General features: G+C 40.8%; 1 protein-coding gene across 2 annotated transcripts; it reads left to right on the forward strand.

The window, feature by feature from the left end:
- The first annotated feature begins 205,553 nt into the window (after positions 1 to 205,553).
- Positions 205,554 to 474,090, forward strand: NLGN4X (neuroligin 4 X-linked). 2 transcript variants are annotated; one of them, XM_075263663.1, is made up of 7 exons: positions 205,554 to 205,940; positions 320,624 to 321,381; positions 371,404 to 371,463; positions 384,703 to 384,855; positions 424,433 to 424,618; positions 451,731 to 452,520; positions 471,979 to 474,090. In XM_075263663.1, the coding sequence occupies exons 2-7, from the start codon at positions 320,910 to 320,912 to the stop codon at positions 472,817 to 472,819; spliced, it is 2,502 nt and encodes an 833-aa protein (XP_075119764.1). In that variant the 5' UTR covers positions 205,554 to 205,940; positions 320,624 to 320,909; the 3' UTR covers positions 472,820 to 474,090. The 2 variants fall into 2 exon arrangements, with proteins under 2 accessions (XP_075119764.1, XP_075119765.1); XM_075263664.1 differs by lacking the exon at positions 371,404 to 371,463.
- Positions 474,091 to 576,716: the final 102,626 nt, after the last annotated feature.

The following is a 576,716-nucleotide window of genomic DNA, read 5'->3' on the forward strand; positions in this document are numbered from 1 at the left end:
CACTTATCTCCCATCTCATATGCTGTCGGCCTCCAAAGTAGTCAATCTTCAATGACGTCAGACGTCACATGATCCGGGACGTAGGCCGGGGTCATGAAACGTCAGACGACTAGGCCGAAGTCTGCATGGATCGTGGAGAGGTAAGTAAAAGTGTTTTTTATGTTTCTTACCTCTCCCGGTCTGCCAATCATTATACTCGGGGGTCCAAAAAGACCCCCGAGTATAGTGATAGCAGCGGTAGCGGCTGTCACCGGACCCCTAATGTCCCGGGCCCTGTGGCAGCAGCCTCTGCTGCTACGGTGGTAGTTACACCACTGACTATGAGGCAGATACGGCCTCAAAATCCTGACCAAAAATCTCTGTGTAAACTTACCCTTAGAGTGATAACATACTTAACAATCCACTGCCACACCTAAACCATGATCAGATGAAGTTGAAGGTAAAACTAAGACCTCATTCACAAGTACAAATATCCATATACATGTGGATTCCACTTTTATGAAACACCAGATATACTCATTCACAATGTCTGAATAAAAACACCATGAATTTATCACACCAATGAAAGTCACATCTTTGTGCCAACCATTTTTCATGGACCCAGAGATATACAAAATATAAAAAATGAAAAAAAAAAAATTGATCTGCGTTTCTCAGCTGTAAAAAGCAGATCAACCATTGAGGTTCTAGCACCTATCCATTACATTCTCTCTCTCTTTATAATCCACATGGATTTGTTTTCAACACTGCGTATCAACAAAATACCAAATGTGGAAAAATTCCGTAAGACTCTTTTCAACAAAAATGCCTATAATATGTCCAACTACCACTATGAAAACATTACCAAATTACGTGTCTTTGTTAATTCCCAAGACACATAGCAATAGTTATCTGTGAATGCAGCGGAGAAGTAACATATTGTTTAAGTCTAAATATTTTGCATCAACAATTCTTACTGCGCTTCTCTTTGTCTTCTTCTTGTTAACATTTATAATTACCCAACAAAACACAGATGCAATCAATGGGAAGCAGAATGTGCTTGTAAATGTCCAGGATCATTGGAAGAAACGACATGCTGTCTATGCAGAAATAGTGTTCTCTGTAGTATAATAATGGGATGTTCTTAAAAACAATTTTCCTAAAATGTTATTTAAAACTAAGTCCCCAATGTCAGACAATTGTGCTGAGAAAACAGATAACTTGGACAGGAGTACATTATATTCAAGCAACATTAATTCCATAAACACATTTATAAAAAAAAATTACATTTTCAATTTGTTTTAAGAACAATGTAGCACCTAGAATAAAGCTCCATTATATAGGGAGTCAAATAATATTTGTTTTTTAACCGGTTAAGGACCGGGCCCAAAAGTATGTTAAAGTCCAGGCCTTTTTTTTCAAAACTGACATGTCACTTTAAATGGCAATAACTTTGAGACGCTTTAACTTACACAAGTGATTTTGAGACTGTTTGTTTCGTAACACATTATACTTCATGTTAGTGGTAAATATTAATCAATATTTTTGTATTTATTTATAAAAAAAACTAGGAAATTTGATGGAAATTTGGAAAAAATTGCAATTTTCAAAATGTGAAATTCTCTGCTTTTCAGGCAGATAGTTATACCACCCAAATACATGACTAAATATTATCTCCCATATCTCTGCTTTATATCAGCATCATCTTTTGATTGTCTTTTAATATTTTTTTTTATGTTACAAGGCTTACAAGTATAACAGCGATTTTCTAGATTTGCAAGAAAATTCCCAAAACCAATTTTATAGGGACCGCTTCAGTTCTGTAAGGAATTATAAAGGCCTATATAATAGAAACCCCCATAAATCACCCCATTTTCAAAACTACATCCCTCAAATTATTCAAAACAGCATTTGGGATGTTTGTTAACCTTTTAAGTTTTTCATAAGAATAAAAATAATATGGAAGTGAAATTTAGACATTTCATTTTTTTCATTAATACATTAATTTAGACCTAAAATTAACACATTCACAAAGGGTTAAAGGAGAAAATACATCTCACATTTTGTTATGCAATTTCTCCCGTACACAGAAATACCCCACATGTGGGTGTAAACTGATTTTTGGGCACACGGCAGTGCATGGAAGGGAAGGAGCGACACTGGGTGTGTGAACAGCAGATTTTGCTGGAATAATTTTCAGGCACCATGCCTCATTTGCAGAGACCCTAGAGTACCAAAACAATGGAAACTCCCCAAAAGTAACCCCATTTTAGAATCTACACCCCTCACAGAATTCATTAAGGGGTATAGTCAGCATTTTGACCCTACAGTTGTTTCACAGATTTTACTAACATTGGGATGTGAAAATTAAAAATTACTAAAATGTCACTTTATCCCCAAAGTTTTAATTTTCACAAGGGGATAAAGGAGTAAAAGCCCCCCACAGTTTGTTAAACAATTTCTCCTGAACACGGCAATACCCCATGTGTGGCCATAATCTGCTGTATGGGTACATGGCGGCGCTTGGAATGGAAAGAGCGCTATTTGGATTTTGGATGGCAGATTTTGCTGGAATAATTTTAGGTGCCATGTCTCATTTGCAGGGCCACTAGAGTACCAATACAGTGGAAACCCCCTAAAAGTGACCCCATTTTGGAAACTACACCCCACACAGAACATATGAAAGGGTATAGTGAGCATTTTGACCCTACAGCTGTTTCACAGATTTTATTAACATTGGGGCATGAAAATGAAAAATTATTTTGTTTCCCAATAAACTGTCAATTTAGCCCCAAATTTTTCATTTTCACAAGAGGATAAAGGGGGAAAAGTTCCCTAAGGTTCGTTAAACAATTTCTCCTGAACACAGAAATGCCCCATATATGGTCATAATCTACTGTATGGGAATATGGCAGGGCGCAGAATGGAAAGAGCGCTATTTGGCTTTTGAAGGACAGATTTTGCTGGAATATTTTTCAAGTCCCATGTCACATTTGCAGAGCCCCTAAAGTACCAATACAGTAGAAACCCCCTTAAAGTGACCCCATTTTGGAAACTACACCACTCATAGAATTTATCTAGGGGTATAGTAAGCATTCTAGCCTCACAGCTGTTTCACAGATTTTATTAACATTGGGACGTAAAAATGAAAAATTACTTTTTTTTTCCCAATAAATCGTCCATTTAGCGCCATATTTTTAATTTTGCAAGTAGTTAAAGAATTAAAAGCCCCCCACAGTTTGTTACAAAATTTCTCCTGAATACGGCAATACCCCATATGTGGCCATAATCTGCTGTATGGGTACATGGTGGGGCTCAGAATGGAAAGAGCGCTATTTGGATTTTGGAGGGCAGTTGTGGCTGGAATAGTTTTCAGGTGCCATGTCGCATTTGCTGAGCCCCTAAAGTATCAATACAATGGAAACCCCTCAAAAGTGACCCCATTTTATAAACTACACCTGTCAAGGCATTAATCAAGGGGTATTATCATTTTGTGCCTAAAATGCTTCCGAAAAATGAATGTCCAAAATGAAAATTGAAAGAAATATGCCATTTCGGTGCCCAATACGTTGCACCCACTTTTGTGTTGTCAGAGACCTGCACTCCTAAAACTATTAAGGGGCCATCCCGAGGGGAAAAAAAATATATATGTGGGTGTAAACTGCTGCTTGGGCACACAGCAGGGCTCAGAAGGGAAGGAGCACTGCGCTTTTTAGCTTTTGGGGTACAGATTTAGAGGGACTTTCTGGGGGCCATGTTGCTTTTGGAGAGACCTGGAGGTAACTGTAAACCCCATTTTGTAGGGGCAAGTTAGGGTCTCTGAAAAAGTGTCATGGCATCCAAAAACCAAACCGTCTGTGCTCCAAAAACCCAATAACCCTTCTTCCCTTCTGTGTCCGTCTGTGCCCTAATATCAGTTTATACCCACATATGACATTACGTACTTTATCCCGGGTACACCAGTGTCATACATGTGGCATAAACTGTAGTTTGGGCACACAGCAGGGCGCAGAAGGGAAGGAGCGCTATTTTGGTTTCTGGAGCACAGTTTGGTTTTTGGACGTCACTTTTGCAAAGCCCCAGAATTGTCAATAAAGTGGAATCTGCAGACATGTCACCCTATTTTGGACACTAGCCCACTGATGGGATTTATCAAATGAAGTAGCGAGCATTTTTCACCCTTGAGTGTTGCACTTATTTAGTTTCCAGAAATGAAATCGCAACTGATAATGAGAAGTTAAAAATGAAAATTTTCCAGAGATTCGCCATTTCCGTGCCCGATATGTTGTGCCCAACTTATGTCAGCAGAGACACTCCAAAAACTGGTAGGGGGTATACCGGGCACAACAGCTTTTAGAGCGTTCATCTCTGATACAAGCCGGGCACAACATATTACGCACTGAAATGACGGATTCCTGGAAAAATGCTCATTTTCACCTCTCACAATCAGCTTCGTATTCATTTATGGATAATAAGTTATAACAACACTCGGGGGTTAAAAATGCTCTCTGTACCCCTGGATAAATCCTTCAGGGGTGTAGTTTCCAAAATAAGGTCACATATCAGGGGATTCCACTTTACTGGTGTTTCAGCTCTACAAAAGTGTCATGGCATCCAAAAACCAAACCGTCTGTGCTCCAAAAACCCAATAACCCTTCTTCCCTTCTGTGTCCAGCTGTGCCCTAATATCAGTTTATACCACATATGTCATTACGTCCGTTATCCCGGGTACACCAGTGTCATACATGTGTCATACATGTGTCATAAACTGCAGTTTGGGCGCACAGCAGGGCGCAGAAGGGAAGGAGCGCGAGGCGGCTTTTGGAGTACAGATTTGAATATTTGATGTTTGGCCGCCATGTCATGTTTGTAGAGCCTGTAAGGTACCAGAAAAGTGGATTCCCCAAAGGAGTGACCCCATTTTGAAAACTGCACCCCTCAAAGAATTTATCAGGGGGTGTAGTGAGGATTAGTATCCGGACGTGACTGCACAGCGCATGGCGAAGAGGGAATATATAAGCGGTGCGGAGGACATTGCAGACACCAAATTCCCTACCATGTCCCAGTAGCTCCTATGATTGGGGGAGTCACTCTGGGGTCATTTTGGGGGTCACTTCTGGTGTCTTTCCCTTGTAAGCTGTAAATCTGGGGTGTCTCCTGATGTACACTGACACAGCTTATACATTCCCTTCCTGCCGCCGACAGTTGTATTCTAATAATTTGGCGATTTTGGGGGTTTTGTCTTCACATTGGTAGATGCTATATTTTCTTTATTCTTCTGGTGATGCGGCCATATAAGGGCTTGTTCTTTGCAGGATGAGATGCATTTTGTAATGACACCATTTTTGGGTGCCTACAACATACTGAATACATTTTATTAACTCTTTCTTGCTCGATTTAAAAAAATAAAAATAAAAATCAATCCTGGCATTGAGTTGTACCCTTTAAATTTTGTGCCGTGCAGCGTACAGTATAAGTAACATGTGTCCTTTATTCTGCGGGTCGGTACGGTTACGGCGATACCTCATTTGTAGTATTATTTTATGCGATACTAATTCTGCAGAACAAAAACACATTTGGGGACATAAATCAGTGATTTTTGCATCGCCATCTTCTGAGAGGCGTAACATATTTATTTTTCAGTTGACAGTGTTGTTTGAGGGATTATTTTTTGCGGGACAACCTGCGCTTTTTATTGGTACTGTTGTGGAGTGCATATGAATTTTTGATCACTTTTTATAGCATATTTTGTAAGGTGATATGGTGAAAAATCATTACTTCCGGCGGGTTTTTTCTGTTTTTTTTTTTTTTTTTTTTTTTCCAGATGTACACCGTATACATTAAATATTATTTCAGTTTTATTGTACAGGTTGTTACGGACGTGGCGATACCAAATATGCATTGCTTTTTTTATTTTTAGTGCTTTTTTTATATAATTCATTTTGTATAGAAAAAAGGGATTTTTGGTCTTTATAACTTTATTACTTTTTTCATACACTTTTTTTTTTTTTACTTTTTCATGTGTCCATTTAGGATACTTGAATCAGTTGATGCTTTGATGAAAGCACCAACTGATTCTGCACAGTAGCAGACAGGACATGAGCATGACATGAGCCTGCTCGTGTCCTGTAAGCTGCAGAGGAAGTGAGACACATCGCTCACTTCCTCCACCGCCTGGCAGGATCACCAGGTATGTGGGGTCTCCGGTAGTCTGGGGTCACTGGACAGACCCCAGACTACCTTTTACTGACATCGGCACCCCCCGATCTCGCCGTGGGGGGTGCCGATCAGCTTCAATCTTCGGCGGATCCCTTTCGATCGCGCCATGATGTTTCACGGCACGATCAAAAGGGTTAAAACGTTCAGTCGGAACTGAGTCCGACTGAACGTTGTTGAGGGGGTAACCCCTGCCCTCCCCCCGCCCCACCCCCTGCCTAGTGAGTCTCTGAAGACCGGCCGTAAATTTACAATCGGCCGGTCTTTATCGACCAGGACTGCTGGCCGTAAATTTACGGCCAGCGGTCCTTAACCGGTTAATATTATGTTAAAGAGATTTCCCAGACATTGTTAATTGATGGCCTATCTCTATGATAGGTCATCAATTAAAAATCAGAAGGAGTTTGCCACCTGGCACACCTACAGATCAGCTCCCTGGGCAATGCATTATCTTCATAGGCTACAAAGCATTAAGTTCATCAGTTATATGGCCTTTTTACAGCTCAGTCAGATTCAAGTGAATGAACTGAGCTGTGATACCAAGCTTAGCTGTTACACAAAGGATGTACAAATCTGTCCAACCTCACCTTATCTTCAATATACCAATATATACTCGAGTATCAGCCGAATTTTTCACCACAGTTTTTGCGCTGAAAAAGACCCCCTTCGGCTTATACTCGAGTCAGCAAAAAAAAAAAAAAAAAAAAAAAAGATATATTTTTTTTTTTTTAAGGGGGGGGGGGGGGGGGAATCTATGACCAGCCACAATATCAATGTATAGAAGCTCCCATAAAATTGTGCAACAAAAAAAAAAAAAGAAGATTTAAAAAAATAAAAAAATAAAAGTTCTAAATCCCTCCTTTCCCTAGAATTCATACAAAAGTAGAAAATTACTGTGACACACATACACATTAGGTATCCCTGTGTCTAAAAGTGCCCAGTCTACTGAATATAGGGGATCTGCAGTGCTCCTGTTCCGTCGGAAAGGGGTTAATAGGAGCACTGCAGATTCCCTATATTCAGCCAGACTGAATTCCAAGTGGGGGAAGAAAAAAACCCAGTCCTCAAGCTCAGGGAAGGGGCAGACAGACAACCAAAACACCACCTCCCCTTCCCCAGCACCCAAAATCTCCAACCATTTTAATTTTTGAAATTTTTCAGTAGCTGCTGAATTTCCCCCCCCCCCCAGGCTTATACTCGAGTCAATACATTTTCCCAGTTTTTTGTGTGGCAAAATTAGGGGCCTCGGCTTATATTCGGGTCGGTTTATACTCAAGTATATATAGTACATAAAATGAGTTGAATGGGTTTTTAAAGGTAACCACCAATGTATTTATGCGGCCTCTTTTCCTGGAAACCAGTTTTTTGCACGGATACAAAGTCAGACATGCAGGAGTTTGTGTCCGTACAAAAAACAACAACAAAAAAAAAAAAACGGTTTCCAGAAGGAGAGGCCGCATACGGACTCCAGCGGTTACCTTTAAAAACCTTTTCAAATGAATGGATTTTAAAGCCAGCAGTCCAGTATCCCTGGGGTTTAGGACGGAAACCTTGGCGGTAATGTGAATGCCGCCTAACAACAACGACGATGATGAATAGAAATGTTGCACAATATGAAATAAAATGTGTTAGAAACCCATTCCCCTTATTCTAACCTTACAAGACTTGTTTTAATTTGATGTGCCTCGTTTCAGCCCTCATTGATGTTTAGCTTGGACCTTTGTCTGACAGCTGACCAAGTAAGTGGACATTTACATAAATGTAGTTGAGAACCCCTGACCTAGATAAGCTACATATCATATTATATCGAAATTATTTTTAATAATCTGTTGCTTAAATACAGACATTGATCTAATTGTCAATCAGCCAATTATAGGACTGAAATAATTTTAAATTCGGACAGATGTTTTCTATTAATTAGTGTATTAATTAACATTTAACACATTCAAACTTACATGAAGCCAAAAAGAGTTATTGCAATAAAAATATCAGAGGTTAATAATAGTGCAGTATATTTCCTATTATAAATTGCTTTGCTTATACGGTAAGTTATAGAAAAAGTATAATTAGGGCAACAGATGAGTAGAAATTAATTAAAAAATAGAGATTGTAGAATTGAAAACATACAAAAGCATAAAGATTTCTTATCTATGGTAACCATAAACTCTAAGGGTTGGTTCACATCTGCTTTTGTATTCTGTCCAGGCAGAGTCTGCATGGAGATCCTCCAAACAGAATACAAGTGCAATTGCAAGCACTGTGCTATAAAAGCACATGGACCCCATAGACTATAATGGGGTCCGTGTGCTTGCCGCATGCTGCCCACACAAATCATGTGGACAGGAAAGTAGATTGGGAACTACTTTTCTGTCCACACGATTCCCTGCTGACCCCATTATCGTCTATAGGGTCCGTGCGCTTTTACAGCACAGCAGTTTGCACTTATGTTTGGTACTCCGTACGGGGGAGCCCCCATGCGGACTCCCCCAGACAGAATCCAATCGCTGATGTGAACAGGGCATAAGACCTCCAGTAGTCTACATACATGAATAGCCTCATTACAGGTTAACTAGTCTATAAACATATTAGCCAATGTTAACCATTTCAAGGCCATTTTCCCTTGTTCAGATCCGGACACATTTTTGGTTTTTCATACATACAGTTTTGAGGTCTACCACATTTTTTTTCCCTTCTAATTCCTTTTTTGCTGCAACATGTTCATTTTACATTCTGTACATTGTAGTTTTGACATGTCAAGTGGCAATGCAATTTATCTAAAATAAGTGTGCTATAATCATTTAGTCATACCTTTGCCTTCCCGTGAATTAAGTAAAATATTAACTGCAAAATTTCATTGCTTTGGATGATAGTATATTGATTTTGAGATTTGTTTTCTTGTTGCTAGAACAAGTTGAGGCACATCAATCTGAAAATTGAAATACAGAATAGCCGTAAAACAGAACTTATACTTTGCACATTGGGAAATGCACATTATAGTCATGCAGATATTCCTTTCTCGTTTTAATAGTGTTTCTTACTGGGAATCAAAGATTAAACAAAAAAAAAAAAAACAAGCATGGAATACATCAGTTGTGAGATTGAAGATTGGCTTGGGGTTAATATATTATAATGCTGTTCAGAGGAATAAAATGTGGCCAAGGAAATGTTTTGTCCACTATAATTGTCCTTATATATAATATGTTAATAGGAAACTCTAGTGTTCATTTTTATTTATACATTGGAAATGTGTCAGACCCACTTCAAAATATTTTTGGCAGTTGCCTAGTGATTGGAACTGTTGTGGTTGATTGACTATGGTGGGCTAATGTTCACATATGAGGAACAGTATAACCACATGCCAGTCTATTGCATTGTGTGAGGTGTGACTACCTACTCCTAGTACTGAACAGACTAAATATACAGGAAAGATTTACTCTTGTGAAAGGGATATAATTCTGGCATTTTTTTGTTCCATAAAACTGGTGTAGGTGTTCTAAGCTACATTCATTATTTGTTTTGGATACTTTAGTAATGTATCTGTTCTAAAATTCTGACACCTTTATTGTTGAAAATGTAAGGGTGCATTCACACTACGGATACGGTGACTGATTCTGAACGTTAAAACACGTTCAGAATCAGGGCGTATAAAGCAGATCCCATTCATTTCAATGGGAGCCGGCATACGAGCACTCCCCATTGAAATGAATGGGCTGCTTTTTACTCTACGAGCGCTCCCATTGAAGTGAATGGAAAGCGCTTGCGTGTACGGCTCGCCGTGTGAAGGGGCCCGGTGCTCGGCTCAGTCCGAGCCGTACACGCGAGCGCTTCCCATTCACTTCAATGGGAGCGCTCGTAGAGTAAAAAGCAGCCCATTCATTTCAATGGGGAGCGCTCGTATGCCGGCTCCCATTGAAATGAATGGGATCTGCTTTATACGCGCTGATTCTGAACGTGTTTTAACATTCAGAATCAGTCACCGTATCCGTAGTATGAATGCACCCTTAGGCCTGGTTTACATCTGCGTTTGGTATTCCATTCGGGGAGTCTGCTTGGGGATCCCCCGAACGGAATACCGAACAAGTGGTGAGCAGTGAAAGCACACGGACCCCATAGACTATAATGGGGTCCATGCGTTTTCCACCCAGAGTCCACACGAGTCATGCGGACAGGAAAGTATTTTATGAGCTACTTTTCTCTCCGCATATTCAGTGGAAAACACACGGACCACATTATAGTCTATGGGGTCTGTGTGCTTTCATAAGCTCACCGCTTGCCAATGTCTTTGGTGTTCCTATGTGGACTCCCAGAATGGAATACCGAACGCAGATGAACCCCAGGCCTAAGGCTAGGTTCACACCTGATTCTGCTTTAAAATTGCAAATAGCACTTTTCTCTCTGCATTTTCTGTCCCTTTTGGGTGGAAAATCACCAGACTTTATTATAATCTATTGGGTCCACTGGTTTCCAAAAGTATCCAGAAACCCTAACGCATGGGGGGAACCTAGTGTAAAGGGGGTACCAGATTTATCATCCAACCTCAACAAATAGCACATTTTAGACAGGTTACTCTAGCTTGTATTGTATTAGGCTCTATTAGTAAATATTCTGTACACTATGCTAATGAATTACATCAGTGATTTACTATGACAATAAAGTAAGTATTGAGTGCATGATTCTCAAAAATGGTGGAATTCACCATCTTCCACAAGTAAGTCCTTAGGTAGGAGACTATAGCTGGGTCCTCACTCACTATGGGCTAAGTGAGCTTATGTGCTCTTTATGTGCATGTTTTTAGTTTGTACATTGCAATTGTACATCTTCACTTTATAGGCTGTATACTTGTTTTACTTCATACAGAGATGCTCTTTTCAGTTGCTGAGTTATTGAGCCTTCTTTCGTGTAGAATTTTCTGGAAAGAGGATGGTGCAATGATTCTTTCTAATAGGGAGGTCCTGACTCTGCCCATTGGTTGTGCAGCGGGAGATATCATTTTCATGCCACTCAAGGTACAACCTTCACACCCTACAGCCTGACACTTTCTAGTGATGTCGGGTGGGAAAGTCTCAGAAACCCATGGAGTCCACTTGCGGGTCAGGAAGAAAAAAAAAAACTAAGCTAAAAAAGCAAATGTAAAAAATAAAAATAATACAAAGTTTCAATAAAAAACACTTAATTTTTTTTAAAAAATACACATTGAAGACGAGCATGTTAGGTATCCCCATGTGTGCATAAGTCTGATCTATCCAGAAATAGTGCTGTTTTTCTCGTAGAGTGAACGTAGTAAAGAAAAAAATATACCTTAATGTGAAAATTAATGTATTTTCGTAGCTTGCCTCCTGCAAAAATAGCAATAGTGATCAAATTATCATACATACCAAAAATGATACCAATAAAAACTATAACTTGCTCCATAAATCTAAAAAAACCCTAACATAGCTCTATCAACAAAGCTGCAATCTAAATAAGGTATTGCTATATTTGTAATGACTTACCAGACAAAGTTGCCATGTCATATACATTTATTTATTGATTTATTTTGCCTGCTTATATAGCGCCATCATAATTTGCAACGCTTTCCAAACATTGTCCATCACTGTCCCATATAAGGCTCACATTCCCTATCAGTTTGTCTTTATTTTTAATGCAGAGAGAACACTGTAAAAACAAAATGTAAAAAAAAAAAGATAAAATTGTATTTTCACATAGACCCTCCAAAAACAATAATAATAGCTAATCAAAACATTATATATACCTCAGAATGGGGCCAACTGGAAGTACAATAAAAAATGCAAACAACCCAACACTTGTAAAATTGTAACACTTAGGGTGCATTCACACTGAGTAAACGCTAGCTTATTCTGAACGTAAAACACGTTCAGAATAAGCGGCGTCTAAAGCAGCTCCATTCATTTCTATGGGAGCGGGGATACGAGCGCTCCCCATAGAAATGAATGGTCTGCTTCTTTCACTCCGTGCAGTCCCATTGAAGTGAATGGGGAGTGCCGGCGTATACGGCAAGCTCTGCTCATGCCGGAGCGTACACGCCGGCACTCCCCATTCACTTCAATGGGACTGCACGGAGTGAAAGAAGCAGCCCATTCATTTCTATGGGGAGCGCTCGTATCCCCGCTCCCATAGAAATGAATGGAGCTGCTTTAGACGCCGCTTATTCTGAACGTGTTTTACGTTCAGAATAAGCTAGCGTTTACTCAGTGTGAATTCACCCTTAGGGTATGTTCACACAGCGGAATTTGCATTGCGCATGTGAACACTTCTGCGCGACTAGCTGCGACGGGATGCCGGTACAGTGCATCAGCATCCTGTCATGGTATTCTGCTCCGGATTAGCCCTGAAGAATGGGCTTAATCGGAAGGGAGCCTCGCACCGCAGCTGAGTCAGCCTTGGAATCTGCAGCAAGATAGAGCAGCTCGCTAGCTAGTAGCGGAAAAAAGAAGTGAGCAGCTTCCATTGAAGTCAATGTTTATGTACATAGCTTGGTTTTGATGCTGTGTTTGTGGGCTTTGACAGGTGCTAAATGTATGTACAGATCTTGTCTCTGGTAATGCATTAATATTATGACTGGCTCTGGTGCTTTATTAGGGTAAGTTCATAGGGAGGAATTTCTGAGAATATAAACCCACGTGACTAGCAAGTCCAAATGTTTTAGTTCAAACTGGTTGTACCACATATAAGATTTGCTACATTGAAGTCAGCGTCTACTTATAACCACAATAAATAAATAAATAAATAATAAATAAATTTCTTATAGGTTATGGTTGGTTGTTGGCCAACATAATTTCGAAGGATAGGATCATGAGTTAAAAGATTCCAGTATTTTTGTAAAATCTGATGCATCTCATAGCTTCTGGAGGAAAAGGTGGTAACAAATCTGACAAGATTTTCTGAGTCAGAGTGTTTAACTCGGTTTCTCAGAGATTCTCTCCGATTAGTTGTAACAGCTCTATTAAAGCCTTCTTGTATACAACACTCATTCTAGCCACATTTTCCTCCAGAAGCTATGAGATTAGGGTTGAGCGATCGGGATCGGAAAAGATCGGATTCCGATCGGCAATCGAGTATATTTCATGATCGCGATCGGAATTCCGACCTGATCTTTTCCAGCGGGATCGAGATCAGAGGTTATCTCAAGATAGGCTCAACTCCAAAAGTGACTTTTCCCATAGAAAAGCATTGACTAGGGTTGAGGATCGGGATTGGAAAAGATCGGATTCTGATCGGCGATAGAGCAAATTTCACGATCGAGATCAGGATCGAGATCGGCTGGAAAATGATCGGAAATCGGATTTTAAAATCGATCTTGAAATCTCAAGATCGGCTCAACCCTATATGAGATGCGTTGGATTCTACAAAAATACTGGAATCTTTTAATAATAAAACTGGGCCAATGGGTTACGTTCTATAGTATCAGCTTAGTGAAAGAGGTTTTACCAAATCTCATGTACCTGTAAACTAAAACTCACCATGCACACTTTCTTACACCATGGGTTTTGAACCTGCCACATCTCAATTGTCAAATTATATTGGAGGTTCACCCTGTGACTTCCAAAAGTTATAAGTGATAGACAGCCTATAGAGAATTTTTTATTATGTAAATTTTGAGTCCCATATTGGGCTCACATGCTGCATTTTTCCCTATCAATATGTCTTTGGAGTGAGGGAGGAAATCAATGAGAACACCCTTGCAGATGTTGTCCTTGGCAGGATTCAAAGCCAGGACTCCAGCGTTGCAAGGCTGCAGTGCTAACCTCTGAACCACCATGTCACCCCACAGTCTACAGAGATGGCTACAGGAATGCCAATGCAAAAGGCAACCCATTTTGTTTGGTCTTTTTTTTTTTTTTTCATAGAGGAAACTTGTGCAAAAACCTGCTTCTGAATTTCCAGAAACTAATGTTCAAGCCAGCCCCTGTCTATGAATATACAGATATAGTTTTTTGTAATTTTGTTTTTTATGTATCTGTATCTTCTATTTTCATCTTGATTCCATTATTATATAAGGTCTAGTGTTCTAATTCTATAGATTAAAACCGTATACAGAAGAAGACTGTAATATTAGAACATGTTTTAAGTCTATGTTTACCTTTATACCAGATGCACTATGGAGTCTCCAGCGCAAATTCTGTCACATTTGTCAGCAGGGATAGTGGTGCACTATTCTTCTCATCAGAATGAAGGACATCTTAATGGAACCCAGATGGAACAATAAATCAATGGGATCCGCCGGGTGCCATTATTGTTAGTTGTATCACAGATGTAACAGTGCATCATTTATATATGATTTTCAGTACGATTTCATAAACATACACCACTATTTCCTTCTCAGAATGTAACTTATACAAAATAGAAAATAATTTATAGTTTATTGCATTCATTTCTTTACAGAAATTTATGGAATTTGCTTTCACATAATTTTTCAGATGTAGAATAACTATAGTATTCATTTTAAAGCTTCATTAATATGTATATATAAAAAAAGTATCAATCACTGTCGTCAGTATTGGTCTCGATTTTAATTTTTAACCACAGTTTTTTCTTTAAAGGGGTATTCCCATGAACATAATCATATCTATATTTGTAGATAATTAAAGGTTAAACATTTTTGCAAATATAAGTAATTAAAAATTCTGCAAAGTTTAAAAGATTTTATCTAACTTTCTTAGTGGTGACAGTCTGTTATCTTGCTCGGATGCCAATGGATACAACCACTAATGCAGAAACTTTCTATGGTCTGAGACTTGTCAGGAACCCAGCCATGATTATCTTATTGTAGCTGAGTTATCCGGTAGGGACACTACATATATAAGAAGATATCCCGGACACAATAAAGAAATCATGGCTGATTTTCTGACCTTAGAAAGTTCCTGCATTCATGGTCATATCCATGGAAACAACTTGTGACCACAAGATATTTAGAGAAAATCTTTAAAACTCTGCAAAATGTTTAATTATTTATATTTGCAAAAATGTTTAACTTTTAATTATCTACGAATTTAAAAATAATTATATACATGGGAATACCCCTTTAAGGCCAAGGCCCCATGTGGCGCACACTGATGTTTTATAGTCCCCACATAGTGGGCTTTAAAAACCTTTTCAATTTTTTTCTTTAAACTTTGGCAAATTGTACGTTCCTAAAATGGCGCTTAACATTTACATTATTGTTTATTTGAATGTTTATTTATTTATGGAAAATTCTTTATAATTATATAATTGTGTGAATGAATATATATATATATATATATATATATATATATATATATATATTCATTCACACTTGCTTCTCACTTCCTGTATTTGTCTCCCACCTCCTCCCTAGCTGAACAGGACACTGAACACTTATTCATATAAGATAATATGCAGATTCTTGTACAGCATGGACTCAGTGTTATCTGTGTGTTTTCATAGAGAGATAATAGATCAGGCTTTATCAGCAAAGTGCAATTAGCTGAATTGTCCAGCAGTTTAACATAGTATATTAACATAAATTCATAACAGTTGTGCAACCATGTCATTTAAAAAGTAGCCTATGTGTTAATCCAGGTTACAAACTATCTATGCGCCAAATTTCATCCAAATACATTCAGCCATTTTTGCGTGACTGAGTGTCAGGATTGGGTCCCGCAGGTTGCTATCATAGCGCACAGTACCACCTGCGGGTCAGTCTAACCATCCAGCTTTCACCCTACTGAGCATGCTCAGACTTTTGGAGCTGCTCACAAGCTAAGTGTCATTTCTCCCCTACTGAGCATGAGTGGTGAGGTCATGGCCATCGCCCCTATTGGACGGGGACTTCCCTTTAAATAGTGTGAGCTGACGCCCGCTAGGTGCTCACACTTTGTCTAAAATTTCCTCAAAGTCCACGGAGTGAATGACAGTAGTCAGGGGTAGGCTCAAGTATTCAGGAAGGTTGTCAGACTAGGCCTCTGTGTGGGGTTTCTCTGCTTCAATCTGGGTGCTGTTAGTTCAGACCTGTAAGCCCTGAACTGTCAGCTCTACACCAGGGCTAGGAGCGGTAGACGCCGTTCCAGCTTGTGGAGCTGCAGCAGGCATGGTCTCTGAGATAGTCTATGTGTACTGTCTGACTTCATGTATGGCTCCCAGCTGTGTGCGGGAGCATGGGTGTGTGATGTCTCCAAGCTGTGTGCCAGAGCATGCAGACCCCCTTGGGGGATCCAAGCTGTGTGCGGAGCATGGGTGTGTGATGTCTCCAAGCTGTGTGCTGGAGCATGCAACCCCCCTGGGGACTCCAAGCTGTGTGCAGCAGAATGTTCTAAAACTTCCGTGGTGGCCCCTAGCTGTCACAGGGGTAAGTGTGTGTGTGTTTGCTGGCCTGGGGTGAGTGTTAACCCCTGGCAGCCATTTGTGTTTCACTTGTACTGGTGCACCTGGCCAGTGAGCTAAACTGGCAGGATTTTAGTTGCACCTTGTTCACATGGAGTGTCACACAGTACACACTGTTCACATTGAGTTAAGGCTGCAGTGTCTTGCAGTAGTTCACATTTAGTTCAGGCTGCAGTGTCTTGTAGTAGTTCACATTTAGTCCAGGCTGCAGTGTCTTGCAGTAGTTCACATTTAGTCCAGGCTGTAGTGTCTTGCAGTAGTTCACATTTAGTCCAGGCTGCAGTGTCTTGCAGTAGTTCACATTGAGTTATGCTGCAGTGTTCTGCAGTAGTTCACATTGAGTTCAGACATACAGCCACCCGCCATTGGGCCTGTGGACCCCGCTGTAGTGTTCTACAGCTAAAGGTTCTGTGGTTTAAAAAAAATATATTTATATATATATATATATATATATATATATATATATATATATATATATATACACACACAGAACTGTAACACTGAGTAACAAACATACAAACATTCACATTTATAATAGTAGTAGCATGACTTGGCATGGTTTATGTAGTTTTATGTCCTATGTTGTTTGTTTGGACTTTGATATTTAATATATTTTATTTATTGTAAATGTGTGTTTGCAAATATTTAACAAGATTTAACATTACTTTTTCTAAATTATTTATTATTTTTGTATATTCTTTATTTTTGTTACTATTCTGGCATATACCATGCAGTACTTTACACTGTGTACAGGAAGATCTTAGTTATTACTAAAGTATTACTTAACCACAAGAAATAAGGAGAGACATTTTTGTTTCTCAGTGGACCTTAGGTTATACCTGTTCAGAAACGGTATGGGAATCAGTTGGGAATCACTTTCAAGTATCTTATATCTGTTATGTAGAAAGAGCAGCTAACAAAACTCCAAAAATCTTTCCTTGTGAGAAAATCAGCATACATTCTTCCCAGTATCTATTACTGCGGCAACTTAAATAACATCTGTATTTTCCAAAAAGGCTTCGATTGATCTTTTGGAGGATTTGCTTTAAGATGTCAAGGCACTGGTAAGTAAAAGGATGTTATGTCTCTGTTCTAAGGATGTTTCAAATGAGTTTTTGCCTTTAATATTTTAACACAAATAACTCCCTAAAAAATGTTTTCAAAGAAAAAACGCAAAAGAAAACTTGTTTGTGAGACACATGCAATAAATGTCATTTGTTGGATTTTTACATGGATTTACCTAAAGAATGTATTTCAATCATTTATCTGCAAACCAAGACTGTTTGTCCTCATTGTGTCTCTAAGCCTGTAAGCCTGTGTGTTCAGTCTTGGTATCATTCATTCCAACTTATATATAGCCTTCCAACTTCCTTCTCCTCATTATGGCCGCCAAATTACTAGTTTTCCCAGAAAGGTTAAGCTAATGAAAATGAGACTTAAAATGGAGTTCCCACAAAAGCAAGTAACTTTCTATTCATAGGATAGGAGATAACTCGTAGATCATTGGGGGTCCAAGAACTCAGACGCCCACTAATCAGCAGAACAGGGGACTTTCGACCGTCTTCTGGATGCAGTGGTGGCCCAGCAGTATTCACTCCACTCCATTAAATTCAATGGACACTGGAGTAAGCCCAAGTAAAGCACTCAGCAGTGTCTGGCACACCCATTGAAATGAATGGAACAGTGTTTGCTGCCCCTATTGATCTACAAGTTATCACCTATCCATAAATATCATTTTGGGAAAACCAAAAATGAATTTTAACTCATAGTTCACTTTTCTTAGGCCTCTCTCAGGTGTATATGGGTGTATGGACACATTCAGTATCTGCCAAACGTAAATACAAAATGAAATGTGAACAGAGTCTAAAAGCCTCTTTACATATGTGCATAATTATTGAAAAAATTATATAATCTAGCAAGTTTGAGCAACCAACAAGTAGTATAAACCTATACAATGTCCGAACAAGGAGCAATTATTCTTGTCAATCGCTTATTTTATGTCTAGAAAATGGATGATAACACAATAGTCCAGTGCTGAAAGTTGTAAGACAAACAATTTAAAGACGTTGGCCACTTTCAGACGAATATTGAAAGAGAAATGTTATGGTTTGTATAATAAAAAGTTGTAGAATTTTCCAATGTATTTTCTGTATCAATTCCTCACAGTTTTCTAGATCTCTGCTTGCTGTCATTCATTCAGTTACTTCTAGTGGGTAAATGTCTGACCATGGTCATGTGATATACGGTCCATGGTCATGTGATTTACGGTCCATGGTCACGTGATTTACGGTCCATGGTCACGTGATGTACACACAGGTGCCGCTCGTTATAGTCACAGCACAATAATCAGACATCTGCCTGGTAATCAGTTGTGCACCTGTCTGCTCATCACATGACCATGGACCGTATATCACATGACCATGGACCGTATATCACATGACCATGGACTGTATATCACATAACCATGGACTGTATATCACATGGTCAGACTTTTGTCCACTAGAAGTAAAAGAATGAATGACAGCAAGCAGAGATCTAGAAAACTGCGAGGAATTGATACAGAAAGTATATTGGAAAATTGTATATCTTTTTATTGTACAAACAATAACATTTGTATCTCAATATTGGTCTGAAAGTAGCCAACCCCTTTAAGTAATTAAATTGATCAAAAATATATTTGATCATACACACATATAAAAATTCATCATTCAAACATTAACAACTTGCTTTATATATTGGCAGATTTTTGTATCAATTATTCACATTTAAAGAGTCCTTTACTGAAAGTGGAAACATTCTTGTGTTTTAATTCATTTTTACATTTAACGTTTATTTTAATTGTCGCATGTTTTGACAGGCTTACTCATCATGACTAGTGTTTATCATGAAAAAAAAGATCATGCTGCCTCCATCAGTAAACATTCATATTACCAGTTATTTTACTAAAATAGCATTAAGACAGTACAAGAGATAGGTAAAGAGACGGACTCATTGTCTTTGCAGATCAATAAACACAGTTAATGCACACCAGTATCCACTAAACACAGGATAGCACTGAAATGGAACGTTATTGACTTCTACATACTTGTTTCCATGTAGCGTATTCTTTGCTTCGCACTATCTAGAAGTGAATGAATGGTACTTGATGTGTTTGGCATCAACTTTATAAAGAAAAAAAAGAGTATGAGATAATGTAAACTAAAGAGCAGAGTGCATTAATAAAAAGAATCTCTCGTTGAAAACTGTTTCAAATGTAAAAGCATAAAGATAGTAACATAATAGAAGGGATTGAATGGGACACATGTCCAACATATAACTCGCAGTGACGATACAGAGGAAAGCAAAAAAACAAAAACAAAACATGAAACCTTGAACAACCTGTTTTCATCAAAAGACTAAAACCTGTGACCTGCAGTATATAAAGGATCTTTCTTGAATTCTGTATATTATTTACAGAATAACACTACGTGCTGCCTGGTCGTACCTACTATTGGAAGAGAAATATGTAAAAAATAAAAATCATCAACTTAGAAGCCCCATGGCTAAATCACTAAAAAAAAAAAACTAAAAATAAAAAAATTAAAATAAAACATAAATTAACTCCCAAAAAATATAGGAAAGGTGAACCTACTATAGCCTACCCTGGAATAAACAGGTGCGTTGGTCTCTGCATTAAAATATAGAGTTCCAGGGTTTCATCACAGTAACAGGATAGCCCCATTAGACTCCTGGCGATCTAAAGTGTATAGACCATTACTTCTATACCTCTGACCAGTTGGATACTATAGATGTCTATGTCCAAAGTGGAAACTCTGAAACATGCATGGATATCTGGTACTCTATAGCTAGTCCTGGATAAACCTCCCCATGTGTAGGGATTCTGACCAACATAAATTTAATTGGGATCAGAAACTCACAAGCAGAGAACAGACTGAAGGGCTAAAATGTCATGCTATAAAAATAGCATTGCTCTGACACAAGCCCTACATCTCATCGCAGCCTTCTCTGCATCAAGTAATGAGAACCTCTCACCAGCCCTGTATACAATCCTGTTATAAAAGCTGATAACAGAGGACAACAGTGAGGCATTGCTGTTTATATGTATATATCCAAACCTCTGATGTCTTATAACAGAGAAAAACAGTAATGAGGACTAAACAGGTACTATATATGCATGCAGGTGAGACAGTGAAGCAGTTGGTAAGACATTGGCGCAGAATATGGAGACATTGTAACGTTGGCTGGAAATAGTGCCCTCTTGTCGCTCCTACCACTGCTCATCAAGGTCTGGACATTTACAAAAACCTTACCAGACGTGATTGATCTATGTGCCAAAGATGTGGAACTGTTTTGTGTAACAATGGGAAAACAGTGAAATATTCAAGATTTGTTTCGAGTAGAGCCTCAATATTCGACTACTCGATCGAATATTGAATCCTATTATAGTCTATGGGAAAAAATGCTTGTTTCAGGGGAAACCACTATTCAACTAAAGGAGAGTCACCAAGTCCATGAGTAGCAGGAGCAGAGTGTTTAGGAGGAGCGCTGTGCAGTTAAAGCGCACGGACCCCATTATAGTCCATGTACAGCGCTTGCAGTTGCGCTGATAAAAAGTAAGCTCCCTCATAACAACAAACTGCCAGCTCTCCTGACTAGCAAGGATGAGCCTGCGGCAAATCAACGCTGGTTCTGCAGCAGGCTCATCCTTGTTAGTCAGGAGAGCTGGCAGCTTGATGTTACCAGCGAGCTTACTTTTTCTCATAGGAATGAATAGACCAGCGTTGATTGGCCAGTGTACAGCATTCAGCCAATCAACACTGGTTCTACCGGAGGCTCGTCTGTGAGGAGGCGGAGCCTAATATCAGACCACAGCAGTCTCCATTGTGGTCCAATTTTAGACTCCGCCTCCTCACAGACAAGCCTCCGGCAGGACCAGCGTTCATTGGCCGAATGCTGTACACTGGCCAATCAACACTGGTCAATGCATTCCTATGAGAAAAAGTCAGCTCCCTAGCAAGGACGAGCCTGCTGCAGAACCAGCATTGATTTGCCGAATGCTATACAGTGTATAGCATTCAGCCAATCAACGCTGGCTCTCAATCGAATATTTACTGCGAATAGCTAGTAGTATTCGATCGAGTACAAGTATTTTGAATACCATAGTATTTGATCGAATACCTACTCAATGGAATGCTACTCGCTCATCTCAATTTTATATATACCTCATATTTTTACTCTTGCCTATGAAATAATCAAGGTAAGACTTTATATTGTATGTATAAAAGAGTGGGCACTATTCTTTTGGCCTAGAGCCTATTTATGTATTCTGATAATGAATAACCTGAATATGACAGATATAATATAACATATGTTGTAAGACATAACCTTAGAAATATACTCTCTAAAATAAGGAGGCAATACAGAAAGTAGAATAACATCTAAGTGTACTATAATTAAACCGCTCTTATCATGTGAAGCTGGCACTTTGCTATAAATATACATTCTGACCTCAGTATAGTTGCATTCTTTATATGTTCTTTTATACAAATAAAAGTAAACTCCTATAAAATGAAAAATGAACACAAAAATGTGCCAGAGATGAAGGAATATGTAGATACTTTATTATAAAATATAATAAAGTATTGTTTGAAATTCAGCAGTATCTGTTCTTCTATTGCTACAAACACCATCATGTAGCCATAGACCTTTTTTTTTTTTTTTTTTTTTTCTATTTATGCAGTCACCGTACGGAAATGTGTGTCTCAGACATGTGGGTACTTTTAAACCTTTTATATAGCTGTGTTTAACCAGCATATATTTGTGAAATATATATATATTTTTTCCAAGATGGTGCCGCATGAGCCGCAGCCTCGATACAGAGCTCCAAGCTGAGAGCGACCTTTATCTTTCCTTTTCACTCTTTTTGTCTGTATCTTCAAGAATCCTCTAACCAAGCAAACTAGCACTATGAATTAGCAACTATAAATCGAATGGAAGACCCTGTGGAGTATTTTTTTTTCTTTTGTTTCTATTGTTTAAGCATGGACAAGACCTGCTCTCCTGGAATTTCCTGTCTACATGTGCCTTGTTAACATCCCCCCACAAACTAAGGACAGCATGATCAACATGAGGTAGACAAAGTATGTAGGAGAACCTGCATGGATATGAGGACTTCTTCTTTCAAGGAGATGATTTTTGGTGTCTATTATTGATGTGTGAAGATGCCTACGGCTGACTGGTGTTTCTTTCTTTTACTGTGGACACATGCAAGGGCATACTGGTACGTCCAAGCAGTAGTTTATTACCTTTCCTGCTTTCCGGATCGCTGTGTAGACAGCGCTCAATGAGCACTTTGTGTTATTAAATAGAAAAAAATGAAAAGTGAAAAATAGACACAATTTCCTCTTTTGTTTCTATTTTCCCAAATATGAAAAAATTAAAACACATGCAAAAATAAAAATAACATAAAAATAAATCCCTATGTGTCACTGAAAAAGAGGCAGAAATTAGTTGAATAACTCAAATGATAAAAAATTTACAGCCCTTAAAACCGCACATACAAAAAAATCCAAAAATATGTCTGGTCCTGAACCACATATTGACCTGGTACCAGTACTGAAGTGGTTAACTAAACCGAACAGTTTGGGATTAATCTCAAGAAAACGAAAATAGTCACTTCCAGGAAATGTTTGTACTCTGGGGTCTCTTTGCCCGGGGTTATTGATGACGCCTAGGGGTACCTGACATGACAAAAGGGGCGCCAGATGCTGCAAGAAGGAGACACATACAGCCAAAGGAGGTAGGAAAAGGTGAGTATAAAGGACTTAATTTTTTTTCTGAAGACCCCAGAGTATAATGATTTTCCTTCCGTTTCTAACTGACAACAAAACCAAACCGGGGTTTCCTTCCTCTGAATACAGGATGAAACAAATCTTCTGAGGTTTGCCCATCTTTACTACCTAACTTGTGAAACACACACCTAGACATACTGTATCTCTTCCATATCATAATACTTTCAAGGATTTGTTGGCATATTGTGAAATTGTGTTTATTGTTTTAAAATGTTTTATTGATTTTTTAAAATGACAACAATGAACCTATATATCGTTGATAACAGTAAGTGTGGCATTACAGACACAGATAAAACATTCAAAAGTGTTTGTAAATAACTACAGATTCACAACGTGAAATTGTGTTTAAATCAGTTTCAAGGCAATGTAGAATCCTTAACAAAATTGGAGATAAGTATGGACACATCCATGCGCAATAAGATGCATATCATATGTTATTGTGTGCAGAAAATACATATCTACGTCATAAAACTGCAACATAAGAAATGAAAAATGCAAAGCTTTGGTATTTGGATGGTTCTATTCAACTTCAGTCCAAAGATACATTCTTCAGGCAGCAATGACTTATTCATGACGGACTGTAGAAAGATCTGAAAATACATGAGTTACTGGGCATTATATGCAAATCTAGAATGTAGTTGTTTTTATTTATTTTTAATGAATGTTGTTTTTTTTACCTTTTGATATTGTTATACTGTATCTGCACAATACCTATAATTTTTGTATCTGCTGTTAACCCCTTAAGCAGTGGTGTAACTAGGAATGGCGGGGCCCCATGGCGAACTTTTGACATGGCCTCCCCCCCAACCGACACCGATGCCGAAGACCTTGAGCGATCCCCTCCTACGCATTCCTGCGCGCTCTATTATGCCCCATAGTGGCCCCTGCACACAGCATTATACCCCATAGTGGCCCCTGCACACAGTATTATGTCCCATAGTGGCTCCTGCACACAGTATTATCCCCCATAGTTGCCCCTGCACACAATATTATGCCCCACTGTGGACACCCATAAACAATTATTATACTCTGGGGTCTTTTCTTTTTTTTTTAATTCAAATGCTTTATTGGGTTTTTTGACATTTTTAAAAGAACGATACAACCAAAGGAATTGCATAGTGCGATAGGAAGAAAATACATTCTACATCAGGGCAGAGATGGAGTTAACCATCTGTTTGCAATAAGATACAATATAAGAAAAAGAAGAATTTTGGAGAAAAGCACATGTGACTTACAAATACAGTAAACCAAACGTAGGTATTTTGCATGCTACAAAAAAAATAAACACATGGATAGCCACAAAAAGTGAAATCAAACCTGAGATCAGGCTCTAAACGGCCATTCAGAGATAAAGACGGACAAAAAGAAAAGAGAAGGAAAGGCGGAGAAAAGAGGGACAGGGGGAAAAAGAAGAGGGGAAGAGAGGGAGCAGGGAAGAGGCCGGGAAAAGGTGAGGGAGAAGGGGGGGGGGATAGAGGAAGAAAAAAGAACAAGCAAGGAAAAGATGAAGAGGGGAGGAGAAATGGGAAGGATAAAGAGGGGAGGGGGAAGGGGGGGAGGGGGAAGGGGGGGGGACGGGTCAATGGTCATGCAGCTGCTCAGTGCTTGTGTAGGATCCAAGGGGTCCAGGTCTTCACGTAACGGTCATGGGACCTGTCGGACCAGCACATAAGTTCGTCGAAGCGGGAGATCTGATTAATTTTATCAATCCAGGCCGAAAGTGGGGGAGCACTCGAATTAAGCCAATATAACGGAATGAGCGACTTTGCAGCCGACAACAGGTGGGTAACTAGTCGATCTTTGCCTGGGGTGTAATCCCCAGAAGGTAAGGATAAAATCACAGTTTCAGGGGTGAGCTGAAAATACAGATAGCTAACCTCACGGATTACCTCTTCGACCTTCTGCCAAAACTCTTGTATCACGGGGCAAGACCACCAGATGTGGAGATGAGTACCGATGGCAGCAGAGCATCTCCAGCACTTGTCAGTAGTGTGCAAGTTCTTGGTGAACAACCACGCAGGGGTTCTGTACCAGCGTGAGACGATTTTATAGTTGTTCTCCTGAAGCCTTATGCATGGGGAAAAACCGTGAGAGCGTGACAGAACAACATCAACCTCGTCATCAGTTAGAGAGACCTGAAGCTCTTCCTCCCAGGCAGTAATATACTTCGGCCTATAAGACCGAGGAGGATCAACAAAATGAGACTGATAGTGCGATATTTTCCTGATCATAGCGGTGTCCGAAAGAAGCAGTTTCTCGAATGCAGTTAAGTTGGCTCTAGGCGTATAATTTTGTTGGAGTTGACGGAGAACAGTAGACAAGTGCTGTTTGTGAAGGAAAGTAAAAGCAACATTAGGGGTAAGTGAGCACATCCCCTCCTCGGACAGAACGCACTCCGTAGAGAAGACATCCTTGAGGGACATGCTACGGAAACGAGACCATAAGTCCGTAAATGCTGCAAGGCGTGAGTCCGCAAGGTAAGGAGCCAAGGACAGTGGAAGTATCGGAGAAGGTTGAGGCAGCAGTTCCTCCAGGAGGTCGGGCCATGTGCCTGAAGGATGAAAAAGAAGGGGGCATGAGGAAGTGGACCAGATGCGATGCAATCTCGGGAACCAAAGCACAGCAGTAAGCTGGGCGTCCATGCTCTCCTGCAAGAAGACCGCAGGTAACTCCGAGGTGAGTGGGAAGGCTAATTCCGACCACCAGGACAAGCGAATGGCAGCGTGGTATTTCTGGATGTCAGGAAGGCCGATTCCGCCCTGGGTTTTCCGCTTGGTTAATTGATGCCAGGAAATCCGCGGAGTTTTATGTCTCCAGATAAATTGAGTAAACAAGCGTCGGATGGAAGCAAAGAAACTAGTGGGCAAGGAAATAGGGAGCATCGCCATAAGATAAATAATTTTGGGGATCAAATAGGTCTTTATAAGGTTCTTCCTGCCAAACCAGGACAAAGGGAGGTTGTCATAGCCCGCCAGCCGGTTTTTCAGATCCGCAAGCAGAGGAGGAAAATTAGCAGCGTACAAGGCATCGAGGTGTGGGGTCAATTGTACACCCAGATACTTGAGTGGTTTGGAGGACCACGGGAATGGAGTCGCTGATTTCAGGGAAGAGACTATATGCGGAGGGAGAGTGATGTTTAGCAATTCGGATTTCGAGAAGTTCACCTTATAATCAGATAGCTCACCATAAGAGGACAGAATGTCCATCAGTATTGGCAAGCCTTCCACTGAGTTTGAGAGAATAAACAAGACGTCATCAGCATATGCTGTAGACTGAATGGACAGATCTTTGACTCGGACGCCCTGGATCACTTCGTTCTGTCTGACGGCTTGCAACAAAGACTCTAATACTAGCACAAAAAGGGTCGGGGATAGGGGGCATCCCTGCCGGGTGCCGTTGGTGATAGCAAAGCTGTCTGAAAGAACTCCATTTACTTTGAGTTTGGCCGTGGGTTGCGAATACAGAGAAAAAATCGCCCTTATAAACTGGTCCGGTATCGCGAATCGACTTAAAGCCTCTAGCATAAAGTCCCACGCAACCCTGTCGAACGCTTTCTCAGCGTCTACGCTGAGAAAGACCAGGGGAATATTGTGCCTGTGAGCCAGGTGTATCAAGGGGAGCAGTTTTGCTGTGTTGTTCTTCCCTTCTCTACCTAGAATGAATCCAGATTGTTCCTCATGAACTAGATTCGGTACAAGGGGCTGCAAACGACAAGCTAGAATTTTCGCCCGTATTTTGACATCTAGATTGAGGAGAGAAATGGGACGGTAGTTGCTGCAGTGAGTAGAGTCTCTTCCCTCCTTCGGGATAAGGGCAATGTGTGCCTCCAACAACTGTCGGGGGAGAGGATCACCAGATAAAAGCGAATTACACAACAAGGTAAGTTGCGGTAACAGGACCTTGGAGAGCCGTTTGTAATATTGCAAAGGCAGGCCATCTGGGCTAGGACTTTTGCCTACAGGGATGCTACGTAATGTATCCTCTATCTCCTGTGGAGAGACTGGGCGTAAAAGGGATAATTCAGAGTCTTTCGAGAGGGAGGGCAGTGAAAGAGAATCCAGGAATCGTCGGATAAGCAAAGGTCTGTCAGACCCTCTATCGACGGTATCTTGCAAATTATATAGTTTCGAATAAAAGGCAACAAATTCTGCCGCGATGTCAGGTGTAGAAGAAAGAGTCTTCCCGGAAGAGTTCCGGACAGCTGTTATAAACAATTTAGTCTGCTCCCTCTTGACAAGACGGGACATCAGTTTTCCCCCTTTGTCGCCGTGAGCATATAAGAGTTTCCTAAACTGCATGTAGTGCTTTGCGGCTTTCAGGTTTAGAATATTCAGCAATTTCTCCCGGAGCGTGGTAATTTCAGCTAAGTGTAAAGTCAGTAGGGACCTCTTGTGGACACGCTCAAGAGCTGAGATACGGGAGAGAAGATCATCGATTTCTTTCTGCCTCTGTTTTTTTATTTTAGAGGCCAACGCAATAAGGATTCCCCTCACATAGGCTTTGTGAGTTTCCCATACAATGGGGCAACTTACCTCAGGTGTAGAGTTCAGTTCAAAGAAGTCCTCCAGATGTCGCGTGAGGAATTGGATGTTCTCATCCGAGTCCAGTAGCGTCTCATTTAGGCGCCAAGTCCAGGTAGGTTTCGGCATCTGCTGCAGCAATATCACAGCGTGGACCGGGGCGTGGTCAGATATTGTGAAGGAGCCAATAGATGTGGACTGAATATGTGGGAGGAGTTGCTGAGATACGAAGAGATAATCCAACCTGTGGTACGAGGCACTGGGGATGGAGTAAAATGAGTAATCCCTGTCCGTGGGGTGTTGCAAACGCCAAACATCTAGAAGGTGCAAGTCCTGTAGAGAAGACAACACTCTCCGTATAGCCCTTTGGGAAACAGGTTGGCGAGAAGAAGAGGTGTCTAATGCACAATTGAGCGACAGATTCAGATCACCACCGAGTATTATAAGACCGTCGGCAAACAATTGAAGCGTTTGTAAAGCTGCAAGTAGCCAAGCAACCTGCCCTTTGTTGGGGGCATAGAAATTAGCCAGTGTAAACTTTTCGGTAGCAATGGTTCCCTTGAGAAGCAAAATTCTCCCCTCAGGGTCATGATATTGACCTGTGCATATGAACGGGGTATCTCTATGTATCAATATAGAAACCCCTTTAGAGGCCGAAACCGGGTGAGGGTTGTGAAAACACTGGGTAAACTGGGATTTCGGGAAGGCCGGAATTTGTGCGCCCTTAAAATGTGTCTCCTGCAGGAAGACGATGCCAACCTTTTGTCGTCGAAAAAAGAGTAGAGCATGTCTCCTCTTCTGAGGAGAATTGAGGCCTTTTATGTTGTACGACATACAATGCAGCGAAACCATCATAAAAAAGGGAGGTGGAACGGGGAAAGTGGCAAGGGGATGGGAAGCAAGAAGAAGAGGGGGAGGGAGGGGGGTGATGAAAGAAAAGAGGGGGGGGGAGAAAAGAGAAGAGGAAAAAAGAGAGACGAGAAAGGAATAAAAAGAAAGAAACAAGCAAAGAAGAGGAAAAATGTAGAGGAGAAGTAGAAGAGATCGAATATACCGTTAGCGAGATCTGAGGACGCTAATGCCCAAAGGCTCTAACCACAGTGAAATGGCAAAACCTACTTTATCAACCGGTTTACTGTGAATATCAAAAGCACAAGAAACGTATCTCCAAAATACAGAAAATGCAGAATCAAGAGCTATTAGAACACAAATACAGTAAGTGTAAAGTAGCTAAGCTACTATATATAACAAGTTATAACAATTTATAACAATGGGAGTGGAGAAAAAAGTCCTGATCGGGATGGGACCGCCGAACACCTGTAAATAAAACAGCAGGGGTCAACAGCAACAAGGCAAAACGGGAACGGGGGGGGGGGGGTGTTGGGGCGAGGGGGGGGAGGGAGGGGAGAAGGGAGGAGGAACTATAGCATCAGAAAGGAGAATTTGAAGGGAAGGGAGGGGAAAATGAGGGAAAAAAGGGAGGGGGGGGGGGGGTAGGCAGAGAACCGTCCAGGGCCCATACAGAAGCAAACATGCATAGTATACAAAGTCGCCCTGCCGAGGGGCGAAACACACAATAAAGCAACCGTGTTTACAATCGGTCAGGGAGAAGAGTCGAAAAATACGTGAATGCAATAGAGCCAATAGGAGTTAGCTACGCAAAACATAGGCTAAGGAAGTCTAACGTATTATGGTCAAACAAAGACAACATATGATAATGAGCCCACCATAGGGGAGGGGAGGGGAGGGGGGGGAAGGGGGGGAAACATTGGCATCGAAAGGGAGCAGCGGGGCGGGACACAAGGGGAAGGAAAAGTGGGGGCAGGGACAAGACAGAAAACAGGCCAGGACCAACACAGAAAACAGACATGCAAAATATGCAAAATATGCTAGATATGCAAAATCGCCTTGCCGAGGGGTCAACTCGTAATAAAGCAGACCATGTTTGCAATCGGCCGGTGAGAGAAAATAAGAACATGTAAATACAATGGATCTGGTAGGATGTAATTGCACAGTGCACAGGTTAAGTATGTATAATAAGTAGTGTCAAGGGAAGACAATATGCAAAGGTACTAAAACAAGCCCACCGTTAACAGATCAAGACAGACAACCCGTACTGGATGGAACCAGCACACCGGTCCAGCAGAGAGACAAGATAACGCCGGCAAACCAGAGCCAACCTTGGGCAGCATTAAAGAAGGCAACAGGAATAAAGCCACGTATTAAGGCAGTAATGTGTCCCAGAGAGTTATTCTAAAACAGGGGTACGTCCAGTAGGCGCAGACTCCAGTTGTTTAGATGGCTTCACCTTCCTAGGGGAACGCAGTCTGCGAGATTGAGAACCCGAAGAGGCTGGTAAAACAGGTATGGGAATAATGTCCTCTTGGATCGGCAGCCAGGAAGGGAGGGAAATCCGCGGGATATCCAATATGTCCCATAGGGGGTCTAGGTCCTGAGGAGAATGGATAGTGTAACGTCTACCATTTTTCAATATCGAGAGACCAAAAGGGAATAACCACGCATACCTCAGACCCTTGAGCCGCAGCTGGTCCAAAAGAGGTTTAAGGACTCTACGCTTTTGCAGCGTGGAGGGGGCCAGGTCTTGATAGAGGCGCAGGGCATGTCCATCGTATGCCAAGTCAGGTGTGTCCCTGGTGGCCCGAAGGAGAGCGGTAGCGTGTGCAGAGGACAAGAGAGCACATATTATGTCCCGTGGAGGCTCATCCAGGTTGGGCTTCGGGCGTACAGCCCTGTGGGCATGTTCCACCGCCATGACAGCAGCTTCCTCGGGGCCTACCAGTGATGCAAAGACAGCGGCAATAATATCCAGCAAGTGTTCGGGCAAAAAGGTCTCTGGGAGACCGCGAATGCACAAGTTGCGGCGGCGGTTCCGATTCTCCAGGTCTTCTAGGAGAAGGTAAGAGTTATTAAGGTGAGCCGCGTGAGTCTCTAACCGGTCAGACATGGAGGATGCCGCCTGCAGTACTTCCCCCTGATGGGTCTCCATCAGATCCACACGCTTGGTGATAGAATCAAAATCGGCCCGGAGTGCTGATAATTCACTTTGAACCGGGGCCAGCGCTTGAAATAAAACCTTTTTCAGGTATCCTTTAGAAATCGGGGCAGGGCTGCCGTCCGGCAGAGTATCCTCACCATCAGAGTCCTGGGAAGGAGCTTCCTGCCCCCGCACGTCCTCCGGCGCCATTTTCCTAGCATGAGCGGGAGAGGCCGTGGGCTGCTTTTTGAAGAGTTTCTGCAGTCCAGCTTGAGAAGTATGCGGACCCCTCGAGTCCGGGGGGTCCTTGGAACGGTCACCCCCAATCTTAACCATGTTGCCGCTGAAAATTCGCTAGATATAGGTGTTCAAACGGGTCCCTGTGACAGAGCACTCAGATCAAGCGTCCATCACGATGCGCGGTCAGGCTCTGCCCCCCCTCTGGGGTCTTTTCAGACCCCAGAGTATAATAATCGGAGACCCAGGGGGAGAAAAACATAAAAAAACACTGTTACTCACCTATCTCCCAGCTCTGCTGCAGTCCTCCGCTATCTGCCTCCGCTGTAGTCCATCTTCAATGACATCAGACGTCACATGAACTGGGACGCAGGCGACTAGGCCTGAAGCCTGCCCGGATTGTGGAGAGTGTTTTTTATGTTTCTTACCTCTGCCCGACCTCCGATAATTATACTCAGGAGTCTGAAAAGACCCCAAGTATAATGATAGTGTTTGCGGGGCCCGCAGTGTCACTTACCAATCCTGGCCTTGCCAGGATCGGTAAATAAATAGAGCTTGTTACGGTAACGTCCAGCCGGTAACGGCCTATTAAGAAAAAAAAACACAGCGGTAGCGGCTGTCGCCGGGCCCCTAATGTCCCGGGCCCTGTGGCAGCTGCCTCTGTTGCTACAGTGGTAGTTACGCCACTGCCCTTAAGGACTCCTCTGGGCTTTAAAGCATGTGTTTCATTTGACTTTTAAGGATAGCTGTGTCTTTACATGAAAGTTTCTGGCCAATTTATGACTTGGCTTGTGCATTTTTTCTTTCTGGTGGGTGATAACTACCATACAAACCAGAATGATGCAGAGCATATATAAAAGAATGTGAATAAAGCACTTGTGATAGTTCCTATATGTGTTTCTGTTGCTCTTTCTTTTTTTCTCTCGCTCTCTACCTTAGTCAGTTTAACCAAGGAAAGGGTAACATAAAGTACAAAAAAAATAAATTTTCCATTGATGAGATAATGTTTTGCTAAAATAATAGTACCTAGTCAAAGACATTTTTTTTGCCCACTCTCAATACACACCTTAAAGGGGTAGTCCCAACTCAAGGATCCTATCTATACTGCTAGCTTATATGGATTTAAGACTTTTTCCTAAATACATTGCTTCAGCAAAACTGCTTTGTTTGGCTATTATCAGAGATTATTCACTTAATTGTTTACACTGCGTTTCCATAACCACAGACCTGGGAAGATCTTATCTTTCCGCCCAGGACAAGTGACGTAGCTCCCTGCTCTCAGGAGGGAGGGGGAGCTGAGTGCTCGGAGCGAGCTTGTATTTCTGAGCTGTTTATCTCCAACTTTTCCAGTTATCAGTTGGCTAATTGAATCTTGCTGGTAAGGGCTGAGACAGGGAGTCTGTTGCCTCTGTATGTAAGCACAGACCCAAAACTGAGTTTATTGCAAGCTGAATCTTGTTCCTGTAGTATGTAAATTTGGGATTCTAATCACCTATCAAATCCAGCTCTCGCCACATCAGCTTCATATTGTGCATCTTCCAGTGATAATGTGCTAATTTATTTACAACCATCTCTCATTACTGACTGCAAATGTGTACTGCTATTATGAGAGCTAGCAGAGCTGGGTTTGTCTGGGAGACAGCAAGTGAAACCCCACCCACTAATTCACCGAGAAAACAAGGAAGTGAACAGAGCATACAGTCTGCAAGTTGGTGAACAGGAGAGTTGGGAATAGCCCTTTAAGGGGCTATAGGAGAAAGGCCACCCTATTATTTGGTACAATTTTTTTCTGACTACATAAGTTGCTTTATGAGTTCACAACAAGACCAGGAAGGCAAGAAGGTTTTGGAAGGTAGATTTTATTTTAATAGCTTTCAGATGGCATGTCTCATTTGCAAAGCTCCTCAAGTACCAGTGTAATAGAAACCTATTTTGAATACTACAGACCTCAATTTATTTAGCCAGGGCTATGGAGAGCTTTTACTCCACATGTGTTTCATATATTTTATTAACAATGGGCCTTGAAAATTATAAATAACACTATGTAACAGAGTTTTTGTCCTTGTTCATCAAATGTTATTTCCTAACAGTGCATAGGTTGGCATTACAGAAAATACTAATTATTATTAATCAACTTTGTTTTTATGACCAGGGCATCGAAAACAATAAAAATGTTTGATATTAGTAAAAATAACGTCTATATTCAGCTGTCTAGCTTCATATACAATAATAAAATGTCATAGAGAAATAATGTCATTACACAGTACTGTAAGAGTCAAGGTATTCTATTCAGATCTAAATAATCAGAAAATAACAATATTGAAACAAAGACAAAACAGAAATAAAAATTTGTTACATAGTGTTATCATTATTATTATTATTATTATTATTATTATTATTATTATTATTATTATTGATGTTTTTTTGCAATAAAATGTTACTTTAACGCCCCATTTTTTATTTTCACAAGGTGTTAATAGAGAGAATACACCTCACAATTTGCTACACAATTACTATCAAGTAAGTAAACGCCCCACATGCAGATGAAAATTGTTATATAGGTACAGAGCTGGACATAGAAGAGGATGGATGCCATCATGCTGTGGGGCAGTTTTAGGAGCCATGATTTGCAAAGCCTCTAGGTTACCAGTGCAGTGGAAAATAACAAGACGTGGCCTAATTTTGGAAACTGAACCTTTTAAGAAATTTAAGGTGCAATAGATAGTACAATTGAAAATTGACAGGCGTATGCCATTTTAGTGCCCAATATGTTGCGCGCAGCTTGTGTCACTGTGAAAAGTCAGCTCTTAAGAAATTTCTAAACTGAGTGAGAATTTGACCCTAAGGCTAAGGCCCCACGTTGCAGAAATGCAGCTTTATTTTTAGATTTTGTTGTGCTTTTTTGAGCCAAAGCCAAGTACAGCTGCAAAAGGAATGAAAAATAAATAGGAAACTCTTATACTTCTGCCATCTGTTCAATCCACTTCTGGCCTTGACTCAGAAAACTGAAATCCAACACTAATTTTGCTACTAACTCTTAGGATGGGGGGCAGACTGGGGGTCAATTCTCCAATTTATCCTTCTAATCCTAGGTTTCCCTTGATATACTCTTGCAGAGCTTTTGCATTCCTTATAGATTCCTTCCTGATGAAGCCAATTTTGCCCTTAAAGATGTGGTGGTTTGGAATTTTTGTATGATCTATATCAGGGGTCCTCAAACTTTTTAAACAGTGGGCCGGAGGCAGAGCAGGTCGCACAGACATCGGGAGTGGTCCCCTCCAATAGATAAAGTGAAGTGCGCTCCATGGCCTGGCCCGAGCTCCCCAGGAGCTTCATTATAAATGCACGCCTGCCGGTGTTGTCGGCGGGGCCAGACAGAAGTGCTTGGCGGGCCGCCTGTGGCCCTCGGGCTGCAGTTTGAGGACCCCTGATCTATATATTTATTTCAATCCATATGACAGCTAGGTAAAATGTGGTTTTCAATTACAACAAGTTTGGGTGTTTATAATTTGTTGATTATATTTTATTATCTCTTTCTGGGTATGATAAAGAAAAATATCAATTGAGGCATTTTAAGTTTTTTGATATTCACAATGTAACATAAGTAACATGTTAAGTTTATTCAATTATATCACTACATAATTTCTACAGTTTTTTTCTGATTTTTCTGAATAAACACCCATTTTGGTTTAAAAAAAAAAATTGGGCTGTTTTTGCATTGATACATTCTCAAAGGCATAGCATTTTGTGTTTTTGCAGGAAGCGCTGTATATTTTATTTTTTACCATTTTGTGGTACATTCAAGTTTTTGATCACTTTTTTCCCCCATTTTTTTTTTAAGCGAGATTATTAAATTATTAATTTGTGCATTATTTTGTTTTTGTTTTTTCCCTCCCATGGTATTCACTGTACAGGTTTAATGTTAGTTTTATAGTATGGCTTGTTATAGATGCAGGGATTCCAACTATATGGGGCATGTTGTGTATTTATGTATTTATTTTTTAGTTCCACTTTGGATATTTAACCAGCAATTATCTATTTGCTTGTTCAATATTCATACACTCCAATATCTGCATCTGCTGAAATTACTTACTCATGTATTGCAGAATACTCGTATAATAGATGTCAGCCTATGTAATATATAGGTTGACAGTCCTGTTTAGTCAATACTGCCAGAGGCAGTATCAAAGACAGAGATTAAGAAGGCAGATCATGGGGTCACTGACCAAACTCCAGTCTACCATAGGAACAGCATAACCCCCTCCAAAGGGATCACAGATAGATGATGTTAGTAGAAGTTAGATGGATGATCAGAGTGCTACTTAGATGCAGCATGACCATGTGCCATGTGACATGTAAGATAAAGGATGCAAAGAGTACATAAGATTTATTGGTGGTTACATATTGGAAATTATTGGACAACATTATAATGGGAAATTAATGAAGTATGAAAAATTAACAATGGGTTGCAAATTAATTGGAAATGTAAATGATCTGAATGGGTAAAAGGTTTTGAAGTTCAAATATAAGGTTTTCCATTAATTTTCATAATCTGATTACATCTTTATATAAGAACACTAGAGGGAGGACCCGGCTTCGCACGGGTATATTACATTTTATGTTTGTGTAGTGGCCCCATAAGAATTGTCCAATTTTGCACTGGTGTATTTTGTATGTTGTTTGTGTGTATGTCCATAACCGTCATGTGATTATGTGTATCTCATTTTGGATGTCAGTGAAAAACCTGTGATCAGTTGTTATGGATACCTGGAGTAAAGCTGTATCTAATCCTTCCCCGTGTAGTACTGTGTTTAGATGCAAGTATCCAATCCTTGTTGGTGTGGTACTGTGTGCAGATGCACATATCTAATCCTCCCCGTGTGGTATTGTGTGAAGAGGCGCGTATCTAATCATACGGCATGTGGAACTGTGTGTAGACGTGGGTATCTAATCCTACGGCATGTGGTACTGTGTGCAGACGTGCGTATCTAATCCTACGGAATTTGGTACTGTGTGCAGACGCGCTTATCTTATCCTCTGGCGTGTGGTACTGTGTGCAGACGCACGTATTTAATCCTCCTCTGTGTGGTATTGTGTGAAGAGGCGCGTATCTAATCCTACGGCGTGTGGAACTGTGTGTAGACACGTGTATCTAATCCTACGGCATGTGGTACTGTGTGTAGACGTGCGTATCTAATCCTACGGCATGTGGTACTGTGTGCAGACGCGTGTATCTAATCCTAAGGCATGTGGTACTGTGTGTAGACGCACGTATCTAATCCTACGGCATGTGGTACTGTGTACAGATGCGTGTATCTAATCCTATGGCGTGTACAACTGTGTGAAGACACGTGTATCTAATCCTCCCGTGTGGTATTGTGTGAAGAGGCGCGTATCTAAACCTACGGCGTGTGGAACTGTGTGTAGAGGCGTGTATTCAATCCCCCGGCATGTGGTACTGTGTTCAGATGCACATATCTAATCCTATGGCATGTGGTACTGTGTGTAGACGCGCGTATCTAATCCTCCCCCGTGTGGTACTGTGTGTAAACACGCGTATCTAATCCTCCCCTGTGTGATACTGTGTGCTGAGACGCGTATCTAATTCTCTGGCTTGTGGTACTGTGTGCAGAGACACGTATCTAATCCTCCAAAGTGTGGTATTGTGTGAAGAGGCGTGTATCTAATCCTTTGGCGTGTGGAACTATGTGTAGACGCGCGTATCTAATCCTACTGCATGTGGTACTGTCTGCAGACGCGTGTATCTAATCCTATGGCGTGTACAACTGTGTGCAGACGCGCGTATCTAATCCTCTGGAATGTGGAACTGTGTGTAGACGCGTGTATCTAATCCTACGGCATGTGGTACTCTGTGCAGACGCGTGTATCTAATCCTATGGCGTGTACAAATGTGTGCAGACGCACGTATCTAATGCTCTGGAGTGTGGAACTGTGTGTAGACGCCTGTATCTAATCCTTCGGCATGTGGAACCGTGTGCAGACGCGTGTATCAAATCCTTCAGTGTGTGGAACTGTGTGCAGAAATGCGTATTTAATCCTCTGGTGTGTGGGACTGTGTGGAGACCCGTGTATCTAATCTTCTTGCGTGTGATACTGTGTGCTGATCTGTGTATCTAATCCTCTGGAGTGTGGAACTGTGTGTAGACGCCTGTATCTAATGCTTCGGCATGTGGAACCGTGTGCAGGCGCACGTATCTAATCCTATGGCATGTGGTGCTGTGTGCAGAAGTGCGTATTTAATCCTCTGGTGTGTGGGACTGTGTGCAGACCCGTGTATCTAATCCTATGGCGTGTACAACTGTGTGAAGACACGTGTATCTAATCCTCCCTTGTATGGTATTGTGTGAAGAGGCGCGTATCTAATCCTACGGCGTGTGGAACTGTGTGTAGACGCGTGTATCCAATCCCCCGGCATGTGGTACTGTGTGCAGATGCGCGTATCTAATCATATGGCATGTGGTACTGTGTGCAGACGCGCATATCTAATCCTTTGGTGTGTGGAACTATGTGTAGATGCGCGTATCTAATCCTACTGCATGTGGTACTGTGTGCAGACGCGTGTATCTAATCCTATGGCATGTACAACTGTGTGCAGATGCGCGTATCTAATCCTCTGGAATGTGGAACTGTGTGCAGACGCGCATATCTAATCCTCTGGAATGTGGAACTGTGTGCAGACACGTGTATCTAATCCTATGGCATGTACAAATGTGTGCAGATGCACGTATCTAATCCTCTGGAATGTGGAACTGTGTGTAGACGCCTGTATCTAATCCTTTGGCATGTGAAACCGTGTGCAAATGCACGTATCAAATCCTTCAGTGTGTGGAACTGTGTGCAGAAATGCGTATTTAATCCTCTGGTGTGTGGGACTGTGTGCAGACCCGTGTATCTAATCCTCTGGCGTGTGATACTGTGTGCTGATCTGTGTATCTAATCCTCTGATGCATGTATCTCAGTTTGGATATCAGTGTTGTATTGTGCATGTGGAGTGACCGTGTGTATTGCAGTTGGAATATGAGTGAAAGACTTGCAGGTTTGTATTGGCTAAGGGGGGGGGGCACTGTATTTGGAATGCTGTATCTCAGCAACGGTACGTCCGAGCGAGTTGGAGTCTCGTCTTAAACCTTCCCGGATAACTGAAGTATCTCTGTACCAAATTTGGTGAAGATCGGTCCAGTCGTTTGGTTTGCATTAGAGAACAGACAGACAGACAGACGGACAGACAGACAGACAGACAGACAGACAGACAGACAGACAGACAGACAGACAGACAGACAAGAATTCATTTTTATAAGATAGGGAGATGAATGTATTATAATAAAATCATATATAAAAACATATATAAATAGGATCCAATGTTGGCGGGCCAGTAAAAATTATTTTAAAAATAGATCAAGGGAGGCGCTTTACAGTCCAGTGACTGTTTCCCCATGTAAAATGGAAAATTGTGAATTTAAAATTTGTAACGCTAAGTTCACACCTGCATTCGGGTCTCCGTTCTGTGGTTTCCGTCTTCTGCATGCAAGAAGACGGAAACCACAGACCGGGTCCGGCTGTGAGCGGCGGTGAGCGTTTTATGCTCTCCTCCGCAAAACCGTTTTTTAAAAAAATCCGGACACAGAGTACTGCATGTCCGACTGTGTGTCCGGATTTTAAAAAAATGGTTTCGTGGCGGAGAGTATAAAACGCTCACCGCCGCTCACGGCCGGACAGCTTTCAAACCCATTCAAATGAATGAGTGAGAAAGAGTCCTGCAGGTTTTTGTCTCCTGCTTCTGTTTTGTGCAGGAAACGGAAACCTGCAGAACGGAGACTGGGTGCAGATGTGAACGAGCCCTAAGACAGAAATTACTTCCTAGTCGTCCATTTCAGCTCAATACAGTAACCCCTTCCTACTGGAGACAATTTTCAATTTTCGTTTTTGACACCCCATCTTCCAAAAACCCCATAACTTTTCTATTTTTCCATTCACAGAGGCATATTGGGACATAATGTTTGCGGGACAAGTTGTTCTTCACAAGGTGCAGTTTATTATTCTGTAGAATGTTCTGAGAAGTTGGAAAAAAAATTGGAGAAAAAGCGCATTTATGCGACTTTCCCACAGATTTCGTTTTTATGGCACGCATCCAAAATGACGCGTCATCTGTATTCTATGTCTTAGTACAATTCTGTGAATACTAAATTTCTAGAGTTGTATTTACATTTTAACCCCTTAACAAAAATCTAACATTAGAGATGAGCGAACACTAAAATGTTCGAGGTTCGAAATTCGATTCGAACAGCCGCTCACTGTTCGAGTGTTCGAATGGGTTTCGAACTCCATTATAGTCTATGGGGAACATATACTCGTTAAGGGGGAAACCCAAATCCGTGTCTGGAGGGTCACCAAGTCCACTATGACACCCCAGGAAATGATACCAACACCCTGGAATGACACTGGGACAGCAGGGGAAGCATGTCTGGGGGCATAAAAGTCACTTTATTTCATGGAAATCCCTGTCAGTTTGCGATTTTCGCAAGCTAATTTTTCCCCATAGAAATGCATTGGCCAGTGCTGATTGGCCAGAATACGGAACTCGACCAATCAGCGCTGGCTCTGCTGGAGGAGGCGGAGTCTAAGATCGCTCCACACCAGTCTCCATTCAGGTCCGACCTTAGACTCTGCCTCCTCCGGCAGAGCCAGCGCTGATTGGCCGAAGGCTGGCCAATGCATTCCTATGCGAATGCAGAGACTTAGCAGTGCTGAGCCAGTTCTGCTCAACTACACATCTGATGCACACTCGGCACTGCTACATCAGATGTAGCAATCTGATGTAGCAGAGCCGAGGGTGCACTAGAACCCCTGTGCAAACTCAGTTCACGCTAATAGAATGCATTGGCCAGCGCTGATTGGCCAGAGTACGGAACTCGACCAATCAGCGCTGGCTCTGCTGGAACTTGAACCCTTGTGCACCCTCGGCTCTGCTACATCAGAGCCAAGGGTGCGCTTGAACCCTTGTGCAGCCTCGGCTCTGCTACATCAGAGCCGAGGGTGCGCTTGAACCCTTGTGCACACTCTGCTTCATCAAGCTAATAGAATGCATTGGCCAGCGCTGATTGAAGCAGAGCTGAATCTGTGTGCTTAGCTCAACTACTCCACCGGTGTAGTTGAGCTAAACACACACATTCAGCACTGCTTCATCACGCCAATAGAATGCATTGGCCAGCACTGATTGGCCAGAGTACGGAATTCGGCCAATCAGCGCTGGCTCTGCTGGAGGAGGCGGAGTCTAAGGTCGGACCAGAATGGAGACTGGTGTGGAGCGATCTTAGACTCCGCCTTCTCCAGCAGAGCCAGCGCTGATTGGCCAAAGTACGGAATTCGGCCAATCAGCGCTGGCCAATGCATCCCTATGGGAAAAAGTTTATCTCACAAAAATCACAATTACACACCCGATAGAGCCCCAAAAAGTTATTTTTAATAACATTCCCCCCTAAATAAAGGTTCTCCCTAGCTATCCCTGCCTGTACAGCTATCCCTGTCTCATAGTCACAAAGTTCACATTCTCATATGACCCGGATTTGAAATCCACTATTCGTCTAAAATGGAGGTCACCTGATTTCGGCAGCCAATGACTTTTTCCAATTTTTTTCAATGCCCCCGGTGTCATAGTTCCTGTCCCACCTCCCCTGCGCTGTTATTGGTGCAAAAAAGGCGCCAGGGAAGGTGGGAGGGGAATCGAATTTTGGCGCACTTTACCACGCGGTGTTCGATTCGATTCGAACATGGCGAACACCCTGATATCCGATCGAACATGTGTTCGATAGAACACTGTTCGCTCATCTCTATCTAACATCCAAAGTCTAATATCAGAGGCTAAACAGCAAAAAAGCATAAGTTCGGCACTTTTGCTTTTTTTTCCCCATATATAATATACATTTTATCTTCTAGATATTTCATAAGAAATGAGAAGAGTATAAAAAATTAACAACGCTGGCATGTATCCTTTAGTTTCAGGTATACGAGCTTTGATAGCACTTGATGAAATCTAGTGTTATAAATTTATCCTTGAATACATTTTATCATTATCTCGCATAAATAGGTCCGACATTCAATTGGAAATATTGGCCTTACAGACAAAGGCCTACAGAGTTTATCAAGGATGAATTTCACTAAATTTGTCACTTTTCTATTCAATTCATTCATCCGTTTTAAGAAAGCTAGTGGTAACTGGTGAGTAAATTGGTTGGATTACTTAGTGACAGCAATGAAGATTAAAAGGAGAGCACAGGGGCAGCCATACAGCATGAACTCTGTTTCAAAGTCTATTACCATAGGAAGACTGACAAATAAAAAGAATTGAAACCTAACAATCCAATGAAAAAATTAGTGACAATACACAGGGTAATTGTTTCCTAGGCTGTTTGACAACTCTTTAGAAGCCCAAGGGCTAGCCTGTAATTCAAGATGTCTGAGATCTCTGTATGTTCTGTTTCGACATGAGAACCAATTACATTTCTCATTCCACAATTTATCCCAATAACAGCAGATCTGGCCAATTTCTCATTGTCTGATGTTCAATACTGTAGAATCAATATAAATGTAATTGGTATATCACTGCTACGTAGCCAAAGTACTGCAAGTACAAATATCTATGTAAATATTAAAAGAACCTTCCTGTCCTGTCAAAAAGAATCAAATGCAATCACTGTTATAGGCAATGACACATGTATCGTTCTTCTTATTATATGCTTTCTATTGTACTTTATGTTGTCTTCATCGCTGCTAGATCTGTGTGTCAACATGAAGATAAAAGCAGAAAAAGATAAAAGAAAAATAGAACAAGAAGATATTTTTAAAAAGATGAAATAGTATCATCATTAAAAGATTTTCACTTGATTTCATTTATTTTTCGATATTTTTTATATTTTATTTGTTTTTTTGTACACCTATTGCGCCTTTTCTGACACCCATTTTACTAAACACCTTTATTGCCCATTAAATAACAATTCTGGAGCTTCTAACTTCGCATTGTTGTAGTTATTCCTCTTGAAATGCAAGTGATAGCCAAAGTCAGTAAGATTGAATGACGTTTAATATATGGCTTTGTTTCTAGGTAGGCCAAGTCTTATTGAAGCATTTCCAAGAGGAATTAGAGAAGAACGTCACAACACAGAGTTCTATGTAAAGATGCTCCCGGATCTCATGGGTAAGACAAGTATATACTATATTAGGAGTAACAGGAGATGCTGTAGATGAAAGAAATCCCTCTTCCGGCACTTACCTCGTGCACAGACTTCAGACTATGAATAATCTTCTGTCTGGTAAAGGAGTTGGAGATCGTCTGAAATTGAGTCACCATAGGTCCTTCAGCATTATAGCTTCAGAACTGTGGGACAGGTTCTGCTTTTCCACTGTCGGCTTCCTGCCTGGGAATCTCCCTGGTTTGGGAGATTATTACTAGTCAAGGCCTGTAAGGTTTCCCATATCCCCAAAGACCAGGGTTCCCAAGTTCCCTGAAGTGGACTATTATTTAATTTTTACATAATTCCATATTGTTACTGTCCATGGTATCAGGGTCGCAGCCTTTTCCGCTGTAACTGTTCAGTCCAACATGCATGGGGTTAATTCCCTTGCAGCTGAAGGCCGTGGTCGGTCTGCTGATTGACACTGGCGTCAGCCAATCGGCATCTGGCTTAAGCACCTGGGCTGGCTGGTCGGTCCCGCCTTACCTCCATTTAAGGAGGCTGGTTTGGACGCCCAGCACTCTAGCCTCAAAGCTCAATTGTATTTTGTGCATGTCATTAAAAACCTTAGTTTGGCAGAGTATTGCCTTAGTTATGCAGGTAGGGAGAATCTCCCCCTTTAACTTAAAATTTTGGGTACCCCTTTCCCTGGTCAGATTTGTGGGAATCTCCTACCTTAAGCAGGCTGCTACCTGTGGTGCTCCACAGCAGTTGGCTGTGGTAGATACCTAATGCCATATGTGCTGAGAAGTTATCAAAGAAATGTTCAGTTGGTGTTGTAGCCCGGCAGTGAACTGTCGGGCCTTGTTCACAACAGTGGGCTCCGCAGGTTATTTTTTTTTAATATAACCTCCCAATCGTAATAGTTCACATGGCGAAAAATGAAGAGAAATTCCTCTTCATTTTCCACCACTGTGTTAGGATTGGGTCCTGCAGGCTTCCCGTCCAGCGCATAGCGCCACCTGCGGGCCAATCCGAACCTCGCCCTCGGCGTTGTGCAGTAAGATGTCTGGAGTCTAAGTCCAGCTTTCGGCCCACTGAGCATGCTCAGACATTTTGGAGCCACTCAGAGGCTAACTGCCATTCTCTCCCTACTGAGCATGCTCAGACATTTTGGGTCCGCTCTGAGGCTAAGTCCCATTTTGGCCATACTGAGCATGATCGGTAATGTCATGCCACCGCCCCTGTTGGGCAGGGACTAGCCTTTAAATGGTGTGAGCCGACGCCCACCCGGTGCTCACACTTTGCCTAATAATACGTTGAGACAGGAGGTTAGGGCCAGGTTCCAATCAATTGCAGGAGCTGAGTAGGGATCCAGTTAATATTCCTTGGCTCTGTCCTTTGGAATCAGTCAAACCTATTCCTAGTCCAACTGCTTTGTATCTCCTTGCAGGTTTAGGAGTTTGTTGTGTGACTGACCAGGAGTGAAGTTAACCCCTGGCAGTCTTGTGTTTGCAGTAGGGTGAAGCACATGCTAAGGCCTGGTTCTCCTGCTGTAATTAGCAGGGGCTTCTGGCAAAGCTTCATTTGCTCAACTGCTATACATAGGCACGCTCTCCCAGTGAAGTTAACTGGAGAGAGTCTGTGGCCGCCTGTTCACATTTCTGTTGCACAACATCACTGCCAGTGCAGTTCAACTGGTGGTGCATAATCAGACATACGGCTGCCCATCTGGGCTTGTGGACCTCGCTGCAGTGCTCTGCAGCTTAGTAGTTCTGGTTGTGTTCATTATTATTTTTTATATATACACACAGAACCGTAACACACTGCCATTTTCACCGCGGTCTAGCCGTGATGGGATGCCGATGCAGTTAATCAGCATTCCTTCACGGCATCCCGCTCCTGATTAGGCCTGGATGAATGGACCTAACAGGAGGAAATTTAGAGCCGTGGATCCTGTGGCTAAATCAGATGTGGAATCCGCGGCAAGATGCTTCTTTTTTCCATGTCCTACTGCGATCTCTGCCTCCCATTGAAAACAAAGGGAGATGGATTCCGGGAGGAATCTGTTACAGGTTTGGGGGCGAAATCAGATTCTAAATCGGAAGCAAATTCCTCCGTGTCAACACAGCCTTAGGAATATGTGTAGTCCTACCTGCAGCTCTCATACTTTTTAGTGCAACACTGCTCACAGCCAAGTCAAGTCAAACGTGTCAGCTAGTCACAGGTCTGATACAATGAGCTAACAAGAGTTCTGCTTTATTATTACTTGGTCTTGGTCTGGAAATGCGCTTATTTTCTGATACCACTTTTGGTGTAGTAACCAGGGTCTCTGATCTGCAAAACCCATTCTAGCTTGCGGCAGACTCTGGAGAAAACCTTAGAGGTGTCTCAGACTCTTCTATCCAAAATTTTGCTGGATTTGGTTTACGTGCTATCTTTTGATCTGTCAGTTTTCTGCAACGTATTTGGAAATTCCTTGAACAGAAATTCCATCACTTGAGCATCGCTTAAGTAATAATTCTGTTACAGTTACACTGTAGATTGGATAATGTGTGATCATCATTTTTAAGCTATAAATTCTGATGCTTTGCAATTTATGTCTGAAAATATATTGCACAAATTATTCTTTTTCTTTTTTCTGCACAGAAAAATATTTTCTAAATACGCCCCATGTATTCGCAACATAAAATTAAGCTGTAATTGTACATGCAGGTCACGTATTGAGGATTTCCTTAATCTGGTGTAAATTACTTCATTAATGTCAATGTTTCAACAATTGCCAAAGGTGTTCTCTCAATGGGAAATCCTTAAGACATGACATCCTTTAGTTATTTTAGGTCTAGAATTAAGAAATATAGTAATAGGTAGTAAATTGCCCAACAGAAAAGCTAACCCTTCGTTCACATCTGCGTTTGATAATACGTTCAGGGATTCCACAAGTTGAACGACTTTCATCTGTTGCCCAGTGAATTCAGTTCAAGTTACTAACGCTAAGGCCTCATTCACATCTGCGTTGGTAATCCGTTGCAGGAGTCAGCACATGGACCTCATAGACTATAATGGGGTCCGTGTGCTTGCCGCGCGCTGCCCACACGAATCATGCGGACAGGAAAGTAGATTGTGAACTTCTTTCCTGTCCGCATGTTCTGTGTGGAGATCTAGCAGCAAATACACCTATCCCATTATAGTCTATGGGGATCCGTGTGCTTTTCCCCATGTGGACTCCCCCGAATGGAACACTAACACAGATGTGAACCAACCCTTACATGTCTTTGTTTTATTTAGTTTATTTCATAGAAGAGACCTCTGCGGTCAACCCCCTTAATAATGTTTCTATGCCCTTTTTAGGACATATGGACAGTGTTTGTCATCAGCAGACAAACCTTTCCAATATGAAGATAAAGTGTAATTCTATATTGTTAATTTCAGTGTCATATGTTTGTTATACATTGTCTACCAATAAGTATTTGGACACCTGTACCCGGCACGAGCGGCAATTACAGCCTCAACCCTCCGGGGCATGCTTTCCACACGTCCTTGTATGATGGCTAGTGGTATTTTATTCCATTTGGTTTGGAGAAGACAGGTAAGTTCTTTCACTGGTTTTGATCAGTTACTGCACCCATTAGTTTGGCGTCCAACTTGTCCCAGAGGTGCTCAATAGGGTTCAAGTCTGGGCTCTGGGCAGGCCAGTGCAGTCAGTTAACCTGATTGTCACTGCACCAAGCCATGGTAGACCTCGCTACATGACAGCTGGCGTTGTCATCCTGGAAGTAACATTGGTCCCGCTTATAGAACCGCCATAAAATACCAAAATACCAATATAGTTGTAATTATCTATTATATACGAAAAATGTAGTAGCACTAACCTGAGCAAGCATGGCATACAATGACATTAATGTAGCCTACCTATGTTATTTGCGTAACTGCTGCTCAGCTTATCACAACTAAATCTGTGTATAGACAAAATTATCTTAATATCTTATGATCACATCCATATTACAGCACTGTATATGAACATATTGGACATCACATTCCAATACAATGGTTGTGTAGACACACTCTGACTATGCCAACTGAGAATTACTCTGGACTTGGCTAACTTTACTCGACTCTGAACTATGCAAGGGCAACACAAATGGACTTCTCACTCATAGAATGTAGAGATGTTGCAGCCAAGGATTACACTCCGCTCACACAGGTACATTGTCACCAGCATTTACTGATGTTTGGTACAATACAGATTAAAGGGAGTCTATCATTGGCTATAGCAATTGTTGAATAGGCATATATTTGCATAGCCCTTAGAAAGGCTATTCCAGACATACCTTTTATTCATTGACCGGCACCGCTGGTTTTGAATTAGCCCGCTTTTATTGATATGCTAATTAGCCTGCACGGAGCACCAAAAGCCTTCTCGCTCTTCCTTGAGTACTACAGCATTATCAGCCTTCCCTGGTTCTCACTGCTCCCTTCTTTACACATGATCCCTCTTCCTATAGGTCTTCACTGCTTCCAGAGAAAATAGTCACGTACAGTGCATGTGTGAGATTTTAATAGACTTGTACATGATTAGTTGCCCTGGAAGCAGTCAAGAGAGTGTAGAAAGAGAGATCATGTGTAAAGAAGGGGGTAGTAAGAATTGGGAAAGGCTGATGATGCAAGTGGTGCTCAGGGAACATCGAGACGGATTTCGGTGCTCCATACTGGGTAATTAGCATATCAAGAAAAGTGAGCTAATTCAAAAATGGCGGCATCGATCAATCGGTGGTATAACAGAGATTGCCTGTTTTTTTTACAGGGGTTTGTGCTTAAAGGGGCTCTATCATTGGGAAAAGTCATTTTTATCTAATCACATCCTTGCATACCCTTTAGAAATGCGGTTCCACACATACCTTTAGTATGTAAATTGCTTCAGTGGTTTTTAAATAAGTCAATTTTTATTAATATGCTAATTAGACTGGTGCACAATGCATCGTGCACCCTCTTTGCTATTGTTTCCTATGGGAGTATACAGCACTGGCTGCTGCTGCTGCTGCTGATGATGACTCAGCTTCCTGTTTGGCCACACACATAGGAGATAATAGCGGTGACTAGTGCTGCTGGGAACTTCCTGTGCTGGCTGGAAGTTCATTAGCATATTAATAAAAACGGACTTATTCAGAAACCACTGAGGCAATCTACATACAAAAGGTAGGTGTAGAATAGCATTTCTAAAGGCTATGGTAAAAGGATGAAAAGCCAGGCCAATAAGCAATGGAGGTACAGAGAGAAGTCTCTATTTTATATGCAAGTATTCTCACTCAATGTGACTAGAGTTTGTCAAGCTGTAGCATATGAAGACTCCTATTGCCTTACAGTTGTTTACATTTTACAAATTGCGCTTCATTTTTTTTCACTCTTTAATTAAGTTTTCACAAAATGATGAAGCATGTCTCTAAGAGATTGTCCACTTTCTGCTCAAAGGTCTTTTATGTTATCTGACATTAATGTTGGACAAGTAGGTCTGACTTGCAAATTGGTGTTTCAACTAATCTTGAAAGGTATTGTTGAAATGGCTTCCAAAAAGTTGAAGGCATTCATTTGTCCAAATGTTTTGGTATATTAACATAACCCTTAACTGTAAAGGGGCTTAATTAAGGCCTTAAACGCTGAAAAACAGCCCCATGCCATTATCTGTTCTCCACCAGCCAGCACGTTATACTATAGCCATTATACATAGAAGTAGATAGTGTTCTTCATGCATCCACCAAACTTAGATTCATCCATCAAATTGCCAAATAATGAAATGTAATTTATCACTCCGGCAAACATATTACTACTGCTCCATAATATAGTGGCAGCATGTGTTACACAACTCAATTTAATGTTTGGGATTGTGTTTTGATAAAATTCAACAATTCCTTCAGTACAATTCTGCACTCCACTGTATAGCGCCCAACGTCAAGAGCACGACACACAATTCCAACAGTCAATAGACACAAATAAGGGGCTCCCAAGAATAAGTTATACTCCATTTTAGAGCATATTGTAGCACACAAGAGTAATTCTTAAAGCACCACAGTATGTGTATGGAACCATTTTTTTTTTTTAAATGTATTTATTGTTATTTCCAGTGTTGTATTTTTTAACAGTCTCAGAAGCTGAAAGCAAATGCATTTTGCCTCCTTACTGCTACAAAATTTTGAAGTACTCCACCACATTACTCTTAGGACACATTCACACAACCAAATCTTGGCCCATGAGTTGGACAGATTTATCGTCCTGTGTCTTATGCCATGAGAGGGACTCCTAACAGTATAGTTATCTACGGTGCTTGGAGTCCCTGCCTCCCAGTGCCATATATTCCCATACTGTAATGAGTTACAGTCCTATGAAAAAGTTTGGGCACCCCTATTAATCTTAATCATTTTTAGTTCTAAATATTTTGGTGTTTGCAGCAGCCATTTCAGTTTGATATATCTAATAACTGATGGACTCAGTAATATTTCAGGATTGAAATGAGGTTTATTGTACTAACAGAAAATGTGCAATATGCATTAAACCAAAATTTGACCGGTGCAAAAGTATGGGCACCTCAACAGAAAAGTGACATTTATATTTAGTAGATCCCCCTTTTCCAAAGGTAACAGCCTCTAGTCGCTTCCTGTAGCTTTTAATCAGTTCCTGGATCCTGGATGAAGGGATTTTGGACCATTCCTCTTTACAAAACAATTCAAGTTCAGTTAAGTTTGATGGTCGCCGAGCATGGACAGCCCGCTTCAAATCATCCCACAGATGTTCAATGATATCCAGGTCTGGGGACTGGGATGGCCATTCCAGAACATTGTAATTGTTCCTCTGCATGAATGCCTGAGTCGATTTGGAGCGGTGTTTTGGATCATTGTCTTGCTGAAATATCCATCCCCGGCGTAACTTCAACTTCGTCACTGATTCTTGAACATTATTCTCAAGAATCTGCTGATACTGAGTGGAATCCATGCGACCCTCAACTTTAACAAGATTCCCGGTGCCGGCATTGGCCACACAGCCCCAAAGCATGATGGAACCTCCACCAAATTTTACAGTGGGTAGCAAGTGTTTTTCTTGGAATGCTGTTTTTTGTAGAGCCATGCATAACTCCTTTTTGTATGACCAAACAACTCAATCTTTGTTTCATCAGTCCACAGGACCTTCTTCCAAAATGAAGCTGCCTTGTCCAAATGTGCTTTTGCATACCTCAGGCAACTCTATTTGTGGCGTACGTGCAGAAACGTCTTCTTTCTCATCACTCTCCCATACAGCTTCTCCTTGTGCAAAGTGCGCTGTATTGTTGACCGATGCACAGTGACACCATCTGCAGCAAGATGATGCTGCAGCTCTTTGGAAGTGGTCTGTGGATTGTCCTTGACTGTTCTCACCATTCTTCTTCTCTGCCTTTCTGATATTTTTCTTGGCCTGCCACTTCTGGGCTTAACAAGAACTGTCCCTGTGGTCTTCCATTTCCTTACTATGTTCCTCACAGTGGAAACTGACAGGTTAAATCTCTGAGACAACGTTTTGTATCCTTCCCCTGAACAACTATGCTGAACAATCTTTGTTTTCAGATAATTTGAGAGTGGGCTGTCCATGCTCGGCGACCATCAAACTTAACTGAACTTGAATTGTTTTGTAAAGAGGAATGGTCCAAAATACCTTCATCCAGGATCCAGGAACTGATTAAAAGCTACAGGAAGTGACTAGAGGCTGTTATCTTTGCAAAAGGAGGATCTACTACATATTAATATCACTTTTCTGTTGAGGTGCCCATACTTTTGCACCGGTCAAATTTTGGTTTAATGCATATTGCACATTTTCTGTTAGTACAACAAACCTCATTTCAATCCTGAAATATTACTGTGTCCATCAGTTATTAGATATATCAAACTGAAATGGCTGTTGCAAACTCCAAAAAATTTAGAACTAAAAATGATTAAGATTAATAGGGGTGCCCAAACTTTTTCATAGGACTGTATATGACTGTTCACAGCCTATGATATGCTTAATTTGTCAGTGCTGGTCTGTTCTTTCTTCTTGATGCTACCACTTCACAATAAGAGTATTTAAATTTGACCAAATCAACCAAGGTCAGATTTACACAAGCGTTCGGTCTCTGTCTTGGGATTCCGTTTCCCATTCCACTTTAAAAATGTGGAGAGAAAAGTCCTACAAGCAGTAACTGCTTTTTCAAGCAGATTGAGTTTCTGTTCACAGCAGCCCCTGCAGCCTATATTATGTCCCACAATGGCACAATAGACTGTAGGGCATAATAGAGGTTGCAGGGGGGCCACTGTGGGGCATAGTAGAGGTTACAGGGGCCACAGTGGACCCTTCGAGCTCTATTATGCCCCACAGTTGCACACCCATGAATTATTATTATACTCAGGGGTCTTTTCACATGGTCTGGGATATTACCATTTAGGCCCAAAGATTGTGCTAGCAGTACCATACAAGCCCAAAGCCTGTGGTAGCAGTAACAGCCTGTTGACATACAGACCCAAAGCCTGTGCTAGCAGTAACAGGATATTACTACTAGCACAGGCTTTGGGTCTAAATGGTAATATCTCAGACCACGTGACATCTGGGACATTACCATATAGGCCTGAAGCCTGCTAGGATTAACATTGGATCCCAGAGAGGTAAGTAACACTGTTTATTACATTCCCTCACCTCCCCTGGGGCTCCGATTATTATACTCGGTGGTCTGAAAAGAACCCCGAATATAATAATAGCGGTAGTGGGATCGCGGACTGGGCCCTCCACGGCCTATAGTACAAGGGGAAGTGGGGGCAGCAGTGAACAGGGGCCTATACCTGATGGGGATACTCCAGCGGTAGTGGCCTATTATAAAAACAAACAAACAAAAAAATTTACTTACCAACCTCACGCTGCTCCTGCTGCCGCCACCTCCTCTTCTCCCGGCAGTAAGACGTCTGTGTCTCAGCGAAGGCGGCGCGATGATGCCACCTACGTTGAGACGCAGACGTCTGAACCAGCACTGTGTTAGTTTACAGGAAGAAAAAAAATTGCTTGTGTTGCCGCCCCCCTCCGCAGCACCGCCCGAGGCGGTCGCCTCATTAGAGGTGCGGTGCTGGTCAGCCTAATGCCTGAGGTCATGTCATCCTTTCTATCTGCCTTCTCCATGTTTTCACATGGCAGCCACCATTTAGCTGGTTTGTGCGAATTGATCTGCAACAAGATTGAGTTCGTTTTTTTCTAAAATTTGGGCAGAAACCAGTTATTTTCATCCCTAATAATTAGGAGGGCTGTCCAAAAAACCTCCGTATGAACTACATATTGCTATAAACATAAGGTATCTCTCTGCCAATCAGTTAATTGCTTAACCCCTTAGCGACCTTTGACGTACTATTACGTCATGGACGCGAGGTACTTCACGCACCATGAAGTAATAATACGTCATGGTTATAAACAGCCTCCGTGTCTCAAGACACGGAAACTGTAAGAAGGTTGCTGCTGTCCATGACAGCAGACAACTTTCTTTACATGAATCGGGAGATTTAACCCCCTCCCTGCCACGTGGATCGCTGCAATTGGACGATTGCTTCGCAATGTCCAATTGCAGCTTGCCGGCACAGATCCAATGATCTGTGCCGACAGATCGGTACAAAAGTGACAGTGATTGGAGCTACACCTTGCACCAATCCCTGTCGAGTGTTTGGGGGGCGTACAGTGGTGCGACCCCCTCCAGATGTTTTAATTGGTCAATCTGCCAGCATCATGGCAGATTGACCAATCAATGGCGTGCAGGGCAGTGTAAACTTCGGGCACTGCTCTGCTTACATCACTCCCTCTGGGAATTGCGAGCAGAGCAGAACCCGTGCTGCCCTGTGAGCGCTGTGCGTGAGATTGCTGCGTTACCGCTGCGTCATACCTCGATCAGACATCAATTCTGCCAGACGTCCTAGGTCCTCTCCCAGCCAGCTCTCTACTGCCCATCTCTCCCCTCTGCCGTCTCCCGTCCCCCCTCCCATCTCCTCTCCACCCTTTCCTGACCAAGGCATCTGAGACTGTCTGGCTCCTCCAGCTTCTGGGTCCTAAACTCTGCATTCTGTGCAGAAAAGAGACTCACCTCCCTCCCCTTTTTGAGAAAGCCCTTTTTGTCATTTCTCCAAATTTTATTTTTTTTTTGTTAGGTTTTTTTGCATTTTTGAATTTTTTTTTTCCTTTTCTTTTTTTTTGTTTGTGCACAAGCTTTTTTTTTTTGTAAAACTCGCCACCGCAAATTGACCAGTAATAAAATATACGTTACATTTGTGATTTTTGGCTCAGTTTTTTTTTCTAGTAGGTAGAAAAGAGAATTTTGTTTGTGCACAAGCTTTTTTTTTTGTAAAACTCGCCACCGCAAATTGACCAGTAATAAAATATACGTTATTGGTCACATTTGTGATTTTTGGCTCAGTTTTTTTTTTCTAGTAGGTAGAAAAGAGAATTTTGTTTGTGCACAAGCTTTTTTTTTGTAAAACTCGCCACCGCAAATTGACCAGTAATAAAATATACGTTACTGGTCACATTTGTGATTTTTGGCTCAGTTTTTTTTTCTAGTAGGTAGAAAAGAGAATTTTGTTTGTGCACAAGCTTTTTTTTTTGTAAAACTCGCCACCGCAAATTGACCAGTAATAAAATATACGTTACTGGTCACATTTGTGATTTTGGGGGCAGTTTTTTTTTCTAGTAGGTAGAAAAGAGAATTGTGTTTGTGCACAAGCTTTTTTTTTTGTAAAACTCGCCTCCGCAAACTGACCAGTAATAAAATATACGTTATTGGTCACATTTGTGATTTTTGGCTCAGTTTTTTTTCAATCTATATATAGCTCCATTTTTGATAGAAGGGAAGGTTTTTTTTTTTTTTTACATAAAATACACGTGTTAAAGCACAACACACACCCCACACTGAAAAAGTTTCAAAGAAATAAAGTTTCAAGAAATAAAGTTTCAAGAAATAAAGTTTTATATACTCAAGTAAAACACCACACACACACAAAAATGTCCCAATCATCCCAAAGAAGGTTTTCAGTAGAAGAGGCGTACGCCATACTGGCCTCTGACACTGATACCGCCAGCGAGGGAGAAGAGGAAAATGCCCCATTCCTTTATTTTTCCTCTACTTCCTCCTCCTCCAGTGATGAGCAACCCCAAAGGAGGCGCCCCAGAACAATTGCTGAGTTAGTTGCCCCACCTGTAGAGCCCATGTGGACCCCACCCCCAGAAAATTATGAGCCTCAGCTTCCTGACTTTGTTGCCCGGTCAGGAATACAAATTGAGACTGAGGGCTTCAGAGAAAATGACTTTTTCAAAACCTTTTTCTCTGATGAGTTTGTAGATCTTATGGTGGCCCAAACGAATTTGTATGCTGAACAATTTTTGGAACAAAATGCCACCTCTTCCTATGCCAGGCCACAGAACTGGACCCCAGTAAATGCAGCAGAAATGAAGATTTTCTGGGGTCTTATTCTGCATATGGGTATAGTGAAAAAACCTAAAATTCGTCAGTATTGGAGTACAGACGTCTTGCACAACACTCCAATCTATCGAATGGCTATGTCCAGGAAGCGGTTTGAAAGTATCCTAAAGTTCATTCATTATAATGATAATTCCCAGTGCCCGCCCCAAGATGCCCCAAATTTTGACCGCTTATACAAAGTTAGGCCAGTCATTGACCACTTTAGTTCCAAATTTGCAGAGTCCTACATCCCTGATCAGAACATTGCAATTGATGAGTCTCTGATCAGTTTCAAAGGGAGGCTAAAATTCCGCAAATACTTGCCCAGTAAGCGGGCACGGTATGGCATTAAAATGTATAAGCTATGTGAGAGCAGTTCAGGATACACTTATAAATTTAGGGTGTATGAAGGAAGGGACACAAGGATTGAGCCCCCAGACTGCCCCCCAATCCTAGGAGTTAGTGGGAAAATTGTGTGGGATTTGATGCACCCACTGCTGGACAAGGGTTATCACCTCTATGTGGATAACTTTTACACCAGCATCCCACTCTTTAGGTCCCTGAGTTCTAGAGGAACTGCAGCTTGTGTGACTGTGCGCAGAAATCAAAGAGGCCTCCCTAGGGCACATATTGAGCAGCGCCTCAGAAAGGGTGAGAGTAGTGCCGTCTGCAATGAGAATATGCTGCTGGTCAAGTATAGGGACAAGAGGGATGTCCTTGTACTGACCACAGCTAATGGCAGCGGCAGCACCTCTGTCCCTCTGCGTGGCACCAGTACCACTGTCTCCAAGCCAGACTGCATCCTGGCATACAATAAGTACATGGGAGGGGTTGATCTATCTGATCAAGTCCTAAAGCCCTACAGTGCCATGTGAAAAACAAGAGTGTGGTACAAAAAGCTGGTCGTGCACATGGTTCAGATGGCATTGTATAACTCTTACGTGCTATCACGATGTGCAGGCCACACAGGAACTTTCCTTGAGTTTCAGGAGGCAATTATCAAGTCCTTGATATTTGGGGACCTAGAAGTGCCAGGCCCCAGTACTTCTGAAGCTCATGGTTCCCGTATTGTACCAGGGCAACATTTTCCCGGTGAAGTCCCCCAAACTGCTAAAAAAGGGAAAACTCAGAAAAGATGCAGAGTGTGTTACAAAAGAGGAATAAGGAGAGACACCACTTATCAGTGTGACACCTGCCCTGATAAACCTGGCCTGTGCATGAAGGAGTGCTTTAGATTGTACCACACTTCCATGGAATATTAATTTTAGAATTTATTTTCCATGGAATATCGCCTCCTTATACCATCACGTATTCTGCACACAATTACTTTCATCCGGTTATGCAGTCATTTCTGCAAAATAAATTATTGCCATACAAGCTGCATCCAAATGTTTGCTATACTTCTTGGTAAATTTTTTAAGAGGTGTAATTTAACACTAACGTCACTGAAGTCAAGGGGTCTAGTTTCCAAAATGGGGTCACATTTTGGGGGTTTCCACTGTTTTGGCACTTCAAGGCCTCTACAAATGTGACATGGTAACTAAAACCAATTTCAGCCAAATCTACCCTCCAACTACCCTCCTCCAAACTGAAATGGCTGTTGCAAACTCCAAAAAATTTAGAACTAAAAATGATTAAGATTAATAGGGGTGCCCAAACTTTTTCATAGGACTGTATATGACTGTTCACAGCCTATGATATGCTTAATTTGTCAGTGCTGGTCTGTTCTTTCTTCTTGATGCTACCACTTCACAATAAGAGTATTTAAATTTGACCAAATCAACCAAGGTCAGATTTACACAAGCGTTCGGTCTCTGTCTTGGGATTCCGTTTCCCATTCCACTTTAAAAATGTGGAGAGAAAAGTCCTACAAGCAGTAACTGCTTTTTCAAGCAGATTGAGTTTCTGTTCACAGCAGCCCCTGCAGCCTATATTATGTCCCACAATGGCACAATAGACTGTAGGGCATAATAGAGGTTGCAGGGGGGCCACTGTGGGGCATAGTAGAGGTTACAGGGGCCACAGTGGACCCTTCGAGCTCTATTATGCCCCACAGTTGCACACCCATGAATTATTATTATACTCAGGGGTCTTTTCACATGGTCTGGGATATTACCATTTAGGCCCAAAGATTGTGCTAGCAGTACCATACAAGCCCAAAGCCTGTGGTAGCAGTAACAGCCTGTTGACATACAGACCCAAAGCCTGTGCTAGCAGTAACAGGATATTACTACTAGCACAGGCTTTGGGTCTAAATGGTAATATCTCAGACCACGTGACATCTGGGACATTACCATATAGGCCTGAAGCCTGCTAGGATTAACATTGGATCCCAGAGAGGTAAGTAACACTGTTTATTACATTCCCTCACCTCCCCTGGGGCTCCGATTATTATACTCGGTGGTCTGAAAAGAACCCCGAATATAATAATAGCGGTAGTGGGATCGCGGACTGGGCCCTCCACGGCCTATAGTACAAGGGGAAGTGGGGGCAGCAGTGAACAGGGGCCTATACCTGATGGGGATACTCCAGCGGTAGTGGCCTATTATAAAAACAAACAAACAAAAAAATTTACTTACCAACCTCACGCTGCTCCTGCTGCCGCCACCTCCTCTTCTCCCGGCAGTAAGACGTCTGTGTCTCAGCGAAGGCGGCGCGATGATGCCACCTACGTTGAGACGCAGACGTCTGAACCAGCACTGTGTTAGTTTACAGGAAGAAAAAAAATTGCTTGTGTTGCCGCCCCCCTCCGCAGCACCGCCCGAGGCGGTCGCCTCATTAGAGGTGCGGTGCTGGTCAGCCTAATGCCTGAGGTCATGTCATCCTTTCTATCTGCCTTCTCCATGTTTTCACATGGCAGCCACCATTTAGCTGGTTTGTGCGAATTGATCTGCAACAAGATTGAGTTCGTTTTTTTCTAAAATTTGGGCAGAAACCAGTTATTTTCATCCCTAATAATTAGGAGGGCTGTCCAAAAAACCTCCGTATGAACTACATATTGCTATAAACATAAGGTATCTCTCTGCCAATCAGTTAATTGCTTAACCCCTTAGCGACCTTTGACGTACTATTACGTCATGGACGCGAGGTACTTCACGCACCATGAAGTAATAATACGTCATGGTTATAAACAGCCTCCGTGTCTCAAGACACGGAAACTGTAAGAAGGTTGCTGCTGTCCATGACAGCAGACAACTTTCTTTACATGAATCGGGAGATTTAACCCCCTCCCTGCCACGTGGATCGCTGCAATTGGACGATTGCTTCGCAATGTCCAATTGCAGCTTGCCGGCACAGATCCAATGATCTGTGCCGACAGATCGGTACAAAAGTGACAGTGATTGGAGCTACACCTTGCACCAATCCCTGTCGAGTGTTTGGGGGGCGTACAGTGGTGCGACCCCCTCCAGATGTTTTAATTGGTCAATCTGCCAGCATCATGGCAGATTGACCAATCAATGGCGTGCAGGGCAGTGTAAACTTCGGGCACTGCTCTGCTTACATCACTCCCTCTGGGAATTGCGAGCAGAGCAGAACCCGTGCTGCCCTGTGAGCGCTGTGCGTGAGATTGCTGCGTTACCGCTGCGTCATACCTCGATCAGACATCAATTCTGCCAGACGTCCTAGGTCCTCTCCCAGCCAGCTCTCTACTGCCCATCTCTCCCCTCTGCCGTCTCCCGTCCCCCCTCCCATCTCCTCTCCACCCTTTCCTGACCGAGGCATCTGAGACTGTCTGGCTCCTCCAGCTTCTGGGTCCTAAACTCTGCATTCTGTGCAGAAAAGAGACTCACCTCCCTCCCCTTTTTGAGAAAGCCCTTTTTGTCATTTCTCCAAATTTTATTTTTTTTTTGTTAGGTTTTTTTGCATTTTTGAATTTTTTTTTTCCTTTTCTTTTTTTTTGTTTGTGCACAAGCTTTTTTTTTTTGTAAAACTCGCCACCGCAAATTGACCAGTAATAAAATATACGTTACATTTGTGATTTTTGGCTCAGTTTTTTTTTCTAGTAGGTAGAAAAGAGAATTTTGTTTGTGCACAAGCTTTTTTTTTTGTAAAACTCGCCACCGCAAATTGACCAGTAATAAAATATACGTTATTGGTCACATTTGTGATTTTTGGCTCAGTTTTTTTTTTCTAGTAGGTAGAAAAGAGAATTTTGTTTGTGCACAAGCTTTTTTTTTGTAAAACTCGCCACCGCAAATTGACCAGTAATAAAATATACGTTACTGGTCACATTTGTGATTTTTGGCTCAGTTTTTTTTTCTAGTAGGTAGAAAAGAGAATTTTGTTTGTGCACAAGCTTTTTTTTTTGTAAAACTCGCCACCGCAAATTGACCAGTAATAAAATATACGTTACTGGTCACATTTGTGATTTTGGGGGCAGTTTTTTTTTCTAGTAGGTAGAAAAGAGAATTGTGTTTGTGCACAAGCTTTTTTTTTTGTAAAACTCGCCTCCGCAAACTGACCAGTAATAAAATATACGTTATTGGTCACATTTGTGATTTTTGGCTCAGTTTTTTTTCAATCTATATATAGCTCCATTTTTGATAGAAGGGAAGGTTTTTTTTTTTTTTTACATAAAATACACGTGTTAAAGCACAACACACACCCCACACTGAAAAAGTTTCAAAGAAATAAAGTTTCAAGAAATAAAGTTTCAAGAAATAAAGTTTTATATACTCAAGTAAAACACCACACACACACAAAAATGTCCCAATCATCCCAAAGAAGGTTTTCAGTAGAAGAGGCGTACGCCATACTGGCCTCTGACACTGATACCGCCAGCGAGGGAGAAGAGGAAAATGCCCCATTCCTTTATTTTTCCTCTACTTCCTCCTCCTCCAGTGATGAGCAACCCCAAAGGAGGCGCCCCAGAACAATTGCTGAGTTAGTTGCCCCACCTGTAGAGCCCATGTGGACCCCACCCCCAGAAAATTATGAGCCTCAGCTTCCTGACTTTGTTGCCCGGTCAGGAATACAAATTGAGACTGAGGGCTTCAGAGAAAATGACTTTTTCAAAACCTTTTTCTCTGATGAGTTTGTAGATCTTATGGTGGCCCAAACGAATTTGTACGCTGAACAATTTTTGGAACAAAATGCCACCTCTTCCTATGCCAGGCCACAGAACTGGACCCCAGTAAATGCAGCAGAAATGAAGATTTTCTGGGGTCTTATTCTGCATATGGGTATAGTGAAAAAACCTAAAATTCGTCAGTATTGGAGTACAGACGTCTTGCACAACACTCCAATCTATCGAATGGCTATGTCCAGGAAGCGGTTTGAAAGTATCCTAAAGTTCATTCATTATAATGATAATTCCCAGTGCCCGCCCCAAGATGCCCCAAATTTTGACCGCTTATACAAAGTTAGGCCAGTCATTGACCACTTTAGTTCCAAATTTGCAGAGTCCTACATCCCTGATCAGAACATTGCAATTGATGAGTCTCTGATCAGTTTCAAAGGGAGGCTAAAATTCCGCAAATACTTGCCCAGTAAGCGGGCACGGTATGGCATTAAAATGTATAAGCTATGTGAGAGCAGTTCAGGATACACTTATAAATTTAGGGTGTATGAAGGAAGGGACACAAGGATTGAGCCCCCAGACTGCCCCCCAATCCTAGGAGTTAGTGGGAAAATTGTGTGGGATTTGATGCACCCACTGCTGGACAAGGGTTATCACCTCTATGTGGATAACTTTTACACCAGCATCCCACTCTTTAGGTCCCTGAGTTCTAGAGGAACTGCAGCTTGTGTGACTGTGCGCAGAAATCAAAGAGGCCTCCCTAGGGCACATATTGAGCAGCGCCTCAGAAAGGGTGAGAGTAGTGCCGTCTGCAATGAGAATATGCTGCTGGTCAAGTATAGGGACAAGAGGGATGTCCTTGTACTGACCACAGCTAATGGCAGCGGCAGCACCTCTGTCCCTCTGCGTGGCACCAGTACCACTGTCTCCAAGCCAGACTGCATCCTGGCATACAATAAGTACATGGGAGGGGTTGATCTATCTGATCAAGTCCTAAAGCCCTACAGTGCCATGTGAAAAACAAGAGTGTGGTACAAAAAGCTGGTCGTGCACATGGTTCAGATGGCATTGTATAACTCTTACGTGCTATCACGATGTGCAGGCCACACAGGAACTTTCCTTGAGTTTCAGGAGGCAATTATCAAGTCCCTGATATTTGGGGACCTAGAAGTGCCAGGCCCCAGTACTTCTGAAGCTCATGGTTCCCGTATTGTACCAGGGCAACATTTTCCCGGTGAAGTCCCCCAAACTGCTAAAAAAGGGAAAACTCAGAAAAGATGCAGAGTGTTACAAAAGAGGAATAAGGAGAGACACCATTTATCAGTGTGACACCTGCCCTGATAAACCTGGCCTGTGCATGAAGGAGTGCTTTAGATTGTACCACACTTCCATGGAATATTAATTTTAGAATTTATTTTCCATGGAATATCGCCTCCTTATACCATCACGTATTCTGCACACAATTACTTTCATCCGGTTATGCAGTAATTTCTGCAAAATAAATTATTGCCATACAAGCTGCATCCAAATGTTTGCTATACTTCTTGGTAAATTTTTTAAGAGGTGTAATTTAACACTAACGTCACTGAAGTCAAGGGGTCTAGTTTCCAAAATGGGGTCACATTTTGGGGGTTTCCACTGTTTTGGCACTTCAAGGCCTCTACAAATGTGACATGGTAACTAAAACCAATTTCAGCCAAATCTACCCTCCAACTATTGTTCTATCCCACTGTGTGCCCATACATCACTTTACGTCCACATGTGGGGCATTTCTGTAGTTGGGAGAAAATGCTTGACAATTTGTGGGGTGCATTTTCTCTTTTAACCCCTTGTGGAAATGCATAATTTGGGGTTAAAGCTACATTTTATAGCAAAAAAATGTCACTTTTCCTTTTGTTGGGCCAATTCTGTTACACTCCTGTAGGGTCAAAGTGCTCACTATACCCCTTGATAAATTCCTTGAGGGGTCTAGTTTCCAAAATGGGGTCACATTTTGGGGGTTTCCACTGTTTTGGCACCTTGGGGGCTCTGCAAAAGGGACATGGTGCCTGCAATCTATTTTAGCAAAATCTGGCCTACAAAATCCAATTAGCGCTCCATCCGTTCTGAGAGCGACCGTGTGCCCGTACATTAGGGTACCAGCACATATGGGGTATTGCCGTGTCCGGGAGAAATTGCGTAAAACAATGTGGGGGTGCAATTTCTCCTTTAACCCCTCGTGAAGATGAAAAATTTGGGGCTACAGTGACATTTTATTATAAAAAAAGTAATTTTTCATTTTCACTTCTCAATGGTAAAAAAATCTGTGAAGCACCTGTAGGGTTCAAGTGCTCACTATACCCCTTGATAAATTCCTTGAGGGGTCTAGTTTCCAAAATTGGGTCATTTTGGGGGGGTTTCTACTGTTCTGGCACTTCAGGGGCTCTCCAAATGCAACATGGTGCCTTGTACAAACTCAAGCTAAATTTGCCCTCCAAAATCCCAATAGCGCTCCTTCCGCTCTGGACCTTACAGCGTGCCCATAGATCACTTTACATCCACATGTGGGGCATTCCTGTTTTTGGGAGAAAATGCTTGACAACTTGTGGGGTGCATTTTCTCTTTTAACCCCTTGTGGAAATGCATAATTTGGGGTTAAAGCTACATTTTATAGCAAAAAATGTCACTTTTCCTTTTGTTGGGCCAATTCTGTTACACTCCTGTAGGGTCAAAGGGCTCACTATACCCCTTGATAAATTCCTTGAGGGGTCTAGTTTCCAAAATGGGGTCACATTTTGGGGGTTTCCACTGTTTTGGCACCTTGGGGGCTCTGCAAAAGGAACATGGTGCCTGCAATCTATTTTAGCAAAATCTGGCCTACAAAATCCAATTAGTGCTCCATCCGTTCTGAGAGCGACCGTGTGCCCGTACATTAGGGTACCAGCACATATGGGGTATTGCCGTGTTCGGGAGAAATTGCGTAACAAAATGTGGGGTGCAATTTCTCCTTTAACCCTTAGTAAATGTGTAAATTCTAGGGCTAAATGAATATATTAGTGATAGAAATTGAAAAATGTAAATTTGACCTCCATTTTGTTTTAATTGCTGTGAAATGCTGAAAGGGTTAAGAAACTTTCTAACTGCTGTTTTGGATTCTTTCAGGAGTGCAGTTTTGAGAATGGGGTGACTTATGGGGGTTTTTTACAAGAGAGGCCTCTCAAGTTCCCTTCAAAACTGAACTGGTCCCTTGAAAAATGTGTTTTGGAAATTTTCTTGAAAATTTGGAAAATCACTGCTTGACTTGTAAGCCTTATAATATCTGAAAAAAATGAAAGGGTGATTAAAATTTGACTTCTACATAAATCAGAGACATGGTTAATTATATTTATCAAAAAATGTGGGTAGTATGGCTTTCCATTTGAAAGGCTTGCAATTTCAAAGTTTGAAAACTGCACTTTTTTCCAAATTTTCATCAAATTTCCTATTTTTTCATAATCAAAGGCAAAAAATATCGACAAAAATTTTCTACTGACATGAAGTAAAATATGTCACAAAAAAACAATCTCAGAATCACTTGTGTAAGTTAAAGCATCTCAAAGCTATTGCCATTTAAAGTGACACGTCAGTTTTGAAAAAAGAGGCCTGGTCCTTAAGTCACTTTTGGGCTGTGTCTCTAAGGGGTTAACAATTATCAGTCCTGATTCTTTTATTAATATGTTGTTTGCCAGGCCATGTAGACAAAGGATTGATGTTAGATGCTATTAAAAATGTTATAAACAATGATGAAATTTCCATCTATCTAGCAAAAAAAAAGACATTTTCCCATTATAAAAGATGCTCAGCAGACTCATCCTTGCATGGTGTTCAATTAGTTGCTATATATATCACTACACTTCTTAGAAACGACTTAACACCGTAGGAAAACTTGAAACAACTATTATATATCCTAAGTGAAACAATTATTTTAATTGAAATAAAAAAACAGATTTGGAATATTGATTACTTCAATATAAAGCAAACAGTTTAGCATAACGGATTAGTGATATTTAACCAGGGGTAATTTCCTATTTTGTTATCAAATATTGCAGAGATTGTGATCTGCCCTGCGGTGATAATTTTCTCCTTAAAATCCTGCCATAAATATCTCCGCTTGTTCTACCACCGTTGTAAATATTGTCATGATCAATAATTTCTTAAGGAACGGTAACACAACTGACCACAGAGGTCTGTTGTTTACTCTATGGCAGTAAAACATTGTGGGCTAAATTATCACACCTTGTCATTCTGTTTGGGAAGCCATTATTTTACTTGCAGAAATTGAAAGCATGTCTTTAAAACTTGGCTCAACTCTCCAATGCAATTAGAGTAAAAGTCCACCTCTGCTGTTTTGTTGGTAAACACAGCGGCTGATTTATTGTAACTGAAGGAATTTGTAAATCTGGCGTGGAGAAATAGTTGGACAATTATTTGCTATAATCACATGCTTTTCTACAGCATTCCTATAGATGAGATGTATAGACAGTCCTATCGAAAAACATAACTTTGATTTCACAATATACAGTGATAAGACAAAGTACACCCTCATTGAATTCTACTGTATGGTCTCTCCTATCAGGACATTATAATAAACATTTGGTCCTAAGGGAAATACAACCTCAGATGAACAACAAGCCCAGGACAAATTACATGGTTATTATTTATTGAATAAATTGAATAAAAGCTAGATTGGTGTCTCAAAAAATTAAAAGGAGTGTTCCATTTATTTGGTTTTTACTCCATAACGATGCTTAAAATAACAATTACTATATAATTACCATTTTCATTTGGCCAGTTTTGATTGGATTTGCAGATTCTTCATCTGAGACCCAAACCACAATGTGTCAGCCAATTAGCATGAACTGCGATGATGTGGTTAAATGGAGCATCGGCGCTCACCAGCAGTTTGGCTTGCACATTCATGTACAGGGACAATGTCAATAAAGACCATAACCAGACTCTTCACATGATCCTTGGCCAAATTGACAGGTAGATATATAGAATTTTTTATTTTAAACCTCCCTATGTCATAAGAAACAACCCCTTTAAGTACACCTTTAAAGATAGTAACACATGATGTACCAATGCAGTCCTAACTGGTGCCACAGGTGCTTTCCTTTATAGGATAATCTGCTGTAATGGTTCTGTGTAAATATATAAAAATATTATTTTAAACAACAGAACCTCTAGTCTGCAAGACACTGCAGCGAGGTCCACAGGCCTAGAATGGGGGCGGCTGTATGTCTGAACAGTGCACTACCAGTTAAAAAAGTGGTGTGGTACTTAATGTGAACAGGGTGCACGGTGCAAAACTCAATGTGAACAGGGTGCAACAAAACCCAGCTAGTTAACCTCACTGGCCAGATACACCAGTACAGCTGAAACAAACAAGGCTGCCAAGGGTTAACTCACTCCAGGTCAGCAACAAAGATGCTCCTGCAACAACTAGGAGTTCTCCTGCAACAGCTAGGAGTTACCAAGTAAGTTTGACAGTCCAAACCTGCCGCAGCTCCACAGGCTGGAACAGTGTCTACTGCTCCTAGCTCTGGCGCAGCTGACAGTTCAGGGTTTACAGGTCCTAACTAACAGCACCCAGATAGAAGCAGAGGTAACTCCAAACAGAGGCCTAGTCTGACAACCTGCCTGCAATACTGAAGCCTGTCCCTGTACTGCTGTCATAAACCAACTTCCGTGGACTTTCAGTCAAAGTGTGAGCACCCAGCGGGCGTCGGCTCACACTATTTAAAGGGAAGACCCCACCCAATAGGGGCGGTGGTCATGACCTCACCGCTCATGCTCAGTAGGGGAGAAATGACACTTAGCTTGTGAGCGGCTCCAAAAGTCTGATCATGCTCAGTAGGGCGAAAGCTGGACTTAGACTGACCCGCAGGTGGCGCAGTGCGCTGAAAGAGAACCCTGCGAGACCCAATCCTAACATCTGCTTAGTGGTTTGCCATGGCTCTGTCTTATCCGTGACCTTCCAAATTGGTGGAACTCCACATTAAACATGCTGGAGTATCTATGTGAGTGGCAGAAGGGGTGGACAATTACTGTATGCATATCTTGTAGAAAACATACTCATGCAATGAGGGATGGAAGAGGAAAAGCAACTTCTACCTCTTAGTCAATGCCATCACCCTGGATTGATGCAAAGGGAATTGGAAGAGGATAAAGATCTAGGTCAAGGTAATTATGGTGGAGGGATTGGGAGTCCTAGACTAGAAGAGGAGGAGGAGAACTCTCTGTTGGGTGCAGAGTGCTCCTCAGACACATAACAAAGCCACATAGTGTCCCATATACACCTAATAATGCTCCATAATGGCCCCAGGAACACAATAATGCTTTTATTAATGATTATAGTATAGGACATTATGTCGCTGGGAGGCAGGGACTACTAGGACCATGGATAACTATATTGCTAGGAGGCCTTCTCCCAATGTACTGTTTAGGCCGGTAAACTGACTAACACATGAACTGAGTTTCATGGCTGAAACTCAGTTCATGTGAAAAAAAAGGAGAAAAGGGAACCCATTGAAGTCAATGGGAGGCCTTTTTTTCAGTGCTAAAACTCCACACTAAATTCCTCAACATTTTCCTCCATGTGAATGGACCCTCAGGTTGAGGCCCCACGTTGTGGAAATGCATATTTTTTAATTGAAATTTTTTGAACCAAAGTCAGAAGTGGGTTCAGCATAGTAACATAGTAGATGAGGTTGGATAAAGACATCAGTCCATCAAGTCCAACCTATAACTCTACAATCCCTACAGTGCTGATCCAGCAGAAAGTAGAAGTACAAGAGCTTCCTATATATTTCCCATTCCTTTTGTAGCCACTCCTATGTTTGGCTCAAAAAAAAAAAAAAAAAATGCCGCAAAAGCTGCAACAAAAGAAGTTGCATTTCCACAACGTAGGGCATCAGTCTAACAGTGATTTTTTTTTGCTGTTAAATGAGTCTATGGGTGTATTTTTTTTGTGATTTTTACATCTATTTTGGTACATGGTTTTATTTATAGCATTTTAATACAAATTTAGATGATTTTCTAGAATTACTAAACTTCTGTAGTAGAGTAGCTAAAAGTATAAACTGTTCTAAGCACTTAATCGACACGTGTTCACTGTTGTAGACTATATTTTTTAGAATAATTTTTGGTTTTTTATTGTTTTTTCTTTCAGCTTTTTCTTTTCTGCTCCATTGCAACTCATAAATTATATTAACCCAGTGGGTTTACATGAAAATCACAAATAACACATTACTTAAAATGTGAAACTCAGTTCTGTCAAATTGTATTGTGTGAATTATTAAATATCATAGTGGAGTTTATAATAATTTTGGGATAAAATGGAACTACAATGTGTGTCTTAATAATTACCCTAGTAATTTTCATGTCTTGCTATTTGATGTGTTGCTACATGTAGATTCAAAGAGTTTTATGTAAGGCAATAATTCCTTAGTCATACACCTGCATATTTGGAGCCTGCACCTGGGTAGACTTACTATAAACAGCAAGAGCTACATTTCAGTATTGACATTCATTATAAAATGAACTTAGATTTTGTAAGCTGATGATAGATTTGTCAGGTTGAAGGGTAGTTTTAATTTTAAGTCAATTATGTCTCTACATATGTTCTGTACATCTTAATGTGAATTAAACCAACATTTATGAATATATATAAATTAGTACTAGGACATTTTATGGTTAGCAGTAACATGTGTAGCAGGATTCAAAAGTCTACCACCTCTATAAGTTCTTTAAGGCTATGGCTACAGGTCTGCTGCAGAATGGCTGTGGTTAACCAGCTGTAAAGTAAAGTACAGTTGCATTTTTCTGCAGTGTGATGATAGGATTTGTATAAAGGGTACCAGAGTTTTTCGCAAAAACATGAACTGTAGGGTTTTGCAGAGCAGTCTGTACTTTGACTGTATATGCCTTCATAAGATAAGATAATCCTTTAATAGTCCCACAATGGGGAAATTCAGTGTGATACAGCATCATGGATAGTACAGTAGTATATAGCAAGAGAGAACACATACAAGCTCAAGGCAGATAGAGAGATAGTAGGAGTCATAGAAACTAAAAAGAAAGAAAAGACAAACTACAGGATCATTTAGTTCTCTATGCGAAGTGATGTTGATAATACAGTCCGACTGTGGTTGGAGGACACGAGGACAGGGGCACATCGTGTAGACATAATAGGCAGAAACAGGTTTTTTTTTTTTTTTGCAGAGGTGGAGGACATATGCAGCTATCACAATGACATGTGGTAATTACTTTGGTAGGTAGTGAGATCTCATGATCACTGCTGATAGTTCGATATCTGGCATCGACACTATTGTTCCTTAACCACAAAAATGTCCCAAAAAGTACCCCATCCTTCATCACAAGCTCTCCTCCTATCTTCTTGCTGAGGTCCTATCTGCCTGAAGAAGGCTTAAGCCATCCAGGGAGACAGGGTGCTGCTCTCTTGCCATGCTTCCTTAACTCATATGGTGGGGGGGAGAATAGTACATTCCTAGGCTGTAGAGCCTAGGCTCCCATGTGTCCACAATAAAAGAAAGATATACCAGCCAGCCGACCGCAGGCATCTTCCACACATAAGCAATATACGCAAAAAACATTTCTTTGAAAGAGGAGATCCACAATTTCATGCAGGTTTCCCCTCCATGCTTTGTCTGCCTCATGTTGTCCATGCTTTCCGTAGATCGTGGGGGGATGATAATAAGGCACATGTACACAGGAAATTCCAGCCAAACAGATATCTTCCAAACCTAAGTAATAGACACAAAGAAAATAATCCACAGGATTTTTCCATTCAATACAGTTATCTAATTCGAGTGCTAGTTTGCTTGAGCAGAGGATTCTTGAAGATACAGAAAAAAAGAGTGAAAAAGGAAAGATAAAGGTCGTTCTCAGCTTGGAGCTCTGTATCGAGGCTGACACTCATGCGGCGCCATCTTGGAATTATATATAATGTCCTATCAGTTTTTCTGCTGCTAATATCCCCATTATAACTGCAGCACATTTTACATTTCTCCCTGAGACAAGGAATATTTATATTGAGGAGCAGTCTTCCCCCTACCCTATCCAATACTACTGCTGGTTTATTTACATATAATTTTCCTATGAGTAACTGTTCAATAACAAACAAATAATGGAATAACCCAGGTAACCATAATATAGGTGATCCAGGAACATTGAATAACACATATGGAGCAAATATATGCAGGCATGCAGATAAAAAGATCATTGACACAAGAAATGCAGCATGGTGTCTATAAATAATATACCACTTGTAATCACAAAAGCAGCCAGAAGTAGATACAAGTACATAAGAGACTTTTCTTAGATGGTAAGCCATGAGATGTGCAGAATCTTAAGTCCTGTGCACAGAGCATGCAGTTTACAGATGTGTGAGAAGAAACAGTCCCTCCCCTCTCAGTGTGTGAAGACAGAACAGAGCATCTTCCTCCACTCACTGTGAACAAGCTTTGCATTTATAGACATAAGTTCCCTAGTAAAAGGACATGAACTGATAATTAGCTAGATAAGATATACCTTCTAGAGAAGGATTTTAGAGAGGTTTTCGAGAATATAGCAACATTTTTAATTAACGTACATTATATTTTGGCTCAGAATCATGTGATCTATTAAATGAGACTAAATTGTCTGAAAAATTAGGGATCAGGTAAATCTTATCAACACATTGCGTGTCAATTATGATTGCATGTTCGTTTGCAGATTTCAACTTTTGCAACATACATATTGATTTTATGTGATTTTTTTCCCTCACTTCTTTCAATGGCATTTGTTGTGAGTTATTAGATTCAAGTTAAACATGGCTATATCTTTATCATGAAATAAATTCCAATACAATGTCACAACATGCGAACAAAAGCCTTGAAAGGCATTAATTCACCCTCCCTATATGGGTGGACTCACATAAGTGCAAATGGGTTATTAGTATATAACTTGGTGATAACTTGTCATAAAAAAAACCATGTCATATTTAGAAAGCATATTTAACCTCTTCTAGACTGCCCATAGACTGTATACGTCCGGGTGGTCCTTCTCTTGTTCTGCAAGTTTTCAGCAGTTGCACAAAATCATTTATTACCATCCCTACCTTCCTGATTGCTGTGTACACAGTGGTCAATGAGTGCTGTATACCCAGCTATGAGCTCTTCGATATTGCGGCTGCCCTCTGACCACAGCAGTCACATGATCTGCCACGATCAAACTCTGTTAGAGCTACTGGGTCCTACAAGATCCAGATCAGCTCTATAGTAACAAGCAGGAGGCTGTATTCCTCCTGTAACTGGAGCTAAATGCACCAACCCCAGTTACAAGGGATATCAGCCTCCCCCACCAAAAAAAAAAATAGCAATCAGATGTCCCCAAAGGTCTATTATGACCTTATGGGGACACAATGCCCCAACATAACCTTGGAGGATCACAGGCCTTAGCAATGTTCTGGGTCAAGAAGATATGGTGGAAGGCTAAGAAGAATACAAATATTGGAGTATTCCACAGCCCAGGAAACTTGTGTATTTTTTTTTTTTTTTCATTTTTACGCACCTTCTCTAGCCTCCTGAAGAGACCCCAAAGTAGAATAAGCAACTTTCTCTGCATTTCCAGTTTGGATGAAACAAATTTTCCCATCAAACCTCAAATTGTCAGGAAAAAAAATCTCACAAGGTTTGCCCATTACAATGGTGCACCAGTGTTATTGTCCTGCAACAGATCAATCTTAATCACAATTCTTAGATTGAAAGCATGCAAAGTTATACAATCTGTACTGTGTCCAAGAGTATGACAGAGAAGTTAGTCACGACACATAGCACTGTTTTTGCAAATATTTTGCACAATATGGCAATTTTTTTTTTTTTTGCTTGAACACAATGAAGTTATATACACTAGTTGATTAATTGATTGCTATCCCCCTAAAACTGAAACTTTAAAATTTAGCTTGTGGTTATTTTTGACAAACACCAATAGAAAAAAAAAACAGTAAAATTTTATAGCGGGTAAAAAATCCTGTAATGTTGTGTGTTTTTAATCAGGCTGTTTGTTACCACTAACAATCCATTTACTAATAGCCATATCTGTTGGGCTCACTGAACTAATGAATCAAATTGCAAAATATCAAACGTTAGGTCGAACTGAAAAAACCTAATCTTGGAAGGTTGAATATTTATAGGCTGCACTTCCTATTACCCACTGGGTGACTTCATATAAACACAAATTGGATAGTTACAAACAAGTCCTTTCTTATCATCTTTCTGCCTGGTCATATTATATATTAAAGAGCACCTTTCACCATCTGGGGCACATGTGGTTTAATACACCGCTAAAAAGCCGACAGTGTGCTGAATTCAGCGCACTACCGGCTTTCCTGTTCTGTGCCCCCGGTGAAGAGCTATCAGTGCTGGTATCGTAGCGCTTCACTGTCAGTGGGGAACGCCCCCCTCCCTTCCTGATAGTACTCGTCCCTAGACTAGTACTGGGGAGAGGGGGGACATTCCACACCACTCAGCGTCCTCGCTGGGCAGTAAACAATGACCCCTCTCACAGTACAGTGCTATAGACGCTGCTGAGAGGAAGGGCATTCCTGACTAACTGTCAGAAACGCCCTTATGACAGTGAAGAGCTACAGTAACGGCACCGATAGCTCTTCACCGGGGACACCGAATGAGAAAGCCGATGCGCTGAATTCAAGGCTTCTGTTAGCGTGCTGTGTTATTGTCTTAAATTGTTTTCAAGATAATTTGGAATCCTTGGCAAAACTGGAGATCAGTGAAGTGTGGACATGTCTGTAGTATATCACTATCAGAAATTATTCATAGTGAGGTAAAATACTTCAGTTCAGTAAAGTTTTTGACAAATTCTGTTTATTGTAGTCGGTTAATATGACAGACTAGTCAGCTATCTCTATGTAGACGAATAGACTATGTATTTAAGGGATCAAATATTGTTTATGAAATATTCATGTACAACCAGATGGATTAAAAAGAAAAGATTAAAGGGGTTGTCCCATCACAAGGATCCTATCTATACTACTTGTTAATGCGGGTGTAAGACTTTTCCTAAATACACTGCTTCAGCAAAACTGCTTTGTTTGTCCACTATCTTACTTTATTCAATTCATTGTTGACACTGCCCTTGACTTATCTGCTCAAAAGTCAAGTGATGTATCTGCTGCTCTCAGGGGGAGGGAAGAGGGGCTAAGTGCACGGGAGCGAGCCTGTGTATCTAGCTATTCCTGTGTCTTCACCACGTGACCTAACTCCCTGCTATCAGATAGGGGAGAGGAGCTGCTTTCATTTATGAACTCGTCTTCTGTTCTCCCAGTTATCAGGCTAGCTAATTCAATTGTGTTCATTATGGCAGAGACAGGCAGTCTCTGTATGTAACACAGAATGGAGTTTCTCCTGCCTGTACTTCATAGTCCAATATTGTGCATATAGTGTTGTTTAAGAATCTTTGATGACATCACAGGCCCTTCAGCCGCCCCATAGGATCACGCTATGCGGTGGGAGGAGCTACACGCTAATTTGGGGGCAGAGCTAAACGGCAGGTTTCATGTGAAACCCCGCCCATCAAATGATGCAAGAAACCAGGAAGAAAGAAGATTTTACAGCAGTGAAGACTGGTGAGTATGCGACGTGGGAATACCCCTTTAAGGGGCAACACGGTGGCTCAGTGGTTAGCACTGCAGTCTTGCAGCGCTGGAGTCTTGGGTTTAAAGCTTGCCAAGGACAAAACATCTGCAAGGAGTTTGTATGTTCTCCCAGTGTTTGTGTGGATTTCCTCCCGTACTCCGAAGACATACTGATAGGGAAAAATGTACATTGTGAGCCCTATATGGGGTTCACAATCTAAGTTAAAAATAAATAAATAAATAAATAGAACAGATTAATGCAATTATATCACAGTGCAAATTACATGAAAACAATAATTTTTGCATTGCGTAGGATACATTTATTTTATCATACTAAAGTTTATACAACATCATATAAATTGAACCTTATAATGACAGATAACGATTATCGGAATCAAAGTTGCAAATAAAATAACTATTAAAATGCATAAAACAATTTATAATTAACATATTTTTATTAACCTCTGGATATTCACTGACCTCTAATTTGTAATCTGCTTCAGAAATAACCTCTTAACTAATCTTAATTTAAGACCTTGTTAGTCATCCTAATTTATAACAATACATTTTGTAATTGGGCACATACACAAATTTTGACATTTACACTTGGGAAAATTCAGTCCTGCTTGCTTTAATCATTTGAATAAACACAAAATATATTGAACACTTCACACAATGAGAAGAGAACAAAGTAGTTTACCACAGACACAGATGTAGCCCTTTTGATCTTGATTATGATAGTCTGATGTAGCTTAATAATTCACAATAAAAGCCTCTGAAAGGAATTGAAAAATTCAGGTTAAAGAGGGCGGAAATTGTTTATATAACTTGTTAGCTGTCAAGTTAAAAAAGATATGTCTTTGATGAAGCTGAATTTGATCTTTATGAACTATGGGTGTAGCCACACTGAACTGAGCTCAATTCAACACAATATCACAGAATGCTGGCAAAGGACTTGATAAATTTTAATTTACCGTTCCTCACTTTGTGGCCACAAAAAGTATAGTTAGGATTGGGGTTGAGCGATCGGGATCAGAAAAGATCAGATCCCAATCGGCGATCAAACAAATTTTATGATCGGGATCGGCTGGAAAATAATCGGAAATCGGATTTTGAAATCTCTAAATCGGCTCAACCCTAAAAGTGCCTTTTCCTATAGAGAAGCATTGACTAGGGTTGAGCGATTGGGAAAGATCGGATCCCGATCGGCAATTGAGTAAATTTCATGATCGGGATCGGCTGGAAAATGATCAGAAATCGGATTTTTAAATCGACCCTGAAAACTCAAGATCGGCTTACCCCAGATATGATATATTTTGATAACTTATCATAAAACTGTGTTATGTTTTGAACAGTGGCTTAACGTGTGATACATATGTTAATATTCCCTATGTTACCATTATGTACAGATATGTGTGCCACATGTTAAGCATCTTTTCCCAAAGCAAAATAATCTCCTGAAACTGACTTTATCGGGGGAATCTAACTTATTTTCTTTAGCGTTGTCTTCAGGTCAGGATTCCTGTTTATATGTCCAACTCCTGAAATCTGAGGGTCCTTTCACACATGTGCTCATTCTCCAGTTTGTGCATTCCACCAGTTTCCATCTTCAGCACTAGTGAAACTAAACAGGGATGGAAACCCGGCGGTCAGTTTCAAAACCCATTCACTTATATGGGTTTGTAAAGGTGACCGTCTGTGTGTGTGCTTTCCGCCCGTTCGTGGGGAAACAGTTTTTTTTTTAGCCGGACACAAAGTCCTGCATGTTCGACTTTGTCGCCAGCTAAAAAAAAACGGTTTTGGACAGGCAGAAAGCGGACACTGACGGTCATCTTTACAAACCCATTCAAGTGAATGGGTTTTAAAACTGACCGACAGGTTTCTGTCCTCTGCCCAGTTTCGCTGGTGCTGAAGATGAAAACCCGGAGGAATGCAGAAACTGGAGAACGAGCACAGGTGTGAAAGGACCCTGATTCTCTCCTACTCCCACCTCTCTCTGCTTCTTGGTATGTCACACATTGCAGGGACTTGGCTTACTTGCTTACTGTAATAGCAAATAAGCAGAAAAATAAGGAAGAAGATGATGAGATTTAGGATACCAAATGCTGGACATGTGACTAGGGGACAAATCAAGCCCTGAGACTCTAAGTTAAGAAAATTCATGGATTCTCCTCTTTAAACCAAAGTGATAAGCTACTTGTCATGATTGAGTCTATGTGGGACCACCCAGTGGTGGTGAATGAATTGCAGTTTTTTTTAAAGAGTTTTGATTGCATGTTGTGATACTGTATTTCATGACGCATTGTATTAGTATACACTGTCTACCAATAAGTATTTGGACCCCTGTGGTAGAATACAAAAACAACATTTATTAATATTCCATAGTTGGTAGACCCAGCAGATGCTTCCTTACGGATGGTATTGAGCGACATAATACTCCCGGATGCATGTTGGAACTCCTGGTGTATGTGAGCCATCAGTTGGGTGTGGTTCTTCCGAATTTCTCTGGCCATCACCCGTCAGTCTCTATCTCTCAGTTTCAGGGACATTCTGACAATCATCATTCACCTTCCACTTCGTAATCACATAGGCCACTGTTGATTTTGGGTAATTCAGTTTGCTTGCTATGTCCCTTAAGATTCAACCACTTCTGTGGTGCCTCCAATTACCCCTTTCTCGAAATCGGACAACTCTGCACTTCATGGCATCTTGCATGCAACTAATGCCAATGCTGTTTCCTACATGATATGTAATGGTGGAAGGCGTGACACCGCAGATATCTTCATTTGCATGGGTGCCAAATACTTATTAGTAGATAGTTTGCTAAACTGGACCTCCACATCTGGCTGCATCCAACAAAGGTAATAGAGAAGCTTCATCTGTATAAAGATTTAAAATAATCCAATATTTGTATGTCCAATATTTGTATCCATTTCCATTATTTTGAAGAGAGTCTCTTTTTCAAATGCATTTCCAGTTTTGTAAGGAAAACTGTTACAGTGCATGACTTGTCGCTATAAACATTTTTCTGCATCAAAGTCCATGCTTCTGCTCTAAACTAGCAAGTGTCCTGCTGAGGTTGCTTGACAGTCGTCTTTAATGCCATAAAGTTTCTATAGCACTGACTGACGTACTGAAACCGGTAACCAGATCTACAGTGTAGGATTCCATCTAGTTTAATGCAGAGGGCAGCATAGACTACAACTGCTCCTGGCTGGAGACTAATAGCCGAATTGGCTGATAAAAAGTCATTTATAACAACAATTATAGTGACAAGTTCTGCACTATTATCATTTTTCTTGTGGAACTAGAGGTGCAGATATGTCCACAAGTAACTGTAAAGACTCCCATTTGTCTTGAGACCAATTCAACATAATATCTCAAGATGATAACAGAAGCCTTGAAAGTCTGCAAATCCCCCTCCCCCATTGGATAGTCAGACATAGACACAGATATTATAGTTAGCATGTCATTTGCTAATAACTTGTCACAAAACCGTCATGTCTTTTGAAAAGCTGTTTAACTGGTGATACACATAACTGGACATGTCCAAATTGTCACACATCAGCTTCAGTTTGCAGATGTGATTTCAATACGGGGAAAAACGATACCGACATAAGGTTCTCAAATTGAACGTTGGCCTTGCAGTATTGCAAATAAACAGCAGTGTTAGTGTAAAAGTCACAAAGCTATTAGCGATCAATATAAATAAGGAATCATTCTGCACAGAAACCTCATGTCAGGGCAAATTTCGGATGAATCACAGCCACAATTCAGCCATACTGATGACCTAGCCAAAGACAACTCATTCTCTACAAACAGACGTCCTGGTGATCAGTTGCTTCCTATAGCACCGGCTCCTGAAAACCACAACAGTAAGTCAACATTGCCCGGGCACCTTTACCTGGACACAGCATATAGTAGTCTATGACAGCAAGAATAATGGCTGACATGGATTGGTTGTGTGTTCCAGATTGGGAAATGCTCTTAGTGACTCTCCACTTCAATCTATAGTGACCCCTTTATTATGTCCCTATTGTATAATAGGGGCATGTGGTTAAGGGGATGTCTTGATAAAACAACCAATTCAATCTAACTGAATACATCATATTTTAGTGTATTTATGTAAAGTAATGCAAACGTGGATCATTTTTTTTAGAATCTAGTGCATGATAGTTAATGCATTACATCATTTACATGTATAATGTGATAGTTAAGAAATCGTAATTGTAACAAGAAAGGGAAATGTGCATAATTTTCAAAAAAATAGGAGCAAGTTGTTATACCAGGAGTTTCCCACAAACAGTAGTTAACCTTTATGTATATGATAGAGGATAGACAACTCATTGATGGGAGTCTGACCCCTGAGATCCTCATTGATCTTGAGAAAAGGGGATGTTTTCCTGCTGCAAATTCAGTGTAACTTCAGCTATCTTTCATTTAAGTCAGTGTGGATGAGGTGAGTGAACACTGTCTACTCACTTTCCCTGTGCCTCAGCTACTCTGAAGAGACCCCAGAGAATAATAGTACTTCACCAGAAAAGGTGGGTTTGGACGCATATGTGTTTTTTTAAAATTTTCATAACAAATGGACCTAGGACCCCTCCTGTTCTCCATCTACACCCTTGGCCTGGGCCAACTCATAGAATCTCACGGCTTTCAGTACCACTGCTATGCCGATGACACCCAAATCTACATCTCTGGACCAGACATTACCTCCCTGCTGGCCATAATTCCAGATTGTTTAGCGGCCGTAGCCTCCTTCCTCTCCTCCCGCTTTCTCAAACTCAACATGGAGAAAACAGAGTTTATCATCTTCAGCCCATCCTAAATGGCCCCTCCACCTGAGCCATCTATCAAAGTTAATGGAACCACAATTACCCCTGTCCCACAGGCCCGATGCCTTGGGGTAACCCTGGACTCTGACCTATCCTTCAAGCCACATATTCAAGCCCTCAACACCTCCTGCCGCCTCCAGCTCAAGAACATCCACCGAATTCGCCCCTTCCTCACCCAGGAAACTACCAAGATGCTCGTCCAGGCCCTCATAATCTCCCGCCTAGACTACTGCAACACCCTTCTCCATGGACTCCCAGCTAACACCCTCGCCCCCCTCCAGTCCACCTTAAACTGCGCTGCTGGCTTAATCCACCTCACCCCCCGATCTTCATCGGCTGCTCCCCTCTGCCAGTTCCTCCACTGGCTACCTATAGCCCAGCGAATTGAGTTCAAGCTACTAACGCTAACATACAAAGCCATCCACAACCTGTCCCCTCCATATATCTCTGAACTAATCTCCCGCTACGTGCCCACACGTAACCTCAGATCCTCCAATGACCTCCTACTCCGCTCTGTTCTCATCCACTCCTCACACAACTGTCTCCAATATTTCTCTCGTGCATCCCCAATACTCTGGAACTTCCTACCAAGACACATAAGACTGACCCACACAATCACAGGCTTCAAGAAGGCACTGAAGACTCATCTATTCAGGAAGGCCTACAACCTCCAATAACACTATCACCACACCACCAATCTGTACAGTCTCCCCCTCTCCTTCTGTCTCTACCCCCTTTCCTCATAGATTGTAAGCCCTCGCAGGCAGGGCCCTCTACCCCACTGTGCCAGTCGGTCATTGTTAGTATTATATCTACCTGTATATTCTGTGTATTGTATGTAACCCCCAAATGTAAAGCACAATGAAATTAATGGTGCTATATAAATAAATAATAATAATAACAAAAATGGACCACTATGGGACATTATACTGTTTGGACGCCACTATTAGACATTATACTGTATGATGCTACTTTGAAAGATTATTCTAAATGCAATCTACTATGGCACATTCTACTTTGTGGAGCGGTCTCTAATGGGGCATTATATAGTGTGGAGGGCCACTATGGGAAATTATAAAGCATGGAGGGCTGCTGTGTGACATTATACTTTGTCAAAAACAAAAGGGGACACCGAGCAAGCCGTAGTGTGATAACTTCTAGATAGATAGATACTCAAATGAGGAGAAAGGCTCACCTTGGAGGGTTGTGGATTATATCCACAACACTTTTTGTACATGCATACGCAAAGTTGCTTCTCCTAGGTCGAGGCAGCAAAGTTCCTGACACCTCGCGGGTGTAATATTATGTGATATAAGGACCAATGGCTCAGATTTGTTCTGAATCCGAGAATGAGGAACTGCGCTCTCTTATTTGGTAGTTAAAAGCACACGGTTTTATTGACTTCAGACAAACTTTCACACAACGCGTTTCGGGCGTTACAACCAGCCCAGCGGTTACGGAAACTAATACACCTGAGGAAGGGCGTAGTGTAACGCCCGAAACGCGTTGTGTGAAAGTTTGTCTGAAGTCAATAAAACCGTGTGCTTTTAACTACCAAATAAGAGAGCGCAGTTCCTCATTCTCGGATTCAGAACAAATCTGAGCCATTGGTCCTTATATCACATTATACTTTGTGGCAGCCATTATTGGACATTATTATGTTACAGGAATCTTTGGCATGAATGTTGGGATCTTGCATTTTCTGAACAGCCTAAGGCCTGTGGTAACCTTTTTTTTTTGCCCCCAGTGATTAGTTATGAATGCAGCTTACAACTTTCTCCTTAAACATCACTGAGCAAGGAGGCCATTATATTATATGACAAGGGAACTTAGACGATCATTATACTACATGTAGGGGCACTGATGGGGACATTCTATTGAGTATGTTGGCACTGAGGGGGCCATTATACTATGTACGGGGGCACTAAGACTGCAGACAAAGCTTTATTTCATTCACATTTATAATTGATTGCTACTTTGGGGGTACTCAGTTGGGAAAATTTCTGATTTGGGGGACACATCACTTGATTAATACTTTACTTTTTACAAAACTATACATGTCCTGTGGTTAGAACATACATTTTATTTATCAGAGTCACGTTACTGATGCATTCAATTTTGGACAACATGAAGCCTCCTGGATTTCTGGATTTCTTATTAAAGTTCAAAAGTACAACAAACAGATAATGCAATACATAAACCCAAATCCACATGATACATAGCAGCAGCAATATATTGTGTATAGCTAGAAAAGGGTTAGGACTAACACAGACACCCCAATAATGGAGAAACAAACATACTGTTATGGTTCTGTATATATATATATATATATATATATATATATATAATTATAATTTTGACAGAACCTATTGACTACAGTAGAGACTGCAGTCAAGGTCCACAAGCCCCAGGAGGGCAGCCGTCTGCCTGAGCAAAGCAGCAGTCTGTTTGTGCAGTTCTAGTGTGAACAAAGAGCAATATACGTTCACCAGTTAACGTCACTGGGTAAATATGTTTATGCAGCTCTTAATGTGAAGAGGCTGCAATGAGGTGTTTCAACAGTTGACTTCACTGGGTAACTGTGCTTGTGCAGCTCTAATGAGAACAGGCTGCAATGAAGCTTCAACCAGTTGACTTCACTGGGTAATGCACCTGAATATAGATGTTGCAGTAAAGGTTGCCAAGGGTTAACTTCACCCCTGGTCAGCAAGATAAACCTACTCCACGTACTCACAGACACCTGGGAGAGTTCTGACTTAGAGGACTGTTCAGCAGGCTACTAGTCCCTACCGGCAGTGCCCTGGTTGGGGCCAAGGAAGCCTAACCTAGAGCCCTATACTGGCAACCTGCCTACACCGGAACCTAGCATAGGTTTGAATTTGTGTACCTGTTATACCTATTGTGTCTGCAATTATACATTCTATGATATATTATGTATGATATTTATCTATATTCTCACCTGCCTTGTATATTTCTCTGGTGTTGTGTTGTCCGGATCATGTTCTTTACCATCTGCTGTCATTTTATGATATACGACTAAATAAATATTTTGTATTTTACCTATTATTGTTCAATTATTTATGGCCACATATCTTTGGTTGTTGTGGTACACCGGAACCTAGCCCTGAACTCCTGCCTTACAGGCATATAGTCAAAGTGTGAGTACCCGGCGGGCGTGAACTCAAACTATAAAAAGGCAAGTCCCCACCCATGGGGCGGTGGCCATAACTTCACCACACATGCTCAGTATGGGCAAACTGGGACTTAGCCTCCGAGCGGTTCCAAAAGGTCCGAGCATGCTTAGTAGGGGAAGAATGGGACTTAGCCTCTGAGCGCCTCCAGAAGGTCTGAGCATGCTCAGTAGGGAGAAAGCTGGACTTAGACTCCACACACCTCACTGTCCGACGCTGAGGGTGAGAGTTGGATTGACCTACAGGTGGCGCTATGCACTGGAAGGAAACCCTGCGGGACCTCATCCTAACACATACCAGGATAAGAGACAAATAGGAAAAAGACAAAAACCAGAATGGAGAAGTAGAATGAAGGGAAGGAAAGAAGAGAATGGGGGAAAGAAGGAGGGGGAAAGTTGCCAAAGTTGAAGGGGAGTAAAAGAGAATAGAAAGAGTCAGAGGATGTAATAGTTATATAAAGCAGTGGTAGAGAGAATAGGATCAGAGTCACAACCAAACCAGCAGCAATAATCGGGGCACAGCTCAACCAGGGCCATGTCCAGGAACAAACACAAAGCGAAGAGAAGCACTTCATTATACAAGTGCAGGAAAATTAGAAAGTGCTAATTATTAATGGGATAATTAGCATAATAAACTATATACAAAAAAGAAACACTCAGGATGAAGTTAGAGATATTTTTACCCTTCCTCTTTAAAGAATAGGAAATGCTTTTGAATCAATGTCGTCTTAACAATTTTATTGCTTTGTACAGTACATGTGGAGCACTTTTCAGCAGTGTCAATGCTACGTGTACAGAATGCTGATAAAGTCCTAAACCATCTTACATCAGGCATGTAAATTGCAATCCTAGTATTGCAGTGAATAATAAATTAAGGAGAATGATCAAGGTGGATGTGCATTTTTACTGTAAAACCTTAATAATAATAATAATAATAATAATAATAATAATAATAATAATAATAATAATAATAATAAAATGTGTGATATACTATAAAAGATTTTAAGTGAAAATAGTAACATATTACATGATAATGATATGCTACTTAAAAGTGCACTTAAAAAATATAGACTAAAATAATGCATACACTGGTAAAACTGGTATATAAATGCAGAGAAGCCCATGTATTGTAATTAGCTTTTCATGCTTTAGTGAAGCAGTCCAGCAAAAACACATTTTTCCACTAATGCACCCAGGGCAAACTTTAAGGGGCCAACTGGGCAATAGCTCCCTCATTGTTGTATGAAAACATGGGTGCAATAGCAATTTCATTGAATAGAAAAGGCACGGCCAGTGCACAGTCTGCACATGGATAACATCAGTGTGTAGCCCGCACATCGCCCATGCCGTTCATTCACTGCCACCAGTTAGCAAACAGTCATGTGCAACTGGCTTGAAGGACACAATGAAGTAAACTTATCTCTGCAACAGGTTCTCGGTTTGAAGTCTTTGCATATGCTAGTGCTTATTGTCGATAGTAGGTTTTTCCTAATGTGTGCATTATTACATAATGACTATCTGTGGTGCCGCTCAATAAGCAGAAAATTCACGTTGTAAGTTCTTAAAATCTTAGTATATGAAAATGTATCTAACTAGTCACAGGGATGGGGAGCAGATTGATCTAGCCATGCAACCATTGTACTGAATTACACCCTCTCCTTCAATGTCAGGTATCAGCATGATACCCTACCAAATTGCCCCCTCACAGTTTATGATTTATCACAGTGACTTCATACTAGGTGCAGAGACTCCCTGCCTGAGATGACTAGTTAAGGTAAATGTTCTTAATGTTATAAAAACTTAGAACTTCATATTTCAGCAATAGAAACCATAGAAGAGACCATTGCTGTGTAGTTTGGGGTGGCAAAACATGTTTCCTTTAAGGCATAACATTAGAAATCTCTAAAAAGTGCTTGCCTGGAGGTCCAGTAGTGGTGGAACATAAAAATTATTTTTTTAATTTAAAAATACAATTTTAAAATGATCTATGGTATTCCTTATATAACATTTCATTTGCATAAGAATTTGTTTTTTGAAGAATACACATTCCCTGTCTTCTGCTGATTATTACAAACAGTAACTGATATCTACGAATTCCTCCTTTAGCTTAGCTTCAGGTTTTTTTTTTTTGGTTTTTTTTTTTGTATATTGTTTTTTATGTATTCTAAGGGGGCTAGAAAGAACATAATTAGGAAAGCATGGGTACATTGTTAGGCTGCTTATTATATCAATCAAACTATCAGAATGCAGAATTACTTTACATCACATGATCACGTTTCGACTGTCCATGTTTTGGCCTATACAGTATGCCAGGAGTGGGACTCCTAGAAATACAGTTATCTATGCTGCTAGGAGTCCCTACCTCGCAGCGACATACTGTCCTGTACTATAATCAGGATAGAGAACTATATTGTTAGGAGTCCCTCTTCTTCCATGCTCTTTAGTCTGGTAAATTGGGACAATATACGGACCAAGTTTCATGGGTGAAACCCACCAAGCGTGCTATATTGCAGATCTGTTAAGGCTGACGTGAAGATATTGTGAAAGTAGATTACGTGTAACAGATTTCAATGGACCAGTTGGTCCCTCAAGTTCGAGTGTTGTGAAGTGGTGACAACACCAATCTTAGACATCAAAGGTGACAGTGTCGGCAGAGCTTGCAAGCTGATCTCGGAGAATTGGACAGTAACAAACTAAAGGAAGGCCACACGGCTAGAAGTGAAGGTCTGTACTCGCTGGTTCGCAAACAAAGGACTGACTCAATGAATATACTCAAATCTTTTATTGGTGGATAAACTGCACAAAGCGTTTTGAGCTGTATGGAGCTCTTTTTCAAGTGCACAAATTTATGCATAAGTGGAGCTGTAGTAGGGGGGGTCTGCCATCTGTTTACGGACCAGTGTGTGCAGACCTTTACTCCTAATCATGCGGCCTTCCTTTAGATTTGATGAAATATCCAAGTATGGGGCCCAGGTGGAGGATGTGGAGAAAAACGTCTCTGCATACTTTGGCAGGAAATTACATATTAAGTTCTGTTGGCACTAGAGTGGACATTTTTTGGTATTTTCACACAAAAAGGATGCTCAAACCATCCTTACGATCCAGAAACCCATTCTCCTCACTATCAGCAATGGTGAGGAAATCAATACTATATGAATGGATATCCTCTAGAGCCCCTAATATCCACTAGTTCTTTAGTAAATGGGAATGGATCTTTAGAAGTGATTACATCCCAGGAAATATACACTAGAAAGATTTTCTTCACTTGGGGTACATTGAATAACTTACTAGCTGAAACAACAAGGCAGAGCATGCACCTTGGCCTAACATTAATCTAAGAAACTGGTACATTAGACAACAATTATTTGGCATTCAAGTTAGGTCAAGTTCACATCTGCACCAGTCTCTGTCGTTCAGGTCAACTGGTGGACCAGAATGACAGAGAGATGGACCACTGTTTTAGCAGTTACACATGGACACTGGTGGACACCATTGTCAAAACTGAATCTGTTGGAGAGAGAAGTCATCTGTGCATCTGTGCAGAATTTTTTTCTCCACCAATTTTTGGAGGTTTCCATGTTGACCCTAGATCTTCACTATTTAAGGGAAGGTAACCAAGCTGCAATATAGCACAAAATCTGTGGACTGGTAAAAGACATTCAAAACAAACCTTTAAACTCGAGAGCTTAGAGTCAAAATAGAACTCTATAAGTCAATATATGATCCATGTCAACATATTAATAAACTGTATAACAAGTCATTGTAAAATACACCATTGTTATAGGTACAACGCATTTTAATCCTTGTACTGTTGCGATAATTGCTTGCATTGTATTTCAAAGTCCTTGTGGTTGCTTTACAGCTCTTTGTTGCTGAAATATAACCATTTTACAGCAGCATTTAGGATGTTAATGAACTGCAGACTTAGTAGAGTTTAGTAAGACATGTATGGTAGCTCTCAGTACAGAAGCTTTGCAAATGATCTTCTTTTAATCTTTATATCTGAAGTATATTTCACATTTAGCAACTGATTGGGAATTTTTCTTTCTTTTAAGTGGTGATTTTCTGTAGCCTTGAACAATTTTCCTTAAATGAACCGAACGAGTTTTCATTCTTTAAAGAATTTTTCCAGTTTGAAACCTTTATCTTTTAAGGTATGTTGTATTTTCTGTTATGTGACCGTGCATGTGTTACTGAATATAACAAAGTTAGACTGATACCTAGGGCTTTCTCTTTTCTAATCTGGATTAACCATCAAACATTTAACATTAAAAATCTTCAATAAATTATCCCTATTGGGGACGGTATTATGAGAAACTTTGCTTTGTCGGTGATAAACCAATGGATGAGTTTCCTATTACAGAATTGTATTTTTCTTGTGTAGAGTAAAAGATACTAGAACAGAGATCTGTTTAAAATTAATTGAAAATCCATTGTCTTCTATTCATGGAATATAACCCAGTATTAGGAAATTTGTTGTCAGCGAGGCACCGGCAAAACTAATTGAACCTTCCTTATTTTATATTCTGTAAACACATCCATGCATTAGAAAATATGCCTGTCAGCAAGTTGCCGGAGGAAAAGAATAGAACTTTGGTCAAAATGAAAAATGAAACAACTTTTCCGATAGTCTTGGTTAAAAATATCAAGCACCTTGCGTGTTTTGTATCTCCATGGTTACAGACTACAAAGAAACTCTATGTGTAGTCTGATCCCAATGTCATGTTTCAGTGAGTAGAGTAACATACCACTGCTTTATAGACTAAGCAGAGGATCTCTTTGAAATCGGGAACTCTACAGCTAGACAGTGTAGTTCTGCAAAAAAACCTGTATGTATACCAATAACAGAATTTTTCTTAATCAAATCTAATTGTGTATTAGAATAGCACATACTACCAGGGGTAATGTTTGCATAAGACTGAAAAGTAGTAAAAATTCACAGATGCTATATAAAGAAAAATTCAGCCAGGCGCAAGTGGTATATGGCTATGGCAGCACAGTTGCAAGACACTGATAAACATCTTCTTACATACCTACAGATGCTAGCAAACTTATAAGGTCCCGTAACAAAATATAACTGTTATTAAGACATATTCTAAAAGAATCTGGATAACACCAAAAATAAGTGCACTTATTATTATTATTATTATTATTATTATTATTGTTTATTTATATAGCACCATTAATTCCATGGTGCTTTAAATTTGGGGGTTTACATACAATACACAAAATATACAGGTAGATATAATACTAACAGTGATCGGTTGGCACAATGGGGTAGAGGGCCCTGCCCGCGAGGGCTTACAATCTATGAGGGAGGGGGGATAGAGACAGAAGGAGAGGGGAGAATGTATAGATGGCAGTGAGGTGATAGTGTTATTGGAGGTTGTAGGCCTTCCTGAATAGGTGAGTCTTCAGGGCCTTCAGGATCGGGGGGTAAGGTGGATTAAGCGAGCAGCACAGTTTAGGGTGGACTGGAGGGGGTGAGGGTGTTAGCTGGGAGTCCATGGAGAAGGGTGTTGCAGTAATCTAAGCGGGAGATTATGAGGGCCTGGACAAGCATCTTGGTAGTTTCCGGGGTGAGGAAGGAGCAGATTCGGTGGATGTTCTTGAGCTGGAGGCGACATGTGACTTAAAGGATAGGTCAGAGTCCAGAGTTACCCCAAGGCATCGGGCCAGTGGGACAGGGGTAAGTGGGGTTCTGTTAACTTTAATAGATGGGTCGGGTGGAGGGGCCATATGGGATGGGGTGAAAATGATGAACTTCGTTTTCCCCATGTTGAGTTTGAGAAAGCAGGAGGAGAGGAAGGAGGCTACGGCCGCTAAACAATCTGGAACTCTGGCCAGCCATTGCGAGCAGAGTACGGTATATGCCACATACAATTTTGTATAGTACTCACAACAGGTATATAACCCGTAGTTAGTGTCTCATAGCATGTAGGAGACTAAGACAACACAGTAGATGACAGGTTATCCGAACCTTCCCCATAAAAGACTTTTCATGCACAAGGACACAGCCAAAAAGCGGGTCAGTTGTGGTCTAACATACTGTTCATACACCACTCAGTTTTTCTGTGAAAGATAGTAAGTAGCACTCCTAACAGGGGTGCCTATCACAGCTTTAAAGGGGTTGTCCCATCACAAGGATCCTATCTATACTGCTTGTTAATGTGGATTTAAGACTTTTCCTAAATACACTGCTTCAGCAAAACTGCTTTGTTTATCCACTATCTTACTTTATTCAATTTTTTGTGGCCACAGCCCTGACTTATCTGCTCATGAGTCAAGTGATGTATCTGCCTGCTCTCGGGGGGAAGGAGGAGGGTCTAAGTGCAGGGAGCGAGCCTGTGTATCTAGCTATTCCTGTGTCTACACCATGTGACCTAACACCCTGCTATCAGATAGGGGAGAGGAGCTGCTTTCATTTCTTCTGTTCTCCCAGTTATCAGGCTAGCTAATTCAATTGTGTTCATTATGGCAGAGACAGGCAGTCTCTGTATGTAACACAGAATGGAGCTGCTCCTGCCTGTACTTCATAGTTCAATATGAGTGGGCGGAGCTACACATGAATTTGGGGGGGGAGCTAAATGGCAGGTTGCATGTGAAACCCCACCCACCAAATGATGCAAGAAACCAGGAAGAAAGAAGATTTTACAGCAGTAAAGACTGATGAGTATGTGAGGTAGGAATACCCCTTTAATTCATCACCATACAAGTGATAGTAACAGGACCGCTCAAGGTACCAAACCAAGGTGTATCCTGTACAAAATCTTCACCTAATGTAGGGTCAGAAAATACTGTCATAGCAGAGTCCATCCACTGAAACATGATTATAGAGGACCTTTCATGTCCTCGGCACATTCAGTTTTATATACCGCTAAAAAGTGTACTTTTCGATTATGTGCCCCGGGGCTGGAGATATTCCAAAGGCATTTCTGACAGTCTATTTTGGCTGTGAGGAACGTCCCTCATCACAGTACTGTAATTAGCTCTGTACTGTCATTGGGGGCATCATTGGGGGCATTCCTTAATGCCCAGCCATGACGCTGAGCAGTGAGGAATAACCCCCAGTACTAGTCAATGCTAAATTGAGCGCATTGTCAGCTTTCTAGCAGTATATAAAACCACATGTGCCCGAGGACATGAAAGGTCCTCTTTAAACGTGCCAAATATATCACACTGTGTAATAAACACTATAATCTAACTTTATGCTACCTCTTGGTTGACTTTAATTCAACCAATTTTTAGGGTAGAATTTGTACTTGATGTAGAACAATTAAAGTCATGTCCCTTTCTGCTAAGCTATGCCCCATTCCCCTCTAAGACATGCCTCCTTGTCTAGTGAGGTGCAAAAAGTATCTTCTAAAAACATAAACCTGGCACAGGGCTTTTATGCTGGTTTTTCTGCTGCAAAAATTTTGGTAATTTAATTTACTGTTCCACTGTGTGCAAACATTTAAGATATAGAATGATACGTCACATATTACTGCACTCTAACTATTTTTAGCAAGTACACTTTTTTAAATTGTCAAGATTAAACATTAAACACCAAAATGTCATTAAATATTTAAAATTAGAATTTAATTGTCTTTTTCTTTTTGCCGATGAATCTGTTGGGAGTTGCCAATGTTTTGATCTCTGAAAGGTGATTAATGGATTGTCAGGATCATTCTATTTCAGGACTATTCTCTTAGGTGTTCAAATACCTCAAAATACATACAGTATACTTGAATGTATAGAAAAGGTATATCAAGAGTTGATGCATTACATCACAGGAATTAAAGAGAGACGTAAAAAATGCCAAATTCTCCAAAATTTGTTAATTTTAACTTTGTTGTGATAATCATCAGATAAGTATAAAAGCTCAAGGTCTGAAGTACACTGTCTAACAAGTATTCGGACACCCATGCAAATGACTATATCTGCGGTCATGATGGACATCACACCTTCTGCCGTTAAATAGGAAACAGCATTGGCATTAGTCACATGCAAGATGCCACAAAGTGCAGAGTTGTCCGATTTCGAGAAAGGGGTAACTGTCGGGTATCACAGAAATGGTCAAACTTTAAGGGACATAGCAACGATCTGAATTACCCCAAATCAACAGTGGCCTATGTGACTACGAAGTGGAAGGGGAACAGTGATTGTCGGAATGTGCCCCAAGTTAGCAGACCCTCAAAACTGGGAGATAGAGACCGATGAGTGCTAGCCAGTGAACCTGCACCCAACCGATGGCTCACATACACCAGGAGTTTCAGAAGGCATTCGGGAGTATTGAGTCGGTCAATACCATCCGTAAGGAAGTATCTGCTGGGATCTACCAACTATTGACTATGAATAAATGTTGTTTTGTTTAAATGTTGTCCAAATACTTATTGGTAGACAGTGTATATGCTACTAAATTTTGTAATGGTGGAAACCCTTTAATTTGTCCATATTAGCCAAATAGCACATTCTGTTCTGGCAAATAGTAGAACATTCTGTACATGTCCCCATAATAGAATGTCAAAATAAACTGGACCCCATTTCCCTTGTGAGGTTTGTATAGGATAATGTGTAGCATGTCTCATTCATCAATACCATCTAAGAATCAATGTCTTTCTATCTATTGCAACCAATTAGAGATCACTTTCGTTTACTGTACCAAAGCGCTTTAAAGGAATTCTATCACTAGAAACCTTTCTTACACTAAATACATGTAGGAGTAGCCTTAACAATGGGAGAAGCCATAGGAAAATGGCATTCGGCACAGCCGGACATTTTCCTGTGCCCTCTCCCATTCGGCCCACAGCAAAATGGCTGACAAACATGCACAGTCGGTGCTTTTGGACCTAGAGAAGAAGGAGCGAGAGAGAAGGCGGAGGCAGTGAAGAAGACAGAGACCTTCGCTGTAGAGTTTTCAAGCACCCCACTGCTACAAGAAAACTCTTTAGCATAAGGAAGGAAGAAGAAATTCCTCAGGAATGGCGGCGCGGATCAGAATAATAAACATAAGAGAAAAATAGCCTTTCTTAAGGCTATTCCTATGTGTATTTATTGTAAAAAGAGTTTCTAGTTATAGAATCCCATTAAGAAATTAATAAGGTTTTTTTTTTTTTTTTATGGGATCCAGTAGTGTTGTATGTCAGTCTACCCAACATGTGATATTGGAATTAACAAAAAATCACAATAGTGGAAATTTATGAAAATACAGGCTCATGTAAACAAACATGGGAATGATTTGCTGATCATTTTAAGGAACTTCCTATTCTTTCAAAAAGAAGTATTGATGAGCAGTACATGATTTGGCGCGAATCTGGGTGCCCAAACATCAGTTTCCATCCACATGTAGGGTATTTCTGTGCTCAGGAAAAAGTGCATAACAAATTGTATGATACATTTTTTCTTCTAACCCCCAGTGAATCTGAAAAAAAAAAAAAAAAATTCTAAGTTTCACATTGTTTTCATTCTAGTGAAATGTTTTAAGGGTTAAAAAAAAACCTCTCAAGTGCTGTTTTGAATTATTTGAGGGGTTCAATTTAAAAAATGGGGTGATTTTAGGGCTATCTATATTAAATTCTCTTTCAAAACTGAACTGTCCCTCATAAATGGGTTTGGGAAATTTTCTTATTAATTTGGAAAATCACTGCTAAACTTGTGCTAGCGTCTAACATAAACTGAAGTACAATTAAAAGAAGAGGTCCATAATATTTATTAATATAAGTCTGAAAAGCACAGTATTTCAGATTTTGAAAATTGTTAATTTTTCCATAGCTAGTAAAGAAGCTCCTACAGTATGTAACTTTAGCAATACCTGCATTATCTTTATATTTTGGTATGTGGGAACTTCCAAATGCACCAACAATATGTCAGGATTCTCAGTCTGGCTGCAGTACCTTTTAGGTTACCATCTCAACCTGGGAAGCTTCTGCAGTTGGTCCAATTTGCAGTTTAGGAGGCATAAATAAGACCCCTCCTTCCTGACACGGGCGCCAACTAATTATTGCTCTACTTCTTAGTTTGGCTTTGTTTCTTTTTTTTGTTCACGTTTGCTTCATACTGACCCTTACATACTCTGTTGTCTGATTCCTCCCATGACATGCCTGCTTGGATTGTGACCCTTGGCCTGCTTCTGGATATCACTTCTGTCTTCTGATTTAGCCGCTGATGTCTAATCCTGGTTCTGATCTGTCCCTGTATGTCATCTGTCTGTTCTGTAAGTCAATAGTGGGTTTTGTTGTAATTTCACCTTATAGTGCATTTATTATTGGTACAACCTTTTATTGGTGACAATTCAGGCTCTCAGATTCAGCTAAAGTCCATCGGGCCTCGTGGCAGACTGTGGTGAAGGCGTCTGGGGATCTGTCTTGGCTCGCAGTACTATGCTGATTTTAAATAGCTGTCTCTACTGCTCTCTGTTATCAGCCAGCTCCTGCTATAGCTTTAGCCTTCCATCAATACCATAACATGAACACCTATTAACAATTCTGACACATCTCCAGGTGCATTGTAATGATATGTAGTTTGTATTGGCTGAACTTTACCAAGTGGTAAAATATATCCAATAGAAACTCTGGGTCAATTACCTGTATTTTCTATTTTTATAATTGGGGGAGGTGGACAAGAAACCCCTATCCAATAATAAATAAGCGTAAGGCATAATAACTATATATCTCATAGACATGATGTATATGTCCAGTCACTATATATATATATACAGTATATATATATATATATATATATATATATATATATATATATCCCCCACTATATATATAAGAGAAACAATTAAATGAATATTACTAGAGATGAGCGAACACTAAAATGTTCGAGGTTCGAAATTCGATTCGAACAGCCGCTCACTGTTCGAGTGTTCGAATGGGTTTCAAACCCCATTATAGTCTATGGGGAACATAAACTCGTTAAGGGGGAAACCCAAATTCGTGTCTGGAGGGTCACCAAGTCCACTATGACACCCCAGGAAATGATACCAACACCCTGGAATGACACTGGGACAGCAGGGGAAGCATGTCTGGGGGCATAAAAGTCACTTTATTTCATGGAAATCCCTGTCAGTTTGCGATTTTCGCAAGCTAACTTTTCCCCATAGAAATGCATTGGCCAGTGCTGATTGGCCAGAATACGGAACTCGACTAATCAGCGCTGGCTCTGCTGGAGGAGGCGGAGTCTAAGATCGCTCCACACCAGTCTCCATTCAGGTCCGACCTTAGACTCCGCCTCCTCCGGCAGAGCCAGCGCTGATTGGCCGAAGGCTGGCCAATGCATTCCTATGCGAATGCAGAGACTTAGCAGTGCTGAGTCAGTTTTGCTCAACTACACATCTGATGCACACTCGGCACTGCTACATCAGATGTAGCAATCTGATGTAGCAGAGCCGAGGGTGCACTAGAACCCCTGTGCAAACTCAGTTCACGCTAATAGAATGCATTGGCCAGCGCTGATTGGCCAATGCATTCTATTAGCCCGATGAAGTAGAGCTGAATGTGTGTGCTAAGCACACACATTCAGCACTGCTTCATCACGCCAATACAATGCATTAGCCAGTGCTGATTGGCCAGAGTACGGAATTCGGCCAATCAGCGCTGGCTCTGCTGGAGGAGGCGGAGTCTAAGCTCGGACCTGAATGGAGACTGGTGTGGAGCGATCTTAGACTCCGCCTCCTCCAGCAGAGCCAGCGCTGATTGGCCGAATTCCGTACTCTGGCCAATCAGCGCTGGCCAATGCATTCTATTAGCCCGATGAAGTAGAGCTGAATGTGTGTGCTAAGCACACACATTCAGCACTGCTTCATCAAGCCAATACAATGCATTAGCCAGTGCTGATTGGCCAGAGTACGGAATTCGGCCAATCAGCGCTGGCTCTGCTGGAGGAGGCGGAGTCTAAGCTCGGACCTGAATGGAGACTGGTGTGGAGCGATCTTAGACTCCGCCTCCTCCAGCAGAGCCAGCGCTGATTGGCCGAATTCCGTACTCTGGCCAATCAGCGCTGGCCAATGCATTCTATTAGCCCGATGAAGTAGAGCTGAATGTGTGTGCTAAGCACACACATTCAGCTCTACTTCATCGGGCTAATAGAATGCATTGGCCAATCAGCGCTGGCCAATGCATTCTATTAGCTTGATGAAGCAGAGTGTGCACAAGGGTTCAAGCGCACCCTCGGCTCTGATGTAGCAGAGCCGAGGGTGCACAAGGGTTCAAGTGCACCCTCGGCTCTGCTACATCAGAGCCGAGGGTGCGCTTGAACCCTTGTGCACACTCTGCTTCATCAAGCTAATAGAATGCATTGGCCAGCACTGATTGGCCAGAGTACGGAATTCGGCCAATCAGCGCTGGCCAATGCATCCCTATGGGAAAAAGTTTATCTCACAAAAATCACAATTACACACCCGATAGAGCCCCAAAAAGTTATTTTTAATAACATTCCCCCCTAAATAAAGGTTATCCCTAGCTATCCCTGCCTGTACAGCTATCCCTGTCTCATAGTCACAAAGTTCACATTCTCATATGACCCGGATTTGAAATCCACTATTCGTCTAAAATGGAGGTCACCTGATTTCGACAGCCAATGACTTTTTCCAATTTTTTTCAATGCCCCCGGTGTCGTAGTTCCTGTCCCACCTCCCCTGCGCTGTTATTGGTGCAAAAAAGGCGCCAGGGAAGGTGGGAGGGGAATCGAATTTTGGCGCACTTTACCACGCGGTGTTCGATTCGATTCGAACATGGCGAACACCCTGATATCCGATCGAACATGTGTTCGATAGAACACTGTTCGCTCATCTCTAAATATTACCAATGTAAAGGGGCCAGTATTAACATGTGTTGACGCAGCCTTCGTCAATCTCAGATAGACTGTACGCTCATAAGAACAGATCCCTCTTCCTGCACTGTGAATTTATTTTTTACTTAATAATGTCTCATTTTGTCATGTACTCTATTATGACGGGTTCACCCCTGCGCCCAGTCTCCGCTTTACAGGTTTCCGTTTCCTGCCCAAGAAACTGGACAGGAGATGGAAACCGGCAGGCAGTTTTCAAACCCATTCATTTGAATGGGTTTGCAAAGTGTCCGTCCGTGAGCATCTTCTGGCCTCCGTGGCAAAATAATTTTTTCTTTAACCGGACACAAAGTCGGGCATGCAGGACTTTGTGTCCAGTTAAAAAAAACCTGATTTTTCTGCGGAGACCAGAAGACGCTCATGGGCGGACACTGACTGCTGGGTTTCTTTATTTTTTTTTAACTGTAGATTGTGAGCCCCACAAAGAGCTCACAATGTACATTTTTTGTCCCCCTATCAGTATGTCTTTGGAATATGTGATGGAAATCCATGCAAACACAGGGAGAACATACAAACGCTTTGCAGATGGTTTTATGCCCTTGGTGGGATTTCAACACCAGGACTCCAGCGCTGCAAGGCTGCAGTGCTAACCACTGAGCCACCATGTGGCCCCTGACTGCTGGGTTTCTGTCTCCTGTTGGCAAAAGACAGAAACCCACAAAGCGGAGACCGGGTGCAGATGTGAACTTGCCCCAATTTGTAAAGCGCTTTGGAATATATATATATATATATATATATATATATATATATATATATATATATATATACATACTTTTGACTTTGACTCAAAAAACTACATGAAAAACTGCCACTAAACCTTGACTGCTCAGAATTACTGTACTGTTAGCTATACAGTCTCCTGGATAGAGGTAATGAAAATTGTCCTGGATAGGTCATAGTGCTTTACAATTATTATAAAGAGGTCAGATAATGAAAACACTTCTATATGTTCAGCCTACAACTTCTGCTTGCCTATTCTACAAATGCATATTTACCCCGTGGCACTTAGCAAGATACAGTAAATAAGATGCATTTGCTAAAATATTTTCCTGTCAGACATTTCACTGCAATAAATATATATATATATATATATATATATATATATATATATATATATATATATATATAACTTTTTTTTTTTTTTTTTAAACCTAGCACTGTAGTTGCTTTTCTTGCCTTTATAAACTATAGGCAGACCAAGATAATATAATCTATTCTTCAAAAGGACAAAACATTGGCTAGAAGTACCCATTATCTTTCTATAGATACATCACCATCTATAATGCAGAGCTCCAGCTCCAGACTAATGACACCCTCCAGACACTAGTCAGTACACGGATGATTTGAATCTGAGCACTAGCGCTATTGGGTTGGTTAGATCTATTTATACAAGGACTTGTCATCTGCTCCAATGTTAATATGTGTTCAGGTTTCCAATGCGGAAAAATAAACTGAACAATCTCGGCTATTAAATGAATGGAATTGTGCTTTTATTCTGTTCTCTTTCTCCCTTTGCCATATACAGTATACCAGATTAATTGAATCTCTTTGATGGTGTCTGTGTTCAGGCAATTTTTCACATCCCAAACACGGAGCAGAACAATTGTGAAATCCTTCATCTAAATAACCCATGATATATCTTATGATCTTAGCAGCAGATTTGTACAGCAATTGAGAACTGCGGGTCTAGCATAACATTTTTCATTTCAATTATGATAAAGCAAGAAATTTCTTTGAGTAAACAAATCGGTAAAGTTCAATGAAGTTACCAAAATAAAAATGTCTCAAAGTCGAAGATGATACACTTTGCAATAGAAAAAATAGAGTCAAGTAAAATTTCACTGTGATGCTTAAAATACTAGCCTACTTTCAATAGCGTATGATACATGAAGAAAAACTATTTTAAGTAGGTATAGCAAGGATTATCTTTAAAGGGATCCTATCATTCAAACGCACTTTTTTCTAGGTACCACGTTGGAATAGCCTTAAGAAAGGCTATTCTTCTCCTACCTTTCGGTGTCTTCTCTGCAACGCCGTTTGCCTGTAATCCTGTTTGTCGGTATGCAAATGAGTTCTCTCGCAGCACTGGGGGCGGGCCACAGCACTGAAACAGCACTGGGGGTGTCCCCAATGCTGCGAGAGAACTCTCCAGCGACTCCTCCATCATCCTCTCTGCACGTCTTCTTGGCGGGTTCCTGAAGAAGATGGAGGCGTCACTGGAAAGTACTCTCGTAGCATTGGTGATGCCCCCAGTGCTGTTTGAGTGCTGGGGAACGCCCCCAGTGCTGCGAGAGAACTCATTTGCATACCGACAAAAACGGGATTACAGGCGAACAGCGGCATGGAGAAGACAATGAAAGGTAGGAGAAGAATAGCCTTTCTTAAGGCTATTCCAACGTGGTACCTAGAAAAAAGTGCGTTTGAATGATAGGATCCCTTTAACATAATCATTATTGTGATCTGAGGAGACATGGGATGGAGATCTGGTCCCCAGTAGTTTTGCTCTGGTTTATGGTCATTGCCTTGAATTTGTATAATGACAAATCAGTGTCCTTAGAAGTTTGTGAGTGAGAGAGGCACCGAGAGACATCTGTGTGAAATGCTCCATATGAATCAGTGTCTAAGTAAATAAGCAGAGTGAGTGAAGATTAAGAGAAGCAACCTTATAAAGTGCAGAAGGTATCCTTAATAAGATAATTAAGGTTTTGGGTCGACACGGTGGCTCAGTGGTTAGCACTGCACCACTGGAGTCTTGGTGTTCAAATCCCGCCAAGGGTATAAAACCACCTACAAGGAGTTTGTATGTTCTCCCCGTGTTTGCATGGATTTCCATCCCATATTCCAAAGACATACTGATAGGAAAAAAATGTGCTTTGTTAGCTCTATGCGGAGCTCACATTCTACGTTTTTTTTTTGTTTTTTTTTTAAAAAGGTTTCTTATATTCACTTATACTATTCATTTCTGAAAATTAGTTTTAAAATTAGAGAAATGCTTTAAAGGGCATCTGTCACCAGCACAGTCCTTGGTGATCTATGAGCACAGTCAGATAGATAAAGTTATTATGAATCAAAATCTAAGCTATTACCTGCTTCCAGAATAGGGGCATCCATTGCTAAGATATTAACTTTTTCTTAATATTCTATACAGCGATGAAGTCTTTAGTAGAGATGAGCGAACACTAAAGTGTCCGAGGTTCGAAATCCGATTCGAACAGCCGCACACTGTTCGGCTGTTCGAACGGATTTCGAACCCCATTATAGTCTATGGGGGGAAATGCTTGTTTCAGGGGTAGGCAATATTCGATAAAATCATACTTACTAAGTCCACGAGTGACGGTCGGGCTGCATTCCCCTTGAAGTCTTCTCCCAGCGCAGGGTCCCCGCGTCCTCTTCCGGGTGGAATTCACTCTGCCTAGGCATACAGCCTAGGCAGAGACGACTGCGCATGCGGCTCTGCCCAGGCCCGACGCCTGAGCAGACCTGACTGTGCATGCACGTGTATGCGCATGCATGCCCGCGCATGCGCAGTTGGCTCTGCCTAGGCCGGATGCCTAGGCAGAGTGAATTCCACCCGGAAGAAGACGCAGGGACGCAGCGCGGAGAAGACTTCGGAAAGGTAAGAGAAGAACCAGCGTTGATTGGCAGAATGTATATTGACATTAAACTTTGAACAGCTAGTAGTGTTCGATCGAGTACGAGTATTTCGAATACCGTAGTATTCGATCGAACACCTACTCGATCGAACACAACTCGCCGATCTCTAGTCTTTAGTGCACAAAAACCATAAAAACAATAAAGCTTCTGTATTTACCATATCTTCATTCTGGTTATGTGAAATTGAGGTGTGCGCCTCCTGGTTGTTCTCAATACTTTTCTACTATTCTACATACCTACACTACGACCTGGTCAACATTGACGGTTGGATATCCAGTGAGTGGCGACCCTGGCCAAAGGCCTGTGGACTTATTATCCTTGAATTCCCTAGTAAAGAATTTCCGGCACTCATAAGTACTTCCAAAAGAATTGTGCTTTATTGCATCCAAGCTGTGATATATGTAAACGTTTTGGTCTTAACGACCTTCCTCAGTACAACTTAAATACAAGAGAATAAAAACCATAATGTGATACATAATAAATATAGGCCCAAAACAAAAAGAAAAACAAATATAAAAAAAAAAAAAAAATACAATATACATATCGCTGTGATAGACGCTAGAATAAATGATGCAACAATATTACAACAACATGTCGAAGACACTAGTGTGTACATAGGTTAGGTCAGTGAAGTATCATATAGGAAGATACATTAATTAGAATACCCGATATATATAAACAGGCTGATACAGCTGTAAATGTGGATAAGGGATAGTTCACATATTGATATAAGCAAAAGTTGGACAAAATATGAACAAAAATTACAAGTATGTAACTTTATAACTTCAGGCTAGAGGTTTGGTGCCCAACTTACTAGTAGAAAATGCAAACAAGGCTATGAAAAAGAAATATCCTGCACAATCTTAATGGATGCATGGTGACACTGGTAGGGTGAAGATCACAAGAAGAATTGTAAAGAAGTGACAAGAAGCAAGATGAGGGGGCCACACGGCTCATTGGTTAGCACTGCAGCCTTGCAGCGCTGGAGTTCTGGTGTTCAAATCCCGCCAAGGGCAAGAAACCCTCTGCAAGGAGTTTGTATATTCTCCCCGTGTTTGCATGGATTTCCATCCCATATTCCAAAGACATACTGATAGGGAAATATGTGCATTGTGAGCTCTATGTGGGGCTCACAATCTACATTTTAAAAAAAAAGTAAGATGATTAGAGGTTTAAATAGGGAGTTCGGCGCCAAGGACTGTTGGGCCGGAAGTGACGCCACCGCTGGCCCAAGGGCACCCAGCGCCTAAAATATATAAAAGGAGCAGTGTGGAGGAATAATGGGACAAAGAATAGATCACTGGTAGTCCAGAGGTATAGGTGGTATGCAGAGAGTACAAAAGGAGCGTGTGAGTAGGCTCCAGGCCCAACTTTCCTGTAATAGGATGAATTAAGGAAGCATTAAGGGACCCCTTTTTTCCGATATCGTGCGAGTGGTTCCATCGTCGGGAAGCGCATCCTCTGTGGCTTTTTCTCCTCAAATACACAAAGCAAAAAACATTGTTATTCATGTGAACCCCTGCAAATTGACTGTGTGTATAGTACAATAGAGAGTGTTCTGGTCACAGACTCTCTTTAGTTAGCAATTTACATTACTCGTGTGTATTTATGTAGAACTAGGACCATTGAGAGCCCCATCCACAATGCACCAGGTCTCTTGTGCAAATGCTACCTCTTCAATCCCTTTAACTACACTTATGGTATAATATAAATATATATATATATATATATATATATATATATATATATATATATATACACACTAGTGTATATAGTGGATGTTTTACATGTAGTCATATAGTTGTACTATACCTGTAATATTACTGTGGCGCACTAATCTTGGAATCTCAAGCTTTTATAGCATTTTTGGATGGAATATGTACAAAGCAGGGAGCGCTAATTCAATGCTCAATGACAGACGATGAAATCCTTTGGCTATCACTTTCTTGTAATCAGCATTAATATAAGACTATTCCACCTGATTATATATTTCCAGCACTTTGGAGAGAGCAGGTCCTTGATGACAGAGTTACTGTATTATTACTGAGGATTCTATCAGCAAAGTCCTACTAATAAATTGAAGTGCAATTGTAAGAGTTTAAATTTGTTTTTTTAGCTTGTTAAATACATTTCTTTCTTTTTTTTTTTCCATAGGGAATTATTATGAATAGAGATGAGCGAACACTAAAATGTTCGAGGTTCGAAATTCGATTTGAACAGCCGCTCACTGTTCGAGTGTTCGAATGGGTTTCGAACCCCATTATAGTCTATGGGGAACATATACTCGTTAAGGGGGAAACCCAAATCCGTGTCTGGAGGGTCACCAAGTCCACTATGACACCCCAGGAAATGATACCAACACCCTGGAATGACACTGGGACAGCAGGGGAAGCATGTCTGGGGGCATAAAAGTCACTTTAATTCATGGAAATCCCTGTCAGTTTGCGATTTTCGCAAGCTAACTTTTCCCCATAGAAATGCATTGGCCAGTGCTGATTGGCCAGAGTACGGAACTCGACCAATCAGCGCTGGCTCTGCTGGAGGAGGCGGAGTCTAAGATCGCTCCACACCAGTCTCCATTCAGGTCCGACCTTGGACTCCGCCTCCTCCGGCAGAGCCAGCGCTGATTGGCCGAAGGCATTCCTATGCGAATGCAGAGACTTAGCAGTGCTGAGCCAGTTCTGCTCAACTACACATCTGATGCACACTCGGCACTGCTACATCAGATGTAGCAATCTGATGTAGCAGAGCCGAGGGTGCACTAGAACCCCTGTGCAAACTCAGTTCACGCTAATAGAATGCATTGGCCAGCGCTGATTGGCCAATGCATTCTATTAGCCCGATGAAGTAGAGCTGAATGTGTGTGCTAAGCACACACATTCAGCTCTACTTCATCGGGCTAATAGAATGCATTGGCCAGCGCTGATTGGCCAGAGTACGGAACTCGACCAATCAGCGCTGGCTCTGCTGGAGGAGGCGGAGTCTAAGATCGCTCCACACCAGTCTCCATTCTGGTCCGACCTTAGACTCCGCCTCCTCCAGCAGAGCCAGCGCTGATTGGCCGAATTCCGTACTCTGGCCAATCAGTGCTGGCCAATGCATTCTATTGGCGTGATGAAGCAGTGCTGAATGTGTGTTTTTAGCTCAACTACACTGGTGGAGTAGTTGAGCTAAGCACACAGATTCAGCTCTGCTTCAATCAGCGCTGGCCAATGCATTCTATTAGCTTGATGAAGCAGAGTGTGCACAAGGGTTCAAGCGCACCCTCGGCTCTGATGTAGCAGAGCCGAGGCTGCACAAGGGTTCAAGCGCACCCTCGGCTCTGATGTAGCAGAGCCGAGGGTGCACTTGAACCCTTGTGCACCCTCGGCTCTGCTACATCAGAGCCGAGGGTGCGCTTGAACCCTTGTGCAGCCTCGGCTTTGCTACATCAGAGCCGAGGGTGCGCTTGAACCCTTGTGCAGCCTCGGCTCTGCTACATCTGTGCACCCTCGGCTCTGCTACATCAGAGCCGAGGGTGCGCTTGAACCCTTGTGCAGCCTCGGCTCTGCTACATCAGAGCCGAGGGTGCGCTTGAACCCTTGTGCAGCCTCGGCTCTGCTACATCAGAGCCGAGGGTGCGCTTGAACCCTTGTGCAGCCTCGGCTCTGCTACATCAGAGCCGAGGGTGCGCTTGAACCCTTGTGCACACTCTGCTTCATCAAGCTAATAGAATGCATTGGCCAGCGCTGATTGAAGCAGAGCTGAATCTGTGTGCTTAGCTCAACTACTCCACCAGTGTAGTTGAGCAAAAACACACACATTCAGCACTGCTTCATCACGCCAATACAATGCATTAGCCAGTGCTGATTGGCCAGAGTACGGAATTCGGCCAATCAGCGCTGGCTCGGCTGGAGGAGGCGGAGTCTAAGGTCGGACCAGAATGGAGACTGGTGTGGAGCAATCTTAGACTCTGCCTCCTCCAGCAGAGCCAGCGCTGATTGGCCGAATTCCGTACTCTGGCCAATCAGCGCTGGCCAGTGCATTCTATTGGCGTGATGAAGCAGTGCTGAATGTGTGTGTTTAGCTCAACTACGCCGGTGGAGTAGTTGAGCTAAGCACACAGATTCAGCTCTGCTTCAATCAGCACTGGCCAATGCATTCTATTGGCGTGATGAAGCAGTGCTGAATGTGTGTGTTTAGCTCAACTACGCCGGTGGAGTAGTTGAACTAAGCACACAGATTCAGCTCTGCTTCAATCAGCACTGGTCAATGCATTCTATTGGCGTGATGAAGCAGTGCTGAATGTGTGTGTTTAGCTCAACTACGCCGGTGGAGTAGTTGAACTAAGCACACAGATTCAGCTCTGCTTCAATCAGCACTGGCCAATGCACTCTATTGGCGTGATGAAGCAGTGCTGAATGTGTGTGTTTAGCTCAACTACTCCACCGGTGTAGTTGAGCTAAACACACACATTCAGCACTGCTTCATCACGCCAATAGAATGCATTGGCCAGCACTGATTGGCCAGAGTACGGAATTCGGACAATCAGCACTGGCTCTGCTGGAGGAGGCGGAGTCTAAGGTCGGACCAGAATGGAGACTGGTGTGGAGCGATCTTAGACTCCGCCTCCTCCAGCAGAGCCAGCGCTGATTGGCCAAAGTACGGAATTCGGCCAATCAGCGCTGGCCAATGCATCCCCATGGGAAAAAGTTTATCTCACAAAAATCACAATTACACACCCGATAGAGCCCCAAAAAGTTATTTTTAATAACATTCCCCCCTAAATAAAGGTTATCCCTAGCTATCCCTGCCTGTACAGCTATCCCTGTCTCATAGTCACAAAGTTCACATTCTCATATGACCCGGATTTGAAATCCACTATTCGTCTAAAATGGAGGTCACCTGATTTCGGCAGCCAATGACTTTTTCCAATTTTTTTCAATGCCCCCGGTGTCGTAGTTTCTGTCCCACCTCCCCTGCGCTGTTATTGGTGCAAAAAAGGCGCCAGGGAAGGTGGGAGGGGAATCAAATTTTGGCGCACTTTACCACGCGGTGTTCGATTCGATTCGAACATGGCGAACAGCCTGATATCCGATCGAACATGTGTTCGATAGAACACTGTTCGCTCATCTCTAATTATGAATCCCAAGTGTGGCGGCTTATATAAGCTAACAATTCTCTGTCTACATTTACTTTATGAGCCTCCATCACATTCATGCAGAGCTACTGTATTCTTCTTACACCAGAATGGAACCTTTAATAGAACCTTTCAGGACTATCGGGATAATAAGCCACAGGTCCTTATCCCAAGTAGCCTGGTTGTAGCTACCCATGCACAAATTAAAAAATATAAACAAAAAAAACCCTTTATATTTAACTAGAATCTGTACAGTGCATGCACAGTGAAGCGGAGATGAACTTCCCCAGCTTAACTTAATCTCTTGCAGCTTTCAAGAGGTCGGTGGTGTCTGCTGATGACAGCAGGGCACATATGATATCTCATGGGTCTCACAGCACGATGTACTCTCTCTATGTCCATGAATGCACTTTTCTCCGGGCCAACTCAACTAAGGAACAGAAGATTGAGAGAACAGTTTTCAAAGAGTCAGGGGGATAGGACTCAGGCAAGCCTCTAATCCGGACATTCCTCTGTATATTATGGTTTTCTAAATCCTCCAGCAGAAGGTAAGATCTATTGACGTGTTCTGTGTGAGTCTCTAGTTTGTTGGATAGAGCTTTGGAAGTGTTCACCGTTGAGCTCCATGCTGATCTCAAATGGCCAGTGTGTTTGAGTTTGGCACGGAGCTCAGCTAGCTCCACAAGGACTGGAGCTACAGGTAGATTAAGTGCTTTTCAGAGGAAGTCCTTAGTGATCAGGGCTGGATTCCGTTCAGCCAGTGAACTGTCTCCATCAGAGTCAGCGGCCGCTTCCCCCGCGCTACTACCTTCATCAGGCGCCATCTTGGGCTTCAGCATTGGGGACTGTGACTGCTTCTTTTTTAAGAATTTCTGCATATCAGCCTGGAGATTTGTGGGTTTGATGGTCTCTGTGGCTTCAGTATGCTTTTCTCTACCAATCTTGACCATGGTAGGGCTGGAAGAGTGCTAATAAAGGCTGATGAGGACACTGACATCGAAGCTCAGATCCAGCTGCCATAACCTTGCTTGGTCAGGCTCTCCAGCTTGAATTAATCTGAGTATAAAGGGTTTTCCTTGCGCTACAAACAACTTTGCAACAGGGCTATTTGGGACACTAAACCTCCAGTCCATAGGGACCTGTGGGTGCTTTAGTGCCCCAACTTGCTTGATTTCCATGATGGTGGATTCTCTCATGTGTGCACTCTAGATATACTTTAACATATATTTGCAAAATATATATTTGGATCTGCAAGGTAAAAAAGACAAAAAAAATGCTTTCTTCTTCTTAATAAAAATAAAACAGACCTGTCAAATGAATGCCAACTTTATGCAGTCGTATAACCTTTTAGCTGACATTTTGTTGGCTTACAGTTGTATGCATTTTTTGAAGTTTTCTTTTCTAAGGTATACATCTGAAAAATGACATCAATGTGGAGCTCTCAATGTACTGTTCTCATTTAGTGACAACGAGCAAAAAGTTTTGTATTGCAAGGAACTGAAACACAACATTCCTAACTGTTGTTTCTCATAGTCCATAGAATATTTGGATAATGATCCCAAATTAATTGTACAATTCACTTATGGGAACTTTTTTTTATGAATACCCCAGGAATTTTGTTTGGCATGCTTCCACGGGGACTAAGTGGTCACCTATATCAACTGTAGTGTGTAATACTGGCTCTCTGCACTTGTTGCACTGCTTATCCCAGAAAGCACAGCCATTAGGTTACATTTGTTATATGCTGTACAGTTCCTGCTCCTCCGGGCTGCTGTTCACATACACTGATGCTGCTGAGTATGCATTGTAAAGGGCCAGTTGGAGCACCCAAAACGCACCAATCTCTGCCTCACTAGCCACTCCCTGCCTGAGCTTTCTAGCATCCTGCAGTGTGGTGTTCTAGTTTCTGATTGCCTTTCTTGCGTGTTTGTCCCTGACTTGTGGACCTGACTATATCCTTGTCTGCTGAGATATATACTGTATATCTTGACTACTCATTGCTGACTGTTGATTTCAGTACCTGACTGCCTATCGCTAGCTAATTACTCTAATGTTCTTAGCCTGCTTGGCCAGCTTACCAACACTACAACCACTCCATGGGGTACTGACCTGGTGGTCTACCTGCAGTACAATCCAGATCATCCTCGATAGAGGATGAATACCAGGGAAGATACTTAGACAATGCACTTAGGAGGGGCCAAGTTGGTTTGATGACACAGTAATTGCACTACCCACAGTGTATCACATTGACTGAGCATTAATCTTGCTTAAATTGGTTTCATGAGAAATTGGAGCCCTTAAAGAGGACCATTCATGTTCTCGGGCACATGCGCTTTTATATATCATCACTAGAAAGCCGACAGTGCACTGAATTTCCCATTATCTGTCACGGGAAAAGAGATATTGGTGCAATTACACTGCGCAACAATTATTTTACCACTGAGAGAGAAACATGTGATTTCTACAAAAATGATCACACTGAATCCAAATATGAATTTGGAATTTTCCTGATACATCTAAATATTAAGTTATACATGTAAAGCCTATTCAGTTATAATCTTAATGTTTTATATATTGGAAATATTCCAATGGACATACCCAGACCTGTCTGGCACAAAAACTTCACACTTTTGTCATCAACACACCAAGTTAGCTGAATACTATGCAATGAAAAGCGATGTCTGTTTCTGTACTGATGTAAATGGTCTTATGATGGAGTTAGATGGTGCACATGTTCCTGATGAATGGAGGCTAAATAGAAATGATCAAATACTCAGAACATAAATGGACAATTTGTGCTGAACTGAAAGTGGTAACTGCTTGGCCTACAGTTGGGGTACACAAAGCTGATGTGTTTCTTGTGCCTGTGAAACAGTCATGATGACAACAATCATTACAATATGAGACAGTGGCCTCAGTCGAGCACACAGTTGGTCAGTACAATGTACAACACAAATCACTGGTCCATCCACTTCAAGTTTATCTTCCACCACTTCACGTTAAACTTGGTTTAATAAAAAATGTTGTAATTGCTCTTGATGGTGATGAAAATGGTTTCCAGTAAACGAAGGAAAAGTTTATCACACTAAAAACTGAGGCTAAAATAAAGGGTGGAATTTTTATTGGCCTCAAAATCAATAAACTAATGCGATGACACATTCAGAACACAACTCAACCCTCTGGACCTTGCAGCTTGGGATGTATTTGTGCTGGTAGTGCAGAACTTCCTTGGGAACAGACAAGCTGAAAACTCTGCTGAATTAGTAGACAACAGGCTTATAGCGTATGAACAACATGGCTGCCAAATGTCATTGCAAATGCATTTCTTACATTCCCATCATGACCTTTTCCCACCCAATTTGGGACACGTAAGTGACGAACATGGAGAGCAGTTCCATAACGTTATTTCTACAATGGAGAATGGATATCAAGGCCGCTGGAATCCCAACATGATGGGGGACTACTGCTGGTTTTGCAATGAGTAAATATGACCTTCACCAACGCAAAAGCAGATGCCTGAAACACTTCTAACAGTCCTGGGCCTTGCTGAGGTAAGACTTTTAAACAGAAAAACGAGACTTCTTGAAATATTGTTATTCCATTACATTTTCATACACTGTCTACTATGAAAATGTTGATGTAGATCAGGAAATTTTTTGAGTAAAACTCGTTCTGTTCAAAATTATTCAACGCTTTCCAGATGCTTAATTAATTTAGGCATACTTATGCATAGCAAAATTTCCTGACTTGTTACAACAATTCTGGCTTCAGATTTAGAATCCGCACACTGGATTTAGTATAGGACAAATGATATTTGCCCAGTTGAAATGTTTTTATTTGTTGTATGGTGTTACTGATAGCTCTTCACCGTTAGAAGGGTGTTCCTGACAGTCTATGGGAACGCACCCTCCTGACAGTACTGTCCAAAGCGGTATACTGTCAAAGGGGTGTTCCTTATCACCCAGCCATGACACTGAGTGGTGAGGAACCGCTATTGATGAGTACTGTCATGGCTGGGCAGTAAGAAACACCCCTTCTGACAGTATAGCGCTACGATAGACTGTCAGGAGGGGCGTTCCCAGCTAGATTGTCAGAAACACTCTTCTGACGAAAAAGAGCTATTGGTAATTACACCGATATCTCTTCCCCCGGGGCACATAATGGGAAAGCCGACAGTGTGCTGAATTCAACACAATGTTGGCTTTCTAGCGGTATATAAAACCGCATGTGCCCAAGGATATGAAAAGTCATCTTTAACTAAGGCAAGGTAATAAGGTAAGGATAACATCTCTAGATTAGATTTTGACTGACTGGGTGGTCAGTGAATATTTGATATATAATTCCGGATCTTCGAGCATAAACACATAGGCATCTAGTTCTGAAATGTGACAAGCGATGATTAAAAACTGCCATAACTTTTCATTCTACTACGAATAATCTTTATTTGCATAAAATAAGAAAACTACTTTGACTTTTCTTATCTTTTTCTCATCTTTATAACATCTGTCAATGCGGTTATTCTTGTCTTGTAAGTGTCACATCCACTTTGTAAATGTACCTTTAAGATTTTTGTCACGCTCTGTGAGATTTATCTATCTAACTATTTGGCAATACTAAAGCTTATACAGCAAATTGTACACAAAATGCTGCAAGCAATGCAACCTGCATAATAATAACTTCCTAGTAGTCATAATGCTTTGATAATTTGAGCCACAATTGCAAATCAATAAACAAAATGCTACTGGGTGAGATGTTTATTGATTTAAGTTCTGCTGCTTTTCTGATTTATCCTCAAGATAAAGATGTATTTGATCACTATGTGGCTGTATTTAAGCACTGAGGTCATGTAAAAAAGTCAAGAAACATTTCAGGAGTATTTAGCAAATAGACAATAAAACTGTGATTTTATTATTAAGACATTGGGAGAATTTATTAAGACTGGCATTTTTATGCCAATCATAATCCATTTCACCATTGGAGCTAATTGTGATAGAATTATGAAGAGGCTCTGTCTTCCTAATAATTTGGGTGCACCCTGTGAGTCCTGTGCGCCAAGAATTGATATCTGTGCTAGTCAGGGACTGACATAGATATATGGTATAACTCATGTCAATGTTCTTGATAGATTCCGGGCCAGAGCCTCCGCTGCGCTGCATGGAGGCTGCCGGCCTGCTCTGTTTCCCGCGCCATGTCCGGCACTTCCGGTCCCGGGAGGGGGAGGACCAGAACCATCACAGTAGTCTGCGGCAGTTGCCGGTCTCCTCCTGGGACCGGAACTGGCGCTTCCGGAGTGAGGGGGTCAGTGCGGGCTGGAGGCTATTTAGGCCTCATTCTGGCTCCAGCCCACTGTTGGTTATTCTCTGGGAATCAGCTCACCTGCACTCCTACTCCTGCCTGTCTTGTCTTTCCCTGCCTTCCTCTTGTGTTCCTGTTTTGGCCTCCATGTATGGCCCTTCTTGCCTCCTAGACCAACTCTTCTTGACCTGTGATTTGGATACCTCATGATCTTGTGTGTATGACCCGACTTATCTGATTATATTCCAGCAGAACATGGTTTAAGATAAGATAAGATAATCTTTTAATAGTCCCACCATGGGGAAATTCAGTGTGTTACAGCAGCATGGATAATGCAAGAAATAACACATACTGTCGTACTGCAGTATTTTCCCATTGACATGACAGGGCAAAGCTGCAATATTGTACTATGAATTGTTACTACTAAGTACAGTAGATGGTGTGTTATGATGGACCAAAGTAAGCATTGGACGAGCACCATGGTCCCTTCATATAGCAGATTGATAGGGGTGATGAAAGTCAGACACCCACCGATCTGCTATTGATCTCCTTTCCTAAGCACAGGGCATCAGTATCCTGATCCCAGACTTTTAGTATCTAGACAATAGGAGCAATACAAGCACAAGTACAAAAATAAAATTGAGCAAAGAAATTGTGAAGAACAGCTAAACCATTCAGAAGTAGAATACAATATGTGAATAGGCTTTCTCAAAATTCATGTGTGGCAAAGTTTTAAGCTACAATACGTGTTGTAACATAAAGGAAGTATTTAATCATTGATCTCAAATCTTCATCTGCAATGTAGTAATAGCAAACACTGTGGATGAAATTTATTAAAGGGGTTATCCAGTTATTTATTTATTTTTTTTAAATATGGGCCAAATAACAGATTACATCAATACAAAACACTTCCTAATATATGTCCTGTTTATATTCAGCACCGTTTATCTGATTTATTTTCAAGACATTAGGTACAGCTATGATGCTTTAACAAGCTTACTACCCTCCCCCTCCACACACACCCTGTAAGCAGTTCAGCCAGCAAATGAAAGGTCACTGCAGCACATGACCTCCTTGCCCCTTGAAGCCACTTCAGATATGCAGAGGAAAGTGATTCTGCACAGACTGAATAAGTGAGAAAGAGTACAGACACTGTGACACAAAATATACCATGTAGCGGGGGGGGGGGGGGGGAAGGGTTATTTGCACAGGAGAGAGTGTATATACCCCTCTCCAGAGTAAGAGCAGGCAGATGAATCATGGGAAATGTAGTTAATCCACAGATTCACTACATGGAAATAACATAATAATAATAATAATAATAATAATAATAATAATAATAATAATAATAATAATAATAATAATAAATGATATAAGGGGCAGCAAGCGAATAAAGCCAAACCAAGGGTGCACAATGGAAAGTGAGTATTTAGCACTACTGTGAATGTATTTGCAATTAATTTTTGGAAGCCCATTTTGGTATACACCATTGAAGAAAAACCTTAACAAAGTTCCTGACTGACACAGGAAGGGACTGTCCACCAAAGATGCACCAAATTAGAACACATCTATGCCGGAAAACTGGTGTAAATAGGTTGTATACTCCCATCTTCATTTCTTCTACACAGTCTACCAATAAGTATTTGGACACCTGTGGTAGAATAGAAAAACAACATTTATTCATATTCAATAGTTGGTAGAGTCTCCATGAGCAGCAATTACAGCCACAACCCTCCAGGGCTTTCCGCTAGTCCTTGTATGACGGCTAGTGGTATTTTATGCCATTTGGCTTGGAGAAGACAGGTAAGTTCTTTCACCAATTTTGGACGGCTGCAGTTTCAGGGGTCTGCCAACTTGGGGCACATTCCAATAATCACCGTTCACCTTCCACTTTGTAATCACATAGGCCACTGTTGATTTTGGGTAATTCAGTTTGCTTGCTATGTCCCTTAAGGATCGACCATTTCTGTGGTACCCGATAATTACCCCTTTCTCATTCTTTTATGTGACTAATGCCAATCCTGTTTCCTACAAGATATTCAACAGCGGAAGGCGTGACGTACATCACGGCCGCAGATATCTTCATTTGCATTTGCATGGGCGTCCAAATACTTATTGGTAGACAGTGTAGAATCGGACATGTCTAATATTACAATATAATTACAGTAAATTGTAATTTATTAAATTACAACAAAAAGAGGGAACAATGAGTTCCAGTCAGTGCAGGGTCATACTTCTGTATTCCAGCACTTTTCTTCATTAGTGATTAAAATGGTTGTTGTATAGCTAACTTTATTACATGGTCCAAATAATTCATTTTCTTACACTGACATTTTTGGTGAATTTTTTTGTTAAATGTCTGGTCCAGATAAAAAAGATGTCGTCAACTGTATTTCAAATGGAATGATCTGCAAGTTATTAATATACTTTAATTACCAAAATGCATACTCTCCCATTGTAGGAGCCAGCCCTGGTCCCGCAGGTCCACTTTTGCCCTGTGCTTCATATAAGATATTCATTAACATAACATAAGCACTGTGTGTAAATGGGAGAATGAGATTAGTTTAGCTACTGCACAGAGACATTAAGCTCGTCCCCTTCACACACTGTTGACATACCAATAGCAAACTCCCCGGCACAGGATGAAAGTGGAACTAGGGGATTGTGGCAAGCCCTGATAGAGGGAGATTAATACACTTTTGGAAACTGAAGCATGTTAGTTTTTTTTGTTTTTTTTTATTGCCTGGACAACAATTTTAAACATTGTAGGATAATAGGCTGAATTGGGAAGATATATAAGTACTATACTGTAAATGTACTGCTAGTAGATTCAGTACATCTAAAGTATCCTATAATTTAAAATATATTCTACCAGCTGGTACATACAGCTCCTATATGTCCTGTGTAGGGTTGAGCTATCGTGTTCGGATCGCAATCAGAATTCCGAACACGATCTTTTTAGGTGGGATTGAGATTGGTTATTATTTCCCACAATGCTTTGCTACTGGCCAAGCTTTCCAAACCATTCCAGTTTTAGATTAATTTATTTGTCCTGAAACAAATCTTTGGGCAAGACCATCCCAACCCAAAACTTATCTTCAGAGGTTTGCTCATCTCTACTCTCTATACCTTATGCCTCTGCCTCATCAGTGCTCACAGTTTCAGAGCATGTAGGGTGTGTGACTCGACCCAATGACAAGAAGAAAGGTAACAAGTTATTCAGAATTACCATGTTCTAAGAAAAGCATCTCTAACATTGTTATAGAGAGTCGCGTCACATTGATATGTCCACCTCCTATTTTTGACTCCAGCAGCATGTAGCCTATGAAGGAAGTGACAAGTGACATGGGCTGGCTTGGTGGACATGTCAAGTGTCTAGTAGGCTGTCACAACACGTCACTTACTGATGTCATGAGTAAAATGGTTGATTTATCAGAGTTGTAAAAACTGATGTTTATTGGCTTTCAGACCAAGGGTGTATTTCTCAAACAATGCAGTTTGTGAACTTTTGCAAATTGCTTTGATGAAAGTGTACTGTGAGTAGTGAAAATAAAACCAGGGCTATCAGAAATGTATCAGACACAAAACCAATTTGGCAAACCCTACGGTGTATAGGGCTCCAAAGCAGATGGATGGTCACTGCACCTAAGCTAACAAAAGTGCATTGAAAAAAAGACTTCATTTTGCAAGGCAGTATCAAGTCACTGCTGATTGGCAAATGGTTGCCTTCTCTAGTGAGTCGCTATTATGGTCTTTGGAATTTTTTTCATAGTATTCTCTGGGCACACTTATCCATGTGAACAGATCTAGGTATGAATTAATCCTTGAGATCACATGCACCCATACATGCTATGTGTGTATCCTGGGGCAGGTGGAATTTTCCAGGAAGACAATGCAACATGTTTCATGGCTAGAAATTTCTGACAGTGATTGGAAGAGCACCGCCAGAACGTCCAAGTATTTCCATGGCCCGCTAAAGCATTAGATCATCTCTGGGACCATCTTGACCACCTATTTATGCTATGGCTCCTCTCCGTGCACCCTCAAGTAAATGTGGGATATACTGAAGTCAACATGGCTCCATACCTGAGACAACCTATCTGAGTCATTATCAGCATGTCTAGCTGCTGTCCATTAGCTGGTGGTCATAATAGTATGATTTGACTATGGCAAACAAAGTATTTATAGTTCTAAAACAGATATATGAGATGAGCTGACGGGTCTCTTTAAGAACATTATTAGGATAATTTATTTTAGATGAGTTGCATAAATTCAAGTAATAAGAAGCAAGTATTGTTATAGAAAAAAACAAATATTCTTTCAGGATATTCATATTGTGCAAGGAAATCATAGTTCACAGCTTGATCCAATTTCAGGCTGGAATACATGTAGAAAGTAAACTACTGTAAAGAAATAATACTCCGCTTAATTAATCACTTATTTTTGTTCTTAATTGTGTGAAATTATTCTGTTCCAAATCACGTGTTGCCTGAGTAATCTATCATTTTACTTTTGGAGTAAATGGCCCTTATTTAATTAACAGAAACAATTAATTTCCCTGATTAAACTTATGCTCTAAATCCATTTTTTTTTGTGTGTGTGAAATATATAGTGTTAAAAGACCCTTGGTATTATTAGTTTTTATTGTTAAATGTTAATACAATTTTAAGCCAGCAATAGATATTTATGTGGATGCTATGAATTAACTTTAGTTTATTCTTTGTTTTACATTTTGGTCAATTTAGTCTGTTCTTACTCTTCTTGTTCTTAGTCTACACCAGTCAACAGGAATGGATTCCTTTAAAAATACATTTCTCTAGTCTTTGAGAACAAATGCGATGTGTTAAAGTTTAGCCCTGGACTAGAAAAGGTTGTGCTATTTTCCAAGCAACAGTGTCCATGGCCTGTCAAATGTCTAAAGTCATTGTCTAAGGCTATGCTTACATCTGCTCCAGAGTCTTTGTTCGAGGTCTCTGTAAATCCATCAAAAATCCCCAGATGAAAAAGTCCTGTAAGACCAAGTATTTAGTCCAACTTTTTCAGTTAAAAAGGTCTGACATCCAATTGACACTGGAATAGTCAATGGGGTACCTTGGGCTCGCTTTGCGTCCATCATAGATCAGACCTTTTTTCCATTTCCATTGGCCCTTCGATGGACCAGAAGAGTAAAAACATGGTCAGATAAGGTGCAATTTATGAATAACTATAGATAACCATATGCACTCTATCTACACAGTCCAGTCATATTAATGCGACCACCACCTACTGACGTCAGTGTTAACCAATCATAGAAGGCATGTGTCATCAGCCATTTGGGTACACTCATCATTGTGGAAGGCACGATGGATCAACACAAATATGCATCTATCCTTGCGGACCATGTTCACCCCTACATGCGAATTGTTTTTCCTCAGGATGATGGCATCTACCAGTAGGACAATGTGACGTGTTATAAATCTTACAGTGTACTTGCATCTTGCAGCAGTCCGCTCTGTGAAAGATGGTTATTCTTGATTTTGACAGGTGGTCACATTAATGTGACTGGACTGTGTATAAGGCCATATTTGACGTTACTTTTTTTTTTTTTTGCTATACTTTTTGAAACCTTGTTTGTGTATGACTTTAATGTATGAACCTAGGTGACCTTTTTAACCTTTTTATATACAAAAAAATTGCATCTACAGAGTATAAATTTCCTGTTATTTTCTTTCATACTAGAACAGCGCAGGCTGCTAAGTCAAAGTATTTGTGTAATTTGCTGAGTTGGAAAAGCATCTTTATTTTTTATTTTTTAGCTTTTCACAAAGGGCACAGCATAACGTACCAATTTTAAAAAAGTAAATTTTGCAGTAGGTCAAGGAAAGCAGTTTTCCATTTAAAGAAGGAAGTAACACCAAGTTCAGACAAAAAAATCTAGCTTTGCTTCTGTGTAACAGTAGAATTCCTATTGTACCTTCTCTCACACTTGCACGGTGCAATTTTGCAAAGTAACAAAACGAATCCGATTAAAAAAGTGAGAATTAAAATAATTGTGTTTTTTGGCTGCATGAAAACATCTTTCTTAGCCCTGTTGCTGCCGGAACAATTTTCATATTTTGAGAAACAAAAACTTAAATTAGAAAAATAAAGTCACATTATACAGAAATATATTTAAAATTAGGGGAACAGGTTTTTGCCGTGCAGGGCCCAACAAGAAACAAGGCAGTTTTAGACCTAATTTTACAAACACACTTGACAGATTGTCAAAAGTGGAGGTCATGGGTCATGTACACTTTAGTAAGATCTCTAGTACAGGAGGTACAAAAACACTAAAATTCAAAGGGACAATTCAGATTGGACTTTGAAAGGCCTCAGTAATATAAATCCCCATAAATATAGTATAACTTGTCATTTATTGTTATTTCTTTGTACTTTCTATGTTTAGAAGGAGTAACTGAGTTCAGTGGGCAATCCTAGTGATTCACACCTCTCTTTGTATGCACAGAATTTTACCCCAAAACTGTATATCAATTTTCTCAGCACCTCCTGCTCTATAACATGCTGCCTGAAGATCACTCAGTATTTTTATGATGAGAGGCTCCCTTTAACCCTTTAAGTTTTCACAGGAATTAAAACAGAAGGCAGGTGAAATTTACACATTTCAATTTCTTTCACAGGGTGAAAGGAGAAAATGCATGCTGAAATTTGTTTTGCAATTTTTCTCAAACATGTAAAAACCAAAAATCCCAAAAAACTATCCCATTTTGGAAACTAATCAAGGGCTATAAGGAGTATTTGCCCCCCCCCCCAACTGTTTCACAGAGTATATTAAAGGGGCTCTATCATTGGGAAAGGTCATTTTTAACTAATCACATCCTTTCATAGGCTTTAGAAAGGCTATTCCACACCTACCTTTGGTATGTAGATTTCCTCAGTGGTTTTTGAATAAGCCCATTTGTATTCATATGCTAATGAGCTTCCAGCCAGCACAGGAAGTTCACAGCAGCACTCATCTCTTCTATTATCTCCTATGTGAGTGTGCAAACAAGAAGCTGAGTCATTAGCAGCAGTAGCAGCCTGTGCATAGGAAACAATAGCAAAGAGGTGCACGATGCATCGTGCACCAGTCTAATTAACATATGAATAAAAATGGACTTATTCAGAAACCACTGAGGTAATTACAAAAAGGTAGGTGTGGAATAGCATTTCTAAAGGCCATGTAAGGATGTGATTAGTTAAAAATGACTTTTCCCAATGATAGAGCCCCTTTAACATTAAGACGTGAAAATGAAAAATTATTATTATTATTATTATTATTAAAAAAAAATTCCAAGTAAAAAGCACTCCACAGTTTATGCAATTTCTCCAGAACACAACAAAAACCTATATGTGCTGGTAAATTGTTAAACTGTTCTACGTAAATATGGCAGGGCCCAAAACGGAAAGAATGCTTCTTGGCATTAGGAGGGCAAATTTTGCTGGAATAGCTTTCGACTACCATGTTGTATTTTTGGAGCTCCTGAGGTGCCAGAACAGTGGAAACCCAAAAATGTGGCCCCCATTTTTGAAGTTTGACCCCTAATCGAGTTTATCAAGAGATGTAGTGAGTACTTTGACCTTATATTTGTTTTACAGTATTGGGTGATGAAAATAGAATGACATTTTTTCCTATAAAATAATCCCCATTTTTTAAAGGGGTTAACGGACAAAATGCACTCAAAATGTGTTAATCAATTTCTCCTGGAAATGCCCCACATGTGGATGTAAACTGCTGTTTGAACACATCATGGTGAAGAAGGACCATTGGGCTTTTTAATGCAGAAAGGTAAACAATAAAAATCAGATGGGGGGGCACAACAATATATGTAGGTTATCCAGAATTAACATGATCTCCCCTCTCTTCCCTGCTTTCAATATTGTCTGCCAGTTCATAAGCAGACCAGAAGTTCTCCTGATTTCCTTCCACTGGTGTTTAGACTGTGAGTAAAGAAGGAGATCAGGAGATCCATTATATAGCAGTGGACAGGTGAAGATAAGAGGTTAATTCTTTCAGTTATGGTGTGAACTGCTGAAGAAGGAGGTCAGGAGAGCCTCCATATATAAGATCTTTAGTGGACAGTCAATTTTGAAAACAGCAGAAGTGAGGGGAAGACCAGGGGTTAATTATCAGCAATCAATATGCAGATTTCTCAGAATTATCCCCCCGATCTCCCCTGCTTCCGACATTGACTGCCACATACCACATAAGCAGATGTATAGAGGTTCACGATCTCCTTCATGAATCATGGGGATCATAAACCCAATAACCAAGCAATATCCATGCTTGGATATTGTCAGGGAAGTGCCTGTAAACAAAGGGGAAACATACTGTAGTAGATAAAGTGAATCCCCATATCGCTATCCCAGAGGTTATTACAGAACTGCTATTCACATTCTGTTGTTGATTATAAAACCATATAAAACCTATTTTTTGGTTGAAAACTATATAAATATGTAGCCTCTGTGATCAGAACTGAACTAGAAAATCTAATTTTAACATGTTTATTTGCAATAGTATATTTAAAAACTATTTTGCTTTAGGTAAAAGAAGCAAAATGTAACTTTTCTTCACATTTTATACCATTCTTCTACTTATAGTGAAAAAAATATTCAGCTTATTTAACAAATCATTCTACTTGTTTCAAGCCTTATGTGTCCTGAAAAATCTTGGCAAAAATAGTTGAAATTTGCAAAGCCATTTAAAACCATGACAGATTAACAAACTTGGGTTTGTTCAGGTTAGAAAAAAAAGACTTCGGGGGGGGGGGGGGGGGTATCTAAACAATGTACAAGAATACAAAACAATACAAAGACCTTTGTAATGATCTAGGTCGGTGATAACTACAAAGGGACATCCTCTATGTCTATAGGTGTGAACATTTCACCATCAAAATAGACTATTTACTATAAAACAATGAGGCTATGGAGCTCAGAGCCACAGGATATGGCGATGGTGAATTCATTATGTAAGTTCGATAAGAAAGACCTTTGTTTTGGGTTTAACATTTTGGTAAAAACAAGTTGAGCCAGGATTTTATACTAATTGCTGGTTTTGGAATATGGAAGGAATTTTTCCCCTGATATGGGGCAATTAGAATCAACTTTGTGTTTTGTTTTATTTTGGTTTTTTGCCTTTCTCAGTAAGGTTATAGGTTGTACTTGATGGACCTGTGTCTTCTTCCAACCTTATCTACCATGTAAGTATGTAATACTACATGTTTGTGTGACCAGCTACGTAAAAGTGACTTAACTTATGTCTTTGTGTAACCACCCAGTGGTGGACAGTGAATTGCAGCCTTTCAAGGCGTATATGATGATATTGTACAATCTTATATTGGTATAAGATACATTGGAATCTTAAACAAATTGTAGATCAGCCAAGTGTGGATATGTCTGGTGTGGGATTCTTTCAGCTTCCCAAAGATTCTGCTACTGCACATAAAAGTATATAAAAAAAAAATTGTGATGCATGGCAAAAATTCCACATTCTTGCTGAAGAGTTTGCTTCAAAAGTGTGTGACTAAATATGTCTGACCACTCCAATCTAGATACTTCAACGCTCCAGCCGGTGGCAAAAGAACCTGCTGACATCAAACAGGTTGTAAGAGGCATCAGCAATAAACTTAAGCACCTTGAAGAGACTCAGGTAATGATCCTCGCACATGTAGAGACCACCTTGATGACCTTATTGTCCCACCTGAACTATTTACTTTTCTACATGGAGAACCAGTTTAACAGAAGAAGGAGGAATAATAATATTAAAATAAGAGGAGTTCCTGAGGATTTCTCTCAGATTGAGACCATGGCGGTCACATAAAAGATTTTTTTCTGGGTTAAGACTTGCCTCCAGACCTTCAACTTGAAAAAGCTACTAGGGCCTTGCACACAAACCTAAGGAAGGTGAATCCCCCAGAGACATTAGCAAGCATTTATATTACCCAATTAAGGAATTTGTCCTGTAGAATACCTATAAAACTCCTCATTTCCAATATGAAGATCTCTTTTTTATCAAAATATCTCTCCAGTGATGCTTACCAATCACAGACAACTAAAAAGTGTTACTGACCTCCTGAGTGGTTTAGATACCCTACAAATGGCTTTGTCTTTTCGGACTGACCTAAAACTACAGGGGTCATCAATATGCTATCTGTGTTCTAGAACACCTCACTGCAGATTGCACGACCTTGAAGCTGGACAATTCTACCATCCCCTCAGGGTAAGTTCACACTGGGTTTTTTGGACCGGAATCTGAGGCGAAGGCCGCCTCAGGTTCCGATCCAAAAGCCAGGTAGCCACGACTGAAAGCCGGTGAACTGCATCAGCATCCAGTCATGCACTCTTCTCCAGATTAGGCCCAAATGAATGGGCCTAGTCCATAGAATGGAGTGTCTTCAGGCCAAATCGCAAGGTGAGTTGGTCTGAAGAAACGGCTCCCAGAAAAAAAGACCTGAGTTGCTCCCATTGATTTCAATGGGAGCCATCTTTTTGGTCAGGATTTTGAGGCGGATACGGCCTCAAAATCCTGACCAAAATACTCTGTGTGAACTTACCCTCATGGCTTACAATTACTGATCTCACTTCCATACCTGAGTTGCCGAAGTCTGGAAAAAAACCTCAAGATGAAGACGCGGAATAAAAAAATGTTCATATTGATCTGGTCTGATGGTCCTATTCTGCAATAATAAGTATAATTTCTTTCCTTATTTTTACATTAGAACTACTGTTATTGCAGTTTTTTTCCTCTATTATATAGACAGTTATACTTAACCTGTCACCTACATCTCCTTCTCACTTACTCCCACCCCACATTCCTAGCTGGGAATTCTACCGATCTGTTCCTGTATTAACTCCTGCTCCACTACCACACTGTAGATCAGTGCTATTTCATTATCATTCCTCATCTTGTTCTTTTGAAAATCCAATTTAGTTCTTTATACAGTTTGTATTTTCTTTCATTTCTCTTGTTTAACATTATTAATGTCTTGCATTAAGATTGTGTTGTGAAATGTTAAAGGTCTCAATTCACCTACTAAGCACTCCCAGGTAAATCATGCAGTGAAAAAGATGAATTCTTTGGTCATCTTACTCTAGGAAACTCACTTTCTGGAAGGTAAGATTCCTAACTTACCCAAGTCTCCTTTCTCATCTTGGTACCACTCTTGCCATGGGTCGAGTAAAAAAAAAAAAAAAAAGGTGTTGCCTTTAAATCAGACATGTTATTCCTTCTCTACTCCCAACCCTAGTGCCAATTCAAGTCAATTCCTCTTACAGTCCTATGAAAAAGTTTGGGCACCCCTATTAATCTTAATCATTTTTAGTTCTAAATATTTTTGGTGTTTGCAACAGCCATTTCAGTTTGATATATCTAAATACTGATGGACACAGTAATATTTCAGGATTGAAATGAGGTTTATTGTACTAACAGAAAATGTGCAATATGCATTAAACGAAAATTTGCCCGGTGCAAAAGTATGGGCACCTCAGCAGAAAAGTGATATTAATATTTAGTAGATCCTCCTTTTGCAAAGATAACAGCCTCTAGTCGCTTCCTGTAGCTTTTAATCAGTCCCTGGATCCTGGATGAAGGTATTTTGGACCATTCCTCTTTACAAAACAATTCAAGTTCAGTTAAGTTTGATGGTCACCGAGCATGGACAGCCCGCTCTCAAATGATCTGAAAACAAAGATTGTTCAACATAGTTGTTCAGGGGAAGGATACAAAACGTTGTCTCAGAGATTTAACCTGTCAGTTTCCACTGTGAGGACCATAGTAAGGAAATGGAAGACCACAGGGACAGTTCTTGTTAAGCCCAGAAGTGGCAGGCCAAGAAAAATATCAGAAAGGCAGAGAAGAAGAATGGTGAGAACAGCCAAGGACAATCCACAGACCACCTCCAAAGAGCTGCAGCATCATCTTGCTGCAGATGGTGTCACTGTGCATCGGTCAACAATACAGTGCACTTTGCATAAGGAAAAGCTGTATGGGACAGTGATGAGAAAGAAGCCGTTTCTGCAAGCACGCCACAAACAGAGTCGCCTGAGGTATGCAAAAGCACATTTGGACAAGCCAGCTTCATTTTGGAAGAAGGTCCTGTGGACTGATGAAACAAAGATTGAGTTGTTTGGTCATACAAAAAGGCATTATGCATGGCGTCCAAAAAAACAGCATTCCAAGAAAAACACTTGCTACCCACTGTAAAATTTGGTGGAGGTTCCATCATGCTTTGGGGCTGTGTGGCCAATGCCGGCACCGGGAATCTTGTTAAAGTTGAGGGTTGCATGGATTCCACTCAGTATCAGCAGATTCTTGAGAATAATGTTCAAGAATCAGTGACGAAGTTGAAGTTACGCCGGGGATGGATATTTCAGCAAGACAATGATCCAAAACACTGCTCCAAATCGACTCAGGCATTAATGCAGAGGAACAATTACAATGTTCTGGAATGGCCATCCCAGTCCCCAAACCTGATTATCATTGAACATCTGTGGGATGATTTGAAGCGGGTTGTCCATGCTCGGCGACCATCAAACTTAACTGAACTTGAATTGTTTTGTAAAGAGGAATGGTCCAAAATACCTTCATCCAGGATCCAGGAACTGATTAAAAGCTACAGGAAGCGACTAGAGGCTGTTATCTTTGCCAAAGGAAGATCTACTAAATATTAATGTCACTTTTCTGTTGAGGTGCCCATACTTTTGCAACGGTCAAATTTTGGTTTAATGCATATTGCACATTTTCTGTTAGTACAATAAACCTCATTTCAATCCTGAAATATTACTGTGTCCATCAGTTATTAGATATATCAAACTGAAAATGGCTGTTGCAAACACCAAAATATTTAGAACTAAAAATGATTAAGATTAATAGGGGTGCCCAAACTTTTTCATAGGACTGTACTTAAAGGCCATATAACCAATACCTTGATTTCAATAAGTAATATCTATGCCCCAAATGTTGGTCAAATTTCATGTCTTCTAATCACACTTCCCCATTTATGTACCATTTCTAGGTATGATACTCCTCAAGGGTGACTTTAATGTTGTCTTACAGCCATTGATTAACTCCTCCACTTGTGCCTCTTTCCTAAACTTGGCGACTCTAAGTAGAGTATCCAAATGCCTATCCTCCTTACAACTTACAGTCTCATGGAGATCCTTCCACCAAGCTTCTAAAGATTTTACGTTTTATTCTAACCCCCATAACTCCTATCAGCTCTTAGACTATATCTTCACAATTCACTATCACTTAGCATTTTCCTTAGCACCTAATAAAGGTCACATCACCATTAAGGACCATGCACCTGTCACATTAAATTTTGATACAAATTCAATCCTCACCCACAGCTATGTCTATTCAGGATCTCATACTTTCCAAAACAGCATCCCCTGACTCTCACATAGTTCTCTGACAGTCACCATCTGCCTTACTATGCCATATTAATAGATTGAGCACTCCCCTCCTACTATGAGCCCAAATCTGGCGTGAATTAGCCATCTAATGTACCAGTCAATCAGATGCATTTACCTGGTAGTTCCAAGGTCACTGAACAAGTGATGATGTGGCTGGAGAAGTGCTTTCTCCACAAGCAACCACTCAATCTGTTATTACAACAAGGGACAGTCCCTTCTACATTTCTTAGGGCCTGGGAGTCTGAATTACAAATGTCTCTGTCTCAAGAAGATATTACCTTTTTAGGCCCTTCCAGATGTACATTTTTCCCTATTAGTATGTCTTTGAAGTATGGGAGGAAATCCACACAAACAAGAGAACATACAAGCTCTTTGCAAATATTTTTTTGTCTTTGGCAGGATTCAAACCCAGGACTCCAGCACTGCAAGGTTACAATGCTAGCCACTAAGCCACCGTATTGTCCCACTAAAATTAAGACCTTGACACTTCAAATGTATTATCACCATTCCTTTTCAGTTTACTGTTCAAACCCTGTTTTAATCACATTTCTGGACTTGATTTCTAGTCCTTTAATATTTTCGTTTTTGGTTATAACGGATATCTACATAACCTATACTACATTGTTTCTATTCAGTGTTTCTTTGATTTGTAAAACTATGTGAAAAGAAAAAAGATCTGCATTTTTATAATGGATTTTGTGTGTCATTTCTTTTGTGGCTTGTGCTTTGTTGAAAGTGGAGAAAGGGCACAGAACCAACAGAACCAAGAATATGGCGCATCTCAGGTGCTATAAAAGTCAATGCACCAAAGTTATTCCACACCTATTTTCATTCATACCAGTAAACTGGGGTAGATGGGTTAGTAGATTCTCCCTTTTCTGTGTTTTCTATGCCTATAGTCTATTTTTGATTCTTAAATTGCTTAGCTTTTATATTTTATTTTAATTCATATCTCTCCGTATTCATTTCTTGATATAAATTATTGCAGTTCTCAGCTTCTTCTTTATAAAAGAAAGGAATGTTGATCATTCCCAAACAATGACACTTCTTAGATATACAAAAAACATACAATGCAGAATAATGTACTTATTTCTTATATACAGTATACAAAATATGTACCAGATAGATAGATACACCTTATAGAAATATGCAGAATGTTAGAAATATAGCATACTTGTAGCATTGTACAAACCTCAGACATCACTTACTGCATACAAAAAAGATAAATCTCACACTGACAGCTCCAAACCGTACAAGTATGTTATAGAATGCTAAGATATTAAAGTGTAATAAACATTAAGTGATCCTATGAAGAGGCTGAAAATATGAAATAGTATGCAGACTTTTTATGTGAAATGATTGCATGTAGAGTTATGTCCTTGTTGACTTGTAATACTCTGTGTTTCATCTGTGTACTAGCCATGACTAGCACACTGACACATTATTTTCTATAGCCCTATACACACGTACAGTATGTGTATTATCACAGGTCTTAGAATGTGTCTGGGACAAAACTCAGGCCTGGTTCACATCTGTGTTTGGTAATCCATTCAGAGAGTCTGCATGGACTGCCAAACGCATTGGCAAGCTGTGAGCAGTGAAAGAACACGGACCCCATAGACTATAATGGGGGTTAATGTGCTTTCCACGCAGTGTCTGCATCGAACATGCAGACAGAAAAATACTTCATGATCTACTTTCCTGTATCAGGACTCATGTGGACACCATTATAATCTATGGGGTCCATGTGCTTTCGCTGCTCACTGCTTTCCAATGCATTCGGTAGTCAGTTCAGGAGGTCCCCATGTCTTACCTAACGCAGATGTGAACCAGGCCTCAGGTCAAGTCCTATACCTGTCCATTTTGCAGCCTGGGCTCACCAAAGGAAATCAGGAATGGGTGACACACGGATAACATTCATGTTTAGGCTGTGGCCTTTTTCCACAGACCTGTCGTTGCTCATATTAATGTTCATGTAGTTTTACTTTTCTATTGTTCTTTTTGATACCTTTGTCACATTTTTATTTGTACTGTCTGTATGTACTTAGAAATTAATGTAAAGATAATAAAAATATGATTGAAACTGAAAAAAAATCTTGAACCGACTCATCAAAACTTCTAAAAATAAACAACCCTAAATTTGCAGTAAAACATTAGTCAATATATGAGTGTGATTGGCACTTCCTATAGAAAATAAACAACATGGTGATGTTAGAGAAAAGGTAAGGAAGGCCACATGTATACACTTTGGTGCTCTGAAACTGTACTGCGTTCTATCTATTACACATTAAGCCAGAGGTGTAACTTGAGGCTAATGGACTCCAATGCACAATATGTAATGCTGCCCCCACTTACCATGTGTTACCAATAATACTAGCGTCTTCTTATGTTGTAGAGTAGTTTATGGGTCCCTGAGGCTCCAGTGCCCAGTAGCGATTTCTACTAGAGATGAGCGAGTAGTACTCGATTGAGTAGGTATTCAATAGAATACTACGGTATTCGAAATACTCGTACTCGATCGAGTACCACTCGCTGTTCGAATGTAAAAGTTCGATGCAGAACCAGCATTGATTGGCTGAATGCTATAAAGTTGGCCAATCAATGCTGGTTCTTCTCCTACCTTTAGAAGTCTTCACCGTGCAGCTTCCCCACGGCGTCTTCCGGCTCTTCATTCACTCTGCCAGGCATCGGGCCTGGGCAGAGCCGACTGCGCATGTCTGCTTGTAGTGCGGGCATGCGCAGTCGGCTCTGCCCAGGCCCGATGCCTGGCAGAGTGAATGAAGAGCCGGAAGACGCCGCGGGAACGCTGCAAGGAAAAGACTGCATGGAGGATCCAGCCTGACCCTCACTCATGGACTTGGTAAGTATAATTTGATAGCATTTTCCCCCCGTAGACTATAATAGGGTTTGATATTCGATTTAAGTAGTCGAATATTGAGGAGCTGCTCGAAACGAATATCGAACCTTGGACATTTTACTGTTCGCTCATCTCTAATTTCTACCTCTGCACCCTCTATAGTGACACCCCTGGATTAAGCTGATCATTTGGATCCAGTTGACAGAGTTCTACTATATCATGTATAATATACACGACCATGGAGAATCTCCTGTTCTTTAGAGAAAGTGATTTCTCAGCATACAGCAGCTCTTTGTAATATTCATATTTAAGGTACATTATCTGTATTAATTATCTGGATTTGCTTTTGAGTTTTTTATTTCATTATTATTATTTTGGGTTGACATTTTCACGGCTTTAGAACTAATTTCATTTCGGCAAACATAATAGTAAAATAAATGTTATTTTTCTGACTTGTTAACATTTGTAGTAGAGATAATAAAGATAATTCAATAAATTTGAGGATTATAGTTATTCAGTTTCCATTAACACTTTAATGGAGAGCCACCATAGCTGCCAGGTAAAGCCTAGATGTCATGACCTGGTTGTTTGTGTATTTTGTTTCGGTTTGGGATTTGATCCGTGCTCCTATTTTCTGCTGGTGGTTGCTTTGCCACTGGACCATCTGGTTTGGTATTGGGGTCACTCCTCTTAGCATACTTGAGGTTCCAGGAATCGAACCTCAGGTGTTTAATATTGCCATCATCTAATGGGAGGATTCTGGGGCCTTTTTAAGGAAGAGGGCTGGCCCCACATGTTGCCGGTTTTCGTGGTTTACACCTTAGGATTCTTGGCTCTAGGAGGAGGACTGGTTTGGTGAAAGTTCCAACTGATTAGGAAGTGGTGTGAGAGTTGCCTGTTGTGTGTATCTGGTTTGTTCCCTCACACTTCATCTCCACCCTGTCCTTCTGCTCTGTTTGCCTGGCACTTTCTTGTGGTTTGAGAGGTTTTGGGTTCCAGTGTTTTCCCCAGTCCTGTGTTTACCCTTTCCTCACCTCTCCACTGTCCCTCTCCTCATTTCTCTTGTTTTGTATTGTGTTGTGCTGCGTGTCTGTTGTCCAGCACCTCCCAGCCCGTTTGTCTGTCTGCAGCTGCACCTGGATTTCTGTAGGGGTCACCACTTTAGAAACCCCAGTCCCTAGCTCTCCTACAGCTCTTGCCCTATCTGTCTGCTAGGTCTTCGCGCTAGAGAGCCAGGAGTTGTCAGGGACAAGACTAGCTTGGGGACAGCTGACCACCACCCGTAGGCAGGGCCTAGCTAGCCACCGTAGTGCCAGGGATAGTCTCCCTCCCCTGCTTCCTTGGCGGTGCAACCTGCAATCCGGAATCTGGGTCTGGACTCAGACACGAACGTAACACTAGAGTCCGCTCTGATTGTGCACATTAACCCTTGCAGATTGGCTTCAAAACATTAAAAAAAATCCTTCCATCCACTTACTCTTCGTATCCAGCATGGCTCCCACACAGTGAGATCACAGGAGCTGGCTGGTATCCATGACAGCCAGGAGCCAACAACCTGTAGGCCTCAATTGTTAATCTGTGAATCTCCCACCGACTGCAATACAGTTAAATTGCAGTCTGTGGGACTCTAATTCCACTTCATTCAGATTTTTTTTTTCTCAGCTTCCTAATACAATGTATGGAAATATATTAAATGATACCATTGGTAGAATCTGTCCCTCAGAAATTAAGCCCTCATATAGTACTATGAATGGAAAAAATAAAAAAGTAATGGCTTTTGGAAGGTGGGGGGTAAAAAATGAAAATTAGAAAATTACTGCAGTGGGAAAGCGTTAATAGAGAACAGAATTTTCTCAATTCTGTTCAGCCTAGTTATACTATATGCTAATCACGGCTGTTGCACTTGATGGACATCACACTTGAGATGTCAGAAAGTTAGGCTGAATTCACACAGGATTTTTTGGACCAGATTTTGACGCGGGAAGCTGCCTCAGAATCCTGTCCAAGAAATGCCTCCCGCCGCTAGCCACGACTGTCACAGCATTCCAACATTCCGGATTATATCCAAATGAATGGGCCTAGTCGGGAAGGAGTGTCCCCGGCTTATTCAGCTGCGGAATCTGTGGCAAGAATGGGCAACCCTCTTCTTTTTTCCGCGAGCGGGAAGAAACAGTTTGCGTAAAAAGGAAGTGAACTGCTCCCATAAAAGTCAATGGGAGGCATTTTTTTAGCCAGATTCTGAGGCGGATTGCGCATCAAAATCCGCTTCGAGATAATCCCATGTGAATTCAGCCTTAGAGTTCTGAGAAGGAGATGCCAATGCCTAAGACCCGGGACTAGCAATGCTGCTTTGACTATTTTGACTACTTAAGGTAACTTAGATGTGACTTTTATGCTTTCAAACATTTATAACTGTGCTGGATCAGAAAGATTACAGAGATCCCCAATAGAAATTCATTACTTGATCCTGTATATGATGGGGCCAGTTTATGATGGAAATTCACCTGGCAAGTTTTTTTTTGCCCAGGGCCTCAGATGGTATAAAAGCAGCATTTAATAGTCACCTTGCAGAAAAACAGGCGCAGCACATATGCTACAATTTCCAAAACCATTGCGGTTTTAGAAGTTGCAATGTCAATTATACCTACGGAAACTCCTATTTCCTATAGGTTTAATAGAAGCAGAGAGAACGTAGAGGAATTTTTGCAAAACCATGAATGCGTTGCCGCCAGGTTTTTTTTTTTTTTCTGCAGCACTTTTTGGCTGTGGCCCGCTACGTGGAACCTTAGCCTTAAAGCTGTATTTCTTATAATCCTTACTTGGTGAGCGTGGCTGACATTGTTTTATTACACATCTAATCTCTATGGATTAAAAGCATAAGAAAAGAATGCACACATTAATTGTTTGAGGACCGGCGCTTCAGAGATATTGTTTTTATGGTTTACGCAATAAAACTGAGTGACAATATTAGACATTAGACATGAAAAATGGTCTGAAGTATAAAATGCCAGAAACCAATCCAAAGGAAAATAATATTAACTTTCAGATGAGTTTGATCTTTTGTACATTTTCTCAGTCTTTCATTTCAGATGAGTCAGCTTTAATACTGACCAGGAAGTTAGATGTAATTGTATTCCCTTAAGTAGCTTTAGTACACATCTAGCCGGACAGTTTCTTCAAGACTAGGAGAAAACAAAGAGGAAACTCCAGGGAGATATTCTTTGTTTAAAAACTCACAAAGCTTCTCTTATCCTGAGACATCATAACAGCAAGTCTTAACCACTTCAGTAACCACTTCAGTACCGGGCAAATTTGTAGTTCCGGAACAGACACATTTTAGGGTTTTTTTTGTAGGTGCGGTTTTGAGGGTTGCAACATTTGTATCATATGTGTTATTCAACTAATTTCTGCATCTTTTTTCAGTGACACATAGGGCTTTATTTTTATGGGTTTTTTTGTTTGTTTTTTTTGGTTGAATTTTTTTGATATCCAGGGAAATAGAAACAAAATAGGAGGGAAATCACGTCTGTTTTTCACTTGTCTTTTTTTTTTTTTTTTTTATTTAATAACTCAAAGTGCTACTGAAAAATTTATAAATTAGTTTTCCTCTCCCTTACAGTATTTTTTATTTTGTATGGTGTCATAGGGGGAGGGGCAATAATTTTAAATAATGGCATTTTATTGGAATATCATTTTATTTTATTTTATTTTAATTATTTTATTTACATTTTTTTGAAACTTTTCTATAACTTTTTTTTTTTTTACATTGTGTCCCCATAAGGTCATAATAGACCTTTGGGGACATCTGATCACTGTTTCTTTTGTGTTAGAGGCTGATTTCCCCTGCAACTGGGGCTGGTACATTTAGCCCCAGTTGCAGAAGGAATCCAACCTCCTGCCTGCTGTTTTAAGTCTTATAGAGATGATTTGAGTCCTGTAGCTCTTGAAAGACACCGACACCAGTGGATCCCGTGACTGCCAGGCCAGAGGGCATCCACATCATGGTGGCACACATAGCTGTGTATACAGTGCTCATTGTGCACTGTATACACAGCGATCAAGAAGGCAGGGAAGGTAATACACCTTTCCTGCCTTCTCTCTGAGAGCTCCAGCTGAATTTCGGCAGTCTGTTTCATCAGCTGAAAGATATGGTGTACCTGCTGAGTTGTGCTTGGACATACCAGTACGTCCTGGCAGAATAAGGCAACCACCTTCCAGACATATATACCCAATGGGTGGTTCGGAAGGTAAGAGGCTGTGACCCGTGGATGACATGACCGCCGGGTCAGAGAGCAGCCTCATCATGGCAGCGCTCATAGCTGTACAAACTCATTGAGCGCTGTATACACGGCGATTGAGAAGGCAGGACAGGTAATAAACCTTCCCTGCCTTCTCTCTGGGAGCTCTGGCTGAATTTACAGTCGGCTCCCTGTTTCAGCAGCTGCTCGATCTCTTTGTCCTGGCAGAACGAGGCAACCACCTTCTGGACATATATATCCAATGGTGGTCCGGAAGTGATTAAGTTTGTAAGAAAAGAAAATAAAGACACCAACTAATTACTACAATAACTATATACAAATATAAAAATAAATGCAAAAAAAAAAATAAAAAACAAACCTGGACAGACATATATAAACCTATATATAACATACATTACATACACAAAAATACATGGACCTATGCCTTGAAAAGCACATCCCTATATCATTACAAGCAACACAAAAATGTGAAAAATAAAATGAAGAAATTAAAGATAAAAGGAAATCTATGTAATTAAATATTAATTTCATAAAAGCAAATGTTTGGTATGTTCTTATGAATGGAATCTTTAACAACACAGAGTATCCTGCTGTTAAAGTTAATAGCGATTAGTGTGGTATGGTGAGACATTAAATATGAATTATGCTACTAATATTCAAGATATTGTAAAAGTGTGTGCATTAAATCTATTCGACTGTAAATTCCTTTCATTATAATCATTTTATTTGCTTTTAAAAGGTCTCTTCCATAAATTTTATGTATTTAAAAGAGCATTTCCATTTCCTTTAGTGAGTCGAGATCTTATTGTATCTATATTAAGAAATACTACGTCACTAGAATAAGCTTATAAAGGTGTATTACTAGTATCTTTGTTATGTTGCAAATACTGAACCAACTATTATCAGGGTACACTGTAGATGCAATTCTCCTGTAGTATTGACCATACAGGTGCAGACCTGCTATTTCTGTCTGAAATTTACACAGTGTATACTTATACCAGGCAATCAGAAGTTGCTCTAAATTTATCATATTGTCTCATGCTGTATAATAAATTTAGAACAATTTGTTAAACATGTGAGACCCTTTCCCTTTCTTATGTCACCTTGTAATTGGCTTACTTTATGCTGAGATTTCATGTCAAGATTTTTGTACAATCTTGTCACATGGTACAGCAATATCATTCCCACTCTAAGTCTCACCCCCATTTCTAGACACAGATAGGGGCAAATAGTATTTAAAACATAATACATCAAGGTATGTATTCCCTTTATTTGGCTTGAATTAATGGAGGAATTCAAATTCCCATTGACTTCTATGTTACTATTATGGTATACTAAAATTACAGTGTATTTTGGAAGTTCAATGTATACTGTGAAATATGTGCCAAACCTCTGGCATGCCAATTACACTATTACTCAGTTACCTGCTTAGTGAATATTTTTTAGGATGCGTACTGTAGATTTAGACTGTATGTACAAGTCAGAAATTGTTCATTATATGTATTAAAGAATATAGTTGAATATGTTTTACAATATAGGTGTACTTCATAAAGTTACACAAATCTCCAGATTTGAAGAGGAGATCGACTTAGTTGGTCTACTGGATCCCATGCCTGCTTCCTACAGATGTCGTCCTCTTGGAACTGTTACTGCCATACTGCTATCTCCACTGACTTTCCCCAAGCTTGAGTATTGGCTCTGCTCTGGTGCACCCGCTCCTTCCTTCTGACTCATCTTTGCACCTTTCTTTACACCCTCTTTTTATACCCTCTCCCCTACCATTTACTAATTTCACCCCTCCTTTCTTTCCTCTTCCCCTTCTTTTATTCCCTCTTGCCTATTTAATTGTTCTTTCCCTCTCCAACACCCCTTATCCTATAAAGCAACCTTCCCCTACTTCCCTCTATGGTTGATGGTAAGGCTGGATCTGGCTGTTTAAGGCACAACTGTCAATCTGCTGATCAGATTGAATACTTTTACCCATTATAACCCACCCCTGATGATGTTCAATATGGACTACTTAGGGGCAACACGGTGGCTCAGTTGTTAGCCTTGCAGCGCTAGAGTTCTGGATTCAAATCTTCTCAAGGACAACATCTGCAAGGAGTTTGTACATTCTCCCAATGTTTGCGTGGATTTCCTCTCATACTCCAAAAAGACAAACTGATAGGGAAAAATGTACATTGTGAGCCCTATATGGGGCTCACAATCTACAATAAAAAAATATAGACTACTTATTTAGTCTTATGTCATTAATTTATATGTTGAGATCTACATTTTTTCGACCTCCTTCATTGAATGTTACTATTACATTGTAAACATTATTGATGACATGTTATGATAATTGTCTTCATATGCTATCTGCTGTACAAATCGAAATATTAAAAAAAACACATAAGTGTACTTCAAAGAGTGGTATATTGGTTTGTAACTGTACTTGACAATGGGAATCAATGGGAGACATACTACAGGAATATGATCTTGTAGACATGAGTAAAGGTCAAACATTGGGAACCTAGCCTTAGCCTGCCAATAATAATTTACATCTTTCTTCATGTTACTATCTTAATGTATTAGATATCTTTCATTATGTTATTTTTTAGATTATTTATATTGTACCTACAAGTAAATAGAAATGACCATTACTGCTAACAGGTACAAGAATCTAAGAACATCAATGAAGACATTAGTATGCACTGCAGATAGCACTGGATTCAATTATAATCAAGCAAAGAATATATTACAAACATCTCGGAAAGTGAATCAGCTTCTCTCTACATAAAGAGGATTGTTTGGACTGTTTCCAATTCACCCAAACAGATATATAGAGAAAGTGTAGAACAACCTCTCTATTTAGATACAAATTTTATCAATAATTTGATTAATTGTTTTATTTACTTATAATTTTTTTTTTGTTTTTATTTTATTTATTTATTTGCAGGTATACAATGACTGTGGCATAGAGTAACATAGATAATGTTCTTTAGTTGTTCATTTTATACACTAACACACTATACAAAACATTTCCAGCCAAACAATATTTCATTGTTAGTTCCAATATACTTACAAAGAAGAGGAAAAAATTATATTCTAGTAATAACTCTTATTTTTTAGGAGAGGAGGTAAGGACAACTATAACAGCACATAGTGAAGAAGGAAAAGGTAAGAGACAAAATAAAAAACGTAAGGGAGCAACAGGGTGAAAGAAAATAAATTCCTTCGCAAACCCATAATACAGGCCATCAATCTGTTATTAACATCCAGTATTGAGCCACCCCTGCCATGTTTTAATACAAAAATTTCCTATCTGTTTTACATATAGAAGGTCAATTCTTGCATAGCCTGCAGGTTTTCACTTTCCAGTTTCATCATTTTAAATAAAGGGAATCTACATATGTGGCAAGACATATCTTGACATTCTACAGAGTGTTATCTCATCACACAGGGCAGCAAAAGACAATGGAAAATCTTTTTTAAAAAAGATCACATTAAGACTAGGGCACCATGTAGCGTAAATGCCATGATCTACCCACAGCAAAAATGCTGTAGAAAAAAATTGCAGAGTTTTACAGTCAGTGTGACGTGATAAACCGGCGCAGTTTTGGAAGTTGCATCATGTCAATTATACCTGCGGAAATGCAGATGGTTTCCCCATAGGTATAATTGAAACAGAGTCCACAGAGGAAACCTCTGCAAACTTTTTGTCTAAAGACTTGTGGCAAGAACTACGATGCATTGCTGTCACGGTTTTTCCTGCAGCGCTATGTTACTGCACATGGGGCTTTAGCCTAACACAGTGTTATCATGTTAAGTGTAATCTTAAACTTTGCTACATCTATAAATGTCTCCATCAATCCTGGAAACATATTGTAGCAGAGCTTCCCATGTACCTGAAAAAAGACAGCCTGGAGGACTTCAAAGGAATGTCTTGTGATGTAATAGGAACAAGGCAGGTCCGAAAGGAGTAGAGTACTTTGTTAAAATTGAGATGATTTCACACCTCTCCCCTAAAATAGACCACCACTGGGCATTTCTAGAAAATGTGGAGAAATGTATCTTCCCGACACTAGTCAGAGACTGAGGGCTTATGACACATACTTTGGTCGAATAACTGTGCCAACTCATTTATAACTGACTTCTTGAATATTACTAGATATTGATGACCCAAGGATCAGGACGTATATATTTAGCCTCTACTATTCTGAAAAGGAAAGATTTGACTATCTTTCCTAATCTCTCTGTCTGTCTGTCCATCTGTTCTTTATGCAAGACCAAATGACTCGGCCGATCTTCATCAAATTTGGCACACAGATACTTCAAGTGTCCGGGAAGTTTTAAGATGAGGCCTCAACTCGCTTGGATGTACCATTCTGGAGATACAGCATTCCCAAAACAATGACTCACATTAGCCAATACAAACTTGCAAGTCTTCCAACTGCAATACATATGGCCACTCCACATGCACAATCCAACACTGATATCCAACCTGAGATACACACATCAGAGGATTTGATACTCCCCTCTTCACACAGTACCACACGATGGAGGATTAGATATGCGCATCTGCACACAGTTCTACACTCAAGAGAATTAGATATGGATGTCTGCACACAGCTACACACGCTGAAGGATTATATACGCACATCAGCACACAGTACCACAGGCCAGAGGATTAGATACTGTACATGTGTCAGCACACAATACTAAATGACAGGATATTAGATACGTGGCTCTGCACAAAGTACCACATGCCAGAAGATTAGATATGTGCCTCACCACACAGTACCACACGCCAGGGGATTAGATATGTGCCTCACCACACAATACCACACATCAGAGCTTTACTCCAGATTTCTATAGCAACCCAGCCATTTTTCTTCACTGCTGTATGTAAGCTTTAAAAGTGCAGGACACTGTGTATGACACTTTTACACAAGGACACATTTACACAGCTTTACTCCAGGTATCCATAACAACTGATAGCAGGTTTTTCACTGATATCCAAACACATGATCACAAGACAAGCGTCTTGAACAGGAAAGGTGCACAAAGGACATACAAAATACATTAGTGCAAAACTTGGCAATTCTTATGGGGCCACTACACAAAAAAACAAAAACTGAAATGTACCGGGCAAAGCCGGGTCCTCCTGCTAGTTTGCAATAAAAAAAAGGGATGATTGCTCAGAGGGAGACACAAACATGTCATAAATTATTAGAATGCATGTCATACTAAAACTGAATCCATAAATATTGTTAGATGGGTTATCCAGCTTCCAAAAAGTATCTGCAAATATATCAACAGCAGTGTTACATACTCTCTGTATACTGAATCACCTGGGATGAATGTATATTATCAAGAAATCACCAAAGAATCATGGCAAACAAATAAAATTAAAGATTAAAAAAAATTGTTTATTGGTATGCATTAAAAATTTAATCCCAGACTAGGATAAAAATCTAATATTAAGTGCCTCTGATGAAAGGCTATGGAGACTCAAAACAACAAAGTTCCCTACAGAATTTCTACGGAAAAAGTCTGCACACTCCATGGCCCGGTCACTTAAAATGGTGGCTACTCACAGCCAATGCTGAAACTCTGCAGAGGACTCAGACCTAGAAAGCACAGCAGACTGCAAGCAAGCTCACACAGACAATGCAACCATCTCAAAATTGTTCCTGCAGAAAACCCTCACTAAGGCTCTTAATTAGAGATGAGCGAGTACTGTTCGGATCAGCCGATCCGAACAGCACGCACGCACTGAAATGAATGGACGTAGCCAGCACGTGGGGGGGTTAAGCGGCCGGCGGGCGGCAAAGCGGAAGTACCAGGTGCTTCCATTCATTTCAATGCGTGCGTGCTGTTCGGATTGGCTGTACTCGCTCATCCCTACTCTTAATCCTGTTCTTTCAGGACTGGAAGATATCAAGACTGAAATTCAAAATGTAGGCCAGCGACTACAGGACTTGGAATCTAGCTGCACAGCCCTCAAGAACCACTTGACTTTGGTAGCTGCTAGCCTGCACATACATAGAGTTCATTAACACGTCTCTCACAATAATTGAGGATCAAGAAAATAGAAATTGAAGGAAAAACATAAGAATCAAAGGCCTATCTGAAGCTGGAGCCACAGAAGACCTTTCCAAAATGGCCATGCACCTGTTTGCAGACCTGCTTGGTATAGACCGGGCAGCAACAATAGTGATAGAACGCATCCATAGAGCAGTTAGGCCAAAGCCTCAGCAGGGTGATCTGTCGCGTGACATCATCTGCGGCCTGTTATCCTTCCAGGACACAGCGGCCATCCTAGCGGCAGCGAGAAACCAACCAATGATTCTAATCGGCAATGACGAAATCAGTATCTTCCAGGATATAGCTCCCTCTATACTCGCAAAAAGGTGTATACTACATCCTCTCCTCGAAGCTCTGTGACAGAAAGAAATTAAGTACACCTGGACCTGGTTGTATCTTTTTGGCATAGCGATTTCATATAGCGGTAAAAGAATCATGGTGCATACCCCAGGGGATCTCCCGTTGCTATGGGCCCACCTAGACATCCCTCCTATGGATCTCCAGTCATGGCTCCCCAAGCCTCCTCTCCCTGACCTCCCCAAAATCCCAGACACCAACGCCTGGTCACAAGGCCCTGAAACAATCCCCAAGAATAAGTTTGCATCCCGAAAGACACCATCATAAACGTCCTAACCACTGTAGATTGTGAGTGCTGTGTTTAACTGTTTCCCATAGGTGTCCAGTGGAAAAGTTACTCAGGTGCGCCAATTCCCATTGGCAAAGTCGTTTGCTCACCTTAATAGCTACTCTACTCAGAATGCTTCCAATTAGAATCTTCTCCCGCTTAACCAAGCTTGATGTAGGCCCTCCGCTACACTTTGAAATTCCTGTTATGTTAACCGGTTTCAGGTCTGAACCATCTAAAAATCTTTATGCCTGTCTAATGTTAACACAGTTATCTCTAGTTGTTCGCAGATGATAAAATGGGACGCCCTCAAGACACATCTCTGGCTTAGGTAGCATGCTCTGCACTGCTTGACATGGGCCTTAGTCGCCTATAACAATTGAGTCATACACTTACATACTGTCCTTGACATGATTCTCGAGTCCACCCCATCATCTTGAACATTTTTGTAGGCTCTTACCTATAAGAGCTATATGCATACATCTTGTTGAATCTTTGCAAGTTATATTTAACTTATGTGTATGTTATCTATATATTATCTGATTACTATACATTGTTTCTCTGCTGCCTCCTCCCATTCCACCCACAGGAGAGAAATTAGGCTCATTCCTCCGATCAGACCTTTTTCTTAACTGCATCTCCTCATTCCCATTCTTTTAATACTTACAACCAGGCAGTAGGTGAGTGTGACACTCCCAGCCTCCACGCTCAGTCTATAGTCTGCCCCCATCTCTAATCCTAAGGCCTCCCCATCATATCCTCCCCTCCCCTACACTAAGCCTTTCCCCCAGCCTTCTTCTCCTACCGTCCTTCCCACCCCCCTCTTTTATTTTTCCCTCACTTACTAATTTCTTCACTTCCCCTCTCTTATCCTCCGCTTTACCTTTAGCCTTTCCTCCATCCCTCCTCTTTCCTCTCCCTCTCCCTCTCTTTTCCCTCCTTTCTGTTCTTCACCTTCTCTCTATCATTTTGATACTCTTCTTAAGCACCAGACAGTGGCCTTGCCTCTGATGAAGAAACTTGTCATCCCGTTTTAACCTGCAGTGCACCTATAAGCGTATACTAAGACGACTACAGTAACAATCACCACCTTTAATACCAATGGTCAAGAGACATGGAGTGCTGCAGAAAGTCATTTTTTATATCACATTTTATTATGTTAAGCCATTTTTTTTCTAAAATTCTATGAAAAAATTACACCGTGTCCACAGTTTTGGCCACTACTGTATATTAACTTAGCATAAAATATAAATAGTTTATTTTTGTATCTAAATTGTTGGCCAAAAGTATTGGCACCCCTGCAATTCTGTCAGATAATACTCAGTTTCTTCCAGACAATGATTACAAGCACAAACTCTATTAATATCTTCATTTATTTTGCTTGCAATGAAAAAACACAAAAGAGAATGAAAAAAAAAGTCAAATCATTGATCATTTTACACAAAACTCCAAAAATGGGCCGGACAAAAGTATTGGCACCCTCAGCGTAATACTTGGTAGCACAATCTTAAGACAAAATAACTGAACAACCGCTTCTCTGCTCTGCTGGAATTTTAGACCATTCTTCTTTGGCAAACTGCTCCAGGTCCCTGAGATTTGAAGGGGGCCTTCTCCAAACTGACATTTTGAGATCTCTCCCCCACAGGTGTTCTATAGGACTCAGGTCTGGACTCATTGCTGCCACTTTAGAAGTCTCCAGTGCTTTCTCTCAAACCATTTTCTAATGCTTTTTGAAGTGTGTTTTGGGTCATTGTCCTGCTGGAAGACCCATGACCTCTGAGGGAGACCCAGGTTTCTCACACTGGGCCCTACATTATGCTGCAAAATTTGTTGGTAGTCTTCAGACTTCATAATGCCATGCACACGGTCAAGCAGTCCAGTGCCAGAGGCAACAAAGCAACCCCAAAACATCAGGGAACCTCCGCCATGTTTGACTGTAGGGACCGTGATCTTTTCTTTGAAGGCCTCTTTTTTTTCTTGTAAACTCTATGTTGATGCCTTTTTCCCAAAAAGCTCTACTTTTGTCTCATCTGACCAGAGAATATTCTTCCAAAATGTTTTTGGCTTTCTCAGGTAAGTTTTGGCAAACTCCAGCCTTGCTTTTTTATGTCTCTGGGTAAGAAGTGGGGTCTTCCTGGGTATCCTACCATACAATCCCTTTTCAGTCAGACGCTGACGGATAGTTCGGGTTGACACTGTTGTACCCTCGGACTGCAGGGCAGCTTGAACTTGTTTGGATGTTAGTCGAGGTTCTTTATCCACCATACGCACAATCTTGCGTTGAAATCTCTTGTCAATGTTTCTTTTCCGTCCACATCTAGAGAGGTTAGCCACAGTGCCATGGCCTTGAAACTTCTTGATGACACTGTGCACGGTAGACATAGGAACATTCAGGTCTTTGGAGATGGACTTGTAGCCTTGAGATTGCTCATGCTTCCTCACAATTTTGCTTCTCAAGTCCTCAGACAGTTCTTTGGTCTTCTTTCTTTTCTCCATGCTCAATGTGGTACACACAAGGACACAGGACAAAGGTTGAGTCAACTTTAATCCATTTCAACTGGCTGCAAGTGTGATTTAGTTTTTGCCACCACCTGTTAGGTGCCTCAGGTAAGTAACAGGTGCTGTTAATTACACAAATTAGAGAAGCATCACATGATTTTTCAAACAGTGCCAATACTTTTGTCCACCCCCTTTTTATGTTTGCTGTGGAATTATATCCAATTTGGCTTTTTGACAATTCTTTTTGTGGTTTTCCATTGAAGACAAATTAAATGAAGATAATAATACCAAAGAATTTGTGATTGCAATCATTTTCTGGAAAAAAAAATGAGTATTATCTGACAGAATTGCAGGGGTGCCAATACTTTTGGCCAACACTGTATATGTGAAATGAGTAGAGATGAGCGAACACCCAAATGTTCGAAGTTCGAAATCCGATTCGAACAGCCGCTCACTGTTCGACTGTTCGAACGGGTTTCGAACCCCATTATAGTCTATGGGGAACATATACTCGTTAAGGGGAAAACCAAAATCCATCTCAGGAGGGTCACCAAGTCCACTATGACACCCCAGGAAATGATACCAACACCCTGGAATGACACTGGGACAGCAGGGGAAGCATGTCTGGGGGCATAAAAGTCACTTTATTACATGGAAATCCCTGTCAGCTTGCGATTTTCGCAAGCTAACTTTTTCCCATAGGAATGCATTGGCCAGCGTTGATTGGCCAGTCTTCAGAATTCGGCCAATCAGCGCTGGCTCTGCCAGAGGAGGTGGAGTCTAAGATCGCTCCACACCAGTCTCCATTCAGGTCCAACCTTAGACTCCGCCTCCTCCGGCAGAGCCAGCGCTGATTGGCTGGAGACTGGCCAATGCATTCCTATGGGTATGTGGTAATGCAGACGAGCTGAGCAAGTGCACACACTCATCACTGCTGTGCAGAGCCCGGCACACACTCAGCTCTGCTGATTCTGTATACTGATTCTGTATACTGGCCAATCAACGCTGACCAATGCCAGTGGTGATGCAGAGCTGAGTGTGTGCCGAGCTCGCACAGCAGTGCTGACCGGCACACGGTGTAGTTGAGCAGAACTGGCTCAACACTGCTGAGTCTCTGCACAGCAGTGGTGAGTGTGTGCACTCGCTCAGCTCTGCTGCATCACCGCATACCCATAGGAATGCATTGGCCAGTGTTGATTGGCCAGCCTTCGGCCAATCAGCGCTGGCTCTGCCGGAGGAGGCGGAGTCTAAGATCGTTCCACACCAGTCTCCATTCAGGTCCGACCTTAGACTCCGCCTCCTCCGGCAGAGCCAGCGCTGATTGGCTGGAGACTGGCCAATGCATTCCTATGGGTATGTGGTGATGCAGACGAGCTGAGCGAGTGCACACACTCACCACTGCTGTGCAGAGACCGGCACACACTCAGCTCTGATGATTCTGTATACTGATTCTGTATACTGGCCAATCAACGCTGGCCAATGCCAGTGGTGATGCAGCTGAGCTGAGCGAGTGCACACACTCACCACTGCTGTGCAGAGACCAGCACACACTCAGCTCTACTGATTCTGTATACTGGCCAATCAACGCTGGCCAATGCCAGCGGTGATGCAGCCGAGCTGAGCGAGTGCACACACTCACCACTGCTGTGCAGAGACCGGCACACACAGCTCTGATGATTTTGTATACTGATTCTGTATACTGGCCAATCAACGCTGGCCAATGCCAGCGGTGATGCAGAGCTGTGTGTGTGCCGAGCTCGCACAGCAGTGTTGACCGGCACACGGTGTAGTTGAGCAGAACTGGCTCAACACTGCTGAGTCTCTGCACGTCTTCTGTATCTCATTCGGCCAATCAACGCTGCTCAATGCATTCCTATAGGAAAAAGTTTATCTCACAAAAATCACAATTACACACCCGATAGAGCCCCAAAAAGTTATTTTTAATAACATTCCCACATAAATAAAGGTTATCCCTAGCTATCCCTGCCTGTACAGCTATCCCTGTCTCATAGTCACAAAGTTCACATTCTCATATGACCCGGATTTGAAATCCACTATTCGTCTAAAATGGGGGTCACCTGATTTCGGCAGCCAATGACTTTTTCCAATTTTTTTCAATGCCCCCGTTGTCGTAGTTCCTGTCCCACCTCCCCTGCGCTGTTATTGGTGCAAAAAAAGCGCCAGGGAAGGTGGGAGGGGAATCAAATTTTTTTGGAGTTTGCCACGTGGTGTCCGTATGGAATCGAACATCTCGAACAGCCTGATATCCGATCGAACATGTGTTCAATAGAACACTGTTCGCTCATCTCTAGAAATGAGCTATTGAAGATTAGCATGGGTAATAATTGTAGTATAATTTTTCACTTAAGTACAGTAACACGTCAGAAAGAGCAGATGAGAATAACATATAAAGTGTATTTAGCCTGAGTTAGTTAACCTATAATTAATCCTATAGACTTGTCAAATTTTTATTATTGTTGTTGTTGATGTAGATGTATTAGTCATATTTATTTTTTTTAATGTTGTCCATTAGGTTACACATTCTAAAGCTTTGATTTTCAGTCTGACAATAAATTAAGGTGCTGGATTTTTTTTCTATCCTAAACAAAAGTTCTTTTCATGTCAGAAAAATGTGATATAATAAGGTTATTTTTATTATATAACCACGTCATTGTTCTAAGCAGCATGAAATGAACAGTTACAGTTCTTTCTTAGCGAATTGCTTTTGAAAGCGATGTAAAATTCACTGTGACTCAAAAAGCAAATTGCATGGTTTTAGTAATTACAGCATGCTCATTTAGCTTATGTGTCTTAAGCATAGTTCTCATATTTTATGCTTTCAAAATGGAGTTGTCACACAAATAAGTATTTTATCCAGTATTTTATTTCTTGAAAACTGATAATCCCAAAAGGCCAAAATTCTAGGGTTTCAGGTTTCATAGTTTTCTACAAAATAATTTTCTAGGGTTTTCTACAATAAATTGCTCCTTTTAGAAAAGTTGCTTTATGTGCGACAGAAATCCAGATTTCTGCAGCAAAAAATCTTATTACTGAAGGCAACAAAAGCTGCTAAAGGTCATTGAAAATGTTTTTGTCAGTTACTTTAAATTGGTGTATGCTGTGACAATTTATACTGTTGCAGAAATTTGGTCTAAATCTGCTACATCCAGGGTCAGACTGGCCCACTGGTGAACCAGTGAATCCCCAGTGGGTGAGGTGCTTTTAGTGGGACATACCAGACCCCCAATGCTTTTTTTTTTAACTGCCGTGGCCCAGCAGCACGTGATAGTGATTGTGGAAAGCCTGGTTCCCCGACCGCTATACATATTGTTAATAGAAAGGGGCCCACTGTGGAGCATATTATACTGTGTGGGTGGCCACTGTGGAGCATATTATACTGTGTTGGGTGGCCATTGTGGAGCATATTATACAGTGTCGGGTGCCACCTAGGAGCATATTCTGTGTGGGTGCCACTGTGGAGCATATTATACTGTCTGGGTGGCCACTGTGGAGCATATTATACTGTGTTGGGTGCCACTTAGGAGCATATTCTGTGTGGGTGCCACTGTGGAGCATAGAAAGATATATAGATGTTGAGATACTTTTTGTGAGCAGCTTTCAAACTGTAGATTCTCTTCTGTGGTGTTCATATGTGGTAGTTAGGTATATTAAAAGAGGGATTCTACATGAAATAACCCCATAAATAGTATTACCTGTTATGGTCTGGGGATCTCTGACCATAGACTGGCCCCTGACTGATAACTTATCAGTTGGGTAAAAGAGAAAACACAAAAGAAAAAACAAAAATCAGGAGTATGAGCAGTTTGGAACTACTAGTGTGGATACTCCTACACCCTGCCTTGCAGAACTAGCAGTAGCCGTGGGCCCGACTAACTAGCCTGAGTGGGCACGGACACAACCAGAGAAATAACTCACCTATTAGTGAAAAAGAAACCCCCGACTAGTTTCACATTTACGAGGAAAGAAAAGATACAGCAAAAAAAAAAAAAACACATTTGTCCAACTGGACAAATGGTAAATATGAGGGAACGCAAAGTATAGGGCAAAAATAAATGTGAAACACAGAATACTGACACTATGCAAAGGGATAGGATAAACAGAACTTAGCATCCACACAAAAAACCCTACAAAAAATCCACACCTCCAAACAGAAAAATAAAACTAGGGTTCACTGCACCCTGAACACTATGTTTGGAGAAGGAACTCAATGCTCAGCCAAATCTGGATAGTGTGAACAGGCAGCAAGGACTGAATGGGCCAAGACTCAGATGCAGATAATATTGCAGGCTTCAGACAGACAGACCATGTCTTAGGACCAGGCACTGAAGATTTAAGACCGGCAACTGACAAAATGCAAGGCGGCCCAAAGCCTGAACCCTCAGCACTGCAGGGAACGTAACCCCTTCAGAGGCCAAGACACACCAGGCACTGATCCACAAGGCAACTCTTCGCATGAACCATGCTTGAGTGCCACCGCACTCCCCTGCAGCGCATCAGACTATTCATGCTCCGAATGCCGCTCTGACACTCTACGCCCAAACCCAACAGACCTAGACAGCGAAGCCCGGGTCATAACAATACCCACATAGAAGCCCCATCACATAGAAAGAGTGGGGAAAATAATATAACAGTCGAATACACTACTGTGATGCGCTTTATGTTCCGTTCTCATAATGTATTATGTCTATTGTTGACTTTTTTTGTTGTTTTCCAATACTATTTAAGAATAATAAAAATAGAGTGTAAAATATATATTCTATATGTAATAATGTCTTTTAATAAACATTTAGTCCATTCATGCAATGCACTAGCCATGGAACAATGTAATTCTTCTTTAGAGAATCTGTAATACTACAAATCTATTTTCCTGCTATAATATCATTTCAAACATTTGTTTTTAGGCCAGTTTTGATCCGGCGCCTGTCTTTCCTAACTGAAAAGACTGATGTGAACTTTCTTCGCAATTTCTCACAGAAATTCAGCCAATAAACTGGAAAATAGAATTACAGTACCTGCAACACATAATTTATTAGGGCACTGGACCCGGTTTACTAAAGGGCAGATGGCCCAAATGTCATTATATCCAAAACTAGAACAATTTTGAACATCACCTATACCATGAAATGAAATAACTAATCTGCATTAAACCGGATTTTTACATACATAACTCATTGAATTATGTTGAATATTTACAGGAAAAATAAAAGTATCATTAGGAATTTCTATGAAGAAAACTCAGTTTTTGTGTAAAATGGAAACTGCTCTCATGGTAGTGTACAACCTGGCCTAAAGTCGTAGAGTCATTTTCCTAAAGTGCTTTGATTCAATTAGTCATTGTCAAGAATACCCCCAAGCAACAGTCTGATGAGTTTTGGTTAGATATTGGAAGGGGCCCCATGTGACATAACACTAGGTATGACAGAATATACTACAGATAAGAGAAATACACTTCCATTGATGTGATTCACTGTGACTTTGCAGTGACCGAGACAGCAGCATTGTGGAGATGGCACCATCAGAAGTAGGCCCAAGATAGGCCTCAGTGGTCATAATGGCTCAGGGGTCACACTGTTGAGTCCTCTAAGTTATTCTCTACTGCTTGTACGTATCTCTTGTGATACCCTTAGTGTTAAGTGTGAATAAAGTACAGGAAATATTGTGAAAGTTGAAACAAGCACAACTCAAAGCTCGGTGTACATAACAAGAATCATCCACTTACAGAACACCATTGAGGCACAATTCACTTACAACAGTAGGTTCCACGTGTGTGAGACTTTACACCCATAGACAGTAGTAGCTATGCTCTTCACTTCTTCCTCAATCCTTTAACCCTTTCCACTGTGGAGATTGGGGGTGACCCCTGGGACCTAGTCAAGTGCATGTCTCTCAGACATGCCAGTCGCCAAAGGAAATCAGAAAGGAGATCAAACAAGCTCAACCTGTCCTGGTGTTTAAAGGGTGACCCATGGACCCCTTTGGCTTTGACTATGTCAATTCCTATAGTTATGCCAGTGCTAAACATTATGTCTGTCTATGTAGTCAGGTTTACAGATTACATATAATAAGCCATCACAATGGAATGAAATGCACAGTAAAATCCTGTTACCTGTGATCCCTTGTCTCCATCTGACTCATCAGAGTACTTTTTCTGTGTTCGAAAATTATGGGGTGGTTTCATCCTTAACTCTATACAGACCCAATTAAATAGTAAAGCTAATCAAATTTAGTGGTACACTTCAAAAATGTTAATAAGAAAATTGACTTGAAATGAATTAATTATATGGATGTCACAGATGTCACATTACATGAAATAAGATGCCCACAGGCACTTAACCCCTCACTTGCTGTGATCAGATGTAACCTTTGCACTTGGTGTACTGTTACTTTCTGTTTCCCTCCCACTAATTGTCCCAAGTTCAGATGCTGTGACAGACAGAAACCTTCAGAACTTCTGGAGTTGCATGGAGTTTGGCTCAGACTGTAATACAGTAGTGTTGAAGTCTATTGCCATGGCCAAAAGAATAAAAGAATATAAGTAATATGCTATTTGTTACTGCATGATGAGCAACAAAAAATACCCTTTTTGATTTTTTTTTTTCCAGCTAGTACAGGACATTATATGTTGCCGTGACGAACTACAATTTGTCTTTCAAAAAAAAAAAACTTTTTATGTTTATATTTTGAAAGACAAATCTGTAAATGGAGAGATTTAAAAAAAAAAAGGCTTTTGGAAGGTGGAGAGTTAAAAGACAAAAGCTCAAAAATGAAAGATGGCTGCAGCAGGAAGGGGTTAATACATGTGAACTTTTATAGCCACAGGTTTGCAAAACCATTGGAAGGGCACAAATCGCAAAACAATGGGCAGATATAGGCTATGACCTTGTTATACTATATCACTAAATAAAGTTGTCTTGAAAATCTAGTTAATACAGGACACACATACAGTAGGTTCTGGATGTCCAGCCAAGAGGAAAGGTAAGGGAGGAGACATTTATATTAAAGGGGTTGTCCCATCTCAAGGGTCTTATCAATACTTGTAGCTTATGTAAATTTAAGACTTTTCCTAAACATTGCTTTAAAAATTCTGCTTTGTTTGCCTGCTATGTGACCTTATTCCTCCCATTGTTTACATAGAGTTGTTATAACCACAAACCTATAGGAAAAGCTACTCAGTCACTTACTCACTGTTATTGCCGGCAGGACAATTGTTCAGCTAATTGAAGTTTACTGATAAAGCTGAGCCTGTTATCTCTCTATGTAAACGCACATATAACACTGAGTCCATTCTGTACAAGCATCTACATATTATCTGATATGCATAAGTGCTCTCTGTCCCACTCAGCAAGAGGGGGGGGGAATACAGGAAGTGAGAAGCAGACACTGCAGGCAGAGTGCTGAGACACTGAGATGGGAAAACCCCTTTAAGTGGTTAAGTGTCTAGTAGTAATAGCTATAACATTTTCTAACAGATCCCAAAGAAACTTGATGGCACCTGTCCATTTATGTAGGTTCTATCAGGTTTCTTTCAGAGTGCTGGGATCTTTGCAGCAAGAATAGTCACACTTCTATACAATAAAAAAAAAAACACTAACGTAAAGAAATATTTTACCTATGCCTATAGTATGTTTGTTGCCAAGCTGAGCATTTTAGTGTTTTGTTTATCCAATTCCATTCAGTCATTCCAAAGATATTAGATTCAATATGGTTTATGCAAATTAGTCTCTAAGTCAAGTGGATGGTAATATTCTGGTTTCTCTCGGGCTGGTGTCTCTGCATACTGTATGTCATAGAGTGTTATGGCCCAATTGGGTAATTGACCCCAATTTGCATAAAGTGTTGCTGGATTTGTCTATGGGATGGCTGAAAGGATTCAGTTAAACAAAATGAAAAAATTCACATGAGCCAGCGCCTATCAGATAAGCTATGTCTTTAGGTTTTTGAGACTCTATAAAAAAATCCTTTAATGTTTTAACAGCACTATGACCCTTTATATTATTTGAGAAATCGTTCTTCAGAAAGTCAAGTAAAACATCGCAACATCTGTAAATAATGTGAATAGAGAAACGTATTTAGAATAATTTGCATTTGAATAAATTTTTGTTTTAGGGAGCTAATAAATAGATCTGCCAAATAAAAAGGTAAAAAAAAAAATATTAAAACATATTTTCAGAGTATTTTATAATGTCTAGAAAGTGGGATATTTATCCTGTTCACAAACACTAACTGCAGCGCCCACATTCACATTGCACCAAAAAAATGTATTGGTTATTTTTTTATTTTTTTAGAGAAGAACTAAAAATGTAAATTTCGAAGCCAGTTAAAGATTATACTTTAATTAGCATTCCAAAATGAACATTTTAGATCCGATCAATATATAGTAGATTGCTGTGTCATGTTGCAAGCCAAGAAAGAGATAAATTCATCTTTTAAAGAAATAAAATTCAATCTGTTATAATTTCTTAGAAATGTACGGTAGATAATGATTTGCCTTTTCTTCATGTCAATCAGTTTTGGTCAAGGACATAAGAAACATACTACAGTCTCTAATGATGTGTTAAGAGATTTGATAAGATAAAAGTTACAATTTAAGTATACTAAAAAGCTGATTTTACAAAAATTAAATTTGGAAAGAATGTGATACCGCAGAAAATAATATTTCAGTAGCTAGTAATCTTTGCCTATAACTGCAATTATTATAATAAGGAGCTTGTGCAGATGATGTTATATTAAGGAATTTTTTCTATAATCCCTCTTGAATTAAATGTGGAATATAAACGTGACATTTACATCCTTGAAATATTTTGTACAGTATTCGGGTTTTCCCAGGCTCAGTAATTGATGGCCTATTCCTAGGATAGGTCATTGATTGAAGATTAGCAGAGGTCTGACACCCAGGACTCCACCTGATCATCTGTTTGAAGAGGTTGTAGATTTCTTCAGTACCACTCGCACCATCGTACAGTGGTATTTTATTTTGTATCGCAGCTTAGCCCCAATCAATCAAATAGGACGGAGCTACAATCAGGTCATGTGACCAATCTGTATAACATCACATGGCCTGGGAAGCAGAAACAGCACTCAGGGAGCACTGCTGCCACTTCAAACAGCTGATCCTAGGTTCTAGAACCCCTAGATCCTCAATTGATGACCTATATTAAGACTAGGTCTATTGAAGTGTCATACATGGATACTTAAGGCAATGTACACTTCCATTGTGGAACAACTCAGTTTTTAAAAAATTTTGTTTTGTAATGTAGATTGTGAGCACCATATAGGGGTCACAATCTAGATTTTTCCCTATCAGTATGTCTTTGGAGGATGGGAGGAAATCCACACAAACACGGGGAGAACATACAAACTCCTTGCAGATCTTGCTCCTAGCAGGATTCAAACCCAGGATGCCAGTGCTGGAAGGCTGCAGTGCTAACCACTGAGCCACCATGTTGCCCCTGAACAACTCAGTTGGGACCAGAACTAAACCTGAACTGAATCTTGAATGGTTTCCTGATCTGTACTCAGACACTGTAAAGTCCCCATGTCTTACTTCTCTTGTCCTAACCAAACACTACAATCATACTCTAAAAAGCACTGAGATAGCACCACTCTACAAGAGGACAGGACAATTTGACAAACACAGTTATAACCTTGGCATACGCACAAACATGCCTTAACTTCCCTAGTCAATAATTCTCAATGACTTTTCACATATTATTATAATGATTATTAATTATTAATTGATTTTTTTTTTATAGTGCCAACATATTCCACAGCACTGTACAATTTGTAGGGGTCAAGTACAGACAAAAAGATACATTACAAAGAAATAGTCACTTCACACAATGGGACTGAGGGCCTTGCTCACAAGAGCTTACAGTCTATGAGGTAGTGGGGGTGTCTGTTATGGTCAGCAGGCTTGCTTAAAAAAAACTAAAATAAATAAAAGCCTGCAGAGCCCAACTGGGCTCTGAACTGCAGGGCATACTGGTATGAACAAGGCCCGACAGTTAGATTCACTGCTGGGCTATACCACCAACAGAGTGTTCCATGTTACTTCACAGGGATGTGGCATGTGCAGTACAGAGCATCCGCAAATAAATACTAAAGTCTTACAGTTACACCCCTGCAAGTTGAACTAACTGTGACCATGTGCTCCTTGTGCTTCCGCACCCACTACAGCCACCACTGTAGAAGCGCCACAGGTAGCAGAGTAGCTAAGGTAGGAGTTCTCTAGATCCTACAATAAGGAACAATTCTATCTAAAGTTCAATTCTATCTAGGGAACAATTCTGACTAAATACCTACCTAGCGATTTTTTTTCAGCTGGTTTTTGGAATTGTATGAATAAGGTCAGGCTTACTGTATTTGGAGATTTTGTATTATTTTAACTATTGACCTCCATCTGTAGTAAAAAGCACATGGAATCCAGTGTATTGTCACTCAGTCCATTCCCATGTGTCCTCAACGTAACTGACATCTGAGTATTTCCATTCTCTTTGTCAATATATATTACTATACAGTCTGACACTGCCAACAATTGTTCAACAACGTCAGACTGTGAAGAGACATATTGCCTCAACAAGAAGGATGGTAATAGAGGGTTTGCAAATTTATTCATACATTCCCAGGAGGAATAACTGAGGAATGCACGATGAAGAATTCTCTGAGTTCTAAGAAACGGTGCTTCAAATTTATTTCACAGGCAATATAAGTATTTATAGACAAGTCAATGGGTTCTTTTTACTACAACACACATAAAAGCTGTCTTTGTTGTATATTCCGGCCGTGACGGGGTCTCACAAATACCGTCCACCGTTTTCTATGTTCTGCAGCCTGATAGAGCACCTAATATATGTTTAGTATCCGCATACCATATAGTCATTTTATTCTAGTATTTATGGTTGTATTGATTTTTCTATAACGGAAGCGTACAATTCACCCTGGCTGAAGGGCAAGTGTATTCCTGTCTTTGACCATGAATTTTAATTTTACTTTCATCATTACCTTGTTTCTCTCTTCTTCTCCTATTTGTGTGTTTTACATATTATGGTTCCCTTACGGATGGCAATCGGAGAAATGGAGTACGAGGATAAGGCTTTATTGGCAGATAACGCGTTTCGGGGTTTCGGTGTTACATAAAACACTAACCCTTTCATCTGATATATTTAAAACATAATAATATGCAATGTAAATACATACACAAAATAAAAATGATTTTTCTAAAAAGATTAAAATACACCTATTTATTGCATCTAGGAAGTATTTTTATCTCCCAATAGAGCCTTATCCTCGTAATCCATTTCTCCGGTTGCCATCTGTAAGGAAGTGTGCACCCACACCGGTTTTTGGTAGAACTCTTCATATTCTACTGTTTTGCTTGGTCTCTTAATTATTCAGCCGCACTCCATTGTGCCAGATTTGAAATCTATGCCAGGCGTCCCTGCCTCGTCCAGCCCTGCCCTCCCACTCCATCCTACTTTGCAAATTCTCCCCATATGTGTTCCAATGGGTAGATACAAACCAAAGAATACGAGGAAGAAACGTGTGCCAGTATAGGAAAACCATGCAAACCCCATGCAGATATTGCCCTGCAGTTAAATTATAAAATGTACAAGAATATAAAAGAAATACATTAATTTTTATTTTGCTCATTTAATAAAAAATATTAACGTACCGTATATACTCGAGTATAAGCCGAGTTTTTCAGCTCAGTTTTTGGGCTGAAAAAGTCTGCCTCAGCTTATATTCGGGTCATTACGGTAATACCATAGTTACAGACCCGGCATACAGACATGGGGGTTGGTGCCGGGCGCAGCATCTCCACGCTCCTGGCAGAAGTACTGGGGCCTTCTAGCAGAAGTACCGTAAGTACTTCTGTAGTTTGCGATGAACAGTATCCCCATGGCGATGCTGCGGGCCCGGCACCTGCCCCGGTGTCTGGATGCCGGGTCTGTGCTGCGTAGTCTGTAGCTATAATGGCGACCGCTCTGCTCCAGAGCGGTCGCCATTAGAATCGGCACCTCCACTGTAACTCTTACAGTGGTAATGGCGGAGTTACAGTGGAGATGCCGCCATGCCCCTGGAGAGAGCGGACGCGACCGCTCTCTCAAATGCGGCCTTGAAGCGCTGGGGTGATCCCCGGCTGCCAGCAGGAGCGCGTACCTCGGCCGCCGGAGCTGAAGGAGAGATCCCCGGCAGGAGCACGTACCTGAAGACCTCAGCATGCAAAAGAAAAGCCGGCCGTCGGCAGAAGCGCTGAGGGGAAATCCAGGCAGCCGAGTCTGCCGGGGATTCCCCTCAGCGCTTTTGCCAGTGGCCGGCCACAGTTCCCCTTCAGGTCCAGCGGCAGAGGTCTTCCTTCAGGTCCATGCTACTGCCTGCGTCCAGGGATTCCCCTCAGCTCCTCTGTAAAGGCTCCCCGGCTGCAGTGCTTTTCTTTTGCAGGCTGCTCTATGCAGCCTGCAAAAGAAATGACGATTTTTGCAATGTATTGCAATGCATTAGCATTGTAATCCATTGCATTAGCGATCAGACCCCCTGGGGTTCAAGACCCCTAGGGGGTCTAGTAATTGCAAAAAAAAAAAAAAAAAAAATTATATATATATATATATATATATATATATATATATATATATAGTCAAATCACCCCCCTTTCCCTAGAACACATCTAAAACTAATACTGTGAAACATACACAGTAAGTAGCCCTGTGTCCGAAAACACCCGCTCTACCAATCTATAAAAATATTTTTCGTGTACGGTAAACGCTGTAGCTGGAAAACAAAGTTGTCTAACTGCCCCTTCCGAGACTGTTTTTTTTTTTTCCCCCACTTGGAATTCAGCCTGGCTGAATATAGGGGATCTGCAGTGCTCCTATTCCGTCGGGAAGGGGTTAATAGGAGCACTGCAGATACCCTATATTCAGCCAGACTGAATTCTAAGTGGGGGAAAAAAAACCCAGTCCTCAAGCTCAGGGAAGGGGCAGACAGACAACCAAAACACCCCCTCCCCTTCCCCAGCATCCAGCAACTACTGCACCCAAAAACTCCAACCATTTAAATTTTTGAAATTTTCTAGTAACTGCTGCATTTCCCCCCTAGGCTTATACTCGAGTCAATAAGTTTTCCCAGTTTTTTGTGGTAAAATTAGGGGGGTCGGCTTATATTCGGGTCGGCTTATACTCGAGTATATACGGTACATTTTACTTTTCCTTCTACTTATTGGCCTATTCTCCGTTTCACATGTAGAACGTTAGCTTTATTAAATAATTAAAATACTTAAATCTAACTGCGTATATTTTTCAAGTCTGCTTAACAATTTTTACGTTGCCTGGATTCACATCACTAACAATTCCTTTAAAATGTATGCATTGACCCCGCACTTCAGAATAAACTATGAAGACCAGTCTTACATTAGTGGAACATGCATGCTGTGTCACAGCATGGTAGATTTTTCCTGCATTGGTTGAGAACATAATAAACGGCACCAATTAGCGAGTCTCATGTTTGATAAGTAAGCATTGGCAACGCTGATGAGAACTTTTCTGCAATAATTTAACATTGATAGTGTGTATCTTGCTTTAAATGGCCAACACTTCACAAAGCTTTACATTAGCACTTACTGGTTATAGAGTAGTGAAAAGAGCAGGCTTAAACCTTGTCAGAGAAGGAGGCTTTCAATTATGCATGCCATAGAAATCAAAATAATACGATGATTTTTTATTTAATTTTTTAAATATTTTTCTAAATGTTATTATGTCCTACAACTGTGGTTGGTATTTCACAAAATTATCAATATTAATATAATATAGCATGCCCTACAGTAAAATTCATTGTGAAGGATTTTTGCATTAAAGTTGCCTCCCATGGGGCTCTGAATGGGCTTTAACATGGGATTTTCTACAGTATACTATAATCCAGTTGGATTATATTAGTAATAGATCTATAGAGCACCCTTGTTTTTTATCCTAAGGCCACATTCACTCAACCAAGGTGCAAAACAGCCATAAAAAATGTAAATTTTTCATAGCCATCTTGCAAATGAGGGATGGACATTTTCACGGATCCCTCGTATATTAGAGTGTACGGAGGGATCCGTGAAAATGAACAAAAATAGAACATCATCTATATTTTGATGATTTGTTACAACAGACTGTCAAAATAACGGTCATGAGGATAGCCCCCATTCATAGACAATGAATTTAATGCTGCCTTGTGCCACCTGTTAACTCCTTCCCGCCGTGGGCATTTTTCGATTTTCATTTCTCGCTTTTGACTCTCCACCTTCCAAACCCCATAACTTTTTTTATTTTTCACTCTCAGAGCCATATGTTTGCGGGACAATTTTTTATTCATGATGCTACCATTTATTATTCTGTACAATGTACTGGGAAGCTAAAAAAAATTCTGAAAGGGATGGATTTGAAAAAAAAATGCATTTGTAAGACTTTCTTATGGGCTTCGTTTTTACAGCATTCACTGTGAAACCAAACATGTCACCTGTATTTCATGTTTCGGTACGATTCCAAGGATACCTAATTTATATGGTTTTATTTACATTGTAACCCCTTAACGAAAATCCCAAATTTTTGTTTTCTAAAACTCACCATATTCTGACACCTGTAACTTTTTTATATTTTCGTGTACGGGGATACATAGGGCGTATAGGGCCGGGTGTACTTTTTAGTTATATCATTTTGGCGAATTGCTATTGCTTTGATCACTTTTATTCAAATTTTTATCAGTCAAAACAGTGAAAAAACAGTGTTTTGGTACTTTTGACTTTTTTTCCCCACTACGACATTTAACGTACAGGAAAATAGTTTGGTAGGCCAGGCGTTTTCGGACAAGACATACCTAATGTGTAAGTGTTTCACAGTATTTAAGTACTTTTTTTATGTGTTGTAGAGAAAGAGAATTTCTTTCACTTTTTTTTTTTTTTGCATTTATTAGACCCCCTAGTGGTCTTGAACCCAAGGGGGTCTGGTCACTAATACAATGCATTACAATGCTAATGCATTGCAAAAATACAGGAGTTCTATTGCACCCTACATAGAGTAGCCTGCAATAAAATCCACTGAATGACAGGCCAGGGAGCCTTCATGAGGCTCCACACTGTCATGACAATGGGATCCCAGACCTGGAGCTTGCTTTGAGTGCCGTCGATCCCCGGAAAATGGTGGCGCCCAGGTGCTCCTTGGTCAGCTTTGACTGAGACGCCCGAGACATTAATGCCTGTGATCGGTGTGGACACCAATCGCTGCCATTAGTAATGGGTGTCTGCTGTATAAAACAGTAGACACCCAGCGGCTAAGGTGCCCCCCAAGCGGCCTCCATAGTTAATTACCTTGAATCTGCCGTACTAGTATGAATGTCGGGAACGGGTTAAATAAATGGACACAACACAGCCATTATTCAGCTATCCTGTTATTATTATTATTATTACTTGATTTTTTGGTGGTGTGATGTCTTCTTACATGTTTCATAAAAAAATAATTAAACCTATAGCAGAAAAAAAAGTCACATTTATCAACATTTTGCCTCATTTGACCATCCAACAGTTATGCAATGTATGCAAAATGTATTTTATATAGTGGCTATTTGTATGAAGGAATGTTGTACATGTATACTCTAATACAATACACTCACCATCCTTCTGTTACAAAGGTTGTTCTTTAATTTAATATTTAGAGATGAGCGAACAGTGTTCTATCGAACACATGTTCGATCGGATATCAGGGTGTTCGCCATGTTCGAATCGAATCGAACACCACGTGGTAAAGTGCGCCAAAATTCGATTCCCCTCCCACCTTCCCTGGCGCCTTTTTTGCACCAATAACAGCGCAGGGGAGGTGGGACAGGAACTACGACACTGGGGGCATTGAAAAAAATTGGAAAAAGTCATTGGCTGCCGAAATCAGGTGACCTCCATTTTAGACGAATAGTGGATTTCAAATCCGGGTCATATGAGAATGTGAACTTTGTGACTATGAGACAGGGATAGCTGTACAGGCAGGGATAGCTAGGGATAACCTTTATTTAGGGGGGAATGTTATTAAAAATAACTTTTTGGGGCTCTATCGGGTGTGTAATTGTGATTTTTGTGAGATAAACTTTTTCCCATAGGGATGCATTGGCCAGCGCTGATTGGCCGAATTCCGTACTCTGGCCAATCAGTGCTGGCCAATGCATTCTATTAGCTTGATGAAGCAGAGTGTGCACAAGGGTTCAAGCGCACCCTCGGCTCTGATGTAGCAGAGCCGAGGCTGCACAAGGGTTCAAGCGCACCCTCGGCTCTGATGTAGGAGAGCCGAGGGTGCACTTGAACCCTTGTGCACCCTCAGCTCTGCTACATCAGAGCCGAGGGTGCGCTTGAACCCTTGTGCACACTCTGCTTCATCAAGCTAATAGAATGCATTGGCCAGCGCTGATTGGCCAATGTATTCTATTAGCCTGATGAAGTAGAGCTGAATGTGTGTGCTAAGCACACACATTCAGCTCTACTTCATCGGGCTAATAGAATGCATTGGCCAGCGCTGATTGGCCAGAGTACGGAACTCGACCAATCAGCGCTGGCTCTGCTGGAGGAGGCGGAGTCTAAGATCGCTCCACACCAGTCTCCATTCAGGTCCGACCTTAGACTCCGCCTCCTCCGGCAGAGCCAGCGCTGATTGGCCGAATTCCGTACTCTGGCCAATCAGCACTGGCTAATGCATTGTATTGGCTTGATGAAGCAGTGCTGAATGTGTGTGCTTAGCACACACATTCAGCTCTACTTCATCGGGCTAATAGAATGCATTGGCCAGCGCTGATTGGCCGAATTCCGTACTCTGGCCAATCAGCACTGGCTAATGCATTGTATTGGCTTGATGAAGCAGTGCTGAATGTGTGTGCTTAGCACACACATTCAGCTCTACTTCATCGGGCTAATAGAATGCATTGGCCAATCAGCGCTGGCCAATGCATTCTATTAGCGTGAACTGAGTTTGCACAGGGGTTCTAGTGCACCCTCGGCTCTGCTACATCAGATTGCTACATCTGATGTAGCAGTGCCGAGTGTGCATCAGATGTGTAGTTGAGCAAAACTGACTCAGCACTGCTAAGTCTGCATTCGCATAGGAATGCATTGGCCAGCCTTCGGCCAATCAGCGCTGGCTCTGCCGGAGGAGGCGGAGTCTAAGGTCGGACCTGAATGGAGACTGGTGTGGAGCTATCTTAGACTCCGCCTCCTCCAGCAGAGCCAGCGCTGATTGGTCGAGTTCCGTACTCTGGCCAATCAGCACTGGCCAATGCATTTCTATGGGGAAAAGTTAGCTTGCGAAAATCGCAAACTGACAGGGATTTCCATGAAATAAAGTGACTTTTATGCCCCCAGACATGCTTCCCCTGCTGTCCCAGTGTCATTCCAGGGTGTTGGTATCATTTCCTGGGGTGTCATAGTGGACTTGGTGACCCTCCAGACACGAATTTGGGTTTCCCCCTTAACGAGTTTATGTTCCCCATAGACTATAATGGGGTTCGAAACCCATTCGAACACTCGAACAGTGAGCGGCTGTTCGAATCGAATTTCGAACCTCGAACATTTTAGTGTTCGCTCATCTCTATTAATATTCTATTATGGAATTCTAACAGAATTCTTGACAGAGGAATTATCAGTGTCATAGCATTTGACCAGAATGTAGAGTAGTTATAGCCAATGAATTATACTGGCATGAAGTTCACCAGTTCACCGGCGCTGAAGAGACACTCAAGATGTCTGTGCAATAGAATCTGAAATTTATGCGTGCAAACTTTGCAGAACCTGCCCTGTCATTTAATACATAGATAACCAATTCTAGACTATAACAATCTTATAACACAGCATCCACATGGCTTTATGAGGAATTGGTCTTGTCAGACTAATCTGATCAGATTCTTCGAGAGGATAAATTCCAGACTGTGCCTGGAGGCGGTGGATGTTGTATATCTGGACTTTTAAAAAGCATTTGGTACTATCAACAGTACAAGGTTGGTACATAAAATAAGAATGCTAGGACTAGGAAAATGGAAAAATAGTATCCCCCACAAGTAATAGGAGCACTATAACCTATGTGGTTACTGTAATTGTACACTAATAGCACCCTCCATAGATGTAGTTCACCCCACATGTAATAGCCCCCCACATAAGTAATGTTATTACCTCTATTAACTACCACCACTTATAAGTTCTTTATAATCCATGGATAACTCCATAATGGGGTTTTCCCATCTCCTTGTTTTAGCAGTTTGCCTGTTGTCTGTTCTTCTCAATTCCTGTATTTCTGCCCCCCCCCCCAGCTTTGTGAACAGGGCACTATGAAATATCACAATACTTATGCAGATATAATAATATGCACATGCTTGTAGAGAAAAGGACTCAGTGTTATCTATGTATTTACATAGAGCGATAACAGACTCGGGTTTGATCAGAAAACTGCAATTATCAGAACTGATTGTTTGGCAGAGCAAATGAGTGATGTTACTTGTCCTATCTCACAGGTCCGTGGTTATGGGAACGATGTGTAAACAATGGGAGGAATAAGTTCACGTAGCAGGCAATCAAAGCAGCATTTCTAAAGCAATATATTTAGGAAAAGTCTTCAATTTACATAAGCTACCAGTATAGATAGGATCCTTCAGATGGGACAACCCCTTTAACTCCTCATGCATGTACAAGAGACTGTATAAACCAGTGGATCAGGAAAGTTAGCTTAATTATTAATTGAATATATTCCAAACTAATCACAAATTTGAAACTCCAAAACCAACAAGAGATCTATATGGACAGGAAGTTTATTTCAAATATCCCTATAGAAAATTTGTCCATGCAGATATATACAGTATTGTGCAAATGTTTTAGTCAAATTGCTGTAAAAACTATTAAAGTATTAGTTTATCTTTATTAATTAACAAAATGCAAAGTTGAACAAAACAGAAATCTAAATCACAATAGTAAACAAAGCAAAACCAAGGGGACCGCGCTTCCTTCGGATCTTTTGCAGACTAAGTCCAGTAGGTAGCAAAAAGGCAAAAAAAAAGAGCTTTTGGATGCTCTAATATGTTTGTGGCGAGTATTCTTGGCAGCGTTAACACTTATATGACTCTAGGTCAGTAAATTATTTATATATATATATATATATATATATATATATATATATATATATATATTACACTGTATGTGCAAGTGTACCTAGAGGAATTGATACAGTTTTAAAGGCAAAGAGTGGTCACATTAAATTATTGATTTAGATTTCTGCTTGGATATTGGATTTACCAATATAGGTAAGTGAACGTGCTCACTCAAGTTATGGTTAAAAAGGTAAATACTTACCTTTTTAACCATAACTCGAGTGAGCGCGTTCACTTACCTATATTGGTAAATCCAATATCCAAGCAGAAATCTAAATCAATAATTTAATGTGACCACTCTTTGCCTTTAAAACTGTATCAATTCCTCTAGGTACACTTGCACATACAGTGTAATATATATATATATATATATATATATATATATATATATATATATATATATATATAAATAATTTATTTTTTCTTAATTTGTTATACTTAGCAAGATGTAGGTTAACGACATAATAATGTAAATAATTAATTAAATAATGTAAAATATAACTACAATAATGTAGTAATATTTAAAGAAGTAAAATTTGAGTAATTAGTAAGAGATCAATATAAAGCTTTCATAATGGAGAATGGAGGGTACTTGTCCAAAAATTCAAAATCAGAAGGAGGCCAGAGAAGGTAAAACATAAAAAACATATTCACTTGTCTCATCCTTTCCTGTCTAGTTTAGCATGTGCCTTGCCTTTGCCGGCAGAAGTCTTGCACTGCATTGCCACAGGAAAGGAACTGATGATGTCACCTACATTCCTGTAATGTGTGGCTTAGGACTTCTGCCAGCAAACTCACAGTGCGGAAAGGACCAGACAGTGGCAACAGTGTTGCGGATAGGTATATTTTTTTAATATTTCATTTTCCCCAGCCTCCTCCTTGAGCCCTGGAATTTGTGGACAACCCCTTTAAACAATAAAATTCCATAATTTTCCATTGCAGTAATATAGATTTAAAATGAATTGCCTTGTGGTATTTGATTTCTCCTTATGTTAGTGTTTGCATTACTGTGGTTTTGTTTTCTCGGACATTTAAAGCAATGCGGTTTACTTAATTGCTTGTACAATTTATTATCTACTTAAAGATATGGTCTCAAAGTACACAATATTTAGCTGCTACATTATTCAGCGTACAACACAATGCATCAAATGTACACTGTTATTTTATGAAAATAAATATCATGCACTTTTTAACAATCTGACTCTTTTTCATTGCAGTAAAGCTACTATAAAATGACCATATATTCTTGCCAATAAGGTTGATTATATATTACATTGTATCACGCTGTTATATCACAGAAGGTATAATACTTTTTCAATCAAAACCAGTACTAGCTAAAAAAACCTTCTGTACTTTTAATGTACTTATTGACTAGCCTGCAAATTAAGCAGGAATTGCTGTACGTCTGCTAACAGAGAATCTGTACAATGGCAATGAGCTACCAGGCTGGTGACCATTGCCACCATAAAGTATACTGTATATAATACCAATATTTAGACACGGGAGGATATTTTTAATTATCACAGTTGAAAACCTATTATGCTTTGCATGACCCCCTTAATGAGGGTATCAATCTTTGGTACCTCAACAGTTAATTGCCATTTAAAGTGTCAGTCCGTAATCAATTCTTGGAGGTGGAAGAGATTACAATTACAGTACTTGATAAAGTATCTTGCTAATCGAGCTGTAAAACTTTAGGCTAGAAGGTAAATATTACATTTAATAAGAATGTCATTATATACTGAGAAAATGAACAATCACACTACTTTAAATAGGTTTTGTTTTGTCAGATCTAGCTAAAGTTCAGAAGATTTGTTACATTTTCAGTTGCAACCTGAAGTTTATTGAGATATGACATATCATAGCTGGAAGTCACATGGTAATGGGTTGGATTAGGGGTGTCTGCCATGAGGGGGGATAAGCCTTATAATGGAACATGTATCGTTATGTGACACTAACCTAATATGGAAAAAAAGAGATACTGAGCATGCTTGACCTGGATGAACATGGACTACAGGATGGATCCAGTGCCAATGCTTGAATATTAGAAGGAAATGTGGTAGGTTTCTTTGAGATTTTAGACATTTACAATTTGACTAATTCCAATCAATTGGTGACTTTTCCAATGAAATACCATCATTGTTGTAGAAATACCCTTTAAATGCTGAGTGTTCTCAGTAAGAGAGAGAGAGGTTTTGATACCCTCTGTTTTTTATATGGAATATGGAATAAGAAAGAAAGTCTATTGTAAGCTGATGACTGGCAAAATAATGGAGGGGGTGTACATCTCACCCAGACTACTCAGGTGGGTGAAATGAGAAAACTCCAGAAAGAATGTTTCTCTGCAGATAACTATTGTCTGCTGAGGGTTATTTCAAAGTTCCGGTTACTGGGCTGGATTTTTAGGAATGACAGGTAGGTTGGCAGTGGGACCTGTTATTCCTCCCCCCTCCAGTCCACACTTTGGGGATGTTTCGGCAGCGACTCAGCTGCAGAGAGTCTGCTCATCAAGGGAGGCTTAAGAAGTCAGCTCCAGCAGCAGACTGGGGGCAGAGCTTGGCTGGAGAGCCAACAGAGCGGTCATATTTTTGGAGCTGTGTCCTGAATGATTCTACTGGCTTTTGATTTCTGTTATTCTAGGTGAGGTAACCTATTCTATGTTTAGTTAAAGCCTAGCCGGGCAGGTATTTATTTTGTATTATTTCGTTCTGTTGCTGCACTATATTTTTGAGTGAAAATAAAACTCTACCTTTGTTTTGGACTAAAGAAACTGGACTTGTGTGTTTATGCCACCCCACCTAGCAACCCCAGACCCTGACATTATATGATAATCACTAAACAGTCAGTAGTTCACATTTATTCTGGTTTCTTTCCAGGATAGAAGCTACTGCATATAGTTTTCTGGAAACTGAGACTATGAAACAAAGGAGGTAACTTTGACGGCAGATTTGAGCATATGCTGTGCACATACTGTAATTGTCAATGAAGCTAACACCTTGTTTGCATTGAAACCTCACAAATTGCCTATTAGCAGCACCAAATAGACCTCAGACACATTCTTATAAGTGACTGTTCAGAGACGACATATCCACTGAATGAGAGAATTAATAAGAGACTTGCCTGGGAAATCATATTAGCTGAAATCTGTTCTCTGGTCAAATGAGTCTAAACTAGGCTTCGCCAATGAAGGTGAGATGACAATGGTTTCGAATAGTTTTCTTTTTGTGAAATGTAGTACAATCTAATTACCTACAGGTTGGGTAATACTGTAGTTATTTGTCAAAATAAAAAGTGATGAGGTGTCTCGTTGAAGGACTTGCCCTACAAAAAGTCACCTGACCCAAGAAAGGTAACTCAACTGGAATTCAAAGAGAAAACAAGTATGGGAAATCCTTTTAAATTGAGACTACTGGAGTTGGTAAAACCAAAATGAACATAACAGTGTTACTCACCTCTCCTTGGCTCTGTAGTGGCATTAAGTGTGGGTTTCTATTCTCTTCTAGACTCTTATGGCCACCTAAACTATGTTAACAGCCCTGGAGGACCACTGAGTCAATGACTTCTATCAATTGGGCCTCAGCGGTCCGCTAGGGTCGTTGACCTCATTCAAGAGCAGGAAAAGGCCCAAAAAGTATGGGAACCCACACCGAACACCTCCAAGCCAAGAAAAAGCAAGACTGTTTGTTTTGTTTATGCAACCTGTACTGCTTATTATTCTCTGGTGTCTGAAGTGACTTCAGAGTATAATAATGATTTGTGGGTGGTGAATATCAGAAATTTTTGATTTGTCCAAATCTGACATTGTCCAAATTTGTAACAAATCCAGCTTGCCATGAACCTATTTTCTCATCCGTAGATACAACTTATGGAAGGTAATCAGGGAAGTAAATTCAAAAACTGCTATTGCTGATGTTGTCATCCATGTCTAGAATCTGTACCCATGTCTAGTGCCTGTACCCAAGTCCATGGCATGTTTTTGCAATGTACTACAGAGCTCATAATACTATATACCTGCCACAAGTTTACAGTGTGAAGATTGTGCATGACCTATGGTTACACTATCTACAGCTGATAACATTGGGGAAGGTAATGGAGGTATTGTGACCTGATTGGGAGAGAGAAGGGGCTATGGGCAGTAAGTGAAAAAGGGGGGTTATAGGGAGTAGATTATGTGATAGGTAGGAGAAGGAGGAGAGAGGTATTATCACAGACAAGCTGAAGTAGAACAGGGGGCAGGTCTATGATGTAGTCATATGGTAGCTCGGAATAATATCTGCAGGCAGTCCTTAGGTTAACACATCAATCCATGCATGAAAAAAGAGGTCACATTGTGACTTGAAGAAGGTAAAAGCAGGATAAGGAAAGACACTGAGAAGAAACCATTACTGTTTATGGGATGGTTTTCCAGACAATATAATAAATAACGTAAAAAAAAGTCTTTAACCCCCCCATTATTGCTACCTCGTGAAGTTTCTTTATAGCATGTCAAGCATGTGGTTATAAAAACAATGACGTAAAAAAGGCTAAAAATTGAAATAACACGTGTATTGATCTGCACTAAAAAAAGGCAACACAATGTATAATATTGCACATCGTGGGCAAATAGGTTAGCATTTTTTTAGTATATAAATAGAATGTTTACTGCTTTTAGTAAATTATATAAAGGCCAATTACTGCCTAAAGATATTCTTTAAAATGGTATCTACCTGCTGGCTTTTAGCTAAATTAGTCTCCATGACAACATGAGATATGAAACCATATTGTGAGGAGTAACATACTATACCGTAACACATAATTTTAATTTCCATAATATAACAGATAAAGAAAATACTTAGAGTATAAAAATCATGGAATTGTATGCAAATATACATAACATGTTTTATTACATATATTGACATGTGTTCTATTTTAAATCACTTGCATTCATTTTATCACATACACCATTTTGCAATTGTTAGAGAATATTCTACCTCTGTATTTCCTGCTGTCATGACATTGAGAGGAAATTGAAGAACATTTTCTGCATCAGAATGCTTGAATCAAAATCCATAGGGACAAACCTGGTATGTAAAAAAAAAAAAAAAAAAAATAAATAAATTAGTGCTGCAATTTTGATTCAATAACCATTTTAGCATTTCTCCACATGAGTTGGATGCATTTATTTTTTCAGACTATGCACCAAAGTCAAGAGTGGATACAAAACAATAGGGAATGTAAAGTGAAAATTTATACTTCTACCTTCTGCTAAATTCTTTTCTATCTCTGACTCAAAACAAAAAAAAACCCTGCAAAGTCCGCAATAAAAAAATGTAGATTTCTATAATATGTGACTTCAGTCAAAATTGTTGTTTGTTTGGTTTTTTTTGCAACGGGGTATTTTCTTACTATTTTTGTGCATGTTCCATTCATAGTTACATAGTAGATGAGGTTGGATGAAGATATCAGTCCATCAGGTCCAACCTATAACCTTACAATTCCCTACAGTGTTGATCCAGAGGAAGGCAAAAAAACCATGAGGCTCATGCCAATTGTCTCATTTCAGGGTCACAAATTCGTTCCCGTCTCCATTCTGACAGTCAGTATAAAACCCTAGATCAATGTGTCCTTAAAGTCTAGAACCCATAACCTGTAATATTGTTGTCTTCGAGAAAGGCATTCAGTCCTCTTTGAACTTGTTCAATGAATCCACCATCACCACTTCCTGGGGCAGAGAGTTCCATATCCTCGCTGTTCTTACTGTGAAGAATCCCCTTCTATGTTTCTGGTGAAACCTTCTCTCCTCCAGACATAGTGGATGTTCCCTTGTCACTGTCACTGGCCTAGGAGTAAAAAGATCATTAGAAAGTTCTTTGTATTGTCCCTTCATATATTTGTAGGGACATCTCTTCTCTAATCAGAATAACCCCAAGTTTGTTAATCTATCATTGTACTCCAATCCACCCATTCCCCTAATAATTTTGGTTGCCCGTCTTTGCACTTTTCAAGTTCACTTGAAAATTGCATACGATATTTTAAGTGTGGCCGTAGCAAGTGATTTGTATAGAGGCATAACTATGTTCTTATCATGAGAATCTTTGCCTCTTTTGATGCATTCCATAATTTTATTTGCCTTGGCATTCAAAATTATTCTAATCAAAGGTAAATATAATATAGATTGTGTTTTTTTCTCTCCTAAATTACATTACATATTGACAGCCCAAATTATCAGAACACCACAATTATAATAATAATAAATAATAATAATAATAAATTGTTATTATCACCAACATCAGGTTACATTTAAGGGGATCAATAGATACTGTAGTATCTCCTTTTTTCCCAGCCTGGATGAAATTGTGACATCATCCAAAGTTATGGAAAATTTAACAGATCCTTCAAAGGATGCAGATAAGCATACAGATATGCAGGTATGTCCTCTTTTGTTGATCTTCTTAACTATATAGGTCAAGATATATGTAGCATAGGTTATTCTATTCACTTACCTGTTCACAGGGATGCATTAGATGGACCCCAGTGTTCCAGCAACTTCATAACCCCCATGTCATGTGATTGGAGGAGGTGGGTCGCTTCTCCCACTTCTCTCTCAGTCTTACAGGTAATGAATTAACTGATGTAGGGGCTGTCTTTATATATAGTAATTAATCATTAACATTTTAATATTTATTAATTAATTACCTTTGATATCAGGGAAGGAGGAGGGGTGGCGCAACCTGGGGAGCTACTTCTGATCACATGACTCGAATCCATCAAAAGCCTCCCGGGAGCAGGTAAGGGAATAAATACTTCCTGAACAATCCCTTTAAGCAGATTTTCCAAATAAACATTATTGATATATATATATATATATATATATATATATATATATATATATAAAAAAATAATATGCTAAAAAAGAGTCTGTCGCCATGAAACTCCATATCAAGGCAGTCACAGTGCAATGTAGGTAAAGTTATGCTGAGCCCTATAATACTTCTAGGTAGCAACATTACCTTAAAAAAGTCATTTTTAGAAATGTGTAAGTGAAGTTTAAATTGTCACCCCTATAGCTATGACATCCTATGACAAAGGTTTGTGAATTCCTGTACGAGCATCTGATTTTTTCCCAGCTCAAGCCTTAGGACGCTCTGAAACATCCCATTTGCACTTGAGTTTCATATGTATATTTCTAGGAAAAATATGCAAATCTGTCTTCAAGGATGTAATAGGAAAACAGTGCCTCTGTTTGCCGTCTCTTAGGACAGCCCCCTTAACATCATGCATGACTATGCTGTGATGAAGAGATCCAACAGATCGAAACAGCGCTGTCCACAGCTGGGATACTGTTAGTTTTGGAATAGAAATACTAGTTTGGCAATAATCCCCGCATGTTGTTAGGCTTATTAAAAAGAGTCATGCATAATGTTAAAGGGGCTGTCCTAAGAGACAGCAAACAGAGGCACTGTTTTCCTAATTACATCCTGGAAAACAGATTTGCATATTTTTCCCATAGTCCACCATTGGAATGAAAATGGCTTGTAAGTCTCCACACGTCTGTAAAGGTGCACACTCCCTAAGGAGTATTATTATCCCCTGATCCTGTGTATATTTCTAGAAACTGAATCTGAATGCTGCATCTGTTGGACCTTTAAATGCATAAATGCCCTCTACAATGCACTGTGACTGGTGCGATATTGAGTTTCCTGGTGAGTCTCATATGGATTCCGCGTGTGAACATACCGCGTGGCTAGCTGTGATGGAATGCTGATGCAGCGCACTGGCATCCCTTTGCAGCATTCTGCTCTGGATTAAGTCCAAATGAAAGGGCCTAATTGGGAGGGAGTCTTGCACCATGGCTAAGTCAGCCTCAGAATCTGCAGAGAAAAGGGGCATGTCGCTTCTTTTACCGCTACTAGCTAGTGAACGGCTCCTATTGAAGTCAATGAGAGCTGTTTTTGGCAGCGGATTTCGATTCTGCATCAAAATCCACTGCCAAAAAAACTATGTGTGAACTAGCCCTAATAATTAGAGATGAGCGAACACTAAAATGTCCGAAGTTCGAAATCCGATTCGAACAGCCGCACACTGTTCGACTGTTCGAACGGATTTCGAACCCCATTATAGTCTATAGGGGGAAATGCTCGTTTCAGGGGTACATAAAATTCGATAAAATTATACTTACAAAGTCCACGAGTGATGGTCGGGCTGGATTCTCCTTGAAGTCTTCTCCCGGCGCAGCGTCCCCACGTCTTCTTCCGGCTGGAATTCACTCTGCCTAGGCATCGGGGCCTAGGCAGAGCCAACTGCTCATGCACGGTCATGCGCAGTCGGCTCTGCCCTGCCTGACGCCTGAGCAGAGCCGACTGCGCATGCGAGGGCATGCCCGTGCATGCGCAGTTGGCTCTGCCTAGGCTGGATGCCTAGGCAGAGTGAATTCCAGCCAGAAGACACCGCGCGGGCGCTGCGCCGGGAGAAGACCTCAAGGAGAATCCAGCCCGACCGTCACTCGTGGACTTGGTAAGTATAATTTTATCGAATTATAATTTTACGCTGCACGGAGAAGACTTCTAAAGGTAAGAGAAGAACCAGCGTTGACGCTGGTTCTGAATCGAACCTTAAACATCGAACAGCTAGTAGTGTTCAATCAAGTACAAGTATTTCGAATACTGTAGTATTCAATCGAACACCTACTCGATCGAACACTACTCGCTCATCTCTACTAATAATTATTAATATCCTTAATGTCATCTTCACATCACACCACAGGCTCTTATCCACTATATAATCTGAGCATTTCCATTTACTGAAATATTTTTAGTCCTATGGACCAGAAACAGGACAGGTGCATTTAATGTAACTCTGATTTGAAAAATAAAAAGCAGATGTCAATATTCAGGGATAGAAAATATGTTCACATTAAACACAGGTCACCAGACCATTGGCTTTAAACACAAAAAAAATGAGGAAAAAAAATCTGACACTACTTAAAGACCACAATTCTTCTGGGACGGAATATTGATTTTGCAGCTACTTCTAGAATGTATATTGTAAATCTGTAGCCTGTGATTCTAAAGTTGCTGATACCTGCCATGCTTTAAATGCTCAGTTTAAGCATCCAATACACTGTGCAGTCCATTGATATGGTTCTTTAATTTCTCCTTTTTAATTTAATTGTAATTACACCTATAACGGCAAAAATGTATTTGAAAGGTTATAAAAAAACAAGCAATCCCTATAATTTAATATCAATCTTTCACAAATCTAGAATCTGAATTGAAATAAGGTTTTGAGAGTGAAGTAGTTTCAGCAGAAAACTACAAAGAATGAAAAGAAAATGTAAAACTCATATTTTACATCCATCTCTTTCTATGATTATATATAAATGATAAACATGCCAACTACTCCTCTACCAAAAGCATTACCAAGTAGAGAATGGTGCCAGGTCAGACTGGCCAAATAGAGGAAGTTCTGATACTCTAGTAGTAATATGCTATAGGTTTGGCTCGGACACATCAGGCACCTAAACAAGCACAAGGCAACTCTATTTGGAGCCAACTTCAGAGCCAATCACTTATCACTAGAATCTATTTGTATGGGATGAGCCACAAATACTGTAGTAGGTCTCAGTGAAGATATCCTATGTGTGCAGAAAACAAAACAAATTATTTTTTTATGGGTTTAAAAGTAGGAATGCTCTTTACAAATAGAGTGTGGATCCTTAGAATCACTTCTTATAGAGTTTTAAGGGAATTGCTTAAAGAGCAATTCCCCAGTATCTGCTGGTGAACCCTGGAAGGAAGGAAACGACATCACAGTGAGCCCTAAACTGAACTAATCCCCTGTCCCTGCCTACTTGCCTCACTGCCCTAGGTGGCAGAGGACAGCTAGGAGACAGTTCCTTCTTATTATATAGTTGATAACAAAGAACGAAGACAAGACAAACAACAACAAATGGGAGGTCAGCTAGCCAAGGGGTCAGAACCAGTAGATAAGCAAAGTACAGAAGCAAAATCCAAGAAAGTAGTCACAAGAGAAGCCAAGGGTCAGAAATGTAAATACAGACAGTAACAGTATAGAGCCAGCACGCACTGAAAGGCAAATAGAAAGCACTAAGGTGAGGGTGGGGAATCAATATATACAAAGAAAGAACCTGCCTCAGACTTGAATGGAAAGATGTCAATCACACAAGTAAGGCTGAGATTATCTATTTGAGGAGCAGAGGGAAACAAAGGTATAAGAGATGGGTGTGGTGGAAAATCAATTACAGCAGTGAAGGAATAGGACAGTGTTCAGACAGTACAACAAGAACCTAAAGCAATGAATGATAGCTGGACACGCCTCCTGCGCTATAGCATGCAGGATGGAATGGAAGGCCAAATGGGCAAGGAAGTTACAAGAGGGCTAAAAGATCTTCAATCTAGGACTCTGTTTACAGAAGCCACATAGGTACAAGCTGCTATTACCTAGTTTAGACATATGGCCTGGTTTATTGGCTTGCTTAATAATTGTGAAGTATCTCATGGTTATCTGAGTGCAAGAAAATAGTTCAGATCCTTCTTGCAGTAATAAACCTAATGCTTAAAGCAGGCCATAAATAACCCAGAATACATGATTTAATACAGACAATGGCAGACCACATTGGCTTGTTTCGCGTGGCCCAGGTTACTTGTGGTCATTGACTTACTTTGCCTCTACAGATATTGTATATGCAGACTCCCCAATATTCATCCAGTAATACAGGGATCTAGGCTTGCACTGCGGGGAATATGCCAGGTTGCTATCTCCTAATGTACAAACGGTACTGGTATCAACTGACTAAACAGGTCTATATAGCTCACCAAAAAAATCAGGTAAAACACATAGTATGACAACAGACTAAATTCAGAGCAGAGAGAATACATGCAAAGTGGAAAAACAGATAGGAGCTCAGGACTGGCAAAATCAGGAACAGAACAAGGCAACAATGGCTCAAATACAAGAATGCAAAGCAGGACATCAGGACAGGCAGCAGAGGTACAAACATAAAGGAAGACGGATAGAACACAGGTACCAAAAGTATCTTGAAAGTCACAGGTATAGTGGAAGTCTGTAGGTCACCGCTGGCAAAAGCATAGCAGAAGCCCAAAGTCCAGATATTCATAACTTAAGCCTGAAGTTCTAAAATTCAACTCAATCAAAAATAGAACTCTCATCATAATTGGGATAACATCAAAGAGACTAACATTTTGTAAAGTTCCAAAGACAATGTGGAGCAGATGACTGACGTTTCTCCAGGTCTTTCCATTCACCTATATAGTCATCATTATGAAGTCCAGATTTTTGAATATGGAACGTTTAATCCAAATCCAATCCATATTGTTATTAGACAAATATATTTTGTGCATGAAAAATCAATAAACTCATTTCTTACTAAGCTGCTGGAGTAAGAGAATTCTATGTCTATGTTTTGTGCTGTTTCATGCAAACCGAGAAGGCAAAGTGTAAAATAAAATTAATACAAACCAATTTGAAAACTGATATTTATTAAAACATACAGTATATGCAATGGAAAAAGCTTGACAAAGATGTCCACAGCCTTTAATATATAATATATAGAGATGAGCGAACACCGTTCGAACGAATAGGTATTCAATCAAATATCAGGCCGTTCGAGGTATTCGTTCATAATTGAATACCACACAGTATACGCAGTAAAAATTCATATCCCCTCCCACCTTCCCTGGCGTGTTTTTTGCACCAATAACTGTGCAGGCGAGGTGGAACAGGAACTACGATAATGGAGGCATCGAAAAAAAAAAAAAAAGAAAAAACCCATTGGCTGCCGAAAACATGTGACCTGCCATTCATAAGAACAGCCACCACCATATTCGTGTCATTTCGCGGTGAGAGATAGGGAGAGAGACATATCTCCTGAGGGCTAGATAGGGATTAGCTTCAGAAAGGCAGGGAAAAACCGAAGAACATCATCAACAGCTTTTCTCAGAGCTATACACTGCAGGGACAGGAGTCCAGCTTTCCACGGACGGTGGAAAACAGGGATACAGAACAGTTACTTTTTGCTATATATGTGCACACCAGCTTTTGTTAGGGGTGTCCCCACACAAAATAGCAGGAATCCACAGCAGTTGCTTCTTGCTATATACGTGCAAACCAGCTTTTCTTTGGGGTGTCCCCCACAAATTTGCAGGAATACAGAGCAGTTACCTCCTGCTATATATGTGCAAACTAGCTTTTATTAGGGGTGTATACACCATAAAAAGGGCATTACTATACATAAAAAAAATGCATAAGGCTAGCGCAAGGGGACAGGGACGAGGATGGGGACGAGGACGGGGGCATGGAAATGCAGATGTGGAGCAAGGTTGCGCTCAACCAACAGCATCTACTGTGCCTACTGCTCTGCGGCAGCAAGCATTGTGCTTCCCCACAGTCTCCGGCTTGATGGCCAGATTAAGTAGGGTGCAGGAAGAGGTGTTACAATGGATGGCGGACAATGCTTCCAGCACATTCTCCACCAGCCAGTCAGCCTCTACCTCAACTCCTCCTCCTACCCAACAGTCTGGTCCTCCTTCCTCATAACATGCCCAGCAAACTAATCCCACCTTTCCCACCTCCCAGGAGCTGTTTTTCACGTCCATTCACTGTCCCTCTCCCTGTCCCACTACATCCTGAATCACCAGAGGTAACAGATGAGTTGCTGTGTGCTGATGCACAAACACTGGAGCATTTCCTGTTGTTGACGAGCAATCGGCCCTCAGTGACGACAATGACGGGACACAGTTGCCATCAGGGCAGCCTGTTGCCATCGTCGGTGTGCAAGAGGAGGAGGAATTGGAAGAGGAGTTGGTAGACGACGAGGACACTGACCCGACCTGGACAGGGGGGATGTCAAGCGGGGAGAGCAATGTAGATGTGGAGGGAAGTGCAACACCAAAGAGGGTGGCTAGAGGAAGAGGCATGTCCAGAGGCAGAGGATAGCTGCTTCTCCGAAGCCAGGCCACAGCCAGCAGGGCCGAAAATTTCCCTCTTGTAGCCAACCTAGAAAAACTCCCACATTGAGGCCACGGTCTTTAGTGGTATGAAATTTTTTTAATGTATGTGCGGCGGACAAATATACTGCGGTTTGCACACTCTGCAACTCCAAACTGAGTAAGGGCTCTGAAAAGAGCAACCTTACGACCACTGGCATGCGCCGTCATTTGGAAGGCAAGCACTGGGCTCAGTGGCAGAAAGCAAATGCAGGACAATCGTCGTCCGGCGTTGCCGCTACTGCCTCTCCCACTGTTGCCAGTGCTGGCGCTGCAGTCCAGACCATCAGCCAGGAAACCTCCACATCTACCTCCACCACTTTGGACACTTCTCCCTCATTCTCCCCTTTTCCTGCCTCAGCTCCTTCTCCTGTACCATCATGCGCCTCTTCATAGCAACCCACCGTCTCCAAGATTTTTGAGCGCAGGCAAAAATACAGTGCTACCCACCCCCATGCACAATCCTGGCCCAGGAGATGTTGCTGTTCCGGCTTGTGAAAACTCAGGCCTTCCATGACCTGATGGCAAGTGAGGCACCTCACTATGCCGTCCCTAGCCATCACTACTTCTACCACTGTGCCGTCCCTGCCTTGAACCAGCACGTGTCACGCAACATCAGGCGGGCCCTAAGTTCTGTGATTTGCACAAAGGTCCACTTGACCACCAAAGCGTGGACAAGTGCATGCAAACAGAGACGCTACATTTCACTGACGGCACACTGGGTGAATGTAGTTGAGGCTGGGACAGGGTCACATTCTGGGGCAGTCTACCTCATTTCCCCATCCATCATCCCTGGCAGGGGCTCTGAACCACCACCCTCCTCCTCCTCCTCCGCCATCACATCAACCCCAGCTACCTGCTGGAAACGTTGCAGCACTGGCATGGGGAGACGTCAGCAGGCCGTGCTGAAGCTCATCAACTTGGGGGACAGACAGCACACTGCCTCTGAGGTGAGGGATGCCCTACTCGATGAGACGGCAACATGGTTTTCGCCGCTGCACCTGGGCCCTGTGTGATAATGGCCAGAGCCTGGTAGCGGCTCTGGAGCTTGCCAACCTCCAACATGTTCCATGCCTGGCCCACGTGTTCAATTTAGTGGTGCAACGTTTTTTGTTTTTTTTTTAAAAACGTACCCAAATGTACCCGAACTACTGGTGAAAGTGTGGCGCTTGTGCGCCCATTTTCGCAAGTCTCCAGTAGCCGCTGCTAGCCTCCAAAGCCTCCAGCAATGCCACCATCTGCCAAAACACTGGCTGTGTGATGTGCTCACACACTGGAACTCGACATACCACATGTTGAGTAGAGTGTGTGAGCAGCAGAGACCCTTGCTGGAGTACCATCTCCAAAACCCAAGGGTTCCTCAGAGTCATATCCCACAGTTTCTGTACCATGAGTGGCCATGGATGGCAGAATTATGCAAGATCTTGCGTGTCTTTGAGGAGTCAACCATGAGGGTCAGCAGTGACGATGCACTCGTGAGTGTCACAATCCTGCTCCTGAGTGTGATGCGAGAATCCGTCATCGCCATCAGGGATAACGCATTGGACGCTGAGGAGTCGGGCATAGGAGCACAACCATCCCAGCAGGAAAGTCAGAGCACACTCCTGTCCGCTTCACAGCGTATATTGAGGAAGGAAGAGGAGGAGGAGCATGACAAAGTGGCAGATCTCATTGTCACACAGGAGGCTAGAGGGGAAGTTCAGTGCGTCCCATTGCTGCATCGTGGATGGGGCGAAATGGAAGAGGAGGAGGAAGAGGAGGAAATGGAGAGTGACTATTCCGCTAGGGGCAGCCAAGTCATGCCAAGTAACACTCTGGCACACATGGCTGAATACATGTTGGAGTGCTTTTCAACTGACAAATGCATTGTCAAAATCCTGGAGAGCAACGACTACTGGATTTTTGCAATCCTCGACCCCCGATATAAAAATAATGTTTCTAATTTTATTCCAGTAGAGGGGAGGGCCAGTCGCAATAGTCATTGCCACAAGCAACTGGTGCAGAATATGATGGAGATGTTTCCATCAACTCTCGTTGGCGGCACACAGGAGAATTCCTCCAACAGGTGAACAACTGCCATCCGGTCCACACCCGGCAGGGGCACACTCTGCAAGGTCTGGGACACCTTAATGGCACTCACTCGCCAAACTACCGCCACTGAGGGGCCTAGTGTCACCAGGAGGAACAAGTATAGGTGCATGTTGCAGGAGTACCTGGCCGACCCCAGCCCTGTCCTCGCCGATCCCCCCGCGCCCTATACTTATTGGGTCTCCTAGTTATATTTGTGGCTGGAACTTGCGCTGTATGCATTGGAGGTCCTTTCCTGCCCTGCCGCCAGCGTGCTTTCAGAAAGGGTCTTTAGCGCAGCCGGTGGCATTATTACGGATAGGCGCAGACGGCTGTCAGCTGACAGTGCTGACCGCCTGATGCTGATCAAAATGAACAGCCACTGGATAGACCCATCATTTTCTTGTCCACCTGTGTCAAGCACCCCGACATGAAGTTTCATGTGTATGCGCACCTCTACAATTCCTCCTCCTCCTGCACCATCAGTGTTGCACAATTATGCTCCTACTAGGCTCAATCCACACTGATTCCCCCAAACTCTGCTGGTTAGAGGCTCAACTCACTCCAAGGGCCAAAAACACTGCCGGTGCAAGGCTCTACTCACTCTAAGGGCCTAAAACTCTGCTGATAAGAGGCTGAAGTCACCTAAAGGGCCTCAATCTCTGCTGGTAGCTCAGCTTAAGGGCCTGCAGCTTAATTTTGAAGGGCTCACGTTAAGGGCCATAAAAGTGAATTTTGGAAGGTCTTACCACATCTCACACACACACACATCCACAATGACAGTTAATGGTGGGAGCTTTTGGATTTCCCATTGCCTCTTCTATCTGTGGTTGTCATGGGCAATGCGATTTAAAGGGGTGCTTGTTAAGGTTTCATTAGAGTAAAATTTGGGTTTGTGTCCATCCATTTGGGGAGTAAAGAAGGTTTCCAGGTATTTTCCCACTTTGATAGAGGTTTTTTTGAGTGTGGAAAGTGTGTAGTTGATAGGCTGTGATAGTGGGGTAAAACTGTGACTTGGGCTTGTTAGATGCCCCCAGGCATGCTTCCCCTGCTGTCCCAGTTGCATTTTAGAGGTGTTGTCATTTGCTGAGGTGTGATAGTGGACTTGGTGACCTTCCTGAGTCACCTCCTGAAACAAAGCATTTTTCCCCATAGACTATAATGGGGTTCGATATTCGATCGAATAGTCGAATATTGAGTGGCTATTCGAAAGGAGTAACGAATATCAAATATTTTACTGTTTGCTCATCTCTAATAATAGACCATGTTTTACATCTTTGTTTTACAAGGGAAATAAGAGGAGATTATATTTAACCTCGTAGTCCTTTGGCTTGGATGGATTTGATGAGATGAAGAAAAAGCTGTAAACATTTTATATGAATTTGGACTGGGATTGATTTTGTGTCAACTTGTTCGTATTCACCTAACAAAAGCAATGATAATTTATTCGAATTTATTGTCAGACCAGAGTACAGTATTTACCAAAAGCCTCCAGTTCGTTATCAAAATTTAATATGGTTGTATCGATAAACACATTAGAGAGACTCAGTACGGAAGTAGGTGTCAGAAATGCTCAAACAGTGTTCTGATAGAAATAACTGTAATTGGTGGGGTTTCCAGCAGTTGGACTCCTACCAGTCAGCAAGTTACCAGCTATCCCGTGAATAGGTGGTAATTTGATTTAAACTTTTTTGATGGAGAACCCTGTTAACCCTTTCCTGCTGGTGGAATTTTTAAAAAATTCAAACAAGTTTTGTTGAATTTTTCAAATAATACAAACACAACAGATAGTAAAAATATAGTGATATGTAACAAGTTTAGAGGGTGTGTGAACATGGTGCGGGCTTAGAAAACATCCTTGAAATCCAAGTCCATCCAAGGGGGGAGGGAAGGGTGAAGGGAGATTAATGAAGAAAATCTACAGAGAACACTTTATAAGAAGTTATAAAGAACATCTAAGACATCTCCAAAAAAGTATATGAGGGAGACTTTAGGCTATGAATAGGTAAGGTTAAGAATGAGGGGGAAGGAGGATTGGTGAAAGATTGGGGAGAGTGTAAAAGAGTGAAAACAATAAAGAGGAGAAGAGCAAGAACAAGGCAGAGGTAGGCAGCAGGGAGAAAGTGAGTAGGCCAAGATATCAAAACAATTAGCCCCTAGAAGTTAGAAGAGTCGATGAGACCAAGTAGACCAACTCTTAACCACTGAGCCACCGTGTGGCCCCTCACTTTGTTATCACTGTAGCCTTGCAGCGGTGTAGTCCTGGTGTTCAAATCCCGCCAAGGGCATAAAACCATCTGCAAGGAGTTTGTATGTTCTCCCCGTGTTTGTGTGGATTTCCATCCCATATTCCAAAGACATACTGATAGGGAAAAATATACATTGTGAGCTCTATTTGGGGCTCACAATCTACATATAAAAAAAAAAATAAAAAAAAAAATTATATATATATATATATATATATATATATATATATATATATATATCTTAAAGTGATCATGCGATCTTTCTGACCAACCAAGGAGTTATTCAAACTGAGCTAGTTGGTTAACCTTTTCTTCCCAAGCAGCTAATGAAGGCGGTTCTCTTTGGAGCCAGTGAAGAGGTATCAGAGTCTTTCCTGCTGCCAACAGCGGAGAGATGAGAGACTGATGTGAGGGTTTGTAATCAGCTGAAGTTTTGGAGAGAAAGTGAATCTGTGGGGTAAATTGATAGGTGATGAATCTTAATGATTTGATCAATTGCTGCACCACTTTCCAGGCCTAATGAGCGGACAGTTCCACCAAATGTGAAGATAAGTGCCAGAAGAGCCAGAGCAACACCAACATAAATCTATGGGACTGAGATGTTTCTGAAAAAGAAGTCTGGTGTTCTGTGCACTTGGCACACAAAAGGTATAGAGTTGTGAATGAGGATAGAAAGTCCTTTTGAAGCGGAGGTAGGGTGTTTATTATGAAAACATTGTTTGAACGGCTTCTTGGGCAATGAAGGAATGCACAATCCCTTAAAATGCATCTCCTGAAGAAACGTGATCGAAGTTTTGAGCTTACGAAGCAACAGGAGCACATTATGCCTTTTCTCAGGGGAGTTGAATCCTCTAACAATGAGAGATATCACGGTCTAATCCACAGAAGAAAGTAAAGCACAGATAATATCCTGAGGTGGTTCCAATGAATCTGGCTTTGGTCTGAATGCTCGGTGCACTCTTTAATTGCAGCTGGAAGTGAAAGCAGGAACCGAAGACCACAATAGGTGTGTAAAAGGCTCCACCATGAAATCTGGGAGTTTGTTAGCTGTGTAGAGCTCTGGGAGACCTCTGACATGAACATTCCTTCTCTTGTTTTGATCTTCTAGGTCCTCAAATAGCAGGTAAGTTTTATTCAGATGCTCCACATGGCAGTCTACTTGAGCAGACATCACTTTGCTGTTCTTCAGAACCACAGAGTGTGAAGCTTCTAGTTTGTCTACCCTCTTTCCAATGGATTTTAAGTCTGCCTTTAGACCACTTAACTCAGATAAAACTGGAGCTATAGCTTGTGTCAGCGCTTTTTTTGATAAATCCCCTAGACATGAGCAGGGATAGAATCCACCAGGGAACTATCGGCATCGGAATCAGCAGCTGCTTCCCCTGCACTGCTGCTGCCATCGGGCGCCATCTTTGCAACAGGTGTAGATGATCTGGAGGTCTTTTTAAAAATTTTCTGCATTACTGCTGGAGTCTGCTGGGATCTTGGGGTGCCAGGGGGTTCACCAGGTCTTTTCCTTCCATTTTTAACTATTTCACAGCTGCAGATAGCAATAGAAGGACAGCTTAAGGGCACTTGAGTGGAAGAGCTGCAGATCAAGCTGCCATTTCATTTCTCGGTCAGGCTCCGGCCCCTCGCTGGTGGAATTTTTGATTATCGTTTTTGACTCCCCACTGTCCCAGCCTATATCTTTGTTATTTTTCCTTTCACAGAGCCACATAAGGTATTAGTGTTTGCGGGGCAAATTGTACTTCCATAATTGTACCATTTAATATTCTGTGCAATGTACTGAATATGATTTGAGGGAATTTGGAGAAAAACTGCATTTGTGCAACTTTGTTTTTACAGTGTTCACAGCTCAGCCAAAACACTTTCCCTGTATTCTTAGGATCTATACAATTCTGGGGATACCTTAATTTATATAGTTTTTTAATGTTTTTACACCTTAAAAAAAAAAAAAAAAAAAAAAGTAAGATTCTTGGAGTCACCATACTTTGACACCCATACCTTATTTATATTTCTGTGTACAGGGATGCATAAGGTGTCTTTTTTTGCTGGGCCAAATGTACTTATTAGTTATATAATTTTGGGGAATGTTTGAGGTTTTGATGGCTTTTTAAAAAATAATTTATAGGATGTGAAATGGTAAGAAAATGGTGGTTTGGTTCTTTTGATATTGTTTCCGCTACAGCGTTTGCCATGCAAAAAATATTTTTGTATCTTTGTATACTGAGCATTTTCTATATAATTTATGTTTTTGGTTTATATACTTTTCACATCTAGGGTAAGAGGGGTGATTAGAATTTTAAGATTTACATAGTTTTTTTTAAATATTTTTAAAAACTTTTTTTTACTACTTCATAAGCCTCTCCTAGGGACTTTGAATCTTTTGATTGCAGGTCTCAGACTTCGATACGACTGTATCTATGGGACTTTTGCTATGTTATTATAGCAGCTGGGTGCAGGTGCTGTTCTGCAACAGAGGGTCTGGTGATTTATAATCAATGTTCAACCCCTTTAACCACTTCAGTACTGGGCCAAATTCGGTTGCAGGACCAGAAGCATTTTTTTTTTTCGTATGTATGTTTTGAGGGCTACAACATTTTTATTATTTACATTATTCAACTAATTTCTGCATATTTTTTGGTGACACTTTATTTTTATATCATTTTTGCATGTTTTTTACGTTTTTTTTATATCCAAAAAAATAAAATTTTTAAAAAGAGGAGGGAAATCGTGTCTATTTTTCACTTTTCATTTTTTGTTTTTTAATTCAATAGCACAAAGTGCTACTAAGAACCTTTATAAAATATTTTTTCCGTTACAGTAATTTTTATTTTGTATGGAGTTGTTGGGGGTAGGGCTACAACCTGTAATAAGGGCATTTTATTGGCATATTTTATGTTTTTAATTATTTTACTTTAATTTTAGTTTTCTTTCTTTCTCTTTCTTCAAAAGGTCATAATAGAAATTTGGGTACATCTAATCACAGTTTTTTTTGTTTCTTTTTGTGGTGGGGGAAGCTAATTTCCCCTCTAACTGAGGGTGATACATATAACCCCAGTTGCAGTAGGAATACAGCCTCCTGCCCATGAGTGTCTGAGCTGATATGGGTCTTGTAGGACCAAGAGGCTCTTACAGTCTCTGATCCCAGCAGATCTTGTGACCGCCAGTGTCAGAGGGGAGGTGTGTCATGGCAGCGCCCATAGCTGTGTATACAGTGCTCACTGAGTGCTGTGTACACAGCGATCAGAGAAGGCAGGGATGGCAATAAACCATCGCTGCCTTCTCTAGGGGAGCTCCGGATGTAGTTACAGCTAGCTCCCTACTTCTTCAGCTGTATGATTGCTGCTGCTAAAAACTGTAAAGATGTACCAGTACGTCCTTGCAGAATACCAGAGGGACCGCTCGGATGTACATATTCTATGGGGGTCCGGAAGGCGTTACAGACCCAACATACACTGTAATAGTACAGTGGATGTAGGGAAGGTGTTAAAGAAAATTTCAGACATGTAGTTCATGAGTCTGATATATCCATATAAAGCGCACTTACCACTAGAGATGAGCGAGTACTGTTCGATCGAGTAGGTGTTCGATTGAATACTACGGTATTCGAAATACTCGTACTCGATCGAACACTAATAGCTGTTCAAAGTTTAAGGTTCAATGCAGAACCAGCGTTGTTTGGCAGTATGCTATACATTCTGCCAATCAACGCTGGTTCTTCTCTTACCTTTAGAAGTCTTCTCCATGCAGCGTCCCCGCAGCGTCTTCCGGCTGGAATTCACTCTGCCTAGGCATCCAGCCTAGACAGATCCGACTGCACATGCGCAGGCATACCCTCGCATGCGCAGTCGGCTCTGCTCAGGCGTCGGGCCGGGCAGAGTGAATTTCAGCCGGAAGAACACTGCGCCGGGAGAAGACTTCAAGGAGAATCCAGCCCGACCATCACTCGTGGACTTGCTAAGTATAATTTTATCGAATTTTGCCTACTCCTGAAACGAGCATTTATCCCAATAGACTATAATGGGGTTCGAAATGCGTTCGAACAGTCGAACAGTCTGCGGCTGTTCGAATCGGATTTCGAACCTCGGACATTTTAGTGTTCGCTCATCTCTACTTACCACCACTCACTGACCCCCACACCCTAAGTGCACTGGTTGACAAGACAAGGTGCTGTGCATGAAGATATGAACAACACCTTGTCAATCATCACCCTAAGGGCAAGATGTATTCATTGTGACAGTAAGATACAAATTGTTGGGAATTCTCTAAGCAGCATTGCTATAACAGTAGAGGATCTATCAAGTGTTTGTTTTTTAATTAAATCACATTTGCTGCTTTAAAGATAAATTTTACATCTCCAACAACTCTTTACACTAGGCAATCTAAGAAGCTTTAAAGCAAATCTGCCACCAAACCCAACATATCAACCCAGACCAACAGATAGATAGGTTTGGGTCAACGGGCTCAGACAGTGTTTTCCACTTTTGAATCAGTTTTGCTGAGATAATGCTGTTTTTGGCAATATTCAAATGAGTTCTTTGAAGTACTAACCATCAAGAAAATTTTCTTGGAACTGTTAGAAAGGTAAATAATTTACATCTCTGTTGGTGGAAATCTTATTCATGTCTGTATTTACACCTTATTCCTTTTTCACAAATAAAAACAAACAAAAACAAACAAATTAGGCATAATTAATTTTAGAAGTATCAAAAAATATTTTTCTCATATGGTGAACAATAGAGTGAAAAGAAGGATAAAGTTCACAGAATTGTCTTTTTTAGCCATTTTGTTTACCACCTAGAATTGAATAAAGAGTGGGCAAAGTAGAATACTTAAAAACTACACCCTGTGCACAAACAAAACATTTTACAGGGGCTTAATATAAAGTGACAGGTGCCCCTCCTCACCCAATCCTGTCAATCATCCCACTTTCTTATCCTAAGCGACTATAATGGGTCCACAATCACCCCAAAGTCAGCTCACTATCCCCAAAACTGTACACATAATATACATTTTATGTATTCTCAATAATGCAATCATTCCACCTGCCCTTTTTTTATCCCTCCATGATGTGTTGAGCTGTGTGTGTTTAGAGCCGTGTTTGTGTTCACTAACACCGTCCAAGCCTTAATAATGCTAGTATGAGGATAATTCTCAACCCCTCCTCCAGCGTCATGCCACCAGGAGGCGTTGATTCATTTTGACGCCGAAAAGAATTGAGACTTGACAGATTGGAAATTTCATTTGAGATTGCGTGGTTTATGAAAATATACGAGGCATGTCTGGACATGCAGGAAAATGTATATGCTCTATCCCTCACCCTCTATATATTTCAATAAGTACATTGCCCATATATGTTTTAACAAAAAAAAAAAAAAAAAAAAGGTCAGCACAATAATACTTAGATACACTTTATTTAACAAATATATATATATATATATATATATATATATATATATATATATATATATATACATACACACACACACACACATACACACAATATTTATACAATGATGAGACTATTCATCAAACACATCATGGCAGATGATAACAACGTATTACGGAATTATACAGAATTTTAATGAATTTACAGTGTGTAATAAAGTCCTTTTTTAGGCAATAAGCTTCCTTGTGTCAAGCCTGTGGATATGGAAAAGAAGTAACAAATTATGTGCAGTGGGAAATTCCAGCAAATGAATCATCTATAAACTCTCTAGTTGTGGAACTGTCCACAACAGTTAAAGGGCATTGTCCCATCTAAAGGAACCTATCTATACTGATAGCGTATGTAAATTGAAGACTTTTCCTAAATATATTGCTTTAGAAATTCTGCTTTGTTTGCCTTCTATGTGAACTTATTCCTCCAATTGTTTACACAGCATTGCTATAACCACGGACCTATAGGACAAGTGACGCCCCCCATTCACTGCTCTTGCAGGACAATCATTCAGCTAATTGCAGTTTGTTGATAAAGCCTGGTCTGTTATTTCTCTATGTAAACATACAGATAACACTGAGTCCATTCTGTACAGGCATTTGCATATTATCTGATCTGTATAAGTGTTGTGAGACTTCTCTGGCCCGTTTAGTAAGAGGGAGGGGAGGGGAGGGATACAAGAAGTGAGATGAAAAGACTGCAGATGGGAAAACCCCTTTACGGACAGCTTTAACTCACATAAAGGTGTCTCATACTTTGTGTTGTGTTTTTTATCATGTCCATCACATTATATCTGGGAATCACATTATACATGTAAATAATACCCTTGTCCAGTTTCTAACTACAGATTATCACCATCAGGTATTTCACTGGTTAATTCCCCCAAATAGTTGACTAAAGGCAGATTCCACTTGCCCTAAAGGTGTACAAAACTGACAGAATCTGTATCTTGAAAAATACACCTTTCCAGCAATCTGTCAAGAAGTGAGTATAGTCTGACGTAAGCGATTGTAAAACAGCCTTTAAAGATATTTGCGGTTTGGTTGATCATGTGATAGTCTTTTGCGTATTTCCAATTGATGTTGTCAGTTTCATCATCGATGAAGTTTTACGCTTAAATCTCATTGTAAAGCAGGATGACATACTGAGAGTTTCTTGGATTTACTCCCTATGCTGGCAAGCGACAAATGTAATCTCTGTACAAACTTTCTCCATAAGGATTGTTGGAAAAGTCTGGAGGTTTATCTTTTACCAGGGTTTACTTCAATAGTCTCAGCCTATAATTGTAAACCTTGTTTTTCAAGAAAGGAGTCAATGTGTTGTTTTATCTTGGTTTCATTGGTGGACCAGCCAGGACAACCAGAGGGCTTGTTTATCCCTAAGATGTAATTTAACCCCTTAGCGACCTTTGACGTACTATTACGTCATGGACGCGAGGTACTTCGCGCACCATGAAGTAATATTACGTCATGGTGATTCCGCCCGCTCACTAGCTGAGCGGGCGGAATCGGAACTGAGTGATAGCTGTTACTGACAGCTATCACCCTTTTCCATAACCTCCGGTCGGTACTTTTACCGATCGGAGGTTTTAACCCTTTGATTGCGATGGTCAAACATGACCACCGCAAACAAAGGGTGCCGCGATCTCTCCCCCCCCGCCGGCACCCCCCGGACCGAGATCGGGGGGTGCCGGTATCTGTAATACGTAGTCTGGGGTCTGGTTAGTGACCCCAGACAGCCCTGAGCACTCACTTACTTACCTGGTGATGCTCCCGGCGTCTTCTGGAAGTGAGCTGTCCCGTCCGCACAGCTCACTTCCTGTGTCTAGAGTGAGACACGTGCAGGCTGTCACTGCAGGCTGTGTCTCAGTCTAGAGTAGAGAATCAGTGATGCAATCTTCACTGATCCACGTGTCCCATAGGGACACAAGAACAAGTAAAAAAAAAAGTGTAAAAAAAAAAAAAAGTATTTGAAAACAATTAATAAAGTTATAAAGTCCCAAAAATCCCTTTTTTCTATAAAAAATGAATTATGTAAAAAAAACACAAAAAATTAACAAAAACAATACATATTTGGTATTGTCGCGTCCGTAACAACCTGTACAACAAAACTGAAACAATATTTAATGTACACAGTGAACGGCGGTAAAAAATAACGGAAAAAACCCGCCGGAAGTAGTGATTTTTCGCCATCTCACCTTACAAAATGTGCTATAAAAAGTGATCAAAAAGTCATATGCACCCCAAAATAGTACCAATAAAATGCACAGGTTGTCCCGCAAAAAATAAGCCCTCAACCAACACTGTCTTGCGAAAAATAAAAATGTTACGCCTCTCAGAAGATGGCGATGCAAAAATCACTGATTTATGTCCCCAAATGTGTTTTTGTTCTGCAGACTTAGTATCGCATAAAAAAATAACATAAATGAGGTATCGCCGTAACCGTACCAACCCGCAGAATAAAGGTCACATGTTACTTATACTGTACGCTGCATGGCGAAAAATGTAAAAGGTAAAACTCAATACCAGAATTGATTTTTTCTCTTTTAAATCCAGCAAAAAAAGAGTTAATAAAATGTAATCAGTAAGTTTTAGGCACCCCAAGATGGTGTCATTACAAAATACATCGCATCCCGCAAACAACAAGCCCTTATATGGCCACGTCAGCAGAAAAATAAAGAAAATATAGCCTCTACCAATGTGAAGACAAAATCACGCAAAATCGCCAAATCATTAGAACACAACTGGGTGCGGCAGGCAGGGAATGTATAAGCTGTGCAAGCGAATATCAGGGGACACCCCATATTTACAGCTTATGAGGGAAAATATACCAGAAGTGACCCCCAAAGTGACCCCAGTGTGACTCCCCCAATCATAGGAGCTACTGGGGGTACAGTAGGGAATTTAGTGTCTGCAATGTCCTCCGCACCGCTTATATATTCCCTCTTTGCCATCCGCTGTGCAGTCACGTCCGGGATACTAATACTACACTACACCCCCTGATAAATTCTTTTAGGGGTGCAGTTTTCAAACTGCGGTCACTCCTTTGGGGAATCCACTTTTCTGGTACCTTACAGGCTCTACAAACCTGACATGGCGTCTAGATACCAAACATCTGAATCTGTACTCCAAAAGCCGCATCGCGCTCCTTCCCTTCTGCCCCCTGCTGTGTGCCCAAACTGCAGTTTATGCCACATGTATGACACTGGTGTAACCGGGGTAATGTCATATGTGAGTATAAACTGATATTAGGGCACATATATGACACTGGTGTACCCCGGATAACGTACGTAATGTCATATGTGGGTATAAACTGATATTAGGGCCCAGCCAGACACAGAAGAGAAGAAGGTTATTTGGTTTTTGGAGCACAGACTTAGACGGTTTGGTTTTTGGATGCCATGGCACTTTTGCAGAGACTCTAAAATTTCCCCTACAAAATGGGGTCACTTCTTGGGGAATTCCAGTTTACTGGCACCTCCAGGGCTCTGCAAAAACAACATGGCGCCCAGGAAGTCCCTCTAAATCTGTACCCCAAAAGCTAAAAAGTGCAGTGCTCCTTCGCTTCTGAGCCCTGCTGTGCGCCCAAGCAGCAGTTTATACCCACATATATAATTTTTTTGCCCCTCGGGAAGGCCCACTTAATAGTTTTAGGAGTGCAGGTCTCTGACAACACAAAGTGGGTGCAATGCATTGGATACCAAAATGGCATATTTCTTTAAAAATTTCAATTTTTGGGAAGCATGTTTAGTCTCAAAATCATAATACCACTTGATACATTCCTTGACGGGTGTAGTTTCTAAAATGGGGTCACTTTTGAGGGGTTTCTATTGTATTGATACTTTAGGGGCTCAGCAAATGCGACATGGCACCTCAAAACTATTCCAGCAATATATGCCCTCCAAAATCCAAATAGCGCTCTTTCCATTCTGAGCCCCAACATGTACCCATACAGCAGATTATGATCCCATATGGGGTATTGCCGTGTTCAGGGGAAATTGTGTAACAAACTGTGGGGGGCTCTTAATTCTCTAACTACTTGCAAAAATTAAAAATATGGCGCTAAATGGACGATTTATTGGAAAAAAAGTAATTTTTCATTTTCACATCTCAATGGTAAAAAAAATCTGTGAAACACCTGTAGGGTCCAAGTGCTCACTATACCCCTTGATAAATTCCTTGAGGGGTCTAGTTTCCAAAATAGGGTGACATTTTGGGGTTTTCCACTGTTTTGGTACCTTGGGGGCTTTGCGCCTGAAAAATATTCTAGCAAAATCTGGCCTACAAAATCCAATTAGTGCTCCATCCGCTCTGAGAGCGACCGTGTGCCCGTACATTAGGGTACCAGCACATATCGGGTATTGTCGTGTTCGGGAGAAATTGTGTAACAAAATGTGGGGTGCAGTTTCTCCTTTAAACCTTAGTAAATGTGTAAATTCTAGGGCTAAATGAATATATTAGTGACAGAAATTGAAAAATGTAAATTTGACCTCCATTTTGTTTTAATTGTTGTGAAATGCTGAAAGGGTTAAGAAACTTTCTAACTGCTGTTTTAGATTCTTTCAGGAGTGCAGTTTTTAGAATGGGGTGACTTTTGGGGGGTTTTATTAGAGAGGCCTTTCAAGTTCCCTTCAGAACTGAACTGGTCCCTTGAAAAATGTGTTTTGGAAATTTTCTTGAAAATTTGGAAAATTACTGCTTGAATTGTAAGCCTTATAATATCTGAAAAAAATGAAAGGGTGCTTAAAATTTGATTGCTACATAAATCAGAGACATGGTTAATTATATTTATGAAAAAATTCGGGTAGTATGATTTTCTATTTCAAAGGCTTGCAATTTCAAAGTTTGAAAACTGCATTTTTTTCAAAATTTTCACCAAATTTCCTATTTTTTCATAATTAAAGACAAAACATATCAACGAAAATTTACTACTGACATGAAGTACAATGTGTTACGAAAAAACAATCTCAGAATCACTTGTGTAAGTTAAAGCGTCTCAAAGTTATCGCCATTTAAAGTGACACATGTCAGATTTGAAAAAAGAGGCCTGGTCCTCAAGTCACTTTTGGGCTGTGTCTCTAAGGGGTTAATGTATGGTGGAAACAATTTGTTCGTAGTTTTTGGCATTTTCTTAAACTCATAGATGACCTATACCCATTTTCCAAACCCTCCTCTATCTCTTTGGTACACCACTTTCCTATTAGAGCCCCCTCTTCCTTGCTATGTGTTCAAGGGTCAGTCTGAGAATTTCCAGTACGTGCATACCATAGTGGAAACATTCATTTTTTGGTAATCTTCATCAGAAGGACAGGAGAGTAGCGCTTGACTTTGGCAATACCAAACAATTTTTTTTTCTGGTACCAGAAATTATCATAAATCATTTTGGGGTGTCCTACAGTGCAACCGTGGTAAAAACCCTAAAATGTAAATATCTCGATCATTAGCAACCACATAGATGGCCAAAAAGTATTTACCAACTTGTTTTTCTCCCTCTCAAAGCATGTTGAATGTCAATGTTCCTGTGTGAACTACATACATGAGCCACTGAATAGCAGGAGTTAAATGAGGTTTTCTTCATGTGATATTTATCAGCCGGTAAAATGGTTATAGTTAAAGATGAGCGAACAGTAAAATGTCCGAGGTTCGATATTCGTTTTGAGTAGCCCCTCAATATTCGACTACTTGAATCGAATATCAAACCCTATTATAGTCTATGGGGGAGAATGCTCGTTTCAGGGCTAGGCAACGTTCGATCAAATTATACTTACCAAGTCCACGAGTGAGGGTTGGGCTGGATCCTCCGTGCAGTTTTCTCCTTGCAGCGTCCCCGTGGAGTCTTCCGGCTCTTCATTCACTCTGCCAGGCATCGGGCCTGGGCAGAGCCGACTGCGCATGCCCGCACTACAAGTGGACATGCGCAGTCGGCTCTGCCCAGGCCCGATGCCTGGCAGAGTGAATTCAGAGCCGGAAGACGCCACGTGGAAGCTGCACGGAGAAGACTTCTAAAGGTAGGAGAAGAACCAGCATTGATTGGCCGACTGTATAGCATGCGGCCAGTCAATGCTGGTTCTGCATCCAACTTTTACATTTGAACAGCGAGTGGTACTCGATCAAATACGAGTATTTCGAATACCATAGTATTTGATCGAATACCTACTCGATCGAGTACTACTCGCTCATCTCTAGTTATAGTGTTTTTTGGGAGAAATTTAAATCCTATAGTGATATAAAGAAAAGCAAGAGTTGTAAGCTGAGAAGGATCAACACAGTCACTGCAACATATTTCTTTTGACGCTTGCAATATTTTGTTATTTTTGTCTTTATTGTTCTTTGTATACAGTATAATTTTAATCCAGCCTTGACGTCAAAAGTTTTGCTTTTTTGTTCGCCATACCAATGAATGAAATCCTTTTTTTCATCAGACATCATATACTCTGTTCTTTAACACTGGAGGCTGGGGTCCCATATGGTGTAAACGCCACAGTTTGGCTTCAGTGGAAAAAATGCAACGTTTTACATTCACGGCAAGGAATCCCATCTATACTTTCTGATGCGGTTTTGGATATCGCAGCAGATCAGTTATACCTACAAAATTGCAGGTGGTTTCCCTATGGTTATAATTGAATTAGAAACTCCGCAGAAGAAACCTGTGCAGACTTTATGTGAAAAACACTGCGAGAAAAACCATGGTGACAAAGCATCGCAGTTTTTCCTGCAGTGCTTTTCATATAATATCTGCTCTGCGGAGTTTCTGTTTCGATTATACCTGTAGGGAAACTGCTGGCATTTCCGTAGGTATAATTGACATGCTACATGAGGCCCTGCTACATGGGGCCTTAGCCTAATGGTGGCTAAGGGCTCCATATAAGTTAGATTTTTTTTATTTTTTATTTTTTTTATGTAGATTGTGAGCCGCACATAGAGCTTACAATGTACATTTTTTCCCTATCAGTATGTCTTTTTGGAATATGGGATGGAAATCCATGCAAATACGGGGAGAACATACAAGCTCCTTGCAGATGGTCTTTTGCCCTTGGCGGGATTTGAATACCAGGACTCCAGCGCTACAAGGCTGCAGTGCTAACCACTGAGCCACCGTGTGGCCCCTGTAAGTTAGATTTTTTTTCTGTATTAAAAAAAAATGTGGAAAGTGACCCCTTGAACCAGAAAGACGTATGGTTTGTGGTAATTTGCTCAGCTTCATGAGAATGAAATTTAGGGAATCTATGAAGCACTATGAAGCATTCATGAATACATAAAATGAATGTATTTTGCACATGGAAGTATAGATTTAAAACGATAAGCAAGCAAGAAGGGAGGCAAGGAATATCTGCGCCTCTGGAAGACCAGCACAATTGTCACTATCCATATATAGGCCCTGAAAAGCTAGTCTATCCCTATAAGCCTAGTTTTGGAAGTACAGCTCTAAATATCTTGGTGTTTTTCTTCTTGCTGACCAGGCATGGCATTATTGAGCTGAATTTCAAACCTCTACTCCATACTGGAGCTGGATTTCCAGAGGTGGACCCCTGGTTTGGAAGGATAAATGTTCCAAAAATGTTTTTCTATCTAAACTGCTTTGCTTATTTTTCCAAACTATACTGATAGCCATCCTGTGCTAATTTTTCCTCCACCTGAAAAAATTAGCCACAAACCTCGTTTCGAAGGGCACTAGGCCTACGCTCCAGTGCACTATTCTTTCTTGATAAAAGGTCAGGGGTGGGGTGGTCCTTCCAGACCATTCATTATACTATACAGTGTGTTTGTGTACTTGTGTGCTGGACCTGCTCTATCATCACTTGTCCAAATTATAGCTAGAGATGGAGCTCGATCACTCTTGGCTTCAGGCCCAGAGAATGTGTTGACTGTTCCACTCCTTTACTGGGCCAATCTCCCCTTTATCAGAGATGAAGGAGTTCAAAGCTAGTAACGTCTTAACATCCAAGGGAGAAGGAATACATATTGAAGGATATATTCTCTAACACACAATAAAATATAGTACCCTTACTTATTATCTACTCCATTATAAATACACGTGCCTCCCTGGATAAGGAGGATGAGGTAGAGTGGAATTCTGTCCTATTTCTTTTACCAGGTGAGTCTTGTATGCAAACAATGGCCATTAGGTTTTCTCTAAGGGAGCATTCACATGGAGGAAGTTGGCCTGATTCTGCCACGATAATTCGCGGCAGAATTAGTGCTAATAAAAAAGACTCCCATTGATTTCAAAGGGTTCTGTTTAACGCGCGTAACATATTGAAATCAATGGGTTAAAAAGCCTCCCATTGATTTCAATGTGTTCCGCATGGAAGACGGAACCCATTGAAGTCAATGAGAGTCTATTTTATCAGCGCTGATTCTGCCACGAGTTATCGTGGCAGAATCAGTGCGAACTTCCTCTGTGTGATTGCCTCCTTACTATCCTAAACATTGCTGCTGTTCTACGTTTGTCTTTCCCTCTCACACGCCAGCACACTATTCTAATACTGACCTTAACCACTTCCAGAACGCCCATAGACTATAAACGTCCGGATAGTGGTTGCCTAATTCTGACAGGATGTAGTCAGAACACAGCAGCTGCACAAGATCGTGCAGCTGCTTTCACTGGGAGCCGGCTGTAACTTCAGCCGGAGCTCCCAGAGAGATGGCAGGGAAGGTTTATTCCCTTCCCTGCCATCTCGATTGCTGTGTATACAGCGCTCAATGAGTGCTGTATACACGGCTATGGGCACCGCCATGATGCGGTTGCCCTCTGTCCCAGCGGTCACGTGATCTGCCAGGAGCAGTGTCTTGCAAGAGCTGCTGGGTCCTACAGGACCCAGATCAGCTCTGTATACTGAGTACCAGCCTCAGTTGCAGGGTAAATAAGCCTCCAATACAAAAAAAAAAGTGGTCAGATGTCCCCAAAGGTCTCTTATTACCTTATGGGGACACAATCTGAAAAAAAAAAAATTATATATATATATATATATATATATAAAGTTTTTAAAAAATGTAAATAAAATAATTTAAAAAATAATACGCTAATAAAACGCCGTTGTTAAAGGTTATAGCACCACCTCCGATGACACCATGCAAAATAAAAATTACCGTAACGGAGAGGAAAAACTATTTTATACAGTTTTTCATTGACAATTTGTGTTATTAAATAATAAAAAAAAAAATAATAAATTGAAAACCAGACACAATTTCCCTCCTATTATGTTTATATTTTCCCAGATATAAAATTTTTTAAAACACATTCGAAAATAAAAACAACATAAAAATAAAGCCCTATGTGTCCCCGAAAAAAGACGCAAAAATTTGTTGAATGAGACATACGGCAAAAATGTTACAGCCTTCAAAACCGCACATACAAAATAACCTGAAAATGTGTCTGGTCCTGGACCACAAAGTGGCCCAGTACTGAAGCGGTTAAACCTGATTAAATCACATATATTAAACTGCAAATGATAATAGGAATCCAAAGCCATAAAATTTAAAGTAAAGCAGTTTATACCAATTCATCCAGAAAAGTATTGGTAAAGTCAGACAGCTATGTGAAGTAAAACTGAATATTCTGTAAAATAAGTTATATTATTAACCTTGCCATCATGTTATTGGTTAAACCAATGTTTTATGAAATTCAGTCTTTTGGAAATTTTGGACTAGTGCAGTATTGTTTTAATGACACTAATAAAAGAACAAGATTATAAGCAAAAGAGATAAAAGAAAAAATATCACGCTATCTGGGGCCCTGACCTTGTATATACAGCATATGTCATAGTGGCTCCAATCCTTTATAGAGGAAAACAATCATTCCTGGTAGCAATAGGTTAAAATTAGAGACTGTCATGCTTTGAAAGAAAGAGTCTATAGTATTGTAGCTATATTGTTACATTCTTCTGTACTAAGCATACCGCAGCTGTGCCTGGAGGCGCACTATATAGCTGCATGGAAGTATTACCTAAGGGTGCATGCACACTACGTAACGCCGGGCGTGTATGAGAGCCGTACACGCCGGCGTTACAGCAGGGCTGCCGAACACTTCCCATTCACTTCAATGGGAGCGCTCGTAAACGCCGCTGTTACGAGCGCTCCCATTGAAGTGAATGGGAAGTGTTCGGCAGTCTGCTGTAATGCCGGCGTGTACGGCTCTCATACACGCCCGGCGTTACTCAGTGTGCATGCACCCTAACACCTATTTGCAAATTCCTAAATGTGGACCAACACGTAACTAGTAGATTGCTTTCTGGTCACCATTTCTTTTTTCCTCCTCCCATATAAACAAAATCAGGAAACCAGAGAGGATAATAGACTTGCATTTTAATGGCTCCTTATGTTCCTAACTCCTCAGTCTAAAATGAGGTTACGAATGGATGTTACAAATAGAATAGAAGCAGAGCCAGTCATATGCACTTCATCCATTTTCTCCTCGCTCTTGCTGTTGAATAGCAGTAGCCGTGCTGGTGCAAAAAGCTTTGAGAGCAGAGAATACTAGATTTTCCTATACAAGAATCTGGCCTTCTTGGTTGCAACATATTAACCTAATCTTCACACCATACATTAACCTTATAATCTCATGGTACTGAAGTCTTAAACTCAACAAGAAGACAAATTGGAACTGATTCAATTCACAATGTATAATACATCTTCAGACAACTGCCAACCAAGTATAAGTTCATCCTAAATACATTTCCTTTTCATTGGATAAACGAAAACCTTAGAGGAAAAAAATCAGGATATCTGGGGCCCTGCTTATCTTAGTGCTGACCCTATGTATCAATATGGGGCACACTTCTGTACATAGCACATTCTGGAAATATTACTCCTAAAAGTGTACAATCTAGAGATTGGTGAACGAATTTGTCACAAACTGGGTTTGACCTGTGTGTTCCAAATTGTTTGTTTTTTATCAAAACTGAATAAATGTTGATTTGTCTCAGATGAACTAAAATGACCTCCTCCGCATGTACTGCACAACAAAAATACAGAAGAGGCACGTGAGTCACCGTGATGTTCTGGCCTTACAGACAATAGTCAGGAATTTAATCAATAACAGGCATATTATTGATAAAAATCATATGAGTGTGGGAGAATATCTGTGCTGTGTGCACCTGACAGCAGAAGAAGTGCAGACAGATAAAGGACAGTTAACCCTTTCATTTCCATAATAACACGTAGAGCTCACAATGTACATTTTTCCCTATCAGTATGTCTTTTTTTTGGAATATGGGATGGAAATCCATGCAAACACGGGGAGAACATACAAACTCCTTGCAGATGGTTTTCTGTCTTTGGCGGGATTTGAACACCATGACTCCAGTGCTGCAAGGCTGCAGTGCTAACCACTGAGCCACCGTGTGGCCCCGAGACTGTATCTCTTCTGTAACAGGTCATGAGTACAAATGTTGTTCTTTTTGGTTACTTAGAGTTTTAACTGTTAAGATTTTTCCTTTGCATATTGGCCTATGTCTATCTATTCTTCTACCTAGTTAAGTTCTTATTTCCAAGTTTCTAAAAGGACTTTGGTTTAGCCCCATAGCTATGCTGCTACCATATTATATATCTAATGTATATGCTTCTCTAAAATGTTTGACATATTCAGTAACTTTACAGATTGCTTTTCTGAGAGTTATATGATTTAGAATGTTATTTGATGCTCCCACACTTGACCTAAGTGTCTCGACCTTACATCATCTCATTTCTTAGAGCAGTGCCCTACAGGTTTGACACCAATCAGGACTAAAGTCCTTATCCGATTTGCTCATAAGCCTTTACTCCATGTAGCCTTAACCTCTAGCTCAAATGCTAGTATCTTATTGCTCCCGGGCCCTCTCACTCGATGGACAAGATATCTGTCACCCGGATTCTCATTCACTCTTACTCCTCCCGCACTCTACCCTAGATACCCACCCAACTCACCTCCTCTCTTCTTATTGCATTAGCACCTATCTCATCTCCTCCAGTTGAGCTATACTCCCCATATGTAACTACTCACTACAGATGTATACTGTACTTTTATTCTCCCAGAAGGGGGGCTACACTCTCGGGATTAGTGAGGTATATCTGAGTCAGTATTCACAAATGCCTTTGTTACCCTCCCCAATAGCACACAGGCTATGCCCTTTTTTAAAGATTGCCTCCTTCAATGTGAAGGACATTAATGATTCCAAAAAGAGACATTGTATCTTATGTTTACAATGCAAAGGCAACACGGACATTTTCCTCCTACAAGAAGCACGCTATAACCGGATAAGATCCCGAAAATTCCCAAGAGCCAATTTGATCACTGGTTTTATAGTTGCCACATCAAATTTGTCTCACAAGGTGTAACTATTAGAGATGAGCGAACACTAAAATGTTCGAGGTTCGAAATTCGATTCGAACAGCCGCTCAATGTTCGTGTGTTCGAATGGGTTTCGAACCCCATTATAGTCTATGGGGAACAGATACTCGTTAAGGGGGAAACCCAAATCCGTGTCTGGAGGGTCACCAAGTCCACTATGACACCCCAGGAAATGATGCCAACACCTCTGGAATGACACTGGGACAGCAGGGGAAGCATGTCTGGGGGCATCTAACACACCAAAGACCCTCTATTACCCCAACATCACAGCCTAACAACTACACACTTTACACACTCAATACCACCTCTCTGACAGTAGGAAAACACCTTGAAACATGTGTATTTGGCACTTGCAGTGAGGAGAGCTTGTCACCAGCAGTGAATTTGGCCCTTGTAGTAAGTTGAGGTTGGCACCAACATTTGTTTTGAAAATCAGGGTGGATTGAGCCTCTAACCAGCAGAGTTTGGGCAAATTCATGGTGGAGGGAGCCTCTAAACACCCCAGTTTGGGCAAATTCATGGTGGAGGGAGCCTCTAAAAACCCCAGTTTGGACCAATTCATGGTGGAGGGAGCCTCTAACCAGCCCAGTGTGGGCAAATTCATGGTGGAGGGAGCCTCTAACCAGCCCAGTGTGGGCAAATTCATGGTGGAGGGAGCCTCTAAAAAACCCAGTTTGGACCAATTCATGGTGGAGGGAGCCTCTAACCAGCCCAGTTTGGGCAAATTCATGGTGAAGGGAGCCTCTAAAAAACCCAGTTTGGACCAATTCATGGTGGAGGGAGCCTCTAACCAGCCCAGTTTGGGCAAATTCATGGTGGAGGGAGCCTCTAACCAGCCCAGTTTGGACCAATTAATGGTGGAGGGAGCCTCTAACCAGCCCAGTTTGGGCAAATTCATGGTGGAGGGAGCCTCTAAACAGCCCAGTTTGGACCAATTCATGGTGGAGGGAGCCTCTAACCAGCCCAGTTTGGACCAATTCATGGTGGAGGGAGCCTCTAAACAGCCCAGTTTGGACCAATTCATGGTGGAGGGAGCCTCTAAAAAACCCAGTTTGGACCAATTCATGGTGGAGGGAGCCTCTAACCAGCCCAGTTTGGACCAATTCATGGTGGAGGGAGCCTCTAAACAGCCCAGTTTGGACCAATTCATGGTGGAGGGAGCCTCTAAAAAACCCAGTTTGGACCAATTCATGGTGGAGGGAGCCTCTAAACAGCCCAGTTTGGGCAAATTCATGGTGGAGGGAGCCTCTAACCAGCCCAGTTTGGACCAATTAATGGTGGAGGGAGCCTCTAAACAGCCAAGTTTTGGGAAATTCATGGTGGAGGGAGCCTCTAACCAGCCCAGTTTGGACCAATTCATGGTGGAGGGAGCCTCTAAACAGCCCAGTTTGGGCAAATTCATGGTGGAGGGAGCCTCTAAAAAACCCAGTTTGGACCAATTCATGGTGGAGGGAGCCTCTAACCAGCCCAGTTTGGACCAATTAATGGTGGAGGGAGCCTCTAAAAACCCCAGTTTGGACCAATTCATGGTGGAGGGAGCCTCTAACCAGCCCAGTTTGGGCAAATTCATGGTGGAGAGAGCCTCTAACCAGCCCAGTTTGGGCAAATTCATGGTGGAGGGAGCCTCTAAAAAACCCAGTTTGGACCAATTCATGGTGGAGGGAGCCTCTAACCAGCCCAGTTTGGACCAATTAATGGTGGAGGGAGCCTCTAAAAACCCCAGTTTGGACCAATTCATGGTGGAGGGAGCCTCTAACCAGCCCAGTTTGGGCAAATTCATGGTGGAGGGAGCCGCTAAACAGACCAGTTTGGACCAATTCATGGTGGAGGGAGCCTCTAAAAACCCCAGTTTGGACCAATTCATGGCGGAGGGAGCCTCTAAAAAACCCAGTTTGGACCAATTCATGGTGGAGGGAGCCTCTAACCAGCCCAGTTTGGGCAAATTCATGGTGGAGGGAGCCTCTAAACAGCCCAGTTTGGGCACATTCATGGTGGAGGGAGCCTCTAACCAGCCCAGTTTGGACCAATTAATGGTGGAGGGAGCCGCTAAACAGCCCAGTTTGGACCAATTCATGGTGGAGGGAGCCTCTAAAAACCCCAGTTTGGACCAATTCATGGTGGAGGGAGCCTCTAAAAAACCCAGTTTGGACCAATTCATGGTGGAGGGAGCCTCTAACCAGCCCAGTTTGGACCAATTAATGGTGGAGGGAGCCTCTAAACAGCCAAGTTTGGACCAATTCATGGTGGAGGGAGCCTCTAAAAACCCCAGTTTGGACCAATTCATGGTGGAGGGAGCCTCTAACCAGCCCAGTTTGGGCAAATTCATGGTGGAGGGAGCCTCTAAACAGCCCAGTTTGGGCAAATTCATGGTGGAGGGAGCCTCTAACCAGCAGAGTTGGTGGAAATCAGGGTGGAGGGAGCCTCTAACCAGCAGAGTTGGGGGAAATCAGGGTGGAGGGAGCCTAGTATTAGCAGAATTGTGCAACGCTTATGGTGGATGAGTATGAGGATGCGGAGGAATTGGAGAGGTTGAGTACAGACATGGAGTTTCATGTTGGGGTGCTTTACACAGGTGGGCACAAAAATGACGGCTCTACCCAGTGGTGGTTCATTTTTATCAAAGTGAGCCGGTCGGCACTCTCAGCTGACAGACGGGTGCGCTTGTCAGTGATGATGCCACCGGCTGCACTGAACACCCTCTCAGATAGGACGCTGGCGGCAGGACAGGACAGCACCTCCAAGGCATATAGGGCAAGTTCAAGCCACAGGTCCAACTTCGACACCCAATACGTGTAGGGCGCAGAGGGGTCGGAGAGGACAGGGCTGTGGTCGGAAAGGTATTCCCGCAACATGCGCCTATACTTCTCACGCCTGGTGACACTAGGACCCTCCGTGGCGGCACTTTGGCGAGGGGGTGCCATCAAGGTGTCCCAGACCTTAGACAGTGTGCCCCTCGTTTGTGTGGACCGGTGAGAACTTGGTTGCCTACTGGAGGAACTGCCCTCCCTGCCGCCAACGTCACATGCTGGAAACATCTCCATCATATTCTGCACCAATTGCCTGTGGCAAGCATTGATGCGATTGGCCCTCCCCTCTACCGGAATAAAAGACGAGATGTTGTTTTTATACTGGGGGTCAAGGATAGCAAAGATCCAGTACTGGTTGTCCTCCATGATTTTGACAATACGCTTGTCGGTTGTAAAGCACCCCAACATGAACTCAGCCATGTCTGCCACAGTGTTAGTTGGCATGACTCCTCTGGCCCCACCGGAAAGTTCAATCTCCATTTCCTCCTCATCCTCCATGTCTACCCATCCGCGCTGCAACAATGGGACGATTCGAAGTTGCCCGGAAGCCTCCTGTATCACCATCACATCATCGGACAACTCTTCTTCCTCCTCCTCCTCCTCCTCCTCCATTAAACGCAGTGAAGCGGACAGATGTGTGGACCTACTCTCCAGCTGTGACGGATCGGATGCTATCCCTAACTCCTCTGTGTGATCTGAGTTATCCCTGATGTCAATCAGGGATTCTCTCAGAACACACAAGAGCGGGATTGTAAGGCTCACCATCGCATCCTCAGAGCTCACCCTCCTTGTGGACTCCTCAAAGACCCGTAGGATGTCACAAAGGTCTCTCATCCATGGCCACTCATGGATGTGAAACTGAGGCAGCTGACTTTGTGGCACCCTAGGGTTTTGTAGCTGGTATTCCATCAAAGGTCTCTGCTGCTCAACCACTCTATTCAACATCTGAAACGTTGAGTTCCAGCGTGTGGGGACGTCGCACAAAAGCCGGTGTTGTGGCACATGCAGGCGTTGCTGGAGAGATTTTAAGCTAGCAGCGGCTACTGTCGACTTGCGAAAGTGGGCGCACATGCGCCGCACTTTCACCAGTAGCGCTGGAACATTGGGGTAGCTCTTTAGGAAACGTTGCACCACTAGGTTGAAGACGTGGGCCAGGCATGGAACATGTTGGAGTCCGGCAAGCTCCAGAGCTGCTACCAGGTTCCGGCCGTTATCACAAACGACCATGCCTGGGCCCAGGTGCAGCGGCTCAAACCATATTGCCGTCTCATCGAGGAGGGCATCCCTCACCTCGGAGGCAGTGTGCTGTCTGTCCCCCAAGCTGATCAGCTTCAGCACAGCCTGCTGACGTCTACCAACGCCAGTGCTGCAACGTTTCCAACTCGTAGCTGGGGTCAATCTAACAGCGGAGGAGGAGGCGGTGGCGGAGGAGGAGGCGGTGGCGGAGGAGGAGGCGGTAGAGGAGGAGGAGGAGGGGGGTGTTCTTCTCGTGTCCCTGCCAGGAATGTTAGGCGGGGAGACTAGGTACACCGGGCCAGTTTGGGAAGCAGTCCCAGCCTCAACTACATTCACCCAGTGTGCCGTCAGTGAAATGTAGCGTCCCTGTCCGCATGCACTTGTCCACGCGTCGGTGGTCAAGTGGACCTTTGTGCAAAGCGCGGAACTAAGGGCCCGCCTGATGTTGAGTGACACGTGCTGGTGCAAGGCGGGGACGGCACACCGGGAGAAGTAGTGATGGCTAGGGACGGCATAGCGAGGTGCCGCAGTTGCCATCAGGTCCAGGAAGGCGGGAGTTTCAACAAGCCGGAACGCCAACATCTCCTAGGCCAGCAGTTTAGCGATGTTGGCGTTCAAGGCTTGCGCGTGTGGGTGGTTAGCAGTGTATTTCTGTCGCCGCTCCAATGTCTGAGAGATGGTGACAATGTGCTGTAAGCGTTCTCTGACAGCCATTGCAAGACCTGTTCCTGGTTCTCGGGCCTACTAAGGTTTGTACCCTGCAGTTTAGTTAATGTGGCAAGCAACCCTGGCACTGTGGAGTGGCGCAATGCTTGCTGCCCCACAGGAGTAGGCACGGGACGCCCTGTGGCTTCACTGCTACCTTGCTCCCCAGAACCATTCCCCCTTCCTCGCCCACGGCCTCGTCCACGTCCCTTTCCGGGAGCCTTGCGCATTTTGAATTCCTAGTTAGAAATTGGCACTGTATACCAGTAGTAAAAATTGTGGGTGCACGTAACCACAATATATTCTTTGAATTACCAGTCAGACAATGGCACTATATGGCAGTAGCAAGAAATGAGGGTATTTATAACCCCAATATATTCTTTGAATTCCCAGTCAGACAATGGCACTGTATACCAGTAGTAAAAATTGTGGGTGCACGTAACCCCAATATATTCTTTGAATTACCAGTCAGAAACTGGCACTATATGGCAGTAGCAAGAAATGAGGGTATTTGTATTCCCAATATATTCTTTGAATTCCCAGTCAGACAATGGCACTGTATACCAGTAGTAAAAATTGTGGGTGCACGTAACCCCAATATATTCTTTGAATTCCCAGTCAGACACTGGCACTATATGGCAGTAGCAAGAAATGAGGGTATTTGTATTCCCAATATATTCTTTGAATTCCCAGTCAGACAATGGCACTGTATACCAGTAGTAAAAATTGTGGGTGCACGTAACCCCAATATATTCTTTGAATTCCCAGTCAGACACTGGCACTATATGGCAGTAGCAAGAAATGAGGGTATTTGTATTCCCAATATATTCTTTGAATTCCCAGTCAGACAATGGCACTGTATACCAGTAGTAAAAATTGTGGGTGCACGTAACCCCAATATATTCTTTGAATTACCAGTCAGAAACTGGCACTATATGGCAGTAGCAAGAAATGAGGGTATTTGTATTCCCAATATATTCTTTGAATTCCCAGTCAGACAATGGCACTGTATACCAGTAGTAAAAATTGTGGGTGCACGTAACCCCAATATATTCTTTGAATTACCAGTCAGAAACTGGCACTATATGGCAGTAGCAAGAAATGAGGGTATTTGTATTCCCAATATATTCTTTGAATTCCCAGTCAGACAATGGCACTGTATACCAGTAGTAAAAATTGTGGGTGCACGTAACCCCAATATATTCTTTGAATTCCCAGTCAGACACTGGCACTATATGGCAGTAGCAAGAAATGAGGGTATTTGTATTCCCAATATATTCTTTGAATTCCCAGTCAGACAATGGCACTGTATACCAGTAGTAAAAATTGTGGGTGCACGTAACCCCAATATATTCTTTGAATTCCCAGTCAGACACTGGCACTATATGGCAGTAGCAAGAAATGAGGGTATTTGTAACCCCAATATATTCTTTGAATTCCCAGTCAGACAATGGCACTGTATACCAGTAGTAAAAATTGTGGGTGCACGTAACCCCAATATATTCTTTGAATTACCAGTCAGAAACTGGCACTATATGGCAGTAGCAAGAAATGAGGGTATTTGTATTCCCAATATATTCTTTGAATTCCCAGTCAGACAATGGCACTGTATACCAGTAGTAAAAATTGTGGGTGTATATAGCCCCAATTCTATTGCTAGGGGACTTGCAGGGTATTTCTGGGGTGAAGGTGGGGGGGCACACCGTTGGAACGGGTATCGGGGTATATATCGGGTATACGGGAATACACTGACAGTGTATTCCATTCAGGATCCTGGGAAAGCTGGATTGCGGCGATTGAGCCCGTCAGTGCCACGTTACACTGACAAGCTTCTCCCTGGAATTTAGCTCTTACAAGAGCTGTTGTGGTTGTCTTCTCCTTCCTATCCTAGCCTGTCCCTGCCTACCCAGAATCTAAGCCCTAGCTAGCTGGACGGAAACCTCCGTCCTCGGTGAATTGCAAGCTCAGAATGACACGAACCTGGGCGGCGCTGTTCTTTTAAATTAGAGGTCACATGTTTTCGGCAGCCAATGGGTTTTGCCTACTTTTCTCAACGTCACCGGTGTCGTAGCTCCTGTCCCACCTACCCTGCGCTGTTATTGGAGCAAAAAAGGCGCCAGGGAAGGTGGGAGGGGAATCGAGTAATGGCGCACTTTACCACGCGGTGTTCGATTCGATTCGAACATGCCGAACAGCCTAATATCCGATCGAACATGAGTTCGATAGAACACTGTTCGCTCATCTCTAGTAACTATAGAAATAGGGAACACAATCCTGTTAGCCTGCAAACAATGACATGCTGATGCCGGTGGTAATCTCTTTGTAACGATGCTAGTTATCAAATTTGGAGTCCAAATGGTGGGGCAAATGGTACAGTACTTAAATAATAATAAATGGAGGAAAGGTACCTCAGAGGTAGAAGAAACCGTGGTCAGATGTTTGCCGGGATCAGTACACAGGACGAGCAGATCGACCGTAGTCAGACGTTAGCAAGGTTCGGTACACAGGAGGAGCAGGTCAATCGTAGTCAGACGTTAGCAAAGTTCGGTACACAGGAGGAGCAGGTCAATCATAGTCAGGCGTTAGCAAGGTTCGGTACACAGGAGCAGCAAGGTAGTGGTGAGGTTCAGGGCAACAGGAAGCAGACAGCCAGAATAATCAGGCACAGGATGGAGTAAGCTGTGAGTTTATATAGGACAGGCTAAACTGTGATTGGCCACAGAACAGGTGATCTTAATAACCCAATTACTCCAACAGAAAAGACCTGACTAGGTAAGCACAGAACAAAACAGGATTCCAAATAGTACAATGGTTAAGGCCGCAGAGCATAGCCAGGAAGTCATGGGTTCAAGACCCAGAGAATTCAGTTTGTGACACTCTTATTTATAAAAGTAGCATTAGCCTATGGACCCATAACAATTTCAATAACCCATAATAATTTATATACACCCAACCACAAATAAGTTGCCTGGCTAAGCTCAGCTATGCAAGAGTTGACACTTTTTGTGGAAGGGGAGATCATATTGACGTTAAACATCACTTTTGCCCCGTTGGTGGACACATCTCTGGAGAAATCCCCTCTTCCACAGAAAGTATTGAGGCATCTGCATACAGCTCTACAGGGCCCAAATTCTCTAGATGTGTGGAGACTCCATGAGCCACATACCAAAGATAAGTCACATCATTGACTAGATTATAGATTTTTCTTTGCTACCCTAGTCCAACATATCTCTAATAGAGATGAGTGAACAGTAAAATGTTCGAGGTTCAATATTCGTTTCGAGTAGCCCCTCAATATTCGACTACTCGAATCGAATATCGAACCCTATTATAGTCTATGGGGGGAAAATGCTCGTTTCAGGGGTAGGCAACGTTCGATCAAATTATACTTACTAAGTCCACGAGTGAGGGTCGGGCTGGATCCTCCGAACAGTCTTCTCCTTGCAGTGTCCCCCGCGGCGTCTTCCGGCTCTTCATTCACTCTGCCAGGCCCGATATTTCGAATACCGCAGTATTCAAACGAATACCTACTCGATCGAGTACTACTCGCTCATCTCTAATCTCTAACCCTATCATTGACTGCATTAGCATTACAGACCACGCTCCTGTCTCAATGATCTTAGCGTTACCTCATCTCACCCCCACACAGAGGTCTTAGAGATCAAACAAGTCTTTGTTAGATAACGAGGAAATGAAGAGAGAGATTGCCCAAGAACTGGAAACATTTTATAGGCTGAACTGCACTACAGGTCGTTCTCCGCTCCAAGTATTTCCCCACTTCGCTGTTGGAATTGCATAAGTCCTCAGAGGTTTCTTGATATCTAAGATGTCTGCACTTAAAAACAGCAACAAAAAGAAACAGACTCCATTATGGCCCAAATTTTGGCCTCAGAGAGAATTTGCAAACTCCAAACCCTAACTCAGGTACCCGATGGCCTCACTGCCCTGTACGAAAAATTGAAACAGTTACAAAAACAGTTACTCAGCTGCCAAACAGATCTTGTACTCCAAATCCCAACTGTTTGCTGATGGCGACAAAGGGTGTAAACGCATGTCCTCTATGATTAAAAAAGAAATAACTAAGTCCCTTATTGCAGTGATAAACAAATCAGGCACTTTAGATCAAGATACATGGAATATAGCAGATTCTTTTCAATCCTTTTTACTCTGACTTATACAATCTAAAAAAGTCAGGTTCTTCTCTCAGTCCCCCACTAAAACATGAATGTACATCAGATTTTCTCAAAGGTCTCGGCCTACTGTCCATAAGTTTTAATAGTTTTCCTTCTCGCAAAAGCCCTGGCTCAGACAGATTCTCACTGATATATTATTTTAAAGAATCCAGAAAAACCTTCCTACTTGTGCAATGTTTCACTTCAGGGGCATCCTATACTGAAACCCAAGAGGCTGATATCACATTGATTGCCGAAGAAAGTAAAGACCCGCACTTGTGCAGCAGCTACCCATATGGCTCCTTAATTTAGATTGAAAAATTTGGGGAAAGACAATACTGCCAGGCTACTTCTCACAATTGTCCTAGTCAATAAAACCAAATCCCCTCTAGTACTACTAGGGGTGAACGCTAAAAAAGGCATTTGATAGAGTAAACTGGCCCTTTTTGGAAGCCATCCTCTCCACCTTTGGTTTACTAGACTTGTCAAAGCTATATCCTCTCTCTATTCTGAAGCATACGCTTGGCTGAAAGTTAATGGTAGTCTCTCACAATACTTCTTCATCACTAATCGCTCCTATTAGGGGTGTCCCCTATCTCTCATTCTGTTTTTCCTTACCTTTGAAACACACCTCTAGGAAGGCTGCCAACACCAACACATACAACGTGTTCAGGTAGGTAAAAAATCAGTAGTCTTCGCGGACAACATCCTCTTTTTGGTGACAAATCCTGTTGAGGAGCTGTGACACATTTGGTGGTCCTGTGTGTTTATCCAGGCCTTCTGGACACAAGTATAGGAATAAACAATTATACAAATAAAAAAAATTATGGGCCGCAATATCGCCCTCTCCCTGGCTACGGTCATTTTACCCTATGTTTGTAGCTCTAATGTGTCCCTCTATATTCCACCGAGACTTTAGTCTTATATGGCAGTCACAAAAAACATACCTACTCTTTCCTCTCTCCTCAAAAAAAACCCTCTAACCCCCATCTCTCAACATTTACTCTCGTTATTTATGCCCTGACTGCACACTACAGTGTAACAATACCACTCCTTAAAGGGGTTTTATCATTGGGAAAAGTCATTTGTATGTAAATCGCCTAAGTAGATTTTGAATAAGTCCGTTTTTATGCATATGCTAATGAGCTTCCACCATGCACCGGAAGTATCACTGTGCATTGTCTGCTTTATGTGTATGTACAGCAGAGGCTGCTGTGCTGATGACTCATCTCTGCTATACATACACATAGAGCAGACTGTGATCACAGACACTACCGGTGAACAGTTGCAGCTCATTAGCATATGAATAAAAACGTATTCAAAATCTACTGAGGCGATTTACATACAAATGATAGTTGTGAAATAGCCTTTCTAAAGGCTGTGCAAGGATATGCTCATCTAAAAATGACTTTTCCCAATGATAGAGCCCCTTTAATCTCTGTGAACCGATGCTGTGTATTTCTTTCCACTCCTAATATTTATGCTTATTGCTACTTGAACCATCAACTGAATGTTGCCTTTCATGACACTTTTAACAACATTATTTTCTGTTTTCACTCTGAGATATTCTTAACATGTAAAAATCTGTAAAATTCAAATGAACTAACTTAGTAAAAAAAAAAAAAATACATAAACTATGGCAAAGCAGAGAGCCATTAGCAAAGTGTGCAGCCATATACTCAAAGGACACAGGTTGGTTTAGGCCAATGGCTTATGAGATGTCTGAGGGGCGCTGATTATAATTATATGAAGTCAGCATCCCAGAGTTGTCAGCGTTGATCGGAGGACATCATGTCACTGTATCCTGCTGCCTGTGAGAGGCCGAGATAATAACACCTCTGGGAAAAGGGTTAGTTCCTTATATATATATATATATATATATATATATATATATATATATATATATTTTATTATCTTTTATATTAGTATTAATTAAAGATGGTGTAGTATTGAAGTTAAGGAGCACACGAGGGGCCCACTGATGCACTATTAAAAGGGAGTGACACAGCAGCATGGTGGCTCAGTGGTAAATACTGTTGCCTTGTATCACTAGGGTCCCTAGGTTTGACGTCAATCAAGGACAACATGCAATATCTCATGTCTCTCAACCTATGTTTGTGTAGGTTACGGCAATTTCTTCCTTCATGTTAGAAACTCACTTCCCGTTACACCTGACCCTTATTGGTGTTGGGGATGAGTCTCAGTATGTCATTGTATCACAAAGAAAAAAGCCAAGGTGGCACTGCTGTAACTTCTATAATCATACACTTGTTATAAATAGCAAAAACACATCAAGATGGAAAATGGCCAGTAAAATAGCTTGAAAGGTGGTGCTCATCAACCCACAAAGTCATAGAGAAATAGATCAAAAATGTAATGAAAGCTGGGAGCACTCACCCAAGCACTTTTCGTAAAATCAGTCTGGGAGAGAGTGACTGCACAAGAAAACACTGGCCTGGCTACGAACATTTCGCGCTTCCACCTGCACTTTTTTAAGCTGTGTCTTTTTCACATTAAACCAGCAACAAAGAAAGGTCAGGCTCACCTGAATATGGCACCTTTTTCCCATAAAAAGTTGTGTCTCAATGCCAAGATATTTATTTAATATGTTGATGAGTAGAGATGAGCGAACACTGTTTGGATCAGCCGATCCGAACAGCACGCTCCCGTAGAAATGAATGGAAGCACCTGTGACGCTGACTTTGCCGGCGGCCGGACGGCATCACAGGTGCTTCCATTCATTTCTATGGGAGCGTGCTGTTCGGATCGGCTGATCCGAACAGTGTTCGGATCGGCTGATCCGAACAGTGTTCGCTCATCTCTATTAATGAACAGTTTGGATCACCACGGACGGTTCCATTGATCCAAACTGTTATACTCCGTACTGCTAATATGCTGAAATCTCACCTTATAATAATAAATAAATACTGAGATAATAATGAATATTAATAAATTAATTAATATCTCATCGACAGAGTCAAACATTTTTATGGTGAGCCTGATCAATCAAACGCTATTTTCACAACTGCATTTGGCTTTCCGTTCCTCAGGTCTCCAAGCAAAACCAGAAACCTAATCTGCTTAAAAAGTGGTTACCCGCGGAAACCCACAGACCCCGCAGACTATAATGGAGTAAACTGGGTATCTGCCCAAAAAATGCAGACAAATTCAGAGAGAAATGTCCTGCAAGCATTTTTTAAGTGGCTTTGGGGACGGAATCCCTGAACAGAGAGCAGACACAGGTGTGAACCTAGCCTAACTGTGTTGTTGTTTAATATATTTCACCCTAGTGACAGGCTCCCTTTACTTCTAACACTAAACTATATGATGCAGGATCGGGAGGGGGGGGGGGGCATAAAATCGCCTATTCTGAAAGGAAGGAGAACTAGAGTTTAGTTTGCAACAGAAGGAAGGACTTGAAAGTCTGCCAGCCGGCCTCCATATAGGACTACCAGTTTCAGAAGCTTACAGTGCTGAGTGTTACGGTCAGCAGGATACATTAAACAAACTAAATAATAATAATCCTGCGGAGCCCACTGGACTGAACTTCATGGCGTACAGGTGTGAACAAGGCCTGACAGTTAAGCTCACTGCCGGGCTACACCACAAACTAGGTGCTCCCTGTTACCTCACAGGGAAGCTGCTATTGCAGGATGCAGCCGCTAAATGAATACTAAAGTCTTAGTGGTTACTTCACCACTAGACAACACAACTAACAATGACCGTGTGCTCTCAGCAGCTTACTGGGCCGCACCCACACCACAGCCACCTGCAGCTGTAGTACCACAGGTACCAGCCTGCCTAAGGTAACTGACAGACTGTGAAACATATAACAGTGCTGGGCCAAACACACAGCCGCAGCACATGAAACAATAGAGACTAAGGCTAGCTAGGTGGCAATTCCCTGGGCAATTACTAGGGACAATTCTAATTAAAGCCCTACCTAGCTAAGGCAGTACTCTGACAACCTAAAATACTGCACTGATCTGTGGTATTTGAGTTTTGAGACCAGAGCACCCAGTGTCCACACCAGCCTCCTTAAATGGAGGGAAGGCGGGACCGATCAACCAGCCCAGGTGCTACAAGCCAGATGCCAATAGGCTGACACCAGTGTCAGTCAGCAAACCAACCATGCCTATCGACTGCAAGGGGATTAACCCCATGCATGCTGGACCCAACAGTCACAGTGGAAGAGGCTGTGACCGTGATATCAAGGCCGAACCTACTGCACAGTCCTAACACTGAGTCCTACACCTCACAATTGGGTACTATAGCATAAAAACTTAAGAAATGTAGCCCTTCCCACCGGTCTGGAACTTATTGCTTGTACAAAGGACGTTCGCAGTATGGAGCATCTAACGGCTTCCGTTAATCATAAAGTGGAGGCTTTTGATGCTGTGTTGTCATCTTGGGACATATATTGCATCTTAAATGGTCTATGACTCCTCCCCTCTCCCCCCTCCCTTCCCCCTTTTTCCTTTGTCGTTTCCCCCCTTCTATTTTTATTGTGTTGCCATTTGATGGTTTGTCGTGTATTTTTCTGTTTGTTCTTGTACTCTTGGACGTTCAGGCCACATGTTGTGGCTTTTCTGCATTTGTCTTACTATTTTGTTCTAATGTAATTTCTAAAAACTTTAATAAAAACTACAGTTTAAAAAAGAAGAAATGTAGCCTTCAATTTACTGTGCTAACTACTTTTTTAGAGGAATTGTTGTTTAAGAATTTTCAGTGTGCATTATTTATCAAGATAATAATTGTTGAAATTGAGGAAAAAAAATTAGAACTGAGTAACCTACATAAACCCTGCTCAGAAAGACCATTCTAAAACCTGCGTCATAAGATTGGGTGCCTCCATTTTGTTTGGAAGGGTTTTGCACCTTGAAAAGAAAGTGTGTAACTTGTTCAAATTTGTCTTAGTACATGAGGATCATTTTGCACTCTTAACACCTAGGACACCCCACCTTCCACAAGTCAGCGGACATGATACAAGGTGTGCCATAGAGGAACAACCACCGCCATCATCCACTGTGTAACCCCCTCTTCATTGCACCAGCCGTATAAGCGAGAGAGATTCGGTGGCCAGGAGCTCAGCCATCATAAACACTGTGACCACTGTGACTTCACCCCATCCTACCTACTACCACTCTCATCCACTTCATACTACTCCTCTGGGTCATATCAAATACATTGCACAACTTCTTTATTATATGGTACTGCACTTCCGTACTGTTGTTTTTATTAAAAAATAAATATTGACTATTTTGTATATTACATGTAAAGATTGAGAGTCCTCAGTAGTTGATACCTTTTTTAATGGCTAACAAAAAAATGTTCACAGATTGCAAGCTTTCGGGACTACTTAGGTCTCTTCATCAGGCATAGTATACTGTACCTGATGAAGAGACCTGAGTAGACTCGAAAGCTTGCAATCTGTCATAATTGTTTAGTTAGCCATTGAAATAGGTATCAACTACTGAGGACTCTCAATCTATACATTTCATATCCAATGGTTAATATGGAACAAAGATAAATTTTTCTTATATCTTGAATACTGTGAACATTTGTAATATATGGAATATAATGTATATGTATGTGATATATATATATATATATATATATATATATCACATGTATATATATATTTATATATATATACACACACATGTATATATATATATATATATATATATACACACATGTATATTTATATACTGTACATAGATAGATAGATGTAAATATGTTTGTGTGTGTATATATATATGAAAATGAGTACTGTAGGAATATATATATATATATATATATATATATATATATATATATATATATATATATGCAATACCTTTTTGTTATTAGAAAACTATTCTCCGACATGGCATTCATTTATATGACAAACATATTCCTTTTTAGCATGCTAACATTTCCACTTGCTTAAGAGGATGATTCAGAAGCAGTGTGAAGTAACTTGTATGTCCTTTAGCTGCACCGCCATATGCCTCCTGGCATTATACACCCTACCTCTTGACACAAACAACAGTGATGATTGTGTTCCATTTGAATTGCACTAGAATTAGCAGCTCTTTGCATTAGGTTGTAGATGTAGATATGGTTTCTGTAGTGATGATGCAGACTGCAGCAATCTATTGGCTGCTGGCTTTGTAAATTTCATTCAGTTTGCTCCAATAGCTGAAGGAGAAGTGACTGGTACAGCCTGGTCCTCTCTCCCTCCTCAATCTCTCTTTTTCTTGCAGCTCAGTCTCTCTCTCCATCTCTGCATAGGCAATCAGAGCTCTTTACTAGCAAAACCTTCTCTGCTCACACTGATTGTAATGAATTTTCATGCTGAACAACTATACAGCTCCTGCTTTTCTCCTACAGTCAAGGCAGCCTTTTGTTTTCTGGTTCTCACATTCCTTTGGACTGCAAGACCGCCTTGGATTGCAACAAATATCTCTATGTATTTTCAGATGTGAAAGGAACCTGCTTTGCATCGAGCAATTTCCTTAGGATTTGCATTTTGCAGGATTTGGCTGAGCAGGAGATGTTGTGTGCTTGATCTGCTTCTCTGCTTTGTCAAGGTAAGGTGCTGGGCAGACTTTTCCTTGCATTTTGTATGCTAGTTAAGCTATGTCTATGCTTTCAAGCTTTACTGCAGTCCTTTATGTGACTACTTTTCCCCTATGGCTGCAAGTCAATACTTTTCCCTTGTGCTCCACACAGTGCCCCTATTCATATACAGTATGTGTGTTCTGGGCAGTAATGATCATTTTGCTGCAGTAGCCTCTCAGAAAAAAAAAAAAAAGCTATGGTTATGTGTGGTGTATACAAAGTAGCAGATCAGTCTCATATACAGAATGAAAGATAAGCTGATATTAAATCAGAATCCTAATGATAAACATCCTTGTTCGATGTCTGAAGAGAGATACATTTCAAAGGATTTGACATAGTGGTTAACCAAAGGAAACAGCTATTATTGTTGCCATATCCTGTAGCAGCAGAGATACTATATCTGATCATTTGATACACTTTGACTTATATGAGGTTGCAGTCCCAGGGATTTTTTATTACTATGTTCCTGCCACAGTGTGTGTTTTGTTATTGAGTTTGGCAGTTATATATGTGATTACATATCTTGGATGGAATTATTACATGTTTAGGTCATAATCTGCAATCTGAAGCTTGGCCATGGAATCTATGCTGGTTATTTTATTGCTAGACTGCACCTTGCTTATTGCAACACATTGCTTGGCATTCTGCATGTGTAATGCATAATGGAACAGGACGTGCTTCCCAATCAAATGGAATAAAGAAATAAATGAATGTTATAGTGTTCTACACTATAGCCCCGAATTGTGGTGCATTAAAGCATTCTGCACTCACATCACTTCTGATATTGTGTAGGATGTCAAACTGGAGGTTGCAGTTCTATCTCATAACTTGATTATCACCTACCTATTGGTTACCCCACCCCCGCCAATGGTGGCTAAAGTTCCCCCTCACTCCACCTTGTTTAAAGCTCCATGGCTGATCTGGTTTTGCAGATATAAGACTGTGTGTGTTGATGACACTATGGAGAAGAAAGGGAGACTTTGAGGTCCCCTGCCACCTTTCATGCAGTGCTATCTAGCAAGTGGCTACTGACTAGTCATCCTGAGTTTACTGAATCTGAAGAACTAACCGGCGGATATACCGTATTCTAAATCATAAGCAGCAACATTGTAGCTTTTTTTTGAAATTTTTGATATTCTTAACCACCAAAAGTAGGAATTACCAAATCCACCTCTTTTATAGATTTCTCGTGAAAGCTTTCCCTTTGGTATTTCTATAAGCCAATTGCTTGGATACCTCTGGTTGGAGTACCTTGATATACTCTTATGCTTGATCCTTCAGATTTCATATGGGAGATCTTATGAGACTCATAAGCATTTTTTTTCTTTGCTTGAAGTCAGGTATGGTTGTATTGATCCTTGTCACTCGCAGAAATAAAAGGAAAGCATTTACCAACAAAGAGAAGACACGGTTTTCTGTTCTATGGGAACCAAATGGATATATACGATTTTTTTCCTTAGTTAACATTGCCGATTGGGTGTCTATTTGCTTCTACAATTGATCATTGCAGCAACTTGTTGGGAAATTCGATGCCATATGGACCCTGTGAATCACGAATTGGCAATTGACGGGTGTTTATATATAGCTAAGTCATGGGCTTCACTGACATTCATCGACCACCCACTGTGAAATGTGACATTACTCAACCTTCCCCGCTTGGATTTGTCACATTTGGTGACAATAAACGATTTTTAGCCGAGGTCAATCCTTTCTGGACCTTTCTAATATACCTATTCTTCCAAAGTTCTCTGTAGCTGTCCCTGCATTGCTGTTTAAGTCACATTAGCATAGTGAGATCAAATAGTGATTATAATAATCCATGTGAGCCTTCAGGATTAATCTACAATTAATTCCTATAAGGAAAGATAAGTCAAAGCAATTTAGGCTACATATATTACAGATCAATTAAATTTCCCTCATCTGGCTTTATAGCGGATCAGTTATTAATTATATTTTATATGGATATTTTATATCATCTGGAAGGATAGCAATATTTTTTTAATTCCATATTACGGCTTATTTCGTGGCTATCTGTATCCTAGAATTCAAAGCAGGGCTAGTACAAGCTGAAAGGAAGAACATCTGTTCTTTTAAGATTAATCCACAAGGTGGTAGTGTGTACACTTCTTTTTCAACATTCTCTGTAGTGGTCACTTATTTGAAGGATATAGTTTGATGTATATGCAGTAAAGGGCCATTTATTATATAGGTAAAGTCCAATATCTGTTTCTTGACGTCCATTATTCAATTGTGGCCTTCCTAGTCATATATATGAATCTGGTGGAGTCAGACTAGAAAAAAAAAAAAAATCGAAGGGCTGAAACATGGATAGCATTTCCTTCCAGCCCTGATTTTAATTTTAGGATTATTTTAAGGGTTTGGATATTTTTGACAGCTAAAACAGACATGTGAACCTGCATTGAGGATGTGTTTGTGAAATATTTAGAAATATTTGTGTACCCTTGTTCGGAACATCCAGTCACCCAGTGAATGATTAGGTGTTGACTTAGCTAATTAGAAATCTGTTCTTAGGATTCCAGGGTATTATGTTATTGCAATGAAATTATTGACAGCTATTCCCAACACAGTTCCACAGCATTTCCCATTAGTCTTAAAGTTCAGGACATCAATCTTACAAGAAATGCAAATGGAATTCAATAAATAATTGCCAAAGACATCTGCTTTCCCCCCTATATGTTAAAATGCCTGTATTTCGAGAGACTTGGAAACAATTCCTGTACTGTACTGTAGTAACATTTTTTGTCCTTCAAAACGTGACCTTTATTACTGGTATTACTCGTTCACTGTATACAGGTATACAAGGATACCTAGGCTATAAGAGTGAAGGAATATATACCAGAGTAGATTTATTTTTGTACTAGTATAGAATGATTTCATGAAAAATATTATGTAAACCTTTCCCACTTTTTTTGCATTTAGAAAGAATCAGTTCCTTATAGGATTTTTATTTTTTATTTTAATATATTCACTCATTCATTTCTAGATTTCCTATAGAGGAGCCTAGAATGGCGTTCATGTTAAAAAGATATTATGTCTTACTGAAGGCTATAGAGATGTATTGAACTTTAAGGTACAAATACCATCTCTTTACCACCATGTTGTACGAGGGATTACATAAATAATGTACAAGGTTGCCGGAAATATACAATATTCAGGATTTGGAAGATTGGATACATTGTTGATCGGTATTAATATCTTTCTGATTGAACTAAATTTCATTTGGGCTTTGACACTTGCTCAGTGAAGGCAGCGGGGGTATAATCGGTGCGCCTCGGAATTGTAGAGTAGTCGGGTTTAATTGAGGGGACTTAATTGAAAACATTCAACACAAACCTTATGAGGAAACATTTTTATAGTTCAGCGCGATACTAATTGACTGGGTAAATTCTGCATACTTAACCGAGTACTCGCACTTCTGTTTTTGACAGATTCCCAATATAACCCCCTTGGCTATTAAGAAGAACAATCTTCTTTTCATGTTTCATAGTCATTCATAGTGACAGAGTCACCTGGAAAGACAATGGACTTCTTCATTCAGCCAACAAACATATTGCTCTGTCATTTTTGAATGGAGCTTGTCTTTAGTTAATTAAAAAAATGATGAGACTTGTTGCTCCAGGTTACAAGTCCTGATATCCTATCAGGGGGAGTCTTCTAATAAAAGGCTAGCTGTAAGCTTGCAACTGGCAATAAGCCACACAGATCAATATGGAGCTCTCATTTCAAACAGCAGCACTTCTCTGTCACAGTTCAGCTCAGGTGCACTCAAGCAATGTTTGTAAAGCATTTATGCTCTGAGCCATTTCGATCCCAACATTTGACAGGGTTATGTACTCAGCTCCGTCACCTTTTAATAGTTCTTATTCTGTTTGCTTTACTACTATTACTAGGATCTAAATAATAGAAACCATGCTTGTCATTCATGCTAAAATATTTTCCAAGCCAATGTGCGTTAACATTTGGATATGTGTTTATAGGCCATACACCTATGCAATAGTCTCATGTAATACCATAACGTGTAGTCGTGTTACAACAAAAGGAGATCATTTAAAGAAATTGCATTAAACCGATTGGTTATCTTTTAATACTTTTTATACTTTCAGGGGGCCTTGTAGTATACCATCAGGTGTATCTGGCACTATACTTTCAGGGGTACCTGGCACTATATTTTCAGGGGTGGATTGCACTATACTTTCAGGGGTGGCTTGCACTAAACTTTCAGGAGTGCCTTTTACTATACTTTCAGGGGTGCCTTGCACTATACTTTCAGTGGTGCATTTCACTATACTTTCAGGGGTGCCTTTCACTATACTTTCAGGGGTGCCTGGCACTATACTTTCAGGGGTGCCTTGCACTATAATGTCAGGGGTGCCTTGCACTATACTTTCAGGGGTTCCTTGCACTATACTTTCAGCGGCCACCAATACTTTCAGGGGTACCTTGCACTATACTTTCAGGGGTGCCTTGCCCTATACTTTCAGGGGTACCAGGCACTATACTTTCAGGGGTACCTGGCACTACATGTTCAGGGGTGCATTGCACTATACTTTAAGGGGTGCCTTGCACTATACTTTCAGGGGTACCAGGCACTATACTTTCAGGGGTACCTGGCACTACATGTTCAGGGGTGCATTGCACTATACTTTAAGGGGTGCCTTGCACTATACTTTCAGGGGTACCAGGCACTATACTTTCAGGGGTGCCTTGCACTATACCATCAGGTGTATCTGGCACTATATTTTCAGGGGTACCTGGCACTGTACTTTCAGGGACACCTTGCACTATACTTTCAGGGGTGCCTTGCACTATATTTTCAGGGGTGCCTTTCACTATACGTTCAGAAGCGCCTTGCACTATGCTTTCAGAGGTACTAGGCACTACACTTTCAGAGGTACTAGGCACTACACTTTCAGAGGTGCTAGGCACTACACTTTCAGAGGTGCCTGGCACTATACTTTCAAGGGTGCCTTGCACTATACTTTCAGTGGTACCTTGCACTATACTTAGTGATGCTTTGCACTATACTTTCAGGGGCGCCTTTCACTATACTTTCAAGGGTGCCTTGCGCTATACTTTCAATGGCACCTTGCACTATACTTACAGTGATGCTTTGCACTATGCTTTCAGGGGCGCCTTGCACTATACTTTCAGTGGCACTTTGCACTATACTTACAGTGATGCTTTACACTATACTTTCAGGAAAGCATTGCACTATACTTTCAAGGGATCTTTGTTTACATTTTTGTCATTTTTTTTGTAAATATTGACACTGTTTGTGGTTTCACTCATAGGGCTAGTTCACACGTAAAAACCTCCTGGCTTATTTTGGTCCTGAAAAAAACCACTTCCTAATTAGGAAGCTTTTTTTTTTACATTGCCAAGCTTTTTTTGGAGCTTTTTTTTTGTAAAAACCGCTTCCAAAAAAAGCCAGGCTGTTTTCCCCTCCCATATGAGTGAATGGGCTGAAAAAACCGCTAGCAGTTTTTTTTCGCGCGTTTTTTTTGCAAAAAACCGCTTCGCTTATTTTTGCAAAAAACCGCGCGGAAAAAAACTGCGCGGTTTTTGCCTCCCATTCACTTCTATTGCTTTCTTCAGGCGGAAAACGCCTGAAGAAAGGTCATGTCGCTTCTTTTTTCTGCTAGCTGAAAAATAACTAGCAGAAAAAAAAAGCTAGTGGGAAAAAAAAGCTAGCGGAAAAAAAAAGCTAGCTGTTCACATAGGGCTCCATTGTAAAGGGGCTGATTTTGAAGCGAAATTTTGATATGTCGCACCAGTTGACCAGCAATAGGTTCAACCTTACAAGCTGAATATGTGCAGCTTACTCAATACTATAAAGAACATCATCAAAATATAGTTTTCATTACACACAAGAGTATAATATGGTAGTTCAGTTATGAATTATTAAAGTTCCTAATGCAAAACACTGGACAAGTAGAAACAATTAATCTATTGTTATAGATCATAGCTAATAAAATGGAGGATGCCAAGGGAAGGACTATAATAGACCACCGGGCAATAAATCTTTTACTTTATACAACTGACACAGTTTGTTGTGTATTGTTTTTTTGCTTCTTTGGAAAGCTCATTACATAGTGATGTTATACTGGTTCTTAGCTTATGTGATAAAAAATACTAAATGTCTGTATTCCACACAGATATTTAAGCTAAGCCACATGCATTTTTGTCATATGGATAATCTCAGTCAATAGTTGGGAGACTGTATAAAGAGAGTGGAGTCTCAACATTACAACTGAGCTTGTGCAGGATTAACATACTTCACTATTATATTAGTAAGCACTTCATTGTAATTATGTAGCATACAAAACCATCACATTAATATTACAGGACCATAAGTTAGAATCAATACACAGAAACACAGTCAATGTGCTTAACATGGTCAACTTTGCTGCGGTAACTTTGTAACATTGAAACAAACTTGCACTACTTGATCACATACTACAATCCTATGGGAAATATGCAAATCTGTTTTCCAGTATGTAATTAGGAAAACAATGTTTCTCCTGCCTGCCCGCTAGGGACAGCCCCATGTTATCATGGTAGCTGCATATGTCCCCCACCTCTGCAAAAAATGTTTTTCTGCCTGTTATATCTACATGCTGTGACCCCCCCTCCTCGTGTCCTCCAACCACATTCGGCTGTATTATTAACAACACTCCACACAGAGAACTAAATGATCCTGCAGTGTGCCTGTGTTTCTTTCGTTTTAGTTGCTATGATTCATAGAATTTCTCTATCTGCCATGAGCTTCTATGTGTTTCTCTCTTGTTATATACTACTGTACCATCTATGAAACTGTATCACTGAAATTTCCCCATTGTGGGACTATTAAAGGAATATCTTATCTTATCTTATCTCTTATCTTATTAAACATCATGCAGGACTTTTTCAACAAGCCTAATGCTATGATGTGAGATTTAGCCAAACCAATAAATCTATTCCAAAAGGAACAGAATCCCAGCTGTGGACCAGATCTGGTTGGATCTCATTAGCACAGTGTAGGGAAAGCTGGTTTAGCTTCCCCAGTGGAGTGAAAATGGCTTTATAAATCTCCATATGCATGCAAATTTAGTGATATTATCTACTCTACTATGGTGATCTATGTTCAGTTAAATGAAACCACAAAATCGGCACCAAATTTTGCCCTGAATCTGCCATTGCTTGAAAAAAATAAGCATCCTGCTTCATCTAACTGCAATGTGATCCAGTCTTCTGACTAGGCTCATTCCTATGAGTTCTATCGGTGGGTGAAAGCCATGGTGGAAAGTCAGATGGGCGGAAATGGAAGAAGAATTTGAAGCGGAAGTCTGTCACAAATACTTATCCATTTCTGAATATAAAATATATGTGGTCTATTTTCAGCTCCTGACACGAAGACAAAATAGAACATATTTTGGTAGTGAAATCTATAGACATTATGCAAGGCTATTTTGATCTGCTTTCATGAACTATAGGGAATTACTTTTCACTAAACTAGCAGAAGGCTTGAAGCTAATTAACATCTGACTCCACAGAAGCCCCAGAATAACACTCAGTCACATCTAGTGCGATACACTTTACTTCTGATACTTTGTTGCAGTCTTCCATCACATATCAAGAACACATCATAATTATTTTTGTAATAATGTAGACACATTTATATTCGTATTTACTTGTCCCACAAATCTTCAAAATGACTTCATATCTTTTAATAAATGAACAAGTATAAAACTGTTCCTATGCAATAATCCCCTCCAATATTCTGATCTGTATTTTCTTCAATAAGATATTATTGTTCAAAGAAGTCTATTTATAGCACATAGGAGGAGGCTGGAACGTGATTTGTATCGCAGCATGTGGTAATATTACTGGAGAGATGGAATTAATTACTCATAAATGACTTCAAGTTTTTGCAATCCATGTAGATATCATGAATCCATTTATAATGCATTTGGTGGTAACCGCGTTTGACAGACATACCTGGTTAAGTGACAACACTACGTATCATTAACTTTGAGAGGCTTTAAAGGTTGTAATTATTCATGCAAATGAAGATGGCACGTTATTCTGAAATATAATATATTCTCATAAAAGGCTAAGATATGAATGTTAGTGATACAGGTATTCATTTTTGCTTTGATTAAAGTATCAACATTTAATTTGAAGTTATTAAAGGAATTTTTTAAGAAATTTCCCTTCCTTTATAGAATGTAGGCTCTTGTGGACAGGATCTACCTGTTATAACAGTTGGTCACAATATTAGCCTATTCTTCTTGTTTTTGGCTCACTTGGCAGTGGCGTGCCTGTATAACCATGTGACAATTGCAGACATTTGATGGTCACAGCAATGTATGGCAAAGACCTTTTAAGCCAGTGATTGGCTGCAGTGGTCATGTGGGTATACATAACCATTGCCACAGCAGGCAAGTAAATATATAGATGTATCAAATTTTATCAAGAATTCCTCAAATTCAACATCAACCCAATTCCACACAATTCACCGCTTCCATGGATGGCCGCACATAACACATATAGAATATTTAACTAGTTAGCATATCATTTTGGAACATATTGTTTTTAGAACAGCTGTCCAGGGAAGAGGACGGCTGAGTAAGGATACATCTATATACTGGTTGAGACGACTGGCAGGGCTGGAAGGTGGTAGAATTAACCAAGTGAGAATTTCTTCTTTTTATTTTATCACATCCTCTGCCTGTATCTGAAATCCGAAAACACCCTTTAAATAGCAATTAAAGATGGCTATAAGATTCATACAGATGTAGCTGAAATTAACATGACTTTTAACACGTTAAGTAAACAGTTGCTACTTCCTTGACACATGAAGAGGTTTCCCGACTTATTTTTTTAATGACTTAATAGTAATACTGAGAGGTCCATAAACATAGGAAAACACATTCACACTCACACATATATTCACTTCTTCCCAGGTCTGTCTTAACATTTTAATTCACCATTTTCCATTGATTTTGTTCTGATTTGTTTCCATTGATTTGTTTTGTTCTGATCGCAATATGGTGACTTATCAGATTCAAGATGAAGATGGCTTTTTTTAATTGATAAGAGAATTATATGGGATTTTCTCCCTTTCTTTTGGATCCAAATGGGTGTAAGAAGATGATGTTTGTGTTTCCTGTGGTCATGCCTAAATTTGTAGGTTTTGAGTGGAGTTAGGCCCTTGGTAAAATAATTTAAATAAATCTTGATAATATTGGCTTTGCATTGTGTTGATGATAGGACTAAGGTTACAACTAACATAATTTACTGAGAGAAATTAAAGACAAATTACATAAAAATAAATAAATCACGACCTTGATTATTTGTCTCATTTTATTCGGAAACTAAATTGCTTCTAAAGCTCGCTTTTAGGTTGATCTTAGTTTACAGAATAATAAAAAAATGTTTTCCACTGAAAGGCTAGAAGAATACGTGCTATGTAATTAATAGTTGGTATTTTGTATGAGTTTTTTATATGTGCAGGAAAACTTATATATAGACTATTAAAAATTGGCACCGTTAAAGGGATTCTACCATTAAAACTTTTTTTTTTTGTGGATAAGATGTCGGAATAGCCTTTAGAAAGGCTATTCGTCTCTTACCTTTAGACGTGGTCTCCGCCGCGCCGTTCCTCAGAAATACCGTTTTTTACCGGTGTGCAAATGAGTTCTCTCACAGTGATGGGGGCGTCCCCACCGCTGCCAGAGAAGTGTCTCCAAGCGCCGCCTCCTCCTCCTCCTTCGTCCACCGCGTCATGTTCAATGTCTTCTTCCGGCGCCAGTTCGTAACCTAGCAGAGCAGAGCAGGCGCACAGACCACAGGAAAATGGCTGCTAACAATACTGTGCAAGCGGCCATTTTCCCGTGACCTGTGCGTCTGCGCAGTCTGCTCTGCTTGAAGTTATGAGCCTTTGCCGGAAGACATTGAAAATGACGTGGCAGACGAAGAAGGAGGCGGTGCTTGGAGACACTTCTCTGGCAGCGGTGGGGACGCCCTCATCGCTGTTTCAGCACTGGCGCCCGCCCCCATCGCTGCAGGAGAACTCATTTGCATACCGATAAAAACCGGTATTTCTAAGGAACGGTGCGGCGAGACCATGTCTAAAGGTGAGAGACAAATAGCCTTTCTAAAAGCTATTCCGATGTCTTAACCACACAAAAAATGTTTTAATGGTAGAATCCCTTTAATGCCTATATTTTGTATTTCCGGTAGGATTCAATTTCATGGTTAACTTATCTACACTATGTTATCTAAGTGTGAGCACAAGCATTATTGTAATAAAACAGATTTCTATGATGGTATTAGAAGAATATGTAGTGCCCAAAGTAAGTTCAAAGATAATCTCTTTGAAGTGTAGTAGTAGTAGTTTTTCTTGAAAGAATAGGTCTAGGTAGTACTAGTTGTTGTTGAGGAGATTCAGCTGAGTTATGGAATCTTACAGGTAAAGGTTTATGAGAACAATATGCAGATAAACCCTTCACCAGAAAAATGAAAACTATCTCTCGAGTTCAACCTATAGATACTTTAGTCACCCTGTATATTAACAGTCCATTAAAAAAGCACTTTAGCCAAACCGGATAATAATCCACAGAAAGGTACCTGTAATCCTCAGTCATGTCCAAGTGTTAGACATTACCTTATAATCGAGCTAAAATGAGTCTTAAAAAATCCAACTGGAATTTTTGTTTGCTTCTAAGATGATGTCTAATTTGGTTAAGTGTAAACTATTTACACACAAGACTTTGGGTCAGATTATGACTTTGTACGCAGTACGTTTTATTAGTTTAACATGATTAATGGTGCGTCTTCCTTGTTATTATATTTGCCTAGTAAGGTTACGTAAAGTATTATAAAACCAAAATGAAGAAACAACTTAAAACATAAACCTTCATTAATCACATCTCAAATAATGCACAGATTATAAATTAAAATTATGTTTTTTTTCTCATGGACACTATTAAAATATTGATTATAAGTAACTATGGTGGAAAAAAAATGTTCCCAACTCAATATAGGAAAGGGTTCTTCACAGTTACAGAAGTGAGCCTTAGGAATTGTCTAGACAATTAGAGATGATCAAGGTAATAACATTACTGGTGACATTTAGAGTCATCTTTATTGAAGGGATTTCCACCAATGACATTTATCTTTTCTTCACATTATAGGGGATAGGTGGGATCAAGCACTTGGATACTCAGAAATCATACAAATATGGGGCCCTGAGTGCCCTATATAAATGCAGCAGTGGTGTTTGTGCTCCACAACCGTTCCATTCACATTCATTGGACTGCTGGAGATTATTGATCTGGAAGTCCCATAGACGTATATAAAGCTTTGGCAGAGCATGCACACCCATTGGCCATTCAAATGCTGCACTTTGGATCCTAATTCTCTTGATGGTCGGAGTCCCTCTAAATAGACCTCTAAAGATCAGACACTTATCCCTATTCTGTGGCTAGGGAATAAGTATATATCAAATTAAACCCTATTAATATAGCAAATATTAATGTTCAGATGGTTCAGGGTTAACTATTAAAGAGGTTGTCTGGGATAAAATGCATTTTAATATTAAACTAAACACCCCCCATCTATTTTATAAATCACTTTTCTTATCAAAGGTGAATATTTACCTTGATCACGTGACTGCCCCAGGCATATCTTTATAGTTTCCTGTGACTCTCCATCTCACCGTTTCTGGAGACAAGGGTCACATACCATCTTCTCTCCTCCCATCTCCTCACTTCCCGACCCCTGCCCTCACTACACCGGCCCCGTATACTACCTTTCCTTCCTTCCATCTCTTCTCTGGTAGCGTCATCAGCGACGTGCATGCAACAACCTATTGCGCATGCGTGAGCTGGCTAGCAAGGGTTAAAGGGAGGGGGACAATGAGTGTGAGAGGGAGGTGTAGGATCTAGTATTATAATAATGGCCGATGAGGGTGTAGTGGGTGGGCTAGTTAAGGAAACGGGGAGGGGGAGTGTGTTACGGTCAGCAGGATATATTAAAAAAACTAAAATAAACAAATATCCTGCAGAGCCCACTGGGCTCAGAACTGCAGAGCGTGCAGGTGTGAACAAGGCCTGACAGTTAAGCTCACTGCCGGGTTACACCTCAAACTAAGTGCTCCCTGTTACTTCACAAGGAAGCTGCCACTGCAGGACAAGCAGCCGCCTAAATGAATACTAAGTCTTAGTGGTTACCTCACAACTAGATAACACAAAGGACAGTGTGCTCCCAGCAGCTTACTGGGCAGCACTCACACCACAACTTTCTGCAGCTGTAGTACCATAAGTAGCAGACTGCCTAAGGTAGTCTCACAATAATAACTAAGGGACAGGGAACCCACAATTTTAATCCATAAGGGAATTTCTGCCAACTTGTCTAACTAAGCAGCTTACTGCCAACTAAAGTTTTGCAGAGACAAACACCATGTGGATATCGATCCTAGAGCACCGGACGGCCCAAAACAGCCTCCTTAAATAGAGGGAAGGTGGAACCGATCAGCAGCCCCGGTGCTACAAGCCAGATGCCGATAGGCTGACATCGTCAGACCAACCATGCCTATCGGCTGCAAGGGAATTAACCCTATGAATGCTGGACTGCGCAGAGACAGTGGAACAAGCTGTGACCCTAATATCTTGGCCACAGCTGTCGCACAGTCCTAACAGAGTGTGTGAGAAAGGAAGGGGGTCAGTCAGTGAGAGAGGAAGAAGAAGTGAGGCATCCTGGAACTTGTAGGAAACACAGAAGAGGAAGTTGTGGATGTAAATGAATGCAGAGGATGCAATAAGATCACTGAAAATCCCAGAAATCACTCAAAACACAGCTAAAGGTATATGGTGGCATTTATTAACTCATTAATAGCACACACAGACCCTTTTTGTAAAATGATTTTTTTTTGCACAGAGAACCCCTTTAAGCTACCATGTAAGAGACATTAAATAATTCAATCTAAATAATTTAATCTCTCTACTGGGTGTTTGGTTTGCCTATGGATCCCCAGCTAGGTCTGAGAAGCGTTGGACTTGATGGATTAGGGACTTCTTTTAACAATAATAACTATTTGACCATGGTAAACATCACAGGCACTGAGAGTAAGAAACCACATTAAGGTTAAGAAAGAAGAACCTAGCTAGCCAATGATACGCTCCGCGACTGTGCACTTTTTTATTATTTGTGTTCCAATGTACTGTCTGATATTTACACAGCTGTGTTCAACATTGTACTCCGAAACATCCTCATGTACAGGGTGCATAGCTGATGTTAGGTCATGCGTAACAAGGCATATTCTGTTAAAAAAAGGATAATAGATGCAAATCTATGCACAATATTTAACCTGCATAAAAAGCTTGTTTCTATGTACTAAATAGTACTCTTAAGTATTCAAGGGAATTTTGAGCCACATTGAAATAATTCATTGTGTAAAGTCATACAATTGTTGTAATTGTTCCACTATTTTGTACGACGTTATTGTGCAAAATCAATCAATTAACCTTGGGTTCTGGTATCACAGTTTCTACAACTTTTTTTTTTTTTTTTTGTAATTTCTTGTAAGTTATTTATTCTTATTTCCTTAATGGTGTAATACTGGAGTGGCGATAATGTTAGAGACAGTACCACACCCAAAACTACCCAATAAATCTAGAATCTCTCCATTTCAGTGTTTTATTTACTTTCAATTTACTACTGAATGTTGAAAGATAACAAAAAGTCAAGTACAATATCTAATATACCATCCCGCAAATAGAAAGGTATGGTATGAGAAGGAGTTAGAGACCCAACGGACAACAAATGCGGATGTGACTAAACTGAACTGATCTCCAGTTTACGTAATGTCTCATGAAACCAGATGAACACAATATCACACATGGTAACAAAAACTCTGAAAGGATGAAATGCTCCCCCACCCCCAGTATGACCACACATAGGCACTAATAGGATAATGACCATATTCAGTAATGTTATTAGGAGATCATGCTACTTTTAGAATGCTTAGGCCCGATTCACATCTGCGTTTGGGTTTCCATTCGGGTAGTCTGCTTGCCGACCCCCCGAACGGAATACACATTAAAAAGTGGTTACCTAAAGGAAACCCGCGGACCCCATGGAGTATAATGGGGTCCTTGTGGTTTCTGCTTGGCTTCTGCACAAAACATGTAGAAAGAAAAGTACTGCTTGTGAATGGAAACCAAGCGGAAACCACACAAACCCAATTATAGTCTGTGGGGTCCGAGAGTTTTCCAGATAATCGCTTTTTAATATGTATAGGTTTTCATACACAGTGTTTCTAAGTGGACTCCTGAATGCATATGTAAATAGGGCCTTAACTTGTTTTACATATATATGGATATTGTCAACCAATAGGACAGGTGAGGGACACATTAATAAAAGTATTGGCATATCCAGCACATTTTGATATGATCTGCTGATATTCCAATGTCCATGTTTTAAAGCTAGGGATTCCTTTGACGAGGAAACCATTTTTTTTCTTTGTTCATGATTTCATTTAGAATTAAAATATGTTGCACAAAAGTTCAGGCTGCAATTTTTTACTTATTTATTTTCAGACAAACTGATATGCAGTTTACAGCCTGCTACTATTTTTATTATGTGGCTATGTCCCTCCCAGTAATTCTGTAGTTGCTGGGTGTAAGGTCTGTGTATCCGGAATGCTGTGGTCTTCATAGTCTTTCAATATCAATACAACTTCATTCCGATATGTCTTTATCCCCATATATTGACATGACTTTGAGCATTGTGTGGTGTCTCTACTTTTGCTGATGCTTCCTTTGTGATTGTTCCCCATCCCCCTGCAGAACCATCTGCATGGGCTCTCTTCTATCACTTTTCTCTTTGGGATCTCTTTCCTTACAGACTCTGGGTGTCCATGCCTTCCTTGTTTTGGTGTACAAACATAATCCCCTTTTCACTTCTGTCTTTAATATGGACTAGAGAGAATACAAGTTGTAATCTCTGTGCACATACTAGAAAGGGAGTGCTGTGCTGTTGATTCTATGTGAAAAGCAGTATTACTGGCAGCTACAGTATGGGAGAAGCAGCACAGTCTTTACAACAGAAATATTGTTGTAATTTTTTATGCCGTTTTGGCCCAGTAGATCATAAGGTCACCTATTTTAGCTAATATATTGATTATATATTGTTTTGATAAGCTATACAGTATATGCTGAGATCAATTTCATATACTTTCTGTATAATAAAATCTCAACTGTATCTGTATCTGGTCTAGCTGATGCAACCATAATTCACGAGGGTGCTCAACCAATATCATAACAACTTGGTAGATTCAATACCCTTTTCCATATTTTTACTGAGTATTTATGACATTGAATAGCAGTTCCCAAGATGAATCAGTTATCAGTGGTATTTCTGCCTGCTCTATAATCATAAATGCTAATGAAGACACGATGCCTAATGTGTTTGCCTTCTCTTTTGCCAAGTAAGTGTTCTGCCAGATCTAAAAAAAGGGATACTTTAAATTCTTCATGTCGTTTCATTCTCCGTATGTTCAAAACATTTTCCCAAACAATATTTAGAAAAAAATGAAATTTGTTGGATGTTTTCATAATTCATGTTACCATCCTAAAACATTAATTCCATTATGATTGGATTAATATAAAATGCTTGAATACTTTTTATTATTTGGATCTGAATATGGGCTCTCTATTCGAATAGCTGGCTCAGTAATAAGTCTGTACTCTTAGAAAATAGCGAGAGCACAAGGAGCCCATTGACCTCACAACACACCAGTATTATAAAGCTAAGACCCTATGTTGCAGTTTGTAATAGTATTTCCCATTCCTCTTTAAACCACTCTTGGTTTTAAATGTTTAGCCTCAGCCTAAAGGTACATAGTCGACGTATGTAAGATTGGTGGTCCTGTTGAAAAGTTAGCATTTTGGCCTACTACTTCATGTTATGCATTCATTACAAAATTGCTATAGTTGTTACTATCATAAAGGAATTGAGTAAAGACTACACAAAAGAAAGGCAAATGTAAAAATTATGAGAAATGTTTTTTTTTTTTCCTTTAACCGATTGGGTGGATTACACCCTTTAACCTAGTGCAGCAAATGAATATACATTGCAGCCGGGATTCTGCTGTATTATACAGCGGAGATCCGGAACTAATGCCATCAATCAGTGCTGAGGTACCATTTTTGTGACATAGCTTGGGCAGCACTATTTTAGCCTCAAAATGAGGTCCAGGACCTTTAATCTGTTGTCATGACCACCAAGAGCCTATTGAAGGGTCCCAGGCTAGTATAGCATTGAATTGGATTACAGGAACCTAAGATCTTTGCATGGCAAACTCTGCATAAATGATTTATGGCTGGAAGACGTGTTCATGGTGGTGTGCACCAAAAGAATACGATAAAGAAAGTGGAACATCTACAGTCCAAGGAAATGTCACCTTTGCTGAGTGGATGTAATATGGAGTATTGATTTTTCCTTTGCCATCTGTGACTGCATTAGATTAGTTGATTGTTTTAATAATGTTGTTGGCTGTGGTATGAAAGGGAGGTGGTTTGTAGCACCCGGGGCCTATGGTGCCTTTAATATGTTCAAGAATTAAATCAATCAGATATTAGAGTATTGGATGGTGATCAATATTACTATTGAAGAGACTGGTTGTGTCATGTTTTACTTGCTAGATGGTGGTTATTAACAGAGATAAATGTGGGTGAATTAATTCTTATCAATATATAGTGGACATACAGTATATATTGTTGGATAGCTCAAGCTTTAACATTTTAGCCATTTATGGAATGGATTATAATTGTGCATAATAAATAGTGAATATTAAATATCGACAATATTTAATTTTATATATATATATATATATATATATATATATATATATATATATATAATATATATATGGAACATTTATTGAAACCAGATATATTCCCTTTTTATAGGTTTTATTATTTACTTTGTATTTCTCAAAGCCTACAGCTGACCCTTCAGATTTATATTTTTAAAAATTCCAAGTTTTTTATTGTTTATCATCTTTTAACCCACATTATAAAATGTAGGTTGGTGGATTTTTTTTTAATTATATGTGTTATTTACAGAGATATCATCAGTTAAAAACACAGTCGGGATTTGGAGCAGCTGCACTTGCATATACATATCACTTCTACGGGTAGAAATACGGACTTGGCCACATGTAAAAGATGAGAATCTTACCCTTTATATAACACTGAAACTCTTGTTCTATGTTTTATAATGGCTAAGGTATAACTGTTTAAAATCATCTTTCCGGCCTTGGTTTCTCTACAGTATACAAGAGACCATAAACTCATACTCCGTTGAAAAATTAGAGGAAGCGGAAAGTAGATTTTAGCCCAGGATTTTATGGAAAGAAACCAGAATCCATTAATAAAGTATATTTATATTTATTAAATAAGTGTGATGTTATTATAGTAAAACTGAGTCCAGGACTTTTGTATGCATACTAATACATTTGCATGTCATCCAGTCGAAAAAAAAAAAAAAAAGTCCACTGGAAGTATTCAATCTTACCTTAGAATTTGGTGAAGAACTCAATTTCTTATAATTTATTACAATAATGTAACATGCTAGCAAAGTCTTTAAAAGACTGAAGTTCAAAAACACATCTACTTGTCAGTTATAGATAGACATGTAAAATAGCTGTTGAGAAATTGCCTGTTGAGCAACTCCCCAGCGGCTGCTGCTGAACTAAGGAAGGAAGAGACTAACAGAGACAGTGAGTTCTAAACTTGACCCAGCCCCTTTCCCTGCCCACTTGCCTCAACTACCCTAGGCGGTAGCGGGCAACTGGGTTCAGTCCATTCTCTGAATAAGTGTTTACACAGAACAGGACAAGACAAAACAACACAGAAGCAGAGTCTGCAAGCCGAGGTCAAACCAGAGAGACAAACAGTACCAAATCACAATCCAAAAGAGTAGTAACAAGGAAAGCCAAAGGTCAGAAGTCAGTAAGTGCAATACAATGGCAAGAGAACTGCTTAGCAAGGACAAAGTCACAATAGCTAGCAAACCTATGTGGGCTGATGACCTAAGTATAGGAAATCCAGGACCTACACTAGACGTGATTTGTAGATCGGTTGTCAATCACAAAGGTACGGCTAACATTAACTATTAGAGGAGCAGAGGGAAACAAAGGAGTAAGATGGGTGTGGTGGAAATTCATTTGCAGAGGTGAGGGAAGAGAACAGTGTTCAGACAATGCAAGATTAACCTAGAGCAAGAAATCATAGCTGGACACACCTCCTGCGACGTACAGTACAGACCAAAAGCTTTGAAGAACCTAGAATATAAGACATATTTTCAGTTGTTTCACACTTTTTTGTTATGTATATAATTCCACATGTGATAATTCATAGTTTTGATGCCTTCAGTGTGAATCTACAATTGTCATAGTCATGAAAATACAGAAAACTCTTTGAATGAGAAGGTGTGTCCAAACTTTTGGTCTGTACTGTATAATACTGCCAGAGGATGGTGCAGAAGTTCAAACGGGTGCAAACCGAACAATAGCTTTTTTTAAAGGCTAGTCAACTTGGAATACAGATACAGCAAAGCCCCCGATAAAACACTGCAGCATGAATCCTTGTCACCAAACTTAACAAAATCCTTTGAAATACATTACTTCCATAGAAGTTAATATATGTTAAACTCTGCTACTAGAGATGAGTGAACAGTAAAATGTTCGAGGTTCGATATTCGTTTTGAGTAGCCCCTCAATATTCGACTACTCGAATTGAATATCGAACCCTATTATAGTCTATGGGGGGGAAAATGCTCGTTTCAGGGGTAGGCAACGTTCCATAAAATTATACTTACCAAGTCCACGAGTGAGGGTCGGTCTGGATCCTCTGAGCAGTCTTCTCTGTGCAGCGTCCCCGCGGCGTCTTCCGGCTCTTCATTCACTCTGCCAGGCATCGGGCCTGGGCAGAACCGACTGCGCATGCCTGCACTACAGTCGGCTCTGCCCAGGCCCGATGCCTGGCAGAGGGAATGAAGAGCCGGAAGACGCCACGGGGAAGCTGCACGGAGAAGACTTCTAAAGGTAGGAGAAGAACCAGCGTTGATTGGCCGACTGTATAGCACTCGGCCAATCAATGCTGGTTCTGCATCATACTTTTATATTTGAATAGCGAGTGGTACTCGATCGAGTACGAGTATTTCGAATATCGTAGTATTCAATCGAATACCTACTCAATCGAGTACTACTCGCTCATCTTTATCTGCTACATCTGCATGTTGAGGACACATCTGTATGTTAAACATAAAGGATTTAAACATGGGGACTTTTCATGTCATGGCTGATGGATGGCATTCATCACATACCTACAGAAAAATCATTTGGTTGGGATTGAGACCCAGCCCCTGCAGTTGGCTTGCACACAGTATATAGAGCCAAAAGCTGATGGTCCATATATTGTGTATTATCCTAGTTACGCTACTGTAGCTCAGCTCTCAAATGTTTGCAAACAAAGTTCAGTTGTATAACTATCTAGTTATATTCTCTCTCTCTCTCTCTCTCTCTCTCTCTCTCTCTCTCTCTCTCTCTCTCGCTCTCTCTATATATATATATATATATATATATATATATATATATATATATATATATATTTGGAGTTCAAACACAGTTGCTTTTTCCACCATTCTCAGTAATAGAATAATTGATCTTTCACAATTTTTATCAACAGTATAAATGCATTTTTTTCATATGGAAATCGTTTCTCTCCAAACTGTTACATTAGTACTGCTGTGTACAAAGAAATCAAACATTTGATTCTATTACATGGGTATTACTTGGAGATTCCCATTGGGGAATACCCATTATGCTAGCAATACTGCTAATTGGTGCACTTGATACAGAAACACCCTATTGAGTTCAAAGGCTTCTGTGTGAGCCTTTCCTAGAGTGATGTAGCTTATTAAAGACTTTCTTTGATGTTTTGGATACATGGTTTTAGGTTAATAAAATCCTATATTATATAGAAATGGCTTGGCTATTTGCAAAGGTAGATGCAGGTATTTAAGGAAACATATATTAAAAATGGCTTTAAATAAAGATAAGATAATGTACAGAGCAAAATTCCAAATTAGTTCCTTGGCTTCTTCATGCTTTTGCTACAAGTAATCAATTATAGATAAAGGGTCTGGCACTAGATCACTTCCCTCTTCCCTGATAGATAAAATTGTAGCATGACCCTCACACAGGTTTCCTTTTTATTGAAAATGTTGGTGCAGACAGAGGCTATGGCTAACAAAATAATAAGGATGGATTTGAAAACCTAACCTTGGGTTTCCTGTAGATTACATCCAAGACACTGTTTGTTACTTGTGCCCTTTCAGTGGTATGTATTGGCAAAAAAATCTATTGGTTTTGGCTTTTGATATGTTGCAGAGTCATGCATATAAAAATAATGTAGTTGTTATTTTAGTTTAAGGAATATGTCTAAAAATATACAGTATATGGACAAAAGTTTTAGGACAACTCACTAAATGTAGTTGTTTCATTCAGTCCCAATGACACAGGGGTATAAAATGCTGCACCCAGCCTTGCAGTAGGTCGTTACAAACATTTTTGTAAGAATGGGTTGTGCTAAAGGGTTTACTGAATTTGAATGTGATACTGTAAGACAGCGGTCCTCAAACTGCGGCCCACGGGCCACATGCGGCCCACCAAGCACTTCTGTCTGGCCCCGCCAACAACGCCGGCAGGCGTGCATTTATAATGAAGCTCCTGGGGAGCTCGGGCCAGGCCATGGAGCGCACTTCACTTTACCTATTGGAGGGCACCGCTCCTGATGTCTGTGCGACCTGCTCTGCCTCTGGCCCACTGTTTAAAAAGTTTGAGGACCCCTGCTGTAAGAGGATGTCAAGTCAACTCATAAATTTGTTAGGTCATCTGTGAGTGATTATTGAAAAGAGGAAATGCTTAGGAAGTAACTTAGCTATGAGGCAAACAACATAAATTTACGGAGCCGGATCGCTAAGTTCTGAGGAGCACGGTGCAAAGAAGTCACCAACTCTCTATTGACTCAATAGCTGAAAACTTGCATACATCCTCTGACATTAACCTAAGCACAAAAACATTGCTCCAAGAGTAGGGTTGAGCGATCGGGATCAGAAAAGATCGGATTCCGATTGGCGATCGAGTACAGGAATTCCGATCCTGATATTTTCCAGCGGGATTGAGGTCAGAGGTTATCTCAAGATAGGCTCAACCCTATTCATGTATATATCATTAATAGGGTTGAGCGATTGGGAAAGATCGGATCCCAATCAGCGATTGAGTAAATTTCACGATCGGCTGGAAAATGATCGGAAATTGGATTTTAAAATCGATCCTGAAATCTCAAGATCAGCTCAACCCTAACCAAGAGCTTTGTGCCATGAGTTTCAACAAGCTAGCAGCTGCATGCGAGTCTTACATGATCACGCACTATTCCAAGTACCAAATGAAATGGTTCAAAGCACCTTGCCACTGGACTATGCAGGAGTGGAAACTTGTTCTGTGGAGGGAGAAATCCCACTTCTTTAGCTGACAATTTGATGGATGAGTAATACAACAAAGAATAAACAGCAGCGAGCAACACCCTGGGTATTACTGTTTTACATAGTACACATAAAATGAAGAGCCAAATAGCCAAATACTTGCTCACTTTGGGGGGTCGTGAGTGAGTCACAACACCCATAGAAGACATGTAAGGTTAGTAGGTCAAAAGGTATCAGCTGCCGGATCCTCTGTGTGGATCAGACATCAAATCATGTGTTGAAAACTAAAAGGACCAAATCCAAATAGGCAATGGCAATGGATGGATGGATCAGGGCTTACCAAACCAAAGATTCTTCATAAAGACATATTTTTGTAGTAAAACCAATAAACATTACGTGTTTCACAGTATAAACTCCTTTTTCAAGTGTATAGAAATTGGCTGCAAATTTGCAATAGTTTGATGGTTGAGTCTGGATTTAGTAAATACTAGGAATATGTCAGCTGCCTGCCTGCATTGTGCCAGCTGTTTGGTGTTGAATATATCATGCTATGTGGTTGAATTAGAAGGGAAATGATGAAGCCAAGGCATTTTGTAGAATTGTATGCCTTTCATTTTGTAGGGAAACTGCAAAATAAATAGAAAGCAGCGAGCTGAGCATTATCTGGGTGGCACAATGGCCTATAGGTAAGACAGAATGCCTGCTCACCTTAGCGGGTTGTGATAGCGTCACAGCAATGCTTTTAATAAACAATCCATGTGTCACCAAGGCAGTCACAACGACTTTATGATATGCAATATAATGGACCAGCCCAGTTGACTGGTTCATCAGAATGGAACAGCGCTCCCCCAGGGATAAGACCAAAAACTTCTTTATTGACAGGAAAAGACACAATGCGTTTCAGGCCACAATCTGCCCTAAGTGCAAATTCTTTACAAAGTTGTGTCTTTTCCTGTCAATAAAGAAGTGTTTGGTCTTATCCAGGAGTGAGCGCTGTTCCATTCTGCTGTTCCCTTAAATTGTCTAATTTTGTGGGAACAGTTTAGGGAAGGCCCTTTTCTGTTCCAGTATGAGTGTACCCCATATGCAGCAAGGTCTATAAAGACATAATTATGTGACTTTGGTGTGGAAGAACTTGACTGGTCCCCAGAAGGCCCTGACCTTAATCCCAGGAAACACCTTTGGGATAGACTGACAAGAAAATTGTGAGCCAATCTCTCAATATTAATGTCTGTCCTTCCAAATGCATTTCACAATGAATAGGCAAAAAATGTCACAAACACACTCAAAAATATTGTAGAAAGCCATTCTAAAAGTGTGAAAGTTGTTTTAACTGCAATGGAGGATCAACTACTTATTAATATCTATGGATTTAGGATGGGATGCAGCACCGCACCTCCCATGAGGCGACCTGAAGCGACCGCTTCAGGCGGCGCTATGCCAGGGCCTCAGGAAGGGCGGCATTTTTGGTTACCTAAGCCAGTCCAGAACAAGCTGTCCTGGACTGGCTTAGCACCGAGCGGTGGTTTGGGGAGGCCACTGGAGCACTCACGCTCAGGCAGAGAGCAGGTCGTCTCCGTGCCTGCTCTCTGCCGGCGAACGGTGCTAAGCCCCGCCCCCTGCACTTCGCCACGCCCCCTCCACTCCGCCATGCCCCCTCCGCTCCGCCCCCTTCTCCCGGCGGGGGGTGGGGGGTGGTTGGCTTTCTGTAGTTCGCCTCGGGCGGCGAAAGGGGCAGGTTCACCCCTGATGGGATGTCATAAACCTCCTGTAGGTGCAATGTGTAGTTGTGCTTTTGTCCATACAGGTAACATTTTGCATCATAGTAGCTGATCTCCACTTACCAGCTCAGGAAGAACTGAATATTAGTGATAGTGCTTGCAGAGGAAAACATGCTAAAAAATACTGAATACAAGTCATATAATGACTTATAATAATGTTATTTCTCATGTATACAAACTGTAATAGCGATTTACGCAAAGTTTTTTGAAAGCTTAGGTGCACTTTAACCTAACATTTAATGCACCAAATATACCGTTGAAAGAAACTTTAGCTTGACTTTTTTCTATTGCTTTTGTTGCATTCAATGCTAAGTTAATCCATTGCAACAAGTCATCATTGTCAAGTTATAGTTTTCTACACCTGAGTTCCTGCTTAAAATGAAAGCATTGATGATGTGGTTTATTATGATGATACATTTTGATATTATTATGATACATTTTGATGTACATTCTAAAAATATTTTGGAATTTTTAATAAATCCTTGTGCGTTTCATTACAGAATGCTAATATTTTTTACTTTGAATAAGATCATTTTCATAACAGATGTTGCATACAGCTTAAGATGAATCCTATTTATTCTCACAGCTGGATGTTGCAATGGAAAATAACCGTCGAAGCATAGGGCAACGCAGTTCGCAACGATTTCTCCTTTTTTTAATGATTGAGTTAAGGGTTAATGCATATTAGTCAATTAATTAAAAAGAAAGCCTGCCACAGGCCTAAACATTGTGAGATTTACTAATAAGATATACTAATAAGCCTCTTACTACGGTATTATTATCTACTACTATAATAAAGACAGAGATAAAGGGATCATTAATTCCTTGAAAATGATGTACAATGATCATAAAAATTAATAAATAATTTTAATGTAATGCTTTTCAAAATGTAATCTAAAGTCATTTTTTTTTATGACTGCTGTATCTATAGGTATAATTTATTTATTAGAAGAAGTAAAGACAATACATAAATTAACTGGATATGATATATATATCACATCACATAAAAAGACTTACAGCACCTTGCCAACCCTCTGCTACTCAAGAGCCAATTATTCCTTGACCCCAAATGACCTTTGCTTACAACACCCCAATGATAACATATATTCTTTAGAGATGAGCGAACACTAAAATGTTCGAGGTTCGAAATTCGATTCGAACAGCCGCTCAATGTTCGTGTGTTCGAACGGGTTTCGAACCCCATTATAGTCTATGGGGAACAGATACTCGTTAAGGGGGAAACCCAAATCCGTGTCTGGAGGGTCACCAAGTCCACTATGACACCCCAGGAAATGATGCCAACACCTCTGGAATGACACTGGGACAGCAGGGGAAGCATGTCTGGGGGCATCTAACACACCAAAGACCCTCTATTACCCCAACATCACTGCCTAACAACTACACACTTTCCACATTCAAAAAAACCTCTATCAAAGTGGGAAAATACCTGGAAACCTTCTTTACTCCCCAAATGGATGGACACAAACCCCAATTTAAGCTCAACAAACAGTAACAACCACCCCTTTAAATCACGTTCCCCATGACAACCACAAATGGAATAGGCAATGGGAATTCCAAAAGCCCTCACCCTTAACTGTCATTTTGAGTGTGTGTGTGTGTGTGTGTGTGTGTGTGTGTGTGTGTGTGTGTGTGATGTGGTAAGACCTTCCAAAATTCACTTTTCTAGCCCTTAACATGAGCCCTTCCAAACAAAGTTACATGACCTTAAGCTGAGCTACCAGCAGAGATTGAGGCCCTTGGCATGAGTAGAGCCTTGCACCAGCAGTGTTTTTGGCACTTAGGGTGAGTTGAGCCTTGTACCAGCGTGTGTCCCTTAACATCAGGCGGGCCCTAAGTTCTGCGCTTTGCACAAAAGTTCCACATTAACTAGGCTGAATGGTACAAAGATTAGTAGGCCCGAGAACCAGGAACAGGTCTTGCAATGGCTGTCGGATAACGCTTAAAGCACATTGTCCACCAGCCAGTCAGCCTCTACCTCCTCTTACCCAACAGTCTTGTCCTCCTTCCACCCAAAATTCCCAATCTTCTCAGAACAATAACCCCAACTGTCCCTGCTCCCCAGAGCTGTTCTCCCTTCCTTTGACTGTACCGCAACCTGCCCCTCCATTTCACGATTCCACGGACCTAACAGACGAGTATCTGTGTCCAGATGCTCAAACACTAGAGTCTCCTCCATTCCATCTCCGGTCGATTTGGTGGCGGATGACCAGCAACCCACCCTCATCGACGACGATGAGACGCAGTTGCTGTCAGGGCAGCCAGTTGACATGCGCATTGTGCAGGAGGAGGAGGCGAGACAGGAGTTGGAAGAGGAGGTGGTGGACGACGAGGACACCGACCCCACCTGGACAAGGCAGATGTCAAGCTGGGAAAGTAGTGTGGATGTTGAGGCAGGTGCAGCACCAAAAAGGGTAGCTAGAGGCAGAGACATGTCCAGAGGCAGAGGTCAGCTGCTTTGCCGAAGCCAGGCCAGACCCGGAATGTCCGAAGATGTTCCCTTTTGTACCCAGCCCAGAAAAACTCCCCCATCGAGGGCACGTTTCTTGAAGGTGTAGAGTTTTTTCAAGGAATGCGCCGAGGACAGATATAGTGTCGTCTACACAATTTGCCTTTCGAAATCGAGTAGGGGCCCTGAGAAGAGCAACCTGTCCACCACTTCAATGCACCGTCATTTGGAATCCAAGCAATGGAATCAGTGGCAGGCAGCAACGGCAGGACAAACGTCGCCCGCCGTTCATGCCACTGCCTCTGCTCACAGTGCTGGCGATGCACTCCAGAGGACGAGCCAGGACATCACTTCATCTGCCTCCGCCACTTTGTTGACTTCTCCCTCATCCTCCCCTGTTTCTGTCTTATCTCCTTCTCCTGCACCATCAAAGGCACCATCAGGCGCTTCTTTACAACAACCCACCATCTCTCAGACATTGGAGCGCCGGCAGAAATACACCGCTAACCACCCACCCACGCAAGCCTAGAACGCCAACATCGCTAAACTGCTGGCCCAGGAGAGGTTGGCGTTCCGGCTTGTTGAAACTCCCGCCTTCCCGGACCTGATGGCAACTGTGGCACCTCACTATGCCGTCCCTAGCCGTCTCAACTTCTCCCGGTGTGGCGTCCCCGCCTTGCACCAGCACGTGTCACTCAACATCAGGTGGGCCCTTAGTTCCGCGCTTTGCTGCAAGGTCCACTTGACCACCGACACTTGGACAAGCGCCTGTGGTCAGGGATGCTGCAGTGCTTATCTTTAATGACAGGCAGGGTGAATGTGGTGGAGTCTGTTCCTCGGGTGCAAACTGGGGTGGCCTATCTCCTCTCCCAGGCCAAAATTCATGGCAGGAGTAGACTGAAACCCTACGACGCTGCAACCTCCACCACAGCTACTAGCGGCAAACGCTAAAACACTGGTGTGGGGAGACGTCAGCAGGCGGTGCTGAAGCTCATCAGCTTGGGGGACAGACAGCACAGTGCCTCCGAGGTCAGGGATGCCATCCTGGCTGAGATGGCATTTTTTTTTCCCTGCTACACCTGGGGCCTGGCATTTTTACGCCTGTGATAATGGCTGGAACCTGGTAGCGGCTCTGGAGCTTGCCAGCCTCCAACACGTTCCATGTTTGGCCCACGTCTAACCTAGTGGTGCAAAGTTTTTTAAAAACATACCCAAATGTACCGAAGCTACTGTTGAAAATGCGGCGCTTGTGCGCCCACTTTTGCAAGTGCACAGGAGTCGCTGCTAGCCTAAAAACACTCTAGCAAGGCCTACATCTGTCCAAACACAGGCTGTTGTCCGTCATTCACACACGCTGAAACCCTACAATACCATATCTTGAGCAGGGTGTGTGAGCTGCACAGACCTTTGATGGAGTTCCATCTACAAAACCCAAGGGTTCCTCAAAGTCAGCAACCAAAGTTTCTGCACCATGAGTTTCCAGGGGTGGCAGAGTTATGGCTAGGGGAAGAGGCATGGATAGGGATGATGTCTAGGGGCAAAAGCAGTGTGGATGTGGAGGCAAGCTAAGCTGGAAAAACTGGGGGTACAAGCTAAGGCATGGACTGGGGTGATGTCTAGGGGCAAAAGCAGTGTGGATGTGGAGGCAAGCTAAGCAGGAAAAACTGGGGATACAAGCTAAGGCATGGACTGGGGTGATGTCTAGGGGCAAAAGCAGTGTGGATGTGGAGGCAAGCTAAGCAGGAAAAACTGGGGGTACAAGCTAAGGCATGGACTGGGGTGATGTCTAGGGGCAAAAGCAGTGTGGATGTGGAGGCAAGCTAAGCAGGAAAAACTGGGGGTACAAGCTAAGGCATGGACTGGGGTGATGTCTAGGGGCAAAAGCAGTGTGGATGTGGAGGCAAGCTAAGCAGGAAAAACTGGGGGTACAAGCTAAGGCATGGACTGGGGTGATGTCTAGGGGCAAAAGCAGTGTGGATGTGGAGGCAAGCTAAGCAGGAAAAACTGGGGGTACAAGCTAAGGCATGGACTGGGGTGATGTCTAGGGGCAAAAGCAGTGTGGATGTGGAGGCAAGCTAAGCAGGAAAAACTGGGGGTACAAGCTAAGGCATGGACTGGGGTGATGTCTAGGGGCAAAAGCAGTGTGGATGTGGAGGCAAGCTAAGCAGGAAAAACTGGGGGTACAAGCTAAGGCATGGACTGGGGTGATGTCTAGGGGCAAAAGCAGTGTGGATGTGGAGGCAAGCAAAGCAGGGAAAATGGTGGCTAGAGGCAAAGGGATGTCCATAGGCAGCAAGGGCAAAGATGCAAAACTCTCCCGTTTCAAGAATTTTCCTGACTTGTTTCCCCACAAAACATTCCTGGGAGGAGGGCTGAAACACCACCCTCCTCCTCCTCCGCTGTTAGATTTACCCCAGCTACGAGCTGAAAACGCTGCAACACTGGTGTGGGGAGACGTCAGCAGGCTGGGCTGAAGCTCATCAGCTTGGGAGACGGACAGCACACTGCCTCTGAGGTCAGGGATGCCATCCTGGATGAGATGGCAATTTGTTTATCCCCGCTGCCCCTGGGGCCAGGTTTTTTAGCTTGTTGGAGGGCTCTGGAGCTTGCCAGCCTCCAACACGTTCCATGCCTGGCCCACATGTTCAATGTAGTGGTGCAATGATTTTTAAAAACATACCCCAAATTAGCTGAGCTAAGGGTGAAAGTGCGGCACTTGGACACCCACTTTCCCAAGTCTACAGTACCTGGAGCTAGCCGCAATACACTCCAGCAAGGCCTACATCTGCCTGAAGCACCTACTGTTGTGCGAGGTCACCACACGCTCTAACCCTAGATACCGTATGTTCAGCAGGGTGTGTGAGCAGCAGAGACCTTTGATGGAGTACCAGCTACAAAACCCAAGGGTTCCTCAGAGTCAGCTCCCTCACTTTCTGCACCATGAGTTTCCATGGGTGGCAGACTTATGGCTAGAGGCACAGGCATGGATAGGGGTGATGTGTAGGGGCAAAAGCAGTGTGGATGTGGAGGCAAGCTAAGCAGCAAAAACTGGGGGTACAAGCAGCCGGTGACATCATCACTGACAAGCACAGCTGTCTGTCAGCTGACAGGCTGACTTTCACCAAAATGAACAGACAATGGATAGACTCATCATATACATGTCAGTTACATGACAAATTTAGTGCAATTTGCAAGTCCAAGATGGTTTGGAGATCTGCGGAGAGGAATCTCACCACCTCTTGCGGGTGCCATCATTTGGAAGGCAAGCCCTGGGCTGGGGTGAGAGCAAGCGCAGGATAATCGTCGTTTGGCCTGGCGGCCACTGCCTCTTCCACTGTTGACAGGGCTGGCGCTGCAGTCCAGACCAGGAGCCAGGACACCTCCACATCTGCCTCTGACACTTTGGGGAGTTCACCCTTATCCTCACCTTTTCCTGCCATTTCTCCTTTTGCCCGCGCCATCATGCGCCTCTTCCCAGCAACTCCCCATCTCCCAAGCCTTTCATTTCATGCTAAAGTACAGCGCAACCCACCCACATGCCCAAGGCTTCAACGGCCTCATCTCAAGAAATCTGGCCCAGGAGATGTTGGAATCCCGGCTGGGGGACACTCTGCCCTTTTTGGGCAGAGTGTCTACTGCGCCACCGCACTGTGCCGTCCACACCAGCACTTTCCCCCAAACATGAGGCGGTCCCTAAATTCAGCGCTTAGCCCTAAAGTTCCATGTGACCAGTTACGAATGGACAAGTGCATGCGGACAGGGACGCTACCTTTCAATTTGGGCACAGTGGTTGAATGTAGTTGAGGCGTGGACCGGGTCGCAAAATGTGGTGGCCTGACTTGTCTCCCCACACAACATTCCTGGGAGGAGGGCTGAAACACCACCCTCCTCCGCTGTTAAATTGACCCCAGCTACGAGCTGGAAACGCTGCAACACTGGTGTGGGGAGACGTCAGCGGGCCGTGCTGAAGCTCATCAGCTTGGGGGCCAGACAGCACACTGCCTACAAAGTGAGTCATGCCATCCTCGATGAGACGGCAATGTGGTTTTTGCCACTGCACCTGGGCCCAGGCATGTTGTCATGTGTGATAATGGCCGTAACCTGGGATTGGCTCTGTAGCTTGGCAGCCTGCAACATATTCCATGCCTGGGCCACGTTTTTAACTCATTGCTGCTAATCTTTTGAAAAAGGTACCCCAATGTTCCTGAGCTACTGGTGAAAGTGTGGCGCTTGTGCGGATAGTTTTTAAAGTGTATAGTTGCCGCTGCTAGCCTCTATGCACTCCTACAACGCCTGTACCTGCTGGAACAACGGCTGTTGTGCGACGTCTCCACACTGCTGGCACTAAACATATCATGTGTTGAGCAGAGTGTGTGAGCAGCACAGACCTTTGATGTAGTTCCAACTCCAAAACCCTCGGGTTCGTCAAAGTCAACTCCCTCAGTTGCTCAACCATGAGTGGCCATGGGTGGCAGACTTATGTGAAATCCCATCCCATCCATTGCACTGGACACAAAACATTAGCATGCGCTCAGCACAACTTCGGATATGGCAGATGCGTTAAGCAGGGTGCAGGGTACAACACAGACCAGGCCCGAGCACCAGGAACAGGTGTTAGAAATACTGCAGCATCTGCCATTTCCTTCCAATTTTGGGGTTTTGGACCCGCCACCGACTTGTCTGGACCTAAGTGGGGATCATGAGACACAGTTGCCATCAAGGCAAGCTGTGGTCATGTGCGGTTTGCAGTAAGGGGGCAGTGCGCAATTGGAAGAGGAGTTGGTGGATGACGAGGCCACCGACCCCACATGGACAGGGGTGATGTCTAGGGGCTAAAGCAGTGTAGATGTAGAGGGAAGCTAAATCAACAAAAAACCTGGGTAGAAGCAAAGGCATAAACTGGGGTGATGTTTAGGGGTGAAAGCAGAGTAGATGTGGAGGGAAGCTAAGCAGCAAAAACAGTGGGTAGAAGCAAAGGCATGCAAAACTCTACCCTGTTGGAAGACTTATTCCTAGGTCTGGAACACGTTAATGGCCCCCCTGGACAAATTACTGCCACTCAGGGGCCTAGTGTCACCAGGAGGGACAAGTATAGGCGCATGTTGTGGGAATACCTGGCCGACACCAGCTCTGTCCTCTCCGATCCCTCTGTGCTCTACAGCCTAAACTTATTTTCTCATCTTTTTTTCTGAACTGCACATCTCTTGCCTGCTTCCTTTGGGATCTTAGAAATGGTGGTCCACTTCCACAGATGGTAACTTCAATAGACAGTGTAACGGGAGTAGCTGAGGGATCGCTGTCTTAACCACTTTTTGGCACAAAATTAACTTCCAAAGCCAAATATGGTGCAAGTATATGATGCAAGGACACCTACACACCTATCTCTGACACATTGGGGAGTTCACCCTCATGCGCCCTTTTGGCCTGCACCATCATGCGCCTCTTCCCAGCCACTCCACATTTCCCAAGCTTTTCATTGCAGGCAGAAGTACAATACAACCCACCCCCATGCCCAAGCCTGTAACAGCCTCATCGATAAACTGCTGGCCCTGGAGATGTTGGTGTTTGTTTATGCTTCTGGAGACCCAGGCCTTCCGTCAGCAGATGGCAGCTGGGGCACCTCCCTATGCTGGGCCTAGCCGTTACTACTTCTCTTGGTGTGCTGTCTCTGCCTTGCGCCTGCATGTGTCCCATAACATCAGTCGGGCCCAGAGCTCTGCGCTTTGCTGCAAGGTCCACTTGACCACCGACACATGGACAAGCGCCTGTGGTCAGGGATGCTGCAGTGCTTATCTTTAATGACAGGCAGGGTGAATGTGGTGGAGTCTGTTCCCCGGGTGCAAACTGGGGTGGCCTATCTCCTCTCCCAGGCCATGGCAGGAGTAGACTGAAACCCTACGAAGCTGCAACCTCCACCCCAGCTACTAGCGGAAAACACTGTAACACTGGCATGGGGAGATGTCAGTAGGCCGTGCTGAAACTGATCAGCTTGGGGGACAGACAGCACAGTGCCTCCGAGGTCAGGGATGCCATCCTGGCTGAGATGGCATTTTTTTTTCCCTGCTACACCTGGGGCCTGGCATTTTTGCGCCTGTGATAATGGCTGGAACCTGGTAGCAGATCTGGAGCTTGCCAGACTCAAACACGGTCCACGCATGGCCCACGTTTTCCAACTTGTTGGTGCCATGTTTCTTTGAAACCTACACCATTGTGCCTGATATACAGGTCAAAGTGGGGCCATTTTCGTAAGTGAGAACTAGCCTCTGCTAGGCAGAAAACATTCAGAGCACACTCCTCTCATCTTCGCACCGTTGGCTGGCGGAGGAAGACAAGGGGGTTGGAGTGGCATCTGATGTCCCTATCCCACACGAGGCTAGAGGGTGCACTTCAGTGCATCCCATTGCTTCACCACAAATGGTGTGAAGGGGAGTGGAAAATGGAGGAAATGGAGAGTGACCCTTACAGTTGGGGCCAGCAAAGGCATGCCAAGTAACACACTGGCACACATGGCTGACTTCATCTTGGGTTGCTTTTCAACACATATTTCACATCATGAAGAACAAATAATACTGGATTTTTTCAAGCCTCGAACCCCGGTCTAGGTCTAATGTCTGTTCCTTTCTTATATTAGGGGAGAGGGAAAAAAAATTACTTCAGTGATACGTTTAGCGTACATAGACTGACTATTAATGTGTATCCCACTTAGTGTTGTTAGGGTTACACACCGTCACAACCTGGCTAAAGCTTCTATAGCTGTTAATAAAGTCAACATAACTTTACGGTATCCAAAAAGACAGCTGGTACCGACAGAGAGCAAGACAAATGTCACCCAAAGCTGTGAGCTCTGAACACCCACAGTGACTTTGGCGTCATCATCATTATAAGGGAGTGGGTGGTAATAAATAACTTGGCAGTGCCTAAAACCCAAAAAGCTTATACAACTATATTTACATTAAGATACACAAATGAAACTTTTCAGTAGCATGTCATGAGACAAGCTGATAAGCTCTTCCTTTGTGCAGTGCTATTTGAAAGTTAAACGCTGCCTTTATTTTAATTCTGGAGAAGGTGCAGACATTAGATTTAGAACATGTTGTCTTCATTGTCCAAATCCTCTATATAGGTAACGCGTTTTTCGGGCCGAGCTGTCTGGGAACGAGCTGGTGCAGCACTGACAACCTGGGTGAATATGGCAAGAGCCTGAGATGTAGGGTGAATGAATCCCCAAATTATTTGTGGAATTCCCAGTGAGACAATGGCACTGTATACCAGTATTAAAAATTGTGGGTGCACATAACCCCCATATATTCTTTGAATTCCCAGTGAGACAAAGGAACTGTATACCAGTATTAAAAATTGTGGGTGCACATAACCCCCATATATTCTTTGAATTCCCAGTCAGACAATGGCACTGTATACCAGTATTAAAAATTGTGGGTGCACATAACCCCCATATATTCTTTGAATTCCCAGTCAGACAATGGCACTGTATACCAGTATTAAAAATTGTGGGTGCACGTAACCCCCATATATTCTTTGAATTCCCAGTCAGACAATGGCACTGTATACCAGTAGTAAAAATTGTGGGTGCACATAACCCCCATATATTCTTTGAATTCCCAGTCAGACAATGGCACTGTATACCAGTATTAAAAATTGTGGGTGCACATAACCCCCATATATTCTTTGAATTCCCAGTGAGACAAAGGAACTGTATAGCAGTATTAAAAATTGTGGGTGCACGTAACCCCCATATATTCTTTGAATTCCCAGTCAGACAATGGCACTATATACCAGTATTAAAAATTGTGGGTGCACATAACCCCCATATATTCTTTGAATTCCCAGTCAGACAATGGCACTGTATACCAGTATTAAAAATTGTGGGTGCACGTAACCCCCATATATTCTTTGAATTCCCAGTCAGACAATGGCACTGTATACCAGTAGTAAAAATTGTGGGTGCACATAACCCCCATATATTCTTTGAATTCCCAGTCAGACAATGGCACTGTATACCAGTATTAAAAATTGTGGGTGCACATAACCCCCATATATTCTTTGAATTCCCAGTCAGACAATGGCACTGTATACCAGTATTAAAAATTGTGGGTGCACGTAACCCCCATATATTCTTTGAATTCCCAGTCAGACAATGGCACTGTATACCAGTAGTAAAAATTGTGGGTGCACATAACCCCCATATATTCTTTGAATTCCCAGTCAGACAATGGCACTGTATACCAGTATTAAAAATTGTGGGTGCACATAACCCCCATATATTCTTTGAATTCCCAGTGAGACAAAGGAACTGTATAGCAGTATTAAAAATTGTGGGTGCACATAACCCCCATATATTCTTTGAATTCCCAGTCAGACAATGGCACTGTATACCAGTAGTAAAAATTGTGGGTGCACATAACCGCCATATATTCTTTGAATTCCCAGTCAGACAATGGCACTGTATAGCAGTATTAAAAATTGTGGGTGCACGTAACCCCCATATATTCTTTGAATTCCCAGTCAGACAATGGCACTATATACCAGTATTAAAAATTGTGGGTGCACATAACCCCCATATATTCTTTGAATTCCCAGTCAGACAATGGCACTGTATACCAGTATTAAAAATTGTGGGTGCACGTAACCCCCATATATTCTTTGAATTCCCAGTCAGACAATGGCACTGTATACCAGTAGTAAAAATTGTGGGTGCACATAACCCCCATATATTCTTTGAATTCCCAGTCAGACAATGGCACTGTATACCAGTATTAAAAATTGTGGGTGCACATAACCCCCATATATTCTTTGAATTCCCAGTCAGACAATGGCACTGTATACCAGTATTAAAAATTGTGGGTGCACGTAACCCCCATATATTCTTTGAATTCCCAGTCAGACAATGGCACTGTATACCAGTAGTAAAAATTGTGGGTGCACATAACCCCCATATATTCTTTGAATTCCCAGTCAGACAATGGCACTGTATACCAGTATTAAAAATTGTGGGTGCACATAACCCCCATATATTCTTTGAATTCCCAGTCAGACAATGGCACTGTATAGCAGTATTAAAAATTGTGGGTGCACGTAACCCCCATATATTCTTTGAATTCCCAGTCAGACAATGGCACTATATACCAGTATTAAAAATTGTGGGTGCACATAACCCCCATATATTCTTTGAATTCCCAGTCAGACAATGGCACTGTATACCAGTATTAAAAATTGTGGGTGCACGTAACCCCCATATATTCTTTGAATTCCCAGTCAGACAATGGCACTGTATACCAGTAGTAAAAATTGTGGGTGCACATAACCCCCATATATTCTTTGAATTCCCAGTCAGACAATGGCACTGTATACCAGTATTAAAAATTGTGGGTGCACATAACCCCCATATATTCTTTGAATTCCCAGTCAGACAATGGCACTGTATACCAGTATTAAAAATTGTGGGTGCACATAACCCCCATATATTCTTTGAATTCCCAGTGAGACAAAGGAACTGTATAGCAGTATTAAAAATTGTGGGTGCACGTAACCCCCATATATTCTTTGAATTCCCAGTCAGACAATGGCACTGTATACCAGTATTAAAAATTGTGGGTGCACATAACCCCCATATATTCTTTGAATTCCCAGTGAGACAAAGGAACTGTATACCAGTATTAAAAATTGTGGGTGCACATAACCCCCATATATTCTTTGAATTCCCAGTCAGACAATGGCACTGTATACCAGTATTAAAAATTGTGGGTGCACATAACCCCATATATTCTTTGAATTCCCAGTCAGACAATGGCACTGTATACCAGTATTAAAAATTGTGGGTGCACGTAACCCCCATATATTCTTTGAATTCCCAGTCAGACAATGGCACTGTATACCAGTAGTAAAAATTGTGGGTGCACATAACCCCCATATATTCTTTGAATTCCCAGTCAGACAATGGCACTGTATACCAGTATTAAAAATTGTGGGTGCACATAACCCCCATATATTCTTTGAATTCCCAGTGAGACAAAGGAACTGTATAGCAGTATTAAAAATTGTGGGTGCACATAACCCCCATATATTCTTTGAATTCCCAGTCAGACAATGGCACTGTATACCAGTAGTAAAAATTGTGGGTGCACATAACCCCCATATATTCTTTGAATTCCCAGTCAGACAATGGCACTGTATAGCAGTATTAAAAATTGTGGGTGCACGTAACCCCCATATATTCTTTGAATTCCCAGTCAGACAATGGCACTATATACCAGTATTAAAAATTGTGGGTGCACATAACCCCCATATATTCTTTGAATTCCCAGTCAGACAATGGCACTGTATACCAGTATTAAAAATTGTGGGTGCACGTAACCCCCATATATTCTTTGAATTCCCAGTCAGACAATGGCACTGTATACCAGTAGTAAAAATTGTGGGTGCACATAACCCCCATATATTCTTTGAATTCCCAGTCAGACAATGGCACTGTATACCAGTATTAAAAATTGTGGGTGCACATAACCCCCATATATTCTTTGAATTCCCAGTCAGACAATGGCACTGTATACCAGTATTAAAAATTGTGGGTGCACGTAACCCCCATATATTCTTTGAATTCCCAGTCAGACAATGGCACTGTATACCAGTAGTAAAAATTGTGGGTGCACATAACCCCCATATATTCTTTGAATTCCCAGTCAGACAATGGCACTGTATACCAGTATTAAAAATTGTGGGTGCACATAACCCCCATATATTCTTTGAATTCCCAGTCAGACAATGGCACTGTATAGCAGTATTAAAAATTGTGGGTGCACATAACCCCCATATATTCTTTGAATTCCCAGTCAGACAATGGCACTGTATAGCAGTATTAAAAATTGTGGGTGCACGTAACCCCCATATATTCTTTGAATTCCCAGTCAGACAATGGCACTGTATACCAGTATTAAAAATTGTGGGTGCACGTAACCCCCATATATTCTTTGAATTCCCAGTCAGACAATGGCACTGTATACCAGTAGTAAAAATTGTGGGTGCACATAACCCCCATATATTCTTTGAATTCCCAGTCAGACAATGGCACTGTATACCAGTATTAAAAATTGTGGGTGCACATAACCCCCATATATTCTTTGAATTCCCAGTCAGACAATGGCACTGTATACCAGTATTAAAAATTGTGGGTGCACATAACCCCCATATATTCTTTGAATTCCCAGTCAGACAATGGCACTGTATACCAGTATTAAAAATTGTGGGTGCACATAACCCCCATATATTCTTTGAATTCCCAGTGAGACAAAGGAACTGTATAGCAGTATTAAAAATTGTGGGTGCACGTAACCCCCATATATTCTTTGAATTCCCAGTCAGACAATGGCACTGTATACCAGTATTAAAAATTGTGGGTGCACGTAACCCCCATATATTCTTTGAATTCCCAGTCAGACAATGGCACTATATACCAGTATTAAAAATTGTGGGTGCACATAACCCCCATATATTCTTTGAATTCCCAGTCAGACAATGGCACTGTATAGCAGTATTAAAAATTGTGGGTGCACATAACCCCCATATATTCTTTGAATTCCCAGTGAGACAATGGCACTGTATACCAGTAGCAAAAATTGTGGGTGTATATAGCCCCAATTCTATTGCTAGGGGACTTGCAGGGTATTTCTGAGGTGAAGGTGGGGGGGCACACCGTTGGAACGGGGATTTGGGGTGTATATATGGGGTATACGGGAATACACTGTCAGTGTGTTCCATTCAGGATCCTGGGAAAGCTGGGTTGCGGCGATTGAGCCCGTCAGTGCCACGTTACACTGACAAGCTTCTCCCTGGAATTGAAGTTATATGTAAGCCCAATATATTCTTTGAATTCCCAGTGAGACAATGGCACTATATGGCAGTAGCAAAAATAGTGGGTGTATATAGCCCCAATTCTATTGCTAGGGGACTTGCAGGGTATTTCTGGGGTGAAGGTGGGGGGGCACACCGTTGGAACGGGTATCGGGGGTATATATCGGGTATACGGGAATACACTGACAGTGTATTCCATTCAGGATCCTGGGAAAGCTGGGTTGCGGCGATTGAGCCCGTCAGTGCCACGTTACACTGACAAGCTTCTCCCTGGAATTTAGCTCTTATAAGAGCTGTTGGTTGTCTTCTCCTTCCTATCCTAGCCTGTCCCTGCCTACCCAGAATCTAAGCCCTAGCTAGCTGGACGGAAACCTCCGTCCTCGGTGAATTGCAAGCTCAGAATGACGCGAAGCTGGGCGTCGCTGTTCTTTTAAATTAGAGGTCACATGTTTTCGGCAGCCAATGGGTTTTGCCTACTTTTTTCAACGTCACCGGTGTCGTAGTTCCTGTCCCACCTACCCTGCGCTGTTATTGGAGCAAAAAAGGCGCCAGGGAAGGTGGGAGGGGAATCGAGTAATGGCGCACTTTACCACGCGGTGTTCGATTCGATTCGAACATGCCGAACAGCCTAATATCCGATCGAACATGAGTTCGATAGAACACTGTTCGCTCATCTCTAATATTCTTTACTAGTTGTGGTGATATCGTTGAGCTTATACTTGACTGTTGTGGTGAAATTTTGAGATGATATGTCAGTATGGAACAGTAAATTATAGACTGGCAAGTAACCAGGCAATCATTTGTTGAGGAACAGTAGGAAATGTGAAAGTGCAACTTGTTGGTGCTTATTTAACATGCACAGGTATATAGCTAATTAGAAAAAAAAATACAACTTATGAATTAGATTCACATAAAAGTTCTCTTAAAATTAAGGATATCAAAACCAGTTTGTAACAAGTCCAGTTTGCTATTATTTTGCCTAAAATTTCAGATTTGGCCAATCCCAATATTTTTGGGTTCCCATGGGAGGTGTGTAAACATAACAGTCATATTCACCACTCCTAATCTCTGTTTTGATGTCTGGTGTGGGTCCCCATGCTCCTTCAGCCTCTGCCGACCTGATGAAAGACGTCAACGGCATTGTGGGATCACTACGGCTTGGGATTGGCCCTCAGCAGTCTTGTGGGGTGTACCAACATCATAATGCTAGCGTCAATGGATTTTACTGACCGCTGAGGCCCAATGACAGGCTTAAGCAGTCCCCTAAGGACATTGATGTAATTCAGGATGCCAAAGGAGGCCAGAAGAGGATAAGGATCAACACTGGATGTCCCAACACAACTCATAAGAGATTACACTGACTTGTTTATTATGTATATGCACCTGCCCTCGGCCTTAACTCAATATACTCTGGAATCTGAGGAGACTATAAGGAGGAGACTGAGAATATAAGAATAGCAGTTCCATTTTGGACCAAACAAGTTCAATTTGAAACAAAACTACCCGAGAGGCTTCTCAGATATTTTCGAGACAAATCTTTTGAAGTTCACCTAATACTACTTTAAACTAAAAGTCTAGTATTAGGAAGATTTGAGAGATACAAATTTTTCTCTAGCTGACAGTCTCTGTTCGGTCCGTCTCTTTAGCTGACCTAAATATAAATTATTTTCCTATTTTCATTGTTAATATAAATTAGGTCTTCTGTTATTTTTTTAATTTTTTTAGTGATGCCCAAACAAATTCAAAGGATTATTACAAACTATAGATATCTAAAGGGATGTTTTACCCCTTGACCATATTATAATACATTTTCATGCATTTCCTTTTTAATTTAGCTTTTGTAGAAAGATATATTACTAATTAGGAAAATCATTGCATAAAGAAATAACATTGGCCTGAAGCTCATTCATAAAAAGCACAACATTTGATTGAATCCTGAAAAAAGGAACGTCAAAAAACAACATGAAAAATAATGAAGATACGTTATTTAGAATATTGCTAACATTTCACGTGGTTCTTGCCTTGGAGCTCATTAGTATTACCAGTAAGAGTTAGACAGTTGGTGGGTAAAGCAGGATGATTTTTTTTTTTTTAAATAACGCAATAGTAGACTAAATTCACTCCTTATTCATTGATTATTCTAAGTTCTCCCATCCAGTATATGCTCCAATGTGTGCAAGTACTTGCTTTTACAGCAGCATAACTCTTAATTTAGAAAAAAAAAAATTTAATCAGGACCCTGATATATACACTGTCTACCAATAAGTATTTGGAAGAATAGAAAACAACATTTATTCATATTCAATAGTTGGTAGAGCCTCCACAAGTGGCAATTACAGCCTCAACCCTGCGGGGCATGCTTTCCACAAGTCCTTGTATGATGGCTAGTGGTATTTTTTTCCATTTGGCTTAGAGAAGATGGATAAGTTCTTTCACCGATTTTGGATGGCTGCTGCACCCCTTAGTTCGGCGATCCAACTTGATAGGGTTCAAGTCCGGGCTCTGGGCAGGCCAGTCCACTCGGTTAACCTGATTGTCACTGTACCAAGCCATGGTAGACCTCGCTACATGACAGCTGGCATTGTCATCCTGGAAGTAACATCAGTCCGACCCATAGAACTGTCATAATGTAGGAAGCACACTGTTATCTAAAATAGTTCAATAGGCGTCGGCATTGAGTTTACAATGCACTGGGACCAAGGTGTGACGTACATCTCGTTCGCAGATATCTTCATTTGCATGGATGTCCAAATACTTATTGGTAGACTGAGGACATCAGTTTAAACATATGTTGGGTCAAAGTCTATTGGCATATTGGTATATGTCCAAGAATTTTGTTGGAGTTTAATATGTTGTGACTTAAACATGTTGAGGTACTGGAAAGCAAGAGAGTGATTTGATCACTTCCATACATAGTAACATGGTAGATAAGGTTGAATGAAGGCACAGTTGCGTCTGGTCCAACCAATAGCTCTACAGTATTGATTCATGGGCAATAAACCTATGTAGCTAATGTCAAATGCCCCATGCCAGGATAAAAAGTTCCTTCCCGATTTCAAATCTGGCATCCAGTATAAAACCATGGTCCAACTTGCCATCTCCAAAATCTAACACCTACAGTCCTATGAAAAAGTTTGGGCACCCCTATTAATCTTAATCATTTTTAGTTCTAAATATTTTGGTATTTGCAACAGCCATTTCAGTTTGATATATCTAATAACTGATGGACACAGTAATATTTCAGGATTGAAATGAGGTTTATTGTACTAACAGAAAATGCGCAATATGCATTAAACCAAAATTTGACCGGTGCAAAAGTATGGGCACCTCAACAGAAAAGTGACATTAATATTTAGTAGATCCTCCTTTTGCAAAGATAACAGCCTCTAGTCGCTTCCTGTAGCTTTTAATCAGTTCCTGGATCCTGGATAAAGGTATTTTGGACAAACAATTCAAGTTCAGTTAAGTTAGATGGTTGCCGAGCATGGACAGCCCGCTTCAAATCATCCCACAGATGTTCAATGATATTCAGGTCTGGGGACTGGGATGGCCATTCCAGAACATTGTAATTGTTCCTCTGCATGAATGCCTGAGGATTTGGAGCGGTGTTTTGGATCATTGTCTTGCTGAAATATCCATCCCCGGCGTAACTTCAACTTCGTCACTGATTCTTGAACATTATTCTCAAGAATCTGCTGATACTGAGTGGAATCCATGCGACTCTCAACTTTAACAAGATTCCCGATGCCGGCATTGGCCACACAGCCCCAAAGCATGATGGAACCTCCACCAAATTTTACAGTGGGTAGCATGTGTTTTTCTTGGAATGCTGTTTCTTTTTGGACACCATGCATAACGCCTTTTTTTATAACCAAACAACTCAATTTTTGTTTCCAAAATGAAGCTGCCTTGTCCAAATGTGCTTTTTCATACCTCAGGCAACTCTATTTGTGGCGTACGTGCAGAAACGGCTTCTTTCTCATCACTCTCCCATACAGCTTCTATTTGTGCAAAGTGCGCTGTATAGTTGACCGATGCACAGTGACACCATCTGCAGCAAGATGATGCTGCAGCTCTTTGGAGGTGGTCTGTGGATTGTCCTTGACTGTTCTCACCATTCTTCTTCTCTGCCTTTCTGATATTTTTCTTGGCCTGCCACTTCTGGGCTTAACAAGAACTGTCCCTGTGGTCTTCCATTTCCTTACTATGTTCCTCACAGTGGAAACTGACAGGTTAAATCTCTGAGACAGCTTTTTGTATCCTTCCGCTGAACAACTATGTTGAACAATCTTTGTTTTCAGATCATTTGAGAGTTGTTTTGAGTAGCCCATGATGCCACTCTTCAGAGGAGATTCAAATAGTAGAACAACTTGCAATTGGCCACCTTAAATACCTTTTCTCATGATTGGATACACCTGGCTATGAAGTTCAAAGCTCACTGAGGTTACAAAACCAATTTTGTGCTTCAGTAAGTCAGTAAAAAGTAGTTAGGAGTATTCAAATCAATAAAATGATAAGGGTGCCCATACTTTTGCACCGGTCAAATTTTGGTTTAATGCATATTGCGCATTTTCTGCTAGTACAATAAACCTCATTTCAATCCTGAAATATTACTGTGTCCATCAGTTATTAGATATATCAAACTGAAATGGCTGTTGCAAACACCAAAATATTTAGAACTAAAAATGATTAAGATTAATAGGGGTGCCCAAACTTTTTCATAGGACTGTATAGCTTGTAATATTTTTTCTTTTAAGAAAGGCATTCAAACCCCCTCTTGATGTTCTACAATGTGTCCACCATGAAAACCTACAGTCTCACTTCTGTTACAATAAATAATCCCCTTGTATGCTGCTGGTGAATTTTTTTTTCCTCTAGATAAAGAAGATGACTCCTTCTCACTGGTATACTGGTATACTGGAAATGGCACACCGGCAGTAAAAAAAATAAAATCATTAGAAAGGTCTCTGTACTGTGTCTTTATGTATTTATACACTGCAGGTGAATCCCCATAGCTGTTTTCTATAATGAATAACACCAAGTTTATTAGGGTGCATGCACACTACGTAACGCCGGGCGTGTATGAGAGCCGTACACGCCGGCGTTACAGCAGGGCTGCCGAACACTTCCCATTCACTTCAATGGGAGCGCTCGTAACAGCGGCGTTTACGAGCGCTCCCATTGAAGTGAATGGGAAGTGCTCGGCAGCCCTGCTGTAACGCCGGCGTGTACGGCTCTCATACACGCCCGGCGTTACGTAGTGTGCATGCACCCTAAATCTGTCATTGTATTCCAATCCACTCGTGCCTGGGTCCACATGCAAAAATCTGAAGAGAGTTTCCATGTACTCCACATGCCAAAAATATACTGATAGGCCAATTGGCTTCTTGTAAATCAGCTGACTCTTGTGCATCAATGCCTGGATTACAGCTACTAAATCCCCTACTCCACAGTTCTCCTTGTGCTTTGAATCCCTTGGTGGGAAAAGTCCATTGGAATAGTGCTAAACATATATTTCTTAATGTTGTCCCTTACATGTTCATATGAGAATAATAAAAACAGGCGTAATGTTCAAATGAAAAAGAAGAAGAATGTAAAAAATTGGTACAAAAGGTACAAGCAACTGCTAGAAAATGCTAGTATGTGGAACAAACAATGTGGACCCAACAATAGTTGGGAATGGAGATCACCAATAAAGACAAGTAGAGTTATCTGAAACTGAACTTTTCAAATTCTGACTGCAGCTACACTATATTTTACTTTTAGAATTGTACTTGTATTTTATACTTTTAGACCTGTTCTTTTTTTTATCATGAATAGATGTTGCTAAAGACAGATAAACTCTGGTAGCAGAAAAATAAATAAATAGGTTGGATTTGCTCCGTCTCACAGTCATGATTCATCATAATATAAGCTTGTTAAGGATTGGGTCTTGCTTTGTTTTGGGACAATTTTGCTGATACTGTATGTGTAACATGCCCATAGACTATAATTATCTAAAAGAATGCCAAATTAGTATAATTTAGGCATATAGATGTAGAAAAGCTTAAAGTGTAACTTCAATAAATATTCTTTTGCATTGTGTCAGGGGGTGTGTGGTGAACATATTTTTATACTTTATACTTCATTAACCTTTTGATCTTTTTTTTTTTTTAATTTAAGAAAGAACAAGCTGTAAAGTTTCCATTAGCAATGCTCTAGCTAAGCATTGCCAGGCAGAATCTGGCCCATATACCTGTACATAATGCAGTATGTAGAGCAGGGGCATTCACCAAAGGGAAATATGGTCATCTCTGATGGCTTTTATCTCCAGTTTAACACCTCCTAGAAAAAAAATTTCAGTGATTTTTAAGAAAGCTGGGTAACAAATATGCAAATCTATTCTCTGGGATGTAATTAGGAGAACAGTGCACTCTGTACGCCACCCTCTAGTGGGCAGCATCCTTAACATCATGCATGACTCAGTTAAAAAGTCTATTTAATCATGATGCGGATTTAATTGCCAAATTAGTATTTCTATTCCAAAAGGAACAGATTCTGACGTTGAAATACTAGGTATATAAGAAAAAGAGATATCACTAGTTAAAAATAGTCAGGAACTTGAGCTTTATATGCCATAGTTCATACCGCATATACAATTCACATTCCCAATTGTATAAAACTGGAGATCCGGCCATTTGACGTGACCCTCGCCCCCAATATTAAATGCTTCAGCACTGCATACTGACAATGCAAAAAATGTGTACGGACTTTCGCTAGTGACAACTCAGTTAGAGAGTTGCTAGGGAGAAAATTGGAGCCTGTTTTTTAATAAAAAGGAAATTAGATTAATTACGGTTAATTAAGTATATTACAGAAATGTTTACCAAACACCCACAACACAATAGAAAAATAGATAAAATAGGAGTTACATTTTAACTTGACTTTGAAAACTTGCTGGATTGTGATAACACATGAACGTTTGCTAGAACTCTTCATTTAATGTACTAAGTGTCAAGTTATATTTTGCTGCAGCTGTATAGTTGTTTCCTTCCTTAACCATTTTTAGGGTGGACATACCCAAATATGTATATCACAAGATAAGCCACTTTGGTTAAGGAATGCAATTTTTGGTAGTCACATGTAGACACAAACAAGATAGATACGGTAATATATCAGTATGTGATAACAAAAATCATGATGTTGTTAGTAAAACCACTTAACTTGTGATACACTTATCTGGACATATCCAGCCAAAAATACATTTATAAGGTTTTTATTATTAAAGATGTTTATGCACTATCCACTGGAAAGGAAATAAGTGTCATATTGCTGTAGGTCTGACTACTGGGAGTCCCAGTGGTCAGGAGATCTTGGGCAGAAATTCATCGATGTATGCCTCTTGCTCGTGAATGAAATGCAATTCCATGACTGGCAGTCCAGTCAACTCTTTAAAGAGTGTGTCATAAAATGCATTTTGTTTAATTCACATTCATTCAGTATATTTTTGCATCAACTGTATTTAAAAACATAGTTGACTTTTTATTACAACTGCATGCAAAAGTTACATATAACTAAAAGAAAAGCTTTCTCTACCTCCACCAGCTATAATACCTAGAATCTGTTAATAAGTGCCACTCAATTTTTTTCTCTAGCTCCCACCATTCCTGAGCAGTCTATGCAGTTAGTTTTGTCACCTCTCCAATCACAGATGGACAGTATCAGAGCCCTGAATCCCACCTTTGTCTGTTCCTGCCTGACATCATCCACCTGACAGTACAGAATCTAAATAGCATTTGAGGCAACACAAATACCAGCACTTATTACTCAGGAATGGTGGAGGTTGTAAAAAATTCCAACTGTGATGGAAGCAGCGGAGAAGCACCTATTAAATGATGTAAAGAGCTGGACTTGGAGGAGTTGGTGAAAGGTCCACTTTAAAGTATACCTTTTGCGACATGATTTAAATGGTTTTGCCAATGGTAACAACCAAGTAATGTACATTTAAGTCTTTTCTATCACAACTCCACATAAATACTTCATGTGTGTTTTTGTTAAGCCTATATAACAGCGGCATTACAGATTAGATGAATTTTAGCTGAACTTTCCTATTTTGTTGGGTCTGGTCAACCCTGTGCTTTGCATGGTGGTGTCGCAACTCTCCCCTGACAGCAGGTGTCAGGGCAAGAAATGATCATGCACTCTCAATTTCAGCATGCTCAATCTGTTTTCTGTTTCTAAAGGGAGATAAGCCACTTCCAGAGGTGACTAGCGGTGGCCCTTTCCCTTTCCCTTTTGAGAACACGCTCTCATAGTAACAGCTTGACATATTGGCTTTGCAGTAGCCAGCAGCAAACTAAAGTGTATTGGCAGCTTAAGGGTAATCTGCTGCTAAAATGCATAAGTTGTCACAACCAAAACATGTTCTGTACTGCAGAAAAAAATACGAGAGTATTAATTGATTTCTGTAAACTTCAGAGATTGTCTGAGAATCAATTTGCAGAAAACAGAAATGTTTTTTTCTTGCCTCTGGCTATTTCAGCTTGGACCACTCATAGTGAAGCAATGTGCTGATAATATCATCTACATTGACAGCAAACCAACTATTAGCCTGTCAGACAAGTGTGATGTCAGGAAGCAAGTTATATAATATGTGCATTAAATAGGGCAGTGTGTTGTATATTATGCACTAGGATTCACTCATAGCCAGGCTTTACCATATGAAAGCTGTTCGGAGATAACAATTGGCATTAGACAAGGGCACATTGTGTGTGGAGAGCATGCAAAATCAGTTAGAAACCCCAAAGAGTGCATGACAGATTGGCATTGTTGGATGTATAATTGATTTACAAATGCAATTACAATAGTAGACAGAACAGGAAATTACAGATTATTTTTTTCAGTATAGTAAAATAAATATATGCTAAAGCAAAAACTAAAGAGAGAAAGCATGAACAAAATTCCTTGGTGTTAGTATTAGGTCTAGTTCACACGGTGGAAACCTTTTCTGCTGTATGATTTCGCCATGTGGCTAGCCACGACGGGATGCTGATGCAGGGAATCGGCATCCCGCTGCGGCATCCCATTCCTGATTAGGCCTGAATGAATGAGCCTAATCGGGAGTCTCGCTCCGTGGACACGTGGGTGAGTCAACTGCGGAATCCATTAGAAGATAGGGCTTCTTTTTCCCGCTAGTTTAAAAAAATTTTGCGGTGGATTCCATGTCAAAATCTGCCTGCAAAAATCTCCATGTGAAAAGACCCTCATTTGGTCATTGATATTCAGTCAGGCAAAAGAGGGTCCCATGTCATCTTGAGTATCCGTATTATAGAGACCCATAAGGTGGGACCATAGGCTTCTGTTGGGCCATGGGGCACCTCTGTGTGCCTCCTGAATTCTTCTCAGGCATTCACAAGGAAACCAAACAGATAAAGGAATTGATAAGAAAATCATAACAAATATTTGCATTTTATTTAACTTTTTTTACATCTGCGCATTTTTACTCCCACCTTCAAAAAGCCAACTTTTAATTTTTATTTTTTATTTTTTTATAATTCAGCCGTCCCTCTTGTTCAATAAACCATACTTATAAAATGAAATTGCTACCAGATTAAACTTTTCTATGATAATCTACAGGTACACTGCTCCCTGGGTGTCAAATGGAGATTAAGTTACAGTCGAGGTAGGTTAATATCTGTAGACCTTATTGAGATCAATCCAGATTATTCCAGGTGTACCATGGAAAGGATGATTTATGATAATCTAGTGGCAAATATCTCAACCAGAATTTTCACATCAATGGCCTTCCTTATTATAATAGTGATTCTACATGAAAGACTGCCTGATTTTTGTCATCTAATATGATTATTTTTCTATGTGAATTTTTGTGCTTTTTCTTTTACAACTTTTTTCTAACATTTTTTTTATTTTTCTTCTTTTATTTTCATTTGTAGGCTTCCTGGGGGGTTTGAACCCTAGGAAGGCAATATACTGTAGTACTAATTGAGTATTAATATAAGTATTGAATTACATTGAGAAATATTTTTATTACATGCTATCTCTGAGGGGCGACAGTCTCAATCATTTTTGTTCTGCTGCTCTTTAGATGTCGCTTTGGTCTCAATTAATCCAAGGAGTTAAATGATTGTATCTGTTATGGCGTTCACTCAGGTGCTGAGCCTCGCCGTGTTTAAAGTCCTAACATCCACTTTACCATTACACTGAGTGTTAGGAAGAGGTTAACGTCACGCGACAACTTCAATTATTTCTTCTGATTTCTTTAATGTCATCCGTGTTTTGGCACAGCTTCATCTTTTTGGAAACTGGAGCCTTCTCTTCGGAAATGTTGCACCTAGTTTCACCTTGTTATGAAATGCATTGTGTAGAGAGGAGATAAGTCCACTGAGAATATAACCGAATATTATATCATGTTTCTATGATGAGTTGACAGGTACGTAAATCATCTCCTGCTAATCATATTGGATTTGAAAATTAGTTTCCCTATTAACTTAATTTTCAGTGGAAAAAATAGACAGCAATTTTCTTTTTGACATTGACAATTTTTTAAAAACTGGAAGTCCATGTCTACCCTAATAGAAGTAGCTCATTAAATGTGTGGACTGGTGGTTAGCACTGCAGCCTTGCACCATGGGGGTCCTGGGTTTGAATCCAACCGAGGACAATATCTGCAAGGAGTTGTATGTTCTCCCTGTGTTTGCATGGGTTTCCTTCTACACTCCAAAGACTTACTAATAGGGGGGAAAAAATTAAAAAAAAAAATCATTAGATAAGGAAATGACAAATATAATTTACCACTTTTCTAAAAAAAAAAACAACAAGATAACAAGACTTCTAAAAAAATATTAAATTGTGGAAATGATTAGGTTCTTGTTATTAGAAGCATTACTAAAATGTGTATCCACATACAATTAGTCTTGTAAATGAAGGAATTGTTACACCCTCCCCCATACTTGACACACACAGGAGGACACACACTAAGGCTTCTGTTTAGACTGTCTTATTCTGATCAGGCCAATGCACAATTACAGAATTTCATCTACAAGTCCCATGGAGTTATCGTACAGGAACTCACACAGTTAATGGCGCAAACTTACACATTTGACTGAAAAAGGTAACGGCTAAGTATATAAGTATATATGTTTGCCTTCAATTTGTGATCCTCTTGTTTTAGAGGATTGTTTTGTCTTTTTCCAATGCAAAATTATTGTTATTGCCTTTGTTTTTCCATTTTTGCTATTAAGTATAAAGTAAATTGATGTCACTGTACAGATTTTAGATTCAGCATGTAAGTGAATATTTTGTGTCTGTCGACAGATTTGTTTTTGCAGATGAGGACTTGCTTGGGAAAATATGTCTTTCTTCATATCTTGCTTGATGTTTTTCTGTGTATATCTGGGTATATTGTTTTGCAATAAACAGATACTTATGATTTTTTATGATTTGTATCTTTTATTAGCTATATTCAATATAGTATACATTAATTTTCTGATTATTAGATATTATTGAAAATAAATAATAATACTAATAATAATAACAATATAATAATAATAATAATAATAATAATTTTACAGATTATATATTCTACTAAAACAATAACATACTGTACTTTTGTATCTATTTTCATCTTTCTTAATAAAAGAAAATATCCAGTTTATCTCTCATAATTTGCCACTTTCATACTGATTATATCCTTATTATCTATACATTTACATAAAAAAAAATACACATTCAGCTTTTTAATTTGTGAGCCCAGTAGGCATGCTTTTACTGGTTTGTCTGTCACAAAGTTCCTCTTTCATTCCTTATTTCTGTCCTGTGCTCAGTGCTGTGTGAATACATCAAAGTAGCAGATCTATGACTCACTCTATAGAGAGAAATGGAGGCCATGTTATTTGTGCCCACACCAAGCTAAAGGATGCACTTCTCTTTCCTTCTCAGTGACTATTGCATTACTAATATGGCGCACCCACACTTGAATTTGTTTTACAATATATCAGATATAAAGTACCATGATCATCACTGATGTACCATGTCATTCTATAAAACAACGGCCATCTGGATTTTTCCTTAATGCTAAATGCAGGTATCATAGTCACGTGTCAGACTGTAATAAATATAAACATTCCGAATAGTAACATTTCAATATTTTTCAGAAAATACATTTCTCAGCAGTCTTGACCTGCCTGTCAACAGTATAATTTTATTGATCTATTCTTTTGATTTCAGTAGGGATCAGTAGACAATGCAATGACTATGAGAGTTGTCAGACTTTCCCTAAGGGCTTGTTCTGCATGTGAATGAAGCTATATTCCCAATACATTTTGCATTCTTTTGATAGGTAATATTTTAATCCTTTATTTAAGATGAAAGAAGATGCAACAAGACACAAAGATGAGACAAGCTGTATACTTCCATGTGTCCTGCCCATGTGGAGTATAATAGTTAATTTCAAAAGGATATAACAATGCTGGCTGTTACATATAACGTTAGGACTAAGGCCCCATGTTGCAGAAAAACTGCTTTTTTGTTGCAAATTTTCCTGTTTTTTTAAGCCAAATCCACAAGTGGATTTAACAGAATGGAAAGGTATAAATGCTTACCTTTTATATGTTTCATTCCTTTTCAAGTCCCTCTTGTAATCACCAACAGAAAAAGCAGCTTTTCCGCAATGTGGAGCCTAATGTTTTCTGTATTATTAGTATGATTTATTTATTTAGTTGTTATTTATTTATATAACACCATTAATTGCATGATGCTATACATTATTATATTAATTCCGTGGTGCTATATATTGTTATATTAATTCCATGGTGCTGTACATTATTATATTAATTCCATGGTGCTTTACTGGTGCTGCACAATATTAAAACAATTCCATGGTGCTGTACATTATTATATTAATTCCATAGTGTTGCACATTATTATATTAATCCCATGGTGCTGTATATAATTATATTAATTCCATGGTGCTGTACAGTATTATATTAAAGGAGCTCTATCAGCAAAATTATGCTGTATGATCCCCACATAGGCGTGAATAGCCTTTAAAAAGGCTATTCAGGCACTGCTAATGTTATTTTGTTATATTATGTTAATACCATGGTGATTTACATTATTATATTAATCCCATGGTATTGTACATTATTATATCAATCCCATTGTTCTGTACATTATTATATTAATTTCAAGGTGTTGTACATTATTACATTAATTCCATGGTGCTTTACATTATTATATTAATTCCATGGTGCTGCACATTATTATATTAATTCCATGGTGCTGTACATTATTATTTTAATACCATGGTGTTGTACAGTATTACATTAATTCCATGGTGCTTTACATTATTATATTAATTCCATGGTGCTGCACATTATTATATTAATTCCATGGTGCTGTACATTATTATATTCATTCCATGTTTTTTTACATTATTATATTAATCCCATGGTGCTGCACTCCTCAGAAAAGCCAACAATAACTCTACTGCCACTAGATTACCTTCTACCCTTGCCTTCTGTCTTTTTCCACCTTTCTTAGTACAGTTTAAGCTCTTATGAGCAGATTCATCTCTTCTTCTGGGCCAACTGGTCAATAAGTTAGTTCATTTTTATTATACTTGCTTTTTGTATTATGCACATAAACCCCTCATATGTACAGTGCCATGAAAATAATGATTCCCTGAAATACATAATAATTATAATAAATTTCCCATGCCTGCTGTGCCAGAGAACAAGGCATTGTACACTTTGACAGATCTGTACTTGCATACAGAGATTCTATGGATTATAAAAATAAATCTGTAATAAAATTGCAAACTAAAAGAATAAACACAATTTGGAAATAAAAAGTAACCTTTACTTCAAAATATCACAATAGAAGAATAAGTGCATATATTTAGTGCTCTCACATTCTTATTGGTACAATGTTGAAATTTACTAAACTGTTCGCACCAGTTTTATGGCACAAAAAATGTCAGTTTTTTTAATTTATGGCTGTCTGCGCCGAAAATGTGCTAGTTTGTTAATTTTCTGACCAGTTTAACACATTTGAGAAAAATGGCCAGAGCAAGGTGGGGATTAAGTCCCAAAAAACTTCAACTCAACAGATGTACTAGAGCGCTGGCCAGAAAACTGGGGTGAGGATTAGGTGAAATTTAAACCATTCTCTGGCAGGCGTAGACTTTGATTTTGGCATATTTCTTGTTCCAGAATTCTTGATTATTATTATTATTATTATTATTATTATTATTATTATTATTAATTCTGCTATATTTGCCACCAGTACTCACTATATTAAGACCAGGCATAATGCTGTGCTCTCACTAAATCTCACTCAGGGCTCGTTCACATCTGCGCCCAGTCTCCGTTCTCCAGGTTTCCTGCACAAAACAGGGGCAGAAGACGGAAACCTGCAGGACTCTTTCAAACCCATTCATTTGAATGGGTTTGAAAGATGTCTGGCCGTGAGCGGCGGTGAGCATTTTAGGCTCTCCGTCACAAAACCGTTTTTTTAAAATCAGACACAGAGTCGGACATGCAGTACTCTGTGTCCGATTTTAAAAAAATGGTTTCGCGGCGGAGAGCCTAAAACGCTCACCGGCGCCCACAGCCGGACCCGGTCTGACAGGTTTCCGTCTTCTTCATGCAGAAGACGGAAACCACAGAATGGAGATCGAACGCTAGTGTGAACCTAGCGTCAATGAATATAGTGTTACAGATTTACTAATCCTGTCTAATACATAAACAGTATACACACGTTCAGATGTAGTAACCAATTGTATCATGTTAAGAAATAATTGTTTCACAAACTATTTGTTCACTTTCTATGACCTTCCATAGAGAGAACTACGACTATGAACAGTTTAGTAAAAACGGCTGCCTGGAAGTATATAAGGCAATCTAAAAATTTACCAGATTTATCAAAGTGGATCTCACTGTATAATAAATTTGATGCATCTTTAACCATTTTATTCTAACTTATGACACCCTATTTGGCACACTTTTAGTGTAGATTGTGCGTATTCGTGTATATTAATCTTAATACTGTATATACTGTACACACACATACATATTAATATATTTCAAACTAATTCAGCTTTCTTATTTTTCCCCACATCTGCATTGGATTACTGTAAATGTGAATAGTACTGTGCTAATACTTACTTTGTGCCTTTTCACTGTTGGGGCTAATTGAAGTTAGATGGAAAATAATTCGCTGTGACTTATTTGTTTCCCTGCAACGTTGTAAACAAAATCAATGCCTATTGGGCTAAATGTACTGAAATACTGATACAGATTAATTATACATGGATTAAAAAGAAAAAAAAAATCAGAATATTTCATTTAATTATACTATGATACTGTGCTTGAAAAGGAAATATAATTCAACTATGTATCTATATATCTGTCTGCATAGTCACCTAGGGCTGCATTCACATCATACATTTACATCTTCATGATAGAACTGATTAACAGCTACAGAAAATGTAAACAGATGGACGACCATTTGTTTACATAGTAAACAGCCCTTATGAATAGAGATGAGCGAACACTAAAATGTTCGAGGTTCGAAATTCGATTCGAACAGCCGCTCAATGTTCGTGTGTTCGAACGGGTTTCGAACCCCATTATAGTCTATGGGGAACAGATACTCGTTAAGGGGGAAACCCAAATCCGTGTCTGGAGGGTCACCAAGTCCACTATGACACCCCAGGAAATGATGCCAACACCTCTGGAATGACACTGGGACAGCAGGGGAAGCATGTCTGGGGGCATCTAACACACCAAAGACCCTCTATTACCCCAACATCACAGCCTAACAACTACACACTTTACACACTCAATACCACCTCTCTGACAGTAGGAAAACACCTTGAAACATGTGTATTTGGCACTTGCAGTGAGGAGAGCTTGTCACCAGCAGTGAATTTGGCCCTTGTAGTAAGTTGAGGTTGGCACCAACATTTGTTTTGAAAATCAGGGTGGATTGAGCCTCTAACCAGCAGAGTTTGGGCAAATTCATGGTGGAGGGAGCCTCTAAAAACCCCAGTTTGGACCAATTCATGGTGGAGGGAGACTCTAAAAACCCCAGTTTGGACCAATTCATGGTGGAGGGAGACTCTAAAAACCCCAGTTTGGACCAATTCATGGTGGAGGGAGCCTCTAAAAACCCCAGTTTGGACCAATTCATGGTGGAGGGAGCCTCTAACCAGCCCAGTTTGGACCAATTAATGGTGGAGGGAGCCTCTAAACAGCCAAGTTTTGGGAAATTCATGGTGGAGGGAGCCTCTAACCAGCCCAGTTTGGACCAATTCATGGTGGAGGGAGCCTCTAACCAGCCCAGTTTGGACCAATTCATGGTGGAGGGAGCCTCTAAACAGCCCAGTTTGGGCAAATTCATGGTGGAGGGAGCCTCTAAAAAACCCAGTTTGGACCAATTCATGGTGGAGGGAGCCTCTAATTAGCCCAGTTTGGACCAATTAATGGTGGAGGGAGCCTCTAACCAGCCCAGTTTGGACCAATTAATGGTGGAGGGAGCCTCTAACCACCCCAGTTTGGGCAAATTCATGGTGGAGGGAGCCTCTAACCAGCCCAGTTTGGACCAATTAATGGTGGAGGGAGCCTCTAAACAGCCAAGTTTTGGGAAATTCATGGTGGAGGGAGCCTCTAACCAGCCCAGTTTGGACCAATTCATGGTGGAGGGAGCCTCTAAACAGCCCAGTTTGGGCAAATTCATGGTGGAGGGAGCCTCTAAACAGCCCAGTTTGGGCAAATTCATGGTGGAGGGAGCCTCTAACCAGCCCAGTTTGGACCAATTAATGGTGGAGGGAGCCTCTAAACAGCCAAGTTTTGGGAAATTCAAGGTGGAGGGAGCCTCTAACCAGCCCAGTTTGGACCAATTAATGGTGGAGGGAGCCTCTAACCACCCCAGTTTGGACCAATTCATGGTGGAGGGAGCCTCTAACCACCCCAGTTTGGACCAATTCATGGTGGAGGGAGCCTCTAAACAGCCCAGTTTGGGCAAATTCATGGTGGAGGGAGCCTCTAACCAGCCCAGTTTGGACCAATTAATGGTGGAGGGAGCCTCTAAACAGCCCAGTTTGGGCAAATTCATGGTGGAGGGAGCCTCTAACCAGCCCAGTTTGGACCAATTAATGGTGGAGGGAGCCTCTAAACAGCCAAGTTTTGGGAAATTCATGGTGGAGGGAGCCTCTAACCAGCCCAGTTTGGACCAATTAATGGTGGAGGGAGCCTCTAACCACCCCAGTTTGGGCAAATTCATGGTGGAGGGAGCCTCTAACCAGCCCAGTTTGGACCAATTAATGGTGGAGGGAGCCTCTAAACAGCCCAGTTTGGGCAAATTCATGGTGGAGGGAGCCTCTAAACAGCCAAGTTTTGGGAAATTCATGGTGGAGGGAGCCTCTAACCAGCCCAGTTTGGACCAATTCATGGTGGAGGGAGCCTCTAAACAGCCCAGTTTGGGCAAATTCATGGTGGAGGGAGCCTCTAAAAAACCCAGTTTGGACCAATTCATGGTGGAGGGAGCCTCTAATTAGCCCAGTTTGGACCAATTAATTGTGGAGGGAGCCTCTAACCAGCCCAGTTTGGACCAATTAATGGTGGAGGGAGCCTCTAACCACCCCAGTTTGGGCAAATTCATGGTGGAGGGAGCCTCTAACCAGCCCAGTTTGGACCAATTAATGGTGGAGGGAGCCTCTAACCAGCCCAGTTTGGACCAATTAATGGTGGAGGGAGCCTCTAACCACCCCAGTTTGGACCAATTCATGGTGGAGGGAGCCTCTAACCAGCCCAGTTTGGACCAATTCATGGTGGAGGGAGCCTCTAAACAGCCCAGTTTGGGCAAATTCATGGTGGAGGGAGCCTCTAAAAAACCCAGTTTGGACCAATTCATGGTGGAGGGAGCCTCTAATTAGCCCAGTTTGGACCAATTAATTGTGGAGGGAGCCTCTAACCAGCCCAGTTTGGACCAATTAATGGTGGAGGGAGCCTCTAAAAAACCCAGTTTGGACCAATTCATGGTGGAGGGAGCCTCTAAACAGCCCAGTTTGGGCAAATTCATGGTGGAGGGAGCCTCTAACCAGCCCAGTTTGGACCAATTAATGGTGGAGGGAGCCTCTAAACAGCCAAGTTTTGGGAAATTCATGGTGGAGGGAGCCTCTAACCAGCCCAGTTTGGACCAATTAATGGTGGAGGGAGCCTCTAACCAGCCCAGTTTGGACCAATTAATGGTGGAGGGAGCCTCTAACCAGCCCAGTTTGGACCAATTAATGGTGGAGGGAGCCTCTAAACAGCCAAGTTTTGGGAAATTCATGGTGGAGGGAGCCTCTAACCAGCCCAGTTTGGACCAATTCATGGTGGAGGGAGCCTCTAAACAGCCCAGTTTGGGCAAATTCATGGTGGAGGGAGCCTCTAAAAAACCCAGTTTGGACCAATTCATGGTGGAGGGAGCCTCTAATTAGCCCAGTTTGGACCAATTAATTGTGGAGGGAGCCTCTAACCAGCCCAGTTTGGACCAATTAATGGTGGAGGGAGCCTCTAACCACCCCAGTTTGGGCAAATTCATGGTGGAGGGAGCCTCTAACCAGCCCAGTTTGGACCAATTCATGGTGGAGGGAGCCTCTAACCAGCCCAGTTTGGACCAATTCATGGTGGAGGGAGCCTCTAAACAGCCCAGTTTGGGCAAATTCATGGTGGAGGGAGCCTCTAAAAAACCCAGTTTGGACCAATTCATGGTGGAGGGAGCCTCTAATTAGCCCAGTTTGGACCAATTAATTGTGGAGGGAGCCTCTAACCAGCCCAGTTTGGACCAATTAATGGTGGAGGGAGCCTCTAACCACCCCAGTTTGGGCAAATTCATGGTGGAGGGAGCCTCTAACCAGCCCAGTTTGGACCAATTAATGGTGGAGGGAGCCTCTAACCAGCCCAGTTTGGACCAATTAATGGTGGAGGGAGCCTCTAACCACCCCAGTTTGGACCAATTCATGGTGGAGGGAGCCTCTAACCACCCCAGTTTGGACCAATTCATGGTGGAGGGAGCCTCTAAACAGCCCAGTTTGGGCAAATTCATGGTGGAGGGAGCCTCTAACCAGCCCAGTTTGGACCAATTAATGGTGGAGGGAGCCTCTAAACAGCCCAGTTTGGGCAAATTCATGGTGGAGGGAGCCTCTAACCAGCCCAGTTTGGACCAATTAATGGTGGAGGGAGCCTCTAACCACCCCAGTTTGGACCAATTCATGGTGGAGGGAGCCTCTAACCACCCCAGTTTGGACCAATTCATGGTGGAGGGAGCCTCTAAACAGCCCAGTTTGGGCAAATTCATGGTGGAGGGAGCCTCTAACCAGCCCAGTTTGGACCAATTAATGGTGGAGGGAGCCTCTAAACAGCCCAGTTTGGGCAAATTCATGGTGGAGGGAGCCTCTAACCAGCCCAGTTTGGACCAATTAATGGTGGAGGGAGCCTCTAACCACCCCAGTTTGGGCAAATTCATGGTGGAGGGAGCCTCTAACCAGCCCAGTTTGGACCAATTAATGGTGGAGGGAGCCTCTAAACAGCCCAGTTTGGGCAAATTCATGGTGGAGGGAGCCTCTAAACAGCCAAGTTTTGGGAAATTCATGGTGGAGGGAGCCTCTAACCAGCCCAGTTTGGACCAATTCATGGTGGAGGGAGCCTCTAAACAGCCCAGTTTGGGCAAATTCATGGTGGAGGGAGCCTCTAAAAAACCCAGTTTGGACCAATTCATGGTGGAGGGAGCCTCTAAACAGCCCAGTTTGGGCAAATTCATGGTGGAGGGAGCCTCTAACCAGCAGAGTTGGGGGAAATCAGGGTGGAGGGAGCCTAGTATTAGCAGAATTGTGCAACGCTTATGGTGGATGAGTATGAGGATGCGGAGGAATTGGAGAGGTTGAGTACAGACATGGAGTTTCATGTTGGGGTGCTTTACACAGGTGGGCACAAAAATGACGGCTCTACCCAGTGGTGGTTCATTTTTATCAAAGTGAGCCGGTCGGCACTCTCAGCTGACAGACGGGTGCGCTTGTCAGTGATGATGCCACCGGCTGCACTGAACACCCTCTCAGATAGGACGCTGGCGGCAGGACAGGACAGCACCTCCAAGGCATATAGGGCAAGTTCAAGCCACAGGTCCAACTTCGACACCCAATACGTGTAGGGCGCAGAGGGGTCGGAGAGGACAGGGCTGTGGTCGGAAAGGTATTCCCGCAACATGCGCCTATACTTCTCACGCCTGGTGACACTAGGACCCTCCGTGGCGGCACTTTGGCGAGGGGGTGCCATCAAGGTGTCCCAGACCTTAGACAGTGTGCCCCTCGTTTGTGTGGACCGGTGAGAACTTGGTTGCCTACTGGAGGAACTGCCCTCCCTGCCGCCAACGTCACATGCTGGAAACATCTCCATCATATTCTGCACCAATTGCCTGTGGCAAGCATTGATGCGATTGGCCCTCCCCTCTACCGGAATAAAAGACGAGATGTTGTTTTTATACCGGGGGTCAAGGATAGCAAAGATCCAGTACTGGTTGTCCTCCATGATTTTGACAATACGCTTGTCGGTTGTAAAGCACCCCAACATGAACTCAGCCATGTCTGCCACAGTGTTAGTTGGCATGACTCCTCTGGCCCCACCGGAAAGTTCAATCTCCATTTCCTCCTCATCCTCCATGTCTACCCATCCGCGCTGCAACAATGGGACGATTCGAAGTTGCCCGGAAGCCTCCTGTATCACCATCACATCATCGGACAACTCTTCTTCCTCCTCCTCCTCCTCCTCCTCCTCCATTAAACGCAGTGAAGCGGACAGATGTGTGGACCTACTCTCCAGCTGTGACGGATCGGATGCTATCCCTAACTCCTCTGTGTGATCTGAGTTATCCCTGATGTCAATCAGGGATTCTCTCAGAACACACAAGAGCGGGATTGTAAGGCTCACCATCGCATCCTCAGAGCTCACCCTCCTTGTGGACTCCTCAAAGACCCGTAGGATGTCACAAAGGTCTCTCATCCATGGCCACTCATGGATGTGAAACTGAGGCAGCTGACTTTGTGGCACCCTAGGGTTTTGTAGCTGGTATTCCATCAAAGGTCTCTGCTGCTCAACCACTCTATTCAACATCTGAAACGTTGAGTTCCAGCGTGTGGGGACGTCGCACAAAAGCCGGTGTTGTGGCACATGCAGGCGTTGCTGGAGAGATTTTAAGCTAGCAGTGGCTACTGTCGACTTGCGAAAGTGGGCGCACATGCGCCGCACTTTCACCAGTAGCTCTGGAACATTGGGGTAGCTCTTTAGGAAACGTTGCACCACTAGGTTGAAGACGTGGGCCAGGCATGGAACATGTTGGAGTCCGGCAAGCTCCAGAGCTGCTACCAGGTTCCGGCCGTTATCACAAACGACCATGCCTGGGCCCAGGTGCAGCGGCTCAAACCATATTGCCGTCTCATCGAGGAGGGCATCCCTCACCTCGGAGGCAGTGTGCTGTCTGTCCCCCAAGCTGATCAGCTTCAGCACAGCCTGCTGACGTCTACCAACGCCAGTGCTGCAACGTTTCCAACTCGTAGCTGGGGTCAATCTAACAGCGGAGGAGGAGGCGGTGGCGGAGGAGGAGGCGGTGGCGGAGGAGGAGGCGGTAGAGGAGGAGGAGGAGGAGGGGGGTGTTCTTCTCGTGTCCCTGCCAGGAATGTTAGGCGGGGAGACGAGGTACACCGGGCCAGTTTGGGAAGCAGTCCCAGCCTCAACTACATTCACCCAGTGTGCCGTCAGTGAAATGTAGCGTCCCTGTCCGCATGCACTTGTCCACGCGTCGGTGGTCAAGTGGACCTTTGTGCAAAGCGCGGAACTAAGGGCCCGCCTGATGTTGAGTGACACGTGCTGGTGCAAGGCGGGGACGGCACACCGGGAGAAGTAGTGACGGCTAGGGACGGCATAGCGAGGTGCCGCAGTTGCCATCAGGTCCAGGAAGGCGGGAGTTTCAACAAGCCGGAACGCCAACATCTCCTGGGCCAGCAGTTTAGCGATGTTGGCGTTCAAGGCTTGCGCGTGTGGGTGGTTAGCAGTGTATTTCTGCCGCCGCTCCAATGTCTGAGAGATGGTGGGTTGTTGTAAAGAAACGCCTGATGGTGCCTTTGATGGTGCAGGAGAAGGAGATAAGACAGGACCAGGGGAGGATGAGGTAGAAGTCAACAAAGTGGCGGAGGCAGATGAAGTGGTGTCCTGGCTCGTCCTCTGGAGTGCATCGCCAGCACAGTCAGCAGTGGCAGTGGCAGAGGCAGAGGCAGAGGCAGTGGCAGTGGCGTGAACGGCAGTCGGCCTTTGTCCTGCCGTTGCTGCCTGCCACTGATTCCAGTGCTTGGATTCCAAATGACGGCGCATTGAAGTGGTGGACAGGTTGCTCTTCTCAGAGCCCCTAATCAATTTCGAGAGGCAAATTGTGCAGACAACACTATATCTGTCCTCGGCGCATTCCTTGAAAAAACTCCACACCTTCGAGAAACGTGCCCTCGAGGTGGGAGTTTTTCGGGGCTGGGTACGAACTGGAACATCTTGGGAGATTCCGGGTGTGGCCTGGCTTCGCCTAAGCTGCTGACCTCTGCCTCTGCCTCTAGCTACCCTTTTTGGTGCTGCACCTGCCTCAACATCCACACTACTTTCCCCGCTTGACATCCCCCCTGTCCAGGTCGGGTCAGTGTCCTCATCATCCACCACTTCCTCTTCCAACTCCTGTCTCATCTCCTCCTCCCGCACAATGCGCCGGTCAACTGGATGCCCTGACGGCAACTGCGTCACATCATCGTCGATGAGGGTGGGTTGCTGGTCATCCACCACCAAATCGAACGGAGATGGAGGAGACTCTAGTGTTTGAGCATCTGGATACAGATGCTCCTCTGTTAGGTTCGTGGAATCGTGACGTGGAGAGGCAGGTTGAGGGACAATGAAAGGAGCGGAGAACAGCTCTGGGGAGCAGGGACAGTTTGGGTTATTGTTCTGTAAAGCTTCGGAATTTTGGGAGGAAGGAAGACAAGACTGTTGGGTAATAGGAGGAGAGGAGGCAGAGTCTGACTGGCTGCTGGACAATGTGCTGTAAGCGTTCTCTGACAGCCATTGCAAGACCTGTTCCTGGTTCTCGGGCCTACTAAGGTTTGTACCCTGCAGTTTAGTTAATGTGGCAAGCAACCCTGGCACTGTGGAGTGGCGCAATGCTTGCTGCCCCACAGGAGTAGGCACGGGACGCCCTGTGGCTTCACTGCTACCTTGCTCCCCAGAACCATTCCCCCGACCTCGCCCACGGCCTCGTCCACGTCCCTTTCCGGGAGCCTTGCGCATTTTGAATTCCTAGTTAGAAATTGGCACTGTATACCAGTAGTAAAAATTGTGGGTGCACGTAACCCCAATATATTCTTTGAATTCCCAGTCAGACACTGGCACTATATGGCAGTAGCAAGAAATGAGGGTATTTGTATTCCCAATATACTCTTTGAATTCCCAGTCAGACAATGGCACTGTATACCAGTAGTAAAAATTGTGGGTGCACGTAACCCCAATATATTCTTTGAATTCCCAGTCAGAAACTGGCACTATATGGCAGTAGCAAGAAATGAGGGTATTTGTATTCCCAATATACTCTTTGAATTCCCAGTCAGACAATGGCACTGTATACCAGTAGTAAAAATTGTGGGTGCACGTAACCCCAATATATTCTTTGAATTCCCAGTCAGACACTGGCACTATATGGCAGTAGCAAGAAATGAGGGTATTTGTATTCCCAATATACTCTTTGAATTCCCAGTCAGACAATGGCACTGTATACCAGTAGTAAAAATTGTGGGTGCACGTAACCCCAATATATTCTTTGAATTCCCAGTCAGAAACTGGCACTATATGGCAGTAGCAAGAAATGAGGGTATTTGTATTCCCAATATACTCTTTGAATTCCCAGTCAGACAATGGCACTGTATACCAGTAGTAAAAATTGTGGGTGCACGTAACCCCAATATATTCTTTGAATTCCCAGTCAGACACTGGCACTATATGGCAGTAGCAAGAAATGAGGGTATTTGTATTCCCAATATACTCTTTGAATTCCCAGTCAGACAATGGCACTGTATACCAGTAGTAAAAATTGTGGGTGCACGTAACCCCAATATATTCTTTGAATTCCCAGTCAGAAACTGGCACTATATGGCAGTAGCAAGAAATGAGGGTATTTGTATTCCCAATATACTCTTTGAATTCCCAGTCAGACAATGGCACTGTATACCAGTAGTAAAAATTGTGGGTGCACGTAACCCCAATATATTCTTTGAATTCCCAGTCAGACACTGGCACTATATGGCAGTAGCAAGAAATGAGGGTATTTGTATTCCCAATATACTCTTTGAATTCCCAGTCAGACAATGGCACTGTATACCAGTAGTAAAAATTGTGGGTGCACGTAACCCCAATATATTCTTTGAATTACCAGTCAGAAACTGGCACTATATGGCAGTAGCAAGAAATGAGGGTATTTATAACCCCAATATATTCTTTGAATTCCCAGTCAGACAATGGCACTGTATACCAGTAGTAAAAATTGTGGGTGCACGTAACCCCAATATATTCTTTGAATTACCAGTCAGAAACTGGCACTATATGGCAGTAGCAAGAAATGAGGGTATTTATAACCCCAATATATTCTTTGAATTCCCAGTCAGACAATGGCACTGTATACCAGTAGTAAAAATTGTGGGTGCACGTAACCCCAATATATTCTTTGAATTCCCAGTCAGAAACTGGCACTATATGGCAGTAGCAAGAAATGAGGGTATTTATAACCCCAATATATTCTTTGAATTCCCAGTCAGACAATGGCACTGTATACCAGTAGTAAAAATTGTGGGTGCACGTAACCCCAATATATTCTTTGAATTCCCAGTCAGAAACTGGCACTATATGGCAGTAGCAAGAAATGAGGGTATTTGTATTCCCAATATACTCTTTGAATTCCCAGTCAGACAATGGCACTGTATACCAGTAGTAAAAATTGTGGGTGCACGTAACCCCAATATATTCTTTGAATTCCCAGTCAGACACTGGCACTATATGGCAGTAGCAAGAAATGAGGGTATTTGTATTCCCAATATACTCTTTGAATTCCCAGTCAGACAATGGCACTGTATACCAGTAGTAAAAATTGTGGGTGCACGTAACCCCAATATATTCTTTGAATTCCCAGTCAGAAACTGGCACTATATGGCAGTAGCAAGAAATGAGGGTATTTGTATTCCCAATATACTCTTTGAATTCCCAGTCAGACAATGGCACTGTATACCAGTAGTAAAAATTGTGGGTGCACGTAACCCCAATATATTCTTTGAATTCCCAGTCAGACACTGGCACTATATGGCAGTAGCAAGAAATGAGGGTATTTGTATTCCCAATATACTCTTTGAATTCCCAGTCAGACAATGGCACTGTATACCAGTAGTAAAAATTGTGGGTGCACGTAACCCCAATATATTCTTTGAATTACCAGTCAGAAACTGGCACTATATGGCAGTAGCAAGAAATGAGGGTATTTATAACCCCAATATATTCTTTGAATTCCCAGTCAGACAATGGCACTGTATACCAGTAGTAAAAATTGTGGGTGCACGTAACCCCAATATATTCTTTGAATTCCCAGTCAGAAACTGGCACTATATGGCAGTAGCAAGAAATGAGGGTATTTATAACCCCAATATATTCTTTGAATTCCCAGTCAGACAATGGCACTGTATACCAGTAGTAAAAATTGTGGGTGCACGTAACCCCAATATATTCTTTGAATTCCCAGTCAGAAACTGGCACTATATGGCAGTAGCAAGAAATGAGGGTATTTGTATTCCCAATATACTCTTTGAATTCCCAGTCAGACAATGGCACTGTATACCAGTAGTAAAAATTGTGGGTGCACGTAACCCCAATATATTCTTTGAATTCCCAGTCAGACACTGGCACTATATGGCAGTAGCAAGAAATGAGGGTATTTGTATTCCCAATATACTCTTTGAATTCCCAGTCAGACAATGGCACTGTATACCAGTAGTAAAAATTGTGGGTGCACGTAACCCCAATATATTCTTTGAATTCCCAGTCAGAAACTGGCACTATATGGCAGTAGCAAGAAATGAGGGTATTTGTATTCCCAATATACTCTTTGAATTCCCAGTCAGACAATGGCACTGTATACCAGTAGTAAAAATTGTGGGTGCACGTAACCCCAATATATTCTTTGAATTACCAGTCAGAAACTGGCACTATATGGCAGTAGCAAGAAATGAGGGTATTTGTATTCCCAATATATTCTTTGAATTCCCAGTCAGACAATGGCACTGTATACCAGTAGTAAAAATTGTGGGTGTATATAGCCCCAATTCTATTGCTAGGGGACTTGCAGGGTATTTCTGGGGTGAAGGTGGGGGGGCACACCGTTGGAACGGGTATCGGGGTATATATCGGGTATACGGGAATACACTGACAGTGTATTCCATTCAGGATCCTGGGAAAGCTGGGTTGCGGCGATTGAGCCCGTCAGTGCCACGTTACACTGACAAGCTTCTCCCTGGAATTTAGCTCTTACAAGAGCTGTTGGTTGTCTTCTCCTTCCTATCCTAGCCTGTCCCTGCCTACCCAGAATCTAAGCCCTAGCTAGCTGGACGGAAACCTCCGTCCTCGGTGAATTGCAAGCTCAGAATGACGCGAAGCTGGGCGTCGCTGTTCTTTTAAATTAGAGGTCACATGTTTTCGGCAGCCAATGGGTTTTGCCTACTTTTTTCAACGTCACCGGTGTCGTAGTTCCTGTCCCACCTACCCAGCGCTGTTATTGGAGCAAAAAAGGCGCCAGGGAAGGTGGGAGGGGAATCGAGTAATGGCGCACTTTACCACGCGGTGTTCGATTCGATTCGAACATGCCGAACAGCCTAATATCCGATCGAACATGAGTTCGATAGAACACTGTTCGCTCATCTCTACTTATGAACAGTCTGTTTCAGATGCTTGATAGGGCAGACTACAATTGTACGAGTTTTTTTCCTACGCCTGTATCAATGAGACTTAATGAAACACGTGAATTTGATTATTTAGAGGAATTACCTGACCGAATACCTTTGACCATATACTGCATATACATGAACACCCTTCCAGTGAGCTCTCGCTCTAGACAAAAACTTGCCCGGTGTTTCTTCAGCATCCTGCTTCTTCTGCTTCATTACTCTATGTGGACCTTCTGGCTTTCTCAATCTTACTTTTTGGGTAGGCTAGGTGCAGTATTTAAAAGCCTTTTCCCCTCTTAGTGTTTCAGCAGCTTTGCCAGCAGTCTGTTCTTATTACTTCCTGTATTTCTCCCTCCCCCTCCCTTTTACTAAAATGGCTTGAGAAGGATAACAATACTTATGTAGAGCAGAGAATATGCAGAAGCTTGTATAGAATGCACTCAGTGTTATCTGTGTGATTACATAGAGAGACAACAGACTGGACTTTATTAGCAAAACTGCAATTAGCTGAACAATTGTCCAATTGTTCTGCCGGCAACAGCAGTGAGGTAGTGACATCACTTGTCCTATAGGTCCGTGGTTATAGCAATGCTGTGTAAACAATGGGAGGAATAAGGTCACATAGCAGACAAACAAAGCAGAATTTCTAAAGCAATATATTTAGGAAAAGTCTTCAATTTACATAAACTACCAGTATAGATAGGATCCTTGAGAAGGGACAATCCCTTTAAACCTTATGTATGATTGTATATGTGCACAGATACAGATGTACCAATGTTTAAATTGAGTTTCTACCTATCTAGTTATCTATGGAGTATGCAATGGAAAATCTGCAGTTTACAAGTCCATTGTGAATATACAGTACCATGAAAATGAATAAAACATCCAATAGGACAAACAACCAGACTACAATGTTGAAATGCACATATTGCATAGTGTCAAACTGTCTGTAATTTGCCAGGACTGTCTCGAGTTTTGTGAAACAATTCTGACAATTCAAGAAAACTTGGGAACATCCCAAACCAAAGTTTAAATTGACACGTAATGCTTTAAAAACACTGTTGCAGAAAAGTTTTGGTTTTCTTAAATAGATTTTGTTGCATTAAAGATCAGTTTAATATTTTTTTTTTTTAGGTATTGTAATTACTATTGTGTCTTGTCATTATACAGTACTGGCTGTGTACTCTATGAGTATTGTTTAGCCTAAATGACGATACATTGGGTTGATGTGTACTATATTTGGAGGTTCAGATGTAGCAGTTGTGAAATTAACATCCTTTCACTTCATAACACACCATAGCAAGGAAATGGTGCAATAAACATTTGTTTAATGACTCCTACATCTAAACATTTCTGTGCCAATAATAGCATTCTGAAAATGAGCTAAAGCAAATTGCCGATGCTTCCCTTTACTCATTCAGAGCAAATAATAGTGCACCTAGAAGGGGTTGATAGAATTGAATTAAAATGCGTGTATGTGAATATAATGATAATATATGTAAGTCATTACAATATTAGAGACTAGGGATAAATTTATTGGAGTAAACTACACAACAGCACAAAGTAATCTCCATGTTGGGCTAATTCTAGCCTAAATTTAACAAGGGATATATTTGGGACTGGTGGCATTTAGGTTCCGCAATGTATCATGTGGCACATTTGCACATAGGTGTTGCATATGGGGCTCTAGATCCTGCACATTCATAGGTTGCTAATGCTGGTGTCCTAGCTGGTCCCATAAATGCTAAATAGGCAAATGGGCAGGCCAAGAAAGTGTTGCAATCTGGTAGAGATTTGCTTGGTAAACCATTGCTGTTTGTGGGCGAGCTTTATCCTGCTAAAAAATGCCTGTATGAAGCCCAAGACAATGTGTGGCCTTAAGATGTCATGTACTTATGGCTATGGTCTGGTACACATCTGCGTGCATGTTTCCGTTCGTGGAGTCTTCCGAATGGAAACCTATACGCATAAGAAAGTGGTTCCCTGGGAAACCCGTAGACCCCATAGTTCTGCAAGCAGCACTTTTCTCTCCACATGTTTCATGCGGATACCACATGGACCCATTAGGGCTAGTTCACACATGAACAAAGCGGCGGATTTTGACAGCGGATTTCGCTTCAAAATCCGCCCCTTTACAATGGTGGTCTATGTAGACCACCGGGCTTTTTTTTTCTGCTAGCGGCGGGCTGCCGCTAGTGGAGAGGAGAAAGGACATGCCCTTTCTTCAGTCGGAAGCCGCACGGGCTCAGCCACGTGGCTTCCGCCCCCGGCAGCTCCCTCCTATGTCGGCTCATTCATTTGAGCTGACAGCGGAGGGGAAAGCCGCGACCGCGATGGTCACGGCAGGCGGGTTTTGACAAGAGAGAGACGCAGCTCACCGCGTCTCTCTCCGTGTCAAAACCCGCGCGGGCAGTTCACGTGTGAACTGACCCTTATAGTCTATGAGGTCAGTGGATTTCCTTTAGTTAACAGATTTGTATTCATATATGTTTCCATTCAGGGGGGTCTTCAAGTGGACTTCCCAAGCAGAAACCCAAATTCAGATGTGAACCAGGCCTAAGCTGTCATCCTTTTTACCACTTCTTAGGGTGACCAGCTGTTATATTTGAGTCTAACACCAGCAGTTGGGGCAGTATATTTATCCACAACAAAGAGAGGATTGAAGTTCTCACCATGAGGCCTACATACTCAAACCTTGGTATCATCCAATCCCAAATAGAACCTGGATTCATTGCTAAATACAGTATACAGTTTCAGTATGTAGAATTGCGTCAGTCCAGATTTCTCATTCACCATACCACTGCAAATGAACATGATGGTGGATGTTTGCAATATAGTATTTGTAATGGTTACTGTAGTAACAAATTCTCTTCTATTAAGCACCCGGATATGTTCTGGGCAAAAACAGGGGTGTGTAATGAAGGTGCCACATGTGTCCAAATGGTGGCTTGTGGTTGTCATGGATCACACAATCGTCTCTACGGGTGGCTTATCTGGATCATCTGAAGCTTGCTCACAGTGTGTGTACCCTCATGTTTCCAACACCTCTTAACATCTAGGTCGAAATGACCATCCTGCTTCTCTCAGTCCAATGATGCAGCTCCTCTCAAAGTTTAAGACTGTCTTCAAGTGCTTAACAGAGGCATGTCCATCAGTCTACAATCTCTCACTAACAGGTAAACTTCCCAAAAGCAGCCCCTGAGAGACCTTTTACATGGCGGCAAGGCAAGCACTTTTATGCCCTCTTGTGGCAAAACTCAGAGTCAAATCAGACTATATCTGTAATCATTTCGACCCTATTCACATCTGCGTTTCGGTTTTCATTCGGGGAGTCTGCTTGAGGACCCCCTGAGAAGAAACCTATGCACATAAAAAGTGGATACCTAAGGAAATCCTGTGGACCCCATGGACTATAATGGGGTCCATGTAGTTTCCGCTCGGTTTCCGCACGAATAATGAGAGAAAACTGCTGCATGTTTTTTAATCTAAGGTCTTGCAGTATTTATAGATTAGCAGTCATCAGCTATATGCAAACTAAAATCATTAAAATCATTTATACATTTCTTTTTATACCTCAGAATTCAGACAGTGGCTTCAAGCTGTGCCTATGTTAGCACAATTATACATTTGGTGGTATTATTGCATATTAAATAACTGGAGCATGCCAGCAAATACTGGTTTCCAAAAAATGAGCAGTTCACAGAGTTGAGTCCCAAATGTGGTGCATTAATTTTATATGTAACAGATGGTGTTTGATAACAGTCAAATCTAATGTTTCTTAGCTTTATTTATCAAAGTTTTAGTTTAAAGAGTTTGGAATCATTGAAGAAAAGTTACAAATGTTTAGAAACAATGTTTGATGACTCACAAATAAAAAAAAAAGCTATATATATATATATATATATATATATATATATATATATATATATAAATAATATGTGTATAATACTCACAAATATGTGTGTACCTATACAAATAGACACACATACAAACATAGCCACGTAGACATAGTGGCGTAACTACCACGGTAGCAGTGGTAGCAGCTGCCACAAGACCCAACACCTTAGGGGGCCCTCACTAGGTAATATGCCAAAAAAAGAAATAATACATTTTACTTTTTGAGGCCGGAGGCCACCTAAGGTGTCGGGTTCCAGGCTGTGGAGAGCCTCAGCATGCATCCTGACAATGGAGGAGGGGCAGAGACATCACGCAAGAAGAAGATAGTGCGGGGGGGGGGGGGGGAATGGAATGAGCAGCACTGATTGAGTGCAAACTGGTGAGTTTAACCCTTTTGTGCAGGCAGGCTGTCAGCACACAGTACTGTACTGGCAGCTGCCTGCTGCCTGGGAAAGAAGGGGTTATAAGTGCAAGAAGTAACCCCTTCTTTCCCAGGCAGTGAACTTATTACAGTATTATGTATTACACTACATAATACTGTGCTACAGGGGCCACGATGGGGCATAATACTGTGTGCAGGGGCCACTATAGGGTATAATACTTTGTGCAGGGGCCACTATAGAGTATAATACTTTGTGCAGGGGCCACTATAGGGTATAATACTGTGTACAGGGGCCACTATGGGGCATAATAGTGTCTGCAGGAATGCAGAGGAAAAGGGGTGGTCGGTCGGGGTCTTTGGAGGGGGCCCCATGTCAAAGGTTCGCCACGGGGCCCCGCTATTCCTAGTTACGCCACTGCACACACACATAGACATGTACACACATATACACACACACACACACAAATACACACATTTACACATACACAAACATACACATACAAAGAAGGTCGTGCATGAATGTAACTATTGATTAAAAAAATGTCCTTTAATCTTTTGATGGATTTTAAAAGGTGGATAGTTTCACTTTTAGTAATCTGCAGTACAGTATTAAATCACTTTAATATCTTCATATTTGAGAGAGGATTAGTACCACTTATTAAAAGACTTTCTACTACTTCTGACTTAGTATTTGGCTATTCCCACATGTGTCATCTCAAAAGCTTTACCAATTATAATTTTAGATTAAATGCAAATAAGTTCCGTAACATAGAACTGTTTCCCAATGTTTCAATGGACACAAAATCTTAGGGGCTAAAATACATTATCATCTTTATTCATGTATAGATTTTAGGATTTTTTTTACTCTTTAGGTTGCATGCACACTACGTAACGCCGGGCGTGTATGAGAGCCGTACACGCCGGCGTTACAGCAGGGCTGCCGAACACTTCCCATTCACTTCAATGGGAGCGCTCGTAAACGCCGCTGTTACGAGCGCTCCCATTGAAGTGAATGGGAAGTGTTCGGCAGTCTGCCGTAATGCCGGCGTGTACGGCTCTCATACACGCCCGGCGTTACGTAGTGTGCATGCACCCTTAAATGAATAAATTGGTATCATACTATTGCAATTACTGTATATCCACTGAATGGACTCATGGAATGTCAATAAGGAGCTTATACTTTTCCACTGACCTTTCGGAAACAGGAAGTTTCCTTTAAAAGAAACTCTTGACAATGTATTATGTGGTGACTATTGACTGTGGTAACTGGTTAAAGGATGCAACAGAAGAACACAAGATATCTAGATGGAATTTGACAGCAATAGAAATTCTAGAACAATTATGTTGTCTTTGAAAATAAAGAAGAATAGTTAAGACGGAACAATCTTTGTATGTCTAGCCTGTTTAAGTATATAATTGGTATGCCTGAGTGGCTGGTTATATTGTAAGAATTGGGGTATGCTGAGTGTCTTCAATTTATTGCATTGTGAAGGAGTGGTATGTATGTACTGAAAACTACATATGTGTGGGGGTGGAAGAAATGAGGAATATTTAAGATGACAAGTATAAATGAGAATGCTAAGCAGTGGTAGGGGAGGTGGCATTTTATTATATCTGCTCTCTCTTTAGGTTTATATCAGTACTTCCAGAGCTGTTGGGTGGAAACTAACCACTATAATATTTTCCATACACTTCACCCAGAAAGTAAGAGAGAATCTGCTTCCAAACTTTCTTCCACTCATCTCGTAAGAGGAGCTAGATCATGTAGGACATATATTGATAGGTACTGACCTGCTCTGAAGTAATTGAATCATTTGAAGTCAGATGGAAATTTTCTTGGAGTAAGATTTCCTATTAATTGTCTTTGTGTCTGTGTGTCTCTTCTTCTGTATCACCTGACGTCTCTTTTCTATTCACTTCTTTCACCATAGACTGTTATGGAGATATATAATTTGATACTTCCATGAGCTTTTAGCCTGTTTTGCAAAAGCAAATAAGATTCCATAAAGTGTAAATGTCAGTGTAAGGGATTTTCTTAATGTGCAATTCCCCAGTACCTGCTGGTGAAACCTGGGAGGAAGGAAACGACAAGACCGTGAGACCTAAGACTGAAGCCGTCCCCAGTCCCCGCCTATGTGCCTCACCTACCCTAGGTGGTATAGGACAACTTGGCAACAGTGCCTTCCTGTAATAAAAGTGATAGCACAGAACTAGGGTTGAGCCGATCTTGAGATTTCAGGATTGATTTTAAAATCTGATTTCCGATCATTTTCCCGATCGCAATCGTGAAATTTACTCGATTGCCGATCGGAATCCAATCTTTTCCGATCCCGATCGCTCAACCATAGTTACTTTATGTTTATGGAGTGGGGTTGAACCAATCTTGAGATTTGAGGATCGATTTTAAAATCTGATTTCCGATCATTTTCCATCCGATCCCGATAATGAAATTTACTCGATCGCTGATCAGAGTCCGATCTTTTCTGATCCCGATTGCTCAACCCTACACAGAACGCATAAAAGATGGGGCAACACGGTGGCTCAGAGGTTAGCACTGCAGCCTTAAAAGAAGTAGGTTAACTCTCTAATAGCCAAAGAAACAAAAGAACTGGCTGAATTGACACACAGCAACAGATCCTCAGCTATGCTACAAAAATATGTGCAAATGATCGCAAGTGAACATACCTCCTGCGCTGAAGCGTGTGATCAGATGATGGCACAGAGGCCCAAACAGCCAAAGATGTTACAGTCAGTTTATAATGAAATGCAGCAGGAATAGCACCAAATGTATGCAAAGTTTGCTAAAAAGATAATGACCAGTAAAAGACAAATAATAGTCAGAGCATGTTGAATAGCGTACAATAGGCTTCAGGCTGCGTTCAAACCAGAGCTACCATTCCATTTACAATTTTCTCCCCACATTTTTTGGGTGGAAACCTGGTGAACCCAATTATAGTCTGTGGAGTCTATGGGTTTCTGCGGGTAACTGCTTTGCAAGTGGATTGGGTTTCAATTTTTCGGGTTCCCAAGTGGATCTGAAGAACAAAATCCTGAGCGCAAGTGTGAACTTAGAGTAATCTGTAAACACCAAAATAGTGCCAGTATTGCACATGGCAACCACAATAACCATTTCTTTAATGTTTAATCCTACTCTGGACAAAGAAAAGCTGCAATATGACTAGCATGCATCACAAAACACTATTTCTTAGAACAGATGTAGGGAACATGATTTCAAGGGGTGTAGTTTGACAAAAAAGGGTCTGGTTTATTATTGCTTTTGCATCAGATTTTGTCTGGTGTGTTTGTTGTGCTTTTATCTATTTTTCACCCTTTTGAATGGGTTGGCCTCTTCCAAACCAACATTATTCCTTGTATAATGAAAAGTTTTCCAATTTACTTTTTACAGCAATTTCTCACAGTTTTCTAGATCTCTGCTTGCTGTCATTCATTCTGTTCATTCCAAGTGGATAAAAATCAGTCTATGGTCATGTGATGGACAGTCTATGGTCATGTGTTGATCACAGAGGTGCTGCTCGGTATAGTCATGGCAAAGTAATCAGACCTCTGCCTGGTAACAAGCTGTGCACCTGTGTGCTCATCGCATGACCATGGACTGTCCATCACATGACCGGGGACTGAATTGTATCCACTAGAGGTAAGCAGAATGAATGACAGCAAGCAGAAATCTAGAAAACTGTGAGGAATTAATACAGAAAGTATATTGGAAAATTGCACAACTTTTTTTTTTTTTTTTTTTATTATACAAACAATAACATCTGTCTATCAATATTGGTGAGAAAATGGACAACCCCTTTAATTGTTTGTTTGTTTTTTATGTAGATTGTGAGCCCCATATAGGGATCACAATGTACATTTTTTCATTTTTTTTTTCCTATCACTATGTCTTTGTAGAATGGGAGGAAATCCACGCAAAAACGGGGAGAGCATACAAACTCCTTGCAGATGTTGTTCCTGGATTCAAACCCAGGACTCCAAGTGTGTACTATGTTTTAGTGATTTGAAACGTGTATTACATTATTAAAACACATTCATAGAAAGCGTCCATGTTCTGAATATTTTTGTATTGCATGATGCTTTTTTTGTCAAATTACAGCATACTCTGTAGGCATTGTTTTTTGTTTTTCTCCTAATGCTTCTATAAAGAGCTTGAAAAATTCCCAGCAGTATTGTTAGTTTGGGAAGCATTTTTTGGGCCTGACTGACTCCATCTACACCCTCAGTTGAGAGCTCTTTAGAAGAAGGGATTTCCTTGGATGACCAAATGCTCCCCAACAATGAGATTCTAGGAGCTGTTAGATTGCTGTGGCTGCCAAAGTAAGTTACCTAGGTAGGGCTTAGTAGAAACGTTGCAGATTTATACTACTCTTTAGTATTGGGGTATATTGTATAAGTCATCAAATGGCCTCATAATTAAAACAAAGTCTGTCTGAATTATTAGAAGCTAAAGGTGTAAGAATATGGCAGTGCAGAGAAAATGTTTTTTTTTATAAGTTTTATATTTAAAAATTATAATAAAACATAGAAAAGAAGAGGGTTAAACAAAATAAATAAAAATTGCATGTGAGAATGCTGTTGAAATTCTTGAAACAATTGTTGTTGGAATCAAAATGTTTGTCCCTCCAATCAGCTTCTATAACTCGCTAAAATGTATTTATATTTATTGCATAGTTATATAAGATAAGATAATCCTTTAATAGTCCCACAGTGGGGAAATTTCAGTATGTTACAGCAGCATAGTAATACAGATACAGGATAATACAGAGTAATATATTACAGAAGGAGACAACACATAAGCTGAGAAAAATACTAGAAATCCATAGCAACAAGGAAGAAAAGAAAGAAGGAAGACTTCAGGGTCATTTAGTTCTCTGTGCAGAGTGATCTCACTTGGTCTGATGTAGATTATACAGCCTGATCGTGGTTGGGAGGAAGGATCTACAAAAGCGCTCCTTCTCACACTTTGGGTGAACTAGTCGGTCACTTACAGTACTGCCCAGTGCTATCATGGTCTCATACATGGGGTGAGATTTATTCTCCAGCATGGAGCTCACCTCGGACAGTAGCCTTCTGTCACCTACCACCTGTACTGGGTCCAGGGGATTAATGGATTAATAGATGTTTCAGTATATGCCTCAGTGGGGGGCATAATCCAAATAGGGCTGAATTGCAAGAACAGTAAATGCCCCTGTATAACTGGTATACTGCAATGTCCTGGAACTTATGAGCCAAGAATCATTACTGCAGTGATCTAGTAGACAGTAGGAATGATCCTTTTATGGTAGTGACTCTCTCTCTCTCTGGACTTCAACTGTACCCCATACAGAGCCTGAGACTCAGATGTCCCCAGTAGTGCCAGCCTTAGATTGTCTTCTAAATTTTCTACCAACAAATGTTAGTATGCCATTCATAGGTCCCGGGAAGTTGGCACAATCAGATTCCTATTAGCAAGCCGGCCACAGATGCTTTCCAGATTATCTGCCACAAATACCACCAAATATGCAATTCAGAGATGCCTAAAGAGTGCCAATCACAGATGCTTACCAGAGTGCCAGCCAAAGGTGCCCACCAGAATGCCAGCCACAGGTACTTACCACAGTGCCAGCCACAAGTGCCCACCAGAGTGTCAACCACAGTTGCCTACCAGAGTGCCAACCACAGTTGCCTACCAGAGTGCCAACCACAGGTACTTACCAGAGTGCCAGCCACAAGTGCCCACCAGAGTGCCAACCATAGGTGCCTACCAGAGTGCCAACCACAGTTACTTATCAGAGTGCCAGCTACAAATGCCATCTAGAAGATCAGTCGCAGATTTTATTCTTTCCTTCACTTGAGACTCTTTGGGTTTTAGGGGCAGAATTTCTTAATAAACCTAAGCACAAGTCTCCCCAGTGATTCCCTGCGATGGTGCTCAGCGGCAGGTGCTGGAGGATGAGGTCTGCCTGTTTATGCCGAGCTGTCAATTCTTTATCAGATTTTTTGTGCTGCTGACTGGAAGCCGCGGGCCCTGAGCTGCACTGTCACTGCAGAATGTGGCCGATCAGCCCACACCCAAAAAGTGCATGTACCGACAGATCAGGAAGATCACTCTGAAAGACAAACAACGCACCAAGGGTTCCAGTGCACCCTCAGCTCTGATGTAGCAGAGCCGAGTGTGCATAAGGGTTCTAGTGCACCCTCGGCTCTGCTACATCTGATGGGCTGACCGGCACACGGTGTAGTTGAGCAGAACTGGCTCAACACTGCTAAGTCTCCGCATTCCCATAGGAATGCATTGGCCAGCCTTCGGCCAATCAACACTGGCTCTGCCGGAGGAGGCGGAGTCTAAGGTCGGACCTGAATGGAGACTGGTGTGGAGCGATCTTAGACTCCGCCTCCTCCAGCAGAGCCAGCGCTGATTGGTCGAATTCCGTACCCTGGCCAATCAGCGCTGTCCAATGCATTCCTATGGGAAAAAGTTAGCTTGCGAAAATCGCAAGCTGACAGGGATTTCCATGAAATAAAGTGACTTTTATGCCCTCAGACACGCTTCCCCTGCTGTCCCAGTGTCATTCCAGAGGTGTTGGCATCATTTCCTGGGGTGTCATAGTGGACTTAGTGACCCTCCAGACACGGATTTGGGTTTCCCCCTTAACGAGTATATGTTCCCCATAGACTATTATGGGGTTCGAAACCCGTTCGAACACTCGAACAGTGAGCGGCTGTTCGAATCGGATTTCGAACCTCGAACATTTAGTGTTTGCTCATCTCTAGTCAGCAACTTGTAAAAATGGAAAATGTCCTTTTTATTGGAAAAGCAGTACACACTTTTCCAATAAAAGGACATTTTCCATCTGCACAAGTTCTATCTATCTATCATCTATCTACAGTATCTATCTATCTATCTATCTATCTATCTATCTATCTATCTATCTATCTATCTATCTCTCTCTCTCTCTCTCTCTCTCTCTCTATCTATCTATATCTATCTATATCTCTATCTATCTACAGTATCTATCTACAGTATCTATCTATCTATCTATCTATCTATCTATCTATCTATCTATCATTATCTATCATCTATCTATCTATCTATCTATCTATCTATCTATCTATCATCTATCTATCTATCTATCTATCTATCTATCTATCTATCTATCTATCTATCCATATACACTGCAATAAGGAAATTGAGTAACTGCATTTAATAGAGCCACTAAACTGTAAATAAAATACTTTTTCTTAGAAGCATTGAAAAGAAATGATGTAACAATCAGTAACTTCGACAGAATTTAAAGAATGTTTCTCCTTGGAATAACAGAAAAAGACAGACTTTCAGTAATCAGCTAAGTAATGCTGTTTCCTACTGCTTATCTCTATTCTTTGGTTACACGGTATAGAATTTGGTACAAAAGCCACTAGAGATGTAATGAACAGCAATAAAGGATAATCTCTGGGAGGAGATTCCTGCCCAGCTCCTATGGTTACAGACTATAACCAGCGATATTGGAAAACACTTTATATAGAGAGTTAAGCTTTTCAGTTTATGTATCGTAGATAGACCAAACATCATTTGCTAGTTTTAGAATATCATTTAACATGAAGGTTAACAAAGAAACATGTTTTTTTTTGTTTTTTTTTCAAAGGCATTCTTAGTGCAGCATATATTGTATAGTTTGCCTTCCTAATAATTAAACTAAAAATCAGAATTTTTAGTGATTTTAAAATATTTCAGAATATATATATATATATATATATTTGAACTGATTTTTTTTATTTTTCACCCTATATATAAATGTTATATTTGGGAGATAAAGTCTGACATTTTGTTCATTTTTCTAAGCAATAATGTTCTTCCGAGATCTTTTCTGAAATATATATATATATTTGAACTGATTTTTTTTATTTTTCACCCTATATATAAATGTTATATTTGGGAGATAAAGTCTGACATTTTGTTCATTTTTCTAAGCAATAATGTTCTTCCGAGATCTTTTCTGAAATAGACTAACAGTATTACCTATTTAGCTAACAAGAATTCCTCCTCAAGATTAAACTTCAGAAAAAGGATTTGTGTGTGTAGAGACAGATATTTCAGCTCCGTTATTATTCTCAAAGTTTTGTCAAGCTTAAAGCCTACCTGTCATTTCCTTTGACATTTATGATCTATTATGTGTGACTGACACTATTTCTGGGCATATATGACTTAAATTCCGCAGTTTTTCTTAGTTTCCTCCTCTGCATGCTAGAGATGAAGCAAGACTTGATTTTTTTTTTTTTTTTTTTGTGGTTTGGTAACTTGCTGCAGCTTTATATCTTATCAAAAGAGATGACAAATGCCAATGGGAAGTCTTTGAAATAAATCATGGTAACACACTGTGCCATAATGTTGTTAATGTGTTAAGTGTGATTTTAAAATTTGCTACATTTATGCGTCTGTAGTTTGCATTCTGAGCTGGTGGGTGGAACCTAGCTGCCATATGCTGTATATAGTATATAGATAGGAATCTGCTCTATACTGGACAAATATAGAAAAATACCGATATGCTAGGGTGCTGTTAATGTGTGAAAGGGGTTCTCCCATCTCAGTCTTTCAGCCAGGCTGCAGACAATGTCTGCTTCTCACTTCCTGTATTTCTCTCCCTCCTGCTGAACAGGACAAACAACACTTCTGCAGGTCAGATAATATGCAGATTCTTGTACAGAATGGACTCTGTGTTATCTTTGTGTTTTCTTAGAGAGATAACAGACTCTGCTTTATCAGCACAGTGCAATTAATTGAATGGATTGCGCTGCTGTCACTGAGCAAGTGACATCACTTGTCCTATCTACCAGGTCCGTGGTTATAACGCTGTGTAAACAATTGGAGGAATAAGGTCACATAGCAGGCAAATGAAGCAAAATTTCTAATGCAATATATTTAGAAAAAGACTTCAATTTACCTAAGCTACCAGTATAGAGAGGATACTTGAGATGGGACAACCCCTTTGGGTAAGTTCACACCTAGTTTTTTGGTCAAGATTTTGAGTCCGTGTCGGCCTCAAAATCCAAACCAAAAAGAAAGCTCCCAAAATCAATGGGAGCTGCTCAGTACTTTTTTCTGGGAGCCGTTTCTTCCGGATCCCGGAAAAAAGAAGTGAGATGCTCATTCTTCAGGCCGTTTCACTTCGTGATTTGACCTGAAGACACACCCTTCTCCAGACTAGGCCCATTCATAGGGACTAATCCAGAGCTGAGTGCGCCACTAGATGCTGGTGCAATGCACTGGCTTTCAATCGCGGCTACTTGTTTTTTGGTCCAGAACCTGAGGTGGCTTCCGCCTCAGGTTCCGGACCAAAAATCCCCGTGTGAACTTTCCCTTTAAGTGTAATTTTTAAGCTTTGATAGAGCTGTAGTTTACATTTTGCTCATAGATGGTGAGCAGATCCTAGATGTCATATACTACATACAGTAAATAAAGAAGAATATGATTCATAACTGTTTCTCTTTCACTCAGAGACTGCTCTAGAACCATACCGGAAATTCCAAAATATAAAAGTGAATAACACAACTTGTTTATGATACTATTTAACTCATCATCAGGATAGACTTGTCTTTTGTCTTTTCTCATATTCTTCCATCTCACTCCTCCCCTTTCCTTCTCCATAAACTTCTATACACTTGTGCAATCTGAGTGATATGATCTGTTGTCTCCCTTGAGACGGACATAGTGATTTTCGGAGTGCTGAACCTATCAGAGTGATCGAGAGTAGGAAAAAGTCTAACAAAAGCAGAAAGAGTCATTTCTCTCTGATAAAATATATTACAAAATTTCCCATGATCATATGTACTATACATTTTTGCAAACCGTTTAAGTTTTACTAAATCAAGCCCACTGTATATGCAGAAAAGCTGGTGCAGATAATGACTTGGGTTAAGAGGATTTATTAAACAGATTTGACCTTTCTCAGACCTGTTTGATTCAGTTTTGCTTCACTGGTGAAGATTTACCTTTCTGACCTCAGAAAGCGGTGGGATCATTTTCCTGGCTTCACTTTACATCATATAAAAATACTATGGAATATACATAGAAATATGTTAAGATGAGGTATGGGTTTTGGGCGGTGCATAATGATGTCATGTGTGTACTATGCAACTACTTATCTCTAGGACTGATTATGGATGTCTACCGAACAATATTTTACAATAAATGTGTATTCTATATCCTCCCTCACTTGTTTTATGGAGCCATATTACTGCAGCTTGTGCTGGGGTTTTCACAGAATGTATATTGTGCTGTACGATATTGTGATGCATTATGAATCCCACTCTTAAGCTAAAAAATTATGGGTTTCCTTAAGAAATGTGACCATTGATTGACTGTACTTGCCCTCTTTGACTTGTTCTAATAGATTTATTTCAGCCAATAGTTCATAGGTTGTATCTAAAATGTAATTGCTGATTAATCATGTATGCTATGGAGCACTCGATGCCCTAGAAAACGAATATTCTCTTGGGTTATGGGGGGCATTCAAAGGGTTATTCTTAGTTAAAAAATATTAATTATTACCAATCCACCGTGACCTTGTGACTTAAAATAATAATTAAAAAGGAGTAAATGAATTGAAACTGTAAACTTTACTATAGACATTTCTAGTGTCCAATTTACTGTAAAATTAGAAGACTATTATTTTTTCACGGGAATCTTGACATTGATGTGATATTATATTGAGGACAAAGCTCCATTGTTTTATTTCAATAGGATAGTGAAAGCAATTTGTACAAAAGGAGGAGCATAAAAAAATTCTAAACAAAACAAAATGACATTTCCATTTGATGAGTATTGTAAAAAGAACTACAGACAATAATATAACATTTACTCACAGATAATTGAAACAGAAATGTTAGATTAATCAAATCTAAAGCGCAGTACGTCTAAGAAGAATAAAGAGGATAATAGAGGGAACAGAGGAATGAAAGAAAACAAGGTCATTCCAAATAACATGGATTATGTAAAACAGAAATCCTAATTACAAGAAAGTAGATTTAATATATAAATAAAAATTAAAATAATACAACCCCATGCCAATCCTAACCGGAGACCTTGCTTCCACATGAACGGCACCTAATTTACTTAAGTCTCTTCCATAAAATTACCTTAAGTGCTGACTTCTCACTACAAAGTAATTCAATTACCATAGTCCATATTTTAGATTATTAGAAAACGTCCAGGGCCACTTAAATACATAATATATTACCATAGCTTAAAACAGAGACATAGTACTTGGTCTTAAATAGTCTCTTTTTCTGGTTCCAAATTATGTTTGGATATATGGAGTTAACCCCTTCCCACTGACAGCATTTTTTTGATTTTCATTTTTCATTTTTGACTTCCCCCTTTCCAAACCTCATAACTTTTTTTTATTTCTCCACTCTCAGAGCCATATGAGGTCTTAATGTTTGTGGGACAAATTTTTCTTCATGATGCTACCGTTATTTATTCTTTACAATGTGCTGGAAAGCTGGAAAAAATTCAGGGGTGAATTTGAAGAAAAAGTGCATTTGTGCAATTTTCTTACAGGATTCGTGTTTTTACGGCATTCACTGTGCACCCAAAATGACATATCACCTGTATTCTATGTTTTGGTATGATTCTGGAGATACCAAATGTATATGGTTTTATTTACATGTTAACCCCTTAACAAAAATCCAAAACTGTGCCAATTTTTTTTTCTCTAAAAGTCACCATATTCTAGCAACCAGAACATTTTTATACTTCTGTGTACGGGGATGTATAGGGCGTCTTTTTTTGCGGGGCCGGCTGTACTTTTTAGATATACCATTTTGGGGAATTGGTATTGCTTTAATCATTTTTTATTCAAATTTTAACAGAGGCAAAACAGTGAAAAAATGGTGGTTTGGCACTTTAGATTTTTTTTCCCGCTACAGCGTTTACCGTACGGTAAAAATATTTTTATAGATTTGTAGAGCGGGCGTTTTTGGACACAGGGATACCTCACATGTTTGTGTTTCACAGTATTTAACTACTTTATATGTGTTCTAGGAAAAGGAGGGCGATTTGAAATTTTTTATACTTTTTAATTTTTTAAAATATATATATATATTTTTTTGCATTTATTAAACACCCTAGGGGTCTTGAACCCAGGTGGTCTGATCACTAATGCAATGCATTACAATACATTGCAAAAAATCATCAAAAAGAAAGAAGAAAATCGCTGCAGACAGGCCGGGGAGCCTTTACAAGGCTCTCAGTTTTCATGCCAACGTGATGTTGGCCTTGGAGCTTGCGATCACCAGGAAAATCAGCGGCCCTGGAGCTTTGACCAAGGTGCTGGAGGGGGTTAAAAGGGATGTTAACTTAACAACAAATACATGTTATTGTTGTATAAATAAAAGTTGTATAATTTTCGGATAGAATTTAGGCATCAATTCCTCTTTGTTCTAGAATTCTCCTTGTTTACATTGTTCACATCCTTTCGATAAAAATTAGTCCATGGTCATGTGATTGGCAGTCCATGGTCATGTGATGGTCAAACAAGTGTCAGAGTTGTCAGTCTTTACCAGGTAGATTGTATAGTCAGATTGTCACCGGTGGCTCAGACAGACAGACACACATGAATGCTTCTTTGGTGTCTGGGTGAAGGCTGGTTGCTGCAGTCCCCCCTACATTACCCACCAGCACATCCATAAGATGCTATATAAACATATACATGGGCATGTCATGCCACTTTATAGGACAACACAAGGTGTTTAGCAGTACCTATCTAACTGACTAGCTCTGAATGATGACATAATATGAAATCCAGGCACATATATACCCTGACGTTTCAGATGAGGGGAATGGAGAGAGGTTGTGCGGGGAATTAGTCCTGGGGTCAGGTACAAGAGCGGACGCTAATGTTGTCTTTCTGCCCAACTATGTCCCTTCTGCTATGGTTTTCTGCAGCAGATGAAAAGAGGACAGAACAAGTCAATAAGCAATCTATAAGTACCGAGGAGAGCCATGGAAATTAAACATTTTGTCACCTAGCTCACAGATCTATTACAATTATTCTTTCTTTTTAAAGGTCGTGAGTTTATTATATAACTTTATCTGCTCAAGATGAAGAGGTTTCTATTGCGGTTCAATAACACTAAGGTCTAATAATGCAAACCCTTCGTAATACTTCTAATAATCACCAGAAGTTTTAGAATTAATAAAATGATGACATTTCAGTTTGTACTTATCTTTCCTAACATTGTTAATAATTGTTTACGGAATTAATCTTATTGTAATAGATCATACATAAGCCAGAGAGTCATTTATTAATCACCTGGTGATAGAGCTTATTGTACTGTGTCTACTGTATCGTACTGTGGATCACACTATTTTACTGTATTAGGCTGAGGACCCACATTGCGGAAACACTGCTTTTTTTGTTGCAGATTTTGCTGCGTTTTTTTTTTAAGCCAAAGCCAAGGATGGCTGCACATGGAATGGGAAATATATAGAAAGTTATTATACGTCTACCTTCTGCTCAATCCACTCCTGGCTTTGGCTCAAAATCTGCAACAAAAAAAGTTGTTTTTCCGTAACGTGGGGCCTTAGCCTCTTGCTAAGGTTCACAATAGCATTCGGCTGTCCATTCTTTGGGACCCAGGGAATGGAAACCTAATCTGCTTAAAAAGTGGTTATTCACGGAAACCCATATACCTCATAGACGATAATGGGATCCGTCAGGTTACCGCCCAAAAATGCTTGCAGGACTTTTTTCTCTGCATTCTTCAAGCAGATTCAGGGATGGAAACCTCAATCAGAGTTTGAATGCTGGTGTGACCCTAACCTTAAGATGGTTTGCTTCTGTATAACCATTCAGGGTGTAAGAAATGCCATAAATATGCTATTGCTAAAATATACTTTTAATTTCCAATCTTTAATCAGGATATTCACATATATAATCTCATAACATGTTATTTGTTGCAGGATGATGGCAATTCTATGAGGCAGGAATATGATGTATTCAGTGGTCTTCATTGCCAACCCTCCCTCAACCCCCTAGTCATTCTTTGACTGCTTTCTTTGTAATCCCAGGAAAAGGGGTTTTGTTGGTTGGAAATAGGTCTGGACAATTAGATCGCTAAATAACTAAAATATATGTATGTGGCACATACAGTCCTATGAAAAAGTTTGGGCACCCCTATTAATCTTAATCATTTTTAGTTCTAAATATTTTGGTGTTTGCAACAGCCATTTCAGTTTGATATATCTAATAACTGATGGACACAGTAATATTTCAGGATTGAAATGAGGTTTATTGTACTAACAGAAAATGTGCAATATGCATTAAACCAAAATTTGACCGGTGCAAAAGTATGGGCACCTCAACAGAAAAGTGACATTAATATTTAGTGCATCCTCCTTTTGCAAAGATAACAGCCTCTAGTCGCTTCCTGTAGCTTTTAATCAGTTCCTGGATCCTGGATGAAGGTATTTTGGACCATTTCTTTCTACAAAACAATTCAAGTTCAGTTAAGTTTGATGGTCGCCGAACATGGACAGCCCGCTCTCAAATGATCTGAAAACAAAGATTATTTAACATAGTTGTTCAGGGGAAGGATACAAAACGTTGTCTCAGAGATTTAACCTGTCAGTTTCCACTGTGAGGAACATAGTAAGGAAATGGAAGACCACAGGGACAGTTCTTGTTAAGCCCAGAAGTGGCAGGCCAAGAAAAATATCAGAAAGGCAGAGAAGAAGAATGGTGAGAACAGTCAAGGACAATCCACAGACCACCTCCAAAGAGCTGCAGCATCATCTTGCTGCAGATGGTGTCACTGTGCATCGGTCAACTATACAGCGCACTTTGCACAAATAGAAGCTGTATGGGAGAGTGATGAGAAAGAAGCCGTTTCTGCACGTACGCCACAAATAGAGTTGCCTGAGGTATGAAAAAGCACATTTGGACAAGGCAGCTTCATTTTGGAAACAAAAATTGAGTTGTTTGGTTATAAAAAAAGGCATTATGCATGGCGTCCAAAAAGAAACAGCATTCCAAGAAAAACACATGCTACCCACTGTAAAATTTGGTGGAGGTTCCATCATGCTTTGGGGCTGTGTGGCCAATGCCGGCATCGGGAATCTTGTTAAAGTTGAGAGTCGCATGGATTCCACTCAGTATCAGCAGATTCTTGAGAATAATGTTCAAGAATCAGTGACGAAGTTGAAGTTACGCCGGGGATGGATATTTCAGCAAGACAATGATCCAAAACACCGCTCCAAATCCTCAGGCATTCATGCAGAGGAACAATTACAATGTTCTGGAATGGCCATCCCAGTCCCCAGACCTGAATATCATTGAACATCTGTGGGATGATTTGAAGCGGGCTGTCCATGCTCGGCGACCATCTAACTTAACTGAACTTGAATTGTTTGTCCAAAATACCTTTATCCAGGATCCAGGAACTGATTAAAAGCTACAGGAAGCGACTAGAGGCTGTTATCTTTGCAAAAGGAGGATCTACTAAATATTAATGTCACTTTTCTGTTGAGGTGCCCATACTATTGCACCGGTCAAATTTTGGTTTAATGCATATTGCACATTTTCTGTTAGTACAATAAACCTAATTTCAATCCTGAAATATTACTGTGTCCATCAGTTATTAGATATATCAAACTGAAATGGCTGTTGCAAATACCAAAATATTTAGAACTAAAAATGATTAAGATTAATAGGGGTGCCCAAACTTTTTCATAGGACTGTAAATAGGGAACTTGGCATGTAAAAAGGAGGGAGTCCTAAAATTGTTCTCTACTCATAATTGAAATATTCAATTAAGTGCTATTTTGATTTATGTTCTAATTGCCAAGCCTTAGTTGGGGACACTAATTTATGCTGCCACGGATTCCATATTATCACTGCTATTTTATATATAGGAGGGTTGGGGGCTGTAATGTTAACAGCATGTCTTATCGCCTGGAGGTCTGCAGCCTTGGTTGAGGTCTCTGAGAAGGGAGATATAAGAAAAAAGTCTGATCACATCTCAGAGACAGTCGGGGACAGTGAATAAAAGTTTAGATTTATTTTAAAATCATATCATAAACTACACAGTTGTTTGCGTTACAGCAGAAATCTTGTCATCCCTGACCGGTGTAGATTTTACTTGTGGCACACAGGATCTCTAGAGTCTCTGCATAATTCTGGTGCATCGTGAATGCACAATGCACAAATGAATAAAGAACAATTCACAAAGCATCAGACTTAATATACTGCCCCAATATGAGGACAGATTTTCCTTAACAATTTGCAGATGGAATGTAACTAAGGAGAAACTTAACATGTAGTTGTCTCATTAAAATAGCCTTAATATCACATATTAACACATGAATGAAATCTAAAAGTTCATAGAGAGTAAGGAATCCATAACTTTGCAAAAATACTGTACTCCAAGGTATAAAGACATTTGGGTAAATGCTGAAACTAATTTAAAACAACCTAGTACTTATCCATTCTCCCAGCTGCCACTTCCAGCAATGAGCTCCGGTGTTACACACTGGGATTTGTTGGCTTGTCTACTTATAGTTACAAGACAGCCTTAGTTAACCATCGGCTTTGGAGGTTTTTGATAAACTGCTGAGGTCAGTGGGTTTCAATTTGATGTGGAATTTCACATGGTCAGATAAAAAAGTTGCAGGACCTTTTCGTTCCCAATTCCTGACTCTAGGCTGAATGACTTAGTGGATGAAATATTCAACTGTCCAATGTTTGATGCATGGGCCAAAATCATTAAGAGGTGTAAATCTATCTAGTTTTGGTGCATTTTGCTTTAACATGGCTGTATGTTAAGACTGGCATACTATATCATAGTCTTAAAGGGGGTTTCCCAGGCTTGCTGCTCTGTTGTTCTCCGACAGAAGACCCACCACACATGGTCACTGAAGTCAATCAGTGACTTCAGGGGTAGGGACATGGAGGAATTCCACTGTAAGAAGACATCGATGCAGCAGGAATGGACTGCCCTGGGAGGACACTAGAGCACCAGGGAGAGGGGATTATGGAATTTTTTTTAACCTACCCCAGAAATGGTGCGAAGAAAAAATGGTAATGACTTGAGCACCGCTCGTATTAACAAAGGATGATTGAACTAGCGGATAAACAAGACTATTCAACAGGACTTCACTTAAAATAACACAATGGGCAATGCGTTTTGGCAGTCTGTCTGTCTCCACTTGGCTTCGTTCTGTTGGCCTGATGAAGACATCTGTACGACGTCAAAACTCGTTGCCCATTGTGTTATTTAAGTGAAGTCCTGTGGAATAAAACTGTCCTGTTCATCCACCGGTTTCATCATCCTTTGTTCATATGGGCAGCGCTCAAGCGTTTACCGTTTTTTCTTCACACTATTTCTGCAGTTTATAACCACGGTCTCTGGAGACAAGTGTTCATGGGGCTGAGCTGCAGCTAACACCAGTTCTAGCAAGGGCACGCTTCCCTATGGGTTCTTCTCCACAGCATCTACTCCTGACCAGCTGAGGCGCCACCACGAGGTGGTTCACATTTTAATTCCTCTCCTTTCACCTATCCTGGCCTAATTAGAAAATAAAACGTAAGACTGTACAACCTCTTTGATAAATTATCCCTATGGTGTTCAGAATGAGCACCATATTACTAAAACACCTGGGTGATGTGAATTTTTTTTATTTTTTTTGTTTTAATTTAAGACACTTCCTTGACTTTATGAAGACATCTTAGGGAGACCCATACTACATTTAGCTATGAGATCCTATGATATCTTTGTACGTTCCTGACTCTGTCCCAATGTATTCAGAATTTTCTAATAGGGTTTTAAAATTGAAGTTGCAGAGCTTTTATCTACCTTTCACTTTACAAATGACATGGATGCAGACAACTTTGTTATAGTGCTAATACGGTTCTGAATCGTTCACAGTTAGGTATCGGTGTTTGTACACTCTATTCTTGCAGGGTAAATGACCCACTTCCTATTTATGAAAGACTAATGTATAAAATGACTGCATTTGGTTGTTAAACCTACAGTTGCAATTAAAGTTCAGGTTTGCAACTCGCTAGTTCCATACTGTGAGACCTATTCAACAGAAATGTTCTCATCGACAGAGAATGCAACAAAATCTTGTTATGCAAGACCTTGGGTAAAAGAAAGTCACTTAACCTCTATGTACTCTTTCACTGTGTCTTTATTCTAGCTGTGCTTTACTCATTTTTCACCCCTCACTGTGCTGGCATATTAAAAATTGCTGCTTTGTTCTCGCCATAACTGTAACACATTTTGCTTCTGTCTTTATGCATCTCAGGAATTCTTTTTATACTGGCAGTCTGAATTCTGATCTCTCTCTCCATCTCTTATTTCCCTTTCACAATTTGTTCAATTCTAGAATTATTATTATTAATCTTATACAGTAAAATGCTATTTAGTCATTTCATTATTTTAGTATCTATTTTTATAGTTTGTCACATAAAACATAAAATTACTTTCTTTTTTTTACTTTTTATGAGCATTGCCACTATTATCATTAGTGTTAATACTATAGTACAAAGGGAATACTTATACGTATGTAACAGTTATAACAGTTACATTAAAATTGCAAAAGCCTCCCGAAAATTTCACTTTTTTTTATTGCAGATTTTGAACTCAAGGCTAAAATAAATATAGCTGACACATAACTCTGGCGCCTTATGTCCATTTTAACCCTTTATTGATACAACAAATTGTAACCTTAGACCAGCAACATTTTATCCTTCTCTGCCTTCCCACTTTCATAACCTTTTCGAATTTATTTCAATGTAGCTTTACAAGATGGTACATGTGGCTTTTTGATAAATTTTTATTACTTTTTGTTTTTGAGAGGTGAAATCAGAAAACATCAATTCTGCTATCTGAATTCTAAGGATTATAGACAAATGTCCTGTAGAATAAATCACTAATTTAGATGTAGATTGTGAGCCCCATATTAGGGCTATCAGTATGTCTTTCTAGTATGGGAGGAAATCCATGCAAACACAGGGAGAACATACAAACTCCTTGGAGGTGTTGTTCCTGGTGGGATTCAAACCCAGGACTCCAGCGCTACAAGGATGCAGTGCTAACCACTGAGCCACCATGTTGCCCCCTGTATTTATTTATGTTATCCATTAAGGAGAGTTTTTTCTTTTACTTGTTTTTTTGTAAAATAACTTGGGTGCTAAGGTCAGCATTGACTGCAGCATATAAGGTGTTAAATGGCAAATATGCTTTGATTATCTGATTAATAATGGTGAGGTGGGTGATATCACGAACAAAAGTGCACGGTATCTCTTTACTTTAGGTTATGTGAAGTGACACTGACAGGACATAATAAAATCAATTTCTTCTCCCTGAACACGGTCCGCTGCATTTGTCCTCCTGCACACTGGTTAAAGTGAAGGTCCAACTATATGCAGCTACACTTTAACCAGTGATATCTCAAAATGTAGGTGGGCTATGAACTTGATCTTGATCTTCTTTTATAATAAGACCAAAATTATATCTTTTTTCTCAGCTTTATTCCATAGGTAGAGATGTTTAAAGTGATTGCTATCCTTGAAGTCTCCATAAACATTCTGAGGGTAAACTGTACTGTCCTGAGCAATGTTTGTATAAAAACTGTGTGTGCGCATGCGTGGAGCAAGAGGAGGGGGGGGGGGGAGCAAGGAGGGGGGGAGGTTAAAGATTAGAATTTAATTTGTTAAATTAAATTACTTCCCATTTCTTTGTTAGTTATTATATTGAATAGGTAAAATAGTGCAATACCGTATTAGCCAGAAAGAAAAATCATGCAATGTTAGATACTTTGTGTCAAAAGGCAAAGGTATTGGAGGTATGATCTCCAGGGATCTACAGAGATACATGAGCCCTTTCATGTGCACATTAAAAACACCCCATCAAACTGACTCTGGATCCTTAATACCTATGCCCTTATCCTATAACCTCTGTTTTATAGCACTGCCTTATCTTACTAATGTATTACCTTATGAACTATTTGACTTTGTGTAGCATTTTCCATGTGTTGTGCTAAATTCTTATTTGTATCTGCCTTAAGGAGTCTCTCTGCTTTGAAAGCTTGCAAATATAATGTATCTGGTTAGGTAATAAAGGTATCAAACCTACAATACTGTTGTCTTTTAGACACAATATCCTGAACATTGCATTAGGGGCCATTCACACGGAGAAAAATGGTGAAGTATTTGGTGTTAAATTTAAGCACTGAAAAAGGAACCCATTGAAGTCAATGGGAGGCTTTTTTTTTCAGCACTAAAATTCCACACCAAATTCCTCCATGTGAATGGCCCCTTAGTTGTTATTACATATACGGATTTGATGGATTTGGTATTTCTCTAATTCATCTTCTCACTTTACCAAAATACAGGGCTAAATAAGAGGAATAAATCAACAACAAAAGATAACATTTAATAATTTAATAATAATGTGCACTTTCATGCCATTTTGTGTAGGAAGTGATGGTGGTATATAGAGTACTAGTATATTGGGTAACAGTATTTAAAGGGTATTCCAGTAATATTATGCTATCACCTATAGCACTAAGGGCTCGTTCACATGGAGTAAACGCACCACGCAATGTGGCGCGTTTACGGGATGTGTACACCGCATTTATTTACGGTGCGTGCATACGCCACGTTAACGCCGCGTACACGTGGCGTTAACGCGGTGTATGTGCACACCGAAAAAAACGTAAAAAACATTGCGTAAAAAAACGTAAAAAACATTGCGTGGCGCGTTTACTCCGTGTGAACCCTGCCTAAGTGTCTAATAGTCCCATAAAGTTGAAAGAACTGGCAGTGTTTATAAGTCATTGACACTCAAGTTAACTTTTCTAGGCAGTTAAAAACTGTGAGTTCTAGTCTTCAGGACTCATATAAATGTATTGTACTTATAACCTTTAAAATAGCAAACAGGGTTCTATGTGATTTTATTAGAGTCCTATAGACAAACCAAAAGGCAACTCCTTGAGGCAGTTCTTCCATGGATAAATGTCTCCATTGTAAGGCATAAGATTGAGCATACTATGTATATATTGTTCCATGATGCAAGCTCGAAGGCACATAGGGCCAAAGATATGTGACCATATTATTATTATTATTATTATTATTATTATTATTATTATTATTATTATTATTATTATTATTATTTAGGAATTGTTACAAATTCCTGTAATATTGATTTCATAAACATTTAACTCTGAAAAGAAAAATCTTGAATTGAAATATATGTACATTTATTTTAGATTTTTTAAATTTCAATGTTTAAATATTTTTAATATTATATTATATATTAAATGTATATTTTACTTTATACTTTTAATACTTGTTGACTATTGTCAGTAAAATTGTCAGTAAAACTGCCCCGTTTATTTATTTTTTCCCAGTATTAGTTCCTCTTTGTAACACCAGCCTTCAACTGCAATCTCTTTTTTACTCATTGGCCTCGATATGTCCAATTTTAGCAGAGGGTCAGAAATGTAAAAAATAATGAAAAATATGCAATACTTTATTCAGCCCAATCCAATCCAAGCTGATTGAGCATTATAGATTTCCTTTCCATCTGTGCAGAATCACTAGTTCAGCTATGGGTTAGTTACAGCTTTTTTCCTCTTGTGCTGGATTTCTTCTGAGCCCTAATATTACAATCTCAGTTTTCCCAATAGATCTTAAATACTTGAGCAGATTCTTTAATTCGGGGCTCCTTAGAGTTTGATTCAAAGATGTATTACATAAGATGCTTTACTGAATGTTATTGATGTGTAAAATGACAATAATTCATTCAGTGTATAGTAGTAACAGATATTATTTCACCTGCTAAAGAATTAAAAGCAAGATATGAAGTTAGATATATGAATATGTAATTTGCCATCATATAATTATATTACAAAGGATATAAAGATAACCCTATATTTTGAAACAGAATAAAGCAGAAAAATAATGATTTTGTAGCAGTTTTTTTAGCAAAGCAAATTTTTTGTTACATTATAAGAATACCTGAGTAACCTCTCCGCCTGCACAATTTTATAGAATAACACGGTAGAGACTAAAGACTATATAACAATAGGCCAGCAGTGTCTGAATCATCAGCTGTTTTACTCATTCATTTAGACTTTTAATAGATTGTAGGAAGCTACTGTGCTTTTATGATAAATATGGGAATCTAATACCTACTGAATTCCAGAACCACAAGTTGCACATATGGCAGGTCTGCCCCTGGATCTTTATGTATACTCCGGCATCGCTTCAATCATACTGCATGGGCCCCAATCACCAACCATCCTTTATTAGTCTAATGGAAAATATATTACAATTGTAATGGCTACCTATTCATTGGCATCAGAAAATGTCTGACACAAATTTGCAGTTTAAGGGTGCATTCACAAGGTGCAAAATCACGGCCGCAAAATAACGCGGCGTATACGATCCTAACTCCCATTGAAATGAATGGGAGCTTTTACGGCGCGCAAACTCTGACATGCCGTATACGTGCCAGATCACGCTGCACGTTACATCGTGTGAATGCACCCTAATGTGACGCACATCCACTTGTGGATTAGTCTCAGTTCATGGGGCTGAATATAGTAACCTGCTGTTGTTCCTATACAAAATCCTTTTAAGGCTAAGGCCCCACGTAGCGTTTTACAACAAAAAATCATGCCAGGAAAAACCGTGGTGTGGGTTCTTCTGGCTATACTTTGTGCAGAAACTTCGCAGAGGTTTCCTCTAGATTTTCTGCTTCAATTATATCTATAGGGAAATCACAGGCATATCTGTAGGTATAATTGACTGTCTAACTCATGATTTTGGAAATCACAGCTCGTCCATTGCGTGTATTTTACTGCAAAGTGTTGATGGGATTCGCTAGACTTTGCGGTGAGGTTTATACTATGTGAGGCCACAGCCTTAGGCTTTTGCTTCCCAAGGATTATTTTATTTTCCTTTGGTTTGACTTTGCAGAATAACAAAAATGAAATAGATGGACTTATTGGGGAGAATTTATTAGGATTGTTATTTTGTACATCAGCCATTGTCAAGTCTATGGCCTCTTGTCTATAGTGCACTCCTGAGTGATAGAATTGATATCTATGCCATAGGAACCTCCATAGATTTCCAACTTTCAGACATGACTTATAGTAATTTTCTCTGGCTGGGGATCCTGCCTTGCACAACAAGAAGCAAAGACCGGCACAAGAAGGGGCCATAGGCCAAAGTTGTACTCCCAAAACTGGCATCAATGTGTTAGTACATTTCTCCCATTATGTTTAATGCAATCTTAGAAAATTAACATAAATTGTACTCTTAAGTATGGCAACTCAACTGAGCAGGACAGAGCTGAATATCACACACAGGCCATGGTGTGGTGCTGCTTATATAATTCTGCACGGCCATAGTAAAGACGTGGAATCGGTGCATGGCTTTAAATGTATAAAAATAGTCTACAAAAAGAATGTCTTCCTTTCATTTGTTATTTCATATACAGCTGAATTATCTGCAGTTTTGACTTGTAGAAGAAGTATAATGTGCACATGAGCAAACGCTTTACAAAAGTATTTCTGATAGATTTGTCATTCATTACATTTCTAGAACACTTGCTTCTTTTTATAACGTGCCTGACGTCATTCACTCTTCTTAATACTATTCTCACCCACATATCTACATTTGTCTAAAAATAAATAGAACATCATAATCAACATCTAATAATACTCTTATTAGGGAAAGTGACTAATACCGACACGAGATGCAATGAAATTGAGTAATTGCAGGTTAAAGATATCTCTATGCCAACATTTCTGAACTATAAAAATTTTGTTTTTCATTTTTGCTTTTGTTCTTGTGCTAATTCATCTCTAATGGATACAGTGAGATTTTTTTTCTTGCATGTGGGTTTGCCAACTTAGAGCTTCCTGCCATCACGCTAAGACGGCAATAATAACTAAACATTTCCATGTTGGCTTATCTTTAATATGAAGTAGTGATCAAGTTGTTACAATTCTTCTCAAGCTGAGAATCTGCAACTCAGACGTTGTGGTAGAATAAACCGTTTCTTTTTTGGGTCAATCAGCAACCATTGTCTATGACTTTATCAAGATGGATGAAACAGCAAATAATAAAAAAAAAAAAAAACAGCAAAACTAGAAAGAACACAAAGACTAGAGGAACATTATCAAGCAATAATAGTTATCGCAGTGCCATCTGCTGTCTGTTCAACCTCTTTTTCCTCCAGCAAAAGCTATTGCTATAGTCAAGCAAGTGTCCATGAAGCTTGTGCGCCTTGATCCCTCACCAATGAGTATTTCCTGCTGAGAAGCCAAGTAACATTATTATCAGAATTCCAATATACATTGTAAGTTTTTGGAGGAACCCCGGGGCTGTTCCATCACAGCATAAATAATTTATAGCATATAGGTTAGATAAAACACAAACCATCCTAACTTGAATATTAATATTATATTATTAATAATAATAATAATTAATAATAAAAATAATTTTTTATTTTTATTTTTTTATAACAATAGGTCAAAATTATATAGGTTTTTCTGAAGATATATTTTTATAGATTCTACTTAAATTTGTTTTCCTGTAAAACATAAATGAAATCTTTGTTAAACATTCATTTTTGAAAAAAAAGAAGATTTTAGTTGGAGCCATCAATCATTATCTTCCGGTGGTAAAGGACATGATATAAGGGGCACAGAGCTCCATTGTGGAAGGACTTGAGGCAGCTGCTGTTGTCATATAAATCTTTTTGGCACTGTTAAATATGAATTGTCCTTTTGGAATACAAGTTTGTTTAAAGATTTATTTCCATCACTCACAGAATATGCCGTAGATATCTAACTGGGACCTATGAGCTATGCACCTCTGGGACTTACCAGTTTTGCAAATGTCTTCTGACTTCTGTCCCACCTGGTGAAGTGGCTGGGTAATAAATGAAGTGTACTTAGATGTTTGTAAATCTACCAAATAAATTAATGTAGAGACAATGTTTATTCACAACCACCTCTGCATTTTATTCTCACCTGGAAATGGCAACTACTGGCCACCTCAGTAGAAAAACCTCCAGTGATGTACAGTGGGGCAAAAAAGTATTTAGTCAGTCACCAATAGTGCAAGTTCCACCACTTAAAAAGATGAGAGGCGTCTGTAATTTACATCATAGGTAGACCTCAACTATGAGAGACAAAATGAGAAAACAAATCCAGAAAATCACATTGTCTGATTTTGTAAGAATTTTTTTTTGCAAATTATGGTGGAAAATAAGTATTTGGTCACCTACAAGCAATCAAGATTTCTGGCTCTCACAGACCTGTAACTTCTTCTTTACGAGTCTCCTCTTTCCTCCACTCATTACCTGTAGTAATGGCACCTGTTTAAACTTGTTATCAGTATAAAAAGACACCTGTGCACACCCTCAAACAGTCAGACTCCAAACTCCACTACGGTGAAGACCAAAGAGCTGTCAAAGGACACCAGAAACAAAATTGTAGCCCTGCACCAGGCTGGGAAGACTGAATTTGCAATAGGCAACCAGCTTGGATTGAAGAAATCAACTGTGGGAGCAATAATTAGAAAATGGAAGACCTACAAGACCACTGATAATCTCCCTCGATCTGGGGCTCCACGCAAAATCTCACCCCGTGGGGTCAAAATGATCTCAAGAACGGTGAGCAAAAATCCCAGAACCATGCGGGGGTACCTAGTGAATGAACTGCAGAGAGCTGGGACCAATGTAACAAAGCCTACCATCAGTAACACACTACGCCGCCAGGGACTCAGATCCTGCAGTGCCAGACGTGTCCCACTGCTTAAGCCAGTAAATGTCCGGGCCCGTCTGAAGTTTGCTAGAGAGCATTTGGATGATCCAGAAGAGTATTGGGAGAATTTCCTATGGTCTGATGAAACCAAACTGGAACTGTTTGGTAGAAACACAACTTTTCGTGTTTGGAGGAAAAAGAATACTGAGTTGCATCCATCAAACACCATACCTACTGTAAAGCATGGGGGTGGAAACATCATGCTTTGGGGCTGTTTCTCTGCAAAGGGGCCAGGACGACTGATCCGGGTACATGAAAGAATGAATGGGGCCATATATCGTGAGATTTTGAGTGCAAACCTCCTTCCATCAGCAAGGGCATTGAAGATGAAATGTGGCTGAGTCTTTAAATATGACAATGATCCAAAGCACACCGCCAGGGCAACGAAGGAGTGGCTTTGTAAGAAGCATTTCAAGGTCCTGGAGTGGCCTAGCCAGTCTCCAGATCTCAACCCTATAGAAAACCTTTGGAGGGAGTTGAAAGTCCGTGTTGCCAAGCGACAGCCCCAAAACATCACTGCTCTAGAGGAGATCTGCATGGAGGAATGGGCCAACATACCAACAACAGTGTGTGCCAACCTTGTGAAGACTTAGAGAAAACGTTTGACCTGTCATTGCCAACAAAGGATATATAACAAAGTATTGAGATGACATTTTGTTACTGACCAAATACTTATTTTCCACCATAATTTGCAAATAAATTCTTACAAAATCAGACAATGTGATTTTCTGGATTTGTTTTCTCATTTTGTCTCTCATAATTGAGGTCTACCTATGATGTAAATTACAGACGCCTCTCATCTTTTTAAGTGGTGGAACTTGCACTATTGGTGACTGACTAAATACTTTTTTGCCCCACTGTATCTAAAGTCTTGTGGGCCCCGGTGCAATCTTTTGTCCAGGGCTCCCTACCTCATCCCTACAGCATATTCTTGATAGTGATGGTTATGGGTGCTAAGGAGTTTAATCAACCTTAGTATGGTTAGGGTAATCTGTGGGTCTCCTTGGTTTATGGGCCAGATGGAAGCTGCCATCTCAATATTGATGTCAATGCTTATGGGTGACTGCACCCTCTGCACCCCCTTAAGTTACGCCCCTGTGTGGGTCACAGTTGATCTTTTATAGTATATTGTGGTGTATGAATGAAATGTGTATGCTATATTTAACCTTACAACTACTGTACATATTTAGAGGCTTAGGACAAATTCACACAACAGTTTTTGTAACTGTTATAATACAGCCATTTTAATGACAATGGCAGTTATTGGGTCTAGTCACATGTCTATTCTTTTGAGGACTGTCAAAATGGCTGTCGTGGCATGCTATTTATCCATCAAAATGGAAAGATGTGGATAGACCATTAGACATTCATGTGTTTTATAATGACCGCATAATGGGTATATTTTAACGGATGTGAAGTCCATGAAAAACGACGTGTTGTGTTCATGAGGCTTTAGAATTAACAACATTTTTCCATGTAATACATTGAATTCTAAAACATTTCGTCCTTTCACTAATATACCACTTAGATTTTTCAGGGCATCTTTAAACTTGATCTCCACAAAAAAAAATAAAATTGTTCTTATATCGTTTGCTGCATTCTATCTATCTATCTATCTATCTATCTATCTATCTATCTATCTATCCACAGTATATATGATATACGTATATATATATAGTATTTAAAGGGATCCTATCTTTCAAATACATTTTTTCTGACTAACACGTCGGAATAGCCTTAAGAAAGGCTATTCTTCTCCTACCTTTCGTTGTCTTTTCCGTTTACTCGAAATTCTGTTTTTTTTCGGTATGTAAATGAGTTAATTCACCACACTCAGGGTGGGCACCAACATTCGCATTCTCTCCAACAACAAGATGTACATGTAGGGAAGATTTTGGCTAGAGGGGGGATAATACCATCTCATGAGAAGCTTACTGAACTGCTCCCAGTGCAAGGCACATACGTTAGATCTTTTACCCCAATTTAACGCCTCTCGCCAACAATTAGTATCAAATCTACTGCCTAAGTCATCTCCCCATAAACTCATCTGTCTGATTTTCAGAAAGTACCATCAAGATTTAGAGTACAATGCAAGGTTTTTGTGTTGTATGCAGGCTGAAGGGACTGGGGATGTAACAAGACCACGGCCGGTTGCGGCAAACTCACGTGAGTCAATGGGTTACCCGTAAGAGAAGAGACCAATCTAGTATATGAGAACAGTTTGGTGCGAGGTGGGTTATATTTCTCCACCTGTATAGAGAAGGGTGCCACAACACCTCCCTTGTATATATCAGAGACAGATTTTATACCACAAGCACTCCACTGCCCTGTTGACAAGTGGGGGGTACAGTATGGAAGTGCATGGAGAGGTAATGGGAAAGTGACACCAGGAATATCGTTTAGCATCAGAAATCTTGAACTATTTTATAAATGTATAAATTTACTTTATACATTATCAAGCAACAACATCTCAGATCACTATGTTCTAGAGCATAATAATTCAAGTCATTATTTTATTATCTTAAAAAATAACCTTGATATTTTAACAATAAACTCATCTCAACAAGCGTTTTATTTTACCTCCGAAGAGAACATTCTGACCTAATCAAATTTATTACATTAGGAGACTTTTGTTAGATTTACACTGTGAAAGTTAAAAAGTACTTGACTTTCGATTCTGTTTTTCCCTATCTTATTAATACTCAATGTTCTTGTTGGTTAGTTCACGTGATAAAAATGGGTAGTGTAGTTTTATTTTTCAAGAAAGCTATGGAAGTGCTCTCGACCCAAGAAATGCCATTTACTGTCTGATGACAAAACAATCTAAGCTGGTAAAATTGATTGCTTAGTGAAAATATAGATTTTTTCCATTTCCTATATTCACGTTAGGCAAGTGACAATCCATTCTCAAGTAATAACTATATAATAAGAAGAAATACACGGACTCTTGAGTTTAGAGGAATCTGTTCTTTGTTGGTCAAAAACGACCTACAAATACAAATACAAAACATAGTACAGTATAAAACCACACTAAATATTACAAGTCTATGATGTGGCTTTTACACTAGTATTACCTGATTCCGGGCTGAGATCATTGTGGTGCATATACAGACACAGAACCAGGCCATTGCTTATAGGAGTTGTCGGGGATACAAGCAAATTCTACCTATAAACTAAACTCCCTCCCTCCACCTCACGGCTAATGTACATCAATTAAAAAAATGTATAATTACCTATATCCTTGGGGCGGTCATGAGACCGCCCTAGGGACACTTTCAGATAATCCTGTGATGTTCTGTTTCACCGCTTCCGAAACGGAACATTACTAGAGATGAGCGAACACTGTTCGGATCAGCCGATCCAAACAGCACGCTCCCATAGAAATGAATGGAAGCACCTGTGATGCTGACTTTGCCGGCGGCCGCCCGCCGTCACAGGTGCTTCCATTCATTTCTATGGGTGTGTCCTGTTCGGATCGGCTGATCCGAACAGTGTTCGCTCATCTCTAAACGTTACCAGTACTCTTCCCCCTCATCCCCATCAAAACTTACGTTTCTTCCTGTCTCTGGAATGGCTCCTCTTCTCCTCCTCTCTTCTTCTCTTAAAGTGGCTGTGCAGTCTGGAGGTGAGTTCAAGACATATGGAATAGAGATAGCAATCCACCTCTACTGCGCATGTCTTAGTTACTTTCAGTCTGTGCACAGTGTCTCCAGGCTGCATACAGTGAAGAGGAGATGAGGAAGCGGCTCCCACATTGGAAGCTAGGTAAGTATGATGCTATGGGATGGGGAAGGGGGGCTATTAGTGGGCAGGATAGCCTAGCTTAGCATACAGTAGCTAGGGAGTGAGTTGGGCTTAGTAGTGGGTGCGATAGCTTAGTGTAGTTTAGCTAGGGAGACAGGGAGGGGGGTGTAACATAGTGAGAGGAGGGGAAGCAGTGACAGGGAGGTAGCGTGACAGGTACACAGGAAGTTACATAGTAGAAAGTTACACATGTGAACATACAGTACTGTAAAGTTCTACTAAATAAAACTACACAGTGAGCCCCTGACACATATGAACTTACTGTAAAAACAGTGGAGTACAATAAAGGTGTATTAAAGATAAATAATAATGGAGGGGTTTGACTCTTTTGCTGTATTGGATCGAGAAAATTCTTAAGACAGTTCTTATCTGTAGTTTCCAACATCAATGTTTCCAAAGACAAAGTATAAGACAACACTATACGCATACGGAATCAATCATTTTCTGGTTCTGTTGAAAGTTTGCATGTATTGAATGATTGTCTCAATTCAACAAAATACATGAAAAATATGTTCAGGAGTAAAAAGGAGGATATAAAACACAGACGTAGGATTGGATAAGCCATGCTATGTGAAAAAGGTTATTTGGAGTAAAAATATTTTATAAAAGATTAGAGGAAAAGACAAATGCAGAATGTTTAGACAAGGCCAATGCATAATAAGGCTCTATCGGAGACTCTGCCGTAGAGTCCAATGAAAATTGGCAGAAATAAAATTTGTACACAAAGAATTTTTTCTGCGGGTGATTTTAGTTAGTCAATGGGGTCCATCGGGCTCCATGTGCAACCGCTGTTTTAGCAATTTGCTTCTCCATTCTTTGGGTCCCCTTATGGAATCAAACAATGGAGAGGCAGTTCTAGTGTGACTCTAACATGAGGTCTCCATACAAATTACACCTGACAATTTTGGTAGGACTGGACATCTTATGTGTATAGGATCCTGTTGGCTATCCCCAACAGATAATAAGATAAGATAGGATGAGATAAGATAAGATAATCCTTTAATAGTCCCATCGTGGGAAATTTCAGTATGTTACAGCAGCATGGTAATACAGATACAGGATAATAAGCAGTAATATATTACAGACATAGACACACATAAGCTGAGAAAAATACTAGGAATCCATAGCAGCTAAGGAAGAAAAGATATAAGGAAGACTTCAGAGTCATTTAGTTCTCTGTGCAGATTGGTCTCGCTTGTTCTGGTGTAGATTATGTAGCCTGACTGCAGTTGGGGCAAAGGACCTACAATAGCGCTCCTTCTCACACTTGGGGTGAGGCAGTCAGTCAGTTACTGTGCTGCCAAGTGCCGTCAAGGTCTCATACATGGGAGTGAGATTTAATCTCCCGCATGGAGGTCACCACGGACAGTATCCTTCTGTCACCCAACACTTGTACTGGGTCCAGGGGGCTCCCCAGGACAGAGCTGGCCCTTCTGATCAAGCCTATTTCTGTTCCTGTTTGATATACAGCTCCCCCAGCAGGCCACACTGAAAAAGATGGTTGAAGCAACCACAGAGTTGAAAAAGGTCCTAAGAAGTGGCCCCTGGACTCCGAAGGCCCTCAGCCTCCTGAGCAGGTAGAGTCTGTTGTGACCCCTTCTGTGTAGCTCCTCTGTGGAGGAAGGAAGAAATGGACATAATTTATAATTCCCAACATTCTCAAGGGAGATAAAACCTTTGTCAGAACAATGGACTACACTCTATTCACCAACTATATTTATGGGGGAGTTGGGAGGAATAGTTGTTGGTTAAACAAGTGCTAACAGCAAATGAAGGTTATAGTTGTCTATAGAAACAGGTTGGAGAGAACTGAATAAGGACATACAATATATAGATAAAAGAAAAACGTGGCAAAAAGGAAAAAAAAATATGTTTACTAGGAAAATAAATAATGGAGACATACATGAGAAGTGCCATAAGAGACAGTAAAAAGTGCAGTCAAATGATTATAGATTTCCTATGGACAAGACTTGGTTTCTGAAAAAAACTGCAGATCTTTTTCCTTATATCCTTGTGATTATCTTACACCGTAATATAAAAGTTACAATGTGCTTTATTAGTATAGTAAGTGCTTGATACATACTTTTAAGTACCTAAAAATCAATAGTGGCAACTACTAAACTTCTTAGTGAACCGAATAAAATTTTTAGAGAAGAATTAGCGTTTCATGTTTAGATGTGTCTTCCATTTCATTGCCTCTTACCTTTTACCACCGGTGAGATAATGTGATATTAAAGACAAAACTTGAGTTTTTAAAGGGAGATATGATTTTAATGGCAAACCTAATGTTCTTACATCAGCTCAATGTTATGCACTTAACAAGATGATAACAACCATTACTTACATGAAAAGGCTGAAAAGACAATAGTCGCAGACACACTGTCTCATTTAAATGCCACATTTTTTATTAGAAGAGAATGTACAAATGATCTCAGCTCCTAAGAAGAACGAGCAGAAATATCAACTTATCTAGCCCAGTCATCAGAAAAGATGATTTAATGGGGAAGTTGCAGACAATGGAAGAAGGAAAAAAGTTGTCTTTTTTTTTTTTTTTTTTTTTTTTTGCAACAATGAACTTAGATGATGGCATTGAATGTTACGTATTAGAAGATCTGCATAACCTGAACACTGTCTCAATTATTGTTCATATTAAATTTGTGGCACATTTTTGTTTTATTTTCTTTTAATTTTTCCTTTTATCCCGTATTTCTAGAGTCTTTGGATTTTGTCATCAGCATGGTCACATAATATTTTAAAAATTATAAAATTTAAAAAAAAAATTTACATTTTTTTCAAAAAATGATTCTGCAGTGTTGTTTATATAGAGTTGACTGACAATGGCAGCGCTTTACTACTATCGCAAAATAAATCTTTTTTTTTTTTAATGTAGATTTTGAGTCCCACATAGGGCTCGCAATGTACATTTTTCCCTATCAGCATGTCTTTGGAGTATTGGATGGAAATCCACGCAAACACGGGGAGAACATACAAACTCTTTGCAGATGTTTATTTTTTTGCCCTTGGCGGGATTCGAACCTAGGACTCCAGTGCTGCAATGCTAACCACTGAGCCACCATGTGGCCCCTTCAAACTAAATATTTTTTAACATATAGAAAGTGTCCCCATACTCTAAAATTCATATTTTTACTTTTCTTTTTTTTGTTAAATCTTTATTTAACAACAGGCAAGCAACATCATTACAGAAAGGAAATAAAAGGATATTGAAAACAGTGCCATACGACGATGGCACCTAAAATCATGCCATCAATTTTTATACATTTTATACAGTCAAAAGGGGTAAGGAGGAAAGGGGGGAGGGAGGAGACAGACTAAAGGATCCCAACGTAAGGGATTAGTAATATTGTGCATTTTTCAGGGGAAAAAAGGGGGAGTAAGGGAAAATATCCTCAACAGACCACAGCTTTGACGGTAGTATGAGGATCATTTGAGTTTGGCAAATGTAATCCACGGAGACCAGATCTTAAGATAGGCAGAGTGCTTGCTCAGGCCCAGCTAGAAAACTCCTCAAACCAACAAACCTGGTTCACTCTAGCAATCCACTCCGAGTGTGTAGGTGCCGTGGTCTGTAACCATTTCTGTGGGATGAGAAATTTCGCCACAGTCAGGAGGTGTGTTGTCAAATCACGTTTAGACGTGCTTCAGGCAGAGCCAAAGCTATATGGGGAAGGGATATCCAGAAGTCTAACTTAAGAATTGTTCGAATGAAAGCTTCAACAGCTCCCCAATACGAGCTCAGGACAGGGCAGGACCACCAAATATACGAGAGAGAACCTACTTCTCGAAAACAACTCTAACACAGGTCACTATCTGCCTGATATCTTTATTTTTACAGTACGGCATAGGTATAGGGATTTGTTTTATGTGGGTCAAGCTGTAGTTTTTGTGTTACAGTTAAGAGATACACACTAAGCACCTTTATTTTATTTTTTGGTTAATGTGACTTAATAACAGTAGTCTTGTATGTACTGGCTTTTTCCCTTTTCCCTGAATACATAATGCAGCCTAAATACCATGATCTTTATTCATAGTTCTGATTTTTATAGAAGCTGTGATACCAGTTATCTTTATCATTTATATTTTATGTGATAAACAGGGAAAGGGAGTTTTTCTTTATTTCATGTTCATATTTTTAACCCCTCTCCATTGCAGTTATTTGTAGTTTTTTCAGCTAGACCATTCACTGCGTGGGTTAGAGATCTTTTGATTTTTACTATTTAGACATTTAATCGTGTTATTTTTGTATTCACGTATATTGTAGCTTCATTGTGTTACACATGATTTTATGATCAGTAGGGGGTCTGTCTTTTTAACCCCCACCCCCCTCCTAACAGTAAGGCAAATAAGATAAATATGCATTGATATATTACTCTTTTTCCTTCTTAGCTCTCTCTGCACAGCGGTGCTCCTAAACACCCCATTGTGCTGGGAACAGTTTGCTCAATTTACTTTACTAGAGTCTCATTGCAGTTTACTGCACAACATGTGGCCAAGGGTGCCATAGTGCAGGGGAAAACAGCTTAGCAAGATTAGGGAGTGCTCCAGAGATAAGAGCAATTTTTGAGTCATTGCATATCCTATCTATATGCCATCATTTTCTAAGATTGGGAATTTCTTAAAGGGATTGTCAAAGGTAAATGGAAATCTTTACACTAATCTAAACACCCTCCCCCACCTACTTTCTAAATAACAGAATTAATCAAAAGTGTATAGTTACCCATATCCCTGGGGCAGTCATGTAGCTGCTTCAGGAACATTTTTTGATTATCTGGTGATGATCCGTTTTCTGGTTTCCGGAAATAGATCATCACTACCACTCTCCTCCATTCACTCCATCATACATACCTTCAAGGCTTCTTCCTGTGGTATGGCTCCTCCTTCTTTTCTGACTGAAGCTGCTTCTTAGACTTAGACTTGACAGGCTTATCAGAAGGGCCATCTCTGTCCTGGGGAGCCCCCTGGACCCAGTACAGGTGGTGGGTGACAGAAGGATACTGTCCGGGGTGACCTCCATGCGGGAGAACAAATTCTACCCCATGTATGAGACCTTGATGGCACTTGGCAGCACTGTAGTGACCGTCTGCTCCACCCCAAGTGTGAGAAGGAGCTCTATCGCAGGTCCTTCCAACCGCGACCAGGCTGTATAATCTACATCAGTCCAAGCAAAGATCACTCCGCACAGAAAACTGATGATTATGACTATGAAGTCTTCCTTCTTTCTTCTTCTGTTCCTTAGCTGCTATGGACTCCTAGTATATCTTCTCTTCTCAGCATATGTGTGTCTACGTCTGTAATATATTACTGTGTATTATCCTGTATCTGTATTACTATGCTGCTGTAACATGATGAAATTTCCCCACTGTGGGACTATTAAAGGATTATCTTATTATCTTATCTTCTCCCAGTGCTGCTCTGTGCACTGCGGCCGATAATCCACCTCTACTGCACAGCTCCCATGCCTGCGTAGTAGAGCTGGATCGTCACTGTAAAGCATAGAACAGTGCTGGGAGAAGAGCGACCCGCAGGAAGAGGCCTGGAAAGAGGGAAGGAAGGAAGGTTGGGGTTGGGCTGAGTAGGTAGGGAAGGGCTAGTAGTAGGTGGGATAGCTAAAGATACGGGGAGGGGGTGTATGGGAGGGAGCGAAGGAGGGAGAGAGTGAAGAGAAAAAGGGGGGAGTGAGGTTAGAGGGGTTAGTATGGAATTTACATAGCAGGTAGCTGAACCATGTAAAGGAGTGCAGAAGATACCAGGAGCTCCCAGAGACACCCAGAAATCACTCAAAACATGGCTAAATGGATATAAGTGCATTTATTAACCAATTAATAGCATTAAAAAACATTTTAAAAATTTGCCTGGAAAACCCCTTTAAGTTACTGACTTGCAGTACTAAGCTTAGAACATCCAGATATTTAGTTTACCTGTGATACAGATTAGATACAAAAAGTTAAGCTGCTGAGAACGTAAATGCATTATGACAAACACCACTGTAAATTTAATTTTCTATATCATGTAGGTTCTGCTTTGTGCAGAAGATAAGCAATATGTCTTTAAGGAACTCTCTAGAAAACACTGACGTTCTGTATTACACTAAGTGTTGGGCCTCACTTTGCTTTTGACACCTTTGAATTCTAGTTACTGCAATGGCTATTTGCTTCTAAACACCAATCTATAGCGTGCAATACCCAACCAAGGAAGTGAAGGAAGGAGTAATACCATTCAACATGATAAGACTCGCTAGATAAAGAATGTTAATGCGGATATTGTGTTTATTAAACACCTCTGTTCTATTAATAGAGATGTGTGGCTGAGCAAAGAAGACAAATGTAAAGTTATTGAACCATATTTCCTTTCTGCAAGCCTGAAATTTGAATCTATACTAAAGAGATTTAACCTTTATTCTCATAAAAAGACAATAGCAAATAATTTGTTCGACACCAGGGAAAAAATAACTGTAACATTTTGTCCATCAAAACACATTAAGGCTGAGACCCCACGTTGCAGCTACAGAGCTTTTTTTTTGTTGCAGATTTTGTTGCGTTTTTTTTTTTTTAGCCAAAGCCAAGAATGGCTTTGGTTCAGAAGGGGTCTTCCAAAGAATGACATGAATCCTTGAAAAGCTTTAAGATCTTCCTCTGGCTTTGAAATGGGCACAGCCCTTAGCAGTGCATTACCCACCTGGACCATGCCCAGGACCAGACCCTTCCCTTCCCCCTCTTCCCCCATCTTCTTATATTTCTGTTTTTCTACTTGTTCTTTGAATTTTTTTCTCCCCCTTCTTTCTGTGAAAGTTTCATTCATTTGTATGTAATGGTAGGAGGTCAGGAGACAGATAGCAGCTGAAATCCTGAGATGGGAAAATTCCTTTAAGTTTCTGTGGTCTCTGAAGTTACAAAGGAATCGATTGGAATTAAAACAAATGTTTAATGAAATAAAGTCACATATACTATACAGAGAAATAATGATGTGTTTAAAATGGTATATTTAGCTACAGTGGCGTAACTAAAGGCTCAAGGGCCCTGGTGCAAAAGTCCCGCTTGAGCCCCCTATAGCAATTATTTCCCCATTTGTGCTCTCCCACAGAATCCGTCCTTGACTATATTTTGACAATTTACTCTTTTTGGTATGAAAGGGTTAATGGGACCAAAACAAAACAAAGACCTATGCATTTGAAAAAGAAGTAAATTTACAATGCACTTATGGACTCAGTGGCAAGTGACCACTGTGAACCCTTTAGGTATGGATTTATTATTGGAGTGCTGACATTTTGTTTATTTACATATCTTTTGGATTTGCACCCATAGTGCTTTGTTGTGCTGCCTTGAACTTTTTATTTTTCTAGATAGTTAGATGAATAGATACTTAGATGGATGATGAGGCAGATAGACATGATAGATAGATAGATAGATAGATAGATAGATAGATAGATGATAGCTAGATAGATAAATGATAGATAGATAGATAGATAGATAGATAGATAGATAGATAGATAGATGTGTCATATTATATTTCACATAACTGAATTTTCTAATTAATTTGTGAAAAGTAATAACTAGAGATGAGCGAGTAGTGTTCAATCGAGTAGGTGTTTGATCGAATGCTACGAATGCTATTTTAATGTTCGTTCATCTCTAGTAATAACCCACTAGGTAAAAAGAAGTCATATTGATTTGCTACCCATTTTGAGCCCTGTTTCTTGTATAGATAATAGAAAGAATGAAGGACAGAGACAGACAGATCGTCATTGCCAGTGATACCTTTGTTTTCATAATTAAATGTATTGTGATGTATGTGAAATAAACGCGCCCTTTCTACATGATCTACAGTCAGATGAGCACGAGAAAAGCAAAGGATTCATTGCACCATCTGTTAAAATGATAGAAGTCCACATGTATCTTCGGATGTGCTGTGAAAACAGATGGAGCACTCTAAATAATCTGAACAGTAATCATTCTACACAGTGCCATTATAAGACTCCTGATAAAGATTTTTTATTACATCAGGAAATCTGAGTACAACATTGGTCCATTGCAAATTGGAAAGAGTTATGTTGCTGTCTGCTTTAGAGAAGGGAAGTGAAATAACTGAGTATCCCTAATGCAATAAGTCTTTGTTTTGTTTTGGTCCCAGAACTGCACTTGATATTTTACTAACGACTAATGCTGAAACTGATGATAATGAACTGATAACCTTGCAGTGAGATGTGAGCTCCCTTTGTGGAAGATATAGTACTGCAGAGGAAAGCTTTGAAAATGATATAAAGGACTGCTGGAGAAAGGGAAGCTAGTATCTTTACTGTTAAACATTTTGAGTTATATAGTAAGTTTGAAGGTCACAGCAGAAGTAGTTGAACTACAGTGATAGATGTCTTAGTCAACACTGCGAGCGGAGCAGAGCTGCAATCTTTTATTGGTAGAAACTCTGGTCTAGACATCACTTCAAGCGAAATAAAGGGACATGTCACAAAAAACAGAAATAAATAAGGATGAAGTCATGAATTCTAATGTATTATATTCTTAATTTGTCATTAAGTCCCTACATTTTTACATTTTTTTTTTAACTTTTTATCTGCTAGTAAATATTATCTGCTTAAGGTTTTTAACTACCAACCCTCTAAATAAATGTCAATATATTATATAGGGGAAGTGACTTTCAGAAGTTATATACCCTATATACTCGAGTATAAGCCAGATTTTTCAGCCCAGTTTTTATGCTGAAAAAGCCTCCTTCGGCTCATACTCGAATCAGCAATTTTTTATTTTTTTTTCTTTATTTTATTTTTAGCCGGGGGGGAGGGGGGGTGTCTATGACCAGCCACAATATTAATGTATAGAAACTCCCATAAAATAGTGCAAAAAAAAAAAGTTGATTTAAAAAAAATTAAAGTTCTAAATCCCTCCTTTCCCTAGAATACATACAGAAGTAGAAAATTACTGTGAAACACAAACACATTAGGTATCCCTGTGTCTGAAAGTGCCCAGTCTACTGAATATAGGGTATCTGCAGTGCTCCTGTTCCGTCGGGAAGGGGTTAATAGGAGCACTGCAGATTCTCTGACCATTTTAATTTTTATAATTTTCCAGTAGCTCCTGCATTTCCCCCCCCCATGGCTTATACTCGAGTCAATAAGTTTTCTCAGTTTTTTGTGGTAAAATTAGGGGCCTCGGCTTATATTCAGGTCGGCTTATACTCCAACCTGGCAAACCTTCTGCTATTTCAATTATACTGGTTTTGGCAAAGCTCAATAAAAATAGACTAAAATAAATAAAGAAATAAAATAAAAAATAAATTGCAAAAAGTTTATAGATGTACAACCTAATGGTAGTTTTTAGTATACATTTTTGCCATTGGTGTAAAACTGAAATTAATATTTGAAGCCACATGTGGAAATGCTACAATTATGCAACTACACATTTAATGAGGTTCTCTCATCTCAGTGTTTCTTCGTTCTGGCTGAGGTCTTTTCTTCTCACTTCCTGTATTTCTCCCACTTCCCCCTCCCTATTGCTAAGTTGCCAGAGAATTCTCACAACACTTATACAGATCAGATAATATGCAGATGCTTGTATATAATGGACTCATTGTTATCTGTGTGTTCAAATAGAGACATAACAGACCAAGCTTTATCAATAAACAACAATTTGTTGAATAATTGCCCTAAAGCAGTGAGTAAGTGATGTCACTTGTCCTATAGGTCTGTGGTTATAGCAACACTGTGTAAACAATGGGAGAAATAAGTTCACATAGCAGGCAAACTATGCAGAATTTCTAAAGCAATATATTTAGGAAAAGTCTTCAATTTACATAAGCTACCAGTATAGAAATCAGAATGGACCATGGTTTACCCTTACTGTACATATAAGATGCTGTTAATCTACACTTGTTACGCTAATTGTTGACAAGGCTCTCCCTGTGTTCCCTGTCTGACATTATGGTGTCCATGTATGCAAAATATCAAAAAAGGGTTACTTTGTTTATTTCATATTTATTTTTTGATTATTTATTTATTTTAACATTTATGATGTTAGGTTCAAACCTGCATTCGGGTCTCCATTCATAGGGTCCAATTGGGGACTTTAAACCTAATCCGTAAACCTAATCCGTTTTAAAAGTGGTTACTTTGGATACCCAGGGACCCCATACACTGTTATGGGATCCACCGGGTTTCTGTCCAGTTTCCATCTAAAAAATGTGGAAAGAAATGTCCAGCTTGATAAATTTTTCTCTTAGCATTTTTTAAGCAAAATGATGGCCGGAAACCCTGAATGGACAGATGTGAATCCAGGCTGAGGCTGGCAAAAACTTGGATCCATGATCCATGACAATGGCCCAATGGACCAGTAATCTTATTGCAAGATTGACACTCTTTATATATTAATAAATCATGTGGTTATACAGCATGGGTCATGGGTCCTGAGTCATGTGACATCTGGACATCATTGAAGATGGCCGACACCACCGAGGACTGCACTGGAGACGAGGATAGGTAAGTGACAGTGTTATTTATGTTTGTAATCCCCCTCGGTCTATGATTAATATACTCTGGGGTCTGAAAAGACCCCAGAGTATAATAATTGTTCATTGGTGTTCATTATGGGGCATACTACTGTGTGCAGGAGCCACAATGGGGCAAAATACTGTGTTCAGGGGCCTCTAAGGGGCATAATACTGTGTGCTGGGGCCACTATGGGGCATAATATTGTGTGCAGAGGCCACTATGAGGCATAATAGAGCATGCAGGAATGCGTGGGGGTCAGTAAGTCACGGTCTTTGGCGTTGGTGTTGGTCAGGGGAGGGGGGCCCATGTCAAAAGTTTGCCACGGGGCCATGTCATTCCTTGTTACGTCACTGGTAATAAGGGACAGTACACATTTTATCAGTTTCTTAGGTTGGGCACCATACATTTTTTAAGAAACAGGAATAACTATAACCCTTAGCAACAGTCAAAGAGATGGAGGGAACAATCCTCTTACAACCTGAAAATGGTTAAGAATATAAATGACAGAACTGAACGGATTTTCTGACTATAACCAATGTTAAGTAAAGGTGTCACTTTAAATTTTACCTAACAACTTGTGAATGCATATGTTCAGTGGGTATGTTATCTGGAAACACGTCAAACATTGGATTTTCTCATGTGTTATTCTTACTGTAACATCGCACCTCTCGATTCAACATCTCAAAGTGTTTATGCAGATAAAGTTCACACTGTTTTCTTAAGTGGGTTATTGTAACTGATGATTTTGTCACTGATATTGTGGTGTGGTCCCAATTCAATTATACGGCTCTAGAGTGTTGGTATACACCAAGGAGAAGCCATGCTATAGGGTGCTTACTTTTATTCAGTACCTTTGTAACAAGCGGATAGTAACAAATAAATATGCACATACTGTAGTAAACTAGCTACCGTAGCGTTGCATGCATTGGGAGGTAAATGCTTGCCAAGGGAAGCAACTGACATAATCTATGACAAATGTTAACTGCAGTTTTCTTGCTGTAGAGCATCCATCATTTTGACATTAATGTGTGCACATGAGTTACCTGATCTGTACTGTCATTATTAAAATCAGCAGGAAAACCTACACAGGATTTGTGTTTTACATTTTTTTCCTCCCTAAAACAGATTATATCGCAGCCCCCCCATCGTACAATTATCTCTAATTCTTATAAATTAGTAAAAATGTTAAATAATTGATACATCTTTCCTGAAATAAACATCTTAACTAAGAAGGAATGGGATGTGCCTGACATAACCTAAATATGAAATTTGAGATCTAGCACTTTTAGGATACTTGTCCTCCAGCTCATGGTGTGAATGTTGTTCATAGCTTTGGATGACATTGAGTTTCCTTTGCTACAAGGGAAGACGTAAGATTCTTGTTATAATACATTTCATGTAAATGGCCATTAAACCCTGTTCTTTGGTTGTCATGTATTTTCTACTGTACAATAAAATACAGTATGCTGATATCTCTTGATTCTTAGTATCAAAGAACATACAGTACTGGAGGAATATTTAAAAAAGACCTAAGATACATATATAATAATGAATAAATGTGAAAAAAAAAACATTGGTTCATTCTATAAATATGAGCGATTTATTCAAGGGTGCGGGCTCCATCTTGACTCCAGACAATTAACATTTTAACAAATTAATAGTAATTAATCTATTACTCGTAGATTAGGATATTATTACATTCAAGAAACACTCCTCTTGAACTACTAAAATTAATAAGCCCTCATAACATTGTGTGTCAGAGAGTTTAATAGTGTTAATGGTCTTATTGTGAAGAATCACCATCTATGATCATGGTGAAATCGTCTTTTCTCTAGACATAGAAGAAACACCCTTGACATAGTTAGAGGCCAAGGTACAGTATAAAAAAAGAAAACAAAAAGTCAGATCTCTGCCATATTCATTCATATAATTGTACTTAGATTGACCTTAAAGGGGTTTCTCAGGATTTGGAGTAAACTCAGGGGCAGATAGGTTTGGTTTTAAAATAAAAAAAATTCCATGTTCTCTGTTGTCCACTCCTAGTCCCCTTACCGCACCAGGAGCTAGGAGGCTCCCATGACTTCTGTGACCAATCAGTGGACTCTGTAGTCGCTGGAGAGGGTTCAGATGTTAGGAACTCTGTGGATGGAGCGTATGTCTCCCATGTATTCAATACAAAAACGTTCAGTATATTATTATTCTGAGTTGGCTCATTGATATTTGTGTCCTTCAAAACCCCCTAATGAAGCTTAGTGTGGATCACTAAGACCAAAGTCTTGTAGGCCCCCAATGCAATCATTTGTCCCGGGCCCCCAACCTCATTCCTACAGCAAATTCTTGATAGTGATGGTTACAGGAGCTAAGGAATATAATCCACCTTAGTGTGGTAAGTGTAATCTGTGGGTCTCCTTGGTTTATGGGCCAGATGGAAGCTGTAATCTCAATACTGAGGCCAATGCTTATGGGTCCCCTAAGGCTCCTGGGCCCTGGTATGACTGCTCCCTCTGTACCCCCTCAAGTTATGCCCCTGCACATCGGTGTATTGATCATAGTGTTTAATTGTGTAATTGGAATTCAATGCTCGGTCCATTGTATAGACCATTTATTACGCTGTGATAGCATGACATTAAGTGGGCCCTGCTTCGCATTATCCTTTTGAGTTGGGTTGTGGTTTTATGGATGCATTAAAATGCTTGTTTATTTGGTGTATTAATCAATTTCGATACACATTTTTGTATATTTGTGACTTGATTTTTTTGTAGTGCTACATTTGGAATTTACAATTTGGGAAATTATTGGTAAAATGTTTGGTTTCCTGTATTAATTATGATTTGACATGATAAGATCGGATTCCTTTGTTGGTTAATACATTATATATTTGAAAACCATAATAATATTTACATAGATAAATTTTATAAATCATTTATTATTATTTTTTAAGATTATAAAGAAAAATTTAACTGGTTCTGTGACACCATTGACTTTATATGTCATAATGGTCCATGCTTAACCCTGCAAGGACATATATGTACATCCTCGTAGTGTTAAGCAGCTGCACAAAATCGTGTAGCTAAAGAATTAAAGAACTGGGTGTTACTACAGTGGGTCCTCCAATGATGAAGAAAAGGATGGTTTACTAACAACCCTGTCTCCCCAATAACTTTGAATACAGTGCTCAATGACGGCTGTGTGCACAGTTGGGAACTGTCATGATACAGATCTCCTAACCAAAGGTCATATGACCCAAGAGGTCTGGAAACTGTCTGAGCCGCTGGTTTCTTAAGGCCCTAGACCAGCTCTTCAGCACAATTCAGGAAGCCACATAACTCCTGTAACTGGTGCTAGTGTATCAGCCATAGTTACATAAGTAAGCAGCAAAGAGCAAAGGTTTTTGTAAAATGTCAGCCAAAGGTCAATTATGACCATATGGTGTGTGTGGGGGTGGTAATACAGTTCATATGTATGATGCATGTTATAGCCCTCAAAACCACATGTTTGAAAAAAATATGAAAATTTGTCAGGTCCTGAATCAATAAATATGGCCCAATCCTGAAATGGTTAAAGCGTAACCTAATTTTTTGACAGTATTTGTGTGATTGATAATATTGTAATATGTTGGGGGGGGGGGAGGGTTTAACACATTTTGGCTACTTTCTGTCAAATCCTACATTTTTTACTTTTTCCTTTGCTTCTATATTTAGAGCTGTTCCTGCTTCTTGATCAGTTATTGTGTGGAGTATGGGTTTGGAGTAGGGGGCTTTTTTAATCCCTTCCCGCTAACGGCATTTTTTGATTTTCGTTTTTGACTCCCCCATTTCAAACCCCATAACTTTTTTATTTCTCCACTCTCAGAGCCATATGAGGTCTTATTGTTTGCGGGACAAATGATGCTACCATTATTATTCTGTACTATGTACTGGGAAGCTGGAAAAAAAATTCAGAATGGGGGGAATGTGAAGAAAAAGTTCATTTGTGCGATTTTCTTACGGGATTCATTTTTGCGGCGTTCACTATGCAGCTAAAATGACATGTCACCTGTATTCTATGTTTCGGTACGATTCTGGGGATACCAAATCTATATGGTCTTATTCATATTTTAACCCTTTAACAAAATCCAAAACTGTGCCAATTTTTTTAAATTTTTAAATTTTTTAAAAATTGCCATATTCTGACACCCGTAACTTTTTTAGACTTCCGTGTACGAGTATGCATAGGGCGTCTTTTTTTTTTTTTTGCGGAGCCAGGTGTACTTTTTAGTTATACCATTTTGGGGAATTGCTATTGCTTTGATCATTTTTTAATTAAATATTTCTCAGAGGCAAAACAGTGAAAAAATGGCAGTTTGACACTTTTGACTTTTTTTCCCGCAACGGCATTTACTGTACAGGAAAAATGTTTTTATAGATTTGCAGAGCAGGCATTTTCAAACACATGGAAGCCTAACATACATATGTTTCATGGTATTTAACTACTTTTATATGTGTTCTAGGGAAAGGGGGGTGATTAGAATTTTTAATACTTAATTTTTTTACTTTTTTTTTTTACTTTTTAAATTTTTTTTCACATTTATTAGACCCCCTAGGGTCTACAAGGCTCCCGGCTGACATGCCAATGTGACGTTGGCCCTGGAGCTTGCTCCAGGTGCCGGTGATCACCAGCAAAATAGCGGCACCCATATGCTTCCGGGAAAATGGCGCATCAGTCAGCTTTGACCGAGGTGCCAGAAGGGTTAATGCCCATGATCGGTGTGGGCACCGACCATGGGCATTAGCGCATGATGTCTGCTGTATGATACAGCAGACACCAGGTGGCTGTGGCAGCCGCCCAACTCCCGACTAGTACGGCGGATGTTGGGAAGGGGTTAAAATGTAGAGAAAATGAGGGTTGGGGACGGGTGACTTCAATCAGTTATAATTTGGACATTAAAAAAATGTACAAAGTTGCTTTTGCTGTCATATGAAAGAAGAGATTCTATCTCAAGGGGAAGAATAAGGAAATGCAGGATTTCACAGAAAGGCGACACAAAGTATTAATAAAGTTTATAACAAAATATATTAATGAGACAAATACTGCCAGAATATTAAAACTTGTCTGAAAATTGAGTTGCGCTTTAAATAAAGTAAAGTAAAATTGTAAAATTAATTATCAGAGAAACCTTTCTTTCTGTTCTTATTAGCCTATATCTCCATAATTGGAGTTCGGCTGAATATGAAGTGACAGTTGAATATGCTTGGGGGAGGAGGGAGACTCTTTAATATCTAGAAAGCTGGCAAATATGTTCCAATATAGTTGAATGTTTGAATGAAGTGGCAGAATTCATGCAGAACTGCTCAGTCCTTTCTCTAGTTGTATAATCTGTTGATATGTAAATTATCTATCTATCTATCTATCTATCTATCTATCTATCTATCTATCTATCTATGTTTTAAATGAGTATTAAAATATAGTATATGAATTGAATTATAATTCTGTTGTATTAAAGATGACTCTTCTTTGTTTTGTCAGGTTGGCTTGCTGCCGTGGGATCCTTTCTAGAATATACAATGACTGAATGAAGCATATAAACTGACATCAATATTTGGAATAGCATCCCAGTGATTATTTCACTCTCATGGAATGGGCTTTACAAAATCAGTAATCTGGATCTTACAGATGGCAATTATGCAAATAAGGCAATAATTTCTGTGGCTTCTTTCACGTAGTGGAATTGTTTTATCCTGGCTGAAGCCATTTATTTGTTGTTGTCCTCTCTGCCTGGGAGATCTCACCTTTGCTGATGTTGATGTAAACAATGTCGAGACCAAAGGGATTACTATGGTTGCCTTTGATCTTCACTCCTGTCTGTGTCATAGTAAACTCAAACTTGCTACTATGGATAACAGCGTTTGCTGTAAGATTTACAATAATTGACGGCCAAGCACAGCATCCAATTGTACTTACGAACTATGGTAAAATACGTGGCACAAGAACATCATTATCTATAGAAATTTTGGGACCTGTAGAGCAATATTTGGGAGTGCCCTATGCAGCACCACCAACTGGAGAGAGACGCTTCCAACCACCTGAGCCACCATCATCATGGACTGATATCAAGAATGCCACCCAGTTTGCTGCAGTGTGCCCACAGTATTTGGATGAAAGATCATTGCTAAATGATATGCTGCCTGCATGGTTTACTGCCAATATAGATACAGTTGCAAGTTACGTGCAGGTTCAAAGTGAAGATTGCTTATACTTAAACATCTATGTGCCAACTGAAGATGGTAAGTCCAATGTGCACGATATTAGAAGTAACATTGACTAAGGACCTGCAGTGCTGTCCTATTTCCATCATTGTTATACTTTTAAGAATTTTATTTTAATCTTAAAATTTTTATTTTAATATCAGACTTGATTTGAAAGAAAAGATCACTTTAGCCATCTTATGCGTTCAGAATGAAAAGTTTGCACTGTTCAATTCTATTAATATATATATATATATATATATATATATATATATATATATATATATATATATATTATAGATGTAACATAGTTACCAATTGATAGAAATTATATCTTTTCCTTAAAAATGTATTGCTTTTGCAGTGTAACTTATTATATTTTTTTAAGAGATTGTGCGAAGATTGGAAGATTGGTATCATGTGTAGTTATAGGTGTCCAACCCCAGGACTATTCAGTGAGTGGTGTTATAGGGCATAGTGATAGGACCATACATACAGTTGAGCTTGGTAATGTAGCAGCGGCTCTTATTTCTAAACTGTACCATGGATAGAATTCCTAACAATCCTAAGGATAGATCATTAATGTGTTGCCCTAAAAAAAAAAAAAAAAAATTCTTTAAAAATATTTTTAGAAACTGACATTTTCATCTTATAATGTAATTGTAACAATGTATTTGCTCGTTTACCACCATAACTATTACCTACTTTATTTTATAATATCATAAACATGTTATAGCGCATTATCATACAGCCTTGCTGCCTTGTCATTGATAGGGAACTTCATCAATACAAAACCTACAGTATAATAAGTTTTATGTGTGTTTATTTTTATTTCATTATTTTAAAAAAATTATAAACAAAAATTATTCTGACTTTTTCCCCTCTGTATTAGTAAAATGTTTTTTTGTTTTTTTTTAAATGTAGGCTGTGAGCCCCATATAGGGATCACAATGTACATTTTTTTTCCTATCAGTATGTCTTTGTAGAATGGGAGGAAATCCACACAAACACAGGGAGAACATACAAACTCCTTACAGATATTGCTCCTGGTGGGATTTGAAACCAGGACTCCAGTGCTGCAAGGCTGCACTGCTAACCACTGAGCCACCGTGTTACCCCTAAAATGTTTTTTTTTTTTTTTTCTGTATTGTATAGTGATACGGATGTATCCACATTTAACTGATCTCTACTTTAGCACAAGAGGATACAAAAAATATTTTTACAAAATCATTTTCTGTTTAGAAAAGCTGCTTAACTAGTGATATATATATATATCTGGACTTGTCCATTCAATAGGACAACTGAGGGAGCTCACATCTGTGCATAAGAGTATGACACCTATCTATTGGCTTTAGTTTTTTACAGTCATACTTTAGTTTTACTTAGAGTCAATAAGAATTTTCTCATTACATATACAGCACTTTGTTCACTGCTTCTTAACACTTTAATGATAGATTCCAGTCCTATAATTTTCTTCAATTTGTCAGAATTAAATAGGTGTAAGGATTGGGAATCACATTAAGTACTGACTGCACTGTCCAAGTATAATCTGATGGAATACTAATGCGGTAGCATTTACTGTCTACTGTCTATACTTACTTGCTACACATTTACTTTTTGCTTACTGTTATATTGTGCAAATAAACAAATGAATTCATATTTCATATACTTTATTCCTTACTTTAGAATAAGTCCTCACTAAGCATTATGGCCAGGCACAGACATCCCTGTAGCTCTGTGCTTTGGTCCATAGCCATATCACATGCCAACATATTGGTTTACTAATGGCACCATATTTGAAGCCATTCGTCTTCATAAATACATGTGCTCCACGTGTTAGAAATTGTTACTTGAGGATGCCAAGCAAATTTTCCCTACTGGAGGCACCGATCTTGGTGGTTACGGAGGACATTATGGCAAAGAGCCACCGGGCATATGGTTATAGTAAACTCTCTAAAATGGGCACAGGAACACCTGGCAAAGAAGAACAAAGCAGCAACAGTCTGTAGCAGTATCAGTTCTTATGTGACACAGGGCTGTTACATACATAGTTACATAGTTGATGAAGTTAGATAAAGACAATAGTCCATCAAGTCCAACCTATAACCCTACAATCCCTACAGTGTTGATGCAGGGGAAGGCAAAAAACCCTATAAGGCTCATGCCAACTGCCCTATTTCAGGGGAAAAAAATCCTTCCCGACTCCAAATCTGGCAGTCAGTATAAAAACCCTGGATCAATGTGTCCTTAAAATCTAGAGTCCATAACCTGTTATATTTTTTTCTTCAAGAAAAGCATCCAGGCCCTCTTTGAACTTATTTAACAAATCCACCAGCACCACTTCCTGGGGCAGAGAGTTCCAGAGCCTCGTTGTTCTTACTGTGAAGAATCTCCTTCTATGTTTCTGGTGAAACCTTCTCTCCTCCAGACGTAGAGGGTGTCCTCTTGTCACTGTCACTGGCCTAGTAGTAAAAATATCCTTAGAAAGTTCTTTGTATTGTCCCTTCATGTATTTGTACATTGTTATTAGATCTCCCCGTAGACGTCTTTTCTCTAAGCTGAATAACCTCAAGTTTGTTAATCTATCATTGTACTCCAGTCCACCCATTCCACCAATCATTTTGGTTGCCCGTCTTTGCACTTTTTCAAGTTCACTTAATATTCGCCGTACAGAATAACTAAAACTAAAGCTAAGGGAGTTCATATGTAAAGTACGACACCTATTTATTGGCTTTAATTTTCTAAAGGTATTCTTCAGTTTTACTTACAAAGTCAATAAGAATTTTCTCATTACAAATACAGTACTTTGTTGACTGCTCCTTGACAATTTAATGATAGATTCCAGTCCTATAATTTTCTTCAATTTGGCAGCATGAAATTGGTGTAAGAATTAGGAGTCACAATAAGTACTGACTGCACTGTCCGGGTATAATCTGATGCAATACTAAACTCCCAATGTTTATACATTTTGAAGGGTAGCATTTACCGTCTGCTGTCCTTACTCACTTACTGTGCATTTGCTATGTGTTTACTTTTATATTGTGCAAATAAGCAAAGTTAATCCATAATGAATATACTATATTTTTAGCTTCATAATAAATCTTCACTAAGCATTATGACCAGGCACAGAATTTCCTGTAGTTGTCTACTATGGATCTATAGCCATCTCTTATGTCACCTTATGGAAAATACTTATGGCACCATTGGGTGGACCACTGGGCTGCCCATAGCCTTTTCACACAAACCAAAACAGAAATTACAGAACAACAAAATAAAATATTCAAACAATTAAAGATTCTGCTTAGAAGAAGTAGGGATAATTGGGCGAAACCTTGATAATCATGTTGAATGTGGCATGCCCTCTTAAATATGTAGGATTGCAACCCACATGGTGGAAATTGTTACTGAGGAATGCTGGATACGTACATGCCATACATGCTGTATCAGGTCAAGCAAATTTCCCCCACTGTAGGCATTGATCTTGGTAGTTATGCACCAGGAATATAGTTATAGTAAACTATCTAAAATAGGCACAGATACTTGGTAAAGGAAGACAAAGCAGCAACAGTCTATAGCAGTTATAGTCCTGGTGTGACACATTGCTGTTAATCTGTACATTATATAACTGTAACAGTCTAAGGCAAAGCCTATTAACAAGCCTATAATAATCGCAGATCATTTGCTTGCAGTTTCACACCTAAATATATCTCACTCTCTGGCCCTATGTTCAGCTCTTTCACTTTTTATTGTCTAACAATGTCTTAATGTAGACAGCTGTCTTATTTAAGGTTGAGCCGATCTTGAGATTTCAGGATCGATTTTAAAATCCAATTTCCAATCATTTTCCAGCCGATCCCGATCGTGAAATTTGCTCTATCGCCGATCGGAATCCGATATTTTCCAATCCCGATTGCTCAGCCCTATCAATGATATATACATGAATAGGGTTGGGCCTATAACCTCTGACCTCGATCCCGCCAGAAAAGATCAGGACTGGAATTCCGATTGCGATCATGAAATTTACTCAATTGCCGATCGGAATCCAATCTTTTCCGATCCTGATCACTCAACCCGAGTCTTATTCTCACGATAAAGGACAATTCTATCTTGTAACACTTCTAGAGTAGCCTTACTTGTACGTTACTCATGGGGATGCAGTCAAAAACAAGTATCAGGCTTACCCTCTTTGTATTATGTGGCTTACACTCACAAGCAGAGAACAGACTTACTCTCGGTCTGTGGTGACGCTCTCATACAGACGTGCAAGTCTCTCACCAGCAGACAGCTGTGTCTAAGCTGCCATTCATTAGGGACGTTATATATGCCCTAGTTAAGTCCTGGGGGACACTGACATATAGCTGAAGCACATACTGTGTGAAGTACCACGTCGCTGTGGATGGGACAGATGTTCTATTATAAGTGGCTGAATATAGATATTTGGAGTTATTGGTGAATGATATCGCTTTTCTATTCTGATTGTACATTATACAGATGTAGCAGATTTAACCTGAACATCTGCAATTGGTTAAACAGCTACAACTTGATTTCTTATTGCAAAAGACAAGAAAAAAAAAAATAATGAAAAGTTATTAAAAAAAAACAAAACATGTTTTCCATTTTTTGGTTTTTGCTTTTCTGTTTAAGATATCATATATATATATATATATATATATATATATATATATATATATATATATATATATATATATTGTGTACTGCACCCACCCCCAACTGCTACCTATGATGCTTTATGACATCTGCTGGCAGAAAAAGCTGTTTTATGCTTTTCCTTTACATCAGCAGCGATTTTATATATATTTTTTGTAAATAGTTCAAACTAGTACCATACAGTGTTGAGAAGAATGGAGTGCTAAATAGAATCCTTGCCCTTTCTGCAGTAAAGCCTAGCTATACAACACTTATTCACTAAAATTGCTGGAAATGAAATGTCAGTGCACTTGCAAACCAAACTGAATAACCAAACCAACAAAATCTTAGCTTTCAAATCTGCATGTCCCAAAAATCTTAAAGTATGACTAATCAGTGTTTAACTGGGAAAAGTGGTTAACTCGCTGCATTGCGGTGTCTCAAAAACCCCCATAGAAAGTCAAGTTGAAAATGGCCGAGAGAAATATAACCGCAACAAAATCAGAAAAATACGTTATATTGCATTGTATACTATGGCATTATCCTTTCCATTAACAGCACTGAAAGCATTCCTCTATTTTGCCCAGGACATTCTATTTGAATGGCAAGTTATAGACCCATCATATAATTGAAAAGGGAAAGTGACAGTTTTGTGTTTACAAACCCTAGATAAGAACAATAGAAACAGCAAGGGGTAAGCTAAGGCTGGCAATTGTTGTTCATACAATCTGATTAAACACATTACCTATCCTTACATGACAGTTCCCTGACAGAAGAAGCTTGGTTGTTATGGAGACAGACCATGAAATTTGCTTTTCATGTCAAAGGTCTAAATGTAACTCAATGAGTTAAATTCACATTAGCAGTTCTTTTGGAACGCAATTCTACAAACAGATCTCCACCACCCAAACTCTATCTATCTATCTATCTATCTATCTATCTATCTATCTATCTATCTATCTATCTATCTATCTATCTCCTATCTATCTATCTATCTATCTATCTATCTATCTATCTATATTATATATATTGCAATTTGGTTTTATATTTGATTTTGCACTAAATACATTATTCAATTGATTCTACTTGAAACAAATGATGATAATTGACGGATGACCTAATTTTGCAATACTAGTTCATTCTGAGCTATGGCTAACAAAGCATACATTTGTTTGTTTCTCTGTTTTAGGTTTTTAGGTATAAATCATTGAAGAAACGCTCCCATGATTTTTTTTATAATAAAAGATAGATATTATATTGGTATTCAAATACATTTCTCAATCAACCAGTCACACTATTGTCAGAAAAAGCTAAGAAATGTAAGGCAGAAAATTTACTGGTGGCCAGGGAAGGTGTTAAATATATATATATATATATATATATATATATATATATATATATATATATATATATATATAGTATTTACAGTCCTATGAAAAAGTTTGGGCACCCCTATTAATCTTAATCATTTTTAGTTCTAAATATTTTGGTGTTTGCAACAGCCATTTCAGTTTGATATATCTAATAACTGATGGACACAGTAATATTTCAGGATTGAAATGAGGTTTATTGTACTAACAGAAAATGTGCAATATGCATTAAACCAAAATTTGACCGGTGCAAAAGTATGGGCACCCTTATCATTTTATTGATTTGAATTCCCCTAACTACTTTTTACTGACTTACTGAAGCACAAAATTGGTTTTGTAACCTCAGTGAGCTTTGAACTTCATAGCCAGATGTATCCAATCATAAGAAAAGGTATTTAAGGTGGCCAATTGCAAGTTGATCTCCTATTTGAATCTCCTCTGAAGAGTGGCATCATGGGCTACTGAAAACAACTCTCAAATGATCTGAAAACAAAGATTGTTCAACATAGTTGTTCAGGGGAAGGATACAAAAAGTTGTCTCAGAGATTTAACCTGTTAGTTTCCACTGTGAGGAACATAGTAAGGAAATGGAAGACCACAAGGACAGTTCTTGTTAAGCCCAGAAGTGGCAGGCCAAGAAAAATATCAGAAAGGCAGAGAAGAAGAATGGTGAGAACAGTCAAGGACAATCCACAGACCACCTCCAAAGAGCTGCAGCATCATCTTGTGGCAGATGGTGTCACTGTGCATCGGTCAACTATACAGCGCACTTTGCACAAATAGAAGCTGTATGGGAGAGTGATGAGAAAGAAGCCGTTTCTGCACGTATGCCACAAATAGAGTTGCCTGAGGTATGAAAAAGCACATTTGGACAAGGCAGCTTCATTTTGGAAACAAAAATTGAGTTGTTTGGTTATAAAAAAAGGCGTTATGCATGGCGTCCAAAAAGAAACAGCATTCCAAGAAAAACACATGCTACCCACTGTAAAATTTGGTGGAGGTTCCATCATGCTTTGGGGCTGTGTGGCCAATACCGGCATCGGGAATCTTGTTAAAGTTGAGAGTCGCATGGATTCCACTCAGTATCAGCAGATTCTTGAGAATAATGTTCAAGAATCAGTGACGAAGTTGAAGTTACGCCGGGGATGGATATTTCAGCAAGACAATGATCCAAAACACCGCTCCAAATCCTCAGGCATTCATGCAGAGGAACAATTACAATGTTCTGGAATGGCCATCCCAGTCCCCAGACCTGAATATCATTGAACATCTGTGGGATGATTTGAAGCGGGCTGTCAATGCTCGGCGACCATCTAACTTAACTGAACTTGAATTGTTTGTCCAAAATACCTTTATCCAGGATCCAGGAACTGATTAAAAGCTACAGGAAGCGACTAGAGGTTGTTATCTTTGCAAAAGGAGGATCTACTAAATATTAATGTCACTTTTCTGTTGAGGTGCCCATACTTTTGCACCGGTCAAATTTTGGTTTAATGCATATTGCACATTTTCTGTTAGTACAATAAACCTAATTTCAATCCTGAAATATTACTGTGTCCATCAGTTATTAGATATATCAAACTGAAATGGCTGTTGCAAATACCAAAATATTTAGAACTAAAAATGATTAAGATTAATAGGGGTGCCCAAACTTTTTCATAGGACTGTATATATAACATATAAAGAAAGGCTGGGAGTATATATATATATTGCTTTGTTGCTGTATACCCCCATTGTCTCTGGGGATGCTCCCTCTTAGACTAGAGGTGGTAAACCAATCCCTGGCCTCATTGGTCACGCGTGGAACTGATTATAATTATATATACTCTCTATCAGTTAGAGCAGGGGTCCTCAAACTTTTTAAACAGTGGGCCGGAGGCAGAGCAGGTCGCACAGACATCGGGAGCGGTGCCCTCCAATAGGTAAAGTGAAGTGCGCTCCATGGCCTGGCCCGAGCTCCCCAGGAGCTTCATTATAAACGCACGCCTGCCGGCGTTGTCGGAGGGGCCAGACAGAAGTGTATGGCGGGCCGCATGTGGCCCTCGGGCTGCAGTTTGAGGACCACTGAATTAGAGGATTCAACAAAATGAAATACCACTTATAATAGTTAAGGACTATTAAGGCAGCTATTTGTGATTTAATATATTTGTTGCAATACATAGAGGTACTTTAAAATCATAAAAAAGATGACCTATCATTTATACCTATTTTTTGTCTGACAGCACTCTTTGGCTGTATTCACACAGAGTAACGCCAGGCGTTTTTTGTGTGTTTTTTGCACATAGCGCCGCGTTTACGCCGCGTAGCGCTGCGTTAACGCCGCGTATACGCCGCGTTAACGCCGGGCAACACCACCGCTAAATAGCGCGGCGTTAACACGGCGTATACGCGGCGTTAACGCGGCGCTACGCGGCGTAAACGCGGCGCTATGTGCAAAAAACACACAAAAAACGCCTGGCGTTACTCTGTGTGAATACAGCCTTTCACTGAAAACTCAATTAACCTTATTTATGGTATTTTCCTATATACTGGGTAAGTGTAGAACCTCAACTATAACAGTATAAGTTTTTCCAATTCTTATAGAATCCTACATACATACATTAAAGAAAAGAAACTGTAGCATTAAGAATAGAGATTGTATATACAAGACAGATAGACACAGTTATAAATGCTAAAACTGGACAGGAGCACCAAGATATATTGAGAAGGTTCCCAAGACAAATGTGATCTGCAAGTAATGTAATGGGTCCAATGCCATGGGAGACTCCATGAAAATATCTAAGAAATACGGAATGCATAATATAACTGTTATATTATGTATAATATATTATATAGGTATAATATTATAGAGGTATAATTCTCAGGTAGCAAAAATAAATAGAAAAGAGAAAGAAATAAAAGGAGGACAAGGAAGAGGGTGGTTTGAAAATAGAATAAAAGCTGGAAAGTCAAGTCCTAAGCAAAGAAGGAATAAAAAAAAAAAAATCTACTAGTCATCGAATCTAAAAGGTTCAATATGATAGCTGCCTACAAATCTTCTGACCCTGTATCTAGAGAAGATATAATGCATAGACCTGTTGGAGGGGAAGAAGTCACTTTGTGTAGGAGAGAAAACCAGGAGATAGTTGGAAATCGAACCAGTGCCTCTAAACACAAAAATGAGCCTGTGCCATCAATGAATATTGAGTATTTACTAGACCCATTCTCTAACTGCAGGGGTCCCTGGGAGATCTCCTAGGTCTCATTTGGCCCTTCTGGACTCAAAATATGAACTTCATAATAAAGTGGCCGGTGAGTGTATATATGACATTGGAGCAGTGATAGGTAAAAAAAATATATCTTCCCAAAGCAATTTCTGCCCCTTTGCTATGTACATGGCATTTTGTATTACCTTTAACAATAGATGAACAATGCTGTCTTGAAAAACTAACATGACTAGCATTTCTATATAGTAGTTTTGATCAAATTGGATCTTAGGTAGAAACAACAAGAAACACCTTAAGGGAGCCTTCACACGGAGTAACGCCAGGCTTGTAAAAATACAGGCGTAAAATCACTGTCCATAGACGGTAATGGATATCTTTGGTTTCGTTTTACGCCTGTATTTTTACGGCCGTAAAGTTAATTGAAATGTATTTAAATGGGTTGAGTTTGTTTACGCGGCTTATACACCATCACCATCACATCCTCTTTGGACAGACTTGTCCACCACACTGTATATCATCACTACGTATCTTATGTGCTTTTAATAACTGACTTTGTGGAATAATCCTAACAGTTTGGGGACTCATAATAGGTTGTTTTTGTCCACATGTTTTCAGTATAGGGTAGTAGAGATCTGTTCATTCATATCAATGACAAGTTCAACATCCAAATAACAAATCTTACACAAATCAACCAGTACAGAAAGTTCAAGTCAAGTCATGGCAACCATTTAAATAGGTGACAAGTTCATACAATTCTCCCATAGTCCTTTTCTAAGCTGTGGAATCAGACCTTAATGTGGTGGGTTTTCCTCTTCTTTCCTGCTAACTTGATTCTTCCTTGGGCCTACTTCCTTCCTGTCTCCAGAGGGGATTATGTTTACCATGCTGGGTAGTAGTGTCATGCTGTAGCAAAACAGTGTCTCATAATCACAGCCAATGTTGCGTTTAAAGACAAGCAGTTATTATGGAATTACCTTACAACTTGGAGCAATATCGGAGATCGTTCCTCCCAACCGCGGTCAGGCTGTATAATCAACACCAGGCTAAGCGAAGATCACTCCGCACAGAGAACTAAATGATCCTGAAGTCTTTCTTTTTCTTTTTAGTTTCTATGACTCCTAGTATATTTTTCTATCTGCTGTGCGCTTGTATGTGTTCTTTTTTTGTCAAATATTACTGTATTATCGATGCTGCTTTAACACACTGAATTTCCCCATGGTGGGACTATTAAAGGATTATTTAATCTTATCTTAATGAAGGGGCAACTGCAAATAGAGGAAATGCTTAAGAAATGAAAACAAAATCATGGGAAGATCAATTCTTTACATTGGTAATCTTATCCAAAGTAAGCCCTGGATGTTTGATAATAACTGTGCTTCACAAAACTGAGTAAGATGGCAAGAATGGAAAACATCTATTTCAGTGCAATGGTGGAATAATTTGGTATTTTCTTGAATTTTTTCAAATATGAAAATTCCAGCACTCCAGCATAAAATTTAGATCAGCAGAACATTTAATTAATTTCACATGCTTTATTAAGGATCAATAAAAATTAACACCTTCACCAGTGTTACTGGGCTAGTTCTACCCCAGGTCATATTATTGGAACTAGCAATTGACCCCTTTGCCCCCTCCCCGCTCTCTCACTGCAAGTTACTTGTACTATAGGGGCTGGCTTATTATAATGATCTAATCTGCCAGCCCCTATAGTACAGAAAACTAGTAGTGAACTTGGAAGACGAGGGAGGAGATGGAACAACTTGGGGGCCAGGTGCTGGTTGTGATCATGTGACCAATGGTCTTAACCAACCAGGAGACAATGGAGAAAGTAACTGATGAAGTAGTCCCTGGAGAACCCCTATAAACCCTTTTGCTCTAGGGTTGGGAAAATAATAGCATCTATTTTTTCTCAAGCCCATCAATATCAATAATTTTGAAATGCCCCTTATCTATATCCATGGTATGTTTCCTTTGGATATATAAATGTTATAGTAGCTTGTGTCATTCTTCTAATTATCATATGTTAAATACAAAAAGATAAATAGAAAAGAACTATAGTGTGCGTTACTTTATTTAAGGTACGTAACCTAGTGCATAAAATGAACTCTAAAAACATATATATTCAGCTCTAGATGTATAAATAACTACGGGGTTGTGGTCTTAGGTCATAGTATCCTGTGGGATATATCACTCATAGTCTCCCATACTGACCTTTATTAGTTAGCTTTCTTCCACATAATAACTATGGGGTTGTGGTCTTAGGTCATAGTATCCTGTGGGATATATCACTCATAGTCTCCCATACCGACCTCTATTAGTTAGCCTTCTGCCACATAATAACCCCTAGGGGAAGTAACAGGATGCTTTGATTAATGGCGCTCACGTCCCCTGTTCCCCCTATTTGCGCTCATCCAACATTAACCCTCCAAAATCATGGCAAGGGTTATTTGGTACAATGATTGTTAGTGGTATAGGTGAGGGTGAGAAGAATCCCCTAATAATCATAGACCCCCCAGACGAGGATACAACTATCACCACTCCATCTGAGGTCTGGGTAATTATCTCCTCCACCCTCAATCACTCCAGGCTTCCCAAACTGCAACAATGTTGCATCCCGGCTTTTAGCCACATGTAGAAAGCCTGCATGTGTAAAACCTATTACCCTAACACACTATTGCAGAGTAACTATCCCTCAAAAGTCCCCATCTATCCCTACGCATTTCACTAATGTAATTAGCTCATCAGGGGCTTCTGGTAAAGATAGAGGATAGAAAGAAGCAGACAGCAGGCAACCACTGCTGTACACTGTATAGCATTTGGCAAATCAACGCTGGTTCTGAATCGAATCTTTACTGTGAATAGCGATAGTATTCAATCGAGTATGAGTATTTCAAATACCATAGTATTTGTTCGAATACCTACTCGATCAAATACTACTCGCTCATCTCTATTAATTACATACATTTTATGCCCTTGTGAAAGGAAGAGGGGACTAGGACTGAACAAGTGAGCTTTTTTTTGTTTTGTTTTATACTGATCCCAACTACTCCTGAGTTTGCTCCAAAAATTGGGCAACCATTTTAAGGTATGGATTTAACCTAATGCTACCTCTGCACTCCATATAGGCACTCCCTTGCTGTTATTATTTGGACTTTGTCAGGCAATGTTATATGGATACTGTGATTTTCGGGACCATTGAAGATTTGTATTGGTGTAGTACAGAGGTAGGCAACCTTCGGGACTCCAGATGTTGTAAAACTACAACTCCCTGCATGCATACGTGCTTTGCTGTTCTTGGAACTCCCATGGAAGAGAATGGACCCTGATTATATTGACTATTATGTGCCAATATTGTCATAGCCATATATTATCCTTGAAAGTTCAAATTTACTGCCTGATGTTGCGCAGTGAAATCCTTAACTAGGACAGGCAACTTTAATTTATGACATGTACTCTAAATAAAATAGGACAGCATGCACCCCATATGCAGAGTAAGCATTTTGCTTTCTAAATTGAATAAAATGCATAAAATAATGTAACTCTATCTATCTATCTATCTATCTATCTATCTATCTATCTTTCTCTATTATTTACTAGAAATTGTAAGTCTTTATTTTATTATTCTTTAAAGAATCTTTCTTGGTTCATTTATTCTCCACTGGAACATTGAAATTCAACATACACAGGGAATACGTAATAGAAATTATTGTCAAGGACAAGGTTTATGGTGTTTATCAACAGAGGAAGTAGGAGATTGAAAAGGATGCAAAATGTTAATCTATGCTTAATCCTTGACCTTTCTCATTTGAATCTCTTTTCTACGAAAAACAAGGAAGCAAAGAGATTGCTGCCTGATTATTACTATCTCACTCCAGCAAAAGGAAAACTTTGTTTTAATGTATGGCAGAAACTTGGCTGGGCAATTTTGCTTCAAGATCACAAAATCACCTTGATTTGTTTTATAGCTCTTTCAGGCAATGTATATCTCATATATGCGGCTGAATTTTATGACTCCATTGGATAATATAACCTCTTTTATGCTCTCTTAGACAGGAAAGAAAATCAAGCTCTGAAAAGTAGTTATTTAGCTAAAGAGCAGGCGTATGCATGCCAAGAATTAATTAGCAATGTCTGCACATCTTAAATAATGGTCTAACTGTAGTGCACTCTGCCCTTCCGAATCACCTCTGGCAAGCGAAATAAAAGTGAATCCATGTGGAATATTTCCATTCATTGGCCAAAGTGAAAGGAAGTTCAATGTATGTCTGGAAAGACTAAATTTTTGCCGTACTATATGCGGGAAATTGCTACAATAGGTTGTTTATGTTACACCAATATAGAAAAATAATAATAAACAATTTTAAAAAAAATCATATTTTTTTATTACTGAGGTTATATTAAACCTTACAAGAGTATTCCCTATATTGGATAAACTTTGTTACTGATATATGAGCAGGCCCCTCGAAGTCTCGATGATTACATTTCCAGAGGGCTCAAAAGTCTCTGTGTGCTGCTTCTCCCGCTGCTGCTCTCTTTGTCATGACCAACTCTGCTCTACTCCTGCCATTGGTTTCTAGAGTAGAGCAGAGAGTCAGCAGAGTAGTCAGATAAACAAGACTTGCAATTTCCCCAGCTGCAATCTACAAATGGAATGATCAAGCCTCAGGCGAAATTTATATATATATATATATATATATATATATATATATATATATATATATATAAAAATTTGTCCAAAACGTGTCAAAACTCAGTTCTAGCATAATAACAGACTTTTTGTTCCAGTCTAAAGAAATTACAGCCTCAATAATCAAAAGTGTCTGAAGCGGAATTTCAGAACATTAAAAACACTTACAGTAAGTAAAAGTGTTTTTTTATGTTCCGCATTCCACTTTAGACACATTCGATAAGTAACTTACTTCTCCTGGCTCCGGAAGGCCTACTTGGTGATGTCCCAGACATCAACTGGGTCGGGGATTGCGTCCTCATAATGCAAGCCCGGCTCAAGTGACATCTTTTCCATCATTGAAGATGGCTGACATCACTCAGGAGTGTGCCAAAGCCCAAGAGAGGTAGTAACATTGTTTTTTATTTTTGTGTCCTCCCCTGGGTCTCTGATTATTATACTCAGAGGTATGAAAAGTTCCCAGAGTATAATAATTGTACATGGGTGGTCGACAATGGGGCATAATACTGTGTGCAAGGGCCAATATCGGGCATAATACTTTGAGCAGGGGCCACTATGGGGCATAATAGTGTGGACAGGGGCCACCATGGGGCGTAATACTGTGTGCAGGGGCCACTATGGGGCATACATGTGTGTAGGTGCCACTATGGGGAATAACAGTGTATGCAGGGGGAGTTGGTTGGTCGGTCGGTCGTGGGGGGGGGGGAGTTGGTCATGGTGGTGGTGGGGGTAATTATTCCAGAGTTATATATTAGCAATAAGGCTTATCCAGTGCAGATAATAGATCGGTCAAGTTTATTTATCCTTGCATAACCCTCTTTATTCCATTCTAAGTAGATATAACAATATATATTAAAACATATACAGTTATGCCAAATCTGTCTTCATAGCTGGACATGTACAAATGTATGTAGCAGTATCACAAGTTATGCAAACTTTCTGAACCCAATATGGTTTTGTGGAAACAAGATATCACAAAGTCACTAAATATCCTATTTGTGTCTGTGTGACCACTGAGTGGAAGAGGGTGAATTGCAGCCTTTTAAGAATTCAAATGTTTCTCATCTTCTTTCCTGCTCTTTCTTCTGGGTATTATATTTTTCTTTCTACATATGTCCAGCCTTTCCAAGGTGGAAAAGGCTCTCGGTATGTTCAAGAAGTCGGGAATTGTTTGTGAGCTTATTTATAACCAAGTAGTCATAGTGGTCTTCTTTGCCTCTAAATGTGACAAATGGTAATATTTTTTAGTAGAAGTAGAATATTTTTGTGGGGTGGTGCTGGTGTGATCATGTAACACACTGCCTCTATGTTCCCTGGTTTTTCCTTATCTGGCTCATTCCTTTTTCTCCACTGGTTCCTTGGGGAGCTAGCTGTCTGCTACTGCCATTGGGATCAAGTCTAATGTGATGATTATGGAGTATCGCTTAGAAGACTGGACCTTGTGCTGAGAGAACTCTGCTGACTAGGTTCTCGTCAGAGGTTGAGTAACAAGTATCTGCCATATACAGTCCTATGAAAAAGTTTGGGCACCCCTATGAATCTTAATCATTTTTAGTTCTAAATATTTTGGTGTTTGCAGCAGCTATTTCAGTTTGATATATCTAATAACTGATGGACACAGTAATATTTCAGGATTGAAATGAGGTTTATTGTACTAACAGAAAATGTGCAATATGCATTAAACCAAAATTTGACCGGTGCAAAAGTATGGGCACCCTTATCATTTTATTGATTTGAATACTCCTAACTACTTTTTACTGACTTACTGAAGCACAAAATTGGTTTTGTAACCTCAGTGAGCTTTGAACTTCATAGCTAGGTGTATCCAATCATGAGAAAAGGTATTTAAGGTGGCCAATTGCAAGTTGTTCTACTAATTGAATCTCCTCTGAAGAGTGGCATCATGGGCTACTCAAAACAACTCTCAAATGATCTGAAAACAAAGATTGTTCAACATAGTTGTTCAGCGGAAGGATACAAAAAGCTGTCTCAGAGATTTAACCTGTCAGTTTCCACTGTGAGGAACATAGTAAGGAAATGGAAGACCACAGGGACAGTTCTTGTTAAGCCCAGAAGTGGCAGGCCAAGAAAAATATCAGAAAGGCAGAGAAGAAGAATGGTGAGAACAGTCAAGGACAATCCACAGACCACCTCCAAAGAGCTGCAGCATCATCTTGCTGAAGATGGTTTCACTGTGCATCGGTTAACAATACAGCGCACTTTGCACAAGGAGAAGCTGTATGGGAGAGTGATGAGAAAGAAGCCGTTTCTGCATGCACGCCACAAACAGAGTTGCCTGAGGTATGAAAAAGCACATTTGGACAAGCCAGCTTCATTTTGGAAGAAGGTCCTGTGGACTGAGGAAACAAAGATTGAGTTGTTTGGTCATACAAAAAGGCTTTATGCATGGTGTCCAAAAAAAACAGCATTCCAAGAAAAACACTTGCTACCCACTGTAAAATTTGGTGGAGGTTCCATCATGCTTTGGGGCTGTGTGGCCAATGCCGGCATCGGGAAACTTGTTAAAGTTGAGGGTCGCATGGATTCCACTCAGTATCAGCAGATTCTTGAGAATAATGTTCAAGAATCAGTGACGAAGTTGAAGTTACGCCGGGGATGGATATTTCAGCAAGACAATTATCCAAAACACCGCTCCAAATCGACTCAGGCATTCATGCAGAGGAACAATTACAATGTTCTGGAATGGCCATCCCAGTCCCCAGACCTGAATATCATTGAACATCTGTGGGATGATTTGAGAGCGGGCTGTCCATGCTCGGCGACCATCTAACTTAACTGAACTTGAATTGTTTTGTAAAGAGGAATGGTCCAAAATCCCTTCATCCAGGATCCAGGAACTGATTAAAAGCTACAGGAAGTGACTAGAGGCTGTTGTTTTTGCAAAAGGAGAATCTACTAAACATTAATGTCACTTTTCTGTTGAGGTGCCCATACTTTTGCACCGGTCAAATTTTGGTTTAATGCATATTGCGCATTTTCTGTTAGTACAATAAACCTCATTTCAATCCTGAAATATTACTGTGTCCATCAGTTATTAGATATATCAAACTGAAATGGCTGCTGCAAACACCAAAATATTTAGAACTAAAAATGATTAAGATTAATAGGGGTGCCCAAACTTTTTCATAGGACTGTATCTTCCACATATGTCTTGTATGAGCAACTGCATATGTGTCTTGTATTCCATTAGACTCTAGGAGGACTGGTTTGGAAGTATAATGAGATTTTTTAAGACCAGCTGAGAAATTCAGGTTGACATTTGATTTATGTGACTTGCTGGACCAGCACAGATGAAGAATCTCTGGGGTACACTATGGTACCCAGGGGTATCTAATAGTTAGACAATGCCAAGGTAAAATTGTGGGACAGTTTCTATATTATAGATTGCAGTGGAAGATTGCCTCACTTTTTCTCCCTATGGTCCATGAGGTAGGATATTAGAAGACCTTTCAACAATTGTCTTCCTGGGTTAGTGATTAGAAAACATTATATAGAAAAGGTAAAATTGATCAAAAAATGGACCTGATATTCAGATGTGGAACAGAGTATTTGTGTAAAGGGATGTAACATTTTGAGCTGAAATCCTCTATTTTGGTAGATTAAGAAAGAGGGATAGCGGAAAAAGAAGAATATTTTTCTACATTCATATGGAAAAGAAAAATTCATGGTGGAAATTTAGAGATCTCATCCAAAAATCCTGAAATAGATGAACATTTCCATAAACGATGCAATAAACAACGCCATACTCCAACGCTTACAAAGACACATTTAGGACAATTATGGTCCAAAGTACATTTCTCTTTCTCGGTTCCTTGACTGTAGGGTGTCAAAGTTTAAGCTTAATATCAGTTCTCTCCATATTTCATATTTTACTACTGAGTAGACATGTTACATCCATTCCAGTAGCCTTTCCTGTGTTTGTTGTACATTTACTATTATTTCTGAATTAAGTTCTTTTACCCTTTTAGAATAGCAGTTACTATTGAAACCTTTATAATTAAAGTGCAGTATTTTCATTTCCTTTCGTAGCCATTCTTGGCTTTGGCCACAAAAAATGCAGCAATATCTGTAACAAAAAAATGGGGCGTTTCTACAATGTGGAGCCTTAGTCGAAAACTCTTTCAGATATTCCATGTATTGTAGAATCATCAAACCTTCTAAAGGAAACTTAATGTTGCAGTATGTCCAAATGAGGAAACTTTAACCATTTCTGGACCAGGACATTTTTCCCTGGTTCACGAACATCAGGTTTTTTGGGGGGTTTTGTACATGCGGTTTTGAGGGTTACAACTTATTTTTTTCCTTTGGTTTATTTAAATCATTTTGGTGTCTCTTTCAGTGCTAAATAAGATTTTATTTTTATTTTTTATATATATAATACTGTACTGCTAAAAAAATATAATTTTTTTTTATTTTACTTTTCTAATCATACACTGCCTCTATAAGGTCATAATAGACTTTTAGGACACATTTTAACATTGCTTTTTTTTTTGTGTGTGTGTATTTTGCTGTTTACTCTTGTAACTGGGTTTGATATATGAGTTACAGGAAGAAAGCAGTTATCTGAATCCTCTAAGACCTTCCAGTAGTTCATACAGTACGAGTCCTCAGCTGATAATATGGCTGTCGACAGGGGTGAACCTGCCTCTTTCGCCGCCCGAGGCGAACTACAGAAAGCCGCCCCCCCCGCCGGGGGAGGGGGTGGAGCAGGGGTGTGGCTGAGTGGAGGGGGCGTGGCAAATATAAGGGGGCGGGGCTTAGCACCGTTCGCTGGCAGAGTGCAGGCCCGGAGACTGCCTGCTCTCTGCCTGAGCATGAGGGGAGGCTGCTGGAGCAGCGCTGCTCCAGTGGCCTCCCCAAACCACCGCTCGGTGCTAAGCCAGTCCAGGACAGCTTGTCCTGGACTGGCTTAGGTTAGCAAAAATGCCGCCCTCCCTGAGGCCCTGGCATAGCGCCGCCTGAAGCGTTCGCTTCAGGTCGCCTCATGGGAGGTGCGGCGCTGGCTGTCGAGGACGGTGATCTGTAAAGCAGGGACGGTAATATACTGTGCCTTGATCCTGCCCTTTCTAGGGGAGGTCTTGCTGTTGCACAATTTCAAAATTAATTTCAAAATTATTTTTTTTCACACTATTCATCTTTTACCACACATTTTCAGGATGTGTTGAGTCCATAAGAAATGTAAGGAAGGACACAACTGGTACATTTTAGTTGGGTTGTTAAAAATCTATGCCCACAATATAGACAAAACTTCATTCAAATGTAGAAAACAAATTTTCAATTGCAATTCCAATTCCTGGAATCAAATGTTTCCCGTGTAAACATACCATAAGGACACTTCAGGAAAGAACTGATGTATTGGAGAATATAGTAAAATAAAAATGCCAGTTTGCACCAGAAAATTCACCATAAATTTGCCGCTTTCTCCATTTTTTTCTACCTGTTCACCACTGTTTAAAGAAATGAGTGAGACAAGGCGAAGATCATGGCAAGCCAGAGAAGGGCGCATTGGACATTGCAGTATGTTCTAGAATTATTAAAAGATCATCATTTCTTAATAATTCAGGTACATTTACGCTAACAGGGGAATGAATAGGAACTGGTATAGGAAACAGCAGTTAACAAATTCTCCCTGTTGTTAGAAATTCTTAAAAACATTTCTTTAAATAAATAAAAATTGGATAAAAATAAAAAGTTGCCACTTATTGAACAAGAGCAATTAACCTACAAACTTCTACTTCTACTAGTTTTTTTAGATTGTATGCTGCATTCCAAATTTTCATCAACTATAATTTAAGCGATGAAGAATGCATTGTCATTTAGTTATTAGTCTATACAAGTTGCATCTCATTTCCCTGTAATAGTTTCTCAGAAAAAATTTAATTATGGGGAATGACTTCTTAGACTCATCACCTACATGTTGATTAGGATGATCATTTTAATGTCAATAATTTCATGAACTGAATTAGTAAGTTTAACAAGTCAAGCGGTACCATTTAAATTTGTTTAGCTGAATATTCATGTGTAAATTACCCTATTAATATTCAAAGAAAGGTTACCAAACTACTTTATTTAGTTTTCTCTAATTGATTTTGTGAACCCTAGTGAATTCCACACAGCAGGTTTTGCATGAATATTTGTTGTGAAACATTTTAAACAATATGTATTGAATATATAATGCATAGTAGCTCAGAACTTTTTAATATTGTGCATATATTTTTCTCAATTTTCATTGGATTTTCATATGAATATTTTTTTTATGTAAAATGTGTTGGGTACTTCCTTACAATAAAAGATTAATTTTACAAATTTTCTTAAACATTATTAAACTAAAGATTTTCTTATAACTTTTTAAACTATGATTGTAATGTCTCTGCCTTTTCGGGTCTCTGCGCCATCCTACGCTTGCACGCTGAGGCGCAGGAGGCGAGTTCAGTTTGATTCCTTGCTCAGTGTTTTTCATTGCACTGTGTGAACACTGATATATCTGTCTATCTATCTATCTATCTATCTATCTATCTATCTATCTATCTCTGTAATTGAATTTCCACCACAACCATCTCCTGCACCTTGTTCCCTATGTCCATCAAATAGTTAATTCTAGCCTTCCTGTGTGATTGACAGCCTATCTTCCAATCAAGCCTAGGGCGGATCTTGGGCTTCCTATAAACTAGAGATCAGCCCTCATAGACTGGCTATTGTGACTTTGTCCCTGCTAAGCGCCTCTTCTGCTACTATTGTATTGCTTACCTCTGACCTCTGGCTTACCCTTTGACTACTCTCCTGGATTTTTATTCTCTACTGCCTTGCTGAACTGTTACTGGACCCTTGGCATGCTGCCCTACCTTTGTTGCTGTTTGTCTTGTTTTTGTTCTGTGTTGTCATTTATATAGGAAAGGCCCGTTGACCAGTTGCCACCTATTGCTTAGGATAGGACCAGCAAGCAGGAAGGGAAAGTGGGAGGAATTCAGCTCCCCCCAGGGTTCACCAGCAGCTACTATTGCTCCTATTGCAATTCCCATACAATAACATTCAGAATTTAAGGGGTTGTTGAAGGAGTTTAATTTTACTAACTTCCTTTGGGGATTATTTTAAGTTGAATTGTTCCAATGGTTGGTCTTATGATCAAAACCAGAACCTGGCCCCCAATTAGCCTTCTTTCTACCTCTTCCCAAATGTATTATAGGAGATGGCTGGCTACTATAGTCTTCCAGCCCTCATAGTATAGGTAACTACCTAGAAAAGAAGACAGCTGCTAGTTCTGAAAATGTGACCTAGGGATGAACCCAGCCTCGAACCATCAGGTCCACCTTGAAAAACTCTTTGCAGGAAATAAAACTAACTTCATGAGCAATGACTTTAAATTAACTCATACTGTTTAGCATAACTCACATTTTGAGTATTTCAGATACACTTTTTCATTTTTGTCTATTTATTTTCTTGGAAGTTTTTGCTAAGTGATACTTTATTCCAAATGAGCACAAGGCACTTGAAAGTGAGGGATTGTATAGTTATAGTTAACAAGTTAGCCTACATTCAGATGACAATGGTGAAAACGTGTGAGCAAACATCCAATTTTCACTGTTGTTTTGCACTCGAATACAACAATAGGATATAGTCTATATTGTGAGGGTCCATTAGAATGAACCGCCAAAAATGTATATGTATATATATATATATATATATGTTGCAAAGTAATGCTTATTATTTTTTCATGAGAAAGCTGGTTAGCATTTTATGCTATCACTACCCCGACTAGTTTAAACCATTCCCATAGTGCTGCAGATGCTGATAGCAGAGTAAAAACAATACCTTTCTTATGTTTAAGAGCCCCAGGGATGCTGAGAATAAGCACTTTTATTCTTTACTCAAATGAGGATCTCGGAGCACAGCTGGAGTTTTCTTCTGTTACTGAGCACTGCTGTATTATCACTACACACACCCATCAGGCATTCAGCTCGTCCACCGGGGCAGTGTGGCTTGATCGTCCCACTGTCAGTTGATCTTCATACGTCATACTGTCAGGGGGACAGGCTGAATGCAGGATGGGTATGTTTAGTAGCTGGGGGCAGTGATAGAAATCCCTTTAAGATATACAAGAAAAATATATCTCTATCTATCTATTATTTACATATGCATATTTAGCATTTGTATTTATTATTAATATTTATAAAGAATAGAGATGAGCGAGTAGGTGTTCGATCGAATACTATGGTATTCAAAATACTCGTACTTGATCGAACACTACTAGCTGTTCGAAGTTTAAGGTTCGATGCAGAACCAGCGTTGATTGGCAGAATGCTATACATTCTGCCAATCAATGCTGGTTCTTCTCTTACCTTTAGAAGTCTTCTCCATGCAGCGTCCCCGCGGCTCTCTTCCGGCTGGAATTCACTCTGCCTAGGCAGAGTGAATTCCAGCTGGAAGACGCCGCGGGGGCGCTGCGCCGGGAGAAGACTTCAAGGAGAATCCAGCCTGACTGTCACTCGTGGACTTGGTAAGTATAATTTTCTCGAATTTTGCGTACCCCTGAAACGAGCATTTCCCCCCATAGACTGTAATGGGGTTCGAAATCCATTCGAACAGTAGAACAGTGTGCAGCTGTTCGAATCAGATTTCGAACCTCGGACATTTTAGTGTTCACTCATCTCTAATAAAGAACTTTAAGAACATTTTGTTGGATTGAGGTGGTATAAACTCGCAAAGCATGAAGGAACATGCATACAAGATATGTAGGTTTTAACTAGCAAGTGTGACAAAATAATGTTAAGAAATGATATGGGTAAAACAATACTTTTTCCCTGTAGTCATAGAAGAGACATGCATTTGTTCAAAATGTTCTATGATTTAATTCCCCCCTCCCCTTTCAAATATACAAAATCCCTGCAGTATAACAGTATAAACAGATAAACTGCTGTAATTTTTCTAGGAATTATTCATTTTGAGGGCTATATTGCCTAGCTTCCTCACATTAAGATACAATAAAACTATCCCACTGAGATATACAGCTTTAATTTGTATGTATTACATTTTAGTGTGGTCCAATTTAAGGTTTTAATTTGTCCTTTGCTGAATCACCAAATTATGCCTTAAAGAACTCTATGATGAATAAAGCGACTAAGGCTAGTTCTAAAATAGTTAATTAAAGCATGTGTATTCTGTGAAAATTCTCGTCCATTCTATTTTTTTGGATTCCTATTACTATGTTTCTGAACCAATGTAATGTCACTATGTAGCATGATATGTAGAGTTATTTAAGGGGAGTCTGTTAGAGCTATTCACACAATTCAACTACTTATAATGCTGGTTAGGGGATTGGCACATTGCCTAAATAGTTTTATTGACCAAATAAATTAGACATGAATTCAATTAATTATGAATTTCCCCAAACGCTTGGGATTCAAACATGAATCTCTCAAAATGGTGGCTGCCATTTTACAGATCAGAAAAAAATTAAGAAAGATCACATATCCTCGGACTACCCTAAATTGAACCTACCATTCTTCATCACATCGGTCACAAATCTGTATGATGCTTTATTTTATTTTTAACTAGGCCATTACCTGCTGGATTAACACCAGCAGGTAACAGTCCCTACTTACTTATCTATTCCCTCTCCAGTTCACGGAAATCGGAGGCAACTGTTTTCAAGAGCAGGGATCGGTAAGTAAGGCCGCGGGCCCGCGAGCTCCAAAAAGCTCCAACAAGCACTGCTATCATTATACTCCGGGGTCTTTTCAGACTAAGGGGGACTAAGGGGGAAGGGGGGTGAGGGAACATAAAAACACTGTTACTTATCTCTCCTGCAAACATCTCTTGCATTGCTCATGTTTTATACTGTATTGCTGCCTTGTGGGGCTACTACTAGTCCTACACAGGCAACCATCTCCTGCATTGCCCATGTTTCATACTCTACTGCTTCTGCTGGTAAATATTTATAGGGTGATTATGACAAATCTGAAACTGCTTGCAAAAACAAAGAACATTTTCTATTATGCATTAAGCTCTGTTCTCTGTGTAGTGTTTAGTGTCAATTCACAGTGTTAGTGTCGAAATAGTTCTATGGCAATGACACAGGAGCTTCCAGATCCATCCTCTGTGTTATTTCTGTCTCCAGCGATGTGTGGAAATAAGTAGCCAATAGGGGTGCCAGATATTGAACCCCTACGTAATATCAATGATTGAACCTAAGGATTGCTCATTGATATCTATAATCCAGAAAAAAAACTTTAAGGCTGAAGTCCCACATTGCGGAAATGCAGCTTTTTTGTTGCTGATTTTTTTTTAGCTAAAGTCAGAAGTGGATTGAGCAGAAGGGAGAAGTATAAGGGGCCACATGGTGGCTCAGTGGTTAGCACTGCAGCCCTGCAGAGCTGGGTCCTGGTGTTCAAATCCCACCAAGGGCAAAAAACCATCTGCAAGGAGTTTGTATGTTCTCCCCGTGTTTGCATGGATTTCCATCCCATATTCCAAAAAAGACATACTAATAGGGAAAAAATGTACATTGTGAGCCCTATGTGGGGCTCACAATCTACATTTAAAAAAAAAAAAAAAAGAAGGGAGAAGTATAAGAACTTTTTATAGAATTCCCATTCCTTTTGTAGCCACTCTTGGCCTTGGCTCAAAAAACCGCAACAAAATCTGCAACAAAAAAAAAGCTGCGTTTCCGCACCATGGGGCCTCAGCCTAAGCCTTTCAAGCTCATGCACACCAGATTTATCAAATGAAACTTTTTAGAAAGTCATAAGAATTGTTGCAATCTTAGTCTAGCTTGAGGATGGCAAAGAAGGTGTGGTAACATCCTAGAACATACATGTTAGATTTAGATGCACCAAATTTATCAAACATCATACATTTGAGAAATTTTGCAAAATTACAACAATACTTTTACCAGCTAAATTGACTTGACAAAGTCCTGTAATGATAAATCTCTCCCAAGGTCTAGATAGTGCACACTCTATATGTCTCAGGAACTAAATAAAAATATGAAACGATCCTCATTCTTGAGAAATTTCCATTATAAATATGGCCAAATAACGATATCAAAATTTTCTTATGTTATTAAAATTTTTAAATCTGCAACATACCAAGGTGTCCTCCATAACCGGTTCTCATGTCAAGACATGTGGATTACAAGTTAAGCATCTTTTCTAAACACAAAGGTGGGAATTGAATCTTTCAAGGATTCTGGTAACCTGCTATGGTATTATGATGATGTGTTTGAAGACACATCCATGTATGTCATCCTACAGACTTTGAAAGCCAACACAATGTCTTTTGTAGTATGGGAATAACCTGCTGTAAAACCATATTCACTTACATTATGGCATTCTTTGTTTAAGCTTTTTTGGTAGGAAACCTCAAATAAATATGCCCCATTGGACATTGCTTAGGAATTAAAACAATACAAGGATGTCAAGATCTATAGTATGGCTGAAATATTACATTTGCACATAATACCTTATAATAATAGTAATATAATAGTCTTGACAATGTGTTTATTTTACTTTTATATTATCTTATTCAGCTTTGATTTATAAGATGTATTGGCTAATCTATTAACTGATTTATGGCATTTTTTATCATTTCTGTACCAAAATGTAGCTTTTGTTTTCCGGCTACGACGGGGAATGGTTGTTAATAGACCTTAGTTGTACAAAGTTTAATAAGCTGCAGTTTTTATTCTGTAGTTAATTCAGTTTGTTCCATTGGATCCTTATAGTTTTGAAGCAGGGCATTGTATAATATACTGTAGGTTTATCTAGCCAACCGTAGTAGTAGAGACAGATCTCACAGTTTACTGACTCTTCACTTGGAGAAGGTTCCGCTATGTTTTCTTGTATCTGGAACATGTGTGATTCTATTTTTCCATGTCTCAGATGGTTGCACGCTTACTTGTACACAATCCACTATCATAGAGCAAACACTGAGCCCTAACAACAATTTATCATAATTGCATGTAATTAGAATGGCTTTCTTTTACCAAATATGACAAGCTTGAAGTCCATAAAGTAGGCAACAGCGGTATAATTTCACTTGTAGGTAATTACCTGCATAACCCACAGATATTGAGCAGATCCACCAATAGGGACCCATTCAAGTGAAATGTGCCCAGATACCTGCAGTCTATTCAGTTTACACCACGGGAGTTTCCCCTAACTTCCAAAGGAAGTCTATATTGTATCAAGTATACTCCATCTTTCAGGAACTTCTACATTAGACCCCTCCTCAATTATGGTTAGGTATGGAACTAGTATCAATTCTGAGTGGTGAGTCTGTTATAGTAGTATAGCATTAACAAATAATGAAACACCACCTACAATTTCAACTAGCATTGTTTCTCTGTATGTGGCCCACACTCAATGGGTTTCCTCTTCTGCTTAGTTAGTAGTTTCAACAGGAGTCACCACCATTACACATCATGAGGTTGTCATCCAATCAGAATTCAGTATGTCACCAAAGCACAATCACTGACCGAACTGACTCCTCCCATGCAAAGCACAGATCACTATTGCCCCAATATATCACGGGCTATTAGTTATCAAGGGAAATTTTGTCAGTCTGTGTAGACTGTGTCTATTTTTAAGACAATAAATTAGCTGATCCATCATGTGGACTTGGCTTTCACCCTGGAGCTGATGTTGGCCACCAAAAACCATACCTTCTCCAGTTTCTGCTCCAGATGAGCCCTCTGGTCTGTTTTTATGGAAGATAGGAGAAATCCCCAGGCCAAGACTCCCCTCTCCACCCCTAGTGCAATTCCATAACGGGTCACACGTATCGGATCATTGTTGCTAATATTATTGTTGGTACTCCAATTGTTATGGCCGTTTGCACTTCTATTTGTATACTGACCTCCTTATTATCATTCCCATCTGAATTGCACCATTCTGCTCTGAACATGCGGTGTTTCTTTTTTTGCTCTTAGATACTTATTGACTTTATTATGCCAAATTTGTTTTTACTTTTAACAATGTTGTTTTCCTCCCTGCCCTATTCTTCCACTGCCTTCCCTGTCCCCATCTTCCCTTCCCCCCACCCCCTTACGTTGCCCCAGGCCCTGTTCGTAATGTCATTGGCTGCCACCTGAGAACTGATAGGACTACTGTTCATGCTTTTGTAAGCATTGTGTATGCTCCTGATTGTCTATATTAAAGAAGAGGTTGTTTCGATTTTTGTACTTGACGTATAGTACTGTACGGCCCAATTCGGCCACAGGTTTTTGTCTTTCCTCCCTTTGGCCCATTGTTGTTTTGCTTTTTTTGTATTTTGAAAAAAATTTCTTCAATAAAAATCTAATTTTAAAATAAAAATAAATTCTGTTGCCAGTGAAGGAGGAGTGAGAAAGGGTTAAATTCTACTGCAGGTGGAAAAAGATGGAAAGAGGTTAAATGTGGCTGTTAGTGGGGGAACTGTTGGAAAAGGTTATGTTACTATTTCTTTTTTGATGTAGATTGTGAGTCCCTTATAAGGCTCACAATGAACATTTTTTCCCTATCAGTATGTCTTTGGAGTATGGGAGTAAATCCATACAAATACGAGGAGAGCATACAAACTCCTTGCAGGTGTTGTCTTTGGCAGGATTTGAACCCAGGACTCTAGTGCTGCAATGCTAACCACTTAGCCACTGTGTTGCCCCTGGTTCTGTTACTATTTCTATGCCATAACTTTGATTTTGTTACCTCATGTTTGTAAGTTTCATTGTGCTACTGTATCACATATATAGTAAGCTTGTGTACAGATAACGAGAGGTATAGATCCAGCATCAGATGAATGGTGATAAATAAGATTTAACTTTTATTTAGTTCCCATAAAAATAGTTCTCACATACATCAGGAATAGTAAGCTTGTATTTAGGCAGTATGGCTGTAGTCACTGTAACGTTTGGGGACATTGAGCCCAATTCCACTTGAAATATGCAGAGGGAAAAGTCTGGCAACCAGGACTTTTTACTTTGCCAATTTTGGGTGGAAACTGGGCAAATCCCTGGTGTACCCCATTATAACCTATGGGGTCCTGGGAATTCTCCAAATGGACCCGAAAACTGGGAAACCTAATGCTAATGTGATCCTAGCAGAAGTTTGGTTCTGTACCAATGTGGTGTGCTGGATTTTCATACTGTATTAAGGCAGTATGCTGGGTTCTGTGCTACATCTATGTAGTCAGCTTGATTCTGATATTGCATCTATGTAGTAAAATTAGCTCTTGGAACATATATAAGTAGTAAGATAAGTTCAGGTATTATATCTATGCCGTGAGCTTTGTTCTGGTACCATATCTATGTAATAAGAATAGATTCTAGAGGCTGAGAAATAATGTAGTGAAATTTCTCTAAAATGATGTTCTACCTGATGGACTTTTTATCTGACATAGAATACTATCATTGACTAATAAACCTGAATAAACCAAAATATAAGTTTTAATCTTCACTTTTTAAAAGCAAAATGCCTTATCCAAATTTTAAACAGGACAACATCATTCTTAGGCCAGTTGAAGGTGATATTCTGGGCTGTCAGTAACCCAAAAACAATACTTTGCTCTAAGTAAAATCCAAATAACTGAATCGAGAAAGTATCGCAACACTCCAATCTTCCTTTATATGTACAACTGCTCTATTGTCTATTCTATAGACTTCTCTACAAATTCTTGTCTTAATAGATTAATCAGGAAAACTATATAAAAATTGAATTTTTGGAAAATTTGCAAAATGGGAGGCAATGTAAAAATCAAAAAGATCAAAAGTATTTCATAACAAAAATGGCAGTGATGCCTCATGACATGGCTTACAGTCTTTAAAAGACTTTTGTCTGGAAACACTCTCCTCTTGAAAAACTCCATACATACAGAAATGATCATTTTTAACGTGAATCCCGTAACACAATGGTGTAACTAAATTCTTTTGGGTTCTGGTGCAAACTTAGACCAGGGCCTCATACCCCTCCCTACAGTGTTAGTGATGGTTATGGGTGCTGCAGTGGTATCTCAGATACTTGAAAGGAATAAGACTATAGTACCCATAACCTTTGTTATCAAGAATATGGTAAGTGAGCAGTGCAGCGTCTAGCATATAAAGCATGCTCTGGGAAGCAGCTGAACTGCAGGGTCCTAACAGTATGAAACTTGCCATTTTGCTAAATATTTGTGAGGTTCAGCCATCTTTTTTTTTTGTTGCTGATATTATTATACACCGAGTTCTCTTCAGACCCCAGAGTATAATAAGTAGAGGCCTAGGGGAGGTGTATAATAATAACAAACACATATACTCACCTTGCCTCACCTGTCCTGGGCATACTTGCTATGTCCGGCTGTCTCTTTGGGCTTCTCCGGCTGTTGACTGATGTCAAGCCTATGATTAGTCTTCAGATGTCATAGTGGCCCAACCACAGACCTCAACACTGACCCCCAGGGCACGTGATGTCAGTTGAAGGCCAGAGAGGGAATTTGATGGAAGCCCAGAGGAGGTGAGTATAAGCATTTATCATTTTATTCACCTCCCCTTGGCAGGCTTCTATTATAAATCCATCCATCCATCCATACATACATGGCGCTGAGTCCTTTTCTCTTAGTGACACTGCAGGCAATAGAGATGATTGCCAATCTCTGCAATAGTGGAGATAGTGGCTTTCCCTGACTGCTATAATGGTGCTGTGGAGCCCCAGTCATCACCAGCTGACCGCGGGCCCTCTAGCCTATTAAGTTGTGACAAAATCCATTGAATGCAATTAAAAATGCTGATTAAAGAGGGCCCAAACTGCTTAATTAACCCATTATCTGTCAAGTTAAATTCAACTATATCTGTCTTTTTTCCTCCAACAAAGCGCAAAGACTCTGCATGTCTCTGTATCGGATCAGAGGCATTCAAAGGTATAGTAGAGAGTGAAGACTAATAATTATAAAATATTGGTGTGCATCAGCCATCAGCTGGCAAAAGTAGGAGACCAAGTTAGTTGAAAGATAAGATTCTGGATTTTTGCACTTAGCAAGCAATCCTATTATTATTTATATAAAGTACAACTCATTACAAATTTTCTAAGAAGAGCTTTTTCAATTATCCATTAATGTGGTTAATGTTTGTATGACTCTGAAATCATCTTTCCATCATTTTCCTGCATGAAAATGAAGAGTGGCTTATATGGTAAATGTTGTTAATTAATTCAAAGCTCCTTTTGTAAAAGATGTACTTTTATCTTTACAAAATGTTGGCAAATTAAAGTTCTGCCAAGGCAATCCATTAGTGTGTACTACTACACATTTCTACAGGTTAATATTAATTGCTTGAAAGCCCAGATGCAGATGAGAGCATTATTCATTCTTAAGATATTGTAAAAGAAAAGGTAGAAGACATCTAGCTATCTAGCTGCCTGTTCACACCCAACTGATCAGTAATTTGGCTAAGGCTTCCAAGTTTGACCCACACCCATTTGAATTCAATACCCCCCAAAAGTTGCAATTCACGCTCACCTACTGGTTGTCGAAAATAGACACAAATAGTTACTATATCACTCAGTGATAACATGGCATAAAGCCATGTTTTCTTTATAAAAATGGATTAACTTTTTTTTTTTTTTAATTCAAACTTTATTAAATTTTTCAAATTACAGAGAACAACAACAGTATCATAGGCAAAATAAGAGAACAGCAGAGAAAATGAGCATAAGACCAAAGACCATGACCATCCATAGAATAACAGCTGTCCATGGTATACGAAAAACAGTCAGGACCAGGCCCAAGCGCAAAGATGCGCTTCAGCATAAAGAGGCCAGAAATAACAATATCAATATAAAATTTGAAAGTAGAGAAAGGTAAAGGAGGGGGGTGAGGCAGACGGGAGGGTAGGAAGGAAAAGGTAAAAAAAAAAAAAAAGGGGGAGGAGGGGGGAGATGAGTGAAAAGAGCAAAATGAAATGAGTCACAAACCAGAAAAAACTCCAATATGAAAACAAGTAAAGTCCGCGCAACCATCTGGAAAGAACATGGCAAACGGAGCTATCAACTCTCAGCAGAGGCCGACGCAGCATCCAGGGATTCAGAGCAACTCGGTGGAAGTTGCCAAGTCGCCGGTAACTGTAGCGCCTCTTCCTGCACCGGCATCCAAGAGGGAACAGTGATAGGAGGGATGTTCAGAGCTCCCCATAGGCGCTCCAAGTCCTGAGGCATATGGACCACCAATCTCTTGCCATTGTGAGGAACCGAAGAGCCGAAGGATTAACTTGTGAGACGTATATCAGGTCATATATGAGACCGTGCATGAGACTGTAACAGCACTGGGCAGTACTGTCAGTGACAGAGTGCTTCACCCCAAGTGTGAGAAGGAGCACTATTGGAGATCCTTCCTCCCAACCGTGATCAGGCTGTATAATCAACATCAGGCTAAGCGAAGATCGCTTTATTGGCCTGAAAGGCGCTTACACTCACATGTCATATCCTTCAGAGGGATAAGCCAATAAAGAGAGTTCCACTTTAGAGTAGAAGAAACTCGGGTTATCAACCTCTTGGTTCTCGGGGACCTGAACTTGGCCATGGTTTTTCAATGTTTCACAGTAGTAGTAGTGTTGGGAGTTTTGAGTCTCTGAAGTTGGGAGCCATGATAGAACAGGAATCAACAAGCTGTTTAGGATATACCAAGCATCTTCCAGGTATGAAGATGTTTGCCTGATGATGTGTCTTTCTTTGTTGTGTATTCCAAATCTAAAGTAAAAAGCCAGCTACATGGTAAGTCATGCCTTGTTAAAGTATCCAATGGATGTTTCATCAGTTTTATTTTGCCAACTTTGTTCTATTTCTTCATACTTAATTGAATGGCCCTCCCTTGTTGCTGTCAAGATTTCTGAGGTCTCCATGAAAGGGAGGAGATCACAAATCTTGAGCAGAGTTTGATGGCTTATTTTTAGGTCTAAGTCCTCAGTGTATTCTTTCTATTTTGATTTTTGCTTCTCTCTGGAACCAGTTGGTCAGTGAACATTGCCATGGCTGCCTTCCTTGTAGTTTTAACCCTTTATAGGGATATTTTTATGTCTGTATCATTATGCCCACACAAATTGCATTCTTAACATTTGATTGTTCAATAACATGAGCAACCAGTCTTATTGTAAAGGACATTCATTGTATCCCATTTGTGTTTTAAGAGTCTAATGGAAAAAATGAGGTAATACCCTATTATAGACTTGATAGGGCAACTCTATTCCTGTTAACATGCAAGGCTACTGGGAAATGAACAAGAAGCGTAGATGTGGATGTATTATATTATTCATACATGCTCTGGTCAATCCTTGCATGCAACATGTTGCAAATTCATCAACAGAACATACAGTGTAAATTGTATTTAATAGTATGCAGTTGTCTTACTATCAGACCAGAATACAACATAAAGTGTTAAAAATTCATTTAGTACGCATAGAGGAAAATTAAAGCCCTGTTACTTTTTTCCTGACATCTCACATGTGTTGAAAAAGGTGACACAAATGTATCTTAAATATGATATTTTGCCCAAAATCTAAGTGTTTTTTACAGACTTGTTATTTTTGGAGAACTAGTATTATGTAAAGCAGTCAATAGTGCTGACAAGTCGAAATTAATACATCTTTTGGCCAAACAATTTTAATATCATGTGGTTTTCACAGTATGTGTTGCAACTTAATAGCATTTATAACTTGATCTTAATCCTACATAAAACAGTTAAAACATAGCAGGATCTTCTGAAGATCTTTTCTATTTAATCCTTATCAGTTCCGTTAGTATCTTCATTTGATAAAATTTATTTCAACTTGTAAAACCTCATATTAACATGTACAAACTGTCACAAACAAACATATGTTCCGATAGATTTGTTCTGCCGGTATTAGCCTATGTAAATATTTATTTGTTGCTACAACAGAAACACCACAATATGTTTCTTAAGATTAATATGTTACAATATGGATATGTTTATACTCCTATAGTTCTGTAAGCAATGAATAATGGAACTAGAAAGTCAGCACTCTCAAAAGGAAGAATATGTGTACATGTACGTGCTTAAAATGAATCTGTTAACTATTAATCTATAACATATGGATAAATATGGAATTTATTTCTGACCATATTTGTAAATAAAAAAAACAAAAATATGGAATATAATATAAATTATCAGTTTTCTGATTGGCAAAGCCTTTTGACTACTTTTGGCTGTGCTTGCGAGAAATTGAGGTGGTAAGTTAAAGGGGTTGTCCACTTTCAGACCAGTATTGAGAAACACATGTTATTGTTTGTACAATAAAAGGATATACAATTCTGCAATATATTTTCTGTATCAATTCCTCACGGTTTTCTAGATCTCTGCTTGTTGTCATTCATTCTTTTACTTCTAGTGGATAAAATTCTGACCATGGTCATGTGATATACAGTCCATGGTCATGTGATATACAGTCCATGGTCATGTGATATACAGTCCATGGTCATGTGATGAGTACACAGGTGCACAGCTGATTACCAGGCAGATGTTTGATTATTGTGCTTTGACTATAACGAGTTGTGTACCTGTGTGCTCATCACATGACCATGGACTGTATATCACATGACCATTGACTGTATATCACATGACCATGGACTGTATATCACATGACCATGGACCGTAAATCACATGACCATGGTCAGAGTTTTATCCACTAGAGGTAAGTAGAATGAATAACAGCAGGCATCCTTCAGAATTTTTTTTTAGATATACCTGAAGAAGTAGCCGAGAGCTTCGAAATGTTGTAATCTGCCATCATTATTAGTTAGCCATTAAAAAAGGTATCGAATACAGAAGACTCAAGTTTTTTGGGTTTTTTTAGGTTTTCTACCCACTGGCTAACACGGTACAAAAACAAACATTTTCCTTAACAGCAAGAAGAGATCTAGAAAACTGTGAGGAATTGATACAGAAAGTACATTGGAAAATTGTACAACTTTTTATTATACAAACCATAACATTTGTCTCTCAATATTGGTATGAAAGTGGACAACCCCTTTGTCTGTTTTGATCAGATGACGTAACACTAAGCTGAAATGGATTATTCTAGTCTTGTATCAAAAGGACACATAACATTCAATGACAGAAATAAAAACATCAGATGTAAAGTATGGATTAACCACTTCAGTACCGGGCCAATTTGTGGTCCAGGACCAGACACATTTTCGTTTTTTTTTTGTATGTGCCGTTTTGAGGGCATTTTTCTCGTATGTCTCATTCAACTAATTTTTGCGTCTCTTTTTGGGGACACATAGGGCTTTATTTTTATGTTGTTTTTATTTTTTAATGTGTTTTAATTTTTTTTATATATATCCGGGAAAATATAAACATAATAGGAGGGAAATTGTGTCTGGTTTTCAATGTATTATTATTTTTTTATTTAATAACACAAAGTGACACTGAAAAACTTTATAAAATAGTTTTTCCTCTCCGTTACAGTAATTTTTATTTTGTATGTTGTTGTCGGGGGTGGGGCTATAAACTTTAATAACAGCGTTTTATTAGCGTATTATTTTATTTATTCTTTTAATTATTTTATTTTCATTTTTAATTATATATATATATATATATATATATATATATATATATATATATAATTTTTTTTTTCAGATTGGGTCCCCATAAGGCCATAAGAGACCTTTGGGGACATCTGATCACTTTTTTTTGTTAGGGAGGCTGATTTCCTCTATAAATGAGACTGCTACATTTAGCCTCAGTTGCAGGTGGAATCCAGCCTCCTGCACACTGTTCTTTACACTTACAGAGCTGATCTGAGTCCTGTGGGATCCAGCAGCTCTTTTAAGACACTGAGCCGATCACATGACCACCAGGTCAGAGGGTGGCCGCATCATGGCGGCGCCCATAGCCATGTATACTGTATACACAGCGATTGAGAAGGCAGGGAAGGGAATAAACCTTCCCTGCCATCTCTCTGGGAGCTCTGGCTGAAGCTACAGCCGGCTCCCAGCTTCAGCAGCTGCACGATGTCCGTGCAGCTGCTGTGTTCTGATTGGACGTAATGGTACGTCCTGTCAGAACTAGGCAACCACTTCCCAGACGTTTATAGTCTATGGGTGGTCCAGAAGTGGTTAAATAGTAAAAAAAAAAAAAAAAAAAAAAAAAAAAAACTCAGCTTTTAAGTTTCATATTATATTTCCTTGTGCTCTTTCATTTTTATAGCACAGAATTTTAAAAGCAAGGAAAGCACCTCCAATATCACTGCCCATTGTACAGCACCAAGCATAGGGAAGTGCATATGAATGAAAAGGGGGCATACTATTATTTGATCAATGTCTCTAGTTATTTTTCAACAAAGGTTTGCTATGTCCTACAGATAATATTGGTTCTGGATGTGCGGAAAATGTTACAAGGCCCTGAACTGATTTTGTAGTCTATCGGCTTCTTTGAGGAGAATACAAAGTTACATCTAAGCTATTATAAATTAAACTAGGAGAGTGTTACCATTTCTATAGCAGAGAGGCGTGAAGTCCTTCCCTTCCAGCCATAAGATTGTGGGGTGAGAGAATATAAATATATTTTTGTGTATAGATGTGGCCATTTTTAACGTCACAGCTACTGAGTTCAGCAAACATTTGGAGCCTTCTTTAACCTGACTGTTTCAATTGATGGTAATGGATTTTTTTGTGAGTTATCATACTGCAGCATGTTATCTGATTCAATTTAAAAAAAGACGATATCTGTGTATATCTTATTGTATATTTTTGTAAAAGATAGCTAATATGATGATATTACTGGTATGCAAAAACCTCCACACACATTGTCAATACATTTATTTACATCACTGCAGTATATACCTCATGCTGCAGCGACATAAATTTAAGCAATCTATTTTAATGGCAGATCATGCTGCATAGCGTTCGGCTATTACAGAGATTGGGCTGACACTGTGTAAACTCAGTTCTCTAAAGTAACAGCAAGCTGTAATGTAGCTATCTTTTTTTTTTTGTCACCCTATCCCTGCTACTACCTGTTCTTACACCTATAATAAACCTGTCTGTATATACTCGGGCTCTTTGTGCTCATTTATAGACCCCACATATAGTACGGCCTTTCTTTCTGATGATTTAATTTTGGCAAAGTGCACTTTGGTAGCATATAAATTATAGATAGTAAATGATAGATAGATAGATAGATAGATAGATAGATAGATAGATAGATAGATAGATAGATAGATAGAGTGAGAAGGTGGCAGGCAGAGTGCTGGAGTACAGATACATCAGCCCCAGGTTTCTGATATTCTGACATATGTGTGGTCCAGGGCACATCTGGAGTAAGTCTGAATATTGTGAGAAGGTGACAGGTAAAGTGCTGGAGTCCAGATATATCAGCCCCAGGTTTCTGACATATGTGTGGTCCAGGGCAGATCTGGAGTAGGCCTCAGCCCAGGTGTAGATCCTTGGCTCATTACTGGGCCAGAAAAGGATGCAGATCCTTCATTACATGGCAGTTCCATGAGGTGAAAAGAGGTGTATGGTTCTGTCCTGTAACCCTGAGTCCAGTGAGACTATATTGTGCTTGTTTTATTCATGTGGCTGTAAATAAGCCACACATATAGTTAGGGTATCAGTTCTGTTTAGTTAGTTGCTCAGACAAGCAGGAATGTATTCTGTTTTTGCCTAAAGTTAAGACTGTATCTTGTTTTGTTTATTTTTGCCTGAATTCAAGGTTTATTTATTTTCCTGCCTTTTTCTAAATAAACCTGTTTCCTGCATATTTTGTGTCCCTGTCTTGACTGTTTGGGTTCGCACCACTGCTTATACTGAGCTAACTTCTCCAATATATATATATATATATATATATATATATATATATATATATAGTTTAACCAATTGAGATAAGATATAAAAATAGACACAGCTGCTTAGATTCACCATCACAGCAAAGTAGTATTAATGGTTACGGAATTGTATACAAGTATTTAAAGGGATTTCTATCCTTAGAATACCCTTTGTAAACTAAATACATGTAGGAATAGACTTAAGAAAGGCGATTCTTCTCTTACTTTTATTATTCTGATTCACGCCACCGTTCCTGAGAAATATCTTCTTTCTGCCTTATGTAAATGAGTTTTCTTGCAGCACTGAGGGCATTCCCTGTGCTGCTTGAAAACTATCGAGCGACGGCCCCTGTCTTCTTCTCCACCTCCCGCTTCTTCACTTGCGCTCCTCTTCTCTTCATCCAAAAGCGCCGACTGTGCATGTCCTTCGGACATTTTCCTGTGGCCTTTAACTATGTCTTGTACGTATATATGTGAGTTTTATGAACACTTATCAAGCAATATGCTAACTATCCTATTTATTTACTTCTATTGCGCCATTATATGCTACAGTGCTTTACATTGATATTGTCACCATTGTCCCAAGTAGGGTTCACAATCTAAATTCCCTATTAGTATGTCTTTGGAGTGTGGGAGGAAACCGGAGTACCCGGAGGAAATCCACACAAACACAGGGACACCATACAAACTCCTTGAAGATGCTCTTTATCTATGTGTGACCGTCTAGTGGGGGAGGATAATTTGCAGTCTTTTAAGGCTTTTGTTAGCATGTTGGGATATTGTATTGAATTGGTTTAAAACCAAATTGGTACTTTTTTTTTTTTTTTACTAAAATTGAGATTAGTATGAAGTGGGAACACAAGTGTAAAAGATCTATTTCTGAATGTATCTACCTAAGAGGACATGAAATCTGTCTAGTACTTCACTTACTTTTTATCTCCTACCTCATACCTCTATACTATGATATTCCTTTATCATGCAATTGCTTTCATTTTATCATCCCACTATGTTTTAATAGTAAATAATAGCAGTTAAGTTTTTACAGCCAACAATATAATATTTCTGATTCTAGATAGATTAGACATTGTATTTGGAACTTTAGTAAAAATTTTATTTAGTTTAATGGAAAACTCTCATGAGGGCTCATGTTTTATTGCTTCTGGTGAAAGTAACAACAAAATGCAGTGAGATGTACCAGCCTAGAGATGCCAACCAAGAATTGGCTGTTTTAGGTGACTGGCTCAAAAATAACACAGGGATGTCTTGTTCTTGTACATCTGGCTGCTGTCCAGTTCCCCAGCTGCATTACACATAGCATTAAGTGTTGGTTGACAATGAGTTGTGAGAGGCATACAAATATGTGAAATGGCACTATCAACCCTGAGATGATTAGACCTCTCAGATGCCTTGATATACACATAAAAATGTACATATTTTGTCTTTTTCATATAAAAATCAGTTTCTTGTTTCCCTTTTCCCTCTGAAATGATCTTCCTCTAATATTATATGAAAGCCAAGTAGTAGAGTTACATATGTGGCCAAAGTTGTTGGTATGCCTCGTTTAATGAAAGAAAAACCCACAATGGTCACAGAAATAACTTGAATCTGATAAAAGTAATAATACATAAAAATTCTATGAAAATGAACAAATGAAAGTCAGACATTGCTTTTCACTTCAACAGAATTAAAATAAATAAATAAAATAAACCTCATGAAACAGGCCTGGACAGAAATGACGGTTCCCTTAACTTAATATTTTGTTGCACAACCTTTTGAGGCAATCGCTGCAATCACACGATCCCTGTAGCTGTCAGTGAGACTTCTGCACCTCTCAGCAGGGATTTTGGCCCTCTCCTCATGAGCAAACTGCTCCAGTGGTCTCAGGTATGAAGGGGGCCTTTTCCAGACACGTTTCAGCTCCTTCCAAAGATGCTCAATACGATTTAGGTCAGGGCTCATAGAAGGCCACTTCACAACAGTCCAATGGTTTCCTCTTAGCCATTCTTGGGTGTTTTTAGCTGTGTGTTTTGGGTCATTGTCCTGTTGCAAGACCCATGACCTGCGACTGAGATCAAGCTTTCTGACACTGGGCAGTACATTTCTCTCTAGAATCCCTTGATAGTCTTGAAATTTCATTTTACCCTGAACAGATTCAAGACACCCTGTGCCAGATGGAGCAAAGCAGCCCCGGAACATAACAGAGCCTCCTCCATGTTTCACAGTAGGGACAGTGTTCTTTTCAAGATATGCTTCATTTTTCTGGCTGTGAGCATAGAGCTGATGTACCTTGCCAAAAAGTTTGATTTTTGCTTCATCTGTCCATAGGGTGAGCTGAGTTGTTGGGAAGGGCTTGTAGTGGGTGGGATTGCTAGGGAGACAGGGAGGGGGTGTTAGAGAGGGAGGGGGAAGAGTGAAAGGGAGTTAGTGTGAGAGCCTACAGCTACCATAATGCAATGCAAGCAGGAAGTTACACCAAGTAAACAAATGCTGAAGATGCCAGGCACTGCCAGAGAAAGCCAGAAATAACTTAGAACACTGCTAAAGGTAATTGGGTGCATTTATTATCTCATTAATTGCACTAGCAAACCTTTTTTAAAAAAGGATTTATTTTTTTTTAACCAGAAAAACCCTTTAAGTCAAAAGTTTGGACATTTGTTGTGCAATATGTGAGACTTAAAATTGTAAGTCATCAGTTCAATGGGTGCTTAGTTTGGCCCAGTTGAGCTCACATTGGAGGTCTCTTTTAGTAATTGAGTTATTTGTTGCTGAAGACCTCCATTTTTGGTTAAACAAATGAGATCTAAATGTACTCCTTGTACAGCATTATGACGGGGGGAAATGAGTCATTTGACCATGTACATAGCTCTTGGCTGAGGCAAGTCCTGATCTGAATTACATGAGAACTTTGTTGAGTGTTATAAAACCATTTTAGTAAACTAAGCCATTAGTAACAAGTTTTTGTAAATAATATCGCTAATAGAGATGAGCGAGTAGTACTCGATCGAGTAGGTATTCGATCGAATACTATGGTATTCAAAATACTCGTACTCGATCGAGTACCACTCGCTGTTCGAATGTAAAAGTTCGATGCAGAAGCAGCATTGATTGGACGAATGCTAAACAGTCGGCCAATCAACGCTGGTTCTTCTCCTACCTTTAGAAGTCTTCTCCGTGCAGCTTCCCTGCGGCGTCTTCCAGCTCTGAATTCACTCTGCCAGGCATCGGACCTGGGCAGAGCCAACTGCGCATGTCCGCTTGTAGTGCAGGCATGCGCAGTTAGCTCTGCCCAGGCCCGATGCCTGGCAGAGTGAATGAAGAGCCGGAAGACGCCGTGGGGACGCTGCAAGGAGAAGACTGCTCGGAGGATTCAGCCCGACCCTCACTCGTGGACTTGGTAAGTATAATTTGATCGAACATTGCCTACCCCTGACACGAGCATTTTCCCCCCATAGACTATAATAGGGTTCGATATTCGATTCAAGTAGTCGAATATTGAGGGGCTAATCGAAACGAATATCGAACCTAGAACATTTTACTGTTCGCTCATCTCTAATCTCTAACATTAATTGAATAATGCAGCGGTATAACTCCGGATGACACTGTCATTCCCCACATATTATCACTGCATCTTATATTTTAATATTCTGAAATCTATAGTGCACGTATGGACAATGCAAAAAGGTTTTCCTGACTGTCATGTCTTACATTTTTCTTGTCCTAGCTGTCTACTTGATGACAAATAGAATTGATGAAACATAATGCTGCTTTTCACATACCTGTCTTTAATACAATTTGATGGAATGAAAACACTTCTATCCTTGAATATATTCAGTTGAGCATTCCAAACAGAATTACTTTTTTTTTTTTGCAGCTGGAAAGTGAATGTTTTTAGTTCAATTGACATAAAATGGTTTGTGAAATTGGTGTTTCAGATTATTTCACAATCATTTATCAAGTTTCAGTGACAATGAAAAAAATAAAATGGATAGACAAGAAAAATAACCACATTGGTTCAATTTTTGTAACAGTAAAAATCTTATTTAAATTCTTATTAAATATTTTGATATCTTTTGTTTGTGAAAAGTTTAGTTAGGTGTAAGATTATGTCAGTAACAACCCATAATCTTACACCTCAACCCATGGTTAGAAGGGCCAGCTCTGTCCTGGGGAGCCCTCTGGACCCAGTACAGGGGGAGGGTGACAGAAAGATATTGTCCGTGGTGATTTCCATGCTAGAGAATAACTTCCATCCCCTGTATGAGACTGTGGAAGCACTGGGCAGTACTGTCAGTGACTGACTGCTTCACCCCAAGTGTGAGAAGGAGTGTTATCAGAGGTCCTTCCTCGCATCTGCAGTGAGGCTGTCAACATCAGGCTAAGCAAAGATCACTCCGCACAGAGAACTAAATGATCCTGAGTCTTTCATTTTCCTTTTAGTTGCTATGACTCCTAGTATCTTTTCTATCTGCTATTCTGAGCTTGTATGTGCTCTTTCCTGTAATATATTACTGTATTATTCATGCTACTGTAACACACTGAATTTCACTATGGTGGCACTATTATCTTATCTCTTATCTTATCTTATCCAACCTAGCACAGGCAAATAAATCAAACCATAGCTAAAGTTATGTGTAATAATGAGAAATGATACAGGAAAAAAGTATCGAACACGGTTACTGAAATTTATTTAATACTTCATACAAAACCCTTTGCTTCAAGACTCCTCCTGTATGAAGATACTAGTCACATGCATTGCTCAGGTGTAATTTTTGCCCATTCTTCCACGTAAACACTCATTAAATCCTGAAGGTTCTGTGAGCTCCTTCTATGACCTATGAACTTTGTTTCCTTCCATAGATGTTATATTGGATTCGGGTCAGGTTATTGGCTGGGCCATTCTAACAGCTTTATATTCTCTCTCTAAAACCAATTGAGAGTTTCCTTGGTTGTGTGTTTGGGATTATTCTCTTGGTGAAATGTCATCCCCTGTGTCATCTTCATCATCCTGGTAGTTGTTGAGCAATCTTTGAATATGGTTTTTGTTCTACAATGGAGTCTTGCATGGTGAGCATACATACAGACCATGGAGGTTTAGGACATTACTCTTTTTTTTTGTTCTTTGATACAATTGAACCTGTTGATTCCAGATCTTTCTGTAGCTCTCCACACGTGGCCCTTGGCTCTTGGACATGTCTTCTGATAATTCTTTTCACAACTCTGTCTGAAATCTTGAGGGAAGTGCCTGGTGGTGTCCAGTTTATGGTGAAATCATGTTCTTTCCACTTCCAAATTATGGCCCCAATAGTGCTCACTGGAATCTTCAGTAGATAAGAATTTTTTTCTGTAACCAATGCCATCATATGCAGCAATAGGTGAAGGTCTTGAGACAGCTCACTGGTTTTACCCATCATCAGATGTTTCTTGTGTGGCACTTTTATATAGGCCATCAGTTGAACCCACCAATATTATATGTCACTAAATGTCAGGATTACTCTCTATGCAACAAGTAAGAATTGGATATACCAATAGGGGCAGTAAACGTGCTCACCCGGAGCAAGGATATTGCGTAAAAAGGTGAGTATTTATTCAAATAATATGATGACGCGTTTCAGGGTCTTTGGAGTCGTATAGGATGCCCCACCCCTTCATCAGATATTGTTTTTTTTCAGCTGAACAGCATGCAGGATTACTTTCTAATTACTGATAGATCTCAGTGGGTGTCATGACTTTCCATGGTTTTTTGCACCTATGTTTGTTACTTTTTCTCTGTGTCATTTGTCATTATTGTACATGACTTAATTTACAGACATCTATGGTTTGATTTCTTTGCCTGTATGGATTGTATGGATTGTTCCTGACATCTGGTGAGAATTTCAAGTCAACAGCACCTTTACAAAAATATTTGCTAAGAAAATTGGTAATGTTTCCAATACTTATTTTACCAGCTGTATGTGTAGTTTTAATGCCTTTACAAAGCTAACATTTTTGAGGAAAAATAAGCGATTTTTCTGTGCCATTTTTAAATAAATTTCCTTTAACTGTGTTAGAATATTTATTTTTAGTATCACCAGGGGACTACACAATGTGATCGTATGAATAATGAAATAAGGTTTCGGATACACTATATTCAGGATACTAAAGAATGTATTGCTTGTCAGTAGAGATGAGCGAACAGTGTTCTATCGAACACATGTTCGATCGGATATCAGGGTGTTCGCCATGTTCGAATCGAATCGAACACCGCGTGGTAAAGTGCGCCAAAATTCGATTCCCCTCCCACCTTCCCTGGCGCCTTTTTTGCACCAATAACAGCGCAGGGGAGGTGGGACAGGAACTACGACACTGGGGGCATTGAAAAAAATTGGAAAAAGTCATTGGCTGCCGAAATCAGGTGACCTCCATTTTAGACGAATAGTGGATTTCAAATCCGGGTGATATGAGAATGTGAACTTTGTGACTATGAGACAGGGATAGCTGTACAGGCAGGGATAGCTAGGGATAACCTTTATTTAGGGGGGAATGTTATTAAAAATAACTTTTTGGGGCTCTATCGGGTGTGTAATTGTGATTTTTGTGAGATAAACTTTTTCCCATAGGGATGCATTGGCCAGCGCTGATTGGCCGAATTCCGTACTCTGGCCAATCAGTGCTGGCCAATGCATTCTATTAGCTTGATGAAGCAGAGTGTGCACAAGGGTTCAAGCGCACCCTCGGCTCTGATGTAGCAGAGCTGAGGCTGCACAAGGGTTCAAGCGCACCCTCGGCTCTGATGTAGGAGAGCCGAGGGTGCACTTGAACCCTTGTGCACCCTCGGCTCTGCTACATCAGAGCCGAGGGTGCGCTTGAACCCTTGTGCACACTCTGCTTCATCAAGCTAATAGAATGCATTGGCCAGCACTGATTGGCCAATGCATTCTATTAGCCCGATGAAGTAGAGCTGAATGTGTGTGCTAAGCACACACATTCAGCTCTACTTCATCGGGCTAATAGAATGCATTGGCCAGCGCTGATTGGCCAGAGTACGGAATTCGGCCAATCAGCGCTGGCTCTGCTGGAGGAGGCGGAGTCTAAGATCGCTCCACACCAGTCTCCATTCAGGTCCGACCTTAGACTCCGCCTCCTCCAGCAGAGCCAGCGCTGATTGGCCGAATTCCGTACTCTGGCCAATCAGCACTGGCTAATGCATTGTATTGGCGTGATGAAGCAGTGCTGAATGTGTGTGCTTAGCACACACATTCAGCTCTACTTCATCGGGCTAATAGAATGCATTGGCCAGCGCTGATTGGCCAGAGTACGGAATTCGGCCAATCAGCGCTGGCTCTGCTGGAGGAGGCGGAGTCTAAGATCGCTCCACACCAGTCTCCATTCAGGTCCGACCTTAGACTCCGCCTCCTCCAGCAGAGCCAGCGCTGATTGGCCGAATTCCGTACTCTGGCCAATCAGCACTGGCTAATGCATTGTATTGGCGTGATGAAGCAGTGCTGAATGTGTGTGCTTAGCACACACATTCAGCTCTACTTCATCGGGCTAATAGAATGCATTGGCCAGCGCTGATTGGCCAGAGTACGGAATTCGGCCAATCAGCGCTGGCTCTGCTGGAGGAGGCGGAGTCTAAGATCGCTCCACACCAGTCTCCATTCAGGTCCGACCTTAGACTCCGCCTCCTCCAGCAGAGCCAGCGCTGATTGGCCGAATTCCGTACTCTGGCCAATCAGCACTGGCTAATGCATTGTATTGGCGTGATGAAGCAGTGCTGAATGTGTGTGCTTAGCACACACATTCAGCTCTACTTCATCGGGCTAATAGAATGCATTGGCCAATCAGCGCTGGCCAATGCATTCTATTAGCGTGAACTGAGTTTGCACAGGGGTTCTAGTGCACCCTCGGCTCTGCTACATCAGATTGCTACATCTGATGTAGCAGTGCCGAGTGTGCATCAGATGTCTAGTTGAGCAAAACTGACTCAGCACTGCTAAGTCTCTGCATTCGCATAGGAATGCATTGGCCAGCCTTCGGCCAATCAGCGCTGGCTCTGCCGGAGGAGGCGGAGTCTAAGGTCGGACCTGAATGGAGACTGGTGTGGAGCGATCTTAGACTCCGCCTCCTCCAGCAGAGCCAGCGCTGATTGGTCGAGTTCCGTACTCTGGCCAATCAGCACTGGCCAATGCATTTCTATGGGGAAAAGTTAGCTTGCGAAAATCGCAAACTGACAGGGATTTCCATGAAATAAAGTGACTTTTATGCCCCCAGACATGCTTCCCCTGCTGTCCCAGTGTCATTCCAGGGTGTTGGTATCATTTCCTGGGGTGTCATAGTGGACTTGGTGACCCTCCAGACACGAATTTGGGTTTCCCCCTTAACGAGTTTATGTTCCCCATAGACTATAATGGGGTTCGAAACCCATTCGAACACTCGAACAGTGAGCGGCTGTTCGAATCGAATTTCGAACCTCGAACATTTTAGTGTTCGCTCATCTCTACTTGTCAGTATTAAATTACCTATCTACTAGGCTCTGCCTGGCGGTTGGTGTATTAGGTATACAGTGATAGCAGTTAGACCACCGCCTGCCATGGCAACGCAATGATACTCCATGATCCGAGTGGTCAGACAGATAGTAATGTCCATGAGGCCAATAGAATGATTATTCAGGCATAGACTAGAATACAGTCATACAGGGGTGAACCTACCCCTTTCGCCGCCCGAGGTGAACTACAGAAAACCGCCCCCCCCCCGAAGGAGGGAGCGGAGCGTAGGGGTGTGGCGGCGCTAAGGGGGCGTGGCGGAGTGAAGGGGGTGGGGCTTATTGCCGTTCGCAGGCATAGAGCAGGCACGGAGAAGACCTGCTCTCTGCCTGAGCGGTGCTGCTCCAGTGGCCTCCCCAAACCACCGCTCGGTGCTAAGCCAGTCCAGGACAGCTTGTCCTGGACTGGCTTAGATAATAAAAAATGCTGCCCTCCCTGGGGCCCTGACATAGCGCTGCCTGAAGCGCTCGCTTCAGGTCGCCTCATGGGAGGTGCGGTGCTGCAGTCATAGCAGTTAGACCACCGCCTGCCATGGCAACCCATCGATACTCCATGATCCGAGTGGTCAGAAAGATAGTAATGTCCATGAGGCCAATAGAATGATTATTCGGATATAGAATAGAATACAGTCATAGCAGTTAGACCACCGCCCACCATGGCAACCCATCAATACTCCATGATCCGAGTGGTCAGAAAGATAGTAATGTCCATGAGGCCAATAGAATGATTATTCAGGCATAGAATAAAATACAGTCATAGCAGTTAGACCATCGCCTGCCATGGCAACCCATCGATACTCCATGACCTGAGTGGTCACAAAGATAGTAATATCCATGAGGCCAATAGAATGATTATTCGCCTCATAGATTAGAATAAAATCCTCTTAGTCATGTTGGCTTCAGTTTTTAATATTTAAATGCTGCAAGTAGCGCCATTTGGCTTAAGAAGTTTGTCTATTTAAAGTGCAAAAGATTTAGTGTTGGCACAAGATTTCCTTCAAATGACGGAACAGCATAAATCGCAACTCATAAAAGGAGATTTAAATCTCTAAAATGTTCTCTCGAGCAGCAACGAGCACAAATGTAATTTTGTAAAAAAAGAACAAAAATTCATTTTAACAATATCTCTGTGGTTAGTTTTGCAAATATTTTTTTTCGTCAGGCCTAAAGTCTATTCAGTGAGGTCCAAAGTAATATCTTAAAAAGTAAGAAAAACACCTCATGTTTATTCCTGTTTAATATGTAAAGCAGTTACACAGAAGGGGATATGAGATAACAGTTCTATTTCAATTAGTTGTGGATGACTGCATTGTTTTCAAAGGAATTTGCATCAGTACATTTTTCAATTGCAAAGTACCCTCAGCTATTAAATCGAAGCAAAGAAACTACAGGTGACTGGCAAACATTTAATTTTAAGACTGAAAAACAGGAATAAACATATTTTAGTGGTGAAGAATTCGGAAGGGGTATTTTTCTCAGAATTGTTTCTTTTCTTTCAAAATAATATAACCTATAATATAGTTGAAAGCTGTATTCTGGTTTTAAGTATGAGGCAACATCATTCATTTACTGTTAGATAGACATGATTGTTAACGTGGGTAACTTTTCCTCGTTAAGACGTGTTATGTATTTGTGTAGCTTCTTCTTAAAAAGTCTACAGACTGCGTCATATGGGAATATATTATTGGGGAATAATATACCATGCATCTGGTCTATTAGGTCTTTGTATGGATAAATAGTAATCAACATTTTTTTTATAACTTGATAAGTATACAAGTAAGGATAAGTTCACACCTGTGCATGGCTCTCTATTATTCGGGTCTGCCGGGTGACTGTATATATTTGATATAATTATAATTTATATTATGTTTCTAGTTATCGGAATAAAGGCAATGTCAATATTTATTGAGGTACTTCATAGTGTCCTTTCCATCAGTCAAAATCTGCCCACCAACTTGCTGAAGAATACAGGAAATAAGAAGAAGAGAGAGAAGGTAATCTGTTGAGAAAGGGAGATGGGAAAACACCTTAATATCCAATTAGGTTACTCCTTTCATTGGTTTTCAGAAATCTTCCACAAATGAATTTAATGCTTGCAGGTTTTTTTTTTTTTTTTTTACCCTTGTCCCTTTGTTGAGGTAATGACCTCCGCCAGAATACGGGTCACTTCCAGTGGTCAGTCACCTGCTCCAAATCAATCATGCATGTGCACGCTGACTAGAATGAATTCCGACACAGGAGTCAGTGTTAATCCCAGTCCATGCAACAAGGCGCTGTGCCTGCTCACACAGTACTGAGGTTTATTGAGAAAGTCACAAATCTTATACAGGAATGCAAGAAAGATAAGATAACGGCAGTCTGTAAGCATATATGTCTTGTATCCGAATACACTGGCGATCAGTCATTGGCTCTTAAGTTTCAACATCTTCTTAGGTTTCGATTTCCAGAGAAATGATACTGTCTTTCTTGTAAACCACATGACGATCGTGTGCGTCAGCCTCTGGGTGCGGTACTGGATACAGGCACCATCTTAATGTATATAAGGTATAATAAGCTTGCATAGAGAAAAATATAATTTCTTAAGCAGTATAAAAGATATATAAAAATAGGAATATATGGTTTACCTTCACACCTTTAGCAGTGGTGCAGACCCAAACAGTGAAGACAGGGACACAAAACGTACAGAAAACTGGTTTATTTAGAAAAAAAAAAAATTTGGAAAAAATAAACCTTCACTTCAGGCACAAAATAAACAAAACAAAATACAGCCTTAACTTCAGACAAAAACAAAATAAAAACCTGCTTGTCTGAGCCACTAGCTAAACACTAGGTTAATCTAACTATACGTGTGGCTTACTAACAGTCGTATGAACAAAACAAGCACATCTTTGTCTCACCAGACTCAGGGTTATAGGACAGAGCCATACACCTCCTTTCAATCCATGGATCTGCAGGGAGTGCAGAATCTACAGCCTTTTCAGGCCAGTAATGAGCCAAGAACTCACACCTGGAGCTGAGGCCTACCCAAGACCCGCACCGGATCACACATAAGTTAAAAACCTTGGGGCGATATAGCGAGATTCCAGCACTCTGCCTGTCACTTTCTCACAATATTTTGCTTATCTAACAGTCAATTTCAGAAGTCAGCTCAATGCTGGTAGACAACTACTTACTGGAAGGTCCATGTGCACAGTTAGATCCAGTGAACAATCAAAATGGAAAAATAGTTGACCAGCAAACCAGAAATCCATAAAATGTTTTTATTGAAGATAATGAAACATCCACATTTACGGGACACATGGATGAATTTCAATATGACTTTTTGTTTATTTCCGGTGTGACATCTGAGCCCAATACTTAAATGTGAACCTGCCTCAACATAACTCACACCTATGATAAGATTCACTTATCTGTTTCAGGCTGCTTGTTTACACGTTTGTTCTACCAAACAATGTACCCAATGTGTCTGTGAGGAGTGCGATTCCCAGGCTTCCCACTCTGCTGTTATCCCGCGGCTTTGGTTTTTTCTTGACCATTCAGACACCGGTTGAACCTGACCCTATAGCTGGGAGAGCCTTCCATTACTTGCAACACTTTTTGACCTATTGATCAGTGTGTTTATTTCCAACACTGAGGGCGTTGGAGTTACCTGTGAACTATTCAATGTGTTAATATTGACCGCAGGTAGCGAAGTCTTCTGTGTTTGTTTTCAGCCTCAGAATCCTATCTAAATCCGTAACTATGTTACTTATGTATACATGTGGCCATCCAGTTGGAGAGGGCGATTTTCCTTTCGAGGCTTTTGTTAGCATGACATATTGTGCTGAATCCAGTTTGTTTTGAGCTGGAATCCTTAACCTGACTGGAGATCGATTAAGTGTGGACACATGTGAATAGACGATAGATAGATAGATAGATAGATAGATAGATAGATAGATAGATAGATATGCTAATTTTTGCAGATGGCTAAAGTGTCTATCTCTTTCATCACCATGCTGATATATTTTCTCCATCTCCTGAAAATGTTTCTACATATTTTATTACATGAGACATTTTTTATATATATTTTGTTCAGATTGATAAAATGAATTCCATCACCAAATGTTACGGCAATCGTAAAAATGATCCTCTGCTCCTTATTCTTGATGCTGAAATTGCTGTACTGTATAGAGGAGTTGTGTGCTTTGAGAGTATAATAATTAGATCAATGTATATGGAAAGTGCTATATATAATATACCGTAATTTTTACCATAAAAATATTCTAAAAGGTATGCAATAAAAGCCATGTTTGTTATAATCTGCAAATAATAAAGTTGTCTATATACAATGTCATCTCAATATTTCACATTTCATGCATACATATACTGTAAATATAAATTATTTTCCTTTGTTTTTTTTAAGATGGCTAAAGTGTCTTACTCTTTCATGACTACTTTTCCAGATTTCCAGCGTATCCAGAACATTTTTCCTCTCATTTACTTAAAATATGGTTTCTTCACTTCTTAACATCTCTTGAATATGTTTTACCTATTTTTTTTTAACATATAGGGCATTTCAATTAACCGACTAATATGAAGCAAGAACCATTTCACCTTCTCTTCATTGCAAACAAATAGCATTTTTCACATTTTTCAGTATGTTTTTCATGATTTTCTTTAAATGTTTGCATACAATGTAACGGCTTGTTACATTTTTGTAGAACAATATTTTTTTTTATCTAAATTCATTTTTTTCACTTTTTTAAAATTTTTATTTTATATTTTTGAAAAGCCACCTATGTTTGAATTATCTTTTTTTTCCCCTTTATTCTTCTTACTGTAACCCTCAGGAGCCAACACAAAGAAACAAGCTGATGATATAGCCAATAATGACCGTGGTGAAGATGAAGGTATTTTTTTTTTATATTCAAGCTCAGTATGATGCATGAATATTTTTTTCTTTTTTTTTATCCTATACACAATTTTTTTCTTGTGGCATATTTTCTTCTCATTTTTATCTTCTTTATTGAATTTTGAATCTGATTTTGATTTCTTTAAAGTAGTGGTTGCTACTTTTTTTTAATACAATAAAAAATCCGCAATGTCAGATTGGGTTGCACAAATAGGATTCACTATTTCATTGATAAGTATGTGATAGAAAACTGTCCAGAAATTTTAAATAAGATCTACCAATTTTTTTTCTGATCATTAATACCGCCATAAAATTGCTTTACAATACTCAATACACTATTTTTCCTGTGAAAGCGTATGAATTGGTTTTGATTTTATGCTAAAAATGTATGAAGTATGGAAGATGTTTCAAGTGTTAGTACTTATGACTCCACTTCAAAGCTTATTATTCTGGATACAATGGTAAAATTATTCAATTTCCAACAGTATATATTTTTGTTGTGTTAAAATCTATGGATTTTCAAAGCACTGTACGGAATATACAAAGATCTTTTGTTTTCTGATTAAAAATGGTTACTTGAAATTGTGATAAGCCTTTCAGACTTTGAATGTATTCTCTTTCAGGATTCTCAAATTAGTAACAATTAACAGTATGTATAAGTAAGAATAATATATTGTCATATTTAATGCCGTATCAACATAGCAACCAAGAGTAAAACATGGAAATTGAAAGTTTTGTAGATTTGCTAGATATAGGTTATAAAGAAAAGAATATATATATAAATAGCACATTAATTCATACAAAAAAGACAAATACATTTCAAATGAACCCCAATGTCTTATAGGACTTTTTGGATTTAAGATATTGATGACCTATCCCAAGGACAGTGCTTTCTCTGTGTAGTGGTTAGGTCAGTGTATTGTAGAACAGCTGTCATTCACTTGAATGGAAGCTAAGCTGTAATCAGTGGCGTAAGTACTGCTGTAGTAGTCGTAGCAGCGGCAACAGAGGCGATCACCTCATGGGACCGGGTGGGGTATACTGCTTCTTTTTTTTTTCTATAGACCGTTACCTTCCAGAGTAATTCCAGCTGGTAACGAACCATATTTACATACCGATCCCTGTTCCTGCATACGACCACCTCTGCTTCCCCTTATGTCCCCCACGACCGCGGATGAACTACAAAAAAAAATACTATCATTAGTCTCAGGTGTCTTTTTAGACCCCCGACTATAATGATCAGAGCTCCAGGGGATGTGAGTGAACATAAAAACCTGTGTTATTTACCTCTTATGGGCTCATGTGTGATTCCATGCTGTTTTCAGGCCACTATAGTGACATCACAGACATCACGTGAGATCAGATCAGTGCTGTGACACATAATGATGCCAGTGTAACTCCTGTCTGTGACATCATTGAAGAGGGCCAATAACAGCAGGGAGTCATGGCAGAGCGCAGAAGATATGAGTAACACTTTTTATGTTTTCCACCTCCCTTGAACCTCCAATCATTATTATCTCGGGTCTGAAAATACCCCAGAGTATAACTATTTGTGGGTGGTGTACCACCAAGATTTTGAGTTCTGCCGAACTTGGAATTTTTGCAATAAGTACTGTAGGGACCATGATGAGACATAATACTGTGTGGAAGGGACACCATGGGACATAATTCTATATAGAGGGGATAGTATGAAACATTATACTGTGTGGAGGAGCCATTCTGTGACATTAACTGTATACAGGGGCTGCTATGGGATATTAAACTGTGTAAAGGGGTGTTATGGTCAGTGGGGTTTATTAAAAAAAAACTAAACAACTGAAAAACCCTGCGGAGCCCTCTGGGCTACTGACTGCTAAAAACCTGGTGTGAACAGTGTCTGACAGTTGATGTCACTGCCAGATAGATTAAACAACCAGGTTTGCTCTGTTACCAATCACAGAGTCCAGTGCAGTCAGAGCAGCCGCACAAATAAACAAACTGGCTAGCCTGAACTCCAGGACAAGCCAAAGACCAAGTAAACCCTGTGTGTGGCAGTTCCACCCAACCACCCAGGCAACTACTACCAAGCCCACTCCCAGTCACCCTGTCTGTGAAGTAATGCTAGCTGAACCTACTGAGTTCTACCACACACATACAAGGCAGCATGCTGCCTGACTAACAGTGGCCTTGCTACCTCAGGGGTAATTTACTAGCTAGGGCAATTAATGTTCACAAGCTGGAACCCATACATACACACACATTATTTCAGGTTTCAGAATGTGATCATACAGCGCCGGGCGTCCAGACCAGCCCCCTTATATAGGCAAGGGGCGGTCACCAGCAAATAGCCCAGCTGCCCAATCTGAGCGTCCATTGGTCGACACACATGTCGATCAACCAGTCGACCACGCTCGGCTGTTGCAAGGCAGGTTAACCCTTGCAACCCTGGATTGTGTAGAGGAACAGACAGCGATGCCCATATCATGGCCACAGTTACTGCACAATCCTAACAAGGGGCCACTATGGAAAATTACACTGTTTGGAGGCATTATAATGTATAGAGGAGCTGCTATAGGACATTATACTGTGTGGAAGGGGCATTATGGGTCAGTACACTATCTGAAGACCACTTTTGGATATTACAGTGTGGGTAAATAGGGAATTATACTGTGTGAGGGCCAGGAAGGGGTGATCGATGCTGTCATGGGCCCCAAGTCAAAAGTTTGCTATGGGGCTCAGTCTTTGCTAGTTACTGCCAACGACTCAGTTCAGCCACTACACAGAACAACGTTGTCTGCTTCCTGCTCCATTCCCTGTGTATCAACTGCTGAGAATATAGCTGATCAGTGGGAGTGCCAGGTGTCGAATCCTTGCCCATATGGTATTACTGACCTGTCCTTAGGCCACTAATAATTTTAGCCCAGAAAACACATTTAAAACAGAGCCTTTAAGGTATTCTTAAGTGTTTAGCTGTTTTAATTAGTTATGCCCCCATATTTGCCCTCTTGTTTGGACATGTTCAGAAATGTGTGCAAATACAATATAGTTCAGCAATTACAGCAACAAAATATTTATGTAATTCTTTATATCAAAATTTTACTGCATTTAATAATATCAAAACAATATCATGGCATGCTAGCAAAAAACATTGAAAGAGCGAAATTCATTCCTCCCCATTGTGTACTTACACTTAAATTGCAGCAAATCCATGTGATTTGTGACAGTAGCTTAACCTGCAACTCATGTATCTAAACATGTCCATCTAAGACAAAAGGTAAGCGATGACAACCTATCCTAAAGATAGGTCGTCAGTATAAAAAAAATGGAAAAATTCTTTATCCACTTCCTTCATCAGCCATTTTTCTTTTTTTTATTTCTTTTTTTTTTCGCTTACAAAGCTGTATGAGGGTTTATTTTCAGAGGGGGAGGTGATAGTATCATTTAACATTCTGCATAATGTACAGGAAACTGAACGGCCTTTGGCTTATTTGAACAATGTAAGTGAGAGAAGTCAGCAAGTCAAACTGCACGAACCATATTCTTGCTTTTTATGGCATTCATTTTGCAGCCAAAATGACATGCCACCAGAATTCCACGGGTCAGTATGGCTCTATATATACCCAATGTGTGTATATATATATATATATATATATATATATATATATATATACAGTCCTATGAAAAAGTTTGGGCACCCCTATTAATCTTAATCATTTTTAGTTCTAAATATTTTGGTGTTTGCAACAGCCATTTCAGTTTGATATATCTAATAACTGATGGACACAGTAATATTTCAGGATTGAAATGAGGTTTATTGTACTAACAGAAAATGCGCAATATGCATTAAACCAAAATTTGACCGGTGCAAAAATATGGGCACCTCAACAGAAAAGTGACATTAATATTTAGTACATCCTCCTTTTGCAAAGATAACAGCCTCTAGTCGCTTCCTGTAGCTTTTAATCAGTTCCTGGATCCTGGATGAAGGTATTTTGGACCATTTCTTTCTACAAAACAATTCAAGTTCAGTTAAGTTTGATGGTCGCCGAACATGGACAGCCCGCTCTCAAATGATCTGAAAACAAAGATTGTTCAACATAGTTGTTCAGGGGAAGGATACAAAACGTTGTCTCAGAGATTTAACCTGTCAGTTTCCACTGTGAGGAACATAGTAAGGAAATGAAAGACCACAGGGACAGTTCTTGTTAAGCCCAGAAGTGGCAGGCCAAGAAAAATATCAGAAAGGCAGAGAAGAAGAATGGTGAGAACAGTCAAGGACAATCCACAGACCACCTCCAAAGAGCTGCAGCATCATCTTGCTGCAGATGGTGTCACTGTGCATCGGTCAACTATACAGCGCACTTTGCACAAATAGAAGCTGTATGGGAGAGTGATGAGAAAGAAGCCGTTTCTGCACGTACGCCACAAATAGAGTTGCCTGAGGTATGAAAAAGCACATTTGGACAAGGCAGCTTCATTTTGGAAACAAAAATTGAGTTGTTTGGTTATAAAAAAAGGCGTTATGCATGGCGTCCAAAAAGAAACAGCATTCCAAGAAAAACACTTGCTACCCACTGTAAAATTTGGTGGAGGTTCCATCATGCTTTGGGGCTGTGTGGCCAATGCCGGCATCGGGAATCTTGTTAAAGTTGAGGGTCGCATGGATTCCACTCAGTATCAGCAGATTCTTGAGAATAATGTTCAAGAATCAGTGACGAAGTTGAAGTTACGCCGGGGATGGATATTTCAGCAAGACAATGATCCAAAACACCGCTCCAAATCCTCAGGCATTCATGCAGAGGAACAATTACAATGTTCTGGAATGGCCATCCCAGTCCCCAGACCTGAATATCATTGAACATCTGTGGGATGATTTGAAGCGGGCTGTCCATGCTCGGCGACCATCTAACTTAACTGAACTTGAATTGTTTGTCCAAAATACCTTTATCCAGGATCCAGGAACTGATTAAAAGCTACAGGAAGCGACTAGAGGCTGTTATCTTTGCAAAAGGAGGATCTAAATATTAATGTCACTTTTCTGTTGAGGTGCCCATACTTTTGCACCGGTCAAATTTTGGTTTAATGCATATTGCACATTTTCTGTTAGTACAATAAACCTCATTTCAATCCTGAAATATTACTGTGTCCATCAGTTATTAGATATATCAAACTGAAATGGCTGTTGCAAATACCAAAATATTTAGAACTAAAAATGATTAAGATTAATAGGGGTGCCCAAACTTTTTCATAGGACTGTGTATATATATATATATATATATATATATATGTGATAAAGTATTTTATTAACATTACGCTATTTTATAAGTATATGAGATAAAATACATATTCTGGAGAAGGTAGTTTACGCCTTCAAGTACCTCTTCCCATATGCCTCATCAAAAGCATCAGAAGTGTCTAAAATCATCTATATGAGGGATGATGGTGCTCTGCCCTACTCATAGTTCAGGGAGGGCTGCTATTTCTGCAAGAGGTCAGTGAGGGTCACTGTGCTTAGACAGCATGGTACTTATCATGATTTATACTTGATGCACATCATCTTCTATGTGGAGAGGGCTCAGAATTATAGAACATTAACACATTAGTGAAATGACTAGTTATTGTCTCAGAGATCATGCTCACTGACCTCTGCTGATAATGGCCTGCAACCTTGGCTCTTTAAAGAAGACAATAGAGCAGGTATAAGTTGTAAGAAGGATTTATACATGGCAATAGAAGGCAGGCCAGATGGTCCAATGTATAATCAGAAGGGAAAGCCCACAGGAATGTTCCTTTATAAAGTATGAGGTCAGTCTAACTCTTGATATATGTTCTTACTTCAAACAGCTCCATTTTGGGTTATAAAGCAACTGGAACTATAAAACTACTAATTTATAAAGTCAATGTTACTGGGATTATAGTGAGATACAGCAAGAGATATACTAGAATTACATCAGAGATATATCAGTTGAAGATAATATAGAACATGAGAGCTGCCTATACTGCCCTTATCACTGTGTCATCAACTGGTGGTAATTCTGGTTGTATAGTAGCTAGAACTGTGAACTTGGTGCCATATGAAAGCTGAGAATCTCAGCTCCAGGTGATATACCTCCTGTGTACTCAGTATGAGTTTACAGGCTGCAGCAATAAGGAGTGAGGCACACTTAATCTCTTAATGTCACATCTCTGGTCTCTTCCTTTTAGAACAGTGGTTTTAAATCTTTTTTTGCACCAGGGACCAGCTTCAAGCAAAACCATTTTTCCATGGCCTGGCAGGGTAGGGTGTGGCTTTGGCCATATGGGGGTGGGTTTATATTATAGGCAGACTCCACCGTGTGGACAGGAAGGCTCTTTGCCAGGATTCTCTGCAGCACAGGCGGATGAGACATAAGCATCTGAGCTGACATGGCGAATCACTAGACACTGAGGCTAGATACTTAGTGCTAGGCCACGTTGCTATGATAATGTGTAAATTATTGGATAGCGTGTCATCCTTGGCAGCTACAGGACACTGTGCTACCCAATAGCTGCCACAATACCATAGCAACATGGTCTAGCACAAAGTATACAGCTAAGACTGAGGCCTGTGGAACCGATAAAAAAAACCAAAAACATCCTGGTCCTGGTCCACAACCGGTGCTTAGGGATCCTGTTTTAGAAAATTAATTTTAGGATAAACAGTTGCTCAATCAATCAATTCTCTACATCTAAGATAATTTTTATATTCAATAGTGCTATGACCGTAATGTTTATTATCAGTCAGAGAATATATTTTTTCCCACTTTTTGTAGCCATAACAATAAAATCAGTATTTGACTGCTTTCAGAGAGTGGCGGTATATGTGTTTTTTGTACCTTATATTACGGAACTAATACCAGCACCTTATGTGGTTCATCCCAACAAGAGTTATAGTACTCTAACTACACTTGTAAAGCATCTGAAAAATGATATCACATTACTTTATAGATTTGTGGATTTCCAATTTTTTATTAGTTTTTTACTTTGTATAAGGAGATTATATTCCTATAGTCTAAGTTTAACTTGTCACATAGACGAACACTGGAGAGATCCCAGAGTATAATAAATAATTGCAATTTTATTTTGGACTGAACATGTTTAGTGTGAAATAAATGTTCCCGACAAACCTCACAAATATTTGTGAAGTTAATCTCTCACTAGTAGAGATGAGCGAGTAGTATTCGATTGAGTAGGTATTCGATCGAATAATATGGTACTCGAAATATTCGTACTCGATCGAATACTACTAGCTATTTGCAGGAATATACACTGTATAGCATTCGGCCAATCAACGCTGGTTCTGCAGCAGGCTCATCCTTCCTAGGAGCAGACAGCTTGCTGTTACAAGAGGGCTGCCTTTTTCTCATAGGAATTAATTGAACAGCGTTGATTGGCTAGTGTACGGCATTCGGCCAATCAACGCTGGTTCTGCCAGAGGCTTGTCTGTGAGGAGGTGGAGTCTAAGATCGGACCACAGCAGTCTCTATTGTGATCTGATCTTAGACTCCGCCTCCTCACAGATGAGCCTCTGGCAGAACCAGCATTGCTTGGCCGAATGCTGTACACTGGCCAATCAACACTGGTCAATTCATTCCTATGAGAAAAAGTAAGCTCCTTTGTAACAGCAATCTGCCAGCTATCTTCTGACTAGCAAGGATGAGCTTGCTGCAGAACCAGCGTTGATTTGCCGCAGGCTCATCTTTGCTAGTCAGGAGAGCTGGAAGCTTGCTGTTTACGAGGGAGCTTACTTTTTATCAGCGCAACTGCAAGCATTGTGCAGTTAAAGCGCATGGACCCCATAGACTATAATGGGGTCTGTGCGCTTTAACTGCACAGCGCTCCTTCTAAACACTCTCCTCCTGCTACTCGTGAACTTGGTGACTTTTACGGTTCTGTGTATATATATAAATATTTTTTTAAACTACAGAACCTCTTAGCTGTAGAACACTACAGCGAGGTCCACAGGCCCAGTGGTGGGCGGCTGTATGTCTGAACTCAAATGTGAACTACTGCAAAGACACTGCAGTGCGGTACTTAATGTGAACAGCTGCAAAGACACTGCAGCCTGAACTCAATGTGAACAGTGAGTATTGTGCGACACTCCATGTGAACAAGGTGCAACTAAAACCCTGCCAGTGTAGCTCACTGGCCAGGTGCACCAGTACAAGTGAAACACACACGGCTGCCAAAGGTTAACACTCACCCCAGGCCAGAAAACACACACACTTACCCCTGCAACAGCTAGGGGCCACCACGGAAGTTTTAGAACATTCTCCTGCACACAGCTTGGAGTTACCAGGGGAGTTTGCATGGTCCTGCACTCAGCTTGGAGCCATCAAACACCCATGCTCCACCAGGGCTCCCGCTCCTAGCCCTGGTGTAGCTCTAACAGTTCAGGGTTTACAGGTCCTACCTAACAGCACCCAGGAGAAGCAGAGGAACCCCACATAGAGGCCTAGTCTGAAGCCTGCCTGAGCACTGGAGCCTAACCCTGCAAACTACTGTCATTCACTCCGTGGCCTTTGAGGAGATTGTAGTCAAAGTGTGAGCACCCGGCGGGCATCGACTCACACTATTTAAAGGGAAATCCCCACCCAATAGGGGCAGTGGCCATGACCTCACCGCTCATGCTAAGTAGGGGAGAAATGGCACTTAGTTTGTGAGCAGCTCAAATACGTCTGAGCATGCTCAGTAAGGTGAAAGCTGTATGCTTAGACTGACCCGCAGGTGGTGCTGTGCGGGACCCAATCCTAACAGTGACTCTCCTTTAGTTGAATAGTGGTTTCCCCTGAAATGAGCATTTTATCCCATAGACTATAATGGGATTCAATATTCGATCGAGTAGTCGAATATTGAGGCTCTACTCGAAACAAACATCGAATCTCGAATATTTCACTGTTCGCTCATCTCTACTCACTAGTAATAAACCCTACAACAGCATATAAGAGTTTTAAAAGAAATTTTTGGTGGTAGACTCCTGTTTTGGTTGTTCCAGCTCTACTGATTTTATAAAGACACAATGCTTTATCCTAACTGGTGTATACTATATAAAGTCAGCACATATTAGGGTTTTAATTTTACAGAAGTATGCTGCAAGTAACTTTTCATTTGAGCCATACTTTTAAATATAAGTACAGTAATATTACTTTTGTATGTTTCTATTTTAGTTATATTTGCAAATGTCAAATTTGTAAAAAAAAATTGCCCAGGCTACGGAATTGCAAAATTTTCAAAAACCTTGCAGTGACAGGGTTAAGTGATACCAGAATGAAAAAATATTTAAGTTGTTCACCAACTTCAAACAAATGGTGCGTCCTAAATAGTTAGTATTTAGAATTTAAAAGCTAAGATTATGGACCGCTAATATGATATTAAATGGGTTTTCTGGATTAAAAAACCTTATATTAAAATAAAGATTTTAAAAACTATTTCTGTTCTGTATGGAAAAATAATACCAAAAAGAGGCAAATCAGTGAAATCCATAACTTTCCCACAAAAAGGTTTACAAAGCTACTAGTGTATTTCTACTTATGTGGAATTAAAAAAAAAACAAAAAAAAACAAGGAGGCAAATGCAAAAATATTTCAAAATTGTAAAAGTCCTTAAGATTTTAATTAAACCTAATTCCTACTACCAATTTTTCCGTAATTGTAATCAAAATCTTTCAAGTCTGCTTAGTCATTTCTAGTTCAAACCACTATTTAATGTCAGATTTCACATTTTCACATTTACTATGACTCTATTTGAAATTTATGTAAAGTATTCTGCACATATTTCGACTTAACAAACCACTTATGTACAAGTTGAATAAAATATTTGATTTTTAAAGCTTCTTAAGCTTATATTTTGCATAATCACAGAGAAATTTATATTACATTGAATTATGTAAATCTCAAGGTTTTACTCTACTATTTAACTCAAATTTTCTTGAACAATTTTGCAATAATGCACACTCTGAATAGTTTCCATAGACTAAAAAAAATATGCAATTACTGCAATTTTATAAACTGTATGCCCAGACTACACAATATATATAATCTGTAGGATTTAACAAAAATTGTTTTGTCAAGCGATAATGTATCACATGTAAAATTTGGCAAGCATAGCTTTCTTCATTCAAACGTTTAACTCTTTTCAACTGACCTACAACCTATTTTACATAATGTAGCAATTCATAAATATTAACGTTAACTTCGGCACCATTTATTACCAGCAAAAAATTGTATTTTCTTTAAGGAAGCAATTTCATTGAAAACCCAATGGTTGCAAAGTTTTATTTCTGTTTATACTAGGTTCACATTAGCATTGACCTATCCATTATTCAACTCCGTTGGAGGACCAGAACAATGGATAGGTGAGCCACTACAATATCAGTCACATATGGAGCCCAATGACCACATGAACTACATTAACTATAATGGTATCCGTCGGGTGTTTTTTCTTTTAAACTGAAACTGCTGGAGGAAAAAGACAGACTTGGAGGACTTTTTTCGCCCCACAATTTCGGATACACACTGCAAGAGACACCCAACACAGATGTGAACATAGCCTTATTCAAGAATTGGAACAGTGTTTTCTAACATAGTAAAATAAAATTAAGAATGAGACTGACAACTTGTTTCAACTAAAGGTTTAAAGTAGTTTTATATAAATGTCAACTATGCTCTTCCAAAGAGTGAAGCCATTGAATTTAGGCCATAAAGTCATATTTCAATTCTGTTATTCCGAGCCCTTATGTGCAACTCATAGAAGTCTATGCAGCCCTACTGTATGCCACCAATACACATTCAGGCATATAGAAGTTTTTCTGCTATCTAGATAGAATCTGAAGGGACAAAACTTACATAGCTCCTTGAGATTATGCCAGAGAAGGGAACTATAGGGTAACACAAAGAATGCTTATTATTTGATAGTGCAAAGTTGTTGTAACTAGAGATGAGCGAACACTCAAATGTCCGAGGTTCGAAATCCGATTCGAACAGCCGCACACTGTTCGACTGTTCGAACGGATTTCGAACCCCATTATAGTCTATGGGGGAAATGCTCGTTTCAGGGGTACGCAAAATTTGATAAAATTATACTTACCAAGTCCACGACTGACGGTCGGGCTGGATTCTCCTTGAAGTCTTCTCCCAGCGCAGTGCCCCTGCAGCATCTTCCAGCTGGAATTCACTCTGCCTAGGCATTGGGGCCTAGGCAGAGCTGACTGCGCATGCGCGGTCGGCTCTGCCTGGCTCGACACCTGAGCAGAGCAGACTGCGCATGCGTGGGCATGTCCGCACATGCGCAGTCGGCTCTGCCTAGGCCGGATGCTTAGGCAGAGTGAATTCCAGCCAGAAGACGCCGCGGGGACGCTGCACGGAGAAGACTTCTAAAGGTAAGATAAGAACCAGCGTTGATTGGCAGAATGTATAGCATTCTGCCAATCAACACTGGTTCTACATCGAACCTTAAACTTCGAACAGCTAGTAGTGTTTGAGTACGAGTATTTCGAATACCTTAGTATTCGATCGAACACCTACTTGATCGAACACTACTCGCTCATCTCTAGTTGTAACTCTTTGTGCTGCCCTGCAAGTACATGAGGCCTAAAGATAAATAAGACATTTTTTTATAGTACAAAAGATGCTTGACTGTATAACTAGAAGAATAAACCAATAGGAAGATAAAAATTGCTGTTATAATGCTAAAGTTCTGGGAACCTGCCCACAAAAAGACAAACATAAAACAGAATGGGCTCAAAGATACATGATGGCCTGAATTCTAAAACATATCAGGAGAGGCTCAGAGAACTTAATCTGTATAGCCTTGAAGAAAGAAGGGAAAGGGAGACATAATGGAAAACATTAAATATGTCAAAGGTATAAAGTTTAACAAGGAAGTTTTCTTTAATAGAAATTAAACTAAAAAAACAAGTGAGAATGAGTGGAAATTAGTTTGTGGGGAGATGATCACAATGATAGAAATGATTATTTTATGAAAGAGTAGTTTAATATTGGAACAAACTTTAAGCAGATGTGGTTGGGGAAACTAGAGTAAGCGGATATGAATATGCCTGAGATACAAACATCTGTCCTAGAATAAAGTGATAATAATATAAAGGCAGAGTAGATGGACAATATGGCCTTTATACACTGTCTACCAATAACTATTTGGACACCTGTGATCCGAGTGGCACATGCGCGAATTACAGTCTCAACCCTGCGGGGCATGCTTTCCACAAGTCCTTGTATGATGGCTAGTGGTATTCTATTCCATTGTGCTTGGAGAAGACAGGTACGGTAAGTTTTTTCACCAATTTTGTTGCTGCACCCCTTAGTTTGGTGATCCAACTTGTTCCAGAGGTGCTCAATAGGGTTCAAGTCTGGGCTCTGGGCAGGCCAGTCCAGTCGGTTAACCTGATAGTCACTGTACCAAGCCATGGTAGACCTCACTACTTGACAGCTGGCGTTGTCATCCGGGAAGTAACATTGATCCGACCCATAGAACCGCCATAATGTAGGAAGCATACTGTTATCTAAAATAGTGCAATAGGCATCGGCGTTGAGCTTACCATGTACTGGGACCAAGGATCCCAGTCCATACCAGGAGAAACACCCCCAGACCATAACTCCACCTCCGCAGAACTTTACTGGGTGTACAAATACTTATTGGTAGACAGTGTATGTCGCCAATCATTTATGTTTCTGTGTGTCAATGACCAGTTTTAGTTATTTTATGATAAACTTTGAATTCACAAAAACTAAATAAATAAAATTTAAAATGATATACAATTTAAAAATAGACACATTGGTCAAATAGTAGGAATTTATTCATTAAGTGTTTACAGTGCATGATGTTTAAGATATTGTTCAATTAATACATGTAAGACAACAGTACTTAACCATTAAATAACTACATCTTCTTGTGTATGGTAAAATGTGATTTATGAATAATTACTGAAAACTGAACATGGGTACTAATTAGAGATGAGCTAGTAGTATTTGATCGAATACCTCCCCGCCATAGGTAAGCATGTAAGCGGCTGAACACCAAGGGGTTAAACTCATCGAATATCCAATGCGCTTAACCCCTTGGTGTTCGGCCACTTACACGCATTCCTATGGAGGGGAGGTATTTGATCGAATACTACTCGCTCATCTCTAGTACTAATAAATTGATCAGTATGCAATGTGTTAAAATATAAGAAATTACCACATTTGAACTCTATTATGTGATCCTTACTTATACTTTCTTTTAGATATCCATGATCCAAATAATAAGAAACCAGTTATGGTTTACATCCATGGAGGGTCCTACATGGAGGGTACTGGAAACATGATCGATGGAAGTATACTTGCAAGTCATGGAAATGTAATTGTCGTTACTGTCAACTACAGATTAGGTATTCTTGGTAAGTCAACCATTATTGTATTCTCAACTTGAATGATCACTATGTGTTCTTTAAATTTAGTGCTAATGTTCTGCTTGGTAAAGGGTTACAGAAAAATTTGTTTAATACTGTCGAGATACTCTACTAGTCTACACAAAAATAACACACCTACAGTCATAATCTTTAACAATGAAGGTGTACTTGTTCCGGTGTTTCAGGCCATTTTCCGTGTCTAGGCAAAAGGTCTACTTCTGTGTTTTTAATAATACACTGTTACAATCTTTTATAAAACTTTGTGACAAGTGAAATATGTCCTTGAATTGTACTATATGGCTGTAAGACAAGTAGCAGGGAGCTCTAGGCTTCAAGATTCTAAAATAAAAGATTCCTGCAACTAAGTGAAATAAAGCATAGAACTAAAAGTAAATATTTTTTTTTTGAGAGTTTCTTAACATAACAGTGAATGGCTACTTTAAGAGTGTGTATGTGTTCAAATTAGGAATACTGTATTAAAATGCGAGGTCATCTAATGTTGTACAGTATAAATATTTGGATAAAAAAAGTCAAATATTAACTTGATAAGCTTGTTTTGACTGTAGGTCTTGCTGGGACTTTTCTGAGCTCCAGAAAAATTAATTCATTTTTATATTTATTTATTTATTTATTTTTTTATTTTTTTTTTTTGGGGGGGGGAGTTATTTGTAATAAGCAAAATATTTACTGTTGTACTTTGTGTTTTTAATGCAATGTTCAACACTCCAGTATTTTATATTTTTCTATGAATTGTTATGATTATGTTACTATCAAATTCACTGGCAAGCAAAACAGTAACAATGTTTTGAACTTGTGACTTTCAGGTTCATTAGCTCACATCACTATAGCTTCAAACATGATATGAGACTAGCATAATTTTATAGACAATCATTTTGGCTATCTAATACGTATATTTGACTTGCAACTATTTAGCATATGATTAGTTATGCAGATTCTTGTCATGTAACTGCATTGTTACTGTTTTGCTCCTAAAATTTTTAATTTTTATTATTTTGAAAATCTACCTTTGGTTTTCAATACTGCCTTAATCCTTCTGGGCATGTCCTCGATCAGATGCAAGCATGTCTCAACTGAAATCTGATCCCGGGTCTATTCTACATGATTCCAATGTTGGTACATTGTGGTTGACTCACTTGGGTACGAATACAGATTTTTCTTCAACTGTAGGGGCCAATCCAGCACCTCTGCTTCATTGTCATTGAAACATTTCTTTGCTAATCTCGCTATATGGTTGGGGTCGATGTTCTACTGGAACAACCCCTTATCAGGTTTCCTGCACAGTTCCTTCAATTTCTCAGTCCATTAGCCACCTCTTGCTTTGTTTCTTGCAGATACATTTGAGGCCAGTCTTCTACTGTTCCCTTTTTCTTTGTTTGTTTTTTTTTTTTTTTTTTGCAAACTTGAGACAATGCTTCTTATGACGATATTGAAGTCAATGGCTTCTTTGCCTTTTTCGGGCAACCATTCCAGGCTTGTGTAACATGTGTCGCACAATGCTTGCGTGGGCATCGGTGATCTCAATATTATGAAGCATATGAGCCACCTCAATTGCAGTGTTGGTCATGCCAGAACTGATAGACCTTATTATAAGCCGACTTGTTGACTCCTATGTTTTGCCTGGACATGCATCTCTTAGCCTCTTTCAACTGTCATGGCAGTCACAAGATACAGTTTGGCAATTTTTTTGGCTGAGAGACTGCTATCGATGACCTGGATGTTGCTGTTTCTCATTTCTTTGGAAATCTTAATGATGATCCTCAATTTGAACCAGTGACCTTTTGCTTTGGAATCTACCTAATAACACAATGAGCTATCAGGGAATGAGAACAGATGATAATTTATGGTATACAAAAAAAGATTTTTTTTTACCACCCAAAGCAAAGCATTAACAATGCCAAGATGATTATCTATAAGATGATGGTAGTCTCACATTAGAAGCTGTAGTAGATGGTAAGATATGGAGCCTGAAAGTCAAAGATTCCAAACATTGTTACCCTTTTGCTTGAGATATATATATATATATATATATATATATATATATATATATATATACATATGAAATTATTTAATTTCATATTATATTTTTAAATCTCATCTAGAAAAGTGAAATTGTGCTTAGTTGGTTAATACTCTAAGATGTTTCCAGTGATTAAACTGGCAGGTAGCACAACACTTCCTGTCTGTATTTGAACAAACATGTATGTCCAAATATCTTAACTTTCATTATACTTTCAAATGTGGGAGACAGTAAAATAGTATGTATGCTACAAATGTCTTTGATTTTATTTAAGCAAATTGGGGCTGATTTAGTAAGATTGGTATTTTGTATAGTGTTAATAAAGGCCACGAACCCCTAACATACGCAGGGCAAGGTTGATTTATGAAGAGGCCTGGCCCTCCCTGTTCTACCCACATACAGTCCTATGAAAAAGTTTGGGCACCCCTATTAATCTTAATCATTTTTAGTTCTAAATATTTTGGTGTTTGCAACAGCCATTTCAGTTTGATATATCTAATAACTGATGGACACAGTAATATTTCAGGATTGAAATGAGGTTTATTGTATTAACAGAAAATGTGCAATATGCATTAAACCAAAATTTGACCGGTGCAAAAGTATGGGCACCTCAACAGAAAAGTGACATTAATATTTAGTAGATCCTCCTTTTGCAAAGATAACATCCTCTAATCGCTTCCTGTAGCTTTTAATCAGTTCCTGGATCCTGGATGAAGGTATTTTGGACCATTCCTCTTTACAAAACAATTCAAGTTCAGTTAAGTTTGATGGTAGCCGAGCATGGACAGTCCGCTCTCAAATGATCTGAAAACAAAGATTGTTCAACATAGTTGTTCAGGGGAAAGATACAAAAAGTTGTCTCAGAGATTTAACCTGTCAGTTTCCACTGTGAGGAACATAGTAAGGTAATGGAAGACCACAGGGACAGTTCTTGTTAAGCCCAGAAGTGGCAGGCCAAGAAAAATATCAGAAAGGCAGAGAAGAAGAATGGTGAGAACAGTCAAGGACAATCCACAGATCACCTCCAAAGAGCTGCAGCATCATCTTGCTGCAGATGGTGTCACTGTGCATCGGTCAACAATATAGCGCACTTTGCACAAATAGAAGCTGTATGGGAGAGTGATGAGAAAGAAGCCGTTTCTGCAAGCACGCCACAAACAGAGTCGCCTGAGGTATGCAAAAGCACATTTGGACAAGGCAGCTTCATTTTGGAAGAAGGTCCTGTGGACTGATGAAACAAAGATTGAGTTGTTTGGTCATACAAAAAGGCGTTATGCATGGCGTTAAAAAAAAAAACAGCATTCCAAGAAAAACACTTGCTACCCACTGTAAAATTTGGTGGAGGTTCCATCATGCTTTGGGGCTGTGTGGCCAATGCCGGCACCGGGAATCTTGTTAAAGTTGAGGGTCGCATGGATTCCACTCAGTATCAGCAGATTCTTGAGAATAATGTTCAAGAATCAGTGACGAAGTTGAAGTTACGCCGGGGATGGATATTTCAGGAAGACAATGATCCAAAACACCGCTCCAAATCGACTCAGGCATTCATGCAGAGGAACAATTACAATGTTCTGGAATGGCCATCCCAGTCCCCAGACCTAAATATCATTGAACATCTATGGGATTATTTGAAGCGGGCTCGGCGACCATCATGCTCGGCGACCATCAAACTTAACTGAACTTGAATTGTTTTGTAATCCAGGATCCAGGAACTGATTAAAAGCTACAGGAAGCGACTAGAGGCTGTTATCTTTGCAAAAGGAGGATCTACTAAATATTAATGTCACTTTTCTGTTGAGGTGCCCATACTTTTGCACAGGTCAAATTTTGGTTTAATGCATGTTACACATTTTCTGTTAGTACAATAAACCTTATTTCAATCCTGAAATATTACTGTGTCCATTGGTTATTAGATATATCAAACTGAAATGGCTGTGGTAAACACCAAAATATTTAGAACTAAAAATGATTAAGATTAATAGGGGTGCCCAAACTTTTTCATAGGACTGTATATACAGTTTAGTGAGTGAGAGACAGAACGGGGTTGTGGTGCATGTTCTATGCAAGAAAAGGCCTACTGTCAATAGTGCTCCATAATATCATCCCTCTCTGCCAGAAAACTGGTTAGAAGGAAAGATCAAGTATTAAGATTTGTTATTCATGAATATTCTTTATATGATAAAGATTGAGTCTTCAGTAGTTAATACCTTTTTAATGGCTAACAAAAATTATGACAGATTGCGAGCTTTCGAGACTACTAGGTCACTTTGTCAGGCATGGTCTGACACAATATCTGAAGGCAAATATATTCAGAATATTCTTAAGGCACAGACACAGTGTTGAGAAATTAAATTTCATGTTGCTTATATTACCAGTTTAATCCACAATGGAAGTTATCCTTATCGTTATATATACACTACAGCCAATTTCATATATGTACAATTCTAATAAATGGTATCAGTATAGGGGCTATAGAGACCATTTACTGTATCAGTATATGGATCATCTAGGGACTATTTTGTAGTCTCCAGAGGAAACCCACACATACAGTCAGAGAATATACAAACCATTCATATGTTGCCCTTGGTCAGATTCAGTTTGAGAACTTCAACACCACTTGGCTACATTGCTAGCTAAGTTTACATAACGCTTCTTATGACGATATTGGAGGTGAGGCTTCTTCACCTTTTTTGAGCAACCATTTTTGCCTGGCATTCACCTCTTACCTTCTGAATGGATGGATGGACTGTGTCTCATATTCTTCCTACTGTCATGGCACTCACATTATAAAGTTTGGCAATTTTCTTGGCCGAGAGACCACTATCGATGAGCTGGATGATACTATTTTTCTTTTCTTGGGAAATTCTGTTGATAGTGTTCCTCAAATAGAACCAGTGACTTTTTGCTTGGGAATCCACCTAATAATGCCCTGAACTACTAGGGAATGTAAGGTATCCTTATTGTTATATACACACTAGAGGCATTTTCATATAAGTACAGTTCTAATATATTATATCAGTCTAGGGCTATAGGGACCATTTACTGTATCAGTATATGGATCACTTAGGGACTATATTAGAGTTCACAGAGGAAACCCACACATACAGTTAGAGAATATACAAACCATTTATATGTTGCCTTTGATCATATTCCATTTGAGAACTTCAACACCACTTGGCAACATTACTAGCTGTCAACTTGACATAAAAAGCATTTTTTCACAGTTATTGTGCGACAAACCTACGGCATGCTATGCTGTTAATGCGCCATTCAGTGCTCTACTCTAATGTCATTGGGCATGATCTATGAATGGTATGCTGGGTGGCATATATATGTTACAATATGTGTTGCTACATTTCTATTTTTCAATAAAGATTATACATTTAAAATAATATTAAAATGTAGCAAAGTTTAATATGACACTTAATGAGTTACTAGAGATGAGCGAACAGTGTTCTATCGAACACATGTTCGATCGGATATCAGGGTGTTCGCCATGTTCGAATCGAATCGAACACCGCGTGGTAAAGTGCGCCAAAATTCGATTCCCCTCCCACCTTCCCTGGCGCCTTTTTTGCACCAATAACAGCGCAGGGGAGGTGGGACAGGAACTACGACACCGGGGGCATTGAAAAAAATTGGAAAAAGTCATTGGCTGCCGAAATCAGGTGACCTCCATTTTAGACGAATAGTGGATTTCAAATCCGGGTCATATGAGAATGTGAACTTTGTGACTATGAGACAGGGATAGCTGTACAGGCAGGGATAGCTAGGGATAACCTTTATTTAGGGGGGAATGTTATTAAAAATAACTTTTTGGGGCTCTATCGTGTGTGTAATTGTGATTTTTGTGAGATAAACTTTTTCCCATAGGGATGCATTGGCCAGCGCTGATTGGCCAGAGTACGGAACTCGACCAATCAGCGCTGGCTCTGCTGGAGGAGGCGGAGTCTAAGAGCGCTCCACACCAGTCTCCATTCAGGTCCGACCTTAGACTCCGCCTCCTCCATCAGAGCCAGCGCTGATTGGCCGAATTCCGTACTCTGGCCAATCAGCACTGGCTAATGCATTGTATTGGCGTGATGAAGCAGTGCTGAATGTGTGTGCTTAGCACACACATTCAGCTCTACTTCATCGGGCTAATAGAATGCATTGGCCAATCAGCGCTGGCCAATGCATTCTATTAGCTTGATGAAGCAGAGTGTGCACAAGGGTTCAAGCGCACCCTCGGCTCTGATGTAGCAGAGCCGAGGGTGCGCTTGAACCCTTGTGCAGCCTCGGCTCTGCTACATCAGAGCCGAGGGTGCGCTTGAACCCTTGTGCACACTCTGCTTCATCAAGCTAATAGAATGCATTGGCCAGCGCTGATTGGCCAATGCATTCTATTAGCCCGATGAAGTAGAGCTGAATGTGTGTGCTAAGCACACACATTCAGCTCTACTTCATCGGGCTAATAGAATGCATTGGCCAGCGCTGATTGGCCAGAGTACGGAACTCGACCAATCAGCGCTGGCTCTGCTGGAGGAGGCGGAGTCTAAGATCGCTCCACACCAGTCTCCATTCAGGTCCGACCTTAGACTCCGCCTCCTCCGGCAGAGCCAGCGCTGATTGGCCGAAGGCTGGCCAATGCATTCCTATACGAATGCAGAGACTTAGCAGTGCTGAGTCAGTTTTGCTCAACTACACATCTGATGCACACTCGGCACTGCTACATCAGATGTAGCAATCTGATGTAGCAGAGCCGAGGGTGCACTAGAACCCCTGTGCAAACTCAGTTCACGCTAATAGAATGCATTGGCCAGCGCTGATTGGCCAATGCATTCTATTAGCCCGATGAAGTAGAGCTGAATGTGTGTGCTAAGCACACACATTCAGCACTGCTTCATCACGACAATACAATGCATTAGCCAGTGCTGATTGGCCAGAGTACGGAATTCGGCCAATCAGCGCTGGCTCTGCTGGAGGAGGCGGAGTCTAAGGTCGGACCTGAATGGAGACTGGTGTGGAGCGATCTTAGACTCCGCCTCCTCCAGCAGAGCCAGCGCTGATTGGCCGAATTCCGTACTCTGGCCAATCAGCACTGGCTAATGCATTGTATTGTCGTGATGAAGCAGTGCTGAATGTGTGTGCTTAGCACACACATTCAGCTCTACTTCATCGGGCTAATAGAATGCATTGGCCAATCAGCGCTGGCCAATGCATTCTATTAGCTTGATGAAGCAGAGTGTGCACAAGGGTTCAAGCGCACCCTCGGCTCTGATGTAGCAGAGCCGAGGGTGCGCTTGAACCCTTGTGCAGCCTCGGCTCTGCTACATCAGAGCCGAGGGTGCGCTTGAACCCTTGTGCACACTCTGCTTCATCAAGCTAATAGAATGCATTGGCCAGCGCTGATTGGCCAATGCATTCTATTAGCCCAATGAAGTAGAGCTGAATGTGTGTGCTAAGCACACACATTCAGCTCTACTTCATCGGGCTAATAGAATGCATTAGCCAGCGCTGATTGGCCAGAGTACGGAACTCGACCAATCAGCGCTGGCTCTGTTGGAGGAGGCGGAGTCTAAGATCGCTCCACACCAGTCTCCATTCAGGTCCGACCTTAGACTCCGCCTCCTCCAGCAGAGCCAGCGCTGATTGGCCGAATTCCGTACTCTGGCCAATCAGCACTGGCTAATGCATTGTATTGTCGTGATGAAGCAGTGCTGAATGTGTGTGCTTAGCACACACATTCAGCTCTACTTCATCGGGCTAATAGAATGCATTGGCCAATCAGCGCTGGCCAATGCATTCTATTAGCGTGAACTGAGTTTGCACAGGGGTTCTAGTGCACCCTCGGCTCTGCTACATCAGATTGCTACATCTGATGTAGCAGTGCCGAGTGTGCATCAGATGTGTAGTTGAGCAAAACTGACTCAGCACTGCTAAGTCTCTGCATTCGTATAGGAATGCATTGGCCAGCCTTCGGCCAATCAGCGCTGGCTCTGCCGGAGGAGGCGGAGTCTAAGGTCGGACCTGAATGGAGACTGGTGTGGAGCGATCTTAGACTCCGCCTCCTCCAGCAGAGCCAGCGCTGATTGGTCGAGTTCCGTACTCTGGCCAATCAGCGCTGGCCAATGCATTTCTATGGGGAAAAGTTAGCTTGCGAAAATCGCAAACTGACAGGGATTTCCATGAAATAAAGTGACTTTTATGCCCCCAGACATGCTTCCCCTGCTGTCCCAGTGTCATTCCAGGGTGTTGGTATCATTTCCTGGGGTGTCATAGTGGACTTGGTGACCCTCCAGACACGAATTTGGGTTTCCCCCTTAACGAGTTTATGTTCCCCATAGACTATAATGGGGTTCGAAACCCATTCGAACACTCGAACAGTGAGCGGCTGTTCGAATCGAATTTCGAACCTCGAACATTTTAGTGTTCGCTCATCTCTATGAGTTACATAAACAGTAAATGTTTCATAAATAGTACAGATAGATAGATATTAAATAGTATTAAATAGTACAGATACAAATAATACAGTTTGGAATTTTTCCAACATAAAACTTTGAAACAGAAGTTACATTGTTAACCATTATTTATCTATATAGTTTCACTATTTGTGAAATGTCACTTAGGAGAGCTTCAACATCGTATGAGCATCTGCTGATGGATGTAATTGGATTTTTTGGCAAATGCCTACAGGTAAAGTTAGTGACTGGGACAAATTATCACTTTCCATCCTCTCCATTGTGTTCCTTAATCGAAACTAATGACTTTCATCTAGTGCAAAGTAAAGACTCATTGTTAAGTAATTTATCACAGTGAGATTTGTTTCTGTAATAGTACTGCGCATGACGCAGAGCATTGATTAGAAGACACTTTAATGAGCAGTCTCATATCACATTTATAAAAGAAGAAAAGAAGGAAAACCTTATGAGGGCCAATTTGGATTTGGATTGCTTGCTGTGCTTGAAATGGAATACTTGCTGGGTCTGCAATTTAATACTCCCACAGGGATGTAAACACACAGCACAGTGTAAATGATAAACCATTCTTTTGGCTTTGTGATAGGCTAAACATACAGAGTTACATCAAATATTAAACAAAAATACTCTTGGGTCTAGTTCCAATGTGTTCATTGATCTAAGCTGTTAACATTTCCAGAGTAGACAAGCAACAATCAGAAAACCACCCAGCAGGGTTTCCACCTAATGTGTAGGCTTATAGTGTTCTATCATAAATAAAATTAGGAAAAGGAAATGGAATATAAACCGTGCAATGGTAGCTGACCAGTCATCTCAGGAACACAAGGTTTGTTATACTAGCAATGTTTCATGGTACCTGTATGTCATTAAATTATGTGTGTAAGGAATTAGAATATTATTGCTATTTGGAATAATAATAATAATAATAATAATAATAATAATAATAATAATAATAATAATAATAATTATTATTATTATTATTATTATTATTATTATTATTATTATTATTATTATTGTATTATTATTATGATGATGATGATGAGTATTATTATTATTATTATTATTATTATTATTATTATTATTATTATTATTATAAAAGAATAAAGTCTTTTTCAGATTAAAATGACATGTAGAACTAGGTCTCCAAACATATTTCACATTAAATATCAAATGAGCTAAGCTTGGAGGAAATACCCAAAGATATAAACCCCTCCAACTTCTACCCACCCAGTTTGACTACATTGACGTGTCTGTCCTTTTGAATAAAGGACATCACTTCACACAGAAAACTAAATGATCCTGCAGTGTGTCTGTGTTTCTTTCTTTTTTAGTTGCTATGATTCCTAGGATTTCTCTATCTACCATGAGCTTGTATGTGTTTTTCTCTCTTGTTATATACTACTGTACCATCTATGAAACTGTATCACTGAAATTTCCCCATTGTGGGACTATTAAAGGATTATCTTATCTTATCTTATCTTACCTTAAATAACTTGAAGCTGAACTATCTGAGAAGCCAAATGACATCATCAGCCAGTTCAAAAATATAAGACCTTTTTGTGTTGATATAAATTAGGGTACAATAGCCAAGTGGGCAGTAAAACTATCCATAAAGAAACTACAATGTTATCGCCTACTTGGTTAGTATACCTTAATTTGCATCAACATTAAAGGGGTTATATTTTTGGAATGGCTGAATAGATTTGCATGAATGAAATATAAAATGCTCATAGTGAGAGATATCATTGGTCTCTTCAGACCTGGTGACAAGTCCATTTTTTGTACACTTGACAAAGGAGTTAACCTCCGTAACGTGGTGTAAAATGACTTTTGAAGATTGAATAAAGTTCCTCTGTTTATTACATTGCTTTGGTGTGACTGGAACTGATTCCACTGGATCCTTTCTGGTATTTCTTGCAATTTGGATCTGGTCCTTTTTTCCTACGTGCCCCTTACTTTGTCATTAACCCTTCAAATCAAAAGCAGTGGTTGGTCAGTATGTAGTGTAATAAGAAAAAAAAAAAATAACTGAAGGGGTTACTATGGCGGACTCTTAAGGAGAGATTGTAATTGTTTTTTATTTTTTATTTTTCTTTAAACACATTTACTTAAAATATCAAATATATTACTTGCAATACATTATTTTTACAACCTCTGATCTTCTTTACCATGTCCTTTGTTCAAGGGGGTAAATTCTGACTTTTTCTACAGTTCCTCTTGATTTCTTTGTATACCGCTGTCACAAAGTTATATGCCAACACTATATGTGCCTCTGTGTAACCGCCCAGTGGGGTAGGGTGAATTTCAGGCTTTCAAGGCTTTTGTTATATTGTTTGATATTGTGTTCAAATGGCTTTAAAGACAAAATTGCCTTTGTAACAAAACTAGAGATCATCGTTGGCAAATTTTATATACCACCGCACCATAATAACATAACATTGTAGGACAAAGATCCCCAATGAATGCTATTAAAATGTGTATTGCTGGTCAAGGAGATGACTTGTGTTACTGTGTAGGCACAACAATTTTATGAGCTTTTAGTAAATGCTGGAAGTATTGATCATGTCCTAAGACCATATCTGAGATTTGGGTATGAAGTGGCTGGCTGTGGTAAAGGGTTGCTAATGAATTGGACCAAAATCACAAAGGATGGTTTTTACAGTTTTATGTTTTGCACTTTGCTCTTAATTAATATTGTTCCTATAAGAGGTATAAACAGCATTCTATGCTGTTGTCACATCCTGTTGTGATATCTGTTACATGGAATTGGCATGTTATTAGTTTGTTTCTAGGAAATAGAAGAACCTTAGCTGAACACAGCGCATAGATAGTTGGATCAATGTAGGTCAATCTGTTAACCTTTTCCCCACTGCAGGTATTTTTTAATTTTTCAATGTTTGTCTTTGACTCCCTATCTTCTAAATTCCAAATTTTCTATTCACAAAAGGTTGATGTTTGCAGGAAAAATTGTAATTCATAAGAGTACCATTTAATATTATTTATGTTAACTGGTTAAGGACCAGGTCTAAAAATTCCTTATGGACCAGACCTCAATTTTCAAAACTGACATCAGTCACTTTATATACTTCAACAACTTTGAGATGCTATAACTTACACAAGTGATTGAGATTATTTTTTCATGACACATTGTACCTCATGTTAGTGGTAAACATTGATCAAAATTTTTGTATTTATTTATAAAAAATTTGGAAATTTGATGGAAATTTGTAGAAAAAAAATATCACAATTTTCAAAATGTGAAATGCTCTGCTTTTCAGGCAGATAATCATACCACATAAATACATTAATAAATATTATGAACCATATCTCTGCTTTATATTGGCGTCATTCTTTAATTGCTCATTAATTTATTTAGGATATTAGATGGTTTTCAAGCGTTACTGTGATTCACCAGATTTCCTAGAAAATTTCTGAAACTCATTTTTTAGGGACCACTTCAGTTCTGAAGATGATTATAAAGGCCTATATATTAGAACCCCCCCCCCCCCCCCCCATAAATCACCACATTTCAAAACTGCACCCATCCAATCGTTCAAAACAGCATTTGGGAAGTTTGTTAACCCTTTAAGCATTTCACAGGAATTAAAACAATATGTAATTGAAATTTAGACATTTCATTCATACTCAATAATACATAAATTTATCCCTAACATTAACACATTCACAAAGGGTTAAAGGATAAAATGCATCTCACAGTTTGTTATGCAATTTCTCTTGAGCACAGAAATACCCCACATGTGGGTGTAAACGAATTTTTGGGCACTCAGGAGCACACGGAAGAGAAGGAGCGACACTTGAAAATCAGATTTTGCTGGAATAGTTTTCAGGCACCACACCTCATTTGCAAAGCCCCTATAGTACCAAAACAATGAGAATCCACCAAAAGTAACCCCATTTTGAAAACTACACTCCTCACAAAATTTATCAAGAGGTATAGTGAGCATTTTGACCCCACAGCCATTTCAAAGATTTTATTAACATTGGGATGTGTAAGTGAAAAATTACTGAAATGTCACTTTATCCCCAATGTTTTCATTTTCACAAGGGGTTAAAAGAGAAAAAGCCCCCTACAGGTTGTTAAAAAATTTCTTCTGAACACTGCAATACCCCAAACTGTGGTCAGGCTCAAATTGGAAAGAGCGCTATTTTGCTTTTGGGTGGCAGATTTTGCTGGAATAGTTTTCAGATGTCATGTCACATTTGAAGAGCCCCTAGAGTATAAATACAGTGGAAACCCCTCAAAAGTGACTACATTTTGGAAACTACACCCCTCAAGTAAATCCTCAATTCTATTAACATTGATATTTAAAAATTAAAAATTACTTTTTTCATAATAAACCGTCCATTTAGCACCATATTTTTAATTTTTTACAAGGGGATAAAGAAGAAAAAGCAATCTGCTCTATGGGGACATGGTGGGGTTCAGAATGGAAAGAGCGCAATTTGGCTTTTGGAGGTCACATTTTACTGGAATAGTTTTCAGGCCCCATGTTGCATTTGCAGAGCCCCTAAAGTATCAATACAATGTACACCCCTCAAAATTGACCCCATTTTAGAAACTACATCCCTCAAGGAATTTCTCAAGGTATAGTATCATTTTGAGCCTAAAAATGCTTCCTAAAAATGAACGTACAATGTGAAAATTGAAGTTTTTAAAGAAATATGCCTTTTTGGTGCCCAATACGTTGCACCCACTTTGTGTTATCAGAGACATGTACTCCTAAAACTATTAGTGGGCTATCCTGGGGACAAAAAAGTTATATATGTTGGTGTAAACTGCTTTTTGGACACATAACAGGGCTCAGAAGGGAAGGAGTACTGTGCTTTTTAGCTTTTGGAGTACAGATTTAGAGTGACTTTCTGGACACCATGTTGTTTTTGCAGAGCCCTGGAGGTACCAGTAAATTGGATTCTCCGATTAGTGACCCCATTTTGTAGGGTCTTTGTAAATATGACATGATGTCCAAAAACTAGCAATATAAATCTATGCTCCAAATGCCACAGAGCACTCCATCACATTGACGCCCTACTGTGTACCCAAATGGCAGTTTACACCCACATGTTTCACACTGGTGCGCCCAGGATAACGTACTTAATGTCATATGTGGGTATAAACTGCTGTTTCGGCACAGCCGGGCACAGAAGGGAAGAAGCACTATTTTGGTTTTTGGAGTACAGTTTGGTTTTTGGACATTATGCCACTTATGCAGAGTATGCAGAGCTCCTGAATTACCAGTAAAGTGGATTCTACAGACTTGTGACCCTATTTTGGAAATTACACCCCTCAAGGAATTTATCAAGTAGAGTAGTGAGCATTTTTAAACTTTAAGTATTGCATTCATTTAATTTCAATAAATAATTGCGCAGCTGATATTGAATAGTGAACATTGCAATCTTTCCAGAGAAATGCCATTTCATTGCTCAATATGTTGTGCCCAGTTTGTCAGCAGAAACACACACACATAAAAAAAATGACTGCAGCATCCAAGGGGTTAAAACATCCGGTCGGAGCTGAGCAGAGTCAGTAACAGCTAACACCTGCTCCCTATCCCAGGCAAGGGGTCTTTGAATTCCCAGCTGTATTTTTACTATTGTGACCGCTGGCTGTAAATTTACTGCCGGTGGTCATCAAACGGTTCATATGATATGCTGGGAATCTGGAAAATAAAATCAGAATGGGGTGGAATTAGAGAAAAACTGCACTTGTGCAACTTCTTATGGGATTTCTTGTATGGCAATACCAAATTTATATAGTTTATTTATGTTTTAGGCCCTAAAAATAAAAACCCAAAACTTAGCAAAACACCCATAACTTTTTATATATATATATTTCTATGTAAGAATCCAGATGTACTAAAATGTACAGTATTCATTTCTTAACCTGGTGGGAATTCTCTATTTATAATTTCAATACATTTCATTATTAGAATCACTTAATAATAGTAACACATTAATATTTAAAAGTGCTAAAAGTTGCATTTTCCTTTGTGATTCCATGTGATTATATGTGTCTGACAGTAAAGAGATTCATTTCCATATAGACGTAGGCTGTAGAGATGAGCGAACAGTGTTCTATCGAACACATGTTCGATCGGATATCAGGGTGTTCGCCATGTTCGAATCGAATCGAACACCGCGTGGTAAAGTGCGCCAAAATTCGATTCCCCTCCCACCTTCCCTGGCGCCTTTTTTGCACCAATAACAGCGCAGGGGAGGTGGGACAGGAACTACGACACCGGGGGCATTGAAAAAAATTGGAAAAAGTCATTGGCTGCCGAAATCAGGTGACCTCCATTTTAGACGAATAGTGGATTTCAAATCCGGGTCATATGAGAATGTGAACTTTGTGACTATGAGACAGGGATAGCTGTACAGGCAGGGATAGCTAGGGATAACCTTTATTTAGGGGGGAATGTTATTAAAAATAACTTTTTGGGGCTCTATCGGGTGTGTAATTGTGATTTTTGTGAGATAAACTTTTTCCCATAGGGATGCATTGGCCAGCGCTGATTGGCCGAATTCCGTACTCTGGCCAATCAGTGCTGGCCAATGCATTCTATTAGCTTGATGAAGCAGAGTGTGCACAAGGGTTCAAGCGCACCCTCGGCTCTGATGTAGCAGAGCCGAGGCTGCACAAGGGTTCAAGCGCACCCTCGGCTCTGATGTAGGAGAGCCGAGGGTGCACTTGAACCCTTGTGCACCCTCAGCTCTGCTACATCAGAGCCGAGGGTGCGCTTGAACCCTTGTGCACACTCTGCTTCATCAAGCTAATAGAATGCATTGGCCAGCGCTGATTGGCCAATGTATTCTATTAGCCTGATGAAGTAGAGCTGAATGTGTGTGCTAAGCACACACATTCAGCTCTACTTCATCGGGCTAATAGAATGCATTGGCCAGCGCTGATTGGCCAGAGTACGGAACTCGACCAATCAGCGCTGGCTCTGCTGGAGGAGGCGGAGTCTAAGATCGCTCCACACCAGTCTCCATTCAGGTCCGACCTTAGACTCCGCCTCCTCCGGCAGAGCCAGCGCTGATTGGCCGAAGGCTGGCCAATGCATTCCTATGCGAATGCAGACTTAGCAGTGCTGAGTCAGTTTTGCTCAACTACACATCTGATGCACACTCGGCACTGCTACATCAGATGTAGCAATCTGATGTAGCAGAGCCGAGGGTGCACTAGAACCCCTGTGCAAACTCAGTTCACGCTAATAGAATGCATTGGCCAGCGCTGATTGGCCAATGCATTCTATTAGCCCGATGAAGTAGAGCTGAATGTGTGTGCTAAGCACACACATTCAGCACTGCTTCATCACGCCAATACAATGCATTAGCCAGTGCTGATTGGCCAGAGTACGGAATTCGGCCAATCAGCGCTGGCTCTGCTGGAGGAGGCGGAGTCTAAGGTCGGACCTGAATGGAGACTGGTGTGGAGCGATCTTAGACTCCGCCTCCTCCAGCAGAGCCAGCGCTGATTGGTCGAGTTCCGTACTCTGGCCAATCAGCGCTGGCCAATTCATTCTATTAGCCCGATGAAGTAGAGCTGAATGTGTGTGCTTAGCACACACATTCAGCTCTACTTCATCAGGCTAATAGAATACATTGGCCAATCAGCGCTGGCCAATGCATTCTATTAGCTTGATGAAGCAGAGTGTGCACAAGGGTTCAAGCGCACCCTCGGCTCTGATGTAGCAGAGCTGAGGGTGCACAAGGGTTCAAGTGCACCCTCGGCTCTCCTACATCAGAGCCGAGGGTGCGCTTGAACCCTTGTGCAGCCTCAGCTCTGCTACATCAGAGCCGAGGGTGCGCTTGAACCCTTGTGCACACTCTGCTTCATCAAGCTAATAGAATGCATTGGCCAGCGCTGATTGGCCAGAGTACGGAATTCGGCCAATCAGCGCTGGCTCTGCTGGAGGAGGCGGAGTCTAAGATCGCTCCACACCAGTCTCCATTCAGGTCCGACCTTAGACTCCGCCTCCTCCAGCAGAGCCAGCGCTGATTGGCCGAATTCCGTACTCTGGCCAATCAGCACTGGCTAATGCATTGTATTGGCGTGATGAAGCAGTGCTGAATGCGTGTGCTTAGCACACACATTCAGCTCTACTTCATCGGGCTAATAGAATGCATTGGCCAATCAGCGCTGGTCAATGCATTCTATTAGCGTGAACTGAGTTTGTACAGGGGTTCTAGTGCACCCTCGGCTCTGCTACATCAGATTGCTACATCTGATGTAGCAGTGCCGAGTGTGCATCAGATGTGTAGTTGAGCAAAACTGACTCAGCACTGCTAAGTCTGCATTCGCATAGGAATGCATTGGCCAGCCTTCGGCCAATCAGCGCTGGCTCTGCCGGAGGAGGCGGAGTCTAAGGTCGGACCTGAATGGAGACTGGTGTGGAGCGATCTTAGACTCCGCCTCCTCCAGCAGAGCCAGCGCTGATTGGCCGAATTCCGTACTCTGGCCAATCAGCACTGGCTAATGCATTGTATTGGCGTGATGAAGCAGTGCTGAATGTGTGTGCTTAGCACACACATTCAGCTCTACTTCATCGGGCTAATAGAATGCATTGGCCAATCAGCGCTAGCCAATGCATTCTATTAGCGTGAACTGAGTTTACACAGGGGTTCTAGTGCACCCTCGGCTCTGCTACATCAGATTGCTACATCTGATGTAGCAGTGCCGAGTGTGCATCAGATGTGTAGTTGAGCAAAACTGACTCAGCACTGCTAAGTCTGCATTCGCATAGGAATGCATTGGCCAGCCTTCGGCCAATCAGCGCTGGCTCTGCCGGAGGAGGCGGAGTCTAAGGTCGGACCTGAATGGAGACTGGTGTGGAGCGATCTTAGACTCCGCCTCCTCCAGCAGAGCCAGCGCTGATTGGCCGAATTCCGTACTCTGGCCAATCAGCACTGGCTAATGCATTGTATTGGCGTGATGAAGCAGTGCTGAATGTGTGTGCTTAGCACACACATTCAGCTCTACTTCATCGGGCTAATAGAATGCATTGGCCAGCGCTGATTGGCCGAATTCCGTACTCTGGCCAATCAGCACTGGCTAATGCATTGTATTGGCGTGATGAAGCAGTGCTGAATGTGTGTGCTTAGCACACACATTCAGCTCTACTTCATCGGGCTAATAGAATGCATTGGCCAATCAGCGCTGGCCAATGCATTCTATTAGCGTGAACTGAGTTTGCACAGGGGTTCTAGTGCACCCTCGGCTCTGCTACATCAGATTGCTACATCTGATGTAGCAGTGCCGAGTGTGCATCAGATGTGTAGTTGAGCAAAACTGACTCAGCACTGCTAAGTCTGCATTCGCATAGGAATGCATTGGCCAGCCTTCGGCCAATCAGCGCTGGCTCTGCCGGAGGAGGCGGAGTCTAAGGTCGGACCTGAATGGAGACTGGTGTGGAGCGATCTTAGACTCCGCCTCCTCCAGCAGAGCCAGCGCTGATTGGTCGAGTTCCGTACTCTGGCCAATCAGCACTGGCCAATGCATTTCTATGGGGAAAAGTTAGCTTGCGAAAATCGCAAACTGACAGGGATTTCCATGAAATAAAGTGACTTTTATGCCCCCAGACATGCTTCCCCTGCTGTCCCAGTGTCATTCCAGGGTGTTGGTATCATTTCCTGGGGTGTCATAGTGGACTTGGTGACCCTCCAGACACGAATTTGGGTTTCCCCCTTAACGAGTTTATGTTCCCCATAGACTATAATGGGGTTCGAAACCCATTCGAACACTCGAACAGTGAGCGGCTGTTCGAATCGAATTTCGAACCTCGAACATTTTAGTGTTCGCTCATCTCTAGTAGGCTGCATTCTGAAATAACATGTATCATTATTACATAGGATTATCAATTAATGGACGTCTAGTGGTGAATCACTAGTCTCATGGGGGGATTCTTGGAAGAAGCCCCTTTGTGGCTTGCGGATTTTTCCATTTCCATCCTTATCCAGAGCAATGTTGTTATCTGTAACCACACTAATAAATGTAAGATAAGTAGTATGTTTTACCAGATGCCTTTTGTATTGTCACAGAAAAATGATAAAGTACTTGATGTCCTTTAAACTCTAGATGGAGACTCAAGTATAGTATGAATTACTTCAACTTTGCTTTCTTTTCATCAAGTGTACTTCAAGTTTAAACTAAGTAATTGCAGGAAAGAATGGTCCTAGTCATTTGATGTTGGTAAATAATAGTTACTTAGGAAAGGTATTGTGGTTAAATACTTTGTAGCATATACTGTACAACAATATTGTTTCAGATCTCCAACCCTAGGGCAGTATAGCTGCCGTATACAGTCATAGACTTATGATCAGATGGGCTCCATTAACCACAAACTAAAGATAATTCAATACGGCTATTGCCAAAATTAAAACTCAGCAACTAAAAAACAGATTGGGGCAAACTTATGAAAGGAAAAAGAAAAATAGTTTTAGCAACGAATCTTTCATTTTTCAAAAGCAATAGAAAAAATGAAAACATTACTATGATTGTTTTTTTATGGACAATTAAGATAGTTTATCGATAAAATTGTTTACATATAAATGTTCTAGATTAAGTGAATAGAAAGTATCAGGGTCTGAGGTGTCTAGGTGGGATGGCATAGACATACAAGTCCAGATTCTTAGTCCAAGAACGTAGAGTTTTAATTTTTACTCCACAAGAAACAGTGCAGCAACAAAAAAAGGAAAAAAACAAAACAAATACCTGCCCGGCTAGGCTCTAACTACACACATAAATACGTTACCTCACGTATGATAGCAGATTCAATAGCAGAATTGAATGGTACAAAACACAGCCCCCGCATTGTGACCTTCCAACAGCAGAAAGATCCACAATGTGTGGACTGGAGGGGATGTGGAATGACAGGTCCCACTGCCAATCCTACCTGCCATTCCTAAAAAATCCAGCCCAATACCGATCATGTAACAAAATGCTCAGCAGACAAAAGCTGTCTGCTGAGAACAAGTCATTCCTGGACTTTCTTTCATTTTGCCCACCTGATTAGTCTGGGCGATATGTACACCCCCTCCATTATTTTGCCAGCCGTCGGCTTACATATCCCCCCCCCCCTCTTCTTCAGACCAGAGGGCTGGGCACTTGTGGCCAACATACAATGGACTCTTGAGAGGGCATCAGCATTTCTCACTAATTTTCCTGGTCTGTATTCCACACTGAAAGAAAAATTCTGTAAGGACAGGAACCATCTGGTAACCCTAGCATTTTTGTCCTTATTCATCTTCATTCATGTATGGGGAGCATGGTCAGTGACCAATTTAAACTTTATACCAAGGAAATAGTACCTTAGGACATCCAGTGCCCACTTAATAGCCAAACTGTTAGGGAATTGCTAGGACAGCAATTCCCCAGTAGCTGTTGAACCCTGGGATGGGACACAAGAGACCGTGAGCCCTAAGCTGAAGCCCCCAACTGTCCCTTCCTATTGCTAGGCCCTATCCTACGTAATAGGTGGCAACCACGAAGACGGTCCCTTCCTGTATATGTGAGACACAAAATGCAGACAAGACGGACAACAACAAAGGGAGGTCAGCTAGCCAAGGGTCAGTAACAGTTGAGCGATGCAGTGCCAAATCGAAGTCCAAAGAATAGTCAGTAGGGAAAGCCAAAGGTCAAGGATTAGAATGCAAGCAAAAATAGTAACAGCAAGGAGCAAGTACACACAAGGCAATAGCAAGCACTGGTGTGAATGAGAACCAAGACTAAATAGGGGAGGAAGAACCTGCCCAGAACCTGACAGGAAGGCAGGTTGTCAATCACAGGGCAAGACAAAATTTAACCACTTAATGGACAGAGGCAACAAGGGCAGAAGACGGGTGTGGTACAAATACAATCACAGAACAAAAATCCAGCCCAATACTGAGCATGTAACAAAATGCTCAGCAGACAAAAAATGTCTGCTGAGAACAAGTCATTCCTGGACTTTCTCTCATCTTGCCCACCTGAGTAGTCTGGGCGAGATGTACACCCCCTCCATTATTTTGCTGGCCATCGGCTTACAAAAGTTAAAAGGGATGTCCTTCTTGAGCCGATAAATAAGTTATACAATTTTCCAATATATTTCTTGAATCAATTCCTCATAGGTTTCAATTCCTCTGCTTTCTGACTTTGTTTACTTCAACAGTTAAAAATCAGTCCATGATCATGTGATATATATCCTATGGTCTATTCTTACCCTTGCAAGGATATACCCATACAAATTTGTGCAGCTACAGAACCAGAGAATCGGCTGTTACTTCAGCTGCAGCTCCTCTGGATAAGGCAAGGACAGTTACTATTGTTCCTGCCTCCGTGATGGCTGTGTACACAGTGACAATGGGAGCTGTGCATACAGCTAAGGGAGAAGCCATGATGTGGCTCTCCTTTGACCTAGTGGTCAGGGGAGAAACTACCGGGGTAGCAGCGGCTGCCATAGGGCCTGGGACATTAGGGGGCCCGGAGGCAGCTGCTACCGCTGTATTATTATTATTATTATTATTATTATTATTATTTAATAGTCTGTTACCTGCTGGAATAACTCCAGTAGGTAACGGGCTCTATTTACTTACCAATCCTGGCTCTTGCTCATGGCTGCCAGTGCTTCCTCTTCTGTAGAGGTAACTATGAGCAGGGGCCAGGATTGGTAAGTGAGGCCGCAGGACCGCAAATCCCACAAACCAGACTCCCTGAGTATAATAATTGGAGGGTCATAGAGGTGAAGGAACATAAAAATTGCTGTTACTTACCTATCCCACGCTCCAGGAGGCTTTGGGCCACTTGGTGACTCCGGCCTGAGTCAGGTGATGTCTGGTCCATTAATGAAGATGGCTGACATCAGTAGGAGTGCATTGGAGCCCAGAGACAGGTAAGTAACAGTGTTTTTTTAATGTTTTTATCCTCCCCTGGGTCTCCGATAATCATACTCTGGGGTTAGCAAAGACCGCAGAGAATAATAATTATTCATGGGTGGTCCAAAATGTAGCACAATACTGTGTGTAGGAGCCACTATGGAGCATAATACTGTATGCAGTAATGCCAGGAGGGGAGGGGAGATCAGTTTGGGTCTTCAGGGGGTAGGGGGGAACCCATGTCAAAAGTTCATCATGGGGCCCCGCCACTTCTAGTTACATCACTGCAGGTGGCTATGTGATCTGCAAAGAACTGTAGGAGTTGCTGAGTCACAGAGAGGACATAGATCAGCTCTGTAGTTCATGTTAGGAGTCCATATTCCGTGTGTAATTGGTGTTAAATGTTTTAGCTCCATTTCCAGAGAGAACTACCCTGAGCACTTGCCAAATTTGGAGCACATGTTCCTTATTTGCATACAACAATAAAGATAATTTTTGTGTACAATTGTGCTAGGTGTAATGGCAAAGCTATGTGTGAAAATATTTATAACATTTTTATTCTTCTCTAGTCATGTAGTACAGGCCAACCATGGACTTCCAACTGGTGTGTGAATTTTTAGGTCAGCCTGCAGATGACATGGGGGTAGGTTTGGAACAATGCACTTAGAGAGGGCTACATTGCCCACTACACATTAGTAAGTAGCATTGGCAATAAATCTTAGAAGTACTTCGGACATACGTTTATGTTGTCCATGGATTTCTATTGGAAGGATATATACTAGTTCAGAAAATATTCCAGGCGGTAACAAGCTAAGTATCTTTACCTATGTTCATCGCATGACTAGAACATATGTATATTCCCTATAAGTAAACAATTCATTTTTTCTATTGACTATTAGCAATCACATACTGTATCTTGACTATGAGAAATGAAATAAAATTAAATAAATAGTTAAATTATAGCTAGAAATGTTAAAAATTGTGTTCCCTGTCGTCCTCAACAGCGGCACAATGTGGGGTATTTCTGCCCCTGTGTGCTGGTAGGACAGGCGGATATTTAATTAGCCAATCAAATGCGTGGCAGGCCCTATAAGAGGGCACAAGAACCTCCCCTCTGCGTGTTTTTTTCTGTCCTATGTGGACAGAGGACAGGTGGGAGGACTTGTGTCCTCTTAGAGAAGCTCAGCAGGATCACTCACCTCCTGAGCGGTTGTTTTCTTCTTGTCACCTTCTGTGCCCTGCGGGGAGAAGGTGCTTGTTAGCCATGTGTGGCTACCCCCCTCTATCCCCCCTGCCCCCCTCTCCTCCGCTTCCCCTGCTCCTTGTGACTTACCTGACATTTTGGTGAGAGTCCGGGGACTCCGCATGCCGCCTCTGGTGGCCGCGCGGACTGCTGGCGGGTGGAACCACACTGTTGTGTATCCTGTTCCCCGCCGGCCGCTGTAAGCGCGCACTTCCGGTTTTGCCGGAAGTATCATAGCGCCATGGCAACGGCCTGGCGCTGGCGGCCGCTCACTCAGGGAAGATTCAGGCCTTATTAAAGGCCGGAAAAGACAGGGAGATGTGGGGGTAAGTGCCCGTGTTAAGGGCTTCTTGGTGGGGGGGAATGTATATCTTTGCAGACCCTTGATTACAGGGTTAGTTGTCTGGGCAGGTTGCCTCACCTGCTTTGATTGTGGCTCCGCCCACTTCCAGCCGGCCAGAATTAAGAGGCTGGCTGGCATGGTGTCAGAGACCTTCCTGCAGTATCTGCTGAAGGCGTGCGATTGTGGTGTTCATTGATCTTGAACTCTTTTCCAATTTGCAAACTTTATTGGGATCCGTCACCTCGCTGTCCGGTCTACAGGACCTGGTAAGATTTACCCTTTTTTTAAAAGCTGGTATGATGTCATGGTGACAGTGTTGCATGGTCTATTATCTCTCTCTGTAGGATATGTCATCCTCTACTACCCCTCCTGGGGATGGTAGGAGGAAAACCTCTTCCAAGAGGAAACATCTTTCCTGCTTCGATTGCGACACACCGCTCCCTGATGGTAGGTAGCGGCTTGAAAGGTTGTGCCCTGCGGGGTACTACTGGTCCTATAACTTGCCTATTTTCAGGCTATGAGTGGGCCCGTTGTCGCGGGTGCAGAGGTCCTCCACCTGTGGAGCCCTCTCCCAGAGATATGATGGCATGGGTCAAGGAGATGGTGAGTTTGGGCATCGCTTGGGTAAATAGTTTTTCCCTTGCTTGTACTCTCCTTTTTGTTTTGCAGGATGATTCCCTCAAAGGGATCCATTGCACCTTGTCTCAGCTCACCAGGAGACCATGCTCTGAGCTCCGTTCCTCGTCTCTCCCCCCCCCCTTGTAACACCTGCGGGTGGCAGAGGATGATTCCTCCGAGGACGACTCAGTTATTCCAGCAGAACTGCGTTCCATTATGAACAAACGGCAGGCTGCTGAAGTCCATCCGGTCTACAGTGGGCCGAGATGTTGACGGGGAAGCCTCCATGTCTGCCTCTGGGGGACATATTGCCTTCCATGCGGACGCCACGCTGACCGACCTTATGGCGCAGCAGTGGAAACAGCCAGAGAAAGGACATTCGCTTTCCAGGATCTTCAAGAGTTTGTTTCCTGTTAACACTACCCAGTGGGATTCCTGGGGGCCTCCCCCGAAGGTGGATTTGGCCGTAGCAAAGCTGTCCCGCAGAACCCTGGTGCCCTTGGAAGATGGTTCAAATCTTCAGGACCCTCTGGATCGTAGGGCGGACTCCGTTCTGAAGAAGGTCTACTCAGCTTCCTCCGCGCAAGCCACTGTGGCCATAGCCTCCTCTATGGTTGGTGACTTTTTGCGCAACCGCTTAGCCGCCTTGGAGCGGGATATAGACTTGGGCGTAGACAGAGATGAGATTCTGGCCTCTATGAAAAGAGTTCATAGGGCTGCAGATTATTTGGCGGAATCCTCCTGCCATCAATTAAAAATCTCTGCCAAATCTATGGCGTTGTCTACTGCGGCCCGTAGACCCCTTTGGCTAAAGCCTTGGCGGGCAGATTTTGCGTCTAAAGCAGCACTCTGTGCTCTCCCCTTTGAGCCGGGAAGGGTGTCTGGCCAAAGCTTAGATGCCATTATGGAGGGATTAGCTGAAGGTAGGGGAAGGTCCCTACCTCAAGCATCCAGGGGCAGACGTGCTCCCTCTAGAGGCAGAGGTTCTTCCTCTAATTATAGAGGATGATAATAGATCTGAGGTACCTCAATCGGTTTATCAGGAAGAGGTCATTTTGAATGGAAACCGTGGATTCCGTGGCTGTGTTTCTTCAGCCAGGAGAGGTGATGGTTACCCTCGATTTGAAGGACGCCTATCTACATGTCCCCATTGCTCATTTCCACAGGAAGTTCCTCAGGATTGCCGTCGCTATGGCCGGCCACAGGGAGCACTATCAATTCACAGCTCTGCCATTCGGCATCACATCCGCCCCACTGGTATTCACCAAGGTGATTTCTCCGGTCGCCGCGGCCATCAGACTTCAGGGTCTTTTCATCGTCCCTTATCTAGACGACTGGCTACTGAAAGCTCAGTCTCCTGCTGCCCTCCTCCAGCAGCTCAACCTTGCCATCAACTTCCTACAGGAGTTAGGATTATCAATTGGGAGAAGTCCGAAATCGTTCCATCCACCTGAAGAAAATTCCTCGGATTTATAGTGGATTCAGAAGCGATGCAGATCTTCCTCTCCAGTCCAAGGAAGGAAAGAATCCAAGCCAGTGCACGATTCCTATTGCGCACTCGGCAGGTAACCATCCGGACCGCCATGAGAGTCCTGGGCCTGATGTCATCCTCGGCCAGGGCGGTGCCTTGGGCTTTATGGCATTTGCGTCCCCTGCAGATGGAAGTGTTGAGAACCTGGAACAGATCTCCACGGGGATTGCACAAGAAGATCTGCCTTTCTCCCGCTACCCGTCTTTCCCTCAGATGGTGGATACACCTGAAAGACGGAAGGTCCACGGTCCCGACAGTGTGGACCCTGTTGACAACAGATGCATCCCAGTGGGGATGGGGAGCCCATTGTCAAGACAAAACTGTACAAGGACGATGGAGATGTCCGGAGCTGGGGTCATCCAATCTCAAGGAACTCAGAGCAGTGTACCTGGCCCTAGTACACTTTGCCCCAGAATTGAAAGGCAAGTCTGTCAAAAACCGGTCAGACAATATGACGGTGGTAGTCTATATAAACAAACAAGGGGGCACCAGGTCACCAACCTTGCTGAGAGAGACGAATCTCATATTTGCCTAGGCGGAGAAGAATCTGGTCCAGTTATCCGCTGTTCACATAAAGGGCTCCCTGAACATAGTAGCGGATCAGCTGAGTCAGGGTATTACCGTATCAGGAAAATGGTCTCTCAATTCAGACGTATTTCAACAGATCGTCCAGAGATGGGGTCTCCCGGAGGTCGATCTTATGGCTACCCGACTCAACGCCAAGGTGGGGACCTTCTGCTCTCTGTACCAGGAGGACAATCCCTTGGCGGTGGATGCCCTGTCCATCCCATGGAGGTTCAGGCTGTTTTACATATTCCCTCCAATTCCAATCATACCGAAGGTATTGATAAAAATAAGACAGGACCAAGCCTCGGGAATAGCCATAATCCCGTTCTGGCCAAAAAGGGCTTGGTTTGCTCAGCTCATACAAATGAGTCAGGGCATATATTGGAGGCTTCCCCCACTCCCAGACCTGGTAACCCAAGGAGAGCTGAGATGCCAGGATCTGAGGAGACTCAACCTGACAGCCTGGAGGTTGACCAGTCCCTATTGAGAAATAGAGGACTGTCACAAGCCGTCTTGAAGACCCTATCCAGCGCCAGAGCAGATTCGACTAACAGGAACTACCGTCGAATAGGTAACATCTTTAATGCCTGGTGTCTGCAGCATCAAGTGGACTCCACCGATCCCCCTACGGAGGCGATCCTGGACTTCCTTCAAGACGGACTAGACAGAGGTCTTGCTGCGGCCACACTCAAGGTACACGTAGCGGCCCTGTCCGCCTATCTGGGGAGGCGTTTGTCTCAGGATCCTTTAGTGAGCACCTTTATTAAAGGGGCAACTAGGCTGAGACCGGTGGTAAACACCCCTGTCCACCAATGGGACCTTATTCCGGTCCTGAACGCCCTATGTGGCCAGCCATTTGAACCTCTGGAAGAGGTCTCCCTCAAGTCGCTAACCGGCAAAATGGCGCTGCTATTGGCAGTCACACCTGCCAAACGCGTTAGTGAACTACAAGCTTTGTCCGCTGAGGAGCCATATACCACCTTTTTCTCTGACCATGTACAGCTTAGGTTCCTCCCTGGGTTTCGTCCCAAGGTGCCATCTGCTGTAAACAGGAACCAACTGATTTCCCTTCCAGTATTTTTTCCGTTCCCTTCTTCTGCTGAAGAAGAAAGATGGCACAAGCTGGATGTGGTTAGATGCCTGCAGATCTACTTGCAGCGCACTCGCCCCTTTAGGTGGACTGAAAACCTATTGGTCAGCTACACGGGGAAAAACAAGGGCGCCAAAGCCGCCAAAGCTACAATATCCCGGTGGGTTACCGAGACTATTAGAGTCGCCTATACCGCCCAAGGGCTGTCGGCTCCATCTTTCCTTCATGCCCATTCAACCAGGGCAGTGTCCACTTCACGGGCAGAAAGAAGTGCTTTGTCTGTGGACCAAATATATGCAGCTGCCTCTTGGGCATCTGAATCCACCTTCATTCGGCATTACCGCCTGAAGGACCAAGTGGCAGATTCCACTGCCTTTGCCCAGACCAGTTTAAGTTCAGTCATGGGTTTGTCCCACCCATCTTGGGGACCTGCTTGCTATATCCCCACATTGTGCCGCTGTTGAGGACGACAGGGAACGAGTGATTATGAAGATAATCTTGTTTCCCTTAGTCCTAACAGCGGCACAAGATTTCCCACCCTGGGAATCATATCTTATGTATAAAACTGTATATAAATGTAATGGAGGTACTTTTGTATTTACACGCAGAGGGGAGGTTCTTGTGCCCTCTTATAGGGCCTGCCACGCATTTGATTGGCTAATTAAATATCCGCCTGTCCTACCAGCACACAGGGGCAGAAATACCCCACATTGTGCCGCTGTTAGGACTAAGGGAAACAAGATTATCTTCATAATCACTCGTTATATTGCAAAAAATATTTACTGAAATCAGAAAACAATTTTAGCATTTTTTTAGTACAATAAGCACTCTTAAAAAGCCACGCACAGCATGATACAATGTCATAGCATTTTCCTCCAGACATGATATTTTTTTCTCTAAATTACGAGAATATTAAATAAGCAGTATTTTATTTTCGATTATGTAATGAGAAATGACAAAATGCCTTCCACTTATTTTACTCCCTGTGATATCTATTTAAAGTGACAATTTGTCAGAGAGAATGCAATCTTGTTTCATCAAACAAAACAAACCTAAATGGGCAGGATGGTAACAATAGCTATTTATTCACAATAATGTACCACATATCCAGATAGTGTCCAAAATGATTAGAATTTTTATTATTATTATTATTATTATTATTATTATTATTACTGTCTAAGATATCTGAAAGAAAATGCTTAATAGTCATAGTGCAGCTAAATGATGTTAAAACTACAAACTATGGACCTTTATGGCTACCAATGTAGAATTAACCAGTGTAGGCAACCCGGAAACTTACAAATCAGACATTTACAGACTAATATGTGCTTATTAACCCATTCATGAAAATGCTTCATACAACCAGCTTTGCATTAATTCTTTAGCTATTATTTTCCATTCATTTTTTTGTAGAACACTGATAGATTACAGCTGTCTTGTTTGAGATTTTTCAATAATATTCAAGGACTGGATTGGAGTCTATTCTAGGACCTTGATCTCCCTCTTTTTTTGAAGCTCAAGGATGACTTTGGTTTTTGGATCATTGGCTTGTTATAATAACCAGTCTTTAGATTTAATCTCTTCACAGACTCGAGGACATTGGCATCCAAGATCTGTTGATATTTACATGGTTTTCTTTTCCTTGAAATGCTACTACTTTTTTCTTGAACTATACCTTTGATGATTAAAAAGTAAGATGGTCCATTATGAATTGTGACACAAAAATAAATGTTTTTTTTGTTTGTTTCCCAAATACCCAGTATACAATCTACTAACACATTAGCCATAGACTATATGCCATATGAACTATTACATCTGTGATACGCATCTTACTGGTGGTATAGGCTAGTACTGTAGATGGGTTAATGTTTGTTTCCTTATTAAAATGTATCCCCTATCTATGGCATAATTATTAGAGATGAGTGAGTAGTATTCGATCGAGTAGGTATTCGATCGAATACTATGGTATTCGAGATACTCGTACTCGATCGAGTACCACTCACTATTCGAATGGATAAGTTTGATGCAGAACCAGCATTGATTGGCCGAATGCTATACAGTCGGCCAATCAACGCTGGTTCTTCTCCTACCTTTAGAAGTCTTCTCCATGCAGCTTCCCCTCGGTGTCTTCCAGCTCTGAATTCACTCTGCCAGGCATCGGGCCTGGGCAGAGCCGACTGTGCATGCCCACTTGTAGTGACTTCTCGGAGGATCCAGCCTGACCCTCACTCGTGGACTTGGTAAGTGTAATTTGATCGAACGTTGCCTACCCCTGAAGCGAGCATTTTCCCCCCATAGACTATAATAGGATTCGATATTCAATTCGAGTAGTCAAATATTGAGGGGCTACTCGAAACGAATATCGAATCTCGAACATTTTACTGTTCGCTCATCTCTAATAATTATCTAATCACAAGGTGTCTAACTATTGACAGCTACAGTAATCCATACCTGCAAGTGCCATTGACTGTCCCATATGAATGGAGAGCTGTAGTGCATGCATGACCAGTACTCCATTCACTTCTTGTGAACTTATTTATCTGCTTACTATCTGATAGTTCTATAGAAGTCAAGCATGTACATCACTGTTTATCTCACATGGAACGCCAATGGAAACTTGCAAATCTTATGATCATTCAAGTTTCTGTGGATAGAGACTACATGTCCTTAGTAGGGAAACCTCTATATTTCATTTTCTGGTGAATTAGGTTAAAGGAGAGGTTAATACATGTTTCTCTGGTGGTTTATGTAGTTGAGAGGGTTTTAATAATTGGTGTCCATCAGTGCCCTCTAAATCTACTCAGATCTACACTGCTCAGTTCCATCACAGTCACATACTAGTCATGGTAATCTTCCCATTTATTCCATGATCACATGGAACAGTACAAACAAGCATAAAATGAACTTCTGATTGGACAAAATGTTGATGAGTACTCTGCCTGATCACTAATGGAGCACCCCAATGAAGACATCAGTACCCTGGGCGGTGAGACCCATTGCTTAACCTTTGAACAATCTTGGAAAAAAGTAATAAATACACTAACTAATACACTAACTAATTGCTAAACCAAATGTATAGTATTATTTATCTTAGAAACCCAATGTTATAAAAATTCCAGTGAATGGATTATTCAGTATCTTGTCTTCAAACACCACTGTTAAGAGCATTTTGATGTACAAGAAAAACAGTGTTTTACTGTCTTAGCCAGAAAAAATTATATGATATTAAATACATTACAGTTAAAAAAGACAAAATGTAGAAATGATGCCTTTATAAGCTAAACAAAACAGACGAACACATGGAGAGTAAATATCTCAGCTCAGCATGTTAGAGGATATTTCCACATGGAGCATCTATTGGGGCAGAGGTAAAGACATAACTCCATATCAACCATGGCCAGTATTAACAGAAAACATGTCAATCCAGCAAGTCGTTTATCAAAGCACTAGTCTCTGACTGCGACTTTATCTGCATGTTGTTGAGAGTGTTGTTGGTGTTGATAATACGCCTGGCCTGCTGCTAAACTTGTTCCTCTCACTGTGCCCATGATCTCCATATAATGAGCGTGTTGTTGGTGTTGATGATCTACCTTTGCTCCGCTTGAGGAGAAGTCTGTGACTTCGGCTACCTTCATAGCTCTAGTTGTTTTAGAATTTAGATTATATTTTCTTTTTCCCGGCATGTTTAAAAGTAGCAAACTGTGAATTTGCTTTAAAAGCGTTTTCCTGTCCAGTGTGTCAGCATGTTGCCTGGAGCAGATCAGATAATATGCAAATGTAAACATTGGACTGGGGGGTTAGCTGTGTGTTTGCATAGACAAATAACAGACCAGTCTTTATCAGAACCTGAGATAAGGCTGCTGCAAGAGCAGTGTTATATAGTATGTGAACATAAATTCATAATAGTTAAGTTGAAAAGATGATCCTACTGACTGGATATTGTTTAAACAAAGTGATTTTATTCAACATGTGATAACAGTAAACGTTTTCGGCTCAACTCAAGCCTTGTTACCACATGTTAAATAAAATCACTTTGTTCAAGCATTAACGAGTCAGTAGGATCATCTTTTCAACTTAACAATTAAGGAGCGGGACCCTTCTCCTACTGAGACCATTCCCTCACACCTACCTCATTTGATAAATTCAAAATAGTCATGAAGCCATGTCATTTACCAGGATATGTGTTAATCGAGGTTACAAACTATCTATGTGCCAAATTTCATTCAAATCCATTCAGCCGTTTTTGTGTGATTGAGGAATAAACACCCAAACACACAAACATCGAAACACACAAACTTTCACATTTATAATATTAGTAGGATTAAAAAATATCCATAGGAAGTGAATATTCTAAAATACCCTACATATTCTAAAATACCCTACATATTTTGGAGCTCTATTTACTAGTCAAGGTACTTACTCATGTCCTTGAATAAGGACTGTGACATGTATATAGTGATCTGAAACACATAGGCTATTTTGGTATACTTTGATGGATACGTTTTAATGCTTCAAGTTTTATTTAAGGCTTATATGGAATACTGTTTTTTTATAGGATTTTTTGGCAAACCAGAACAGCGATATTTGCAGGGTTTTGAAGCAGAGACCCCTTCATCAGTCTGGTTTACAAATTAATGAGAAAAGAGCACAATTTCTTATGCAGTTGTGAAACTAATTTCGCAAATGTAATTGTTTTCTGCCAGAAATATTGCAGTAATCTATTCAAGCTACCCAATAATAAGAATAATACACATGTACATGTACTGCATATATAAATAATTGCAAGAAAAAAAAATAGATTTTGTCTGCATTGATAGTAATAAAATGTGGTGAAATTGTCAGACACATAGATACTCGTAAATACAGTGTAACTAAACTAACAAAACACATACATGCAATGGACCATTTATATATTTGATATATTTAGCAAACTGACTAAACATCCACAGTTCACAAACAAAAAGAAATGAACTTCTGGGTTAATGACTCTTCTAAGAACTAATTGCAAGAAGTTCACTAATTTCAACAAATTACCTTAAAGGACCTTAATTATGGAGATACCTAATTATTACCTCCATATGCCCCACATATCAGTAACTCTTATGTAAGGCACACAGGGTGTTAATGTGAGGGACATGATGGGGTTAACTGCTATTACTATGAGGCACATGGAGTTACCAAGCTGTAATGCACATGACCAGACTTTTTATCTGCAATGGATAAAATTATGGACTGTAATATTTCAATGGGCCCATACACATAGATGCTGTCGCTTTTGTAGCCGTGAGTCCAGGCCAAATTGAAGAGCTGCAACTTATGACTAGGCTATAATTTATAGTATGCTAAGTACAACCCACTTCTATGCAATTAGAAGCTGACAGATCTACATCCATAGGCAAACTAGTCATTTAGCCCCACTTCCTTAATTTTTGCTTGTCAGTGTAGGTGACCACGAGTTAGTTCAGTTCTGGTTGTGTATCATCTCCACTATAGTACAAAACTTTGACACATTAGGTTTTGAAAGACATGTACTGTACCTGGCCATAATTGTTATTCATAATTCAGATCTCATATGGGGCATGCAGGGATAGCTTTATTTGACAAAGAATGGCAGCTAGGTATCTTGCATTGAGGCTGTGTAAAAGTAATCAGTTGTCTAAAACCAATGGAATCCATTAAGTGGTATGGCAGCAAGTGAAGGGGCAAAAAGTTGATGAGGTGGGAATTCAGTTGGCAGTGACATGCAAACAGATTACTATGTGCATAGTTTTATTTCATGTCCACAAGCTCCCTTATCAATAACTGACAATGGAACAGAAAAGAAGAAGAAGTAGCCATAGTGGGAGAAGCGGTAGAAAATACATTGATATTGATTGTGATGATGACAACTAGTGAGTGAACCTCAGAAAGTTTAGATTTGCAAATGTTTGTTAGGTTTAGGGTAAAAGTTGTTGTTATGAAGTACATTGCCCCAAATGTGATTGATGATGCCAAATCTAACATCCAATACTTTTTAAAACTGACAAAATGAAAAACAATTTTGTTATTTGGACACAGACTAAAGTGTAAAAGCTTTACATCAGGATTACAAATAACTTTAAAAAAATCTAAATTATCACTTGGGAACAGAATTTTAACTTTTTGTCACTTTAAAACAGAAGTGTAGTAACCTAACACCTGGGTTACAATTAAAAAAAAAATAAAAAAAAAATAGAAAAATTATTTTGAAATTTGGGCACAAACTGTATAAATCCAAACCTGACATTGAAAAATATAACAAACAGTGGTACAGGCCTTATATGCCAAAAATTGTGCATCACAAAATTGTCTCTTGAAGACAGTCTGAATTGATGTATAATAATGCTGTAAAAATGAGTTTTACTTGCACTGTATGTCAATAAAAACCTATTGATGTACATCACCAAATTGTCATTTGCACATAGACAAAGTATATGTATAACTGAAGCAGTGAAAAGCTCTATGAGAAAAACACTGTTGCGTTTCCACAGCAGTTTTTGTCCCGCAGCGCTTTTTCTCTTCGGCCTGCTACGTGGCCTTAGCCTTACATGGTTTTACTATTTTAAAGACTCTTTATTCCCTATCTGAGGACCTCTCTCCTATGTTGTATCCCCATGTTGGACTGTTTTATAGTGGTAGTGATTTATCCATTGATATATCACTGATCTCACACCTCTAGTACCTGAAGTGATGGCTGTGGCATTATGGGAAGGCTTGCCTGGACTGAGGTCATGTGAGCCTCCTTCTTCCTTGATCTTCTAGAGGCTGGAATCCTAAACTTTTGAGAAATCCATACTGAATCTGAATTTCATTTGAGCTGAAACGAATCTTTCTTCTATAGAAATATTAATTTATGTAAAGTTTATTGTAAAATTAATGACCACTTAATCTTAATTGTTTCACTTACTGTCTGTTAGGGAACATGGGAAGAATATGCAAATCTGTCTCCCAAGATGTAAACAGCGAGACAGTGCCTCTGTTTGCTGCCCTCTATAGCAAGCAACCCTGAACAACATGACCGATTTTCCCAGAAGTCTTTACTGCATAATGTGGGGTTATAACCAAATCAATTTCTCAGCTACGAATGGCACCATTTCTGTCTGGTTGGACTTCATCAGCACAGCCTAAAGAGAATTGATTTGGTAGAAAAGAGAGGATGAGAGACCAGATTATGGGGATAACGTCCATGCTTAGGGAGAGACCACCTTCTCAGGTGTGTGGAGACTTATAGCCATAGTTGCTCCACTGCAAGGGAACATGGGAGGAATATGCAAATCTGTCTCCCAAGATATAAACAGGGAGACAGTGCCTCTGTTAGGGACTAGAGAGTTTATCATCTCAAACAAAGCATATTCACCACTATGTCACAGAGCACATTACAGTGATAAACAACAAACCCATATTATGTATCTCACTTTTATACATTTTGAGGAAAAAAAAAAACCTTTTAAGTCCTATGCAAATAAAGCAGTTGATTCAACAGAGCACTGTTCTTGGGGTTGTCCAATGTCAGCAAATAAATGTTATTGCCTATATAATGAAAGGTTACACAATTTTCTAATGTACTTCATGTATCAATTCCTCATGGATTATAGATCTCTGCTAGCTGTAATTCTTTGTTTACTTCTAGTGGATAAAAATCAATCCATGATCATGTGATTATACAGTCCATGGTCATGTGATGTACAGTCCATGGTCATGTGATATACAGTCTATGGTCATGTGATGGACACTCCATGGTCATGTGAGATACAGTCCATGCTCATGTGATGTACAGTCCATGGTCAAGTGATGGACACTCCATGGTCATGTGATATACAGTCTATGGTCATGTGATGGACACTCCATGGTCATGTGAGATACAGTCCATGCTCATGTGATGTACAGTCCATGGTCAAGTGATGGACACTCCATGGTCATGTGATATACAGTCTATGGTCATGTGATGGACACTCTATGGTCATGTGATATACAGTCCATGCTTATGTGATGGACACACAGGTGCATAGCTCGTTACAGTCACAACAAAGTATTCAGACATCTGTCTTGTAACGAGCTATGCTCCTGTGTGTCCATCACAGGACTTTAAGATTAATAGTCTTAAAGGAAACAGTGATTATGAAGGTTTCCTCCAAGCTATGGCATTCTATTCCTTTACAGTTCGACAGATCAATGGAGGGTGAGGGAACTTTGAGAAAACTAACTACTGTATTACTTAGCTTGATCAGTATGTACTATGCAATAGTTCTCACCTCTACTTATATCCAACAAATTGAGTATACTAACATACTTTTGTATTAAAAATTCTAATCACTTTGTTGAATTTATTAAAATGTGAGATCGCTTGATGTATATGTGCAGATTTTTTGTAAGAAAAATAAAAGGCAGAATATTATTCCTTGCAGTGGGATAGAACAGAATGTGCATCATTAAGTCAAAATTAACAAGCCATTTCACAGACATGGAAATATTCCGAAGAAGTTTGATTATTCACACAAAAGTATTTCAATGTGCTAAACCAATTAAAATGTGTAAGAAATGAAAATAATATAAATATATGTTTGGACAATTATAGAGCTGGGAACGAAAAATAAAATTAATTGACTGAGGTCATATTTTCCAGTTTTCCAGAAAAAAAAAATGGAAAGCCTATCTCTCTATTAATACTATATAGTACACTATTTCTACAGTTGAAATAATAAGTTTACATACTATACACCTTAGTCACATTTATTAAAACTCAGTTTTTTAACCTTTCTGAAATGAGGCTGAGGCCCCACGTTGCAAAGGCTAAGCCAGAAATGTATCAAGGGTATTACTTGCCAAAAATTAAATAAAAACTAAGGGTTGGTGAGTAATACCTTTTAGGTATTACTCTCCCAACCCTTTCTTTTTGAGGCCCCACTGATGTATTTGCATTACATATTGTTACAGTACTTTTACCAGTGACGTCTAGGGTGTGGTGTATTATCCCCGGTATGGCCATTATTTTTGTTTGGAGAGTATCCAGAATAAAATTCATGTCTTTGCCTTAGGTGTTCACGATCTTTTGTTTTGTTGTTCCAATACACACAAAGGAAATAAACATGTGTATAACAAAACATGTGCAATTGCAATAATTTCCTGGGAGAAATACTTCATTTTCTGTAAAAATTTCAGGGGTGCCAACAATTACAACCATAACTGTATCAATCTGGAGAAATGTTCACACTTCCATTGACACATGAACGAGCAATTATGGCCAAGGACTATGGTTTTCACAGCCCACTGGGCCAGGTGCTAATTCCAACCTGCTTGTACATGCCCATTTCCAACCATGCAGGGCATATCCAGCTCCTCTGGATCCTTTTTGCTGGACTACTTCTACCACCATCTTCATCAGAGCAAGCTGTTGCTTCCACTTCTCCTATAGGGATAATTTTTGATGAGTTTTTTTTTTTTTTTTTTTACAAAGCCAATTCTTAATCATTTTTCAAGTGTCTTACAGCCACATATATGTCTCTCAAATAACAACAAGCCTGTATCGCTTACAGGTCAACAAAACAAGCAAATTTTTTCTACAAAACTTTTGCTTTTTGCAATAAAAAAGGTCATTTTTGGATTGTCTTAAATGTTAGTGTATAAAAGCTTATGGAAGCACAGTGTATGGTTAAACTCGGACTTTGTCTGCTTTGCTTACCATTAGGGTTGAGCGATCGTGTTCAGAAAAGATCGGATTCCTAATCGGCGATTGAGAAAATTTCACGATCGCCATTGTAATTCCGAACACGATCTTTTTATGTGGGATCGAGATCGGTGATTTTCCCACAATGCTTTGCTTAGCCTTCACACTGAGTATACGCTGTATACTCAGTGTGAAGGCTCTGCTGCAGTTCCATGGGAATGAATGGAAGCAGCCGACACACAGCCTTAACCCCCTGCGCGCCGGCTGCCTCCATTCATTCGAATGGGAGGCTAAACTAAACATCTCTAAACATGCTGTATAGTGAATAGGATTGCTTTTAAAATCCGATCTCCGATTAATAAAAAAATCCCATTGACTTGCATTGGGATCGGAATTGGGATCGAAATCGGGTTTGAATGAAAAATGATCGGAAATAGGATTTTAAAATCGATCCTGAAAAGTCAAGATCGGCTCAACCCTACTTACCATCCATTTTTCGATATACATACATGTCGCTCACTTTGACTTAACTTTGGCTGTGTTTGTATTTGAGATCTTGAAATTGGGTTCCTAGAAGCCTTGTTAGTATTCTACACTATGTTTTAACCCATTATCAGATGTGGTTCATGCCACATCTGATAATGGATAAACTTTTTTTCACCCGAAAAAATTCTGAAGCTGAAACACCAAACCCAAAAATTAATTTTGAGACGTTTGTCCATCTTTAATCTTGATAAATCCTCTAATATATTAGGAAGTAAAGCAAAAAAAAATAAAAAAAAATCTCAATGTTGTATACTAGTGTAATTCAATATCTTATGTCAAAACCAGCCTCAAGATAGCTACCAGACAAGTAAATCATTTTTATGGTAAATATAAAGAATTTGGTCCCTTTTATAATGTGTTCGTTAAAATGCAGATGCAAAGGCTGTTCAAACATTAAAGAAATTGTATTTTATGCTCAGAACATTTTGCAATAATTTTCGACACATATAACTCTCATAAATCTAAGATATAGCACATAAAACATGCAGCTTTCTCATGTGCAAAATTCTCACATCGTGAGTTATTTCTATCCGTGACCTGACATTTTCTCAGACCAAAATAATTGATAGCAAGGATTTTGCAATTTATTTTGCAAAGGTGATCTGGCTACTGTTTCTAAAATACTAAGAAGTGATAAAAAAAGATATTTTTTTGATAAACGTATACAGACTAATTTATAATATGCGTAATATATGTTTAGACTATAGGACATTTGTTGTATTTAATATAAACATAAGTTAAAAACTTTATTTTATTTTTAGCTCTTAGAGTCATATTGAAATCCTATGTTTTCCATTAAAATTTCCCCTTACAAGTTATAATGGGCCGACTTGAGCAGAAATCAATAACTAATTACAAATAAACACCTAAAGAAATGTAATGCAATGCAGACGGCATGACAAGTACTTACTGATTACATTTTAATTGGATTCTTGAGGCTCATTACGCTTGTCTAGTTAAATCAGCAAATATATTATTGGTAAAAAGTTATGTATCTGCCTTCTTATTTCTCTGTCTTTAGACACCTGCAAGTATTGCTTTCGTCCATCCATATTTTTATCTTAAAAAATATAACTAAAGGGAAAAAATAATAAACCTTGCGTTTTTATGTGAAATTTTTTTCAAAGTTAAAAAAAAAAAAAAAAAAGGCCTCCAGCACCACCTACTGGAAGTTAAACAGGTCTTGGGACACAGCCAGGATATAAATAATAGAGACACTCACCTGTTTTGTGGGTGATTACCCTTCACCAATGCAGAGTAGAGCACTGGGTATGCTAATAGAGATGAGTCGGTTAGAATTTAGGGGGGACTGCTTCTCTTTCCATAAAGGTACTTTATATAAACTACTTTCCATACTAGTACTTTCCATAAAGGTCTTATATAAACGTGGACAAAATTGTTGGTAACCCCTTGTTTAATTAAAGAGACAATGGTGACAGAAATAACTTGAATCTGACATAAGTAATAATAAATAAAAATTCTATGAAAATGAACAAATGAAAGTCAGACATTGCTTTTCACTTCACCAAAAATTTTTAAAAATAAACCTCATGAAACAGGCCTGGACAGAAATAATGGTTCCCGTAACTTAATATTTTGTTGCACAACTTTTTGAGGCAATTGCTGCAATCAAACGATTCCTGTAACTGTCAGTGAGACTTCTGCCCCTCTCAGCAGGTATTTTGGCCCTCTCCTCATGAGCAAACTGCTCCAGTTGTTTTGGGTTTGAAGAGTGCCTTCTCCAGGCAGCATGTTTCAGCTCCTTGCAAAGATGCTCAATCAAATTATACTTACCAAGTCCACGAGTGAGGGTCAGGCTGGATCCTCCGTGCAGTCTTCTCCTTGCAGCGTCCCTGCGGCATCTTCCGGTTCTTCATTCACTCTGCCAGGCATCGGGCCTGGGCAGAGCCGTCTGCGCATGCCTGCACTACAAGCAGACATGCGCAGTCGGCTCTGCCAAGTCCCGATGCCTGGCAGAGTGAATGAAGAGTCGGAAGATGCCGCGGGGAAGCTGCACGGAGAAGACTTCTAAAGGTAGGAGAAGAACCAGCATTGATTGGCCGACTGTATAGCATTCAGCCAATCAATGCTGGTTCTGCATTGAACTTTTACATTCGAACAGCGAGTGGTACTCGATCGAGTACGAGTATTTCGAATACCGTAGTATTCGATCGAATACCTACTCGATCGAATACTACTCGCTCATCTCTAGTTATTATTGCTTTTGTCAAATTCAAGTTATTTCTGTAACCATTGCGAGTTCTTCTTTCATTAAAAGAGGGGTACGAAAAATGTTGTCCACATGTGTAGACTATGCACCTTTATGTTTTCATACAAATTAGAGTACACAGAAAATAATTTCAAGTCAATTGCTAACAATACTCAGATTCTCAGCCAATAAGAATTTTAAAATATTTTGACAATGTGACTTTCCCATTTATTATGTCCACAACTTTTAAGAGAAACCCAGAGACCACATAGATAAAAATTTTTAAGGATTTTGTTCATATTTGTCTCCACAAATGTAATTTTTTTATGATTATTATCATCTTACAACATGTATTTATTTTCTTTTAACACAGGATTCTTGAGTACGGGCGACCAAGCAGCAAAAGGAAACTATGGTTTACTTGATCAAATACAAGCTTTACGATGGATTGAAGAAAACATTGGAGCTTTCGGAGGGGATCCAAAAAGAGTTACAATCTTCGGATCTGGAGCTGGAGCATCCTGTGTGAGCCTATTAACCTTATCCCACTATTCTGAAGGTAATACTTTTTGATCATCTCATATATGAATGCAATCCTTTGGTTGATCAAAAGTTTTGTAAAATCTGACGCTGATTTTGGGTCAGAAACCCCTGAAAAATCAGCAGCAGATTCTGCTGCGGGAATGAGGCCTTAAAGTTCAGTGCTAAAGTTTAGTTAGCATATTAAATGTCATGTTAAACATTGCCATAGTTTCATTCAGTTATTAGATGGTGTGAAGCTCAAAAGTTGTACCACTGTCATTATCAGAAAATATCACCCTAACACCCTGTAATAAAGCACTGGATTAATGTTAATTCTAATCACCATCATGGAGCCACTGAGATAAGGCAGCCAATACTGACTAAGGCTGAGGCCCTACATCACGGAAATGCAGGGGGGGGGGGGTTATTGCAGATTTTGCTGTGGTTTTTTGTCAAAGCCAGGGGTGGCTACAAAAGGAATAGGAGATATACAGTAAGTTCTTATTCTTATCCTTTCTGCTCAATCCACTCCAGGCTTCTGCTCGAAAAACAGCAGAAAAATCTGCAACAAAAAAAGCTTCAGCCTATGGCCGGGTTCACATGATGTCTTTTGGCACATAATATGCTACGTAGACCGTATACACAGCGCTATTTTGTAGCCGCCACAAAATCATGGCCGCAAAATAGCGCCGTGTATACAGTACCGGCTCCCATTGAAAACAATGGGAGCGTATACGGCCCGCAAAAGCTCCCGCGGTGTCTATGTGGCACATTACGTGCCAAAAGACATCGTGTGAACCCGGCCTAAAGGACACAAGTGGTTTTGAAAGAGTAGGGTGCTACCTCTATAAACTTTACAGTGGAAAGCACGGGCAGCATGGTGGTTTAGTTCAGTATTGCTGTTTTGCAGTGCTGGAGTCCTGGTTTTGATTCCAGCCAAGGCCAACATCTGCAAAGTGTTTGTATGTTCTCCTTGTTGGTTTCCCGCTGCGTTCACACAGAGTTTTTTGGTCAGGAATTTGGTCAGGAAACTAACTCAAATTCCTCCTCCAAATGGTGAGGCATTTTTAGGAAGAGGAATCTGAGTCAGTTTCCTGACCAAATTCCTGACCAAAAAACTCCATGTGAACGCAGTCTTCTCCCACACTTCAAAGACATACTGATAGGGAATGCCTCTAGTTTTGTTATGCACCAAAGAATATTAGGTCTTGCCTAGTGCTGTACCTGATAGAGTATTGTAAGTCTAATGTAGATATTACACTTTGATGCAGAGAGATCAAAGGACTGTAGGGTCAAATCCTCTCCTAAGAAAAAAACATAGGAATATACATAAAGTGTTGCAAAGGTAAGTAAATCCTAAGCAAAAAAATATTTTGTCTTACACATTTACACCGAGTTCACACCAGTGCTTGTACTATGTTTGGGCATTCCATTCCCCTCTCTGCATGAAAAATGCAGAGAGAAAAGTGTTGAAGGCAGTGCTTTTCTTTTCACAGTTTTCACCCTTATTGGGTAGAAATTGAGTAGAAACCACAGGGACCCCATTATAGTCTACGGAGTCCAGGGGTTTCCTAAGGTAACCGTTTTTTTTATTGGGCTTAGGTTTCTGAAGGGAACCCGGACGCAGATGTGAACCTAGCCTTAGTGTTGAAAAAAATAAAAAATAAAAAAATAAAAAACCCTATTATGTGTTTTGGAAAGTAATAAAAAACACACAGACACATTTTTAATAAGGTTTTTTTTGCAAGCAAAAGTAGTAAAAGCTAATAATATTGTATGCATAATAGCTATGATCAGAATGATTCATAGATAAATTATTATTCTATTTGGTGAATGTAAAAAAACTGATTAAGAATTATAGCTTTTTGCAGATGGTTTTCGTAATATTCCCCACAAACTAAATAAATAACGAACATTTTTCAACACATTATATGCACTCCAAAATGATATCAATAAAAGGCACTACTCATTCCTTAATAACAAGCCTTCCTAAGACTGTCAATAGAAAATAGAAAGGTTATGAGTCTAGTGTATAACCAAGAGATAAGATTAAGAAAGACACATCACATACTTCTGGATGCAAGTGAAAACCTTCCACATTTACAAAACATCTCAATTGCCGTAGAGTGGCTGGCAAAAGTATTCATACCTTGAAATTTTTCACATTTTATCACCTTACAACCACAAACTTAAATGTATTTTATTGAGAATTTAATTGATAACCAACACAAAGTAGCAGATGATTGTGAAATGGATGGAAAATGATACATGGTTATAAAATTTTAATCAATAAAAATTTGAAAAGTGTGTTCAAAAGTATTCAGCCCCCCATATCAATACTTTGTAGGGCCGCCTTTCATTGCAATTCCAGCTGTGAGTCTTTTGGGGTCTCTACCAGCTTTGCACATCTAAAATGAGATTTTTTTTTTTTTTTAGCAAAATAACTAAAGCTTCATAACGTGGGGTCTCAAACTTAAAGACATTTCACCCTCTCCACCAAGTTCAAGTCTTTTGCATCTTTCAATGGATACCACCCCATCCTTCAAAAAAGAGCAGATTCCATTTTCTCTAACTTTCTCACTGTTCCTGAGCATTTATTGCTTTAGATTTTGTGCCCAATATGCTAACTAATCCCTCTGTTGTCAGAAGAGTGGTCCGCTGCTATTTGTCTCACCTGATTAGCATATTGGGGCACATTTATTAAGATACTTGCCCCTTTTTTGGCATAAATTGCACCTTTTTGGAGTCTTTTTCAGCCTTACACTTCATTTATGAAGGTTTTGCACCTTTTTTTTTTACTAGATGTTATGCTGCTCTCGCCACTTATACTTTTTTTTATGAGAAAAGGCTGCGTAGTCTAAATCAAGATTTGGGTTGAGCCTATCTTGACTTTTCAGGATCGATTTTGAAATCTGATTTCCAATCATTTTTCATTCGAACCCGATCTCAATCCCAATTCCGATCCCAATGCAAGTCAATGGGATTTTTTTACTAATCAGAGATCGGATTTTAAAAACAATCCGGTTCACTATACAGCATGGAATCTAATAATTGAACGTTTTAATTGTTAGAATGCACACTGTGTAGCGATTTTTTTAAATCACTAAGTAGCCAGAGGATTTTTTTTTTAATCCTCTGGCTACTTAGTCCACCCGGGTGTCCACTTACCTGCAGAGGTGGCTGGTCCGGTGCCCGGTGTTCTGGTTCTTCTTCGCCTCACTGCCCCCTGTCTCCCTGGTTAGGAGAGTGTGGGCGGATAATGGGAGGGGAGACGTGACGTTTCCCCTCCCAGTACCCACCCACACTCTCCAAAGCCACAAGCTCCACCTTCTTCCTAGCTCTTTAACACTAACCTGGGAGGTGGGGGCAGCGAGGTGAAGAAGAACGAGAACCCCGGGCATCGGACCAGCCATCTCTGCAGGTAAGCAGCTACTGGAGATATTAGCTAGTCTCCCATTAGAATGAATGGACGCAGCCGGCGCACAGGGGGTTAAAGGCTGTGTCCGGCTGCTTCCTTTCATTCATATGGAACCGCAACAGAGCCTTCACACTGAGTATACACTGGTAAAATCAGGTGATAGAGCCCCTTTAATCCTCGTGCACATTCCTTCTTTTTAGAAAAGGATCACTACTAAATTCCAAGACTGTGAAAGTCAGAATAAAACTAGAATAATACTAGATACAATGGGGAAGATTTATCAAAACTGATACTTCCTATGCAAATTTTGATCTCTCTTGTGCCAGGATTCGGCACAACTAATTTTTTAAGAAGGTCATGCCTCTTAGTAAATGAAACACATCTTCTGCACCTCAATGTACCAAAATCAGAAATTTATGCAGCAAGGAGCTAGCATAGATTTGATCAATAATTTAATCCAGTTTCTGTATTATGGCACTTGGAGACAGGAACTCCTAGCATCATAGATACAGTGGCTTGAACTTTTCACTTTTTGTCACCTTACAACCACAAACTTAAATGTATTTTATTGAGATTTTAAGGCATAACCAACACAAATTATTAGATAATTGTGAAGTGGAAGGGAAATGATACATGGTTATAAAATTTTAATCAAAAATATGATAAGTGTGGGGGGCGGAGCCTGACCGCGCATGGAGAAGGACGCTCGGAGCTAGAGCTCCTTCGATTCGGGCCCATTACACCTCGTCTAGCCTCTTTATAGCAACCCCAGATGGGCAAAACTAACAGGGATCGGTCCCTGGAAGGCCCGAGCACACCCAGGGTCTCCAAACAAGGCGACATGCAGAAGTTCCTGCGGAAAAAAACACTTACCCCTCCGGCGAGTACTCACAAGATGGCGCCGGCTTGCAGGCAAGACGGTGAGTTCCTGGAGGATTCGGAGGAAGACGGCACTCCTGATACAGATGGCGGAGATAGTGGGATTGTCAGCGTGTCCAAACTCTTTTCACAGAAAGCTTTGACCAAAGCTCTAGACAAAGCGGTGTCTGAGATCAAGACTGAAATACAATCTGTTGGACAACGGGTGCAGGCCTTAGAAGAAGCATATTCGGCGGTAAGATCGCACTCTGATATTATTGCAGACCAATTTCAAAAGCATAAGGACATGATAGACAAGTCTTTATTATTAGTTGAAGATCAGGAAAACCGTTCCAGACGTAAAAATATAAGGATAAAAGGCCTCCCTGAGTCTGTTTTAGCAGAGGACTTGCCCAAAATGGCGGACGATGTTTTTACAAATTTACTGGGGAAAGAGAGGGCCCAGGGGATTGTAATAGAGCGCATTCATAGAGCCCTCAGGGCCAAGCCCAAACAAGGAGAACCACCGAGAGACATTATATGTGGCTTGCTGTCATTTGTGGACACTGCGGCATTATTATCTGCAGCCAGAGTGAAAGACCAGATACTTTATGAAGGTGCAGAGATTTCTCTATATCAGGATGTAGCCCCCTCCATTTTGAGCAAACGTAGGATGCTGAGACCGCTACTGGAGGTTCTTAGAGCGCGTAATATACCATACGCGTGGTTGTACCCATTTGGACTTGCTATCACGCTCCGGGGCAGACGCATTACGGTCCACACACCGGAAGACCTTGACCCGCTTTGGCATGTACTAGATATCGACCCACTACCTATTCAGTCATGGTTACCTACTGCTGATATTGATCAGCTTCCAGACCTTCCTCCGTTATCCACGTGGAATGGATCAACAGCCAAGTCGCCGAGAATGAGAAAAGCACTTTCAAAATTGAAACAAGTTACGTCTTGATATGGACTCCCTGGTCTCAGGTTTATTTTCTCAAACTACGTGCCTTCTTTCTTATAATTACCTGGTTTGTTATGTGTATTGCAGGACATCCTAGAATATTACTCATGGTTCCGACTGTCATGCACTTTTCTATGCTATGGTTTAGAGCTTTATTACTTAGCTACTTCACTATCACTATGGTTTGCTATTTTTCTACCCTATTTTGTATTGTACTGCATATTGCCATTTGTTGTATTTATGGCTCTTTTGCCCACGAGCCTGTTCTGAGACGAGGTGTTTTGGGCTGGATACCGATCAGGAATATACTCCTACCCCCACCTCATAGTTCACCGACTTGTGTTTATTGATACCGCTGATCCCTCGGTTTGTCCTGGGTCTCACTTTCTTGGTTCCTCTTTTTTGGCCCTTGAGGTGTAGAACTAGGGCACCCCTTGGAATCGCAAGCTCCCTTCCTGACCCCCCAACCCTCCTTGCCCCTCCGTACCTTTAGCCTCTTCTTACCCCCCCTCCCCCCCCCTTTTTTTTTTTTGTTTTTTTTGTTTTTTTTGTTTTTTTTGTTTTTATTGGGTAACATTGACTTCTTTGTCCCTTGGGGATTTTCGTCTGGTACGTGCTCATTACAGATTTGTCTTATTTGTGATTAAGCTTCTCCACTGTTCTTTAGAAGATGTCCCCCCCGGCTAGGACCGAGTCTTCTCCCACACAGCTTATAATTACTTCATTCAATGTGAAAGGTCTCCACTCGCCAAATAAGCGACATTGGGTTATGAATCTGTCTAAAAAGATTGGAGCTGATATATTGATGCTTCAGGAAACTCACTACTCCCAAAATAGCATTCCGAAACCCCCTAAATCACTATATTCCCAGTGGTTCTATTCTAATAGCTTGGTTTCTAATTCTAGAGGAGTGGCTATCGCCGTTAAGAACTCCTGTCCTTTTATTGTTACAAGCCAACTCACAGACCCAGATGGCAGATACCTCTTTCTTAAGGGCTTTCTTCACGCTCGTAAGGTCACATTAGCTACATTTTATGCTCCGAACAAGAGCCAAATCCAGTGGTTATGTGATGCTATTCAGAACCTTTCGACTTTCTCGGAAGGTGAAATAATCCTGGGTGGTGACATGAATGTGGCTTTAGATCCCTTCATGGATACGTCCACCTGTAAGTCAGCTATCTCCCAGAAAGCATTGCGGAAACTTCACATTGCCTTGCAGGATGCTCAGTTGATTGATACCTGGAGGTTGGTGAACCCCAAAGTGAGAGACTACTCCTTCTTCTCCACTCCGCATAATTCCCACCAGAGGTTAGATTATGTATTTTGCTCCACATCCTCTGCATCCCGGGTAATCAAGTCGACCATAGGTTGTATTAGTGTGTCTGACCACGCCCCTGTCACTACCACCATTGCTTTCCCAGACCTTCCTTCCAGACAATGGACGTGGAGGCTTAATGAGTCTTTGTTAGATGATGCAAACATAACGAAACAAGTAGCGGATTCATTATCTGAATTTTTTAAAATGAATGATACTCCTGATGTGAGTTCCCCAATCCTCTGGGAATCCCATAAATGCTTCATTCGGGGAGTGCTTATATCGAAGGCTTCAGCCAAGAAAAAAGCTAGACAGAAAGAGATTGATTCCTTGTTGGCCCAAATATCGGCCTTAGAAAGGATACACAAGCAACAAGCGTTGCGGAATGTTCACGCTGAGCTGCTAGTTCTAAGGGAGAAGTTAAAAAAGGCATTGAATGAGACAGCTATGAAGAGTTTTTTATATTCTAAACTCAGAATTTATACACACGGCAACAAAGGCGGACGCCTTATGTCTGCCATGCTTAAAAAAGAGAAAGAAAAAACTCATATCGCTGCGATAAAAACTGCCTCGGGTGCTCTTGAGAGAGACGCTGAACGCATATCGGAGGCCTTTCGCGAATTTTATAACAATCTTTACAATTTAGACTCTAACGACACAGCCTCTCATACTTCAGATAGTAGTCAAGGGCTCACAAACTTTTTTAGCTCAATCTCACTTCCTAAGATACCCGAATCAGAACATTCTCAGCTACTTGCAGAGGTTTCGTCGGCTGAAGTCCTTAGAGTCATAAATTCATTCCCAATTGGGAAAGCCCCGGGACCAGATGGCCTTCCATTGTTGTATTATAGAAAGTTCTCAGAGCAATTACTACCTTATATCACTAAATTTTGCAACTCTCTCCTACAGGGACAGTCTATGCCACGGCAAACGCAGGAGGCACATGTTGTCCTCATCGCCAAGGAAGGAAAAGACTCGCAAGAATGTGGCAGTTATCGCCCGATATCTTTGTTGAACCTGGACCTCAAAATCTGGTCAAAACTCCTGGCGATGAGGATGAGATCTCTACTCCCAGGCGTGCTATGCGACGAACAGTCGGGCTTCGTCGTGCATAGAGAAGGTAAAGACAATACTATTAGACTTTTGCACGCGATGTCCATAGCTAGAAGAGAAAACACCCCGTTATTACTGCTTAGTGTAGACGCCGAGAAGGCATTCGACAGGGTGAGCTGGAGTTTTATGGAAGCTACTCTCCTGTCGTTTGGCTTCCCGGCCAAGTTTGTCAAAGCTATTTTTACATTGTACGAACAGCCACATGCCAGACTGCGGACGAATGGTGTGTTGTCAGATTATTTTGCCATCTCAAACGGCACTCGTCAAGGCTGCCCGTTATCACCATCTTTATTCGTTCTTACCCTGGAGGTGTTACTGCAAGCTGTAAGGCAGAATGATAGGATTCGTGGCTTTTGTGCTGGGGATGCATCGCTCCAAGCTGTAGCTTTCGCAGACGATATATTGTTCTGTATATCCAACCCAAAGTCAGGCCTACCTGAATTACTAAAAATTATTCACATGTATGGACAGCTCTCGAATTACAAGATGAATGTCTCTAAGTCTGAGATCTTAAATGTGTCTTTGAACAAAGCAGAAGCTGACAGATTGGCCAGTACCTCCCCCTTTACCTGGAAGGCTGATACTATTAAGTATTTAGGAGTTCACCTTCCAGCCGATCCCAGAAACGTTTATAGATATAACCATCTCCCTCTTTTGTCCAATATCAAAAAGCTGTTAAGGGAATATGATCTGCCCATGATCTCTTGGATAGGCCGCAGGAACCTCTTACAGACGTACATAGTCCCTAAAATATTATATACTCTCCAAATGCTTCCTGTCTATGTCCCACCCAAATTCTTTACCTGTTTACGCAGACTTTTCTCTTCTTATCTATGGAAAGGGAGAAAACCTAGATTGCCTTACTCTTTCTTGACTAGAGACAAGCGAGATGGTGGACTGAGTCTGCCGGATATCCACTTGTACTACAGAGCGATACAATTGTCCAGATGGATGGCCTACACCTATCCGTCAAAATGCCCCTCACTGACGACTCTAGAGAGTATTAACCACGGCCCTCGCATGTTATATTGGTTATGGTTGCCAGAACGCAGAGATCTCGCGAAGACAGATGTGGATATTCTCTTGAAGGGCCCAGCAGAGACTTGGTGTCTCTATAAAGAAAGACTGGGAGGTGGTACCTCCATTTGTACGCCGGCTAGTTTACTCCCAAACCTCACCTCCTCTTGCAGGTTTCGGACGCCTCAGTGGTGGATGAGGCTCCGCAACTGGAAAGTATCAGATCTAATACAAAATGGCTCTCCGCTCTCTCAGGAGGAATTACAAGCCAAGCTATCTGTACCACATCTCACCTTCTTGGATTATGCTCATTTTGTTCATGTTGTAAATACCGCTCGGAAGCAGGTAAATCTTTTGAGATCACCCACTAATTTTGAGAAAAACCTGACAAGTAAATTAGACTCCAGTAGAAAGATATCGATGTGCAAGATGTTTTTATTGCAGCAGGAATGCCCTTCCAAGCCCACTTACTTGAGCTCCTGGGAACTGGAACTTGGAACTGCATTCACAGATCAGGAATCTGAATTTATCTTGACGCATTCCCACGGTTTCTCTAGGTGCGTGAGGTTGCAAGAGTCACACTTTAAGGTTGTATCGAGGTGGTACAGAACACCCCAGTGGCTGTTTCACAGACAGCTCTCAGAGTCAGATGTGTGTTGGAGATGTAAGAAGGCCCCAGGGTCGATGCTGCACATATGGTGGGGATGTGAAATTATACAAAAGTATTGGTGTGACATCTTGGAACAAATCTCTGTTATCACGAACAGCAAACACGCCTTCGGTCCGGCAGAAGTCCTCTTAGCCAAAGCCTCTCTTGAGTACATTCCCTCTAAGAAAAATTTGACCACACACTTACTGGAAGCTGCTAAATCCCTTATACCACTACATTGGTTACAAGATTCTCCCCCTACTGTAAAAGCCTGGAAGGAAAAAGTATATCAAATAGCTAGGTTCGAGGAGCTAATCAGTTGGAAGGAGAGAACTCACGATAAATACTTGTGGACCTGGTCCCCTTGGTGGTCTTCTTCTACCTGATTCATGTCAATGGTTGCCCTATGACCCCCCCCCCCCTCCTAATACCCCCCCCCACTCCCCCCCTTTTACCCCCTCCATCTACTGACTCTACACCCAATTTTTGAGATCAGTTGATATAAGATTGGCTCACAAACATCTTCATACTTCCCCACGTTTTCCATCGTTGGTTGGTGTTATGTTACCGGTTTCTTTATGTTTATTGTCTGTTATTTCCTCACAAATTATTTACAGACTTTACCTTTTTAGGTATTGCGCTATGACTACAGTGTACAATCCTTTTTGTTATTGTATTAGAGTATGTATGTGGTGAACATTTCTTCTTTGTAAAATGTTGTAAAAAATCATAATAAAATGAGAATTGAAAAAAAAAAAAAATATGATAAGTGTAATGTGCAAAACTATTCAGCCCCCCTATATCAATATTTTGTAGAGCTACCATTCGCTGCAATTACAGCTGAAAGTATTTTGGGTTCTGTCTTTACCAGCTTTGCACATCTAGAGTCTGAGATTTTTGGTCATTTTTCTTTGCAAAATAGGTCAATCAGATTGGATGGGGTCTGTGAACAGCAATTTTCATGTCTTGCCACAGATGCTCAATGGGATTTAGGTCTGGACTGCGATTGGGAAATTCTAACACATGGATATTCTTTGATCTAAACCATTCCACATTAACTCTTGCTATATGTTTAGGGTCATTGTCTTGCTGGAAGGTGAATCTCCTTCCTATTTTCAGGTCTTTTGCAGCCTCCAACAGGTTTTCTTCCAGGATTGCCTTGTATTTAGCTCCATTCATCTTCCCATCAACTCTGACCAGCTTTCCTGTCCCTGCTGAAGAAAAGCCTCTCCATAGCATGATGCTGCCACTACCATGTATCACAGTGGGGAGTGTTTTGTGCTGTACTGTATATAATCCAATAAATTGTTTGAGTTTGGACCTTGGTTTACCATCCTCTTCTGTACACCAGAGAACGCGGTTCTTCCACACCTCTGGTCCTTTACTCCTCTCCATTACCTCCCTGGTCCTCCGGTGACAGATTGAAGTGCTGCCACGCTCACCCTAATACGCTCTTCAAGTGTTGTGACTGTTCACAACCCTACAAGTGCACTTGGTGTCCACTCTCTGTTTTCTACCCTGCTCAGGGAGATGAGCAGTGTTATCTTTCTGCCACATATAGCAATTTGCATATAGTCCAAAAGTTCAACTTTGGTCTCATCTGACCAGAGCACCTTCTTCCATATGTTTGCTGTATTCCCTATATGGCTTGTGGCAAACTGTAAATTTAACTTCTTAAGCCTTTCTTTCAACAATGGTTTTCTTCTTGCCACTCTTCCATAAAGCCTTGTTTATGGAGTGCATAACTTATAGTTGTCCTGAGGACAGATTCTCCTACCTGAGTTGTGGATTTCTGCAGCTCCTCCAGAGTGACCATGGGCCTCTGGATGCTTCTCTGACTAGCACTCTCCTCGCGATCTGTCAGTTTAGGTGGGCGGCTAAACTTGGTAGGTTTACAGTTGTAGAGTAATTTTTCCATTTTTAGTTGATAGATTGAATAGTGCTCTTTTGGATGGTCAAAGCGTAGGATATGTTTTTATAATCTAACCTTGCTTTAAACTTCCCCATAACTTTATCTCTGACCTGTCTGGTGAGTTCCTTGATCTTCATGATGTTGTTTGTTCACTAGTGTTCTCTAACAAACTACTGAGGCCTTCACAGAACAAGTGTATTAATGCTGAGACTAAATTACCCACAGCTGGACTTAAATATATATTTAAATTTGTGGTTGTAAGGTGAGAAAATGTGAAAAAGTTCAAGGGGCATGAATACAGACAATTTAAGATTATTTTGCTTTAAGATATACCAATATCATCCTACAATTTATTTGAAGACAATTTGAAGATAGTAAGATTTCAAAGATCTTTTAAAGGAGTTTTCTTGCAGAAACTACGACCCATAATATTTATAATGCATCCTTTTGTGGATAACTACCATGATATTTTTTATGTAAATCTAATAGTTTAGTCCCTGGTGTCACCCTGTATAAGTATTGTATTTCTATTGTATGTGGATGGGAAATCAGTGTAAAGTCACATGAATGCACTCATCCTCAGGAGACTACTGATGATTCTTATTTAGAATACAGAGCAATGACTCCAGGGAGTCCTATAGAAATACCATAGGAAAGTTGTATAGACAATTTACTGTAAATGTAATTTGAATATTACTAGCTACTGTATGATGCTTACAAATTTTCATGATTCCTTTGTAATTTTGGTTCATGAAGATTTGGTACTTGGTTGGGAGGGGGGTTGTGCTGGGCACAGGTCACATAAATTCTACATTTGCACCAGTGGTGTAACTGGAATGGCTGAGTCCCAAGGCAACTGTTTGACATGGGGGCCACCCCCTACCCCGACCATTCCTGCACACACTAATATGAGCCACAGTATACTGCACACAGTATTATGCCCCTTAGTGAACCATTTATAAACAATTATGATACTCTGGGGTCTTTTTAGTATAAGGGGAGGATACAAACATAAAAAAACAATGTTACTTACCTCTCCCTGGCTCCGGCGCACTTCCCGCTGATTTCAGCCTAGTTCAAATATGGACCAGACGTCACATGAGCCAGGTGTGTGTCGTGATGCATAATGACACCGACCTAGCCCACATGACATCTGGAAAGCCACCACACAGGCCCACAGACTCCCGGAGTGCATGAGAGGTAAGTATCAGTATTTTTTGTTCCTTCACCTCCTCTGGCCCTCCGATCATTATACTCGGGGGTCTGAAAAGATAGCAGTATTTGTGGGTGTCGCGGGCCCGTGGCCTCGCTTATCGATCCCCACTCCTGCTCACAGCCACCTTCACTTCCTATGGGGTTACCCCAGCAGGTAACGGCCTGTGGCAGTGGCTATTGCTACTACCCAGTAGTTACACCAATGGTTTGCACAGAGAAGAGAAAGTTAGGAATCCAAGTTTCCCATTCTTTACCAATAGGTCAAATGGCCTTATTACTTTGTGAGACACTCCTCTCATATATAACAAAGCAGTGAAGCCTTCAGACCTGTAGATGAAGAATGCTGAAAGCCTCTGACAATGCTGACTAGTCTGTAAGGAAAGTTAATATTTTACAGCATGTTCATTAACTGTTTATCCAGTGAGAGCAGAGAGGATGGGTGAAATATAGGATTGGTGAAGGTGTCATAAATCTAATATCATGGAGCCTTACTGTCCCTTACTTAGGTGAATGGATAATGACGGGCAAAGCTATAAACAGGAGTTTGGACAATATACTCAATAAATCTTTATGGAGGAGAATACAGAGGTTTACAGTTGTACAATATAATGTATAATACATTGCAGTATTCTTATAGGGCATTTGCCCTATAAAGATCATTGGGCATTTGCCCAGTAAAGACCATATAGTTGTGTCTGGACCAGCACATGTTCAGTATACTCCAAGTGTCTGCTGCAGAAGAGCAAACTATGAACATTCATGAAGCAGAAGCTGTATAGAAAAGCAAGGCACAGGTCAGGACGATGATTTATGCGACCATAGGTAGGGAATAGTTTTATGATCGGGATCATGGATTTCCAATTCAATATACAGAGAGATCCACCAAAGTGGGATTAAAGATTTATTGAAAATTATACATATTTAAATACTATAAATTACAAATATTATTCTATACATATTTGTAAGTAATTGAGTATATTATACTCATGGGAAAACCATATTATAGCATGCACTGAGCCTATATACTCCCTTGTATTTTGATTCCATGTATAAGTTATGCATAGAGTTAAGAGAAATATCTGTGTCATGTGCATCTCAACCCTGTGGAAAGACCTTGTACAAAGTTAAAATAAAGCTAAAGTTGAAGTGGAAGAAACATCGAGGATAACAAAATTAACTTTTACCAATTTGCATATTCATAGCACTTGCTGTAAAGTGATTAAAATTTTCACTATTGTGAGTGCTCAGTTTTTGGTCTAAAAAACACATATTTTAAGATTTTTTTTAAACTATTCATAGCGACTTGAAACCTGTAAGAATTATCAAAAATATCTTTGCAATAAAAATTGAAACAAAGGTACCGTATATACTTGAGTATAAGCCGATCCGAATATAAGCCGAGACACCTAATTTTATCACAAAAAACTGGGAAAACTTATTGGCTCGAGTATAAGCCGAGGGGGAAATCCACCATTGCAGATAAAAAGTCTGGTCATGTGCATTACAGCTTAGTAACTCCATGTGCCTCATAGTAATAGCAGTTAACCCCATCATGTCCCTCACATTAACCCCCTGTGTGCCTCACATAAGAGTTACTGATATGTGGGACCTATGGAGGTAATAATTAGGTATCTTAGTAACCCTTATATGGGGCACACAGGGGTTAATATGAGGGACATGATGGGGTTAACTGTTATTAATGTGAGGCACATGGAGTTACTGAAAAAAAATTAATAACCCCAAATGCCTGACAATAATAGGCAGAGTAACTAAAGGAAGGTACCTGTGTGTGTCACGTTACTGTAGCTTCCTCTCCTCCATACAACAGACATCTTCCATAAGACACAATGAATCCTGGCCACTCATCTGCAGTGTAGATGCTAAATCCTAGTGTGCTGAAGGACCTCTGATGACGTATTGACCATGTGATCGGACTCTGGTGTGGGCGGAGCTACTAGGATTTAGACTCCACCTTTTCTGCAGATGTTACATACCAGTGACTACAGGACCTTTGATGACATCACAGTCTCGTGACCTCATGACAAGCCAATCAAAGAGCAGTAGCACTAAAGGACCTCCCCCTTCCAGGTCCTTCCAGTTTTCTGTGCTCCATGGACCCTGACTTGTGTATAAGCTGAGGAGAGCTTTAGCAGCATGAAAAATGTGCTGAAAAAGTCGGCTTATACTCGAGTATATACGGTATTTTTATAGTAGATTTTTTTTAAGCCGTCTAAGAAGTACTTTTATTCAAGAAACTAAATATGGTCCTGGCTCACAGACCTCCTCTAGTTCTCAGTAGAGATTAGTGAATTGCTTTGAATAGAATTTTGTCTAAATTTCCAAAATCCAAAAAATACAAAATTTCTCAAATTAATTTTGGCCAGACCATTTTACAATCAGAACAAGACAGAGAAAAGGAAAATTTTGGGAGGAAACAAAATACTAGATCAATGCCTCAGACAGAGTCTGTATGAGATAGTAAAACAGTTTAAAACAGAATATAGTCATATATATAGGGTGGATAGTTGTTTATAGACAGATATATATTTTAAATTTATAATTAATTGAGAGAAATGGAGATTTTAGAGAGAGATAGGAGACAGACCAGTCATAAAGTCTCCTCTGCCTTTGACACAGTTGACCACTCCCTCTTGTTAGAAACACTCATTTCTTGGTATCTCAGACCTGGCCCTTTCTTGGATCTCCTCATACCTCACCAACCACACATTCAGTGTCCCCCACTTGAATACTACCTCCTCACAACACCCTATCTCTGTAGGTGTCCCCCATGGCTCTGTCCTAGGACCCCTCCTGTTCTCCATCTACACGCTCAGCCTGGGCCAACTCATAGAATCTCATGGTTTTCAATACCATTGCTATGCCGATGACACTCAAATATACCTCTCTGGACCACACATTACCTCTCTGTTAGCCAGAGTTCCAGATTGTTTAATTGCCATAGCCTCCTTTCTCTCTTCCCGCTTTCTCAAACTCAAAATGGAGAAAACAGAGTTCATCATCTTTGCCCCACCCCGTACGGTCCCTTTACTTGACTCATCTATCAAAGTTAATGGAACCATACTTACCCCTGTCCCACAGGTCTGATGCCTTGGGATAACCCTGGACTCTGAATTATCCTTCAAGTCGCACGTTCAAGCCCTCAACACATCCTGCTGCCTCCAACTCAAGAACATTAATCAAATCCGCTCCTTCCTCACCCCAGAAACTGCAAAGATGCTAATCCATGCCCTCATAATCTCCAGCTTAGATTACTGCAACACCTTTCTTCATGGACTCCCAGCAAGCACTCTTGTGCCCCTCCAGTCCACCTTTAACTGTGCATTTAATTAATCTCGCCCCTTGTTCTTCATCAGCTACTCCCCTCTGCCAATCCCTTCACTGGTTACTCGTTGCCCAGCAAATTGAATTCAAGCTACTAACATTAACATATAAAGCCATCCACATTCTGTCCCCTCCACATATCTCCGACCTAATCTTCTGCTACCTGCCCACACGTAACCTCCTATCCTCCAAAGACCTCTTACTCCACTTTGCTCTTATCTGCTCCTCACACAACCATCTCCAAGATTTCTCCAGTGCATCCACCATACTCTAGAACTCCTTACCAAGACACATAAGACTGACCCCCCACAATCACAGGCTTCAAGAAGGCTCTGAAGACTCACCTATTCAGGAAAACCTACAGCCTCCAGTAACACTACTGTTACCATACCACCATCTGAACAGTTTCTCCCCTCACCTTCTGTCTCTATCCCAATTCCCTCATAGATTGTAAACCTTTGCGGGCAGGGACCTCTATCCCACTGTGCCAGTCGGTCATTTTAGTATTGTATTTGTTTGTATATTTTGTGTACTGTATTTAAACCCCCAAATGTAAAACACCATGGAATTAATATAATAATGAACAACACCATGGAATTAATGGTGCTATATAAATAAAATAATAATAATAATAATAATAATAATAATAATAATAATAATAATAATAATAATAATAATAATAATAATAATAAATAATAACAGTTTGTTCCTGTTGACGCTCAGGAAGCCATTACTGTGTGCCATGCTGCAATGCTCTCGATATAATACAATTCTCTTTCTTTAAGCCTGTGTCCATGTGACAGTTTTGTGACACATATCATGCCAAACGTTTTGTGCAATTAAGACCAGAGGCACAAAAAAATTGGCCTATTTTTCTATGTCAAGCTTACATTTATACAATGCCATTATATTTCAGTTCATTCTCTGTCCAACTGACAGTCTTGTGATCCCCGTCATGTCACTAATTCTATATATATAATACCAGTGGCATAAAAATTGGCCTATTTTTCTGTATCAAACTCTTATTTATACAGATCCTTCAGTGTGTGTACAAGTGACAAAATTGGTTTTCAAAAACTTTTAATCTATATCCTAATGCAGGGCTGGACTATTACACTCTAGTCAACAGTCTGTGTACAAATGACAAAATTGAAAGAAAGAAAAAAACTGAATATAAATCTTGGTGATGGACTGGGCTATTATACTCCAGTCATCGGTCTGTGCCCAAATTGCGTTCCAATAATTTTGATTTAAATCGTCCCGTTGTGTTAATCTGTGTTGTTATATTTCACTCATCATTCTGTTTGCAAGTGACAAAATTTTATTTCAAAACATTTCAATTGAAATCCGGATATTGGTGGCCATTATACTTTAGTCTATGTCCAAGAGAACTATTTTTCAATAAATCAAAATTTGGCCAACATATGGTTATAAGAGGGGCAGATTTGCTTCTCCTCTGTTCAATTCATGGGCAAATCATGGCGAAGTCTCATAATTTGTCAGGGAGTGCTAAACCTAAAGCATGTGGGTGTTGAGCGAGGTGGCAGAAATATTGCAACTACAAACTTTATTGGTGGTGGCTTTGAGCAGGCATCTCCAATGTGAGAAATGTAGTTACATTGCTAGCCAAAAAAATCATTGCACTGTGCAAGCTCTAAAGGCAACATTTAACTGGTCAGCCATTTGAGCAATACTTTCTCTCTCCTTCTCCCTGTCGTCATTCTAACAGTCAGGCTACATCCACCAGTAGAACATTGTCCGTATTGTTATCACCATCAATATCATCATCTACTGCTTACTCATTGTTAAGGCCTTAAAGAGGTTGACAATGGCTGAATGCAGTACAGGTAGATTTTAGTATGTCATTCACAGCTTTTCAGAGCAATGAGGGAACTTTGGTTTGGACCAAATATTTCCAACTGAATTGGACTTGAAAGAATTTTATAAAATCTACTTTACTTCTCACAGATGTCTATATCAGTAATTTTTTTTGGATGTGCCCTTACAGGATATTAATCCTTTTTTAATTTTATACAGGGTGTCCAGAAAATACGTACACAAAATGAAAGGGTGGACTTTAGCCAGTATATGAAGTGTTTTTATTAATGAACATGTGACCGGAAATGCACCATGGTTTCCTATTCCTCGCTGCACCATGTGAAAGGAGAAAGGAAGAAGAGAAAGCGATTTAATGGGAAATCAGTTTAATAACTGTTACTTGTTTACAAGCATTGATCGAAGTGCTGGCGCCTGCCTCAATGCAAGCAGTGCAACGACAGGAGATGGATTGACGCACCCGTTCACAGACTCCTGGCATGGCCCTCACCGCGACAAACGCAGCCTGGATGTGGTTAATGAGCTTCTCGCGGGTTGGCACAGGCGTTGGACACACAACGGACTTGACATGTCCCCACAAGAAAAAAATCTTCTTAATTTCTCCTTTCACATGGTGCAGCAAGGGATAGGAAACTGACATCTTGGTCTACCTGCAGCGTCCATTCGGTGCATTTCTGGTCACATGTTCATTAAAAAAAAAAAGCTTCATATACTGGCTAAAGCCCACCATTTCATTTTGAGTACTTACTTTCCGGACACCCTGTATACGCTATATGGAAAAAAGAACACCTGCATATTAGACCTACAGAAATTTTTATGACATCTCATTTTAAATCCATAGACATTAATATGGAGATGCCCCCGTGCCCCCAAGCTAAAACAGATTCCATTCTTCTAGAAAGGCTTTCTGCAAGATTTTTGTTTGTAACGGTGGAATTTGCGACCATTCATCCAGAAGAGCACTTGTGAGGTTAGACAATGATTTTGGATGGAAGGGTCTTGCAATTTTTCCGTTGTAGATCATCCCAAAGGCATTCAATGGGGTTGAAGTCAGGGCTTTGGCAAGCCAGCAAAGTTCTTCGATACCAAATTCATCCAGCTCTGTCTCTATTGCTTTGTTCACTGGGGCACATTCATGCTGGTACATAAAAGAGCTTTCCCCTAACTGGGGTCCCAGGTCCCTGAGGTCCCAGGTGTTAGATCTAATATTGATGGCCTACTGTATCTTATGTATAAGCCATCAGTGTTAGAAACCAGATAACCCCTTTAAATATTCCAATTTTTCTTGTGTCCATTGATTAGAAAACTTGGAAAACTTGTGATACACATGAAGAATCTGGACATACCCATCCAACACAGGCTAGTGAGGACACATTTATAATTAGGCAGAAAACTTGTTTTATAAAGGTATCTTAAAAAGGTTTTTCCTTTCTTGCGTGTTCTTATTGAACACATTAATCATATTGCCGTATTACATATGTTTCTACTTGCCCATTATTTAAAGGGGCTCTATCAGAAAAATCATGCTGATAGAGCCCCACATATGCGTGAATAGCCTTTAAAAAGGCTATTCAGGCACCGTAAAAGTTATATTAAACTACCCCCCCACCCCGTTTTAAAATAATACCCTAAAAAAGAATGTTATCTACTTACCGAACGTGCACGCTGGGCGGGCATTCAGGGTGTGTCTTCATCTTCACCCACGCCTCTTCTTCCTCCGATGTCCTCGGGTCCCGTCTTCCTCTGGCGCTCGCGAACAGACGTTGATTAAAAAAAAAATAGCCTGGGCGCATGCGCAGTAACCGTAATAGAAGCCACATGCTACTGCGCATGCGCCCAGGCTATTTTTTTTTTATATCAGTGTCCGCTCACGAGCGTCGGGGGAGGACGGGACCAGAGGACGTCGGAAGAAGAAGAGGCGTGGACGAAGATGAAGACACACCCTGAATGCCCGCCCAGGGTGCACGATCCGTAAGTAGAGCACATTCTTTTTTAGGTTATTATTTTAAAACGGGGGGTAGTTTAATATAACATTTACGGTGCCTGAATAGCCTTTTTAAAGGCTAGTCACGCATATGTGGGGCTCTATCAGCATGATTTTGCTGATAGAGCCCCTTTAATGCCCTCGTATATATAAATCCTTTCATTAAATCTGTACAAATGTCACCACTAATGAAATACAAAAACTAATTTATTCATTTTTTTTAAATGTATTCACTATATTTAATATTTTAAAATGTATTTTTAGAGAGAACATTGGGCTCACAGCTGTTCCTATACGCATATATATTCTTCCCAAATTGTCTTTTTTTTCACAAATCTTAAAAAATATCATGTTTAAAGGGGTTCTGTACTCAGTAAACATGTACTTAAAAATGTGAATAATATTGCGCAAACCATAGAGAGAATCTAAAATATAAACATATTCTGGTTTGTTACATTTAACTACTTAATTCCATGTGTTACTTTATAGTTTTCATGTTTTCAATATGAATCTGCAATGCAGAAAATAAAGTAAACAAAAAATTTTAAAAAAGAAGAAAAAAAATCAATATTAGACTAGTATTAGATCTAAAAAAAAAAATCCATATACACATGAAATGAACCTGTTAATAAAGATTCACTTTTAAAATTTGTAAGAATATTCATGCAATATTGTATATTTATTGCTAAGAACAGACTACTAGGCAGATGTTTCTCAAAACATTGGGTGGTTGGATGTCCTATAAGGGTATGGTCACTCTGCGTTTTTTCGCAGTGTATTTTGACTCTCAAAATCCTCTGCCAAAAACAGCTCCCATTGACTTCAATGGGAACCGCTTGCTTGTTTTTTCTGCTACTACCTAGATGACCTATCTTTCCGCGGTGTCCGTAGTGCGAGACTGCCTCCCAATTAGGCCCATTCATTCGGGCCTAATTCAGAGCGGAATACCGCACGGTATTTTCAATTGTGTAATCCATTTTCTGCCATGTGAACATACCCTAACAGTACATAGAGATTTGTACATAATTTCTATTCCTTCAAATTCCTACTAACAACTATGCTACATTTTTTTAAACACCTTACATTTATTTTGCTCTCAATAGACCTAGACATTGTCTTAAAGACTTACTTTCTGTTACCCCTATATGTTTATATGAACCTAATGTGCAGTACTTAGAAGCTTCATTGACTTTTTTGTGTTTTATGTATTAACATGATGACCATGCCACATCTTTAGTAATTATTTTTATGTTTTATCTAATTTTTGATGCCCTGTTCACTTATTTGGCCACTATGGTTTGTTATTACTACATTGAATGTGAAAGGGGAATTCTCATTTTAGACATTTATGGCATTTCTACAGGATATGTTATAAAAGTTTATAGATATAGATTCCAATGGCATATATTGATAGGATACGGAATCTACATAAATATTGGAAGCACATTCCAAAGAAGCCATGTAGTCTTGGAAGTCTTGGAGATGGGAGTGGTAACTTCTGATTATATATGTACCAATGATGTTATTCCAGATCACTGGCAAAATGGAAAGCACAAGTAGAGCGGCAGACAGAGATGAAGGAAGACATGCACGGAGGTGCAGCATTATGGAGAGCTTTGTGCATGAGACTAATATGGTTAAATTGTATTCTACAGTAGACAGACAATAAACAGAGAGTTTAAGGAGGGGGTGACCAATGAGTTGGGAGTTACAATAGTCAATAGTTAGGGTATGTTCACACAGAGTTTTTTGTAGGCGAATTTTCACGCAGAATCCGCCTCAAAATCCACCTGCAAAAACATCTCCCATTCATTTCAATGGGAGTCTCTCGCATTTTTTCCCACTAGCGATTTTTTTTTCAGTTAGCGGGAAAAAAAAGCAGCATGCCTTATCTTTTTCCTTTAGATTTTTTCTATGTACAGGTAAAAAGTGATTGGATACAGGAGGTAAAAATGTAACCACAATTAGGCATGTTGCCGCAGAGTTATAGATAGACTGCAGGTTGAGATGGAAATATCAGGATTAGGTCAGATTGTAGATAGTAGAAACACCATCAGTTCAGTCCTTGAAAGAGTAATCTTTAGCATACATTCATTTTCTGAAGTAGTGCAAGGGTGCTGTTCCAAAAAGTAGAATACAGTTGGGTGCCATCAGCATAAAGAGGATACTCAAAGCCAAATCTGCTGATCGTTGACCAATTGGGACTCTGTAGAGGGAGAATCAGAGAGGAATTAGTACTGATCCCTGAGGAACCCTCAATGTATGAGGGAAAGAGAATAGAGACAGTAGGTGAGGATAGAAGCTGTTCAGATGGTGGTGTGGTGGCAGTTGTGATATTGGCGGTTGTAGGCCTTCCTGAGTAGGTGAGTATTCAAAATCTTTTTGATGATTGACATTGTGGGGGACAGTCACATGTGTCGTGGTAGTGAGTTCCAGAGTATGGGAGATGCACTGGAGAAGTTTTGGAGACAGTTGTTTAAAGAGCTGATAAGAGCAGAATGGAGTAGGACATCTTGAGAGGATCAGAGGTTACGTCTGGGCGGGTAGCAGGAGATTAGGTCAGAGGTATATGCAGGATAGCTAGTGAAAGGATTGGCAGTGGGGAGCTGCTGCTGAAGAACAGGGGAGAAGTGGATTAAGTGAGTGGTAGAGTTTAAGGTGGACTGGAGGGGGATGAGAGCATTTGGCGATGGAGAAGGGTGTTATAGTAGTTTAAATTTGAGAGTATGGACTAGCATTTTTTTTAGCTTCTGGGGTGAGCAAGGATTGGATTTAATGGATGTTCTTGAGATGGAAGCGACAGGAGGTGTTGAGGGTTCAGATTTGTGGCTTAACGGATAGGCAAGGGTGAAAGGTTAATGCTAACAATTTACTAAAATAAAAAACTTAATGAATCCCATTTAAATATATGGGTCTTTAGTTATTTTGCTCTATTTAAAGGTGTTTGACCTGAGTCCATGAGAAATAGAAGCAATAACACAATGAAGATTTATAAAATTTACAAAAATTTACAAAAGATTTACAAAATTTCACCATTCCTCTGCTTTTCTAGCTATAGGATGTACATTATATTATAGAAGCATTACTTTTCAACTCCAAAAATACCCCAAAGATGTCATGATTCTTCAGTTTGGACTTTTACTTCGAGACTCGCTTTCAAAACTTCTGGAAACCCAGCAAAATAAAAATAAAAAAACCTAGCAAAAACCTCTCTCTGTGCATCTCTACCGTTTCAACTATGGTTGGTATCTAGTATGTGGGTCAAAGATTCAATCCTGACACGGTATGGAAAGCATTGCTGACTGCTGGAAGATAGGAGAGTCTTCAGAATGCAGAATAAGACAGCGTTGTTATCCAAGGGACAACATATGATTAAGTGGGATAAAGCCGCCATTGGAGTTGACCCTTCTCCTATCTCTGCATCACATGGCTACTGTAGCACATGGCTACTTCTTGCTATGTCGCTGATGCTGAAACAGGACAGAATGTTCTGTTTCAGAAATTATAGATATTTAGTTTTCAAATGTTCTGCTGAAGTTCAGTTTAGTACATAGACATTTCAACTGTATTGTCAGTTGTAAAACTTGAAATTCAGCTCTGAAGTATATCATGCAGTGTAACTTATGGAGTCAGCTGGCTGTGTCTGATAAGAATAACTCACCCAGCACAGTAGTAGCAGGTGCTGTGTGATTGATTTTCAATCTGCTTGATTCTCAGTGTGCATGCATGGCAGCTTGGGATTATACAAAGGATTTTCTAGAGTAGCAGTGTGACAAAATGACAGCATTACAACACATCTACATGCATACACTGTTGTTGGGGCAATTTACAAACAAAATCATTGCATAAAAATGTAAATTTGTACATTTTGCTGTGCTTATCCCTTTGCCAGCGTATTGTCATTTGTGTCCTGTCATGGGACGACTTCTGATGAGGCCTGCATTTGTCTTAAGAATAAAATATATCAGGCAGAATGATGCATTACATTGTCAGTAGAATTGTACTTGCTTTATCACATCTTAGATAAAGTTCACACGCAGCATTTGATTTGAAATTTAGCATTTTATAGATCTGGAAAAAATATTTGCCCCTCACCGAGGCATGGTGGAATTGATTCAACATTTACATTTTGTAATGAATCAGTAATTAACCTATATAGTATAACCTAATGAAGATACTCCATTCTATCTAGTCTTTCAAGACCCTGCCTAGGTGCATTAACCCTTTACAGTCAGTAGCTTGTGGGGTCTGTACAATCCCGTTCATTATAGAGCAGTAGCAATTCATAGTTCTTCTATGCTAATTACAATATCCCTTTGTTATCCCATGCCACTAGGGACATAACTACCAGGGTAGCTGCGGTAGCGGATGCCACAGGGCCCGGGACATCAGCGGGCCCGGCGGCAGCCGCTACTGCTGCAATTTCTTTATTTTTTTTTAATAGGCCATTACCAGTAGATAAAATGCCCTATTTACTTACTAATCCTGGCTCCTGCTCATGGACGCTGGCACTTCCCCTTCTACGGAGGCATGTGTGAACAGGAGCTAGGTTTGGTGAGTGAGGCTGCAGGCCCACGAACCCCTCAAGCACTATCATTATACTCAAGGGGTCTTTTTTTACCTCTCTTGGCTCCGAAGGCTTATTCCAGACATCACGTGGGCCAGGCTTGCATCCTTATGTGTCGCGATGCAAGCCCCAGCTCAAATGATGTCTGTTCCATCAATGAAGATGGAAACCATCAGTGAGGAGTGCTCTGGTGCCCTGGAGAGGTGAATAGCAGTGTTTTTTTATGTTTGCATCCTCCCCTGGTTCTCCAATTATTCTATAATAATTGTTCATGGGTGGTCTACAATAGGGCATAATACTGTGTGCAGGGGCCGATAAGGCATAATACTGTGTGCAGGGGCCACTATGGGGCATAATACTGTGTGTAGGGGCCACTATGGGGCATAATACTGTGTACAGTGTCCGCTATGTGGCATAATACTATGTGCAAGGGCTACTATGGGCATAATACTGTGTGCAGGGGCCACTATGCAGGAATGTGGGGTGAGTTCAGTCAGTCCGTCGGTCAGGGCCTTTGAGGGGGAACTTGGTCGGTGGGAGGCCCATGTCAAACGTTTCCCACGGAGCCCCACCATTCCTAGTGTGCCATACATGAGTGAGGCAAACATTTCTCTTTATTAAACATCTCTGTTCACAATAAATCATTCCATCACAAAGTTATTGGCCCAAATAGTACAGAATGTAGCAAAGTATATCTGACACTAAGAATGATAGTATACTACAGTATGATGTCATAAAAGGATTTAACAAAAGCCATTCAAAAGCCTTAAAAGGTTGTGATATTGCGCTGAAGTTGTTTCATGACAATTTTAAATCTTTAACCAAATTGGAGATGCATTTGTTTGAGTATGGATATCTATCTACCTATCTACATAACCATACTGTATATAAAATGTCTCTATTTATGGCATTTTCAGAGTATAATAGGGTGACATCCAAGGGAGGTAAGTAAAACTAACACCTATACTCACCTCTCCTGGGGGTAGAGCTATTTCCCAGTATTTTCTTCAGGCCTCTTCTGGCTTCTGGATGACATCACATTTTCTTCAGGCCTCTTCTGGTTAAAGAGTAAAATGACATCCCTGAAACTAACCAGAAGGACAAATCTCATAAATATTCAAAACAAATAACAAATTTCATGAGGATCGCCTAAAGCAATTTGAGGCATCCAGTCACTGGGAGCATTACTTTGTGTGGGGCAACTGTGGAGCATTATACAGTGGGAGGCACTGGGGAGCATATTATACTGTGGGGGGACTCTTGGAAGCAATTCATACAGTAAGGAGTCACTATGAGGAATATATGGAGCATATTATTGTGGGGCAGAATACTGGGAAGCAGATTATACTGTGTGGGGTCACTGTGGAGCATATTATAATATGTGTGGCCACTGGGGAACATTATACTGTGAGAGGGCTCTTAGGAGAATTTTCTACTGTGTTGGGTCACTGTGGGGGCTCTGGGGAGCATTATGCTATATGGGGCCATTATGGAGTATTATACTTTTGGTTCTCTGGAGAATGTTTTATATTCTGTAGGGCCACTGTGGAGCATTTTATACTGTGTGAGGTCACTATAGTTGGCTGGGGAACATTATACTGTGTGAAGAGCAATGGAGGACATTATTATATTGATATATAATAGGAGGAAGGGAGCCCACAAATTTAGTCTGATGGCATCCCTGTGTACTAAGACAGCTCCCTGATTAAAATCTTATGCATATGTGAAGTTCACCATGGACATGTCGTTTCTCATACAGTATTCTGCATGATCCAGCCATAGAGCTATTAGGGCATGCACAGTACTATATGGGATGATGCCAGGAATGTTTAGTGCTGGTTTCTGGGTAGTTAGCACACATGCAATATTTCAGTAAAGAAGCTGTAAATGAGGCTATTACCATGAAGATATTGGGTGGGCTCCAGAACAAGTTTCTCTGGTGGGCCTTACACATTTAAAGACCGATACTATACATAAGACCTTAACATTTAGATTCAAACATGTCAGATCTGTTGCAATTTTGTACAGTGGATTATGCACCACAAACCTATGGCAATTTACAGTATAATGCAAGTCAGTTGCACATCCACATGTACCAAAAAAATCAAGACATCCTTATACTGTTGCCAAAATACCACAAACTTTCACAGCAGAAAACCAAGGCAAAATCCATTATAATATGTAATATAGAAATGGACAAAGATTTTGTGGCAGATGCAGTATCATCTGTTCTCTCTGATCTGATCAAAGGGTATATGTATGGAATCAGGAAAAAAAACTTTTTTTTTTTCTTTATAGGCATGGACATAATTAGTGCTGTTTCTAAAAAAAACAAAAAAACTTGTACTGATTTGACCTGCTATGTAAATTCAACGTGAATATAAATACTTTATAACAGTGAGTTATATTGTCATTTTCTACCAACTTACTTTAATTTGCCGATAGCTAAACATTCTAAATAATAAATTCGAAGTAATAAAACTCAAGTATAATTGACAGCTTTCACTGCTGACATTAATGTAACTTAAGCAGAGGAAGGTATAGGAAAGTATAGTACAGTCACCTTATTGAGCTTTATAGAAGTTTTGTTTTTGTAGGAGTTAAGTAGATTTGGGAATATTCTTTCAAATGTAGATTTTCCCTGTTTTTTTCTCTTTCTGTCGGAGTAAATGCACCGCGACTAGCAATTAAATTGGTAAAATGCTTATCTAACAATTCTAAAAATATCTGCTAAAGCAAGTCATGATGGTTTTAAAACAATTTACAGTTCAGACTTTGCTATCTTTTAAATACCAGTAAATTGTTTTAGATAAGAAATCTTGTGTTTTATGTATTGTTCTGACAACTCTGATTTAATAAGTACAGATACAGTGCACATATTATAGACTTCATAAAAGCTGCATTGTTTTGCAATTTTTAAGTTTTTCATTTGCATTTACAAATTTTGCACCTGCAGGTTTGTTCCAAAAAGCAATCATACAAAGTGGAACAGCTCTCTCCAGCTGGGCAGTGAACTACCAGCCTGCCAAGTATACTAGGTTATTGGCAGATAAAGTGGGTTGTGACATGCTGGATACTATTGACTTGGTTGATTGTCTTCGGGAGAAGGAGTACAAAGAACTCATTCAACAGTCCATCACACCAGCTACATACCACATTGCCTTTGGACCAGTCATTGATGGTGATGTCATTCCAGATGACCCTCAGATACTCATGGAACAAGGGGAGTTTCTTAACTATGATATTATGCTTGGAGTTAATCAAGGGGAAGGCTTAAAATTTGTGGATGGCATAGTAGATAATGAAGATGGTGTCTCTTTAAGCGACTTTGACTTTTCAGTCTCCAATTTTGTAGACAATTTGTACGGATACCCAGAAGGAAAAGATACGCTTCGAGAAACCATAAAGTTCATGTATACAGATTGGGCTGATAAAGAAAACCCAGAAACTCGAAGAAAGACATTGGTTGCACTTTTTACCGATCACCAATGGGTGGCACCTGCCGTTGCAACTGCTGATTTACATGCTCGATATGGTTCTCCAACTTATTTCTATGCATTTTACCACCATTGCCAAAGTGAAATGAAACCATCTTGGGCTGACTCTGCTCATGGTGATGAAGTTCCCTATGTATTTGGCATCCCTATGATTGGTCCCACAGAACTTTTCAACTGCAACTTCTCAAAGAACGACGTTATGCTCAGTGCAGTGGTTATGACATACTGGACTAACTTCGCCAAAACTGGGTATGTTTAACTATATTTTAGAATTTTATATCAATTTGCATGTCACTCGTATCATTTTTTCAATGTTAAAAGAAGTCAAGGATGATATTTTAACACAACACAATTCACAAAGGGGAGTCAGCATGGTTATAATTTGTGTCAAATTTATCAAATGTTGCACAATGTTTCATAAATTTGGTGTTTCTTTAAATCTAAGACTTCTGTTCTGAGATATTGCACTAAATTTTAATACACCAGCCCTCTATTGGAGTAGGATTTCATCAAAATTTTCTAAATTTTTTATTTGATAAACTTGGTGTACATCAGGAGTTGATAAAGTTGCCCCAAAATATTGTAAAAAATACTAAAAAGTGAAAAATATCCAGTGCACAGTGCAGTGACATAGCAAATGCCTTACATATCTATTTAGAAAGAGAGATACATAGGTATCTGATAGATGAAAGATAGATAGATAGATAGATAGATAGATAGATAGATAGATAGATAGATAGATAGGATAGTTTAAGATATTCTAAGGGTGATTTCCAAATGTATCGGTGACAGTTTACAGTAAAATTTTCTTTCCACTTGTTCTGATTTCTCGGGAATTCTTGCCCAGGAGGTAACCATTGTTAGCTGGTTACTTACTGCTTTAACAGTGTGTATGGGCAGGAAAGAACGGGGAAATGTACCTATATTGTAATTTTATGTAAAAAGATTATATACCAGTCAGAACTCTCAAAGAGAACTCTTAATCATTAGAGATGAGTGAACACTGTTCGGATCAGCCGATCCGAACAGCACGCTCCCATAGAAATGAATGGAAGCACCTGTGACGCTGACTTTGCCGGCGGGCGGCCGGCGTCACAGGTGCTTCCATTCATTTCTATGGGAGAGTGCTGTTCGGATCGGCTGATCCGAACAGTTTTCGCTCATCTCTATTAATCATCTGTTTAACTTCATAAAGCCATACCGTCACAGATGTCCTCTTGGCTGGCCATGTTCAGACATGGCTGACACAAGTTAAGCTACTTTTCTAAAAGCAACATTATCCCTTTAAAAGTCATAGTAACTAGTCTATTTGTATCCAAGTTTGTCCATTCCGTGTGGGTGCGGGAGGTTTGAATGTCAGCTTTTGTTAGCATGTTGTGATATTGTACTAAATTGGTTTAATGAGAAATTGCACGGGAGATTAATAAGGTCTGTGTTAGAATAGCAGATGCCGTTCTGAGCCAATAGTGAGAATCAGTACTAGACACACTGATCAAAATGGTAAATACAGGCTGTGTTTCCAACACCTCCTGGGCCGCACCAATACCAACCCCACAATGGTGTTCATCAGAGCCCCAGATGGTGGGAATGGACTTGGTGGCACTGCTAGGCAGAGAGGTACGGGTTGGGAAATGCCAGAGACACAGCGCACCACAAATCACGGTAAAACATACACTGAGATCTCTTAACGGCATATCTTCAGGGTACGGTGCAGGTCCAAGGAACCACAAGGCAGTGTCGGGCAGTGATCAGCAGAAGGCAGCAGCAAGTAAGATGTAGTTGTTCAGTCTGAGTCATCAACAAGAGGGCAGTGCAGTACAGAGGGTAATCCAAAGGGAAGGTCAGGCAGGCTGGGTCGGTTACAGGAGAGGAAGAGCAGTACCAAAATGGGTTCAGGAAGCAGAGGTCTAAAGGCAAGCTGGGGTCATAAACAAGAGCAGGCACAGTACACAAATCAGGAGAAAAAAGGCAGAGTCAGAGATCAAGGCAACGGGTCAGAGCACAGGCATCAGATACAGGAGAAACGCTAACTATCAAGAACACAGGAGGAAACACTGAATAGCCACTGGCGGTCTGGAGCAAGAGGCCATCCTTAAATAGGCACCAGCCCACAGCTAGGCCTAAAAAAACAGATAAATATAAATGGGAAGTGTTGGGGAAGGAACAAATACAGCCCACTTACTTGCACTGCTTCAAATGATCAAACAAGGTGGTTGTGTGACCAGGTGTTCCAGGACGGAGGTTGCACGAGAAAATAACCCATCGGCTGTGGGGAATGTCCATAGAAAAAAGTGAAAAAATTCCAGCTCCACTCCTTATGTCCCTTTTTAGTAAAACATAGCGTTTATTCGTACATTTGTTTAAAAAAAATCCAGTATATGTTACAAGCATAATTGCTCTCAAATCAATTTCATGTTCCAAAAGTAAGGCCAGCTGACGCGTTTCAAGGACAGGCACGTCCCCTTAGTCGTAGCTACGACTAAGGGGACGTGCCTGTCCTTGAAACGCGTCAGCTGGCCTTACTTTTGGAACATGAAATTGATTTGAGAGCAATTATGCTTGTAACATATACTGGATTTTTTTAAACAAATGTACGAATAAACGCTATGTTTTACTAAAAAGGGACATAAGGAGTGGAGCTGGAATTTTTTCACTTTTTTCTAAAAAAACAGATATCCTCTGTAGTTTCCTGTTCGGTTCAGGAGGAGACCAGCAACCCCCACACATCGCTGCGGAGACTCCTGCCTGCTTCATAAGCCCTGGAAGCAGGGGACTCGGAAGTGCAGAGAGGAGAGAGCCGGCAACCTCGGCACAGCGTTGTGGAGGCTCCAGCCCTACTTCTAACAGTCTGGTCACACTTGGTCTGGTACATGACAAATCAGAAGCAACCACTAGGGGTACCTTATGTATTTTTGGACGCTATAGTAAATATATATCCAATGAACAGAGGAGAGTTGTAGTTCTGTCTGGTGATCAAATTATGTAACATAGCTTTGATGGCAGATGAGCTGAAGGATTTCTTCTTGTTTGTAACTTTCACTCAGCCATAGCCTGAGCCAAATGATTTTCATAAGCAGCCACCAGTACTAGGTTATTATTACATCAGGACTTACATGGCCAGTGCACCCCAAGAGCACCCCTGTTTTGTGGCTACAGCAGTCATTCCACAGGGTTTAATTATTTATGTTTTATATGGACATAAGGCTCATTATTTCATAGGATTTTTTTCTTTTTTTCTTAATTTTTTTTTTTTTTTACAAAAACAACTTTTTTCAGAAATTCTCTCAAATCAAGGTAAATGCCATTTTTAACACTAAGAAAATCACTAGGGTCTATTTTAACTGTGTGTGTTCCTACACCATCAGTGTAGAGTTATATTTACACTCAACTTATCTCCCATTTGGTTAAAGACTCCAATTTGTCTTGAATTCAACCCAATATCCCAACATGCTCACAAATGCTGCACCATCTCCAGTTGAGTGGTGAAAAATAGACAAAAATAGAATATCAGATTGTGATCATTTGTCCAAAAATAATATTCTGCTGAGAAAAGGTTGACAGCTATCAGCCTGATGAAGGCCAAAGGAACACTTACTTAGCCTCCGTATGGTATATGGGGCCTATGAATAGACATATAGGAAGCTTTCCTGAAGCTTATGCCAAATGAACACTGCAAATAGTATAAAATCAGCCCAAAATATGACATATTCTAATGTAATAAAAGTAGATAAAACATACTGCAGTTAATTTTGGATTCGACGAGTGTTACATACATAGAAATAAGAGTCAGAATTATTCCGATTCTACCGACTCAACGAAGAATTCACTTATGTATAGAAATGCCAAAAATTATATTTTTTTTTATATAAGATAGGCAAGTCAAAGTGATTAGCATTTTTGAGAATCAACCAAAAATTTGGATTTACATATTACACATTTGTATTTATTATTATGTATAATAATAATAACCATAGTAATATGCTGCATAATAGGAGAAGGAAACACTAGATGGCAGTATAGCACATTATATTTCCTTTGAGTTGCAATGTGGGTTGCACATCTCTATCTTATTGAAAACTAAGATTGCTTAACATAATTTATCTTCTTTTCTATTATTAGGCTAAATTACAGTATCTTTATTGGAAAGTTTTATTTTCTATATTTTCAGTTAATTTGTTAGTTAAAATATTTTGCTAATTAACAATTTTATAGATTAATGTATAATGACTATGTTGTACTCTGCTTCATTTGTGACAACTTACTTTAGTTGTGATTCTCTAATAATATTAGTGATGTCTTCAATGTTTACATAGAAAGAATATGAATTTCTGAAGGTGATCCTCTTATGTGCAAGCTAATGTATAAGGATAGAGAGTAAAACATGTAGATGTGCAAGTTAAACAGTATACGTCATAGGAGCACTAAAAAATTCTATCAGATATCTCACCCTTTATTATTCTACCATCATCGCTATAGGAATACTCTCTCTGAAATAATAGAATTAATACAATGAGTTTCAGAAAGGGGAAACTTAGAAAATATAAGACAAAAGATCTGAAAACAAACAATGGAATCTCCAACGAGACTAATTACGTTACAACGTCTACGGCTTTTTTTTGCAGACAAAGCTCTATTGACTATACTGGTGACTATGGATCTCTATACTGTACATCTTATTGATTCTCTTTGATAATGCAATGCAGTTGAGTTCTGCCCCTTGTTTTATATATTGTTTTATATATTCCATATCCTTCAAGATAATGTTGTTAAGGTGTTTGGCTTTTATCACATTTAAAATTTTTAAAGAATAATTCAGCTATTTTTTTTTCTAAAATAGCAGCACGCCAAACGCATAAACACACACACACATAATATATATATATTCCTGGAACAGTTTCTCACCCTAAAATATCTAATTTTCTTAACTAATTATAACATTCAGATTATTAATAAATTAGTACTGACTAATCTGTAAAGAACCCTTTTCTTTATTGATGTTGACATTACCTTTCATCCACTTATAAGTAATGTTTCTTGGCCCTTTGTTCACTTCTTAGACAAAATAAACCATCTCGTTGAACTAGACATATATATTTAAATATATAAATCATATCACCCCAAAAGCTTATTCTTTCAAAGCTGTTTTTCTTGCCTTTTATTATAAGGATGTGTCATCCATTAGGAATCCTATTGACTGGACATGTCCATATAAATGCATGACAAGTTTGCTCACTATCCTATTGGTGTCCATGTTGATTGGTGTCTATGGCCTATTGGTGTCTATGTGATGACCCAGTATGGGAAGGTGAACTGCAGCCTTTCTATGTATGATATGATATTGGGTTGGATTGGTTTCAAGAAAACCAACTTGGATATCAAATTGGATATCAGTAAGGTATGGTCACATCCACAAGTGAGAACTTCCTTCTCATTTAATAATCTAGTTGCCCGCCCTTGAGCCCTCTCTAACTCATCTATATTAATTTTATCATGTGATGCCTAAAACCGAATTTATATTTGGGATCTGATAAATAGATTATTACAATGGGAACTCAGACATTTATCTACATTTATAAGCACCTTACAATTTTATTTTGCAGTTGCTTAACATTGAATACGGCTCCTTAGCATTGAATACTGCTTCTTAGCGCTTCTTTTGTTCAGTTTTCTGCCTTGATATTCTACTTAGCATATATGCAATATATTTTTACTGTGAACTAGTTGCATTACTTTTCATTTAGTGCGCAATGATGCGACTCAGAGTTTAGCCCTGTTGCCTTGTAGTGCTATAGTCTTGGCTTTGAATCCAACCAGGGACAACAGCTGTATGGAATTGCGAGAGTTTCCGCAGATACCCCAATGATCCAGTTACTCTACATTGGAGAAACATGCACACATGGGGAAAAATAGTGTGGTACAGTAGCCTTAAGTGATGCTCTGTCTTATATCTATGAGCACTAGGGTCATTTGTTTATTTAGGTTTCTGAGGGATTATTTTAGGGGAATTTCATATTTATATGAGGATAGCACTGTAGCAGAGTATCTTCATTTGCCCACATGCCTAGTTCTGTTGAACGAGCTACATAGTAGTTTGCACTCATCCTTTCTCAAAATTGTGATAGTCATATTTCATCTCTAGATAAGACTGCCCGTCAATTATTTAGGGCAACCTGTTTAGAGTTGATTCTGATCCCCTTTCATTATCTAGGAGGAAGGTTGGCTTTATATTGAGCCTAGCTGAATTAATGAGCACGGAGATCTTAGCTGAGGGTGGATTATAGCATTTTTTCCACCTCTCAGTCGAATAAGATATAAGGTTTGCTAGCCCTGAATAACTGTCCAAGTTTGCCAGACAGCTTTGGTATTTCAAGCAGCACTTTTGACTCCACATGATTCGTACGGACACCACACAGGAAACACATGGAACCCATATTAGTCTACGGGGTCCACGTTGTTTCATTGCTTACAGATTTTTTATTGCATTCAGTATTCTATTCGGAGGGTCCCCAAAGATATGGATGACCTATGGATATCATAAGCTGTAATTGCCTTTTCAAAAAAAAAAAAAAAATTCAGCTCAGGGCAATTAGTGGGAGGGTTAAAGGGTGCCTGAGTTCATTAAAAGTTGAAATATGTGCCAGGCTTTGCTGAACAATCTTTTCTCTGGCTATATAAGCTTATATATGGGGTTGTCCGACCAACATTATGGTTTAGTTTTCTCCCTAAGGCTTGGGTATGTAAAAAAGAGAGCTATATTCCCCTCCCCCATCCATTACTACCACCTTAAAATAGCAAACAAATAGTTGAGACAAACCCAAGGGACATTAGACTGCAAATCCGTGTTAGAAAGAAAAAGACAAAACTATGGCTACAGTCCCAAAAGCTGCTTGCTCCCTATGACTAACATTCCATCAGTGATAACAAAAACTGTGAGAAGTTTATAGAAATACATAAACTCTCTTTACATTGTAGAACATTGTAGAAGCTGCAGAATCCTCCCAGTCTCTGCAATGTACAGGCAGGCAAAGCTGTGGGCAGACATATAGAGACTGTGAGAAGAACCAACCCCCCTTCTCCATTCACAGTGTGAAGAGAAAACAGGCCCTTCCATTCACTGTGAACCCGTCTTGAATTTAAATTAACTAAGGATAGAATTTCCTTAATAACGGGGAGTGAGCAGCAAATTAGCTAGAAGGGAGACACCTAGGCATAGCAACTTTACAGAGATTTTTAATGCAGAGAACAGCAACATTTTTTAATTAAGGTCCATTACTTTTTGTTCCAAAATCAGAAATTGTATTAAATAAGACTAGCTTTTGATTTCAGTAAATATGACTCCTAATGTTCCAAATTCAGCAAATTACCTATTTTAGCTTTTTACAACATAGAAAATATTTACAAACTCTGCTGTGCATAATTTATAGCATTCTGCCAATCAATGCTGGTTCTGCACCGAACCTTAAACTTCGAACAGCTAGTAGTGTTCGATCGAGTACGAGTATCTCGAATACCGTAGTATTCGATCGAACACCTACTCGATCGAACACTACTTGCTCATCTCTATTCCTTATCAAAGTGCACCTCTGAACCAATAACATCAAATTGGAGAATATCACTCTTACAGGAGCAGCTGTAAATCACAGGTGTTTTACTTTAATTAACATGACTGCAGCACCAGGCATCAGATAAGGCAACAGTAAAGGCACATTGGCAATGTCTAGGGGTGAGCAGTCTTAGTTAAATGTTAATATAGAACCCCTTTCTTGATATCAGCTTCACAATTCTTTCATTCATTGAACTTGTGAGGTTTTTAATAGTTTCTTGCAGCATGTCAGAATAATTCCCATGCTATTTTGACATGAACTACCACCCTCATAGATCTTCTCTTTGAGTATGGTCCAAAGGTTCTCAATAGATTTGAGGTCAGGAGAGGGTGTTGGTCACACTGTTTCTCTTCTTTAATGCCCATAGTAGCTAGTGACTCAGGTATTTGCTGCATGAGATGGTGCCTTGTCATTCATGAAGTTCATTTTGCTATGGAAGGCAGGGTTCTTCTTTTTTTTTTTTTCAATGGAAGAAAGTGGTCAGTAAGAAACTCTATATACTCTGAAGAGGTCATTTTGACACCTTCAGGGAACCTAATGGAGCCTACCAGCTCTCTCCCCATGAGTTCGACACCTCATTGCGGAAGGTGCAGCACCCATCAGTAAATAAGTCTGTTTCAAAATTAGTCTTCAAGTAAGTCTAGACCCACTACAACCGTTTCTGCTTGTAAACACTGTTTAGAGGAGTTGGCTGAATAGTAGGGTTATGCAAGCCTCTGGAGCATCCTACACTTTGGGGTTTGTGGGACTCCAGAGACAACACCAGCTTCAAATACCTATTTTATGCTTTGTAATGGTATTTTATCAACTGCTCTCTTAATCCTATGACTTTATCTGTCAGAAACCTTCCTCATTATGCCTTTAGCTGCATAAACCCATCTGTGCTCAGAATCAGGCACACATTGTGATAATCATCACGCTTAAGTTTTCATGAAATATCTAATGTTTTCACACAAGGCATGGTGTCCAAGTGACTGCCCTATTTTTTGGTAGCAGAGAGATCCTTTTTCTTTCCCATATTGCTTGAAACCTGTTGCCTGCTTAATAATGTGGAATGCCCTTCTTTAGTAGGTTTTCCTTGGGGGGGTCACCTGGCAAACTAATTATCTTAGATGTTTGGTTTTTAGTTCAGTGATCCCAATAGCCTTGAGACCCAATACCATCCATGAGTTTAATTGAAAAACAAAAAATTAAATCTTTAAGATGCTTAACTTTAATTTGCATAATAATTTGGAATGAGGTGTATTTTCACTTATTTCAGCATTAAGAACTGAGAGCCTGGACATGTTTTGTTTGTTAAGTTTGCCTTAGAATGCATATTTCTTAAAATATATTTTGCTTTTTTCAGCAGTAAAGGACTTGATGTAGAGTCTCAAAGTCATTTACTGGATGTTGCCTTTGCATACTGTAATTACAGAGCTTTAACACTGTATGCTGTAAAGCCAGTTCTGCATTTTTGTTGAAGTATGGTTATAACATTAGTGAAATGACTGCTCTAGGCTATATAAGTATAATTAATATAAAGTATATAGGATCAATAAACAGAAAGGAAACTTTAATGCTGATTTTTTTTTTTTTTTTTTTTTAATGGCTGAATACCAGCAGGATGATTACAAGCTGTACTTGTACACTAACCTTTATACTGCATCATTTTTTCAGCAACACGTTTTATTTTTTCTATCCACATGCTGTAGTGCTTTAACCTTGTAATTTTTGCATTAAATTATAAATAAGGACACACTCAATGTTGTCCATGAGAAAAGTATTTTTTTTCAATAAAGGCCTAAATGTCCATTTTAGAAAATCCAAATGCAGCTTTTCCGTAATGCAGAGTATAGACTGCAGGATTATAAAAACACATTTGTAACATGCTGAATAATAATAAGAGTATAATGCTATATTCAGGGGTGAACCTGCCCCTTTCGCCGCCCGAAGCAAACGACAAAAAGCCACCACCCCCCCCCCCCGGGGAGCAGGGAGCGTGATGGAGCGGAGGGGTGGGGCTTAGTGAAGGGGCGGGGCTTAGCGCCGTTCGCAGGCAGAGAGCAGGCACGGAGAAGACCTGCTATCTGCCTGAGCGTGAGGGGAGGCTGCCGGATCAGCGCTGCTCCAGTGGCCTCCCCAATCCACCGCTCAATGCTAAGCCAGTCCAGGACAGCTTGTCCTGGACTGGCTTAGGTAAGCAAAAATGCCGCCCTCCCTGGGGCCCTGGCATAGCGCCGCCTGAAGCGCTTGCTTCAGGTCGCCTCATGGGAGGTGCGGCGCTGGCTATATTGCTACAATATACACACAAGAAGCACATATATTCCAAAATAAAATTGAGATCATTAAAAATATTCAAAGGCTATTTTCTCTGTAATGCATGTGATGTAGAGTTTATTATTAGAGATGAGCGAACACCGTTCGATCGAATAGGAATTGATCGAATCTCAGGCCATTTGAGGTATTCGTTCCCAATCGAATACCACGCGGCATACGCAGTAAAAATTTGTATCCCCTCCCACCTTCCCTGGCGCATTTGGAGGCAGTGAAAAAAATTGAAAAAACCCATTGGCTGCCAAAAACATGTGACCTCCCATTCATAAGAACGGCTGCCGCCATATTCGCCAGATTTTCGGTCAGAGATAGGGAGAGAAACATATCTGCTGCGGGCTAGATAGGCATTAGCTTCAGATAAGCAGGGAAAAACTGAACAACAACAGCTCTTCTCAGAGCTATACACTGCAGGGACATCAGTCCATCCAAGGGATACAGAACAGTTACCTCCTGCTATATATGTGCAAACCAGCTTTTGTTAGGGGTGTCCCCACACAAAATATCAGGAATTCACAGCAGTTACTTCTTGCTATATACGTGACAAACAGCTTTTTTTAGGGCTGTAGACAGCAGATACTTCTTGCTATATATGTGCAAACCTGCTTTTGTTAGGGGTGTCCCCCCCACACACAAATTTGCAGGAATACGGAGCAGTTACCTCCTGCTATATACGTGCAAACCAGCTTTTCTTTGCGGTGTCCCCCAAAAAAATTTGCAGGAATACAGAGCAGTTACCTCCTACTATATACGTGCAAACCAGCTTTTCTTTGGGGTGCCCCCCCCCCCACAAATTCGCAGGAATACAGAGCAGTTACCTCCTGCTATATACATGCAAACCAGCTTTTATTAGGGGTGTCCTTTACAAAATAGCAGGAATCCACGGCAGTTACTACTTGCTATATACATGCAAACCAGCTTTTCAGGCAGTGTGTAACCCCAAAACAGGGATACAGAGCAATTAGGTCCAGCTATGTACTCTCAATTCAGATATCCAGGGTGTGTACCCCCAAAACCTAGGTGGGAGACACCGAAATTCAGTCAGGCTATGTACGCTCAAAGAAAACACCCCAAAGAAAAGCTGGTTTGCACGTATATAACAGGAGGTAACTGCTCTGTATTCCTACTATTTAGTGTGTGTGTGTGTGTGTGTGTGGGGGAACCCCTTTGGGGTGCTGTTTTCCCCGCTGCACCCAGGCCATGTGTCGACCGTGTTTGAGTCTGGCAAGCTCCAGATCTGCTACCAGGTTGTGTCCATTATCACATACGCAAACATGCCTGGGCCCAGGTGCAGCGGGGAAAACCATATTGCCATATCATCCTGGATGGCATCCCTCACCTCGGAGGCAGTGTGCTGTCTGTCCCCCAAGCTGATGAGCTTCAGCACGGCCCGCTGACATCTCCCCACGCCAGTGGTACAGCATTTCCAGCTCGTAGTTGGGCTTGAGGTTGCAGCGCAGAAGTTGGCTTTCAACCCCATGAATTTTGGGCTTCTCAAAAACAAAAGGGAATATGGACACCGAGCAGACCGTAGTGTAGTAGTCTTATAGACGTTGGAATATTAAACAGAGGAATGACGCTCACCTTAAAGGGTTGTGAGCCCAAGTCACAACTCTGAAATCACAATATGAGATGACCGAAGGGTTTCTCTTCAAATTGGGGCAGCATGTTCCTAACACCACATGGGTGTATAATCGTAAAGTCAAAGGACCAGCAAACCGGATTCCAGATGAATCCGGCAAAAAGGAACTGTGCTCTTCTTAATTGGAAAATATAGATTTATTGGCATCAAACTCACACACAATGCGTTTCGGGCGTATAACCACGCCCTTCCTCAGGTGTAATAGTTTTTTATAACTTAGCTTTAAAGCTGATCCAAGCCGCAGAGAAAGCTGCAACTGATACGTCTGTTTACAGGGTTATACGCCCGAAACGCGTTGTGTGTGAGTTTGATGCCAATAAATCTATATTTTCCAATTAAGAAGAGCGCAGTTCCTTTTTGCTGGATTCATCTGGAATCCGGTTTGCTGGTCCTTTGACTTTATGAATTTTGGGCTGGGAGAGGAGATAGGCCACCCCAGTTTGCACCCCTGGCCCAGACTCCACTACATTCACCCGGCCTGTCATCAAAGATAAACAGCATCCCTGACCGCAGGCACTTGTCGATGCGTCGGTGGTCAAGTGGACCTTGCAGCAAAGCACGGAACTCTGGGCCCGACTGAGGTTATGGGATACGTGCAGGCGCAAGGCGGGGACAGCACACCAAGAGAAGTAGTAACGGCTAGGCCCAGCATAGAGAGGTTCCCCAGCTGCCATCTGGTGACGGAAGGCCTGGGTATCCAGAAGCATAAACGCCAACATCTCCAGGGCCAGCAGTTTTTAGATGAGGCCGTTAAAGTCTTGGGCATGTGGGTGGCTTGCGCTGTACTTCTGCCTTCAATGAAATGCCTGGGAGATTGGGAGTGGCTGGGAAGAGGTGCATGATGGTGCAGGCCAAAAGGGCGGATGAGGGTGAACTCCCCAATGTGTCAGAGACAGATGTGTAGGTGCCCAGGCTGGTGTAGGCAGTGGAAAAGGCAGTGTCAGCAACACCGGGCGACGATTGTCCTGCATTTGCTCTCTCCTACTGAGCCCAGGGCTTGCCTTCCAAATGACAGCGCACGCAAAAAGTGATAAGGTTGCTCTTTTCAGAGCCCCTACTCAGTTTAGACTTGCAAAGTGTGCAAACCACACTAAATTTTTCATGTAACTGGTGACACTAGGCACCTCAGTGGTGGTAGTTTGGCCAGGGGGTGCCACTAGCCTCCTGTGTGACAATGAAATCATTTGCCACTTTGTCATCCTCCTCTTCCTCCATAAATATACGCTGTGAAGCGGACAGGAGTGTGCACTGACTATCCTCCTGGAGTGGTTCTGCTCCTATGCCCAACTCCCCAGCGTACAATGCGTTATCCTTGATGGTGCTGAGGGATTCTTGCATCAGTAATACATCATCAAAGCTGACCCTCTTGGTGGACTCCTCAAAGACACAGAGAGATCTCGCATAAGTCTGGCAACATGGGCGAGTTTTGGGCTATTGCATGGAAAATCTTTGGCCTTGCTGCCTCTAGACATGCCTCTGCCTCTAGCCACCTTTTTTCCTGCTTAGTTCGCCTCCAAATCTACACTGCTTTCCCCGCTATACATCACCCCTGTCCATGCCTCTGATTGTAGCCACCTTTTTTGCTGCTTAGCCTGTCTCCATATTTACATATTATTTGTGCGATTTTTTTGCTCTCCTGTACCAGAACAAAGGATGAGATTTTTAACTTATACCGGGGGTCGAGGATTGCAAAAATCCATTATTGTTTGCACTCCATGATGTGAACTATGCCTTTGTCTCTTGAAAAGCAACCTAACACGAAGTCAGCCATGTGTGCCAGTGTGTTACTTGGCATGACTTATTATGAGCTTCTAAAAAGCACAGTTGGGGGAATCGGGGTGGATTGAGTCTCTAACCAGAAGAGTTTGGGGGCATTAGTGTGAATTGAATCTTGTAGGAGCAGAATTGTGCAACACTAATGGTGGAGGAGTATGAGGAGGAGGAAGAATTGTAGAGGGTGAGCACACACATCAAACTTCATGTCAGGGTGCTTGACACTGCTGGAAATGAAAATGATGGGTCTATTCAGTGGCTGTTCATTTTGATCAGCGTCAGCCGGTCAGCGCTGACAGCTGGCTGTGCTTATCCGTTATGATGCCACCGGCTGCGCTGAAGACATTTTGATAGCACGCTAGTGTCAAGGCAGGGAAGGACCTCCAATGCATAGAGCGCAAGTTCCAGCCACAAATTCAACTTGGAGACCCACTAAATGTAGGATGCAGAGGGATCGGAGCGGACAGGGCTGGGGTCGGCCAGGTACTCCCGCAACATGCACCTACTTGTCCCTCCTGGTGACACTAGGCCCCTCAGTGGCGGTAGTTTGGCCACGGGGTTCCATTAAACTGCAAAAAACATAGAAAAGAACAGGACACTCACCGACCAGTAGATAAAACTTGACAAACTTTTATTTCATTCTCTTAAAAACATCATGGCACATCAGATACGGGAATCAGATCAGATGGAACAAGGTATAACTGAAGCAACGACCGTTTCATGCAGAGCACACTTCATCAGGCTTCCTCAAACTAGGCGTTTCCGCCTACTATTTATACAGGATGTCCGGACCGCAACTCATTCGGTCACCCCGTTAAATATAGTACATAGACATACATACAAACAATAAAAAATATTTAAAAACACTATACAATCAAACACATAGCTTATTACATCATTAAGCATTGACTTTATTACCTTGTACAGTTCTTTGTGACTTTTTTTCTCCATAGGAGGCATGCATACTCTCTGATAGGCTACGAGTAACATAGGCCCCACCCACTGTAAGCGGACCTGAAGGAAAACAGCTTTTCACAACGTCAGCCAATCAGCTGATACTTGTTCGTAGTACGCTTACTACTGCCTATGCGATAGAATCTTACATCTCACACGCTTAATCCCACCTTCTATTACAACAGCCAATCGTAGCTTGAGCTACTATGCTGCATTAAGCCCTATCATACTTATAGTCGCTTATATCAATTCATCTCATGGACATTGCATCTGTTATCAGCGGACCAGAAGGGGAACTGCAGGATACTAACCACGACCAATCCTCTTGCTAAATGTGCTCCCAACATAAGACCCTAGCATCTCCTACTAACTACCAATATACCACCTCCCTTTAACCAATCACAAACGGAGCTATAGGGCCTTTGTTTAAGCTACATTAAACATATGTGGCTCGTGAAGCTCAGACATGAGCCGAATAGTAGTAGAACCAGTAGTAGTAGTTGCAGCCAATTCTCCACCTTTGCTGTCCTCTAAATAAAAGTTACCCCCAGGACTTGATGCCAAAATGTTATAAATTTACCAATCAAAATCAAGGTCAATGTCTGATTGATGCAATCCACTGCATCAATCCAACACAATGAGAGTGATGGTTCTGGTGATGGTTCTGGAACCACCGTTTTAGGGGCTAAGAATTTTAAAGGGGCTAACACTCTACTGGTGCAAGGCTCAACTCACCCAAAGGGTCAAAAAAAAAAGCTAGTAGTCTACATAGACTAACATTGTATGGAGGAGGATTATAACATAGATTCTGCTGTCAAAATCCTCCTCCATGTCCCCGTGTGAACTAGCCCTTATAGTACTGTGCACTGAGAAATCAGCAGAGCATCAAATGAGTATTATCTAGGGTTGAGTCGATCTTGAGATTTCAAAATCGATTTTAAAATCCGATTTCCGATCATTTTCCAGCCGATCTCGATCCTGATCCTGATCGCGATCGTGAAATTTGCTCGATCACTGATCGGAATCCGATCCTTTCCGAACCCAATCCTCAACCCTAGTCAATGCTTCTCTATGGGAAAAGTCACTTTTAGGGTTGAGCCGATCTTGAGATAACCTCCGATCTTAATCCCGCTGGAAAAGATCGGGTTGGAATTCCGATCTCGATCGTGAAATTTACTCGATCTCCGATCGAAAGCCGATCTTTTCCGATCCCGATCGCTCAACCCTAGTATTGTCACTTATCCCACAGATCTAGAACTGGGACTTTGACTATCCAGGATGCCCATTTCTAGGGCATACCAGGTAAGCCCTAATAACCTATACATGCAACTAAATTATTATGTAAAATAGTAAAAAATTAATAAAGATCTCTCTATAAAATTAAAACTGTTAATACGCATGTATGATAAACAGTGAAGACATAAAAAGAGAATATATAAATATAATACAATATTTTTACATGCATTAAATTTTGTTATATATCTGTTGCAAAATGGCTATTTGTAATGTGCAAGTGCTGGGTGTCAACTTGACATTTAAAACTTTATACATTAAGTGACTAAGATTCCCCAAAGTTATGGCTACCGACTACAGATGATTTGGAGCTCTGTATAAGAAAAAAGTGATCCATCTTCTCAACAGGTAAATTACAAAAATATTCCCAACACAATTGTTATGTTAACCTGTTAGACAAAAATGGTGTTTAGTAAAAAAACATTCTTTTTAACATTAAATATATCTACGTGATGGACAGATCCGTCTAAAAAAAATCTCTCCAGGATCAAACCCAAACATAACCTTATTTTGTCAAATATGAAATTTAACTTTGCTATATTAGAAAAAAAATCTCTACACTTTTACCTTGTTTTCAGGTATAGTAAATAAACTAATACTTATTTGACCTCAAATGTGTTAGTGGTAACAGTAAGAAATCATATCTTTCAACATGGTGTGAAAACAGATATGGAAAGAGAAATGTTGACTACAGTTCTTTTTATGTTCTTTTTTTAGTGTGTGATATTAATATATCTAAACTGTGTATCATTGTAGGCATCACCGAAAATAATGTTTGCTCAATGAAGTAGTACAAAGAAGTTCCTTATCGTGTGGCAAAAAGCATTAAGCTGTTTGTTAATATCACAAAAATACATTTTTTAAGACTAAGGACTGGTTCACATCTGTGTTCAGCATTCCATTTGGGGAGTCTGCTTGGGGACCCCCAGAACAGAATACCAAATGCATTGACAAGTGGTGAGCACTGAAAGTTCACGGACCTCATAGACTATAATGGGGTCCGAGTGTTTTTCGCGCGGTGTCCGCACAAGTCATGCAGAGAGGAAAGTCGTTCATGAAGTATATCTCTCTCCGCATATTCCATGCTGACACCGTGCGGAAAACACTCAGACCCCATTATAGTCTATGGGGTCCTTGTGCTTTCATAAGCTCACCGCTTGTCAATGTGTTCGGTATTCCATTCGGAGGGTCCCCAAGCGGACTCTCCAAATGGAATAACGAATGCAGATGTGAACCAGGCCTAAGGCTACATGTACATGAAAGTGAAAAAAAATAGACATCAAAAACAGATGAAACTGTCAGTTTTTAACAGATTCTAGGTGTCAGTTATTTTTCATCAGGTTTATGGCCATATTTTACATTTTAATATCTGTTTTAATATCTTTTTGAACAGATGGTTTATGGGGGGTGCCATGGTGCCAGGTTCCAGGTGTTGGACCAAAACCTTTTTAAAAGCACTATCTATCTATCTATCTATCTATCTATCTATCTATCTATCTATCTATCTATCTATCTATCATCTATCTATCTATTTTGTGTAGCTTAGAAAAGTCTAAAAAAAATGCAATTTTTTGCAGTATTTCCTCCTATGGTCTTTTTACACATGTACAGCAACTAGTAAAGTTATTTTTTCCTCAAATAGGGCAAAATTGTTGTAAAGCTTTTAAATTCCCAGTGTTCATGGTCTTTTAGGTTTGTAATCTGAAAGCATAGTGAATAAAAGATAAAAACAGAGTCATGTTTATGGCAATAAAAGAGCAATTACCATACAGCGAAAATGTTGTGCCTTGAATTCAGATAACGTAAAGGACATAAAGTTCCAAAATGTGCTATGAAAAGCAAGCCTTGACTTAATGGAATACAATACTTAAAAAAACTCAGTAAAAGTTAAACTTGAATATACCTTTGACAATGCAAATACTGTAAATAATAGATTTTTACTATTCGTATGGGAACTTTTGTAAATACATTCATAGCCGTAAGTGTTGGTACACCTGAAATTTTGCCAGAAAATGAAGTGTCTCTCCCAGAAAATTATTGCAATCACTCATGTTATACATTTTTATTTCCTTTATGTGTATTAGGAAAAAAAACAAAAAAAACTGAGGAAAAAGGCAAGTTGGACATAGTTTTACACAAAACTCCAAAAATGTGCCAGACAAAATTGTTGACACTTTTTAAAATTTGGGGTAAATAACCTTGTTTCAAGCATGTGATGCTTGCTCAAATTTGCAAGTAACAGGTGTGGGCAATATAAAAATCACACCTGAGACTTCATCTTTGCAGTGCATGTCTGGGTGTGCCACACTAAGCATGGGGAACAGAAAGTGGAGAAGAGAATTGTCTGAGGATTTGAGATCCAAAATTGTGTAAAAAACTAACTCAAGGTTACAAGTCTATCTCTAGAGATCTTGATGTTCCTTTGTCCACAGTATGCAACATAATGAAGACAACTCAATGCACTGTAGCTAATCTCCCTGGAATTGAATGGAAGAGCAAAATTGATGAAAGGTTGTCTAGATAGTGGATAAGCAGCCCCAATCCAATGCCAAAGAAATTCAAGCTGTCCTGCAGGTTCATGGTGCATCAGTATCATTGCAAACGCTATGGCAGGAGACCCAGGAGGACCTCACTGCTGAGCTTTTTGGTAATGCACATCATTCTACTGTTTACAAGGAAAAGAAAATAGTATCAACAGTTAATTATGGTGGAGGTACAAAGATGTTTGTGAGTTTTTTTAGCTGCCTCTGCCACTATGTGCCCTGACAGTGTGCAGGACATCATAAAACCTGAAGATTACCAAAGGATTTGGGGTTTCCCAGTGTCAGAAAGCTGGGTTTGCGTCATAGGTCATTCCAGAAGGACAATGACCCCAAACATACTTCAAATAGTATCCAGAAATGGATGCAAGCAAAGTGCTGGAAAATTCTAAATCCCATTAACCACTGTGGAGAAATCTTAAAATTCCTGTTGTGAGAAGGCATTCTTCAAATATAAGAGACCTGGAGCAGTTTGCAAAAGAATAGTGGCCCAAAATTACAGTTGAGAAGTGTAGAAAGCTTGTTGATGGTTATAGAAAGCAATTGATTTCAGTTATTTTTTTCCAAAGGGATTGCAATATTAACTTGAGGCATCAGTAATTTTTAGAGATGAGCGAGTAGTATTCGATCGAGTAGGTATTCAATCGAATAATACGGTATTCGAAATACTCGTACTCGATCGAGTACCGCTCACTATTCGAATGGAAAAGTTCGATACAGAACCAGCATTGATTGGCTGAATGCTATACAGTCGGCCAATCAATGCTGGTTCTTCTCCTACCTTTAGAAGTCTTCTCCGTGCAGCTTCCCTGCGGCGTCTACCGGCTCTTCATTCACTCTGCCAGGCATCGGGCCTGGCCAGAGCCAACAGCGCATGTCCGCTTGTAGTGCGGGCATGCACAGTCGGCTCTGCCCAGGCCCGATGCCTGGCAGAGTGAATTCAGAGCCAGAAGATGCCGCGGGGACGCTGCACAGAGAGAAGACTTCATGGAGGATCCAGCCCAACCCTCACTCGTGGACTTGGTAAGTATAATTTGATCGAATGTTGCCTACCCCTGAAATGAGCATTTTTCCCCCATAGAGTATAATAGGGTTCGATATTCAATTCAAGTAGTCGAATATTGAGGGGCTACTCAAAACGAATATCGAATCTCGAACATATTACTGTTCGCTCATCTCTAGTAAATTTGTCAAGCCAATTTTTGGAGTTTTGCGTAAAATTACATAATGTTTGGCTTTTTTTCTATATTTTTGTGTTGTTCAAATACACATAAAGGAAATACATAGGTGTATAACAAAACGTGTAATTGCAATAATTTTCTCAGAGAAATAATTAATTTTCTGGAAAAATTTCAGGGATGCCAACACTTACGGCCCTGCCTGTAAATATTACAGTACATAGCAATTTAAAACACTTCCATAATATATATATTTATATTTACATTGTATGTTTACCTAATATATTATACACTTTACAGAGATAAATTTCAATAATCAGATTATGTAAAATAGGCTCAGGGTACAGTAGAGAATTACATTCATTTCTAATATTCTAAATGGATATTTCTTTTTTTGTTCTTCTTTTTAGGGATCCTAACAAACCAGTCCCTCAAGATACTAAGTTCATCCATACTAAGCCAAATCGATTTGAAGAAGTTGCCTGGTCTAAATATGATCCAAAAGACCAACTCTATCTCCATATTGGGCTAAAGCCAAGAGTAAGAGATCACTACAGAGCGACAAAAGTGGCTTTTTGGTTAGAGCTGGTGCCACATTTACACAACCTGAATGAAATATTTCAATATGTTTCTACGACGACAAAAGTACCCCCTCCCGACATGACATCATTTCCATATGTTACCAGACGATCTCCTGTAAAATCAAGGGCTACTACAAAACGTCCGGCGATGACACCAGCAAACAACCCTAAAGAAACCCAAAAGACTGTCCTTGGAGAAACTACAATAATCGCAGAAGACAAAAGAGATTACTCAACAGAACTTAGCGTCACTATAGCTGTGGGAGCATCCCTTTTATTTCTGAATATTTTAGCTTTTGCAGCTTTGTATTATAAGAAAGATAAAAGGCGTCATGAAACCCACAGACGACCAAGTCCTCAAAGGAATACGACAAATGACATAGCTCACATTCAGAATGAGGAAATTATGTCCTTGCAGATGAAACAACTGGAGCATGATCATGAGTGCGAAGCTCTTCAAGCACACGATACACTCCGGCTGACCTGTCCACCAGACTACACCCTCACACTAAGAAGATCACCTGACGATATTCCGCTCATGACTCCAAATACCATAACCATGATTCCGAACACATTAACAGCGATGCAGCCACTGCATACCTTTAATACTTTTAGTGGAGGCCAAAATAGTACTAATTTACCCCATGGGCATTCCACCACCCGGGTATAGCTTTGCAATGTTTTTCATCCTCTTGGAGAAAACAAAAACAAACAGAAAACTTATGAAGAATTAGAAAAGAAGGAATTATTTTCTTACTTTTTTCCTTTCTCGAGGAATTGTCCTATATTCATACTGATCAGTCAAAAGTGTGAATTGTGTAAAATGCTGTTATGATAAAGCTTATGAATTTATCCCTGCTAGAAGAATTTAGACAAACTTAATATTCTGAGCAATCTCCTAGAAGAAAAATGGATTTTTCCCCTTCTCTATCCTATATGATGAAAGAAGCTGCTCTGGAACAGACAATGTTGTTACTGCTTTGTTTTTGTTTTCTAAGTTCTCTATGTGCCATAAAGAAACAAGGGGCCCTTGTTCAGACATGTTAGTATATTGAGCTTTTTATGAAGCTGTTATTCACAATGGGAATTCTATTTAAAGCAGAGGACTGACTATGCAGAGTAAAAATGTATAGTTCTGGCAACGAAGGTAAATGCCATCATGAACTGTATTTAAAGTTAAACAAAAGCATATTTGTACAAATGTAAATAGCTGTGAGTTACAAAAAAATATCTTTTATTGTTGTTTTAAGTTTCAAAAAAGAACTTTTAGAAAGATTGTGCTTTTAGTTGTGACCTACGTGTATATACATTAGTCAAGAACCATCTCTGTTGCCTCCAGAACAAGAAAAAAAGGGTTTTCTTCTTAATAACTTGTCCTCAAAGCAGAGGTATGTGATTTTATAATATAATTCATTTGTAGGAAATAATGCAAGCTCAGTTGAAGATGACATTTTGGATATGGTACAAAACTCTCCCCTTTGAGGTTACAGATATGCATGTGCAATTTACCTGTACATTATTTTTTTTATTTTATTTTTAGTATTTTACATTTTGCTCTTGTTTTACGAATTTCCGAAAAATGGATAAATGCTCAATGATAATGAATTGAATTATAAATGCATATACGAATGTTTGAAATTGTCGTTTCCATTAAGATCCAAATATTCTCAGAGTATATTATTAACGAAGTTACAAAAAAGCATAAAGAAATCCAGAGCATAATATATGACTCTGTGTATATAATTTGTAATAATAAGAAAATGATTACTGCAACATGGTTTCATATTTGTCTTAACTGAGGCAATGCCTTTGCCACTATGCCTAATGTTTGTCATATAAAATGTGGGTCAACTTTTTTTTTTCTTGTTTCAGTTTATTTTTATTAATGATTATGTAATTGTCACTTAAGTAATGCACATTATGGAAAGTTAAAAAGACAGACCACCAAATGATTTTCAAATAAATTCTAAACATTTTATTGGAAAAAAATGTTCTATTCTATTTTTCTTTTTTTTTTCTTAAATATTTTTAACCAGACAGTTCTGTTCTATATCTCCAACTTCACCTAGTAAGTATGTTAAAAAATTTACACATATTACTAAATAGTAAAAACGAAAAGCAAAATCTGGTTAAGATTCTTAAGATTCTAAGATTCTTAATTCTTAACATTCTTGTCTTTAGAACATAATGGTTGGTGTTCATACCAGAGCAAAGGTGGATGAGAGCAACGGACTATAATGATGGTCATGTGAACTTGACCTAAATCTTGACAGATCCCGTTGAAATGGCGCATCATGTATCTGTTGGGATTCCAGAAATTAGGTCAATTTGTGATGTTATTTGTATGATATTATAAATATGCAGTATTCGCTTAGTGGTGGTTAAACAATGGAGAGACTACCAGAGCCCATAGGCAGTTGTGGAACAAATAGAAATATGGAAAAATTATAGCATTGACCATACTGAAGTACTGGAAGCTACCATCTGGACTCTAGGAACTGCGGTTTTTACTGTGTCTAATCCACATAGGGTGGATTTTTGTTCCTAGAAGTTAGGAGGCGAAACACGTAGAACATGAACACCCAATGCAACATTATTAGTAGAGATGAGCGAACACTAAAATGTCCAAGGTTTGAAATCCGATTCGAACAGCCGCACACTGTTTGACTGTTCGATCGGATTTCGAACCCCATTATAGTCTATGGGGGGAAATGTTCGTTTCAGGGGTAGGCAACATTCGATAAAATCATACTTACCAAGTCCACGAGTGACGGTCAGGCTGGATTCTGCTTGAAGTCTTCTCCTGGCGCAGGGTCCCCACGTCCTCTTCCGGGTGGAATTCACTCTGCCTAGGCATCCGGCCTAGGCAGAAGCCGACTGCGCATGCGCGAGTATGCGCGTGCATGCCCGCGCATGCGCAGTCGGCTCTGCCTAGGTCGGATGTCTAGGCAGAGTGAATTCCACCCGGAAGAAGACGCAGGGAGGCAGCACGGAGAAGACTTCGGAAAGGTAAGAGAAGAACCAGCGTTGATTGGCAGAATGTATAGCATTCTGCCAATCAACGCTGGTTCTGCATCGAACCTTAAACTTCAAACAGCTAGTAGTGTTCGATCGAGTACGAGTATTTCGAATACTGTAGTATTCGATCGAACACCTACTCGATCGAACACTACTTGCTCATCTCTAATTATTAGGCTTTGGACACTTTAAGGGCCAATGGCTTTAATACAGGAGATGTATGAATCACTTAGGAAAGGTGTATTTTATATAACCTCACTAGAAATGATTGTCCAGTTGACCCAGACTTATTGATGGGACAGGGAGCTCAAGTATTGTTGATTCGTCCCCTGTAAAGCTGCTACTTGGCCCCTAATACTTACCTGTAAAATTGTTTGAACAGTGGGCCCACTTTTGTTATCTATGGGTGTAATTTAGTGTATGGAGAGATTCAAACATACACCCAAGTGAATTCCACCACACTCTTTAAGATTTAGATGTTGATATAGATGGACCGCACTGCATGAGGATTTTGATTCCTTAATATTTATTTGTTTCCCTGATCACATCTACTGGAGGGATCACATAGTAATGTCAGTGTGGCTGTTGTTTTTTGAGGAACACAAGTTTTTAAAGATCCCAATAAAAGTTAAATTTTAATTGTTTGTTTTGGGGGACACCCCCCTTTCCTTACTAGTTATGGAAAAAGTAGACTACAGAGTTAGAGAGGACCTTTCACCACCTCCAACAAGTCCAGCAATTTACATCAATTAATAGCAGCTGCTCCACTCATTCTAGCACAATTGGATTGTATTATTTATCTCCCACTGTTCCCAAGCAATTAAAGCTGTTATTGTTCCTGTCTCATGTGCTATTTAAGCTCTGTACTGTCAGAAGGGAGGTGAGCAGCCAAATAGAGTGATTCTGAGCTCTGACACTGTCCACCTCAGATTGGACCCCTGAATCAAACTGTCAACCCTCCTCCTCATACCCCCTGACTAACATTACCCTTCTGACATTACAGAGATTAAATAGCACTTTTTGCACCAAAATTAACTGCACTTGTTTCTCAGGAATGGTGGGGCTATAGAGAAAAATCCAACTGTGCTGAATGTGTGGAGCAGAGCCTATTAATAGATGGTAAGAGTTTGGGGATGGTGTAATGTCCTCTTTAAACATTGATTACAGCAGGTAACCCTATCTAAGGAAGGCTCACACTCACTCGCTGTATTTTGCTGGTTCCGCACACTCTATACAGAGGATAGTGGTGCTAGTAAAAAGACCCTCCAACCAAATCCAATCTGTGTAAACATCACTGCACATATAATAAAGTTTTAGTGAAAATTAGCAAGTTTTGCTTGTTTATTTCTTATTTTCCAAAGGTAAGTAAAGTGAATTAGTTTTATGCATCACAACACCATGACATGTAGTTTTAGTGGTAACAAAATAGTGATGTAGATCAGGGATTTGTTTCATGCAAAATTTAATTTAAGAGAATTGAACTCAGGCTTGATCCCTATGTGTAATAAAAGTAGTATGAGGGTACATTCACACGGGTATCTGCGTCTGAATGCTGGTGCATTGCACCGGCATCCAGTTGCACACTCCGCTCCAGATTAGGCCCAGTGAATGGGCCTAGTTGGGAGGAGGGAATGTCTTCAGGCTGAATCGCGAGGTGAAACGGCCTGAAGAATGAGCATCTTGCGTCTTTTTCCGGGAGCTGGAACAAACTGGCTCCTGGAAAAAAGAACTAACCAGCTCCCTTGATTTCAATGGGAGCCATCTTTTTTATTTGTTTAACCAAATTTTATTGAATTTTAACATTTTTACAAATTCAAATATGCCAGATAGTAGCAGACTTATTAGTTCACTGGGATAACCATAAATGCAATACATATGTGAAAACAGACAGAAGTAGAGAGAAACACATTATGTAAGGTGGCGCAAATAGGCAGAGATCGATTAACAGATAACTTATGGGCGCATGACCGTCCAAGATATGTAGACCAATGAAAGGGTTGTTGAGACATTGAGAAGTTCAAGATTTTGTTCATGGGAGCCGTCTTTTTGGTCAGGATTTTGAGGCGGATACGGCCTCAAAATCCTGACCAAAAAACCCTGTGTGCACTTACCCTAAGTGAACAATGAAAATATGTAATTTCAGGCATATTATGGTAACAGATAGCTATATCAATTGTGACATATAACTAATAAAGAAAAATATTCAAGCAAAAAGCTCCATGTACAATATACTATATGCCTACATTGAATCACCAATGGTATGCCACCCTGACTTTCATTATACAATGTCTCTTACACCTTTTCCTTACATATACTTCTTTTCTCCCCCTACCTTTCTGACTACTCTTTTCATGTATACCTCTATGCCTTATTTACTCTTTTTCTCATACCTACCCCCAGTTCCTTTTTATTCCTTGATTTCTATGTTTTATCCCCTACCTCCTTATTGGACGAGATGGTTTTCATGATTTATTACTACACATTCATACTTCCATACTACCATGTTGCCTACTCTTCTGTCTACCCACTACATACTATAGCTATTCTGATTTTCTTTTTTTTTTCTTTTTTTTAGTTTTTCACGAAAATTTTTTTCATCTTATCGATCTCTATTGTATATGGAGCTCTTTGCTTTATTAGTTATATGCCACAATTACCATACTATATTAGTTAGTTATGTTATGTTAGTATGTTACCATACTATGCCTGAAATTACATATTTTCATTGTTCACTTGTGCTATTTTTATGGCACATGGGGATCAAGCCAGAGGATATTCAATTCTTTGAACAAAACGTTGTATGAAACAAATCCCTGATTCTACATTACTGTTTTCTTTTCTTTTAAATCTTATTTTATTCTACATTGCTGTTTTGTTACCACTAAAAATACATGTCATGGTGTTGTGATACATAAAACGACTTCACTTTACTTACCATAGGAAAATAAGAAGTAAACAAGCAAACTTGCTAATTTTCATTAAGACTTTATTGTGTGTGTGTGCAGTGATCTTTACACTTAAGGGTATGTTCACACTGAGTTTTTTGAAGGCGGGTTGATGCAGAATCCACCTCAAAATCCACCTGCAAAAAATATCTCCCATTGATTTCAATGGGAGTCACTCGCTTTTTTTCAGTAATTTTTTGCAGCTAACGGGGAAAAAAAGCGGCATGCCCTATCTTCACAGGGATTTCATGGATGAGTCAGTTGCGTGGTCCACATGGTCCATTCATCTGGGCCTAATCAGGAGTGGGATGCCGCAACGGGATGCTGATGCACTATATCAGCATCCCGTCATGGGTACCCATGCCAAAAAGCCACACGGTGGAAAAGGTTTCTGCCGTGTGAACTTACCCTAACAGAGGAGATTCCTGAGAAGTTTGTACCATGTTATCATGGTTTCTATAGCATATTTGGTTGTTGCATTGCAACACACATTGCATATATGAATAGTACATAAGATTTTTATAAATATTGTAATTTATGTTATCAGAGAGACATTCTTCTTTCTGCTCTTATCAGGCTTTTCCCTACTCCCTTCCCTTTGCTAAAACAGCTCTCACTCTTAAAATCACTGCTGTATTTGTCTCAAGACATGATTAAGATGACTCATTTCTATAGAAGTGTATGGAGAAGGAAGGGGGGAAGTGACCTGAGGGAGACAGATAGGACAAAACATAGGCTTAGGCTGATGCTGGAGTTAAAGAGAAACATTTAACACAACCAAAGCACATCACATCATTACAGGTCAGCAATTCTCTGTATTTGTTCTCCCTTGAACCCGGGGCTGTTTCTGTGTCAGAGAAAGACAGCTATAGAGCAGATTCCATCTCTACCTAGTAAGTTTATTATATGACAGCTAGGTTTCGCTCACCAGTTTAGAAAGAACTACAAATGTAACAGCATATTCAGAATATCATAATTCTAGAAAATGTTAGTATTCTCCAAGGTCATATACATACCAAAAAATACATGTACATCCTTACACACGTGCCCCAACAGTAATTCAAAGACAGTATAAATAAATACTCATTTATACTAAATTCCTAATAAATTATTAAATAATTATTAAAAAAGGAAAAATGTTAATAAACTAATAACATTTGAAATACAAGAAAAGGGAGGAAGGCTGGGGCTGGCAACCTCCAGATTAAGGTCATTTCATTGTTACAATGCATAGAATGAATGTGAAGTTCAACAATAGTAAATCTCATAAATGCCACACAAATGAGTTCATGAATTGTCTCAATGTTAACAATAATTACATCCATTCAATATGCATAAACTGAAGTGAATAATGTTAGAATAGAGCAACCAATTATAAGCACTGAATAATGCCAGGGATTAATGTAGTCAAACTAACTACAGTGCGACCCACATGATGTGAGGCAGCCATGACCTAAATTATCTTAAAGAGAACCTCTCACGCCCTCATAGATGTGCAGTATTCAGCACACTGTTGGCTTTCCCAATATGCGCCCCGATGCTGGAGATATTGGTGGCTTTAGTTTCAGTAGCTCTTCTGTGGAAGAGGGCCAGAAAATCTTCACCCAACATGGTCTTGGATGGCAATAACCCTATTTCTTTTTAATATGTAGATTGTACCTTTTTCCCTATCAGTATGTCTTTGGAGTATGGGAGGAAATTCACACAAACACAGGGAGAACATACAAACTCCTTGTAGATGTTTTGCACTTGGCAGGATTTGAACCCAGGACTACAAGTCCGCAGTGCTAACCATTGAACCACCGTGTTGCATATGCAATAACACTCTTACCACTTCTCCAATTGCCCTTTCTAGAAATTCTGTTGGAAGGTACCAACCATTGCTTGACAGAAATGTCTATACCTGCCATTATGTGTATGCCCTGACTCAGTTGTCTAACTATGACAATTTGGCTCTTGTTAATATCGTTCAGAGACTTATTATTGCTAATAAATAGGCTCTGACCCTTAGAAGTCTGCAATTAGCTTTAACATTTTAGGGAACCACATACTTTTCTTTTTTCTCATATGCATAATAATGTTTTTCATAATAATAATACATCAATACTACTTGTCAAATAAAATTCCAACAATCACGGTCAGCAATCATCATACCAAGCGTTCTATAACAAATATATTCATGGTTCATAAATCCATTATAGAGTAAAATATGAAAGGGGAAAGGTGTTATACTAAAACTGCCATCCTCTGTTACGTGCTTGCTTTGCAGATTCTACGGTATTTAGCTCTGCCTCCAAGCACTAAATAAAAGCAGCCCTCAATTTACTCACACTCAGCATCACAACAACAAACATTGTAGAGGAGTCGTCCTTCTTTTTATCAAATAACTCTCTTTACCCCCCCCCCCCCAATAAAAATCTTCACTTTTGAAGTTGACTCCATCTGTATCTTGTATCTGTATCTTCAAACTTGCAACTATAACACCAAAGAAGACATTGCTCGGCTAGTCTTCCCTGTTCAATTATCTGCCCAGTTGTCTCCATACTCCTTAAATAATATGTCCACCTCAAACTACCCTCATATATCTCATTCACCTCATCCTGTGACTGGCGTCATCACCCATCATTCCACTGAAACAGTCTTAACTCAAGTCTCTGATGACCTACTTACTACCAAAGCCAAGTAACACTGATCCGTTCACCACCTTCTAGACCTTGACCTCTGCATTTCTCACTGGTGACCATTCTCTAGTAGTACAAGGTCTATTATACCTTTGCATTACAGACTTGGCCCTCTAATGAATCCCTTTATACCACATCATGTAGTGTCTCTCACTCACACACCCCTCCCTTTCTGTTGGCGTCCTACAATCTTCTGTTCTGGAATCCAAACTATTTAACATTTATAACTTTGGGCTTGGAACAGGTCAATGGGGCAGATTTAACATGATCTAAAGGAAAAACTGTCTTAGTTGTTGATAGCAACCAATCATAATACAGCTGTCATTTCCTTTCAAGGTTCAGTTCAAGTTCAGATTTTGTACCAAAAGTTTTATTCTGTTCAAACAGAACTGGAAGTGCTAATAAATAGTTCTAAAAAGTATGGGCTTTATCTAATCATTCTCTAGCTCTGTAATGTACGCATTGTTTTTCTACTTTTTAGGCAAAGTGACAACAGATATGGCTATAGGTAAATGGATAGTCACAAATTGCATGTTTAAAAATACATTAAAAAGCCTTCTTATATATTTTAACATTCACAATTTTTTTTTTTTTTTTTTTTTTTTATATTTTTTTTTTTTTTTGGGGGGGGGGGAATTCTTGGAAAAAAAAATTACAATTCTTTTAGGGAAAAAAAAAGATTAAAGAGGCAATGTATACAAGGTCCACTGGGTTTTTGAAAAGAAAACAAATGCCCAAAATACACCAGACACCAACAAAGGCAGTGCAATGTAGTATGACAAATGTTCTTTCTCTTGGTCTTAAGCACAACACACCATGAATTTTACACTCTAAGAATATATAGAAAAGTAGACAAGAAAAACCGCGCTTCCTTTTAGATCTTAGAAAAAGCAGGAATAATTCGCCTTAGCAAAAAAAATTTTTTTGGTAAATAAAATCTCCTTAACGGTGTGCCGAGCATATGATGGCAACGTTGAACTCACGATCAAAGATCGAAAATCATAGTGGGTACTGGATATACCAGAGATAAAGTAGAACGCGCTCACTCGGACCAATTTAAAACAATTATTGTAGTTTATTCAGATAACGCGTTTCGGGGTTTGTTTGGAGTCACACAGGATTCCACCCCTTCATCAGATCTGCGTCATCCCCGATTCCTTTCCTGAGGCCTCTAAGGCCCTTAGAGGCTTAGAGGCCTCAGGAAAGGAATCGGGGATGACGCAGATCTGATGAAGGGGTGGAATCCTGTGTGACTCCAAACAAACCCCGAAACGCGTTATCTGAATAAACTACAATAATTGTTTTAAATTGGTCCGAGTGAGCGCGTTCTACTTTATCTCTGGTATATCCAGTACCCACTACACTCTAAGAATAGTGATTGATATTGATTAGAGATGAGCGAACAGTGTTCTATCGAACACATGTTCGATCGGATATCAGGGTGTTCGCCATGTTCGAATCGAATCGAACACCGCGTGGTAAAGTGCGCCAAAATTCGATTCCCCTCCCACCTTCCCTGGCGCCTTTTTTGCACCAATAACAGCGCAGGGGAGGTGGGACAGGAACTACGACACCAGGGGCATTGAAAAAAATTGGAAAAAGTCATTGGCTGCCGAAATCAGGTGACCTCCATTTTAGACGAATAGTGGATTTCAAATCCGGGTCATATGAGAATGTGAACTTTGTGACTATGAGACAGGGATAGCTGTACAGGCAGGGATAGCTAGGGATAACCTTTATTTAGGGGGAAATGTTATTAAAAATAACTTTTTGGGGCTCTATCGGGTGTGTAATTATGATTTTTGTGAGATAAACTTTTTCCCATAGGGATGCATTGGCCAGCGCTGATTGGCCGAATTCCGTACTCTGGCCAATCAGTGCTGGCCAATGCATTCTATTAGCTTGATGAAGCAGAGTGTGCACAAGGGTTCAAGCGCACCCTCGGCTCTGATGTAGGAGAGCCGAGGGTGCACTTGAACCCTTGTGCACCCTCGGCTCTGCTACATCAGAGCCGAGGGTGCGCTTGAACCCTTGTGCACACTCTGCTTCATCAAGCTAATAGAATGCATTGGCCAGCGCTGATTGGCCAATGCATTCTATTAGCCCGATGAAGTAGAGCTGAATGTGTGTGCTAAGCACACACATTCAGCTCTACTTCATCGGGCTAATAGAATGCATTGGCCAGCGCTGATTGGCCAGAGTACGGAATTCGGCCAATCAGCGCTGGCTCTGCTGGAGGAGGCGGAGTCTAAGATCGCTCCACACCAGTCTCCATTCAGGTCCGACCTTAGACTCCGCCTCCTCCAGCAGAGCCAGCGCTGATTGGCCGAATTCCGTACTCTGGCCAATCAGCACTGGCTAATGCATTGTATTGGCGTGATGAAGCAGTGCTGAATGTGTGTTCTTAGCACACACATTCAGCTCTACTTCATCGGGCTAATAGAATGCATTGGCCAATCAGCGCTGGCCAATGCATTCTATTAGCGTGAACTGAGTTTGCACAGGGGTTCTAGTGCACCCTCGGCTCTGCTACATCAGATTGCTACATCTGATGTAGCAGTGCCGAGTGTGCATCAGATGTGTAGTTGAGCAAAACTGACTCAGCACTGCTAAGTCTCTGCATTCGCATAGGAATGCATTGGCCAGCCTTCGGCCAATCAGCGCTGGCTCTGCCGGAGGAGGCGGAGTCTAAGGTCGGACCTGAATGGAGACTGGTGTGGAGCGATCTTAGACTCCGCCTCCTCCAGCAGAGCCAGCGCTGATTGGTCGAGTTCCGTACTCTGGCCAATCAGCACTGGCCAATGCATTTCTATGGGGAAAAGTTAGCTTGCGAAAATCGCAAACTGACAGGGATTTCCATGAAATAAAGTGACTTTTATGCCCCCAGACATGCTTCCCCTGCTGTCCCAGTGTCATTCCAGGGTGTTGGTATCATTTCCTGGGGTGTCATAGTGGACTTGGTGACCCTCCAGACACGAATTTGGGTTTCCCCCTTAACGAGTTTATGTTCCCCATAGACTATAATGGGGTTCGAAACCCATTTGAACACTCGAACAGTGAGCGGCTGTTCGAATCGAATTTCGAACCTCGAACATTTTAGTGTTCGCTCATCTCTAATATTGATGCATCTGATTCAGAACAGTGACACTAGCACATCACTTCTTATCTAGGCAGTAGTGTAGTCTTGCAGTGCTGGAGTACTGGGTTTGAATCTAACGGCATTATCTACATGGAGTTTGCATGGGTTTCCTCCTACATGCCAAAAAATATATTGGCTCCCTAATGACTGAATGTCGCTTCTCATGAGATGTTACAGCTCTGCTTTTTTTTCAAATTTTCACATGGTGGTCACCATTTTATCCACTTCAGCTAAAAAAAAAAATGCAAAAAGTTTAAGTTGTTATAACCCCCAAAGTATGGAAATTTTGGGCTGAACCTGGTTTGTTCTGAACTGCTTTGCTCATCTCTATAGGTTCTGTTTGGGGAAGCTCAGCTATTATGTTATAGAGGTTTTCCCATTTACCTGTCTCAGCAGCTTTGCCTGCTGTCTCTTTTTCTCACTTCCAGTATTCCTGCAAGCTTGGACTAGCTGGCTTTGACTGTTTGATGAACAGAACACTATGAATTATCACAATAAAGACTTTACATTTACCATGAGAGATCTAATGTAAATGCGGATCAAATAATGTGCATAGTAAATGTATATTACCTTACACATGTTTGTATAGAACACTTAGCATGCTTCTAGAGAACAGACTCAATATTTATGTATACATAGAGAGATAACAGACACAGCTCATAGGGCCTATCTCAGCGAAATGTAAATAGCTGAACTGATTGTCCTAACCACAGAACTATAGATAACAGTGAGATCAATCACCTCCCTCCCCAGACAGCAGTGACTGACAGGCCATGAGCCCTGAAAATGAAGTGCAAACAATGGGAGGAATAATTTCACATAGCAGGCAAACAAAGCAGTATTACTGAAGCAATGTATTTACATAAATTAGCAGTATAGATGCGATCCTTGAGCTAGGAGAACCTCTTCAAGCTTTATGATGCTGTTAATTGTAGATACAGATGTAGTCTTCTTTACAGGGGCATTCCCATTAAAAAAAAACCAAAAACATATAAAGTCATCAATAAGGGCAATAATGATCTTTGTTATAAAAATTAAAGCAGAAATATCTCTGCTCATGGTTTGAAATGCTTACTCTATTTGACACAGTAATGACTGCTAGATGCTGTGAGTTGGTGGAAACACTTTCTTAACACTTTCTTAATCAGTTTGTCTATTTTTTTTTTGTGTATGTCTTTTTGTCATTGCCTCTCTGCTTTGTTTTTGATATATATTGAGAAGGAGGCCATTATCTGTAAAGCCCCTCATCACAATAAAGCACGCCTTTGTCTCCCTCCATTAGACAACCCTGTGTTGTCTGAGAGGTGGGATAGCACAGTCCCTTGAGGTGCCCCAGACCTGCTTAGAGTAGGGTCGTAAAAACACTTCTCTACTCTGACTAGTTGAAGTCTGCTTGTGAGGTAGTTCTCAATCCAGCACACTAGGGGTTCAGCAACAGCCATCTTATGAAATTTCTTTAACAACAGCCTAGGCTAGATGGTATTAAAGGTGGCGCTGAAGTCAAAGAGCATAATGTGAACAGACAAGCCATTGCCCTCTTGAGGTGTGTACACACTATGCAGGAGGTGATTAGGGCATAATCCATCCCAACCATAGGCCTTTATGTGAGCTGCAGTTGGTTAAGATATAGAGTTACATCTGATTTCAGCTGGGATAGCAGCTGTAATTCAAACACGTTCATGATATTTGATATCAGAGCGATAGGATGATAGCCAACTGGTTCTCTAAACCCTTTTTTCTTTGGCCCTGGGATTAGCCATGATGTTTTCCTGATCTCTGGTATCTTTTGTGCACAGATACTCATATTGTACAGTTTTGTGAGGATATCACAAAGTTGTTTGTTGCAGTTTATAGGAAGTTTAGGCATAACCTGGACCATATCCACATGGGTTACAAGCCAAGTTCTACTTTATCGGCTTGGTTGTCTTTCTTGAATTAACCTCTGTCATGTTGTTCTCTGTTGGGGTCAGCCTCACAAAACCTGTTGAAGAGCAAAATTACGGCCGCAAAATAATGCGGCGTATACGATCCAGGTTCCCATTGAAATCAATGGGAGCTTTTACGGCGCTCAAAGTCTCACACGCTGTATACGTGCCAGATCACACGGCACGTTACTCCGTGTGAATGGACACTAAGACTTCTTGGCAGGCAATTCTATATTTGTACTAGCATTGATAACTTCACATGTAAATGGAGGCACTGGTGTGGTTGATGTCTCTCCCAGAGTAAAAAGAAGTTCTAAAACCTATAGGTGAAGAAAGTTTCTTGTGCCTAGACCAGTCTTTAGCTGATTGACATTGAGATACCTTGGGTGAAGACAGGAGCTCAGCATTTTCATTTACATGGAGTCATGATGATAAGTTATGGTGATCTAGACTTAGATCATCACAGATAGTTACTAATAAGTTATTAGGTTTCACCATTTTAGGAAAAGCTTAAAGGGAGACATCCACTAGTAATGATTTTTTCATCAGTGCAGTCATTACTGGTTTCAGTTGTCAGTTGTTGCCAAGGGTCCACACTGAAAAATTGAAATTTCTTCTTCCATATATACATACCACATTCCTTGGCAGGTCTCCTTTCTTCAGCTTGGTCTTAAAGGGTTGTCCATTGTCAGACAAATATTGAGAAACAATATTGTATTAATATAATAGTATTTATATTAGATTACATTTCCAATATACTTTCTGAATCAATTCTTCATGGTTTTCTAGATCTCTGTTTGCTTCTCATTCATTCTGCTTACGTCCAATGGATAAAAATCGGACCATGGTCATGTGATGAATAGAGATGAGCGAACAGTGTTCTATCGAACTCATGTTCGATCGGATATTAGGCTGTTCGGCATGTTCGAATCGAATCGAACACCGCGTGGTAAAGTGCGCCATTACTCGATTCCCCTCCCACCTTCCCTGGCGCCTTTTTTGCTCCAATAACAGCGCAGGGTAGGTGGGACAGGAACTACGACACCGGTGACGTTGAAAAAAGTAGGCAAAACCCATTGGCTGCCGAAAACATGTGACCTCTAATTTAAAAGAACAGCGACGCCCAGCTTCGCGTCATTCTGAGCTTGCAATTCACCGGGGACGGAGGTTTCCATCCAGTTAGCTAGGGCTTAGATTCTGGGTAGGCAGGGACAGGCTAGGATAGGAAGGAGAAGACAACCAACAGCTCTTATAAGAGCTAAATTCCAGGGAGAAGCTTGTCAGTGTAACGTGGCACTGACGGGCTCAATCACCGCAACCCAGCTTTCCGCGGATCCTGAATGGAATACACTGACAGTGTATTCCCGTATACCCCATATATACACCCCAAATCCCCGTTCCAACGGTGTGCCCCCCCACCTTCACCCCAGAAATACCCTGCAAGTCCCCTAGCAATAGAATTGGGGCTATATACACCCACTATTTTTGCTACTGACATATAGTGCCATTGTCTGACTGGGAATTCAAAGAATATATTGGGGTTATAAATACCCTAATTTCTTGCTACTGGTATATAGTGCCATTGTCTGACTGGGAATTCAAAGAATATATTGGGGTTACAAATACCCTCATTTCTTGCTACTGGTATATAGTGCCATTGTCTGACTGGTAATTCAAAGAATATATTGGGGTTATAAATACCCTCATTTCTTGCTACTGGTATATAGTGCCATTGTCTGACTGGGAATTCAAAGAATATATTGGGGTTACAAATACCCTCATTTCTTGCTACTGCCATATAGTGCCAGTTTCTGACTGGGAATTCAAAGAATATATTGGGGTTACGTGCACCCACAATTTTTGCTACTGGTATATAGTGCCATTGTCTGACTGGGAATTCAAAGAATATATTGGGGTTACAAATACCCTCATTTCTTGCTACTGGTATATAGTGCCAGTTTCTGACTGGGAATTCAAAGAATATATTGGGGTTATAAATACCCTCATTTCTTGCTACTGGTATATAGTGCCATTGTCTGACTGGGAATTCAAAGAATATATTGGGGTTATAAATACCCTCATTTCTTGCTACTGGTATATAGTGCCATTGTCTGACTGGGAATTCAAAGAATATATTGGGGTTACAAATACCCTCATTTCTTGCTACTGGTATATAGTGCCATTGTCTGACTGGGAATTCAAAGAATATATTGGGGTTACAAATACCCTCATTTCTTGCTACTGGTATATAGTGCCATTGTCTGACTGGGAATTCAAAGAATATATTGGGGTTATAAATACCCTCATTTCTTGCTACTGCCATATAGTGCCAGTTTCTGACTGGTAATTCAAAGAATATATTGGGGTTACGTGCACCCACAATTTTTGCTACTGGTATATAGTGCCATTGTCTGATTGGGAATTCAAAGAATATATTGGGGTTACAAATACCCTCATTTCTTGCTACTGCCATATAGTGCCAGTTTCTGACTGGTAATTCAAAGAATATATTGGGGTTACGTGCACCCACAATTTTTGCTACTGGTATATAGTGCCATTGTCTGACTGGGAATTCAAAGAATATATTGGGGTTACAAATACCCTCATTTCTTGCTACTGGTATATAGTGCCATTGTCTGACTGGGAATTCAAAGAATATATTGGGGTTATAAATACCCTCATTTCTTGCTACTGCCATATAGTGCCAGTTTCTGACTGGTAATTCAAAGAATATATTGGGGTTACGTGCACCCACAATTTTTGCTACTGGTATATAGTGCCATTGTCTGACTGGGAATTCAAAGAATATATTGGGGTTACAAATACCCTCATTTCTTGCTACTGCCATATAGTGCCAGTTTCTGACTGGTAATTCAAAGAATATATTGGGGTCACGTGCACCCACAATTTTTGCTACTGGTATATAGTGCCATTGTCTGACTGGGAATTCAAAGAATATATTGGGGTTACAAATACCCTCATTTCTTGCTACTGCCATATAGTGCCAGTTTCTGACTGGTAATTCAAAGAATATATTGGGGTTACGTGCACCCACAATTTTTGCTACTGGTATATAGTGCCATTGTCTGACTGGGAATTCAAAGAATATATTGGGGTTACAAATACCCTCATTTCTTGCTACTGCCATATAGTGCCAGTTTCTGACTGGGAATTCAAAGAATATATTGGGGTTACGTGCACCCACAATTTTTGCTACTGGTATATAGTGCCATTGTCTGACTGGGAATTCAAAGAATATATTGGGGTTACAAATACCCTCATTTCTTGCTACTTGTATATAGTACCAGTTTCTGACTGGTAATTCAAAGAATATATTGGGGTTACAAATACCCTCATTTCTTGCTACTTGTATATAGTACCAGTTTCTGACTGGTAATTCAGAGAATATATTGGGGTTACGTGCACCCACAATTTTTGCTACTGGTATATAGTGCCATTGTCTGACTGGTAATTCAAAGAATATATTGGGGTTACAAATACCCTCATTTCTTGCTACTGCCATATAGTGCCAGTTTCTGACTGGTAATTCAAAGAATATATTGGGGTTACGTGCACCCACAATTTTTGCTACTGGTATATAGTGCCATTGTCTGACTGGGAATTCAAAGAATATATTGGGGTTACAAATACCCTCATTTCTTGCTACTTGTATATAGTGCCAGTTTCTGACTGGGAATTCAAAGAATATATTGGGGTTACGTGCACCCACAATTTTTGCTACTGGTATATAGTGCCAGTTTCTGACTGGTAATTCAAAGAATATATTGGGGTTACATGCACCCACAATTTTTGCTACTGGTATATAGTGCCATTGTCTGACTGGTAATTCAAAGAATATATTGGGGATACAAATACCCTCATTTCTTGCTACTGCCATATAGTGCCAGTTTCTGACTGGTAATTCAAAGAATATATTGGGGTTACGTGCACCCACAATTTTTGCTACTGGTATATAGTGCCATTGTCTGACTGGGAATTCAAAGAATATATTGGGGTTACAAATACCCTCATTTCTTGCTACTGCCATATAGTGCCAGTTTCTGACTGGGAATTCAAAGAATATATTGGGGTTACGTGCACCCACAATTTTTGCTACTGGTATATAGTGCCATTGTCTGACTGGGAATTCAAAGAATATATTGGGGTTACAAATACCCTCATTTCTTGCTACTGCCATATAGTGCCAGTTTCTTACTGGGAATTCAAAGAATATATTGGGGTTACGTGCACCCACAATTTTTGCTACTGGTATATAGTGCCAGTTTCTAACTGGGAATTCAAAATGCGCAAGGCTCCCAGAAAGGGACATGGACGAAGCCGTGGGCGAGGTCGGGGGAATGGTTCTGGGGAGCAAGGTAGCAGTGAAGCCACAGGGCGTCCCGTGCCTACTTCTGTGGGGCAGCAAGCATTGCGCCACTCCACAGTGCCAGGGTTGCTTGCCACATTAACTAAACTGCAGGGTACAAACCTTAGTAGGCCCGAGAACCAGGAACAGGTCTTGCAATGGCTGTCAGAGAACGCTTACAGCACATTGTCCAGCAGCCAGTCAGACTCTGCCTCCTCTCCTTCTATTACCCAACAGTCTTGTCCTCCTTCCTCCCAAAATTCCCAAGCTTCACAGAACAATAACCCCAACTGTCCCTGCTCCCCAGAGCTGTTCTCCGCTCCTTTCATTGTCCCTCAACCTGCCCCTCCACGTCACGATTCCACGAACCTAACAGAGGAGCATCTGTGTCCAGATGCTCAAACACTAGAGTCTCCTCCATCTCCGTTCGATTTGGTGGTGGATGACCAGCAACCCACCCTCATCGACGATGATGTGACGCAGTTGCCGTCAGGGCATCCAGTTGACTGGCGCATTGTGCGGGAGGAGGAGATGAGACAGGAGTTGGAAGAGGAAGTGGTCGATGATGAGGACACTGACCCGACCTGGACAGGGGGGATGTCAAGCGGGGAAAGTAGTGTGGATGTTGAGGCAGGTGCAGCACCAAAAAGGGTAGCTAGAGGCAGAGGCAGAGGTCAGCAGCTTAGGCGAAGCCAGGCCACACCCGGAATCTCCCAAGTTCCAGTTCGTACCCAGCCCCGAAAAACTCCCACCTCGAGGGCACGTTTCTCGAAGGTGTGGAGTTTTTTCAAGGAATGCGCCGAGGACAGATATAGTGTTGTCTGCACAATTTGCCTCTCGAAATTGATTAGGGGCTCTGAGAAGAGCAACCTGTCCACCACTTCAATGCGCCGTCATTTGGAATCCAAGCACTGGAATCAGTGGCAGGCAGCAACGGCAGGACAAAGGCCGCCTGCCGTTCACGCCACTGCCACTGCCTCTGCCTCTGCCACTGCCACTGCTGACTGTGCTGGCGATGCACTCCAGAGGACGAGCCAGGACACCACTTCATCTGCCTCCGCCACTTTGTTGACTTCTTCCTCATCCTCCCCTGTTCCTGTCTTATCTCCTTCTCCTGCACCATCAAAGGCACCATCAGGCGCTTCTTTACAACAACCCACCATCTCTCAGACATTGGAGCGGCGGCAGAAATACACTGCTAACCACCCACACGCGTAAGCCTTGAACGCCAACATCGCTAAACTGCTGGCCCAGGAGATGTTGGCGTTCCGGCTTGTTGAAACTCCCGCCTTCCTGGACCTGATGGCAACTGCGGCACCTCGCTATGCCGTCCCTAGCCGTCACTACTTCTCCCGGTGTGCCGTCCCCGCCTTGCACCAGCACGTGTCACTCAACATCAGGTGGGCCCTTAGTTCCGCGCTTTGCACAAAGGTCCACTTGACCACCGACGCGTGGACAAGTGCATGCGGACAGGGACGCTACATTTCACTGACGGCACACTGGGTGAATGTAGTTGAGGCTGGGACTGCTTCCCAAACTGGCCCGGTGTACCTCGTCTCCCCGCCTAACATTCCTGGCAGGGACACGAGAAGAACACCCCCCTCCTCCTCCTCCTCCACCACCTCCTCCTCCGCCACCGCCTCCTCCTCCGCCACCGCCTCCTCCTCCGCTGTTAGATTGACCCCAGCTACGAGTTGGAAACGTTGCAGCACAGGCGTTGGTAGACGTCAGCAGGCTGTGCTGAAGCTGATCAGCTTGGGGGACAGACAGCACACTGCCTCCGAGGTGAGGGATGCCCTCCTCGATGAGACGGCAATATGGTTTGAGCCGCTGCACCTGGGCCCAGGCATGGTCGTTTGTGATAACGGCCGGAACCTGGTAGCAGCTCTGGAGCTTGCCGGACTCCAACATGTTCCATGCCTGGCCCACGTCTTCAACCTAGTGGTGCAACGTTTCCTAAAGAGCTACCCCAATGTTCCAGAGCTACTGGTGAAAGTGCGGCACATGTGTGCCCACTTTTGCAAGTCAACAGTAGTCGCTGCTAGCTTAAAATCTCTCCAGCAACGCCTGCATGTGCCACAACACTGGCTTTTGTGCGACGTCCCCACACGTTGGAACTCAACGTTTCAGATGTTGAATAGAGTGGTTGAGCAGCAGAGACCTTTGATGGAATACCAGCTACAAAACCCTAGGGTGCCACAAAGTCAGCTGCCTCAGTTTCACATCCATGAGTGGCCATGGATGAGAGACCTTTGTGACATCCTACGGGTCTTTGAGGAGTCCACAAGGAGGGTGAGCTCTGAGGATGCGATGGTGAGCCTTACAATCCCGCTCTTGTGTGTACTGAGAGAATCCCTGATTGACATCAGGGATAACTCAGATCACACAGAGGAGTCAGGGATATCATCCGATCCGTCACAGCTGGAGAGTAGGTCCACACATCTGTCCGCTTCATCGCGTTTAATGGAGGAGGAGGAGGAGGAGGAGGAGGAAGAAGAGTTGTCCGATGATGTGATGGTGATACAGGAGGCTTCCGGGCAACTTCGAATCGTTCCATTGTTGCAGCACGGATGGGTAGACATGGAGGATGAGGAGGAAATGGAGATTGAACTTTCCGGTGGGGCCAGAGGAGTCATGCCAACTAACACTGTGGCAGACATGGCTGAGTTCATGTTGGGGTGCTTTACAACCGACAAGCGTATTGTCAAAATCATGGAGGACAACCAGTACTGGATCTTTGCTATCCTTGACCCCCGGTATATAAACAACATCTCGTCTTTTATTCCGGTAGAGGGGAGGGCCAATCGCATCAATGCTTGCCACAGGCAATTGGTGCAGAATATGATGGAGATGTTTCCAGCATGTGACGTTGGCGGCAGGGAGGGCAGTTCCTCCAGTAGGCGACCAAGTTCTCACCGGTCCACACAAACGAGGGGCACACTGTCTAAGGTCTGGGACACCTTGATGGCACCCCCTCGCCAAAGTGCCGCCACGGAGGGTCCTAGTGTCACCAGGCGTGAGAAGTATAGGCGCATGTTGCGGGAATACCTTTCCGACCACAGCCCTGTCCTCTCCGACCCCTCTGCGCCCTACACGTATTGGGTGTCGAAGTTGGACCTGTGGCTTGAACTTGCCCTATATGCCTTGGAGGTGCTGTCCTGTCCTGCCGCCAGCGTCCTATCTGAGAGGGTGTTCAGTGCAGCCGGTGGCATCATCACTGACAAGCGCACCCGTCTGTCAGCTGAGAGTGCCGACCGGCTCACTTTGATAAAAATGAACCACCACTGGATAGAGCCTTCATTTTTGTGCCCACCTGTGTAAAGCACCCCAACATGAAACTCCATGTCTGTACTCTCCAATTCCTCCGCATCCTCATACTCATCCACCATAAGCGTTGCACAATTCTGCTAATACTAGGCTCCCTCCACCCTGATTTTCCCCAACTCTGCTGGTTAGAGGCTCCCTCCACCCTGATTTCCACCAACTCTGCTGGTTAGAGGCTCCCTCCACCCTGCTTTCTCACAACTCTGCTGGTTAGAGGCTCCCTCCACCCTGCTTTCCCACAACTCTGCTGGTTAGAGGCTCCCTCCACCCTGATTTCCCACAACTCTGCTGGTTAGAGGCTCCCTCCACCCTGCTTTCCCACAACTCTGCTGGTTAGAGGCTCCCTCCACCCTGCTTTCCCACAACTCTGCTGTTAGAGGCTCCCTCCACCATGAATTTGCCCAAACTGGGCTGGTTAGAGGCTCCCTCCACCCTGATTTCCACCAACTCTGCTGGTTAGAGGCTCCCTCCACCCTGATTTCCCACAACTCTGCTGGTTAGAGGCTTCCTCCACCATGAATTGGTCCAAACTGGGGTTTTTAGAGGCTCCCTCCACCATGAATTTGCCCAAACTGGGCTGGTTAGAGGCTCCCTCCACCATGAATTGGTCCAAACTGGGCTGGTTAGAGGCTCCCTCCACCATGAATTGGTCCAAACTGGGTTTTTTAGAGGCTCCCTCCACCATGAATTTGCCCAAACTGGGCTGTTTAGAGGCTCCCTACACCATGAATTGGTCCAAATTGGGGTTTTTAGAGGCTCCCTCCACCATGAATTTGCCCAAACTGGGCTGTTTAGAGGCTCCCTCCACCATGAATTGGTCCAAACTAGGTTTTTTAGAGGCTCCCTCCACCATGAAATGGTCCAAACTGGGTTTTTTAGAGGCTCCCTCCACCATGAATTGGTCCAAACTGGGCTGGTTAGAGGCTCCCTCCACCATGAATTGGTCCAAACTAGGTTTTTTAGAGGCTCCCTCCACCATGAATTGGTCCAAACTGGGTTTTTTAGAGGCTCCCTCCACCATGAATTGGTCCAAACTGGGGTTTTTAGAGGCTCCCTCCACCATGAATTTGCCCAAACTGGGCTGTTTAGAGGCTCCCTCCACCATGAATTGGTCCAAATTGGGGTTTTTAGAGGCTCCATCCACCATGAATTTGCCCAAACTGGGCTGTTTAGAGGCTCCCTCCACCATGAATTGGTCCAAACTGGGGTTTTTAGAGGCTCCCTCCACCATGAATTTGCCCAAACTGGGCTGTTTAGAGGCTCCCTCCACCATGAATTGGTCCAAACTGGGCTGGTTAGAGGCTCCCTTCACCATGAATTGGTCCAAACTGGGTTTTTTAGAGGCTCCCTCCACCATGAATTGGTCCAAACTGGGGTTTTTAGAGGCTCCCTCCACCATGAATTTGCCCAAACTGGGCTGTTTAGAGGCTCCCTCCACCATGAATTTGCCCAAACTGGGCTGTTTAGAGGCTCCCTCCACCATGAATTGGTCCAAACTGGGCTGGTTAGAGGCTCCCTCCACCATGAATTGGTCCAAACTGGGTTTTTTTTGATGCTCCCTCCACCATGAATTGGTCCAAACTGGGGTTTTTAGAGGCTCCCTCCACCATGAATTTGCCCAAACTGGGCTGTTTAGAGGCTCCCTCCACCATGAATTGGTCCAAATTGGGTTTTTTAGAGGCTCCCTCCACCATGAATTGGTCCAAACTGGGGTTTTTAGAGGCTCCCTCCTCCATGAATTTGCCCAAACTGGGCTGTTTAGAGGCTCCCTCCACCATGAATTTGCCCAAACTGGGCTGTTTAGAGGCTCCCTCCACCATGAATTGGTCCAAACTGGGCTGGTTAGAGGCTCCCTCCACCATGAATTGGTCCAAACTGGTTTTTTTAGAGGCTCCCTCCACCATGAATTGGTCCAAACTGGGGTTTTTAGAGGCTCCCTCCACCATGAATTTGCCCGAACTGGGCTGTTTAGAGGCTCCCTCCACCATGAATTGGTCCAAATTGGGTTTTTTAGAGGCTCCTTCCACCATGAATTGGTCCAAACTGGGGTTTTTAGAGGCTCCCTCCACCATGAATTTGCCCAAACTGGTCTTTTTAGAGGCTCCCTCCACCATGAATTGGTCCAAATTGGGTTTTTTAGAGGCTCCCTCCACCATGAATTGGTCCAAACTGGGCTGGTTAGAGGCTCCCTCCACCATGAATTGGTCCAAACTGGGTTTTTTAGAGGCTCCCTCCACCATGAATTGGTCCAAACTGGGGTTTTTAGAGGCTCCCTCCACCATGAATTTGCCCAAACTGGGCTGTTTAGAGGCTCCCTCCACCATGAATTGGTCCAAATTGGGTTTTTTAGAGGCTCCCTCCACCATGAATTTGCCCAAACTGGGCTGTTTAGAGGCTCCCTCCACCATGAATTGGTCCAAACTGGGTTTTTTAGAGGCTCCCTCCACCATGAATTGGTCCAAACTGGGCTGGTTAGAGGCTCCCTCCACCATGAATTTGCCCAAACTGAGCTGTTTAGAGGCTCCCTCCATCATGAATTGGTCCAAACTGGGGTTTTAGAGGCTCCCACCACCATGAATTGGTCCAAACTGGGGTTTTTAGAGGCTCCCTCCACCATGAATTTGCCCAAACTGGGGTGTTTAGAGGCTCCCTCCACCATGAATTTGCCCAAACTCTGCTGGTTAGAGGCTCAATCCACCCTGATTTTCAAAACAAATGTTGGTGCCAACCTCAACTTACTACAAGGGCCAAATTCACTGCTGGTGACAAGCTCTCCTCACTGCAAGTGCCAAATACACATGTTTCAAGGTGTTTTCCTACTGTCAGAGAGGTGGTATTGAGTGTGTAAAGTGTGTAGTTGTTAGGCTGTGATGTTGGGGTAATAGAGGGTCTTTGGTGTGTTAGATGCCCCCAGACATGCTTCCCCTGCTGTCCCAGTGTCATTCCAGGGTGTTGGTATCATTTCCTGGGGTGTCATAGTGGACTTGGTGACCCTCCAGACACGGATTTGGGTTTCCCCCTTAACGAGTATCTGTTCCCCATAGACTATAATGGGGTTTGAAACCCGTTCGAACACACGAACATTGAGCGGCTGTTCGAATCGAATTTCGAACCTCGAACATTTTAGTGTTCGCTCATCTCTAGTGATGAACACACAGATGCACAGCTCGTTACATAATGGATGTCTGATTACTAGACTGTGACTGTAATGAGCTGTGCACCTGTGTGTTCATCACATGACCATGGGCTATAGATCACATATAGTATATTGTAAAAATGTATGAATGAAGTTTGTCTTTCAATATTTGTGTGAAACTGGATGACTCCTTTAAGGTCCAGTGATTTTTTATTTTTTTTTGCAATCTATATGCGACATTTAAAGAGAGGTAGATTGTGATTGTTCATCTCCTCCATAACTATCTGCTTCAGGTATTTCATTACTTATAATGGTAAAATGGGTAGAATGTTGTTGGATTGCGAGCATTCCACATGGGACTCTGAGGAACACCTCTATCCCTGATCTCTATCACCTATATCCCTCTATCCTAAGATTTCATTTTGTACTTGGCAGCACAACTAGAGTCTTGTTTACCCACATTCAACATTGTCACACAAATAGGTGTGTTTACTATTGAACAGTCAGGAATAAAGAGTTTGGAGAGCATTAACCACCTTTATTGTTACTTTGACGTCTATATGCAGACCACAGCATAGTAAAGTGCTAAAAAATATGTGAAATGTTCAGCAAGGGAAATTGGGGCTGAACAGTTCCTACTGCTAGAATGTTGATCCTAGAAATTGAGTAAATTTTCCATTATGTTACAGTATATTGCAGTGCACTTTCGAAGCTGTAGTGGGGGATAATGCACTAGCCTGTACAATATCAAACAATGCAAAGTCAGTGATTTACATATTCCATGTCTTAGGCACAATGAAAAGATTGTGATGCCTATTATGTCTCATAAGCTATATTTTGTAGCTCTTCACTAATTTATCTCTGCAAAGAATTCATAAGACTCACCCAAGGCCCATAGCAGCTTGACGGTGGTACGGAGGAGTTCAGTGGATCCAAAGTTTTACTGGAGTCTCTGATTAGGGATGGGAAAAGGATTCCATAAGGCTCCTTCTAGTGTCTCCCAACCTGAGCTGCCACTGTATACCAGAGATCTAGCTTTCCACAGAAGTTGCTGATCTCCTCGGACATCTATTAGGCTGCCAATTAGATCCAGCCTTGAGGTTTTCCTAGACACTCAGGTAAGCTGCTGAATATGGAAAGATGGTAAGGGGATTTTTTTTTAAAGCTGTGTGTACTGGGGATCATTGACCAATACAGAAGTTGCCAATCCTCCTACATGTCTGTCAGGCACTTAGAATAAGCTGGGATCTAGTCTTGAGGTAGAATGCAGAATGCCTCGACTGTTTTCAGTGATGTGGATGGCTGGACCTAAAACTGCTTTGTTGGGTGGATGGAGAGCAAGTCAGGCAGGATGGGGCTCTGAGAACAGCTGTAAATAGCAAGACGGAAGTAGATACACCTAGTTTATGGAGTTTCGCTGACAATAGTCCATACACCAGTTGAAACATTATAATACAGACAACATGAGCTCCAGAGCTGAGTCAAAGATATTTCATCTAGTCCATCTCTGTCTTCTGATAAAGGAAGAACCCCAAAATATCTGTTTACTGACATTTTATAATTTGGTAATCATTTACATATAAGGCTATTTTGTTGGGGGGGGGGGGGTATATATTGGCATACAAGGCAGTTACCCATGGGAGGACTTCAAAGCGGTTATCTGAATTTTTTCTTGCCATAGAGAACTGAAAATTCTGTACAACTTCATATACCATCTGGATCTCAGTTGCCCAGACAGTTTGTTTTGAGCATTTTGCATACATTTTATCTTATGTCATCTTTATTTCCTCCGTGTTCCTCTGTATTGGGTAATAGGCACTTTTTATACTCTACTGTCAAATTGCTCTCACAAAAGCTGTATAAATTTGAAATTATTGTGGGTCAATCCATTACAGACAAAATACAAATATGTCTACCCATACATTTGCTTAAATTTGAATATGAACAACAATTTCACATGAGAAACCAATTTAATATAATAATATTATAAGCTAGCTAAACATTAGACAGGCTATAGTTTACAACACAACCTCTAGGTGGATGCATACAGGCACATATTGAGTAGATATACTGTGTAAAAGCTGTGGAAAGCTGCATACAGAGTGTGATAATAGAACTAAAAATCCAAAAATATTGGTATATTTTATAAAAAGTAATGAAAACAAGAATACAATGATTTCGAAATCTTATGTAACCTGAAGTTAAACGTTAGACATTTTTTTTTATTTAATTTGAAAAAAAGTTAACTAATTTGTGACCTATGGGCATTCAGGCACACAGCATTAAAGGGAGTCTGTCACGAGGGTGAAGTATATTAAATGAATAACACTGTTAGATAGGTCAGGGTCACCTGAATGTAACATATTTTTGCATATTTTTGACTAATTTGCATATTGTAAAATAGATGAATATTTCAGCAATGGAGGCATGCATTTTATTAGTAATAATGGTGTTTCACTTAGGTGACCCTGACCTAGTGGTTCCTTGACTTTTACTCATTTGTGGAGCTCTACATTTTTTTTTTTTTGTTTTTGTCTTTTTTTTTTTTTTTGTTTACTTTTTGCTACACGCTGATTGTTACACTTGTACTGTTCGGGTCAATATGACCCGATAGCATTTTATACTGTTCTACAGGTCTCTGAATATTTCTGACTGCAAAAGTTAGGGGTTTTTTATGTGTTCTTCATCTCCTAATGGTGGTGGTTTCACTGTTCTTATCAATAAGCAAGTAATTATCTAGTCTGTTTGTGAGAGAGGAGACTGGTTGTCTATCATTCAAAGGGTAAAAGTTTGTGGAATTGCGAAACCGGTCGCCACATATTTAGAGCTACAATGTGTCTTGAAAGGTTTCATGACATTTCGAGAGTACTGCGGTTTGATTCTAAAACAAATAGAATGGAAAGAAGAGCTAAAGATAAACTAGCCCCTATTAGAAATGTTTGGAATCAATGGGTAGAGATTCTACCAAAATTGTATAACAGTGGTGAAAATGTAACTGTTGATGAGCAACTGGTGGCATTCCGAGGTAGGTGCCCATTCAGACAATATATACCAAGTAAGCCAGCAAAATATGGCATCAAGATCTGGACACTTTGCGACAGCAAAAGTTTATACGCTCTAAATGTTCAAGTGTATACAGGAAAAGCCCCTGATGAAAGACCTGAAAAAAATCAGACTATGCGTGTTGTTCTAGATTTGACTCATGGACTAAAAGGACAAAATGTCACATGTGACAACTTTTTTACATCCTATCAACTAGGCCAGATGTTGAAGAAAAAACAACTTACCATGCTGGGTACTATGAGAAAAAACAAACCTGAACTAATGCAAGGTATCCTTAGCAAGAGAGAGGTATACAGTTCAACTTTTTATTTTTCTGGAAATACAACTGTTGTTTCTTATGTTCCGGAAAAAAAAAAAAAAAAAAAGGTAATTCTCATGAGCACAATGCACCATGACAATTCCGTAAGTGATAGAGAAGACAGAAAGCCTGACATTATTTTGGATTATAATGCCACAAAGGGAGCGGTTGATACTTTAGACCAAGTAATATCAACATATACATGCAAACGCAAAACCAATCGGTGGCCAATGATTTTATTTTATAACATACTGGACGTTTCTGCATACAAGGCATTTGTCTTATGGAGAGAAATCTGCCCCGATTGGAACCGGAATAAGCTGCATAAAAGAAGATTATTTCTTGAGGAATTGGGAAAATCCCTGGTGAGGCCATATATTGAGAGCAGAAAAGTGACCCCCAGAAGTGAGGGAGCAGCAGCCATTGTAAAAAGTGTCCAGCATGCTCAAGAAAGAGACTCCACATCCACGGCCTCCACCAGCACAGCTACCAGCAAAAAAAGGAAGAGATGGAGCTTCTGTCCTGTGACAATAAGACTAATCTGTGCTGGATGTTCAAAATATCTGTGTAAAGGACATGTGTTTTATTATTGTGCTCAATGTAAAATCGCATGAACATGTTCAGTTTTTCTTTTTTCTTTCTAAAATGGTTGAAGTTTTTATGATTTTTCATTTGCTGATTTATAAAATTTGTTTTCAAAAAGATAAATTTCATGTTTTAGTAATAGTAATGTAAAGCTTCTTTTTTATTTGTGTGCAGAATGTCAACAATCGAAGATAATTGCAAAAAGCCTGTGTAAACTTTTTATGAAAAAAAAAATAAAAAATTAAGTTTGAATTTAAATTTTTCTTTTGTTTATGATCAAACATGTTCACATACAGTATTTCAATGAAAAAAGTATTCAAATAAAACAATTAGAGTAGCTAAAAATCAAGAATTAATAGGTCGGGTCATATTGACCCGGGAACAGTACAAGTGTATAGCAAATGCGAACAGAACAGCAGGGTTAAATATGATGCCAAACCTATAAAACAGGTATGAACTGGCAATTCAAATCACTACATGGACTCAAGAATACTTCCTGAAAGCATTGCCTGTGAAGACACATCATGCAAAGAAGAAGCCATATATCAACACAACCCAGAAATGCTGCCATCTTGAATCAAAATTTTAAACTGTTTTTGGAAACCACAGACATGTCCTGAAGTCTCAAGAGAAGAGTGACCATCACAGTTCAAAAGCTGTATGTCTAATGGTATGGAGTTGCATTAGTGCCACTGCCTATGTCAAAAGATCTATCAATGCCTGGCAGTATATAGAGATTTTAGAACAACATATACTCCCATCTGGACAATGCGGACATGTATCAATCCCACTGCATCAGAAAACTAGGGGTGGGGATCTTTGATATATTCATTATAACTCAATACAGATTTCTGGAGTGATTTATAATGGTAATCTAGTCATAAATCTAGTTATAAATTACTGCTTACCTGCGGCAGCTAGGACCTTTATTATGACTAGGGTGTGATATGCCAGTCTTAATAAATTTGAAAAAAACTGATTGGAGACATTGATACAAAATATAAACCTTCCTTTTTATTGAAAAAGTATATAAAATGTAGAAAAAACTATAATCCTGAAGGGCAAAACAAAAACTAAATATTCAATCAATATGGCCTGGTCACAACAGTGTATAACAGGCATGTATGGGTCCAGCCTATGTCAGAGAGATGATAATTATTAGTTCTCATCCTCAATCTGCTTGGACTCCCTCGACCAAATGTACATGCCAGTTAGACCTCTGAAGCGTCACCCCATATATTATGAGGTGTACAATCTTGTAGGAACAAGATGATATAGGATTATCAGATGAACAAGCGTTCCTCATTTAACTCCTTTTCTTAAAAAAACTAAACAAAAACAAAATCTATATGTAACAAAAGAGAGCAATCATGATTTTTGATTGATGGCAGAAGGGGGGTTGACAACATGAAATATTTGTCTTACCCCTCCCTCTGGTGTCAACTATATTTAGGACGGTATTTGCCTCTGTTATATGGCTGCATTTTATCTCGCCCTTTGTCTGTTTCAATTTTATCTACTTATAAATCTCCCATTCCAAACTGTGTCTTTACCTGGCTCTATCTCTGGTTTTTCTATGCCTAAAACCACGATCTGCTGATGCTTTTTGCTTTAATATGCCACCAGAATCACAATTGTTGATGGTATACTTACTGTGATACAGTTGTTAGCACTGACATATCTCACAAGTCCTTGACTACTCAAATGATACCCTGTAAGAACGTATTAAATTCCTCCTTGGCAGAAAATTGGTTAAAGCCAAACTGTTTTCCCTTGCTGAGACTCTTGAAAACATGTATAAAGGGAATATTTACAGACAGGTATATACATAAAGGGGCAGTTTCATAGCTAAATCCATCCTCAAGCTGACGCTGACCAGCCATGGCTCTCCTGAGTGATGATGATCATTATCATTAGCAGAAAATCAGTAGCTAATTGGTTATCAGGCCCTACCATGAACCAATGATATCTTACATCACCACTGATAGGAACTCCCATTGATTACTGAAAGAGCCCAGTAAGTATTGGTGAGGGGTGAGTATGCTTATCAATATTCACCATGCTTAAGATACATTCACACAGTTTTTTGCAGGAGGATTTTGAGACAGAAAATATGTCACAAAAACTGCCTCCCGTTCATTTCAATGGGAGTCTGTAGTAGATTTTTTCAGTTAGAGGAAAAACAACATGATCTTCAGGAGGATACACCTTGAAAAACCCACTGAAGTCAATGGTAGGTGGACATGATGCAAAGTGGTTGTTGACGCGGTTTTTGATAAATTTTTTGACACATTTTTTGCAAAGACCGCCAACATTTTTTAAAGTGAAGTTTCCAGGTCCATACAGTGTACTTGAGTAAAAAAAAAAGTATAAAAAAAGTGTAAAAAATCTGCGACAAAAAGCACAACAAAAAAAAGCATCATGTGAAAAAAAATGTCAAAAAACATTTCCTAATTCCTGAAGCAGATATTTTTAGACTGCAAACAACTGTGTGAATATACCCTATTCTGCCCTTATTCTCTGTGCTGTCTGCTGCTATTACTTACCATGATGTGGTTGCCTGGAGCAGAGAAGGAGCAGGGATTCCTAAGGGAAGTGAGCAATGAAATGCAATGAACAAACTCAAGTTAAAGGGATCCTATCATTGGTAAAACAATTTTTAAATAAGCATATATTTGCATTGCCTTTAGAAAGGCTATTCCAGACATACCTTTAATTCGTTAATCCTCTCAGCCATTTTTGAAGTAGCCCGCTTTTATTGATATGCTAATTAACCTCCAGCATGCAACAGGAACTGTCTGTGATTCTCTCTGAGCACCGCTTGTGTGATCTGTGTAAACAAGGGGAGGAGAGAACAGGGAAGCTGATGAGTCATCACCATTATCAGCAGCAGCCGCCTCCCTGCTCTCACCTCCCCCTGTGTACAAACAGCACACAGTGCTCACAGAACTTCTGGAGTGCATTGTGCTGGCTAATTAGCATATCAATAAAAGCGGGCTAATTCAAAAAAGGCTGATTGGATTAACAAATTAAAGGTATGTGTGGAATAGCCTTTCTAAAGTCTATGCAAATATATGTTTAGTTAAAAATGAGTTTTTCCAATGATAGAATTCCTTCAAATTATAATTATCAACTGTTTACTTAATGTGCTACATGTCATGTTAAACTTGTCTGCATTTGTAGATACATGTATTTTTTTTTTTTTTTTAATATCTTTTGAGATTTAGGAATCCTTTCATTGACTAAAGCAGCTGTTGAAAGGTTTGGAGACTTGATTTCCATCTGCTTTTGTAAATTGACTTTTCATTAAATTAATTTGTGTTTAGATTTATTATTATATTGCATTTTTCCCCGTCTCACAATTAAACATGATATATTTACTATAGTCTACGCCATCTGTATAAATTTATATGAGAAAAGAAGGTTTTATTAAATACCTATACTATTTGTTATATTGCACTTTGACAAGATTTCTCCCTAAAGAGTTGAGTAATAGACTGAAGCATATTTCAATTGATTCTGAACCATATATAAGACATTTTCTTCTATCGGCTTTAAATGATGACAGATAACCTCTGTTCAATTTCAGGAGGCATTCGATAACAGAAAAAATATTTGATAAAAATAATATATATATATATATATATATATATATATATATATATATATATATATGTCTGTTTATTTTTTGTTATGTTTTATCAAATATATATATATATATATATATATATATATATATATATATATATATAATTTTTATAATAATTATAATATATATATAAAAATAATATTATATATTATTTTTTTCTACAAAAATTACAGATAAACATTTGATGTTCCCATTAAATATACCCAGTAAACATTAAAATTTCATGTAGGTATTGGTTGGTATCATATTTATATGGTTTTCCAATGTAATCTTCATTAAGTGTTTCAAAGGCCAAAGATTTCTAACTGTGAAAGAGATTTTATTAACAAATTAAGTACTCAAGCAATTTGGCAATATATTAAGAACTATCAGCCTGATTTTTGAAGTGCTAATAAGACAAAATTACTAAAAACCTGATAAAGTAATTAGAAGATTGGAAATGTTAATGTGATTCAGGAAGATGGATAAATAAGAAAATTAAAACCTTGGTAGCAGAAAGGAAATTAATATTTAATGTAAAAAACATCAAGATGAGAAGACTAGGAAAGGCTACATCTGAAAAGCCTGAAGACATAATATAAATGTTCTAGAATGATTACAATTTTTATATATTTGCAGGCAGAGATTAATGGACCGCCTTCTTAATTATAAAATAATTACAAAAATAATGCACCTCGAAGGAATGATAATAATAATTGCAAAAATACAGACATAACTAGATGAAAATATCCAACTTTGATGTACAATTAAATCACTTTAAAAAGCATGTTATCTAGTTACATAGAATGGTTGAAAAAAAATTACATCAGGGTTAACAAAAAGATGAGAAATGGACATGGCTGAAGGATAAGGGTGACATTAAGCATCAATATTACTTTACGGTAAGGAGGCATCTAAACCTTTTTGAAGTTGTCAGCTGTGACTTGCTACCAGCTCCTGTAGTCAGTTCTTTCATATAGCCATAGCTCATATGGTCAAGAAGCCTTGTCATCTTTTTTTACTCCAGACAAGGGGATTTTTTGTTTTGTTTTGTTTTTAACGTAGATTGTGAACCTCATATGGGGCTCACAATGTACTTTTTTTTTCTATCAGTATGTCTTTGTAGTATGGGAGGAAATCCACGCAAACACGGGGAGAACATATAAACTCCTTGCAGATGTTGTTCCTGGCAGGATTAGAACCCAGGACTCCAGTGCTGTGTTGCCCCCTGACAAGGGGATTTTATGTGGAACAATTTTTCATGATATTTTTGATTTAGCCATTTATATACTTAATCAATTGAATTAAGTTCCTCATACTGTTATTGAATAGAAGAATTACCATGGCACAACTAAACATGGTGTAGGCTCCCATACCTTAGTAAAAGTTCGTAAAGCACAGATGCTCTATTCTACTGTTATATAAAGAGCTCAGTTTTCTACTCTCCTTGAGGTGGCCGACGAGCGAGTAGTGAAATATTCGATATTCGTTTCGAGTAGCCCCTCAATATTCAACCGAATATCGAATCCCATTATAGTCTATGGGGAAAAAATGCTCATTTCAGGGAAAACCACAATTCGACTAAGGAGAGCCACCAAGTCCACAATGACACCCCAGGAAATGATGCCAACACCTCTGGAATGAAACTAGGGCAGCAGGGGAAGCATGCCTGGGGGTATCTAAAATGCTCAAGTCCCAGTATGACCCCACTATCACAGCCTATCACTAGACATTCCAAACTCAATATGGAAATTAGAAAAATACTTGGAAACCTTCTTTCCTCTACATTAATATGGACATAAACACAAATGTAAAGCTAAAGAAACATTAGCATGCACGTCTTTAAATCATGTTACCCATGACAACCACAGATGGCATAGGCTATGGGTAATCCAAAAGCCCCCCCACCCTTAACTGTCATTGTTTATGTGTGTTATGTGATGAGACCTCCAAAAATAACTTTTCTGGCCCTTCATGTGAGCCCTTCTAAATTAAGTTAGAGGCCCTTAAGCTGAGCTACCAGCAGAGATTGAGGCCCTTGAAGTGACTTGAGCCTTTTACCAGCATAGTTTTAGGCCCTTTAAATTAGTTCAGCCTTGCACCAGCAGAGATTTGTTGGCCCTTTGGGTGAGTTGAGCCTTGCATAAGCAGAGTGTTAGCCCCTTTAAAATTCTTAGCCCCTAAAATGGTGGTTCCAAAACCATCACTCTCATTGTGTGGGATTGATGCAGTGGATTGGAGTGAGGACCCAGACATTGACCTTGATTTGTATTTTGAAATTGATAACATTTTGGCATTAAGTCCTAAGGGTCACTTTTATTTAGAGGACCGCAAAGGTGGAGAATTGGCTGCAACCACTACTACCGGTAATGGTCCTCTAATATCAGACTCTACATTACCTCTACAGGGTTCTGATCAGGTGTTAATAGTCCAAACAACATGTTCCAGTACTTTAGATGTAGATCAGAAACCACTTTACCTTCCGACAACAGATTTAACCAAGGTTCATCCTCATCCTGCTGAGATGGAGACACTAAAGGAAACCTTGCCTTCCAAGGCATGTTCTGTAGCTGCGACTGAGCCAAATCTGAACACAGGGTAGTTTGGAACTGAACAAAATTCAAAGTGTCAAAAGACTTTATACTGTAGACTGTTGACAGTAATGGGATCCAGAATGAGGAGTTCATCACAAGGCTGACAGACCCAACTCCAAATGCTGCAGCACAAGCAACCAGCAGTCAGCCTAAGATTGCCTCTTCTTCAAGTAAGACACAAGATTCTATGGGACCAGAACAAGAAAAGCCAGTGATTGCCCTTGCAGCAGTGCCTAGGCCATCTGTCAGAGCAGTTCATTCAGAGATTGAATTGGAGAAAAATAAGAACATTTACTGTGATCGAGTCTTCATGCACATTAGTGGGCATGGACAACCTAATGTAGAAGATCCTCATGCTGAGTTGGCCTCATTACTGAACAAGATCAACCAGGATAATCAGGGCTGGAAACAGCCATCAGATCTTACTGAAAGGAATCACCCTCAGTTTGGAAAGAAGCCATCTAAACGTTGCGCCTTTAATAGATTTGAGCAGTGCACCAGCAGAATGTTAGGCCCTTTGGGTGAGTTGAGCCTTTAACCAGCAGAATGTTAGGCCCTTTGGGTGGATTGGGTCTCTAACCAGCTTAGTTTTTGGCCCTTTGGGTGAACTGAGCCTTGTAGCAGCAGAGTTTTAGTTTTTGGCCCTTTGGGTGGATTGAGCCTCTAACCAGCATAGTTTTTGGCCCTTTGGGTGGATTGAGGCTCTAACCAGCATAGTTGTTGGCCCTTTGGGTGGATTGAGCCTCTAACCAGCTTAGTTTTTGGCCCTTGGGGTGAGTAGAGCCTTGCAGCAGCAGTGTTTTATTTTTTGGCCCTTGGGTTGAGTAGAGCCTTGCACCAGCAGTGTTTTACTTTTTGGCCCTTGGGGTGAGTAGAGCCTTGCAGCAGCAGTGTTTTATTTTTTGGCCCTTGAGGTGAGTAGAGCCTTGCACCAGCAGTGTTTTTGGCCCTTTGGGTGAATTGAGACTTTAACCAGCAGAGTTTTAGTTTTTGGCCCTTGTGGTGAGCCCTAAAACATTAATGTTTGTTTTTTTTTTAACCATTTGTTAACGGTGAAGGTGGTGGTGTTGGAGGAGGACGACGACAAAGGAGGATGAGGAACTTGTATGCTGGCACAGACTCATGAAATTGTGTCTCGTCAGTACGGTGGATGAGAAATGCTGGTTGCGGGTCCACAATATCTGCTATCCACCCTAGCATAGGTTCCTGGTGCTCGGGCCTCGTCAGCGGGGTACCCTGCACCATGCTTGATGTTGTTGCACTGGTGGCTGCCCCTCTCCAGTATATAATTGGATCTGCACTCAAGCATCTGCGGCCTGGATCCCTAGCTGGATTTCCTCATACACATCCCCGTCCTCGTCCCCTTGTGCTACTGAGGAGGGGCACTGCTGGCAGCCCCTCTCCAGTAACTAGACTGTGGACTGGATCTCCAGCTGGATTTCCAAGTCCACGTCCCCATCCTCATCCCCTTGTGCTACTGACAAGGCACACTGCTGGCAGCCCCTCTCCAGTAGCTGGACTGTGGACTGGATCCCCAACTGGATTTCCACGTCCACATCCTTGTTCCCTTGTGCTAATGACGAGGGTTACTGCTGGCAGCCCCTCTCCAAATGTACCTTCTTTAACCTTAATCAATAACTTGCAGTATTGTGATATGTGAAAACCAAAGCCTTATGGTAGGTTCATACTAACGTTCGGTTTTCCATTTTTTTGGGTCTGCTTGGGGTTTACATAGATATAGCATGGGGTCAGATAGGTTTCTGCTCAAAAAATGTGTAAACATGTGGAGAGAAAAGTCCTTTCTGAATTTCTTTATATGGGTTTGGGGATGGAAAACCAAATGGAAAATGAATACTAGTGTGACCCTAGCCTTAGAAAACAATTGAAAAACATAATTTGAAGATGGCTGCAACTTATAAATGTTGTTAAACTTGATTCAACATTATAGTTTTTCCGATTTTAAATTTAAATTTGAAATGTAATCTAAAATCTGTTTTAAAGTCATTCTTAACATTACAAAGCACTGTTACGAAAAATGTTACAATGATTTTTTTACAATGAATGTTACAATGAATTTTTTAGTAAGTACAGTATAGCGAAAAGTAAAAAAGGACCCTCTGAGACTGATAAGACATTGAGCTGGACACTAAGGTTATGTATAGTTGAAAAAAGTAAGTATGGTTACTAGAGATGAGCGAGTACTATTTGAAACTCCCGTTTCGAACAGCATGCACCCATAGGAATGAATGGACGCATCCAGCATGCAGGGGGCTAAGCGGCTGGCTGCCGGCAAAGTCTGCGTGCCGGCCACTTCCATTCATTCTTATGGGTGCATGCTATTCATAACGGCCGTACTTGCTCATCTCTAATAGTTACTGTAGACAGATAAGAGAGGTCAACCAAGATATAAATGACTGTTCAGTATGAATATAAACATGTACATGCACATTGTTAAATTTACAGAAAATGTAGGTTGTTCAATAATCGTGCCCACCATACACCAAACCAAAGCAGTATAGTTCTTTACTTCATGCAGCAACATAATCATTAGCAGGATGTCACGCGTATGACAATTTTTAGAGCAAAGCTTTAAGTCAGTGCTTAACCTACTGGGTTTTCAGAGCATGACAAAGTCAAATTTGAAGAATAAAAGTAATTTGCAGGAAGGTGGCTTCATCCTGTTAGGAGCTTATCACTGAAAGTTAGCACTTAAATTCAGTTATAGAACATAAAGTTTGTTTCAATACGATAAGAAAAAATGTTTGAATTGTGGAAATTGATTCAAACTATTTTATTAGTAACTATTTAGGCAATAAATACATATTTGTCTACCTTTATCTTTTGCCTGCTTGTTAAATGAAGAAACATTTTGTGGCGCAAGATGAAAAAGTTTAGAAGAAACCAATTTGTGTTACGCTGTATTATTAATTATTATTATTATTATTATTATTATTATTATTATTATTATTATTATTATTATTATTATATAAAAGCTGTGCAGGAGCACAAGGATAGAACAATTATACCTTAGCCCTGCTCACTTTCAAGGTGCAAAAAAAGTGGCAAAAGAGCATTGGTCCCTTCATTCAGTACTGTAGAAGTTGCAATACTGGGATTCTGATGACTTGTAATCTAGCTGAATAGTTTTATTCTGAACTACAACATCCAACACAGTATGACAATATGAGTTGCAGAGGAAAATATGAGGAGCAGTAAAAAAATCTGGTATAAATCATCTCTCCTTGACCCCCAATCTTACTTGGTTTCAGATGCTTCTACATTGGGTCCTTACATCACTCAGTGTCAGGATATAGATTATAGCGTGCAAAAGCTCATACAGAGTCCAAATGCGGACTGGTGCAGGGACCCAGTGCAGTGATGCCTAAAGCTAAAGAAGACCAAGGAATGATAAGTAGTATATATATATATATATATGGTGTCTGGTTTGAGGTCTAAAAAATTATATTTTTTTTATTTTGGTGTAAATTAATTTAGGGGTCAAGGTCTGAGTTTTGAATTATTTTTAGAGTTTCATTTTGAGTCTAAATTTTTGGGTCTGAGGTCTGAATTATTTTTGATCTGGGGTATAAATCAATTTTGCTCAAAAAGAAAACAGAAAGACAGCACCGAGCTGCACAGTGTAGTAATTCTAAGTGAAGTGGAATTCAAAGTGATAAATTTAGAACTCTCACCTTATCAAGTTGTGAGGAATTCACAACTACTTTAAACACACTGGAACCGATTTGCAGAGGGTTCCTCTCTGGTACCAGGGAGCGAGCAGGTCCAGACACCCAGGGGTGTATAGGATCAATAATCGGACTGAGGAGAAATCCAATGGAAATCGCCAAGGACTGCGCTGTAAGAGATAGATTGTACAAATCCAATACTTTATTTAGGTCTAAACACAATGTACATTTCGGGGAGAGCCCCTTTGTCAAGTGCTCAAAAATACAAGCGCTTACAAACTAGCTGACATTCAGACAGCAAATAGTCAAAAGGCAAAAAGAGGCCATCCCACTTCAGCCAAAAAGTGGGAGTGATCATCATCATTTGAATAATGAATGAAATGCATAAACAATTGCCAATAAAATAACATGTAGTCAAGTTGATAAAATAACACATGAATATGCTGTGGAACAAGTATAGAGTAGCCCAACATTGGTACAGTAAAAGCAAGTAAAGTATTAGCCAGATTGGCTTCAACTTAGATTGTAGGCAAGAGGCATCTGGTATTAAAGAGCCTCTAATGCACAGGTCTGAGATAAGTTAAAGTTTTAAAAAAATAAATAAACTTGACTCTGAGAGAGAGGACACATTGAACTACTATATAGACATGTTATGTAGCAAGTTGGCTGCTTCCTATCTGCTCCATCGTCCATCCTCTCGCATATATGACCGGGGGGCCCTGAGTGCTGAACTTGCACTGTCATGCCAGCTGTGAGAATTGGTGGGGGTGGCAGGAGCAGTATCGGTTCCATCAGCAGCAGCCTGAGCCTAGAGTTGCTGAAGAGCAGTTTTCTTTGCCTGCATAGTGAAGAAGCTGCTCATCACCTGCTAGATACAGAGCAGAACTTGAACCAGCAGGTGATGGCATACTTAGAGTGTACCCTGCCACTTGTTGTGGAAGATCTGCTGGACTTCTGGGCAGTCAAACTGGATTTGTTGCTGCAACTGACTGAGTTTGCCCTGGAAAATTTGTCCTGCCCGGCCAGTATTGTGGCATCAGAGTGGGTGTTTAGTGCAGCAGGGACTATAGTTAACCCAAGGAGAACTCTCCTGTCTACCTAAAATTTGAAGAGACTCACCTTTTTGAAAATGAATTAGGCATCGATCAACCAGGATTTCCACCCACTAATGTCTGATGCAGTAGATTAAATTATCCATGCTACATCACCACATTCTGTCAACGGGTGTCTGTATGGCATCCTAAAGCTGTTGCTATCTCTGTAATATATCAACATTCCACTTTGTGGCCTACTTACACTGCTGCCAGCTCCACACACTGCCACTGGGTGACTGTTTAGGCTCCTCACACTGCTGCCACTGGGTGACTGTATGGCCTCATAAGGCTATTGCAACGTCCACACTATGCCACTGGGTGACTGTATGTCCTCATAAGGTTCTTGCAACCTCCACACCAGGGGTCTCAAACTTGCAGCCCGCGGGCCAACTACGGCCCTCGGGACGAAAGTTTGCGGCCCCCGCGCAGCTCCCTGAATGTCCCGCTATAGTCATCTTTCTGCCGACACACTAAGACACGCCTCCAATAGTCAGGTGACGTCTGATGTCAAATACAGGTCCTTGAGTCTTAAACTTCAGCAGTACTAGCTTTCCACTGATCACCCATCGCTTTTATTGCTGTTATAACAGGGTGATCAGTGGAAATCTAGTACTGCTGAAGTTTAAGACTCAAGGACCTGTGTGTGACGTCAGACGTCACCTGACTATTGAAGGCGTGTCTCAGTGTGCCGGACGAAAGATGAAGAGATGTAGTACTGAGAGGAATGTGAGATGGAGTGTGTGTGTGTGTGTGTGTGTCAGTGTGTATCAGTGCGTGTGTGTCAGTAACCTAGGGGCAGAGATGGAGGGGGGGGGACATGAACCTGGGGTCACAGATGGAAGGGGTACAGGAAAATGGGGGCAGATGAAGGGGGTATCTGAAATTGGGGCAGATGGAGGGGAATATGAAACTGGGGCAGATGGAGGGACAACATAAAACTGGGGACAGATGGAGGGGGGACATAAAATGGGGCAAATGAAGGAGGATATCAAAGTGGGGGAGAAATGGTGGGGGGAGATGAAACTGAGGGTAGATGAAGGGGGGCACTTAAACTGGGGACAACTGGAGGGGGCATTAAACCGTGGGAGTAGCTGGAGGGGGATCTGTCTGCCTCTAGTTGTCCCCAGTTTATTGTCACTGTCCACCTAGCCCTAAAGTTTAATGTCTGCTTCTAGCCTCCTGAGTTTAATGTCCCCCTCTAGTTGCCCCCAGTTTAATGTCCCACTTCAGCTGCCATTAATTTATTGCCCCCCTCCAACTACCCCCACTGTTTTATGTCCCCCTCCAGCTGCCCCAGTTTCATGTCCCCTCTAGTTTCCCCGAGTTTAAACTGGGGCACCAGGAGAGGGACCTAATACTGTGAGGCAGTTGGAAGGGAACGTTATAATGTGGGGACATATAGTGTACGGGTGACTGTAGGAGGATTATACTGTGTGGGGGCACATGGAAAGATGATTGGGAATGGGTGGAGTCATCATAAAATTGGGCGGAGCTAAATTTGCTGCGGTGAGCATAGCTTGTGTAAAACCTGATGCGGCCCAGCCTCACCCAGACTCTACCTCCAGCGGCCCCTGTGTAAATTGAGTTTGAGACCCCTGCTCCACACTATGCCACTGGGTCACTGTATGACCACATAAGGCTGCCTTTAGATATCATCAAAGAATGGATGTATATCAGTGCATGCTACTAGTGCATCTCAATAAATTAGAATATCCTCAAAAAGTTATGGACGGTTGCTCAGTGGTCAAAGGTGTTTTGAGATGAAAGTAAATTTTGCATTTCATTTGGAAATCAAGGTTCCAGAGTCTGGAGGAAGAGCGGAGAGGTTGCTGTACACAATCCAAGCTGCTTGAGATCTAGTGTGAAGTGTCCATAATCAGTGATGATTTGGGGAGCCATGTTATCTGCTGGTGTAGGTCCATTGTGTTTTATCAGGACCAAAGTCAGTGCAGCCTTCTATCAGGAAATTCTAGAGCCCTTCATGCTTCCCTCTGCCGACAAGCTTTTTGGAGAAGGAATTTTCATTTTCCATCAGGAGTCCACACTGTCTACACTGCCAAAAGTACCAACACCTGGTTTAATAACCTCAGTATCACTGTGCTTTATTAGTCAGCAAACTCTCCTGACCTTAACCCCATAGAGAATCTATGGGGTATTGTCAAGAAGAACATGAGAGACCCCAGACCTAAAAATGCAGATGAGCTGAAGGCTACCATCATACAACTTGGGCTTCCATAACACCTCTGCAGTGTTAAAGGCTGATCCTTCCATGTCACATTGCCACATTGATGCCGTCATTCATGCAAAAAGAGCCCACACCAAGTATTGAGGGCATTGACAGGACATACTTTTCATTTGGCCAACATTTCTGTGTTAAATATTTTTTTTTACAGTTGGTCTTGTATGATATTCTAATTTTCTGAGATAATGACTTTTGGGTTTTTCTTGGCTGTAAGCCATAACCATCAACATAAATAGAAAGAAACACTTGATAAAGTTCCCTCTGTTTGTAATGCCTCAATATAATATATGGGGGTCACTTTTTCAATTGAATTACTAAAAAAAAAACTTTTGATGATATTCTAATTTCTTGAGATGCAGTAGTTTATAATGGGGCTCCCCATCCAGTGAACTATTGCATCTTTTATAACTGCAGCTAAGTATTATTTCTTTTTATTAAAACGCCTTTTATTATATTACATTGTGGTTTTATTATAGTCATTCTTTGACCATCTTTGAGTTAACCTGTTAAAAAATAACCTGCTTGCCTCCAACAGTACAAAGCCTAATTAGCATATGGGGTCCCAAAACTAACAGCACTGATTGCTCAACAATGGTGGGGCTAGAAGAAATATCCCCACTGTGCTGGAATCAGCCATTGAATGATGCCAAGCGCTATTGGAGTTGGTGGAAGGTCTTTAATCCATTATGGAAATCCTGCATGAATTTATTATAAATCATACAGACCTACATTCATTTATATTAAAAACTTTTATTGTTCAGTAAAGTACTTTTTGTATGTTATCTGTGCGATAAGGTAGAGATCTTAATTCTGCAGATGCACCAGTTTGGCCAATTGAAAGACTGCAATGGCCCATATGAAGTTAGGGTTGGTCACACTGCATAGCCATTGCAAATATTTGTAAGACTTTATCTTGTAAGGTGTCAGTTATATCAACAAATGTGTACATATTAATGTGGAGAGATATTTGCATTATTTGCATCCACATGTCTATTTCACTGTAAAGTAACCAGGACAAGACAATAACTAAAACATAGCCTTTAATAAACTTTGAACAAAGCCTCCAAAAAATTATCCCAAATATCTAGCATAAGATAAACATACACAGTCATATTAATGTGACCACCGCCTACTTTTGACGTCAACGTTAAATAAACAATCGCAGAAGGCACGTATCATCAGCCATCTGGGTGCACTCATCATTGTGGAAGGCACGATAGATCAACACAAGTATGCATCTATCCTTGCGGACCATGTTCACCCCTACATGCGAATTGTTTTTCCTCAGGATGATGGCAGCTACCAGCAGGACAATGTGACGTGTCATAAAGCTTACGCTAGGTTCACACCTGCGTTCAGTTGTCCGTTCTGTGGTTTCCGTCTCCTGCTCTGTTTTATGCAGGAAACGGAAACCTGAAGTATGGAGTGTCGGGCGCAGATGTGAACGAGCCCTTACAGTGTACGTGCGTGGTTCGAGGAGCACCAGGATGAGTTTACTGTTGTTACAGTCAGCAGGATATATTAAAAAAAATAAAAATAAAAGAAATAATATCCTGCGGAACCCCCTAGACTCTGACTGATAACACCTAAGTGTGTCTCATAGATTGTAAGCCCTCGCGGGCAGGGCCCTCTACCCCACTGTGCCAGTCGGTCATTGTTAGCATTGTATCTACCTGTATATTCTGTGTATTGTATGTAACCCCCAAATGTAAAACACCATGGAATTAATGGTGCTATATAAATAAATAAATAATAATAATAATAATAATAATAATAATAATAATAATAATAATACTGTCTGACAGTTAGTGTCACTGTCAGCTAACTAAAGAACCAGGTGTGCTCTGTTCAATTCACAGAGCCACCTATGCAGGTCAGAGTAGCCACTATAACAATTAAACTGTCTCGCCATAACTCCTGGTCTAGACAGAGACCGACCAAACCCAGTGTGCTGCAGTTCCACCCAACCACAAAGCAACTACTGCCAAGGCAACTAGCTGTGTGAACACAGACTTAGGAGTGCACAGCCAGCTAAGGCCTACAGAGATTTTCCCCACTCAAACACACAAGAGAGCATGCTGCCCAACTAACAGTGGCATTGCTATCATTGGGGGAATATTGCTAGCTAGGCCAACTAACATTTCTTGAGGCAGGAACCCATGCACACATGCACGCGCGCACACGCATGCACACACACACAATTTGGGTTTTCAGATGTGATCTTAGAGCGCCAGTCATCCAGACCAGCCCCCTTATATAGGCAAGGGGCGATCACAAGTAAAATGCCCAGCTGCCCACGCCCGAGCATCCATTGGTCGACACCTATGTTGGTCAAACAGTCGACCACGCCCGGCTGTTGCAAGGCAGGTTAACCCTTGTAGTGCTGGACTGTGCAGTGGAACAGGCTGCGACTTCCATATCATGGCTGCACCTGCTGCACAATCCTAACAACTGTACTCCCTTAGCCAGCAAATTCCCAAGACTTGAACCCAATCGAGAATCTGTGGGACCACCTTGATCGGGTTGTTCACACCATGGATGCTCAACCGCGTAACCTAGCGCAGCTGGCCATGGCACAGGAGTCATCATGACTCAACATCCCAGTGAACATCATCACAACATCCCCTCTCTTCCTGCACGTCTTACAGTGGTCCACTCTGTGAAAGGTGGTTATTCTGGATTTTGACAGGTGGTCACATTAATGTAACTGGACTGTGTATAACAATGTTGCAAATGACAGGGATTGACAACGCAACTCTGTTGTAACCTTGATAGAAAATATAATTTACAGTAAAGTGTCCTCATCATGTCCATTTCATATCTTTCCTGCAGGTCTGAGTTATAGATTGAGCAAAACCACCATTTAGGGTCTCCAAATCTCAGCTCCTATGAGCTCCTTTCATATAATACAAGCAAAAAAATACAGTATCGAAACCTTTTACCCTTTGTTTAGGGCTGTGTTGACTAGTTTCATGTACTGCTGCCTCTAAGTAATTCAGTTTTCTGCCATGGGAAGAAGGGATAAACAGCTGGGAGTTACCTTATGATCATCTTAGCTTAGCAATGCTTCTGATCTTTCAGCTCCAAGTATAAATAAGAAAAAAGTATTGTATATTTCTATGTAGGTGGCAGATCTAAACAGAATGATAGATTTAAGAATGTATACTTCCAACAGGGAGCATGTTCAGTATTTCTTCCCCTGAGCATAAATACTCCTCATTATCTTTCCTAATTAAGGCCTTGAAACTTAAAAGCCCGGGCATTCTTAAACATTCCGAGTATGGGGAAATCAATATCCTTTTGGCCTACTTATCAAAAGTAAATATTAGGTTTTGCCTTATTCATTCGCCAGCAGCAAATCCTTATTTCTTTCATGTCTCTAAAACACATCAACCTCAGAACTCAAATTCAGTGGAAGTTATATGTAAAGGTAAATAAAAATAGCATATACAGGAAAATAGGTTTGCATAAAAAGGTTATTTTAAAATAATATACCGCGATAAGTGCTGATGTATCGGGACCCTTATCTTTGTGGAAAAAAAAAACAAAAAACAATTTTAGTCAGTATTGAAAATTACAATTAATTATATTTACCGTATTTTCCGGACTATAAGCCGCACATAAAAACCTACGATTTCCTCAGAAATCGTAAGTGCGGCTTATAGTCCGGTGCGGCTTATATATGGATGGAAGCGGCGGCAAAGACTGCGTGCCGCTTCCATACATACATAAAAGGCACCGTAAGGGTGCATTCACACTACCGAACGCCGGCGTGTATCACAGCCGTACACGCCGGCGTTACAGCAGGGCTGCCGGACACTTCCTATTCATTTCTATGGGAGCCGGCATGCGAGCGCTCCCTATAGAAATGAATGGAAAAAAGCAGTCCATTCATTTCTATGGGGAGCGCTCGCATGCCTGCTCCCATAGAAATGAATAGGAAGTGTCCGGCAGCCCTGCTGTGACACCGCCGTCCTGAAAGAGAACGTGAAACTTACCCAACGGTGCAGGGCGGGCGGGCGGGCATTCAGGCCTCCTCTGCCTCCGATGTTTCGTCCTTCTCCTCCGGCGCTCGCTGATAATGGCCGGGGCGCATGCGCAATATCATAATGCTTCTACTGCGCATGTGCCCTGGCCATTATCAGCTTGCGAGCGCCGGAGGAGGACGGAACATCGGAGGAAGAGGAGGCCTGAATGCCCGCCCACCCTGCACCGCTCGGTAAGTTTCACATTCTGTTTCAGGCTTTTATTTTAAAACGGGGGGGGGGGGGGGTAGTTTAACCTAACGTTTACGGTTGGGCTCTATCAGCATGATTTTGCTGATAGAGCCCCTCCTCGCCTGCCGAGCGCTTCCAATAGAAGCGGCTGGCACGCGGGGGGTTAAGCGGCCGCTGGCAAAGTCTGCCTGCCGCCGCTTTCAATAAGATATAATGCGCACCGGACTGCGGCTTATAGTCCGGTGCGCCTTATATATGAACCGAGACGGACTATAAGGCGCTCATGGGCAATGCGGCTTATAGTCCAGTGCACCTTATAGTCCGTAAAACTGAATTTTATTTAATAAATGAAAATAAATATGAAAAAAATAAAAATAAAATAAATAAAAATAAAAAAAATCTTCATTAGGACAGGTAAAGGTATTTAGAAGATTTTGTTTTCCAAACATTTGAGGGTTCACCCCCCACAAATTCTTATTATACTCTGGGATTTCTTCATAGGTGTGCAAAAATAATAAATATACTTTTCCTGACTTTTCAGGGTCTCTGTCTCTTTTTTCAGTCTTCTTCTTTGGCTTCTTACAGCCTCTTTCTGCCTTGTGCTTTAAATCAGCAGCCTTGGGTCACCTCTAAGACCTGTGATTGGTTCTCAGTAGTCATGTATGGTGTGTCGTCATAATGACATTGACATATCCCACATAACCACTGAGGTACAATCGCAGGTCTCATCAACGATCTAGGGCAGCTACTCTAACCCAGAAATTGAAACATTCTGTAAATTGGACAAATGGTTCATCAGTGCAGCTGTATGTGTTGTGGGGGAGTATTGGCCTCAGTATCCGAGGAAGAGGATAAAAACAGGCAAAGAGACATAAATATTTATTCAGGTCATGAAATGAGAGAAGTTGAGGAGCTACATTGTGCATGTATTAGAGGATAAACCCTGACCTTTTCTACTCAGCAATAAGTATATTTTTGTATGTTTTTGTTATACTGTACCTGAGGAAGGGATCAGAGTTATCCCGAAAGCTTGTAATCTGTCATCATTATTAGTTAGCTATTAAAAATATTTCATACTCAGCAACATACAGAAGAGGTAAGATCAGAGGTAAGATCTTGAAAAATGCATAATCTGCATAGATATGTGGAGAAGAAGGGTTAATTCCCTTACTCAAAGTGAGGAGGCACAGGCTTGACCCTGGACCCCTACTCTGGATGGAAGAAGCTGTGCGAAGACCCATCTACTTCTAGTTAGCATCACTCCCTGAAAGTAAACTGACAAACGACCTCTAGACATCATAAACTGTAATGACTTTTTCAAACTGAATTAATCAGTTTGGGGCAATCAATCGGGGGTGGGGGATAAGGTTGTTTTCAGATCAAAGGTTAGGAAAATGGAAAAACTTGCAGATCAGTGGGGTTCCAACATTTAGACCCCACTGATCAGGTGAACAGGGAACTTTTGCTCCCTGTTCTGAATAGTGTTGTGGTCGAGCATCACACACCACTCTATTCATTTTTTATGGGAGTGCTGGAGATGGGGAAAGTACAGGGTGTCCGGAAACTAAGTACACAAAATGAAAGGTTGGACTTCAGCCGGTATATGAAGCGTTTTTTTTAAATGAACATGTGACTGGAAATGCACCTTTGTAGCGCTGCAGGTAGACTGAGATGTCAGTTTCCTATCCCTCGCTGTGCCACGTGAAAGGAGAAATGAAGAAAATTTTTTCTTGTGGGGACATGTCAAGTCCATTGTGTACGCAATGCCTGTGCCAACCTGTGAAGTGCTCGTGAACTGTATCCATGCTGCATTCATCGTGGTGAGGGCCATGCCAGGATTCTGTGAATGGGTGCGTCAATCCATCTCCCGGGGTTGCACTGCTTGTATCAAGGCAGGCGGCCAGCACTTTGAGCAATGCTTGTAAATAAGTAACAGTGATTAAACTGATTTCCCATTAAAGCACTTTCTCTTCTTGGTTTCTCCTTTCACATGACGCAGCGAGGGATAGGAAACTGACATCTCGGTCTACCTGCAGCCCCACAATGGTGAATTTCCAGTCACATGATCATTAATAAAAAAAACACTTCATATACCGGCTAAAGTCCACCCTTTCATTTTGTGTACTTACTTTCCGGACACCCTGTATAGGAAATAACTTGCTTTGGTAGATAAACCCCTTTTAGGCTAAGGACCTACATAGTGTCCCACAGCGCTTTTCACAGAAAGTTTGCAGTAGTTTTCTATGTGGACTTTCTTCTTCAATTACACCCATAGAGAAACCACCAGAGTTTCCATAGGTATAATTGACATGCTACGATTTCCAAAACTGAAACGCTGTTTGTACTTTCCCACTAGAATTCCATCCACTGCTCAGTGACTGTAAAATGCTGCATTTTTTTTCTGCGCTGTTTACGCCGCGGGCAAACTATGGCGTTTGTGCCACATGGAGCCATGTCCTCAAGGTGGTAAAAACATTATATTCTTATTAAACAGAAAAAAATATATTATGCATTACAGTCTGGTTGTAGAATAAAGTCGTGTGTATGATGTTAGGTGTCTGATTTTACCGTAATATCATTAAATGTAAAACTGCTCTTGGCGATTTACCAGAGCAACATAGAGAGCTGTCACAAATGCTTAAGTGTGTTGCTTGATTACAACCCGTCCTTAAAATTATGCTTTTTTTGTATCATCTGTAATATAACCTAACTATTCTCATTGCTATAACCTTTGCACACTGGTATTCAAAGGTGCACAGATGTGCTAACATTATGCATAAAAGTTCTAAATGCCAATCAATGTTCATGAGCAGACAAGCATTGCAAGTGTCAAGGTTTTGAAAATCAGTATGGCAAGGAGAAAGCAGTTTTCCTGATAAAAGTGTAATAGAGTTTCTCGATGCAGAAATGAATAATAATATGCTGCCAGCTTTGGAGTCATTTGTGCCTTTTTATGCAAACAAGTCTACAAAAAATCACTACTCTATTATTTCCCGTAAGTGGTCTGCAAATTTTAAATGATTGTAATAGGACGCCTCTGTTTTAAAATTCATGATTCCAAAGGACATTTTAAAGATATGATATTAGAAAGAAAGTATTGTAATATCCTAGATTTCCCCATAGTTAATGCTTTATCCATTTAAAAGGCATTTAGAAAACATTTTTTTTTTTTAATGTTATTGTGTTATATAATCTAAAGCGACCACAAAAATGCTCCAAAAATTTAAGTTAATATTAGAGATGAGCGAACAGTGTTCTATCGAACACATGTTCGATCGGATATCAGGGTGTTCGCCATGTTCGAATCGAATCGAACACCACGTGGTAAAGTGCGCCAAAATTCGATTCCCCTCCCACCTTCCCTGGCGCCTTTTTTGCACCAATAACAGCGCAGGGGAGGTGGGACAGGAACTACGACACTGGGGGCATTGAAAAAAATTGGAAAAAGTCATTGGCTGCCGAAATCAGGTGACCTCCATTTTAGACGAATAGTGGATTTCAAATCCGGGTCATATGAGAATGTGAACTTTGTGACTATGAGACAGGGATAGCTGTACAGGCAGGGATAGCTAGGGATAACCTTTATTTAGGGGGGAATGTTATTAAAAATAACTTTTTGGGGCTCTATCGGGTGTGTAATTGTGATTTTTGTGAGATAAACTTTTTCCCATAGGGATGCATTGGCCAGCGCTGATTGGCCGAATTCCGTACTCTGGCCAATCAGTGCTGGCCAATGCATTCTATTAGCTTGATGAAGCAGAGTGTGCACAAGGGTTCAAGCGCACCCTCGGCTCTGATGTAGCAGAGCCGAGGCTGCACAAGGGTTCAAGCGCACCCTCGGCTCTGATGTAGGAGAGCCGAGGGTGCACTTGAACCCTTGTGCACCCTCAGCTCTGCTACATCAGAGCCGAGGGTGCGCTTGAACCCTTGTGCACACTCTGCTTCATCAAGCTAATAGAATGCATTGGCCAGCGCTGATTGGCCAATGTATTCTATTAGCCTGATGAAGTAGAGCTGAATGTGTGTGCTAAGCACACACATTCAGCTCTACTTCATCGGGCTAATAGAATGCATTGGCCAGCGCTGATTGGCCAGAGTACGGAACTCGACCAATCAGCGCTGGCTCTGCTGGAGGAGGCGGAGTCTAAGATCGCTCCACACCAGTCTCCATTCAGGTCCGACCTTAGACTCCGCCTCCTCCGGCAGAGCCAGCGCTGATTGGCCGAATTCCGTACTCTGGCCAATCAGCACTGGCTAATGCATTGTATTGGCTTGATGAAGCAGTGCTGAATGTGTGTGCTTAGCACACACATTCAGCTCTACTTCATCGGGCTAATAGAATGCATTGGCCAGCGCTGATTGGCCGAATTCCGTACTCTGGCCAATCAGCACTGGCTAATGCATTGTATTGGCTTGATGAAGCAGTGCTGAATGTGTGTGCTTAGCACACACATTCAGCTCTACTTCATCGGGCTAATAGAATGCATTGGCCAGCGCTGATTGGCCGAATTCCGTACTCTGGCCAATCAGCACTGGCTAATGCATTGTATTGGCTTGATGAAGCAGTGCTGAATGTGTGTGCTTAGCACACACATTCAGCTCTACTTCATCGGGCTAATAGAATGCATTGGCCAATCAGCGCTGGCCAATGCATTCTATTAGCGTGAACTGAGTTTGCACAGGGGTTCTAGTGCACCCTCGGCTCTGCTACATCAGATTGCTACATCTGATGTAGCAGTGCCGAGTGTGCATCAGATGTGTAGTTGAGCAAAACTGACTCAGCACTGCTAAGTCTGCATTCGCATAGGAATGCATTGGCCAGCCTTCGGCCAATCAGCGCTGGCTCTGCCGGAGGAGGCGGAGTCTAAGGTCGGACCTGAATGGAGACTGGTGTGGAGCGATCTTAGACTCCGCCTCCTCCAGCAGAGCCAGCGCTGATTGGCCGAATTCCGTACTCTGGCCAATCAGCACTGGCTAATGCATTGTATTGGCTTGATGAAGCAGTGCTGAATGTGTGTGCTTAGCACACACATTCAGCTCTACTTCATCGGGCTAATAGAATGCATTGGCCAGCGCTGATTGGCCGAATTCCGTACTCTGGCCAATCAGCACTGGCTAATGCATTGTATTGGCTTGATGAAGCAGTGCTGAATGTGTGTGCTTAGCACACACATTCAGCTCTACTTCATCGGGCTAATAGAATGCATTGGCCAATCAGCGCTGGCCAATGCATTCTATTAGCGTGAACTGAGTTTGCACAGGGGTTCTAGTGCACCCTCGGCTCTGCTACATCAGATTGCTACATCTGATGTAGCAGTGCCGAGTGTGCATCAGATGTGTAGTTGAGCAAAACTGACTCAGCACTGCTAAGTCTGCATTCGCATAGGAATGCATTGGCCAGCCTTCGGCCAATCAGCGCTGGCTCTGCCGGAGGAGGCGGAGTCTAAGGTCGGACCTGAATGGAGACTGGTGTGGAGCTATCTTAGACTCCGCCTCCTCCAGCAGAGCCAGCGCTGATTGGTCGAGTTCCGTACTCTGGCCAATCAGCACTGGCCAATGCATTTCTATGGGGAAAAGTTAGCTTGCGAAAATCGCAAACTGACAGGGATTTCCATGAAATAAAGTGACTTTTATGCCCCCAGACATGCTTCCCCTGCTGTCCCAGTGTCATTCCAGGGTGTTGGTATCATTTCCTGGGGTGTCATAGTGGACTTGGTGACCCTCCAGACACGAATTTGGGTTTCCCCCTTAACGAGTTTATGTTCCCCATAGACTATAATGGGGTTCGAAACCCATTCGAACACTCGAACAGTGAGCGGCTGTTCGAATCGAATTTCGAACCTCGAACATTTTAGTGTTCGCTCATCTCTAGTTAATATATTTATTTCAAATTTTAAGCTTATCTGCTTAGATACCGAATGGTGGCTTAGTGATTAGAATTACAACTAGAGATGAGCGAGTAGTACTCGATCGAGTAGGTGTTCGATCAAATACTACGGTATTCGAAATACTCGTACTCGATCGAGTACTACAAGCTGTTCGAAGTTAAGATTCGATGCAGAACCAGCGTTGATTGGCCGAATGCTATACATTGCCAATCAACGCTGGTTCTTCTCTTACCTTTAGAAGACTTCTCCCTGCGCAGCTTCCCTGTGGCGTCTTCCGGCTCTGAATTCACTCTGTCAGGAATCGGGCCTGGGCAGAGCCGACTGTGCATGTCCGCTTGTAGTATGGGCATGCGCAGTCGGCTCTGCCCAGGCTCGATGCCTAGCAGAGTGAATTCAAGGCCGGAAGAGGACGCGGGGATGCTGCGCAGGGAGAAGAATCCAGCCCGACCCTCACTCATGGACTTGGTAAGTAGAATTTGATCGAATGTTGCGTACCCCTGAAATGAGCATTTCCCCCCATAAACTATAATGGGGTTTGAAACCCGTTCGAACAGTCAAACAGTGTGCGGCTGTTCGAATCAGATTTCGAACCCCGAACATTTTAGTGTTCGCTCATCTCTAATTACAACCTTGCAGTGTTGGAGACCTGGGGTTGAATCCTGTCCAAGACATCATCTGTAAGGAGTTTGTATGTTCTCCGTGGGTTTGCTCTGGTTTCTTCCCACACTCCAATGACATACTGATAGGGAATGTAAATTGTAAGCCCTACATAGCAGAATATGATGGTGCTATGTAACTGAGCTAAATAAATAATACAGCAGAAAATACAGTTTTCTTATAAAATTACTAAAGTATATTGTACAGTACAGTGAACATGAAGTAATAATTTATTGCCTTCTTGCCTCATAAAATGTGCAATAAAAAGTGAAATATCATATGAACCCCACAATAGTACCAATAAAAAGCACAACTCATCCCACAAAAAAGTGCTCAAATAGCCCTGAACACACACACAAAAAAATCTTACACATCTTAGCAATGCAAAAACCTTAGATTTCTTTTTTCTAAATATAACCTTAATCTGCAAAATTAATATTGCAAAAACAACGTAAATTAGGTATCGCCATAATTGCAATGACCAATAGAATAAAGATAAACTTTTACCCTTGGTTCACATCTGCGTTTGGTATTCTGTTTGGGGAGTCTGCATGGGGACCTCGCTGAACGGACTACCAAACACATTTGCAAGCAGTGTGCAGTGAAAGCACATAGATCCTCATAGACTATAATGAGGTCCGTGCGCTTTCCGCGAGATCTCTGCTCGGAACATGTGGGCAGGAAAGTAGATTGTGAAGTACATTCTTGTTTGCAGGTTCCCTAAAAAAATTTAAATTGTTTATATTTTCCCAGATATATAAAGAAAAATAAAACACATGCAAAAATAAAATCAACATAAAAATAAAGCCCTATGTGTCGGAAAAAGCCGCATAAATTAGTTGAATAACCCAAATGATAAAAATGTTATGGCCCTCAAAACTGCCCATGCAAAAAAATACCAAAAATCTGTCTGGTCCTGAACCATAAATTGGCCTGGTATGGAAGTGGTTAATGATATTGTTTGTTTAATCAAATATTTTATAAGTTAATGCTATTCTCCACCATGACTAAGGGCTTTGTAGCCAGAAATGTGTCAGAATGAGTAAGCTATTGTTACAATCTATAAATATTGCTGGCTGCAGAATTTTTTTTTTTGGCTGGAATGCGTGTGTTTTGTTTACCTTAAAGAGAACCTTTCACCATCTGGGGCACATGCGGTTTAATACACCTCTAGAAAGCCGACAGCTCTTACCATAGCTCTTCACTGTCAGAAGGGCATTTCTGATAGTCAGCCAGGAACGCCCTTCCTCACAGCAGTGTCTATAGCGCTGTACTGTGAGAGCGGTGAGGAACGCCTCCTCCCCTCTTGATAATACTCATCTATAGATGAGTACTGAGGGGAGGAGCATTCCTCAATGCTCAGTATCATGGCTGGGTGGTAAGCAACGTCCCTTCTCACAATACAACACTATGGACACTACTGTGAGGAGGTGCGTTCCTGACTGAAACGTCCTTCTAACAGTGAAGAGCTACAGTACTGCCACCGATAGCTCTTCACCAGGTGCACAGAACATGAAAACCGATTTCACCGAATTCAGCGCACTGTTGGCTTTCTAGTGGTGTATTAAACCACATGTGCCCCAGATGGTGAAAGGTCCTCTTTAAAGGGGTATTCCCACGTTGCATACTCACCAGTCTTTGCTGCTGTAAAATCTTCTTTCTTCCTGCTTTGTTGCGTCATTGGTGGGCAGTACTTAGATACCGAATGGTGGCTTAGTGATTAGAATTACAACTAGAGATGAGCGAGTAGTACTCGATCGAGTAGGTGTTCGATCAAATACTACGGTATTCGAAATACTCGTACTCGATCGAGTACTACAAGCTGTTCGAAGTTAAGATTCGATGCAGAACCAGCGTTGATTGGCCGAATGCTATACATTGCCAATCAACGCTGGTTCTTCTCTTACCTTTAGAAGACTTCTCCCTGCGCAGCTTCCCTGTGGCGTCTTCCGGCTCTGAATTCACTCTGTCAGGAATCGGGCCTGGGCAGAGCCGACTGTGCATGTCCGCTTGTAGTATGGGCATGCGCAGTCGGCTCTGCCCAGGCTCGATGCCTAGCAGAGTGAATTCAAGGCCGGAAGAGGACGCGGGGATGCTGCGCAGGGAGAAGAATCCAGCCCGACCCTCACTCATGGACTTGGTAAGTAGAATTTGATCGAATGTTGCGTACCCCTGAAATGAGCATTTCCCCCCATAAACTATAATGGGGTTTGAAACCCGTTCGAACAGTCAAACAGTGTGCGGCTGTTCGAATCAGATTTCGAACCCCGAACATTTTAGTGTTCGCTCATCTCTAATTACAACCTTGCAGTGTTGGAGACCTGGGGTTGAATCCTGTCCAAGACATCATCTGTAAGGAGTTTGTATGTTCTCCGTGGGTTTGCTCTGGTTTCTTCCCACACTCCAATGACATACTGATAGGGAATGTAAATTGTAAGCCCTACATAGCAGAATATGATGGTGCTATGTAACTGAGCTAAATAAATAATACAGCAGAAAATACAGTTTTCTTATAAAATTACTAAAGTATATTGTACAGTACAGTGAACATGAAGTAATAATTTATTGCCTTCTTGCCTCATAAAATGTGCAATAAAAAGTGAAATATCATATGAACCCCACAATAGTACCAATAAAAAGCACAACTCATCCCACAAAAAAGTGCTCAAATAGCCCTGAACACACACACAAAAAAATCTTACACATCTTAGCAATGCAAAAACCTTAGATTTCTTTTTTCTAAATATAACCTTAATCTGCAAAATTAATATTGCAAAAACAACGTAAATTAGGTATCGCCATAATTGCAATGACCAATAGAATAAAGATAAACTTTTACCCTTGGTTCACATCTGCGTTTGGTATTCTGTTTGGGGAGTCTGCATGGGGACCTCGCTGAACGGACTACCAAACACATTTGCAAGCAGTGTGCAGTGAAAGCACATAGATCCTCATAGACTATAATGAGGTCCGTGCGCTTTCCGCGAGATCTCTGCTCGGAACATGTGGGCAGGAAAGTAGATTGTGAAGTACATTCTTGTTTGCAGGTTCCCTAAAAAAATTTAAATTGTTTATATTTTCCCAGATATATAAAGAAAAATAAAACACATGCAAAAATAAAATCAACATAAAAATAAAGCCCTATGTGTCGGAAAAAGCCGCATAAATTAGTTGAATAACCCAAATGATAAAAATGTTATGGCCCTCAAAACTGCCCATGCAAAAAAATACCAAAAATCTGTCTGGTCCTGAACCATAAATTGGCCTGGTATGGAAGTGGTTAATGATATTGTTTGTTTAATCAAATATTTTATAAGTTAATGCTATTCTCCACCATGACTAAGGGCTTTGTAGCCAGAAATGTGTCAGAATGAGTAAGCTATTGTTACAATCTATAAATATTGCTGGCTGCAGAATTTTTTTTTTTGGCTGGAATGCGTGTGTTTTGTTTACCTTAAAGAGAACCTTTCACCATCTGGGGCACATGCGGTTTAATACACCTCTAGAAAGCCGACAGCTCTTACCATAGCTCTTCACTGTCAGAAGGGCATTTCTGATAGTCAGCCAGGAACGCCCTTCCTCACAGCAGTGTCTATAGCGCTGTACTGTGAGAGCGGTGAGGAACGCCTCCTCCCCTCTTGATAATACTCATCTATAGATGAGTACTGAGGGGAGGAGCATTCCTCAATGCTCAGTATCATGGCTGGGTGGTAAGCAACGTCCCTTCTCACAATACAACACTATGGACACTACTGTGAGGAGGTGCGTTCCTGACTGAAACGTCCTTCTAACAGTGAAGAGCTACAGTACTGCCACCGATAGCTCTTCACCAGGTGCACAGAACATGAAAACCGATTTCACCGAATTCAGCGCACTGTTGGCTTTCTAGTGGTGTATTAAACCACATGTGCCCCAGATGGTGAAAGGTCCTCTTTAAAGGGGTATTCCCACGTTGCATACTCACCAGTCTTTGCTGCTGTAAAATCTTCTTTCTTCCTGCTTTGTTGCGTCATTGGTGGGCGGGGATATATATGCAAAGCCAGCGGCAAGATGACGTCACTTCTATGCCGCTGGCCCTGCGTGCGCGCTCCTGATGCAGCTAGGCATCGGACGTACAGCAAATAGATGTTGAGGCCAGTCAGTTCCTCAGCCTTCACAATGCCAATACAGACCCGGCATCCGCTGTAATAGAAAGGCAGATGCCGGGGAGGGTTAGACGCCGGCACAGGTGCTTGCGACATCACTACGCTCCTGCCCTGCATGAAGCCAGCAGCGGCAGGAGCGATGTTGCTATTCCGCTTCTCCGCCCCCCACCTCCGGAATAGCAACATCGCTCCTGCCTCTGCTGGCTTCATGCAGGGCAAGAGCATAGCAATGTTGCAGGCCCTGGCACCTGTGCTGGCGTCTAACCCTCCCCGGCATCCACCTCTCTATTACAGTGGATGCTGGGTCTGTATTGGCGGCCCCTTCCCCCCCAGCCGCAATAGTAATATACAGAAAGTCCCATAGATGGCAATACAGTTGTATTGCCGTCTATGGGAATTGCAATCAAATGACTGCAGGTTCAAGCCCCCTGGGGGGGAACTAATAAAATAGTTAAAAAAAAAAAAAGCTTTAAAAATATATAATAGCTCCAGCACTCATTTCCCCCCTCCTTTATCTGAAAGCAGGAAGCTAGGTCACATGGTGTAGACACAGGAATAGCTACAGACACAGGCTCGCTCCCGTGCTCTTAGCCCCTCCTCCCTCCCCACTGAGAGCAGCAGATACATCACTTGACTTTTGACCAGATAAGTCAAGGGCTGTGTCAACAATTAATTGAATAAAGTAAGATAGTGGACAAACAAAGCAGTTTTGCTGAAGCAGTGTATTTAGGAAAAGTCTTACATCCACATTAACAAGCAGTATAGATAGGATCCTTGTGATGGGACAACCCTTTTAAAGAAGAATATGGGACACTTGTTCTTGAATAGCTCAATATAAAGCAATATCCGTTTGTCTAAAACAACTCACCAGTGATCGTGTGCCCTAAAAATATGCAAAATCAGTCTCTTCATGCAAAATACTAAAGTAGACATTAGGAAGCTGAAAGGATGTGCTAAGATGAATGCCTAGTGGCAAGAATTTGATTAGAAATTACAACTGGCATCCACTTGAACACAGACTGGACGTGTCCTGGTGGATTTTATTTAGACAATGTCATAGTCTATAAATGGTCCTGACATACAGTGTCGGACTGGGGTGTCTAGGGCCCACCAGTGGAATTATTTCTAGGGGCCCACCATCAGGATCCCTGCAAACCAGCGATACCAAGACAGGGCAGTTGAAGGTAATAACATATCAGGAGCCATGCTGCTCTCCCGCCATACGATGTGCAACACTGCACTACCTAAACTTATTGCCACATACTGTATGGAAAGTGAACAGCATGGCTCCTAGAAATGTTAGCATTACCTATAGCTGCGCTGTCCTGGAACAGCTGATCTGCAGAGGTCCAGGCTGTTGTGTCATCACAGATGTAATATTGATGGTCTATCCCAAGGACAGACCATCAATATTACAAAGATGGATAAACCCTTTAAAGATTTGTCCAGGAATTGGAGCGACCCATGTGCTGGGAGGGAGGTGTAAAATAAAAAATAAAATAAAAAGCGCCTTCACCTGTTTCTGTTGCTCCGTTGTCCGCTGCCAGTGTCCATTCAGTCTCGCGCCGGTGCCTCCATGCTGGGAGTCCTGCACCTCATGGGACCACTGAAACCAATTAGGTCTCATTTCTGGAAATCCTGTATCTAACAGACACAGGCGGGGACAGCGGGGTGCTGGGGACAAAAGCTCAATGAAAAACACTGTGGAAAAAAATATATTGAGATTCACTGCAATTTTTTCCCACAATGTTTTTTTAGCTGCATCTCGCTGTTGTGCCTAATCCTTAAAGAAGACCTTTCACCATCTGGGGCACATGAGGTTTAATACACCGCTAGAAAGCCAAGAGTGCCCTGAATTCAGTGTACTATTGGCTTTCACGTTCTGTGCCGGTACCGTAAATCTTCATCGTCAGAAGTGCGTTATGACAGTCAGTCAGGAACGCCCTTCCTTACGGTAGCGTCTATAGCGCTGTACTATGAGAGGGGTCGTTGCTTACCAGCCAGCGATGACGCTGAGCGCCTATAGCGCTCTCACAGTACAGCACTACAGGCGCTGCTGTGAGGAAGGGTGTTCCGGACTGACTGTCAGAAACGCCTTTCTGACAGTGAAGAGCTACGGACTGATAGCGCCTCACCGGGGGCATAGAATGGGAAAGCTGAAAGTGCGCTGAAATCATCACACTGTCAGCTCTCTAGCAGTGTCTTAAACCGCACCTGCCCCAGGAGGTGAGAGCTCCTCTTTACCATCTCAACATACTGCACACCACACTATAAGGATAAGGCCTAACACAGCGTCCCACAGCAAAAAAACGCTGCGGGAAAACCCCCGGCGCCGACACATCAGTTTTTCCTGCAGCGCTTTTTGCAGAAACTCCACAGAGGTTTCCGTTTCCGCGCTCGTTTTGTACACGACACAGGACTGGGAGCAGAAAGCTTCATCCACTGTATAGTTGTGTGGCAGATTCACTGCAGCTCAGCTCCCACTGACTTCAATAAGTGCCGAGATGCGGAGAAGGTGCCGGCTGATATACAGTGGACAGAGCTTTCTGCTTCAGGCTCCGTATTGTGTACAGGACTGGTGCCAGAAGTGGCTCTATACAGCTGATCGGTCTGATCGGTCGTCCAGCATAATTTATTTTTTTTTGTTTATAATTAGTCCTGGGAGGTGAAAAACAAAGTACACATAAAAAAAAACCCCCGCACTCATCTGTTCCCAGTGCTCTGGTCCTGCAGTTCTGCTGGTAGTTACATGCCGGACTGGACCGCACTGGGAGACACTGAGACAGGCAGACTTCCCCCTGCACACTCCGATCGGCAGTGTGCTTAAAAAAATAGAAACTGTTTTTAAGGGCTCGTTCACATCTGCGCCTGGGGTCTCTGCCCTGCAGGCATTTTTCAAACCCATTCAAATGAAGTGTGTGTCCGTAAGCTCCTGTAAGCGTTTTGTGCTCACCGCGGCGAAACATTTTTTTTTTTTAACCAGACACAGAGTCGGACATGCAGGACTTTGTGTCTGGTTTAAAAAAAAAAAAACGGTTTTGCTGCAGAGAGCATAAAACACTCACCGGCGCTCACGGCCGGACTCGAACCGATAGGTTTCCGTCTTCTACATGCAGAAGATGGAAACCTCAGAATGGAGACCAGACGCTGGTGTGAACCCAGCGTTAACTGTGTTTTGCTCAGTAGGGCCTAATCCTTAGTGGCCCCTGCACACAGTATTATCCCCCATAGTGGCCCCTGCACACAGTATTATGCCCCATAGTGGCCCCTGCACACAGTATTATCCCCCATAGTGGCCCCTGCACACAGTATTATGCCCCATAGTGGCCCCTGCACACAGTATTATACCCCATAGTGGCCCCTGCACACAGTATTATGTCCCATAGTGGCCCCTGCACACAGTATTATGCCCCATAGTGACCCCTGCACACAGTATTATACCCCACAGTGGCCCCTGCACACAGTAGTATTCCCCATAGTGGCCCCTGCACACAGTAGTATTCCCCATAGTGGCCCCTGCACACAGTAGTATTCCCCATAGTGGCCCCTGCACACAGTATTATTCCCCATAGTGACCCCTGCACACAGTATTATACCCCACAGTGGCCCCTGCACACAGTAGTATTCCCCATAGTGGCCCCTGCACACAGTAGTATTCCCCATAGTGGCCCCTGCACACAGTAGTATTCCCCATAGTGGCCCCTGCACACAGTATTATTCCCCATAGTGACCCCTGCACACAGTATTATACCCCACAGTGGCCCCTGCACACAGTAGTATTCCCCATAGTGGCTCCTGCACACAGTAGTATTCCCCATAGTGGCCCCTGCACACAGTAGTATTCCCCATAGTGGCCCCTGCACACAGTATTATTCCCCATAGTGGCCCCTGTACACAGTATTATGCCCCATAGTGGCCCCTGCATACTGTATTATTCCCCACAGTGGACTTCCCGAAAAGGGAAGATGTGAACCATGCCTAATACATATAACATACATTTACACACATACATTCATATACATACACACACACCTATCTACAAATATACAGGACTCACACAGTATATCAGACACTTTACACAAATATACACACATTAAATATACATATTTTACCCAAAAAATGTACTTACATTTGGCTGTGTCCTGTCTGTCCTGTCTGGCTGTGGTGAGAGCTCTTTGTTTACAGCAGCCGGCAGACGTCCCCCTGCACACTCCGATCTGTGTGGGGGAGGGGCAGCACAGCTCCTGCTAGTGACGGCAGTGTACAGTGCAGGGAGCAGAGACACACACTCCCAGCGATTGGTACAGGGGCCCATTTTGGCACGGTCAGGATCCCGATCGGGCCCCTGAAGATCCCGATCGGGCCCCTGACAAGTGCATTTAGATAAAATTAATAGTCAGGCTCGGGGGCCCACCGGGGAATCCCCCGGTGCTCCGGCGGGCCAGTCCGACCCTGCTGACATACAATGCCAGTTAACTCACTTATTACCATCCACAAGTGTCAGAATAGAAGAGATGCCTCAAGGCACATAGATAAGTATTAATTAAGACAAGATGCACCCACCATTGGTTAACCAGCCACCGGCGAGGTCAGAATATCTTACTACAATTTTGAAATCTTTTTTTGGAGCTTTATCCTTTTCCATTCTGCTTCTTTTGATAACTATCCAACGACTTGAGCAGACGCATATAGTTTTAACTCTATATTATACAATATTTAGGCTGCCATTTTTAACAGAATATTTAGTTTTAATATTCTTGGAGTTCGGTGACATGTATGCTATAAACTGATCTTTAAAAGTCAATGTTCGATATAATAGAGAAAATGATACATTAATGTTTGCAGTCTTAGCATTTTTCAACACGGCGAAGGTGAAAAACTGGTCATATCTATATTTAACATTACATAATCTTTATGAATGTTTGAAATGTATTTCTTTTGACAATTTTGTTAAATTGCCTCATTTAAATGATCATTTGCATTCAAGAAAAGATAACTTTTGATATAATGCATTTTTTTTCTACATTGATTTGCCTACCTTTGCAGCCTATTTGAATAAGGTCATGGGAATAAATGTTATTGTGAAGCCATAAATATTCATACCTAGTGCTATATAATTTATGTAATTTATGTTACAGATATGGTAAAATATTTCAAAATGCATTTCCATATATTCTCTCTAAGTTTAATGCTATATTTTTCATTTTTATTGTGCTTCTTGCTTCTGTTGAAACATGCAAATGTCTTTAAATGAAAACATCAACCGTTAGATTCATTATGCAAAACTGAACACAACATGGATTTCTGATGTTATAAGACAATCCTCCACCTAAACATAAAGTAAGCATGTTGCTCTTCTACAAAGCTGTTTGATACGTAAGGCCCCATGTTGTGGAAAAGCAGCCTTTTTTTGTTGCAGTTTTCGCTGTGTTTTTTATTTTTTATTTTTTAGCCAAAGCCAAGAGTGGTTAAAAAAGGAATGGGAAGTATAAAGGACACTCTTATATTTCTCCCTTTTGCTCAATCTAGTCCTGGATTTGGCTCCAAAAAGCACAGAAAGGCCCAAGCTGGCGGTGGATGGCGTGGGATCCCATAGCAAAAAATGGAAAAAAACGTGGAGCCAACACATCGTGGTTTTTCCCGTAGCGCTTTAGACAGAAAGTTCATAGAGGTTTACTTTGCGGACTTTCTTCTTTAATTATACCAATAGGGAAACCGATGGTGTTTCCGTAGGTATAATTAACATACTGCCATCTCCAAAACCGCAATGGTTTTGGAAATCGACGCATGTCCACAGTGCATATTTTACCACAGAGCGAAGATTAGATTTGCTTGATTAAAATCCACAAATGTTGTGGTTTCCTCCATGGCTTTTTCGCTGCGGGCAAACCACAGCATTTGCGCCATGTGGGGCTTTGGCCTAAAGCAGTCAATAATCACCAGTCAACAGGATACATAATAAGTGACTGACCCTTGGGTGTCCCATCTCCTCATTTAATTGTAGCATTGGTCAAGTATGTCCACTGCAGCTCTATCCAAAATTTATGGGACTGATTTGGGTAGCATTGTACTCAGCTATCTATTGTATGTCCTTCCTATAGACCTTGAACGAAGAAGAGCACATGAATAGTTGTCAGCATTCAGATACATCACTTAGGTCTCTTCCACATGACAGTGAAAGATAGACATGTGACAGACATTTTTGCAGCGTCCATCACCCATATACGTTTTGACAACACGTCGAATTCAATGTGTCTATACACATCTGTTTTTTGACAGTCTGTTTTTCACGTCCATCAAAAAAATTGATCTCCACTATTTATTTCTGTTTTGACAGCCAGATGGACTCAATGCAAGTCTATGGTAGCCGTTTTTGACTGAAACAAAACAGATTTTCAACAGTTTCACGTCCATTAAAAGTGGATCATTGAACTGAGACACAAAAATAGACCAATGAAATGTATACGTCTATTTCACTGACAGTTAAAAAACTGATGCAAAAAAGTCAATGGGAGCTGAGCTACAGTAATGGTGCTGGGCCGCTAGACAGTAGACAGGGCTTTCCGCTTCTTGCCACATTGTATACAGGATGGGCACCAGAAGCGGCTCTGTACAATTGATCGGTCCAGGGGCCAGGTATCAGTCCCCTATTGGGGGGCAACACGGTGGCTCAGTGGTTAGCACTGTAGCCTTGCAGTGCTGGAGTCCTGGGTTGAAATCCCCCAGGCACAACATCTGCAAGGAGTTTGTATGTTCTCCCACGTGGATTTCCTCCCATTCTACAAAGACATACTGATAGGAAAAATAAATAAATAAATAAATAAATAAATAAATAAATAAATAAATAAATGTACATTGTGATCCCTATATGGGGCTCACAATCTACAAAAAAAAAAAAAAAAGATATTAGTCCCCTATTGGTCATACACATACATGTACACAGGCAATAAGCAAAATAAGCCCAGACAACCCTTTTAATGGATCCATAATTTGTCTTGACTCAAATTCAACATAATATCACATTATGCCATCCAAAGCCATGAAATTTACAATTCACTCTTTATCCCCACTGGTTATACGGAAATACAAATAGGATAGCTATCATATCACTTTGCCAATAATCACTATTATTTTTTTTAATTTTTTTTTAAGTAAACTATTCAGTATTTAGGAGACGGTTTTAGGGAAAGAGTTTCCTAAATTTAGACCTGGCTGCGCGTTCCCTTGGAGGAATTAGGTTTCAGTAAACACAAATGATGTCAAAAGTGATTTTATTGGTAAAAGATGCATTTCGGGGGGTTTTGGTGCCAAACAAAAAGCGCAACCTTTTCTTCACATCTTTATCCTTTCGGCTGAATAGTATGCAATAAAGATCTGAAGAAGGGTTGGTGCTTGTTGTTTGGCACCGAAACCCCAAAATGTGTTATCTTTTACCAATGAATCCGCTTTTGATACCATTTGTGCATACCGAATCCTAATTCCTCCAAGGGAGCGAGCAACTGGGTCTAAATTTGGAAAACTCTTTCCTTAAAACCCTCTACCACATTTGTTCGACCTCTGGAGTTGCAAACCAGTAGACGTGGCCCACCTTACTCAGTTACCGGATACCAACGCGCCACCTAGTGCGCATGACACAGTCAATGGACCACTAGTCTGCGGAACACCTGTTTAAGGACTGCTCAGTATAAGGTTCCTAAGAACAGTGGCCATTCTTGGTTTTCACCACCACATTGATACCATTTAGTATTTAGAAAAGCTGCTTAACCTATGAGTCACCTAGAGTATATAGACATGTCCAGCCAATATATACATCCAAAAACTAAATTAAAGGGGAAAATTAGAAATTGAATTTCGTTTTCTGGATCCAAAACTCTTAAGCTACCCACATGACAAGTGATTCCATATAAAGAACTCTTATCAAATGTAGACCTCTGCTTGAATAAAATGCTATTATTTTTTCAAGTTGATTAAAAATGAGCGCTATACAAGTGACATAATTGAAATGAATCTTAGCTTTTGTTTAACAGCTGTTTGTACTTCCAAACAGTGAGAGTCAATGGGACTCTTAGATATCTGGCATTGCAGTGAATAAGTAATAATGCAGCTAGATTATATTGCAGGTGCTCTTTTCACTCTTTTTTTAGAACAAACACAACAAAATTTATTGCAAATTGTTTTGCCTCAATTTCTTAACAATCGTTTTTAAAGCAACATGAAAAATAGATGTGAACTGTAAGTATATACATGAATTTATACAGAAAATTGACCATTTTGATATAGATAGAGATATGATGAATGACACTGAGTGATAAATCTGGCACACCTTTAGACTGTCAATTCTAAAGTTACAACACCTATGAGTTGGCTTAGTTCCAACAAAAAATGGGCCAAAAATGTGATGCATTTTTTATACACTGTGACAGAGCCTGAAGAACATGTGTCACTGCAGACACGTGCTAGGAGATAAGTTTCCAGTTCTGATCGCTGGGACCCCCGGGGATCAGGAGAATCGGCAATGAAAGTCCTCCGAATACTCCCTGAGAATGGACTGCCAATGCCCTTGTAGACCAGTCCATTGACTGATGTAGATAACAAATGGGAGCCCTGGAAAGGTGTGAAAATTAATAAACACTTATACACACCTTTCCTCACGCCATGGGCTCCCTTGCAGCATCTGGTACACCTTCAAGGGTGTCTTCAGACCTCTTCTGACCTCCTGGGTGCTGCCCATAGGGAGCTCCAATACAAACTTGAAAATTTGTAACCTGGCTCATTATGAATCAGTTTTTTTTTTTTTTTTTACCTCTCATTAAATTTTACAGAATATATCCTTGATTTATCATTTACTGGTGAGTCACTATATTACAGTGAGTAATACTGTCTTTTTCTGCAATCTTCTAAATTGTATTAAAGGGTAGGTCCTGCTAATTTTCCACAAGTGAAAAAAGCTTCAGCATGTCTGCTGGAAATCTGCACAGATTTTACTTTGTTCTTCTCAAATAGTGAAATCTGTGACAAAATACCACAGTATAAATTGGCATGTTGTAGATGAACAAATTGTGCCACAAGTCAATGTGTGCATCTGACTTTCTCCAGAGCATATGTATCTGATTTTTTAAAATCTCATTTATTTTACTGAAACTATAATATACTGTGGAGCTTGTGTATTTGTTACATGTGAACATTCTAGAAATCTATTTTCTTTGCAAGCATGGTAGTTTGGAATTGATTCTTCAAAGGTGGCTGCAAAATTTTCCAAATCTGCCTAGAGCACCGAAATACTTTGTCATGGCCCTGGCTATGACTCCCGATAATGAGAAGACAGCTGCACCACATAAATTTGCCTTAGGCTGAGTTCACACGGAGTATTTTGGTCAGGATTTTGAGGCCGTGTCCGCCTCAAAATCCTGACCAAAAAGACGGCTCCCATTGAAATCAATGGGAGCTGGTCAGTTCTTTTTCCGGGAGCCTGTTCTTCCGGCTCCCGGAAAAAAGAACGGACATGCTCATTCTTCAGGCGGAGTCGAGAGGCCTGAAGGCACTCCCTCCTCCCGACTAGGCCCATTCATGTGGTCCTAATCCGTAGTGGAGTGCACGATTGGATGCCGGTGCACTGCACTGGCATCTAGTCGCATCTACCCGTATTTTGGACCAGGACCTGAGTCTCTGCCTCAGGTTCCAGACCAAAAAATCCCTGTGTGAACCCAGCATAATTGGTGAAAATGTAGAACAAACACATGGGAACTAAAGCAGATCCCAGGGTGCTAGTTTTGCACACTAGTGAATTTCAACGTAAACTCAAAAACCGCTTTTCAATTTGCATGCAATGACTTTACAGCTTATGAAAGGTTTTAACTATCAAAGTATTAAACAATGAAGTTTCAGAGTATTTTTCTATCAAAGTCTGGTTTTATTACTTTGAAACTCAGTTGTTTAAATACCACTTGCCTCAGTTCTATTTATGAAGTATACAGTATATCATCAAGCAGTGCTGTTATAAAAATGTCGGAAGATAAAGGCTCATTACACTCAAATCTATTGCCTTCAGAAACAATTTGACCAAGATCTTATTTGATGCACATAGTAGCCATAAGGACACTTGCTCAAAAACAATAAATCATATATCATATTTTAGCTATTACACTTCCACTTCAAATGCAAGCTATTACTCATATATAACATTTAGTGCCATTGTAGACACATTGCATATAATTTTGAAGCTTAGTTTAATGTCCGACCTTAAATATTTGCTATTAAATAAGTTGTACTGGCTGCTCTTTGAACTTGTATCAAGTGTCCAACTCCAACCAGATTACATTTACTTAAATTTCATAAGATGCTTCATTTTTACCACCGATTTCAAAGAAGTAGAATTTAAGAACAGATTCCGTATCCCAACACTGGGATATATGGATAGGAAGGGCATGGACAATCCTCAAAAAGGCATGGCTAAAGTGCCCCAGGAATTTGTTATCAACTAGTTTTACACCAAATCTGCCACTGGAAAAAATGAAAATTGGGACCTCCAATGCAAAAATAATGTACTAACAAGACTGTCACTTTTAATCAGTTTGAGTTGCTGAAGAGCTTTCAGGTAGTTTATGGACTCATGATTAGGGTTGAGCCGATCTTGACTTTTCAGGATCGATTTTAAAATCCGATTTGAGATCATTTTTCATTCGAACCCGATCTCGATCCCAATTCCGATCCGAATGCAAGTCAATGGGATTTTTTTATTAATCGGAGATCGTATTTCAAAAGCAATCCTATTCACTATACAGCATGGAATCTAACAATTGTTAGAATCCACGCAGTGTAGTGAATCACTAAAGTAGCCAGAGGATTTTTTTTTTTTTAATCCTCTGGCTACTTAGTCCCCCCTGGTTTCCATTTACCTGCAGAGATGGCTGGTCCGGTGCTCGGTGTGTTCTTCTTCTTCCTCTTGCTGCCGCTCCACGCTGTTCTTCTCGCTTCGCTGCCCCCTCCCTGCCAGGTTAGGATAGTGTGGGTGGGTTAGGAGAGTGTGGGTGGGTACTGGGAGGGGAGACGTCACGTCTCCCCGCCCCGTACCCGCCCACACTCTCCTAAGCCACAAGCCCTTCCTAGCTCTTTAAACACTAAGGAGGTGGGGCAGCGAGAAGACCAGCGTGGAGTGGCAGCAAGAGGCAGAAGGAGAACACACCGGGCACCGGACCAGCCATCTCTGGAGGTAAGTAGCTACTACAGATGTTTAGTTTAGTCTCCCATTAGAATGAATGGAGGCAGCCGGCATGCAGGGGGTTAAGGCTTTGTGTCGGCTGCTTCCATTCATTCCTATGGACCTGCAGCGGAGCCTTCACACTGAGTATACAGCATATACTCAGTGTGAAGGCTAAGCAAAGCATTGTGGGAAAAGATCACTGATCTCGATCCCACCCAAAAAGATTGTGTTCGGAATTCCAATCACGATCGAGAAATTTTCTCGATCGCCAATCGGAATCCAATCTTTTCCGAACACGATCGCTCAACCCTACTCATGATATATATTTTCCTTACCAAGACAAAGAAGCAATGTACATCATACAGATGATGAGTATTGTCACCGCTGGGGATACCAACCAAGAGGACCATTGCCAGACCTACATCAGCTTCCCTGTATACCAGGATTGAGTCTTGGTAACAAGCTATTGTTGATCAGATAGCTCCGTGGTCTAAAAATCCACTGATGAGGGTTGAAACACATTGCATGCGGGAAATCATAGGTTTGTCTAGGGACAGTTGAGTGACTACTCTCGGGGTGGGAATTTTGGATCTGGGGTTAGTGGTCACTTAGGGATATAGTTCCATTTTCCAATACACGTAGAACCCCATGATCCACTGTGAAGTCATAATTTTCCCCCCAACTACCATTTACTGAGTAATTGATAGTATGGTTCTAATTTTATTCACAACATATTGTATTCTCATTGATTTTGTTGACTCTTCCGTAAGATAATTTTTAAAGGCGTTCATTAAAAGTTACTTTTTAACTATCTTTTAGAACAGGATTTTTTTTTTCTTTCATTTTGATCCATGGGACATGCCATATATTTCTTATATATTAGGAGAATGAGGTCTATTTGACCCTGAAATGCGTTGGTAGCCAAGGTGTGTAGCTTTCTTCATTATGATCAGTTTTATATGCTTTAGATATGCCTATATCAGGGAAATGCCTTTACAACTGACCAAAATCAGATTTTAAACATACAAAGCATTAGGGACACAAAATCCCTAATGCATGTTGAGCTCGAAATGCATGTTGTCCTACATTTCAGTGAAGTTTCTGGAAAAAAAATCAAATATTTTCTGTATTTTATTTGCCTTCCCTATGAACTGTTAACCTGCCCAGAATTTCATTATGCTAAAATGTTACAAAAAATTTTTGATGACAAATTCACATGGGGATAGTTGTCATATAGAATTTGTTGAGTGCTTGCTATAAAATGAAGCTCACTGTGGAAACAGTACTGTCTGGTCACTGTATTGCTTCCTAAGAAACTGCATTTGATGCATTAGTAATGAGAAGTTGCTGTTTGATCTTTGGTGACATTAGCTGTATCAGTGAAGGAAAGCTCTTGAGATATAAAAACTTGTTTGAAGAATGTCAGAAGAAAAAGCAACAGCCTAGTGCACTAAAAAGAAATAAAATTGGTATAAAGTATTGACAATATTAACAATTGGAATAAAATATTATTTACTATGCAGCTATAGGTGGAATCATATGGATGCGGGATTTTATCATATTATCCATTGAGTATTATAACTATTTTTGTAAAAAAAAAAATATATATATATATATATATATATATATATATATATATATATAATTTTGTTTGGTATTGTCAAGCGATGATCATGAAAAATGAAACTACCTAGAGGTTTTGTTTGTGACCTACGATGTGAATTTCTCTTAATGTTTTGATGAGAACAACAAAGGAAAGGTTTGCTGCGTGCCTTTGGGTAAAATCTTAACTGACATCATAATACAGCTTTATGCTATTATAACATTTGTCTTTCTCTTATGTCCTGGAGACTCACACATTTATAAAGAAAGACATTATAGCATCAACATGTGAATGAAAAAAGAACATCAGGTTACACATTACACTTATTATAATATCTAATTGACATTTGTTGTTCTCTTCTTGTTCCAATCGCTACTTACCTTTTCTTCACTCCCTTACTTCCCTCACTTCAGATCTCTACGATTGGTCTTGTCCTGCTCCCTTACCCCACATCTTGTCACACATCTTGTTATTGTCATTTGGCTTGTTTTCCGGCTCTGATTGTTTGGACGTCACTTTTTTATATTAAAAATAAAAAATAGAAATTAAAATAATAAAAATGTTTCTTGTGCATATTTGGATATTTTGGAATATAGAAGTCTCCCTTCTGATGTGGTGGCATCCTTTGGCAGAGGTCTGCCTATTGGGCCTCCTGGACAAGAAGAATTGGTTCCATTATACTCATACCCTGCCTAGGGAATGTCTCCTCATGGTCAGAAAGGCAGTTGATGAATGGAGGAATGTCGTTCATGCTTGTCTCAGTGGAGATCTCTGGTCAATATTGTTTAAAACTAGGGTTGAGCGATCGGGATCGGAAAAGACCGGACCCCGATCGGCCATTGAGTAAATTTCATGATCACAATCGGGTTCCGATCCCGCCTAAAATAGATCGGGAAAGGAATTCCAATCCGGATCGCTCAACTTACCTGCACAGATTCGCTGCCGCTGTCGCTCCCCGTTCTTCTCAGTCCAGTTCTCTCTCATTTACAGGCCTCCAGAGCGTCGTGTGCGCCCCTGTCTCCCAGGTTAGTCTTACAGACCTAGGAAGAAGGTGGGGCTTGTGGCTTAGGAGAGTGTGGGTGGGTACTGGGAGAGGATACGTGAGTGATGCACTCACGTCTCCCTGCCCTGTACCCGCCTACACTCTCCTAAGCCACAACAAGCCCCACCTAATCCCAGCATCTCTAACACTGGCCTAGGGAGGCGGGGGCTTGCACGGGGGACTAAGTAGCCAGAGGATTTTTTTAATCACTACACAGCGTGGAGTCTAAAAATTAAAGCATTCAATATTTGGACTCCATGCTGTGTACTGAATAGGATCGTTTTTAAAATCCGATCTTTGATTATTAAAAAAATCCCATTGACCTGCATTAGGATCGGAATCGGAATCAGGTTTGAATAGAAAATGATCGGAAAACGGATTTTAAAATCGATCCTGAAATCTCAAGATCAGCTCAACCCTATTTAAAACCTTTAAGCATCCCAAAATTTTTTGGAAGGTGTGACTCGCAAGTCACAATAATCTCTATTGGTCCTCTGGACTCAGACATGTCCTACCTGCAGACCCTCTTCTTAACTCAAACGACAGTATTTGGCCGTGTTAACAGTTTTTCTCTCTTCCAGACTAAATCCAGCGCTGGGCACAGCACACACTCAGCTCTGATGCAGTAGAGCTGAGTGTGCAGCCGGGTTCAGCACATCTCTGATGCAGCAGAGATGAGTGTGCAGCAGGGTTCAGTGGTTCTCTGGTGTAGCAGCAGTTCTCCAGTGTAGCAGTGCTGGCTGTGCGCTCAGCTTGGTTGCATCCCCGGAGTAGCCGAGCTGAGCGCACGGCCAGCTGTGCTTCATCTCCGGTGTAGCAGTGCTGGCCGTGCGCTCAGCTCGGCTGCATCTCCAGAGTAGTCGAGCTGAGCGCACGGCCAGCGCTGCTACATCTCGGCATAGAAATGCATTGACCAGCATTGATTGGCCGAATGCCATACAGTGTTTTTTTATATTTTATAACCACTGGCTAACACGGTACAAAAACAAACATTTTCCTTATACCAAATGGAGGATAGCAGAATCTACCGGAATTTTAAAAGAAGAAGCTCATAGTAAGCTTCGAAACGTCATATTCTGTCATTATTATGAGTTAGCCATTAAAAAAGGTATCACCCACTGAAGACTTGCAAGTTTTTTGTTTTTTTATATTATTATTATTATTATTATTATTATTATTATTATTATTATTTTTATTATTATTATTATTGGATGGAATCAACTATAAAGCCCTTAAAGTGTGAATACACCATTACAACATTATTTGTTGATTGGTTGAATTAGATCATTTGCCGTTTTTTGCAGACTCAGTAAAGCTTTTTCTTATATAACTGGCCCCATAATGGGGCAATTTTGTTGTTTGTGTGGATGGAGTTGATGGTGGAATCTTTCATTGTTATTGTGGCCAATTATCTGTTCTGTACAGCTAGCCCATGTATGGTTACTCTGTAGGGGTGGGGAAAGCTGTTCTTAGCATGTCGTTATATTCTATTAAATTGGTCTAATGAAAAATTGCATTGCTTAATAAATTCAGTAATGTAAATCAGTTTCTTAAATGCTTACCTTCCATCCTCTGTAAAGACAAGTGAACCACAGAGAAAATATACAAGAGGGCATATAGGCCAGATAAGACGCAGTCAGGGAACTCCAAATCCACAACACGTTTTGCATGTTGTTTCTTTTGAGGGTCATCCTCAGGATAGGCCATTAATATTAGATCGGTGGCAGTTCAACTCTCCCCACCCTTACCCTCCATGCTCACATTTGCACAAGTGTCATGACTATAACACTAGAATGCAGGCAAAGTCTTAGATAAATCAATAACATCTGTGAATAACAGTCTATCACCCACCATAGAAGGAACTATTGCTCGATAAGGTTTGAAGCCCAAGTTGGAACTATGGCCGTTGTAATCCTTTGAACTACATTACTATCTGTTACCATGATATTGCTTAGGTTTGCATATCTGCTGTAGACACAAAATAATAGGACATTGTTAATAAAGACTATTTGCAAAGTTGCTTTTTTTTTTGCTTCATATGCAATAAAAACTGTTGTGAAATTGTACTGCACATGGCCTATAACTATGAAACACATTTTGTGGTGTTACATACATTTCAATTAGTTGTTCTACTTTTAGATAATTTTTTGTAATTTTTTTTTTTGCTGTAGACAACCCCAATATGTTTGTTATATTCACAAAAATGTGTTCTATAACAAAAAGACATATTGTAGGATGAAGACAAAACATATTCTAAGATGAAGAGAAGACATATCGTAAGATGAAGACAGTTTATTTGGGGGACTGTTCATATGCCTTGATTGAATTTGTTCTTTTTCAGCTTTTGGTATTTTCAGAATAGCTTTCAAATTCCATATCTTTATTTTCTGTGTTCCTCTCTCTCATTGTGTAATGTTCTGCTCTACACTGGTAATTGGAAAATGGAACAAAAAAGAAATTGAGGAAGACAACAGCATGTGCACCAAAAATACTAAGTTTATTATGATTTCACCTTGAGAGTCTTTAAAAAAAAAAAAGTGAAAAAAGGTTGCCTGAAGTTTTCAAAGAAATGTCGTTTTTGATAAAATATTACATACACAGATACTGGATGCAGGCTGGATAATGCAACTTTAGTTACAGAAATATGTGTCCTTGGAGGAACTTTAACTGTGTCACCCCTATTTACCGTATACACTCGAGTATAAGCCGACCCGAATATAAGCCGAGACACCTAATTTTACCACAAAAAACTGGGAAAACTTATTGACTCAAGTATAAGCCGGGGGGGGGGGGGGGGATCCACCATTGCAGATAAAAAGTCTGGTCATGTGCATTGCAGCTTATTAACTCCATGTGTCTCATAGTAATAGCAGTTAACCCCATCATGTCCCTCACATTAACCCCCTGTGTGCCTCACATAAGAGTTACTGATATTTGAGACATATGGTTATGGTAATTGGTTATCTTCATAGTTAAGGTCCTTCATTAGTACCCCCATGTGTCTCACATATTAGTAACCCTTATATGGGGCACACAGGGGTTAATATGAGGGACATGATGGGGTTAACTGCTATTAATGTGAGGCACATGGAGTTACTGAAACTAAATTAATAACCCTAAATGCCTGACATTACTAGGCAGAGTAACTAAAGGGAGGTCCCTGTGTGTGTCACGTTACTGTAGCTTCCTCTCCTCCATACAACAGACATCTTCCATAAGACACAATGAATCCTGGCCACTCATCTGCAGGGTAGATGCTAAATCCTAGTGTGCTGAAGAACCTCTGATGACGTCATGACCATGTGATCGGACTCTGTTGTGGGCGGAGCTACTAGGATTTAGACTCAACTTTATCTGCAGATGTTACATACCAGTGGTTACAGGACCTTTGATGACATCACAGTCACGTGACCTCATAACAAGCCAATCACAGAGCAGTAGCACTAAAGGACCTCCCCCTTCCAAGTCCTTCCAGTTTTCTGTGCTCCGTGGACCCTGACTCGTGTATAAGCCGAGGAGAGCTTTTTCAGCATGAAAATGTGCTGAAAAATTTGGCTTATACTCCAGTATATACGGTAGTTACAGAGAATTAGTTTTTGCGAACCCACATGCCATTGTGATATGTGGATTTATTTATTACTTTGTAATACCTGATTTTGTTTTGTGATTATTATTATTCTAGATATTTAAAAAATCAAAGTTGATCCAATAATAAAATTGCTACCCTTAATATATGTATTATTATTATTATTATTATTATTATTATTATTAATAATAATAATAATAATAAGTAGTAGTAGTAGTAGTAGTAGTAGTAGTAGTAGTAGTAGTATTATACACTCAGTGACCAAAAGTCATGGGAAGGTGTGTCCCAGTGATGGTTGTGTCGGATATGATGCTCAAATAGTGTGACGCAATGTGGCCTATGGCGCTAGTATTGCCAGGATATATGAGCAGTCTGATGCAGACAGGTGTCTCGTGAACATGGCAGCACGTTGCGAGTTAAGTGACTTTGAACGTGGGATGATAATCAGTGCAAGACACATGGGGCATACCATTTTGGAGATTACCCAGGAATTTGGGTTTCAACAGGTCAACAGTGTCTCAGGTGGATCTGCAATATCGCAGAGACAATGTTGGCAGCCGTGTAAACCGGTGCACCAGTTCACCACGAGTGTTCGATGAATGGACGTCACATCAACTCTGCAGAGTCGCACAGGGCTCTTGACAGTTTTCTTGACAGGGCTTTAACTTTTTGGCCCTTGGGGTGAGTAGAACCTTGCACCAGCAGTGTTTTAGGCCCTTTGGGTGAATTGAGCCTTTAACCAGCAGAGTTTTAGTTTTCGCCCTTGGAGTGACCCCTACAAAATTAGATTTCAGGCCCTTGGGGTGATCCCTAAAACATAAATTTTCAGGCCCTTGGGGAGAGCCCTAAAAAATTATTTTGCAGGCCCTTGGGGGAGTACTAAAACATTAATGGTTTTATTTTTAACTATTTATTTACAGTGAAGGTGGTGGTGGTGTTGGAGGAGAAGGAGGTCGAGGAACTTGTGTGCTGGCACAGACACATGGAACTGTGTCTCGTCAGTACTGTGGAAGGGACATGCTGGTTGCGGGTCCACAATATCTGCTATCCACCCTAGTATAGGTTCCTAGTGCTCAGGCCTCGTCAGCACTACATCCTGCACCCCGCTTGATGATGTGGCACTGATGGCTGCTCCTCTCCAGTATATAATTGGAGTCGAGCTACTGCGGCCTTGATCCCCTCGTCCTCATCCCCTTGTGCTACTGACGAGGGGCACTGCTGGCAGTCCCTCTCCAGTAGTTGGACTGGGGACTGGATTTTCACATCCACATCTTTGCCCGCTTGTGCTACTAATGAGGGGCACTGCTGGCAGCCCCTCTCCAGTAGATAGACTGTGGACTAGATTTCCACATCCACATCTTCGCCCCCTTGTGCTACTGATGAGGGGAACTGCTGGCAGCCCCTCTCCAGTAGCTGGACTGTGGACTGGATTTCTACATCCTCGTCCTTGTCCTCACCCCCTTGTGCTACTGATGAGGGGCACTGCTAGCATCCCCTCTACAGTAGCTGGACTGTAGACTATATTTCCACATCCAAGTCCTTGCCGCCTTGTGCTATTGATGAGGGGCACTGTTGGCAGCCCCTCTCCAGTAGCTGGACTGTGGACAGGATTTCCACTTCCACGTGCTCGCGCCATCCTTTGATGCTACCCTGACACATCATTGGCAGGTTCAGTGTATGTGTATACTGTTCCTGCAGTATAGCTCTGAAAATAGCTGTTGGTTAATGTTTTCTGCCTAGCAGAAGCTATAATCTTTCTCACCCTCAACACAATGTCTCACCCTAACTAACTCCAAACCGCATCTGAAACGAATATGGCTGACACTAGTCTTATAAATCCGAGGTCACCTGATTTAGCCAGCCAATGATTTTTTCCTATCTTTTTTTATAACTGTAGCAAGGAAAAGCACGGGGGAAAGGGAGGGAAAAAATATACAGCCCACTACCAGAAAAATGCCGTTATATTAATGGAAAGTTAACTTGAATAACACTCACGTTCCTGTATGTAAGCAGCGGTGCACGGAATAAGCCCCTCGGTCCGGGGCGCTCCTGGGCAAAACAATCCTTAAGAAGTAAATCCAGCAACCGGCCACTTCCTTAAAAATCTTTCATTTTATTGACATAATTCCATTAAAATTGCATGATGTACAACATCTAGGTGACACTCCTTCGATGGACAGAAGAGCAGCTGACGCGTTTCGGAAATTATTTCCTTATTCGTAGCTGAGTATCATACTAGAGGCTCAATACTTATAACACACAAACCCCTTGAGTGGCAAATTGGATTCACCTGTATCCAGGTTAATTAACTCCCAAAGTACCAAAACACAAAGAGCTTAGTAATATATTCAAAAACACAGTGTGAATGAAGACATAACATGTACTACCGGTTCTAAAAAAACACCACATGAGAGAACACTTTTACTAATCTCACATTCTTATGACTAAATGAAACACAGTAAGTTCGAGAAGGCAAGGATGATACAGAAGAGACTTTCTTATAAAATCCAGTAATTCTAATGCGTCAAAGACACTCACCCTTTGTGTTACTTTGGTTATTGTTCAGATCTACTATCCACAAAGGGCATACAAATTTTTACTGCGTTTACCGCGTGGTATTCGATTGGAATCATATATGTCGAATACCTTAATATTTGATCGAATATCTACTCGATCGAACGGTATTCACTCATCTCTACTCCAGAACTCTTCCAACACCTCATGGAGTCCATGCCTCATCTTCTTGCTGCAGTTATCAGAGCTCGTGGAGGGGTAACCCGTTATTAACGGCCGGCGCATCTGGTACCTTCCAATGACTTTTGGCCACTGACTGTATTAAGGGTAGCAGTTTTATTATTGGATCTACTTTGATAATAATAATAATAATAATAATAATAATAATAATAATAATTTGATCTTTCATGAAATTGTCTTATAATGCTACGATTGTGAGGCATGAATTGAATCATTGTCTAGCCTTGTTTGCATTCTTCTCTCTCTAATAATACAAATAACAATAATAATAATAATAATAATAATAATAATAATAATAATAATAATAATAATAATAATATATTTTATAGCACCAGTATGTTCCGTAGCACTGTACAATTTGTGGGATTCAAGTACAGGCAAAAAGATTCATTACAAAGAAATAGTCATTTCACACAATGGGACTGAGGACCCTGCTCGCAAGAGCTTACAATCTATGAGGTAGAGGGGGTAACACAAGAGGTAGCAGGGGAAGCATTGGAGGTAGCATTACTTACAATGGTCCAGACTACTCCTATAAACTACTGTGGATGTTTTTATGGATATTTTTGGAAAGTCTGCCTTTTTAAGATACGCTCTGGTGAGTGACCCCTGCTTTTTTGATCTGTACTTTTGAGATATTTCAATTATACTGTATACAGGGGTGTGAGCACCTTGTTGTTTCTGTTCTTCTAGTGCCACTTTGATTGACGAGTTTATGTCTTATAGGTCGGAAATTGGAGCAGTGCCACACATTTTTTGCTTCTAGTACTGTAATGTGTCTTTTCTACAAAGTCATTCAAAAGGGCCTTAATACTATTCTTTGTGGGTTGACATGCATTTACTATTATATTACTATTACTACCCTTTCTATAACATAAAAATCATTTTTGAAAAAAAAAACAAAAAACAACATTGACATTAAATTTACTTTAAATCCTACTTTTGTTTTTGTTAGCGTTAATCCCCTCCACAACATCCAACATTGAATGGGCTCATTAGCTCAGCCTATTCCATATACCGTATGGTGGGTGCCGGCAGTTATCTCCAATCCTGGAATTATCTCCAATTCTAGGTGACAGTATCTGAGAATTAGCCAAAGGATGGAGACTCACAAAAGTATTGCAGGTTATTGTAAAAAATGAGCAACAACTACTCCTGACCCTTCAAAACTAATCTCTCACACAGATCTGCAGACACAAATATAAAAAGGTACAGTTGTTAGAATATTGAAACAAAGTATTTTTTTTAAGGTTAAAGAGACTGTGGGACTGTGATATTGAGGTCCACTTCCTCTTCTCAGGTCAGTGACATGACATCCATTGATTACATAGTCATTCTAGAACTTAGCGCCACACAAATGAATGGGGCTGAGTTGAAATACCAAGCGCGGCCACCATAGAATCTAAAACGCTGTGCATGATAAAATAAAGGACCATAGAAATCATTATCATATTCCAAGACAACCACTTAAAAAAGTTAAATGAATTAGTAGTAAAGTCATTTTTATCATACAGTGGACCTTGTATTAATAAAACTCCCAAAAATATTCAAATTGGATTTTTATTGTTTCACCCCACTTAAGTTTTATAGTTTCTCAAAACAGAAGAAGACATGGTAAATGGTGTAAAATAATTATAGTAGTACAGAATAGTAAGAAAAAAGCATGTCCTGCTGAACAAGTTTTCATGTTATGTCTCCTAAAAATCAAAAGTCCTGGTAATGAGGCACCGGGCCTAAAGTCACAGTTACTCATTGGGTGTCACAATCTTTAACAGGAACAAAGCAATAAGAACAACCTGCAAATGTTCCAGTCCACATATGACAAATGCAAAGCCTGCAGCAGACTACTATCCAATACAGAATAGATCAAACCATTTGTAATAAGCTGCAGTTTATCTACTTGCAGTTTGATATCTATACAGATTCCGGTTCCTTCTATTGGATCATAGTTCAGTTGCATAGTTCTTGTTGGTCACCTCTTTATAATTCATCAATGTCTTAAAGTAGCCAATTGGTCACATGTACATTTTGGGGTCTCTGTGCCATCCTCCGCTTGCACACTGCGGCACAGGACGCATGTTCAGTTGGATTCTTTGCTTACAGTTTTTTTTTTTTTGTTGTTGCTCTGTGCGAACACGGCTCTATTACTTATCCTCTGTAAATGAATTTCCACCACATCCATCTCCTGCACCTTGTTTCCCTGTGTCGATCAAATAGTTAATCTTAGCCTTTCCTGTGTGATTGACAGCTTGTCTACCGATCGAGTCCGTGGCAGGTCCTGGACTACCTATATACTGGCCATCATCCCACACAGGCCTGCTTGCTATTGTGTCTCTGTCCAGTGACTTTGTCCCTGCTAAGCTCTTCTTTCTGCTACTATTGTGTTACTGACATCTGACCTTTAGCTTCCCTTGTGACTACTCTTTTGATTACGATTTTGTACTGCTTTGCCTCTCTGGCTTTGACCTTTGGCTTGCTGACTCCCCTTCTGTGTTGTTTGTATTGTTTTGTTCTTTGTGTCATATACAGTATATCTCGGAAGGCTTTGTCAACAAGTTGTCTTTTTCGACCTAGGGCAGTGAGGCAAAGTGGGTTATTTCATTTAGGGCTCACTGTTTCTGTCTTTCCCTTCTTCCATTGTTCCAGCAGCAGCTACTAGGGAATTTCCCAACTAGCAATTCCCTTACAATCAGTCTTATGTTCTTGGACTAATGTGGCTCTAGTATCATGAAGGGGTTAATATCTAATATTCAGGTGATTAATTTGTTAGTAGTATCCTATTAAGATCTTATGATTTGTCTTTGATAACTCTAATTATATGTTTACATTTTATATTGGGCTTTTTGTTTTAGCAATGGAGCTGATTAATTAAATTCGGAGGCTACAGCATGTCTGTCCAGATCTTGTCAATACATTCCACTCATTATGTCTTAAAGGCTTTTCCTGTCCCTAATGACCTCTTGTTCCATAAAGCTTGAGAAATGTTCTGATTTCACTACTTAAAAATGTTCTGTTTTTAATATCCTTGATCCATTCCCGGAAATATAGTTCTTGGTCTGTTAACTGCTTGCAGTAAACAATTATGTTGTGTTTAAGCACCAAAGATTACCGCAGTAAACAAATACAGCGCAGTGTGTTACTTATGTGGTAAATAACGTTCATTGGAAAATTCTACAAGAAAGAGAATTATTGTCTACAATTTTACATGTCTAGAAGCTTTTGATACTTTTTGTAAGCAGTAAAATATCTACAAATTCAAGGATCTTTCAAGAACAATAGAATTTGCTACAGAAAAGTTATTACTTTTATACTTTTCTCTTGTTTATATAGCACCAAGTCATTCACCAGTGCTTTACAGACTTTTGATATTTAAGGATGTTTAATGGGCTTAAGATACTGGTAACCGATTCTTAACATAGGTCATCAATGCCAGGTCTGTGGGGGTCTGAGACCTGATAACCCCCATCCTGACCAGCTCTTTTTATGTGGATAAGATGCTACCTGAGGAATGATCACTTGCGAAGATGCCAATGGGGAAGAATATCAATTTTTTACATCTTGCCCACTATGAGAGTTGTTGTTGTCACTTTACGGAGAAATTTGATCAGAATAGAGAATGCATTGTCTTAGAGAAAGCAATGTTGGTGAGATCGCCCTCCTCAAGCAGAGTGTCAGTTCTACTTTGCACATGTATCCAATCAGTTCCTTCAATCAAGCCCTTTTACATCACTAGTTGGGAAAAAGATTTAAACGTGTCTTTACTCATGTTACTCATATTCTGCAACACTCACACAGTTTCTCTCCTTGCGTAAGGTTTCAAGAAAATCAATTCAAGTTTTTAGCAAGATGGTACAGAACCCCTGAGTGACTATTCTATAGAGGATTGACCCAATCAGACTTATGTTGGAGATTTCAAGAAGAAAGAGGTTTGCTTCTTCATATATTGTGGTCATGCCCAGTCATTGCTGATTATTGACAAGGCATAGAAAGAGAACTCCACAGAATAGGATACTCATCCTTAAACATCACCGCTGATATGTTGGTCTTCACTAGGCCTATCCATCAGCTTTCCAAATCATCGCAATACCTGGTATTCCAACTGCTTATGGCAGCAAAAGCCCTAATTTCATCTCTCTGGCTCCAACAGACCCCACCAACCATTGAACAGTGGAAGACTAAAGTATATCAATTATGTAGGTTTGACGAGATGACAAACTGGATCAGATGTTCTTATTCTCGCTACTTAAAGATCTGGACCCCGTGCCTGGAATCAAGATGAGAGCTCGGATGTTCCTTCTTCCTCTGCTCTACCTAACTTTTATTTCTTTTATTTTATACTTTTATGTTTATCTTTATTTCTATTTTCATTTTCATTTTACTTTCATCTCACTTATTTTCTTCTTAGTGTCTCTCCCTCTCTCTTTTCTTCCTTTTCCTGTTCTTCTCCTTCCCCTTCTTCCCTGTACTAACATCCCCATCACTCCACCCCCTTGACTTTTTCCTTTTTCCCCTTGATTCGCTTAGTTATTTAGCTGTTGTTTATAGAATTCAATAAACTTTGAATATATGGGAAAAAAAAGAAAGCAATAGGTAAATTTACATACAATGAAGGAAATAATTACTAGAGATGAGTGAACACTAAAATGTCCGAGGTTTGAAATCCGATTCGAACAGCCGCACACTGTTCGACTGTTCGAACGGATTTTGAACCCCATTATAGTCTATGGGGGGAAATTCTCATTTCAGGGGTAAGCAAAATTCGATAAAATTATACTTACCAAGTCCACGAGTGATGGTCGGGCTGGATTCTCCTTGAAGTCTTCTCCCGGGGCAGCGCCCCCGCATCTTCTTCTGGCTGGAATGCACTCTGTCTAGGCATCGGGGCCTAGGCAGAGCCGACTGCGCATGTGCAGTCGGCTCTGCCCGGCCGACGCCTGAGCAGAGCTGACTGCGCATGTGTGGGCATGCCCGCGCATGTGCAGTCGGCTCTGCCTAGGCCGGATGCCTAGGCAGAGTGAATTCCAGCCGGAAGACACCGCGGGGACGCTGCACAGAGAAGACTTCTAAAGGTAAAAGAAGAACCAGCGTTGATTGGAAGAATGTATAGCACTCTGCCAATCAACGCTGTTTCTGCATCGAACCTTAAACTTCGAACAGCTAGTAGTGTTCAATCAAGTACAAGTATTTCGAATACCGTAGTATTCGATCGAACACTACTCACTCATCTCTAATAATTATATATTGCAAAATATTAAAAAATAATAAATTCATAACATTTATACGATGTGATTTTCTGGATTTTATTTTTGATATTTTATCTCAGACTGTAAAAATGATTCTCCCCTTAAAATCATAGACTGTTCATGTATTTGTCAGTGGGCAAACTTAAAACATCATCAAGGGATCAAATAATTAATTCATTCACTGTAGGATGTCACTTTTGATAAAATATCACAAAACGTATTGTAAAAACAAAATAGTCTGGTGAAGATAACTTGTGAGTCTTGGCATGTATATCTGGACATGCAGCCAATGGTAAAGGTAAGGCAGGATTCACAATATACTTCTGTACTTACGGAATAGACTTAGGCAAGACGGAGATGCTGATATCGGTTATTCACAGTGTACTGTAGTTTTATTGAATTCATTCTGTTAAAGAAGAGGATAGAGAAATTCAAAGTGTAAAAAGTCTTGGACACATGTCTTCGGGCCATGAAAATTTTCCATGCATTTGCTGTCTTCAGGAACGTGAGTTGGAAACATCTTTTGTTAATATCTGCAAGTTGAACCTGAACTTCCCCTCCCCCATCCCACCTATAAAGAATAGATTAAACTAACATACTAGATTAAATAAATGGACTTTTTCATGTATTGATAACTATGTTTCGTTCCCTTGTAATATCACAGAATGAAACTATAAAATGATAAGCAAAGAGAATATATTGTACATAACTGTGATGAGCAATGTCTGGTGGGGCACGAATAATTTGTTTCTTTAGTCATGATTTGGCTTTGTCCCAATTGGAAATGACCTTGTTGACCACTTTGGACTTAGACAAGGAACAGAGGACATGGATATTACGGTATACAGCACAACAATATAGATTATTGTGCCTTCTCCAAATTAATAATTTCTACTTTATTTAAACTGTCTGCACATTGGAAGGAACCTTTCCAAGTGGATTCAGTTCTGATACTGCCATTTTAGGCCAAGCACTCAAAGTTCACTGGCTCAAAGGTTCGAACCAGTTCATTCTGGACAGAAAGTTGAAAATCCCTTAAAAACTCATATACAATTCAAACAGAAACTTAGTAAAGTCTGAGTGACAGCAACAGATATAACTGTGAGTGAACAGTTGGTATCTGGTGGTAACAAATAGCACTGCTCTGTAAAATTTGGACAGGTGGTTTAGATATAAAGCCCCCGACCCTCTATAAACGCAGGCAACCACAAGAATTTAAGTCAAAGTTATTCTGTAAATTTGCTTGTGTTGCTTTCCAGCTGTTGGATTCATTTATTTAATGCAGGATAAATTAAAATTTATTTAAAAAACACTTAAAGAGACAGATTTTTTGCAAGGTAGTTATTGAAGTAAATCTGCTATTGCTCATGCTGTCACCTATGTTTAGTACCTGTACTCATGTCTAGAAGCTGTACCCATGTATAGGGCATAGCTCATAATAAAGTATATCTGACTGGACCTTAGACTATGTGGCTAATGTGACCACTGATCCTTGTAAAGTTGCACCTATTGCTGCTGAAAAGCTAATGGGGACATGATCTGACCGAGTCAAGCGGCAGCCATAGACAATATTTGAGAAAGGATGCCTATAGGGAGCAGACAACCTGGAACAGAGAGGAAGCATAGAGGCATTTTGACAGAAAAGGTAGGAATGAAGAAAAGTGTGGCAGGCTTGATGAATCCTAGTAGTTTTCTATAGTATCTGCAGGCAGCAGAGAGAAAAGGATCTTTTTTTGAACTGTAATTTCAGGTAGATGTCAGATCGGCCACATGGGACCTCCAGCAATGCCTATTCATCATTCTAGTGTATCTGCTGCTAGCACAATATTAAGACCAGCATGCTATGCTGATCTTAATGTATTTCAACATGTGGGCAAAAAGGTACACCATGCAATATATATATATTTTTTCCTTACTGGATGCCTCTGTATGCATTTGTATCCTTTCAGTCAAATCAACAGTATTCTTGAAATATAGCATCCCAACAGAAGAACATTTCTGTTTGGTAAATGGAGGCCAGCAGATGAGTTAGCCCTTACCAAGCCCCTGAAGTACCGTGTACATGGGGCAGGGACTAGTGAAAAAGCAATAAGGACCAAGGAACATCGTAGCGGTGGACCTGACATAAATGACTCTGCATTCAGTTGAGCCCACAGTTAAAGACTAGAGATGAGTGAGTAGTACTCGATCGAGTAGGTATTCGATCGAATACTACAGTATTCGAAATACTCGTACTCAATCGAGTACCACTCGCTATTCGAATGTAAAAGTTCGATGCAGAACCAGCATTGATTGGCCGAATGCTATACAGTCAGCCAATCAACGCTGGTTCTTCTCCTACCTTTAGAAGTCTTCTCCGTGCAGCTTCCCCGCGGTGTCTTCCGGCTCTGAATTCAATCTGCCAGGCATCAGGCCTGGGCAGAGCCGACTGTGCATGTCCGCTTGTAGTGCGGGCATGCGCAGTCGGCTCTGCCCAGGCCCGATGCCTGGCAGAGTGAATTCAGAGCTGGAAGATGCCATGGGGACGCTGCAAGGAGAAGACTTCTTGGAGGATCCAGCCCGACCCTCACTCGTGGACTTGGTAAGTATAATTTAATCGAATGTTGCCTACCCCTGAAACGTGCATTTTCCCCCCATAGACTATAATAGGGTTCGATATTCGATTCGAGTAGTCGAATATTGAGGGGCTACTCGAAATGAATATCGAACCTCGAACATTTTACTGTTTGCTCATCTCTATTAAAGACCTGTATTATGCATTCTATTTCCATACCACCATTTTCTACCCCCTCTCTCCCAGTAAATGCCCATACATACTGGCAGCCCTGTTGAAAGCTCTAGTATGACCAACTATCCTCCACAACAGAGACAAACTACATAAAGTGGTAAGTTGGAGTTGGTGGTTGAAATGTGAGGGGGTGGTTCAGGCCACAGAACTGCTTCTCCTGGTAATGGAGGAGAAGGGAAACTTTTTAAACAATAAAGCACCTTACCCCTCCCCCCAGTCCTTTAACATGTATGTCAGGGACTGTCAGGACCTCATGTGATCAAGCAGAAGGCCAAGGGTTAATGGAAATATGTAATGCAGAAAACGAACTAAAAATAAGTTGGTTGGCTGGTAGCAGTGGTGGTAGCAGCAGCAATAACACAAAATTGACAGCAGCAGTGACATCATTGGGCTGGTGATACATTGTCAAACTTCCCCCCTGTAAGCAATGGCAATTCTAATCAGTGGCATCAGCCAATGGTGTGTGAAAATCCTGCTGGACCTAAACCTGATTCATTTTCAGAGAACTTTGTCCTTTTCAGGGTGATGATAACACCTGTCATGCTAAATACCAGGTCTGATATTTCATAAATTTTTTATTAAAAAATTTTGTGAAGCAAAGCAGAAAAAAAAACAAAAAACCTTCAGCTTGGTGAATGAATGAATGAGTTTGAAAACCGACTGCTGGGTTTCTATCCCCTGTCCAGTTTCATTGCGGCAGAAGATGGAAACCCGGCGGACTGCACAAACTGGACAAATTGTGCAGGTGTGAAATGACCCTAACAGACCAACGTCTCTCACTCAGTCTCTTATTTTATCTCTTTATCTTTAATTAATTCAATCTAAGTCTTCTTCTCTCTTCCTCCCTAATACAGACACTACAATTCCCCACCCTGTATAACCTGTATATTATCTATTATCTTACTCTGACTAATCTCCTATTCTAATTCCGCCTCAAAAAAATGTACACCTCTTTATGTCTCGGCTTTCTATACTGCTTATGAGTCATTAATGATCTTAGACCTATAGTTCCTTCTTCACCTTCTCCATGCTTTAACACAGCAATTTTAGTATTTTCATGCAAATCAAGCTGCAAGAAGTTTAAATTTGCTTAGCCCAAAGTTTTTGCAAAAGTAGGATTTGTTCCTAATCTGTTTCTTCGTGTCTAGTGAATATATATCTCTATCTATCTATCTATCTATCTATCTATCTATCTATCTATCTATCTATCTCCTATCTATCTATCTATCTATCTATCTATCTATCTATCTATCTATCTGCTATCTATCTATCTATTGCTATCTGTATTTGTTTATTTATTTGTTTATAGAATATATTTATTTATTTATAGAATAATTTACTTAAGAATTAATTCATACCTAAAAAACAAAAAGAATTCTGCATGCCAAGGGCCATAGATTAAAGACATTGTTGTGCTTTTATCTCTCTTGTTACCTAGAGGCAAACACTTTAAATGGCCTGTAGTAGAATACCAGGAGAAGAGACAAAGAGACATACTTTTATTTTGGAATTCTTTACACCATAGATAGAAATGTTCCGTATATTAAATGCCTAAGGCATCATTATGAGAACTCTGATCTGTAACTTAAATTATGAATGTCAAATTTAAAATGACATTAATATTAAGAAAACATCAAATCTGAAGGCCAAATTGTTAAACATATTTAATTTCTTCAGTAAGCATCACTCTATAATAACATTGTATAAAATAGACTTTTAATCATACCATGTCTAATTTATATGCATTATATTATTATATTTATAAACAAGTTAAACACTAAAGTATAATTGATCATGTTTAGATGATATTATCCCTCATTCTACTTTGATGTCCTTTTGTTTAGAAACACTGAATAGAAATGGGAGACTGGATGAACTAGATTGATTATTATTATCATTATTATATTCAGTGTTTATTGGATTTTACATTCTACGAACAATGAACAAGGACTTTTATCATATATATATATATATATATATATATATATATATATATATATATATATAGTAAATATTATCTTGTGTTATTGTCTTAGCGTGCTAAGTCTGTCAATAAGAAAGTTGACGTAAAACCAGCCAGTACATTGTAGGAGTTACCATGCTGAGCGACACCATACGTTCATGGCCAAAAGTTTTGAGATTGACACAAATTTTGGTTTAAATCTTTTAGTCAGATGTTTCTACATTGAAATACATTTATATGCATTTCAAAAGTTGGAGTCACACAACATACAGGCACAGATTTCAGGATGCACAGGGTTGAACACAGATTTCAGGGTACTTCAGATTCTGACATAATATAGGGTGAGATTTGGGGAACACCGTGGTAATAAAAGTTCACAGACAGGGCTGGTTTTAGACAAAGTGTGGCCCTGGGCAAAATTAAAAGTGAAGCCTCAAATGCTAATATACAAACAACACCAACACCTTCCAGTGAGCCCCTTCAATAATGCCCCCAAGAAGTAATAACAACCACCTTTTTCCTGAACCCAGTTATCAGTTATTATAGCACCTACTTATAAATAATAGTCACTGCTTATAAATAATATTACATACTTATCTACTTATCAGCAATAGCTCCCTTATAACACACAGTATAATACTCTACAGTGGCCCACACAGTATACTACCTCAGATAGAATAATATGCTACCAAGCAGCCCCACACAATATAATATGCTCCACACAGTATAATATGCACCCCACGGTGCCCTCGCAGTATAACATGCTCCACAATGGCCTCCACACAGTATAATATACTCCCTAGAGGAGTTCCCCAGTATAATGCTCCACAGAGACCCCCACAGAGTATAATATGCTCTGAGAAGCTCCACACAATATAATATGCTCTGAGAAGCCCCACACAATATAATACACTCAACAGTCGCCCTACACAGTATAACAGGCTCCCCACACTGCCCCTCCCCTAGTATAAAGCTACAGTATAATACGCTTCACAGAGGGCTCTCCTAGTATAATGCTCCACAGTATTACAGCGGCCCCACATAATATAATAGGCTCCTAAGAGGGTCCCCCCAGTATAATGCTTCATAGTGGCCCAAAACAGTATAATATGCTCCTCATAGTGCCCTCTACAGTATAATGTGATACACTAGCCCCACAGAGTATAATATGCTCCCGAGAAGCCCCACACAAATATAATATGCTCCACAGTGGCCCCCCACAATATAATATATACAGAGGGGGCCGACCAGTACAATTCTCCACAATGGCCCCACAGAATATAATATGTTCTCCAGAGAGCCCCTTTTCCCCAAGTATGATCCACAGTGGCTGCACATACTCCCTCAGTACTATTATTATATTATATTCTGTAGTCTCCTAGGTCCCCAAAGTATAATAATTTGAGGCCCAAGGGAGGTAAGGAAAAATAACAAACAGTTATATTCACCTTGCCTTACCTCTCCTGGGCCTCCTCATACTGCTGCGCTGCTCTGCTGACTCCGCAGCCAGATTCCTCTTCTCTGCGACTAATGTCACACGTTCTGGACATCACCGCTGAGGCCTGTGATTGGGCCTGTCCTCAGCAATGACGTTCGGAACGCGTGACATCACCTAAAGTTCAGTGGATGTCGCCGTATGCCTAGGACAGGTAAGTAAAAATGTTTATTATTTTACTCACCTTGGAAAGGCACCCTGTAGCACATGCCGCTGGGCCCCTTTCTGTTATTGATTTGGCCGGCTCTGGATTCCAGGAGCCCCTTTGTGGACGGGGGCCCTGAGCAATTGCCTGGTTGACATTAATACATATTGTAATATACTTTACTAAAAAAATTTTTGCTCCTTTCTGTGAAATACTGCTTTGCTTTATTCCTACTCCTTGCTTCTTTATTGAGATCTGTACTCTGCTTCTCAATGTATATGCAGCGCTTGGGCTTTTGTGCACCATAGACAAAATGAAGATGGGGGTGAGCACTTTAAACAATTATATCTCTTGAATTATAAAATGTAAAAAAAAAATTTTCAGATGTGAACGCCTTGTTCACATCTGCATTCGGTATTCCATTTCGGGGAGTCCATTTGGGGACCCCTGAATGGAATACCGAATGCATTAAAAAGCGGTTAGCAAAGAAACCATATGGACCCCATAAACTATAATGGGGTTCGTGTGTTTTTCATGTGGTGTCCGCACGAATCATGCGGAGAAAAAAGTATTGCAAGTGGAATCCCTGAATAGAATACCGAACACAGATATGAACTGGGCCTTACATGTCATATAAAAGAGGAAATACTAATTTATGATATAATGATAGGACTGCAGCTCCTATACTATTTCCACAGGTATCACTGGTTGAATATACAGTCCGAATTAGGATATTTAACTGCAGCTGCATATAAATATCCCAGTCCCAAATAAGTTTTCAATAAATTTTGGCTCCTTTCTGTCAAATCCTACATTTCTTTATACTTTTATTTTAATTGTCAGATTTGCAGGGACTTTTTCCCATAAAATGTGTAAAGTTGGCTTGTACTTCATGTATTTTTTTCAGTATAATACGTCAATCTGCCTATAATTAATGTAATAAGAAATAGAGATGAGCGAACAGTGTTCTATCGAACTCATGTTCGATCGGATATTAGGCTGTTCGGCATGTTCGAATCGAATCGAACACCGCGTGGTAAAGTGCGCCATTACTCGATTCCCCTCCCACCTTCCCTGGCGCCTTTTTTGCTCCAATAACAGCGCAGGGTAGGTGGGACAGGAACTACGACACCGGTGACGTTGAGAAAAGTAGGCAAAACCCATTGGCTGCCGAAAACATGTGACCTCTAATTTAAAAGAACAGCGCCGCCCAGCTTCGCGTCATTCTGAGCTTGCAATTCACCAAGGACGGAGGTTTCCGTCCAGCTAGCTAGGGCTTAGATTCTGGGTAGGCAGGGACAGGCTAGGATAGGAAGGAGAAGACAACCAACAGCTCTTGTAAGAGCTAAATTCCAGGGAGAAGCTTGTCAGTGTAACGTGGCACTGACGGGCTCAATCGCCGCAACCCAGCTTTCCCAGGATCCTGAATGGAATACACTGTCAGTGTATTCCCGTATACCCGATATATACCCCGATACCCGTTCCAACGGTGTGCCCCCCCACCTTCACCCCAGAAATACCCTGCAAGTCCCCTAGCAATAGAATTGGGGCTATATACACCCACAATTTTTACTACTGGTATACAGTGCCATTGTCTGACTGGGAATTCAAAGAATATATTGGGAATACAAATACCCTCATTTCTTGCTACTGCCATATAGTGCCAGTTTCTGACTGGTAATTCAAAGAATATATTGGGGTTACGTGCACCCACAATTTTTACTACTGGTATACAGTGCCATTGTCTGACTGGGAATTCAAAGAATATATTGGGAATACAAATACCCTCATTTCTTGCTACTGCCATATAGTGCCAGTGTCTGACTGGGAATTCAAAGAATATATTGGGGTTACGTGCACCCACAATTTTTACTACTGGTATACAGTGCCATTGTCTGACTGGGAATTCAAAGAATATATTGGGGTTATAAATACCCTCATTTCTTGCTACTGCCATATAGTGCCAGTTTCTGACTGGTAATTCAAAGAATATATTGTGGTTACGTGCACCCACAATTTTTACTACTGGTATACAGTGCCATTGTCTGACTGGGAATTCAAAGAATATATTGGGAATACAAATACCCTCATTTCTTGCTACTGCCATATAGTGCCAGTTTCTGACTGGTAATTCAAAGAATATATTGTGGTTACGTGCACCCACAATTTTTACTACTGGTATACAGTGCCATTGTCTGACTGGGAATTCAAAGAATATATTGGGAATACAAATACCCTCATTTCTTGCTACTGCCATATAGTGCCAGTTTCTGACTGGTAATTCAAAGAATATATTGGGGTTACGTGCACCCACAATTTTTACTACTGGTATACAGTGCCATTGTCTGACTGGGAATTCAAAGAATATATTGGGAATACAAATACCCTCATTTCTTGCTACTGCCATATAGTGCCAGTTTCTGACTGGTAATTCAAAGAATATATTGGGGTTACGTGCACCCACAATTTTTACTACTGGTATACAGTGCCATTGTCTGACTGGGAATTCAAAGAATATATTGGGGTTATAAATACCCTCATTTCTTGCTACTGCCATATAGTGCCAGTTTCTGACTGGTAATTCAAAGAATATATTGTGGTTACGTGCACCCACAATTTTTACTACTGGTATACAGTGCCATTGTCTGACTGGGAATTCAAAGAATATATTGGGAATACAAATACCCTCATTTCTTGCTACTGCCATATAGTGCCAGTGTCTGACTGGGAATTCAAAGAATATATTGGGGTTACGTGCACCCACAATTTTTACTACTGGTATACAGTGCCATTGTCTGACTGGGAATTCAAAGAATATATTGGGAATACAAATACCCTCATTTCTTGCTACTGCCATATAGTGCCAGTTTCTGACTGGTAATTCAAAGAATATATTGGGGTTACGTGCACCCACAATTTTTACTACTGGTATACAGTGCCATTGTCTGACTGGGAATTCAAAGAATATATTGGGAATACAAATACCCTCATTTCTTGCTACTGCCATATAGTGCCAGTTTCTGACTGGTAATTCAAAGAATATATTGGGGTTACGTGCACCCACAATTTTTACTACTGGTATACAGTGCCAATTTCTAACTAGGAATTCAAAATGCGCAAGGCTCCCGGAAAGGGACGTGGACGAGGCCGTGGGCGAGGTCGGGGGAATGGTTCTGGGGAGCAAGGTAGCAGTGAAGCCACAGGGCGTCCCGTGCCTACTCCTGTGGGGCAGCAAGCATTGCGCCACTCCACAGTGCCAGGGTTGCTTGCCACATTAACTAAACTGCAGGGTACAAACCTTAGTAGGCCCGAGAACCAGGAACAGGTCTTGCAATGGCTGTCAGAGAACGCTTACAGCACATTGTCCAGCAGCCAGTCAGACTCTGCCTCCTCTCCTCCTATTACCCAACAGTCTTGTCTTCCTTCCTCCCAAAATTCCGAAGCTTTACAGAACAATAACCCAAACTGTCCCTGCTCCCCAGAGCTGTTCTCCGCTCCTTTCATTGTCCCTCAACCTGCCTCTCCACGTCACGATTCCACGAACCTAACAGAGGAGCATCTGTGTCCAGATGCTCAAACACTAGAGTCTCCTCCATCTCCGTTCGATTTGGTGGTGGATGACCAGCAACCCACCCTCATCGACGATGATGTGACGCAGTTGCCGTCAGGGCATCCAGTTGACCGGCGCATTGTGCGGGAGGAGGAGATGAGACAGGAGTTGGAAGAGGAAGTGGTGGATGATGAGGACACTGACCCGACCTGGACAGGGGGGATGTCAAGCGGGGAAAGTAGTGTGGATGTTGAGGCAGGTGCAGCACCAAAAAGGGTAGCTAGAGGCAGAGGCAGAGGTCAGCAGCTTAGGCGAAGCCAGGCCACACCCGGAATCTCCCAAGATGTTCCAGTTCGTACCCAGCCCCGAAAAACTCCCACCTCGAGGGCACGTTTCTCGAAGGTGTGGAGTTTTTTCAAGGAATGCGCCGAGGACAGATATAGTGTTGTCTGCACAATTTGCCTCTCGAAATTGATTAGGGGCTCTGAGAAGAGCAACCTGTCCACCACTTCAATGCGCCGTCATTTGGAATCCAAGCACTGGAATCAGTGGCAGGCAGCAACGGCAGGACAAAGGCCGCCTGCCGTTCACGCCACTGCCACTGCCTCTGCCACTGCCTCTGCCTCTGCCACTGCCACTGCTGACTGTGCTGGCGATGCACTCCAGAGGACGAGCCAGGACACCACTTCATCTGCCTCCGCCACTTTGTTGACTTCTACCTCATCCTCCCCTGGTCCTGTCTTATCTCCTTCTCCTGCACCATCAAAGGCACCATCAGGCGTTTCTTTACAACAACCCACCATCTCTCAGACATTGGAGCGGCGGCAGAAATACACTGCTAACCACCCACACGCGCAAGCCTTGAACGCCAACATCGCTAAACTGCTGGCCCAGGAGATGTTGGCGTTCCGGCTTGTTGAAACTCCCGCCTTCCTGGACCTGATGGCAACTGCGGCACCTCGCTATGCCGTCCCTAGCCGTCACTACTTCTCCCGGTGTGCCGTCCCCGCCTTGCACCAGCACGTGTCACTCAACATCAGGCGGGCCCTTAGTTCCGCGCTTTGCACAAAGGTCCACTTGACCACCGACGCGTGGACAAGTGCATGCCGACAGGGACGCTACATTTCACTGACGGCACACTGGGTGAATGTAGTTGAGGCTGGGACTGCTTCCCAAACTGGCCCGGTGTACCTCGTCTCCCCGCCTAACATTCCTGGCAGGGACACGAGAAGAACACCCCCCTCCTCCTCCTCCTCTACCGCCTCCTCCTCCGCCACCGCCTCCTCCTCCGTCACCGCCTCCTCCTCCGCTGTTAGATTGACCCCAGCTACGAGTTGGAAACGTTGCAGCACTGGCGTTGGTAGACGTCAGCAGGCTGTGCTGAAGCTGATCAGCTTGGGGGACAGACAGCACACTGCCTCCGAGGTGAGGGATGCCCTCCTCGATGAGACGGCAATATGGTTTGAGCCGCTGCACCTGGGCCCAGGCATGGTCGTTTGTGATAACGGCCGGAACCTGGTAGCAGCTCTGGAGCTTGCCGGACTCCAACATGTTCCATGCCTGGCCCACGTCTTCAACCTAGTGGTGCAACGTTTCCTAAAGAGCTACCCCAATGTTCCAGAGCTACTGGTGAAAGTGCGGCGCATGTGCGCCCACTTTCGCAAGTCGACAGTAGCCGCTGCTAGCTTAAAATCTCTCCAGCAACGCCTGCATGTGCCACAACACCGGCTTTTGTGCGACGTCCCCACACGCTGGAACTCAACGTTTCAGATGTTGAATAGAGTGGTTGAGCAGCAGAGACCTTTGATGGAATACCAGCTACAAAACCCTAGGGTGCCACAAAGTCAGCTGCCTCAGTTTCACATCCATGAGTGGCCATGGATGAGAGACCTTTGTGACATCCTACGGGTCTTTGAGGAGTCCACAAGGAGGGTGAGCTCTGAGGATGCGATGGTGAGCCTTACAATCCCGCTCTTGTGTGTTCTGAGAGAATCCCTGATTGACATCAGGGATAACTCAGATCACACAGAGGAGTTAGGGATAGCATCCGATCCGTCACAGCTGGAGAGTAGGTCCACACATCTGTCCGCTTCACTGCGTTTAATGGAGGAGGAGGAGGAGGAGGAAGAAGAGTTGTCCGATGATGTGATGGTGATACAGGAGGCTTCCGGGCAACTTCGAATCGTCCCATTGTTGCAGCGCGGATGGGTAGACATGGAGGATGAGGAGGAAATGGAGATTGAACTTTCCGGTGGGGCCAGAGGAGTCATGCCAACTAACACTGTGGCAGACATGGCTGAGTTCATGTTGGGGTGCTTTACAACCGACAAGCGTATTGTCAAAATCATGGAGGACAACCAGTACTGGATCTTTGCTATCCTTGACCCCCGGTATAAAAACAACATCTCGTCTTTTATTCCGGTAGAGGGGAGGGCCAATCGCATCAATGCTTGCCACAGGCAATTGGTGCAGAATATGATGGAGATGTTTCCAGCATGTGATGTTGGCGGCAGGGAGGGCAGTTCCTCCAGTAGGAAACCAAGTTCTCACCGGTCCACACAAACGAGGGGCACACTGTCTAAGGTCTGGGACACCTTGATGGCACCCCCTCGCCAAAGTGCCGCCACGGAGGGTCCTAGTGTCACCAGGCGTGAGAAGTATAGGCGCATGTTGCGGGAATACCTTTCCGACCACAGCCCTGTCCTCTCCGACCCCTCTGCGCCCTACACGTATTGGGTGTCGAAGTTGGACCTGTGGCTTGAACTTGCCCTATATGCCTTGGAGGTGCTGTCCTGTCCTGCCGCCAGCGTCCTATCTGAGAGGGTGTTCAGTGCAGCCGGTGGCATCATCACTGACAAGCGCACCCGTCTGTCAGCTGAGAGTGCCGACCGGCTCACTTTGATAAAAATGAACCACCACTGGGTAGAGCCGTCATTTTTGTGCCCACCCGTGTAAAGCACCCCAACATGAAACTCCATGTCTGTACTCAACCTCTCCAATTCCTCCGCATCATCATACTCATCCACCATAAGCGTTGCACAATTCTGCTAATACTAGGCTCCCTCCACCCTGATTTCCCCCAACTCTGCTGGTTAGAGGCTCCCTCCACCCTGATTTCCACCAACTCTGCTGGTTAGAGGCTCCCTCCACCATGAATTTGCCCAAACTGGGCTGGTTAGAGGCTCCCTCCACCATGAATTGGTCCAAACTGGGGTTTTTAGAGGCTCCCTCCACCATGAATTGGTCCAAACTTGGCTGTTTAGAGGCTCCCTCCACCATGAATTGGTCCAAACAGGGCTGGTTAGAGGCTCCCTCCACCATGAATTGGTCCAAACTGGGTTTTTTAGAGGCTCCCTCCACCATGAATTGGTCCAAACTGGGTTTTTTAGAGGCTCCCTCCACCATTAATTGGTCCAAACTGGGCTGTTTAGAGGCTCCCTCCACCATGAATTTGCCCAAACTGGGCTGGTTAGAGGCTCCCTCCACCATGAATTGGTCCAAACTGGGGTTTTTAGAGGCTCCCTCCACCATGAATTGGTCCAAACTTGGCTGTTTAGAGACCCTCCACCATTAATTGGTCCAAACTGGGCTGGTTAGAGGCTCCCTCCACCATGAATTTGCCCAAACTGGGCTGGTTAGAGGCTCCCTCCACCATGAATTGGTCCAAACTGGGGTTTTTAGAGGCTCCCTCCACCATGAATTGGTCCAAACTTGGCTGTTTAGAGGCTCCCTCCACCATTAATTGGTCCAAACTGGGCCGGTTAGAGGCTCCCTCCACCATGAATTGGTCCAAACTGGGTTTTTTAGAAGCTCCCTCCACCATGAATTTGCCCAAACTGGGCTGTTTAGAGGCTCCCTCCACCATGAATTGGTCCAAACTGGGCTGGTTAGAGGCTCCCTCCACCATGAATTTCCCAAAACTTGGCTGTTTAGAGGCTCCCTCCACGATTAATTGGTCCAAACTGGGCTGTTTAGAGGCTCCCTCCACCATGAATTTGCCCAAACTGGGTTTTTTAGAGGCTCCCTCCACCATGAATTTGCCCAAACTGGGCTGTTTAGAGGCTCCCTCCACCATGAATTGGTCCAAACTGGGCTGGTTAGAGGCTCCCTCCACCATGAATTTCCCAAAACTTGGCTGTTTAGAGGCTCCCTCCACCATTAATTGGTCCAAACTGGGCTGGTTAGAGGCTCCCTCCACCATGAATTTGCCCAAACTGGGCTGTTTAGAGGCTCCTTCCACCATGAATTGGTCCAAACTGGGTTTTTTAGAGGCTCCCTCCACCATGAATTGGTCCAAACTGGGCTGTTTAGAGGCTCCCTCCACCATGAATTTGCCCAAACTGGGCTGGTTAGAGGCTCCCTCCACCATGAATTGGTCCAAACTGGGCTGGTTAGAGGCTCCCTCCACCATGAATTTGCCCAAACTGGGCTGTTTAGAGGCTCCCTCCACCATGAATTGGTCCAAACTGGGTTTTTTAGAGGCTCCCTCCACCATGAATTGGTCCAAACTGGGCTGTTTAGAGGCTCCCTCCACCATGAATTTGCCCAAACTGGGCTGGTTAGAGGCTCCCTCCACCATTAATTGGTCCAAACTGGGCTGGTTAGAGGCTCCCTCCACCATGAATTTGCCCAAACTGGGCTGTTTAGAGGCTCCCTCCACCATGAATTTGCCCAAACTGGGCTGGTTAGAGGCTCCCTCCACCATGAATTGGTCCAAACTGGGGTTTTTAGAGGCTCCCTCCACCATGAATTGGTCCAAACTTGGCTGTTTAGAGGCTCCCTCCACCATTAATTGGTCCAAACTGGGCTGGTTAGAGGCTCCCTCCACCATGAATTGGTCCAAACTGGGTTTTTTAGAGGCTCCCTCCACCATGAATTGGTCCAAACTGGGTTTTGTAGAGGCTCCCTCCACCATGAATTGGTCCAAACTGGGGTTTTTAGAGGCTCCCTCCACCATGAATTGGTCCAAACTGGGCTGTTTAGCGGCTCCCTCCACCATTAATTGTTCCAAACTGGGCTGGTTAGAGGCTCCCTCCACCATGAATTTGCCCAAACTGGGCTGTTTAGAGGCTCCCTCCACCATGAATTTGCCCAAACTGGGCTGGTTAGATGCTCCCTCCACCATGAATTGGTCCAAACTGGGGTTTTTAGAGGCTCCCTCCACCATGAATTGGTCCAAACTTGGCTGTTTAGAGGCTCCCTCCACCATGAATTGGTCCAAACTGGGCTGTTTAGCGGCTCCCTCCACCATTAATTGGTCCAAACTGGGCTGGTTAGAGGCTCCCTCCACCATGAATGTGCCCAAACTGGGCTGTTTAGAGGCTCCCTCCACCATGAATTTGCCCAAACTGGGCTGGTTAGAGGCTCCCTCCACCATGAATTGGTCCAAACTGGGGTTTTTAGAGGCTCCCTCCACCATGAATTGGTCCAAACTTGGCTGTTTAGAGGCTCCCTCCACCATTAATTGGTCCAAACTGGGCTGGTTAGAGGCTCCCTCCACCATGAATTGGTCCAAACTGGGTTTTTTAGAGGCTCCCTCCACCATGAATTTGCCCAAACTGGGCTGTTTAGAGGCTCCCTCCACCATGAATTGGTCCAAACTGGGCTGGTTAGAGGCTCCCTCCACCATGAATTTCCCAAAACTTGGCTGTTTAGAGGCTCCCTCCACCATTAATTGGTCCAAACTGGGCTGGTTAGAGGCTCCCTCCACCATGAATTTGCCCAAACTGGGCTGTTTAGAGGCTCCCTCCACCATGAATTGGTCCAAACTGGGTTTTTTAGAGGCTCCCTCCACCATGAATTGGTCCAAACTGGGCTGTTTAGAGGCTCCCTCCACCATGAATTTGCCCAAACTGGGCTGGTTAGAGGCTCCCTCCACCATGAATTGGTCCAAACTGGGCTGGTTAGAGGCTCCCTCCACCATGAATTTGCCCAAACTGGGCTGTTTAGAGGCTCCCTCCACCATGAATTGGTCCAAACTGGGTTTTTTAGAGGCTCCCTCCACCATGAATTGGTCCAAACTGGGCTGTTTAGAGGCTCCCTCCACCATGAATTTGCCCAAACTGGGCTGGTTAGAGGCTCCCTCCACCATTAATTGGTCCAAACTGGGCTGGTTAGAGGCTCCCTCCACCATGAATTTGCCCAAACTGGGCTGTTTAGAGGCTCCCTCCACCATGAATTTGCCCAAACTGGGCTGTTTAGAGGCTCCCTCCACCATGAATTTGCCCAAACTGGGCTGGTTAGAGGCTCCCTCCACCATGAATTGGTCCAAACTGGGTTTTTTAGAGGCTCCCTCCACCATGAATTTGCCCAAACTGGGCTGGTTAGAGGCTCCCTCCACCATGAATTGGTTCAAACTGGGTTTTTTAGAGGCTCCCTCCACCATGAATTTGCCCAAACTGGGCTGGTTAGAGGCTCCCTCCACCATGAATTGGTCCAAACTGGGTTTTTTAGAGGCTCCCTCCACCATGAATTTGCCCACACTGGGCTGGTTAGAGGCTCCCTCCACCATGAATTGGTCCAAACTGGGGTTTTTAGAGGCTCCCTCCACCATGAATTTGCCCAAACTGGGGTGTTTAGAGGCTCCCTCCACCATGAATTTGCCCAAACTCTGCTGGTTAGAGGCTCAATCCACCCTGATTTTCAAAACAAATGTTGGTGCCAACCTCAACTTACTACAAGGGCCAAATTCACTGCTGGTGACAAGCTCTCCTCACTGCAAATACCAAATACACATGTTTCAAGGTGTTTTCCTACTGTCAGAGAGGTGGTATTGAGTGTGTAAAGTGTGTAGTTGTTAGGCAGTGATGTTGGGGTAATAGAGGGTCTTTGGTGTGTTAGATGCCCCCAGACATGCTTCCCCTGCTGTCCCAGTGTCATTCCAGAGGTGTTGGCATCATTTCCTGGGGTGTCATAGTGGACTTGGTGACCCTCCAGACACGGATTTGGGTTTCCCCCTTAACGAGTATCTGTTCCCCATAGACTATAATGGGGTTCGAAACCCATTCGAACACACGAACATTGAGCGGCTGTTCGAATCGAATTTCGAACCTCGAACATTTTAGTGTTCGCTCATCTCTAATAAGAAACACTTGTATGGTTTGGCCCTCTGGTTCGTTTCTGGCCAAACTTTGACACAACATGGAAGAGCTATTATTATACTCTGGAGTCTGAGACGGCCCAAGCAGGGTCGGACTGGGGTGTCTAGGGCCCACCAGTGGAATTGTTTCTAGGGGCCCACCACCAGGACCCTGCAGACCAGCGATACCGAGACAGGGCAGCTAAAGGTAATACCATCTCGGGAGCCATGCTGCTCATCTGCCATACAATGTTCAACAACATACTACCTAAACCTACTGCTACACTCTGTATGGAAAGTGAACAGCGCAGCTCCTAGAAATGTTACCATTACCTGTAGCCACACTGTCCTGGAAGAGCTGATCTGCAGAGGTCCTGGCTGTTGTATCATCACAGATGTAATATTGATGGCCTATCCTAAGGACAGACAATCAATATTATAACAATGGATAAATCCTTTTAAAGATTTGTCCAGGAATTGGATCAACCCATGTGCCTGGCGGGAGGTGTAAAATAAAAAATAAATAAATAGAAAGCACCTTCACCAGTCCCCATTGCTCCATTGTCCGCCGCCAGTGTCCATTTAGTCTCATGCCGGCACCTCCTTGCTGGGAGTCCTGCACCTCATGGGACCACTGAAACTAATTAGATACAGGATTTCCAGAAATAAGGCCATGAGACTGAACAGACACAGGCAGGAGGATAACGGGGGGCTGGGGACAAAAGCTCAATGAAAAACACTGCGCCTCACTGTTGCGCCTAATCCTTAAAGAGGACCTTTCACCATTTGGGGCACATGCGGTTTAATACACCGCTAGAAAGCTAACAGTGCGCTGAATTCAGTGCTGCTTTCACGTTCTGTGACGTTCTTCTGACAGTGAAGAGCTACGGTACCGGCACCGATAGCTCTTCACCAGGGGCACAGAACGGGAAAGCTGCACTGAATTCAGCTCACTGTTGGCTTTCTAGCGGTGTATTAAACCGCAAGTGTCCCAGGAGGTGAAAGGGCCTCTTTAACATCTCAATATACTGTACACCACACTATAAGGATAAGACCTAACACAGCGTCCCACAGCAAAAAAGCTCTGCAGGAAAACCCCGGCGGCAACACATCAGTTTTTCCTGCAGCGCTTTTTGCAGAAACTCCACAGAGGTTTCCTTTGAGGACTCTCTGATTCCATTATACCTATAGGGACACCGCCGGTGCTTCTGTAGGTATAAGTGCCGCGATTTCCAAAAACTGCAAGTTACCTACAAATTCATACATTTATATTCATATATAAACACACACACACACACACACACACACGTACAGTTAGGGCCAGAAATATTTGGACAGTGACACAATTTTCGCGAGTTGGGCTCTGCATGCCACCACATTGGTTTTGAAATGAAACCTCTACAACAGAATTCAAGTGCAGATTGTAACGTTTAATTTTGAAGGGTTGAACAAAAATATCTGATAGAAAATGTAGGAATTGTACACATTTCTTTACAAACACTCCACATTTTAGGAGCTCAAAAGTAATTGGACAAATAAACATAACCCAAACAAAATATATTTTTTTTTCAATATTTTGTTGCAAATCCTTTGGAGGCAATCACTGCCTTAAGTCTGGAACCCATGGACATCACCAAACGCTGGGTTTCCTCCTTCTTAATGCTTTGCCAGGCCTTTACAGCCGCAGCCTTCAGGTCTTGCTTGTTTGTGGGTCTTTCCGTCTTAAGTCTGGATTTGAGCAAGTGAAATGCATGCTCAATTGGGTTAAGATCTGGTGATTGACTTGGCCATTGCAGAATGTTCCACTTTTTTGCACTCATGAACTCCTGGGTAGCTTTGGCTGTATGCTTGGGGTCATTGTCCATCTGTACTATGAAGCGCCGTCCGATCAACTTGGCAGCATTTGGCTGAATCTGGGCTGAAAGTATATCCCGGTACACTTCAGAATTAATCCGGCTACTCTTGTCTGCTGTTATGTCATCAATAAACACAAGTGACCCAGTGCCATTGAAAGCCATGCATGCCCATGCCATCACATTGCCTCCACCATGTTTTACAGAGGATGTGGTGTGCCTTGGATCATGTGCCGTTCCCTTTCTTCTCCAAACTTTTTTCTTCCCATCATTCTGGTACAGGTTGATCTTTGTCTCATCTGTCCATAGAATACTTTTCCAGAACTGAGCTGGCTTCTTGAGGTGTTTTTCATCAAATTTAACTCTGGCCTGTCTATTTTTGGAATTGATGAACGGTTTGCATCTAGATGTGAACCCTTTGTATTTACTTTCATGGAGTCTTCTCTTTACTGTTGACTTAGAGACAGATACACCTACTTCACTGAGAGTGTTCTGGACTTCAGTTGATGTTGTGAACGGGTTCTTCTTGACCAAAGAAAGTATGCGGCGATCATCCACCACTGTTGTCATCCGTGGACGCCCAGGCCTTTTTGAGTTCCCAAGCTCACCAGTCAATTCCTTTTTTCTTAGAATGTACCCGACTGTTGATTTTGCTACTCTATGCATGTCTGCTATCTCTCTGATGGATCTTTTCTTTTTTTTCAGCCTCAGGATGTTCTGCTTCACCTCATTTGAGAGTTGACCGCATGTTGTCTGGTCACAGCAACAGCTTCCAAATGCAAAACCACACACCTGGAATCAACCCCAGACCTTTTAACTACTTCATTGATTACAGGTTTACGAGGGAGACGCCTTCAGAGTTAATTGCAGCCCTTAGAGTCCATTGTCCAATTACTTTTGGTCCCTTGAAAAAGAGGAGGCTATGCATTACAGAGCTATGATTCCTAAACCCTTTCTCCGATTTGGATGTGGAAACTCTCATATTGCAGCTGGGAGTGTGCACTTTCAGCCCATATTATATATATAATTGTATTTCTAAACATGTTTTAGTAAACAGCTAAAATAACAAAACTTGTGTCACTGTCCAAATATTTCTGGCCCTAACTGTATATAATTAGCATATAGACATTTATATACACCCATATACCATATATACTCCCATATATACATACACTCACACATTATTATAGCATACTGTATATACACACACATACCTGTATACAAACATACAGTCCTCACACAGTATACAAGACACATGCTTTAACCCTTAAGTACTATCATGGTGTCTATCATAATGATATGTGTATGGTAGTGGTGTATGATAGACACCATGATAGTACTTAAGGGTTAAACAAATGTACACATATACATATTAATTATTACATTTTACCCCCCAAAAAAGAAAAAAAATATACTCTATACTCACATTTGTGGATCATTGCAGCAGCAGACTCCTCTGTCCCCACCCGGTCCGATGTAAGCAATGACTCACTGCTGGGAGGGGGGAAGTCCCGGCTTGCAGAGAGATCGCTTCTAAATATTGCAAGAGAGAGAGCTGCTGCCCCTGGTGTGCTCCCGAGTCCCGATGTATACTTTCCCTATATTAATAGGGAACGTATACCACTGGCAGGAGGCCCCTCTGTACAAGTGTCGGGGCCCTGGGAAACTGCCGGCAGACGGCCATCTTTAGTAATTACAACGCTGCCGGCAGCCTGGGGCCCCAAGCTTACTGACAGTCAAGGCTCGGGGGGCGGGGCCCACCGGGGGATCCCCCGGTTCCCCGGCGGGCCAGTCCGACCCTGGGCCCAAGGGACTTGAATAGAAAAAAAAAAAAAGTTATACTTACCTTGCTTCACTTCCCTTGGGCATCTGGTGTTCCCCCTAGCATCCTATGGCACATGGCACGCACACTATCATCTGGATCGTTCACTAACAGGGAATCCGGTACAGGATACCCCATTAGTGAGCAATCTCTTCTTTCAGCGGTATGTGCAAATGCACATAAATCTGGCAGCTGTCAGTGAAGCCATGGTCCACGGGGCTGTGGTCTACACTGACTGCAGAGTGTGACCTCTGTCCCAATGCAGGCGCGATGACATAACTCATCAGCGCTTGCAGTCAGAAGAAAGAGGACACTCAGCTGTTCTCCATGGGACTTCAAGTAAGTATAATACTATGTGTGTGTGTGTGTGTGTGTAGGGGGGGGGCTACTGTAGTGTATATTATACTGTGTGTGGGGGACCTACTGTGTAACATATAATACTGTTTGGGGGCTCAAAGTGGTGCACATACTACTGTGGGGATTGTATTGTCTTGGGGCCACTGTGGGGAAGATTGCCCTGTGTGGGGTCCCTTCACTATTTATATCACACAGTATCTGTTCTATAGCAGATGTGATATTAGTACAGGCTGTAATAACATTGTACTGTCACTATAAAACAGATCCTGTGTGATGTAAATAGTGAACCTTAATTGTTCAAAAGTACCAAATGCCTCCTGACAGTAGAGTCCATAGAGCTGTACTGTTAGAGGGGGCATTCCTTATTGGCCAGCGATGAAGCTGAGTGGTGAGGAATGACCCTCCCCCCCCTCTTCTAGACAGTACTTGTCCATAGACAAACTAGGAAGGAGCTCCTCACCACTCTGCATCATTGCTGTGTAGTAAGGAGCGCCCCCTCTGACAATACATCGATAAGGACTCTACTGTCAGGAGGGGCATTCCTCACAGACTGTCAGAAATGCCCTTCTGACACTGAAGCTATGGTAATGACACCAATCCCTCTTCAGCAGGTGCACAAAACTGAGAAGCTGATAATGCGCTGAATCCAGCGCACTTTTTGCTTTCTAGTGGTATATAAAACCATTGGCGACTTTCTAGTGGTATATAAAACCACTGGTGTCTGAGGACATGAAATGTCCTCTTTAAGGTTAAATTGCCATATTGGCACTTTGCGATAATTTAGTGGGTTTTGGGTTACAATTTGGGCACTTTAAAAGATTTGCCATGACTGGCCTAGTATGAGAATATTCATTATGTTCTTTCTTTGTTTCAGAATACTTGGACACACTCCATATTCTACATCATATTTCCTTTATAAATTATTTTTCCAGATTGTTGTTTATGCGATGTCAAACATGTATTCTCTGTTTCCAGTGAAAAGTAGCATTCATTGCATAAAACATTATGTTCTTGTTTGGTCTGTACAGCTTCTAGTATGAACATGCATTTGTGCTATCCTTGAGTTTATTTTTATGATGCTAATGTGGCAGTCTGGAACAATTACTGTAGCTTTTTATATCACCACAAATATTAGTATTGTCCTATATAATACAATGCTCTGACCAGTGGCAATGAGGATGAATTTGGCAACCTTAAAAATCATTATTTGTATTATCGGTTTTTATGATTTTGAGTTGGAGATCGAAAATAAATATATAACAGCTTCATGTTATTTTTGTTGCTTTTACAAATCAAGGTAATGCTAAAACATTTTTGAAGTATGCACATGGTTTGAAGACAAGGAAATTACATCCTAATATATTTTCTTGCATCAGCCATGTTCCATCCATATGACATCCATGTGACATCCATCCCACAGAAGCTTCTACACAGGTAGATGGTGATAATGCAATCTG

The sequence above is a fragment of the Leptodactylus fuscus genome, chromosome 2, assembly GCF_031893055.1.
Source record: "Leptodactylus fuscus isolate aLepFus1 chromosome 2, aLepFus1.hap2, whole genome shotgun sequence".
In the NCBI taxonomy this organism is placed as follows: domain Eukaryota; kingdom Metazoa; phylum Chordata; class Amphibia; order Anura; family Leptodactylidae; genus Leptodactylus; species Leptodactylus fuscus.

Bases quoted from the DNA above. Each gene is read 5' to 3' on its own strand.
- NLGN4X (XM_075263663.1), top strand. From the start codon at position 320,910: ATGTCGAGACCAAAGGGATTACTATGGTTGCCTTTGATCTTCACTCCT. The intron at 371,464-384,702 runs GTATTTTTTTTT...ACTTTCTTTTAG, and splicing joins TGACCGTGGTGAAGATGAAG to ATATCCATGATCCAAATAAT. The intron at 452,521-471,978 runs GTATGTTTAACT...TCTTCTTTTTAG, and splicing joins ACTAACTTCGCCAAAACTGG to GGATCCTAACAAACCAGTCC.